Here is a 415,326-nt window from a genome sequence, read left to right on the forward strand (position 1 = left end):
CATTCAACCCAGCAATAGCATTGTTGGGTATCTACCCAAAAGAGCATAAGACATTCTATCACAAAGACATCTGCACCCGAATGTTTATGGCAGCACAATTCACGATTGCACGGTCATGGAAACAACCCAAGTGCCCGTCAATTCACCAGTGGATAATTAAAATTTGGTATATGCTCACAATGGAATATTACTCAATTCTAAGAAATGATGGTGAGCTTGCAGCGTTTATGCTATCCTGGATTAAGCTTAAGCCCATTATCCAAAGTGAGGTGACACAAAATCTGGAAAATGGGCTCCACATCTACTCGCCATCAAATTGGTACTGATTGACTAAAACTACGTTGCTCAAATGGTGGTAGTGTGCACCAGGGTTTCAGGGTGGGGAGGCCACATCTTAAGCATGTGGCGAGCATTGTGGAGGGGAAAGGAATACCTCTAACCCTTCTTAGGGAAAGGCAAAGAAATACAATATAACCAAAATGTAAAAAAAACAACAAACCTTTTATCAAGTTGGGGGCAGGTGGGAGGGGGGAGGAGGGGAAGGGGATATACTTACATACCTACATAATGGGTGTGGTGTACACCAACTGGGGGTTGGACATGCTTGAAGTGCTGGCACAGAGGGGAGGAGGGGTGGCAGGGGCAATATATGTAACCCCAACAATATTTGTACCCCCATAATATAATGAAGTAAAAGGAGGAAAAAAAAAGAGTTTGAGGTTGCTGTGAGTGAGGCTGATGACACAGCACTCTAGCCCAGCACTCTAGCCCACTCTAGGCAAGAGTGAGACTCAGTCTCAAAAATAAAAAACAAAGAAAAAGATAGGCTAGGCTAAGCTGTGATGTCTAATAGGTTAGATATATTAAGTGCATTTTTTCAGTAAAAAGGACTTTATTAAAAAGAGACTTAAAAGATTTTTTATAAGAATAAATATTTATGAGATGATATACCATTAAATCTATCAGTTAAATAATAAATTTAAAATAATATTCATAACTATATAGTATAATCTCAAATAGTATAACCTCAAAATTAAACATGCATAATAATGACAAAGGGGAAATATGTCAAAACACACCTTAACAAATTTAAAAGAATAGAAATCATATTATGTCTACTCTCAGACCGCAGTGGAATTAAACTAGAAATCAGGAACAGAAAGATAGCAGGAAAATCCAAAAATACTTGGAGATTAAATAACACACTTCTAAGTAACATGTGGGTCAAAGAAGAAATCTCAAGAGATATTTCAAAATATTTTGAGTGACATGAAGATGAAAGTATAACTTATCAACGTTTGTGGGATGCAGTGAAGGCAGTGCTTAGAGGAAAATAATGTAGCATTGAATGAATATATTCAAAAAGAAGAAAAATACAAAATCAATCACCTAAGCTTCCACCTTAGGAAACTAGAAAAAGAAGAACAAATTAAATCCTAAGCAATAAGTAAAATAGACAGAATATACACCTTATTCCATTTTGTTGTAACTTGGCCATGTAACTTCCTTTGAACAATGGAATATTATCAGATATCAAATGAGCGGAGGTTTTAAATGTGCATGTATGGTTTGACTTGGCCTCTTGCACTTTTGCCATCTTCGAGGCATGCCCCAGATGGCTGATGTTTTTAGGGAGTTACAAATTAAAACCATAAAACACTACTACATGGCTATTAGAATGGCTAAAATTCAAAACACTGACAACACCAAACACTGATGAGGATGTGGAGTAACAGGAACTCTCATTCATTGCTGGTGGGAATGCAAAGTGGTACAGCTGTTTTTGTGGCAGATTCTCAGAAAATGAAACATACTCTTACCATGTGATTAGCAGTCAAATTCTTCATTTACCCAAGTGTGATGAAAACTTATGTCCACACAAAAACCTGCACACAGATATTTATAACAGTTTTATTCATGATTGCCCAAACTTGGAAGCAGCCAAGATGTCCTTTGATAGGTGAGTGAATAAACAAATTGTCATACATCTATATAATGAAATATTATTCAGCAATAAAAAGAAATGAGGCCGGGCGTGGTGGCTCACACCTGTAATGCCAGCACTTCGGGAGGCCAAGGCAGGAGGATCACTTGAGGCCAGGAATTCAGGACCAGCCTGGGCAACATAGTGAGACCTCTATCTCTACAAAACATAAAAAAATTAGTTGGGTGTGGCAGTGTGTGCCTGTAGACCCAGGTACTCAGGAGGCTGAGCCAGGAGGATTGCTTGAGATTGGGAATTGGAGGTTGCAGTGAGCTATGATCCTGTCACTATACTGCAGTCTGGGTGACAGAGCGAGGCTCTTTTTTACAAATAAAAATAAAAAAGAAAGAAATGAACAATCAAGTCATGAAAAGAAAAATACATATTGCTAAGTGAAAGAAGGCAATCAAAAAAGGATACATGCTGTATGATTCTAACTGAACATTCTGAAAAATACAAAACTATGGAAACTAAAAAAATTCATAGTTGCCAGAGGAGGAGGGTGCAGCACAAAGGATTTTTAGATAGGTGCAGCACAAAGGATTTTTAGATCAATGAAAATACTCTCTATGATATTGTAGTGATGGAAGCGTATTAAACACTTGTCAAAGCCCATAGAATTATAAAATAAAGAGTGAATGCTAAACTATTGATTTTACTTCATGATAATGTATCACTGTTAGTTCATCAATTGTATCACACAAATACAAATATAAATATTATAATAGGGAAAACTATGTGCATGGGGAAAAGAGGTATATGAGAGTGCTCTTACTTTCCAATCAATTTATAATTTCCAATTTTCTGTAAACTTAAAATTTTTCTAAAAAATAAAGTCTACTTAACAGACTAGGCCTGGCATGGTGGCCCACACCAGTAATCTTAGCACTTTGGGTGGCTGAAGCAGGAGGATCTCTTGAGCCCAGGAGTTTGAGGGTGCAGTGAGCTATGATGATGCCACTGCACTCTAGCCTGGGCAACAGAGCGAGACTCTGTCTAAATAAATAAATAAATAGGTATAAAACCCATCTCTACCTATTCACCTCTTAAACATATGGCATTTAGGAAACCAGTTCAATCAAACAAGAAATCATTATTAATCAGGTTGCAGAGAGAAGGGGCAAAAGCTAATAAAGATTAAGTTACACAAAATATTCCAGGGAGGGGCAGTTGGTCGATTCATGCCACTAGCCATTATTGTTTCTGTCATATGCCAACGCAGAGGGTCTTGGAAGAACTCTGTTGATCAGCATATGACAAAGCGAATTTGGAATTTTGAAAGGATTTGGAAATCAGAATCTAACGTCCTGGAGTCCTGGTTCTACCAGGTGAGGGATCATAAGTCAAGGAACTTACCCTCTCTGAGTGTCTGTTTCCTCATGTAAAAAGTAGACATAATAAATTGGATGTGAAAAGGTTTTAAACCCTGAACACTAGAGGGAAGTTGTTGTTATTACATTCTGAATATATATGGCTGTATCTGTCTCCTCAGTGAGGAAAAAAATAAGAAAATTTTATGGAAAGATTGATTGCTAGTGGCTGTTTCTGGCAAGAGATGAACATTACAATAAGAACCAAAAAAAAAAAAAAAAAAAAAAAGAAAGAAAATACAAGACTTGGGCTTCTTGGGGTTTTTGGCTCGGCCCTCAGCTAATCACAACTCCAAATGTTGGCCAGCAAAACAACACAATCACATTTAGTTAGGCTCTTTTGTGATGTTATGGAACATGCATCGGAAAGAGCGGTCCTGGGGTGTGATGCACCTGGGACTCCCAAGAATGTAGCGAGGCTCAGCCAGGAGAGGCTGCTAAGGCGCTCTAGTCATGTAAAGGGAGTAATTATGTAAACCAAGTGTTTCTACTTGGCCGGACATCAGAAAGGCGGCCCAGCTAGTAGGAGGCGAAGGCAGTGTGCCTGCAGACAGACTTATCCTGAGTGACTTCTCATCGGAAGCACTGCCAGGCTCTTGGTGCATCATATGTCCTAAGACAGAGACTGGCTATGTTCGCTGTTTTTGTCTTCTCCACTGCATCTTTCCAAAACAAATCCTCTTATGTAACTACTCTAATGAATGAGTCTGTTATTGCAGATGGACACATAGACTTCTATTTAAAGCCAACAATCCCGTTCCCTATACGCCAGTGGTTCCCAAAGTGTGGTCCCCAAACCAGCAGCACCAGCATTACCTGGGAATGTATTAGAAATGCAAATTATGAGGTTCCATGCCAGACCAGAAACTCTGGGGATGGGGGCCGAGAAATCTATGTTTTTACAGGCCTTCTAGGGGATTCTGAGTGATACCAAAGCTCAGGAACCACTGCCCTATACCATCTGCTCAAATTAGGCTTTGCCACCTGAACTCCAATAAACTGCTCCAGTCAAGGTTAACCAATGACCTTCATGCTGCCAAATCTAATGGGCAATCCTCAGTCTTTATCTAACTTGATCACTTTCTCTTCCTGGGAAAATTTCCTCACTTGGGTTTCAGGGCTCCACACTCTACTGGTTTTCCTTCTCCTCCACTAACTTCTCTTTCTCAGTCTTCCTTGTGGGTTTTTCGGATCTCCTTGGCCCCTTAGTGCTGAATGCCACAGAACTGAGTTTTGACCCCTTCTCTTTTATATCTGCACCCACTCCCTTAGGTGATGTCATTTTTATTCTCATGATTTTAAATATGAACTATATGTTTATGACTCTCATATATTTCCAACCCAGAAATGTCTCCTGAACTCTAGACTCATATATCCCACTGCCTGGTTGTTATTCCACTTGAATATCTATTAAATGCATCAATGTTAACATGTCCCAACTTGACCTTCTTATCTTCACCTGGCCCACAAAGAAACTTCTATCCACAGTCTTCTATAATTCAATGACTGAAATGCCATCCTTGTAGTTGCTAAGGCTGAAAAGCTTGGAGTCATCTTTTATCCTTTGCTTTCTGACATAATAAATGTCCAGTCTAACAGGAAATCCTGTTGGCTCTACCTTCAAAATTTAACAAGAATCTGATCACTTCTTACCTCTGCCACCACCCTGGCTCCAGCTGCCATCATCTCTTGCCTAGATGACTAAATTGCCTCATGCATAGTGCCCTGCACTCTCTATTGATCCTCTACAGTTGATTCTCAGCAAGTAGGACAATCCATTTAAACATAAAAAGGTCATGTCACATGTAATGTCTCCCTATTACATTCAGAATCAAAGTCAAAGTCCTCCCCCTCAATTGCCTCTCTGTTTCATCTCCTAACCCTCTGCCCCTTGCTCCTGTTTCAGCTACACTGACATTGCTACTCCCGGAAACCTTCCAGGCTTGCTCTTGACTCATGCCATTGAACCGGTTGCTTCCTCTGTCTGAAATGACTGGGTCTGTCAACTTCTTCAAGTCTTTTCTCAAATGTCTCTTCTTAAAATGAGGCTTACCTTGTCCATCTGATGTAAGTTGCAGCACCCCTACCTCATCTTGTATATCCTGTTCTTTCTTTCTTTTTGTACTTACTATCTTCAACCTATTATATTGTTTACCTATCTAGTTTATTGCCTATCTCCCTGAGCCAGAATGTAAGTTTCACAGGGCAGAGATCTTTGTTACAGATGAATCTCCAGCAACTAGAGCAGTTTCTGGCACATGGTCGGCGGCACTCAATAAATATTTGTTAATGCTCAATTGAATGAATAAATGAATAAATTAGGGTGTGAGTAAATGCATATGGAATTATTTGGGGCCTTGGTGATACTGATGTCATCACTCTATGTCTTTGATCTTAATACATTTTGTCCAGAGGAGTTGGTAAATTTCCTCCAGTTGTCATAAACCCATCTGTATTTCATTTTTCATTGCTATCATCACTGAACATCATATCTCCAAAGTCTCAAATTAAACAGAATATAAAAATAGAAGGGGAAGCAGAAAAGGAAGCTGAACACTCTGAAGTGTAAACTGCAAGAGGAACTAACACTTCTAAGCTTGAAAATATTCACTAGTGTTGGTGTTAGTTTTGTACTGAGGCCAGAAGAAAGCAATGGCACTTGAAACATGATTGCAGTGGAGCTCAAATGTAGAAGACCCTGGTGACAGCCAAAAAGAATGGCAGGACGTTTCAAATACAGGTAGGGCAGTCAAAACTGAGGGGTTAACAAATGAATTATGCCTGTGGCATGTGAAAAGTTTTCGTAGTTTTGTCAGATGCAGCAGCAATGAACCTGGAAAGCAGATGGCATATCAGTTTCCTGTTGTTGCTGGAACAAATTACCACAAATGTAGTGGCTTAAAACAACAGAAATTCATTATTTTACAAATCTGTAGTATAAAATGAGTCTCACTGGGCTAAAATCAAGGTGTTGTGTTCCTTTCTGAAGGCTCTAGGGGAGCATCTGTTTTCTTGCCGTTTCTAGCTCCTAGGAGCTGCCTTCACTCTGGGGCTCACAGCCCCTGCCATCTTCAAAGTCAGCAATGGCCATTCAAGCCTTTCTCGCATTGGAACTAGGCAGTGTCCATCACTGACAACAGTATGTATTTATTTGTTAAACAATCAAAAAGTAGAGTAGGAACAGTGGTGCTTTTACTGGAAGCTTCCCATATGAACGTTTAGAATCTCCTGGGGGAAAAATCAAACCCCTTCCTACCAACAATTTCCTATTTGTCATTATGTTTTATATTTGTAAGCCTTAGAGATAAGTAATAGAAACTAGAAGAAAATGATATTAATAATCAAATAATGATGTTTAATAGTTTCTCAAGGAATGTTATTGACTTAAGTAAATCTATGGATATTTTTCTACAGGCCTACTTTCGACTGGTAAAGATGATTTACATAAATTTCCAATCAATCTTTATTAGGTTTTCCTCTTTCCTGGCTTCCATGACTGTTGGTTAATAATGTCTGAATAAACACTGAAATGCATGAGAGAAATCATGCATTTGTAATTCCCCTGGACTCTTGAACCGGCCCTGACACAAGACAACATAGGTTCTGGGTCAGAAGACTCTGTCATTTCTACAGAGATCAGCACTTCTCCATACCTACACCATGCCCAGCACAAAGTACGCTTTCAACAAATACTGTTGACTGATAGATTGGGTTAAACATCTATGAAATGAATGGATCGGAGCAGATAAACTTCATCTCAGGTCTTATATGGGTTTCTTTGGAAGCAGGCCCTGAGGTGAGTATTTGTGTGCAGGTAATATGTTAAAGGAAAGGTTTTTGGGAGAAACAGATAAGGGAGTGGGAAGACAACAGGAAAGAGGAAGAAGCCAAGCAAGAGAGCAATTTCAGGTAAAGCCCCAGCCTCTGCTTGATCCCATAGGGATGTTCTAGATCTAAATTGTACCTCAGAGTTTGTACCTTCTTAAGGTGAGGGAGCTGGGCATTTATATTTCAGTACTAGTCATTTGTTGTCCAAAGGCCATCCTAGGGGGATGTGAACTCCCAGGGACTTCCAGGTCTCAGCAAAGTGGGCAAAGTGGCTTCAGCAGCCCAAGGGATGGCCTCCAAAGAGAGTCCCAGGTGCACAGTTCCTAGCTATAAAAACACAGAAGCCAAAGGAGAGGCACAGAAATGTCAAAGGGACTCAAGGGTATCTAGGTGGAGCCCCAACAGTGTTCACCATAGTTTCTTCCAGCTCTACAATTATAGAAATATTGCTGTACAGGGACAATGTATCAGTATTTGTATATGCAAAAATTCACATTTTGCCAATTCTGAAAGAGACACCCCCTATACTTGCGATACATTTGTCTTTAATGAATATGGCTTTACTCTCAGGAAATAAATTTTTCCAGTGGTAAATATGGCTTTGAATGACCAGGTTACGTATAACTTATGCTTTTTAAAAATTCTATTTGGTTATTTCTAGGAATATTTTGAACTTTTCTAGTCCAATTCTATAAATATAGAATACAAATTTTTTATTTGTAGAATTGAACTAGAAAAATGCAGTTGACCACACACTAGATCCAAATGTCCTCCTGATCAGTTATGGTACTAATTTGGTTTAATATCGATGTTTTGGACATTATTCATGGCATAGTTAAAAAACCATAAAAATGAAACTTGAAACATATGTCCTCTGGTTCTTTTCTGAACAAATATCTCAACAATTAAAGAAAAAGTTACAGAAGATAAAAGAAACTGAAGAGGCCCATCTCTTCATGATTTTGGAACCACTGAGGGCAGAATGAATGGTCCCTTGGAAAATTAAGACATTTCACATATAAAGCTTTAGATTTATCTGGTTTCCACTGAAGACAGGTCAAAAAGGCACTTAAAAGCAATGCAAAGTGTTGGTTTTGGACCATCTTAATGCTGAAACACATATTTAAGCGATTTACACAAGATAAACTAACAATTACTTGGCCAACAGCCTTCCCATTATGATGTTAAAAGAGCAGCCTAAGAAACCATGAGTTGTGTGGGATGTAATTTGAGTCTGTTCTTTGGACTAGCAAAATTTATGAATGACCAACATGTTCCTGTTTAGGACCAGCTTGTTTCTGTAGGCTTATTGGGCTTCTGTGTGTCAAAACTACTGTTAGAGCTCTTAGTCTTTGTCTAACAACTTTAAATACTGAGATACAACTTGGCCAACAGAGGCACAAACAAGATGTAAGGTACCCACTCACCTAGAAATTGCGATGGCTAATTATTAAATGTGCCACAGGTTCTTCCAATTATAATGAGGATATTTATATTGATGGTGATGATCATGATGATGAAGAGAAGATGGAAGATAATTTGCAAAGCTTCTTTCTATTGCTAGGCCACCCTGGGATCTTTGTACATACTCTTTTTTTTTTTTTTTTTTTTTTGAGACAGAGTCTCGCTTTGTTGCCCAGGCTAGAGTGAGTGCCGTGGCGTCAGCCTAGCTCACAGCAACCTCAAACTCCTGGGCTCCAGTGATCCTTCTGCCTCAGCCTCCCGGGTAGCTGGGACTACAGGCATGCGCCACCATGCCCGGCCAATTAATTTCTTTCTATTTATAGTAGAGACGGGGTCTCGCTCTTGCTCAGGCTGGTTTTGAACTCCTGACCTTGAGCAATCCGCCCGCCTCGGCCTCCCAAGAGCTAGGATTACAGGCGTGAGCCACAGCGCCCGGCCTTGTACATACTCTTTTTTCTGCCAGAATCTTATTCCTTCAGATCTTGACAGGGCTGGTTCTTTTTCTCATTGAGATATAATGCAAATGTTACCTTTTCTACAAGGCCTTCCCTAGTCTGATTTAATAGTGTTTCCCTAACACACAGATATGCTCTGTGACATTATTCTGTATTATTTTCATTATAACATTCATCATTATAACATTATAACCTTATAACATTCATCACTAACAAAAATTATCTTGCCCACTTATGTTTTAACTTATTTACTGTGGGTCTCCTCTAGGCTCACCACCATTATTTAGGGAGGCCCCTGACAGTCCAACCCATTTCCTTCCCCATTCCTGACTGCATCCTCCACCATGAAGGACCCTCATACATGCTTGGGGATGTAGCCAGGCATTTGGTAGCCAGCTTGCCTACCAAATCTGCACCCAACACATCATCATACCTAAGAAGGCTGAGGCATGACACAGGAAAAAGAGAGCTGGTTGCAATTCACTTTGAAATTCATTTTAGAAAATAGATACATTTATGGCTGGATACAGGAATGGCAAAGTGGATAGATGTGTGACAAAGCAAGTACAGTTAGATGTAAATGGTAGAATCTAGGTAGTAGGTATATAGGTGCTTTTTTCTTTTCAAGTTTTCTGTCTGTTTGAACATTTTCATCATACAAAGTCAAAAGAAACACAAAAATAATAGAACTGGTTTGGAAGTCAGGATCTATGATTGGATCCCAACTCTGTTACTCACTAACCATGTAACCTTGGGCAAATCCCAAATGCTGTGAGAATCAGTTTCCTTATACTAAAAATAGTTTGACTATGTATTAGTCAGGATTCTTTTGGTTGACAGTGATAGAAACCCATCTCAAACTAAGTGAGAGAGAGAAAGAGAGATGGGGGGTGGGGTGGGTGGGGTGGGTGGGGGGGTTGGAAGGAGAAATATTGATTGGCATGCGTAGCTGGAAGAGAAGGGGCTTCAAACCAGGCCATTTGAAATTTCTTCCCATCTCTTGACTCTACTTCTCTTCATGTGTTGGCCTTTGTTTTTTTTGACTTCAGATGGACTTTCTTCATGCAACAGATATTACCTCTTTTTAATTTAGTGGCCCCACATATAGAAATAAAAATACTCTTTCCATAAATCCTTGTATAATATTTCAGGGAATAATTTGGATTGGCCTGGCATGAGTCATGAGCCCAGACTTACAGCCCAGGGTATAGTATGTGATTAGCTAGGCCTGGATGGTATGCTCATACCTGGGCTATCTGGGCACTATACCTCGATGATCCAGCAAAGCTACATAATATGGGGGTGGGGGTCTGTCCCCAAGGTCCAAGAGACTGTTGCTACCAGGAAAGAAAAAGGAAGAGATGTTAGAGTGAGATGAAGAAACAGATGTCTATCACAGCCTGGGCTCTCTAAGGAATCTTTTAGCGCCAGTATTTTATAAGTGCTAATCAGACTGCCATGTACATAACAGATGCTCAGAAAATATTTGTTGAATGAAATAATATGTATATAAGCCATAAAATGATAAATTAAATGTTAGTAATATGAAAGTTCTTTCAAAATCAGCTAACTCCTTTATTTTATTAAAAAAAAAAAGAAGGAAAATGAGGCCCAAGGAGGTTAAACAATAATCCGAAGAACATATGGTTATTTCTACAAGTCAGTCATCTTGATCTCCCACACTGCCTCTCCATCTCTCTGTAAAACATTCTTATTTCAAAAAGATTTCCTTTGCTCCCAACTCTCAATAGATTAATCATCAGCTAATACTACCCCAAGCATAGTGATAGAAAAGAAAATAGAAGCTAAAATTCACAAAGAAAAAGAAAAGAAGGAAAAAAATCCACCTTTGTTTAATTGTTATTCTAATGAGTTAAACCCTGGATTCAGCACAGTCAGGCTATCTTACTAGAAAAGAAGACAGATCTATTGGCTGCCCCCACTGTCAGGCTTGCTGATAAAAGTGTGTTTATACAGCTGGATCTGTCCAGAAGGAGCCAGGGTTGAAAACATTCGGTTTTCACACTGATGACAGGCGACAGCTGGGAGCATCTGTTTCCCATTAGAGACACTAGGCTATGATAGTGCTGGCTGCAGCACTGGGTCCAGCTTCCCAGGGGGACACAGTGTGTTCCCGGGTCTCAAGGTGCTGACAGCCAGTTCACCTGCTAACACATCCATGGGTTAGATGGCTCCAGTAGGAGATTAGACGTCAAGCTCACAATTCAGATTGGGTGGGTGAAGTTATTTATGTTCAGCTCCTGAAGCATGCTTTAATTCTGTAGTAAAAACTATCAGAAAGAACAGCTCATTCATTTCCCTCTACTTAGCACAGAAGCTTACTGGAAGCCAAGATGGAACCTGGGTGTTCTTCAGGCCCAGTGAGTGCATTACCAGGATCTAATCAGGATGTTTGGGGAAGAGGCTGTGACAAATAGATGACTCCTCACTGCCATGGCTCGGGCATTGGAAAATCCAATCTACGATGAAGATTTCAAAGACAATGATCTCTATGGCGAGTCTATAGAGGATAATTATTCTATTTGGCCATTAACAGCCACTCAGTTTATTTACTCATGATAGGACAAACCTTCTGTAGCCGACTCTGTAGAAGAACATGATTATGAAGATCTGAAAGAATCTTCCAATTCTCTTTGGAACCATCAGCTAAGTGGAATTGATCAAGCTCATCTTCATTCATGGCTCAATCATATGAGAGAGGGGCTTGGAGATGCTGTGCCTGATGAAATATTGATTGAATCAGTTCTAAAGAACAAGTCTGATGTGCAGAAGGCTTTGTCAGTGGTTCAGGGACCAGATAACATGCAGAATTTAAAGGACAGGAGTGAGTGAGGGTACAATATTTATAGGAACAATAACAAAAGGAAAATAATAGGTTCCCAGTCATCTTGAAGTGAATCTGAAATTGTGCCAAAAGTTGCTAAAATGACTGAATCTGGAAAGAAGCAAGCTATGGGATTTGAAGTGCCTGGAGTAACTTCTGAAGAATATGGTTGTATTTTCTACACACCTCAAACAGGGCCACCTAATGAAGAAGCATTGCTTCTGCTGATGTTCTTGAGACCATTACTAAATCAGTACTTCCACCCCACACCATTCAAACAGTAAAAGATCAGAGTTCAGCACTAATACCAGCTGAGGCAGCAAATAGATGTCAAAGCAGAACTGGAGAAGCTGCAAGGAGGGAAGCAGCTATTTAACTTAGTGATCATTGGCAATGCCCTTTTTTCCTCTGGATTGATATTCACCTCTGATTTGTCCTGCCAAATGTCTGAGGGAAGGATAGGGAGTAACTTGTATAATTGAAAGAAAAATGAAAGAAGCAGGCTCCGGAAAAAGGCAAGTGCTGAAACAGCAATAGGGAAACTGGTAGCCATGACTGGATATACCAACTGCTTTTACCTTTTGTGTTATTCTTGTCAAGGTTCAAATTCCAGGCGTGGAGCACCTTTGGCTTAGCATGGGTCACTTGCTCACCTCTTGACCAGGTAAAAGTGGAGCATCCCGCCTGACAGTTCCACTAACACTCTATGCAAGCAGTGAGGGGCAGTTGCCAGAGTGAAGCGAGGTACTATTACCAAAATAAGAAGAAATTCAGGCTGGACAGGCAAAACAACAGCTGTCTACAATGGGTTTGTTTGAAGGGTTGCTGCAGTCCATCTGTCATTGAAATTTTCTTTTGTCCAAGTGGTAGGAAAAATTCTGAGATGGTCCACAGGATTTCCACCCTTGGTGTACCTACCCTGCATAATCCTTGGAAACTGAATATGATGGCTGTCACCCCTGAAACTTAGCTAATAATCAGTGACTTTGTGTTCATTAAAGGAGAGATTATCCTGGGGTGCCTGACCTAATCAGGCGAGTCCTTTAGACCAGCAGTCCCCAACCTTTTAGGCACCAGGAACCACTTTTAAGGAAGGCAATTTTTCCATGGAGGGGACACCAGGGAGGAGCAGGGGAGGTGGAGCTCAGGTGGTGATGAGGTGGCGAGTGGCTGTAGATACAGATGAAGCTCACTCACCTGCTGCTCACCTCTTGCTGTATGTCCTAGTTCCTAAATTCCATGGAAGATAATTTTTCTAAGAGTGGGGTATGGGGGAAGCCGAGGTTGGTGGTGAGGGGCAGAGCTCTGGGGCTCAGTTCCTACAAGCCACAGACCAATACAGACAGTGGCTTGGGGGTTGGGGACTGCAGCTATAGATTATGGAAAAGTCACAGAGGCTTGCTCATACTGACCTTGAAGAATATGAAAGCTGCCAGGAGTTCTATAGCTTCAAGTACCTGAAGTCTGTCAATCAAGCTCTGAATGAGCTTGAACAATGGCTCTGAGCATCTAATGAGATGGCAAGCCTGGCTGACACCTTGATTGTAGCTTTCTGAGACCTGAGCAGAAACCAGGGCACTTGACCTACAGAAACTGTGAGATACTAAATTTGTGTTATTTTAAGTAGGTAAGTTTGTTATAACTTATCACACAATAAATGAAAACTATTATTAATATACTTCACTATTATTATGCAACATTTCTGACAAATGTGTTAAAGGAATAGCATTTTCCAGCAATAGCAAACAGAGGGAGGATCCCAGAGAACCACAACAGAGGGGGCTTAGGGCACAAGAATCACGAAGCAGCAGCCATTGTTATTTGAGATAAGGGAAGCAGTTCCTCAGCTGGTTGCTCTTTGGGATATGGGAGAGATGGGAACAGGAAGAGGAGGGTAACCAGATTTTTGCTGAAGGAGATTTACTAGTAGAGATCATTCATATTTAACATGTTGAGTGAATTGATTATATAGAAAACTTTTCATTCTTAATATTTCAAAGGACCTTAGAGCTATTGCACCCAGCTTAGAAATTTGAAAAATTGGGTCTGAAGGCAGGTTACATAGAATTTTGTTACTTTTACTTCAATAGTGTTAAGCCACTAGAGTATGGCAAGTGTGTCTGGGTGGAGTATCCAAGATAAGGTGTGCAGAGTAACACGGAAAGGTGATTATTATAATGTGGCTACATTCTGGGAAAACATTGTCCAAGAAATGGAAGGGAGCATGTCTGTGTATTTTGGAAACCTTAACATTTTTTTCTTTTATACTAGCCTGTTTCAATTGCTGTGTAAAGAATCACTCCAAATTTAAGGGCAAAAAAGAAAAACCATTTTATTATACTCATGGATTCTGTGGGTGATGAATTGGGAAAGGGAACAGTGGAGATGGTTTGTGTCTATTCCCCAATGCCTGAGGCAAACTTTCTGGCACCACATAACAAGGCTACCCTTTCTCCTGTTTCCAATAACATCTTCCTTAGCTCCCTTAAGCCCATGTTGGCAGCATCCTCAAAGCTGTTTAGACTTCTTCACCTAGTCCTAAAAGCCAATGTCACATGTTTTACTTTTATTATGTTATTATGTAATGTTTTGTTATAATATTCATCCCACTTCCAGGTAACAAAATCTGTTCCAGTTACTATTGCTATGTGATGATAAACTGTTACTATTACTATGTAATAACCTTTTTCTCCTCCATCCTCCTTCAGAAGTGTCAGTGGTAGAAAAGTAACAAAGAAAAAAAGCCCCAAGTTACCTAATAAAACCACACAAGCTACATTTATAATAACTGTATCAGTAGTTTTCTATCTTTTTGGTCTCAGGACACTGTTATAATCCTAAAAATTCTAGAGAGCCCTCCAAAGCTTTTATGTGGATTATATCTATGAATATTTACTACATTAAAACTTAAAATTGAAAAAAAATAAATCATTGCATGCTAATATAAATAACACATTTTAATGAAGAATAAATAATATTTTTCAAAAGCAAAAAAGTATGGTAAGAAGAGTGTTATCTTTTGCACTATTGCAAATCCCTTTTATATCTGGCTTAAAGAAGTCAGATGGAATCTTATTTCTGCTTCTGCATTCAATTTGATGTGATATGTCTGTGTTGGTTGAAGTATAAAGAAAATCTATTTTCACACAGATTGTAAGTAGAAAATGGAGTGTTTTAATAGCCTTATCAAATAATTATGAATATTCTTCTTTGATACTATTAATACACCCAAACTTGACCAGTGGTGGTTTCTTAAAGGTTAGTTGCACCATGAAATTTGAAATCCTACATATGAACTTTTTGTACATTTTATACTCATGAGATAATGAAAAATGTAAATAAACACATTAGTATTATTGTAAAATAACAGTTTAACACCAATGACCCCCTGAAATGGTCTGGGGACCCCATAGGAAACTCTGGACCACAGTTTGAGGACTGTTTCATTGTATGTTTATTTATATGTTTATGTATATGTCTCTCATCTAAATGGTACATTGTCTGAGAACAAATTTTGCTTCTTTTGTCTTTATACTGTGTATATATATGTATACCTGTGGCTGGTACTAGCTGGGCTCCTTGGCAGTCCCATCTTGGGAGTTGACTTTGTCTGGCTTCTGGGATTGACTGATGGCTGATTCTTTTGATCCCTGGATTTTCCTTTTGAGCCTTCATTTTTCCAGCATCTCCCATTATTGTGAAAAGTCTAACTATCTGTTGAATAAATAAATGCTCATATAGGCAATTCACCTTCTAATTATATAATGCTAATTTATTTTCCAAATTTTAATAAGTTACTCCCAGAACAAACTGGATGTTTTTGGTTTGTTAAATACTTGCATGCCTTTTATTTGAGAAAGACTTTTGAGTCTTTGCATATTTCATAGTAACAGGTCTGCATTTAATTTTCTTTCTTTTAAAACTAACATTTATTGATTACTTACTATGGACTTGATACTTTTTAAGTGGCAGAGCTGAGATATGAACTCATATTTTCTTGGATCTAGAATCCTTTCTCTTAACCTCTACAGTATTATGCCTATTTTTTGTTGACTTAAGCATTAAGCACTGTTTAAGAAATTCAAACGACTTACTTTAATATAGATCCCTATAGTCCCTTTCAAATCTAAAATTCCATTTTTTTTTTTTTTTTTTTTTGAGACAGAGTCTCACTTTGTTGCCCAGGCTAGAGTGAGTGCCGTGGCGTCAGCCTGGCTCACAGCAACCTCAATCTCCGGGGCTCAGCGATCCTACTGCCTCAGCCTCCCGAGTAGCTGGGACTACAGGCATGCGCCACCATGCCCTGCTAATTTTTTGTATATATATTTTTAGTTGGTCAATTAATTTATTTCTATTTTTGGTAGAGACGGGGTCTCGCTCAGGCTGGTTTCAAACTCCTGACCTTGAGCAATCCGCCCGCCTCGGCCTTCCAAAGTGCTAGGATTACAGGCGTGAGCCACCACGCCCGGCTCTAAAATTCCATTTTTTATAGATAAATTTCACCATATTTTTTGTTTTTTACCTTTTTATTTTTTGCTCATAGAGAATAATATTACCAGAAAAATGCACTGAACAATACAAAAATCATTAAATATGGATTTGGGATTACTATTAATAGCAGTTGAGATATCTTTTCTTTACAATTAACACATATTTTTATCTAGGAATTCCAGAGTGGGAATCAGTTCCAGGGACTCATTCCCATCTCAGCCCCAAACTGCCTTCCTGGCTTTTTCTCTTGATTGCTGCAAAGCTCAAATTCTTAGTTGCTTCTCTCTTTTCTGAGGAGCTTCCTTCATCATCCTCCCCATCCCATCTCTACAACTTGGCTAAGGAGAAAATCCCTCTAGCTCAGTGGTTCTCAAATTTTAGATGCATCAAAAAGTCGCCTGTAGGACTTGTTAAAACAGATTGTTGGCTTTCAAATCCAAGTGTCTGATTTAGTTAAGTCTGAGGTGGGGCCTAAAGGAGTTGCATTTTTAGTAAGAACTCAGGTGACCATGCTAAAGCTTGGTGGTCTGGGGACTGCACTTTGAAAAATACTCTTCCTTCCAATTGCTGCTTTCCCAAGACAGGCTTAAAGGTGGTTACATGTCAAAAGATTTATGCTAATAGTTACCAGGAAACATTAAAGGGATTCTATAAATGTTACCACACGTTGGTCTGAGCTCCTAGATGGCAAAAGTAAGGCCGCCCACACTTCCCTTTCCACCAGGGCAAGGCTGGTCCCCACCTCCTACATGCAATCCAGGCAGATAGGTTTCCCTACCGTATAGGGAGGCTGTAAGGATTGAACGAAACTAAATTCTTAAGCGACACCTCATTAAGTGATGGCCAATTTCATTTCATATCGTACCACAGCATTATGCAGCTGCTCACTCAGAAAGTCACATCCTGTGGGCTCACTGAGCGCGGGATGGTGAGAGATAGGTAACAGCGCCTGCGCAGCTCACAACGCAGCCTCAGGTGGAGTTCGCGCTGCACCTCTGAGGCCAAATGAACCGCTCTGGAGCAGAGGGCGGAGTCAGAGCACTTCGTGGGCGTCTGCTTCCGGACACGTGGCACCGTGAGCGACCAATGGGAAGACTAAAGTCAACCCAGCTTCCTCACCCTGGCAACGGGCGGGTGACTACTTCCGGTGCAGTGAGGGCTCGGGGCTGACGCGGGTGAGTGTCCCTCTTTCTCACGCTGTCCGCGCCGCCGCCGCTACCGCGCCGCCGCCTCTCTGTGAACCCCTTACGCTCCCTGGGACGTCCTCTCCGGGGCCGAGAGGGGGCGACGCGAAGGACGCCCCCTGCCCAGGACGGGGGTAAAGGAGGGGGCCTGCGACGTCCCTCATATGCTGGTCTTGGTCGCGCGTGGGGGCCGCGCCAGCCCCTTTCCCAGCCTAATCTCCGGCTTTGCGGCCTCATGGCTTTTCCGGGGACAGGGTTGAGGACTGTCCGTGTGTGGGGTGTTCTCTCAGTCCTTCACCCACTTTGCAGTCGCGCGCTGGAGGCGTCTCCGAGTTCGAGGCTCGCGCAGACCCGAGAGTGTGCGTCCTAGTGCTGGGTGGCGGGCTAGGGTTAGGGCAGCCCCGTAGTGTAATAGAGGCCTGGTTAGGGTCCCATGGGACGTTAGTATTCCCTACTCAGGCGGCGGCCCCAGAGGAGGAAGGGACGGTGAAGATGAAGCAGCTGGAGAGGAGGGTGAAAAGCCGGAGCTGGAGATGCCCTGGAAATAGAGGGCATCGTGTTTCCGGAAGGAGGGAGTTCAACATGATGTGCTTCTGTAGGGGAGGGGAAGGGAAGGTATTTTGGGGACTATGTGACTGAGATGGTTGAATAATAAGCTTAGGAATTTTTACTAATATACTTTGGAGTTTAATCTGTGTTTTTGCTTGTTATGAATAAAGCCTTTTCCCCACCACTTACAAAAAGCAGTGCTTATTAAAGAATATCTGAAAAATGCAGAGATATTTAAAAAAGAGATCATCTATACTTCCTCCAACCCAGCATTTTAATCTTTCTAGTCTTTTATGCATTTTAACCTATTTATAGTCATAGTGTGTGTGTAAAATATGGTTATAGCTAAAAAGCACAGTTTGTGTACATTTCATCCGTTACACGGATAGGTTGTTGTTTTTTTCTTACTGAGATATTGACATACCATAACATCTTTTTACATTGTAAATCTCTGGTTTTTTGTATATTTACAAAATTGTGCACCTATCTAATTCCAGAACATTTTCATCACCCCTCCCCCAAGAAATTCTGTACCCATTACAGTCACTCTTCATTAGATTATCCCTTCTTGCCCATATAGGCCTTGCAATTACTCATCTACTTCCTGTGCCTATGGATTTTCTTGTTCTGGACGTTTCACGTAAAGGGGATTGATCATATAATATATGGCCTTTTGTGTCTGGTCTCTTTTAGTTAACAAGATGTTTTCAAAGTCTGTGTATCAGTATTTCTTTTTCATGGACAAATAATGTTCCCATCGTGTGAATATAAAACATTTTATCAGTTGGTGAAAACTTGCGTTTCCACTTTTTGACTATTTTGAATAATTCTATAAACATCTGTGTGCAAGTTTTTGTGTGGACGTATGTTTTTAATTCTCTTGGGTATATACCTAGAAGTGTAATTGTTGGATCATACAGTAACTTTTTGAGGAAGTGCCAGATGTTTTCCAAATTGGCTGTACCATTTTACATTCCCACCAGCAGGTTATGAGGGGTCTGATTTCTCCATATCCTTGTAACACTTATCTGTCTTTTTGATTAAAGCCATCTTAGTGCTTACAAAGTGTTAGCTCCAGTGTAGTTTTGATTTGCATTTCCTTGATCGCTAATAATGTTGAGCATGTTTTCATGTGCTTGTTGGACGTTTGTGTATCTTTGGTGAAATATCTGTTCAATTCCTTTGCCCATTTTAAATTTGTGTTGTCTTTGTTTGGGGGATGGACAAGCTTGAAGCTCTTACGTGAGGGATTGTGGGGGGGCATGGGCAATATATGTAACCATAACACTTGTACCCCCATAATCTAAAATAAAAAAAATTGTGTTGTCTTATATAAAGTATGAGTTTCTATATTCTGGATATGAATGTCTCTTATCAGATATATGATTTGTAATATTCAGTTTTCTCTCATTTTATTGGTTGTCTTTTTACCTTCTTGAACGATATCCTTTGAGGAATAAAAATTTAAAATTCTGCTGAAGTCCAATTTATCTGTTTTTTTCTGTGCTTGTGCTTTGGTGTCATATCTAAGAAACCATTGCCAAAGCCAAGGTTACAAAATCCTATGTTTCCTTTTAAGAATTTTATAGCTTTAGCTCTTACATTTAAGTCTTTGATCTACTTAGTTTTTGTATATGGTGTGAGGTAGCAGTCCAACATTATTCTTTTGCATGTGGATACCCAGTTTTTCCAGCACTATTTGTTGAAAAGACTGTCCTTTTCACATTGAATGGTATTGGCATCCTTGTTGAAAGTCAATTGACCATAGATGTATAGGTTATTGTTTTCTTGACCGTTTCTCTGTGTTGGACATTTCAGTCACTTGCAGATTTTTATTATTCTGCATTATCCTGTGTTAAACACGGCATAAAACCTTTTCTCCATGTTATGCTATTTTTGTAGACAGTTTTCTCAGAAGTGGAATTACTGGGTCAAAGATGAATTTAAGTATGTTTTGGAGCTCATTTAATGAGGCGTTAAACCTTCACTGTCCTGATTTTAAAAGCAACAACAGAGTTCTTTGTTCATGAGTTGTTATAGCTTAAGGGCTGAATTTCTGTCAACACCTTTTGCTGTAACATGAATGACTTTCATGACTTCCTCCTTCAACTGCTTCTGAAAGACTGAGTAAACCTAGAGTGAAAACATCAACATGACACAACAGGAAATGTAGTTTTCTAAATTGTTTAAAGAAAAAAATAGTGTCATTACATACAGTAGGAAAATAAAGCAATCTTTGAGAACGATGATGTCAAAATTTAGACCTTGAATTAGTGCCCTGAAAGTTCCTGCAGTAAAAACAATATTCTGAGCTTCTCTCCTGGCCTTGATAATCAAATTAATTTACATTCATTTTGGTCTAAAGATGATGAACTTAAATCATTTCTTTTTAGTAGATAGTGCCAAGTAAAAAAATCAAATACAAAAGGTTATTAGAAAATCAAGTTTCCCTTTCATCTTTGCCCCTCAATCTCCCTGTTCACCTTAGAGGAATTGTTAACTTGTGTTTATGTAGACTAGTTCATGCACAGAGTATCTCTGGAAAGATAGTATGTATATACAAAATTATACACTTTAAGGCTCTTGATACTGACAAATTCCTTTTCAAAATGGTTACATCAGTTTATAGTGCTAGTACAGTGCTAGTTAGAAAAATTTCACTTTTGTTTGTGTTTCTTTGAATATTCTTTCCTTAATATTGGACATCTAGTTTCTATTTCCTTTTTTATATGTATTGCTTGCTCATGTCTTTTGGCATGCTGTTTGTTTTGGTTGGAGTTGCCCTTTATGAGCTTTATTTTGGCAGCCTTTTTTAGATGGTTGTTTTACGATAGCTTGGATTTGGTGAGAAAAGTTAAAATGCTTTTTGTAGCATGCTAAGACAAAGATTATGGGCAGAACAAGAGTTGAGGAAAAGGAAGTAAAATGCTTGAGAGAGAAATCTATGGGATTTGGAAACTTGGGGGCTGTCCAAAATGCAAGGTGAGTTAGAAAAGGGTAGCACTATTAAGAAATAGGAGTAATGTGGAAAGAACTAGATTTTTGGGGAAAGATGAGCTTGTTTTAGGTAGGCTAAGTGCAAAGAGGATCCAGATTGAGCTGTCCAAAAAACTTGTGGCTATAGCGCAAGACAGAAGACAGAGAGTTAGGAATGAATCATCTAATTTGCTGAGAGGATAGGTTTGAGAAATTAGCAGTAGATGAAATTGCCAAAGAAGACATCTGAGAAATGGAGTCAAGGGATCATGAAGGGATTGGAGAGTAGATTGGTATGTTTGCCAAGGAGAGCAGGTAATCTAGAGCTGCGCTCTCTAACGCCCAGGCTGCAAACTGGTACTGGTCCATGGCCTGTTAGGAACTGGTGGCACAGCAGGAGGTATGCAGTGGCATTATCTGTATTTACAGCCCCTCTCCATTGCTTGGATCTCCAAATAAGCTCCACCTCCTGTCATGGGTGGGGTGGGGGTGGCATTAGGTTCTTGTAGGAGCCTGACCCCTACTGTAAACTGTGCCCCTGCCTCTGAGGGATCTAGGTTGGGCGCTGCTTATAAGACTGTTATGCTCGATGTTCTGAGGTGGAGCTGTAGCAGTGATGCTAGCGCTGGGGAGTGAGTGGATGCAAATACAGATTATCCTTAGCAAAGAGGTTTGACTGCATGATAAATATAATGCCCTTGAGTCATCCTGAAACCATCTCCACCATCTCCTGTCCCTGAAAAGATTGTTTTCTATGAAACTGGTCCTTGGTGCCAAAAAGATAAGTTGGGGACTGCTGATCTAGACAATCAAAAGGTTGCAAGCAGATTAAGAAAAGGCCATAGGGTTTAGTAACTTGGAAAAGATACAAGTTGTGGGAAGCAAGAAGTTTTTTCAAAAACAGCTTTATTAAAATATAATTCATGTATCAGACAATTTACCCATTTCAAGTGTTCAATTCAGTGGTATTTATTATGTTCAGAGTTTAGCAACCATCACCACAATCAATTTTAGAACATTTTTATTATCACAGAAAAAAACCTCTGCCCCTGTTAGTCACTCCCCATTCCTATCCCACTTCCTCAACCCCTGTCTCTCCAGCCCTAAGCAATCACTAATCCACTGTCTGTCTCTGTAGACTTGCCTAGTCTGGACATTTTGTATAAATGGAATCATAAAATATGTGGCCTTTTGCGTCTGGCTTTTTCATTGTTTCCAGTTTTCTTTCATGCCCTAGTATGTAATAGTACTTCATTTCTTTTTATGGCTGAATGATGTTCCACTGTACAAATATACCACATTTTGTTTATCATCAGTTGATGAACATTTGGGTTGTTTTTGGCTATTATGAATAACTTTGCCACGAATATCTGTGTGCATATTTTGTGTGGACATACCTTTTTAGTTTCTGGTATATACTTGGGAGTGGAATTGCTAGGTCATATGATAAATGTATTTAACTTTTTGAACAACTCTTTCAGAGGATGGACAAGTTGTCAGTGTCCATCCTAATAATTTCAATATCATTACTAGCAGGAAATTGCAAAATGTCTATAATTGAGATGTTTTATTCAGAAATAAAGGCATCATATAAATGACCTATAGAATTGTTTTTTGTTGTGTAAAGCTATTACATGCCTATGCATCTCCTTTCATTGGAAACCTTTTGTATTGAGTGTTCCCTCGAAGCTTAGCTGAAGTATTAGACATTTTTCATGCGGATCATTGTATTGGTGTAAGTATACTTCATTAATTTCAAATACTGATTTGTAATAATGATTACAAATGTGATAAAAACACCACAGAGATATTTAATGCTAGTCTATGGTCATGACTTATTTTTCTCCCTAGTCTTAACTTTAAAGATCAAATACTGTGATTTCTCACCACCACCACCAACAACAACAAAAAAATAGTTTGTATATCCCAGAAGTTCAAGATCCAGAAAAACAAAAAAGACCCCTTGGGTCAATATTGTTGATTGGCCATGTTTTTTGTGTATATCTTCTTTAGGGAGAATGAATGTTTAGAAGCTTCAGAGTATGGCATTTTCTTTCTTCTTACTGCAGTTTTTATGTAGGATCTCATAGGCTGGCCCTACTTTGGATGGGGCTTAGCTCATTACCTAGTGTTCCCACAAATAAACAAATGCACATACATTTTTTTTAAGTAGTTCATTTAGATGGTTCAAATTCAAAAGGTACAAAACAGTGAACAGTGAAATTTCCATCCCACGTTTGTTATTAGTCATCCAGATCTCCTCTGGTAACCACTATTATACTATTTTTTGGTTTATCCTTCCAGACTTATAGTTTGCATATATATATATATATACATATATATATATATACACACACACACACATATAAAAAACTCTATTCCTCCCCTTCCCCTAAATATGATACTGCATATACTTCTGTCCCATGCCTTTTTAAAAAAAAATTCAATTTTAATTATTTCCATGCCTTTTTTATTTACCAGCTATCTTTGAGACTATTCCACATTTGTATATCAAATTTCCTCATTCTTTCCAATGGCTACTTTTATTTTTAACCACTTCTGTTAAGACTATTCTTGGTCTGCATCTTAATTTTGATTGATTTTGCCAAATTGTCCTTGTTGAGTTGTGCTTATTTAGGCTGCCCTTAGGAATTTATGAGGGCTTCTGTTTCTCTTACTCTTAAAACATGTTATCTTTTTGATGTTTGCTAATCTAAGTTAAAAAATGGTATTTGAGTGTAGTTTTATTTTCTGTTTTTCTTTTTAGTGAGGGTTAGTATTTTTTTAATCTGTTTAAACCATTATATAATTTTTCTGTAAACTGAAATTTGTCCATTTGCCCTTTTTTGTTTTGTTTTTGTCATTTGTTGGAACTTTTTATTTTTTAGACAGGTCATGAGTTTAATGAGTACTGAGTTAAACAAAAACTGATGTTGGAGTAGAAGTTGCTGCTTTTCTAATTAAATTACAATCATTTCAGTAACCATTGGGAGTTGGAGACCAGAGTTGTATATTGGATAGTCAGTCCATCTACTTGAGTCCAACAGCACTTTGGGGCCAGCATTTTTGGAAGGGTTCGTTGAAATTATATGGTTTGCTAAATAAGTATATTTCAGATAGTCTCTGAGTGAAGATAGATTGTTTAAGAAATGGAATATTAATTCATCTTCCACAATTTTTTTCTTTTTAACAACTTTGAGAAGAAATGTTTTGAAATCTCTCATATTAAAATACTTATTATCAAATCTTATAAAATATTGGTTGTAATTTATTTCCTTAATCATTATAAAATGTAAACGTTATAATTTATTTATGAGAAAATACATCAAGTGGTAGTCAGAGTCCCTTAAAATTTAATAATCTATACTGCTTAGATGTGTTTACATATTAACAAAGGTCTTCATTTTTTCAGAGCCTGAGTTTTTACTCAGTCTGTATTTGTGCTCTTAGACTAGTGGGCCCAAGCTCATTTCATAGCTGGGCCAGAATATGATGGCATGTATAGGGTGGCAGATGAATCACTAAATGCCACTTTGTCAACTGATATATGACTAAATCATACCCTAAGAGAGAGAGTGTGAGAAATAACCAAAATAAAATTAAGGTAATTGAAGCAGATTCTTGTGAAGTCATTTGAAGAAAAACATGGTTTTTTCAATACCACAAAACAAAAACAAAGCTAGTCATTTAAATTTACTGTTTAATAAAAATCAGCTCTTTTGTAATAAAAATATCACCCCATATTCATGAATCTATGTAAATATTTTAACACAATAGTGTGTATATATACATATTATTGATTTTAAAGTATCCATCCTATAAATGAATTGTAATATAATAAAAATTAAATGAACTATTCCTATCTGAGAATTAAGGGAAGTGAAAAATACAATATATCAGTGCTTCTTAGGAATAGCTCTGGTGTAAAGGACTATTAAAAATTTTCAATCCATTGCCAACCAATATTATTGAAAATATGCATATAAAACAACTTATATATTAATAAAATAATAATCTCTTTTGGACTGGTAGTAAACACTGGAATATAGACCATGCTTTAAGTAGCATCACTTTTTTGGATTTAGCAGCTAGATCACTTCTTTATTTTTCTATTTATGTTTTATATTGGAACAGAAAGACTCGTTCCCCTTTCTCTCCTTTTCTCAATTTAGTACAAAGTGCAGATTTTTGCCTAATGGTGTGAATCTGGGTATTTAAGTTGTTTTAACCACCTTACTCTTAGATTTCTTTAAATCTCTGTGCTGATTTTTAATTGATCTGTTTTTCCCTTATCTGAAATGTGTTATGCTATTGTTATTGTGATCAAGCCAAGATTGCTAGAATCTTGTGAGTTGGTAATAGTGAGAAAATTAGAAACTTTGTGGCATAAATTGCTTGTAATTTATTTTATTAAATTTTTTATCTCATCATTTAGCTGTGGAGAACCTCAGAAATAATGCTTTTCATGAAAATTTTCAAGTATTTGTCAAAGTGTTGTTATTTTAATTCTTGGTTTAGTCATATAATTTTGTTGACATTTGTGTTTTACAGTTGGGCTGTGGAGCACTCAACTGATTATTAGTATTTGGTTTGGAGGGAGTAGAAGGTGATATTTAAGTTATATTGTGGATTGCTTTAATGTAGATAGAAGAAAGATAAAATATCTTTGTACTCAATATGAGGTCTTTTACAACAGTTCTTTTGTTTATATGACTTCAAGCAAGTACTGTCAGTGGACAGAGATTTAAATTCTAATTTTTTTATATTACCCAGTTAAATAACTTTAATAACTTTAACAATAACTTTAAAATTTCTTTGTATTACATAATTAAATAACTTTTAAAAATAGCATTTTTGAAAGTTATCTTTGCATGAATTTGTTACATAATGTGCATGTTGGTAGAAAGAAATATATATCATTTTTGCCTGTTTTCCTCTAGGGTAGTTCCTTTCCTGCAGTTACTTTTGGATGGAAGTATGCCCTTTTCCCAATAGAAGATGGTAATCTTGGAGAATGACCATGGAGAAGGGGATGAGTTCTGGAGAAGGGCTGCCTTCCAGATCATCTCAGGTTTCCGCTGTTAAGATAACAGCCAAAGATTTGGAAACAAAGCAGTCCCATAAAGAGAAACGTGGGGGCTTTGTGCTGGTGCATGCAGGTAAGCTCTGTACAGGAACTGGGTGAGTTGGAAGATGACAATAATGTTGGTTTTTTTTTTTTTTTTTTTTTGCCTTGAAGTACACTGAGAATTGCATTTCATATCTAGAGGAGGCAAACCTACCAGAAAGGAGTCAGAACCAAAGAGATTGTTTGACCGGTATAGTGAGGACCTACTTTACTTCCCAGTTGGAAGATTGCATAATGGTAGTTCTTCCTATGTCTTCTTCACTCCTCTACCCTATTATTTACTTTTACCCCATATGATAGATATATTTAGGTTAGGTAGTGTTAAAATAAAATAAAGTAGTTTTTAACACATTAACTGCCATGTGAGTTGTATTTAACTCATTCTAGTTTTGAGCCCGGGGCCTTATGAAACATATGTAACTGCAGTTGGTTCATGAAACTCTTACTTGTTGATGTTCTTATTGTTATAATTAATATTGACAATTTAATTGCATATAAATCACACACAGAAATCAGCAAAATAAAATAACAGATTTTTCATTAAATTAGAAAGGATCATTTTGTTTTCAAAGTTTTTGTCCTATTTTTGTAATAAAACACTGTGGCCCCAAGGAAAAACATTTTTTTTTTCTAGTGTGGCAGTCAATGTATTAAAGTTTGGTTTTTGTAAATAATGCTGCCAACAAATTTTATTGACTCCCATATTAGACTGTGAGCATCTTAGAGCATAATTATACAATCTTAGTGCTAGTTTGCCTTCTTAATATTATCAATGAGGAACCTTAAGACCAGAGAGATTAAATGACTTAAGTGACTTCAGCCACATTGTTAGTTGGTGCTAGAATCAGGCTAAGAAGCACCTAAGTGGGCTCTTAAGTCCCAGTCTAGTGTCCTTGACACTGAATCAGCCTGTGATCTCTCTACTTCAGAAGACCATGAGGACAGACACAGTGAAGTTCAACCCTTGAGTCTCTCATCTTTGAAAGGTCTTGGGTTTCAGAACAGTGCAGCTCTGCCCAGGTCTGCTCAACTGGCTCTGTTTCCTTTGGCCATTTTTATTTCCTTGCACTCAGAGTCTAAACTCCATGACCTCCTTGAAGAGAGAAGGAATGTCTAGGTCTCCTTTTAAGTTTCCCCAGATAGTCAAACACAATGGGAGCAGGGTTAACTTTTGAAAAAAAGCAATTATTTTTATTGATATTTACAGAGTTTTGGGTGATTAATTTTGATATAGAATGTGAAATGGACCTATGTCTTCTTGTGAGACTGGTGTCCTGCCTGGTCGTTAACCTTTGGCTATATCTAGACTGGACAACCTGAGAAATCTTATTTGAATCTAATCTAGCAAATCTGAAAAAAAAAACACAGTAGGTTTAATTCCCTTTTCTCACAGGTGCTTTCAGAGATGAGGTAAATTTACAGAAGCAACCTAGTTAAAGTAGGCCTGGGACTGGAACTACTGTCTTAAGACTCCTAGTCTTTGTTTTTCTGCTGTACTGTGTTGATGTACATCTTCCATGGTAGCCAATGAGTTACTGTATTCAGAGTGAACGTTTGGAAAATGTACAAGAAAGGTCTGAACTTTGTAACAAGCGATATCATAAAACAGGTGTCCTCAAACTACAGCCGGCGGGCCACATGTGGCCCACCAAGGACATTTATCCAGCCGGCTAGATGTGGATGTTTTTGCCGCTGCTGCCTGTCCTGCTTAGCAGCTGGCTTGCCCCGGGCCCACAGTGTGCATGTGTGGAATGTGCACCGCACTCTCCAACAGCCCTTCAACGGTCTGAGGGACAGTGAACTGGCCCCCTTTTTAAAAGGGGCCTGTTTGAGGACCCCTGTCATAGAGCTTTTGATTAGTTTAAAGTATCACTTTCTATGACTGTCATGACTTTCCCTCCTCTCAGACACACACAAGATGGTGATAACTGTTAGGTAAAGTTGGTGCTTTACAACTGTTTACTAGCCACTCCCCCCCCCCCCCAATGTTGGAAGCCAGCAGTGAAAGTAGGAAATATGGGTTATGGCAGGATATTGTGTGGATTGAGAGTGACCTCCCCACCTCTAAAATTATTAGAAGGTCAGATAGAGTAGTTATGCAGAAGTACATGTCTTGCATGTTTTAGGGACAAAAATTCCAATCCTCATCCAGTATAGAGCTGTTTTTTTAGCACTATATTAGACTTGCCGAAACTTTAGTCATTTGAGTAGTAGGTTCTTGGTTTTTCCCAGGTCTCTAATACTTGCCTGTACTGTTTAACCTAATAGTAAAACAACTAAACACTTTTTTTCCTTAAAATTGGAAAGATGATGCTTGTATTTACTTGAATATCAATATCACTTGTCCTAAAGAGAAAAAAATGTCAAGCCTGGTACAAACAAAACGGAGTAGTTAACTTTAACTAAGTCCTATTGTGTGTTTTGATCCTAAGCCTACCTTTCCATTGTTAAGTAGGGAAATTAGCAAGTGTTAAGCAAGTATTAAAGACTTTTCCCTACTCTGTCAGAGGATTTGCATGTTAATGCTATTTAATGCCCTCATCATACACTAAAGTCATCCTTTTGGCAGTAGTGTCTCATGCTTTGGGAGATACTGCTGAAAGACTGGGGCCTCTGAGATCTAAGACAACAGACCTGGGACCATCTATTCTTCAGGAACCCTGAAGAGAAATATTGGCACAGGCTTTATGAACATTCAGAGTTCTCTTGAGAAACAGGATTTGGATTTGGGTATATTATAGATTCTGGTTGCGTAGACATCTTCTCTGCTATCCTGGGTCCTTGTACCATAGTTTTGTGAACCAGTCCTTTCTCTGCCTTGAGGAAAGGTGGATTAGATTTGTGTCAGAGTCTGCAGACCTATAGGAGGAGTCCTGAGGCCACACGGTGTAATTCTTAATCTTCCTTATGTTGGACTCCTGTGGTGCTTTGTGTGGGGGGGGTGGTTGGAATTGGTGGTTCAGTACTCTGTTAAAGAACTTTGACGAAAGGCCTAATTATCAAGAGAGTTTCAAGGCTCTTGTCTGTGTTTGCTTCTTGTTTAGATTATTCTCAAGTGCCTAACTAAGCAAGTACTAATCCTCTTAGGGAAACAAATTTATTCAGAGCCATTCTCTTAAGGAAGTTCCTGGGTATTTGATTAAAAGACAGTGATCAGGCTGGGCAAGGTGGCTCACGCCTGTAATACTAGCATTCTGGGAGGCTGAGGCAGGAGGATCACTCAAGGTCAAGAGTTGGAAACCAGCCTGAGCAAGAGCGAGACCCTGTATCTACTAAAAATAGAAAGAAATTAATTGGCAAACTAAAAATATATAGAAAAAATTAGCTGGGCATGGTGGTGAGTGCCTGTAGTCCCAGCTACTCGGGAGGCTGAGGCAGGAGGATCGCTTAAGCCCAGGAGTTTGAGGTTGCTGTGAGCTAAGCTGATGCCATGGCACTCTAGCCTGGGCAACACAGTGAGACTCTGTCTTAAAAAAAACCACAAAAAGACAGGAATCACCAGGAATTCTCATAGATAGTCATGAATTTGCTATCACTGAGGTTTCAGAGACATGCAGAGCTACATTCCAGGGGGTCAGAGGATGTGACCTGTGTGGGTGAGAGTCTTGGGATGTAAGACCCCTCAACTTAAAGTGTTATTCAGAAGCTGCCGAGCTTTCTGAAAATATTTTTAGGAATTCTGAGTTTTGAACAATAATTTCCCAAATGGCTGGGGCTTTCGAAGGTCAACAGAGACCTTGAAGGGACCCTGTCCCTGACACCTCCTGGGTTATCAACCCAGACCAAAGAACTCCTGACTTTGGAGAGAGGTTCTTAAAAGGAGGAAGAGAGGTGACCATGGTGGAGCCTCTTTGGGGACCTGAGCTATTTCTAGGGCCTTTTGCAGGAAAAGAGCTTTTGGAAAAGGAGATAAGGAAGGCATGGTATTAAAAAGGCTTCTGGTGGAGAAAGAAGCTATTAGATTTTTAAAACTTATGTAGTTAGGGCAATAGTTTTATTGTTACTAGGACAGCATCAGTTTGTGTGGATTGTTTATATAAGTACTCTGATACTTTAATAACAATTGGTTTTTGTTTTTGTACTATAGGTGCAGGTTATCATTCTGAATCCAAAGCCAAGGAATATAAACATGTATGCAAACGAGCTTGTCAGAAGGTATGAACAGCATGTGTATGTATGATCTAAGCATTTCAGTTTTGAATATAAGGCAGCTTTACCTTGAAATTCAAAATTTTAAGGTTTCATTTATTGGACAGTCTTCAGTTTGGATCACAAAATTATTTTGCTCATTTTTCTAGGGTCTTGTTTTGTTTTGTGTTTTTAATTCTCCAAATGATGCTTTGCTCTTTCCTCTCCTTCCCTAGATGAAAGTCTGTATTTTTGGAATTGTGGGCACATAATGATATCTCTTTTAATCTTTGCAAAGGCATTGAACTCTTCAGAAGGGGTAGGGAAAATAGCTTAAAGGCGTTCAATGTGTCTTTCCATGAAGGGAAAAAAAAAATTAAAATGGGTGCTATTCTTAGATTATCCTGTACTTTTTCTTCTGTTTTTCATCATGTATTTGTATCATAGCAAATTCATTGTCATTCCTGCCCTTATACTCAGTTGTGTTTTTTTTCCTGTTGGTTTTTGAGGTTTTGCTAAATTGTTGAATATTTAATGTGGGGGCAGGAATGGACTCAGAAGAAATATTGTTTGTTTTTATTTTGGTCCTGACTATATATGCTTGTAGGCAAACCTTCTGTTACTTTTAATGCAAATAGAATGTTAATTGGATATTGTGTATTGAGTAAATATGGGGCTCTCTCAGCTCTTTTTATATTTACATATCATTTAAATGAAAGATTATACTTTATTAGAGAGATCCAAGCTCTTTCTTGTGAATGAAATCCCATAAATAAAAAAGAATATTTTGTTATAGGGATTTTGTTGTTTTTTTGAAATTCATAATAATAAAACTAAAAGTTTCCTAAACTATTTTTTATTTTTTCTTATTTTTCAAAGTTTGAAATTTTTTCATTGTCTGAAAAGAAGTAAGTTTACTCTTATGTAGTTGTATAACAAATCTAATACATTTGGACTGTATAATTAGCCTCCTTAATTTATATAATGAAATGAGTTTCTTTAAAGTTTAATAAGAAATATAGTTCTTAATTTTTGAGCTTTCTCTTTTCTGACTAAATTAGAACTTTAATAGTTCATCCCGCTAGAAACCAGTTTCCCTTTCTCTCTTTCTTCTCTTAATTTATCCCCAACAAGGCAAGATGAACTTTTGCTCTCTGTAGTTAATATTGTAAAAGAATATACTTTGTTTTGATATCAAATACATTATGGTATCAAAAATGCTTTTGTCAGATATATGCTTCCATCTGAGGATTCTGACATACCTCTGTGACTGAGAGCCACTGGTTTTTTTAGGTCTAGATGTAGAGTGTAGTGTGGGAGGAGAAATTATTAGCTTAGTTTAGTTTGAGATTGAATTATCTATTTAAAATATGAATTGTTAGGATATTTGAATCAAGCTGTATTCATATAATTTCTGTGACTATTTTGAATTGCTCTATGATGAATAAAGCTTACTCAGTTTCTCACACTTTGTATATAATGGCTAGATTTTATCCATTGTCTTAATTTGAATAATATTAAGTGAGCTATATAAAAGTAGCCTAAATATATACATTTGTTTTAAATCTAAGTAGTTTGTGTCTTGAATTATGGAATGGAACTGGTGATTAATTTTTATTAACCTAAATGTCTCCTACACTTCTTTGAAGCTTTAGAAAATGGGTATGTTTGAGAAATTGTGGTTTTACAATGAATAATCTCTCCCCTTGGTTTCATAGGCAATTGAAAAGCTACAGGCTGGTTCTCTTGCGACAGATGCAGTAACTGCAGCACTGGTGGAACTTGAGGTATTTCTTTTCTCTATGTTTTATTTAAAATATTTGTGAGTTTATACCTAATGCTTTTAAATGACATGGAACTTTTTATTAGTCATCCATAAATCATATCAGCTGTGTTTCCCAACACTATTAACAAAGTTATGAAGAAGCCTGTGATATTGTTAGGTTGTTTTCATTGGAAACTTTTCTGAGTAATATAAGAAGTTGGCTAAATTCCTTTCTTTTCTGGTTTTTGTGACATTCACAAATACAAAAGTTAATGGTGACTGGATACTTAAATTTCCTCGGTATTTTTAAATAGTCAAAATATTTTCAGAAATATTCTCTTTTTTTTGTTTTTGCAAATACCAACTTGAACCAGAATTTTCAGGAAAATTCTTGAAGTTAACTCCAAAAGTGAGAGATATATATATATATATTCTGTTTAAGAAACAAAAAACATCCAACTTTTTAGAAGTGTCTAAAGTGGAAGGGGAAGTTTCCTCACGAACTTAACAGTTAGATGCGTACCATGTAGCTATGTACTGTGGCATGTGCCTTGTTCCAATGTGATGTTAGATTTTCTTCAGTTTACTGTGGTCATTGAGGAGTGTAGTGGGGAAGCTCTCAAGTTTGCTATAATTTTTTGTACTCCAGAGGGAAGGTCTCTCAGTTCTCTTAATCTGGATCCTTGAGGAGTTTGTACAGGAGATATTGAGGCCTTCAGAAGACTTACTTGCTGGTCAAACTTTGAGAAGATAGATTTGTTTCAGCCAGTTGAGAGGATTACTGTGAACAAATATTTTTCTGGTAGACAAGACTACTAAAGGAATCAAGTAAGACATGAAGATAAAACAGTGATGAGTTTGAGGAAGGTGATAGTGAAAGTTGACATTTGCAAGTTGACTGGACGGTGTCCCTTGTGTTTAGGCTCTCATTCCAGGGCACCTACCCTGTCATGCCTTTCCCTGTGAAAATTGCCCAGGAGTTTACCAAAAGTCCTAGCAATATTTTCTGTATAGTCTATTGCTTAATTGTGGAGCTGAGCTTTTGATCATACTTTGTATATTTTAATCTCTCTTGATAATGCCTTCAGCTTGGTCCTAATGTAGTCAAGGAAGGTGAACATGTATGTTGGGTACCCATATCTATTGTAGTTTGTTCCTCTGAGGCACCTGACATGGGGCTATGTAATGTTCTCCCATTGTGACTGATATATCTTATACCAGCTCTACCAGTCTGTTGTGTGTCCCTGGGTATGTCACAGCCCAGGGACAGTTCCCCATTTATAATATGAGGATAATAATTCCTATTTCATAGAGTTATGAATAATAACTGAGTAAATATTAATATATGACAATCACTTAGAACAATGTGTGGCACACAGTAAGAACCCCACAACCATTAGCAATTATTACTGTTAAGAGGTGCCTTGGAAATAATATGTATGAGATGAATATTTATGGTAACTATTAATGACAAGTGTTACAGTATCAAAGATAGGTTAATTGTGTTATGGATAAAGGGAGAAAAATGACACAAGAAAGAAGACTGATGTACTTACCACCAAATCTTACCTTTACTCACAACACACATAAAGAGGGCCTTATTTTACTTAATTCAATAGTTGGTTGAAAATTACTCTCCTTTATGCAGAAGGTGATATCCAGGATTATTGGTGCATGGAATCAATGTGGGTCTGGGGACAGAAGGATAATGAGTAGCTGGGGAATATACTAAAATGGCAACTATGAATACAAAGTTGAGTAAAACGTTTTCTTTTCATCTTAGAATAACTAATTTTATTAAGTCATATTTATATTGTATTGAATATTTCATTTGACTTTTCCCCACTGTTGAATCCTACTTTTAAAGGATTTACTTATTTATATTTAAAAATGACTAAAAATACATTTTAAAATAATGAATTACTCATGAATAAGTGAGGTTTATAGTTTTGAATGATAGCCTGTTTTTTTGAGAGTGTGGATATGAATTAAAAAATACTTTTTCTATTTTATTTTATTTTAGAAACAAGGTTTTGCTCTGTCTTGCAGGCTGGAATGCAGTGGCGTTATTATAGCTTACTGCAACCTCTAACTCCAGAGCTCAAGTGATCATCCTGTCTCATCCTCTTGAGGAGCTGAGACTACAGGCATGCACCACTGTGCTAGGCTAATTTTTAAATTTTTTGTAGAGATGAGGGGCTTGCTGTGTTGCCTGGGCTGGTCTTGAACTTATGGCTTCAAGTGATCCTTCTGCTTTGGCCTCCTGGGATTATGGGCCTGAACCACCATGCCTGGCCTATTATTATTATTATTATTTTTTGAGACAGAGTCTCGCTTTGTTGCCCAGGCTACAGTGAGTGCCATGGCGTCAGCCTAGCTCACAGCAACCTCAAACTCCTGGGGTCAAGCGATCCTGCTGCCTCAGCCTCCCGAGTAGCTGGGACTACAGGCATGTGCCACCATGCCTGGCTAATTTTTTCTATATATATTAGTTGGCCAATTAATTTCTTTCTATTTATAGTAGAGACGGGGTCTCGCTCTTGCTCAGGTTGGTTTCGAACTCCTGAGGTCAAATGATCCACCCGCCTCGGCCTTCCAGAGTGCTACGATTACAGGCATGAGCCACTGCGCCCGGCCTGGCCTATTATTTTTGATTGGACTAAGTCATATGGATAATAGTAGCATAGGATACTGCCCCAAGTGACTTTAGTGTACCCTGTGTTCCCCAACCTTTAATTATTAAATTTGGGGAAGAATTTCAGTTATCTTTAAAAATTCATTTTTATATCGAATCTTTGATTGAAATATATGTTAGTAGTTTAAAGGCTAAGGCTACACTAATTGGAAGAATTTTTCTGAATCTTAAGAATTTTGTTGGAAATTATGCTTATACTGCCCCCTGCAGTTTCTGGTACTTGCATAATTGTGGTTCACCACCTTAAGACAGAATAGATTTTCAAATGAAGAATTCAGTTGAAGAAGTATTTTATTAATGAGTTTGGGTGGATGGAAAGATAGGAGAAAATTGGATTCTAATGTTTTATCTACTTAATAAAATTTAAATAACAATATTAAGTCTTTTTAGTCTACTGAAAGTGCTGAGAAAAATTACTGAAAACCTTATTTATTCTACGTTATGTTTGAGAGTAACCACTTATCTTTAATTTTGGTCAATCTGTTCAGTTGAGTTAAATCTTGTCCTTATTATTGAATAAGTATGGACAGTCATCATATCTTTCCCTTTTGACTTTGGGGTATACTTTTTGATTAAGAAAGCTATGTTTTTTAAAGTTGCCTGTTATGTTATTACTTAGGCAGATGCTAAAATTAGTGTGAATTACTTGAATACTAACTGTGGATTGAAATGACTGAAATGTTTTAAGTCTTTATTGTCTCTAAGGGGGATCTGGTTTTGTATTTTAAAAAATGTGATAATTTGTACTTTCCAAAATAGTGAAAAGTACACTGATCTCAACTAAGTGCAGTGGAGTGGGAAGAGGCAATGTGAAGAAAAGGAAGTTTTCATCTGTTTATCTGTTATACACACACTAAAAGGACTTATGCAAGCCACCTAGACATACCATTTTTGAGTTTTTCTTAGAAACTGACTATCTTGTGTGGTTTCATTTTTCCTGTCCAACACTACAGACACGTTGTCCTAAGACTGCCACTTCTGGACACCAGAGGGGGTGTTTTCTTCATTTAAATAAAGGGGGTCGGGTGCAAAAGTTCCTTCCTATTGAACTGACCAGCTTCTCCCTTTAGGGTTTTGGGAGGGAAGGTGGCCGCTCCTGTATGAGAGGTGTTCTGCAGTGTGGAAATGAAAACGATATGACTCCACAGAGCATTTTGTTTATCTTCAAAATGTGGGGAAAAATGGAAAGGTCAGTTTATAGATCATATTTTAATGATTTATCGTTAAATTGCTTTGGCCCATTGTTTCATACAACTTTTTTGAAATTATCCTTATAACTGATGAGAAAGTGAATTATATTCATCTGGTAGTACAAGTCTGGTTTTGCTCACAGCAGAGTAGATTTATATTGTGAAACAATTTGGTCTTTATATCTGGGACTATACGTTTGGAAGACGGTTGCTTTCCTGGCTGCTTTTGAAATAGTTTTCGTTCAGGTAGTGACAATGGATTCAAAAATTCTAGATCATAATTTTGTACATTTCACATAGTATAGCTTCTGATGTGAATTTATTCTTTGAGGAAATTGGGTATAGATCTGGGTGAGTCATCATGCCACCATTTTCTTAGGATTGGTCTTAAAGTAGAAAGTATTTCATGGATCCTGGTCAAAAATTAACTATTCATAAAATACGTACTGAAGTTCTCTTTGCACATTAGTATTTTTTCTAAAAAAAGTACTAAGACCTGGTTTAAAAAGGTCTAATGAGGAATAAGAGATGAAATATGAATGAAAGACTTTTGGGAGGTTATTTGTAGTTTTCTCTGAGAAAACTAATGAATGTAGTAGAGAGTTTGAAGATGGTCAATTTATCTCTAAAACTGGTCATTTTGGTAGGTAGAATACTGTGCATATGAATAGTGATAGGAATAGCTTTTAAATTTCATATAGCGAAAGGCAAATTACACAGACTTCTCTGTTAAAATGCTTTGCTGAGCTTACCCTATGTGGACTATGCAGTTCTTTTCTTCACTTGATTCATCTTTTCAGGCTCACTATGGTCAGGGGAGCTGCTAATTTTTGGTTGGAACTGATTTATTGTCCAAATGCTTTAGTGTTTATAGAACAGATTATATTGGGGACAAGTTTTTATATCATTCTGTCGAAAACAATCCATTGTTTTTGGATCTCTGTATAATCCAAATATTGCTTGCTTATAAACTCTAGGAGGTCCTTTAAGGAGTAACTTCTTATCCAGATGGCTGGTATTTTGGGGTATAAGAGAAAGAAAGTAGGTATTTGCATTATTATATATATTATTATATATAATATTATTATACATTTGTCTGTATTTGTACATCCTCCTATACCCAGAGGCAGCTCTGCATGTATTTCTTTAAAGCAGGGATTTCCAGAATGTTGATCACTGTTGAATAGTATGTTGTAGGTGGACCCTAGCCCAGGCTTCTGGACTGCAGGATTAGGCAATATTCCCTTCCCTGGGCTTCATATTTCTAGCTGAAATTGTCTGTGTGCCTCAGAGGGATAGAGAAAACACCTAAGGCCTGCCAGTCTTTTAAATGCTTAGTGGTCATGGAGATGGTGTGGCTTGCTGCTGGCATATTGGGAAGGGCTGATACATTCTCCTTTGTCTCACCAAACTTATAGCAAGTTTGCTTGTGGGATTTCTCTATGATCAGATGCTTAACCACACCCTGTTCCCTACCCTACTTTATTTAGTTATTTGGTTTTTATTGGAAAAAAGGAGGGGCATCTGCTTTAAGGTCATTTCTGTTTATTTGGGAGGTTAAAAATTATTTAAATAAATGAGCATCTCCATTTTCCTGCAAACTTTTTGTTTTGCAGACATTTTTTCATAAACAAAGTGGTCCCTTGTTCCTTCCTCCCCTCCCCACCCCTCCCCTATAGGGCTGACCACATTGGAAAGACAGCTTGATGCATTTAGCTCATGCATACTTAAGTGTTCATTAACTATAATGTAGCTGGTGAGTCTAATTTTAGCCCTGCCACCCTTGGAAGTCTCATTTTTCTCTTCCATTGATAATTTTATTTGCTATAATGGGAGGGTATGTTTTTATGTATGTGAAGTAGAAGATTTACCTTTTTTCCTTTGTACTAGTACTTACATGTTTTCATTGCATGAAATTTGAGTTTTGAATTTAGATGCTCTTTTTCCTTTTTTTTAAACTTTGTATCATTGATTATTTCAAAGACCCTATTTTGCCTGTGTGTTTAGCAGTATTTCCAGTGGTGCTTCAGTATTTCTGTGTATTCCAGCTGTTTATGGAGTCTTTATGTTTCTCTGCATTTTTTTGTTTTATTTTTTGAGGTGTACACACACAGTTACACTTCATGGAGTTGCATCCAGCCAAGTATCCATGTTCTTCTTGTGAAGAGGCAGAGAAAATCACCTCTCCCAAGAATTTCTACCTTCTGAACAAGGGAAATGTGTCCTGAAGAGCTGTACACAGATGGGAGGCAACTTGTTTGCTTGTTCTGCTGCTAGAGCATTGATTTAATTAGAAGACAGGCTGTGGGTGGCCATGTGCAGACAAAGAAGCACCAGACAGACCCCAGTTAGCCTGGGACAGTAAAAGTAAGTTACGCTCTTTTTAAAACACTTTTTTGAGTACTGATGCTGATTCTTGCCTTTCATACTAAGGGGCAAACTGTAACTTACTGTTTGTGTTCACACATGAGGTACATCTAAGACCCTAGAAATAAAACATGCTCTCTAGCACAAGGTAGTTGCTTACTGGAAAAGCAGTGATTCTTTTTTACTTGTTTTTTTTTTTTTTTTTTGAGACAGAGTCTCACTTTGTTGCCCAGGCTAGAGTGAGTGCCGTGGCATCAGCCTAGCTCACAGCAACCTCCAACTCCTGGGCTCAAGCGATCCTCCTGCCTCAGCCTCCCAAGTAGCTGGGACTACAGGCATGCACCACCATGCTCAGCAAATTTTTTTTCTCTCTCTCTCTCTCTCTATATATATATATCAGTTGGCCAATGAATTTCTTTCTATTTATAGTAGAGACGGGGTCACGCTCTTGCCCAGGCTGTTTTCGAACTCCTGACCTCGAGCAATCCGCCTGCCTCGGCCTCCCAGAGTGCTATCATTTTTTCTTTTTTGGAATAAAAAGAAAACGGAATCATTTATTACATTCTAGATTACATTACATCAGAACTCCCCTATATTAGCTTTGACCAAGTTAAAACACTTACATATAGAGCTTGTCATGTTTTATTTTGTACTGATGGGAGCATGAAGAATTATTTCACCTTTTTTGGCCATTTCTTTTTTTTTATTTTTTTTATTTTTTATTTTTTTTTTGTATATATATATTAGTTGGCCAATTAATTTCTTTCTATTTATAGTAGAGACGGGGTCTCACTCTTGCTCAGGCTTGGCCATTTCTTGATGAGCTGTGTGGACCTTATCAAATATATTCATCTTGGCTAAATCTAGTGGGAGATATGGTCCAAGGTCAGACTTAGCAGTTCCTAAGGAGAGGATAGCTTTATGTATGAGCCTTTATTTTTCTCTGGGAGTTGTTACTCTCAAGAATATACTACATTTTGGAGCTACTTAAAGCTACATATGTTTATATGGTAGAGTTGGTGGTAATCCTGTGTTTTGACTATGTGGAAGCAATGAGACTTTTGGACTTGAGTGTAAAATGTCTTCTAGTCCTATATTAATAGGGTTATTAAAAGGGATTTAATTAGATTCATTGGTCTTAGGATTTATAGTGTTGTGATTTTTGAATCATTCTCTGTGTGTATATATTTATATGTTTGGATCTGTATCATTTGGGGCATCAGTTTTATATAATCCAACATCTCTTTTTGTTTTTGCTTTTGGTAATGGAGGAGTTAGGCCAAGAAGAGTTTTTCACAGAATCACAGGCTGATACGATAATGTTCAATTTAAAAGACTGTCTTTTTTTTAATAGCCACTTATCTATACATACTTATTAAATATAATTTTTAAACTTCATGTTTTAAGAAATATCAAAACTTGTGAACATCCAACCGGGGTAAAATGGTAAAGATTGGTAACAGTGTTAAGGATAGTGAACAATTGCAATGCTCATACCCTGCTGGCAGGAGTGTAAACTGGCAGTATTTACTAAAGCTAAACATACCCTGTGACCCAGCAACTGCACTCCTGGATATATATATAGCCAACAGAAAAGAGTAGAATATTCTTAACAGCATCATTCTTAATAGTCCCAATTTGGAAATAATTCAAATGTCCATTAATAACAGAATGGATGGAAAAATTCTGGTATATTTATGCAAATATGACAGAGCAATGAAAATGAATTTCTGCTACACAGAGCAACAAAGATACACTACTTTAAGTAGTTCAAAAACAGGCTAAACTAATCTTTGGTGATAGAAGTGAGAATAGTGGTAGCCTTTGGGGGTGCTAAGGGTGGTGGGTACTGACTGGGAACAGGCACCTATAGAAGGCCTTCTGGAGCAATGGAAACGTTCTCTAACTTGATCTGCCCAGTAAACAGGTGAACACTATGTAAAAGTTTTTCCAGCTGTATACTTAAAAATCTGTGTACCTATATTGCAACAAAGAAAAATAACTTGTAAACAACTAAGGTCTTGGGACTGTGGCCAACAGACTGGAAGTACAGCCATGAGACAAAAAGTAACCTGATAAAAGTACCTTTGTCCCTTTCCTGTAACATGGAAAAGAACACCTAAAAAAAAAAAAAAAAAAAAGAAATACACTTTTTTTTTTTTTTCTGAGTAGTAGTTAACCACAAAGAAATACACTTTTTTTAAATGTAAAAAGGTATTTCTTTTATTATAATGGTTTCAACTTTGGCTTAAGGTTCATAATACTGTTTCTAGATAATTTTCCATTGTTATATAACTAGGCAACTTTGTTATGTTAAAGATACCAGTTAGCACTGAGTTTTAACCACTCGTTTTGCTAAATTTTGAGTAAACAGCTAAACTCAATATAAAATCTGGCCTACGGAATTGTAGTGGCTATTTTTTGCTAGTAATATTCCAAAAGAAATATACTTATTTTTACTATATTCTTTATCTAACCTAAAATCTGCTGTCACTGTTTAGTGAAGGTAGAACAGAGAAGTAAAATTCTTTAAAATATAGAAAATGTATTGTCTATTAAGATTTTACAAAAAAAATAAAAAAAAAACACCAGAAAAACAAAAAGAGTACCCTAAAACAGCTCATATACTTTGTACTCTAGTGTGTATGTCTAACACTGTGAAGATTCAGTTCAGGGAATGAGTTTTAATATTATTAATAAATAAATAAATACTCAATTTAACTAAATACTTGACAGGATTCCTCATGAATATTTTTAGGAAAGCATACAAATAAAAAGATTAACAGATTTAAAAATCTTAAAAAGAAAGAACAAAAGTACCTAAAATTATGCATATATGCAGGCAGAATAAACTCTGGCCTGCAGTATAGGTAAGGCAAGAGTGAATGTATGTAACACCTTGAGACATAAAATATTGTTAATTACAATCTTATATATGTATATATAAAATAAAACATTTTGTATTGGTTGTATGAACTAGATTATAACATACAAATGTTAGCATTAACCCAAAACTTCCTGAATGGCTGACATAGCACATTAGTGAGGTAATACAGGTAGGGTGTGAGACCATTCATTTTGCAAAGATATTTTCAGCTTTTGACTTTGATGCTATCACTTTCAAGGCACAAGTCCAGGTGCTCATTAATTTGAGATTCCAAAACTTCATTCTGACAAACCGGGCAGTTAACCATTTTGCTCTGATTGCATGAACTACTGGAATTCTGAGTTGTGGTTATAGGACGTGAAGTACACTTTGGATCATTACCATCACTTTGTATTTGTTCTTTCTTGATAAAAAAATTGTCAAAAACAGTCTTGTCTTCTAGCCTGGGTCGTTTATTTGGGAATTTATCTTCAGACCCACTCACCTCCTGGGTTACATTCACAGATGTTGATTCCATTGCTTTTAAAGAATTTCTTAGGGATATCTTAGAAGATGTGACCCTTCTTTGAGAACTAGAAGAAACTAAATTTTTAGTGATGTCAGCGACTGTTAAGCTTGTCGTTGGAGAAGATCCATTCACACTTCTGAAAGCCTTTTGGTTGGCAGCTGATACTCTAGGCAAATAGTTGCTTACAACATTTTGGTGACTGGTATTAAGAACAGGGGAGAGTAGATGAGAGGTTTTTTTACTTGAACCATTCTTTTCAAATTTCACCTCAGTTTTAACATTAGGTCTTAGAGTGTTTGCTGAATGGTCTTGACTTAAAAGATCTTGGGCTTTATCAATGGCCTGTGAGCTGATCAATTTCGCAGATGACGGTAAATTATTTGTTTCTGCTAGAATGTATCCTTTCCCACTAAAAGGGATTAACAGCTGTGCCTCACCTCTATTGGGTTTATCTTTATTCTCTACTGCTGACACTGGGGGCTTTCCTGGTTTTGTCTTTCCTTTGCCTTTTTTTGAGTAGTTCTCTGGTTCCTTGATTTTTATGTAAGTGCCTCCACAGGTTTTCTGGTGCTCAGCCCACCAGCAGTCATTAGCAGAGGGTGCCCTGTTAATAGCACGTTTGATGTAGCCATAATACGGTTGTTTGTACTGACACTGCCCATTGCAGCGCCACCAATGTCGCCGATACTCCTCCACCTCGTCATGAAAAGTATGGTATACCGTAATATTGGCTCCAGTCAGGCGGTTGATGCGATGCATATGTTTACAAAACTCTGGACCATGCCCTTCCCGGTCTTTATCATTATTAGTGACAAATAAATAGGCATGTATCATTTCATGCAAGAGGGTCTCTACAAGATCCTTTCTTGGTCTCAACTTTAAAAGGGGTTCACTGAGACGGATGGAACACATTCCACCTTTCCCTTCATAGCTGCATATCCCAGCACACATGGTCATTCGCATGCTCCACTTCACTTCAACGGCCTCCAGCTGGCCCCAGAAGAACCGGTCGTTAAACTGCACAAACAGGCCCTGCAGATCCGGGGTGGGGTCCACCAACTCCCAGGACGCGTCCACCAGCGACAGGGGCTCCTGGGCTGGATCGCGCTCTGCGTCCTGCAAGTTCCATTCCTCCTGAAGCCGCAGTGCCAGAATCAGGTCCTCATCCATCACTGCCAGGATCCCAGGCGGGGTCTGCTGGCGTTAGGCTGGCTCGGGTGAGGCTGTGAACCCACGCAGTGAAGGCGGAAGGCGCGAAGGGCCGGGTCGAACTCCTAGGAGATACCGGCTTCCGGGCTGCTCTCGGGTTGGCCCGCCAATCTCGCGAGAGCTCAGGGAAAACTGGTTTGAGCATGACAACGAGAAGTGAGGTTACCCTAAACGCTGAAGCCAAGATTCTGGGACTTAAGAAAAGCAAGTGTTAACAATATTTGTACCCCCCATAATATGATAAAATAAAAAAAAAAAACTAAAAGCAAGTGTTGATGACACCTCATGGCGGTCGGAGAACCAGGGTTCCTGAGATCGGGCCGAGTAAGCTAGTTATAGCAATAGTTATAGTTAAAGCTAGTTATAGTTAGTTATAGTTATAGCTAGTTATAGCTTCCCGGAAGCTAGTTATAGCCGGTAACTTCAAACCCCCGGCTATAGCTAGTTATAGTTATAGCTAGTTATAGCTTCCAGGAAGCTAGTTATAGCCTTTACCCCTTTCTGGTAACTTCAAATCCCCGGCTACTTCAAGCCCCTGCGCAGTACCTTAAAAGACTGTCTTTTGATTTTAAGTTTTTTTTGCATCTCTCAAACCCAGGCCTTTATTCAGAATCTGGAAAAAAAATGAGGAAGAAATTTAAATTATGTGATTTTTAAGAATTCCATCAAGATTGTATTCTAAATCTTGCTCTAGGCAGGGCATGCTGGCTCACTCCTCTAATCATAGCACTCTGGTAGGCCGAGGCAGGAGGATTGCTTGAGTTCGGGAGTTCGAGGCCAGCCTGAGCAAAAGCGAGACCCTGTCTCTACTAAAAAAAATAGAAAAAATTAGCCAGGCATGGTGGTGCACACCTGTAGTCCTAGCTATTTGAGAGGCTGAGGCAGGAGGATTGCTTGAGCCCAGGAGTTTGAGGTTTCCTGAGCTAGGCTGATGCCACAGCACTCTAATCTGGGCAACAGAGCCAGACTCTGCGTCAAAAAACAAAAAAAGAAAATCTTGCTCCAAAGTAGAACAAAACTTTGCTTACAATTTTCCCCATTGTTTGTGTCTGTCTTTTTGTTTTCTTTTCCTCCCTCTGTTCCTTATGTGTGTAGCAGACTTTAAGTGTTAGATTAATGAAGAAGTGTATCTCACCATAGAAAACAACTTAAAATTGAATCCTAGACATCCCAGTTGACAGAAGTTCTTTGGCCATTCCGATTGCCAGGGTTTTTTTTACTAGCAGTCATTTTCACTCAAGGTCCAGCCTCATGCATGGTATACACATTTCTTGACAGTTCTTGACATGCATGTACTATAACACAGGGCATCAACACTATAACACATTCAGAGTGGGGGACTTATTTATGTTTCCCTCTCTGGGAGTACGTGCACATGTTAACATTTTCTGGTGGGTTGGAAATCCTTTATTTATTATTATTTTTTTTTTAAGGAACCAAGTTTTCTGCTAGGAAATCCTTTAATAAAAAGAAGCATAGTTAGTAGAGGACTTGAAAGTTAATAATACCTCTCCCCAGACCCTCAACCAATTCTGACCATGTTGTTTGATAGAAGGATGGTTTAAGTTATTATAATTCCATGGTCTGTTAGGTTCTTTTTGAGTGATATTTCCATATTATTGTCAACATGGTTAAAAGGTATAATTATTTAGGTTGAAGGGAAGTATAAGTGGCTGCCAAATTTGGCAATACTGGAGAAATAGCTACGTTTGTCTTTTGTATTGTAGATCATGTAGAAAGGACAATTTTAGGTACTGTGTGTGCTAACGTCTTCCTGGACATCATAAGGAATCCAACTAAAACAAAGTTTAAAACTTTTTCAGATGTGCAAGTCTATTGAAGCCAATATTTTATTTTAGAGATATGTGTTGTGTTTGACAAGTAACTCTTTGTACTGCAGTTCTGTGGCTTTCAATTAAAAAAACATGAAAATAAACTATTGTGATGTCATTTTTCTGCTTAATTGTATGCTTATTTATAAATTAGGCAGATTAATAATACAAAGGAGGTGAGTGTAGATGTGTAGTGCTTGTTTATTAAAATATTTAATAAATTAAAGAAAAATGATTCCATACTTAACAGAATATTTTGTGCCAGATCAACAAATGCTCTAATGAACAAATATCAACGTTTGTTCTATTTTTTTCTGACATTTCCAGAAAAGCTTAGGCACTTTATGAAGATTATGAAAAAGCTTAGTTCCTAGTACATATGCTGTTATTTGAGTTTTTTTTTTTTTAAATAAAGTATGTTATCTTTTGTGTAATTGAACAGTTAAAAAAATGAACTGTCACAGATACTAAAACTTGGTATTCAACATACTATATTTGACTCCAAGTGTTCACAGAGTGTGATGCAAACAAATGTTCTCTCAACTTACATCCAGGATAGCTAAAATATTACTTTAACACATGTTAAAAGTAGAGCACTGCAACTATTTGGCTAGATATAATTCCAGGCTGTCTAAGTTGAGTAATTTCCTCAGGCATTCCAACTTTGATCAACCACAGCAAGAACTTTTAGCATGTCTGTAAAGCAGCCAGTGCATCTGTAAATATGTCCTGAGGTAGAGAGAAAAGAGAGAATGCCAAAAAAGAGTACTTTGTCATTAAGGAGCAGTTACAGAATGAAAATGGAAAGTTTTTTGTTTCCTTAGGAACGCTTTTTAGATAATTGAGCCTCTGATTTCTAAGTATGCCCTGTGGTTCTGTATTAATGAATGAAAGGCCTAATAATGTTTTCTGGCTAACTATGCTGAAACTTATTGGTTAGAGTCCATTAATTCTTGACTTTCTACTCCTTATAAAAAATATTAATTGGCTAAAACCCCAACATTATCAATAGTATGTATTTCAGTAAAGCATGGCTAGTTTGTAATTGGCCAATATTTGGGTGAAAATGTTCTTCCATGACTGTTTTTGAGAATAACTAAGAGCAGATATAATCTCATATGCTTTTTTTTCAACACATGGATGAAAACACATTTTCTGTTTTTTATTTTCAGTGAATTGAAAATGAATTTGTGAATATCTACTAGTTTGATACGTAAGCATTAACTTAAGAATATTTGTAATGGTAAATCTCCCTCTGCTATATGAGAAACTGCATTTTTTCTGTATTTTTTACATAACAAGTTCATATCACAGGAATATAACTTCCTTAGAAATATTTTAAGGTACAATTAGCAACTACTTGCGAATTGGATATTAAATTGGATGATCCATCTAGCTTCTTTCTGACCTTGCTTTCTGTAGCCCCATGATAACAGATACTATGACCTCCAATTTAGTTGTGAAAATTCTTTTTAGTTCAGTCTTGTATCAAAACTGTGAAGGAATCCATAATTCTCTTAATGACTTCCATGTTGCAGATCTCTTATTATTCATATTCTCCAATTATTTAGTAATGGAAAAGAAGGTTAATACAGTTCAATAAAATTTCTCACCAATAAAAGTTTTGCTCCTACAGATACTTGGTGAAAAAGAGAAGAAGAAGAAAAAAAGTTTTGCCATAGTTTCACCTTCTTTTCATTGAAAACTTTTTCAGTACTGAGCAAAGGCAGTATAGTTGATAGATTTACATCCTTCAAGCCCCTCCCCTATATCCTAAAAGAGGTACAGAGAAATGGTGAATGGGCAAATTGGGGGAGAAGATGGAGGGGCAAGTGTGCATCCAATAATTGATGTTCATGGGCAGGCTCCTTGAGCAGATATTTGAGTTGGTGACCTTGTTACTGTTTCTATGTTTACCAGAGAATTTTTCTTCCTGTAAATCTTGTTTATCTGAATGCCATAATTTCTTCAAAATTTAATACTTATTTTATTTCATGTGCCTACTGCTTTGATCTTGAAGTCAATAAAGTTCACACTGAGAACCATAAGAGCCAACTTTTGCCTATATGGGGGCTGGTTATCTAAATTATAGATAGATTCCTATTATTCTATAATTATTTTACCTGATTATTTCTTTGAGGTTTTTTTTGTGTTACATGAACATTGATGTCCCCTCCTCCTGTGTATGTTTTGTGGTTTTGTTTTTTTGCCACAAAGTACTAGTTCCGATAGGAATAACGTGTTTTCTCTTATCATCTTGATGAAGGTAGTTCACCACTGGATAAAGTTATAAATGAAGTCATCTATACTAATAGTATTTGAGAAAAATACCATGATATTTTATTAGTCTCCTTCTTGTGGATTCTTTGTAGAAAGCTCATCTGACTTATTTTGGAGAAGTAAAACAGTATTACAAGTTTTTTTGTTGTTGTTGTTATAATCAGAAGATATGTGGCTTTTTTGACCACTTACCTGGCTCTTCTTAGTAAAGGTGGATTGACATGTTGTAGATAGATAACATAGGTTAAATGGCTTACTTCTGTACTTCTTATCTTATTTCTTATTTAAGAAGCATTAGGTAAGAATATTCAGTATTTTAAATATTTAAGTAAGCATGATAGTTAAATCGATTTGTTGTTAGGACTGGCATTGGTGTCAAAGAACTACTTTGCCCAAAATTTGTATGGAAAACTGAAGCCTTATCAAAGCTCAGACTTTGCATCTGGAGAAGCTTGAGACCTTCTTAACCTTTACAAAGTGATGGAGACTGGAGATTGCAAAAGAAACATTTCACAGATGCGTGTCTGTTGGCACATGGACTAATTTTTAAACATTGGCATTCTCTCAGGGCTGGAGTTTTCCATGGCTGAGTGACAGCTGCCGCTTTTGAGTATAGGAGCTTTTGTGTGACTAAGACTATATTTCATTTTAAGGTACAATTGAAAATAAGTCTTGGACAAAGATGCTAACTTTTGTCTCAAGGGCCAAGGAAATGAGCTGATGCTTTAATTGACATTAGTTTAATACTCTAGAGGTTACAAATTATTGTAACAGATTTCTATCAAAAGTAGGAATAAAACTGGAATGAGCTTTGATCTAGCTTTTTAAAGTTGGAATTGGAGTTAGGTATTAGCTTATTATTTTGAAAATGAACTTCAAATCAAACTAAAGACTTTTCAAAAAAATTTCTCATTGAAGCAATTTGAACTATTACCAAAGTATATCACTCCAAAGAGTTTAGAGCTGAAGCTAAAGCAGATCAAATACACTGTGACCCAAATAAGCCTGAACCAAAGTGTTCCTAAAGGATATTTAGCTTCCAACATCATTTATCTTATCTTGATTCCATTACTTTTTAATGGAAAACATACTAAGAAAAACCATTGGTTTGAAAACCATATTTGTGGCTGAATCTGTGATGATTGCCCAGAAAGTTTTCTATGTCCATTTACCAGGGACTGTCTCTAATTTCATTAATTTTTTTCCAGCCCATCTAATTTTTCTCCAAAGTTGAATCCTGGCCTCCAGAGTCGTTAGCTTTTTTAACCTCTCATGACTCATTTGTAGCTTTTTTACTCCCCATCTCTCTTGTGCTATTGCTAATAGATGTCTTTACAAGCCCCCTCAGGATGTGACTTGTGGAGAAAGTGAAGTTAAGCAGCTATGGAGTTCATTTAAATCGGAGTTTCTCCAGGTGAGGGCCATGGTCCAGCTGGATCAGAATTATTTGAGGTAGCTTATTAAAAAATGAAGATTTCCTAGTTTAAACTTATATGCTCTAAATCAGAATCTTTTGGGATGGGAGTCTGGAAATTTTCATTTTTTGATTCTTTTTAAGAAACTTTAAAATTTGAGTTAAATATAGACATATGCAGTCTTAAGAAATAATGGAGATCCTTTGGACCCTTTAATTCACAATGGTAATAGTTTTAAAAAAATTACTATTTTTTAATTTTAAGATTTTATATTATAGTTTTAAAACTTTTACTATACACATAAGAAACTATATACATTTATTCTGAGGGGACAGTTCCATGAATTTTTCAGAGTGAAGATAGCCCTGTGTCACCAATACCAAGATCAGGAAATGGAACATTTCCAGCCTTCCAGAAGGCCTCTTGGGCCCCCTTCTAGTCATTCTAGGGTAACACCTGTTCTGACTTCCATTGCCATATTGTCTTTCCTGTTCTAGAACTTAACAAATGGAATTATACAATGTGTATTCTTTTGTGTCTGCCTTTTTTGTTTGTTAATTGAGATGAAATTTATATAACACAAAATTAACCATTTTAAAGTGAATAATTCATTGACATTAAAATGTTTACAGTGTTGTGTAACCACTTGTATCTTGTTCCAGACATTTTTGTCTCCCCAAAGGAAACCATGTGCCCATTAAGTAAGAGCTCTCTATTACTCATGCATCTCCCCACTGGCAACCACCAATCTGCTTTCTGTCCCTATGGATTTACCTATTCCAGATATTTCATGTAAGCGGAATCATGCCTTTATTATTATTATTATTATTATTTCGGCATATTATGGGGGTACAGATTTTAAGGTTTCAATAAATGCCCATTCCCCCCTTCCCCTGGAATCATGCCTTTTATGTAACTTTTTGTGTCTAGCTTTTTCCACTTAGGTGTGTTTTTCAGGTTCATACGTTGTAGCATATATCAGTACTTCATTCCTTTTTTTCAGAGGAGTATTCAACATTATTCATGTATATATCACAATTTGTTTATCCATTAGTAGACATTTGAGTTGTTTCTGTCTTTTGTCTATTGTGAATAGTATTGCTGTGAATGTTCCTGTACAAGTATTTGAGTACCTGCTTTCAGTTGTTTTGGGTAAATACCTAGAAATGGAATTGCTGGGTCTTCTGGTAATTCTATGTTTTAAGTTTTTGTGGGTCTACCAAACTGTTTTCCATAGCAACTGAATGAAGTGTTTTACATTTCCAGCAGCAATATATGAGAGTTATAATTTTTCTCCATCCTTGCCAGCACTTGTCATCATACCCATCCTTGTGGCGTGAAGTGGTACCTCATTGTGTTTTTGATTTTCATTTCCCTAATGACAATGATGCTGAACATATTTTCATGTGCCTGTTGGCCATTTATATATCTTCTTTGGAGAAATATCTATTCAAGTCCTTTGCACATTTTTTCATTGGGATTTTCTTTGGTTGTTGAAAGTTGGAGTTCTTTATATTCTGGATACTAGACTATTATACTTTTCTGTAGTTATGAAATTATGTCAAAAGAAACACTTAGAAGGATATTCATGTGGTCTTTTTGTCTCCCTTTTATAGTCTTTTGACCATGCCCAGTACTCCCTATCTCCTATCCTATTTTATATTTTACTAGCATATTTACTGCTGTTTAATATGCCATCTAATGTGTTTAATTTCTTACTGTCTTTCTCCCTTAGCTAGAATTGAGGCCCCATGTGGGAAAGGATGTTTTTCTATTTTGTTCACTGTTTTATTTCCATTATTTAGATCAAGGATCGGCCAACTGTGACTGGAAAGCCAAATCTGGCCTACTCCTTTGTTTTTGAATAGCCCACAAACTAAGAATGTTTTCACTTTTTTTAAAATAGTTGAAACAAAATCAAAAGAGGAATAATCTTCCATGATACCAGAAAATTATGTGAAATTCAAATTTCAGTGTCCATAAATGAAGTTTTATTGGAACATAGCCATGCTTATTTGTTTATTTTCTCTGGCTGCTTTTGGGCTACAGTGGTAAAGTTGAGTAGTTGTAGTGTTGTCTGTGTGGCTCACAAAGCCTGAACTGTTTAATAGATATGGCCCTTTATAGAAAAGATTTGCCTGGCATATAGGTGCCCAATAAATTTTTGTAGAATGAATGAGTCTTAACCTATGGTACCACAGAGGAATCTAAATTGGAAATCCTTCAACCACCCAGTTCTTGAAAATTTGAGCTTGTCAAAAATTTTTTGTTTTGGCTGCTAAACAAACAAAAAAAATCTCCAAATGATTTTTTTCAGTCAGAAATACAGTTTCAATGGCCTCTATTCATATTCTCAATGTGAGTATTGATGATGAGATAGTAGGGAATTAGTAATTCTTAGCATGGTATTAGGTAATATAGGCATATTATACAAGTTTTACTAGTGTTAGTGTGGAAAAGATCATGACAACATGTAGAACACATCCTGTTTTTATTACTCTATTTTAAAAAATTGAAGAAAGTTTGTTTCAAAGTCTGTATTTCCCCCCTTTCTCATAGCTTTAGATCAATAAAGCTACCTACTTATCAATAAAGGCAACAATTAAATAATTTTGATAGTATAATTAGTTTTGAATAAGAAATTATATTATCACATGTTCTATATTTTATTCATCTAATGATGTATTTGTTGATTTTGTACTTGAATGACAGAGTATGAATACTAACATATTGGTAATTTCCTGTTAATGTCTGACTTCTTCTTGAAGGAAGATTGGAAATTGAACAAATATAAATCATTCTATATAAAAATATTTTATAATGTGCTAGCATAGTTTTTGTACAACATTTGAAAACTAAATTGTTTACATCTGTAAGAGCTATTAATAGAGGTCTCCTAATAGATCCCCAGAGGTATAGTATACCCTGTAGCCTTGCAAACAGTTCTTATTTTATTTTATGCTTTCAGCAAAGGGCATTATATGGGTAATATACATTGTGGTCCCTAGTAAAAGAGGAACACTTTGCAGGTTTTTGTCTTGGCTTGGCCTTCCCAAATTTCATTAACAGAAAAGGGTTTGCGTGTTGTGGTGAGAGAGTGACTCCTGACTCACCTCTTGGTCTTCCTGCCCTCTCTTTGCTGGGTTAGTCAAAGGGATCTTACTTTTAAAGCCTGTCTTCTTTAAAAATTATGAGTAAACTTAAAATATATTTTGCTTTTGAAATTCCATCTCTTAGGAGGGGGACAGGATGGGGCTGAGTGGGAAAAAATTCCATCTTTTAGAAACTGAAAATACTATTGCCTGAGTTTATTTCATTTTTCTTATTTTAATAATGAAAAGATTGGATTCTTAACACTATTACATTTCGGTGGCATTTCTATATAGGAGTAACTTGTAAAAATTAATAAGTATCAGTTTGCTTAAGGTGTTATAGTTCCCAATGATTATTCTGTTTATATCTAGTTGTAATTAACTGCTGTTCATTCATTCTACAAATATTTATTGACTATGATGTGCTAAGCATTGCTTTAGACATTGGGATACAATACCTAAGAAGGCAAATTCTTGTACTTATGGGTCTTACATTCCATGGGAGGAGCTAGATGAACATTGTATATAATGTCAGGTAGTGGAAAGTACCTTAAAAATAGTAAGAGAGAAGAGAATGATTGGGGAGGGCTGGGAAAATGCTATTTTAGATAAATCAATGAGGGGTGGCCTCTTCGATGTCATTTGAGCAGAGACATAAATGAAATGGGGGAGGGCTCTTGAAGATGTTGGGGAAGGGAATAGTGAGTGCCATGGCGTCAGCCTAGCTCACAGCAACCTCAAACTCCTGGGCTCAAGCAATCCTGCTGCCTCAGCCTCCCGAGTAGCTGGGACTACAGGCATGCGCCACCATGCCCAGCTAATTTTTTCTGTATATATTAGTTGGCCAATTAATTTCTTTCTATTTATAGTAGAGATGGGGTCTTGCTCTTGCTCAGGCTGGTTTTGAACTCCTGACCTCGAGCAATCCGCCTGCCTCGGCCTCCCAGAGTGCTAGGATTACAGGCATGAGCCACCACACCCAGCCCGGGGAAGGAGAAGGGAATTCTTGATCAGAGGGAAAAGTACCCCACTGTCCCTTTTTATTTCATTTCATTCTTTTTTGTAATAACTGATCACCATATGACATCGGTTATTTATATATACATACACATGTATGTTTACATGTACATAGTCTGTGTTTATTGACCCTCTTCCCTTATTAGTTTATCTCTCACTAAGTTCAGCATTTCAAAGGAATGAATGAACAACAGATGCAAAGGCCTTGAAGTGAGGCATTCTTGGTGTGCTCAGGCAATTGCAGTGTGGCTGGTGTACAGTAAGGGAGAAGAAAAATAGGAGAGAGTAAGTTGGAAGATGGCTGGAGGAGCCAGATCATGTAGGCTCTTGTAAACCTTGGAAATCAGGACTTTGGATTTTGTTTTGAGACAGGGTTCTGCTTTGTTGCCCTGGCTTGTCTTGAGTTCATGGGCTCAAGCAATCCTCCCACCTCAGCCTCCCAAGTAGCTGGCATTACAGGCGTGTGCCACCATGCCTGTCAGGACTTTGGATTTTATTCTAAGTGTGATGGAAAACTACTTGTAGGTTTTTGAACAGAGGAGTAACAGGATCTGACAGATCTTAAAATGGTTACTTATTGGTCATGATTACTAATTATACAAAATGAGTCACATCAGAAAATAGACAGGTGACCTTTAAAAAGCTTATCTATATCATTTATAAAGGCGAAGCTAGTGTATAGGCTGATTACTTTATGTTAAGTAATATGCTACTTTTTTTGTCAGCTTCATTGAAGTATATATACAACCAAATCCATCAATTTTATGTGTACAGTGATAAGTTTTAACAAATACATATAGTTGTGTAACCACTAATGCAATCATGCTGTATAACATTTGCATCACCCTCAAATTCTCTCATACCTGACTATAGTGAATCCTTTCCTCTCAATGGTCCCTGGCAACCACTGACTGTCTGCTTTTTGTCACTATAGTTTGGCCATTTCTAGATTTTGTTGTAAATAGAATCACACAATTAGTGATCTTTTGTGACTGGCTTTTTTCGCTTAGCATAATGGTTTTGAGATTCATCCATATTGTAGGGTGTATGAGAAGTATAAGTATATAAATCTTCCTGTGGACTTTATGTGAATTTAATTTATGTGGTCATTGGCTTTCATTTCTCTTGGATAAATACTTAGGAATAGAATTGCTGGGTCTATGGTAAGTGTATGCTTAACTTTAAAGAAAACTATCAAACTATTTGTCACTTGCATTCTCACTAGCAATGTGTGAGGGTTGCAGTTGTTCCACATTTTTGCCAATACTCAGTAGTGTAAATCTTTAAGATTTTAGCCATTTTAGTGGTTATATAGTGGTATCTGGTGGTTTTAATTAGCATTTCCCTAATTACTAATGTTAATAAAAATTATTTATGATCCTTGTGAAAGATTGTAAAGCAGACTTTATTCAAGTGGGGGAAACTATTGTGATAGGTATAGGAACCACTGCTGTAGCTGGGATTTTGCAGTGAGGAAATGGGCTCAACTCTGAATATAGCATGGGAAAACAGGAATTTATAGCCAAGGAACAGGGTAGGGATCAGTGGATGGAGGATTACTAAGAGGTAACATTAGGGGTAAGGGGGATTCTAGCTAAACTGACTTAATAGGATTCTTCCTGGAGGAAAACCCGGGTGATCAGATATCACCTGGGGGCAGGGAAGGATAAGGAATCTGATTAGATATTGAGGGTGATCAGATATCAAGGGTTGGGGGTTCTTATCAAATTGACTTAGCAAGATTTGTAATAGAATTGGGCAATGCAGAAACAAACATGGAAGTCTAAAAGTCAGGCCTAGTTGAAAGGTTCAGAGGAGCCTAAGAAGAGTTTGGTCAGTGAGGGAATCTTTGTCAATAATGATGTTAAGCATCTCTTCATGTGTTATTTATAATCTGTGTATGAAACTGTTTGCCACTAAAAACTTTGGATTGTTTGTCTTACTGTATTGTATGGATTTTTAAAAAATTACATTTTGGATAAAAGTCCTTTAACAGATACATGTTTTGTAAAATTTTTCTCCCAGTTTGTAGCTTGATTTTTTTTTTTTTATAAATTATTTTAGAACAGTATTAGATTTACAGAACAATTATGAAAATAGTACAAAGAATTCCCAATTTCCCCAATTAGTGTCTGAATTAGTAGGTACTGTTGTCACAATGAATGAATCTATATTGATACATTATTAACCAAAGTCTTACTTTATTCAGATTTCCTCAGTTTTTGTGTAATGTTCTTTTTCTGTCCCAGGATCTCATCCAGGATACCACGTTACATTTTTAGCTGTCATGTCTCTTTAGGCTCTTTTGGCTGTGACAGTTTCTCAGACTTTCCTTGTTTTTATAACCTTAACAGTTTTGAGGAGTACTGGTCAGGTATTTTGTAGACTATCCCTCGATTGAGATTTGTCCAATGTTTTTCTCATGATTAGAATGGTTTTTGGGTGGAAGACCAGAGAGAAAATGCTATTCTCATCATATAATAATAAGAGTACTTACTGTGATGTACTTACCATGACTTATCACTGTTGATGTTGATTTCTGTCACATACCTTAGTGTTTGCCAGTTTCTTTACTCTAAATTTATTATTTTTTTCTTTCTAAGAAAGAAGTGCATACTGTGTTCTTCTGAAAGAAGTCAGTATGCACAGCTCACACTTAAGGAATAGAGAGTTATGCTTCGCCTTCTTGAGAGTGGAGTAACCAAAATTATTTGGAATTCGTTTGTACAGAAGATTTGTTTCTTCTCCCCTATTTATTTATCTATTCAATAATTAATTTATATCAGTGTGGGCTCATGGATATTTGATATTTATTTTATCCTTTTGGTTGTAATCCAGTATTACTTTATTTATTTTGTTGCTCAAATTGTTGCAGCTTTGGCCATTGGGAGCACTTTCAGTTGGCCCTTTTGTTCTTTTGATATACCCTAATCATTGTAAGGTTATTTTTTGAGAACTTTCTTACTTTCCAGTGGTATAAGATGCTTCAGGCTCATTTTGTATGTTTTTTGCCCCAGTCCTAGAATCAGCCATTTCTCCAAGGAATCTGGCTCCTTTTATTGGAGAATGTATGAGAAACCAAGACCTGAGTGCTACGTATACTTTTTGCTACTAGGTGTCATTAATTATAGGTTCTCTTAGTTGATAGAGCAAGGAAATATATGTTTTTATACTACCCCATGTATATGTGTATGCACATGTGTGTATATATATATATATATATATATATATATGTATTATCCTTATATAGTGGCTTGCTTTTTTATAGTAGCTTTTGAAGAGCAAAACATATTAATTTTGATAAGATTCAATTTGTTATTTTTTTCTTGTATAATTCATGTTTTTCATGTCATATGCAAGAAATCCTTGCCTAACTCAAGGACACAAGACTTTATCCTATATTTTCTTTTAGAATGTTTATAGTTTTAGCTCTGACATGTAGGTCTATGATTTATTTCAAAAATTAATTTTTGTGTATAGTGGTATGGGGTAAATGTCTTTTTTCCTTTGTATATTTTTCTAGTATCATTTTATTTTCACCATCTATCTAACAGGATGAATAGCAACATTTGTTGAAAAGATTATCCTTTCTCCATTGAATTGCCTTGTCATCTTTGTAAAAATTGATTACATATGTGCAGGTCTATTTCTGGATTCTATTCAATTTAATTCATCTATATGTCTAAATTTATGTCAATACAACACTCTCTTAAAATCTTGAAATTAGGCAACATAAGTCCTTACAGTTTGTTCTTTTCCAGAGATTTTTTTTTTGGCAATTCTAGTTCTTTTGCATCTGCATAAGCATTTTAAAATTAACATGTCAATCTTTACAAGAAAGTCTGCTGGAATTTTGACTGGGATTATGTTAAATCAGTTGATCAATTTAATAATATTGAATCTTCCAATTTGTAAGCATGGTATTTCTCCCCATTTATTGATATTTTCTTTAATTTCTCCCAGGATTGTTTTGTGGTTTCTAGTGTATAGATCTTGTACATACTTCATTTTGTTTATCCCTGACTATATCATGTTTTTCATGCTATCATAATGGATATTTTAAAAAATTCAATGTCTAATAGTTTGTTGTTACTGTGTAGGAAAAGAATACTTTTTCCTTTATATGCATTTTTTTTTTCCTCTTACTTGCCAAGACATTAGTATAATGATGAATGGAAGTGGTGAGAACAAATTATCTTTGCCTTGCTCCTGATGTTAGGGGAAAGCATTTAGTCTTTCACAATTATGACATTAGCTGTATATTTCTCATAAATAAACTTTTATCTGGTTGAGAAAGTTCCCTTCTATTTCTTGTTTTTTAGGATTTTTTAAAAAATTATGAATGGGTGTTGAATTTTGTTAGCTGCTTTATCTGTCTTTGTTGAGATAATCATATGGTTTTTCACTTTTCTCTTAGTACAGTGAATTACATTTATCAATTTTTTACTCAGTGTTGCATTCCTGGGGTGAATACTACTTGGTTGTGATACATTATTCTTTTTAGGTTAATTAGGTTAAGGAAGTTCCCTTCTATTCCTGAATTACTGAGAGTTTTTTATATCATGAATGGATATTTAATCTTTTAGAGTGATTTTGCTACAGCTATTTAGGGGATCATGTGGTTATTCTTAGTTTGTTAATTGATTGATTTTCAAATGTTGGATCAGTCTTGCATTCCTGGTATATACCTCATTTGGTCATAATGTATTGTCCTTTTTGTATATTACTGGATTAAATTTATTAATATTTTGTTAAGGATTTTTACATGTATATTCAAAAGGGACAATATTCCTTGTTTTGAAGAAATTTATAGTATTCATTGATTATTAGAAAAGAAGGAAGATCTCAAGTCAGTGGTTTAATCTAACACTTTAAGAAACTAGAGGCTGGGCGCGGTGGATCATGCCTGAATCCTAGCACTCTGGGAGGCTGAGGCAGGCAGATTATTCAAGGTCAGGAGTTCGAAACCAGCCTGAGCAAGAGCGAGACCCCATCTCTACTATAAATAGAAAGGAATTAATTGGCCAACTAATATATATAGAAAAAATTAGCCGGGCATGGTGGCACATGCCTGTAGTCCCAGCTACTCGGGAGGCTGAGGCAGCAGGATTGCTTGAGCCCAGGAGTTTGAGGTTGCTGTGAGCTAGGCTGACGCCATGGCACTCACTCTAGCCTGGGCAACAAAGTGAGATCCTGTCTCAAAGAAAAAAAAAAGAGGAGCATATTATATCCAAAGTAAGCAAAAAGAAAAGAAAAATCATAAATAGTAGAAATCAATTAAATAGAAAACAGAAAGCCAGCAAAACCAATAGTTCTTTGAAAAGATCAGTAAAATTTATAGACATCAAGCCAGGTGGATTAGGACTATGAAAGAGGAGTCACACATTACCAGTATTAGAAATGAAAAAAGGGACGTTTTCACATCTTTGTGATATATTCTGATATGCTTTTACTTTTATCTCTTTGGGCTTTTATATTTAAGGAGGGTTTCTTATAGTCAAGTTTTATGACTTGACTCTGCCTTCTAGTAGAAGTGTTTAGACAATTTGAATTTAATGTAATGATTCATATGGTTATATTTAAAGCTGTCATCTTACTATTTGCTTTCTATTGGTTTCATCTCTACTTGGTTCTCATTTCTTTTTCTATTTTTGAGGATTTAATAAATGATTCCATTTTATGTTCACTATTCTACACTTCTTCGTTTTATTTTTTAGTTGCTATACTGTTTGCAGAATCTATCTTTGAATCATCACAGTCTATTTGTAAATCATATTATAGACCTTCTTGTATAATATGAGAACCTTATAACAATATACTTCCATTTACTCCTCCCAATCTTTGTTTTTCCTTTGTCTTACAGTTTATACCTATATTTGTTATAAATCCCACAATACACTGTCATTATACTTAAAACAATTATCTTTTAAAACGTTTAGAAAAATGAAAGACAATTTCTATATATCTTAACATTTACTTAGACTTTTCTTTTTCTCTTTTTTTTTTTTTTTTTTTGAGACAGAGTCTCACTTTGTTGTCCAGGCTAGAGTGAGTGCCGTGGCGTCAGCCTAGCTCACAGCAACCTCAAACTCCTGGGCTTGAGTGATCCTTCTGCCTCAGCCCCCCGAGTAGCTGGGACTACAGGCATGCGCCACCATGCCCGGCTAATTTTTTATATATATATCAGTTGGCCAATTAATTTCTTTCTATTTATAGTAGAGACGGGGTCTCGCTCTTGCTCAGGCTGGTTTTGAACTCCTGACCTCGAGCAATCCGCCCGCCTCGGCCTCCCAAGAGCTAGGATTACAGGCGTGAGCCACAGCGCCCGGCCTCTTTTTCTCTTTTTAATGGGGTTTTTTTTTTTTTTTTCCTTGCTTGTTTGCTTGAGTTCAAAACTACGCCACGCTTGATGAATTTGCTTGTCATCCTTGTGCAGGAGCTATGATAATCTTCTTTGTATCCCTCCAGTTTCAGTAGATGTGCTGCCAAACAAGCATGATGTTATTGTAAATGGGATTACTTTGTGTTTTTTTTTGAGACAGAGTGTCACTTTGTTGCCCAGGCTAGAGTGAGTGCCATGGCGTCAGCCTAGTTCACAGCAACCTCAAACTCCTGGGCTCAAGCAATCCTGCTGCCTCAGCCTCCCGAGTAGCTGGGACTACAGGCATGTGCCACCATGCCCGGCTAATTTTTTTTATATATATTAGTTGGCCAATTAATTTCTTTCTATTTATAGTAGAGATGGGGTCTTGCTCTTGCTCAGGCTGGTTTCGAACTCCTGACCTTGAGCAATCTGCTCGGCTCGGCTTCCCAGAGTGCTAGGATTACAGGCATGATCCACCGTGCCCGGCCGTACTTTCTTAATTTTATATTCAGATTATTCATTGCTAATCTGTAGAAATCCTATTGATTTTTGCAAATTGATCTTGTATCCTGTAACCTTGTGTAAACTTACTTATTAGTTCTGATAGTTTTTTAGCAAAGTCCTCAGTATTTTCTATATATAAGGTCATGTTATCTTGAAATAGAATTTTACTTCTTCCTTTCCAGTTTAGATGCTCTTTCTTTATTTCCTTTTTTCCCCTTCATTGTCTGGTTAGTTGTATAGTATATTGTTGAATAGAATGAGTGAGAGTGGATATCTCTGTTTTGTTCCTGATTTTAGGGGAAAGCATCCAGTCTTTCATTATTCATTACGATGCCAGCTCTGGACTTTTCATAGATACCCTTTATCATTAATGTTAAGGAAATTTTTTTCTATTAATATATCTAGTTTTTTGAATGTTTTTCTTATGAAAGGGTGTTAGATTTTGTCAGATGCTGTTTTCTGTGTTTATTGATAAGATCTTGTTTTTTATCCTTTATTTTATTAATATAAGGTATTACATTGATTAATTTATAGATATTAAACCAGTCTTGCTTTCCTGTTGTTTGTAATACATAGTCCTTTTGCTATTTTGCTGAATTTTGTTTGCTAGTATTTCTTTGATGATTTTTTTGTCAATATTTACAAGATATATTGATCTGTAGTTTGTTTTTCTCATGATATCTTTGTTGCATTTTGATATCACGGCTTCATACAATAAGTTGGGAAGTGTGTTTTTACTTAGTTTTTGGAAGAGTTTATGAAGGATTGGCATTCATTCTTTAAAACTAATGGTATTTTAATTTTTGTTTTTGTCTTTTAGGATTCTCCTTTTACAAATGCTGGAATGGGATCTAATCTAAATCTCTTAGGTGAAATTGAGTGTGATGCCAGCATAATGGATGGAAAATCCTTAAACTTTGGAGCAGTTGGAGCACTGAGTGGTATGTGGACATTATGACATGCTGTCTCTATTCTTTGGAAAACTGTGTATATTTCCATTTCATGCCTTCTAAAGACTTCGTCCAGTCTTTACACCATTCTTGCTTGGTGTTGAAAACAAATGTTTTTCTTCTTTTATTAAATTTAAAACATGAACTCTTAGCTATGAATGGTTTTAAAGAAAACAACAAAACAGTCTATCTCTTAGTTTTGGGTTAGAATTTGATCATTCTCCTTTATCCCTTGAAGAAATTATAGATATTTAAAACTTGACTTAGGCCGGGCGCGGGTGGCTCACGCCTGTAATCCTAGCTCTCTGGGAGGCTGAGGCGGGCGGATGGCTCGAGGTCAGGAGTTTGAAACCAGCCTGAGCAAGAGCCAGACCCCGTCTCTACTATAAATAAAAAGAAATTAATTGACCAACTAATATATATAGAAAAAGTTAGCCGGGCATAGTGGCGCATGCCTGTAGTCCCAACTACTTGGGAGGCTGAGGCGGCAGGATTGCTTGAGCCCAGGAGTTTGAGGTTGCTGTGAGCTAGGCTGACATCATGGCACTCACTCTAGCCTAGGCAACAAAGTGAGACTCTGTTTCAAAAAAAAAAAAAAAACTTGACTTAGAATATTATATTTTATAATTTATTTAAACTAATTAAAATATATTTTCAGTGTAAGAAATTTCAGATGAAATAAATACAATTTACCTTTGATCCTCTAAATCTTTCCTTCTTGTCCTTTTCTTCTCCTGATGTTTAACTAGTGAAAATCCAATGCCTTTATCTTTATTTTTATGTAATAGAGACATAGTTTTATTTTGTATATATAGTTGTTTCTTAAAAAATAAATTATTTATTATTATGAAACTTTTTTCTTTAAATAGGATGTCTTAGAGATTTTTCCAAATTAAAATATAAGTGTTAATGTCTTTTGATGAATAGAAGTTTTAAATATTTATTTATTTAAGTATCATTTATAGTATCTTAAGATAAATTGCCTTTGAATGGGATCTCCCTTTCCAGTACTTTGAGGTCTATAAGACGTATCTAGAAAATTTTACTACTGTGGAAAATGAAGACTGCTTAAATTGAATGGGGACTAAGGAGAAGGGCCTGTGGTTTTTCTTTTTGATTAATTGTTGTAATACTGTCCTTCAGGTGGCTGAGGGAGTTTCATATTTTCTTTAGACATCATTAGACACCGAGGCTCTTACAGGACAACTTTGATGTTATATGAATTCTGCCATTTTGCTAGCACTCATATGCCTCTTAGATCTACCACTTCATTAGAACTACTAACTCCATTCATATTAATTTTTGTTACAAATCTTACAAAGAGGGGTGCTTCTGGGTATTTAGGTCCATATTTTATGTTAAGGCTGTATATTTGGTTTTCATAAATTGTCCAAGCCCATGGTGGCTGGCTTTTTGTATTGCTGTTTTTTAAGTTTTTAATTTTAACGATGTCTAAGTTATCAGCCTTTTCTTTTATAGTTAATTCATTTTGTGTTTTAAGAAATTTTTTTCTATCCAAAGTTATGAGGGTAGTCTCCATTGTTTTCTTTTAGTAATTTTATTGTTTTTACCCTTCACATTTAGCTTTCTTATCAAGCTCATACTAATTTTTGTGTATATGAGAATAGGGGTCAACATTTATTTTTTTTTCTCATATGAATATCCAAATGGTTTATTGTCCTTTATTGAAAAGGTGGTCCTTTCCTCATAGAATTGTGTTGGTAAATTAAGTGACTGTATGTGTAATGGTTTGTATCTGTACCCTGTTATGACTGGCTTCATAAAATGAGTTGGGGATTATTTTTTTCTCTGTTCTTTGAAAGAGTTTGTGTATGATTGGAATAATTTCATTTTAATTGTTTAGAAGAATTCATCAGTTATTCCAAATTAATGGAGTTTTCTTTGTGGGAAGTTTTATAAAATAGGATTCAATCTTGAAAGTTTATAAGATTATTTATATTTTCTTTTATTCATGTGTGTTTTTCAAGGAATTTGTCTATTTCATAGAAGTCAAATTTATTTGCCTAAAGACATTTTAAGTTAGCTTTTATTATTGATTTCTAGTTTAATTCTGCTGTTGTCAGAGAATATACTATGTGTGATTCTAGTCCCTTCAAACTTTTTGAGACTTGCTTTATGGTGTGAGACCCAGGTTGCATTCTGTTTCAGTAACATTCCTGTGAATTTCAAATGTGTATTTATTCTGCAGTTTTGGGGTATGGTGCTGTATATATGTCGATTAGGTCAATTTGATTTTTCATTTGTTCTGATCTTTTATATTTTTTCTGATTTTTGTGATATGTAAGAAAGGGTATTTCAATTAGTTTTAATTTTCATTTCTTTTATTATGAAGTTTTATTGGTATTTTAAAATAATTCATGTGTTTAAAGGTCATTAGCATTTCTCTGTGACCTGCCTATTCATACTTCTTTTGTGGCTTGCCTTTTAACTCTGTTTATAATATTCTTTATCATATTGTGATTTACAATTTTTAATTGTTAAACTTATTACTTTCCCTTTTGTGGCTTTTGTAAGTTTTTCTCATAGTTGATAAACATAGTTGCCTATGTTTTCTTCTAATATGTTTATCATTTATTTTTCATTTACCTCTTTAATGCATTGTTTTTTCTGAAATGACTAAAAATTTCTCCCTACATAATTTATTGACTAATAATAATAACTGCCATTTATTGACTGAATATAACATACTAGGCATTGTTCTGTAGTGGTTTACATATATTAAATCATTTAGTTCTCACAATATACTTGAGATCTATGCTTTTATCACCATTTTACAGATGAGGAAATGAGACACAGGAGAGATTTAATAATTTGTCCAAGTTTGTTGTATCAGTCTGAGTCAAACTAGGAGGCAGAAACCACAGAATAGTTTAAATAGAAGTTTAATATAAAGAGTTATTAAGCAATAATAGGAGAGTAACTATATAAAGATAAGAGAACTCAAGGTGTATCCTAGGGTGGAAGGAGAATACCCAAGGAAGGACAGACTTGCAGTGGGGTTCAGACTTCATTGCAAAAGGTGTGTTGCAGCCCACTGTATGGCAGAAAAGTGGCTGGATTACTCGGACCAGAGCTGGTCCACAGCCACTGTGAGCAGAACCAGTCCTGTGGGGCAAAGATGAACTCAGGCTGGTAGGTGGCACAGAGAGGTCAAGAGTCCATGTGTTGGAATGTACCCTAAATCCAGGAAAAAAGAAAAAAAAAAGAGTCCATAGGAATTGAACCTCCATTGAGCAGGATAAAGATTGGGCTTTTCCTTACTGCACAGCTTTCCCCATGGAACACTATGTATGTGTGCCTATGGGGCTGAGGAGGGGGTGTGGGGATTAGTGACCTTGACCAGGGTACAGTCTCATTTTTTCTGTGCTTCTCAGCTATGCCGCAGTGGTCCAAATCAGGAGCTGGAAAAAACATGTGCTGGCCAAATGCTAGGGAAAGCTGCTCCCTGTGGGCACTCAGCAGTGGAGAATACCACTAGGTCAAATCGTGAAGCCTGGTGAGCAAGCTACAATGTTTTTCAGTGCTCTCCAGTGACAGAGCTTACCACTTTGCTATCTGGTAAAGGAAACATGTTTAAAGGGCCCATATCCATTTTTACAGATCAGGCAACAAAGGGTGAATTTGTAGCTGAGAAGCAATGAACTGATAACTGGGACAGTTATAAAGTAGTTTGACTCCTGTACTTTTCACTCTTTGTTTTTTCTACCTCTTGTATATAGTTTATCCTTTTCCCAATGATTTGAAATATGTGTATTATATATTAAATACCCAAATTCACATGTGTCTATTTCTGAACTTTAGCTTTATTCTATTCCATTGATATATTTGCCTGCTTTGTATTCAAACCACACTCTTTTAACTAGAATATCTGTGAATAAGAAACGGTATCTTGCAGGGTGAATACTTCTTCATTTTTCTTTTTCAAAATTTTCTTTTCTTGATTAAGAGTCAGCTTCTCATACATCAGAGAAATTCTTTTGAAATTTTGATGGAGAATTTATACATTTGAATTTAGAAGTTATTTGGAAATTATTTATAATATTGAATCATCATATTTAGAAATATGTGTTAAGAACTAGTATATGGATCTGATCTGGGCTTTTCCTTTATTTTATATTTCATACTTCTTGTGGCAGAGGTTTTTGGCAAAGTAGCTAAATTTCTACAATTAGTTTTGTTCTGAGTCATTATGGTGGCCTTAATTTAAGTTTTTATAGTCTCTGTTCTCTGTATATCCCACTGCTGAATTTTTTTTTGAATTAATAGTGTCCTGAGAGGTATCCATAGATTATTGGTTAAGGGCATGGTCTCTGGCATTAGCAGCCTTTGTGTTAAAATCTCAGCTCTGTGATCTTGGACAGGCCACTTAACCCTTTGTGTAAAATTTCCTCACTAATCCTCACTAATATAGAATTCATAAGTGTCACCATGTGATAAGAGTTGAGGGATCAATTAAATCATCTGATACATTTAAGACTTTGGCACTGGGCTTGGTGCATAGTAGGTACTAATTACTTTCATTGTCTGCTACTGTCATCATCCTTGTCATATTTGCTATTGCCATTGTCATCTTGAGAATCACACTAACACTGTCCTGTCATTCCTTCCAGAGAAGCACTGTCATCTAATTTTTATATACTGGTTAGCCTCTTGGAAACGGTCTGAACCACATTTTAGGTTATAATCTTGTATATACTTGGCCTCTTCTTCCCCCTTAGTCAATTTGAAGGACTTTTTCTCTATTCTGTCTCTGTTTTAGGTGACATTTAAAATTTTTGGCTTATCTTTCCCCATTAATTATTCTCTCCAAGGTCAATTTGAAGTGGTTTATAATCATGTTTATTCTTCAAAGGAAATTCATGGTTTTGTGGTCAATAAATGCCTGGAGCATGTATTTAGTTTTGAGCATAGAAGAGTACCATATTTTCAGTTCATTTTTTTCTACTCTATTCTGAAATTTATTAAAAAGGAACCTCATTTAAATGTGCAGTGTTTCAAATTCAGTCTTTGCTGCTGTAGCACATGGTAAAACATGAGAATATACATTTTTTAAATTTGTTCTTGTCTTACATTTACTAGGTATTCATATATTTTTTTGATTTGACTCTTATTGTTCATGATTATTAAGAGTTTTCATTAGTATTATTTGATACCTTTAAAAAGAAGAATTTCCAATATATATTAAAGTTGTTTTACAGAAACAACCACAAAACCGAATGGGAAACTTGAAGACATTTCTGACTTCTTTTTCTGCCAATTTTATTTTATAGGAATCAAGAACCCAGTCTCAGTTGCAAACAGACTCTTGTGTGAAGGGCAGAAGGGCAAGCTCTCAGCTGGCAGAATTCCTCCCTGGTAACCACTTTGTTCTTCCTGACTTTCCTTGGGCCTTTGGTCTTTAGTGCATGCAATGTTTGAAGGCTGTTTTTTTACTCCACAGAAGGCTGATTCTGTTGGTTACAGTCCAGCAGTAGCATGCCTTTCAGAGGAAGACACACTTTGTTCTGTGATCTTGGAACATTTTGTATACTTGATAAAGCTCCAGACAGAATAGAATATCATGGATTAAAGCAGAAAGGAGATCAGAGTTAATTTTTGGTTTTGCAGTTGATTAAAGAGATGTTTTTGCTGTTGCTAAGTGTTCATTTGGGGTCATTTTATTATGAAACTATAAAAGTACATATTGGAGTCCAGAGTTTAAAGTAATTTTTAATTTTGAGAAGTTCTTAGAATAAAAGTACATAGAACATTGTAAATAGCCCATATGAACTTGTCATCCAGCTCCAATAACTAATAATTTGTTTTTCATCTATCTCATGCATCTTGATTTTTCCTATAGTATTTTAAAGCAAATCCTTAACATATTTCACCATTAAATTGTTTTGTAAATATCTCTATGTTTGCAAAACATAGCTAATGGTGGTTTTTAGCATGCCTAGTAGTATTAAGACATAGGCTTTAATATCATCTCATACTCTGTGCTCAGAATGCCTGACTGTGAAGGTTACTTTAACCTTTTTTGTTTGAAATTGTGGTGACAACACTATAGGAATCATTTTGTTTGACTCTGTGTGTGTGTGTGTGTGTGTGTGTGTGTGTGTGTGTATGTAGGAATTGTAAGTAAAAGCAATAAGATGATATTTTCTCCTTATTAAAGTAGCAAAATTAATAAAGACCAATAATATCTGGTATTGTTGAGGGTATAGTAAAACAGGTTCTTTTTTCTACTCATGGTAGAAACATAAACTGATATAGCTGGTTGAGAGACATTTTGATATTATTTTTTAATGTAAAAATTGAAAATTCACATGTTGTGTGCTCTAGCAACTCTATCTTAAGACAAAACGCATTTACCGTATACCCAGGAAGGCTTACATAGCTCAAGAACATCACAGCAATGTTGTTTGTAGAATATGAAACTGTAAACAACCTAAATGTCCATCAGTGGCTAAATAAACTAGTCATATTAGTCATGTTTTCTAGTCATATTAATAGTTACCCTGTGGCATTAAAATAAAGGAGAGGAATATTTGTATATAGTAATATGGATTACTATTAGTATTAATTTGCTTGGTCTACCATAATAAAATGCCATAGATTGGATGGCTTAAACAGCAGAAATTTCTTTTTATAGTTCTATTAATAGAAGTTGGGAAGTCCAAGATCAAGGTTCCAGCCTGCTAAGTTTCGAGTGAGGGCTCTTTTCCTGGCTTGTAGGTGGTCTCCTTCTTGCTGTGTCCTCACATTGGAGATTTGGTAGTGAGAATGCAAGTAAGCTTTTCCTTTTCTTAGAAAGACACTAGTCACTCATGACCTCATCTAACCCCGATTACTTCCAAAGGCTCCATCTCCAAATATCATCACATTGGGAGCTAGAGCTTCAATATTTGAATTTTGGGGTAGACAAAATTCAGTGTGTAGCAATAGATCTCTGCATTGTAGAGTAAAAATAATCCAGTTGCTAGTGATATGTTCAATTTAACTTACGTTTTTTTAAAGAATTACAAAATAAAATGATGCTTACCTGTTTCCTACCATCCCAGTTAAGAAATAAAACATTACCAAAAGATTTGAAGCTGCCTAAACTGAACACTTTCTAATGGAATCCTTGTTCTTCTGTTGTCCCACATCCTCCCACTGACCACATCTCTGCCCCACTCCTAGATGGACAGTTGTCTTGAGTTTAAACTTTCTCATTTCCATATATTCCTTCATACTATTACAACATAGACAATACTCTAGTTTTCTAAGGCTGTATAAATATGTGCATAGATGTACAAAAAAGATTTGTAAAGAAGATTACCAAACTCACTGTGATTATCTCAGGGGAGGAGGAAGGAGGGACCAAGATAAGGCAGTTGCCAAAGGGGAAATATATAATATTTTAATGTTGTATAAGGAGAAAACAAGGGGAAAAGTGATGGCTACCTCTTCATTAAAATAACATATAGTAATGCAGCACCTGACTGGAACTAGCTGATTTTCTTACATACGTAGTTCTTCAACTTTCTTCTTTGTTTTCAAATTGTTTTGATATTTTTATTGATTGACTGATTGACAGAGTCTCATTGTGTCATCCAAGATTGGAGTGAAGTGGCCCAGTCATAGCTCATTGTTATCTTGAACTCTGGGTTCAAGTGATTCCCTTACCTCAGCTTCTCAAGTAGTTGGAACTACAAGCACACACCACCATGACTGGCCAATTTTTAAATTTTTTGTAGAGACAGGGTCTCGCTATGTTGCCCAAGCTGGTATTGAACTCTTGGCCTCAAGGGATCCTCTTGGCTTGGCCTCCCAAAGTGCTGGGATTATAGGCATGAGCCACTGAACCCAGTTATATAAATTTTAGAATTAGCTTGTCTATTTTCATAAGTAGCCTGCTGGAGTTTTGATTAGAATTTTAATATGCCCATTTATTAAGGTTCTTTAATCTCTCTGAAGAGTGTTTTATAGTTTCCAGTATATAGAGCTTACATGGTGTTTGGGATCATATTTATACCTAGATATATTATTTCATTCTTTTTGATGCTATGGTAAATGGTATATTTAAAAATGTTAATTTCCAATTTTTCATTGTCAGTATATAGAAATATGATTGATTTTATTATATTGATATTCCATCCTGGGAATTTGGTAAAATTATTTTTTCTAGTGTAAGTATTTAAAAATTTTTATTATATTCTTTTTTTTGCGGGGGGGGGGGCAGAGTCTCGCTGTGTTGCCTGGGCTAGAGTGCCGTGGCATCAGCCTAGCTCACAACAACCTCAAACTCCTGGGCTAAAGTGATCCTCCTGCCTTAGCCTCCCAAGTAGCTGGGATTACAGGCATGTGCCACCATGCCTGGCTAATTTTTTCTATATATTTTTAGTTGTCTGATTAATTTCTATTTTTGGTAGGGACAGGGTCTCGCTCTTGTTCAGGCTGGTCTCGAACTCCTGAGCTCAAATGATCCTCTTGCCTTGGCCTCCCAGAGTGCTAGGATTACAAGCATGGGCCACCGTGTCTGGCCACAAGTTTTTTATTATATTCTTTAGAGATAGGATTTCCATCATCATCCAGGCTGGAATGCAATGGCATGATCATAGCTCACTATAACCTGAACTCCTGGCCTTAAGTGATCCTCCTGCCTTGACATCCCCAAATGGTGGGATTACAGGTGTGATTCATCACACCTGGCCTTTCCTAGTATAATTTTTGTAGATTTAAAAAATTTTCTACATATATGTCCTGTCTCCTGGGAATAAAGATAGTTTTACTTCTTACTTTTTAATCTAGATTCTTTTAATTAGTTTCTTTTTCTTACTTTATTGCACTAGCTAGAACCTCCAATGCAATGTAGAATAGAAATGTGAGAGTAAACATCCTTGCTTTGTTTGTGATCTTAGAGAGGAAGCATTTGATTTTTCACCATTGACTATGATGGTTGTTATAGGTTTATCACAGATGTTCTTTATTTGTTGAGAAAGTTTCCTCCTTTTTCTGGTGTGCTGATAGTTTTTAAAAGGAATAGGTGTTATACTTTGGCAAGGGCTTTTCTGTGTTTATTGAGATGATCTTAGAATTATTCTTATTTAGTCAGTTAATATAGTGATTGGTTGATTTTTGACTGTTAAAGCAGGAATTGCATTTCTAGAATAAATTCCACTTGGTTATAATATATAATCCTTTTTATATATTGTTGGTTTCAGTTTGCTAATATTTTGTAAAGAATTTTTGCATTTATATAGTGATATTGGTTTATAGTTTTCTTGTAATATCTGGTTTGGGTTTGTTTTGCTTTGTGGATGTGTAGGGATGTACATGTCATTAAATTTGGAAAGATTTTGGCCATTATTTCTTCAGATGTTTTTTCTGATCCTCCCTTCTTCATATGTCCTTCAAACTCTGATTATACTTATATTTGGCCGCTTGTGGTAGCCTTATAGATCACTGACAATTTGTTGACTTTTTAAAAAAAATTATTATGGGTACATAATAATTGTATGTCTTTATAGGGAGCATGTGATGTTTTGATAGAGGCATGCAATGTAAATTAATCAAATCAGGGTAATTGAGGCATCAATCACCTCAGGTATTTATCATTTCTTTGTGTTAGAACATTCCAATTCCACTCTTTTAGATATTTTAAAGTATACCCTAACTTATTGTTGATTATAGTTACTTTGTTGTGCTATCACATATTGTTCATTCTAACTATCTAACTATATTTTTGCACCCATTAATCATCTCTACTTTATCCTCCCCTCTCCACTACCCTTCCCAGCCTGTGGTAACCATCGTTCAACTCTTTGTCTCCAAGAGATCAATTGTTTTTAATATTTACCTCCCACATGTGAAGGAGAGCATGTGAAATTTGTGTTTTGGTGCTTGGCTTATTTCATATAATACAGTGTTCTCCAGTTCCATCCATGTTGTTTCAAATGGCAGGATTTCATTCTTTCTTGTGGCTGTATAACATTCCATTATGTATATGCACCATAATTTCTTTATCCATTTATCTGCTGATGGACACTTAGGTTGGTTCCAAATCTTGGCTATTGTGAATAGTACTGCAATAAACATGGGAGTGCAGATATCTTTTTGATACACTGAATTCTCTTCCTTTGGATATATACCCAGCAGTGGAATTGCTGGATCATATGGTAGTTCTATTTTTAGATTTTTGAGGAACCTTCTTACTGTTCTCTATAGTGGTTGCACTAATTTACATCCCCACTAACAGTGTATGAGCATTCTGCTTTGTCCACTTCCTCGCCAGCATTTGTTGCTGCCTGTCTTTTTGATAAAAGCCATTTTAACTGGGGTGAGATGATATCTCATTGTATTAATATTTTTGATTTGCATTTCTCTGATGGCTTATGATGTTGAGCATTTTTTCATGTATTACACCTGTTGGCCATCTTTATGTCTTCTTTTGAGAAATGTCCATTGAGATCCTTTGCCAATTTTTAAATTGAATTATTTGATTTTTTCCTATTGAGTTGTTGGAGCTTCTGATATATTCTAGTTATTAGTCCCTTGTCAGATGGATAGTTTGCAAATATTTTCTCCCTCTCTGCGGGTTGTCTCTTCCCTTTGTTGATTGTTTCTTTTACTGTGCGGAAGCTTTATAGCTTGATGTGATCCCATTTGTTCAATTTTGCTTTGGTTGCCTGTGCTTTGGGGAGGTATTACTCAAGAAGTCTTTGCCCAGACCAATGTCCTGAAGCATTACCTCAATGTTTTCTTTTAGTAGTTTCATAGTTTCAGGTTTTAGATTTAAGTCTTTAATCCATTTTGATTTGATTTTTGTATATGGTGAAAGATAAGGGTCTAGTTTCATTCCTCTGCATATGGATATCCAGTTTTCCCAGCACCATTTATTGAAGAGACTATCCTTTCCCCACTGTATGTTCTTGGTCCCTTTGTTGAAGATAAGTTCACTATAGATATGTGGATTTATATCTGGGTTCTCTGATCTGTTTCATTGGTCTCTGTGTTTGTTGTTATGCCAGTAACATGGTGGTTTGCTTACTACAGCTCTATAGTATAATTTGAAATCTGGTAATGTGATTCCTCCAATTTTTTTCTTTTTGTTGAGGATGGCCTTGGCTATTCTGGGTCTCTTGTTCCATATAAATTTTAGGATTATTTTTTCTATTTCCGTGAAGAATATCATTGGTATTATGATAGAGATTGCATTGAATCTGTAGATTGCTTTGGGTAGTATGGACATATTAAGAATAATGATTCTTCCAATCCACGAGCATGAAATATCTTTCGATTTTTTTGTGTCCTCTTTTAATATCTTTCATCACTGTCTTATATTGTTCATTATAGAGATTATTCATTTCTTTGGTTAAATTTATTCCTAGGAATTTCATTTTATTTACAGATATTATAAATGGGATTTTCTTGTTTTCTTTTTCGGATTGTTTACTTTTAGTATATAGGTGCTACTGACTTTTATATGTTGATTTTGTATCCTGCAACTTTACTGAATTTCTTTATCAATTCTAAGACTCAGGCTGGTCTTGAACTCCTGAGCTCAAGAGATCCTCCTGCCTCAGCCTCCCAGAATGCTAGGATTACAGTCATGAGCCACTGTGCCTGGCTTTTCAGCCCTCTTCTGTCCTTCTTGATGAAATGTTAAAAGCAGGTAGTATGATTGTTCACGTGAATTTTGGTTCTTCTGAAGTTGCTTGCTTGTATGGATAGTTCTTGAATTTAGTGTTTGTGTGGAGGGGTGATTGTTGGAGGTTTCTATTCAGTCATCGTGCTGTGCCCTTTTCTGTTTACCTTTCTCATTATTTTTTTCTCTGTTTCATTTTGAATACCAATAGTCCATTGGTATCTTTTCAAGTTCACTAGTCATTTTTCAGCATTGTCCAATTACCTGCTGATCTCATTCAGTATAGTTTTTATTTCTGATGTTATAGTTTTTGTCTCTAGAAGTTCAATTTGCATCTTTTAAAAATGTTTTCCATGTATCTACTTAACATGTTTAATCTTTCTTCTAGCTTCTTAAACATATTAATAGTGTTATAATAACTGTTTTAATGTTTTTGTTTACTAATCCTCTTTATTATTTCTGGGTTGTTTTCAATTTAATGATTTTTCTTTCTTTATTATAGGTTACATTTTTCTGCTTCTTTGTGTGTTTTGTAATTTTTTATTTGATTCCAGATATTGTGAGTTTACCTCTGGGTGCTGTAAATTTTTGTATTTTAATAAATATTCTTAAATTTTATTCTAGGATTTGGCTAAGATATTTAAAAAGAGCTTAATCCTTGCAAGTCTTGCTTTAAACTTTGTTATATGAGACTAGAGAAGCATGTAGCCTGGAGTTAAATTAGCTTTGCTATTTGAAACAAAATTCTGCAGAGTACTATAACAGATGTACCTAGAATGAGGCCTTTGACTCTAGCTAGGGAGCATGAGCTAACTGTTCCTGGCCTTGCCTGAACTGGGCAATGTTTCCTTTAAAACTTTCAGGTTATTTGTTCCAAGGTTTTGGGTAATTTTCTCTTATGCATGTACTCTATTCAGCTGAAAACTAGAAGCGTACCTACCCCTGCAGATCTCTGGAGTCCTCTCTCTATGCAGCTCTCTCCTTTCTGGTACTGTGAGCTCTGGCTACCTCGGCCTCTCTGGATGCCCAGCTCTATCATGTCAACTCAGAGATTGCTGGGCTCCTGTTCTGTGGTTCAGAAATTCTGCATGCAGTAATAAAGATGAACCCTATGATTGTAGCAAGGCAGTCATGGGTTTACCTTGTTTACTTTCCTTTAAGGATCACTGTCCTATGTTGCTTGATGTCTCATGTCTGAGAACTGTTGTTTTCTATAGTCTGCTGTTTTTTTCATTGGTTTGGATAAGAGGGTAACTTTGTTCTCTGTTGTCCAAAAGTAGAAATCTCTGACATATCTGGAAATTCACTGTATACTATAGTAGTTTCAAAAAAGCGAATTCCCTGAGTACTTGAAATCAATGTAATAAAATTTATCATATTTTCACTTTAAGCTTATTTATACATGATCCTAATAAGTCTAGTTATCTAATTTCTATAATAATAGCTAACATTTATTGCACTTATACACTGTGACAGACACTGTTTTATGTAGTTTGATGTATTATCTCATGGAAATTATATGACTTATGAGGGTAACACACATTCTGCAGATAAAGAACCTCAGTTTCAAACTTATTCCCAGATGGACGTTCTTTCCAGGTAGAAGAACTTAAAAACAAGGTGTCATATGTTGAAGAGGCAAAGCATTCTATGGGGTAGCAAGTCGTTACATATAATGGATGTTTTCTAAGAAGTCTTTAAATAATGAGTTTACTATCTGTATACTTCATTGCAGAAGGCAAGAGGTATGTCTGTTTGAGCTGTGTCTAAAATTGTTAGAATTTATAAACTCTTAACCATTTGTTAGTAAACCCTCAACAGATAGTTCATTCCTTTGGTGCTTCTGTTGGCACCATGATATGTTGCACTGTTAAGTATTGGTGTTTGGTAATATTTTGTATCTTCATAAAGTTAGTTTAATTGCCATCATAAAGTCTTCAAATTTACCTCTGTCTTAATTTTACTTGATCTTGAATCTTTTTTCTCCATTATGAGAGTGCAACTTTGATAGCCATTACCAGGTAGAACAGGGGTTTTCAAAAAACTTGTGGGCCAAATCTGGTCTGCTGCCTGTTTTTATTATCTATTTATTTATTATTATTTTATTTTTTTTGAGACACAGTCTCGCTCTGTTGCCCAGGCTAGAGTGCCATGGCGTCAGCCTAGCTCATAGCAATCTCCGCCTCCTGGGTTCAAGTGATCCTCCTGTCTCGCCCTCCTGAGTAGTTGGGACTACAGGCATGTGCCACTATAACTGGCTAATTTATTTTTAGCAGAGGCGGGGTGTCACTCTTGCTCAGGCTGATCTTAAACTCCTGACCTCAAGTGATCCTCTCACCTCGGCCTCCAGAGTGCTAGGATTACAGGTGTGAGCCACTGTGCCTGACCTGCTGCCTTTTTTATAAATAAAGTTTTATTGGAACACAGGTATACTCATTTGTGTGTGTATTGTCTATGGCTGATTGTGCACTGCAAAGGCAAAATTGTGTTGTTGCAACAGAGATTTGGCCCATAAAGCCTAAACTATTTACTGTCTGGCCCTTAATAGGAAAATTTGCTGACCCCTAATCTAGAATTTTTTGAGAGACAAATTTAATTTTTGGTAATTTTTATTTATTTTAAATTACTGTTCAGTCTGTTGTATTTCATAAATTCTTTCATTGTATGAGTATAAAAAGAAAAAAATTAAAAACCTAAAGATTAAAAGAAACACAAGTGACCTATCAATTAATCAGAAAGTGTAGACTTAGTTGGATTATAATTCAATCAAATAGTTAAAGAAACCCAAATGACAATAATAGCAAAGATTTTGTAAGACCAGTAGGAAAATGTGAGCATTTGATTTATTTTTATTCTAAGGATTTATTGTTGAACAAATGTGTCAATTATGTTATAGTTATGTTTTCAAAAAATTTATAGTTGAAATTATGTAATGTCTGGGATTTGCTTCAAAATAATCTGAGTGAGGTATAAATGAATGAGATTGGCAATGTACTAGTAATTATTGAAGCAGAGTGATGACCTATTGGGTTCATTACACTATTCTCAGTACTATTTTTTTTGTGTAAATCCGTTTGGACAGCTATAGCAAACCACTTTAATACCATAAACAAGGTAACTTATAAATAACAATACTTATTTCTTGGTTTTGAAGCTGGCAAGTCCAAGATCAAGGAGCTGGTAGATTTGATGTCTGTCAGAGCTAGTTCCTCATATATAGCATCTTCTGGCTGAGTCCATGCAAGATGGGAAGGGGCAAGGCAGCTTTCTGGGGCTCTTCTATAAGAAGACTAACACCATTCAAGAAGGCTCCACCTTCATGACCTAATAACACCCCAAAAGGCCCCACATACATACTAATGTTATCCCAATACCTTGGGGGTTGGGATTTCAAAATATGAGTTTTGAGGGAGTCAGCAACATTCAGATCATAGTAGTTGCATATATTTGAAAATTTCTGTAATAAAAATTTGAAAAAATCTAGTTAAATTATTATTTAATTTGGTTGTTATATGTTATCACCAAATATAGCAGATTCTTCTTTATTCGTACTGTGTGTCTATAAGCTTTGAATAATTAATAACCTAGTTTGTCTTTCTTTAATTTTGTATATTTATGATGGACAAAGAAGTGATCGATAAAATAGAAATAGAAATTAATTTTTAAGTCCAAAGAAATAGTTACCATTTTCTCCTGTATCTGTCTTATTCAGAATAATGCAGTTTGATTATTGGAGTCTATGAAGATTTGTGAGAGCTTTCTGAATCACTAAATTACACATTTTAGACTGATTGTAGAGTCATGGTTCTTTGTAAATGAGTGGTTCCCATCCATAAGATTATAATTCACATTACCATATTTGCCCAGATTGCTCATTTCAGAGTGTTTTTCTCTGTAAGAACTTGCAGCAGCATTTGCAGCTTAGCTTATTAAAACTTTTAATTACTCCATCTCAGTGCAAGTCTCAGTAGAGTGTTGTTTCTTTTTGGTTTGAGCTCTGTTGCTGGGGCTAGAGTGCAGTGGTGTCATCATAGCTCACTGTAACCTCAAACTCCTCAATCCAGCGATCCTCCTGCCACAGCCTCCCAAGTAGCTGAGACTACGGTGCGTGCCATCTCCCCCTGCTAATTTTTCTATTGTTTTTTTAGAAATGGGGTCTTGCTCTTGCTCAGGCTGATGCTTTTTGTTTTATACCCCTTTAGACCTGCTTTACTATAAATTGAGGTGGGTATAATACAATGAAAATGCAGTCCTTTAATATAGGGACATTTGACACTATTATTTTGTTTAATATTTTTCGAGTGTTTATCTAATGCTTAGTGTGTTTCAGGCACAGTTCTAAATACTTGAGATATATTGATGAATGAACAAAGATCCCCCCATCCTTATGAAGCTTACAGTTTATAAGGGGAAGACAGAAATAAAACAACACATACAGTATATAAATTATAAATTATATAGTATTTTAGGGTGTAGAAAATAAATTAAAAAGATAAAAAGAGCAGGGTGGGTGGGATTGGGAATACTGGGTAGGGGAGTGCAGTGTGTTGGGATGCATTCTTAAATAGCAGGGATATTTGAGCAAATGAAGGAATTGCCATTTGGGAAGTAGAAGAAGATCCAGACAGGGAACAGTCAGGGTGAAGTCCCCAAGGTAGGAACCTCCTTGACATCTTAGTGGTTTACAAGAAGCTTGAGTAAAGTATACAAGGGGCAAGAGGTGTAAGAGGTCAGGAGGATCATATCATGTGGAACCTAGTAGATTCTTGTAGAGACTCCAGTTTTTACACTAGAGAAGACTTGCAAGAGAAGAGGAATGCCATTATCTCACTTGTGTTTCACAAGGATTTTATGGGCTGGTATGTTGAGAACTGACTGAAATCAGGGGGTGCAGGGAAAGGCAAGCACAGTAGTGAGGCCATTGCAACAATTTGGGTATCAGATGATGGTGGCTCAGACCAAAGTGGTAGCAGTGGAGGTGGTAAGAAGTGGTCAAATTCCAGATATATTCTCAAAGTAGTGTCAGTGGGACTTTCAAATGGATTCTGGTGAATGTTTTCTAAAAGCTTTTTGCTTGGAGACTCAGAGGAGTGCTTGAGAGAAATTTGAATTGGTACTGCATTGAATGTTTTGGAAAGTGATTTTTTTTGTCATATCAGTATGGTCTTTAACAAAAACTTGTGCTAAAATAATTTCAAAAGCGGTTAAATGATGTTTTGTGTGACCTACTAGACAGAAATTTTTGATATTAAGGAAAGGGCAGATATCTAGTATGCTTATCTATAAAATGACATCCAAATATTCACCTTCCTATGAGTATTTAAAAATGCCTAAAGTATTTCAAAACTTGCATAGCCAACAACAGCAATTTGATTTTATTTAGAATCAAAGCTATGAATGTTTAAAAAATGAAAAATAAAGCTAAGAATATTTTATAAAATGCCACTGATTCCAGGTACTAGAATTGAACCCAAAATGACCAATGGGAGTGCTGAGCATACTAGATTCACTTCCAAACTTCTGTCTTGATTATTTAGTTTACCACTTCAACTTCTTTTTTACATTTTCACATGAACAGGTTATTTCTTTTATCAAATTCTTTTTCTAGAAGAAGGAAATGCCAAAAATGCCACCAGGACAGCTCAAATCTGCATCCAAGTTCCTATTTCAGTTATTCTAGCATTTGAACTTTATGTGACAGCTTTTCTTTGCTGTAGTTTTCATTTGGTACAAGAGTAGGAAAAACTATTTTCCATTCTTAGAATCCTTTAGAATTTTTTAAAAATAGAGTTTTAAAGAGGTAAAGTTGTTTGTTCTTGTTGACCTTTTCTCCTCTCTTTTTTCAGTGCTCCTTCCATCCCCACCTTTGTGTGTACTGGAAAACAGTTTAGTTTAACCATTTAGTTTCCCATTGAAACCATTTGGATGTGTTTCCAATGATATACTTGGATTTCATTTTGCTGGTCTGTCACTGGTCTTATTAACAATAAAATCTTAAGACTTCAATATGTATTACTTTGAGTTTTTAGTATTGGAATGATTAGAAGAACAGAAACAAAAAATAGGGAGTGGGAAACTAACAAGTAGGCACCAGTTCAAGGAACCCATTACTAGCTGGCTGAGAACTTTAAAAAGTTGGCTATAGAAGATGAAGTGATTGATTATTGTGGTAACTGCTTGCCATTACTGTTTGCTTAGTCAAATTACCTAGGGCACGGGGTAGTTAATTATCCTACATGCTATTCGAAATCTTTGAAAATAAGTCTTTTCTAGTTAGCTAGCAGTGTCCTTTTATTCACATTGTTATGTTAAAACCTCCTGTGTAGGGCTTAAAAAGTTTCTTTTGGGAGTACCATAGTACTTTACTTACCACAGTGAAAATGATTCTGAGGGTATGTATATATTTCTATTATATCAAGGCTTAGATACATGTAAGCATACATGTTTGGGCATCTCTAGATATACCCACTAATTTCGGGCAGATCCAGGTATTCTGTTAGGCAATAATACCAAATCTGAAGACGTTCACTTAATCTTAAACTCTCTTAAACTGATTAAATAGATATTGTGACATAAACTGAGAACCATGTTAATCCAAGATAAATCTTAATGTTTTCTACAGGGAAGTCAACTATTTTTACTTCTTATTGAGTTTTGCCTGTTTTACTTGTTAGTTATTACAAATGATATCATAACATTTCCAATTGTCAAATTTTTGATTTGTTGAAAAATTTGAAAGAATTGAAGCATTTAGCCATCTTATTATTTTGAGGTAAATCTGGACTTATGTCTATATGCAAATTTTTTTTTCCAATTTCCTTACCATATCACTTTTTTAACTTTATTCAATAAATAGGAGATGACAGTGTGAATTTTTAAAATAATAATTTTTCTGTTAGCTTTTTAGTTGGAGAAGGAGCCTACAGATGGGCAGTAGATCATGGAATACCCTCTTGTCCTCCTAACATCATGACCACAAGTGAGTAAAAACTTTTAAAAATTTAAGCTATATGAGTACATATACCTTAAAGTGTAACATTTTTTTCTCTTATGACCCATGTAGTACAGATATTTAAGGAAGAAAGCTTATATGTTGAAATAGTTAAAAGATACGTAGGAAGTTATTTGATTTTAAGTGACCTTTATATTCCTAAAATCTTTTCATTGCATTCTCATGCTTTTATAGAAGTATTGGTGTAAAAGATTCCCTTTAGATTACTTAAAATAATTACTATTAATAAAATCATAATATCACCCTCCAAAGAGAGAGAGAGAGAGAAAGAGAGAAGAAAATACAGTCCAACATTTAATTGTTCTTGAGCTGAGGGGAGGAAACTTTACAGGTACAAATGCAAGGGAAGGAAAAACAAAGGTGTGACTTCATAGGAGTTAAAACTGAAAAACACTTGTCACAAATACAACATTGGGATATATCTTTAATTTATGAAGAAGTTTACTTTAATTCAACTTAATGAAAAACACAAATGCAAATAATAGCCCAATAGAAAAATGGTGAAAAGTCTTAAGTAAATAATATAACATAATTAATAGGGAAATTCAAATTAAAATGAGTACATGTTAAATTTGTTCCCTATTAATTTTTGAGAGAGTTAAAAAATATTACTCCTGGTAAGTGTGTGGTGAAATGAACATAATACATTGTAGGTAAATTTAAATTGGCAGAGATTTTGGAGGATAGCTAAGTAGTATAGGTAAAAAGCTTTAAACTTGTTCTGCTTCTAGGATCTGGTCATTGGAGATATAGACAAAGATTTATGTAGAAGGGTGCTCAGTGCCATATATGATAAACTCAGAGCCAATATCATTCTGAATGGGGAAAAACTGAAACCTTCCCACTTAGCTCTGGAACCAGGCAAGGATGCCTACTATCCCCACTTCCATTGAACATAGTGCTGGAAGTCCTTCCTAGAGCAAAAAGACAAGAGAGGGGAATTAAAAGCATCCAAATGGGGCCAGAAGAGATCAAACTCTCACTCTTTGCTGATGATAGAATATTATGTCTAGAAAACCCCAGGGATTCAACTAAGAGACTCCTTGGATTGATAAATGAATTCAGTAAAGTCTCATGATACAAAATTAATACACACAAATGAGAGGCATTCTTATACGCCAATAATAGTCAAACTGAAACTCAAATAAAAAACACAGTACCTTTTACAATAGCCTCAAAGAAAATAAAATATCCAGGTATATATTTAACAAAAGAGGTGAGAGATATATACAGGGAGAACTATGAAACACTAAGAAAAGAAATTGTAGAAGATGTAAACAGATAGAAAAATGTACCTTGCTCATGGATTGGTAGAATTAACATTGTTAAAATGTCATATTACCTAAAGTGAGCTACAGAATTAATGCAATCCCCATCAAAGTACTAGCATCATTCTTTACAGATTTAGAAAAAATCTTTCTATGCTTTGTATGGAACCAGAGAAGACCTCGTATAGCCAAAGCAATCTTAAACAAAAAGAACAAACTGGGAGGTATCAGTCTACTAGACTTCAAGCTGTAACTACAAGGCTATAGTAACTAAAACAGCTTGGTATTGGCACAAGAATAGAGACATAGACCTTTGGAATAGGATGGAGAATCCAGAGGTGAAACCATCTGCATATTGTCATGTAATATTTGACAAAGCAGACAAAAATATACACTAAGGGAAAGAATCCTTTTCAGTAAAGAGTGCTGGGAAAACTGGATAGCTACATGCAGAAGATTGAAACTGGATCCCCACCTCTTACCTATTACAAGAATTCTAGATGGATAATAGACTTAAACCTAAGGCATGAAACTTTTAAGAATCCTAGAAGAAAATGTGGGGAAGACTCTTTCAGACATTGGCCTAGGCAAAGAATTTATGAAGAAGACCCCCAAAGCAATCATAGCAGCTATAAAAATAAATAAATGTGACCTCATCAAATTAAAATGCTTTTGTACAGCCAAGGAAACTATCATTAGAGTGAATAGACAACAGAATGGGAGAAGATATTTGCTCTCTAGATATCCGATAAAGGGCTGATAACAAGAATCTATCTAGAACTCAAAAAAATCAACAAGAAAAAATCAAACAACCCCATCAATAAATGGGCAAAGGACATGAACAGAAACTTCTCAAAAAGAAGATAGAATAATGGCCAGCAAACATATACCATGTTTCCCCGAAAATAAGACAGGATCTTATATTTATTTTTCCTCAAGAAAACACCCTCAGGCTTATTTTCAGGTGATGTGTTATTTTTTTTAAGTACAGTACAACAATCTACATTTTTTCAAATATAGTTAGGTCATCTTCTTCTGGAACATCATCATAACTCTCCAAACCCCTAATTCTATCCTGAATTTCTTGCGACTCTATTTCCTTTAGAACTATTGGCCCCAACTCTCATGTTGAGCCATAGAGCTCTCATGGGGCAGATGAGAAGGGCTGCTTGATGAAATGCATGGGTTGTGCAGATATGCTGCATAGCCACGCCCATCACTAGGTCTTATTTTTGGGGTAGGGCTTATATTGCACAAATGATTAGAAATCTTGCTAGGGCTTATTTTATGGATAAGTCTTATTTTCGGGGAAACACGGTAAAAGAATGCTCAGCATCTCTAATCATTAGGGAAATGCACATCAAAACCACAGTGAGATATCACCTAACTCCAGTAAGATTGGCCTGTATCAAGAAATCCCAAAGCAACAAATGCTAGCGAAAATGTGGAGAGATGGAACACTCTTACACTGCTGGTGGGACTGCAAATTAGTGCAATCTCTGTGAAAAAGAATTTGAAGATACCTTAAAGACCTACAAGTAGAACTACCATTTGATCTAGCAATACCACTATCAGGCATCTACCCAAAGGAGCAAAAGTCATTCTATAATAAAGACATCGCCACTTGAATGTTTATGGCAGCACAATTCACAATTGCAAAGATGTGGAAACAACCCAAGTACCCGTCAATCCATGAGTGGATTAATAAAATATGGTATATGTATACAATGGAATACTACTCAATTATAATAAACGATGGTGATCTAGCACCTCTTATATTCTCCTGGATAGAGCTTGAGCCCATCGTCTGAAGTGAGGTATCACAAGAATGGAAGAATAGGCACCACATGTACTCGCCATCAAATTGGCACTGACTGATCAACACTAAGGTGCTCACACAGTAGTAATATTCTGTGGGAGTTAGGGGGATTGAGGGTGGGTAAACTCACGACTAATGGAAGCAGTAAGCATTGTAGGTAGGGAAAGGGCACGTCTCAAATCATGGTTGGGATGTGGCAAAGTCATAATATATAACTAAAATGTTTGTACCCCTATAATTTCCTGAAATAAAAAAATCAAAATAAATAAATAAATAAATAATAAACCTCTCTGTGAAAAAAATAAATAAATTTCAAAGAAAAAAAGTTTCCTTTTGCTTTCCCATAAAAAAAAAGAATATAAAAAATTTTGAAAAAGTCTTATGCCCAACACAGAGGAATGTGAGTAAATAAATGATCATATTTTCTTATAATAAAGCCTTATGAGGCCGGGTGTGGTGACTCACGCCTGTAATCCTAGCACTCTGGGAGGCTGAGGCGGATGGATCGCTCAAGGTCAGAAGTTCGAAACCAGCCTGAGCGAGACCCCGTCTCTACTAAAAATAGAAAGAAACTAATTGACCAACTAAAATATATATATACAAAAAAATTAGCTGGGCATGGTGGCGCATGCCTGTAGTCCCAGCTACTTGGGAGGCTGAGGCAGTAGGATTGCTTGAGCCCAGGAGATTGAGGTTGCTGTGAGCCAGGCTGATGCCATGGCACTCACTCTAGCCTGAGCAACAAAGTGAGACTGTCTCAAAAAAACCCGAAAACCTTATGAAGTAACTAGAAATCGTTGTGAAGACTCACGTCTGATAATGATTAAATGTAATGACTGAAAAAAAGTGAAAAAATGATGTTATAAGTATGTATATGTATTAGATGTCTGTTTTTAAAAAGAAATTGTAGCTACATATTTGCATAAAATGAGAAAGAAATATTAAAAACATACTAATTAAGTTAAATGTTTATTTTTACCGGTGTGATTTGTGAATATAATTTAAATGATCAAATGAAAATATGAAGAATCATAAGGACATGATTATATTTCATGTAGAGTATATAAAGCTCAGCTCCTAATAATATTCTAAATGAATTCTAAATGATATTCTAAATGAATATTCATGTAGCTGAAAGTTGTCATATAGGGAGGCTGGAGTGAAGAGAAATGTGTGTGTGTGGCAGTGAAGCAGGAATATGAGAGTTCTAAATTCTCTTAGTCCCCATCACTAATTCTGCCTTACAGTCTTTCCAGTGGAACTTGTTTTAGAGTTATTATGAGACAAACAAATCAGGTCGTCTGCCAGTTCCATTTTTTCTCTTGGAGACATGCCACCTTGCACTTTCCAATTTAGTCTTACTAGGTCTGCTGTGTAGCTGTCATCCTGGACTTCACTTTACCTTGGGATTCTCTTTGCCGCTCTCCAGTATCAGATCCTTTGTTTCCTGGATCTCATGTGTTTTTCTTTCTTGTTTTACTCCCTATTTGGTATGTGTGAGACTGGAAATCATATTCCCTTGGGTTTTTGAAGAAATTATTCTCTTATCATCTAGTTTCCAGTCTTGCTATTTTGTAAGATTCCCAGTTCTTGTGGTGTATTTTTTCTTTTGGAAGGAAGCTCTTAATTCCCATGTTTGGATTATCTTTAAATGAAGCATCTTGGGGCAGGGTTTTTTTTTTTTTTTCACTCTATACTGAGTACTTATTTTATACTTTCACAGCCTAGAAGTTCAAGTGCTTCAGTTTTGGGGAAATTAAAACAAAATTATGGGATAGTTTATTCTTCCATATTTTCTCTGCTTTATTTTTCCAGTTTCTATTACTTAGATGCTAGATATTGTGCTCCAATCTCCTATATCTTTTTTAAAAATTTGTTTTTTCTTCTTTTTAAAAATCTCTATCTTTTGTCCTTCTAGGAAATTTCTTTAATTTTACCTTCTAAAACCTTCTACTTCTGATGACTTTATACTTTTGGTTTTCATATTTTTAATTTCAAGAGATCCATCTCCGATTAATGCCTTTAAAAAAAAATAGTGTCCTGTTCTTTCACGAATGTAGTATTTTTGTTTGTCTTTCTTAGCATAGTACAGTTTATGATTTGTTCTTATCTGCTGTTTCTGCTTCTTGTGTCTTACTTTGGCTTGCTTGTTTGTTTTGGACCCTGATACATCTTGACAAATTTTCTCAACCATCTAGTGACCTTCTGCTATTTTCATATTCATGAATGAGGCACTTAAAAGCCAAAAGCCATTTTTGTTTTTTTATTTCGATAGATTCAGGGGGTACAAGTGTTTTTTGTTACAGGAAATGAAGTCATTTTAAAGGCCATTTTCAAGGTTTGGGTGTGAGGGCAGATCCTGATCTCAAGGTGGGTTGCATGATCAGGCTTTTTTTTGAGACAGTGTCTTGCTCTGTTGTTCTGGCTATAGTGCAGTTGCATCATCATAGCTCACTGAAACTTTAAATTCCTGGGCTCAAGGGATCCTCCTGCCTCAGCCTTCTGAGTAGGTGGGACTATAGGCACATGCCACCATGCCTGGCTGAATTTTCTTTTCTTTGTAGAGATGGGGCTGGTGAGGGGCTAGAATGGTGTCTTGCTCTTGCACAGGCTGGTATTGAACTCCTGGCCTCAAGTGATCCTCCTGCTTCGGCCTCCCAAAATGCTAGGATTACAGGCATGAGCCACCTTACCTGGCCTGATCAAATGTTTTTGTTGGGGGATCTCCCAGTTGTTGCTCCAACAAAACCTTGTCTGTGTGTTTTTCTTTTTGATCCCCCAGAGAGAAATCTTCCTAGTTGTCTCAGGGCAATAGCCAATATTCTTGTTACAGAACAAGGAATGGGGCTGGAGGTCTCACCTTTTCTATTTCACACTTTTATATAAATCTCTGTTTTCAGTAGACAGCATGGTACTTGCCCCCAGCTGTGTCTGATGTCCACTAATTTGGGGCCTACCTAGTTCAGTCTCTCCAAAGAGTAAACCTCATATTTTCTCCAAGCATGAGGAGAGATTTGTGTATTTAGATGTTTCTTATTGACACTTTCTTCCAAATTCTCTTAGTTTTAGTCCCAACCTGGCTTTCAGAGATACCAGATGCCTTGTATTCCAAGCTCTTCTGATGTTTCTTTGGCAGGAATTAGTTTAATTTTGCAAAAGACTAGTTTGCTTTGTGATGTCTTGTGTATCAGACTTTAGGGCTTATATCGTCCTCTGCTTAATTAGGTACTGTTTGTCTACTTGCTTTCTATTTTCTGGAATAGTATTGATATTGCCGTTAGCATTGTCATCCCTACTTTGCATTCCTTGTATTTAAACCCTTTTTCCCCCTTAAATTTCTTTTTGGTAGAGTTTCAGTAGGATGTGGAGATAAACTTATATGTTTAGTTTGCCAGTTTCACTTCAGATCATTTACATTAAAGGGTGTTATAAAATGGCTATTACTAGATTTTACAGGATGACAAAAATATTTCTGACTGTACACTAGTATTTTGTGTTCAGAACAAGAAAAAGATCATATACCATAGGTTTCTTATGACTTATGTAATCAACTAGCAGGAAATGTTCTCTGAATAAATAAGGTATTTGAAAGTATAGTGATGTATGAACCTAATTTTTACAAAAAAGAATGATATTGACCTATGGTGAATTTAAAAGGAGAAATGCCAACTACTTATAGATTGAAAAAAACCCAGATACCATCCTATATTAGGCTACTTGTCTAATATTCAATAAAAATTAGTTCGTATATTAGTGTTAGTAAATGATGTGCTTTATTCCAGATTACCCTTTTGGGAGACATAATTTATAGATTTTTAATCCCCTTGATGATTATGAATTTCTATCTGGCACCATTCTTTTCAGCTTGGAACTTCCGTTACCATTCCTGGTAGCATGGATGTGTTAGTGAAAAATTCTCTCAGCTTTTATTATCTAAAAACTTTATTTTGCCTTTGTTTTTATATTTTTCCATTTCTTTAAAAAAAACACTATTGGGGTTTTGTTAGGGGTTACATTTAATCTGTAGATAGCTTTGAGTACTATTGACATCTTAACAATATTAAATTTTTCAATCAATGAACATGGGATGTCTTTTCATTTATTGGTGTTGTGTTTAATTTCTTTCAGCAATATTTTGTACTTTTCCATGTGTCTTTTGCCTCCTTGATTTTAGTTCATTCCTAAGCATTTTATATGTTTTGATGCTATTGTAAATGGGATTGCTTATGTAATTTTTTTTCGGATTGTTTATTATTAGTTTATAGAAATGCAACTGATTGTTGAGTGTTGATTTTGTATCCTACACCTTTGCTGAATTTGTGTGTCTATGTGCAATCTTTAGAATTTTCCAAGTATTAGATCACATCATCTGTGATCAGAAATACTTTTACTTCTTCCTTTCTAATTTGAATGCCTTTTATTTCTTTTACTTGCATAATTGCTCTGGCTGAGACTTCCGGTACTATGTTGACTAAAAGTGATGAGAGTGTGTTTCCTTGTCATGTTCTGATATTAGAGGAAAAATTTCAGTCTTTAACCAGTGAGTATGATGTTAGCCGTGGGCTTTTGACATATGGGCTTTTTATGTTGAAGTATTAATAGTTGCTTTCTATTCTAAGTTTTGTTCAGTGTTTTTATCATGAAAGGGTTTTGAATTTTGTAAAATGATTTTTCTGTATTAATTGATGATCATCTGCTTTTTCTTCCTTATTCTGTTATGATAGTATATTACATTGATTGATTTTCATATGTTGAATGATCTTTGCTTTCCAAAAATACATTCCATTTAGTCATAGTGTATGCTCCTTTTAACATGCTTCTTAATTCAGTTTGCTAGTATTTTGTTGAGGAATTTTACATCAATCTTAATAAAAGATATTGGTTGATAGCTTTCTATTCTTACGGTGTCTGTGTGGTTTTGGTTTCAGGGTGATACTGGCCTCATAGAATGACTTAGGAAGTATTTCCTCCTCTTTAATTTTTGGTGTTAGTTCTTTAATTATTTGGTAAAATTCTTCAGTGAAGCTATAAAGCCCAGAGATTTATTTGTCAGGAGATTTTTGATTACTGATTCAGTTTCCTTCCTAGAAAATCAATTTAGATTTTCTGTTTCTCCATGTTGCAGTCTTCATAGGTTTTGTGTTTTTAAGATGTTAATTTTATTCAGGTTATACAATTTCTTGGTGTATAGAAATTTGATACTCTCTTATAATACTTCTTATTTCTGAAAAATTAATGTTAATATTCCCATTCTAATTTCTGATTATAGTAATATGTCTTCTTTTTTTCTCAGTCATATTAGCTAAAGGTTTTAAATTTTGTTAATCTTTTTGAAGAACTAATTTTTGGTTTCGTTGATTTTTCTCTATTTTTGTATTCCCTATTTATGTCATTTTGATCTTTATTTCCTTTGTTATGCTAGCTTTGGGTTTAGTTTGTTTTTCTTTTTCTAAATCCTTAAGTTGTAAAATTTGGCTGTTGATTTGAGATCTTTTTTCTCCTTTTTTAAAATTTTTTTTTTTGTAGAGATGGGGTCTCGCTGTGTTGCCCAGGCTGGTCTTGAACTCCTGGCCTCAAGCGATCCTCCTGCCATGGCCTCCCAAAGTGCTGGGATTACAGGCTTGAGCCACTGCACCCAGCCTCTTCTTTTTTAATGTAAGTCTTTATAGCTATAAAATTTCTCCTACCTTGCTTTTGCTGTACTGCATAAGTTTTGATATGTTGAATATTTGTTCCTACTTACATCTAAATATTTTCTAATTTCCTTTGTTACTTCTTTCTGTGTTTTGTTTAATTTTAACAAAATTAAGTTTAATTAAGTTTAATCCACAAATCTGTGAATTGTCCAGTTTTCCTTTTGTTATTGATTTCCAACTCTATCCTATTGTGGTTGGAGAAGGCACTTTGTATGATATCTGTCTTTTAAAATCGATTGAGATTTAATTTGTACTCACACTTGGAACATTTTCCACTACTTTGGAATGTGGATTTTATTGTTTGAATAGAGTGTTCTATATATGTTTGTTATATCTACTTGGCTTATTGTGTTGTTTAGGTCCTCTGTTTCCTCACTTATTTTCTATCTGGTTGTTTTATCCATTATTGAGAGTGGAACATTGAAGTCTCCAAAATTATTATAGAATTTTCTATTTTTCTCTTCAATTCTGTCAGTTTTTGCTTTATATATTTTTGAATCTGTTATTAGGTATATAAATGCTTATAAGTGTTAAATCTTGTATTCAATCTTTTATTACTATTAATATAAAAACTTGTCATTTGTTTCTTGTAAACTGTTTTGACTGAAAGTATAATTGTCTGATATTCATATAGCTATCCCATTCTCTTTTGGTAACTATTACTATATGCATGGAATATCTTTTCCCTTCCTTTCATTTAACCTGTTTATGTCTTTTGGTATAAAGTAAGTCTCTTCTAGACACAATATGTTGGTTCATGCTTTTTAATTGATTTTGCCAATCTCTGTCTTTTTTTTTTTTTTTTTTTTTTTTTGAGACAGAGTCTCGCTTTGTTGCTCAGGCTAGAGTGAGTGCCGTGGCATCAGCCTAGCTCACAACAACCTCAAACTTCTGGGATCAAGCAATCCTACTGCCTCAGCCTCCTGAGTAGCTGGGACTACAGACATGCGCCACCATGCCCAGCTAATTTTTTCTATATATATTAGTTGGCCAATTAATTTCTTTCTATTTATAGTAGGAATGGGGTCTCGCTCTTGCTCAGGCTGGTTTCAAACTCCTGACTTCGAGCAATCCGCCCACCTCAGCCTCCCAGAGTGTTAGGATTATAGGCATGAGCCACCGCACCTGGCCAATCTCTGTCTTTTGATTGGAGAATTTATCTCCAATCAAATTACTTTATATTAAAGTAATTACTTTATATTTAATTATTGATAAGGAAGAACTTCTGTTGTTTGCAGTTTATTTTCTATATGTTTTATAACTTATTGTTTCTTACTTTTTGTATTCCTGTGATCTTTGGTATTTAGTATTTTGGGGGAGGGGAGGTAGTGAAATGTTTTCATTTTCTTTTGCATATATTGTCTTGCTATTTTTTTGTGGTTAGCATGGGAATTACATTTAACATTCTAAAATTATAACACTCTAATTTGATTTATGCAAGCTGAACTTCAGTAGCATACAAAAATCTGTTCTTATGTAGTTCTTTCTCCTTTTCCTTTTGTTATTGATGTTACAAAATTACATCTTTACCCATTGCCTGTCCAAACACAGACTAATAATTTTTTTTTTTTTTGAGACAGAGTCTCACTCTGTTACCCGGGCTAGAGTTCTGTGGTGTCAGCCTAGCTCACAGCAACCTCAAACTACTGGGCTTAAGCAATCCTTCTGTTTCAGCCTCCCAAGTAGCTGGGACTACAGGCATGGGCCACCATGTCTGGCTACTTTTTTTCTATATATATTTAGTTGGCCAGTTAATTTCTTTCTATTTTTAGTAGAGATGGAGTCTCGCTCTTGCTCAGGCTGGTTTTGAACTCGTGACCTTGAACGATCCTCCCTCCTTGGCCTTCCAGAGTGCTAGGTTTACAGGTGTGAGCAACAATGCCCGGCCAAATTTTTTAATTCTTTGGTCTCTAAAACCATGTAGAAAACAAAATGTAGAGTTAGAAACCAAAATAACAATGATACTAGCATTTACATTTGTCATGAATTTACCTTTATCAGAGATCTTTATTTATATAGTTTTGATTTCTGTTTAGTATCCTTTCCTTTTAACCTGAAGGATTTCCTTTAGCATTTCTTACATGGTAGGTTTAGTAGAACTAAACTTAGTTTTTGTTTACCTGTAAGTATGTTAATTTGCCCATTTCTGAAGGGGAGTTTGGCCAGATCTAGGATTCTCCGTTGACAGTTTTTTTTCTTTCAAAGTTTGATTATATCAACCCATTGCCACTGGTCTCTTCAGTTTCTGATGAAAAATCTGTTTATAATCTTATTGGGGATCCTTAGTGTATAATGATGTGCTTTCAAGATTCTATTTTTGTCTTTGGCCTCTGACAGTTTGATTATAATGTACCTTGGTATAGGTCTTTGAGGTTTCCAAATTGGAGTTTGTTGAACTTGTTGAATGTTTATATTTCATGTGTTTTCTCAAATTTGGGAAGTTTTCAGCCATTATTTCTTCAAATTTACTCTCTTCCCCTTCTCTCTTTATTTTCATTCTGGGACTCTACAGTGTATATGTTTGCAAATCTATGCAAGGCCCTAGTGAGACCAAAAACTTCTCAGAGATAGATTTTTTTTCTCTTTTCAATCTTTTCTTCCTCCTCCTCCTCCTAATCCTCTCATACTCTGCAGTGATCCAAGGCAACATTGCCTGCAGGTACTTGCTATTGAGTTAGAAGGAGGAATGGACTTAGTTCTGAATCAATCTTACTCTCAGGGTATTAGCCCTTTAAATTCTCAGCTTGTTGTAGGGAGCATCTACTATAAAACTCTCCACCTTTAATAGACTCTGGGCTTTACGTATGTCTTTCCTTGATGCCAATAAACCAAACACACTCATGCTATGGTTGGCAAATGCTCCTAGTACAACAATACCTTTAGTCCTCAGTTTACCCCCAGAATTTAGCTTGGTACTCCTTGTAAGATTTTTATGCTTTGAAGGTGCTATTTTTATGTTTCATCCAGCATTTTTAGTAACATTCAGTGGGAGAATAACTCTGAGTAAGTTAGTCTTCCATTATCAGAATACTTCAGAAACTTCTTCAGTATTGTATTCCAGGTCAAAATTTATCTTACCAGCTAAGTCTGATTGGCTGTTAAAAACTGTATATCAAGTATAAAATTTTTGATTTTATTTATTGATTAATTGATTGAGCTCTATTTGTTTTTCAGATCTGTCTAGTCATTTTATTGTCCTTTGCTCCTTAGTCATATTTCTTTTATTGCTTTGAGCATGAACATGTCTTATATTCTGTATCTGCTTATTCTAGTATCTGAGGTCTTTTTGCAGGTCAGTTTGTGCTTTTTGGTATTTGGCTGAATTCTGTTCTTTTATATATTCTTGGTAATATTTTGTGATTTTTTTTTGAAACTATGGGCACATGTTAATTGAAACATGGCAATTCTGTGAGGTCTGGGTAAGTTAAGGTGTGTGTGTTTTTCTAGGAGTATTTGCATGTAAGTTTGGAGGCCTTTAGAGGCACTGTCATAGTGTAATCACTTTTTTTTTTCTAGGTTTCACAGGTAATACAAATTCTCCTTTCAGCGTGTCCAAATACCTTCCTTAATCTTGAATTTACTAGGGAGACATTTCCTCTTTTTGATCTGGAGCCAAGGTCGAGACTTGCAAGTTTTCTGTTTCTTTGTGAATAGTGGCTTTTTCTTTTTTCCTTTCACTGGGTATATCAACCTTTGAGGCTCCTTCCTTTTTTTGTGGATAATCTCCAATATGTTTTCTCATGCTGAATTGTTCCCGTGTTTCATCTCTTGTCTCTTGTGCATAGAGACTTTCAAAATCACATTTTGAGGTGGCATGCATCAACAGATGTCCCTAGGTAGTGTCCACCTCCAGGACTCATTTGTTTCTCTGGGTTTGATCTTTTTCTTAATTTTTATACCTTAGGTTATTTATTGCTCTTGTTCTCCTTCTATATCAGTGTACTTTGAAAAGACTTTTTAAACCCTTAATTTAACATTCTTAAGGATTTTGTTCTGGGAAAGCTCTTCAGGATATCACATTTGCCATGTTATCGTAATATTTTTCAAATGTTATTTTAAATGTTTCTTTTATAGGATTCAGTTTAGCTGCATTTAAAAGAAACAAGAGGAAACTAGAACTGGCAGAAAGGGTGGAAACAGATTTCATTCAACTAAAGAAAAGAAGACAATCAAGTGAAAAGGTCAGGAGGTGTTTGAAATATTAAATAATTAATGTAATTAATGTATCATAATGATAATCTCTAACCTGCATTTATATATATATATATATATATATATATATATATATATATATATATAAGCTTTAGAACATGAGGATTCAATAGAAATCTAATGCATGCCACATATCTACTTTAAAGTTTTTCAGTAGCTATATTTAAAAAAAAGTAAAAAGAAACAAGTGAATTTAATTTAATTTATTTTTTAAATTATTATTTTAAAATATTAATGGGGTAAAAATGTTTTTATTACATGGATGCACTGTAAAATGCTGAAGTCAGGGCTTTCAGTGTGCCCACCACCAGGATAGTGTTCATTGTACCCAGTAGGTAAGTTTTTAATCCCTGATTTCCCTCCCATCCTCCCCACTTCTTAGTTTGCAGTGTCCTTTATGTCTTTCTGTGCCTGTTTGTAGTCATTGTTTAGCTTCCACTTACTAGTGAGTTTAGTTCCCACATATGTTGTTTGTTTTTCCATTCCTGAGATACCTCACTTAGGATAATGGTGTCCAGTTCCATCCATGTTGCTGCAAATGACATTATTTTATACGTTTTTAGGGCTGAGTATTACTTCATGGTATACATATACCACATTTTCTTTATCCGCTCAAGAATTGATGGGCACTTAGGTTGATTCCACATCTTTGCAATTGTGAATTGTGCTGCAATAAACATTTGTATACAGGTGTCTTTTTGGTAAAATGATTCTTTTCCTTTGGATAGATACCTAGTAGTGGGATTGCCAGATTGAATGGTAGATCTACTTTGAGCTCTTTGAGGAATTTCCATACTATTTTCTACAGAGGTTATACTAGTTTGCAGTCCCACTAACAGTGTATAAGCATTCCTCTCTCTGCATCCACGCCAGCATCTGTTGTTTTTTGACTTTTTCATATTGGTGATTCTGACAGAGGTAAATAGTGATGCTGAACATTTTTTCATATGTTTGTTAGCCATTTGTCTATCTTCTTTTGAAAAATTCTCTTCATGTCTTTTGTCCACTTTTGAATGTGATTTTTTTGTTTTGTTCTTGCTATTTTGTTTGAGTTGTTTATAGATTCTCGATGTTAGTCCTTTTTTGCATGTATAATTTGTGAATATTTTCTCCCATTTTGTAGGGTGCCTGTTTCTGTTTTTTCCCCATTTTTAAAAATTAATTAATTAGTTAATTAATTAATTTATTTTTGAGACAGAGTCTTGCTCTGTTGCATGGGCTAGAGTGCCGTGGCATCAGCCTAGTTCAAAGCAACCTCAAACTCCTGGGCTCAAGCTATCTTCCTGCCTTGGCCTCCCGAGTAGCTGGGACTACAGGTGTGCGCCACCACTCCTCGTTAATTATTTTTCTATTTTTAGTTGCCCACCTAATTTCTTTCTATTTTTAGTAGAGATGGTGACTCGCTCTTGCTGAGGCTGATCTTGAACTTGTGACCTCAAGCAATCCTCCTGCCTCGGCCTCCCAAAGTGCTAGGATTACAGGCATGAGCCACCACACTCAGCCTAGGCTTCCTGTTTATTCTGTTGACTATTTCCTTGGCTGTGCAGAAGCCTTTTAATTTAATTAAGTCCCATTTATTTGTTTTTGTTGCTGCTGTATTTGGCTTTAGGGGTCTTAGTCATAAATTCAATGCCTAGGCCTATGTCTCAAAGAGTTTTTCCTATGTTTTCTTCTAGCATTTTTATGTTTCTTGCCTTACATTTAAGTCTTTAATCCATCTTGAATTAATTTTTATATATGGCAAGAGATATGGGCTTTGTTTTGTTCTTCTATATATGGCTATCCAGTTTTTCCAGCACTATTTATTGAACAGGGTGTCCTTTCCCTAATGTATGTTTTTGTCTTATATGTCATAGATCAGTTGGTCATATGTATTTGGTTTTATTTCTGGGTTCTCTATTCTCTTCCATTAGTCTGTGTTTCCACTTGTTTACCAGTACAATGCTGTTTTGGTTACTATAGCTTTGTAATATAATTTGAAGTCAGGTAATGGGATACCTCTGGATTTGTTTGTTTTGCTTAATATTGTTTTGACTAATCAGTGTCTTTTGGTTCCAAATGAATCTTAGGATTGTTTTTATAGATCTGTGAAATAAGATGTTGGTATTTTTATGGGAATTGCATTGAAGCTATAAATAACTTTGGGTAATACGAACATTTTTTTTTTTTTTTTTTTTTTTTTGAGACAGGGTCTCACTTTGTTGCCCAGGCTAGAGTGAGTGCCATGGCGTCAGCCTAGCTCACAGCAACCTCACACCCCTGGGCTCAAGTGATCCTCCTGCCTCAGCCTCCCGAGTAGCTGGGACTACAGGCATGCGCCACCATGCCCAGCTAATTTTTTCTATATATGTATTAGTTGGCCAATTAATTTCTTTCTATTTATAGTAGAGACGGGGTCTCACTCTTGCTCAGGCTGGTTTCGAACTCCTGACCTCGAGCAATCCGCCGCCTCGGCCTCCCAGAGTGCTGGGATTACAGGCGTGAGCCACCGCGCCCGGCTTTGAACATTTTAACAATGTTGATTCTACCAGTCCATGATAAACATGGGATGTTTTTCCATTTGTTTGTGCCATCTGTGGTTTCTTTAATCATTGTTTTGTAGTTCTCCTTGCAGAGATCTTTCACCTCCTTGCTTAAGTGTATTCCTAAGTACTTTATATTCTTCATAGCTATCGTAAGTGGTATTGAGTTCTTGACTTGACTCTGAGCTTTGACTGTTATTAGTATACAAAAATCTACTGATTTGTGTACATTCATTTTGTAACTTGAGATTTTGCTGAATTTATTTATCAATTCTAGGAGTCTTTTAGTAGAGTCTATAGGGTTGTCAGGATACAAGATTATGTTATCTTCAAACACAGATAGTTTGACTCTTCTTTCCTGATTTGGATAGCTTTTGTTTCTTTTTCTTGCCTGATTGCTCTGGGTAGGACTTCTAGTACTATGTTGAATAGAAGTGGTGACAATGGGCATCCTTGTCTTGTTCCAGTTCTTAGAAGAAATGCTTTCAGTTTTTCCCTATTCAGTATGATGTTGGCTATGGGTTGTCATATGTGGCTTTTATAATTTTCAGGTATGTTGCTTCTGTGCCTAGTTTGTTGAGGGTTTATATTATGATGGGGTGCTGGATTTTATTGAATGCTTTTTCTGCATCTATTTAGATGATCATATGGTCTTTATTTTTAATTCTGTTTAAGTGCTGAATTACACTTACCGATTTATGTATGTTGAACCATCCTTGCATCCATGAGATGAAACCCATTTGATCATGGTGAATTATCTTTTTAATGTGCTGTTGAATTCTATTTGCTAGTATCTTGTTGAGGATTTTTGTATCAGTGTTCAGAAGGGATATTGGTCTGTAGTTTTCTTTTTTGTTGTTGTTGTATCCTTTGGTATAGAGGCGATACTGGCTTTGTAGAATGGGTTGGGGACCATTTCCTTCTTCTCAGTGTTGTGGAATAATTTCTGTAGGATAGGTACCAGTAAGTATAGTAGAATTTGGCTGTGAACCCATCTGGTCTCAGGCTTTTTTTGTTGGCAGATATTTTATTACTGACTCAAGTTCACAGTTCGTTGGTCTGTTGAGGATTTCTGTTTCTTATTGATTCAGGATTGGGAGGTTGTATGTTTCCAGGAATTTATCCATTTTGTCTAGGCTTTCTATTTTTTGTGTGTAGAGCTTTTATTAGTATTTGTGGATATTTTGTATTTCTGTGGTATCAGTTTTAATGTCTCCTTTCATTTCTGATTGAGGTTATTTGTGTCTTTTCTATTTCTGGCTAATCTGGCTAGTGGGCTATCAGTTTTGTTTATCTTTTCAGCAAATCAACTTTTTGTGTAAGTGATCCTTTATACTGTTTTTTTGGTTTCCATTTCAGTTAATTCTACTCTGAGCTTTGTTATTTCTTTTCTTCTGCTGGCTTTTGGTTTGGTGTGTTCTTCTTTTTCTAATTCCTTGAGATGTGATATTAGTTGATAATTTGAGATGTTTCTGTCTTTTCAATGTAAGCATTTAAGGCCATGAACTTTCCCTGTTGTATCGCTTTTTCTGTGTCCCATAGATTTTGAAAACTTGTGTCCCCTTTGTTGTTCAGTTCTAAGAATCTTTTGATTTCCATCTTAATTTCATCTTTGATCCAAGGATCATTCAGCAGCAGGTTTTTTAATTTCCATGACTTTGTGTGAATGTGAGAACTTCTTTTTAAATTGATTTCTAGTTTTATTCCACTGTGGTCTAAGAAGATACATGATATGATTTTGATTTTTCTGATTTTGCTGAGACTTTTTCATTATTGTTGTAACTATTATGGTGATCTGTAATAATTGATCTTTGAAATTATTATTATAATTGTTTTGAGGCTCCATGAACTGTACCCATATAAAACAGTGAACTTAATCAATAAATGTTGTATGGGAGCTAACTGCTCCACTGACCAGCCACTTTCCAGTCTCTCTCCTATTCCTCTGGTTTCCCTATTCCCTGAGACACAACAATATTGAAATTAGTTCATTTAATAGTTTTACAATGGCCTCTAAGTGTTCAAATGAAAGGCAGGGTCGCATGTCTTTCACTTTTAAGTCAAAAGCTAGAAATGATTAAGGTTAGTGGAGAAGGCATATAAAAAACTAACATAGGCTGAAAGCTAGGCCTTTTGTGCCAAATAGTTTGCCAGACTGTTAATGCAAAGGAAAAGTTCTTGAAGGACATTGAAAATGCTACTCCTGTGAACATACAAATGCTAAGAAAGCAAAACAGCCTTATTACTCATATAGAAAAAGTTAGAGTGAGTCTGAATAGAAGATTAAACCAGCCACAACATTCTTTCATGCCAAAGTCAAATCCAGAATAAGGCCCTCACTCTTTTCATTTCTGTGATGGCTTAGAGAGGTGAGAAAGCTACAGAAGAAAAGTTGGAAGCTAGCGAGGTTGGTTCATGAGGTTTGAGAAAAGAAGCTGTCTCCATATCATAAAAGTGCAAGGTGAAGCAGCAAGTGCTGGTACAGAAGCTGCAATAAGCTATCCAGAAGATCTAGCTAAGATAACTGATGAGGGTGGCTGCACCAAACAACAGATTTTCAGTGTAGAGGAAAGAGCTTTCTATTGGAAGAAGATGCCATCTAGGATTTTTATAGCTAGAGAAGAGAAATCAATGCTTGGCTTCAGCAGACAGGCTGATTCTTTTGTTTGGGGGTTATACAGCTGGTGACTTTAAATTGAAGCCATTATTCATTCACTTTTCTAAAAATCCTAGGGCCCTTAAGAATTATGCTAAATCTTTCCTTCCTGTGCTCTATAAATGGAACAACAAAACTTAGATGACAATACATCTCTTCATAGGATGATGAATATTTTAAGCCCACTGTTTAGATCTACTGTTCAGAAAAAACGATTCCCTTCAAAATATTACTGTTCATTGACAATGCACCTAGTCACCCAAGAGTTCTGATGGAGATGTACAAGGAGATTAATGTTTTCATGTACATGAACATAACATCCATTCTGCAGCCCACAGATCAAAGAGTAGTTGAGACTTTCAAGTCTTATTATTTAAGAGATACATTTTGTAAGGCTATAGCTATCACAGATAGTGATTCCTTTAATGTATCTGGGCAAAGTAAATTGAAAACATGGAAAGATTTCAACATTCTAGCTACCACTAAGAACATTCGTGATTCATGGGAGGAGGTCAAAATATCAGCAGGAGTTTGGAAGAAGTGGATTTCCACTTTTGTGGATGGATGACTTTGAGAGACTCAAGACTTCAGTGAAGGAAGTCATTACAGATGTGGTGGAAATAGCAAGAGAACTATTAATATTATAGAATTAGAAGTAGAGCCTAAAGGGTGTGACTTGAATTGCTGCAGTCTCATGGTAAACCTTGAACAGATGAGAAGTTGCTTCTTAGGGATGAGCAAAGAAAGTGGTTTCTTGAGGAATTGACTCCTGGTGAAGATGCTGCAAACATTGTTGAAATGCCAGTAAAGGATTTAGAATATTGGGTCAACTTAGTTGATGAAGCAGTGGCAGGTTTTGAGAGGATTGACATCACTTTTGAAAGAAGTTCTGTGCTAGAGTGCTATCAAATAACATTGCATGCTACAGAGAAATCTTTGGTGAAAAGAAGAATCAGTTAATGCAACAAACTTCATTTTTGTCTTATTTTAAGAAATTGCCACAGCCACCCCAACCTTCAGCAGCCAGCACCCTGGTCAGTCAGCAGCCATCAGCACTGAGGCAAGATCCTTCACCAGCAAGAAGATTATGACTTGCTGAAAGCTCAGATGATTGTTAGCATTTTTTAGCAAAATAGTATTTTTTAATTAAGGTATGTCCTTTTTTAAAGACACAGTGCTATTGCACAATTAATAGAATCTGGTATAGTATAAACATAACTTTTATATGTACTTGGAAACCAAAATTGTTTGACTCACTTTATTGTGATATTCACTTTATTGTGATGGTCTGGAACTGAACCTGAAATATCTCTAGGGTATGCCTGTATTTTAAAGTCAGATAAAAAGTAGGTAAGTTTAGAATTTTTTGTGGCATTGATATTTCTGGTTCTTTTTTCTTTTAAAGTAAATGCACAAACATTCTCATAGCAGGAGTAGAATTGAAAGTTAAAGCAAGAAAAATTTAGCTTGGTTTTCTACCTCAATAAATTATAGTATTTTCATTTTTTCTTAGTCTGTGACCATTTATATTTACATTTGATTAGTTTAAAATAAGAATGGATAATCCCTGGAATGCCTTTTGCCTCATGGATGTGATATGGATTCTGCAATTTTAGATGTTACATCTACATTCAAGGTGACAGTAAGGTGGGATGGCAGAGGGTGAGACTTGTGCCAGATGTATCTGTTCCTTTTTTTTTTTTTAATCTGGGCTACAAAATTTTTCCAGATTGTTCCTTAACAAAGGTCTCCTTAGTTATTTTTCAGGAATAGTTGAGATGTGGTACAATTTGGATACATGACTATTCCTGGCTGCAAAGGAGCCTAGGAAATTGGGTGAATTGTCATAATTACTATTTCATAGCTTACAACTTGAGGCTGGACACATTGTCTTCCCAACAGAATAGTGGTTTTATTCTCAAAGGAGTTTTGGTTATTAGGTAGTAATTTATAGTCTAATGGAGATAGGTTTTTATCATCTCTCTCTATATATAATTAACATATCCTTTGTTACTACTACAAAATAATATTGAGTTAAATAGCTAGTCTATACATAAAGTGAATAAAGGCACATTTTTGTCTCTACTTTCAGGATGTATAAATTTTAGGATATAATATTAAAAATGAGGAATATAAATTTTTAGTAATTTTCCACTCTTGGTAATTGGCATCTCTGTTTCATCCTTGCTCATTTTTTTTGTGACATAGATGAAAAATATGTGGGAGAAGGAAAAGATTAATATTTAGCTGTAATATTGTAACATAAAAATAGTAGTTCTTAACTTCTGTCCTACTCTGCTCTTTGGGTACACCCAACGCTTAGGGATTTTTCTTTGATATCTTTCTTTACCTTACGGTATATAGACAGTCTATACTTTCCATGGTAGTGTTGGACTGTAAAATGACCATGTGAGCTGAAACCATGCAGAGTAGTCTTAATAGCAAAAATTTTCCTTGTTCTATGACCTTTAAACATTTTTGTCAAAACATTAAAAACTCTTTTGCTGTTGGTTATAATTATACCATGAAACAGAGAAAATAGTAAATACAACTAATATTTATTTAGTACACTAATTTAAAGCATTAGAAACATAAGAAAGTGTTTTTTTTGTCAAATAATTTATGAAGTTTGAACAGTGCTTGCCTTCTTTTCTATGTATAACATAATATAGAATGAGTATCTTTTCTATGTCATGGTTAATTTTCATACTCTTTTCTAATTTTAGATCAGCTGTCAACATTTTATCCCTTTGCTCTTTCAGTATTATCAAATAGCTCCTAGTATTTATTTAGCCCAGTGTCACTTCCTCTGGCACATCTTCATCCTTTTGTCACAACTCCATTATTTGATGAGGTCATCTTCACTAAGGTCCTTTGTTTTTGTATCTAGAGTCTTGAATGGTGGTAGTCTCAGGCATTCCCTTGGTCAACATTTATCTTTCATTCAAGTTTTACTTCCAGTATTATCACTTTTCATTTGCTTCACTTTCATCTTTATTTGGACAGTTCCTTCTTTTGGTGATCAATTTTTATAAAATGACATGTAGATTCATCACTTGTAGACGAAGAGGCAACATAGCCACTTACTTTGCTGTTTGTGCACAGTGACACACCCCTGAGAGACTTTGAAAGAAATAACATGATTTTTCACTGATCACGATGTGCATCTGATGTTTATAGTAGTTTTTGAACTGAAGAGCTAGCAGTGAAGTTTGTACTTTATGTCATTACTCACAGTTAATAAACCATAATAACTGAAATATGAACCATGTTGGGGGGATTGATATTATTTAAGTAAATTGTGCTAACTGAAATTTGTATATATTACGCGAAGTGAGGACTGTGTTTCTGTCAAGGAACCCAGACTGTTTGTCCCGTGGTTTCCTTCAATCTCAGTTTTGATCATATATTCGTGGTGCAGTTCAGCATGTTCCTCTGTCTTCTGTAATTTCTACAAATTGACATCTGGATCTCCCCTGACAAAATTGCCATGGCCTCTCATCAGAATATACTTATCAATAAGTTCTTGTGGTATATGTGATGAAGTGATTACCTATATTAAATTTATTATTTTTCTTTGTGTTGATATAACAAGAAAAAGGCAATTGTATTGGTACTACTCTTTATCATATTTGCAAGAAGAAATCTTTCTTTTGGAATGAAGTGGTTAATTCATTGGCCAATTGCTGTACTTGGCTTTTGCCATAGGACTGACTCAGTTGCTACATGACTGAGAGTTGCTTGCTAAAAGAGGGGACCCTCTGTTTGTTTGGGAAAACAAACAGACTCAATGCACACCATAATCTAGTTTTCATAAATATCAGTTTCAAACAGCGAGCCCTGGATATGACTAGAAGGGACTCTTGGGGTATTAAAAGATGTTGGGGGTATTGTTTGATCTCAACATTTTTGATGTTTCAAGCCTTTTTTTCATTTTCATTTTTCACAAGCATATTGTTGAAATAGTTTCCATCTCTTTTTCTTTAATAACAGATTTTACAGTTGAATGTACAGTAATTCTTTACCTCCTCCTACCACTTTTACGAAGTAATTTAAGTTTTCAATTAATTTCATTGGTTTTTAGGTAAAGTGGTACTTGGATAGTGAAATGAAAGTTAATCAGACTTTTTCTATTGTGTGAATATCTTTCATTCTTCAATTTCCAATAAACAAGTTTAGAAAACTTTGCAATGCTTTTGGTGCTCTTATTTAATGTTGTGTGTTCAAAACCACTCTAAAGAGATGCTACAACTTTTAATTTTGTGTTCTTTAGCCACCACATAGGGACATCAAATTGGCCACATGTTTCAGAAAGGAAATGTTGGGCCTTGCTTTGTGTGCTACATATAAATATATTCTATTCTTTTGAAGTATATTGTGGGTAACATTTTTCCCTTTTATCCACCATCTTGAAATTATTATGTAAACGCTTAACTGTATCATACTAAATCACTATATTTTTTGGGTGAGAGGTGGGCTAAGATCAAAGAAAATAAATGCACAAAAAACAACATGTTTTCCTCAGATTGTTCCATTTGTATTTGTGTACATGTCTGCATTATGTGTGCAGAGAAAGAAATAATTAGTCTTCTCTAGAAATTCACTTTGCTTGGTCTGGAATTTTGTTGTATTTCTCAAGAAGATGGTTAGTATGTGGATATTTGAATAAACAGACTTCTGTCTTATATTTCTTTAACTTCTCTTTAATATAAAGAAGTATACTTTACATATTTAAGTTTTTTCATAAAACTGAAAATTCACCCTCTAAAGTGATTATCTTCTGTTTGAAATTATTTATTTGAATTGTCGCTATTAATTATATATTAACAATTACATTTGCCTCATCTGAGACTGTCTTGATTACTGGGTGAGCCTGTAGATTGTATATGTAAATCAGTAGATAGGTTAATAATGTAATTAAATGTATTATTAAATCACCACAACCTCATGCATTTGTATAGGTTATGGAGTCTGATGATTCACATTTCTGTTCAGTATAACTTGATGGGGATTTTTTAAATGTCTATGGTTTGCAGTACTTTTTGTCAGTTCATCATTATCTGAATATAGAATTTTGAACTATTGATGGCTGGACAGTTGCAGTATTTTCTTTTTTTTTCCCTGTTTCTGGAAAAGCTTCTATTTTCTTATATTAAAAATGTCAATACCTAGTAACTTGAATGTCTTCCCAAGTCTTCCTTAAGTTAATACCAAGCTATACCTTACATCTACATGGAGTCTTAAAGTTATAAGAAAGATAAAATTGAGGATAACAAATCTTAACTGCTGTTTTTGTTATGGAAGTAATCTGTGGTTTTCTAAGACATTTTTTCTAAGTTAACATCAGATATTATCAGTCTTATAAATCCTACCTCAGTTTTGATTATTTAACAGCTAAATAGAGCCTCCTTTAATTATTAGTAATTAACAGAATCAGTGGAGATAAAAAAACTGAAAATTCCTTCATTATCATTAGAATAGTCCCAGCTGATCTTGTATGTAATGTAGCAATCACCATATTGTAGCTTTCCTAACAGGAAATAACTCCAGTGAACGGAATCTCACTGGGACTGCAGATAGTAACCTTCCTATCTGGAAATTGGTCCAGACTGTAGTATTAAGAACACCAGATTCTAAGTCAGAACTGTTAAATATCTCTTCATATGTATCATGTGATATCACTATGCACTAATGATCTGAGTTTACATATCACAGACATGGTGATGCTGACACATGTATAGCTAATAAGGCCAGCAATATAAATCAATACATAAAAAGATCTGTGTGTACACACACATACACGCACACACATTCATCAATTATACAGATATTTTAATATCAGAAGGACCTAGTGCTTAATTAGGTTGAAGGAAAACTATCTGTAAGTTTGTAAAGGCTTGATTGGGCCACCTGTTCTCTAATCAGCTTAGAAGGATTTTGTTAAATAGTCAGATGACAGGAACTAGTTAAAATTCAAGACTGGAGGCTGGGATTACTTGAGTGGAGACAATAGGGTAGGGTGAGAAATATGGTGTATGGTGGACCAAGAATTCTATCTAGATCTGCCATTAACTAGCCAAGAGACTTTCGGCAAACATGGAACCTCTTTGGACTTTAGTTTACTCAGAAGTAAAGTCAGCAGTAACGTCAGTATGATGAAGCAGATAATTACAGTGGTCCTTTTCAGCTTGATGATTCTCACATACATTTTCATGGCAATGTATTTGTTTAAACTCTCTGGATTCTCTTATTAGGGCAGTGGTCCCCAACTTTTTTGGCACCAGAAACTTGTTTCATGGAAGACAATTTTTCCACCCACTGGGGATGGAGGGAATGGTTTCAGAATGACTCAAATGCGTTACATTTATCGTGCAGGCAAACCTCTTTGCTAATGATAATCTGTATTTGCAGCCACTCCTCAGCATTAGCATCACTGCCTCAGCTCTATCTTAGATCATCAGGCATTAGAGTCCCATAAGGAGTACACAACTTAGATCTCTCGCATGCCCAGTTTACAGTAGGGTTCACACTTTTTTGAGAATCTAATACCACTGCTGATCTGATAGGAGGTGGAGCTTATGAGGTGATGTGAGTGATGGGGAGCGACTGTAAGTACAGATGAAGCTTCATTTACTGGACTGCTGCTTACCTCCTGCTGTGTGGCCTGGTTCCTAACAGGCCAATGACTGATACCAGTTGGTGGCCCCGGGGTTGGTGACTGCAGCATTAAGAGATTCTTTATTCTAATGGATCCTAAAGCTGGCTGACCGTTAGGTTCATCTGGGGACTTTTAAAACTACAGATTCTTAGGTTCTGCTCTAAACACAGCAAAGCAAAATCTGTCGGGATGGGTCAGCTGTTGGGTCAGCATTTGAAATTATTGCTTTTTTCTTCCTCATATATAACATATTAGACAAGCACCCATTTAGTAACCATTGAAGAATTAGGAATTATATGATTGAATTTAATTCATAACTTTATGTCCAGTATCAACTCATTTAGCTCTCCTCCGAGTAGAGTAGGACCCCATTCTCGGAGTTGCAGCTCTTTCTCCTTGCTCCAGGATTTGTCTCTAGGTCATTTTCATTATTCACAGGTCATGTCTTCACCAGGCAGCCAATCTTCTCAAGTCAGGCCACTTGCTCTTTGTGCTACCCCTGCCTAGCAGAACACCTGACACATTAGCAACCATTCGATGAAACTTTGTTTGAATGGATGAATCTAAATTTATATTTCCACTCTCTTTTTTATGTCTCAACTTGTTCCAGTTGCCTATTTTCCCCTGCTTATTACACATTTTCACTTGTTTGAATCATCATTCCCTAAATCAGCAAGTCTAAAATCACAGTCCAATACTCTCTCCTGGATGACTGCAGTAGCATTCTAAGCCATCTGCCCACAACCACTTCTGCTCCTTCCAGACAGTTCTCCACCCAACATTCATGGGGTCATTTAAAAGTGCAGTTTGATTTTGTCATGGTTCATCTTAAACTCTTTGATCACTTCCAATTGCACTTAAGAGTCAAGTATAGGTTCCTTAACAGAGCCCATAGGACCTATAGGGGCAATTGTGTCTGTCTTTCTTCCTAATCTTTTGCCCTCTCATTCTCACTCTGGGTCAGATTATTTGTCAGGATAATCCTGTGTCAAGACTTTTGTGCCTGTGATTCCAGATCCAAGGAATGTTGCCTCTCTCCCTCCTTCCTGTCTCACATTAAGCTATTGTGGTGCTCCAATCGTCTCTATGTCAATATTAGCGTGGTCATTTGATGTCTTTCTCTTCTAGTAGAGTGCAGGTTCTGGGAGGACAGGGATTATATTTGTCTTATTCACCAAAGTTTCTCAGCTTGGCATATAATAAGTGCTCAGTAAATATTTGTTAACTGAATAATGTGCACTGCTCATTTTTTTCTTCTCTTTGGTAGATTTACTACCATTGAGTCCTTATCTTTTCACCCTTGATGGCTGTACTATTGCAATATCTTCACAACTGGCTTCTCTGCTTTTAGTCTTGCTCTATTCCTCTTTAATTCTGTGTACTATGCCAAGGTACATTTCCCTAAAATACCTGCATTGGTTTTGTCATTATCCTGGGAGAAAATTTTATAGAATCTTTACTGTCTATAGAATGAAACCCAAACATTTTAGCCTGACTTTAAGAACAATCTTGAAACCTGGTCCCAAGCTACTTTTCCATTATTTTCCTTCTGGAATAAAATTTTTTTCTTCACCAAATATACTTATGTATTCAGTTTTTCATGAATTTGCTGAAAGTTCTAAATTCTAAGTTTTTGCTCATGTCTCTTTCCCTTTGTGGAATAAATAATGATAATATAGAATACAAGCTACTGATATTCTATTATTAATTATTTCTGCCTACTGAAATTCTAATTTAAGTCTTCCTTTAAGGCCCAGCTCAAGTGCCACCCAGATCAGAATAGGTTTCTTTATTCTACTTAGGACACATAATAGTTACTTAATAAGTGCTTATTGAATTGAACTATCTACGTTGCACATTTTCCATTTTGAAATTGGTGTTTGTAGCTATTTTGTCAATTTATGTAGGCTCATGGAAGCATAAGTATTTTGTTATATTATCCTTATCACAGTCCCTAGAAATAGTACTTTAACTCAGTTAACATTACTAATTTAAACATCTATAATTGATGATTCTAATATTGATTTTGAAGGGGAAAAACATATGTTATTTTCTTTAATAATAAGTCCGATGGTCTTTCAAGATAAGTTTGAAATCTGTTATTTAAGTGCTTCAAACATACATTTGTCCAAAAATTATACTTAAGTTTTAATAATCTTGTATCTGAGGAAATAGTGAAAAAATAAGGTTATTGTGCTTCCTCAATATTGTGCTTCCTCAATATTGTAAAGATTGAAGATAATATGTAAGTAAGTGAGGGAAGTTAATGTTTGGAAATTATCTTATAAATAGCCCCTAATCTTGACTGACCTTTCCAAAGAGGTGAGTCTGGAAGTGCCCACAAGGGGGAGTGCTCATCTAGACAAACTTGACCAAGTGCCTTTCCTATTAAGGCAGGTAAAAATGCATTTTAGAAATGCACTTCTAGACCATGTCTGTTTTCTAGGAAAAAGAACAAACCCTCACCACAACAAGAATTCCTCCCCTTGTTCTTGTGCATATTTATTTTATATGTGTGATTTTCCAAGGAGGGATTAGGAGTTTTACAAAATGGAAATATGAATTACCTTGCAAGTGCAGACTAGTTTATGAAGCTTGTGACCTTGCCTTTTTTTTTTTTTTTTTTGGTGTGTTGAGAGCATTTTTATTTTGCACGCATTGTATCTTTTCTGTGAAGAAGTATTAAGGTTTAGAAAATATCCTTTTTGGATTATTAGTCCAAGAGATGGGCAGTGCTGTATTTTCATTGCTGCATTAATCCGTGTAGCCTGAGATTTTGAGCGACTCATCGGCAAGTCACCTTGAGAAGTGCATAGGCTTTGAATGCTAAAGTCATGGCCTCATGCAATCTTTAGTTTTTCTTGTCCAGTACCTTTTTTTACCTTTGGCCTCAACATTATCACTAGCAAACATTTGTTGAATCCTCTTTATATGTAAGCTTTTAAATAGGTCTTAAGGAGTAAATAGAACATATGGCCTGTAGGACCTGCCCTTTATGTATTTGGTCTAGATAGTGAAAAGAAACCATACCACTTGGTATGACCTAGAAGAATGAAATGATCAAGGAGCTATAGGAATAAACCGGATGGAGAAATCACTCCAAGCCCTGCTAAGTTTCTCATGGCAGGCTTAAGTGGAGGAATTTAAGCTGGGGCTTGGATAAAGGGTAGGTTTGATATAGAGAAAGATAAAAGTCCTAGCTAGGTTCAGAGGCCTGCAAATAGTTGTTTGGTTGTACCTCAGGGTTTCTGCAAGACAATGGTTTCAAACTCAAATGTTTCTGGGGCCAGGAACACAGTGAGCCTAAATATGAGACAAATCTAAAGAGGTGGACAAGTATAAGAGAATAGGGCTGATTGGCCATATGTGTTCTATTTTAAGATAATTCAAAAAATAAAATTTGTGACACCAGACTACGCTTTACTGGTCAAACCAAACTCTGGTTTTGATAGTGTGTAATCCCCAATGGGGAAATGTCAGTTGATAAAGTTAAACTGGCCACAGAATTTAGCACAGTAAAATAGGCCATAGAGAAATTAAGTCCACAGCCAGAGTCCCCTCTCAACATCTTGCTACTTTTATTTGTACTACCCATAATTTGGATCAAGTGAGAATATTTTGAAATATGCAGGGGCCCATTCTGGTGGCTGTTTGCTTTAAACACAGGCTTTTGAGTGTTGAGAGTCTCTTGAGAATATCACTGAAGTTAGTTTGAATGGCATTAGATTTTCTAGGATATATCATAATTAGCTTAGATTATATTTTATATCCTAGAATATACTTGAGTCCTTTCCCAATCTTATAATTCTTTGATTTATCTCTACTTTCTAATATAATTTTAATCTATTGAGGAACAAAGGAAGAAAGTATATGGGCATCTTTTGTTTCCTTTTTGCTTTTAAATATGCTTATTTCTATTTATGAGTTTGAATAACCATTTCTGTTTTTTTGGTATATGGCCAAATAGATACACTGTACTTGAAAAATCTGATATCAAATAAAGTAACTTATTGTATTATTAAGTCAAAGTCAAATATTGTTCTTCAGTCTGGAGAGAGTAAAATTTAAATCCAGGTTAAGTAACCCATCCCAACTATCATGGTGTTTCATTGACAGAAATAGGATCCAGATTGTCGATGTTACCTTCTAGTTTTTTTTGTTTTATCTGTTATTCCCCACTGCTTTAAGACTTAGTTTAAAGGCCAGTGAAGCTCTGGTATTTAAAAGAAAAAGTGTAATTTTATCCTGAGAAGGTAAATGTATGCCCTAAAATGAAAGAAAGACCAGAGGTCCAGACTATTGCCAGGTGTTCCTAGAAAGAGCCAAATTGGACAACTAAATTGAAAAAGGTTACCCACTCTTATAAAGATATTTTCTTGCTATTTAATTGGCAAGCTTTATTTTTGTGTTTTTTAATCTACCTAGGCAATGAATTCATATCCTATTAGTGAATATGTTGGTAGCATGTTGTGCTCTCTCATTGCAGTGCTATGATACACATGCCTCTGTGAAGTGAAACTGTCAAATAATCTTGATTCCCTTCTTCTCTCTTGACTATATTTCCATTAGGACTGACTATAATGAAGGATTACCAGCTCTCCAGTGGAGGGGTGGGGGGAGTTAAAGCCAATGCATAGTTCGAGTGTTAGTCATTAGAGCTTCTAAGACATTGTGAAAATTTGGAGTTGAAGAAAACTGAATTAGTCAGAAATGAGAAAAGTGTGATCCAGTGCCAAATGACCAGTAAAGAATTGTTACCAAAAGAAAACATTGAGTGTAGGAATGTGTGGCCAGTATTAAGACATATAATTTCTTTATAGATATAGTGAGAGGCTTATTGTTTGTTAGTTACAGCCTTACACATTTATTTTGAACAGCAACCAAAGGGCATACAAAACTTCCTGAAATAAGGATTTATTCTTGTATTGCCAGAGATGAGCCTACAACTTCAGTTCGATTATTATGGGGACAGCCAAAGATTTTACAGCAGTTGCTTAAGGATGTGCTTTTGGGAATGATCTCGTTTAGGAGTGATGTGCAAAAAGCATTACATCTAAATATGAAATAATAAGAAGCAATTTAAAAATATAAAATAATCAGAAATATGTGAGGTAATAGGGAAACTGCTTTAGCTATTCTGAGTTTGGATCATGCATCCAAATTGAGCAAGATGCAGTTCCAGAGGGGATGAAGTTTGAGTTATTGATGAGGTTCAATTAAAGAATATTACTTTTATAAAAACTTTGTTATATGTACTGTCCCTCAGTTCATGAGGGACAAGATACACTGTCAAAGATCCTAGAACAAGCCAGCTTATATTCTTCTGCTAGTGGGAAGAACATATGTTTTAGGGGTTCAACAATCTCCTATACGGTTGAGAAGCAATTCAGGAAACTTATTATGGAGTTATTTGAAGCCGTAGGACTTGAAGATGTGCAGTATTTTAATGTGTGTGTGAGGTTGGGGAGGGGAAAGGGTGAGGGTCAGGGTTGATAATCAGATTGCATTCATTCAGCACATTTATTCAACAGGTAATTTTTTCATAGAACCAACTTTGCCTTTTTTATCTTTTTATTTAATATTTATTTTTCCTGCTGTGATTTTTCATTTTATCTCTGTTTTCTCCTTTCTCTTTGTGTTTATCTTGTTCTCTAACTTCTTTAGTTGGGCATTTAGCTTATTACTTTTTTGTTCTTTTTTAATATCAATAGTTTGGTATAAATTTCCCTCTCAGTACTACTTTTACTGTATTCGATGAGTTTTGAAATGTTATTAATATATTTTTATTATTCATTATTAAATATTTTTATTTCCATTTTGAATTATTTGACCCATAAGTTATTTAGAAGTGTTTTTCTATTTTTATTTTCAAATTCTATTTACATTTATAGATTCCTAAGTTAATTGTATTATATTCAGAGAGTGTGTTCTGTTTGATATTGTTTCTTGAGATTTGTTGTGATGTAGTTTATGGTTTAATGTATAAGTTATTGAAAATATTCACGTGTGCTTGAAAAGAGTGTTTTCCCTCTAATTCTTGGATACAAGGTTCTGTGAAGGCTATCAAGTCAAGCTTTTTAATGTGATGTTCATATCTATTTCTTACTGATTTTTTTTTTTTTTGCTTGCTTGACCTAGACATTATTGAGAGAAATATGTAGCATATGGTTTGTTGATTTCTCTATTTTTGGTTTACATAAATTTGAGCTTATTAAAATAAGTATGTACAAATTTAGAATTGTTACATCTCCTTGGTGAATCAGCATTTATCATGTAGAGACCCTGTATCACTATTAATGCTTCTTATCTTAAAATTTAATTGTAATAATATAGTAATATAAAGTAGCTACATTATTCAGATTGCTGTCTGCTAGATACATCTTTTTCTTTTCCCTGTCCTTTTGCATTCAACATTCACATATTCTTATGCTTTACGTGTATCTCTTATAAATAACATATAGCCAGATTTTAAAACTGAATCTGACATTCTAATAAGACATTATTATATTTAAAGACAATATTGGGTTTTTTTTTTTTTTTTTTGAGACAGAGTCTCACTCTGTTGTCCAGGCTAGAGTGCTGTGGTGTCAGCCTAGCTCACAGCAACCTCAAACTCCTGGGCTCAAGCAATCCTTCTGCCTCAGCCTCCTGAGTAGCTGGGACTACAGGCATGCACCACCATGCCCAGCTAATTTTTTCTATATATTTTTAGTTGGCCAATTAATTTCTTTCTATTTTTAGTAGAGATGGGGGTCTTGCTCTTGTTCAGGCTGGTCTCGAACTCCTGACCTTGAGCGATCCTCCTGCCTCAGCCTCCCAGAGTGCTAGGATTACAGGCATGAGCCACCACGCCCAGCCTATAAGACAATATTGGTTTTGATTTATATTCAGGTTTGCTATATTATTTGCTTACTAATTCCTTTTTGCATGCCCTTGAGTTATTTTCCTTCTTCTTGAACTACTTTATTTATTTATTCATTCATTCATTCATTCACCCATTCAGCAAGTATTTATTGAGTGCCTAAGAGATGTCAAGTGCTTTTCTGGGTGCTTGACATAAGTTAGTGAATAAAACATTCAAAGCTTCCCACCTTCTTGAGGCTCATAATCTTGTCAGGGAGATAGACAATTTAATATGCAAATTAATTATATATTTTAGATGATGATGAGATGTTATGGAAAGAAGATAAAGTAGAGCAAAGAAAGGGAGATTAATGTGCTTGTGAGTAAATGGTAGGGAGGATTCAGGAGGAGGTCAGGTTGCAATGTTAAGTAGAATGGTCTTTCAGGACTTAATTAAATGTAGATCTCTTGGTGGTAAACTCATTTTATTTATTTATATATTTATAAATGTCTTTATTTTATTTTACTTTTATTCCTAAGAGGAAATTTTGCTGTACCCATTTCTAGTTTTATAGTTATTTTTCTTTGAAGATGTTATGCCAACTGACCACACTGTCTTCTGGTCCCCTGGGTTTCCAGGAATTGGGCTGTAATTGCTGACCTCTCTTTTGTATCTGACTTCTTTCCTTTCTCTCTGGCTTCCTGGAGGTCAGAACTCTTGTTTTCAGTCAGTTCTGGAAAATTTTAAAAAAATCTTTAAATATTTTCTCTTATTTATTCTGTCTGTTCTCTTTAGTTAGATGTATATCAGACTTTCTGTCATCCATATCTCTTTCCATCTCATTCATATTTTTCATCACCTCATTCCCCTTTTGCTTACAGTTACAATTAAATGTGTGTTAAACATGTCTTATACCAATAGGAAAAAGTTGGAAAATATGTTCATGATCTGATGTTTTGAATTTTTGGTTGTATTCTTTAAGATAATGCATTAGCTATTGATTGTTTTTGCTTTTTTTTTTAAAGGCAAAATTTACATGCAGTGAAATGCATACATCTTAAGTGTACAATTTGATGAATTTTGACATGGGTATATAGCAATGTAACCCATATACCTTTCAAGATATAGAATATTTCCATTACTCCAGGAAGTTTCCTCATGCCCCTTTATAGTCAATGCATTCCCCCACCAAGATAACACTTTTCTGATTCTTTTTCATTAGAGTAGTTTTACCTGTTTGTATAAATAGTCATATATTATGTACTATTTTTGTGTCCAGCTTGTTTTATTTAGCATATATCTAAAAGATTATCTGTGTTGTTGTACACATCACTAGTTCCTTTTTATAGATGAGCAGTCCTCCACTATTGACAATATTATAATTTTTTTTTACCCATTTCCCTGTTGATAGACATTTGGGTTGTTTCCAGGTTTTGGCTATTACAAATAAAGGTGCTGTAAGCCTCCTTTACAAGTCTTTTTGTTAGATATATTTTGATTTCTCTTAGATAAATATCTAGGATTTAGTTGCTGGTTCATAGCTAGGTTTATATATTTTTTTGTTTGTGTGTTTGTTTTTTTGTTTTTTTTTTGCAATTACACAAGAGGAGGTTTATTTTCTGGCTAGCCAGGGTCCAAGCCCCAGAGCACCAACGCAGTGGCCACTCTCGCAGGCAAGGACCTGTGTGTTTGTTTTTTGAGATAGGGTCTCGCTCTGTTGCCTGGGCTAGAGTACAGTGGTGTCATCATAGCTCACTATAACTCAAACTCCTAGGCTTAAGCAGTCTTCTTACTTCAGTCTCCAAAGCACCTGGGACTACAGATGCACACTGCCATGTCCTGCTAATTTTTAAATTTTTTGTAGAGGGGGTGCCACTCTTGCTCAGGCTAGATTTATATTTAATATAGAATTTAAAATTTTTGATTTATAATGATAAAATTGTGATTAATATTTATTCCAAACAAGCTAAATTAGATATATTTATCATTAAAATTTTAAACTAATTTTTGTAGTCCTGTAACATGTTCTGTAAATATTTCGATAGGATGCATGCAGTGGTCTAGATAATATCATCTTAAGGAGCTTATCAGAATTATCATTATTCTTAAATTCCTTAATTTTTATTTCAACTCCAGTATATCCTTGGTTTACTATCTTTAACCAGTGGTTCCCTATGGGTGTAAGTTAAATCATATTAATTAAACTGCATATGAGTGAGACTAGAAATGATTTAAAGCTGCAAAAACTACTTTCGTGTTTTTAATGTTCAGCTATATAGTAGTCTAAGTCATGAGTATGTTCATCTGGTCTCTACCATCACTTACACATGTTCATTTGACATGGACACCAAGACTCTCAAACTGTCTTGTTTGAAAAAGAAAAACTCAAAACTCATTATATGAAAGATTATCTTGGCCGGGCGCGGTGGCTCACGCCTGTAATCCTAGCTCTTGGGAGGACGAGGCGGGCGGATTGCTCAAGGTCAGGAGTTCAAAACCAGCCTGAGCAAGAGCGAGACCCCGTCTCTACTATAAATAGAAATAAATTAATTGGCCAACTGATTTATATATAAAAAATTAGCCGGGCATGGTGGCTCATGCCTGTAGTCCCAGCTACTCGGGAGGCTGAGGCAGAAGGATCGCTCGAGCCCAGGAGTTTGAGGTTGCTGTGAGCTAGGCTGACGCCACGGCACTCACTCTAGCCTGGACAACAAAGCGAGACTCTGTCTCAAAAAAAAAAAAAAAAAAGATTATCTTAAAAACCACGATTAAAATCATTGCCTTTTCCACCTTTAATATTGCAAACCCAGAACACTGTGTGGGAATTATACCAGTTGGAAAACATTGTCCTTTGCTATCTTTGAGGGTTTAGAATTTTTTAGGAAATCTTTGTTGTGGTGTGAATTTATAATTAACCCTGTAACTCAGATATATCACATCTACTTAAAAGCATGGTTCACACTTTTCATTCACACATGGATGAATGAATGAATGATTTTAGAGACATGATCTCCCTATGTTGCCCAGACTGGTCTTGAACTCCTGGGTCTCAAGTGATCCTTCACCCTTGGCATCCCAAAGTGCTGGGATTATAGGCATGAGCTGCCACACCAGGCCTTTGTTTTTATTTTAAGCTGAAAAAGTTTTCATTAATTTTTATGGAGTGATTTAGGAAATAAATAATATAAAGATTTTGATTTTGATTTTTTTTAACTTATTTTATTTTTGAGACAGAGTCTTGCTCTGTCACCCTGAGTAGAGTGCAGTGGTGTCATCATAGTTCACTGCAACCTCAAACTCCTGGCCTCAAGCGATCCTCCTGATTCAGTCTTCTGAGTAGCTGGGACTATGGGTGCATACCATCACGCCTGGCTAATTTTTCTATTTTTAGTAAAGATGGGGTTTCACTCTTACTCAGGCTGGTTTCAAACTCCTTAGTTCAAGCAGTCCTCCTGCCTCAGCTCCCAGAGTGCTATGATTACAGGCATGAGCCACTGCACTGGGCAAGATTTTTACATAGTATAAAATTTTGTTCTCTGTTTTAAATATATATGGCACTAATTTGTATAGTACTGCAAAGACATTTGATGTTTACCTATTAAAGAAAATAAAAGATTACTTAAGAATAGACATCTTGACTGCAGTTTAGAAGAAACATTGTTTATGGTATTAGGCATCAGAAGGTGACTTTCTAAACAGGGAAGATAAATGTCATTGAGTATTCTTATGTTAAGCTTTTCCTTGGTTTCATTCAATGCAGATATAGGAGAGTAGATAATTCTAGTGAAATCCTACTTCGTTTACACACACTTGATGTACTGTAGCCCATGGTGGCCCTACTGTTGGAGGCCGGATTTGTGGGAGATATAGAACAAGATCCAGATCTCCTGTCGCCATAGCCATCTTCTTATGTTTAGGATACTCAAAGATGTTAAAGTTTTACAGTGGCATTGTTGTATTGTCATGTAGGGCATGAGTTATCTGCTTTTCTCAAGTGGAAGCTCATACCAGTTATAATAGTGCTTTCAAACCTAAAAAAAGTATACTAGATGGGTTTGGTATATTTTCAAAAGGTGTATTTCTGTCTTTATTATTAGGATAATCCCATGACATACTAATTTCAGAATGCACGTGCACACTTAAGATTTATTCTTGTATTTAAACTATTTGATATTTGAGTAATTCTGTACAGATGGTAGGCCAAGTTAATGAAATGAGTGACTGATGGATGAAGTTTCTTGGCAGATTTCAGAGGTAGAGTGCAGATTAGAGGCTTCCATTTTCTGGTGGGAAGTACCTTAACTTTGTTTTAAGGAATATATTTCAGTGTTTTCTATAGCACATATAATTTCTATTCCAATTTTATATACATGTGTTTATTCTGAAAGGAACCATAGTTTATATAGATGCCTTTTAGTTATAATTTTATCAAAAAAGTAATACAAATAGCGTGTTTTAGTCAGGGACAATAGGTACATGTATATCTGTGTGGGGCATGTATTTTTAAGTATTTATGGAGTGTAAGAGTGTAATAGTAGCTCTGTATAGTAACAGTCATTGTGTGTTTTTAACCTTTCTAGGATTTCATTCCTGTACAAATGAGCTCTGTGAAATTATTATGGCCAAAATACCAATGTTTGTCTTTCACCCAATTTATCTGCACTTCATAAAAATGCTCAAATATTACTTCATCATCCTTAAATTTGCTTTGCAGTATGTGAAGTCTATGGACTAATTCTTGAATATTTATGAAGTAATTGTGATTTTTGCAGGTGTTATAGGCCCTCAGGAATATTTAGCTTAATTTGGAACAGGATTTTCTATTTTTTGCATGATTTTTCATTTTTGAAAACCAAGTTACAGTAAATCTATATCTATGTATAATCCAGTTATATTGACATCAGTTTTTTTATCTTTCTACAGTTTGGTTAGGAATTAAAGTTCTCATAGTTCACAATATTCTGATTGAAATGCTAGGAAAATTGCTTTACAGATAATAAATATTGTGTATATGTTATATATCTCCTCTAAAATTCTATTTTATAGGGTGCTTGGGTAGGATCAGCAGTTGCAGTTTATAAAAAAGAACTAATAAAATACCCTTAAGAGAGTAGATTTTAAACATTCTGCCCCCCAAAATAAATAAAATTAAAAAATTTAAAAAAAGTATGTGAGGTAATGCATATTTTAATTAGCTTGATTTTCCCACATACAATGTATACCTATGTAAAAATACCATATTGTATACTATAAATATATACAATTTTTATTAATTAAAAAATCCAAAAAAAGGGGAATAACCTTCCTCTAGAGGTCAGAGGGTGAAATAGGATGAAAGCCATAATTCGATTATTTACCAGATGCAATAATTCTTATCTGGTAGGACAGATGAAGACAGTTACTTTACTTTCTACCTTACCTGAGCTAGGGAAAAAATATGTAAGGATTTCTAGAATTTTATAATAAAGAAAAAGGGCAAAAAGTGTTGGCATATATCTCTCAATAAAAACATAATATTTCTAAAAGTAATCTTAACAGAAAAAGAACACCTGTTCTTTACTTTTTTTGTTGCTATTGCTTAGGAAAGTAATTTTACATTTTCTGTTTATTTGTATGAGAGTTGTATATTTCTTAAAACAAGAAAACCCAGTTTAAGATCAATACTTGAAAATACTTTGTAGTACATCCAGGTGGTATGATAGCAGTGGGATCTGCTGTCAGTTGATAGTTGAACAAGATAGAAATTAAATCTTTTATACTGGAATAATGTTAGTCTTGGGTGGTTTAAATTTCTCCTTCAGAAGATTTGTGCCTGTATTATAATTTGTCTCAAACTAAGTGAAGCAGGCGTTTGATTGATAATGATCCTGTAGGGTGGGATGCTGTCAAACCTTGTTTCTCAAAGTAGAGTCTGTGGACCAGCGTCAGCATTATGTGGAAAGTTGTTAGATCTACAGTTTTGAATAGTAGTTCCCAGATCACTCCATCAGGATCTGCATTTAAACAAATTCTCCTGATAGTTTGTATGCACATTAAAATTTGAGAAGTCCTCCTACAGAAGACATAAGACTTGACATCTGGACAAGAAATAATACTTCTGTACTTGAGATTGCAAGGATATAAAGATTTAGAAATTATTTATTAGAATAATGTAACAAATATTCACCTTAAAAGTACATTTCTCTTTAGGATTATCCATCTTTTCTGGAATAAAATGTTTTTAATGCATTTGTGTACTTTGGTTCTTAATCTTATCTATCATAGAAGATAAACTTTGCTTTTTCTAACCTGAATGAGCAAACCTGGTTACTGTTAAGTCTTCCCTAAGATAGTGGCATCCTCTGGGTTTGTATGAAATCAGATCTCGAGAAACGAAGGTGGAAGACTGCTTCTGACATTGGAATGACATTACATGTATAATCACTTATTGCGCTTATTTTTAAATACCAGGGATGCAGACATCCTGCATTCTAATTAAAGAATAACTATGTCCTGAATGTCTGCTACATGCAAAGTGATATAAAGTAGACCAGACCTTTCCTTGGGGAGTTTATGGTCAGGCCAGTAACTGTCCTTGAAAGTTAGGCAAATGTCACAAGCAGAACTGTGGTATGTTAGGATATGGTCATGTGGATCCATTGGCTAGACTTAGCTGAGGTTAAAAGAGGGATTAGCTCTCATTTCAGCTAAGTAAATATTTTCCAAGTAAGTGATATCATAGTGTATTAGTATATTTAAGGGAAGTTAGAATTTAGAGTAAGAAATGTAAATGTCTATCTGTAAGTATCTTCCCCTAGCAAACTTAATGTCAGATTTGTTGTGGCACACTCTACCTCTGAATCTCCAATTGGCTTTAAGGAAAATCTTTTCTTGGTATTCTGCTTCTAATATTTGAAGACTCCCTTAAGTGTTGCTTAAGTTCTGAGATGGCTCCAGGAGTTCATTGACTTTTCTAGCAGTTGCCTTAGTGTGTCATTTTACTTCTTAGCCAGGGATCCTTCAGTAGCAACGAAGTCTTGCTTCCTACTGTGAGCAGTAAACCTCATAGGAGGGGAAGCTGCTCTTGTTTGAACCTGCGATTGTTTCTGGCTCTTTTAAGCTTATTGGGGCTGGGGTAAGGGTAGGGGCTGGGGTTCTGGGGCAAGGCTTAAAAACCAGTGCCCCCTAGCCTAAGAACATTACCATGACTGCTATTACCCTAATGACCTATACTACCCCTCCTTTCTTTTTAATATATAAGAAAGAGACTTTTTTTCATAAAACATATTTCCTGCCTTCCTTAATTATAATTTTTTCCAATAGTATAATATTTGTCTGTTGTGCACAGGTGACCCAGAAACCTTGCAAGTAGGAGACAGCTGCTTGTAGTCACTAAATGTCACACAGTGCCTTAAACATGTGGGACCTGGGACAAAACACTGAAATATAAAAATGCCTCCAGGAACATACGATTTTCTGCCATACAATTGGCAAGCATATTATTGCTATAGGAGAGAAGGGAGCTTGCTATAAGGTTTCTCACAAGCATGGGATTATAAGAGGAAATGCTAGTGTAATGTACCTCAAGATTGTAAATGCCATTCTCTTCATTTATTGTGCTGAATGTATTATTTACTTTTAGATGTTTGTGTTATATATAATATTTTAAATAACAACAAAGACATTTATTGGTTTACTCATACTACAGATCTTTTCCACTACAAATTCTAAATTCTTAATTCTTGAGAATAAGGAGACATTGCTGTATACTATAATTTATATTAATTTTTTTTCTCCATTAAAAAGGTGTGATAGTTTTATTATTAGAGAAAAACAAGAAACCATTATTAGAGAAAAGCAATGAGAACCCTTTTTTCAGTGGAAAGTACATTTTAACTTAAACTGTGTCTAAATGGCAACTTGATAATAGATAATTTTAGGAGATTGCTCAATGTTCCACTTAAGGATTAGTTTAGATTTTCAGTCATGATTGTACTGAAAAGTGCCATGTAGTCATATCAGAGTGTCCCATACCGTGCCTGGTGAATAATCATGCCATTTTTGCTCTACAGGAAAATGACTCAGGCACTTTGGACACGGTGGGCGCTGTGGTTGTGGACCACGAAGGGAATGTTGCTGCTGCTGTCTCCAGTGGAGGCTTGGCCTTGAAACACCCAGGGAGAGTTGGGCAGGTAAGTAATTATGGGGTTTTAAAACTAGCTTTTCAAAGTAAAACATGGAATTTTTGAGCTCACAATTTTTAAAGCAGTAGGAACATTTTTCTCTTTAGCAAAAATAAATATCATTGTTCCTTAACATTTATGTGATATAAATAATCAACCAAATACCTTTTCAAGATTCTTTCTTACAAAACCTATCTCATAGTAATAATGTTTCTTTTTGATCTTTACAGTCATTAATCCTAGTTTCACTACTTTCAACAGGCTAGGCACTGGCCAAGGTATTTAAAGTGTGCTGGTTTCCATTTTTCTCTCTTTGTAAATGTAACTCTCTTTAGGAACAAGCTCTAAACAAGATTACATTGCTGCTTGCATTTTCATTGGGAAAATGATTATAAAGTTACATTTTTTATTTCTTCTACTTAAGGAATAGTAACATTTTGACCCTCTATATTTCTCCTCTGATTAAGCATTTCAGTGATTTTACAGAATAACCAATCTTTCAGGTTACCACTCAAGAAATCTAGAAACAAGGAGGGTGGAATATATGTGAAATTTGCATATCCCCAGTTCACTTGCACATATTCTTCACCCCACCCCCTATCTCAAATCTTTAGTTTTATACTGAGAATGAAGTTTAATAATTCATTTGATCTAGTAAGCTTTCTGAGTATAAACCAATTTGGCACGTTATTTATGGGCTTAATAAATATTTGTTGAGTGAACAAATGAGTTGCATACTCTCATGGAGTTTGTTAAAGTAATTGTAAGGGGTGTATTTAAATTTGGTATTTGGATCTTATCTGACATATGGAGCATGGCTTGGTAGGCTTTATGTGCTTTGTCTCTTTCATTTGAGGAAAGGTTGATGTCACAGTTACTTGATCATGATGGTTAGTGAATGCTTAGAGTACGGTGATCCAATTCACGGAGACTATCTTACAAAGCCCCGAGTGCTATTCCTTGATCTGCCCTTTATATAGATAAGACACTTATGGCCCTATACTAGGGAAAAAAGAAAAAAGGAAGGGAAGAATAATTAATTTTGTGCTACTCTGCCTATTTTACAAGGGAATTTATAGGGAATTATTAGTCAACATGTGTACAATGCTTTGAAGTTATTATAAAAGCCTTTGTCTGGTCATGGTATTTTTCCATATTATAAATCCGTGCATATTTGTCATGTTTGGAATAAGAAAATCAAGCTTGGCATGTCAGATTGGGATGCCCTGGTGAAGAAGAAAAGAGAAAAGCCAGCAGAGTTGCCTTCATTGCATTATAGTTCCCATGACTTTCTCACTGTTTCCTGTTTGTTTAGGTTAGCAAAATAGCAACAACAGAACTACAGATAGTTCTGGACTATGTTAACAGGATACTACATCTAACAATCTCTTTTTAAATTTTATTATTTATTTATTTATTTTTTATTTTTATTTTTTTTTAGAGGCCTGGTCTCATTTGCCCAGGTTGGAGTATTAGTGGTACCATCACAATTCACTGCAACCTTGAACTCCTGGGGTAAAGCAATCCTCCTACCTCAGCCTCCCTAGTGTCTAGGATTATAGGCACATGTTACCACTTCCAGCTAATTTTTAAAAATTTTTGTAGAGATAGGGCTTCAATATGTTGCCCAGGCTGGTCTCAAACTCCTGCCCTTGAGCAGTCCTCCTGCCTCGGCCTCCGAAATTGCTGAGATTACAGGCATGAGCCATTGCACCCAGCCACATTTAACAGTCTTGAAGCCATTCTGCCACTGTACATGGGACTATCCGGGAAAAACACTTCTGTAAAGTTTACATATTGATTTGCCCCACTTGGCTAGTTTATGAATACTTACTTTGAGAGAACTGAAAAATCAGGAAAGGGTGTGAAGGAATGTATTGGTGCTCACAGGAAAATGCAGTTGCTTAATTGGGTTATATTGCTTGTATAGAGAAGATATAATAAGCCTGGAACTTTGAAAGCATCAGATAGGAGTCAACAGTTCTTTTTGACACGCAAGACTGAATGAAGCAAAATACAAAAGCCAGTTGTATCAAAGGATAATTATTTTTTTTAAAAAGGTGCTGAAACTAGGACATTTTCAAGTGTATTTTAAATGAACAAATCAACTATTTAAAAATTTTAGCATATTGCACTCCTTTAGATATGTGTAGCACTGTAGATGGTGAAGTGGAAATTTGAATTAGAATTTATTTGCTTCTTTAGCTTACTATAATAATTATAATTTACAACTTGGATGTGAGAAAGGAATTATTATATAATATTTTACTCCCCCCAACCCTCACCCAACCTACATCCAAATGAGGAGTTGAGTTTAGTGGTTAAAAGTGTGGACTTTGGATTCAGGTAAATCTTTATTTTAATCCCATCTCCCCACTTAATTATTCTTAGTTTGAATAAATTACTTTCAACATCTTTAAGCTCTATTTTTCACATCTATAAAATGGGGATAACTAGCTACCATACAAAGTTCTGGAAAATTAAATGATATAATGCATTTAAATAACAGCTAAAGCTGTTTATTGAGCACTTGCTGTGTGCAAGAAGTATGTTAATTCACATGATTGTACATCAACACTGCAAGGGGGGTATTTTTATTATCATCATTTCATAGAAGAGAAAACTATGGCTCAGAGAAGATTATTAATAATAATTATAATCATTATTTATATGGCCTGCTTTTACTACATAATAATATCTTCAATAAAATTTTACTACGAAAAAAAGGGAAGCTGTTTAAAATGTGTTTTTAAAGGCCTGCTTAAGGTTGCTGTATTTTACCCAAAGAAGTGAATAAGAAAGGGACAATTTCTGATTCTTTCTTTTCTTAGAGGTGGTATCTCACTGTGTCTCCCAGGCTGGAGTGCAGTGGCTATTCATAGGCCTGATCGTGGCACACTACAGCCTCAAACTTCTGGGCTCCAGTGATCCTCCTGCTTTAGCCTCCTGAGTAGCTGGGACTATGGGTGTGCACAACCATGCTTTATTTTACCTATCACTGTCTTAGCCCAACCCATTTCAGAAGGGTAAAAAGGAAGATGACTTTAGGCCACAAAATTAAGGAAGGGTATTGTAAAGGGAATTTGCTTGGAGGGAAGAAAGAAACAAAGGGTAAACATAAACGTTCTTACTTTTCCAGAAAGATGACCTCCACTGGCTTTCTAAGAGGTGTCCCTTGAGACTTATTTATAATTTCTTGAGTGCAGGCTCCTGGTCAAGGTAATTGTGGGGAAATGGAAAGTATGATAGGCAAATGTCCAGAGTTTTAAATGAAGAAAGAATGTTCCCTTCCACTGAGTTATCCCACAAGTCTGCCAGTTTTATTCTAGAGTCTATGTGCCAAATTACTTCCGAAGGGGGTCAATGGCCATACTGATCGAGCAGTGTTAGGAAACTAAGGCATTTATTTTACAAGCATGGTATTTTCAAAAGCAGTAACAGATTTCCTGATTTTTGCTATTTTGGGAGTGTCCTGTTTAGTTCTTGGTTTTACTTTTAAGAGGGTCACTGTCACTGACAAGTGGAGATGGCAACTGTTGATTACATGAACATGGGAGACTATTTCTCATCCTGGACACTGGCTTATTTCTCAAAGAGGGTGATTAGGGGATGTGGGTGTGTGTATCTGAAAGTCTTGGGGAATAGTTCACGAATCTGGGATTCTTTGAGTGATAAAAGAGGACTAGAACAGCTGTTTTAAAAAATTTGGAGGACTGTATGGGGAGGTCAAAGTACTCACAGAGAGCAATACCAGGACTAGTGGGTGGAAGTTATGATAAAGCAGGTATTTGTTCAATCTAAGGAGAACTTTCTACCAATAGGAAGTGTCCAAAATGGGAAGTATTCCCATATGAGATAGTGAGGTTCTTAGTATCAGAGTGCTTGGATGTTCATGGAGTGCTCCATGTTTTATGGAGATTCCTGTACTGGGTAGAATACGAAAGCAAATGATTTTTAAAGTCCTTATAAGAAATAATAGAATATCATAGAAAGCTGAAGTCTAGTCACCATTCGCAGTCTTAGCCTATTCCCCAGTGCTCAGAAGTGAGCTCCTAGAAAATAACAGTGCTATTTTATGGGAGTATCTTTTTCCTCCATCAGTGATAGTGAATACTGAATGCATTGTAGTAAATTGCTTTTTTTTTTTTAAAAAAAATACATTTTGGAGATCTTTTCTGTATTTGTTCCTAAGGCCCCCCCCCCTTTTTTTAAACCTAAGTCTTTTATTTTTAACCTTTGCAATGATTTCCATGTATTGCTATGCCAAAGTTTATTTAGCCATTTCTCTACTGATTGACATTTAGGTTGCTTCCACTTTCCCATTCTTATCAACCACATGGTAATGAACTCTTGAGCATACCTCTTTATATTTCTCTATAATAGCTAATTAAGAGTTTTTGTTTGTTTGTTTTTAACTTGCTTCCAACTAAGGAGTAGAAAAGTTAATAGTTGTGATTCCCCTCCCAAAGTCAGAAAAGTCACTGTAGATGTTGGGGAAATGAATCAAGACATTTTGAGTAGCATTATTGGAAACAAATAGGAATGATTGTCATAATCCTTTATAAAACTGTGATAGCTTATTATGCTCCTGGTAGTTTTAGACATATAAATCTGGTTTACCACCTAACCGAACGATTAGCTTGAACTGGCCCTTTGCCTCCTTTCTTTTCATCTGCCTGAATATAGCACAGTGGTGACCATATATTGGGCCCTTTGGTACAGAGCTGTTTGCAGTTCCTATTGTGCCACCTCAAGGGAGGAATGGAAGAAGCCCTCTACAAGTAGGATTTCCTTGAGCATGTCAGAAGGACCAGCTGCATCCCAGTAACCAAGGCCCTAGTTATTATGTGCTGATTCTTGGATATCCTCCAGACACTGAATCAGAATCTATAGGAATCAAGGTTCTTATTGGCAAGTTTCCCCACATAATTCAACACACACTAGTTTGGGAACTACTATTTTAAGGCAACTACATTGGTTTTAGGATGCTAGAACAACTAGCTACAAAAGGGACAAGCTACAAAAGGGAGAAGGTTTCTCAGGGAAGGAGAAATTACTGCTGATGAGACTAAGAAACTTTCTTTTGCTATTTTCTGAAAATTTTTAGGTTAGTAGAATAGTGGAAAATACAGTTTTGGTAGTATTAAAACCATTGTTTGGGAAGGTCTTATACAACTTCTGGTATTATCACCCAGTTGTTTTGTATCATTAAGCCAGGTTTTATTGAATCTTTATTATGGGTATGATTTCTATTGAAAGCTGATAATTACATGTGATATTTCTGAAATATATCTGATTCCTTTTTATCCCCAGGCTGCTCTTTATGGATGTGGCTGCTGGGCTGAAAATACTGGAGCTCATAATCCCTACTCCACAGCTGTGAGTACCTCAGGTATTTGCTGCTTTCATGGCCATTTTTCATAACTTCAACTTTGTCAGCCATTTAATGATTAAAAGCAATATTTTTAGGTAAACGTAAAGCATGTGCTAAGGTACTGTATAGACAAGAGCATTGATGCAGGAAAGATATTTAGTATTTGGGAAGTTTTAATGATTGTTTAGTATCACAATGTAAATGTTTTGCTAAAATTTAAAAAATGAAAAAATTTTAAAAAACTTTTCAATACAATTCTGGAGTTAACTGTAGACTAATTTTACAACACACACACACACACACACACACACACACACACACACACACACACACACACATATATAATTTATTTTTCTAATGACCCATGATGGTACCAAATTTAGATCACAAAAGATATAAAAATAGAAGAGCATTTCAAAATTTAACAGATAATCTCTTGAGTAAAATGTTGACATAAAACTTACACATTTCAGAATGTATGGTTTATGGTATCCATTCTTTGAACTATGCTTTTAATGAAATATAGGTTTTCTTTTTGTATCTATATTAGAAAAGTCACTATCATTTAATAATGTGTGTGTGTGTGTGTGTGTGTGTGTGTGTAGGGCATGGGGAGTTTTAATGGGCAGAGTGGTGGTTGTCTCTTTCCAGATTTTCATAATGCTGTGCCAGATGTACTTGAAGCCTTTTCTCTTTATGTAGTAATACCGCTGGCTGACAAAATAATATTGGTTCATTCATTGGCCATGTTATCCCTCAAGTTACAGTCCTATCCCTTTCCCTCCAGTATTGTCAGGCTTTATCAGGAGGGTACACAGATTTGGCTGTCTTCCCTTTCTTTTTCTCTTCAATTTCTTGCCACATTGGTTTCTGTCCTACCATACTAACCAACTGTCCAGTCCAATAGCCCTCTTCTCCTGCTTACTGCCTACTCTTTCTGTTATCTCTGATGTAGGTAACTCTTTTCTTTTTTACCTATAGCATAAATACTGGATTCTTTGTTCTGCCTCTGTGTCCTGCTCCATCTTGGCCTTCTTCACAGACCCTATTCCTCTGTCCTCCTACTAGTAACAACTCCAGGTTTGGGCCTCTGCTGCCTTCTCTTCATCTTCCCAATATACATTCCATTGGTGATTTGCCATTATTATTGTTGTTCTCGTGATTTCAGCTGCTCTTTCTCAGGATATTGGCTTCCACATCTGTATCTACTCAGGATTTTTCTCTTGAGGTTTCTGACTTCGTGTTGGACATGTCCCTGTGGAAGTCGTATATGCACATCAGACTCAGCAGATTCATCTCCACCCTGTGCCACCTTTCTCCTGTGTTCTCTCTTTTATTGCCTTCACTATCCCATCCTTTTTTCAGACTTGAAATCTTGGCACCATTCTCGTCGTTTTTGCTTCTTTCCATTTCTACTGACCTGATCTTATTATATCAAACTCATATTCCCCTGCCTTTCTATTGTAGCAGCTTCCTGGCCCAGCTCCATTTCTTATTTTAAGGGAAGAATATGATTGTGAGCCACTGGCCTATCAGGAGAAGTCTGAACATGCATAGATGTTCAATCTAATATAATTGACAAAAAATTATTTTTCAGTCATTCATTTTTGAAGAGATGAGTATAATATAATAAGTTACTTTTTAATTTAATATTGGCAGTACCTATAAATCCTCACACGTTTACAAATTAGCCTGTGCACATAATTAAGTGTGGCCCTGTGTCTATGGAAAATTGTGGTGTTTGAACAAACCAAAGTCTAAAATTGATAATTCATTGTTTCATTTTTATTTTGCCAAAGAAATCTCAGTTGAAATCATATGTTGTGTCGATTTTGTTTTTGGTCAATATGTTATTTGGTGAGTTAGTTTGTTGTTTAGATGTTACTCATATCTAGATGTTAGGAGAACTGGATTCTATTTTAAACTGAAATCCTGAGAGCCTGCCTGAATGTGTCATTTTGGAAAAGAGATTCCCAATCGCAAGGGCATTGTCCACCATTACCTCCTTCTACCCCCACTTTTAAAAATTGGGCATATGGAAGTTGGATAAGAACATACTTCATGAATTTGGTTCTATTAAATAGAATGCAGTGAAGGAGAGGCTAAAGCTAAAATTGTAAAATTGAGGTCTTTCCCCCTCCAAAGGGGGAAAGGATATTTCCTCCTTTGCCCATCCTGCATCAGTTGAAGTTAGTTTTATATGACTAAAGATACCTTTAGGTTTCCAGTTCATGACATTCAGTGTAGCCTTTTAACTTGCACACCCAGCTGTTCATGGTACTTTCTTCCCAGGTTAAAGGACTAACCACCATCAGCCCACAGAACCCGAGGATGACAGAGTAGGTCTCCTGGGTCTCCTGTCTGTGGGACTTTGTGTGATTGCTTCACTCTTGTTTCTCCTGGGGCTGTGGCTATTAAGTTGACAATGGAAACATATGGCAGAGTTGGGTGACCAAGTCAGAAGAAAGGTGGAGCACAGAATTTTGTAATTGCTTGGCCAAAATAAAGAAGACTTGTGCCTTAGGCTGTTGCAGAAAATCCAGAGACTTGCCCTGCATTTTAGGTTTATATATCCTGGAAGGTGATAATTGAAAGGGAGAGAGAAGATAGTTAGTTATGGTCAGGATAGGGCTTTCCCAAGGCCAGACAGGCGATTTGGTCATTAGCCTGAGGGATAAACTCTAGCATCTTGTTCTCATCACTGAGTGGGGAGGAATGAGTAGGGGCTGGGGGCGGGTTGGGGTGGAGTGGCAAGAGCTGACCTTACAAACTCTGACTAATGTTCTGTCACCGTGGGAATTTGCCTAGCTGTGGATGGAGCAGAGCAGACACCTTTCCTATCCAGACTCTTTCAGACTCATTAGCTGTGGAACCTGGGCAAGGTGTTATGTATATATAATAATAAAATAGTAATAATATCTATTATACCATTTCTGTGAGGATTCAGTGAGTTGATGACATATGGAAGGCACTTAATGTACTTCTGGTCCCAGAGTAGGGGCTTAGTACTTATTGTATTTTATTGAATCTAAGTCACCATCTTTTGTAAGATGCACCATTATTTTTATACCATTAAGGAAACAAAAAGGCTGCCAATTAAAGTATGATACATTGCTTTCTCATCACTTAATGCACGATTGTTGCTTTATAGTAAAATATAGAATTGAGGATTTTCCTCCACTGAGAAGTACTTGCTTCACTGATGACAAAGTCATCCCCATTGCTGTTTCTATAATTTTCTGTGTATACAGTCATTTAAAATTTGAATTCCGCATTATACTATACTCCTTTTGAAAATGGCAGTTAAACTTGACACATGTAGTTCCAGCGTGGCACTTAACTGAAGGGTCAAGAAATGGGAGGGAATAGCTTTCATCTAGAGGCAGTGGCTGCTCTGTCACCACTGCAGCTTGGAGGATAGCATGGGAAGATGCCTCCTGATTCCAGAAATTTTGAAATGTGAAAATAAAGTGTATTTTAGAATTGATAAACTATAGCAAAAGTTTTTCTTATTGTCAGCTTTTTCATGAAAATAATTTGTTTTAGGCCCTCTTGAAGCAGTACGATAAACTCTTGTGGAAATGAGGGCTGTGGGTATATTTGTATCTCCTGAGTGCCTGGCACAGAACCTTGCACATGGTAAGTGCCCAGTATACAAATAAAAATTAAGAAATGCATCTGTGGTTCCTATGTTTTCTAGAAGGATGCTTACTTTTTCAAAAAGATTATTCACCATGGAATTTCTTTAAATAGCATTTAAAAATATGATTCATTTTGCCAAATGGGAATTCACACATAATTTTTCAGTAACACATCAGATGTATAATGTAAGATACATCTGTGGTCTGTCTCTGGCTGTGGAAAGGAAGAGCAGATTGAAGATTAGAAGATCAGAAGGAGAAAAAAAAAAGCGAGAGATTAGGTTTATGCTCTGGTTGACCTTAACATTGGTCTTCTGTTACTTGTCTATACAGTTCTGTTTTTTTCCTGAAGAGAAACAGTGAGTCCAGTGTACTGATGGCAACTGACTGGAGATCAGAAGATGTAGGCTTCAGTCCCTCTTCCTTAGAATGTTCTGGCATGAAGAAAAATCTGCTACCTTTTTCTGATATGGGGCCCAATGATTTCTGATTTTTCTTAGTTTTTGCTTTTCCAGGTCTTGGCTCTGGGCAGTCCTAGAAACTGGAGGGCTTACCAGGAATAACTTAAAAGGTAGATAGGATTAAAAAAAATACAAAAATTGAAATAGCCTTATGCCTTAATACTTACAAGCTAGTGATTGGAGTCTCTTCCTCAAAGGCTGGGAGACTATGCCACTCCTTCTTGGTTTCTCAACCTAATGAACAGCCAGAGGTCTTTCTCTGTCTTTTTGTGGGGAATTGTCTGATCGGACTGTGCTCAAAAACTCCTGCCCAGGGACTTTTGTCGGGAGGGCACTTCCCTGTGAGCAGAGAGTTACATGACAGCAAGAGCCAATAGGAGGCCACTGATGTGATGTTTACAAATGCCAGGTGATCATTGCTGTTTAGGGGTTGTGGGGAAGGCATGCAGGAACTCATGCTTTAACTTCTATTTAGTAGTAGTCATTCTTTCTCTTTTGTACTCTCTATGTCACAAGCACTATTGGTGAATAAAAGCCCTATTCTACTTAGGACTCTGTGTGCAAGTCACCTAGGGCAGGGGTCCTCAAACTTTTTAAACGGGGCCAGTTCACTGTCCCTCAGACCATTGGAGGGCTGGACTATAGTTTATAAAACACTATGAACAAATTCCTATGCACACTGCACATATCTTATTTTGAAGTAAAAAAACAAACGGGCAAAAACACCTGCATGTGGCCCGCGGGCCATAGTTTGAGGACGCCTGACCTAGGGGTTCAGACTTTCTTCTAGGCCTCTCCTTATTTCTTAGAAACCTTTCAAGATGAAATCTTAGGGCATTTTCTGTACTTGAGGTTTATTATTTTTCTTAGTTCTCTCCTCTCATTTACTCCTGAATCTACTTTAGTCCTTCTCCTCTACTACTCCGTCAGTCTGCTCTCATGTCAAGATTGACAATAAACTCCGAAGTCCAGTGATTATCTTTTAGTCCTGTCAGCAGCATTTGAAACAGTTGCTCAGATGACTTGCTTCTCCTGTATGCAAGTCTATGTTCTTGATAGACTTCCAGAAGACCACATTCTTTTTGTCTTCCTGCTGCCTCACTGGCTGCTCCTGCTCAGTCTCTATTAATGTTTCTCATCTCTGTGACCTCTCAATATTGGAGTGCCCAAAGGTTTAGCCCTTGAACCTGTTTCTCCCTTTGTACACCTGCTCCCTTAGTGTCTCATCCAATCTAATGGCTAAGTACCATCTGTATGCCAATGATTCCCATATATATCTATCTCCAACCTAGGTCTCACCCCAAAACTCAGCTATAATTCAACTGCTTGTTAAAAGTGTCCACACATATGTCTCATAGACTTTTTTTTTTTTGCTTTTTTGGAGACAGGGCTTTGCTCTGTTGCCCAGGCTGATGTGCAGTGGCATGATCGTTGCTTACTGTAACCTTGAACTCCTGGGCTCAAGTGATCCTCCCACAGTATTAGGATTACAGGGGTGAGTCACCATGCCTGGCCCAAATATGAGCTTTTGATATTACCAATCCCTCAAACCTGTTCTCTTGAAATCTTTTCCACACAGCCAGTGGCAACTTTGTTTTCCTAGTGGCTCAGGTCAAAATCTTGGAGCCATCCTTGACCCTCTCTTCTATCTCTCCCACATATCATCCAACAAGAAACCCTATCTACTCTTTAAATATATTTAAAATGTGACAACATCTTAGCATCTGCATTGCTACCGACAGATTCAAAGTGCCATCACTTCTAATCTGGAGTATTGTGGCAGCCTCCTAGCTGGTCTCTTGCTATTTGCCCTTTTCCCCCTTTATTTTGTTTTTAATACTAGAGCTGGTGTTCAGACCTAACTCAGATCATGCCACACCTCTATTTGGAACTGTCCAATTGCTTCCCATCTTACTAAAAGGAAAAGTCAAAGTCCATATGAAGGGCCCATAAGGCCTTATACGAGGCATTTTCCTGTTTCCCCTCAGACTTCAGCTCTTGTTTTTCTTGCCTTGCTCACTCAGTTTTAGCTATACTGGCCTGTTTTGCTGTATTTCCAATATGCCAGGCACATTTCTGCCTTAGGACCTTTACCTCACTTGCATCTTCTCCGTTAGCCCTCTACCCTCAGTATCTCAAACCCCCAGGCCCTACCTTGGGTCTTTATTTAAATGATTCACCTCACTGAGATCTTCTCCACCTGTCCTATTTAAACATGTAACTCTTCCCTCAGCCAATATTTCTTAACCCCCTTACATTATTTATTTTTTTCACACAGTATGTATCATCATCTAGAACTTTTAACTATTTTATCTTTATTTTCTATCTCTCTCTAAACTCCATGAGGGGTTGGCATTTTCATCGGCTTTGTTCACTGATGTGTGAATGGTGCTCATCACATAGAACTGTTGCTGTTTTTTAATGTATGAATATGAATGACAAATAAATACATTGGAGTGAGCCAGGTCAAGCTCTGATGAGTCAGGACTGAGAGGAAGGTAAGTGAGGCCGATGAGTCAGGACTGAGAGGAAGGTAAGTGAGGGGCTGAGAGTGGTGTAATCTGACAAGAGCAGAGGATGCTTGAAGAAGATGAGTGAGTCTGAGGTGTTTGGAGCTGAATATGGGGTCTTGGGTGGTCTCTAGATGGCCTTGAATAATCTTTAAGTTTTCCTTTGTATAACGTGGAGATGAGTAGAGTGATGCTCCTACTTTCGGAAGATACATGAAATAGATCTTTCATCTCTGAGGCTGCCCTGGAATGAGAAGTAATGTTTCAGACAATGACAGGCAAAACTGGTCAAAGAGTTATATCCATTTTTGTTAGTCCTACTGGTGGAATCTAGATTCTTTAGCTCACTCGGGTTCTTTAATCTGTCTTATTAAGCAAGCTGACACATTGACCTCTCAGAAACTTCTTATTCTAATGAAATAAACTTTCATAATCTTGTCACACTTAACAAGGTTCTTAAAGTGCTAAGGGTAAGGAACAGCCATTTAAGCTGAAATAATTTGAAACATAATATGCAAAACTGGGAACAATTCCATGAGAGATCTTTTTGGGAATTATGACTGTTAGATTGGAGCCTAGATAAAACCCTAATATTTGTAAACATCATCATCTTAAAAGCACTTGACTCTTTGGATTGTTGGTTGTTGGGGGTGGGGATAAATACTGTTCGTTGCAGATAACGGAGTATATAAACTACTAACTAGCACATTTTAAAGTACTAAATAGTTATCTAGGATGGGAATTCTATTCTGAGATTATTGCATAGTCTGGTTAGGTCACTTTATGTCTGATGAACTGTTAAGATATTGTTTCCTGCTTTTTATATAAGTAGAGTCACTAATGGCTTAAAGTAAAGTGGAATTCTGAATTATGCCAGATCATTTCTAAGAAACCAGTTCAATGTGACAGCTTTTGTCATTGTATATCTTAGAGGTTTTAAATGAGAAGATTTTTTTTTTCTGATGGTGAAATAATACATGCTCATTAAAGAGAATTTGGAAAATGATGATTTTGCTATCTCATGATAGTCACTGTTAATATTTTTGGTAGATCTTTGCCAAGATACAAAAGTGAGAATACTGTTTATCTTGTATTATGCTTTGTTCATTTAATATTTTATAATGAGCATTTTATGTATCATTAAATATTCCTCCAAACAAATTTTTAAAGGATATGAAAGAGGTCTTTTCATGCATCATGAGTTTAGGTATTTTGCTCCTCAGCAAGATGACTTGTAATTGCCCTTATGTAATAAAGCAACAGCTGTTTTAGAGGCTCTTATATTGTGCTCTAGTCTGGGTGTGATAAAAGAGAAGTAAAGACATGGTCCCTGTCCTCAAAGGAAATGAAAGCTGTGGCATTGGTAATATAGGAAAGTTTCTTGCCAATATAGAAATACATCAAAATATTGGCTATATCAAAAGGCTTGCTAGCCCTTAACAGGGTTGTGCTGTATCCATTCATTTAGGGAATGTACACTACAGTGCCTCCCAAAGGGTCACTTGCAGGCACCTTGGTGCACCTGGTAGCTTGACTGTCGTTGTAGCCATTAGTCCATCTCCCTTCCTGCTACCTTCCTACCCCCAAATTGCACTCACATCAGTTGTCTTAAAGCTTAGAACCACCCATCACACTCCTATACTCACCAAAATGCCTCCAGCACCCTGACCTCTAGGAGAGCTCAGGACATCATGGAAGGAAAGTAAGTCTTTCTCTGAAAGAGATTATAAACCTGTGTTGTAGTGTATCAAGTGATCTCCAAGATGTTCTTTTAATGTTTGTAATTTCTCAGATTTTTCTTTTTGCTAGATACTTATTTTGCATTGCTTTGTTGTTGTTTTGTGAAAGAGTAGACTTCTAATTTTAAAACACGAGGTGAAGAAATAGTAAAAACAGAGGCATAAGATCAAGTGATGGGTTAAAATGCCAATCCTGTGATCCTTAATGTAGTTCTCGCTTTGATTGTTCTCACTTGAAAGAATGCCTTTTTCTTCCTATTGTGGAGTACTACCTGCTGTCAGTTGGAGAGAGAATAAGTCGGGCAACTTGTCAAAGACTTTCTAAGCTCCCTTCATATGGTTCGCAGAAACAGGGCTGGATTTTCATTTCTTCTTTCATTCAACAGGAGTCTCTTTCATGTCTGAAAATTGAAAACGCGTGTTTTTCAGTGTGGAGCGAGGATGTGTGTGCCCTCTGGCACACCTGTTTCTAATTTCCTGACTTGAAAGCATAACCCATCAAAAGGAGCAGAAAAACAATTTCTTTCTGACACGCTGCTTCGTGTCCCTTACTGGACTGAAGGCCTTCGTGGCTTTGCCGTCTTGGTTCCTTCTGTAGAAAGGTTCTTGTTAGAGGTAGAATTCACTCAGTACAACCAATGCCTTTATAGCACGAGGCTGTTTTTGGTATTATTTTGTTGTGGTAGTGTTGGTTCTTTTCAGCTCAGGAAATTTATTTGAAATAAGATTTATTTTTAAAAAATGCACAGAAAAGTCTTGAAGATTTTTAAAGATTAAATTTAGCTAGGCAGAATATGTTGGAAGGGTATATCAGTGAGTTGATCGGTGAGCTGATTGGCCAGGAATAGGGTTTGGTTGAGCATATGATTGTTTAAATTCCATAGTGCTGTTTAACATAAATCAAATATTTTCAATGTGTTACTTCAGTTTTGTATGTTCTTTAAAGTCTTGCCAGCTTAAATGACTGTGAGGCACAATATGTTGACTTTGAGTTTTGTAAATTGATAATTTGTTGCTATGAAGGTTGTACATGGTATAACTCATCACTTTCTGAAGGTACATAGTATGTCTGATGTTGGCAAGCTGTTATGAAAAAAATGGATGCCCAGGGAATTTGGGACTTTAGCTTTCAGATACTTACACTGTGAATCTTAAGTTCCTCTTAAGGTTTCCCTGGACATTTTTGGCATAAGGTACATGATTCTTTAAACATACACTTTGGTTTTGGGCTTCCTGTTTCTAAAAGTTGCTTTGGGATAATAATCTTAATGGTGTGTCCTCAGAAACAGTTTCTCAGGTTATTTACTTATAACAATAACTCTCCTCAAACTTGAGTGTATATGAATCACCTGGGGATCTTGTTAAACTACAGACTGTGATCCAGTGGGTCTGGAATGAATCCTGGGATTCTGCATTTTCACAGGCTCCTGGGTGATGCCAGTGCTGCTGGTTTACAGATAGTACTTCAAGCAGCAAGCAATGTTTTGATGGGCAATGTGATGCTGTCCAACAGCTGTGCCTCGCCTGCAACACCCGTCACATACAATTTACCAGTTGCTTTTCTCATTGTGTTTTGGTGTATCTCATGCTAAGATCTAGTGTATATTCTTGACTCTAGGGTATCCCTGCGAGCATTAGTGAATAGTTTAACAAGTGACCATTTAGACCAGCATGGATAGGGACTACTGAGACAGGACTATTATGCTGGAAGATGTGATATTTATGTTTCCAGTCTCTTATGAAATATACCTAGTCCTGTACAAGAACCTTATCGAAGGTTCTTGTTGCAAAGAGAAGTGGATAAAATGAACTGCTAACTCTAAAAGGTGCTCAGAAAGGCAAAATGCTAAATCAAAAGTATTTTATTTTAAACAGTTCTGTTCATTATGGCTGTTTAATTTAGGTAAAAGATTTATTTGTGAATCATGGAGAAAAAATGGAGACATGTAAATGTAAAATGTAGAAATAGGCAGTTTGCATTTTTATTATCTTTTTACTAAATACATGTCATAGTTCTCATCAGTGAATTGCAGCATGATCCAGCCCACAGTATAACATGCCATGACCAAAGGATACCTCACATTTTTATTTTCAGAATGGTTTGTTCATATTTTTAAAAAGTGCATTTATTTTTACATTGTATTTTTCTTTTGGCTTTAATGAAAAATAATTGAAACAAATAATTTTTTAAAAATATGAGTTGGCTATTGAAGAAATAGAGACTTCAACTACATTTCCACAGTGGTATGTTAGATCTACATTTACCCACACTGAATAGAAGAGCAGGTACACTCAGGAGGCACACTGGGGTGAGGGATAGTGATGGACTTTGGAATCACACTTAAGTTTGAATCCTAATGGAGGGAGCAGATTGCAAGGATTGTGTCCACTTGTCCCAGGAGAGGGACGTCTTTCCTTATGGAGGAGAGAATACAGGTATACTAATTATCACTGATGTTCTCACTTTGCATCATTGCATCTTCTGTTGTTTGGGACTCAGTGTATGGCTATGTTTGATAATACTGAGAATTTCTGTTTTCTCCATTTCTCTCTATTCTAGCCCTAAGAATGTTTTACTGGTTCTTCATAATTTCCCGGTAAATTATGTATGTTATAATCTATTATAATCATCACTGTTTACTAATGTTGACAACAAAGCAATAAACTTCTGATTGAATTCTGCTATGATGATATGGTGGTGTGTTCTCAGAAATATAAAAGAATATTTGCCCCATATAGTTAAGATAGCTAGTAAAATTTATATCAGAGGATAATAAGGATTTGAAGATGTACTGAGCAATTGTTTCATCTGAGTTCTTTCTTGCCCTTAAATTTTTGATTTGCCTCTGCTTTACCTGTTATGCTCTCTTTCTCATGCAAAAGTGGGATATAGAAATATAATAGAAATTAAGTGGGATATAGAAATATATTCTCAAGTTAAAGATTTTTTGTGTATTTGTTTTATATATCTTTGTCTGATTTGTCTTATTAACTTTGATTTCATTCTGAGTAACAGATCCTTCTTTGTAGCTTTTCATAATCTGGATCTGGAGTAAGCATAGGCAATGCAGTCCTGGGCTTTTCTCAGAACAACCTTTGCAGGTTAAACCCTCCTCATGCTGTCAAGTTCATAGACAGTTTCCAGCAACTTACTATGTGAATTGCACAGGTAACTTTTATTTTAATCTATAAGTCTGGGCAACTCTTATTAGAAAGTCCTAAATCATTCACTTTATTTCTTTATTGCAGTCATTGCAAAATAAACAACTTAGCACAATTTGTTGAGGAGGAATGCATGTTTCTATTTCTGCTCTTATATAGAATCCCTTACTTTCTTATCTGTCTGTTGAAGCCTGGTTTATCCTTCAAGATTGAGTTCAAATGTCTTCTCTTTTCTGGAGCCTTTATCCTTCCCTCTCTCCCTTTTTCTTTCTCTCTTTCCTCATCTGTGTTCTCCTTCACTCCCTCCTTTCTTCCCATGCCCAGCTTCAAAGATTTACTCCCTCTGAAAGTCAGTGGTGCCATGATGTGGCACTTATACTACCTGTGTGGTTGTTCTCCGCAAAACCCGGGAGCATCTTGAGGAAGAGCCTTAAAGATATAATAGGCATTCAATAAATATCTGTTGAATTGAATTCAACAACCCTTTGCCTATTTTGAAGCACTATCAAACCGATTCTGATTGGCAAAGTGACTTACTTGTTCCATGTTGGTAAACCAGAACTGTTTGTTTAAGAGCTTCAGATATTTATGCTAGAGGCTCTGTTTTATTGAAGACCAGGGTGGTTTAAGTGTAGTTTGGATTGGTTTGATAAAATATATTATGCTTCTCATACTTTTCCATTACTGTAGTAATTAGAGTACGTTGACTTGCAGGTAACAAATCACAACTCAAATTCAGTAATAAGGAATTACGTGATTTCATGTAAGAGGAAGTTCAGAGGTAGATGGGCTCCAGGGTTGGTTGGTTGGTTGGTTCAAGGGCTCCACTGCTGATATCAAGGACACAGTTTTCTACTGCCTTTGCTTGCTCTATTGTTATCATTGTTGCTCTCTTTCTTGGGCTGATAGCAAAATAGTACTGTATTGCTAGAAAACTCATCACACACATAAAAAAAATAATCTCTTTTTGTAGCTCTTTTCTAGGACTGAGGAACACTTTCTGCAGAAATTTTCCAGCAGACTTCTCACATTTTGTTGATTGGCTAATGTTACGTGCCTATTCCTGAATCAATCACTGACAAAGAGGAAGGGGATTATCTGTCAACTAGTGATGAACATAGAACATACCATTATTTATATGACTATGGCAAGATGGGGGAAATAGAAAGCAGAACAAAATCAGGATTCTGTTAGGAAAGGAGAAGGGAATAGATGTTACCACCAGTATCTTACTAAACCTGACACTTAGTATCATTTTGTCTCAGTAACAAGGATGGTAACAACTGCTAACATTTTTTGAGCATTTGCTATAGTCTGGCATTGTGTTGAGTACTTTTTTTACATAATGATTCTCATTTTCAAATGAGAAATCTGAAGTTCAGAAAGGTCAAACAGTGCCTGAGGAACATAAAGAATCTTCACTTGACCATGGTGGAGAAATGTGGGAAAGAAGAAAAGCTAAATTTATATTTAATCAGTTATTTTTTTTTTAACTAGACATTTTATAGGCTAGGTTTTTAGAGAGTTAAAAAAACATACAATTATCATTTAAGTTTGTCCTTACCAAAGCCATGCCTCTTGCCATTATTTTTGACTAACAGAGAGCTGGCCATAGAAAATGGATGTTTTTGTTTGAAAAATCAAATACAGTAGATTTAAAAAATGCCACCACAAAGTTTGTTTATATCTTCATTTCACTTAAATTGAATAGATGAAATGGGATCTGGCCTTTTTCATATTGTTTATGTTCTGCTTTGCTTCTTGGTTTTGGGGCAGGATTTCTAGGTCTGTTTGAATTTGTTTTCCTCTTAAGTATCATTTGCAAGATTAGTGTGGAAACTAATAAAGTATTTCTATTTAGTAAGCATTGTCCTAATGTGACATACTATAATGCTATTTCATTAGCATTATAAAATACCTTTCAAACGTGTGCTCTGTTAGCCTAAGTCTACTCTGGGTTATTTTTTAGTCTATAGGGAAAGAAGGCACTTTGCATAAGTAATCACTGCAATATTTAAAATGAAGGTTCATTTGAGGGTCTTACTCCTTTTCATCTCTTTTAATACAGGGAAAAGTTATATGCTTGATCTATGTTTCATTTCTGTGTAATAAAAGGGCCTATGTAAATTAAGTACAAAAATCAAAGTGACTAAAGTTTTTGCTGAATGAAACTATTATATAAATGGCATCATTGTATGTGTGTGCACACACACGCATGCATGGACGGGGATTACACAGGGGACTGAAGAATGATGTTATATGCCCTGAATGGATAGCTTCTGATTATTATTTCAGCCATTGTTTTGTAAGATGTATTTTGCTATATGTTATATTACAGAATGCGTTATTCATTATATTGCAAAATTAAGGTTTTTAGTTAGGTGAAGTTACTCAGTCTGAAAGAGCAGTCTGTAACTGTTTGGTTACCTATTGCCACCTTCAAATTTTGTGGCTTAACACAACTATTATTTCTCATGATTGTATGTATTAACTGGTCTCATGTGTACAGTTCTTTTCTGGTTATGCTTGGGGATTCTCATATGATTACAGTCAGATGGTAGCTTGACTACATGTCCATGATGGCTTCACTCCTATGGGGCTGGTGCCTTTGTTGGGACAACTAAAAGGTTGAGCTCAAAAGGTTGAGCTCATCTAGCTCATGCTGGATGTTTTATCCTTACTCTCCTCCTATGTAGTTCTGGGGGTTCTCCCTGTCCAATGTGGCCTCTCCAGCAAGATGGCTGGATTTCTCATCGTTCAGGACTCTCAAAAATGCAAAAGTGAAAGCTGTCTGGGCTCCTTAGAGTTTAAGCCTGGGACTAACATTGTATTTGTTAGAGTTACTCACAGGACTAATCAAGATTCATTGTAGGAGGGTGTGAATACTGGCAGCATTGTTCATTGGGGGCCATATTTGGAGACTAGCTGCCATGGTAATTATTTTTTTGGAATAACTATGATCCCTTTGAGAATCTAACATCTGTGGATTCTCTCCCTAGAAACATGCATGTGAACATAATTACCTGCATAAATGTATATACGATTCTAAGATTTCGTGGGATTCTTAGTCCTGGATTGTCAGCTTAAGTACCCCCTGGTCAAACTCATACAATTTTAAACTTTATTAACTCTTAAGTTAGTGATGTAAATAATAACTTTATTGTTTTAAAACAGCTACATAAAATTCTGTTGTATGGTTGTTGTTTCTCCTTAGAATGATCATTGGACTGTTTTCTGGGTTTTGTTTTTCTGTTTTTATTTTATTGATGTTCTAATAGCAGAGATTTTCTTCCATATAGCTCTTTATATATATGTGTCTATTTCCTTACCATAAATTCCTGTAAATGTACTTTCTGTCCCAAAGGAATGGACATTTTTAAGGATTTTGGTAGATACCGACTATATGTTTTCTTCTAGGAGTTTTACAATTTTAGGTCCTATGTTTAAATCTTTAGTCAATTTTGAATTGATTTTTGTGTATGGTGTAAGATAAAGATCCAATTAATTTTTTGTCTTTGGGGTAGATACTGTTTTTTTTCCCTTATTAAGAACTAAATATTTTTAAATTGTATTGGATAAATTAAACACAAAAAAAATCTATATTACAAATGTAAGTTATGAAACACGAAAATCTAATCAAACCCCTTAAACTTACCTCCAACTTAACATGAACATTTGTAATACTATTGTTTTCAGCTATAGTAAAGTATAATTGATGAATAAAAATTGTATATATTTTAGGTATATTACATGTTATGATATACATATACATTGTTAGATGATTACCACACTCAAACTATTAATAATTAACATGTTTAATTCACATAGTCACCTTTCTTTGTCTGTGATGAGAATAAAGATCTACTACTATTTTAGCAAAATTTCAAGTCTACCATACATTATTGTTAACTGTATTCACCATGTTGTACATTAGGTCTCCAGAATTTATTCATCTTATCACAACAAGTTTGTACCCTTTGTCCAATATTTCCCCATCCCACCCGCTTCCCTGGTAACCACCCTTCTGATCTCTCTATAAATTTGACTTTTTAGATTCCACATATAAGTGGAATGCAGTATTTGTCTTTCTGTGTCTGGCTTATTTCACTTAGCATAATATCCTACAGGTTCATCCATATTGTTGCAAATGAGAAGCTTTTCTTGTTTTTAAAGGCTGAATAATATATATACTACATTTTCTTTATTCATTCATCCATCCATCCATCCATCCATTCATCCATTGATAGACACTTAGGTTGTTTCCATTCTTGGCTATTGTGAATAATGCTGTAATAAACATGGGGAGTGAAGAAATCTCTTTGAGATAGTGATTTTCTTTCATTTGGATATATACCCCAAACTAGGATTGCTGGATCATATGGCAGTTCTATTTTTAATTGGTTGAGGAACCTCCACACTATTTTCTATAATGGTTGTACCAATTTACAATCCTATCAAGGATTGTAAGGTGACCCAGTACATAAGGGTCACCTTTTCTCCACATCCTTGCCAACACTTATTATCTTTTGACTTTTTGATAGTCCCTGTCCTTAACAGGTGTGAGGTGATACTGATAATTAGTGATATTAAACACCTTTCATATACCGACCTATGGTGGGTAGGGAGTCCTATTCATGTCCTTTGCCCATTTTTTGCTTAGGTTATTTGGTTTTTGCTATTGAGTTGTGTGAGTTTTTCTATATTTTGGATAACCCCTTATTGGATACAATAATAGCAAAATTTATAGAGGAGGAAAAAAAATACTAAAGAAAATTGTTAAGCCCAAGGAACAAATAGAGAACAAAAAGCAAGATGGTGTATTTTGGCCAATCATAGCAATACTTACATTAAATGTAAATGAACTAAACACTCCATGTAAAAGGCAAGGGGTTATCAATCTGGATTAATTTTTTTAAATGAGGGGCCCAATTGTTATCTGTTTATGGGAATCATGGTTTAAGAGAGCACCTAAATACTGGAGAAAAATAGTAATTGATGCAATGGATTAAAACATATCAGATATGTAAAAATCCATAAATTGACAAATTTACAAGTGACCAAATAAATAAATAGTAAATTTAAAAAAATACATAAAAGCTAAATGGGCATCTTTGGAGATTATGTATCATCTCATTATTTTGAAAATTAATATATAAAAAAAATTTGAAGATCTTTCTTGCCTCCCCTGTATGAACCATGCCTGTGGGTAGCCAAATGGATGACAAGCAAAAGATCTTCTTTTTAGAAGAATTACAGCTAATGAAAGCAGAAGGAAGCATAGAACTCACACAATACATTGTGTCTTTGGTTGTTCTGGGGATTATAATATATGTCATTAATTAACCATGGCCTACTTTAGTATAATATTATTTCATAAACAATGCAAGAATCTTTTAACAGTATCAATACATTATTTCCTTCCCATGATTTCAGAATATAGTCAATGTCCATATTATGTTATAAATTTTACAATATATTATTATTGTTTTGGTAGCCAGTTGTCTTTTAAAGAAATTTATGCATGCACACTCACACATGTACACATACACACACAGTCTCTCTCTCTCTCTCTCTCTTAATTAAAAAAAAAAATTACCCAAAAAGTTCCTCTTTTGGTGCTTTCTTCCTAATGAAAGAGCTTAGGCTTCTCTCTGGTCTTGTTTCTCTTAGTCTAATGAATGAATGCCTTTTAATATTTTTATAGTTCACGTCTCCTACCAATGAGTCTTCTCAGCTCAATCTGTCCGAAATATCTTTATTTCCCTTTTCCTTTAGAAGGATATTTATCTGCATAGGGAATTCTGTGTTGAGTTTTTTCTCTCAGGTATTTGAAAATATTATCTCCTTGTGTTTTTGCATACTTTGTTTCTGCCATGTAGTTTTTATAGTTGTCCCTTTGTGTGTAATGGGTCTTTTTTTTTTTTTTCCTTTCTGTTTTTAGTGTTTTATCTTTGCTTTTCAGAAGTTTGGCTATGATGACCTAAGAGTGATAGTCTTTGTATTTATCCTTTTGGGGTGGCTGAACTTCTTAGGTTATTGGGTTATCAAATGTGGGAAATTCTCAGCCATTATATTATCAGATATTTCTTCTGCCTTCTTCTATCTTTTGCTTCTGTGACTGCTGTTATATTCATTTGATATTGTTCAACAGATATGAGGTACTCTGTTCCTACTTGTTAATTATTTTCCTCTTTGTGCTTTAGTTTGGATAATTATTCATGGCTGTATCAAGTTCACTGATCTTTTCATTTGCTTTTGAGCCCATTGAATACATTTTTATTTGTGGTACTTTTTTATTTTGAGTATATCCATTTGGTTTATTTTTATAGATTTTTTATGCTGAAATTTTCATCTTTTCATGAATATTTTCCACTGGGTAATTACATAAACTGTTACATTTATTTTAAAAGTTTTATTTGATAATTTCAACATCTAGGCTATATCTCTGTTGCCTGTTCCTTCTCTTGTTTCCTGGTCACATTATTTCTTACTTTTTCCTATGTCTTATAATTATTGATTGTATACTAAACATTGCATTTGAAAAACAGAAGAGACTGAATAATGTATTTGCTACTGGAAAAGGACACACTCCTTATTATGTGCATGCAGTATGACAAATTGAGTCAATCTTATCTGTATTTGAGTTGAGACTAAGTGTTCTTGCAGTAATAGATACATTTCACTTCCAACTTCACATATTTTGATGGTAGTGTCAAGACTTGCTATTCAACAGAGCTTGAGATCTGAGCACCAGCAAAACTCCAGAGATGTTTTTATCTATTTATTGCCCAGCTATTAGCTTTTGGAAGCATGTGGGAACTTTTCTCTCCCTCTCTGGCCTTTACAGCCTGGCTTTCAGCATATTGGTCACTAGAGAGATTTTAACTTTCACCCATCTGTGATATCTTCCTATGTCTGGCCTCTTTGTCCTCATTCTTTGGAGGACTGTTGCAGTATACTTAAGTAAGATTCTTTTCGTTATTGTTTGGTGGCTGCAGCCTTGCAGTAGGTGATGGCTGTATGTATCCAGGTTGGCTGGTGAGGCTGTCTTTCAGCTCTCCTGTTTTATTCCCAGTCTTCAACATGCCACTGCTTTTCACTTGGGGAAGGACCTGTGTGTCCGAGGGTGTGGATGTCTCTAAGCTCTTCTGCACTTGCCCCCAATTTTTTGAGCTCTTTGAAGACTTGTAGGACAGAATTGGTGAATGGATTCAGACTTGCTTAGTGAATGGGGCATTTCTTGATTCTAATTCATCATGTAAGTTCACATGTGGTCATTTAAAATTTATTAAAGTTCAACTAGTTTCTTCTTATTCTCATCTGAGGCATTTATTCTCTTTCCACTGATTTCTTAGTAGTAAAAGGGGCCATGGATTTTTTCTGACATAGAAAAGTCCTCTGTCTTTTGGAATTATATTCATTGAGATATTTTTGCATCTTCAGCTCTCAGAGGTTTTTTTTTTTTTTTGATGTGGTTTTGTAGTTTATTTGGCTTGCTGTTATTAGGCTGGGAATGATGGACTCTTGCAAGTTACTTCATCCTAACTAGAAGTAGAAATCTGGCTGGGCCTGGTGGCTCATGCCTATAATTCTAGTACTCTGGGAGGCTAAGGCAGGAGGATTGCTTGAGGTCTGGAGTTTGAGATCAGACTGAGCAAGAGCAAGACCCCATCTCTACTAAAAATAGAAAAAATTAGCCAGTTGTGGTGGTATATGCCTGTAGTCCCAGTTACCAGTAGGCTTGAGCCCAGGAGTTTGAGGTTGCAGTGAGCTAAGATGATCCTACTTCACTCTAGCAGGGGATACACAGAGCAAGACTCTGTCTCCAAAAAAAAAAGTGAAATCCCAGGGATCAGTTTGGAAGGCTTGCAAGACATATTAATGGGTTTGAAACCATTATTCTTTTGGCTGGTAAAATTGTTCCATCTTTTGGCAATGAAGCTCCTTTTTGTTGGCTTCTATGGTCTATGACATGACTGTCTTTGGTAGTTTCCTTGTTTTTAGGAAGAACAAGAAGTCTTAGACTCCTCTTGGACACTTCTTTAGCCAGACTCAGAACCAGTCATTTCTCCAAGGATCCCCTTCCTCCACTCTTCTCTCTCTGCTTTCCACTCGTTTCCTTCTCCCTCTCCTCCCCATCTTCTTCTCCTTCTCCCTCTCCTTTTCCTCCTCCTCTTAAAAATAGGAAATGGTATAATTCTAACATAATCATCTAATTTTAAAATTTTAACTGCAATTTTTATGTTTAATGTCACTGTTGCCTTTGTCATGTGGAGTTCATGGTTCTAGCAGCAGTATTTTTATTGAAGTCAAAATGAAAGCTTAGTCTACTGGTTTAAAGCCATATGCCTGTCGATTTTTAAATAAAATTAAAGCTGTGTGAGTTCTTAATTTGGGGTTTGTGGACCCAATGGAATCTATACATGGGTTTTTTGTGTAGCATTCTGTGAACTGTCTACAGTTGTATGGAAAATTTTAGCAAAGATATATCTTTTTATCTGACCTGAGAGATTAGGAAGCACAATCTTAGGTAATTTTGAATACAATTGTAAATAAATTTCTTTTTTTTATGTTAAAAATAAAAGGATTTATTGCTCTAGAAGAGTCACTTTAAGATTACAGAATTTTCAATGTGTGTCTGTCTCAAACAGATAAAAAATTGCCAATCCAAGGACTTTTCTAGACCAGAAAGGATGTGTTTCTTTCTATGAAACTTTTAATATGGGTATTTAGAAAAGCACTGAACAAGGACACATTCCAGAATCATTAACACACATTTGTTTCACATAAAGACAATATACATAGACATGTATTTTCTTTTTTTTTTTTATTTCGGCATATTATGGGGGTACAGATTTTAAGGTTTCAATAAATGCCCATTTCCCCCCTCCCCCACAAGTCTGAGTCTCCAGCATGACCATCCCTCACATGGTGCACATCTCACTCATTATATATGTATATACTCTCCCCCCTCCCACCTGCCCAATACCCTATTACTGTAGTAACTATGTGACCACTCAGGTGCTGTTCAGTTAATACCAATTTGCTGGTGAGTATATGTGGTGCTTGTTTTTCCATTCTTGGGAAACTTCACTTAATAGTATGGGTTCCAGCTCTAACCAGGAAAATATAAGATGTGCTATATCACCATTGTTTCATAGAGCTGGATAGTACTCCATGGTATACATATACCACATTTTATTAATCCATTCTTGGATTGATGGACACTTGGGCTGCTTCCACAGCCTTGCAATTATGAACGGTGCTGCTATAAACATTCGAGTGCAGGTGTCTTTTTTGTAGAGCATTATTGAGTCTTTTGGGTAAATGCCCAGCAATGGGATTGCTGGATCAAATGGTAGATTCACTTGTATCGCTTTAAGGTATCTCCATATTGCTTTCCACAGAGGTTGAACTAGTTTGTAGTCCCACCAGCAGTATAGGAGTGTTCCTCTCTCTCCGCATCCACGCCAGCATTTATTGTTTGGAGACTTTTTGATAAAGGCCATTCTCACTGGGGTTAAGTGATATCTCATTGTGGTTTTGATTTGCATTTCCCTGATGATTAGAGATGTTGAGCATTTCTTCATATGTTTGTTGGCCATTCTTCTGTCTTCTTTAGAAAAATTTCTGTTCAAGTCCTTTGCCCACTTTTTAATGGGGTTATTTGATTTTTTCTTCCTAATTTTCGTGAGTTCTAAGTATATTCTAGTTATCAGTCCCTTATCGGATGCATAGGATGCAAAAATTTTCTCCCATTCTGTAGGTTGTCTGTTTACTTTCATGACTATTTCTTTGGCTGTGCAGAAGCTTTGTAGTTTGATCATGTCCCATTTATCTATTTTTGTTGCTGCTGTAATTGCCTTTGGGGACTTCTTCATAAACTCTTTGCCCAGGCTGATGTCTAGGAGAGTGTTTCCAACTTTTTCCTCTAGAATTCTAATAGTTTCATACCTTAGGTTTAAGTCTGTTATCCAGCGTGAGTTGATTTTTGTGAGAGGTGAAAGGTGTGGGTCCTGCTTTAGCCTTCTACAGGTGGCTATCCAGTTTTCCCAGCATCATTTATTGAAAAGGGATTCTTTTCCCCAGCGTATATTTTCGTCTGCTTTGTCAAAGATTAGATGGCTATATGAGGATGGTTTTATATCAGGATTCTCACATCTGTTCCACTGGTCCATATTCCTATTTTTGTGCCAATACCATATTGATTTAATTACTACAGCTTTGTAGTATAGTTTGATATCTGGCATATTAATGCCTCCCATTTTGTTTTTGTTGCCTAGAATTGCTCTTGATATTTGGGGTCTTCTTTGGTTCCATACGAAGCGTAAAATTATTTTTTCTATATCTGTGAAGAATGCTGATGGGATTTTAATAGGTATTGCATTGAATCTGTAGATCAGTTTGGGTAGTATAGACATTTTGATGATGTTGAGTCTGCCGATCCAAGAGCATGGTATGGATTTCCATCTGTTTACATCCTCTGCTATTTCCTTCCTCAGTGTTTCATAGTTCTCCCTGTAGAGGTCTTTTACCTCCTTGGTTAAGTATATTCCTAGGTACTTTAATTTCTTTGTTGCTATTGTGAAGGGAATTGAGTCTTTGATTTGGATCTCAATTAGATTGTTGTTGGCGTATATGAATGCCTCTGATTTCTGTGTGTTGATGTTGTATCCTGAGACTTTACTAAATTCATTAATCAGTTCCAGGAGTTTCTTGGTTGAATCTTTGGGGTTTTCTAGATATAATATCATATCATCAGCAAACAGTGAAAGTTTGATCTCTTCTGCCCCTATTTGGATACCTTTGATTCCATTTTCCTGTCTGATTGCTGTAGCCAAGACTTCCAGCACTATGTTGAACAGAAGTGGAGATAGTGGGCAGCCTTGTCTGGTTCCAGTTCTAAGTGGGAATGATTTCAATTTTTCCCCATTCAGTATGATGTTGGCTATGGGTCTGTCATATATGGCTTGTATCATTTTTAGGTATGTCCCTTCTATGCCCATTTTCTTAAGTGTTCGTATCATGAAAGGGTGTTGAATTTTGTCAAAAGCTTTTTCTGCATCTATTGAAAGAATCATGTGGTCTTTGTTTTTGCTTCTGTTTATGTGGTGAATTGCATTTATAGATTTACGTATGTTGAACCATCCCTGCATCCCTGGGATGAAGCTCACTTGGTCGTGGTGGATTATTTTTTTGATAAGTGTCTGGATTCGGTTAGCTAAGATTTTGTTGAAAATTTTTGCATCTATATTCATTAGGGATATTGGTCTGTAGTTTTCTTTTTTTGTTGTATCCTTTCCTGGTTTTGGTATCAGAGTAATATTCGCTTCATAAAAGGTGTCCGGGAGGTTTCCGTTCTTCTCGATGTTGTGGAATCGTTTCTGCAAGATAGGTACTAGTTCTTCTTTGTAAGTGTGGTAAAATTCGGGTGTGAAGCCATCTGGACTGGAACTTTTCTTTTTAGGGAAATTTTTAATTGCTGTTTCTATTTCAGCTGTTGAGATCGGTCTGTTCAGGGAATCTATTTCTTCCTGGTTGAGCCTAGGGAGGCTATGTGTTTCTAGAAATTTGTCCATTTCCTGCACATTTTCCAGTTTGTGTGCATAAAGATTTTTGTAGTATTCATAAATTGTATCTTGTATCTCTTTGGGATCAGTTGTGATATCTCCTTTTTTGTTCCTGATGGAGCTTATTAGAGATTTCTCTTTTCTGCTTTTCGTCAGCTTAGCCAATGGTGTGTCAATTTTGTTTATTTTTTCAAAGAACCAACTTTTTGTTTTATTAATCTCCTGAATAGCTTCCCTGTTTTCAATTTCGTTTAGTTCTGATTTGATCTTGTTGATTTCACTTCTTCTGCTGGGTTTGGGGTTGGTCTGTTCTTCCTTTTCCAGCTCTTTGAGTCGTTTTGTTAGATTGTCTATTTGTGATCTTTTTGTCTTTTAGTTATAGCATTTATGGAGATAAACTTTCCTCTCAGAACTGCTTTAGCTGTGTCCCAGAGGAGTTGATAACTTGTCTCTCCATTGTCGTTTTCTTCATAGAATTTTTTTATTTCCGTCTTGATTTCTTCATTTATGAAGTAATCCTTTAGTAGGAGGTTGTTTAATTTCCACGTTTTTGTGTAGAAATGTGAGTTTCTGTTAGGGTTGATTTCTAGTTTTATTCCACTGTGATCTGAGAAGGTACATGGTATGATTTCTATTTTTTTAAATTTCTTGAGATTTACTTTGTGTCCTTGGATATGGTCAATCTTAGAGAATGTCCCGTGAGCTGATGAGAAGAACGTATATTCAGTGGATTTTGGGTAGAATGTCCAGTAGATATCAGTCAGACCCAGTTGTTCCAGGGTTTTGTTTAAGTCCATTATTTCTTTGTTAATTTTCTGTTTGGAGGATCTGTCTTGTGCCATCAGTGGGGTGTTGAAATCTCTGGTGATTATGGAGTTGCTATTAATCCTTTTGCTTAGATCCAGTAAGGTTTGCTTTATGAATCTGGGTGCACCTAAGTTGGGTGCATATATATTTAAAATTGTTATCTCTTCTTGTTGAAGTGTGCCCTTCACCATTATATAATGACCCTCTTTGTCTTTTACTACTTTTGTTGGTCTAAAACCTAAATCGTCTGAAATTAGAACTGCCACGCCAGCCTTCTTTTGGCTTCCACTTGCCTGGAATACTGACCTCCACCCTTTTACTTTTAGTCTATATGCATCCTTGCAGGTTAGATGTATTTCCTGAAGACAGCATATACTTGGCCTGTATTTTCTTATCCATTCAGCCAGCCTATATCTATTGAGTGGAGAGTTTAAGCTGTTCACATTTATTGAGAGAACTGATAGGTTAGGTAGATTACTGTTCATTCTGTTGGGTTGGATGTTGGTGCTTTGATTTCTCTCTTGAGCCATTGTATTATCTGGCCTTTAATCTTTGGGTTTTGGTTGTTTTTATATTCGTGAGTTTTTATTATGGTGTTCCGTGCGTAACACTGTTTTGAGTACTTCTTGTAGGGCTGGTCTTGTCTTGGTGAATTCTCTGAGACTTTGCTTGTCTGAGAATGTCTTTATTTCTCCTTCATATATGAAGCTTAGTTTTGCAGGGAATAAGATTCTAGGGTGGGCCTTGTTTTGTTTCAGAAGAGTGAGAATGGGGCCCCAGTCTCTCCTTGCTTGTAAAGTCTCATTAGAGAAGTCTGGTGTTATTCGAATTGGCTTTCCCTTGCGTGTCACTTGCTTCTTTCGTCTTACAGCTCTTAGAAGGGCCTCTTTAGTTGATACTTTGGTCAGTCTGATGACTGCATGTTGTGACGTCTTCCTGTTTGCATTGAATCTCCCAGGGGTCCTCTGAGATTCTTGAACTTGTATATCAAGATTTTGAGCAAGGCCTGGGAAATTTTCCTCTATTATATCTTCAAACGGCTTGTCCAACCCTTGAGTGTTGTCTTCTTCCCCTTCTTGTAACCCTATGACCCTCACATTAGGTTTCTTCACATAATCCCACAGCTCTTGTAGGCTTTGCTCTTTTCTCTTGTTTCTTTGCTCTATCTCTGTGACGGTTTTATTTAGTTGGAGGGTGTTATCTTCAATCTCTGAGATTCTTTCTTCTGTTTGATCTACCCTGTTCTTGAGACATTCCACTGTATTTTGTAGTTCCCTGAATTGATTCTTCATTTCCAGGAGTTCAGTTAAACTTTTCTTCATTGTGTCTATTTCTTTAGTGAATTTTTGTTCTAGGTCCTGGAGGCTTTTCGTGGTTTCTTTGTGTTGGTTATTTTGTTGTTGTTGCAGGTCGGTGAGTGTTCTTATGATCCACATAGGAATTTCCTCTTCTGTCATTTTGGTTGCCTGATTCGGGTTGGTGTCCGTTTCTAGGGGGCTGGTGCTCCTCTTTGGGGGTGTGTTTTCCGTTTGGTTCTTCATATTTCCTGAGTTCCTTCGCTGATTTCTTCCCATGTCGATCAGTTGTTGTTTCTTTCCTTTAGGTTTTTGTTTGAGTATTCACACACCTTGTTTAGGTTCTGAGCCGTTAGGTGGTGTCTGTGGGTGAGATTCGACCACTCCCTGTATAATGAGTCAGTGGGTGCCATGAAAAGGCTGTGCAGGATTCCATCCCTGTCAGTAGGTGGCGCTTGCTTGGAGGAACAGGCTAAGCTGTTGTTTTTGTGTCCTGTTATCAGCTCTTGTTCTGGGCGGAGCTGGGTCATGAAAGCCTGCCCTCAGGCACCTCCAGTGCGGTTAGCAGGGGTCAAAGTTCTGTTCTCCACTTCTAGAAAAAGCTGTCAGGGCGGGTCTGGAATGGTCCTGCTTAGCCAGAAAGTCTGCGTGTGGGGGTGGGGCTGTCTGAGACCGGCAGTCTGGAGCGGGCCTCCCTTCTTTCCACCCTCCCCAACTCTGCAGCTACTCCTGGGCTCTGTCAGCAGGCCAGACCACAGCCACCAGGCCTCCCGGGACTGTGATGCCGGTGGGGAGGTTCCCTGTGCAGGAACACCACCTGGGCTGGGCGTATGGCCTCCTTTTTGGAGGAGGGTTGCCCTCTAGTATGCTGATCTGCCCGTGAAGGTACACACACCTCAGTAGGCTGTTTACGTATATCCCTTCTGTGCCCCGGGCAATGCTAGACCTCGTTGCAGGGGATCTGGTCTGCAGGTCCGACCTCTGGGTCCCAGAGTTCAAACTGTATCCCCACCAGGGAGAGGAGTTCCGGTCCCAATTCACCCACAGGGAGCCCAAGCTGGGTCTATGTCTCTCAGCCTCTGAGTCTGCACTGTTCTCCTGGGAACACCGTGGCAGCAGCACCTGGGAGGGCTGGCGGGTAGGGAGCTCACAGTCTGAGTTCCCTTAGTCAGCTGTAGGGTCCCAAAGGGGAAGGTCCCATTCCCTGGAGGTGCCTCCGGCTGGTGGCTATATTGTTTCTCTGGGCAGCCGCAGGTAGGGTCGGCAGAGGGGAAGAGGAGGCAGTATGGCGCCTGCCGCATGGCTCGTGTCTGTGCACATGGAGGTGCCGGGAGGGAGTTGGGAGCCTGGTGCCGTGTCCGCTACAAGCACACCGCTAGCTGGCGGTGGCCATCTCTGGGCTGGTGTTCGTAGGTCTCTCCACCCGCTGGGGAGCCCACCACCAGTCCCAGATGCAGGGGAGGGGAAATGACAAATCCACCTACCCTTGCCGCTGATCTCCGGGCTGCCTGGCGGTCTCAGCCTCCAGTTCTCCTCCGCAGCCTCCTCCCGTGGAGTCTCCCGGGATCTCTGGTACCCCTCCTTCTGGCCCTTGTCCGCTGTATGCTTGTCTTCTTCCTTCTTTTTTCTAATTTCTGCTACAATCTGTCTTTTCTGCAGAGACACTCTGTCTGGCGGTGTTTCTCATCCGCCATCTTGATCCACACCCCCCTAAATAAATTTCTTGACTAAAATGTTAAAAGTAATACAAGTAAGAGTATTTCCTTCCTTTGGTAGCATTGTTTCTTAGAATTAATATAAAATGAAAACCTTGAGGAGTGCTAAATTTTATATTGTCTATTTGCCTTTGCTACTTACCTCATTTGAGATGGGCTGTTTTTTGCCGTTTTGTTCTCTTATCTGCTTATGTGATAATTCTGCTGGTTGGTGGTAAGACAGCTTTTGCACAATTTCTATATTGTTATCCTTTGATTCTATTCTGATTTAGGGAATAGAATGTGATTACCATTTCCCCCTTGCTCTCTCAGAACATTTATGTCTTTCCCCACCCTCCAAACTACCCTTGATACTTGTTGAATAGAGAAAGGGTAAGCAATGACTGGTGAGCAGATTTAAGACTTGTTTCCATCGTATTTTACGTGGCCTCTAAATACTGACTGTTGTTTTTAAACTTTGAGTACAGCTTTAAAACTGATGAAATGATTTATATTGCCTCTCCTTTGTATAGAGGAATTTATTAGGAAATAACATCAGCTTTAGCTTCATTTTTCAGTTTTTAAAGAGGCTTTGGCCATTCAAATCACCTTTATATATCACTTATACATTTTAAGTCATTAAGAAAATTATTAATTAAATGTTTAATATATATGGCTGGCTTGGTAGTTATAGGTGAAATATATGATATAGAACAACTATCTTGCTTATGTTCTTTCTGTTGTGGGCTTTATACCACATATATAATCAATATGTGTAGTGAAATATTTATTTTACATTACATGTACACATTTGTATCTTGGCTTTTTTATAGAGATGAGACGTACACCATGCACACATCATGTTTATGATGCAAAATGAAATCTCCAATTTTAACATTATTCCTTTGGGATGTGTGTGGTAACTTGCTATTTTTATGATGTTCTTGTTAAAATTGGGGGCTATATATAGTTTTAAGTGTTAGTAACAGAACCTGTTATGCTACATATATGCAAATTATTATTATTTTCATCTTGTCCATGAACTCAGATTTTTGAAGCTTTGGATTTTCTTTGCTTGAATCTCCGTCATTCATATGACATTAGCCTGATTTCTGTAGCGATTGACCCTTATAGAATAAGCATGTTACTTAGAGTCACAAGACTTGGATCTTAGAATTTTAGTTCTTTCAATTCACTTTTCTTATTTGCCAAATGGAGATGATAGTACCTTCCTTACAAGTTATTTGTAAAGCTTTAAAGAAATATTTGTGGAAGCCCCAGATATACAGTAGTTGATCAATTAGTAGAGGATCAGCGAGTTAATGACCTTTTCTCCTTCCCTTAAAAGATTAAGTACTTTATAGTTGAATTTAATTGAAATATATTGTTTTATTAATTAACAGCTTTTAAAAGGGGTTTTCTCATAAATAGTCCACCCATTGTGAGCCCCTTAACTTAATTTTGGCCAGAAAGTTACTGAGGTTCTGAAAATACTTCCAGGTATAAATACTTTATTTTGTGAGGAATTCAAAACTATTAAAATTAAACCATATAGTTTTTAAATGAGAAAACTAAGGTATGGAAATCGTAAGTGATTCATTTTAGGTTCTACAGCTAGAACTTATTTTCCTTATTTGTGGTTTTTCTCTCTAATGGAAAGAGAATCCAGATAGATAGAAGATTGACAGCAGCATCAGTTGAACATTATTAATACAAATAGTGTTGCTTATTTTATGGCTACTACCCTAACGAAGATCTCAGATGTGGATAAGTCTAATGCTTATATGTATAGTATATTTCCCAGGTAAATGTAATATAGTAATAGAATTTTAGGGGTATTATCATAGATAAGAACACTACTTCTACGGGAGGTGTTGCCTTTGATTTCTTTTTTTCCCTGCCTGGGTCCATTTGTCCCTGATGCTCTAATTAGGGTGTTGTAATTTAGATAACTAAATTTAGATAATTTAGAGCAGAAAGCAAGATCCTGTTTCATCATCTGAATTCACACTCAAAATGAATATTGGATAAATTTTTGCACTGACATGTGGCTTTGAAGAAGAGAAACAAGGAAAAGCAGGAGTGACTCAGGCTTTGGGAAAGGGATCATCTCTGTCCTGTGAACCAGAGACTCCCTCTGACTTGACAGCTTAAATGAATGTTTTTCACTATTCATATTTATTGAAGGTTTTTTGTTTGTTTGTTTATTTGTATGTTGTAGTTTTTTTTTTTTTTTTTTTTTTTTTTTTTTGCAAATAGGCTCTAATCTATGAAAGTATTTGCATTCACAAAACTGGAACTTTTCACATTTATGTAACTACCTATTTAGACAATTGAGTCTTTTGTGATTTGGTTATATCCTCTCAATAAAATTGACAATCATGATAAAAACTGATAAATATCAAGCCCTTAGTATATGTACTGTATGCCTAGCACTGTGCTCTAGATATTTCTGTATGTTTAATTATAACTCTTCTAAGATTTTTCTGCATTATAAATAATTATGAAATGCTAAAGCATGTATCAACTATATCCTACTTTGTAAGAGATAATATCTCTAAGAGATAATTATAAAATTGGTTTTTCTTTTGGTTATTTATTATTTATCAAAGAAAACATGAAAAAGCCTGAGTTATTTTTGATAGATTACTATAAATGTCGAAAGTGTGAGATGGGTTATGGATTGGAGAGAACTGAAATTTGGGAAACACTAAATGTGTGTTGGTGAGCTACAACATTTAGACTTGAATGGATTAGACATCTTCACCACTTGTTCCATCTCTTTATGTTTTCCTCTTATACATAATAGATTCCAGGTTTGATACCATGGGGCCACTGTGAGGGCTGAAATCATGTGTATCCTATCACTTTTAAGGCAGCACTCTCTTTAATTTCACAAGACAGGCTTGAAAACCAAAAGTAACTCAACTCCAAAATTGGCAATAACTCTTCTGACAGGGAAAAGGTGACGTACTGTGTAATAAATTCCTTTGTTGAAAAAGAGATGTTGCAATACTGGAAACTGAAGTACCAAATGTTTCCTTTTAAATTTGGAAAGGCCTTTCCTCATTACTTATCTGTCCCTCTGGACTTCTAACAGGGGATGTGTTGAAAGATTTTTCAGATGCCTACTAGCCACAGTGAGAGTGAATGGCAGCATTTATAAGATAACATAAATACTTCAAAATCATCAGTAATCCTTAGAGATGTGTGGTGTGCCAGTGGTACTGAGTGTGAGCTTTTCTTGCTTCTGGTCCTGTGCTCTGTATACAGACTTCCTAGGAATGTGGGTTATGTCTTTTCTATGAATATAACATCACTTTTTCCCCTTCTGGGGGCTCTTTGTATTAGAATTGAGGTAGGAGTGGTTTAGGAGAAATAGTTGCCAATGGGAAGAAAGATCTGTGAGATTATGAGTTATACTTTAAAATCCTAATCTCATTTTGAGGTCCTGTGGAGCAAATATACCATAGTCCTCAACCATTTGAATGCTACATTAAAAACTGGACAACATAAGGGCCTTTTAATTTTCATTTTGTAATAATGTGGCTCATACCACCACTGCTGCTACCACTACATGAGATAAAGATTTAAAAAGATTGAAAATGATCTAGAAATGCAATGAAGATATATCTTAAATTTCAGCCAAGAGTTGGTATTAATAAATTTTGTTTTTCTCTATTCTTATTGAAAAAGCCTTTCAGTTTGTTACTTTTACCTTTTGGAACTAAGACATGATTTATCAATATGATTTGATTGGGCCCTTACATTACTTATATTTTATTATCTTTATTTGAAGGATACATCTGTCACTACAGCTGAAATAAAAAAAAAACCTATATATGATGAAGAGCAGAGAAAATAATACACCTGTGATATCTGTTCATATTCACTGTTACCAACTCATATACTCAAGATAGAGGGAAGTGAAGGGAATGGGACCAAATCCCATTATGGGAGACCTTGCCTTTAGAGAAAGTATTGTGAATATAGGAGTGCAATATTGAATTCAGACAATAAACCTGTTATAGAAAAAACATTTTTATTATAGAAATTGGGGGAAATAAAAGGAATAAAAAAACAAGCAAAAATCATGTATAATCCATACTCTCTAGATAACCGCAGTTCAACTGTTTCCTGCCAGACTAAGAGAAATCTTTATCATATTATTTGTTTTGTTTTGACAATGGGAGGTTTACCCAGGTGGTAATTTTCGCCCCCTGTGAAGGCTTAGTTTTATTTTAAGCAGTAGCCTTCAGAATTACAGATCAAAGGATAATTTCCCTTTTAATTTTATATTCTAGGCCCTCAGGGATAGTTGTCAGGCTAGCTAGGAATCACCTTGTCCTAATAGATGGAAAATATAGGGAATAAGATGAGGAGAGACAGGAAAATAACAGAAAATGATTTTCCTTAGGGTGGCTTTTATCCTTAATGTAATATTTATTAAGTGCTCAACCCTATGCTAAATGCTTTATGTGCATTGTCTCTCTTTTTTTCTTTTGTCTTTTAAAATGTCTAGCTTTATTTTCTCTCATTTTGTTAAAACAATTATTTGTCATTGACATACATTTACCTAGTCCTGTGAGGACAAAGGGTATATATTATGTATTATTTTTTTGTATTCACAACAATCCTATGATTTAGTTGGTAACCCATTCCCCATTTTACAGCTGAGGAAACTGAGGTATAAATAAAGAGTCCCAAAGTTACCCAGAATAGATAACATTAACCCCTACTACCCTACAGGCCTTAAGGGTGTGTGTGAGAAACAGAGAAAGAAGGGAGGGGGAAGTAGGTGGGGTGGTGGGTTGGGGAGAAAAGAGAGGAGGTGGGGGGGGGAGAGAGAGAGGGGGGGAGGGAGGGAGGAGAGAGAGAGAGAAAGAGAGAGAGAGAGAGAGAGAGAGAGAATGAATGAGAATGAGAATATGAGTGAATGGATGGATAGAGTAAAAAATGCACAAGTTGTCTTCTTCTAAACAAGACCCTGCTGTTTAACACCTAGAAATCTCAGATTTCTCCTTCGGCAAAGGTATAGAAGCTTTTTGTAATGCAAACCAGTGTATTCACTAGAGAAATAATAGCAAGGTACTTTTCTAGTTTCCTTGGGGTTTTGCTAACTTTTTCTGGATTCTATACAAACTTACAAATGGGTGTTCCAAAGATGGCCTCACTGAAGTTGTATCACATGGCTGAGGGAAGTGGTCATTCTTTAAATGGATAATAGGTACTCTTAAATATGTAAGACTCCATTTTTCAGGCAACATAAAGTATTTATTTTAACCAAATTACTTTTTTTTATTCAAACAAATGAAAAAGAAATTCAGTTGTTGGAAGCAATTAAATATATCCTATGTTTCTTCCCCAAAAAACTCAGCTAAAATAAATGATTTTGTTTTCATGCATTGTTGCTAATGGTGTCTGATAAATATATTTAAATGAACTTGTCAGCAATTATATTGGACTCCACACAAAGTTACATGTTTGAGTTGGAAGAAGTAGCTAGAAGTCATCTTCTCTCAGTGTAAAGTTTTCTGAACCATTTTCCATCACCAGCTAGGAACCATCTATATAGATTAAGAATCATTTGGCCCCAAAATATTAATTTTGACAAGGCTAAAGAACATGTGGCATAAAAGAAAGAGAATTCAATACATGTTACAATAAAGATGAGCCTTGAAGACGTTAAGTGAGATAAGCCAGTCACAAAAGGACAAATACTGTATGATTCTTCTTATATGAGGTACCCAGAGTAGTCAAATTCTTAGAGATAGAAAGTAGAATGGTGGTTGCCAGCGTTGCAGGGAGGGAGAAATGAGGAATTAGTGTTTATGGGCATAGAGTTTCAATTTGAGAAGATGAAGAAGTTCTGGAGATTGATGGTGGGGATGGTTGTACAGCAGTGGAATGTACTTAATGCCACTGAGGTGTACACTTTAAAAAAATGGTGAAATGGCCTTTTTATATTATGTATAATAAGAATGTATATGACCTTTAAAAAGAGAAATAATTGCAGTGTGGCTAAACAGCTAGGCTTTTAAAATTTAAATTAAAAAAACTCATGTGACAAAAAATGCCTGGGAGGAGACTAGGACTACTAGTCAGGCTACTCAGCAATACTGTCTGCTGTACAGGTCTGTCATTTTTCTCTTACCTTTCTCAGGAAGTGGGCCTTTGTGCTCATGCATGTCACTTCTCAGTCACAGGATGTCTGCTGTGGCTGATGCTTAGCTGTGCAAGTAAGTGCAGGTATGGAAAGTTAGAGTTAGTTTGGTATGGCAGAGGCATTCCATTTAATGTTCCCTAAATATCCATTTATTTTCCCATATTCACATCCTCCTTGCAGTTTCCTGAGAATATGCAGCTCTTTCTGGCCAAGGGACTGGAGTGGAAATGTTATATTTCATTTCCAGGCTAAGGTGGTAAAATACCCCTTTTGAATAGCAGGGTGGCCCTCTTGTTCTCTTGGAGGGGAACTGTATGATCCAGGTAGTGCATTCACAGGTGATGGAGCCTCCGTTTGCCTAGTTTTGTTCCTGAGTGTGTGTGTGGAGCAGATGTCCAGGTAACGCAGGTATGACCTATAACATTAATGAGAATTATATTTTTGTTACAACACTGTGATTTGGGGATTGTTTCTTTTTGTAATCCAGTTTAGCTATTCTGATTGATAATCCAGGCTGGGCTTTTGCCAGACAAATTTGATGAAGTAAGGGAAACATGGAGGCTTTTAGGTATAAGGGAATATATATAAGTTGATAAAGCATGAATTTTAGCTGGATAAAGACAGAGGTGAGGACCCAAGTGGGCAAGGAATAGTTAAAAAGCAGCAGAATTATGGATGGCAGTTTCTGATGAGGTGGAAGGAAGGTTGGAGTTGAAGTGCTGAAGTGGGTGAGCTGGAAAGATAGGAATGAAATGAGTACATTTGAGATTACTGATAAGTTAATGTTGCTTCTGACATAGTCATGGGAGTGAGTTTATGAGGTAGTGTGGGAAACTGGAGAGGATATCAGAGAACCTAGAAGCCAAGATATTGGGAGAATTATCTAGATAAATATTAAAATCAGCAAGAATTATGACAAGGAGTAGTAGTGTTGGTCACAGTACAAATGAGCTGAGAGCTAAAATCTCTGAGAAATGAGCTTGTCTTGTTTTTGTCTGGAACTGTCTATATTCACCCTTACTCTAGAATGGTTGTTTTAACTGTTTCTAGGCTAGCATGTTTTTTCTTTATTTGATTTTTGCCATCAGATCTTTAAAATGACAAAAATCAGACAGAGATTAGTCTTTTGACCTCTTTTGTTGTTTGGAGATTTTTGGCTATCAGTTTAATTTTTAAATTTTTGAATTTTTTATGACTAATTTTCCTTTTCTTTATGTTTAGTTTTTAATATTGTCTTTGGTCCAGAGCTTCACTATGATACACCTAAGGATAGATTTGTTTTTATTTCTCTTCTTTCGAACTCTGTATGAGTCTTCAGATTTAGGACTTATAACTTAAATTCTGGAAAATTCTTATTCATAATTCAAATAGTGCTCCCTTCCCCATTCTTTCTTTTTTCTTTTTCAAAATGCTTATTAATGTGTTGGACATTTTCAATTTATACTCTGTATCTCTTAACTCCTTATTTTCCTTATCTTTATCATTCTGGGGTGCTTTTTTTTTATAAACACAAATATAGGTTCTAGTTCTCTCTTTTGAGTAGCATTTAATCTGATGCTTAACACATAGATTGAGTGTTAAACAATTTTTTTTATTTGAAATGTGTTATCTGGTACCTTGAAAAATCTGCACACATCCACTTCCCTTCCTTTCCCTGCTCCCAGATTGTGATGCTTTTTAAAATTTCGAGCTTCCTTTTTCTTTATCTTTGTACCACAGATGGTTCTATTATGGGGATAGGCAAACTGTGACCTGTGAGCCAAATTTGGTCCATGGCCTGCTTTTGTATAGCCCATGAGTTAAGAATGAACTACTGAGCTCAAGCGATCCTCCTGCCTTGGCCTCCCAGAGTGCTAGGAATATAGGCATGAGTCATCGTACCTGGCCTGCTCATTCTTATGATTGGATGGGTGTCTTAGGGGTGTGGGGTTTGTAATTTTTTAATGAGAGTCCTTCTTCATGTGAGTTGTAAAAGGTTAAGGATCCCTAGAAGAGAGGACATGAGTGTGGGACATACTGAAGTTTCAGCAATAAGAAACACACTGGGAAAGAGTGAGCTGAGGCTGGGATAAGGGTTGGGATTAAGAGGAGATGACCTGGCCATAGAGGATGGCACTCAGAGGGGTGTGATAATGTCCAGGGCTCCTGCTGTGTCCAACATTTTTATCTGAATCCCTGAGGTTGGTCTGTAGAATACACGGTCAAGGCACTGGCATCTGGACTGGACAAAATGACATTTGAGTGAACTCTCAGTAGCCAAACAGGGGTCTGAAACTTTTGAGAAGGTCTGACAGTATGCAGTAACACCTCTGCCAACTGCTATATGCTCTGGGTCTAGCACAGAGTAGGAACTCAATCACAGACTAGGAAATGAATGGATGAGGGAAGAAATGAAAGTCAGATCCACGTTATGGGGACTAGTAAGTACCCAGCAAGTATCTGCAGCTAATCTAGTAGTCCTAGACTGCTAACCAGTTAAGAAGAATGCGGAGGGATACTTCTAGTAGTTGGTTTGTAGATCCCTTGGGAAGTTTTACATAAACAGTTATATCATTGGTGAATCGGGACAGTTTTACTTCTTCCTTTCTGCTCTTTTTGTCTTTTATTTCTTTTTCTTGCTTCATTGCAGTGGCTTGACTCTGCAGTATACTGTTGAAGCAAAGTGATGAAAGCAGACATCATTGCCTTGTTCATGATCTTAGGGAGAAGCAATTCAGTGTTTCATCATTAAGTATGATGTCACCTGTAGGCTTTTTGCAGATGCTGTGTATTTATGGAAATTAATAATTGAATTTAGAGGCTTAGATTTAAGTATAGTATTTTTAGTGGTGGGCAAGACTGTATTTGTATAATTTTATCAAGAAACATAATGTCTGGGTGTATCATTTTATGATATTAGCAGCCTGATTGATTGTTACCTATGTAAATTATTATATTATAATTTTCCTAATTTCTTTTTTATTTATTACCTGGAATACTTCCATAGAGAATATTTTCCTTCATGAACTGTTTGGTTATCCTGCTATATAGTTCCTATAGGAAGGACAGGAAAATGCTTGATTGTTTTCTTTCATTTATCAGTTTTCAGAATAGTGAATTGGTTTCCTAGCATCCTCCAAAGATTACTGGTACTTTTAGAAACATAAGTTATACATTTACTATGTATTTCAATCCATTCATTTGTCATACTTATTGATGTTAGTAAAGTTATACTTTTCTAAGTTCTTTTAGAACTTGGTATTTATCACTTTTCCTCTAGGTTTTTTTTTTATCAGATTTTCATTTTATGTATAATCCATTTTTTTTTTCTGCTAAGATCTAAGAACATAAACTTACTCTTACTTGCATAAGTAAGGGAAAAAAGAGGATGTAATGAGAGGCTTATTCCTAATATCTGTGAATAGAGAATGGAACTGTTTGCCTTTTAATCATAGTTCAGCTGTATGGCAATATATTCTAAAAAACCTTGGAATTTTCAGGAGCCAAACTTCCTTTGATTGGAACCTACAGGAAAATTAATTTTTGGTGTCATGGTTCTTATGTTAAAGGTGACAAATGTCAGAGAATATAAGTCATAATTTGGAAAGTTTCTCGATAAAAGCAATCATTGGAAAACTCTGTATATTCTTGTGTAACAACAGAGGAAAAAGTCTCCCTGACACACATTACGTATTTTTAACTTCATGTGGTTTAGGTATTTGACTTGAGGCATGTTTATATAACCTTCTGAACATTCATTTAGCTTATGATATGTCAATTTCCTAACAATTATAATTGTCATAAGGTAAAACATTTCACTGTTCAACATAAAATATGTGCAAAAAGGGAATTAAAATTTGTGGAATTTCATGAGCTTAGCACAGTATCTCTATATAGTAAATGTCAAACATGTTTTCTTTCTATTAGCTTTATTGTCATTTTTTGGGATTATATTAATAATAGGGATTGCCACAATCCTGTCCACAAAGTTATATATGAAATTATGTATCTAGATCTTCTAAGTATAGATATTCCTTCACAAAGAGATATTTAGATCTTGAAGAATGTTTACATTTACACTTTACCAAAAAATGCAGTGAAATTATTTCTGGAAAATATCAAGCAATTTTTAAGAAACTTTTACACTTTTATGAACTGTTTGTATTTTTGGCAGTGAGGGTATGTTGTGTGTGTATACATAATATACACATGTGTGAATCTGTGTGCATGTATATATAAGGAGGGAGGGAAAGAGAAGGGAGAGGTGTACATATGAAGAGAATTTCTGAAATGGAAGGCATAAATGTAGTTTAACAATTAGAGACAATATATCTTAGGCAGATTTTCTGTTAGTGTTTAAGGCATGTCACTACATATTAGCTAAATAGGGAACTACGTATCATATCAGTATGTATTAGTTTCAGTTTTATGAATTTAAGAATTTGTAGCCATTATCTAAAAGAGATTGTTTAATTTAACGATCTTAGTCAACATTTCTTTTCCATTGCTAAGAACCTCCCTTCCTCATTTACATTTGAGTGTGGGGACGGGGCATGTGCATGCAGATTAATGACTTGGGAAAATGTTACTTTGTCCCTGGTCCTATTGGAGAATCTGAGCAGATCCTGGAGATGCTCTTTCTTTTGCTGTGATCTTTTTGACGTACTTCTCTTAGTCTCTATGGATACTTAAATCGTTTGGTACCCTTTACCTGTTATGTGAATTAATAGAGGACTTGATTTTCTGATAAACTAAGAACGCTTTTGGCAGGAATCCTGTTTAATGGAAAAATGTTTTAAATGAAAGAAACCTTGTAAAGATCTTGAGCATCTAATGTTCTTGTTTAAGGGGAAACTGACATTTTAATTAGTGAAATTTATTTTATATATAAGAAGCCTGTCAAGTGACATTTAGTATTTTTTTTTTAAAGTCTTGGTCCTACAATGTTTATCAAAGTGGCCTTTTTAAATTTTTTATTTAAAGGCAGGCTCTTTTTTTTTAGAAATATTTTATTAGAGCTCAGCCTAAAATTACATTTCCTTTGTTTCCCCTTTGGCAGGTAGTTTTTACTTTTAACAGGTAGAAACTGTTATGGAATTCTAGGCAGCATTCCATCATCCCCACCCTGCCACCATGCCTACTCTTACTTAGTATGTCTGAATGGGTCAAGTTCACCTCAGTGTTTAAATATACTTTTTCTTCAGAGCTACAGAGAATATTTTTCCCTGAAAGCTATGTAAATTACTTGTAGGAAGGCAAGAAAGGTGCTGTTTTATTAAGTCTTTTCTACACCTGTTGATATATGATGGCATTGTAATGAAAAGTCCAGTGAGGGGAGATTCAGGCTGTCCCTGGCTGCCTAGATCCCTCCCCTACACCCAGGTGTGTGGATGCCAGAGAGAAAGTGGCTGTTGGCCTTAGGTAGTCATTTACTTACTGAGAGACTGAGCCCAAGTGAATGGGAATAGATAAAATTATAAAACAGGATCTTTTGTAGTCACCCAATGGTGAGAATGAGACAGAATTTAGGAAATTCAGGAATCTGAATTCCTATGTTATGTAAATTATTTTTTTGAAAAAGTTTTCCTTTTATTTTTCATTTCCTTTTGAAATGAAATACACATGTGTTTCTTTAGTTTCTGCTAAATCTCATTACTAAAATTACCAGATTGCTCATAGAAGTCATATCATCCCTCACTGAATTATTCTCCAATTTACCTACTTCTTACATCATGCATAAGGGTGTTTTAATGCTACTGAGATATGTAGGATGTTCAGCACTGCTTTTCCTCAATCATTCTTGTTTCCTTGGATTTCCAGGATGTGGAGAACATCTTGTGCGTACCATACTGGCTAGAGAATGTTCACATGCTTTACAAGCTGAGGATGCTCACCAAGCTCTTTTGGAGACTATGCAAAACAAGTTTATCAGTAAGTATAACATTAAGAAATTACATTCTTCTACATATTGATTGTTTCACTGAGCTACAAGCACCATGATTTGAGTACCCAATTTGTAGCTCTAGACCTAGCTCTGGAGCCTAGCATAGAGTTAAGACCTTCAGTTAATATTAGTTGTGAAAAGAAATTCTACCGCAATAGCTAGTACAGCATGAAATCTGTCTTATAACTAATCTAATGCCCAATCTGTGAGACAGTATCTAGGATTAGAGTGATATATATTATATAGTATAGTATTAATATACTATATAGATATTAATAAAAACTGCCTGATGGCAAAAATGTAAGCCAAGGAATGAGTTATGAACAGGACTTTGAGGTGTACCTCTGGTGATTTTTCAGAAAAAGGTTGATTACATTCATTTTACTATGTCTTCAAATACATTAGAATTGGACTTAAGTCTTATTCTTCTTTTGTTATAACAATTAGCATTGTTGAATGCTGTTTTTAAGGAAAACCAAATTCTCTGTCTTAATAGCATATATATTTTGTTTAATTTGTTATTAATTGTACATATATACTAGATTCATTTTTAGGACATTAATGAGAAAGAATAATAGGAATTGAAAACTAGACACTCATGAAAAGTTAACTTCCTAGAAACCCAACGATGGGTATATAATTATGGCATATGATACCTTTATGCTTATTGAGAATGACCTGAAGTGCTTTACTGAGTTTAAAACCACAGATGCAGTAATTAGTTGTACTTCTCCAGGTTTGGGTCCATGCTATGGAGTTCCTGAACTTCACATCTTTTGTCTCCTGTTGTTTTGATGTACTCTCCTTTTGTGTAGCTCTTTAAAATTGCTCATGGAGTTGGACTGCAGAATTTCATCTTGCCACTGGGACTTACTATGTCATGCATATTGAAGCCCATCTCAAAAATTCCAGACTTACTGAAAGGAGCAAAAACGCCAGAGCTCACCTAATTGATCCTGCTCATTTAATAGTTGAAGAAACTTAGTTTTCAAGAGTACAGTGACTTAATCAAAGTCATCTTATTAGCCAGTAGGTATTTGTTCTGTAAAAATACACTGCCTTTTACTTAAGGAAAAAAAAGGTAAAATGAGTGTGAAATACAGAAGGATAATGTCCTCAGAATCAAGACAGCTTGGGTTTCACTTTCAACTTTGTGTCTGACTCATTGGATGAGGCATTTACCTATGTAGTTTTATTTTATTAAGGAAAAAAAAGGTGAGAACATTAGATAGACAGTTTCTAAATTCCTTCACTATGTTAATTTCTATGAATTCTCTACTGAATTCAGCCCATAAATGTGGAATTCTTTTTAATGAGATGATTTGGAAATGGAATTAGAAAATGAAAATTTTCAAGAACTGTTTGGGAAGCACAGATGATATTTATAAAGTAATTGGAATGAAATAAATTGGATTTACCAGAGGACTGGACTGGAAGCAAGGAGATTGGGTTCTTTTGTCTTTTAATACACTGATAGTGTAATTAGTTATCTGTTTAGGACAAGTTTCTTTGTTTTCAATTTCCTTGTGTGTAAAATGAGGCCAGATCTGGACAGTCCCTAAAATTCCTTTCAGTTCCAAAATCCTATTGGATCCTTGGTTTAGTTTATAAACTCATCTAAACTGCTGTATAAAGTACAGTTTTAAATCAAATTACTCATTAATTGAAACTGTTAATGATAGGTTGCCTATTTGAAGTGATTTGGTTGAGATTCTTTCAGGCATTGATTGAAATAAGCTAGCAACCACTTTCTTAGTTTTGTGGAAACCATGATATTCTTCTCTTTTTGCTTCCTTTGTTTTTTCTTTTAACAAAGATTTGTAGAAATAATATTTCCAGAGATTCTCATTGCAATGTGTACATAGAGTTTATATAATAATCAAGTCAAATAACACCTTTCCATTCATTCTGAGTCTCATTTCTCTTGCCAGAAAGAACCAGTACTAACAGTTTAGTATGTGTATCTTCCTCCCTTTCCTTCACCCACTTCTTCTCTCCATTCCCCTTCTCTCCCCTCCCTTTCCTTCTCTTGTACTTTAATATATTGTTTTGCAAGATACTTTTCACTTAACATACCTTGATGCTCTTGATTTGTCAGTATATATAGATTTATAGCTGAGTATATTTCATGGTTCCATAATTTATACATTCCCCTACTGAAAAAGATTACAGTTGTCTGCAATTTTAGTCTGTATCATTTTACCATGTATAAATGCTTATTTCTCTATACTCTTAAGCATTTTATATGATTCCATTTTTTCTTCTTTCTTAGCATATCAGTTATACTTACTGTTGTACTTTTGTTAGTGGTTGCTCTAGAGTTTGGAGTGTACATTTACAACTAACCTAAGTCCACTTTTAAATAACACTGTACCACTCTACAAGTACTGCAAGTAGCTTATAGTAAAAGAATATTCCATGTTTCTCCCTCCCATTCTTTAAATCATTGCTGGCATTCATTTTACTTATACATAAGTGTGTGTGTGTTTGTGTATGTGTGTCTGTGTCTGTGTGTATGTATGTGTATATATAAAATGGAATACATTGTTATTATTTTCAATAACTATTTTTGATTAAGAATAAGAAAAATAAAAGTTTTTATTTACCTTCACTGATTCCTTCTTCAGTTCTCTTCCTTTTTTATGTAGATTTGCATTTCTGGCCTATATAAATTTCCTATATAAAGTTCTCTGAAGAACTTTTAACTTCTCTTGCAAGGCAGTTCTACTGGTAATAAATTCCCTCAATTTTTGTCTGTCTGAGAAAGTCTTTATTTCTCCTTTACTTTTGAAGGGTAAGTTGGACGGAATAGAATTCTTAGTTGATTTTTTTTTTCTCAACATTTTAAATGCTTCACTTTACTTTCTTCTTGCTTGCATGGTTTCTAAGGAGAAATCAGATGTAATTCTTTTATTTGCTCCTGTGTACATAAGGTATTTTCTTCCCTCTGACTTCTTTCAAGACTCCATCTTTGATTTTCTGCAGTTTCAGTATAATTTGCCTAGATGTAGTTTTTAGAATTTATCCTACATGGTGTTCTTTGAGCTTCCTAGATCTATGGTTTATTGTCTGACATTAATTTGGGGAAATTTTCAACCATTATTGCTTTAAATCTTTCTTCTGTTTCTTTGTCTCTTTTTTTCTCCTCTTTCTGAAATTCCCGTTATGCATATGTTCACTTTTTGTAATTGAAACAGTTCTTCAATGTTCAGTTCCACTTTTTAAAGTTGTTTTTCTTTTTTGCTTTTCAGTTTTGGAAATTTCTTTTCCTTTTTTTTTTTTTTTTTGGCATTTAAAAATAGTTTATTTTTTATCACACAACAAAAGGCTAGAAGGCTCTAAGTTGGCTTTTCTGCGATTTCTTGACCTTCATCCTCATTGTCACAAAATGGCCTCCTAGGCTTTTAGCATCATGTTAAAAACAGAAAGGTTGGAGATGGGGGACAGGGCTGGGGTGGGGAGAAACTTTTATTTTTATTTATTTTTTCCTTCTCCAATTTATTTATTTATTTCCTTTATTTGTTACATTTCAGAATATTATGGGGGCACAAACATTTTGGTTACATATAATGCCCCTTTGCATCACCCAAGCCAGAGCTACAAGCATGCCCATCCCTCATACAGTGCACTCTGCACTCATTAGTTGTGAGTTTGCCCATATTGAGATATTCTTAAGGGCAGAGAATATATATCTATATCCAGTCTACTAAGTAGCCAATCAAAGGCATTCTTGATTTCTGCTATAGTGTTTCTGACCTTTAGCATTTCTTTTTGGTTATTTCTTAGAATTTCCAATTCCCATCTTTTTGCTTACATTATCCATCTGTGCTGTGGCCCGTTTACAGGATGGAGGTTGAACACAGAACGGACACACATAAAGATGATTACATGACTTGAGTGTCTAATGCACCGGTCAGTTTTATTTTATACTCTAAAAAATTAAAGTTAGTTCCCTGTATGTAACCCCCCAGGCATTACAGCAATGGCCATAAATTCTGGAACTCATAGCCTTAAGGACACAGATGTCCCCTGACTCAAGGTTTCCATGTGGTTGCTCTAGGCGCCAGGTATAGATCACAGACCAAGATTAGCAAGGATGGGCAACGCAGCCACAGGGGGCATTTTTCACCCCCAGTTCCTCTTAGGCTGATCCCCTGCAGCTGTACCTGGCTTAGGTCGCCCCTTCCTCGAGGGGTCGTACCCGTCATTGACTAACCAGCCATCTTATGGGGCTAAGCAGCAATCACAGAAACAATGGCCACAGTGTTTATCGTGTGGCCTCCAGACCCCCACTGCCATGGGGCTGGGAAGCTCTTGCTTACTTGCTGCTCAGGTCCTTTGTTATGCCTCTGGGCAACAACCTTGTTTGTCACAGGGACCCTATCTGGAACACATTACTTTCAAACGCTCTGGGCAGAGCATGTACATTACTAAATTTAATTCTTAAATCAGGAAAATATAATGTCAGTCCTCAACAATATGTTCTTGTATATTGTCTACTTTTTCCATTAGTGCCCTTAACATATTAAACATAGCCTTCTCCTTTTTTTTTTAAATGTATGATTTAATCATTCCAACATCCCTATCATCTCTGATTTTGGTTCTGATGCTTACTGTATCTCTTCAGGCTGTGCTTTTTGTGTTTTAATATGCCTTGTAATTTTTTTGTGGAATGCCATACATGATATACTACATGAGAGGAACTCCTGTAAATAGGCCTTTAGTGGTATGGTGGTAAGTTGTGAAGGGGGTGGGGAATTGTTCTACAGTCCCTGAGGTTAGGTCTCAATCTTTTAGTGAGCCTGTGCTCTTCAGTTGTGAACTTTACAAATGCCTCTCAGTTTTTTATCCCCTCCTCCTCACCCTCATAGGGGAAACAACATGGCTAGAGGGAGCAGGAATTGGGTATTTCTCTTCCCCTAGATTGGTTAGGTTCTAATAAAACCTCAGCAGATTAGGCTCTGATAAAATAGTTTCTCTTAAGGGCAGGCTCCTCAAAGAACAAAAGTAGACGTACCATTCGATCCAGTAATCCCAATAGTGGGATTACTGGATATTCTTCTACCCAAAGGAAAAGAAGACTTCATCAAAAAGACACCTGCACTTGCATGTTTATTGCAGTCCACTTCACAGTTGCAAAGATGTAGAATCAATCCAAGTACCCATCAGTTCATGAGTAGATTAATGAAATGTGGTCTGTGTACACCATGGAGTACTGCTCAGCCATAAAAAAGATAAATTAATACTTTTGCAACAATCTGGGTGGAACAGGAGACCATTCTCCTAAGTGAGGTATCTCAAGAATGGAGAAACAAACACCACATTTACTCACTATTATATTGGAACTAACCAATGATCACATATGTGCACAGAGGAATATAAAACTTAGTGGAAATCAACCAGGGGGGAGGAGAGAGGAGGGAGGAGGAGAGGGACAAAAACCTACCTAATGGGTATAATGAACACTATTTGAGTGATGGGCACACCTATAGCCCAGGCTCAAGCATTACAAAAGCCATCCATGTAACCCCAAACATTTGTACCCCCTTAATATTTTAAACAAAAGAAAAAGAAAAAAGGACACCATGCTCTGGTATTTTGAAATGGTTTCTTTTCCCCTCTGGCAGTAGAGGAGTCCAACTCCTGTAGGTAAAACTCATAAAAGTGTGTGTGGGGGTCTTCCTATGACTGGTTTCCTCTGGGGTCTTAGACTTATCTACACTTAGCCTCCAGCAATTTGTCAATTACAGTTCAGATTTTCCTAGATGGTACTGGTTCCCAAGGAAGTTTTTGCTCATGGGTTTCTGGTCTGATACATTTTGATTCTTTGTACTTTTTCAGGCATCAGTTTTGTGATCTCATTTCTCTGGCAGATCTAAGAAGAGCTGTTGATTTTTTAGTTTAGGTTTTTACTTGTTTTCAGGACAGAATGGTGACTTCTAAGCTCCTTACATGGCAGAATGGAAATTGAAAGTCCTCTCTACACTCTTTCTTAATAGTTATTATCAACTTTTTTTTTTCAAATTAAAAAAAATTATTCAAACTCATAGATGAAAAAAGTAGTTTCTAGTTTTAATTTGTCTTTTGCTGGCTATAAGTGAGGTCAAGAAACTTTCATATATACCTGGGAATATCTACTTACAGTTTTTGTCCGTTTTTATGTTGTACTGTTTGCTGACTTAATTAGCATTTAGCTTTTATTACAGATAAATATACCTTAAATGAAAGATTCTGAAAAAGCCTAGCAATAACCATCTGTGTGAAATTAAAAAATTACCCTAAGTGTCTTTATTAGAGTGGTGTTGTGTTTGGTATCTTTGATACTCCCACAATAATAAGGGATTTTTTAAAAAAATTAATTTTATATTTATGATCAAATAATTTGTTTTTGTGCATTTTTCCCGAAGTAGTCAGTGACTTAGTAAAATAAAGATATTTTTTCCTATCTTTTGCAATTTGAAACAAACTCTGAAATCATCTTAAATGTAGGGTTTGTTAAAACCTAGTTTAATAAACAAGACTTTAATGTGATAGAGTTAATACAGTAAAATTGAAAGACATTTCAGAGATTGAAATGTTTTTGTTTCCACTTGTGTTACCATTATGCCAAGATCAGAGCTTTGGTTTGACTTAATATAGGAAGCATAAAAGAGAATAACCAATCCATGCATTTTTTAAAAAACCACTCTTCATGTAACATACAAAACTCATAAAAATGGGTACTGTAAAAATAGTGCTTTAATAATACTTCATTCTAACCAGCTGATTATAGACTGAATGCTTAGTTAAGTAGGGAAAGAAATAAATAGATTTCCTTTTTAGTTCTTTTTAAATTATTACACACACAAACATATATAAAAGCTCTTCTAGTGATTCAAATGTGACTCTTCCTATTCATGGCTATTTTTGAACAAACTTAGTTTCACGAATTATTCTTTTTTTATGCAAACTGTGGCTGCACGTGTGGTATGTGAACTTCAGGGTGGCATTATAGCTTCTTGCTCAGTACTCAGCAACTAATATCATAATACATCTTTTGGTTGGTTTCTGCTTACTACAAAATATAATGGTTGATAAAATGTTATCTGTGAAAATCACATTCCCCCTTTTTCCTTTGAATATCTGAACTAAGTTGTTATTCATAGTATTATCAACCTATAGTCTTTGTGACTGTTGTTGAAAAATTCCATGTGATATATAATATTATGATTTTAAAAAATAAGTAATTTTTGCTCTATATTTCACTTTATTCTTTTGGGGGAATATCCTTGTACTGTCATTGACATCAGAGGTTAACTGTTAAATGCAGGATGCTCTCAACAATTGAGATGAAGGGAGTCCCCTCTTTTGATTTTCTGCCACATAGAAAAGTTATATTTAGTAAATATTTTCTTTTAATGACCAGATTCTTAGCTAAAACCCCAATAATTTGTGAGCATTTGCTCTCATAGAAAGAACAAAAGTACATTGTCATTACGTATTTTAGCTTCTTATCTGAGAGCAAAAATGTTTCATGAATTTCTTTCTAATTTAGGAAACTTAAAATGTATAATATTCTCTTCTCCAGTAAATTTTTTTTTTTTTTTTTTTGAGACAGAGTCTCACTTTGTTGCCCAGGCTAGAATGAGTGCCGTGGCGTCAGCCTGGCTCACAGCAACCTCAATCTCTGGGGCTCAGCGATCCTACTGCCTCAGCCTCCCGAGTAGCTGGGACTACAGGCATACGCCACCATGCCCGGCTAATTTTTTGTATATATATTTTTAGTTGGTCAATTAATTTGTTTCTATTTTTGGTAGAGACGGGGTCTCGCTCAGGCTGGTTTCGAACTCCTGACCTTGAGCAATCCGCCCGCCTCGGCCTCCCAAAGTGCTAGGATTACAGGCGTGAGCCACCACGCCCGGCTATTTTTTGTTTTTTATGACACTTCCCCCCATGTACTATATGCACGTTTTTCTTTTTCAAACACTAAAATATTTTTCCTTTGCAGCTATCTGGAACTTGAGGGACCCCTAAGAGAACTTATTCTTCTTGTTTATTAGAAAATCAAAGCTATTTCTCCTTTATTATTATAAACACTGTGATATTTAGCCTGTTGTATGCATATGTCCAAGAATTTGTCACTAATTCTTGGGACCTAGGCTTTATATTTTCAGAGTTTTATTTGTCTTTTTATTTAACAAATATTCATTGAAAGCCATGAATGTATAGGGTACTTTGCTGGCTACTGGCAGAGATTCACAGATAAATAAAACAAAACAGCCTTACTTTCAAGGAACTTGCATTGCAGGAGAAGAGAAAAGGCAAATGTACAGTAAATAGGATACAAGGTATGATAAGTAATGTACTGATGTGGAGGGAATACAGGACTTCCATTCCTGGAAATTTTGTGAAATAAAAATTCAAATCTCTGACTACAAATAGTCTAAAAATGCTAGACAAAATATTAAAGGCAAAAATCACACTTGCAAATGAATGACTAAAAATTTTTATTTTAAATAGTCCTAGATGTATGAAGCTCCTGGGGAACTGGCAGAAATCCTTTCTGAAGGGATACACTTTCAACTCAGATCTCAAAAGAAGTCGTCTTAATATGAATCCAAATAAATAAATAAATAAAATTAAAACACATATAAAGGAGACTTACCATGAGAAAGAACATGTAGGTCAACAGAAACTTTAATAAGATTACCAAAGACTTTAGATATTAAAGTTACCAGATAGAAAATATAAAATAACTATGCTTTATACATTGATATTTTTAAATAGGTACAGTCATTTTGGAAAAATATTTGTCATTATCATGAAGAGTGGAACATGTGCCTACCCTACAACCCAGAAATTCTAGTCTCCTAGATATGTATATATGTACCAGACATGCACATGAGCATTTATTTAATACACAGTTTTTCTTAACTGCAAATGATGGAAACAACTATAATGTTCATGAAAAGGAGAATGCTATCTAGCTGTAAAAATGAATGCATGATATCTACACATTATTGGCATAAATGAACCTTAAAATCATAACACTAATTCAGTTTGTGAAGGACTGCCATCAGTTAATGTCACCATTAATATAACTTTGAAAAATCAAACATTAATTATGCACACACATATAATAATACTGTAAAGGAGAGCAAGAAGTTATTAAGGAGTAATTCGGGTAGTAGTGTCCTCTGGAAAGAAGGACTGAGGAAGTCTCAACAGTACTGGTAGTATTGAATTTTCAAGTTGTTTAGTGGATTAATGGATGTTCTGTTAATATGCTTGATAAATTACATGTTACATATATTTATGTTTTATGAAAAACTTCGTGGTTAAATTCTTAGTATGATAAAATAGGAAAGGCGGAGGAGTTCAACAGAAGCAGAGGAAGGTGTCATGTCTGGTGCATCAAGGAAAGCCTTATGAATAAAGTGTCTTTGAGATGGAAAATCTTGGAATTTGATGATTAGCAAATGATCTAATTTAACAGGTGAGCTGAGTGTAGTCAAGAGAGTGGTAAAATTACAAGTGGGGAAAAAACCCCACAACAATTGAATTTAACATAGTATACAGCCACATAAGACTTTTGGCAGTAGAGTTGTATGCTAGGGTGTAGGATGGATTGGAGCAAGGAGACCTTGAAGGTGAGATGCTAATTTATAGGTCATGGGACTCAGAGAAGCAGAACTAGATTACATAGAAAGGAGGGTCATTTACTAAAGACTCTCCAAGGCAGAATCTCTGAGGCTTGAAGGCTGATTAAATGTGAAGGTGTGGGGAAAAAGGCATCAAATAGCTGGAGTTTTGATTCTGAAGGATATGGAATCACAAGCCAATGAGAAATTAAAAGAATGTTGTATATGAGACCTTGGACATAGAGAATGGGATTGGTTTTGAACATGTTGGTATAGAGATATTTGTAAACACAAGAGTCAATTTCATATGTGGGGCTAGAGTTTGAGAGGGAGGTTGAGTTTGGGGTTGGCCTCATAATTTATGATATCTTCCATAGAATACATGATCCAGCTGAGAGGCCACATATGCTCACATGTCATTTTCTCAAAGAGGTCTTTCCTAACCACCCTACCTAAGATTCTACTCTTCATACTCTCCTACTCTGTTTATGTTTCCTCTTAGCCCTTCTTGATTTATTCTATATTTACGTATTCATTGTTCTTTATCTCCCTTCAGCGGGGCATAAACTCTAGGAGAGCAGAGATTTTGACTGTTATTTCCCCCTATTGCTATAAAAAAAGTATACCTTGAAGGGGATAGAAAAGAAAAGGAGAATGGGGAGAAGAGAAAAGGGCACTTTGACTTGGAAGCCAGAGATAGAAGGGATTTTTGTGACATAAGTGAAGGATTGCCAGATTGCCATGTGTTTATTTTTAAATTTTTTTTTAACATTTTAATTCTCATGTAAATGGCTTAAGTACACATGATTTATTTTCCTTCGCCCATGTTGCCTAGGCAACAAAATATAGAGTGGCATTTCTTTAAATGATTATTATCTGATCTCCATCCAAAATACTGCAACTATTATCTGTCACTGGTTCTCCTATTTTTATTCAGAGCCAGCCCATTTGGGGACCCCACATGATAGAGATTTTCAAAGCACAGTATGCTCACTTTCTGCTGCACCCCTTCCTGGAAGGGAGACACTTGAGGTTTGAAACCTCTTTCAGGTGATTCTCATGTGTTTGCAGATGTAAATGAATATGGGGAGAAAGCTTTTTGGTTTCGGTTTTAGGAGGATATGAATCAACTTTCAATTTTTTTGCAGCAGCAAGATAAGAAAAATCTTAATAAGAACTCCACTGAGCAGTTGAGAGAGAAAGAAGATCAGAAGTGATGAAGATGATCTTTTGAGCCAAAGTCTTTGGTGACAAGTTAGATGGTTTAGAGTTCAGTAGATGACTGATATCCACAACTTTGCTTCTAAACTGTGTATGAATATTACACAAACTGATCGAAGAGTAATACTTTGCTTTTCACCTGTTTTTTTCTTTAACTGGAGTACATCTTACAGAGGGTCTCAGAGTTGCAAAATAAGTTGTATTTTTCTTCCCTCATGATGTAATAAGATACATGTGTAGAATTCCAGAACATTTTTAAGTGTATAGAAATTTCATAAATCAGAATGCATTTAAGTGAGTTGGTAGAATAGGGACAAAATGAAAAAGAAAAGATGGCGAGTTTCTGCAAGGATAAGTTATTTTAGAAATGGATGTGCTTTTCTAAGGACCTTTCAGAATGTTTGTTAGAAAGCTCACTGCAGAATTGAATGGCTTTTGCTTGCCCCTTACTAGAAAGTTGTTGTGAAGAGCTCTGAAATATCTTTTCAAGTGTCCCTTTCCCCTTTTAAAGTAGAGGCTTAAGGAATTTCTTATTTAAAACAAGATGCAGAAGGCTCATGTGGGAGCATCAGGAAGTTGACCAATGGGAAGAGTGATTAGATAGATAAATCTAGATAGGAGATAATACTATCTACTGTCTATCTACTTTCAACAGATGGAACTGTTGAAAGTAGTAAAAAATTGAGACTTCTTTTTTCCCTTTGACTAGAATAGATGATTAGAAAATCACATTTATTGACCTGAGCAACTGCCATTTGAAAATAAATAGTTCATCTGCTTGTTAAATTCAGTAAAACCTAAATTTGGTTTTTCAGTGTATGTTGAGTATAAGAAACAGAATCATCATAATTTCCAAGGAACCTAGAAGTTACTGTTTTTGACATGGCTGATGCATTTTTATCTTGGCATAAAACTGGCTCAGCCTTTCTGGGCAGTTTGATCATTTTTTTCTTCTTCTTCTCCTTTTATAGATAATAAAGAAAAATCCATGTTTTATTATATTTAATTTCTAGTAGAATTGATCAGCGGCAGACCAACAAGATGGACATATTGGGATCAGTAGAAATGGGTAGACAACAACAGAAGAATAACACATAGATTTTGTGCTCTCAAAACAGTTTGGTTTTTCTCCCTGTGGCTGAGGTTTCCTGTTTACATGAGAGCTCTAGCCTTCCAGAGCCTGGAAACCCATATATTTTGAACACTTGCAGCTTTTTAAGTAGCAGGGATGATTGTATCAACAGCAGATGTATTCTCCCTCATTTAGGCCTTTGGAGAACCAAACCAAAAAGCCATTTTAAAAAACTACTAAATTTTGATAACTGGAAATAATTTGGTAATATTGTTTGGCTGGAAAGTGAATAATAAGCACAGTACTAAGGAAGGCAAAATAAAAACAAAACTCTCAAACTCTACAAATAGTCTCATGTTACTTTACAAAGAACCATAGTTTTGTTGCTGGTCTGTTTGATTTTAAAAAGTGGCCAGTTTTGGAGACTGTGGACTTAATTATAAAGGTTGGTGCCATCACACAATTGGGAGCTGCTGAACTCTTCACAATAGGTACCTTATTATGAGTTTTATGTTAAAAGATGTTTATGAAGTATTAGGATATAATTAAAACCACACAAAGAATTTGTTTCATCCCATGCAGGAAAAATAAAAAAAGATCTTTGTTTCCATATTAGCAAATTGTTTTTTCTCCTAAGGGTACTGATTAGGTGATCAAAAAGCTTTTTTGTCTGTTCCTTTGGTTTGTGAGCATGTGGAGAAAACCACTAATATTAGTTACAGTAAACTCAAAGCATATAATTATAATGTTGCAAAATGCAAAAGAAAATTAAATCATATTAAACTCAAGGCTGAGTTGTGCAGTATATTGACTGATTAGTTTGAATAGGGCCTAATCTGCAGGTGGAAGATTGGGTGAATAAATAAATGTATAATTTATAATCTAATAATAAAATTCAGAATTATTTTTATGGTTGTGAAGTTGCATCCCTTCATAATAATCTAATTTTTTAAAGCCATCAGATATGTGAGAATAACTATGATTGTTGAACCTGTAAAAACCACACATTCATGAGGGAAAAAGAGATACATATAAACTACATTATGCGTAACCTTTTGTAAATGTGGTAAGAACCCAGTCCATTCATTAGCATTAATAGTGGGCAACTTTGAGTGCTTCTCACTCATAGTTCATCTGAAGGCTTAATGTTATTGATGATTTTCTGGTATTTTACCTTACTTCTGGGTTGATTGTCAGTTTTAAATTGGGTAAACTCAGAGTATCTTTATTTGTTTTAAGTTGCAAGATTTTTATTTACTTAAAACATTTAAAACAAGTAGCAGGGTTCATTATTTGACTTTGTGGTTAGGAATTCTGTAATTGTATTTGTTGGGTAGGTTTTGAATGTGTTTGTTTGCTGTAAGTCTGTGTGTGTGCTTAGAGTATCTTTTTTTAAGGTCAGAAATAATCCTGTCTATCTTCCTTCCCGTCTTTTCCTTTCTTCCTGTAAAATATATAAAATGTTCGAAAGAGCTCCTTGTTGTATTCTGTAATGTTTAAATACAAAGATGCAAAACAAGTGACTATTGTATAAATATAGAAAGCTGTATTTAAAGAATCCAACCCAAATTCCAATGGACTAACAACCAATCAGAATGGTACAGGAGAGAATTAGCTCCCTTTGGTCAAATGATTGCGAAACAGTGGCACTCTAACAAAGTTATTTGGGAGCAATTAGCTTTTGATTCTTTAAGAAAAGACATTTTAAAGATAATTGATGACGTTATAATAGATGACAATTTGAATTACTATTAATAGTCTTTGGCATGATAATATTATTGTGGTTTAGGTAGGAGAATGCCCTTGTTATTAGGAGATGTCTTTTTGAGTATTTAGGCTGAAGTGTTTTAATGTTTGAAAATTAATTTCAGGTGACTTGTGTGTCAATGTGTTTGTGTTGCATGTGTGTGAACTTCTATTTCCATATCTATGAGAAAACATAAATATAGCAAAATATTAATTTGAGAATCTAGGAGAAAAGTTTGTAAATCTTCATTGTATTACTATTTCAGCTTTCCTGATAATTTGAAAGTTTAAAAAGTCAAGGGAAAACTAACTTGAAAAAGTACTATAAATGATTCTTGAACACTTTTTAGGTTTTTTATTTTCAGTCATTCATGTGACCTAAAAGAGCACAGAGGAGCCTGCTTTGCTTACCTCATGGTTATTGTTGATAAAATGAGATTAGGTGTATAAAAGTTGAGAAAATTCTATACATATGTGAGCTGTCAATGTTATTCTTCATGAGATAGTCATGTCTACATTATAGTAGTATAATGTCCTAATTTCAGTTTTTGATGACAAATAGGGATGATGAATAGCTTTGTTTTCTTTTAAAGAAAACTAACATAACCAGATTTCTATAGAACGATCAAAAATGGAGTTTATTGATTCTTTGCATCTTTGGTGTCATCAATGCCAAAATAAAGATGCAGAGGTCTTTCTTATTTTATAACTGCTCACAATAAGATTTCAAAAGTTTTTATGAGTTTTAATATATATATTCTTATTAGCTTTTTAGTCATCCCTTTCTTATATTAACTTAAAAGAATATTGTGTGCATGTTTCTACTTCAATGTTTTTTTAATTAAACTTTTTATTTTGACATAATTGTAGTCATGTGATTGTAAGAAATAATTCTGAGAGAGCCATATACCAGTTACCCAGTTTCTCTTAATGGTAACATCTTGCAAAACTATAGTATTTAATAGACTGTCACAACTAAGATGTTGACATTGATACAATCCACCAATATTATTCCACCTTTTGCACTTTCACTTGTACTTTGTGTGTGTATATGTGTGTGTGTATTTAGTTCTGTATAATTTTATCACATGTGAGTTAATGTATTCCCACCACAATCAAGATATAGGACCCCTTCATCACCACAAAAATCCCTCATGTTCTCCCTTTCCAACTACATTCACCTCCCTCCCACTCCCTCACCCCTGGCAACCAATAATCTCTCCCATCTTCTCTCCCATTTTTTTGTCATTTCAAAAAATTTTTAAATGAAATCATACAGTATTTATCCTTTTGGGATTATCTCTTTATACTCAGAAAAATTCTCTAGAGATTCATCCAAGTTGTATATATCAATAATTCATTTCTTTTTATTACTGAGTAGTATTTCATGGCATAGATGTATCATAGCTTGTTGAACCATTTACTCACTAAAAGACATCTGAATTGTTTCCAGTTTGGGGTTATTATAAAAAAGTTGCTATGAACACATGTGTACAGGTTTTTGTGTTTGTACAAGTTTTCATTTCTCTAGGATAAGTGCCCAAAGATGCATTTGCTGGGTCTTATGATGTTTACATGTTTAGCTTTATAAGAAACTGTGGAACTGTTTTCCAGAGTGGCTATAACAGTTTATATTCCCACTAGCAAAGTATGAGTAATTTAGTTTCTCCACATCTTTGCTAGCATTTGGTGTTCTTACTACTTTTTATTTTAGCCATTCTAATAGATATGTAGTGATAATTGTGTTTTTCCCCCCAGTTGTCTGATTTTTAAAAATTGTGGTAAAATACACGTGACATAAAATTTATAATCTTAACCATTTTTAAGACTATGATTCAGTAGTATTAAGTACATTCATACTGTTGTGCAACCAATCTCCAGACTCTTTTCATGTTGCAAAAGTATAACTGTTCATTAAACACCAACTCCCCTTGCCCTCCTCTCTGCAGCCTCTGGCAACTATCGTTCTATTTTCTGTCTCTATGAATTTGACTACTTTAGGTACTTCTAATAAGTGGAATTATGTAGCCTTTGACCTTTTGTGACTGGCTTATCTCACTTAGAATAATGTTCTCAAGCTTCATTCAAGTTGTAAGGTGTCAGAATTTCCTTCATTTTTATGTCTCAGTAATATCCCATTGTATGTATATAGCACATTTTATTATCCATTCATCTGTTGATGGGCACTTGGATTGTTTCCATCTTATATTAGTTTGCTAGGGCTGCCATAACAAAGTACCACAGACTGGGTGGCTCAAACAACAGAAGTTTATTTCCTCACAGTATGGTGGCTAGAAGTTTGAGTAGGCAGGTTTGATTTCTTTTGAGATGTCTCTCCTTGCTTGTGGATGACCATCTGCTTCCTGTGATTTCACATGGTCTTTCCTTTGTGCATTTCTGTGTCTTAATTTCCTCTTCTTTTAAGGACACTAGCCATATTGGATTGGAGTCCACTCTAATGACATAATTTAACTTTAATTAACTCTTTAAAAACTGTATCTCCAAATACAGTCACATTCTGTGGTACTGGGGATTAGGACTTCAAAATATGAATTTGGGGAGACTGAGGGGATGTACGTTAGCCCATAACACATTTTTGGCTGTTGTGAATAATGCTCCTGTGAACATAAGTATACAAATATCTCTTCGAGATCAAGCTTTCAGTTCTTTTGGGTATATACCCAGAAGTTGAATTGCTGGATCACATGGTAGTTCTGTTTTTAACTTTTTAAGGAACTGCTATACTGTTTTATTAGGTTGGTGCAAAAGTAATTGTGGTTTTAGCATTCTTGAAATCTGCCATTTGATATTGGAATACATTCTTAAATGTGGTTATGTTATATATCATTTTAATGCACATCTCTCACTTTATGTTTTTTCATTAATGACGTATTACTTGCTATTTATTTTATATTTATTTTAGACTATGGAAATGATGTTAGACAAAAAGTAAATTTGAGCTATTTTCTTATTTGAGTTTAAAATGGGTTCTAAAGCAGTGGAGACAACTTGCAACATCAGCGACACATTTGGCCCAGGAACTGCTAAGGAACGTACAATGCAGTGGTGGTTCAAGAAATTTTGCAAATGAAACGAGAGCCTTGAAGATGAGGAGCACAGTGGCCGGCCGTCAGAAGTTGACAATGACCAATTAAGAGCAGTCATCGAAGCTGATCCTCTTACAAATACACAAGAAGTTCCCGAAGAACTCAGTGTCGACCATTCTATGGTCATTCGGCATTTGAAGCAAATTGGAAAGGTTAAAAAGCTTGATAAGTGGGTGCCTCATGAGGTGATTGAAAATCAAAAAAATCTTCAATTTGAAGTGTCGTCTTCTCTTCTTGTATGCAACAACAACAGACCATTTCTCAATTGGATATGACTTGTGACCAAAAGTGGTTGTCATTTGATAACCGACAATGAACATCTCAGTGGTTGGACCGAAAAGAAGCTTCAAAGCATTTCCCAAAGCCAAACTTTCACAAAAACTGGTCATGGTCACTGTTTGGTGGTCTGCTGCTGGTCTAATCCACTGCAGCTTTCTGAATTCTGGCGGAACTATTACGTCTGATGAGTGTGCTCAGCAAATCAATGAGATGCACTGAAAACTGCAATGCCTGAAGCCGGCATTGGTCAGCAGCAAAGGCCCAATTCTCCACGACAACGCCCCACGGCTCGTCACACAACCAACACTTCAAAAGTTGAACGAATTGGGCTATGAAGTTTTGCCTCACCCACCAGACTTCTTCAAGCATCTCAACAACTTTTTGTGGGGAAAATGCTTCCACAACCAGCAGTATGCAGAAAATGCTTTCCAAGAGTTCACCATATCCCAAAGCATGGATTTCTATGCTACGGAATAAACAAGCTTATTTCTCATTGGCAAACATATGTTGATTATAGTTCCTATTTTGATTAATAAAGATGTTTTTGAGCCTAGTTATAATCATTTAAAATTCACAGTCCAAAACTGCAATTACTTTTGCACCAATCTAATACTTGGTGGCTTCACCTATCGGCAGTGCACAGGGTTTCCTATTTCTTTACAACCTTACCAACACTTGTTTTTTTCTTTTTTTATAATAGCCATTCTAATGGGTGTGAGATAGTATCTCATTGTGGTTTTGATTTGCATTTCCCTATTGATTAGTGACTTGAGTATCTTTTCATATGCTCATTTGGCCATTTGTACATCTTCTTGGAGAAAATATCTGTTCATATCCTTTGCCTTTTTTTTTTTTCTTAAAGACAGGGTCTTGCTCTGTCACCTAGACTGGAGTGCAGTGGCACAATCATAGCTCACTGCAGCCTCAAACTCCTGGGCTCAAGTGAACCTCCTGCCTCAGCATCCCAAGTAGTTAGGACTGACTACAGGTGCATGCCACAATGCCTGGCTAATTTTTTTTTTAATTAAGAAAATTTTTTTAGAGATGGGTCTTGCTATGTTGCCCAGGCTGATCTTGAAATCTTGTCCTCAAATGATCTTCTTACCTCAGCGTCTGAAAGTGCTGGAATTACAGGCATGAACCACCACGTTTGACCATCTTTTCCCATTTTTTAATTAGGTTGTTTGATTTTTTTGTTGTTGTTGAGTTGTAGGAGTTCTTTGTACATTCTGCATATTAACCTCTTATCAGATATATGATTATTTTCTCCCATTTCATAGATTGTATCCTCTGATACACAGAAGAAGTTTTTAATTTTGATGTTCAATTTGTCTACAATTATTTTGTTCCTATGCTTTTGGTGTCATATCTAAGAAACCATTGCCAAATCCAAGGTCATGAAGCTTACCCTCTATCTTTTCTTCCAGAAATCTTATAGTGTTTGCTCTTATGTCTTAAGTTCATTTTGAGTTTTTTGTATATGTTTTACAGTGACAGTCCAACTTTTACAGGTGGATATCCAGTTTTCCTAGCATTATTTGTTGAAAAACGCTGTCCTTTCCCATTGAATGGTCTTGACACTCCTGTTGAAAAGCATTTGACCATATATATGAGGGTTGTTTCTGGGCTCTCTATTCTGTTCCATTGGTCTGTATATCTGTCTTTATGCCATTACCATACTCTTGATTACCATAGCATTGTAGAAGTTTTGAAATCAAAAAGTGTGAAGCCTCCAACTTTTCAAGATTGTTTTGGGGTCCCTTGACAGTCTATGGATTTTTAGATGGATTTTTCTATATCTGTTTTAAAAAGTCATTTAGATTTTATTTTTGAGACTGGGTCTTGCTCTGTTGCCTGGGCTGGAGTGTACCATCACAGCTCACTGCAGCATTAAATTCCTGGACTCAGGCCAGTCTCCTGCCTTAGCAACCAGAGTAGCTGAGACTACCGGTGCACGCTACCATGCCCTGCTAATTTGTTTTATGTTTTGTAGAGATGGAGTCTCGTGTATTGTTCAGGCTGGTCTTGAACTCCTGTCCTCAAGAGATCCTTCCACCTTGGCCTCCCAAAGTGACCAATGGCCTTTTAATAGGGATTGCATTAAATCTGTAGATTGTTTTGGGTAGTATTGACATCTTAGCAATATTAATTCTTCTAATCCATAAACACAAATTGTTTTTCCATTTATTTATGTCTGTAATTTCTTTTAGCAGTGTTTTATTGTTTTCAGTATACAAGTCTTTGGCCTTCTTGGTTAAGTTTATTTCTAAGTTTTATTCTTTTTAATGCTATTGTAAATGGCATATTTTCCTTAATTTCCATTTCAGATTGTTCATTTTAAGTGCATAGAAATCCACTTTAAAGTTTAGGGGACAGGCACATATAAGCTCAACATCTCTTGTGATGCCTGGAGAATCCTCAAACCGGCAGCACTGCTAATGATGGTGCTGGATGTGAGGCAGGAAATTGGCAGGACCGTGGGGAAGGCAGCTGTCTCTTTTTTTCACCATGCTTAGGAAAATAAGGTTCATGCCCTTCGAACTACTATCAAAATTAATATCCATGCCTTATTATACTTTGCTTTTGCTTAACAAACAGTCTATAGCTGTGCTGTCCCATATGGTAGTCATTAGTCACATGTGGCTATTTAAATTAATTAAAATTAAATAAAATTAAAAATTCTGTTCTTCAGTTGCACCAGCCACATTTCAAGTGCTCGACAGCCTCATGCTGCTGTTGTATAATGAAATGGACAATGTAATTTAGAATATTTTCATCATCACAGTTCTATTGATGGTCTAGAGCAGGCTTCCTCAAACCATGGCCCGCAGGCCACATGTGGCCTGCTGAGGACATTTATCCTGCCGGCCGAGTGTTTTTGCTGCTGCCTGTCGTGCTTAGCAGCATCCCGGGCCCAAAGTGCGCATGTGTGGAATGTGCACCGCACTCTCCAATGGCCCTCCAACGGTCTGAGGGACAGTGAACTGGCCCCCTATTTAAAAAGTTTGAAGACCCCTGATCTAGAGATTCTCAGTAAAAGAATGATATTCAATGAAACTGTTAAATAAATACATGTAGGAATTTTTAAAATTTTTTGCATGCAGCTCTGTAAAGATTTTGTTCAGATATTCTCATACATGCATGTGTACACACACATGCACACAAATATAGTTTTAGATTTTAAGTTTATTTCTTGAAGTCTATATTTGGGCCTATAATGCTTTTATACTCCAAGGCATTGGTGACTCTACAGGATAATTGACTTTCTTGGTAGGAAGGCTTATGATAAAAGTAGCAAATCTTTGGGATTTCAGTCTAAGTTATAACAAAACTGTTTACTATCTAACAAAACTGAGGGAACAAAACTGTTTTGTAGACCCTGAAAAATTAATTAAAATTATAACATAGGTCATTAAACAAATGAAGAGTTACATTTAAGGGCCAGTATACAGAAAATAAACATGTATAACTTTCAGATAGGCATTTTTTTGGTAGGAGAATTATATATGGCTTGTATGTTTGTTTTTTATTTTTGAATTTATGAAAAGCTCTCAACTCAGGCCTCCAATCTAAAATTCATCACATTATCAAATTTGAAAATATTCTTAAAACAGGCAATAAAAATATAAATTGTCAGGGATCATACTTCATCACTTCTAAATGCTATTCTGTGCATCCTATAAGAGTGTTTGTGGTAACCACTGCAGGCTGGTTTATTCAGTAGTCACTCTCAACTTCTCACTTGCTGTTGCATGCCTCTATTTCATAGACTGTAAGAACTAAATATTCTTGTTTTCAGCCTCTCTTAAGAGCTGGGAATGGCCATACAATATGGGTCAGAACAGTAAGACATAAATGGGAGTCTGCCTGAGGGTCTTCTTGGATTGTCAGTGTTAGAATTGACTTAGGGCCCATGAGCAGTGTGGGTCCAACCATGTCTGAAGCTAGATGAAATCCCCAGAATTCCTAGGTATGTCAGCCTGGGAAATGATCTTTTTTTCAATAGGAACATTGCCTGTCTTAATTCACATGCTGTCTGCTTTGCATGGACTAGCATGTTGTGTCTTTTATTCTGAATGCTGAATTGAATCTTTTTATTCATTTCTGACTGTTCAAATAATGTAGGTAAATGTAACAAAGTTTAATTAAAGTCAGTGACTGTCATTTATTTTAGGAGATTAAGTTCTGTTTTTGACAAGGGAGTCGCATGAGAGAAAAACTACTCAAGTGGAAGTCACAGGATGAGTTCAAGTCTTCATTCTCCCACTTGCTGGCTTTTGAAAAAAAGCTACCTGCAGTGACTTAACCAAAGATTAATTTTCTCTCTTTAAAAGCCTCTCTTTAAAAGTCACTTATCATGGCTTAATCAGAGATTTAATTTTCTCTCATAATAAGATACCTAGAAGTCTTGTGTACCAGCTCTACAAGGTCTTTGATAGTCCTGCATCCTTCCCCTCTCCTCCTGCTCACTAGCCTTAGGGTATGGCTCTCACCACTCCCTGGGCCTCCCATCTGCATTTCAGAAAAAAAGGGAAAAGGGAAAGGGCAAAATGGGTAAGTATCCTGTTTCAACCCCCTTTAAAGAACCTTTCCTAAACACCCCTCCAAGTGATTTCTCCTTGTGTCTTCTTGGCTAGAACTGTTTCCCACGGTCACCTCTAGCTACAGAGTGACTGAGAAATACTTACTTAGCAGGGCACATCACTGTTCCCTCAACAAAATTGGGCTTCTTTTAGTTAGAAGGAGAGAATGGATACTGAATCAGCATACTGTCTGCCACAGGGGTTAGACTAGATGGTCCTTGGTCTAGATGGCTCTTTCTAGCTCTCAAAGTTGTAAACTCCATTTAATAAAACTCTGGGAGAATTGGTGATTGAGGCTTTAATGTTCAGTGCAATGGAATAACCTACATCAAGGGTTGACAAACTATGGCCTATAGGTCAAATCCTATCTGCCAACTGATTTTATAAACAAAATTTTATTAAAACATAGCCACACTCATTTGTTTACATACTGTCCATAACTGCTTTCATGCTGTAGTGTCAGAGTTGAGTAGTTGTGACAGACAATATTGCCTACGAAGCTGAAAATTTTACCATCTGGCTCTTTATAGAAAAAGCTTGCCGATTACTATCTGGCCTAGGTGATCTTGGAGAGGCCTTCCACCATGGTGGCTCCAACATTACATTTATTCATTGATTTAGTAAGGATTTGGGCACACACTATATTTCAGGCATGTGATCAGGCAGTGGGAGTACAACAGTGAATAAGAACACAAAGTCCATGTTCTCATGGAACTTACAGTAAGGCAGACAATAAATAGGTAAAACTTATATTAGGCTATTAAGTATGAAATGTCCAAGTTTTAAGTACTAAGTTTGTCAATATCTCTGACATTTCACTTTGACACTTCTTGTTTTATTTTTATTGTGAAGGTACATCCTCATTCTTTCAATTGCATGATAAAGTGCTTGTGATTATCTTTCAAATTTTTTAGAGCAATTTTTGTGCAACCATGGATAAGTCAAAAATTTGTGTTATTTTCGAATATGAGTTCTATCATGGAACCAATGCAGCACAGACAGCTCGAAATATCAATGAAGTATTTGGGAAGGATATACCTAACGAATACACAGTACCTCCAGATTTGAGAAGTTCTGTTCTAGTGATTTTAATCTTAAAAATGAGCCACATGGACGACCTGAGACCAAGGAGGATAATGATGAGCTGAAAGCTGCAGCGAAAGCGAATCCAACTCAACCTACACGTGAATTAGCAGCAAGGTTTGATGTTGCTATTCCAGTAACATTGGATGGAACAAATGGGCACGGTAAAGAAGCTGGATAGATGGGTTCTGCATAAATTAAATGAACGTCAAAAGAGAAATTGTCTCTAAGCTTGCCTTTGCTGTCACAACACAAAGGTGAACCATTTCTGCATCATGTTGTTATGTGTGATGAAAAATGGATTCTTTTTGATAATTGCAAGTTTTTTGGTACAATGGTTAGATAAATTTGAAGTGTTGAAACACAGTCTAAAACCAAATATTTAGCAAAAAAAGCTAATGGTGTTTGTTTGGTGGTCTAGCGCTGGTCGTATTATCCACTGCTGCTTCATGAAACCTGGTCAATGGATTACAGCAGGTGTCTACTGGAATCAGTTGGACAAAACGATGAGGATGCTTGTGATTAAGCAGCCAAGATTGGTCATAGAGACAGGCCAGTCCTCTTTCAAGACAACACTTGAGGACATTTCACACAAACAGTGCTGCTCAAACTACAGCAGCTGGACTTGGAAACACTGTGTCATCCACCATATTCACCAGACCTTGCACCAACTGACTACTGACAACTGACTACCACTTTTTGCAGGGAAAAATCTTCAATTCTCAACAAACTGTGGAAAATGCCTTTTATGATTTAATCGCCACTCACTCTCTAGGCTTCTTCACTGCTGGCATAAACAAGCTACCATTAACATGGCAAAACTGTGTCCACAGTTCTTGTGCATATTTTGTTTAATTGTACTGCTGCTTGTTTGACATATAATAAACTACACTTTTGATTCAAAATCAGACATTTCATATTTAATGACCTAATAGTTTATCATGTGGTAATAAGAGCTGTAGAGAAAAATGAAGTAGGAAAAGTGGATAGGGAGTGCAGGAGAGGAGCTTGTAGTTTTTGAGCATGGTCAAGGAAGGCCTCTCTTCGAAGGTCTTGTCTATATAAGAGACAAAAAATATAAGTTTTTCTCTATAGGAGAAATTAGCACAAATGATCTAAGAGAATGACCCAGGATAGAAACAAATTTATGATGTATGTTTTGGGGCGGAGGTAAAGGTCCTTGAGTAAGTAAGAAGGAGTGGACTTAGTGAACAAGTGGAGCAGTTGACCTTGGACGAGCATGAACAATTCATCTGCAGCAACAGGAGGGAAGACAGAGCCCATGTGCATGAATAAATATATGGTGAGAGCCTAGGGAAGTTCTATGTGATTGCTTCTGTTTTTCTCAGGGAAAAACAGCTACAGAGAGTTAGAATAGAGAAGGGGATATTGAAATATTGAAATATTTCTTATTTGAAAAATAAGAAAGTATAGGTCAGTACTTGGGAAATGTATGATGATTGCCAGGCATCATTAAGGATCCCAACTAAGGTGCGTGACCGTGAATTTAAAGAGATACTTAGCTTGGTAGTGCACCTTTCTTCAGCCAAGTTTGGCTTATATGGGTGCAAGCATGGAGTAGGATTTAACTATGGTTGCAGTTTTGCCAGGTGAGTAAGATAAAGCAAGAACAAGCCAATTTAGCTGATGATTTCTGCAGGGGATTAATTATTATGATTGACCTTGGGCTTTAGCCCACTTAAGGACCAAAGTAAGGACTTGAGGGGATTGTGGGGCAGGTTAAAAAGTTGTTGGAGGCTGGGTACTAAAGAGTTATCCCTGGAAAGTTAGGAGTGGCTAGTGAGATGCTTGCAAGTGAGGTTATGGAAGAGGAGAAGTTATTGGTAAATCACAAAGACTAGAGTATAAGGGGAGTGAGTGGCTAACAAATCAGAGGGCAAGCTTCTCAGGACAGAAGAGATCAAAGAATTGAGAGGCCAGGGAGTTGGACAGATAATCTCCATGTACCATGAAATCAGCAGGAATTATGGCAGGATAGATATGAGAGGAATAATGATCCAGGGGCATAAATCTTTGAGGAGTGACAGGGAGTGCCCTCTGCGGGTCAGTAGTTGCACTGTCACACAGGCGTGTCTCATGACATGAAATTCCAATCTGGTTTACTGGCTTTGAGCAGCCCTGAGGAGAGGAGAAGGAAGACACTACTGCTCTTCAGGTGCGACATGAGTACTGTATTGTTTCCATAAAACTTATTTATATTTGCATAAATTTCAAACCTTGTATACCACTAATAAGTGTAGAAATGCCAACTATTTGTCACAATTAAAATAAGAAAAATGCGGAGTGTTTGAACACACAAGTCCTCACGTAGTATACTGACAACTTGACCTACAGGTTCCCAAATCTGTTTTTTGCTGAGCTTTGGCATTAAATGACATGAATATGAAACACCCACAGGGCTCAGGAGTCCTGGGATGGAGCCCAGCCAGATGGGTAAAGAAAGTGAGAGATTATTCTTTTCTTTAGCCCAGAAATTGATGGATACATCAACTTAACTATGGAAATGAAAAATGTGAATTACTGGCACTCCTCTTTTTCCTTTAGAGTGTTCACCATCAAAACAACACTGTTCATTCAAATGTGTATGTAGATTTTACTCTTGTTAAAAATGGCTCTAGGCCGGGCGCTGTGGCTCACGCCTGTAATCCTAGCTCTTGGGAGGCCGAGGCGGGCGGATTGCTCAAGGTCAGGAGTTCAAAACCAGCCTGAGCAAGAGCGAGACCCCGTCTCTACTATAAATAGAAAGAAATTAATTGGCCAACTGATATATATATAAAAAAAAAAAATTAGCCGGGCATGGTGGTGCATGCCTGTAGTCCCAGCTACCCGGGAGGCTGAGGCAGAAGGATCACTCCAGCCCAGGAGTTTGAGGTTGCTGTGAGCTAGGCTGACGCCATGGCACTCGCTCTAGCCTGGGCAACAAAGCGAGACTCTGTCTCAAAAAAAAAAAAAAAAAAAAAAAAATGGCTCTAAAATATGTGTGCTGTTTTGAAGTGTTTTGAATTGACCATTATTTCTAACGTTAAACTGTTTGTTTACACACTAGATTAAGGTTTTGTGTACCACTGCTGACTGGGCTATATTTAGTTGTCTTTCTTGGTGGCAGTGCAATAATTGGAAATTTACATATGAAAGCATTCCTCTTTAAATTTAGAATTTTAAAACTGTATCTCACAGTGATGCTTCTGTTGATTTCTATGGTGTCAGACAATTCTGTCGGTGTAGAGTCTTTTTTGTCCTTTAGTAATTGGCCCTTTATGGGATATAGGTCCAAAACAGACCATGCTTACTGAAATTACCAAAATTCTTAGAGTGATATTTCAATCTTTATCCTAGCTTATTAATGTAACAGCCTTCTTTATGAAATTGTCAAAACCTGTGTATCTGCATATCCAGATAAACTTGCTAATCTGTAGGTGGAGTTCCCAGAATTCTTAAGAGTGACATTTGAGCTTTATCCTAGACAGTGACTGTATATGACGTTATAAGAGCTTTATGTATTTATATGTGTATATACCAAAAAAATTGTGAAATATTTTTCTTTGTGTAAATTTAGGTTAATTTAAACCCGTTAAGTAGTTCTACAATAAGATTTTGTAGTTTTATTTTTTCTTACAAAAATTCTATAAAGTTTTTTTGAAATAAAGCATAACTTAATGGTTTATCATTTCCTAAAGCCATCCTATTATAGATATGCCATTCTGCTTTTTAAATTTTATTTACCTGAATGACTGGGTTTCATAATGTATATAATTCATGGGATCTCATTTTTAATTTTTAACCTTATACATTATGGACAGAAATATGTCTTGCTTGTGGGTTATTTTTACCATATTTTTTCCCTAGTAGGTACCTGCTTTTGTTTCTGGTCCTTTTCTCATTACAAGTCTCTTTATTTTATTATTTTTCCTTAGAGTTGCATGAGTATGGCTGTCATCTGCTTATCCTTCTATTTATATATATTAAAACAAAGGTGACTAATAAGTAAATTTGGTCTTTTAATGCCATTGATGTCACATTAATTGTAGTAGAGATACTTTTACCAATAAAAATGAGGGAAAGGAATTATTTTATTTACTTTTGCTATCTTTCTAGCTGTTCTGTCAATGATAAGATTTCACTCTTCAAAAATGTTTTTAAAAACATAAAAATTCATAGCTCTCACTTTTCTTTATCAGTTTTTTTTTTTTTAAAGAAGACATTTATGGTTTAATCCTGTAGTTCCTTCTTTTCATTTTATTTATTAGATGTAGTAAAGGGTTCTTCACAGCCTAAGGCTTCTAGGCATGTGTAGAATGTAAAAATATGCAATTAAGTTGAACAGGGCAGCTAAAATTCCATAAGAAAGGTGAAAAAGAAGTTCAGGGCTTTATTTAGTAAAACATGACAAGCTAGAAAATAGATCCTGCTCTGCTGAATTAGGACGGTGGTGATGGGGGGGTTTGAGGGGAATAAAGAGATAAACAAGACCCTGATGGACTGACAAGGGGAAGGAATTCAGAACCTCAGACCAGGGAAAGAATTTCACAGGAAATGACTGACCTTGGTGTACCCAGAATTCTCTGACAACTGTCTCAGAGCACCACACTTGATATTATGTAATGAAAAGAAGACATATAAATAACCTGGTTGAAATGACAGGTGGAAGTCAGTAACCCCTTGCTCACATTTCATTGTATCCCACGGGCCTCCTGATGGGGAACAGTGACCCAAATACTCTCTTCTGTAGAGTACTTGGTGTCAGTCCTGAGTCAAATTTCTTTTTGTCCCACCTGTACTCTAAGAAGCATCTGCCACAGCTGAGTGCCCCATGGGGAGAATACAGTTCATTGAGCCATGCCGGGATGCCTTACCAGGCCAGGGGAGGGAGGCCATCCAGGGGACAGAGAGGTGTCTCTCTGTACTCACCAGTCACTGAGACTACCACAGAAGTCTCCTAGGCAGTCTACCTGCCTCTTCTCTTGAAAACTACTCCCACCTTGTCGTTCTCCACAGAACACTATGTTTCAATTTTTTATCTAAAGATTTGTCTTCTTAAAATTTAAAATATGAATCAAATGTCCTTAACACTTTGATAGCCCTCTGCTGAAAAGAAGATAAAACATAGATACTACCTCATGGTTTCTGTGATGTGATTGCTGCCTGTCTCCTCAGCATCATCCCAGGTCAGTTTCCTCCTCCCTTGCTCATGTTGGCCTCCTTGGTCATCTTTTTATTTTTCCTACTCAGGGTCTTGGCATGTGCTGTTTTCTTGGTCTGGAATGCTCTTCTTTCTAATCTTCATCTTGTTCCTTCTTCCTCATCTTTTAGTCAAACTTGAAATGGCACCTGCTCCAAAAGGCCGATGAATAGTGGTTCTTCCTGCCCCGTCAGTCCATCTCAGCCCTTTGTTTCCTTCCTCTGTGGAACTATCACCGTTGTAAATTGATGTGTGTGTGAATTTGCTTGTTTTAGAAGTACAGTAATTAATTGGAAACGTATTAATACTTTTTGTCAGGGGATAGTCAAGAGAGTTAACCATGCTGATACCAATTATTAACAATCAGCTGAATACCAGCCCCTCCTCCTCTTGGTAGAAAATGAGGAATATCCCTGGTTATTAGGCATAGTATCTATGTTATATAAATTGTATATGGGGATATATTTCCGTACTATACTGGAAGCATTTTTGTCCCAAGGCCCCAATACCTGTGCTGTTCTCTTACTTGCTTGGGTTTCTCTCTTCATATGTCACCTTTATTAGTGAGACTATCCTTGACCATCCTGATTAAAATACTATCTCTGTCCATACCTACTATACCACTGTTTATCTCTTATCCTGCTTGATTTTCCTTTCTAGTACTGATTGTATTTGTTTATTGATTGTCATATTATAGATGACTTGGGGACACAGATTTTGCCTTATTCATGTGTATACTCAGGGCCCAATATAGTGCTTGGCACAGAATTGATTCTTAAATATTTTAAAGTGAGTATTTATAAAATATGAAATATTTATTGAACGAACGTTATACTTCTCAAATTCATGGCTTCTAGTTTATATTAATAAGCTAGTCTGCATCTATACCACCCACCCACTCACCCCCACTGAGGATAGTTTGCCTTCTGCCACTGTCTAGCTTTATTTTGCCCTTTTCTGCCTAGTGATACTCCTGGAGATGGAGGTCTGGCAGCTGGAACCAGGGGCAGATAGGTGTTCTCTACATCCTCCAGCAGCTAGCAGGGTACAGGGACAGTAGAGTGTGAAGGCAAAGAAAAGCTCTTCTTACTTGTTAAAGTTATCATGGAGAGTGGCCAGTACTAGGGCTGGAAACCTAGGCCTATTTCGCTTCCCTTCCAAGTGTTTAGTTCTCTGTAGGATGCTCTCACTTTCTCCCTCTGTCAACAGATCACATGTCTCAACCCATCGTTGTTGCTGGAGATTGAGTTTGTAGAATCCGGATCCCTCCCCTTATAGCTAGAATGCTGGGATGGAATATTCAGAAAAAGAAGATGCCTCCTGATTCTTCTTTATATTGCCTCCTGATTCTTCTTTATATTGCTTTATGTTTTTCAAAATATGTTGTCTTTTTTCTTCAGCTGAATCCTTCTCTTGAGGACAGAGACCCTGTGTAAAACTTTTAAAGAAAAAAAAATCTTCGGTCATTTCTAGTTCTATATCAAGTATATATATTATATGATTGATTGAACTAAGAAGCAGAGGCTTTAATGGAATCTTTAATTTGGTTTCTTCTAATATTTGTGGCAGAATTTTTTTTTTTTTGGTGTGACAGGGTCTTGCTCTGTCATTCAGGGTGGAGTGCAGTGGCATGATCATAGCTCACTGCAGCCTCAACCTCCAGGACTCAAGTGATCCTCCTGCCTCAGCCTCCCCAGTAGCTAGGACTACAGGTGTGTGCCACAAAACCTTGCTAATATTTTTAATTATTATTATTTTTTTTGGTAGAGATAGAGTTTCGCTATATTGCCTAGGCTTGTTTCAAACTCCTGGCTTTAAGGGATCCTTCTGCCATGACCTCCCAAAGTGCTGGGATTACAGGCATGATCAATAAATTTATCCAAAGATTAAATGTCCCTATGATATGTTTAGGTTCTGATTATAGTTTGGAATTTTTCTGTTCTGAAATGAGTTGACTTTTCCTATCTTTCCAATTTTGGTAGATAAGGGATTTTAAAACAGCCATTGGCCAAACTTAACTCAATATTCAACTGTTCTCTCCTTTTTAAAAAGTTAAATTGGAGTCCTTAGAATTATGCTTATTACTAGAAAACCACACATAATGATGACATCCATAAACTATGGTAGAATTGGATTCTTAAAGAGCAGGTGTAATCCTCAGGGTTTGTAGACAGAGGCCTGGTTTAGTGCTCAATTCCCACTTCTTCCTTGTGTTTCTATAGGTTCATCATTTATCTCCCTGTGCCTCAACTTCTTTCTTTCCTTCCTTTGGTTTCCTATATAAAATGAATGTAATGAAGATCATTCCATGGAGATTTTTATAGCTGCAACAAATGATAGAATGCAGTTAATACCCTTCTTATAGGATAATGGAAGCACTCTTGGGGACTTCTCTTCAAAGTCAGAATATAGCGGCACCTCATTAATGGAACTAACACTTCTGAACTTGGTCATTGGCTCCTGTCATTTATGTCATGTGGATTTCCTGTCATGTTGCTTATACGTCACATCCATGAAAGATTTGTTAACATATAACTTAAGTGCAAAATTAGAGAGAAAAAGTCCTTGATTTTCCAGGAAGTTTAAACTGTTATTCTCCTTTTGTATTTAAAGAATATTTATAATCTCTTGTTCTTTTGGAGTTAGGAATATCTGTTTTCAGGAATATTCATTATTCTTTTATTTTCTTGCTCACCTGACCATCAAACTATCCATCTGTGTGTCAGTATGTTTATTTTTTTCAATAGACATGTAATTCCTCCAAGAGAAAATGGCATTCACATAATTTGGCGTATAGACATTAAAAAGAAGAAAGTAATGCACAGAAACATATTTAAAAGACAGAGATTCTGTTAAAGGCAATGGGAGGGTTGAACACCAGCAGCTGCTTTCTAGCTACAGGATTACTCTCTTGCTAAGTTCTCACATGTTGAAAAGGAAGTGTTGTGTCAGGTATAACAAAAGTAGCTCTAAAGTTTTGGCTTCTATGACATCAGGTAATGCTAGTTGCCGCTTGTGGATAAAGATGACTCTCCAGTACTGAAAACACAGCTAGCACTATGCATGCTAGAAGTAGTAAAGACAGAGATTATTAGTCCATTGTCCTAATTTTTCAGATGAGGGAAGAAATCAAGGTTCAGAGAGATAAAGTGATTTGTTCAAGAAGACAGCATCAAATCTGGAATCCCGATTTTGTCTTTCCATGGCCCTATGTTCTATCCATTTATATTTAATAGACATCTACAGATTTGTCTGTTTAACCCTGACTCTGCTTCACTTTGTGGTCTCAGTTGATCATTCAAGGCTTAACCCCTTAGGTTTTTTCCCCCCTTGGATTTTATGAGCCAACAAGTTCCTCATTTTGCTCCAGATCATTCTAATTGAGAATCTGTTACTAGCAATCAAAAGAATATGGATTGATATTCTCATTGACTTCTCTACTTTAATACTTGTGGTTCTTCTCTCAAATTTCTTCAGATTTTTCATCCTTAAAGAAGCACTGATACAATAAATAGATGTCTGATTTGTATACAGTCTGGATTTATAACCTCAATGAATGTCCAGCTTACACATGTTTGATCACAGTAAATGTGTCTCTTACCATCTGTAATTATAATTTTATTCCATAGCAGTTATAGACTTAGGCCTTTAAAGGATCTACTTTAGACTAATTATGGTAAACAGAGATTAATTTTCTTTCTTACTTATTTATTAATCTATTCTACTTTTTTATGCAACTGCTTGCAGATATGTTAATGGAACTTTGCATTGTCTAAGTTTATTAATTTTTGTCTCCAAGTCCCTATGTGGGTATGGAAAGCACCTCAAACATTACCCCACATGTCATTCCATGTTAATTTTTTTCTTTTTTATCAGTAAGAATAAGAAATAATGTTTCCTTTTATACAGAGATTTTTAACCTTTTAATTTGGGAAATTGATGCCCTATCACCACCACCATCCAATCACCAGATATCAGTTGAGCACTGGTTCCAGCTGTTGTAGAAGGTTAACCAGGCCGGTATGGTAATAGATCTTGTTCAACATGATAATCGTTGAAAACCAGCAAAATGCTAACGTGTCTTCTTAACCATCGATAATGTTTAAATAGCATCTGAGAGGTTAAAAAAAGTTCATATATATAAATTTAATCCTCAAAACAGCCCTCAAAGATATCTTTTAATATCCATGCTTTATAATTGAAGAAACTGAAGTATCAAATTTTTAAAAAAATTATGTCTTGCCTAAGAACACATAGTTGTCATCTTGAGACTTAAGACAAGGTTTTCTGAGTCTGTTTTTTCTTATACCATAGTGATAATATAAAAATATAAGTATTTTCCATGAAAAATTTGAAATCTTTAAATCTACCCTAAACATTCCTTCATTAAATTATTGAATGAGTACATATTGAAGGCAAGAAATCCTAATACAAGCTTCTATGGTACCCTGTGGCCTTGCCCCCTATCAGACCACTTGCGCACTGTCTTGCCATTCTCATTACCATCCTGCCTGCTCACTGCAGTGGCTCCATCTCTCTCTAAACTCCTATTGTACTCCCCTGCGCCCTCCACCAGGTGCCTGCCACTCTGGCCTCCTTTGTATTTCCTGAATACACCATGCTCTTCCCACCTCAGAACCTCTGCATTTGCTGGCTTATCTGCCTGGAATGCTCTATTCCCTGGTCATCACATTGTTAGCTCCTTACCAAAAGAAGCCTTCCTTGACCTTTGAGGTAGACAGGGTTCCATTCCAGTGACATTCTCTGTCATTTACCCAGACTCATTTTCTTCATAACACTTACTACTGTCTAGATGAATTTCCTTGTTGGTTTGTGAGTTTGGTACGTGTTCCCTAACCTGCTGAACTTCATGTTTGCAGGAACTTTGTTTTGTTCACTGCTGTATCCCCAGTGCCTGGAAGAGTCCTGGTACATAGTTATTGAATTAATTAACTTAGAGATTTGATTGACTGGAGCAGGGAGACCAGACTGGAGCCTATTGTAGGGTTTCCAGTACAATGAGAATACATTGAGGGTCTTGTCAGTGGGAATGAAGAGGCAGAGGCAGGCACAAATGAGGTCATAGGAGGGAGAACCAATAGGATTTGATGTGGTTTGAAGTGTTGTCATTGGAGAGGAAAGAGGTAGAGGGATTTGAGCTTGAGTGAGATATGCATAGGTTATATGCAAATACTATGCCATTTTATATAAAGGAATTGAACATCCATGGATTTTGATATCCTTGGTGTGTTCTGGAACCAATCTCTCATAGATACTGAGGGATGACTATGCTGCCATGTTTTAATTTCTCAATTTCAGATATTATTTAGATATCAAATTTAGATAATATTTTTGTATTAGTTATCAAAAGAACTGATAGAACTAAGGGGGTGTATATACATATATGAGAGGAGATTTATTACAGGAATTGACTCACATGATTATGGAGGCTGAAAAGTCCTATGATAGGCCATCTGCCATCTGGAAACCCTAGGATGCCAGTAGCATAGCATAGCTCAGTCCAAGTCCAAAAGCCTCAGAACCAAGGAAGCTAGTCATCTGATTTTCATTCTGAGGCCAAAAGTCAGAGAATCCCAGGGGCTGCTAGTATAAGTTAACTCAAATGCCATAACTTAAATGCTATGATATAAAATTAACAACACTTAAATACTGATATAAAATCAATATATATTATGATATATGATAAAAGAATAAGAGAGAAATGAAAACAAAGATATTTGTTTAATATATGCCTATATACATACAAATGTATTGGGCCTTTCCTTCCTCTGCTCCCCTCTCCCCATCCCTCCCCTCTCCTCTTTACTTTCTCCTTTCTCCTTTACCTTTTCCTTCTTCTCCTCCTCTTTCTCCTTTTCATTTTCTTTTCCTTTCCCCATTGTGGAGTGAGGGGTCCAGTTTCCCCTTGGTAGTATGGATCCCTCACCTCCATCAAAACTGTAACTCACTTCTGAACCAGTTGACTCAGAGGCATGAAGAGCCCAAAGTGGCTGGATGGCAATCTTAACTTCTAACTTCACTGGAATCGTTGTGTCTCCTGGTGGCAGCATCTTACTCTTTAGAACTAAGTCCTAGATCCTAGCAGAACATAAAGGAATGGGAACAGAATGCAAACATTTTGCTGGTGGGCCACTAGGGATAATGGTAAGTGGTACCTCTCCCATTTCCACCCCTTGATTCTTGGATCCGTTAATCCTGGCTATGGAGGATACAGCACCATATATCAGATGTTTATTCAAAATATGTATTATACAACCTTCTAGAGAGTGTTGCCCCAGCCCTACAAAGTATTGTCACCTGGAAACAATACTGGGAATCGCCTTCATATCAGGAAAGGCAAGGATTTCTTTCCTTTATACTTTCAACCCCAATTCTATGTACACCTGCACAAGTCTCTCCTCCTCTTATATCCCTATTTTTTAGCTCATCAGTTTCAAGAGTTTTTTTGTTTTTGTTTTTACTATAGCTGTTCACATGTAAGGCACATAGTATACTGATTCCATTTCCTTTCTTGTACAAGTTTTATTTTTTCTGTAGTTAACATTTGCTTGATTATTTTTTAGCTTAGTGGGTTTTTTGGGTACTGATTATTAAATATTCTTTCATCCCAAACTTCCCTCAAAATCTGAAACTTTTCCTCTCAATAATTTCAAATCCACTATGTATTTGGTCAGTTTATTTTTTCCTCTCCTTACAAATACCTTTCCTGCCCTCCTCTGGCTTCTTGCTCTAATTTGGATGGTTTGTTCTCTGAGCATCCTGCATAGCTGTGTGTTATCTAGGAATCCCTTTATTTTCCCTTGTTTTGGATCTCCTGTTTCCAGATCTTATTTTCTTCCTTGTTTTTTGCCTTATGTCTTTATTTTGCCAGGATATGTTCATCCTGTAGCTTTCTGAGAAAGAATGCATGCAAGGTAAACTCTTTGAGACTTTGTAGAGTTTTATTCTACTTTCACACTTGATTGACGTTTTTGACTGAATATAGAATTCTGTGTTAGAAATATTTTTTCTCAGCATTTTGAAAGAAATGTCTCAGTGTTCCCAGTGTTACTGTTGATAAATCTGATGCCTTTATGATACCCTTGCTTTCCATGTGATCTTTTTTTCCCACATGTAAGTTTTTAGACCTTTCCCTCTTTCCTTAGTGTTTTGGTATTTCACAGTTATACATCTTTATGGGGCTCTTTTTTCATGTTTTGTGCTGGGTGTTTGATGTACCTTTTCTCTTTGAGCACTTACTCTTCACTTCTTGGAGATATTTTAAAATTATTTCACTGAATTTTTTAAATTATTTTTTGTTCATCATTTATTATGATATTTCTTTGAAATTTTGTCTCTTTCATTTCTTCTAGTATGTCTTTCTGAAACTTCTATTATTCAGATATTGGACTTTTTGGCCTAGCCTTATGGTTTTTAAATTCTTTTTACTTATTTTCTCTTTTTACTTTTTTTTTTTTTAACTCTTCTTCTGTTCAATGCCTTTGCCTAAGTTTTTCCTGTGTTACTTTTTTGTTTATTTTCATTTCTGTCCTTCCTAAAATAGAGGACTGACTGAAACAACCAGTGACCTTAGATTGTCTGTACTCTTTAGCAGTTAAATACACAGAAACTCAACTGGAAACCTTTTGTGTATAAGCCACAGTTGTCATCTGGAAACCCTTACCATAGGCAAGGACAGGTTATTTTTTAGGGTCTCTTAAGTAGGTCTTTACTCTTGAGATCGTTGGGTTATTGGAAAGGAATTATCTAGTCTCTTCCTTGAAGGATATCAGCCTGATTTTTTGCATTCTGGGAACTCATTATTTCACTGTTTAGCATGAAGTCTTTCACTTCAGCTCTTTTTTTTTTTTTTTTTTTTATTTCAGCATATTATGGGGTTTCAGTGTGTAGCCTCTTTCCTGGGCTGAAACTGATACCGCCAAGTCTTTATTCTGTCTGGTTCACCTTCTCTAGAGAATAAATATCTTGGCTTCTTCAAGGTTAGGGAGGGGTAACTTTTTTTGTAGGCAGGAATGGCAGGAATCTGGGCCTCTAGATCAAGGGTTGGTAACGTTTTGCTTTAAAATGGCCAGAGAATAAACTGGCTTTGCATGCTATATTATGGTTGCTGTGGGATATTCTCTACCTTCTCCTCCTCTTCCTCTTTTTTATGACCCTTTAAAGTGTAAATTAAAAAATTAAAAAAACCTAAAACCAAATAAAAAGGCCCCAAATTCTTAACAGGTCATAGTTTCACAGCCCTTGGTCTAGAGGATTCTTTTGGATGCTCTAAACCAACTGTCATTATTTCATTCCTCCCCTATACCTCTTCTTCAGAGGAACTCAAACCCTCCAATTTCTGATCTTTTTGAGGTTTTATGGCAAAACTGGGTTGGTTTCTTGTAGGTGCTTTCATGAGTCTGGTAGCTGAGCAACTACTTGTACATCTTCTTACCATTTTCCGAAAGATCAGATTTTTACTAGTCTGCCTTCTTCTCAGTCCTTAGTGAATCATAGCTTTTTTCTTCCTTTCCCATCAGTTTACTGGGATTTGGGGAGAGAGTGCAGATAAGTGCATGTATTTAATCTACTAAATTTAACCAGAAGCTCCCTTCCCCCCAATCCAATTTAGTTGGTTTTTATTTTTACTGCTTTCTTTGATAGTTTTTGGGTTAATTTTGCATTTGTTCTCCACGTGCTCACTTGCTATGCCAGATGTTCGAAGAAGATATCCTTGGGGAAGAAAAATGAGGGGTTTTAAATTGTAGTGTTCTTGAAATGCTCACAATGGCTTAGTGTGTGAGATCTCAAGAGGCCCAATTCTTTCTAACCATCAGACTTTCATAATAGAAATACAGTTTCACCCTTATTTGTGTAAACCATCAGGAGCATTTTAAAATGTTTGTAATAAAGTTTGTGGCTTATTGTTTAAAATTGAATTCAAGGTAGTAAATCAAAGCTTTTGGTGGCGTGCCCCTGACAGCAGGGAGAGCCTGGTAAGTGATCCCTAAGAGCTGATCAAAGGGAGTCGTTGAGCATTTTTTCCTGTATTTGTGTTTTGGTCCTTTAATCTGGTAGTGTTTCCAGTTCCATTGTGAATACAGCAATGCACACTCCATGCCCCACTCATGTCTTCTTGGCAGCATCTGTCACTGTCTTTGCCAAATGGCCTCCGTTCAGGCATAAGCCTGCCTTTGTCGTGAAGTCTGTATGAGGTACAAACACTGGTGACTGTCAGAAAATGGGCATCTTTAAAGATCTTATTCATACCACATTTTTGTTCTAGAAATCAAGTGAAAATTTAAAAAGTAGAATTCACTGAATTCTAGTTTTTTCTGCCTAGGTTCACCTTTCCTTGCCAATGAAGATGGCGTGCTTGGTGGAGTGATTGTTCTCCGATCGTGCAGATGTTCTGCAGAGCCTGACTCCTCCCAAAATAAGCAGACACTGCTAGGTAAGTTGAACATATACATTATGTCTTTCCCTTCATTTTTTTCAAGAAAAAGTGAAAAGATTTGTCTCTGTAAGTCTATAATCTTAAGCTGTGGGAGAGCCAGGGTGCTCTATTGATATCTGAACATCTTTATTCTACTGATATTTTTCCATAGGTAAACATGTAAAAGATGAATGTTCATTTTGAAGCACATACTTAGAGAATATTTTTCTTTTTTATTTTTTTAATTCAGCATATTATGGGAGTACAAATGTTAAGGTTACATATATTGCCCCTGCCCCCCCCACCCGCCCGACACCCGATAAATGTTATTGCTATATGTCTACTTAAGTGTTTATCCGTTAATACTAATTTGCTAGTAAGTACATGTGGTGCTTGTTTTTCCATTCTTGAGATACATCACTTAGTAGAATGGGTTCCAGCTCTATCCAGGAAAATACAAGAGGTGCTATATCACCATTGTTTCTTAAGAGAATATTTTTCAATTGAGCTTAGGACCTAAGACCTTTATTAAAGTTCAACATTAAGAACATTGGACTGTGTGTTCATCCCCTGCCTTATGCACACGGCATTTGATGTGACGTGTATATACTGTATACAATATACACAGTAACACAGAAAGAAGTTTCTTCCTATTTCTCTTCCCAAAAAGGAATCAGAACCATGTGAAAAGCTACTGGTCTAGAAGTCAGTTCTGGCTCCATGGCTTATTAGCTGTGATGCCTTCGTGCATTGGTCTTACTGTTCCGGGCTACTTCCTCATCTGTAAAAGAAGGACGTCATCCCTGCTCTCCTCATAAAGCTGTGGTGAGGGAGGGTCAAATGACTGTTTTTGCAGATTTGCAGATGTCCATCCAGATGTGTGGTTTTGTTTCTAGTCAAGCAGTGGGGATGAAACCCAGCCCACCTTTCATTTGTAAAGGCACAGATTTGTGAGGTACCTCTGCCCATGTGGTTACCTTTTTCTTTTTCATCCATCCAAAGGGGACACTTTTAAAAAATCTGCATAAAGGTGACAACATATGGTAGCAGGGACCCTATATGTTATTTTTTTAAATCAACTTTTTAACTAAAGTATACATATATTCAGAAAAGTGTGCCAATCATAACTGCAATTGCTTGATGAATTATCACAAAGTGAACCCACTTCATGTAGACCCAGATAAAAAAAGTAGAACTTTTTACTGCAACCCCCAGACCCCTTTGTGACCCTTCCAAGTCTTTACCCCCTCCAAAGTTAACCAGTATGCTGACTTCTAACACCATAGTTAATTTTGCCTGGTTTTACTTGTTATATAAATAGTCATAGAATGTGTACTATTTTTGTCATGTCTTTAGCCAACATTAAGCCAGTTAGATTCATCCATGTTACATGTGGCAGGAGTTTGTGTGTTTCTTTGCTATATTGTACAGTGTATTTTAATCCATTCTTCTCTATATATTTTTTTAAAATAAGTACTAAAGGTCATCCACAGAGACTGTAATAGTTCAACCCTTCCTATAAACTCCTTTCAGAAAATGTGGATGGTGCCTGATCTATATTGTATGATTGTTGTCAATTGCTATGATATAAGTCCCTTCATACTCTGGGGTTCTTTCTATGAGTCTGAGTCTATAAAATAGAAGACTGAGTGTTTTTTTATATGTATAAAAAGTGCTTTTTTAAAAATATAAGCCCAAAATGTTTTCATAAAATCTCTTTGTTTATTTCTCAAACTAAAAAAACTGAACTTTTATATAAAAGGCCTTTTCAACACCTGGACTCTAAGTATCAACTTTGTTGTTTTTCTTGCCATAGTCTCTCTCTTTCTATCCACTGTTCCTGGTACTTGTGTTGCTCCATGGAGATTTTTTTTTTTAAATAGCCATCTTTTGTTAAAGCAAGACAAGTAGTGGTTTGCTTCTTTGGTATCTTATTCATTGCTGAATCCTTTGAATATTCTTTCACAGTTAGATAGCAGGGAGTTGGTTTTAAACATATGCAAAGGCTGTACCTGGCCTTCCATAAAAACTCAGAAGAATAATCCTTAGTATTTGGGTGGGGGTGGAGGGAGTTATTAAAACTGCTTCATGGAGTGTCAACAGTATTTTACTGAGCCTTGACTCTTGCCCTTTTTAGTTAATCCTGAAAATTGTAAGGTGTTTTTGTTTGTCCTTTCATTTTTTTTGAGACAGAGTCTCACTTTGTTGCCCAGGCTAGAGTGAGTGCTGTGGTGTCAGCCTAGCTCACAGCAACCTCAAACTCCTGGGCTCAAGCAATCCTACTGCCTCAGCCTCCCAAGTAGCTGGGACTACAGGCATGTGCCACCATGCCTGGCTAATTTTTTCTATATATATATATTAGTTGGCCAATTAATTTCTTTCTATTTATAGTAGAGACGGAGTCTCGCTCTTGCTCAGGCTGGTTTCAAACTCCTGACCTCGAGCAATCCACCTGCCTCGGCCTCCCAGAGTGCTAGGATTACAGGCGTGAGCCACCGCGCCCGGCTTGTCATTTCATTTTTGGCCATAGAAAAATGCATATTTATGGATAAACCGTAGAATTTAAGCTCATGTTAAATAGCTTTTATTACCAAGGCAGTGATTTTAAACTGATTCCTACTCTTTATCTCAAGAAGAAGCATTAAGTATAAAATGCCAATTTATGAAATTAGTGAAATCTTGCTATTTGTTAAAGTTAATTCGAGGGGTTGATATTCTTGAAATTCATCTACTAAAACCTGGTAAACATAAGCTAATATCAACTTACAAATGCTACTAACCACATGGATTTTTTATTTGTAGCTTTTGAAAAGTTATGGATGTTAAATATATGGTAAGATGACAAATTCAAATGTTACAGAAGGATAGGAAACAAGATGTGAAAGTTACCTCTTATATTCCATTGCTAGAGCCACTGGTCTCTGGTTCTGATTATTCTTGTGGGAAACACCCTCACTCTGTAGAATGTGCTCATGCATCTGTTTCTTGATTAGTCAATAACTTGTGACTCCTTGCTGTGAAAAAATAAAAAAAGTAGCTCACACAATATTTCACTCCTCTTCCCTCCTGATTTTTGCTAGAGTTCTACTCTAACTTGAAATAATGTTTTTAATTTTATTGCAATTTTAATGCACTATTGATTCATCAACTTTATATAATCTCTATCAATTATCCCTCACCTGTGTAAGTTGAGGAAATTTAATGTACTTAGTCTGTTTTTAGTTGCTTATAACAGAATACCTGTAATTGGGTGATTTACAAAGAAAAGGAATTTATTTCTCACAATGGTGGAGGCTGAGAAGTCCACAGTTGAGGAGCCACATCTGGGGAGGGCCTTTTTGCTGGTGGAGACTCTCTGCAGATTCCCAGGGGTTGCACAGAGCATTACATGGTGAGGGGGGTGAGTGTGCTAGCTCAGGCCTCTCTTCCTCTCCTTATAAAACCATAGCTCCACTACCATAATCAACTAATAGATTAACATTAATCCATGCATGTATTAATTGACCCAGTCACTTCTTAAGGCCCCACCTTTCAATACTGCCACATTGAAGATTCAGTTTCAGTATGAGTTTTGGAGGGGACAAACATTCAGGCCTCATAGCATTCATTTTTCTTCTTTTATCTTCCTTCCTTATTCCCATATCTCACCTCAACCCCTATCAACCATACCATTATTGCTATTATGGCTGTTAGCATTTGCATTCTGTCCTATAGCTGTGCTTTTCTCTATGCTTTGATTAAAGGTTAGTTCCAAATAGTGACAATAACCAGCATTGACAGTATCAAGATTGTAATATAAACATTACTAACTACATATCCCTGATTTAATGGAAGATTCCATTCATAAAGAAGAGAAGTGTTTGTCATCAACCTCTGCCTGTAGAAGGAGACTGTTTCAAATATCCGACGTCAAATGGATTCTCCTGTGCTGTACTCCACCAGTTGCTCCAAATCAGGCCACAACTTAATTTGCTTCATGTTTGGACATAACCTCCCATTTATTACTTTTTTATATGTCATGAAAGTATAACTTCATAAACTCATGGCTCTTTAATGCTCAGTAATATTTAGTAACCAGGAAAGCTCAGAAATCCTCCTTTCCTACACATCCAAATAAAACAAAATAATTTCCAAAATTAAAAATAAACCTGCTGTATATTGTTCAATCACTTTTTTGTCTCAAGAATAGTATAATCAAGACAGTCTCCTACTGTAGCTTTTTCTGTGTCTACTTTCTTTTCTCAAAATTATAAATAATGTTCCCATTACACCACAAAAGCAGTTTCAGTTAAATCCCATTGCTACTTGATGGTGTTTCTGGGAAACCATTACTGAGCCTCTCCTCTTGACAAATACATCAATTACCAGAGCCCCAGTGGGCTGCTTTCAGGATAATATGAGTCAAGTACAGAATACTTTTGAAGTTTTTCCTTTGTTTACTGATTCATGACTAGAGTTGGAGAATCTCAGGTATGAAGGAACTTCCTGAGTCCCCTTATATGACCTTGTTATAGGTGCTTTATTCATAAATTGTTTGATACCACTCCCTTCAAGAAGGGAGCTTAATTCCCCTTCTCTTGACTGCAGGTAAGACATTAGAGACTTGCTTCTAATGGATAGGAATATGGCAGAAGTGACAGTGTATGACTTCTGAGACTAGGTTAAAAAAGGCATTGTGGCTTCCTCCCTACTCTCTGTGTTGGTCACTCACTCTAGGCAAGACCAACGGCCATGTTGTGAGGACACTCAAGCAGCACTATAGAGGCCCACTCTGGAGAGGCAAAAACTGCTCCCTCTTTTCAATAGCCAGCTCCTGAGGAACTGGGGATTCCTATCAACAGCTTCAGAGAGCTGAGTGAACCTTCTTCAGTTGACAGTGGTCCTAGGCAACATCTTGACTGAAATCTCATGAGAGATCCTTTGAAAGAACCACCCAGCGAAGCCACCCATGAATTTCTGACCCACAGAAGCTGCAAGATAGTAAATGTTTGTTGTATTAAACCACCACATTTTGGGATAATTTATTACGTAGCAATAGATAACTAATAAACCTTTTAAATTTCTCACTGCCAAATGGCTATCTAGTTTGTCTTAAAAACTACAATGACAAATCAAGGTGTTCTGTTGCATCTTTTCTGTAGCAGCTCTGTTAGATTTCAGTTTTCATCAGTGGATCCTAGTTCTCTTTTTTGGGACCTTTTAGGACAGATCTGATCAATGTCTTCCTACATTGTAGTCCCTGATCATTCTTTTTCAGAATGTCCCCTTAGCCTCACACCTCCAGGCTCTCCTCTATTTGTACCCCTACTCTCACCTCCATACTACCACCAATGCCTGTTCTCTCTGTATAATGCATCTACAGCTGTCCAGAGAACCTAACTATGGGCCCCAAACCAGGCAGGGAGGAAAGAAGACTGCCGTGAAGCAGAAGGGTAAGAATGAGAACCTGACTTGCAGAGCCACACCAATCCCAGGATCAGTGGTCAATAAAAGAGTGACATAAGTATATGTAATTAGTTTACTATGTGTCTAAGTTAAATGTTGAATAACTTTCTATGTATGCTAAAATAAGAACAAAACATTTATCTCTGACTATTACTCTCATGCTCTCTACTTGTAATTTTTCAATGAGGACACATACACACACATACACACACACCCTGACTTCTGTTGGTGAATTTTCTACAGAATAGGTGGAACCTACCTAACTTGATGGGTAAATGCCCTTCGCTGATCTGACCTTTCAGTGTTATTTCCAACTAGTTCCTTTTTTATAGTTTTATTTTATTTTTTCAATTGACAAATAATAATTGTACATATTCATGGAGCCTGACTAATCCTTCTTTTCCTTCTTTCAATCCCAGCATCCCAAGTCCTGGCCACTCCAAATTGCATGGTCTTCCAGAGACATGTTTTTTTCCCCAATAGCTTGTACATGCTGTTGCCTATGCTGGGAATTCCCTGGACCAATAACAGTCTTTCTTTAACACATTAACTGCCATGTGAGTTGTATTAAACTCATGCTAGTGTTGAGACCAGGGCCTTGGAAAGCATATATAACTCGCACAGCTCTTCACCTTGGGAGCCATGAGAACTATTTTTCAAGTTGCATATAACTCATGCACAGAAAACAATAAAATATAATTTTTTCATTAAATTAGAAAGGATCATTTTGTTTTTGAAATTTTTATTCCATTTTCATAATAAAACACTGGGGCCCCAAGGAAAAATTTTTTTTCTAGTGTGGTAGTCAGTGTGTTAAAACCTGAATCAAATGTGAATCTTCTTAGAATACTCTGGAAGCCCTTTCCCCCAGGTGATTTGTTCCTTCTTTGTGCTCTGTTAGCACCATGCAGTTGGTATTCCTTGCCATGATACATCCTACTCAGGTGATAAAGTGTCAACCCCTTCTCCTAAGCCAGCACTTTTTACCAGGCATTAGAAAATTCCACTGCTTCTAAAAATTATACCACCGAATTGTGAGCTATTTGAGGACAGGGACTGTGTTATATCTGCTTCCACCTTCATAGGTGTCCAATAATTGGATGAATTAACTAAGTGCCAGATGGAGTTTCCTTATTGATTATCTAGCAGAAATTTTAAAATAAGTTGACCACTCTTCCAGAAAGATGAAATGTCACATAAAATATCCTCATATGCTCTTAAAAAACAAATAATATGGGTTGGAAATGTTGGATAATGATGAGTGTCCAGGAACAAGAATATTTGGAGACAGTTTAAATGGATCGCAGAAGACAGCCTCTGCAAAGAGCCTTGTAAAAGGACAATTTGGATGTGAACATGTTTGCAACACTCATCCTGCCACCTCCCACCCCCAGATCATGAGATGCTGACAAAGGCCGGCCTACAAATCCCTGATTTAACGCAAAGCAAATGCTTGTCCCTGGAATGAAACAGCTGAAAAGAATTAATTTTCTCTTTGCTGTTAGAGGGGGGAAAAAAAGCCAATATATTTTTACCTGCTGAAGTACAATTACATGTGCTTTCCAGGCCTCTACATAAGTGCTTTATTAGGCTGCTGTATGTAGTATGTTTAATAAATGTGTAAACAAAGGCACATCAGGTCTTCCAGTGGAAGAAAAAGTTCTTTACCATATTAAGCTTCTGATTAGATACAGGTAGTTAGAATATATGCAAATACATGGCATAAACAGCCAATCTCAATATATGGATGCATTTCTTTTTTTGTATCTTGCACCCCACTGCTCATGAGAGTCTGGTAGATACTCTGAAGTTCAGGGTTCCTGCCTCGGAGTGGTCAGTAGGAAGCAGTAAGTATGGGTATCAGTGAGAAACAGACACCATATATTTAAGGAAAATCTTAAGCAATCCAGGATAGGAGGCATGTGGGCTCTCAGGGGTAAAAAAGGCTGTGTGTTTGGCCAGTGGCATTTGTGCCAAGCTTGTGCTGGAGTCCTTCATCCTAAGCATACTTTCCAGTTCATCCCTAGCCTGATTATCTGATGAGCAAAAATGGTAACAGTTACCTTGCCATTAAGTTAACCCCACCTTACTCAGAGTATAACTTTAGATTCTTTCCTATCCAGGAATGTGCTTATGGTGTTGATAATTAACTGTGTACATGATACTGCTTCCATTTGTCTAACTATCCCTTTATCCATGTTTTTTTTTTTCATCTTTTACTATGAAATGTTTCATATATTTTTAAAAGAAGGACGTAATAAATTTGTAAGTTATAAGGGATAATAATAAAATGAACACCTGTGGACCTGCCACCCAGCCTAAGAAATTGCCCATTACCCATATCTTTGAAGCCCCCATGTGGGCCTCTCTGATCTTACTACTTTGCGTTCACCCCTTGCTCTTCATTAAAGCTTTTTCACATTTTTTTGTATCCCTAAATCATATATTGTTTAGTTTTACTTGATTTTGAACTTTATATAAATGGTATATCATATGATTTATTCCATGAGGATTTTTGCATTTTCTTACATAATTACCTAAAAGGATAATGAGCTCGTTTATCATTTTAGCTCTATCAAATCAAACCGTTCTACTGTTGCCAATTAGGACTTAAATGTGGTGTTTTCCCCTCTTTTCAGAACAGGCAAAGTTCTTTATCAAATACTTTTTTTGTCACTGTCACTAAAACATGCTGTGGTTTAAAAACAAAAAAAAAAAAGTTAGATTGAATTGATGCTTCCTGGAACATTAAAAAGATAAAAGGTCATTTTACTGTAAGTTAACATTCGAAACTGCCTTTGGGTTTTACTGGCATTAAAAATTTGGCGAGCACATATAAACACATGCACTTCAAAGGAGCTTCATTCTTAGGGCACCAGCAGTATCACTTATTTCCATTACATGGCACACGCAACTGTGAGCACTATGACTAAGCATTTCTGCTGTGTTCACATGATCATAAAAATAACCGTCAAAGGGAACACAAATTAGCTTTAAGGCTGGTAGTGGGAAAAGAGGTACTTATGGATATTTGTCTGATGTTAATAACTTTATCTTAAAAATTGAATTAAAACTTTTTTCTACACAGTGGTCCATTGTCATGGTTAGAAGCTCATTTCTTTAGTGCCTAAGCAATGATTTGAAATTGTTACATCCTCACTGTAGTCTCAAGAGATAGGCTCGCATTTTAGTTCTTATTTAAGGACCAGATAGAAGAAAATTAGGTACTTTAGATGAAAAGTAAATATGTACAAGTCCATTCTGAGTGTCCCTGTAAAGCCATGATATGTAAACTTTTTTATGACCGAGAGTAGCATTCATCTGTTGAAATAGTGCTCTGAGATTAATATTTTTAGAATTAGTTTTCATTTTTACAAGACAAGGATATTGATTATAATCTACTTTTTTATAACAGAACTTTTATTCCTTTAAATATCAATAATATGCTATTTAAAGATTGGAAATAGATTTTATTTGTAATTTTCTTCTCCATCATATGTATGTATAACTAAGAGTTATTCTTTTGGCCATAAGTTTTCCATCTGAAATATAGAATACAAAGATTTATGAATAGAATTCTAATCATTATGTAATTCTTATTACTGTAGTTCTTCTAACACTCTCAGGAAAACACTTTGACAGATTTTATAGTCAATTTCCATCTGGTCAAAGGGCAGTAGAGATCACTCTAGCATGAAATAAATTATAAAAAAATTGTTGAATGAATAAAATCATGTTTCAATAAAACTTGTTTTACTGAATGGTTTTCTGTTCACCAGAGAACTTCTAAGTCCCAGCCAGTAGCCCCCTATTTCTGGCAGTTTCTAATACAATAAAAGAATAAAACAGGAAGAGAATTGAAATGTCCTTCAGGGCTTGTATTACAATTTGACCCACATCCTTCTCTTTTCAGTCAGCATCCTTCTTTAGCCTTGAACAAATCTGAGTGAGTCTTGGAAAGAGGGAATGATTATGTTCTTGGCTTAGCATAACTGGGATTCTATAGAACTCTGTCCACATTGTTCCCAAGACAGTTCAGTGCTGAAAGTTTTTCAGGGAAGCACGCCAACTCAAAGTTATTTCATGGCCATAATGAGACAAGCATTATATGAATCTTAAGCATTCCGTGTCAGGACAGTAAAGCAACCGTGTGTGTGTGTGTGTGTGTGTGTGTATGTGTATGTGTATGTGTATGTGTGTGCATTTTTTTTTAAAAGAACCCCCTATTGGGTTAACAACCTGGGAGGAGGGATCTACAGAGATAAGAGGAGGCTATTCTATTTACAGTTCCTCATTCTTCCCATTTTAAAAATGAATTTCTCCTTATTCAATAAGTAATTTAAACACTGTGCAAAATGTACTAGGGTATGCCATTCAACTTAAGGCTAAGGAGTGGCAGCTAACTTGGCAACTGCCCTGTCCAAGACGGTTCTGATTTTGGAGTTCTGTTTTCCTAGCTAGAAAGTCTGGGATATGAAGCCAAGTGGAGAGGTTTTAAATGAGTGCGGGAGCCAGTGCAGCTGGGGGTTGTTAACAAGAATTGGAGGACAATATATTTTTTTAAGGGGGTGGGGGTAGCCGAAGGCTTCTTTCTGGTCAGAAAAAAAGAATCCATGTGGATTAAAAAAACTACTTGCAACCTGGTAAGGAAACTTTGTTTTGTTTGGCATAATTTAAACAGGATGACATGTGGATGATATTGAGAGAGAAAAAAGTGTCCTAGGGGAAGCATCACGTAAGGGGTATCTTGTATCGCTAATATTAACTGGAGAAGGTGGTGATTTAAATGCCAGTAAGGGGCAAAGTCTTGCACTGGGGCTAAGGGCTGCCTCCTATAGTGGAGTGCTATGGATAGTGAAGTAGAACCACTCTTGGGCATCATACCCAGTGAATTCACTTGTTCCAAAGCATTAAATATAACTTTCTGGAAAGGCCAGCCTCTGAGATTATGTACAAGTCCATCCTGAGTGTCCCTGTAATGCCATTAACCCATCATTATTGAGGAGCACATATGTAGCTCCTTTTTACCTAACCTATTCTCTGGCTCTGAAGACAATCAGTAGTGTAGACCTTCTATCACATAATGCTTGTATGACATGATGTGTTGAGAAGTCACTTGGTGGAAAAGAATCCTGCCAAATCCCTGTGTCCATTTTTCACATGTTAAACCTACTCAGGAGCTTATTTTAGTGGGTTCTTAATGTTTTCTGATGGCGATCTTTTCAAGGTCTAAGAATTTCTAGAAGTTTCCCAGAACCCCTGGTTGAAGCTGTAAATAGTTACTGGCTGCTACGAAAGGAAAATGATCATTAATGAAAGGTTAGGAGCTTCTCTAAGTGGAAATAAGTTTGTGCTTGACCACACCAAAGACTATTATAGTCAGCATTCAGATGTGTTACTCCAGGCCATTCATTTACCTTGCATGTTGCCTGTGTTCATGGTCCCCTATGTGTAAAAATTACACATGGAAAAATCTCAGTACTATAAAGTAGCATTTCCCAGGTGTGTTATATTATTAGAATCATTTTTTAATACTGTTACTATAAATTTCAATTTTCAGTATATGGGACAATTTCAGATTAAGTCCTCAAAATCAGGAAACACATTATAGAATTCTAGGTGTCACTGATGGTAAGAATTGCTACTCTTTTACTGAAATACTAATTTTTCTCTATGTAACTGTATTTGAGTAAACTTTGTACTACTCTTAGCTATGTTTTAATTATAAATCAGGACTTAACTAATAGCTAAACAGTTTTGAAAGTTATTTGCGAGATAAACCTTACCCTGGAGACAAATAAATGTTTGCTACTCATTTTTAAAAACTTATAATGACTTTGGCATTTTTTATTTCTAATGGAAAAACAGTTTGGGGAAGTTGTCAGGTATAGTGTTTTGTTTTGTTTGCTTTGACTGCTTGTTGAACGTAGCAGATTTTGCCTTAAATATATGTGCCCAGTGTAAATTTAAGTAGGGGCTTATTCATGTCTCTTCATAAGATTTGGTTATGTTTTAGGTAGTCATGAGATAAGAAACAATTTGAAAGCATTAGATTAATTTCACATCAGGATAAAGCATTTTCATGAAGGACAATTAAAAAATATATGATGACATCAAATTTCAGTAGTTTAGAATGTTTTAATTTAAACAAAAATTAGATAGATAATATAGAATATAGAAAATCATAGATTGGTAATTGAGATTCCTAGGAGAATTGTTTTAAACTGGGAACTATTTAATATATGAAAACAACGTAAAATTCAGAAGTTTCAGAAGGGATATGTTGCCCTCTACTCAGATCCCTTAGTCAAACAGTTCCATCTACAGTAGCAACCACTGTTGCCGGTTCCTAAAATATTCTTCTGGAGAGAGCCCGTGTATTTACAGACATGTTCATTTATTTTATTTTATTCTTCATTTATTCTTTTATTTTATTTTTCATTTATTATTTTATTTTATTTCACAGAAATGGCAGTACCATCTCTATATGTCATTCTCCACCTTCCTTTTTTCTAGCTAAACTATTTATCTTGTAGATTAGTATTTTCAAACTGCAGCATGTCACACTGATGAGTTCTAAAGTCAATATTGCGTGGTATTCCATTATATAGAATACCATAGTTATTCATACATATGCCCACCAATAGGCAATTAATCTGTTTCCAATGCTAATTAAAACTGCTTCAGTGAAGATCATTGTAAATATGTTATATACATATGAAGGGATATCTGTAGAATAAATGCCTAGATATAGAATTGCTAGGTCGAACGGTATGTAATTTTGATAAATAATCAGTCTTCATTGTTCCTGGATTCTCTATTTGTTAATTTGCCTACTAGCTAAAATTTATTTGGAATCCTCAAACCAGTATTTTTGGTACTTCACAGTTATTTGTGAATATGAGTCACCTGATGTGCACATTCCCAGCTGAGATAAACAAGGTGATGCTCTGCTTTCCTGTTTTAGCTCTTGTACTATATATGGGTCCTTTTCACAGTCTATTTAGTGCCATGTTTTCCATTTTTTTGTGCTTTTTATCAATGATTTCGCTATTTAAAATCACCCCCAAGCATAGTGCTGAGCTGTTTAGGTTCCAAAGTGCAAGAAGATGATGGTGTCTGATAGAGAAAATGTGCATGTTGGCTAAACTTCATTCAGGTGTGAATCCTAGTGCTGTTGGCTATGAATTCATTGTTAATCAACAATATGGAACATACAGAAAAAGGAAGAAGAAACTCACTGATCTATATATGAGGCTGCTCCAGAAAGTGCAAAAGTAAGATCTATATATGAAGCTATGGAAAAGATGGAAAAGTAGCTAAATTTATAGATTCATGGAATGATGGCCAATTAAAAAAATCATAGTGGACAGCATTGTTATGAGACTGAAAACCAAAGAAATTTGTAGGCATGTTACTTAGGGTCAGGAAAATGTTAAACCCTTTTTGGCTACTATTTTATTATAAAGAAATACTACACATAAATATTGGCAAAAATTTTTTTTAAAGTTTCTTTAAACAGAAACACACATAAAATAAGTTTATTTATTGATAAGTTGTTCAAAATGTTATGACCAGAGGTTTGTAGGAACCTAACCCTGTATTTCTCCTAAGGCAATGGCTCATAATTTGCTTATTCAATCTTCATCAATATTATAGATCATAACTACCATTAATTATGGGAATGTTTTTCCAGATGGGCATATCCCACCATCATTATATGAGTCAGTTCTTTTCTTCACTCCTAGCTAACACAATATTATTTTAAACCTTCTGATATCTGAAACCTGATAGTTGAATAATGGTATCTTATGATTTTGATTTGCATTTCTGTTAGTATGAGTAATGTAGAACATCTTTTCATTTGTTTGAGAGCCATTTGTATCCCTTTTTGTTAATATCCTTTTGGCTTTCTCGTTGGATACTTGTCTTTTTCTTATTGATTTATAGCAGATCTTTATATATTAAGAAAATTAGCCATTTGTTTATTCTATGAATTGCAAAGATTTCCCCAAATTTGTCATTTATCTCTTGTTTTTGCACATGGCAAAAGAAAATACTATAAACATTGTTTATATAGTCAAATATATTGATCTTGGCCATCTCTTATGGCCTCTGGATTTGTTATAGTTTTAAAAGCTTTCCTTAAGAGAGATTTAAAATGTTTTAAGAATTATGTTTGCTATTTGCATTTGATGTTTTGTGGTCCTTTTGTGTTTATAAAGAATTTAGTTCTCTTAATATATAACACTAATTATAAGTTATTCTTATCTATACTAAGTAAATTTCAGACTAATAGAACAATGGACAGCCACAGGTTTGGGAATCCAAGAGTCCAGCCTGAATTCTAGTTTGTGCACTTATTAAAATGACCTAAACCATGCTACTTCCCTTTTCTGAGCTTTAGGTTCACTGCCTAGTCTTTGCTGAGTTACACTACAAAAGATAATAGCTGGTACATGATGAACTAACTCCTGCTTCCCTGAAGTCCTCTACTAAGACATAATTTGTTAAATTAACTTGCATCATGTATGCACTAAAAGTAATAAAATAGTTTCAATTCAAAACCATTCTATAATTTAAATCACAGACAATTTCTTCTTTCTCAAGCTAGCCTGAACTAATAGCTGAAAATTATATACTAATTTTAATTGTTGGTATTAAAAAATAATGTGTCAGTACAATACATCACCTTTTGGGGAGGATGAAATAAATATTTTTGAAAACAGTGAAGAATGATTTTCTAGACATTGAGTTACTTTCTTTAAGAACTCCTAAATTCTGTACTTAGAAACCTTATTGAAACCCTTCAATATAAAAATAATTATTTAATGAAGTCAAATTTGTCCTCTTTTATAAGACTAAATTTTTATGTATATTATATTTTCTGAAAGGCTACTTTTACAGGGAGAATAATACATTTTAAACTCATTAAAATGGTCTTTTAAAAAATAAATTGTTTTTATTCTTCACTCTTATGATTATAGTGCTTCTATTTCCATGTATTTTTCTTTTCTCCTTCCTTAGCAGTTGTCCTTTAATATTTGGGGCTTGAGGAAGAGGTACAATTTTAGAAATGCCTTGCTTTTGTATTTGAATACAATTCACTGTCACTACTCTAAGAATTTCAGTAAGACTTGAGTGCCTTTGCTCTATTAGGCAATTTAGAACATACCAGACCTTGCTCTGGACTTCAAGATTTTTGAAGTTCAAAGCATATGTGTGTGAAAGAAAAAACATCTGGTGAAGAGAACTTACTTCATTGCGTGACACTGTTTTTGTGCACTCTTAAATGGAGCGTCTGTTGAGCAGGTTGGCAGGTTTGATAATTAATTAATGATGAGGGAATGAGCCCTGTATCTGAGGAACTCCATTTTGCCCCTTACTGCTTCTTTTTTCCCCATATGTCTGGCAGAGCCTTCAGAGTCTAGATCACTGATCCCACAGTTGTATCTCAACTCAAACACTTGTCTTTAGGTTTAATTAGCTCAGTGGTATAAACAGATAGATGGCCAGGGAGAGAGGGTTTGGCATTGAGCAGTGTAGTTTTATTATTAAAGAATTTTGAAATTTTTGTTGAAGTACATCAAAACTTTTTAAATGCCTTAAAAAATTCAGAATTTTGAAGGTATGTACTTGAATGTGACAGAGTCTTGTGTGTATCCCTAAATGTTTGAATTTTTCTTTTTGTAAATTTTGTAGATAAAATTTCACACTTACCGAAAAAGTTGCAAGAACGGTGCAAGGGACACCGTGATTCCTTTTCCCAGATTCACCTACTGTTTCCATTTGTTTTTACATCTTCCCTCTCCCACTACACACATACTTAAACATGTGCATTTTCCCTATTTGCTCATGCTCCTTTACTCCTATTTGCTCATGAACTATTTGCTCATGCTCCTTTACTCCTGCTGCTTTGGTATGTATTTGTTAAAGACAATGCCATTCTTCTAAGTAATCACCGTACAGTTATCAAAATCATGACATTTAATATTGATACAACACTCTGTCTAACCCATAGTCCCTTTTCAAACTTTATCAATTGTCTCAATAATGTTCCTTCTAACATTTTCCCTCATCCTCCAGTCTAGGATATAATCCAAGGTAACACATTGTATTTAGTTGTCATTTCTCCTTTAAACAGGAAGTTTTTAAAGGAGTTTTTTGACTTTGACATTTTTGAAGAGTTCAAAAGAGTTATATATTTAGTAGAGTGTTGCTATATCAGGTTTGCGTGGCATTTCCTCATTCTATTCTGGTTATGCATTTTTGTCAGGAACACCACAGAAGTGTTGTGTCCTAAGGTATTTTATCAACAGGTACATGGTATTGATTTGTGCCTTATTCGGTGATGTTAGCTTTGCTTATTTGGTTAAGTTGGAGCCCATCAAGTGTTTCCACAGTGAAGTTACAGTTTCTCCCTTTATGTTTAATAAGAATTTTTTTTTGAGAGATACTTTGAAGCTATGTAAATAGCCTGTCCCTTTTCAAATTCTCACCTACTACTTTTAGCAACCATGATGATTTTCTAACTCTTGTTACTTCTACAATTGTTGGTTGGCATTCTGCTCTGGGGGAAGAGCTAAGAGTTTTATATTCTCCATTTATTCTTTTATTTGTTTAGATAAGTATGGGCTCATTGGTTCTTATTTTGTTCAGTAGTTACAATTTATTACTCATTAATTTTGATAGGCACTGCTTTTGCTGTTGAGAGCCCTTCACACTGACCCTTGGGTCCTTTTGATGATTCCCCTTAATTCTTTGAGTGTTTCCTTACTTTCTGACACAACAAGATGTGTTCCAGGTACATTTTATATTTTCTCTGTCTCAGCTCTGGAATTGACATTTCTCCAAGGAATCCTAGTTCCTTTTCGCAGATAATGATATTTAGTAGTTAAGACATTAAGACTTCATGTGTGTATGTGTGTGTGTGCGTATGAGTGTGTGCACATGTGTGTCAATAAAGCTATACTTTGGAATATTACATTTCCTAAATCATTGTGTACAGTATATATGAGTGTGTATGTTTAATGTTACAAGATTCAAACAGAAGAGCATTTATTTTACATGTAATAATCATAAGTTTTGACAAGAAAGAAATACATTTTTCATTTCACAGTAAATGGCATTACACAGTTTTGACTAGTAAATCATCTTGACATTTATGAAGGAGCAAATGGAAAGTGGGGAACTGAGTGTGTTAAATATAAAGCTATCTTTAACTGTTCTATTAAAAAGCAAAGATTTATTTTCCATCTGTGATCTGAATGTGCCTATTTGTGTTCTCTTTCATGGTAGTGGAATTTCTGTGGAGCCACACGACAGAGAGCATGTGTGTTGGATATATGTCAGCCCAGGATGGGAAAGCCAAGGTAAGTAAGGGAAAAATGGGTCATAACCTGAAAACCTTATAGCCGTTGCATACACCTCTAACCACCTAAGTTGGTATGGATGAAGTTTTTCAGCCTCTCTTAGCCAGTAGCTCTATAATCTTTATAAAAATCTGATTAAGAATAGTTAACAATCCCAAAGAAAGACAGCATATCTCTTGATTTTGGTGACAGAGCAAGTGAGCTTAAAACTTTTTTTTTTTTTTTCGCATCTTGCTCCTCCTTGCTCATTGTGAATAAATGAAAAAGAGGAAACTGGGATTTGGGAAGAGAAAATGGGAGTGAAAGTGATGAGTTGACATAGATGGGTGATTCTGCAAGGAGTATTGGAATAGATAAGGAAACTGGGGCAGAGCGAGTTCAGCCCCTGGAAAGCATCCTTGCATGTTTGGTGGAAGAGGTGGCTGATATGTTTGCAAATGTGACCTGGATCACATTTCAGTGCTCTGGCATATCCCACCATGTTATCTTCATTGTCAGAGTCTAAGGTCTTTGCCTCTGCATGCCACATGCCTATGGCACATGTCATTTAGTGAGTTACAATAGTCACATGGGCTTCTATACACTACTTCTTGAGCTACTTGGCTTCCCTGGACTCTTAGTGATTGAGTGAAGAGTAAGAAATATAATTTGTAGATTTTACTTTATGTTGGCCACATGTTCTTCTTGTTCATAAAATGTTTAGAAACAGCTGTAGTAGATGATGTTGACTTGGCATTAAAATACCTCAGTTGCAAAGCTGTGAAATTGGGCAGCCTGTTTTTTAAAGAAAATGAGTTATTTTGCACATTTGGAAATATAAAGTAAGGAAACTTCTGATATAAATTGTCTGATAGGGATTGGATCATAAATACAGGATAAGTACAATAAGAATTCTTCATCACTCATTTGTCATATAGTACTCATACAGACTGACCTACTTCTGTGTATTATATGCCAAACCAGTAGCTTCACAGGGCTTCTGTGAGAACAGTGTATAAGATCATTTCATAAGACAAGGATTGGCATATATTTGTGAAAACATTGCTGAGATCCCCTTTTATCTCACCCTCACCTGGTACAATATTCATATTGTATTAGTAGACCTATTTCATAAGAGCATGCATCAAGATTGCTTTGTTTTATAATCTCTAGAGAAAGGAATCATAATTGCCCATTTTAAAGGTGATTTGAGGGTTAAGCACTGTCTAGTAGAATTTTCTCTGATGATATAAACATTTTATATTTGTGGTGTCCAACATGGAAGCCACGAACCACATGTGGTTATCGAGCACTTAAATGTGGCTAGTTTGATTGAGGAATTGAATTTTAAATATTACTTAATTTAAATTTAAATAGCCACATGTAGCTAGTGGCTACCACATTGAACAGCAGAAGTTTAAAGAATGAATGGGAAAATAGTTGTTCAGATAAGTATTTTCAGAACATTCTTTTCTTGCCAGTGACAAAACAGTTCCTATATATAAAACAAGCCTGATAACCCCCAGAATCCTTGCATAAGAATGGCTTGCAACTTTTAAAGTTTCTCTCACCCCTTACATGTTGATTCTGAACTAACATTCTGTTTAACAAAAGACCATGTCTGAGGTGGACTTCAGCACTGAAGCCAGAATGGCAGGGTACAGTCATGTTATTAAGTTCCTTGTGTGGGATTGTTCTTGTTATCCCTGCTGGTGGCCCGCAGAAGACACCTTACTATTTAACATGAAATATGAGTAGTAAAGAGAATGGAGAGTCCTACATTGAGCCCAAAGATGTTTGGCCTCCAGTTGTATTGCTTGACATCTGGTAGACATGGTTTTCATATTGTTGTTAAATTCTCCAGCTGGTAGTCTTGATTGAGCCAGCAGATACAGCTGCTCCTCTTGCTTCACATGTAAATTATATTTTTGACCTTTCTTGCAGAAAGTTAATCCCTCTCCCTTTGTTTCTTCTTTGAGCCTGTGACTACAAATGCTTTCCAGAAAAAAAAAAACAAACACAAAAAATACCAAAAACAAAAACACTAATACTTTGGCTGCTGAATTCTATTGATCACAAAAATCATCTCTTTGGTTATGGAAGCTGGAATTTTATTGTATTGCAAGTAGGATAAGTTATAGATGAGAAGTTGGGCTCAAAAGAGAAAGGCAGCTATAGCAAAGGTTGTATTCTTTTTAAGCCATGGGCCAGTTGTCCTACCTTCTATGAAAGAATTGTTCAATTAGTGGCAAACCTGTTCAACATGATGCCTGGTTTGTGCAGCATACTCTCCTACTTTCAATGTTATGACATTGAAAGCCTTGGTTACAAAATGAGTAAGGAGGCTTCTTTAAAAACTTAAATTTTTTACATTTAAAATATATTTTTTAAAAGTAAAAAAAAAAAATTTTTTTTACCCTGCTTTTCAAAGATTGCCTTCTTTCTGTTTGTTATCCAACTCAGAAACTAAAGCCACCTGGCCCTCTGAACATTTTATGTAAGCTAGCTGTGTTTAATCCAAGTTAAAGATGTGAATTAAAATTTACCTCAAAATTATACTGCTTAGAAAAGCCTGGATAATAATAAATATCATTTTAACAAGAATCTGTATATAATTTGAATAAGTAGAGCTAGGTTCTTTTATAAGTGTCTTTCTTTTCTTATTTAAAATAATGTTCTTGTAATTATATAATTTAATTTAATTCCTAAACTCCTTTTGTACTATAAGGTAAAGAGATTTCTTTTTATGGAACCAAAATTAGGGCATTGATACTAGCTGGATGTTAAAACCAGATTGCCCATATCCTACTGAGATAGCAGACAGTTAATGAATTGTTTTTAATAAATACCAGTACGTGGACTACTGTAATAGGGACAGATGTTAAAACAATGGCAGAGCTTATTCAAGTATAATAAGTGAAATTAGGTTTCTTTTACTATATAGAGGTCACTTTTTATAACAATAGTAAAAATATTGTTATAAAAATTCATCCTTGAAAAGGAATAGGCTGTTTTATAGTCTTAAAATTTCTCTCCATAGATTTCTTATTAGTTGCAAGAAAAAATGATAACTATATAATGGAGAAACCAGGCAATACCTTGACCTGGTGATCAAAATTAACTCTACCAATGAGTGGCAGATGGACAGTGTGTGCCTCTGGACACAACATCACTTGTGTAGTATTCCATCTGGAAGTGTATAACCTAAACCTAATCTTGGGAAAACATCAGACAGATTTAAAATGAGAAACATTCATGAAGAAAGAAAAAAGGGACTATGTTCTTCAAAAAATGTCAATGTTATAAAACACAAAGGCTATGGAAATATTCCAAATTAAAAAATACTAAAGGGATTTGACAACTAAATGCAATAACTGGTCCTAAACTTGATATTATATGGGAAAAAATTCTATAATGCATTAGTAGGTCAATTTACAAAATTAGAATATGGCTAGTAAAAAGTGTTGTATCATTGTTAAATTTACTGAAGTTGATAACTGAATTGTGATGTGTAGGGAAACATCTTTATTTTTAAAAAGTACACACTGAAGTATGTAGGGGTAAAGGGCCATAATATATGCAATACCTTCTCAGTGGTTCAGAAAAAAGTATGTGGATGGATGAATGGATTGATGGGTAGATAGCAAATTACAAAGCAAATGAAGCAAATTGTTAACAGTTACACGAACCTTAGAAAAGGTTGTATAGATGTTCCATGAACTAATCTGTAATTTTTAAATTATTTTCAAATAAAAAATTTTTTAAAAATATAACTCTTGGATATTATGGCACATCTGATTAGTTCTTTGGGCCCTGCACTTAAAATGCAGTTCAAAAAATACCCACCCTTGGTTTGTAACTAGGTATGCATCATGAATGATAACATTCCCCAAAACTGTTGCCATATTCTCGTTTTTTTTTTTTTTTTGAGACAGAGTCTCGCTTTGTCGCCCAGGCTAGAGTGAGTGCCATGGCGTCAGCGTAGTTCACAGCAACCTCAAACTCCTGGGCTCAAGCGATCCTCCTGCCTCAGCCTCCCGAGTAGCTGGGACTACAGGCATGCGCCACTATGCCCGGCTAATTTTTTCTATATATTAGTTGGCCAATTAATTTCTTTCTATTTATAGTAGAGACGGGGTCTCACTCTTGCTCAGGCTGGTTTCGAACTCCTGACCTTGAGCAATCCGCCCGCCTCAGACTCCCAGAGTGCTAGGATTACAGGCGTGAGCCACCGCGCCTGGCCCATATTCTCGTTTTGAGTTCCTGACTGGATTGACCAAAAAATATTCAGATAATAATATATCTCTTAAACATATTTTATAAACTCTTTCTATGGTAATAAGTCTGTTGTTTTCTAGCTGGATCTAAGAAAGGTTAAACTTTTTCATTATTAAGGTGCTGTCATATTAGGATGTCTTATAGAATATTGCCCAGCTTTTAGTTTTTATTTTTTCATTTACTCAACAAATATTTATTTGTGATGTTCCTTTGCCCTGTGTGTCAAGCACTGTGCCTTACTCTGACACATGGGAGTGAAACAGGACAGATATTGCCCATGCCATTGTTTCCCTAATCCAGGAAAATCATAGGGCACTTGATGGTAACTCAGTGATGTTTACATTTTATTTTTAACATTTCCTTTTTTATGCAGTAAAGTCTTCTGAATAGGAAATTTCATGAGGTCCTGTCGAGGTTTCTATCCTTGGCATATCTGATTAGTTCTTTGGGACTTGGAGTTGAAATAAATAAGTATTGGTATAGTTGCAGCACCAGGAGGTTGGAGCTTGAGTTCTCCTCCACTTCTTGCACACTGTGAGACATGCTGTGACCACTCTGCCTCTCTCGATCTCAGAGGGCTCATGAGAACATGAGAATAAGAAATCCTTCCTTTGCTGTAAGCCCTTTCTGGGGTTAGGTATGATAGGAAAAAGGAAACAAAATCTTATCTGTCAGAATACTGATGACTGGACCCCAGTAAGTCCTTGATGTTGCTTCAGAATTCCAAATTCAGCATTCCAAATTACATAAATATGTTGCCATTCTATTTTCAGTAGAATTTTTGTAGTTGCAATATAGTATCTACCATGTTCTACCATGTTTCGTCTTCATGAAGATGGTTCCCAGGACTTTAAAAAAATCTCAATAAATGTCTATTACAAGGAATAGCAAAGATACGATTTGTGAGAGCTTTTTGCTGGGCTTACCTTGCCTCTCAAAGCTGTAGGAGGAAGGCTTAAATATAAAACCAGGTTACACAAGAGGAAGTTATCTAAAGAAGTAAAAAAGAAACTTCCAATTCTAATTGGGATGAAGAAAGTCACAAGAGACAGTTGCGTCTACCCCCAATAATGAGAGTGAACTATATAAACTATAAAATCATAGATGTCAAAAAATTATCCAGAGAACTGAATATATATATAGAAAAACCTAAGTGAACTAAATTCCAGAAAGAGACAAGCTCTTTCTTGGAGACAAAATACTCCTGACTGTTCATTCCTTGGCAGAGCATCAGGAGGAGTGAAACTGACATAGATGGATATAAAGAAAAACTAGCCAAACTTTTAATGAACTCTTTATGGCCACATGTGAGCTGGTGTGACAGATTAAAATCTTAGAAGCTTCAGTCACAGGATGAGTCTTGCACTCACCACTAGTTTTTTCCTATGAAGCCTTCACTAAGTGGCAGCACACCAAAGGCCTGGAGCAAAGCACCCTGAGTGATTCATTAAGGTACATGTGATTTTTCACCAAGTACATGGCAATAGCCAAAAAAAGACTGGAAGGAAAGCAAGAGAACTAAAAGACAACTCCCTTAAAAATAGGGGCCCTCTATCAAGTGCAAGACAGTTGCAGTAGAAGACTGGGATAAAGTAAAAGAGATAAAAAGAAACTTCTTCCACCCTCAAAGTATACAGGACCTTTATCAAGGGCAAGGCAGTGTACTACTAAAGGCTGTTGCCAGAGTAGCAGGGCACAATAATCTTGGGGAGGTTACAAAGAGCAAAAAGAACACCTTAGCAATCCAGAAAGCTGGTGGTTGGGGCATCAAAGAGAACTCTCCCATAGTTAGAATGCTGGTGGCAGGACTATAAGAATAGAGAAGTCTCCAGAGTCTCACTAAGCTTTAATTGAGGGATATTCCTGATCCAGATTTTAAAACATTAGCAAATAGTGAACAGAATCTAAAACTGCCACAAAGCTCAGAACTAGCTCAACTATATATTAGATTGACTTAGAGTCCTTACCTAGAGTAAGGGTTGAGCCATTTTCTTAGAGTAAATATTGTTTATTTAAAATATTATTTGCTGTTCTTTTATATACAATGCCTATCGTATAACAAAAATTATGAGTCTTCTGAAAAAAGCAGGAAAATGTGATTCATACTTAAGAGAAAAATTACTCAAGCTTACCCACAGATGACTCAGGTGTTGAAATTAGTAAAGAATGATAATAAAATAATTGTAACATTTAAAAAAGGAAATAGTATAACTGAAACATATAATATTAGAAACAAAGAATTTGTTGAGCTTAACAGGAGACTGGGATAGAATATATGATTAGTGAGTCAATAGAAATTACTCATATTTAAGCATAAGAGAAAAATAAATTTAAAAAACTAAAGAATGTCTAAAACTTGTAGGATTCTGATAGATGGTCTAAAATATGTAAAATTGGAATTATTAATATATAGCTATAAAATTCTTACATTGTGAGATAGTATAGTAGCATTTGAAGGTAAATTGTGATAAGTTAAGGATGCTTATTTAATAACAAATTTAAGTATAACAAAAAGTTATGCCTACAAAATCAGTACAAGACATAAAAGGACTAAAAAGTGTTTGTTCCCACAAATAGGCAGGAAAAGAGAAACATAAAAAGAACATGTGAGACAGATAGAAAACTAATACAGAAAGACTTAATCTTAACCATATCAATAATTGTATTAAATGTAAATGAATGAAATATCCCATTTAAAAGGCAGAGATTTTAAAATTGAATAAAAAAAAGACTCAAGTATATGCTGTTTATAAGAACTGCACATTAAACAGAAAGACTCAGACAAAATAGTAAAAGTATGGAAAAAATATTTACCATGCAAACACTCAGCATAAAGAGGCTGATGTGGCTATTTTAGTGTCAGACATAGTAGATATTATGAAATAAATAAGAAGATTTCTTAATGATAATATGATAATTCATCAAAAGAATTTAAAAATTCTAAATGTATATGTACTTAGTAACATAAAGGAAACAAAATTTAAGAAAACTAAAAGGAGGAATAGACAAAACTGCCATCATAGTTGGAATCTTAACCTCCCTCTCTCAGTAATAAATAAGAACAATAAAAATTAGTAAGAATATGAAGTGGTATTTATAGAACACTACACTTAACAATTATTCTTTTCAAGTTTGCAAGGAATACTCACCAAGAGAAACTGGAAATTATTTCAAACTGAATGATAATGAAAACAACATATCAGAATTTATAGGATACAATTACAACATTAAAAGGAAAAGTATATCCTTAACAGCTTATGGTAGAAAAGAAAGTATAAATAAATGAGTTAAGACTTCCAAGTAAAAGGGCATAAACAAACTGTTGTTAACTGAGGGTATATTGTTCTCATGAGGTCTTCCTGAAGAATTTATAGTAGAATGAGTCTAATACCTAGAAAGTCATCAGCTTAAGTATTGGTGGAACATTAAACATATAGTCACTTATAGAACTAAGACTGAATAAAGGTTAAAAGAGAAAAAATATAGTGAGTGATGGTTCTATGGTCTGACAATGTAGATATGGGAAAACCATTTTAAAGTAGGACAGAATGGGTAGAGCATATACAAAAAATTAAATGTAAATGCTGTGATAAATTAAAAAAATTAATCTTTCATCTTAAGAAGCTTTAAGAAGAATAAATTGAGGGGCTGGATGTGATGGCTCATGCTTGTAATCCCAGTACTTTGAGATGCCATGGCAGGAGGATCACTTGAGGCCAGGAGTTTAACACCAACCTGAGCAAAATAGCAAGACCCCATCTCTACAGAAAATAAAAACATTAGCCAGGCATGGTGGCGCACATCTGTAGTCCCAGCTACTCGAGAGGCTGAGGCAGGAGGATTGCTTGAGCACAGGAGTTCAAGGCTGCAATGAGCTATGATGGCACCACTGCACTCTAGCCTGGGCGACAGAGTGAGATCCTGTTGAAAAAAAAAAAGGCATTGAAATAATCAAAATAAGAGTAAAAGCAGTAATACAGAAAAGAAATTTAAAAATAGAGAAAAATTAACAAAGCCAGAAATTGGTTCTTTGAAAAAAACAATAAAATTGATAAAACCTTAGGAAGAATAATCAGGAAAGAAAGAGAAAAAAATGCAGATTTCCAATATCAAGAATGAAAAGAGAATATCGATGCAGTATCACAGATTATACAGACATTAAATAGATAACTTTATTCCAATATACCCAGCTACTTAGTGAAATTCATAACCTTCTTGAAAAAACAAACACAAAAAATAGAAAATTTATACATGTTTAAGAAATTGAATTTATAAGTAAAACCTTCTCATAAAGCTTCTATGCCTAGATCGCCTCACTGGTGTGTTATAGCTTACATTTAAGAAAGAAATAATACTAATCGTAATGCCAATTCTTTCAGGAAAACAAAGCAGAGGGATTGTTTTCAACTCATTTTATGAGGCAAGGGTAAACTCAGTGTTTTACAAAGGCATTACAAGCAAGGAAAACTATAGACCAATATCCTTCATGAGCATAGATGAAATAATGCTTAATAAATTAATTCTTATTTTGGTATGAAAAATATAGCAATGTTACCTGCACACCCCTCCCCCAAATAATGTTTTTCCAGGGAATGTAAGGTTGATTTAACACTCAAAAATCAGTGTCAACAAATGGTCCTGGGACATAAGGATATCCACATGTATAAGAATGAAGTTGGATCCTTACCTCACACCATATAAAAATTAACTCAAAATGGAGCAGAACCAAAATATAAGAGCTAAAGCTATAAGTTTCTTAAAAGGAATTAGGAGTAAATCTTCATGACCTTGGATTAGGCAGAAGTTTCTTAGATGTGACTCTAAAAGCATAAGCAGTAAAAGAAAAAATAAGTAGGATGTCATAAAATTAAAAACTTTTATGCTTCAAAGGACACCATCAAGAAAGCTAAAAGACAACCCACATAATAGGAAAAAATATTTGCAAATCATATAATTGGTAAAGGTCTTATATCAAAATATATCAAGAACTCATACAATGCAACAATAAGAAGACAAAATGAGCAAGGAATTTGAATAGACATTTCTCAAAAGAAGATATACAAATAGGCCCAATAAGTACAGGAAAACACCAGTAGTCATTAGGGAAATACAAATCAAAACCACAATTAGATATTACTTCACATCCAACAAGATGGCTCTTATCAAAAAGAAGAACAATAACAAGTCCTGATGAGGATGTGGAGAAATTCGAACCCTCATATATTACTGGTGGGAATGTAAAAATGGCATAGCCATTTTGGAAGACAGTTTGCTAGATTCTCAAAAAGTTAAACATTGAATTACCAGTCACCCAACAATTCCATTTTTAGGTATGTACCCCCCAAATTGAAAAGAAACATCTACACAAAAACTTGTGCACAGATCTTCACAGTGGCATTGTTCATAATAGCTAAAAAGAAGAAACAATCTAATGCCCATCAACTAATGAATGGATAAACAAAATGTGATATATTTATACAATGCAGTATTTTTCAACTATTAAAAAGAATGATGAAAGGAATACATGCTATAGCTTGGATGAACTCTCAAAACGTTATGCTCAGTGAAAGAAGCCAGACTAAAAAAGGCCACATGTTGTATGGTTCCATTTATATAAAATATTCAGAATAGGAAAATCCATAGAGACAGAACGTAGATTAGTAGTCACCAGGAGATGGCACTAGGGGGAATGGGGAGCACTTGCTGTGGGTATAGTGTTTCTTTTTGAGGTGATAAAAATGTTTTAGAATTAGAAAGTTGCATAGCTTTGCAAATATACTGAAAACCACTGAATTGAACACTTATTTAAAAGGATGAATTTTTATGATATATGAATTGTATCTCAATAAAGCTGTTGAAAATATCAATCAGTACAATTAACTGTATTACCAAAATAAAGGAGACAACCCGTATATTCATCTTGATGCCATATGATCATCCCAACTTCCATTAATGATAAAAAACCTCAAAATGCCAGTAATCTGAGAAAAATTTCTCAATATGATATAGGGCATCCTCTATCAAAAAGCTACAGCTATAAAATTATACTAATCAGTGAAACACTGAACCACTTTCTTTCTAATGCCAAGAAACAGCAAAAGGTCTGTCCACTCATCACTTCTATTCACTATTTTACTGGAATGTCTAACCAGTACAATAAAATAAATGAAATAAAAGACAAAAATTGGGAAAGAAGTAGTAAAAACTGTAGGTATTCTCAGTTGAGGTGGAATAAATGTAATAAATGATGTGCAAGACCTGTCCCCTGACAACTACAAAGCCTTCCTGAGAGAAATAAAAGAAAAATAAATGGAGAAATATGTCGCGTTCGTGGATTGAAAACCCTAGTAATCTAAAAGTCGTTCTTTCCAAATTAAGCCATAGATTCAAAGTCATCCCAATTAAAATTCTTATCAAATTGATAGGCTTGTTTTATAACTTATATGGAAATCCAGAGGACCTAGAATTACAAACATCAACTTTAAAAAAGATAACAGTTAGAGGGTTTACACTACCAGACTTTAAGACTGACCAAAAATCTACTATAATCAAAGCAGTGTTCCTTGACAAAAGAGAAAACCCTAAAGGCAATGTATCGGAAGCTTTGAAATCAGCAGGAATACCATGTCACTCTTCTGCAATTTCACAGCATTCTAAGGGAAGGAAATCACCAGATGTGTTGATGCAGCAGGGTTCACCAGACACTAGAAATTATTAAAACATTATCCTGGAAATACAGATGAAAACTTGTATCAAAGAGAAATTGAATTTGTCCATTGTGGGGGTCCAGAATAATCACTGGCAATGTGGATGCTCTGTGTCATCAGATGAAATAATTGTCTTTATAATAAAGACTTCCAAAATGAGAAATTATATATTTATAACTTTAATAAAAATATTCTCTTGAAAAATGAAAGAGAAAATGTAGATGGACACCTGTATCTCCTAATGTATGTGTCTTAGACAGCTTCTTCACAGGCTTACCTAATTGTTGTGTACTTTAAACTTTAAGAATATATTTTTAAATGTTAGCCTCTTAATTTACGCTTGATTATCAAGTATTACCCGTGTTGAAATAGCAGAAGCACACAATGTCTAGTAAACTATCATAGATATCCCATAACTTCACTTTTCTTTCAGTCTGTTTAGGGGTGGGAAGAATTTATCAGGCAGAATTGCTGCTTTAGGGAAGTGATTATTTTGAAATTGGATGAGGATTAATGAAATAACGACACTGTTACTTGTTCTTAATTCTCTAACTTTTTAAAAATTCATATGGTTATAGGGATACTGGCTTAAAAAGGGTATCCGGAATAAGGATAAAAATATAACCAAGGTAAAACAGGTGACTTTGTGTCATTGAGATGAGAGATAATGCAAAAGATTATTTGCAACCTATAGTCAGAAAAAAAATGTTAAAGAGTATAAATGAAAAATAAATTAAGAAATCAAAATAGATGCAGGATAGGAATAAATGTTTGACTAGAAATAGCAGTTTATTATGTTTGAGGGATGCTAAAAAGTTTTTTATTCTTTGATTTATTTTATCTTTTTGGATGTGATTATGTATGCAAATCTTGATGACTTTTAACTTTCTCAAACTTAATGTTTGAAAGCCTTATAAAATCCTAAATATTTACCTAAATAAAGCAATTTATAAAACTCGAATTAGGTCTTCCTGTGCCAAGGGTAAAGCCTCACCAAGCTAAATGAAAATAATTTCCATACCTTTACAAAAACCAAAAACATGTTGAGGGAATGAAGCCAGACACAAAAATGGACTTACTGAATTATTCCATTTATATGAAGTTCAAGAACTGACAAAACTGAGCTGTGATGATAGACATTTAAAAGTGATTGCTTCAGGAAAGGAACATGAGGGAATTTGGGGGGAAATAGAAATGTTTTGTGTAGAAAATTTTTATTTAGGGTTTGGTTTCATAGGTATACAAATTGCTAAAAGTCATCAAACTCTTAACATCACTGCCCTTTCTTGTGTGTAAATTGTATCTCTGCTTTTTGAAATTCTAAAAAAAGGGGGGGGGTATTAGCAAGACTATTTTTAAGTAGGCAGTGTCATGTGATGATGGACTGAATGGACTTTGGAGTTAGTCAGACTTGGATTGCCATCCTGAAGCCCCTGCTTTATAATCTGGGACAGGTTGCAACTTTGACCCTTAGTTTCCTCATCTTTAAAATGAGAGTGCTACTGATGCTTTGATAGCATTCTAAAAATTAATTGAATAATATGTGAAGTGCATATGATAGATGCTGCATTAGTTATGATAGGTGAGGATAATGATAGTAGTAGTGGTAGAGAGGAAGGTAATGGTGGAAGTTATAGAGAATCTCTCAGGGCCATCACACTACACAGCTCCATAGGACTCATATACACTGCAGTTATGTTCCCAAAGGTGCCATTTACATTAACTATGACAAGAGTGATACTGTCTAAATTTTCACCCTGTTTCCCTGGTGGAGATAGTAGTGATTATTACATTTTGACAAGATATAATCCTAACTTGTAAATGTAAACCAATTGACAAGTGAATTTAGAGATTCCAAAGCAGGGAAAAGAAATTGAAGCTACAAAAATAGATGCTCCTCCTCCAACCTTGCAATTCAAGCCAATATGGTGGTAATCAGGCAGTACTTTCACAAAGCTGTCTGATTGGAGGGGATACAGTGAGGATAGCTAATGGGTGCAAAAATATAGTTAGAATGAATAAGATCTAGTATTTGATAGCACAGCAGAGTGACTATTGCCAACCATTTTATAATATGTAATATTTTAAAATATCTAAAAGAGTGGAATTGGAATGTTCCTAATACTATGAAATGATAAGTGTTTGAAGTGATGGATACTCCAATTCCCCTGATTTGGTCATTAAACATTATATGCTTGTATCCAAATATTACATGTTCCCCATAAATATATATACTTATTATGTGCTCATAATAATTAACAGTAAAAATTGTTTTAAAATCTCTCTTGTGTAAACTTTGAACATAAGGAGTCTTCTTGTATTCCACTGAGCACTGGACAGTGGAGTGCCTATGGGTGTGTTGACCATGAATTCCTTAAAAGAGACTTCAGTTCTGTGATAGTGGCCAGTGACATTTAGCCACTGAATGGATATATTGGACCACATGGATTAATTGGACCATATTATAGATTTATCAAGAGCCTCCTAGACTAGATACAAGACAACCTTAGTCTAAACCAAATTTTAACTGCTCTTGATAATCTAGTTCTCATTATTATCCAATAACTGAAGGTGTCTGATCTCTGGCAGGAAACCAAATACCTTGGGATGGTAGTTTAGGTGCCACTAATAAGCTATGTACTAAGAAAATATCCCAGGCAGCTAAATTTGGCAAGCACACTTATGAACCTCAGGAAAAGTGGCTAATCAGTGATTTTACTTGTACCTTTTAAGTTTGCCCAGAATTTCAAATGTAGAAAATTGTGTTTCTTTTCCATGCTCTTAGGGATGCCAGGATGATCCCATTGGGTCTATTTAGAAAGTTAGAAGCTTCTTTAGACAAACAGAAGATTGAATGTGTGAAAAACAAACTTTAAGACAGAAGTTTTCTCAACCTCAAGTTAATTTCGAAGAGTAGTTGGTATTTTTATTTTTGCCTAATTGGTCTTACACCATCAATTTCTTACAAATGATTCATTCGACATTGCTCCAAGCAGTAAATAGAATAACCACAAAGAGGGAATTTACTGTGTTGGCAAGAGCATAAATCTTCTCAGAGGTATGAGCCATATTTATTCAAATAATTCTCATTTTAATCATCGTGTAGTGTTAGATTCTTGCAAAGATAAATGTCTATTACATGGACTTGTAGACCCCTCTGTGTTAGTTTAAATAAAGTGAATAAACTTTTTTTCTTTTTTGGTTATAGCAATTTGAAAAGTAATAAAAACAATAATTTCTTTATGTCTACATTGTTGCATAGTTATCAGTCACAGATGTGAACACTTTATAGCGTTATGTTGTTACTTTCTACCACCCAACCTTTTAGGACAATATGTGTCTTCTCAAGCAGACTCCTGGCTGCTGTTTAATAGGACATATAACTATGTCATGTAAATGAGGAGAGAAATGTACTTAAAAATGATTGACCTTATTACCCACAGTGAGTGAGTAATGATTACATATAGTGTTTTCTTTCCTTTGGTTGGAAAGCAATAGACAAATGAAGAAAGGAATCTTCTCTTGTTTTTTTTTTTTTAATCTCAAGACAAAAAAGGCTATGATCTTGGTCATATCATTCTTTTTGCTAACTTCCTAACTTAAAATACGGTATTGGTTTCTATGATTGTAAATATTGAGGATCCCTTGTTGATTTTATGTTATAACAACTTTTATTACATCATTTTATTAAATAGGTGAGTGACAGGAATGGAGTCTACTAGGCATATATTATATGTGGAGATATTAATGGCAACACAGGGCCGAGCAAATAGTAGGCATTTGGTAGATGCCTCTTTAATGAATGAGTGCATTTTGAGGTTTAGGGTAGAACTTTGAGCCAGGATGGTTGTTTGGATACAACATTTTGTTCCACTATCCTTCCTTCCCATTAATCACCAGTTTGAGATAAAAAGCTGGATTCATCAAATCAGCTTTTAAAAAAATAAAATTTACATAAAATACAAATTTTACATAAAAATTTTACACCAGAGTTAAACATTTTAACTTTTATATAAAAATATGATTTTTTGTCCTGATTTCTTTTCTCCTATAAGAGCAGAAGATTTGACAACACTGGTTCCCACTTTCTATATGGCAGTGATGATTGGAACCAAATAGTAGCCATCCTGTTTGGTGAGGCATGGACAATGCACTTTGACAGCCCTACACCTGGCCTGTTTCATAGACATTTGAGACTGACCCGTGTTATAGGTTTTAAACCCTAAGCCAAGTCTATCTGATAGCATACATTTTCATTTCAGTACCATTCATTCAAATAATATAGTTTCTGTCTTTTGAAAAGTCTTCTTCCTAGAGTGTTCATTCTGTGTAATCCTAAGGATTAAAATTCTTTTATGATAGTTACAACGTATAACTTTTATCTTCTGTAAGTAAAGCAATACTATAAATTGCAAAAACTTAACATTTTAGTGTTAACTAATTGAGACATTTGGCTATGGTTGAGCTATTCTCTCTATTTACATTCCTTTCAAATACTTCTGGATGCAATAAGTGGTAGGTACTGACAATTTACTTTTATGCTCTGGAGCTGTCATCACTGTACTGTACATGCTTGGGCTGTACCGTGTACTGCAGTGATGAAAGGGTAAAAAGAAACTTAATTTAGGATGACAGTTGTATTAACACTGTGCTATTAGGAAATGTTCACAGAACTTGGAAATAACTTTTTCTTCACTGGAAAATAGAAAGTTAGTGTTATTTTAAAAGTAACAAATGAAAAGCCCAATAATTCCCTAATTTCTTCCATTGATGGCTCTTGTGGATATTATAGTAAAATTTTGAACAGCTAGAACCTAATAACTGCACTGCTCCATTAATAATGTTTATGATATGTATTTTTAGGACAAAAATGAAAGATCTTGGCTAAACAACCTCTTTATAGGCGGTTAGTTATAAGACCCACTAGTCTCTGAATAGCAAATCCCAAATTCCTACAAACTTCCAAGCTCCATGGTCAGACAGAAAGGCCTGGTCCTTCAAATGATGAACTCAGCTATGACAAGTTCCTAAATCTAGTAATTTATGTTTTTTTGTTCTGTTTCAGCAGGCCATATTTGGGGAAAAATACAATATTTTCACCCTCAGAGATGACAAAAATGCATTTTTTCTTAATGTCAGTTAACCAATATTAGAGTTGATCATGGATACATTACCGTGGCTAGTAATGACTGAGTAGGAAGGAAGCCTCAATTACTTAGCTTTTGGATTTTAGTTATTAAAAATTTCAGTTTACTTACGAGTCAAAGTGTGATACAACACAATATCTCATTTTTAAACAATTTCTTTATTAAACGAATACTAGTGGGTCCTTCTATATTCAGGTACTTTTCTGAGGACATAATAGTGAACAAAACAGACGAGAATCCCTATACTTGTGGGCTTACATAGTAGCAGGGGAAATAAACAGGATAAGCAAGGAATATACTATGTGCTGAAAAGAGACCTGAACCTGAGGAAGGGATTGGGAAGTATAGGGGCTCCAGTGTTAGGTAGGCCTCATTGAGAAGGCGTTATTATAGTAAAGTCTTAGAAGTTTATGGGAACAAGGCAAGAACATTCCGAGCACAGGGTATAGCAAGTTCAAGGCCTCTCAAGTAGGAGTGTACCTGGTGTATTGGAGGAACAGTGAGAAGACCAGTCTTAGTGGGTCAGAGTAGGCGATGGAGGGCCAGATAGATCATGGATCATGTACTTTCTTATAGGCCACTGTCAGCATTTTGGCTTTTCCTCTGAAATGGGAGCCAGTGGAGGGTAATGAGCAGAGGAGTGACATGATCTGACTTACATGTTAAGAAGTGACTGCAGCAGATGAAAGGGAGGCAGGGTGGAAGGTTGTTGCCACAGAGGTGAGTTATTATAATGACTTGGATTAGAGCATTAGCCATACAGGTGGTAAGAAGCTGTTGCCTTCTGTGTGTGTTTTAAGATAGAACCAGCAGGATTTGCTTATGGATTGGATAGAGATATGAGAGAAATAGAAAAGGCAATGGTGAGTCCTAAGATTCTAGCCTAAACGGAAGAATGGAGTGGACAATTCACTGAGGAAAAAGGTGAAAGGAGAGGAAGAAGACTTGAGAGGAAGTAGCAGGAGCTCAGTTTTGGACATCTTAATTCTGATACCTGTTAGGTATCAAATGGGGATGTCCAGTAGGTAGTTGCATATATGTGTCTAGAGTTCAGAAAGAGGACTAAACTGTAGATATATATTTGATAATCTCAGCATATAAATGCTTTCTTAAAGTTGTAAGATGGGATATGGTAACCAAGGGAATGAACACAGGAGAAAAGATCCACAAGGAACTCCTTCAGTTATAAGTTGGTGAACCAGCCAAGGAGACTGAGAAATTATGGTCATAGAGGTCAGAGAACCAAGTGAGTGCTGTGTCCTAAAAACCATGGGGAAATGAAATGTATCAAGGTGAAGCGGGTGATCTACTTTATGAGATGCTGTTGCTGGGCCTCTTGAAATTAGGTCCAAGGACAGGCCATTGGATATAGCATTGGAAGTCATTGCTTATCTTTATGAGAGGGGTTTTAGTGGAGTGGTCAAGACAAAAATCTAATTGTAGAGGGTTTTAAGAGAAAATAGAAGGAAAGAATTTGAGATAATAAATGTAGAGAACTTTTTTTTTTTTTTTTTGGAGACAGAGTCTCACTTTGTTGTCCAGGCTAGAGTGAGTGCCATGGCGTCAACCTAGCTCACAGCAACCTCATGCTCCTGGGCTCAAGCGATCCTACTGCCTCAGCCTCCCAAGTAGCTGGGACTACAGGCATGCGCCACCATGCCCGGCTAATTTTTTCTATATATATTAGTTGGCCAATTAATTTCTTTCTATTTATAGTAGAGATGGGGTCTCGCTCTTGCTCAGGTTGGTTTCGAACTCCTGAACTCAAACGATCCGCCCACCTTGGCCTCCCAGAGATCTAGGAGGCGTGAGCCACCGCGCCTGGCTAGTGTAGAGAACTTTTTAAAGAACCATAAATGGAAGTAAAGAAATGGAGTTGGTAGCTGGATGAGAAGGTGAGTCTAGAGAGTTACTATTCTTACCTCAATTTTCAGTGCAACCAGATGCTTCATTTTATGTCTAAAACGTTTCACAGACATTTTTCTTCAAAATGAGTAGAAGAAAAGTAGTCTAACTCTAGAGTCCTGGGATACTTCAACATTTAGTGGTTGGGGAAGTCAAGAAGAACCAGCAAAGGTTTAGAGTGGAGTAAAAAGAAATTTTCAGCACATTCTTTGTAGTAGTTTTGGGAGCAGCTGATATTAAAGGAAGGCATTCCTTGATATTTGGGATGAACTGATGTAAGCAAAGTAACCCACTTTTCTTGACTGTAGGATATCTGAACCTTTCTGTGCTCACATGCCTGTCTAGCTCTAAGAACTGTGGAGTAAAGTGGAGTGGTAAGTTTGCAGGGTTTTTCTGGCATTTGCCCGTGCTCCTTTTTTTTTTTCTTAAAAAAAAAAAAACAAGAGCACCACCCAGGACCTTGCAGAAGTCAGCTTGGAAAATGCTGCTACCTAGGTTTCAGTGCCTTAACAGTTCTTTGGCGTTGCATAGGTCTGATCAATAAGAAGTCAGGAAGCATATGATTTTGACAAGGAGAACTTTCTTCAAAGAGTTTCTTGGTGGTTTTTATTTTTACCCTTCCCAAATTCCTCACTGACAGATCAACTGAGATTCTCAGGAAATAGTCCATTATATAAATGTAGTAGTTTCACTTTTTATGATAGTTTAAACATTAGCCTTTCATTTCTTTTCAAATACAAGATGCTCTTTTCAGGCTACAGTAAAGTTCATGTTATCTGGCAGCTTACCAACCAGAGGACTATAACTGACATTTTGAATTTTCACCCAGCGCAAATCATTGGGGTATTGAAGCCTCCCTACCAAGTTCCCTGTGAAGAGGGAACTGGGCTGTCTTTAGCAAGAAATGGTGGCCCAGACCCTTTCCTTACAAACCCAAATAGCAACTCTCAGCAGTAAAATCCTCAGGAGTAAAACTGTCAGAATCAGAAAGAACCCTGAATATAATTGAGTTCAATTTTTTATTTTTACCTGCATGGATGCTGAAACCTAGAAAGCTAGTGACTTCCTCTTCCTGGTCTGGTGACTGTCTAATCCATCAACAGCATTGTTGAGGCTCAAACCCAGATCTCTGAGCCCCAGAATCATCCTGAAATTTATTGCTAAGATTTGTGTTTTCTGAGCAAGCCCTATTTCATCTGAAAAACTGCTTCATCAGTAAACCTCCTGCAGTGAAAGTTATGTCTCTTAAAAGAGCTAGATTTAGAATCCTCCTTCATGGTAAGGCTTTGTGGGAGTAAAGAGAGCCCTAAATTTGGAGTCCAGAGGCTTTTGTTCACGTCTCAGTTTTTCCACTTCCTCTCTGACTATAAGCAAACCACATAACCATTCTAAGTCTTGCTTTTTTTTTTCACACCCCCCCCCTCGAAAATAGGTGTAGCATACATCTTCACAGCAGGATACTCTGCGAAGATCTCATCAATGCAAAAGCACTATGAAAAGTAAAGCATTATGCAAATATAGGAACTTATTAAGATTTCACAAGGAACTAGTTTCTGCATCCTACAAAGACATAACTGCATTCACAGCAAGATCCATGTGTTTTTTGTTCTTCTGTCTCCCAATAATAAGTGCAGAATAAATATTTGTTAAATCATGGAGAACTTTTATCACCTGTAGAAAAGGGAATATTCATGACAATTCTCATGAGAGAACTGGGATAATAGGTACTGTGGAGCTTGCAGTTTTATGTGGGAGTTTTCATGGGGTTTTTAAGCTAAAAATAGGAGGGAACTCTCGTCTGATGTTGCCTCTGAGTGAAGTGTGGTGTCAGTAGCATGGTAAAAGAAGGAACCAAAGTGGCCATGAGACTACAACAACATGCTGTTCTCATTAGACAGCATTTTAATATAATTTTAAGGCTCTTTGGACATGATATTTATATGTGAGAACAATAGAACTTTTTGCCATTTATATAGACCTGTTTCAGTGCTAACAGTGAATGTACCCTAATGCTGTCTTTATGTTTTGTCCATGTTTACCAAGGGATCTTTTATGGCATCCTTGTTTTAAATGTGGAAAATGGGATGGGGGCAACATATGGTAGAATGACTAACACGTGGCATTCTATGTGTAATTCCTCATTCCACTGATATTTCTGATTTGTTAGGTTGACCTTGGGAAATATATCTTTAAATTGCTCTGGAATGTTACTTTTAATTTAAAACAATGAAAAAATAGAAGAAAATACTTGTTTTTGGATTCATTAGCAATGTATACACAAACTAAATGAAGTCAGTGTCAGAGAATGTTAACGCTCTGAGAGGATACTCTGAAGATCGTCTAATCCAGAGTCCTCATTTTGCATTGCCCAGTGTCACACAGGCTTAGGAAGTGAGCATCCAGATCTTTTGACCTGTAGTAATGGGGTTTTGTTCTATAAAATACACACATTATTCTGGACTATATTAAGAAGGTTCATGTGAAACTGTTAGCTAATTGACATCTGCTTTCAGGATGATGTCTGAAGACCGAATTCTATTTTTACAGCAGTTAACTACATTCCAAGGCTTAATACCACACACAAGGAATTCTTAGAATATACTTATTCACAAGTTGTGTCTCCTTAAAAGACAGCTCTTAAAGGCTGTGGGCAGGGAACTTCTGGGAAAAGGATGGGGGTTGGCAGTATCTCCTAATTCAACTCATTAGGAGAGAGAGGTTAAAAAAAAAAGCCCACAATAGAAACAAGGCAATAAAAACCAACCAGACACACTTCCTCAGCCTTTCTTTCTGGAATTGGTTATTTAAGGTCTATCATGTTTGTGCCAGTAAAAGAAAGTAGAGAGTGACTATTATCATGTCAGGTAAGAATTGAATTCACAGTACAAGAATATAAGATGTGCTCAGCTCACAGTGTGATCTCACAGTGCCAAATTTACATTGCCCAGGTAGCATAGTGGGCAGAGAAATAGAGAAGAGAAGCTTAACCTGTAGTTAAATGGGTTTTTATTCTATAAAATATACATATTAGATTATATTAAGAAAGTTCATGTTATACTGTCAGCACAGGAAAAAAAATAGAAGTTTTCTAGGACTCAATAATTTAAAAAATAAGGAAGAATTAACAAAAGAAGGCAAAGGGATATTGAAAAAGGATATCTGTCTCTTCAGAAGCACATTATAATGTGAAACTGAGCTTAATACGCTTGTGTCTCAATAGGCTGGAGTCCTGCTTTGTGGAAGGGGAAATGCCCATGCTGACAAGTTTGCCCTAGTGTTTTCCATGTTCTTCCTAGTGTTGAATTCATCAGAATTTTGTTAATGCAGAATAATAGATATAGAGGGCACCCAGCCCTGACTTGACCACTGTTTAGGTTGCTGACGCCTCTGATCTCTTTCTGGAATAGGTGCGTGTGTGATCAGTGAACAGATAATGTCAGATCATACTGTTTCTACATTTTGTATCAGTCTTGGGAAATATGTAAGCTCTTTTTAGAGAGAGATTTAAGGTTCACAACTTCATTATCATCTTGATTATTTAATTTACTCAAACTTCTTCAAAAATTTATAGCAAACTTATAGACTATAGTCAAAAGCTATAAAATATTTAATATAAAAATTGAGAATTATAAAGTATCTAATTTGCAATTTTCTCTCAGTCCTTCCATCCTGGTTTTTAAAATTTTTCATTCACTTAACAAATATACCAAGCTCCTACCATATGTAGGCTCTCTTTAGGAGCTGAGGAGAAAGTGATGAATAAACAGACAAAACTCCCTTCCTTCATGGGGTTTATGTCCCAGTGGGAAAGATAAACAATGAATAAGATAAATAAGCAAAATGGATCCATGGTTAGATGGTGGTGAGGATTTTTGAAATATTAAAGCAGAGCAGGTGGTAGTAGTGAAATTCAGGTGGGTGGCCATTGTACCTGAGAAGGTAGCTTTTGAGTAAATTTATATCACTTTCAGATCTCTATCTGTTATGGACTGAATTGTGTCCCCCAAAACTTGTATTTGTGCTTTTGTTAATGGTTTTCTAATCATTTCATATGGCTGTATTTGTCTTCCCAGCAACATTACATGTTATTAGAAGGCAATTTGCCAGTATTCTACCACTTTGGTTTTCTCTGGAGCACTTAAGTATGTTGAGCTGATTGTTTTTGAGCCTTTGAAGATTACTGATATAGGAAACTGGTATATACAAAGTCCTTAGTAATTATAAATACTTAGCAATTGTTATTTTATCAGTAGCAGCAGAGCAGCAGCATCAAACATACTGGCCTAAAAATGACCATTGTCTTCAAACTTACCTTTTGGCATACAGCTCATTTTTCATTAAAATATTTTATTATATTTTTGCAAACCATCAAATTTTCAAATATAATTTCCCAGTTATGGGATATCCAATAATCTATAAAAGAGATTTTGCTGCACAATATTTTGTGATGTGGCTATGTGTTTGAACAATAATATCTAACATTTATTAAGGCATGCTTTCTTTACATGTAGTATCTCATATAGTCCTTATTAACCTTGTGATAAATGCTACTGTTATACTCACTTTAGAGATGGGGGCCCAAGTAAACAGCAGAGATTATGCAGGTAGTAAGTACAGAGGCCTAAACTGAATAGGTTAAGATAACAGCAGCTACTGTAACAAGGAAATCCCCAAATGTATAGTTACTCAAACACAACAGAAGTGTGTTGCCCATTCACATAAAATTCGAAATTGGGGTTTCTCTTTGGCAGAAGGCTCTCCTTCAAGTGGTGATACAGGGTCCCAGGCTCCTTCCTTCTCACAGGCCTCAAAAACATCAGAGAAAAAGCATGGAGAATGGGGCACAGGAAGATCTTCTGCCAGGCCTGTGATACATATCACCTTAATCCACTGGCCTAGTTTCAGTCATCTAGCCACACCTAATTTCAAAGGAAGCTGGGAAATGTCATCTAGCCGTGTGTCTTGGTGGAAGAGGAGATGTACCAGAACCCCAGACATTCTGATTCTATAACTCAGGCTCATAGTAGCCCTTATGATGTTTCTGTGGATTAACTTTAGAATTAGATATGATATATTGTATGCTTCATGCACTTGTTCAGCCACGGGTTTATGAGAACACCTTCACTTTGTTTTGAAATGCTATTTCCTAAGTCTCTCCATTTCCAAGTGGTTTTCCACTGTCATTTGTTCTATTTGTAAACGCCGGCATCGCTTTGACTGTAGTATCTTGCTTCAAGCTCTATTTTTTTAAAAAAGAAAACCAAACCCTCAGAATTATGAAACCAGTGAACAAAATATTTCCAAGAGTTTTTTTTTTTTGGATTGTGTTGGTCTAGATTTTGTTTTCCTGATGTTACCAAAGAAGGAGTATGACTAGCTTAAGAAAGTCTTTCCTTGACTCTCATGGAAGATCTTCATCAAATCTCATAAAAGTGGAAAGGTGGTTATATGTAGAGAGGCAGAGGACTAAAATATAACCACAAAATTAAGGCTTTGTGACTTTTAAAATTGTGTGTTTTCCTAGAAACCACACAAGAGCAGTTGCTAAGGTGGTCTTAAAAGATTTTTAAAATACGAGTGCGAATAATGGGAAATCTCAACAACTACTTAGATTGTGATTAGGCTATCAAATAATTATATACTTTCTGTACTTTTTCTCATTTTGAATTCCTTGAACTATTAATAAACGTTAATACAATGTATTTGGTTTTGTAAAGAGATATAGCCCAAAGAGTATTGACTTTGAAGAGTCAGTTTAATTTAAAAGTTGCTAGTTCTTCAAGGAGTGTTAACCTCAAGAATACAAGCTCTAACCTCAAACTGACTTTTAATTACAAAGACCTAAAAACTCAAACCAAGACCAAGACAGATGTATCACCAAATGAGAAATGCTCAGATGGGTGCTATAGAAGCTAGGAGAGCTTCTAGGTTAAGTTGGGGACCTGGTCAAGGAAGTCTTTCCTTGAGAAAGAGTCAAAAAAATATATTAGAGACATGGAATCACAGAGAAGTGTGTGAGCAGGACATGTGGCAAGGAGTGGATGACCCAAAAATGTATGTCTGCTGCTTTTTCATGTATCATTTTCATGTGTTATTTCTCATGAGCTCCAAATTCCAGTAACAGTGCCCTATAAAGGTATCTTGTTAAGTTCTTCTGCTTGTAGTATACCCTAGAGACTACACAGTCCTTAGATATTCCATATAAAATACTTTATTGCATTTTTAAATGCAGACATTCAAGTTCATTGTAGAAAGTGGTCTATTTTTAGGCTCAGGAGAAATCAAATCCACTTCTCTAAAAGAATTTTGGAGATAAATACTCATATAAAACATTTTCTTAAGCAATTTCTCCCCTTCAAATGATCTGATGCCCCATTGAAATATACAAAGAAAGCTTCAAATATATCTTGGCTCAAACTTTTTCAAACCAAAGTCACTTATTTTCTGATGAGTCAGAAAATCATGTTGATGGATGAAACTGGTGAAGTATTGACATTTGGCTGGTTAACCAGTTAATTCTCCTCAACACCAGCATCGTTCCAGTGATCCTCTCTTACCGCAACTGTTAGTGAATTACTAAAAGAATAAAAGTGGCTCCATCAACACTGAGCCCTGGGAATTGTAGGATTTAAGCTTTTTGTGCCTGATGTGACAAGGGCTGCTGGGTAGCAGAAACAAGCACATACTTCCTCTTCTAACTCTTCTTAGTAGGTTAGTGAGGTATCATAAGAAACAAAGATCCACAAATTTGTCTTTCTATGGACTTCTTAGGTATAATATATCAATATGGTAAAGCCCAATTTGGCCATCAGATGCAGTAACGAGGTCAGATTCTGGGACATGGTTCCCAAAGGCATAAGTCTGGTGGGTGAACTCCGGGATACATGGATCTCAGGAGATATCACAGAGACCTACATTGCCCAGCTTTATACTCCAAAGTCAACTACAATTTCCTTTCTGACTTGCAGCAGAAAAACTAAGTACCCAGAGAACATTTCCTATTCTCTAGAATGTTCCAAGTTGTTGACTTATGCCAGCAACTCTAATTGGACTTGTGCAGTTAAACTATTGTGCCCACCCTCAAAGTACAAATAGCCTATCTGTTATTCCATCTGAAACACGCTTGCTTCATTTTTGCTTACATAAAAGGATATCAGTCCTACTCTAGGTTTGGCTGACCCACCAGGTGCATCTAACAGCCTCACTCTGGGGACTTGAACTCACAGTGGTTCAGTACTTAGGAAAAGCTTATTTAGAGAAACAGAATTAGAGAGGATTGCCAGAAGTTTATGCGGTACCTCTGTTCTTCTTAGAAATTCCTGACATTTATGTCTCTGGATTAGGCCAGATCACTGAAAAAAGGAATTCCTGGCTGATGTCATCCCTTGTGAAATTGAGTGAAGTGCTTACTCTCTTCCACTCAAGCCATCAGCCCCAGCCTCCTTTGAGTAAAGTAACATTTAGACCTACAAAACTCCCTGTTGTATAGCTGATGTGTTCACTGATCTGCTATGCACAGTGGATAAAAACCTACAAGAGAGATGGCACCCTGGCCTCACTGCCAGGAATAGTTGTTCTCATCTGAGCAATGGGTTTGCTGTTATCCTGTATACCACATGAACCACCTACCTGATTTTGGCTGCTGGGAGACTGAGAGGCAGGGCAGCAACCTGTCTCCAGCATCAGTACCAAACTCCTTAGCCTAGATTTTCTGGGTTAGCGTCATTCCTGTCTTTACCTTATTTTCTAAGCTCTTATTTTTCTTTTTTCCCTTCATATTATCACTTTCTTTGGGTTATTGAATTATCAGAATTTTTATAACCTACTTAAATCTTTTATGAAATAAATTTGAGGTATATAAATGAATTAAGTATTCTCAGTTATCCCTGAGTGTTTTGAGAATAAGACATATGTAAATTATTAGTTTTCAGATAACTGGAATATGCTCAATATAGTTAACATTAAAGTCATTACTGTTGTGTCTGTGACTAAACTATATGTGTATACTTTCGGGGTCTTGGCTGTCTTGGTCATCTCTGTAGGTGTAGTTGCTAGTGCTCAGTAAATATGCCTGGAGTGATTTGAACAAACAGGATCTTTTGGTACCTAAAGGTTGCCATCATTACATCAGAAGCAAAGTGAAGACTTGGCACTGTGGTGTTTCCTTCACCCTTATCAGACATGGGGACAGCACTAGCACCTCTGACGTTCTCCTGTCTCCCTTTCTGCAGACTCACATTTCAAGACTCCCTCCTGGTGCGGTGGCAGGACAGTCCGTCGCAATCGAAGGTGGGGTTTGCCGCCTGGAGAGCCCAGTGAACTGACACTTCAGGCTGAGCGTGAGGCCTCTGAGATGCATTTCAGAACCTGAGCTTTTTGGGGTTTTTAACTGAAGTTGGATGTTTTATCTTCCTTGTTTTAAAATTCCTATTGCAACCTCGTGCACCGCTCATGACACAAGTGCTGCTGTAGTTAGCGCTTAGTGACAAGCGGGCCTTTGGCGGGTGAGTGGGATTGTGTGTGTGTGCGTGCATGTGTGCGAGTGTGCTTGCTTCTCCCTTTATGAAATAGAAATTCCTCATTGTGTAACCTAAGACCAGGAATGATTAAATCGTCTTTACAAAATGTGTGCTTTAACTGTTTACAAGTAAAACCTAAAGTTGCAGGAAACATTTTTTATTTCCTAAAGAGGTACCAACTGTCGTTGATGTAATGTGTCAGAACTGAAGAGTAAATCTCCTTGTTTAAATGATTTGGCAGTGGTAGTGCTCCATTTAATAATAGGAATAAATAACAAAGTGTTTTTATTTGTTAACCAGTTTAAGTGGATCCTGTGGTAACTTAAACTGTTGTTCTCATCCCTCATATGGGGCATTTTTCTTTAACAAAGAATGGTTTCAGTGAAACAATCTAGCAGAGAATTAAGGTCAGAACCTTTTTAAATAATAGTCTGATAAAGTTTGTACTTCTTTCCACAGCTTTTCTAAGCTTAAATATTGCGTAGCTTCGAGCTGTATGTACTATATTATGAATGAATATGTAAAGAGAACATACAGTAATGCACAGTCCTTAATTTGTGTATAATGGAATGTTATTTACAATATAACTGTAAATAAGAAAGGAAAGTTTATGGGAAAATTCAATATTATCTTTGTTTCTTGTTTAAATATATTTTTAAGATAAAGGCACAAAAATAAAAGAAGCATATTACTGGGTATAATGTGTGACTCCTCTTCACAGACTAATAAATTTTCTTTTGAATCGTAGATTGGAGACCTATTTTTTATTTTGTTCATAAAAAGTTACTTCTTCCAGAAATCATACCATTATCCATCTCGCTGCTGATTGTTCAAAATCCAGTCCAGGGCAGACACTAGCAAGATGAAAGCTGAACTTAGTACGTGATCGAATGGTCAATATGGAAATCCCTAAAATTTCTGGTGTAATTTGATAAAAATAACAAAGGGAAGGAATAAGAACAATTTTGCTTTGAAAAGTTTTAGTGGCAGCTAAAAGCTCAATGGTTTGAGTTGATAAATTGCTTCTAAATGTTATATTTAGGGATTCTGGAGCCACATAAGAAAACTAAGACTTATCCTTTTGATTTTTTATATAAGAAGTGGTTATCAAGAAGATACTAAAGATAGACTCATTCTGGGGGAGGAAGTTCCTTGCACCATATAATCATGGCTCTGGGCGGTAACTGATAAAGCCCCAGATGAAATTATATACTTGACATCGATGTATGGCCAAATTATAAAGGAAAGACAACCAAAATGGAGTGGGTGTAAATATGAATAATTTGAGAGCTACTGATTTATATTCCTCATACAGGCAATTACATTTGTCTTGCTGTGTTCTTGTAGACAGGTTGGTGCCGTAGTATCTGTTTCTCATTCTTAATGAGGCTGAGAACTTAGTAAGAGATGGGCTGGCTGCTGGGGAGCCTTTGGCTTCAAAAGCTTTCAAAGACCAGTTACCTGTTGGCAGGGTTTTTTTCAGGAACTGGATTAGATCACATAAAACTATTAGGACACTTTGGAGTCTGAAAATTGTCTGACCTATTTCACCAGGAATGCCATTTCTTTCATCTCCTTTTGAGTTTATTCCATTCATATTTAAAAGTTTGAGCTGGTTAATGATCCCTTTTATGAAGAGTTTAAAAACTGGTCAGTATAAAGGAGCACAGCTCCTGCAAGAGCAGTTTGTTGAGACTTTATTCTCCAATTTTCTAATTTTTTTTAAATTATGGAATATTGTGAAGCCATGGGGAGGGGGAAGTCACATTCAAAATCATAGAGGCAAAACTATGGTGGGTAATATAAGTTCCTTCATTATACGATCAGATGTTAAAGATCAGCTACTGGAATCAGAGGATAGTGACAGTTATAAATAAAAACTTTATTTCACATGAAAGTAGAAAAGGTAGAAACAGATAGGAAAATAACTTCATTCTCTAGTCTGACTTATATCACCAAGATCCTGAAGCTGTATTTTAGGATGGCCACTTTTTTTTTTTTTTTATTTCAGCATATTATGGGGATACAAATGTTTAGGTTAAGTGTGTTGCCTTTCCCCATTTCTCCCCGTCCCCTCCCCCCCCCCAGTCAGCTTCAAGTGTGTCCATCCTTCAGATGGTGCGCATTGCATTTTTATGTATGTATATAACCATCCCTTCCTCCCCCCTCCCATCTTCCCAATGCCTGATAAATGTTATTCCTATATGTACACTTAGGTGTTGATTAGTTAATACCAATTTGCTGCTGAGTACATGTGGTGCTTATTTTTCCATTCTTGGGATACTTCACTTAGTAGAATGGGTTCCAGCTCTATCCAGGAAAATACAAGAGGTGCTGTATCACCATTATTTCTTATAGCTGAATAGTACTCCATGGTATGCACATACCACATTTTATTAATCCACTTATGTATTGATGGGCACTTGAGTTTTTTCCACATCTTTGCAATCGTGAATTGTGCTGCTATAAACATTCGAGTGCAGGTGTCTTTTTTATAGAGTGACTTTTGTTCTTTTGGGTAGATGCCCAGTAATGGGATTGCTGGATCAAATGTATCACTTTAAGGTATCTCCATATTGCTTTCCACAGAGGTTGAACTAGTTTGCAGTCCCACCAGCAGTGTAGGAGTGTTCCTATCTCCTTGCATCCACGCCAACATTTGTTGTTTGGGGACTTTTTGATAAAGGCCATTCTCACTGGAGATAAGTGATATCTCATTGTGGTTTTGATTTGCATTTCCCTGGTGATTAGAGATGTTGAACATTTTTTCATATGTTTGTTGGCCATTATTCTGTCTTCTTTTGGAAAGTTCCTGTTCATGTCCTTTGCTCACTTTTTGACAGAGTTTTTTGATTTTTCCTTGCTGATTTTCCTGAGTTCTAAATAAATTCTAGTTATCAGCCCTTTATCAGAGGTGTAGCTTGCGAAAATTTTCTCCCATTCTGTAGGTTGTCTGTTTGCTCTTGTGACAGTTTCTTTGGCTGTGCAGAAGCTTTTTAATTTGATCAGGTCCCATTTATTTGTTTTTTATTGATGATGTGATTGCCTTTGGGGTCTTCTTCATAAATTCTTTGCCCAGGCCAATGTCTAGAATAGTATTTCTAATGTTTTCCTCTAGAATTCTAATAGTTTTACATCTTAGGTTTAAGACTGTTACCCAACATGAGTTGATTTTTGTGAGAGGTGAAAGGTATGGATCCTGTTTCAGTCTTCTACATGTGGCTATCCAGTTTTCCCAGCACCATTTATTAAATAAGGATTCTTTTCCCAGTGTATGTTTTTGTCTGCTTTGTCAAAGATTAGTTGGCTATATGAGGATGGTTTTATATCTGGGTTCTCTGTTCTGTTCCACTGGTCAATGTCCCTGTTCTTGTGCCAGTCCAAACTGTTTTAATTACTATAGCCTTGTAGCATAGTTTGAAGTCTGTTAAATTGATATCTTCTGTTTTGTTTTTATTGCCTAGGATTGCTTTTGCTATATGGGGTCTTCTCTGGTTCCATACAAAGCTTAAAATTATTTTTTCTATATCTGTGAAAAATGATGATGGTATTTTAATAGGGATAGCATTGACTCTGTAGATCACTTTGGGTAGTATAGACATTTTAACAATGTTGACTCTGTTGACCCACGAGCATGGTATGGTCTTCCACCTGTTTACATCCTCTGCTATTTCCTTCCTCAGTGTTTCATAGTTCTCCCTGTAGAGGTCTTTTACCTCTTTAGTTAAGTATATTCCTAGGTACTTTATTTTCTTTGTTGCTATTTTGAAGGAAATTGAATCTTTGATTTGGTTCTCAGTTTGACTGTTATTGGTGTATATGAATGCCTCTGATTTGTGTGTATTGATTTTGTATCCTGAGACTTTACTCAATTCATTTATCAATTCAAGGAGTCTCTCGGTTGAATCCTTGGGGTTTTCTGGATATATTATCAGCAAAGAGTGAGAGTTTGATCTCTTCTGCTCCCATTTGAACACCCTTAATTCTGTTCTCTTGTTGGATTGCTGTAGCAAGGACTTCCAGTACTATGTTGAATAGAAGTGGAGATAGTGGGCAACTTTGCCTTATTCCAGTTCTAAGTGGGAATGCTTTCAATTTTTCCCCATTCAGTATGATGTTGGCTGTGGGTTTGTCATATATGGCTTGTATCATTTTTATGTAAGCCCTGTCTATGCCTATTTTGTTGAGCCTTCAAACAGAATGCTAGAACAAATGGGGCTGACTGACATTTACAAGACATTTTACCCAAAACCCACTCAATATATGTTCTTCTCATCAGCTCATGGGGCATTCTCTAAGATTGACCATATCCTAGGACACAAAGGATGTCTCAAAAAATTTAAAAATAGAATTTATACCATGTATCTTTTCAGATCACAGTGAAATAAAAGTAGAAATCAACCCTAATAGAAACTCTCATTTCTACACAGTCATGTAAATTAACAACCTTCTGCTGAACAATTACTTCATAAACGAGGAAATCAAGATGGAAATCAAAAGGTGCTTTGAACTAAATGACAAAGGAGATACAAGTTATCAAAATCTGTGGGACACAGCTGAAGCAGTCCTGAGAGGAAAGTTTATTTACATAAATGCTTATATCCAAAAGTCAGAAAGATCACAAATACACAACCTAATGAATCGACTCAAAGAGCTGGAAAAAGAAGAACAGACTGACCCCAAACCCAGCAGAAGTGAAATCAATAAGATCAAATCAGAACTAAATGAAATTGACAACAGGGAAACTATACGGAAGATTAATAAAATGAAAAGTTAGTTCTTTGAAAAAATAAACAAAATTGACACGCCTCTGGCTAGACTAACGAAAAGCAGAAAAGAAAAATCTCTAATAAGCTCCATCAGGAAAAATAAAGGAGAAATTACAACTGATGCCACAGAGATACAAGATATAATTTATGAATTCTACAAAAGCCTTTATGCACACAAACCGGAAAATGTGGAGGAAATGGAAAAATTCTTGGGATGTCTACTTTTAATGTGGATGATTTTAACTATGTGCCCATATTTGATTTCTTTGTAAGTTATGAACATTGGATGTTTGGTTCTCTTGAGTATAATTAAGCCTGGTCTGGATTCCTGAAGGCCATCACTGTGACCTTGTTCTGGGTTTGGAAATAGTGTCTTCAGGCCTTTGTGGGGATTGGGGGGTAGTCTCACTAAAAGCACCCGGAATCCTTGTGCTGAGTGAGCGTATCACCTGGTTGAGGTTTATTCTCCTGTCTTGTCAGCTGTGCCACCTCTCTCTGCAGGCTTTTTCTCCTCTTTTAATTGTGAACTTGAACTTGAACTTAGATACTGCTCTGTTAGAATGTTGTACAAAGTATGTATAAACAAGTACTAAATGCTGGTCTGAGGTACTTGTCTATAAGCAAAGTGAATGAATTTTGGTTTATGGATATGAAGATCTCTCTTGAGGCTACTCAAAAGCCTTTTTGTGTAATTCCTAGTTTTCTCCCATGTTTGAGAGTGGTAATGTTGCATATCACTGACATGCACGTCAGCAAGGTTACTGTTTTGACACTGGATGGAGGCAGCGGAGGAGGAAGAAAGGGAGTGAAGAAGGTACGATTTAGAAAAGTGTTAGAATTGTTCTTGAATCTTGAGAGTGTATTTGATAATTGTGAAATCTTTTTTTTTTCCCGACCTGGCCATTTTTATTACAAAAGTCTGAAGTATACTTACCATGAAAAATCAGAAAATAGGTAAGAAAAATCAAGAAAAAAATTAACTCATAGCCCTACTTCCCTAGAGACACCAGTTAATAAATAACACATTATAGACACTTTTTCGCATAACTTGTGTTTTTAACAGTAAAATGGGGCTCTATCAAACCCCAAAATGGAGTTATATAATCTGCAGTTTTCATTTAATAATGTCACAAAAAGATGGCCAGACCAGTTTACACAATACTTCCCTTTCTTCTCATACAATGCTGGTTCAGCCAGATGCTGCTGACTACTTACACTTTTATCCTAAAGTTTTTGTGGAAATCTGCTTCTCCTCCCAGGAACACTGGCCCAAGAAAAGGCTGAGTGCAGAAAAAATGAACACCTGTGCATATGATTAATTTGTTTTACTTTAGTTCTATTCTAAACTCTTCCCAGAAGCTGATTAACCAGGGGAAGGAGAAATGGGTGGGTGAATGTAGTGGGCTATAGGTGGGAGTGAATGGGAGGTTGGCAACATAAAGTTAGTCCTTTTACATTAATATTTGTTCCAAGACATTAAGAATTCTCAAGGAATATGCCTTTTTTCCTTGACACTTAATTTGGGTGCAAGTTATTAGGTATTAGCCTAGATATCTATGATCAGAGACCCACAGGCTGACCAAATTGACCAGACAGGGCCCCCTCCCCACCCCCACATGCTGCTGTCTCTAAAGCGTATGGCCACAGGAAGAATTAAATCTAAAACTGGCAAGGGCTTCCTTCCCAGACAGCATACTCAGCTTCCAGAGGACCATCAGCCAAGCCCAAGGTGGTTCGTCATGACCAGTTGTGGAAAGCCGGCAGGAAAAGTAAGCTCTGGTGGTTTCTCCTTTACGTGGTGCAGTCACTGAGGCCCTGAAACCACAGTGGTCAGAGCCAGAAAAACTTTGTGGGTGAGGGTTTCTCTGCGTTGAACTGCCATGGTGATTTCTCTGATTGTCAACAGAGCTTCAGAAGCTTGAAAGAGTAAAATCAAAACAATTCCTTTAACATCTGCTATCACTATTGTGTTGGAGATCTAGAGAGTTACTCCTAAAAATGGTCTTTCCTGGCTTTGGAAAATCCAGCAATGCTTAAGAGTTAGAGGACTTCTAATATTAAGAAAAACATGTGCTCTTTTCCATGCAGAAGTAGTAAGATTTTAATCTTTCCACCCAAGTTCTTTCCCCAGACCTAACTAGCAGTCTTCCCCATCTGGTTAGTGGGAACTCCATCCTTCTGGGTGCTCAGGCCAAAACTCTTGGAGTCTATCTGTTTCATGTATCTATGGCTGAATAACAAGTCACCCCAAACTTAAGTGACTTAAAACAACAAATATTTTATTTGCCCACAATTCTGTAAACTGGGCATGGCTTCATTCAGTATTTTTTTTTTTTTTTTTTTGCTGCTCTTGCTTGTAGTAACCGGTATCCTGCATTTAGCCGGAGGGTGAGCTGGGACTGGGCTCAGCTGGGACACGGGGTTGGCTGAGCTTCCTTCTTTCTGCATGTAGGCTCAGGGCCTCTCTGTACGGTCTTGGCACGCCACCTCCTGAAAGACATGTCAGCTCAAGCTCCCCAGGAGCACAAAAGCAGAAATTGCCAGGCCTTGTTAAGGTTCAGTCAGGAATGGCTCAGCATCACTTTGCCACACTTATTGCTTAAATTAAGTCACCTGGTTCGGCCCAGATTCAAGAACAGAGAACAGCCTAAGGGCATTAATCTCCAACAGGGTTCATTGGGAGCCATCAGCCTGACATCCTTGAATCTTCACTTTCCTATTCCACAACCAATCCATCAATGAATCCCATTGGCTCTCTTTTAAACTGTAGCCTGAATCCAACCACCCCTCACCACCTCCACTGCTACGATCCAGATTGTCTTTTATCTGAGTTGTTACAGTAAGCTCCACACTGGTCTACCTGCTTCCACTCTTGCCCCAGCAGTCACTTGTCCACTGGCAGCCAGAAGAAGTAAGAACATAGCACCCCTCTGCTCAAAACCTTCCAGAACATCTCGCCCCAGAGTCAGAACCCTGGGATTGGCTCCTCCTTGTTCTCTGACACTTCCTGCTATTCCACTGGCCTCCTTGCATTTCCTTAAGCAGTTCACACACCCACCCATCTCAGAACCATTGCCTGTGCCTGTATCCCCTTGGAAAGCACTTTCCACGTGGCTCCACATGGTTTGCTCTTTCCCCATCTCCTTCAACTCTTCGTTACCTTCTTAGCGAGGTCATCCCTGAGCACCTTCCTCACCACACCCCTCTCAGTACTCTTCATCTGCTTTATTTTTTCTCTTATACTTGTCACCTCCTCATCTAACATATAACTGACATATTTCGTTGGTTTATGTGCCTCCATTTGAGACTAAGTTCCCTGAAAATAAGGATTTTTGTGCCATTCATGTCATATCTCCAGCATCTAGGTGTCCTACATGCCTGGCACATAGTAGTCCCTCAATAAATGTTTGTTGAATGCATAAATGAAGGTTCCTCATGGTGACATGGAAGAGACAGTATGGAGATGTGTTTCAGTTTCCTGTTGCTACCATAGCAAATTACCACAAACTTAGCAGCTCAGAACAATACTAATTTATTATCTCATAATTCCGTAAGTCTGAAGTCCAGTAGGCTTGGCTGGTTTCTCTGCTTCAGTTCCCACAAGGCCAAAATCAAGATGTCAAAAGGGCAGTATTCTTTCAGGAAGTACTAGGGGAGAATTGGTTTTACTCATGCACATTGTTGGCAGAATTCAGTTCCATGAAGTTGTAGGATTGAAATTCCCATTTCCTTGATGGCTGTTGTTTTGGGGTTGTTTTCAGTTTTCGCTCAGATTCCTTGCTTCTGGCCCCCTCCTTCCATCATCAAAACCAGCAACAACTGAGTAGTGTCCTGCTCATGCTTCAGTCTAACTCTTGTCCTTTGGCCTTGTTTTTCCCCACATCTCTTCTGACTGCCACTGGGAAAAGTTCTCCACTTTAAAGGGCTCATGTGATCATATTGGCCCACCTGGACAAGCCAAGCTGCTCTCCCCTGTCTTAAAGTTCATAACCCGAATCACACATGCAAAGTCCCTTTTGCACATAAGCAGCCTATTCACAGGTTCTATGGATTAGGGTGTGGATGTCTTCGAGGGCCATTGTTTTGCTGACCAGTAGCAGTGGTAGTTCAGTGAACTGAGGACAAGACATGAGGCTGGCCCTGGTTTTGCCACTGAGCTCTCATGTGTTCTGAAACAAGTCCCTGACATTCTTGGAGTTGCAGTTTCCACATGTGCCAATTAAGGGTATTGGATTAGAGCAGAGATTCCTAGAGCCTAGGCTTCCTTAGAAAATATCAGATTTGGTAATGGTGGGCCCACAAGGACCCAGAGTTTTAGTTTGCCAGAGTAAATGCCACAATTCTATTGGCCTCCTTCATACCTTTATGTGACCTACTCTGAGATACCGTGGTTTTGTTGTTGTTAAGCACGTGTCTAAAATTTTATACTATATTAAATAGGCACTCTCAAATATTGCTGGTGAAAGTAGATAATATAACACCTATGGGGACAGTTTGGCTATATCTATCAAAATTGCATGTATATTTACCCACTAACTTGGCAACATACTTCTAGGAGTTTATCTTATGGATATACCAACACATACAAAAATAATGTAAGTACAAGAATATTTGTTGCAGCATGTTTATCATAGTAGATTATTGAGAATAACCCATACTTATTATAGGAGATGTTAGATGAACTATGGTTTATCCCCACCATGGGTTAGTATGCAGCTGTCAAAAAGGAGATTGAGTTTCTCTTCACACTGGCATAGAAAGATCTTCAGTATATATTAAGTGAAAAAGGCAAAGTAACAATTAGTGTATATAATATACTTCCTTTAGGTTAAGATTTAGGACAAAGATTGGCCAGATGTGGGTTGTACTGTAATCCCAGCTACTGGGGAAGCTCAGGTGGGAGGATCAGGAGTTCCAGACCAGTCTTGGCAATATGAGATCTCCATCTCTAAAAAATACTTTTAAAAGGCTAGGTGCAGGCCGGGCGCTGTGGCTCACGCCTGTAATCCTAGCTCTTGGGAGGCCGAGGCGGGCGGATTGCTCAAGGTCAGGAGTTCAAAACCAGCCTGAGCAAGAGCGAGACCCCGTCTCTACTATAAATAGAAAGAAATTAATTGGCCAACTGATATATATATATAAAATTAGCCGGGCATGGTGGCGCATGCCTGTAGTCCCAGCTACTCGGGAGGCTGAGGCAGGAGGATCACTTGAGCCCAGGAGTTTGAGGTTGCTGTGAGCTAGGCTGATGCCACGGCACTCACTCTAGCCTGGACAACAAAGCGAGACTCTGTCTCAAAAAAAAAAAAAAAAAAAAAAAAAAAGGCTAGGTGCAATGGTGTGTGCCTGTAGTCCCTACTACTTGGGAGGATGAGGTGGGAGTTTCAGGCTGCACTCAGCATAAGGCAATTCTGGAAGAAGACATTTTAAAAAGTTGATATCTATAGAGGTAACAATTCTCAAAGATGACAAATGAAGTGGAAAAGAGGTGGGATGGCCTCAAACTGATCAATGTAACTGGTTGCCTACTGCTATAGTCTCAGGAAGGTGTCTTATTCTTGGATCTGTTCTTCCAGCCTTAAAGTTGGCCAGTGTCAGGCATTTGAGTGAGAATTAAAATTTGTGATCAGACCTTATCCTGTTCCCCTTCCCAAGATTGCCCCTGAACAGGTCCAAAGCAGATGCCCAGGAAAAACCAGAATCCTTAGAGGGGCAAAGAGTGGATTCAAAGCTACTGACCAAGATCTCTTCCACTGCCTTAATGCCTGGGTCATATTTTTCATGTTTTACATTAAGATTCCATTGGATTCATGTTTACAATTAAGGAACTAGAGGCAGATGGTTGACTCCATGGATAAACCCTTAAATCTCAAAGTCTTAGTATGAAAAAACTTTCTTACAAAAAAGTCCAAATGGTAGCTGTTCTCTGAACAATGATTTAAGAACTCGGGCTCTTTCCATCTTTCACACATGGCTTACAAGATCTCTGCAGCAAAAAAGGAGAGAAGCTCGTATGTAGAACATGGGACATGAGAAGAAAGGGTTAGGACTGCACATGATGCAGGATGATATGTGAATATGAGTATCTGAGCATATGTCTTCACTGGAGCTCATGGACCATGTGTCTTCAATTTCTTCTGCCCTTTTATACCCTTTTTATAAGGCTGTTGATACATGAATTTGACCGTGCAGTCTTAAAACTGCACACCTAGAGAGGACAACAAAAATCATTTAATCAATACCAACATTTTATATTTAAAAAAAATTTCAAAGAGAGGATGTGATTTGCCCAAAATAAGATACCATCTTTAGCACTTGATGATCATATAAACTTTCTATCAGGTATTTCTTATTTAAAGTTCATGTGATGCTTCCCCTCCCCCCACATGGAATAAAGGAATTAGACAGGTTCATAGACCTCATAATAGTAAGTTTTTCCAATTCAGCCATGCATTTAATGTAGCCACCCCAACTGCAAGGTTAATGGAAAATGGTTGTCCATCCGTTTCTGCTTGATCAATTCTGAAAACAGGCAATCCTCTGCATTATAAGGCAGCCCGTTCTACTTTTAAAAATAATTCAAGGTAACAAATTCTTGCTTATCTTTATTTAAAAATTACCTCCCTGTAACTTCCAGCCATTGGTTTTCCATTTTGGAGCTACATAGACTTCTTTCTTTCTATAAGAAAAGAGAGTGCTGATGCTCTCTCCAAAGGAACTGAACACATTTAAAAAACGTGGAGTTTAAGTTTAAGCATAAGAGCGCCTAGAACAACAAGACATACAATCAATAAGGAAATAAAAGACATTGATAGAACACTCTACCCAATAACAGCAGAATACACAGAATACACATTCTTCTCAAATACACATGGAACATTCATCAGAATAGACCATATGTTAGGCCATACAAGAAGACTTAATAAATTAAAAAGGATTGAAATCATACAATATATGTTCTCTGAGAACATACAGTAGAATAAATTAAAAAATAGTAATAACATTAAGATTTGGGAAACTCAAATACAAGGAAATTAAATAACACACCAATAAATAACCAAGAGGTCTAAGATAAAAGCATAGAGAAATTAGAAATGCTTTGAGATGAATGCAAACAAAGACACAACATACCAAAATATAGGGGATGCAACTAAAACAGTGCTATGGGGAAGTTTAAATGCCTGTGTTTAAAAAAGAAGAAACATCCCAAATCAACAACTAAACATTCTACTTTATGATAATGGAAAAAGATATGACTAAAATCAGAAATAAAAGAGGGGATAATACTACTGCCCTTACACAAATAAAAAGAATATAAAGGAAATGCCATGAACAAATGTAAACCAAGAAATCAGATAACTTAGATAAAATTGACAAATTCCTAGAAAGACACTAAACTATCAAAACTGACTCAAGAAGAAATAGAAAATGGAAATAGACCTATACAAGTAATTAGATTAAATTAGCAAGCAAAAACCTCCTAGGAAGAAAGCCCAGTAATAGATGGCTACACTGGTGAACTCTCCCAAACATTTTTTTTCAGAACCCATCACTTCAGAATCTGCCAAACATTTAAAGAAGAATTAACACCAAATCTTCAAAACTCTTCCAAAAAATGGAAGAGGAGAGAACACTTTCCAACTTATTCCATGAGGTGCAGTGACTTTGGAAAACAGGCAGTTCCTCCAAGCAGTTAAACATCAAATTTTTTCCTCCTAGGTATATACCCAGGAGAAATGAAAACATGTTTACACAAAAACTTGTACGTGAATGTTGATAGCAGCATTATTCGTGATAGCCAAAACATGGCAATAACCATAATGTTCATCAACTGATGAAAAGATAAGCACAATGTGGTATATCCAGATAATGGAATATTATTTGGCAATAAAAAGTAATAAAATACATTAAAGCATGCATGAACCTTGAAAACACTATGCTAGTGAAAGAAGTCAATCTCAAAGAACCACATATATGATTCCATTTATTTGAAATAGCCAATATATGCAAGTCTCTAGAGACAGAATGTAGATTAGTGGTTGCCTATGGCTGAGAGGGATGGGTGTGTTTGGGGCAAATAGAAGGGTGATGACTGAGGGATGGGGGGTTTCTTTTTGGGGTAATGAAATGTACTAAAATTGATTGTGATGCTGGATACACAACTTGTGAATATAGTAAAGACCATTGAATTGTACATTTTAAATGGGTGAATTATATATGTGAATAAAGTTGTCAATAAAGTTGTTAAAAATAAACTTGTTAATAAAGTTGTTAAAAATAGACAATAATTTAGGAATAAACATTGGAAGAGAATATTATATCCCATCAAATTCTTCACTTGTCCTGGTTGATCATTCCCAGTTTTTTCAAACATTCTTCACATAACATTGCTAAAAATTAAAGCGTCTCTCTTTTTAACCTAACTACAATAGCCTAGCCACATTATTACATCTAAAACTTTTACCAGTAATTCTTTCATATCGCTGTAAGTCCAGTCATGTTCAAATTTCCAGTTGCATTACATATTGAATCCTTTAAGGAGTCTAATGAGTTCTTTATAAATAGACACTTGTAGATAAAACCATATTTAGCAAGATGAACAAAGAAATAATATCCATTTCAGTTAGCTATTAGATTAGATACTACTAACTCAATCAATTTTTACATTTTGACTCCAAGCACAGTGTTTTCTCTATACCTAGGTTTCTGTTTCCAACCTTGTGGTCTCAGATCATGGTTTATTCAACAAAGTACCATTGACTGGGTGGCTTAAACAACAGACATTTATTTTCTCATAATTCTGGAGGTTAGGAGTTTAAGATAAGGTGTTGACAGGGTTGATTTCTTGTGAGGCCTTTCTCCTTGGCTTGTAGATGGCAATGTTCTCCCTCTATCTTCATAAGGTCTTTCCTCTGTATGTGTCTGTGTCCTGATTTCTTCTTATAAGGACACCAGTTATATTGGATTAGGGCCCACCCTTCTAACCTCATTTTACCTTAATTTTTTAAAAGCCCTATCTCCAAATAAAGCCACGTTCTGAGGCACTGGGATGTTAGGATATCAGCATATGAATTTTGGCAAGGAGGGACAATTTACTCATAATACATTATAAATGTAATTTAAAAAATGTTTGAATGTAGACCACTTGTAAAGGAAGAAATTTTCACAGTTTCCTTAGTGTTAATATAAGTTATTTAAAAATAGTATCACTTAAAAATGTGCAAACACAATCGTAAGTCCAAGTAGATTTCCAAGTGAATACAACAACCCCAAACCGATAAAGTTCATGTTAAGAATAATGTAACGAGTTATGTTACGTTACTTTTTGTTGTTATTGTTTTACCTTAAATTATTATTGCTTTAATTTTGGTTATTGTGTTTTTCAGTTCTAAAATTTATATGTGGTTTTTCTTTGTATCTTACATTTCTTTGCTGAGATGTTCCATTTTTCATTGGTATACATAATGTTCATACTTGCTAATTGAATGACTTTTATGACGGCTGTTTTAAAATCCTCGTCACATAATTCTAACATTTTGGTGTTGGTATCTGTTGATTATCTTTTGCTATTCAAAGTGCGATCTTCCTGGTTCTCAGTATGAGTGGTATTTGATGGGCTCCATGAGACAAAATGAAAACTCAGAGAACTCACTGCCATGCTGTTGCTTGGGTCCCAAGATCCCTAACTGGTCTGCCTTCTTTTCTCCACCTTTCCAACTCTTCCTATGTTTTTAATGCCTGGTGTCTTTGGCTATACTTGGTAGAGGGAATAGGGAAAAGGTACCTGTACTTCATCTTTCCAGGAGCAGAAGTCTTGATTCTATTATGGAAGCATTTATTTTGAAACCGAATATTTCAAGAGTTGACTTGATCCTCTTGATTTTGAACTTGGTAGCCATCGTCTAAGTTATCAACATTATGATTGGCATTACACTTCCTTTGGTTAATAAATTTGTTTTTAACTGCCTATTCTTTATTCTTTCCTCAGCCAATCCACTTAATAGATACCCAGGGAAATTGTGATACCCATGCACCACCTCTGCTCAGACCCTGAACGTAAAGATAAATCCACAGGGGCTATTTTTTTTTAAGTTCAGCATACCTAATTACTGATCATGATTCCATTTTCCCACTTTCTCTTTTTCAGTTACCTGAAATCTTCATTTGTCATCACTGTTACTACAACCTCAAATACAAATGCAGAAAATTGCCTAGCATGAATTAGTGACAAAGTGACCCTGAATATATTTGTATTAATTTATTTTATTTCATCATCATAATGAAAATATTTTAAATTGTCATTGAATTTGTGGGCTTGGGAGGCTACATCTGTAGACCCATGGGAGCACACAAAGTCTGTTTTGAGAAGCTCAGGGATAGACTATTTCCAGATGCAGCTGATTAATGAGAAGAGTTACTAATGTGCTACAAGCTAGCCTGCAGGAGGCTGGTAAATATCCGGGCACACGGGCTAGGGAAGGGGACAGGCGGGCACCATCTGTGGCAGGCCAGAGTGACATTCCTTGGAACAGCCCTCAACTCATGACTCCCAGGAGTTAGTATATAAATACCCCAAAGGCTCTTTATAAAGTGCTTTTAGTTTGGATATCTCATTTGACCTATACAGCGATTCTGGAAGGAAGGAAGTTATATGAAACAAGACCTACAATGGAATGTAATCCCTATATTCTGTTTTGTTGTCTCATGTATCCCAAGAATACCACCTGGCACATTATAGATGCTCAGTAAATGACTCATAAATAGAAGAGGAAACTGATGCTCCTGTGAGTCATCTGATTAAACTGCTAGTGAGAGAGCCAGGACTTGAATGCTGGCCTTCTGACCTCCTCGCAGAGTGCTCCCTCTACTACACTTAGGGAGATTATTTAAATATACCAATCTCATTAGCCAGCTCTAAACTGCAGCAATGTCAATGGTTTTAGAGTCTATGGAATCAGCATACTTGTGAAAATTTTAAAGATTTTTATGGCATAAATTGCCAAGTCTGCTTGTTTATGTCACACAGACATTTGGGGGTCACTTCATTCCCACAGTGGCCATTTGGAGATGCACGACCCCATAAAATAGAGGCAACTAGTTTTTCTTAGCTCCAGGGTAGTTGGAACACATTATAGCCCTTGTTTTTATGTTTTTCTTCTCATCATCAGTGATGTGAACATCTAAAAGTCAATTTGCTTAAAGAAATCTTCCTTTAACATTTTAACTTGGGCTTCAAAGAAATCAATTCTTACCTCCTTAAAGGATTCTAATGAGTTCTTTAATAAACAGACACTTGTAGATAAAACCATATTTAGCAAAACGAATAAAGAAATAATATCCATTGCAGTTAGCTGTTAGATATGATACTAACTCATTAATCAATTTTTACATGAGTCATGCATCTTCCCCCAAGTGGATGGTTCTTCTGTGAAGCCATTTTGATGCTGGGGCACTGCTTTCCCTAAACTCCTTAAAGTCATCAGGCACATTAAAGGATATCCAATTTCATTGGTCTAAGCTGAGTGATCGCAATTCATCAAGGCATGAAAAGTCTGTCCAGTCTTGTGGAATATCATTAAATGGTTCAAGGACGTTTCTAATCTTAATGATGGCCAAGGGGGAGCAACTATTATGATGATGAATGGGAATGAATATCTGGAAAAAGTTCAAGGCATGTTATACTTACAAAGACTAATACATGTTGTTTATCCAAATCATCCAACTGATTAAAGAAACACACAAAGCCCAAGACAGTTAAAAGCAGAGACCAAATAGGGTTTGACCTACCCTGGTATATTTATCGCTGACCATGTCATGCGTATAAAATGTATTGCTCTACCAAGATGCTGTGTATATAAATCGGGATGGTCTTTTGAGGCTGATGTTGAGTAATATAGGCTGTCCAGTTTATTGCCTGGCTAAATATTTATATAAAATGAGTTCATTGATGATGGGGAAGCCTCCATAAAAGGAGTCTTTCAATGTTACTAACTGATTAGCTACAACCCCCAAGGCTTAGCAAGAGCTGGGTGATGGTAACATTTGGGACTTCTGCTCCTTAAACCAATTCCTGAACTGCTCAAAATTTTAATTCCTGACCTGAGTTAGGTTTTTGTGTGTGTGTCCAGGTAAGGGAATCCTCTCTTGGTACCAAGAGCAATGCAGAATCTGAAAGGAAAGGGGAAATTCTTTTTTGCTATACACCTAGAAGAATGCTCTTTGGAGCCTATCTTTTTTCTGGGAGAGCAGGTCTATTAAATGCACACTGTTTTTAGTACAGGGAAGTCAATGCGGGATTCAATGGGGAAGACCCATTTCACATTGTAAAGGCCAGAGAATAAATCCCTTATGCAGGGGACTTGGTTTTGGTTGACTTTTCTTGGAGCAGGAGGAGGAAAAATCAACTACATAGGTGGCTGGGAGGATGTTGGGCTATGGTCCAAAGACTTAATCATAGTAAATATCTTTTCAGTAGGTCTGAGAGTGGTATTTGTTGGGCTGAAATAGTGCAGACACTGCTTAAAGGATCATTTATAGATAAGAAGTAGAAGTTAGAAGTAAGTAGGAAGCAATAGAAGACTTAGAATTATAGACTTTCTTCACTTAGATTCTGACACACCTCATGATCCTGGTTTTCCTCAAACCTCCCTGGTTTCTCCTTCTCAGAGTCCTTTGATGGTTTCTCTTCTCTTCCTGACCTCTGCACATTGGTGGTCGCAGAGCTTGGTTCTCAGCCCTTTTGTCTCCATAGATAATCTGATGGCTTTAAGTATCATGCCTCCCCAAACTCCCAGCCTGAACTGCATCCAAGCTCCGTATTATCTACTTGATGTCTTTCCTGTGACACTGAATAGAGCATTTTCAAATTCACACATCCAAACAGAACCCTTAGCTTTTGTCTCCCTATCCTCTAACTACAGCCTGCTCTTCCCCTCTCTCCTGTCCCCTGCAGTTCACCATTTCAATTGATGATTATGTTGTTCTTATTTACCCAGTTGCTCAGGTAAGAAATCTAGAAGCTGTCTTTGAGTCCTGTCTTTTCCTCACCTCTACAAATGTCTCCTGAACCCAGTATTTGTCACCATCTCCTCCACTGCCATTCTAGCTCAAGCGCCATCCTGTGTTGCCTAGACTGCTGCCCCCCGACCAGCCTCCCTGCCCTCCATTCCCTGCTCACCACAGCCAGATAGAGCTCTGACACCAGATATGTGTGGGTTTCCTCACACACACCAAGCAATTCTCCTGTGAACACCAACTGGGTGTCCTGTAATTTAACTCAATTCTGACACAATCTACCCAGAGCCCGCATCAGATCCCAGGGGTTGAAAGTTCAGTGTCACAGGACTGCACTCCTCCTTCAGATGCCAGTTGCAAGTGCATAGCAAGTTGTCACTTATACTTCCGACCAACCAGCTATAAAGTGGGAGTTTTCACAACCCCCTCTTCCAGTTCAATTAATTCGCTAGAGTGGCTCGCAGAACACAGGGAAAACACTTTACTTATAGTTATTGGTTTATTAATAAAGGATATAATAAAAGATACAGATGAATAACCAGATGAAGACATATATAGAGGCAAAGATACCTGAGCACAGGAGTGTCAATCTCTGTGGAGTTGTGAGGCACCACTCTCCTAGCACATGGATATGTCTGCCCACCTGGAAGCTCTCTGTAGCCCATAGTTTCCCTACGGGGAGGCTTCATGACATGGGCATGGTGGATTATTAACTCCATTTCAGCTCCTCTCTCCTCTCTGGAGAATGGGGGGTGGGGCTGAAGGCTTCAAGTTCGTAATCGTGGCTTAATCTTTTTGGAGACCAGCTCCATTCAGGAGCCCACCAAGAGTCACCTCATTAGAACAAAAGATGCTCCAATCACCCAGGAAATTCCAAGGGATTTAGGAGCTCTGTGTGAGATGCCCCCATAACTCAGGCAATTACAAAGTTCTCAGTAGCTCTATGTCAGGAACTGGAGTCAAAAGACCAAATATTATAATAGAACAAAAGATTCTCCTAGAGCACCCCTGTTTATGAGAATATTAGGAGCTCTGTCTCGGGAACCAGGGCAGAGACCAAGTATTAGAACAAAAGATTCTCCTAGCACCCCTATCTCTCTGAAGTTAGAAAAGTTTTAGGAGCTCTGTGCCAGGAACCAGGGGCAGAGACCAATATTTCTTATTATTTTACACCCTATCCAATCATACCTCCTCAACTTCTGGCTCTAGGCAACCATTGATCTTTTTTCTGTCACTATAGATTAGTTTTGCCTTTTCTAGAATCCATATAAACAGAATCATGCAGTACGTATTTATTTGTGTCTGACTTTTTAAATTGTGTTTGTGAGATGAGTTCATGTTGTTGCATGTAACAATAGATCATTAATTTTCTCTGATATATATAGTATTCCATTGAGTGAATATACCACAATATATTTATCCACTCTACTGCTGATGAGCTCTAGGTTGTTTTTAGTTTGAAGCTATTAAGAAGAACGGGCCTGTGGATATTCATGTATGTCTTTGGCTGGGTATATGTTTTCATTTCTCTTGGGTAAATACCTAGGAATGAAAAATTCTGGGCTATATGGTATTTTACATTTATATAAGAAACTGCCACACTTTTCCTGAGTGGTTACTCTTCCATTTCTGTCATGACTCATCTTACCAGGGGCTTAAAGAACCTCAGGAAAAAGGGTGTTTTACAGTGAGAAACATGGATTTGTTGTCCTTTCTCTTTGGTTCCCCTCTTATTTGAAATACATTTATCTTTCTTTTGCATTTTGGTGAAAGACAAATAGCCAAAAGAAACAAAATATTTATCTGATCCTGAAGATAAAGGAATTGAAGACTATGCTAATGAATTCATAGCCCAAAAGAGTGAATTGTTTGTTCCTTCAGCTTGGGATAAGTCTGCCTTTCTCCTTATCACTTACCTAGAGATTACTCATTCTTCTTATTTTAGCCTCAATGGCCTAATCCTTTGCAGACTTTTTTTTGTTTTTTTTTAAGATTTCTCATAGTATGCCTATTAAATATGGCTCTTTTTTTAACCACTGAAATCCTTTCTTTATAGCACTCAGCAGTTTATAGTCACTTATCTTTGTGTGTTTAGTTAATTAGTGTCTTTCTCCCTTACTTCATGGAATGAGGAACCAAGCCTCTTTTATGTCCCCTGGCTCATAGTAGAGCTCAAAAAACATTTGAATGAATGAGTAAATGAAAGAACTGGAAAAGGGGTTAATAGAACAAGATTGCCAAGCCAACAGTGTGACTCTACAAAAAAAAGTGAAAATCTGCATCTGTTTGTCAACTGCTAGCTCCCCAAGAAGACCACAGCAGTCCTCTGTTGATCAATCTAAGCTGAGTGCATTACTTACTGCCAGAGGGAGCACAACACCTTGACAGACTCTTAAGGTATCTTAGAAGGAAGAGGTCAAGGGCAGATATGCATAAGGTTTCAGGTCTGGTTTTGAGTGGTTTAAGGCAGACCTTTCAATGTGGAGATTCCAGCTGGGCAGAGTCCACGATTTAATAGCTTGGGACTGAAGGGCACAGAAAGGTAAGAGTTTTAGAGCAAGTCTTGCTTTGATAACCAAGAAGGTCTGCTTCATGGAGCAATCTGTTGACCTGAGACAGGGTGCTGGTTGAATAGTTCTTTGTTTGAAAAAAACAGATTTTCAGGAAGATCCTGGAGCAAACATTGAAGCTATTTATTGGCAAGAATGTTCTGGAACAAACAATAAAGTCATATTGATGTAGGCTTAATTCTGATACTTAAAGTTATGAGGCCGCAGGCAGCTCCTTAGTCTCAACACCCAGTTCCCTATAATTGAGTATAGGAAGGCAGATTACTTCTCTGACCTTTATGTGCTGAATGAAGAGACTGTGCATTACAACAATTGCTCCTATTGTTGATTGTTAAATCTGGGACAATGGGAGGCATGACTGGGATACCAACTGCTGCATTCCCAGCTCTTGAGTTTAAGCCATAGACCTCTTTTTATATAAGATATTAACATCCCAACAGTGCATCCTGGAACCAACATATGGAATTATGGTGCTTCTTTCTTTTTGCCCTTTCTCTGACTTTCTTTTTTATTAGGATTGCATTACTAGACAAAACCTTAGCTCTCCTGTCAAAAATCCAGTGGGAATGAAGAGTGGGAGGAAATCCCAACAGCGTGTTAGTTGAATAGCGGATGGCTCTAATGAGTGCTCAGCATTTGGGGGACAGTAGTGGTTGAGTTACAAGCAAGTTTTCACATGGTATCAACATGGCTATTTTTCTGCCAGTGTAAGAATGTGAGGAGTCCTGTGAGATCTCCATGGGACTCTTTGGGGATGGGGGGGTCTCCTTGACCAAAATAAATGGGACTGAGGGTTTGGGAGAGCAGAAAGAGTTAAACATAGAGGCAATTAAGTGCAGCTAAATTAAGTTGTCATTTCTCCACCAGTCACATCTCTGGCTATGTGGTGAACCATTCACCTGGCTGAAATGGAGAACAGAGCCAGTCCATAAAGCACTCCAAAGCCACCATCGCCATCACATTACACATAATTTGCAGCCAAGGCTTGACACCCCAGTGTTGGAGGAAGCACGCTGAGGTTTGTGCAATTCCTCAGCCACGTGTATGGTGGGTAGGGATGTAGGAAACTTTCTAGCCATGGAAAATAAACATCTCACCTCCAAAAGGGTACAGTCTTGAAACATCGCGGAACAAAGACACAGTATTGTGAGCTTAGCCAAGAATTTCCCAAAAGGGAGGGTGGAGCTTGGGCATGGCTTTCCTTCTCTTCCCTTGCATAATATCGTCATATCATCTGGGGGTAGTGTGTGTAGACGGGAGCCTTCACAAAGATGGTTGTGCCACAATTTATGGCTCCCCTCAGCAACTAAATCTTTGTTCTCTGATCTATAGCCCGGCAACTGTAATTTCTCTCTTCCATTTTAAAAGGGTTTTTTTTTTTTGTAAAATATATGGACATAATTCTTCCTACTCTCAAGTCCTACTGCTCAAGACCCACTTTCATCTCTTAGCTGTTTCTTCTGTATTTATAACTTTGCTTATACTCCTTCTGGATGTGTCCATTTTAGACCCTGTGTGCTGCCTTTCTACTGTGTTAAATTAGAACATACCATTATACACCCTCTCCCCTTTTCCTTTTCCTTTTCTTCTAACATAATTATGCCACAATTTCCAGCTAAATTAATTGTCATTGTTCATATTATTGTGATTGGTAAACATGGTTCACCCCAGAACCAAGTAGTGATCTGTGATCTTTCCTGTACAATGTTTTATTCTGTTGTTTTTCACTTGCAGAGTTTTCTGGGTCTTACATTAACTTTTTCCATCAGATCTGCCAATGCTCACTGATAGCTTTTCGAAAAGCTCAAACATATCAGATAATTTATTTGTCTATTTTTTTCTCTGAATACCTCCCTGATGGACCCCTCCATCTTCCTTTTTAGATGCAGTCTTTAGGGCTGCTGTGCAGTTGTCACCCCGAAGTATTTCTTCACCATCACCCTGTGACCTCCCTTTCTGGATTCCCATGTCTTCCACTTTCTTGGCTTCCTCCCTCCTTTTGTAGGGTTATGGTCTCTAGTGGATTCCTAAGAGCGAGCACATGGAAGGCAATTATTTTTTAGTTTAGGAATGTGTCTGAAAATGTCTTTTTTCTTCCCTTCAGAATTATTTATAATTTGCCCATATGTAGATTTCTGGTTGAAACTCAATTGTTTCACTGCCTTCTAGCACACATGTTGCTGTGACCGTCCTGTGCAAATCTCATTTCCAATCCTCTGTGACCTTTCTCTCTCTTTGGGATTGTTTTTAGGATCTTTTCTTTATTTCAGTAAATCTCAGCGTGCTGGTCACTCCACGGACCCTTTTGATCTCAAGACATTTTCTGCAATTATGGAATTTTTCTTTGATTATTTCTTTGATAATTTCCTTCCATATCTTTTCTCTAAGTCTCTGGAATAACTATTATTTGGATTTTGAATCATTGAGATTATTTCTCTAAGACTCTCACCTTATCACCCTTTTAAAAAAATCATTGTCTATTTGTTCTACTTTCTGAGAGGTTTCATCTACTTTATTTTCCAAGCCTTCTACTGATTTTTTTAAAAAAAAATTAGTCATCTTTTTAAAAATGTATGAGTTTTTTATTCTATGATTCATTATTTTCACAGTATTCTGTTCTTATCTCATGAATGCAACATCTTCTCATTTAAATCTAAGAATATTAATTTTATTGAGATTTTTGGAGATTTCTTTAAAAGACCTCCACATTATCTTTGTGTTCTTCATGTTACTTTTCTTTTTATTTCTTTAATTTGGTCTCTGTCTTTTATGTAGAAGGCACTCCTCAAATGTCTGGTGATCTGTTCCTATTTATGGTAAAGTACTTAAAATAGGATGGAAAGCTTTGTGTGCAGGGGAGGCTTCCCAGTGGAACGAGGCAGTGGGCCAGCTGCTCTGTAGGAGGACTTACAGGCGTCAGAACTAGGTGGTCAATTTCCCTAAAGAAGAGTCTTCCAATCCCCTTAACAGGGACTTATGCTTAACTGCTGGAACAATAGGGGGTGTATCACCCACTTTCTGGAGTTGTAGATACTTGAGCTGACTATAAAAGTCATGTCATGCAAGCTGCTGAGTATGTGCCACAGTGGTACCTAAGTTGATTTTAGAGTATGAATGGCTAAACATCTTTCCTTGTATATACATTGACTTACTTTAGTATGTGTTAGCAAAAATGTAACTAGCACATTAAACCCCTGATGTCATGGATAGTATTGCTTGAGATAAATTAAGTAAATGAGGGTGAGCCAAATTAAAAGTATTAAGGTAAGTAAGAGTACAGGAGAAATATAGACAAGGCAAAAAATCATGAGGAAGATACCCAAATGACTAATATTTAGGAAACATCATAACAAAGAAAGGGAAGACATCTTTTATTGCAGTAAGAAAGAGTAGAAAAAGGACTCCATGTAGAATTGCTAGCCAAAGCAAAGAGACAGAGATGCATGATGGGGACATTGCAGTTCCTCTGTAGGTATGGCGAGTGGTAAGAGGTGATCAGGGATGGATTATAAAGAGTCCTGTATCTCCTTGAGTATTATTTTTGAAAACTGGTTCAATGGTTCTATAACATCTGTGAGAGAGTATGGTTGCTTGTTGTGACTGACCCAAGCTAAGGCCAACATGCCATGATTTACCTTTGAATTATTTATGAGTATTAAGAAAAGAATATAAACATATAAACTGGCTTCTACTGCCACCCAGCAAGCTACTGGTGTGTCTTCTGACTCCACCCCAGCACCAGCTAGGTGACAATATGTCCATCACCTCATTGGATATAGTGTGCTGAGAGAATATAAATTTATTTGAACCCAAATCTCAGAAAACCTTAACCAGTAAGGTAGATCTGCTATAAAATCTAAGTTAATGCATTCCCAATGAGCAAACTTATAATAAATTTTTGGATTTTTCGTCACTCTAGATATTCCTGCTTTCTGCATCACCAGAATGGCTATTTAAAGTTAAATTCATTAAAATTAAATAAAATTAAAACTTCAGTTCCTTAGTCACATTGGCCATGTTTCAAGTGCTTACTAGTCACCTGTGACTAGTGGCTACTGTATTGGATATCAAAATATACAACATTTTCATCACCAAACATTCTATCAGATAATGCCATTCTATGGTTATAAAAAGCCTACTTTAAAATTAAATTTTTAAAAATTTACATAAGTAAAAGTGACATTTGTGTGTGTATGCAGTTCTGAGTTTTGGCACAAGTATAGGTAAAAGTAATGACCACCACAATCATAGTACAGAAGAGTTCCATCAACCCCTCAAATTCCGTAATGTCATTCCTTTAGAGGCAAACCCTCTTCTCACCCCAAGCAACCACTGATCTATTCTCTTTTCTTGTAGTTTTACCTTTTGAAGAATGTCATATAAATGGAATCATACAGTATGTAGCCATTTGAGACTGGCTTCTTTTATGTACCTTAAAGCCTTTAAGATTCATCCATTTTGTGGCATGGCCCTTTTATTGCTGTGTAGTATTCCATTACTGGTTATACCATAGTTTGTTTACCCATTCCCCCACTGAATGACATGATTTTTTTCCCCCTGGTTTTTGGAGTTTATGAATAAAGATGCTAAAACATTCATTACCAGATGTGAGTGTGAAGATAGGCTTTCATTTCTTTAGGATAAATATGCAGGAGTAGGGGTTCTGGGTCACATGGTAAAGATGTCTAATTTTGTTAAGAAACTTCCAAACAGTTTTCCAGACTGCCTATACTGTTTTGCATTCCTGCCAGCAATGTATGAGAGCTCCAATAGCTCTGCATCTTTGTCAACATTTGGCATTGTTAATTTCTTTAGCCATTCTATTAATGTGTGTAGTGGTGTCTTATTGTGGGTTTAATTTGCTCTTCCTTAGTGGCTAATGATGCTTAGCTTCTCTTCTTGTGCTTGTTTGCCATCTTTGTATCTTCTTTAGAGAGGTACCTGTCCAAATATTTTGCCCATTTTAAAATTAGGTTTTTTGTTTACTTACTATTGAATTTTTTGAGTTCTTTATATACTCTGATTATAGGTTTTGTGAGAAATGTGATTTGCAAATATTTCTCCCCGTCTGTAGCTTGCTTTTCATTCTTTTTCACAGAGCAAAATTTTAAATTTTGATGGTTCTGATTGCTGTTGCTTTATAATATGTCTTAAAATGGCATAATGTGATTTCTACAACTTTATTCTTTTTCAAAATTGTTTTGGTTCTTTTAGTTTCTTTGCTTTTCCACATAAATTTTAGAGCCAGTGTTACTATATCTACAAAAGAAAATTTAAGATTGGATTTTAGTTAAGTCCTTAAATTATTTTGTGGGAAAATTAACACCTTAATATTGTTGACTCTTCCAGTAGGTCTCTCCATTTATTTAGATCTTCCTGGATTTGTTTCAGTAATGTTTTGTAATTTTTATTATACAGATTCTGCATATACTTTTTACATTTATACATAATTAGGTCACTTTTAATTGTTTTTTAAATTTTGATTTCTAATTGTTGATTGCTAGTGTATAGAAATATATTTAGGTTTTTTTTATGTTTACCTTGTATCTCATGACCTTGATAAACTCATTTATTAGTTATAGGAGTTTTTTTGTAGATCTCTTGCGAATTTCTTCATAGGCTATCATGTTGTATGTGAATAGGCAGAGCCTTCTTTCTATAATAATATCAGGATTTTGGTAACAATATACTGAGAGATCAGATAAACATTTCAAGTCATGTAAAACAAAGCTGGATAATCTGGTACCCTTGTTTTTTCATTTATCTCTTCCTGATTTGAACTCCTTTTAGATCATCTGTATGCTTTCCCTCTCATGCCCCCAATCATAAGGACTTTTGTGTAAATATCCTCCCAGTGAAATGGACTTATAGTAAGAGTGGTTTTGGTGACTTGGTTCTTGTGAAATAATAACTATTCTAAAATTGAAATCAACTTTGCTAGTTATTCTCAAGGATTTATAACTTTATGCCCAGAAACCCCCTTGAATAAGTTATTCCATATAGTTATTTGGGGGTAAATGTTACATGTTTAGCACTAATAATAATAAAATGAAACTGAAGAGCTGGGCACGGCGGCTTGCTCCTGTAGTCCCTGCTACTCCAGAGGCTGGGGATGGAGGATTGCTTGAGCCCAGGAGTTCGAGACTGGCCTGAGCAACATAACAAGACCCCCGTCTGAAAAACAAAAAAAGAATAAAACTGGAACCAGACATCTTTTTGGTCCAAAGGCTCCTCGGGGCCTTCTGATAATGGAGTAAAGAACATCAGTCCGAGCAATGAGACAGCCTCTGGAGCCAAGGAGGGAAGGGGCTGATGTTCCTGCTACCTCACAAGGCCCCAGGAACCAAACCACAGCTAGTGTCTTCCAGACATCGAGGTTCCATCATTTGTTTATAGGAAAAGGGTCCTCCCACCACTGGATAATCCCTCAAGGGTTTTTCAAACAGCCTAGCCCACACAAATGACAGGCTGAAGTTAACTGTACTGCTCTAATTAGGGACTGTCAAAAATACCAACATGCGGGAGGTGGCGGGACATGGGTGTTTTGCACGTCAGAGTTGCTGGCTCTTGTATGATGCACTTGATTTGCTGTTGGTCCAGAATTGTCCTAGGAAATAAGAATAAAGGGGAGGGAAATATTCCTTTAGGCCTTCCATAGCTCATATGCTGTGTGTCACTAATCCCTCAACAAAACAGGAAGAAACATAGATGCTCAGAGCCAAAAATAAAGCCCAGGTGCCATGTCCGGAAGTCCTGAAGACAAGACGAAGGGAGTCTTTTAATTAGGTCTGACCAGCCATAATAAACCTATGGAGCCAGAACTCACTGCTCCCTGTCATGCACTACACCACCCATACAGTGGTGTCGGGAACTAAAAATGCACACCATTTGAGTGAACAGAAAAAAAATATCAGTCACCGTGAAATCCACTATGCTAGGGCCCTAGGAACTGGCTGCCTTGCTAAGTTTCTTTATTAGTAATGCATATCTGTGAGTGGATTCTATCAAATCCAATCTCTCTGCCTCTCAGTCACTATTTCTATTTGGGGGGTGGGGGGCGGTTCTAAAAGGTTCCGGGAGTTTTTGATAAGAACTAGTTTTATTATTTTCTTCATCAATAAATATTCACCGACATTCGGCCACATCTGAACTTTTGACATGCTACAGCCACTTCATCTTAAAATGCAAAGTGAATTTAATTGTTTTTCTTATTAATGAAGCAACATACACATACTGTAGAAAAAATAGAAATACAGAAAATAGAAGACAAGTTGCTACTCACACATTGGTATGCACATTTAAGACTAGGATTTCTCCGCATCAGCATTACCCCATCATTTGGTGCTGGAGGATTCATCGTAGGCTGTTTATCAGCATCTCTGGCCCCTACACACTAGATGCCAATAATGACTCATTCCTCATCTGCCCCTCCTGTTGGTGCAATCAAAAATACTCTAGATATTGCCAAATGTCTCGGGGGCAAATAGCTCTCAGAAGCACTGCCTTGTGCCATTTTGGTTTCAGGTTGGGTTTGTTGATTGAATTCTGCCACTCACTCCTTTTCCCCTCCAGGGGTCTAGATGACACGTATAAGGAATTGAGGCAAATGGAATAAAAGTTGTCAGCTTTGTTGATTGTCCAAATTGAGGCAACTGGGATGCTGGGTGAGCGTGACACTGTTTTCACTTACCTAAGACAATCTGAGAATCTAGGACCAGAAAGGGGAGATGCGGTTGGGCCTGCTGGAAGAGGCAGGAAAAGAGCCTATGGCCCTTGGGAGCAGGTTGAGGAGCCCAGCAAGGTCTGTTTTAGGGTTTGAGACAGAATGACTCCCATCTACTTGTGAGCTAACGTGACTTTATCATAAGTCACTCTCTCTCTGTTGGAGGGTGGGTACTTCCTCCTCAGTACCTCTGAGAGAACCAAGTAGTCAGGGGAAGCTTCTGTTTTATCAGTCAAGGCAGGAATGTGGGAGGCAGGCAAAGAAGGGCTTCCCACACTGAGTTCTTTTCTGTGAATATGTAAACACACATAGGTATTTTAAACAAAAACAGTATCATACGGTACACAGTGTTTTGTAGCCTTTTCAGAATCACATCGTACATACTGTTTCACAGTCCTTTTTCTGTTACCATATCAACACGTTTCACATTAAATTATTTAAGACATATTTTTAAAGGACCGCATATTGCTTGTTTTTACGTGATGTATTTGGCCAGTTCACTTTCACTTTTATGAGCACACTTGAACTTCTAAGTAGTGAAGACTGCACAGGCAGCCCTGATCATTTCCCAAAGACCAGTTATTAGAAGCAGAATCTTTGGTTCAATTGTATATTGAAATGCCCTCTCAGAAAGGGCCCCCAAATTATACGAAGCTCGAGGAACTAAGATAAATGTGGCGTAAATCACGAGACAGTGACCTAACAGCAGCACCATATATTTTTCTGGCTTCTCTGAAGCCCTGATGACTGCTGAAGTCTGGGGCCCCCAGTTTCAAAGGCTCTAGCCTCGATGTGAGTTTTGCAGCCTCCCAGCAGCCGTCAATCTTGAGGTCCCCTGGAAGACTCTCCTCTTCCATCCCTGGATACTCTTAACTCCTGCTACACCATATATGAGTTGCCACTGGCACGGTGTTGTGGACAGAAGCCCTGCCAACTTCTGGCTTTGGCCTTGCAGATGAGGTTAGGTGCATGTCCATTGGCCATGGGCTCAACTAGAGAAGACTATGGTGCAGAAAATAATCTTCAGGCTTTGTGAAGCTAATTCCCAAGAATTCCAGTTTTGAGTTGTGGGGATTGTCACTTGAGTGCTTTTACTATCTTTACTAAGAATCTAGGTGTCGCCACTTTTATATTTGTATTTCCAGCCTGGGTACCCCATGAGGAAGAGCTACCGAGATTTACCTACATAATTCCTTCTGCCCCAGAAGTTCATAGAAAAGTAGCCTTTAACCAGGGTGGATTTTAAACACCCGTACCAGTTAAATACTGTCTAGAAATCAAAAGCTCACTTTGTTCCAGGAGACATTATATCTTTTTTCTTCTTCTCTCTAAGTTTCCCAACTTAAACATGACCCCAAAAGGCGCCGTCTTAAGTCATGAAGCAGGAGACAGACGGAATGCCAAGGTTAATATTTGTGTTTGGAAGCATGGCCCCTGTCAAATGGGCAGGAGCCCTCAAGCTGCCTCCAAGGTTTCTCTTAGCCAGTGTGTTGGCCAAACAGTGCTGTTCTTCATTCGTGTTTTACGGGTTGGGAGGGAGCTGAATGTTGTCATGGGAAGAGACTCTGGGCACACGGAGGCTGCGACAGTGGTGGGTCCTGCTCAACATCTCCAGCTGCCCCCTCCAACATCAGGCCAAGTTTGGAAAACCCACTGGGTTTGGGGAAACAGTGGCACGATGGGGTTGGCTCGGCTAACAAGCATCCAGTGTTCCACTCACTCTGAATCCAGTGCCAGGGCCCATACTTCAGAGACACTGATGGCTCTGTTTTGCTAGCCTTGTGTCACTGAACTGGGGGAAATTGTGTGCTAGACTTCCCTCCCTCTTGCAATGCGTAGACCTGCCAGGGAGCGGGTCTGGAGCTGTGGCATTGGATACATGCAAGGGTGTTCAACTCAAGGAGGCAACATACTTTTCCCCTGGCACTGTGTGGAGGTCAAGGATGCTCAGACTCCCCCAGGGAGGGATGGGGGAGCTGCACTGTCAGCCCCTCAGCATTGTCTCATGAACCAATTCCATGAGGCTGTGGATGTGGCCCTGTCCATCCATTGGTGGTCTCCAGCGCCCAAAGGCCTTACAGGTCAGAAAGCAGAGCTGATGTGGAGAAAAAAGTCAGCCAACAAAATTCTCTACTTTCTGATTACTACTATTTAAAAAATATCTGACTAGGCATGGTTACTTATGCCTATAATCTCAGCACTTTTGGAGGCTGAGGTGGGAGGATCGCTTGAACCCAGGAGTTCAAGACCAGCCTGGACAATATAGTGAGACCCATCTACCAAAAAAAAAAAAAAAAAAAAAAAAAAAAAAAAAGATTAGCTGGGCCTGATAGTACATACCTGTAGTCCCAGCACTTTGGGAGGCTGAAGTGGGAAGATCACTTGGGGCCATTTCGAAACCAGTGTGGGCAACATAGTAAGACCCTATCTTCCTTATTATTATTATTATTTTTAAATTAACTAGGCCTGGTGGTATGTACCTGTAGTCCCAGCTTCTTGGGAGGCTGAGGCAGGAGTATTGCTTGAGCTCATGAATTTCAGGTTGTAGTGAGCTATGATCATGCCACTGCACTCTAGCCTGGGTGACAGAGCAAGACTGTGTCTCTACAAAGAAAAAAAGCAGAATCGGTATTCATACAAACAAGGACTAAATAAGAAGCAAAAATAATTGGGTAAAGGTGGATGGACTGGGAATGAATATTTTAAACTCTGGTTTCTTTATTTTCTATAATGTGGTTATAATTTTTTAAAGCTTGGAAAAAAACAATTCTAAAATGTATAATTAAAAATAAAATCACACTTTTAAAAAATGGAGAAGAACCAGCCCTGGAATTTTCACCAGTTTTAAAAGGTAGAGTCAGGGCAGGTCAGTGTTTCCAGGCATCCAGCCTGGTGAGTGCACGCCAGCGTGTCTGAGCCCGGGAGGTGGGGCGTCGAGAGTTAGTGGCGGCTGGCTAACTGGACTCCCTTACCTGTGTGAGGCTGATTTCCTTACACGGATTCCAGCTCAGCAGAATCCTGGAAGACTTAGGGCTTTTGCTATGCCTCAAGCCAAAGAAACCTTGGAGGCCACTCGGGCTGATTTCTGGGCCTACTGCAGCTATTAATCACGTCAGCCACCCGGTGAGCCCGTTGTGGAGGCAGCACGTGGCCCGCACAGATGGAGAACATGGGCACAGCACGCGAGTCGTGGGGCATGACTTGGGAATACCAGGCCCCAGTGGGGCAGGGCAAAGGCGAAAGACGCTGTAGGACTCGGCCTCACACCAGGGACTTCCCCCTTACACCAGGTATGGACTGCGTGGGCTAACCTCATATTTTCCTACCAGGAGATTGGATGTTACCAAGTGTAGCCAGGACATCTTTGAGAGGATAAAGAGATCATTCTAGAAATCCTCCCTGGGTTACAGATACCTCTGACCTAAAATGTCTGATTTTAGGTCTCTCTCTCTCCCATGAAGGTAAAGACTCTCTCCCCTATCTCTTCCCTCCCAACTTCCCATCCCTCATATAGACACTCTCCCCTGCCTCCACTTAAGTCAGTCGCACCCTTTTCACCAGGATCTGAAAAGTCTAATTCTAATTGCTGTGTTGAAGGAAAATTTGGGCTTGGGAATCCAGTCCGGGCAGGTGTATGTAAATATAGATACTCTGTAAGCTTGAGGTCATCCCCACGACCTGTCCCCTATATCCTGGATGTCAAAACCAAGGGTCTTTCCTGGCCTTTTTTCGGTCATGCTTCTCCCCATCCCAGGATGAGATTCCTGCTGGTGCCACACAACCAAAAAGTCAATTGAATGCCAGGAAAGAGAATATTCCTTAAAAAAACAAAGAAAGATGGAATCTGCCTGTAGTGGAGTAATTGAGGAAAGGGAGGAGGTAGGGCATTTGCAAACAGAGGGGCTGCAAGTGAGAGCATTCCTCAGCGGGTAATGATATGGAAGTGTGCAGAAGCCAGGTGGGCTGGGAGGACCAACAGGAGGCTTGCCTGGCCCTAGTGGTGGCCTTTGGAAATGGTGCCCAGTTAGGCTTGGGAGTCCTCTCAGGTCCTGGATTCTGTAGGAATGGGCTCTATTTGTTAGGGTCCCTTGTGTCTTTCTTCCCCCAGTCGTCTGCTGGGAGACCTTCAGCAGATGCTCAGCAAATGGAAGTCCCCGGTGAAAGAAAGAGGTATGAAACTGTAAGGAGGTGGAAATGCACTTCCCTGAGTTGAGGAGAGCTCTGCATTTTAGGATAGGCATGGGCCATCTTTAGGCCAGGAGGACTTTCCTACTAACTAAGGAAAGCAGGAACCACAGTGCTTGGCCCAGACCTGGCTGCCCCTGAGCAATGGAACTAGAGCCAACAAGGAGAACCGCCTAGAAAGGAAGTAAGTAGATAGATTTAATTTGTTTGTCCCTTGGTGCAGGTATGGCTTGCAGAGTCTCCTCGGCTTTTGGATTTGGAAACTTTCACGTGGGTGAGAACTGAGCTCAGCATTGTCTCCAGAGCCAAAAAACAAGTACCTGGGGAATGAGGCCCAAAAGGGCCATTTCCAAGAGCCAAACTGTGCCTCCCTCAGGCACTGGGGAGTCTCTGCTCTCCCAAGAGTGGTGGGTGAGGCTGGCCAGGGTTTCTGGCCTCCAGGCGTATCTGATACTGGCCTCCTGCCGGACCTCGTTTAATACCTGCATGTGGGTGGAGAGAATCATAGGAGGAATTTCTCATTTTTCCCACTCACACAGGAATGCCACCAAGCAGGGCTCTGCCTGGGGTCAGAGGGGCAAGTGACCGGACATTTGCCCTCACTGGCCAGATCCTTTCCTGACCTTCTGCATCTGACTGTATTGCAATATTTCCTCAGGAGAAGGCTTTGTTCCAGAGGCTCAGCCAGCAAAGAACATGAGAGCAACTTTTTGCTCTTTTTGAGACATTCTGTCCTGTATCTGTGCCAGTCACGTCCTCTAGTTTCTCCTTGTCCCAGCCTGAGATGGGTTTTTGGAAGTGGCAAGAAGTGACTGGAGCTGGGTGGGTCCCCACCCCCTATGTGCACTCTGCTGGGAGTAGGTGACCCCTCTTCATCCCCGTCCAGAGGGGAGGATATGATTCATTGAAAGAGACAGTCCAAGGCCCTTTGCAACCTTTTGTATCTCGTGTGAAATCTCCAAACTTGCAAACAGAGAAAACCTGAGCCAGATGTTGTCATCCAAGGACTGGGAGTTCCACAAACTCCTCAGGCTGGGATTGTCTCTGATTAGCTGGTGAGGTGAACTTGCCTTGTCACCAGGCTGGGCAACCTGACAGGTCATGCCTCTGACTTGAGCAACTCTGGCTGTCCAGGAGCACTGAGCACTTAAGAAGGAAGACAGTCTTCTTATTTTGTGCCCCAAGGGCCCGTCACAAGCTCTGCTGATCATCCCCACGAGGTTCCAGGGCCTCTGACCACAAAGCAATACTCCCTCTCGGCCCATCTCAATGCGCATGGCAGACAGAACTGAGCCATTCTCCTCTCTGAAAGAAACATCCCAGAAATAGCTGAAAGTCAAAACAAACATAAAAACAAACAACCCATCCAGACATGCAATATGTGCCCTGCTGGGAAAACAAACTCTGTCTGAGTTTTTGGGCAGAGAAGACTTGGGAAGGCCAGTTCACATGTGTGGCTCAGGAAAACTGGCTGAGTATTACAGTCGATTGCTAAAATGGCCACACAGTCTTCCTAGCCTTGCATGTGACTTTGCAGCTCCTCTCTTCAAGGGGTGGAGTCGATTTCCTCACCCTCTGAGTCTGGGCTGGCTTGTGACTTGCTTCGACTAAGAGAATGTGGCAGAAATGAGCATATCCCAGTTCTGAGCTTGAGACTCAGGTGGTATTGCACACTTTCTCTCACTCTCTTGTGACCCCCAAATGAACAAGCCCAAGCCAGCATGTGGGGGGAAGAGGAACATGTACTCGTCATCCTGCCAAGAGCCCTCCGACCTCAGACCTGTGATCGTGGCCATCCTAGAATAACCAGCTACCAGCCGACCCTCAATTTGATCACAGACACGTGAGAGAGCCTAGCCAGTCAGCTCAGATGAGAAGAACCATCCAACCCTTTCATAGAATTTCAAAGAATGATAAATTGTTGTTGTCTTAAGTCGCTGAGTTTTGGGATGGTTTGGGAATCATATCCCACTCCCCAGGGTTACTCTGAGGATCATATAAGATAATGCTACACCATAAGTCCACATGAAGAGTTAGTTGAATCCTATTACAGACTTATAGGATTGGAAGAGACCACAGAAAGCATCCAAAATATGCTTCACTTTCTCAAGCTCACATTATCTCATTTAGTCTTCAAAAGTTCCTTGAAATATTGTGAGTATGTCATCCCCATGTTACAAAAGAGAGGACTGAATCCCAGAAGTTAACTTCCCAAGGGCTGTTTGTGCCGGGTAAGTGGTGGAGCTAGCTTTGGATTCAGCTCTGTGTGACTTTAAAGGCCATGTTCTTAACTACTGGAATAAAAAAAAAACATTGGTTCGTATATTTAAAAGCTACACTTGAGGCATGTTCACCCAAATGAGTGAAAGGGATTGGAAAAGGAAAGACAAAAGTATCTCGTTTCCAGAGAATTAGTTTTCATGCTGATTCTCTGGTACATGATGACATGTGATGACATGATACGAGTCCTACCTGTAGCACAATTATGAGCCCTGGGGCTACCAGGCTCAGTCTGGGTGACCTGCTTGGGAAATGAACCTGGCTCTGCACATGGCTGATAGCTCAGCCGGTTTTTAGAATTGAGAGCTTCTGTCTACTCATTCTCCAAGCTGTAGGTTTGCGTATTTGCTAGAACTCACTGAAGAAGACTCAGCATGTAACATGCCTGAAAGAGGGAAGTATTTGCAGTTACAATACTTGAATTTAAGCTGCAGTTACTTCCTGGGCAACTTCAATCTCTCTGTGCTTCAGTTCTCTTACTTCCAAAATAGGGATGCAGGGGTCCTCAAACTTTTTAAACAGGGGGCCAGTTCACTGTCCCTCAGCCCGTTGGAGGGCCGTTGGAGAGTGCGACGCACATTCCACACATGCGCACTGTGGGCCCTGGACGAGTTGGCTGCTAAGCAGGACAGGCAGCAGCGGCAAAAACACCTGGCAGGCAGGATAAATGTCCTCGGCGGGCTGCATATGGCCTGCTGGCCGTAGTTTGGGGATGCCTGGATTAGAGTAATGAGATAATGAAAGCTGAGGCACCATGGAAATATCGTTGTTTATTATTATTATTATTATTACAAGGGTAAAAGCATTACTTGAGTTTATTTCAATGGCAAATTTGAAATATTTGGGATTAAACAAAAAATATTTGACCTCCTTCTCAAGCAAAAGTCCTTGCAATTATTTATTGTATACTTCAAAATCACTGAAAGGGTGGTGGAATTGGAATGTTTCTAACACAACAAAATGATAAATGTTTAAGGTGATAGATATCCCAGTTACCCTGACTTGATCATTACACATTGTATGCTCGTATCAAAATGTCACATGTACCCCATAAATATGTGCAACTGTTATGTATCCATAAATACTAAAAATTTAAAACATAAATAAAAGATAAATCTAAGCAAAAAAAAAAAATCAGCAAACACTCTTAGAATAATGTATACTGGTATGATGGAGTTCTTGCCAGATGATTGGGTGTACCAGTTGGGAATACTGCATATACAGAAAACTCAATTACCAGTAGTTGAAATAGGCAGTTATTTTCTCACTTCATAAAAAGTCTGGAGGTGGGAGGCGATTGCTGGCATTGGTTTGGTTGTGCATTGATGCCTGGGTGCCTACACTGTCATCTTTAACATATGGGCTGTCCTCATGCTAACTGTCTCACGGTCCCAAGGTAGCAGCTGTAGCTCCTATCTAGGAAGGAATATGGGAGAATCTACAATTTTCCCAGAGATTTTTTTTCCCCTGTTTAGGTCTCATGGACTAGAAATGTGTCATATGACCACGTAAGCTGCAAGGGAGGCTGGCTAGTATTTACCTTTTTCAGACTCTGTAGTGGAGAGAGCCAGGTGAGAAAATACTTGGGAATGCATTGACCGAACTCACTACCAGTGATCTCATTAGGAGAAATTTGAGTACTTAAGCATTCATTTTTGTTTTTGTTTGTTTTACTTTTTGCTTGCTTGCATTTCCTGACATTTTTGTAACAGACATATTTTGTTATTTAATAATAAGGAAGAAACTTTTTAAGAACTGTTTTTAAAGGAATCAAACAAAAGACTTCAACCTACCGTTTGCATATTGAGCATGACCCGGGGACTGCTTGATTATACACATGTTGCCTGGCTATTGCCTCTTTTCCTTTCATCTCCTAAACCAAGCAGAAGATTAATGTTCAACACTATGAAAGGTTGACACACTGTCACCTGCAATGTTTGGGGGGAACAAAGATCATGTCTACTTGAGTTAATCTATATTATATCCTATGTAGATCACTTTTTGGATTGTTGGTCTCTACAAAAAAAGTCACATATAAGAAAAGAACAAAGCCTTGAGACACATAGGAAATCAGTTCAAAATCAGTAACGGCTAAATGTCAAACTTTGGTAGGGATGAGGTATGCAGGAAAAGTTTATAATCAGAATTTCTGTTCTCTGAGTCTGGGAGAAAAATCACTAGCTGTTATTGACAAAGTGGCTGCTAAGCAAATAAAGAAGGTGAAAAATGATGGTACCAGGAGATATTGCTCTCGGCAGCATGTAACAGATTAGCTCATGTTGTCCTCACCAATGAGACCAGTCTTAGGGAGAGGGCAAAAATGTGGCTTGATTTAGAGCTGATGATGTCATGTGTCTAGTGTTACTGAAGATCAAAAGAAAGCTGGCCTGTAAAACATTGCTAATAAAATGAGAGCAAAGGCTAGACTCTTCTCCTGGGTGTGTCAAAAGGAAGTTTTGCTGTGCACCAGGCCAATGCGATGTGAGTGCTAGTACATTCTCGGGGATGTAGCTGTGGGCACATGATCTCATGCTCAACCCCACTAGTCCGGAACTCTGCAGATTTATCAATTGTGTGTAATCAGATTTTCCTTTAATACCTGATGAGTTGGTGACATTTCAAATGGCTCTTTTCCTTTCCTGTAATGTATTATTAGCGACTTCAGGTACTTTGTTTGTTTTGTGCTTTCTTAGAAAGTGCCTAAATTGAAGGTGGTGGATTTGACAATTACCCTGATTTATTTAATCTTTACACATTATATGAATGTATTAAATTATTATATGTACCCCCCCAATAAGTACATCTACTATGTATCAATAATAAAATAAACATGAAGAAAAAGAAAGTGGCTATTATCCGTGTGTGTGTGTGTGTGTGTGTGTGTGTGTGTGTGTGTTGGTGATGGTGGAGAGTGTGGAGAAATAGTTGACTTTCACATTCTCACTGGGTAAGACCAGATTTTGGACAGCACACCTGTGATGACTGATTATCTTTTTCATGAGACTACAAACCAATACTAGGAAGGCGGATGACATCTTCCTTGGATAACTTCGAGGAATGCTGAGGGCGCTATAAATTCCAGCAACTCTGAGAAGTGAATGTCACATTCTTTGCAAGAAGGAATGACTGTGAAGGAGGCAAAAAAAAAAAAAAAAAAAAAGCCTTAGCATCAAACCCCACTGAAAGAAAACTCTTGCAACCTACTGTATTTTGAAGCTCAGAAGAACATCATCACAATGGGATATATTATCCTGCATAAGGACAAATTCTTTCTTAGATACAGTGGAAACCATTGGCCTTGCTCAACTCCCTTCTGTAAGGTCCATGTGTACCAGATTTTCACTGAATTCCTCTTTCTAACATGACAGAGGTGCTGAAGAGCTGTCAGAGCCACTCTTAAAGCTTAACTGAAGCACTCACATTTCCTTTCCCTTCTGGCCTCTGGTTACTGAAAACATTTGCTGAAAATTGCTGTCCCACTCAAGAACTGTCAAAGGTAATTGTGTTGCACAAAAGTTACTGAGAAGCATGAAATAATATGGTTACCACCTGGCGACCAAGTGAACAGAACCTGTGTGATGAGCCGCCAGGCCTGCCACATGCGAACATGCCAGTTTCTGTCTGAAAACCACGACAACATAAATTGGTGAGGAAGGTGTGGATCAGGGGCCTGTTAGTGGCAATTTACCATACAAATCCCTATGTAAAGGGCAGTTGTCAGGTCACCAAATCCAGTGGGGTCTGAGATTCTGGGGGTGGCAGTGAGGGAAGATGGAGGGGGGGATAAAATGCTCTGGGAATGGGGACTTGCGTGCAGCAAGTAGCAGCACTTACTTCAAAGAGCAAGGTCTAGACTTGGCTATTCTCACAGCTGGCAATGACCTTGGTGTCTAAAGACATGAAAATCAGAGACTTGCGGCGAGATGGGAGGTGTTTAGGGAGTCTGTCTGAACCCCCCCCCCCCGGCCCCCAACCCCTTTGTCTCTGGCCAATACTGTGCCGTTCCAGATGAACCAGAACCTCTTTTCCTCTTAAAATTCTCCAGAGAAGGAAATCCTCCTCATTCTTCGGAGCCATTTTCAGGGTCTCATACCCTCCTTGAGACGGTTTTGCTTTAATTTGAACTGAGAAGACCCCAATTCTTCTTCCTGAATTCAGGTGCCTCTATTCATACTGCAAAAATCTGCTCATGGAGTCCCTTGGGAGCATCTAGGTATATCTGAAACTGTTTTATTTGGTCAGAAATTGTGGCTGGCTCAACATGGATCCAATGCCTGGTGCCAGCCAGCATTCTAATCCAGTAGTCTGGGTGGGGCTCAGAAAAGATGCACTGGAACCAGGAATTTCCAACCATGGGGTCAGGGCCCACACTGCAACCATCTTGATATAGTCGTAAAATCAACCAGTGTTAGGAGTAGCTGCTCTTTTTATCTTGGCGATACTCACAGTTGAGCTTTTGAGGTACCATAAAAAAAAATTCTTGCTTTTTAAGCAGTCATTACATTGAAATCTGGGTCGGCTACATCATTTGTAGAGCCCAGTGCAAAACAAAAATGTGAGGTCTTTTTTTTACAAAAAGCAGGAAAAAAAGCTTTTTCCTCTCTATCATGGTGTCTCTCAACCTTTCATGGTGTTTTTTGTTTGTTTGGTTTTTGCTTTTTATAATTTCAAAAAATTAAGGGGGTCCAAATGTTTTTGTTACGTGGATACCTCTTACAATATGTAAGTCAAGGCTTTTAGTGTGCTCATCACCGGAATAGTGTTCATTGTACCCAATAGGTAGGTTTTTACTCCTCCCCTCTTTTTGATTTCCAATTATTAATACCTTTACATCTCTTGTGCCCATGTGTGCCCATTGATTAGCTCTCAGTTATTAGAGAGTACATGTGGTGCTTGTTTTTCCACTCCTGCTTTCGTGGTGTTTTAAATTTGCTATTTAAAGTTATACTGGATTACTCGAGGAGTGAATGCAGACTTTCACAAGCATCAGAATCCCAACTTGCAACTGGTGTGAGATGTGCCTCTCCAACCCGAATCCTCCCAGAGTGGGCAGAGGGCAGCAGGGGTCTCTGGGTGGCGTTATGGGAGCAGGTGGCCAAGAACCCATGTGGGTAATGTGGGAGGTGTTGAGGGCAGACACACAGGAGCCAGGGCTGCCAGTGCATGCACCATGGTCCTATTGGACTTCACTTACAAAACACAAATTCAAAGATAAAATTGTTAAGAATTTCAAAATGGTTACTACAGCATTAATCCCAAGTGCAAGCAAGGTCCCCTTCTCAGTGTGGAAACCTGTGTGACTTCACTTGTAGCACACCCAGTAAGCAGCTCTGGTTGAAACCCATTCTCCTTCAGCACTGTGAAAGCATAACTCAACAGCCATAATTCAATAGCCAAAGATTAGGAATTAAAAAGTCACCAGGCTTCTCAATAACACTACAATTCCAACTGTAGTGTTATTGAGAAGCCTGGTGACTTTTTAATTCCTAATCTTTTCTATGTAATCTTTTTTTCCCTTCTCTCTTTAACCTCCCTATTCTGAAATTTCTCAATTGTGCACCTGTAAATTTTTCACCATTTATTGTCTTAGATTCTCATTGAACCCTTTCACTCTGGAAATTCATTCTTTCAGTTTTGGGAAATTTTTTTATATGATCTCTTTGACAACTTTCTCTTCTCTCTCTCTCTCTCTCTCTCTCTCTCTCTCTCTCTCTCTCTCTCTCTCTCTCTCTCTTTCCTGTTCTCTCTCTCTGCAATTCCTATTAGTGGATGTTAGATCAATTCTCTAATTTGCTTTGCTTTCCTTTCCTTTGTTTATTTGTTTCTGTTTTGCCCTTTGCCTTGAATTTTCCTCAACTTCATCAATTTTTCTATTAAACTTTTAAAAAAAAATTAGCTATCATATTTTTTTTATTTCCCAAATCTCTTTTTTTCCCTCTATTTGTTCATTTTTCACAACAGCCTTTACTTGTTTGGATGGAATATCTTTTCTTATCTATTTGAGAACACTAATAATATTTTTAATACTTTTAATTCCTACATTAACTCTGTTTCTTTTTTTCTCTTTTGATTTCATTCATTCATGTCAGTGACTCTTCGCAAGTAGCTGGTGATATGTTTATATTCAAAAGCGAGGTGCTATGATTGGGTGCTCTGAGATCATGGATGGGACTTTTCTATAAATTTCACCCTAGGATGATCAGGAAGTGAATCACTGATTCAGTGAAGAACTCCCAAATGTAATTATCTACAGGTCTTTTCCATTCAGAGGGAAATCTGAATCTCCTGCCAGAGTGTGTATAGGTAAGGAGAGTGCATAGATAAGGGGAATTCTGGAAAGAGAATGGGGAAGGGGCACTGGAGAGTCCACAGTAGACTTCTGCCTACTCCTTGCTTCATCTCTGCTTTTCTCTTGTCCTACTCCCCAGATATAGTTACTCCAATGAACAACCTCCCAGCTTCCTGTCAGGAAACAGAGAAAGGATGCACATAATGAGAGAGGAGACTTGTTGGGTTCAATCATGCTATGGGCAGACTTTCCACAAATGCCCTTTCCACAGTGAGCCTTGCTCTCACCTTCCTCTTGGAATACTCATTGCTTATGGGCACTGAACAACTCAGAGTTTCTGCAGGGTGAGTGAGCAGCTCTGTTCCTACTTGTCTGCAAGCACTTGGCTTTCCCTTTTCTTCATTCTGCCAAGGTCATTACCATTCTTCCATCCATTTCTCACCTTCCAAAAATTTGTTGAGAACATTTATGGCAAATGGCCTCTCATTCTCTTTGGCCTTGTCTATCAATTTGTTTTTAAAAATTCCTTGACTGTCATTTTAATAAGATTTGGGTAAGAAGTAAAAATAGTCACGGTCAAGTCTACTATTTGTAACCAGAAGTTTCCTTTAGAAACTTTAAATCCTTATTGGATTTTAGACCCATGTACTTTACTCTTAGGTGAATCCTTGCTTTTTACTAAGTGAAATAGTAAGCAATCTAGAAAAATAATAAATTTCCTTCTGTTTTTCATAGCCTATTTATGCTCATTTCAATACAATTCTAATAATCTTGGTTGTTTAGTTTCAAGCTTTTAGTAGACTAAAAGCAAAATTTTAGTAGAAAGATGTAGATGTAGCTAGAGTCATATATCTTGATCTCATGAGGAAGAGAGAGGTGACAGAAAACTCACAACTAGTTCAAAGAACACATAATAGCATAACAGTTTCTGTTAGTACAAACAGTCCTACACACTTCAAAATGCATTGCTGCATTACAGTGTAATTCAGATGCCATCTCCCATTACAAAATCTTCTATGGCTCTCCATTGTCTGTAGATATTAGTTCCATGCTCTCTCACTGTTCTGTCCATTGCCAAACATGACCTGTGGTTTCAATGAAACAGCCTGCTCTATTTCACACCCTGAACTTCTGTTTCAGACCTGTGAACTCCTTAGCATGGCACACCCTTTCTTACCATCACAAGTCATCCTTCAAGACCCATTGGAATCCTGTGATGTGCTGTCCCTCCCCTCTCTACTGTGTTCTTACGGTACTTGTTTAGATTTATATAATGGAACTTGTTTTTGTGCCAGGAATTTTAAAATTACGCCTCTGCCTTTCCTCTCCAATTGGATCATAAACACTGACTGGCAAGTGCCATTTCTCTTGGCATACTGCCTTGCGTGTGAAAGCACCTAAATAAATGCATGTTGAATCCTATTGAAAATAAAATTGCACCGTCTGGGGGATGGACACGCTTGAAGCTCTGACTCTGGAGGGGAAGGGGGAGAAAGGCAACACATGTAACCTAAACGTTTGTACCCCCGTAATACGCTGAAATTTAAAAAAAAGTTTCAAAAAAAATTATAAAAAAAAAAAGAGAAAAGAAAATTGATGTTTAACTTGACAATCCTTAGTCCTCAAGGAAAGGTTAAATTGGAATCTGTACAATCTGTTGAGGAAGAAGATAAGTGTGTGATGCATCTTAAAAGAATTTTAAAATAATAAAAATAGTAAAAATGAAACAAGAAATAAATTTTTATAATGTATAAAGCGCATAATACCTTTAACTTATCATAAAATGTATTTTTTGTTGGTAGAACGAGGAGGCATTATTTTTCACATGAACAGCAATTCTATTACATCACCAAGCTGTTTAAGTTTGAACTTCATAGCTTAGGTATGAAACATCAACTATGTCTTTTTAAAAGGAGTCAGTTGAAAGAGACAGGTGGAAAAAATGTGAATATTTTTATGTCAGTATATTTTGGAGAGAGTTGCTCTGTGTTCCCTGACATAACTGACTTGGTTCCAAAATGTTTGGACTCCAGTCCTATCTTGCTATTGACTCCTGTTGCAATTCCAAGGTGCTTTTATCTTTACTCTGGATTGATCTTTAATCGGGTGTGACTTCTGACGCTTTAAATTTCTCTCTCCTCCCCTGTCAAGTAGTTAATGATCTCAAAATGTCACACTTGATTCTGCAGATTTCCCAGAGAGTTAAGTGTGGGCAGAACAACAAAACGAATTTAAAAATTCAGGCTCACCTTATTGGTAATTTCTACACATACAAGCCAGGCTAGCTGCTTGGGCATGTGACCCATGGGCAGTGGCACAGGGCCTGTGCACAGAGGGTCCCCATGCCTGGTGGAATGCTCTGCTGTTGCGGTCTTAACATTCTTAATAATGTTATCTTTTAACTTGTGTTGGTGAAGTCTGATGGGGAAATGGAGCATGTACACGAGCAGAAGAGTTGTGTACAATATATGAATTTGTGTGTCTGCTGTTCTTTGCTGCATGTTTGCATATGGTGTTCATGACGGGCCATGAGCACAGAATTCTGGTGACATGTAGGAGTTCAGCAAGACTCAAAGCATGTTATGTCTACAACATACAATGCAAGCTATAGCCCTGGAAGGCCACACTTTCCATTCAGACCAAAACATTCTGTGAATGCAAAAAGAAGAAAATGGCACTGAATGAAACAGAATGATTAAGAAACCTTACCATATCCTATATTAGCCAGCTATGTATGCTGAAAATGACATAGAAAGAAAGACAAGACAATCTATAGTTCTTTTTCCTCTTAGTCCTTCCTTATTCATCACTAATCCCAAAAGAGAGAATGTTGGTAGAATGTGAGTATATGAAGAAGTAAAATAAAAACAGTCAAGTTAGTTTTGTACAGCATTCCCATCATTCTGTTAAGAATGAAATATGTATGCACACATGAGCTATAAATACAAACTGTGTAATTTTAGTGATTCCTCACACAAGTTAAAAGCTCTTATGTTTGCATTTAAAATTGGCATTGCACAATATAATGATAAAATTGATGCTAATAACTTAAAATTGTACTTAATTTTTTTTTCTTTTTACTTAGAACATTAAACAGCAAATAAAAAAAAAACAAAACATCATGACAAGTCAAGAGGCGAATCACGGAAGAGAGGAAAAGTTTTCTATTTCAGTACCTTTAATGGCATTTTTTTCCTCTGCATTTTGAATAAGAGCCCCACATTTTCATTTTGCACTGGGCCCCATAACTTGCATAGTTGGCCCTGCTTACAAGTGTGGACATTAATAGACAAAAATCACATGTTAGTACAAGCATGAAGCAACTAATCTCTATTTCCAAAACTGTAAAGAACTTTGTCATAAATTTCCATGAAGGGATGAAACATTTTGTGGTCTCCAGGGACACAGGCAATGCGTACCCTATGATGGCCACAGCCTAAAGGAAGAAGTTACATCAGGAATTATTTGAGGATCAGACAATTTATGGTCATTTCTCCAACGGGACTACGACATTGACGCATGTTCCAGCCTCATCACATTCAATGAGTCAGCCAACCCATTTGCACCCTGACCCAAACCAACTCCAGCTGAAGACCAAAGACCTTTCATTCATTCACAAATATGCATTGTCACAGAATATTGTGTGGCGATCAAGATAGTCACAGTACTTTTCTTTGTGGAATTCACAGATCAGGATCATGGAATGTAACAAAGAAGGGAGTAAAGTAAAAATAAAACAAAACAGAACAACTTAAAAGCACTCTGGGGTTTCCTGTTATGGGAATTTGTATTAGTCATCAGGACTCTTTCAATGAAAGTGACAAAAAGACAAAACCAAACAGAAAAACCCATCTTAACCTGGCTTATGCAAAAATGAAATATGTTCTTTCAACCCAAATCACATGAACTGTGAGTGGAGCAGAGGTGATTCTCCAAAAGAAAATGGAGGCCCTTTTACCAGAAAAGGGGCCTGGGTGTTCCACTACAGAAATGTTTAATACATCTTTGAATAATGTGAAGAATCGCCTCTGTTCTATTGGAATATAAAGCAGTAAACTCCTGGATTTTCTTGCTAATATGAGCTGTGTTTTAAATCTGGAGGACATCACCTTTAGCTTTTTGGAAATGTCTACCTGAGACTTGGGTAAAATGTCTTGGAATACTAAAAGCTGTTCAATAATCTAAACGATGGAAAGTGGGAACAGAGGATTGAGGAAATGGTGGAATGATTAAGCAGAGAGAACAAACATAAGGAATTAGAAAATTTTCCAAATTGAACAAAAATTAAAATACAATATATCAAAATTGTAGAATACAGATAGAGCAGTGTTTAGAAGGAAATCTAAAGCATTAAATGCTTATATTCATAAACAAGAAAGATCTCAAATCAACTTAAACTTCAACCTTAAGAAACTAGAAAAAAAGGAAAGCACAACAAGCTTAAAGTAACCACAAGTAGGGAAATCATATAAATATGATCAAAAATTGATAACATTGAAAACAGAAAAATAATAGAGCAAATCCATTAAACCGAAAGCTAGTTCTTCGAAAAGATCAACAAAATTTATAAATTCTAGCAAGAATGACAAAGAAACAAGAGAGAGAAGACAAAAATTACCAGCATCAGTAATAAAAGATACAAAGCCTACAAACATTTGAAAGGTAATAAAAGACTACTATGGACAATTCAATGCATGCAAGTTCTACAACCTAGATGAAATAAAATCTTTCCTCAAAAACCACAAACTACCCAAACTCACCCAAGGTAAAATGAATGCCTGAATAGTCCCATAACTCTTGAAGAAATTGAATCCATGGGTTAAAAGCTTCCACAAAAGGATATCTCATGTTCAGATAATTTCACTGGCATATTCTACTAAACATTTATAATACTAGTTCTAGTTCTACATGACCTCCTCCAGAAAATAAAGGAAGAACCAACCCTCTCTAATTCACTTTATGAGGCCAGTATTATCCTGATACCAAAATTAAAGACACTACAAGAAATGAAAACTACAGATTAATATCCCTCATGAATGGAAATGCAAAAATCCACACTATAACATCAGAAAGTCAAATATAGCAATGTATAAAACCAACTGGGGCTTTCCCAGAAAGTACAAGGCTGATTCACTATTCAAAAATCAATCAATATAATTCAGCATATTAATACTTGAAAGAATAAAAACCACATGATAGATACAGAAAAAGTATTTGACAAAATTTAATATCTATTCATGATAAAAGCTTTCAACAAACAAGGAATACCATAAACATCCTCAACTTGAGAATGATATTTCACAAAAATCCCTACAGCTAACATCATACTTACTGGTTTAAGACTGAATGCTTCCTTTTTAAGATTGAGAGGAAAGCAAAGCTGTCTACCCTTGTTGTTTCCATTCTCTGTTATACTGGAAGTCCTAGCCATTGCAACTGCAGGAATAAGAAATAAGAGCCATGTCAACTGGAAAGGAAAAAAAAAAAAAATAAAACTATCTCTACTTGCAGAAGACAGGATTGTCTATATAGAAAATCCCAAGGAATCTTTAAGAAAAAGCTTCTAGGACTAATAAGTGAGTTTAGTAAGGTTACAGAATACAAGGTAAACACATTTAAAAGAAGTTGTTTTTCTATATACAAACAATGAGCAATTGAAACTAAAATTAAAAAAACAACAACAAAAGAATAATTATTGCATTACTTTGCTAGGGCTATCATAACAAACTACCACATACTGCATGGCTTAAACAACAGAAATTTATTTTCTCACAGTTCTGGAGTCTAAAAGTCTGAGATCAAGGTTTTGGCAGGGTTGACTTCTTCTGGGGGCCCTCTCCTTGGCTTGTGCATGGCTGTCCTCTCCCTGTGTCTTCACATGTTCTTCTCTTTGTGTGTGTTTGTGTACTAATCTCTTCTTCTCATAAGGATAGCAGTTGTTTTGGATTAGGGCCCACCCTAATGACTTCATTTTACCTTAATTACCTCTTTATAGGCCCTATCTCTCAATATAGTCACATTCTGAGGTACTGGATAATATGACTGAAACATATAAATTTTGCCAGGGTGGGGGGCACAATTTAGCCTATGACAATTATTAACAATAGGTCCCAAAATGAATACTTAAGTTAGAAATCTAACAAAACATATGCCAGATCCTTATGCTGAAGGCTACAAGTATTGATGAAAGAAATCAAAGAAATCTTAAATAAATGGGGAGACATACCATGTTCATGGATTCTAAGATTCAATGTAGTAAACTGTGACTTTTACCTAAATTGACTTATAAATTTAATGCAATTTTAATCCAAATGCCATTAGGATTTTTTGTGGATAAGGACAAACCGATTCTAAAATTCATGTGGAAAATTAAAGGAACTAGAATAGCCACACAATTCTGAACAATAATAAATTTGGTGAATTCACCCTGATTTAATGACTTACCCTGATTTAATGAGTTACCCTGAAGCTACAGTAATCAAGACAATTTGGGAAAAGGTAGACGTGTAGAGAAAAAAAGCAGAAAACAAAAAATAACAACAACCCAGGATAGAGCATCCAGAAATAGACCTACACAAATATGGTGAACTGATTTTTGACAAAGAGTCAAAGAACACTGAAAGGAGAAAGAATAGTTTTTTCTGACAAATGATGTTGAAGTAATTGGACCTGGTATGCAAGAAATTGAGACTTGACCTAAACCTCACACTTTGCACAATAGCTAACTCAAGATGAATTATAGATCTAAATATAAATTGTAAAAATATAAAACTTTTACATGAAAAGAAAGGAGAAAAATTTTCCTGCCCTGGGGTTTGACAAAGAGGTTTTAGACATGACACCAAAAGCACAATAGATAAAAGAAAAAATATTGATAAATTAGAATTCATCAAAATTAATAATATTTTGCTTTGAGAAAGACACTCTTAAGAAAATGAAAATAAAGGGTACATTCTGAGAGAAAATATTTGAAAATTAAATTTCTGACAATCTGTATCCACAGTATATAAAGAACTCTTAAAAGTCATCAGTAAGAAAACAACTCAATTTAAAAAGTGGACAAAAGACTTGGACAGACATTTCATCAGAGACGATATACAGAAGGCAAATACATACATGAAAAGCTGCTCAATGTCATTAACCATTAAAGAAATTCGAACTAACAACATGATGAGATACCATTATATACCTACTAGAATGGCTAAAATAAAAAATATCAGTATACCAGGTGTTGGTGAGGATGTGTAGCAACTGGAATACTCATACATTGCTGGTGGGAATTCAAATGGTACAGCCACTCTGAAAAATCATTTGGTAGTTTCTTAAACAGTAAAATATGTACTTACCGTACGACCCAGCTGTCCTACTCTATAGAAATAAAATTTTATATGCACACAAAACCTGTATGTAAATGTTTATAGCAGGTCTTTCCATAATTTTCCAAAATGTATAAACAACTTAAATGTCCTTTAGTGGGTGAATGGAGAAACAAACTCTGGTGTATCTAATGGAATACTACTATGCAATAAAAAAGAATGAACTACTGACATGTACAACATTTTGGATGAATCTCAAAGGCATTATGTTGAGTGAAAGAAACCAGTCAGAAAAGGTAACACATTGTATGCTTCTAGTTACATGACATTTCAAAAAGACAAAATTGTAGTGGTGGAAAATAGATCGGTATTTACCAGGAATCAGGAGGGTGGAGATGGAAGATGTGATTATAAAGAGGTAGTAAGATAGTGTGACCTCTTTGTAGGGACCCCTTTGTAAGCACTTCTTTTTTGATGATTGCTGAAACTGTTCTTTACCCATAAGGAAACCTCCATTTTGAAATGCTAGAATTAAAGAACGATATTTTTTCTTTCAAGGTGAATGCTAAATACTTTCCTTTTGAAAATGTCTGTTAATAATCAGTTCTTGGAGTAGTTAATAGCATGTATAGGAAAAATCAGGTTCAAATTGATGAACCTAGTTTATCAAATGGGAACTATGAATGAATGGATATTACCCACATTTCACAATTTTGGCAAAGGTGGGATTCATTGAAGATCTGATCATTCAGACTCCGGCTTTCCTCTGAAAGGAGTTTTGTCTTCTAAAAGGAGCAGAAGGGTTTTGCACAAACCCATAGTCAGGTCTCTGGGGACAACCAGGTAACTCTCCCAGGAAACAGGCTGGGAAGGGGTGAATATTATAATCTTCCTGATCACCTAGGGCCTAGAAATCGTCTTCCCTCTCATGACGTCTAATCACAACTCTCTTCTGCCTTGCTCGGGTATCAAAGAGATATTTCCTCCCCATTTTATTTATGAAGACAAATGTCGGAAGAGCAAGCATGCAAGAACTCCAAACATCTAAACATCTTGAGCACAAGGTCGACATGTGTTGCAACTTTTCTTGCCGAATACAAATGTGCAAGCTTTTCAGAAGGGATCTGAGACCTCAGGTCCTTAAGACCTTGCTTAAGAACAAAAGATAATAGTCTCAGTTGTGGTTGCACAAGTGTTTCCCAAGAGAAAAGAGGCTTTCCAGGGCCACCCGCCATTTGTCAGGCTGTCCTGTGGGCACCCCCTGGTGGTCAGTTAGGTTGAGTGGCTCTCTTTGTTCCTTGCATCCAGCAGCTCCCTGCTGGAGCACTACATATAAAACAAACAGAAACATTCTGATTTGTTTCTTTGGAACAGCAATAAAGAGATAGCCGCACTAAGAGGAGAAGGAGCAGAAAAGAAACAAAATACTTTCTGATCAAAAGGTGATAACATGTCATCGGAGCTAGGAATCCTTATATTTTTCTTCAGATCTATGAGCAACTCTCTTTGCCTCCCTGTGCTTCAATTTTCTCATCTGGAAAATAAGGAACTTAAATTGCATTATTTCTAAGAGTGCTTCCAACTTTAAACTCATCTACTACCTAATAATATGTTTAGCAGGTGCTTTCTGTGGTGATGTTGGATGCCATTTCTGCCACCTGGCATAACAGTAACCATGAAAAGAGATTGTATGTGAGAAATTAAAGAACGACGTGAAGATAACCTTGTAGCCATCACCTTGCTTTCTATCTTCCAGCCATTTCTACCTGTGCCAATGCAAGCTTCCTTAGTATTTGAAATAGATAAACATGATCAGGGCATAATTAACTTCCAAAAGGCTCTCATTCAGTCATGATTAAGGCCTGCTAGTTTTCAGTGAGAAGTAAGAATGTAAATTTAAATCCTATACCCCTGCCCAAAATATGGACAAGATCCTCTTTTCTACATTTTTGGGTCTACATGTTTGGGTCCTGCCCATCATTTAAAGCTTCATAAGTCCTGGAGCCAGAACTTGTATTTTAAAAATATACCTCACATTTAGTTATGTCTTGAAGCAAGACAAGGTGATCAATCTCTACAACCCCCTGTATATTTTTTAGCAAGTTGATTCCTTGCTGTCATCTTCCATTTCCTTACCTGTGAGTTTTGGCTATGAAAACTACCTATGAGGACACACTTTGTAAACAGCCACACAAGCATTAAGTTGATTAAAGTGTTATTAAAGTTGATTCCACAGATAGGTCCTGGGCTTAGAACCTGAAAATTATAATGTTTTCCTATAGGACATCAAACAATTACTTCACATGTTTCTTGGATTATACTAATTCCTTTCTAGTGAAAGTTCTCAGTAGAAGGAAGACAGCTAACATTTCTTGAGAAACACATCCTTAAAGTAACTAACTGACCAAACAGAAACTCAGAAAGGCTCACAAGAAATAATGTATTTCTTGTTGGTTTGGCTATTAAAAAATTTTTTTTTGTTCAGAGGAGAAGACAGAAAAAGATTAATTCTTCCATAAAGAAGCTTTCATTTCAAATTGCTAGGATTGAATAACAAGATTTTTTTCAAGGTGAATGCAATGTACTCTCATTTTAAAAATTTCTTTAAATAATTCTCTCTGGTAGTAGTCCATGGCATGCATAAGAAAAATCAGGTCCAAATGGATGAACACAGTTTATCAAATAAGAATTTTAATCACAAGGTTGTTGTAGAGATTGATGAGATAATATATATTGACTAACAAAGTCATTGACCAAGAAGACTTAGCTTCTTAAGAATAGTACCATATTGAAGCATGTGTCTGTGTTTTGGTAGAAACTGGTTTTGGTAGAATATAAGCTACACTGAGAAAGAAAGAGTATTGAGCTCTGGGTGGGGTGAATCCTGGTTCAATAGTCTTTTATCTGGGAAGATGAGCTCTTTCTACCTTTGTCGTGTGATTCCAACTTTCCTACCTTTTGCCCTTGAGTGTTTCTGAGAAGTGACCTCCCTCCCTTTGGACCAGTCTACAATCTCCTCAGCCCCTGTCTTTTCTTCAGCTTATTTCTTCAGTATGTCTCTCCTGCTTTACATGAATGTACCCCACCCAACCCTACTGACCATCTCATCATCCTCTGGATCAAGGAATATTTGGGGACTATAGCTCTGCTGTCTTGCCTTCCTCTGTTCTACATCACTGTCCAATTGCTCTCCCTTAGTGCTTGCTTTTCCTCCAAGATGTCATGCCACTGTGCCTGGCAGGTTTGGGCACACATCTGTGACAAGTGGCTCTGTACTGTTCCCCCTCCAGACTCTTTTGCTCCCAGGGGAATAGGGGGTGGTGGGGAATCTATGCACAAAAGTGAAATGGTGGTGATTCCCCAAAGTGATCTGGAAAGCCAGGAAGGACTGGCATTTTCTGCCTGGCTTTGTCAATGTGTCTCTTCCTACAGTAATTGAGGGACTCTTTTCATCCCAGGGTTTTATTCCAAATGGAATGTTAAGAGGGTTCAGATGCTGAGAGACGGGTCAGGGCCGTGGGGGTGGGGAGAGGTGTGAGCTTGTCCAGATCTGTGGCTTTGCCAGGACTGTTTTTAAGTTGACACAGTGCTAAATAAAAAGCCCCTTGCTTTGATCTCAGGGACTTCCTGGGTAGACTGTCTGATTAGATAAAGATCATGTGTCCCCGCCCCCCCCCCATCCTTTAGGAAGTAATCTAAGCTTTGCAGTTATTCCTTGTCCTGTGTTCCTGTCTCCTCCTCAGAGTCTGTCTCTGTCTCATTGGGTCCCTCCCTGAGTCTTGGGCTTTCCTTCTGTTTCAGCAGGAAAAGGGAGCCTGAGAAAATAGAATACTTCTTCCTCTTTGTAATTCTTCTTCAGTTGTTTAGAAACAAAGCGAAAGCTTTGTTTGAGAGCCTCATATGGACCTCGTCTGGTGCTGGGCATCAAAGGGGATTGATCTCTGTTTGCAACATGGTCAGCTGCTGAGACGCTGTGAAGCAAGTGAGTTGGCAGGTGGAGGATTTGGAGAGAGAAATACAGTCAGAGCCTGCACTGGGTTCATCTGCCAAGAAAACGGCCGGCGGGAGGAGGGGGGTTCGGGGTTGCCTCTTCTTTTAGAGCAACGTGTCACTCTTTAAGCTGGGTCTGGACACCCAGGAGATGTATCACAAACTGTCTTTGATGCTGGTGAACTGACTCACTCTTGGGAGTGGAGCAATTTTAAGAAATGCTTGAACCTAAAGAGCTGCCAAATTGGAAATCATCTAGGCTAAGCTGTAGTTTTTCAGCTCTGTTAAGGAGAATATCTTTATGATATTATAAAATGACTTTGCAAAAGGGTACTTATACTTTTAATATTTTATTTTGGGGCCCTCTACTTAGGACAGGGGCGTCTGTTTGTTGTCTGTGACGAATGTGTCTTGCTCCAGCTCTGTGAACCTCTCTCTTGCTCTGTAAACCTATCTTGTGCCTCCTCAATAAGCTTTATTTTATGCTTGCCTTGAAAAAATATATTTTATTTTATTCAACACTCTGTGCCAATCACTATTCTAAGTGATATACCACAATTTACGTAATACAGATGTGAAATCATTAATTCTTCATCACAACCCCATGAGCAAGAGTGCCATTACTAACCATATTTTACAAAGGAGGAAACTAAGGCACAGAGAAGTTAAGTACCTTGCTCAAGGTCACACAGCTCGCACATGGCCAACGAGAGATTCAAACCAGGCGGATTCAAACTAGCCCAAAAAACTGACTCTGCTGCTTCTTCCTGCTCTCCAGATACTTAGAAATTCACCAAGAAAATACACATGGAAAGAAAAGCTGTGAATTCAATAATATATTTAATATTTATATACACATGAAAAATAGTTATGCATTTCTGTGAGAGGCCATTGAATGTAGCAGCTCATGCATCAGTTTCACAGGCATTTGAGAGCCCACTGTGCCTGCCAGGCTCTGGGCTAGGAGCTCGGGATCGAGTTAAAGAAAACACACCAAGGCTCTGTGCTCGGGCTGAGGCTTCCAGGCAACAGGCCTGGGCTGAGAGGGTTTTAGACGCTTGTTGGGACAGAATTCTGGAACTGCCCAGAGCATTTCTCCTCTTGGATGCAGGCTGCAATCGCCATTTACCTGGAAAGAAAAAGCCCTGCTGGGGGCAGCAGGCTGTGGGGGGCGTTTGGTCTGACTTCACTTGACATAAAAATTTTGACTACAGTTGCCAGTCAGGATTCACAGGCCCCTGTGGAAGAAATTGCTAGTTTTGTTTCCAGAATCTTCTTTATTGTCATAAAAATCTTTATTTTTATCTGGGGCACATGGTTACCCCAGATAAAGATGATTTTTCCCATCGCCTCTTACAATGAGTTGTGGCCATATTACTAAGTTCTGTTCAATGGGATGCAAAGAGAAATGGTGACTTAACTTCTGGGAAGTCCTTTCCCACTCCTTCTTTTATGCTGGCTGGAATATGAATGTGATGGCTGGAGCTTGGGCAGTCATCTCACACCATGAAATAGAAGTTGCCTGAAGAGAAATATGGAGCAGTGAGATTGAAGGAACCCAAATCCCATACCTACCTGGGAGTATCAATCTCTAGACTCTGTCTTCATTAGAGAGCAATAAACTTCTGTCTTACTTAAGCCATAGTTACCTGTTTTTCTCTCACCTACTGTGGCCAAAGTTAATCTTAATTGATACAGCATCCCTTTTTAATAAAATTTGATATGATTTTATGAATTTGGGTAGGTTTTTCTAAAAGCTCCTAATATCTGTCCAATATACTTACTTCCTTTCTCTTTAAATTAACCAGAGTTAAGTTCTCTTGTTTTCAGCCTTGAACCCTGCTGGTACTGTTTATCTCAAATTCTGCCCTTGGGTTTGCAAACAGAGGAGGATGCCAGTGCTTTTAGGGTTGGCATACCTCCTCAAACACAAAGCTCATACATCACACAGAACTCTGCTAATGATGTCTGAATTCTTGGGAATTTGGGAAGTATTTTGCTCAACTCATGCTCTTTCCATGGCTTTCCAGGGAAAAGGACAACATGCTGTGTTTTTCCAGGGCCACGAGCCCCTCAGCAGTGCTGGGGGTGGGAGTGGGGTCTCCCACTGCAGGGCATGGTTAACGGGGCCAGCGGTCTTGGTTATTGGCCACTTCCCGTGGGAGGGGAACTTGGGGTTCCTTTCCACAACTCCACCTGCTACCCCCAGCCTCTGACTCTGTGGTCTGGGGTCACCTCCCGAAAGCAGGCGGGGCAGACTCTCCAGGCCCCAATGCGTAGATGGGGTTTTCAGAATGACCTTTGCTTTCTTCTTTTTGTGCGGCGCCAGGGCTGCTGGCCTCCTCCCTGTTTGCTGTTAATGGAAGAGCTCTGCAGGTCTCTGTGGGACCTGTGCATTCAGAGAGCTTCCTTGCTGTGACCGTGCTCCAGCCATGGCCAGGCGCCCCACTGCTACTGCCCTGGAGATGAGAGGGTCACCTGGGTGTCCCTGGGTCTCTCTCAGTGTGTGTGTGTGTGTGTGTGTGTGTGGTGGGGCAGGGTTAACTTGCATTATTCTTTGAATTAATTACTTTTCCCTGTAGCCAAAACTTAACCCCATTCATATCTTTAGGCATCATAGCTATCTTAGAACCCTGGAACCCGATCCTTTTTGTTGTTCGTTTTGGCAAATAAAGGAGATAGAGTGTGGGATATACTTTTTCAAGCGGTCATTTCGTGTTTCTTTTTTTTTTCCCTTTCATTATCCCTTTTCTCTAATCTGTGCCTTATCTAGCTCTCTTCTCTCGCGCTCTGGCGACCATTCCCTGGTACCTTGGCCTTTGTGAATGCAGACACGATGTGGCTCGGCTGCACCTGGTGCACCTGGGCTCTGTCTTCTACGACTTCCAGCTTCTGACTAGAAGTAGAAACACCTGCTGTACCGGGCTCATGTGACCAGATGTGCGTTCAAGTTCGTGCGGCAGAAGCCAACAGTTGCTCATACATAGTCTAGTGTTCTTAGCCTATTTGAGTTTCTGCAATTAGTATTTTTTTTTTCCTATCTAACATTCACTTTTTTTTTTTAAAGGAAAATAGATCTTATTTTTTTTTAGAGCAGTTTTAGGTTCATAATAAAATTGAGCAGAAGATACAGAGATTTCCTACATATCCCCTGCCCCTAGAGATACAAAGCTTCCCTCCCCCTCTGTCAATGTTCTCTACCAGAGTGGCACGTTTGTTACACTCGATGAGCCTGCACTGACATGTCATCAGCACCCAGAGTCCCTAGTTTAAATCAGGGTTCACTGTCGCTGTTGTGAAGTTCTGTGGGTTTGGACATATGTATAATAATCCACCATTATAACATCCCACAGAGTAGTTTCACTGCCTTAAAAATGCCCTGTGCTCTGCCTATTCGTTCCTCTCTTCAAAACCCCTGGTAACCACTAATCTTTTTATTGTCTGCATAGTTTTGCTTTTTCCAAAATGTCATATAGTTGGAATCATACATGAAAAATACATATGGTCACAAAGAGCAATAATGGACATTGGAAACTAAGAAGGAAAGAGGGTGGGAGGGACACGAGGGATAAAAATCTGCCTACTGAGTACGATGTACACTATTCTGGTGACTGGGACATCAAAAGCCCTGACTTCAGCATCATACAATTCATCACATAACACAAAACATTTGTGCTCTCTGATTTTTTTGAAATAAAAAAAAAAATCCCCAAAACTTAATGAGTGGAATCAGGATTAGTCAAAGAACTAGAATCTTCAAACACTCCTAGACAGCGTGTCAACCAGTATAACCACTTTGGAAAACTATTAAGCAGTATGTACTAAAGCAGCTCATCTTCTAACTCTACCCCCCATAGAAATGTGGGTATATGAGCACACCCTGGAATGCCCACAGCAGCACTATTTGTAAATGCCCCAATCTAGAAACAGCTCAACTGCTCACCCATGGTAGGACTGTTAAATAAAGACTGTGGTATATTCACACATTGGAATACTAGACAGGGACGGGAATGAGTCATCTGTAGCTGCAAGCAACAGATCATTGGTTAGATGAGTGTGTTCACTTTATGAAAATGCGTTGAGCCTTGAACTTATGAAATACGTATGCTTTTCTGAATCTTACACTTCAATAAAATGTTCCAAGGTACTTTTGGAAAAGATTGGCCCTAAGGATGGCCAGTTGGCTGCAAGATAGCCAACCATGTGGCTGAGGGGATGGGAGGAGAGCAGTGGGGAAGGTGGTTGGAATGGTGCGTGTAGAAACAGTGGAGAAGAGTGGAACAGAGAGTGAGCCTGCCAGCTTTATGTTGAACTCCAGCTTTCTACATTTGCTGCTGGTGAGTGATGTGAACCAGCCTCTATCTTCCCAGGACTGCATCCCTGCTTTCTTTCTTTTCTCCTCTACAATATCCTGTAATAGCAGGAAGGAATGCTCATGAGGGGCTCAGAGATGAGCTTTTTCCTGAAACATGGAGCAGGTGGCCTTGGCCTCCATTCACTGGGACTCCAGGAGAGCACCCTAACATGTTCTTGATAGGAATTTCTGTCCTCTATAGCCACCAGCACAAAACACCTCACTCTCTTTTGACCAGAGGAATCCGGGTCACTTGGCTCTAAGACTTCAGACCTTTGGAAATCCTTTTCTCGTCTTTGCTGGGCAGGAACTGACCAGCCCGTGAGTGGGGATTTGAAGGCTCCTTGGGGGAAAACCAAGTCAGTGGTGTGAGTCTCTCTTGTCTTCCCTTTGCAAAGGCCTCCCTTTGCTTATGTTGACAACACTAATAGTGAGTCACTTTAGAGGCCCCAAAGATAATTTCGTTCAGGAAGTCCCTGCTTTTTTATTTTTTTCATTTGTTTTTGCCTTTCTCCATTTGCTGAGCTCTCCAAAGGTGAAGCCAACCAACCAACCAAACAAAACACACGGGCAAAGCTGGGTATAGAGGAGAGTAAAGGAGGGTACGCTAGACAAAGTGAAACTGCATGTGTAGTGGTGTAAAAATTTAAAGTGGTGCTTGTAAAAATCTGCTAACATTCCCTTTCACTAAGGAATTCAAGGCGTACTTCATTTAGACTGTTCTGTTCCATGGCAAACAAACCTAAGATTTAGCCATGACCTTTGTGAAAAATAAACTTAACTGCATAGAAAAAAAAATCCTTTTTCTTTTTTAAAAGTCAGGCTTGAAATTTTTATATCCTTTGAGTCATATTCTTGCAGCAATTGGCTGATTAATTCAAGAAATGTTACTTTCCCAATTCAAACATGACATTTTGAAAATCATCCATGAATTACATGCCTCTAGAATGAAAGGCTTTTCTGTGCCATTTAAAAGGTTTTTTCATTTGGAGGGCAATCGTGAATATCTGTAAGGGCACATTTATTACTCCCAGAACAGATAGAAAATTAGCAAAGTCATAAAATTCTTGCCCAGCTCTGCTATTGCAGCTGTGTCTCAACCCAGTCCCTTGCCCAGTGCCTTTACTGCTTAAATGGTTAAGGATGATGTTATTTTTGCCATTACAGGCAAGGCACTGGTCTTTGCCTGTTGGCTTTCCACATTTCTACACAGAGATATTAAAAAAAAATCAGTATCTAAGCTTTGTTTTAGTTCCTTAAAAATCTTACCTTCCAATTCTGGAAAATGTCCTTCTAGTTTTGTACAGTAAACCAATACAAACCCTCAGAAAAGCAACTGGCTGCAAACCTTTTGCCTTAATTTACACTACTGTACACAGGACTATATACCAACCAAGTAATTATTGAGACAAGCCTTTAATTTGTCTGAAATTGTGCAGGCACAATGGTGACGACCCACACATTTTTCCATTGGAAATTGTACATGGATGACAAAGAGAGAACTCCACCCCAATCCCCTCCCCATGCACACTTCCTGGGAAGCTTTTTCATAACTCTTTGTACATCAGGACAGAACTGATACCCATGGGGGTTTAGATCACTGTCGCTCAGTTGATTTGAACAGTGCTACTCGAAGTGCAGTCCTTGGAGCCGTACCGGTCTGCAATCAGCAAGGAAACTAATTCTAGAATTAAGAAAAAAGTGTTTAAAAACTTTTTAGAGGTATTTGGAAGAGTAATTTTCTGTCTGTTGAACCTAATCATAAAAACGACACGTTTATTTTATTTTGTAAAAACTCCATGGTGTTGAAATCTATTAGAGCTCCTATCTCTGGCCAGAATGAGATTGATTTTTTCTTTTTTGGTAGAATTATCACCTACAGCAAAACCTCACTCTCAGATGTGCATGATGACAATAATAATAAGCTCATTTCTGAATAGCACTTAATGAGTATTAAAGCGTGAAGTGATGTCTTGGTTTGGGATCCCCCAGAAGCACACCTGAGGGAGGGAGCTTATTTGGGGGATGAGTCCAGCAAGTACCAGTAGGAAATGGGGAAGAGAGGCAGCAAAAGGGAAGGAAGCCAATAAAGCACGTGTCACCAAGCAGTTTACTACCATGGGTAACCGGAGCTCAATCCCTCCAAGAACTCCTAGAATGGTGTAAGATACACTTCATGATCGCCCCACTGGAGGGGTGAGGGAGCTGGGGTGTCCATTGACTGAGTGCCTGTCAGTCCACTGTCCTGCAGTCCTGGGGGGCAGTGTTAGTTCCGTGGCACTTCAGTCTGTTTCTGTGCAAGCTGAGTGGGCTCCAGGGGCCGGAGAAAACCATCAGGCACCATTGTGCAGGAGTCGCCCCCTGAAAGTTGAGCTGGCCTAAACAGATGTGGAAGGTGCCAAGGGGATGTTTGGGACAGCAAAAGTACCTGACAGCGTGTGAGTGGGACAGTGGTCTTATCCCAATTTACAGATGAGGACACTGAGGTCCAGCTTAGCACTATAATCCAATGTGGAAGACAATGGGGAGTGAAAGGGATTTCTCCTCTTGGCCACCTACTTTGGGTTCACCCAGAGCCCTTTCTGCTGCCTTTCTTTCCTGCCTTGTATGCTTGGGGAGTTGGTGGGCTACCCCCATGGCAGGGACTGGCTGGGTGCTCGCACAGCCCATCTCTGCTTTCTGGGCCCCCAACTGAACTCCATTTCCCAGTCTCCCTTGCAGAAGGATGTGGCACGTGACAGAGCTGTGAAGAGTGAGTAGAAGTGATGTACGGTGCTTGGCTGCCTGACTTACAAACACCTTTCCACATAGTCTCCCTGCTCTCTACCTTTTGAATAGAGATGACCCCCAGGGCATCCTAGAGAGTCACACCTTGATGATGGCGGAGCCACAAGATGGAAGGAGCCTGGATCCCTGGGTTATCACTTGGAGAAGGGCCACTTGGTGAGAAACATACACTTTAGGCTTTTATTGTGTCAAGCCACTGTAATTTTGGGGATTATCTATTATGCTAGTTAAGCAACTAGCATCACTTTAAATAATGCAACATCGTACATGCGTGATCAAAAAAATTGTCTTTATATCACTTACCATAATATCTGTTTATGCACTTATTGATTTATCAGCTGTCTATCCTCTGTGAGGAGGGACTTTGATTTGTGCACTGCTATATCTCTGGCATCTGGCATATAAAGATGCTCAATAAATACTTGTCAAGTGACTAATGCCAATGCCCAACCTTCATTGCACATGGTTTGTGACAGGCCCTGAGTTAGGAACTATATGAACCTATCTCATTTCATTCTCACCACAGCCATATGAGTAAACTGAAACTTACAGAGGCTGATTAACTTATCCAATGATACCCAGCAGGCAACTGAGTCAGGATTGGAATCCAAGGAGTCTGACTGAACCCTCAAACTCTTAAGCACTCTGCACATTGCCCAACTGTGTATACCAGGGGCAGTGCTTAAGAAGCTGAGAGTATAGGAAGGCATGAGACACAGCACTGCTCCTGAGGTCTACCCAATAGGTAAGAGTAGCACAGGGCTTACTGCAGTGGGAAAAGCAGATCAGTCTCTGTTCTTGTCCATGGAGTGAACTATGTTCTAGAAAAGTCAAATGCTGCTACCCAACCCAAGCAAGGGCTCAGCTATAGAACCAGAAAATTCTCTTATGGACTGTGATAGAACTGAGCCAAATACATGGAGATAAAGCCAGATCCTCTTTGAACAATTTAAGCAAAGACAGTAAGTTCCTGAAAAGAACTGATCCAGCAGATCTTAGGAAGAGAGTGGAGCACAGGTGTTGCATTTAAGAGCATGGGCTCTGGTGATCAGACAGAGCTAGCTTCTACTAGCTCTGTCATTTGCCAAGCAGTTTGACCTTGGGCAACTTAGCTAACCTTGTTGGGCTTCCTTTCCTCATCTGTAAACTGGATGTAATAGTGCCTGCCTCCCGAGGTAAAATGATTAGCACAGAGGCACCAAGTGTGTGCTCAGAACATGGAGGCTGGTATAGAACCTATTCTTTGATCCTTGGTGATAGAACGGGGAATTCTATCTACCCTCTTGGCCACTGAGATATAAAGACTGAAATGCTTGGGAGATTATAATCATGGTGGACCCTTGAACTGGGGCTATGCACTCCCCCATCCCTCCTTTACCCTTCCTACGTGCAGCCACTAGAGGGCCTTGGGCATCTCTGCCACTCTTAGCTTGTTCAGATGTGGCACCCAAGAGGCCCAGACGACTACTAGGGCTCTCTTTCCAGGCAAAGGCAAAAGAGCAGTGCACTCGAAGATAGATATTTGAGTGGCTACGAGGGGTCATATTTACAGGTGCTGCAGGTGAGGCCACAGACATCTTACTCTGCTGTAGGCATTGTTGGCCCTTGAGCCAATGATCCACTACCCACTGAGGGAATTACCTGGGTTACCCTAGGGCCGGCTTGGATTGAATGAGTTAAGGGTCCTTGTCTTATTGGATAACCTGGGCAGTGAGGTCTGAAGTCTTGTTTTCTGAGGATCACTCATTAGACCCTAGAACTCTGGGACTGAACATTAGCTCATCCTGATAGAGCAGATGATAGTTCAGCAAATTTCCAGCAGTGTGGACCCATCCTCATGGTGTGTGGGAGACCTAGGTGTTCTAGGTAGGCAAAGAGCCCTCCCCTGCTCCCAGTTCTCCCCTCCTTTTAACTATCAAGTCATTAGGTCAGTAAGGTCTGATATTAAAAGGCAAAGAGCCCATGTAAAACATTGCTCTCATTGGTCATTCTCACTGTGGTATGAAAGCTCTGTATTCTCCTTGAGAGTCCATGCGAAATCCTAAACAAAAACACCTGAGATAAGGCTCTGGCACTCACCACTCTCGACCTGCTGCTCATCCTTCTAAATAGCCCAGTGATCAGAAAACACCAAGCACTTTCCTAGTTCCTTGCCTTTGTCCATGCTATTTTCTAACTACAAACACACCCACATCTCCCCCTTTTCTGCATTATAAAATCCCCCTCCTTCAATAGAACCAGTAGATACTTCCTTAATTCCTGCCTCTATTTTCCCAATGTACTTTGCACTTCACCTTAATAGAACACTTATGAGAGGTCTTGTTTTGCATACTTTTTTTCTCTCTTCATCACTTAATTGAGCTTCTCATGTGTGTAATCTCCAGCCTCTACTTGAATACTTGTCCTGACAGGGAACGCATCACCTCAATGGCAATGCATTCCATTGCCAGCCAATTATTTGCAAAAAATTCATCCCATTATTAGAAATCTGCTTGCCTGATATATGAATCCATTGGTTTTCTTCCTACTAGTTCAGTTACAATAAAATTCCTTTAGATGTAAATAAGGCTTCTCATTCTGTAATTAGACATAAAGTGTAAATAATTCATTCTAAAGTATAAATGACTGATAAGAGCTTTTCCATATGAATAGGATTTTACCAGGAGAACTTAAGGTGGGGTCAGGAATTCCGAAGACCAGGAATATAAGGACGCCAAAATGTGATATAGTAGAAAGAGCACTGAGCTAGAAAATGAAAGATGGGTCCAAGGTGATTTATGTTTCTTGAGCTTTAGTTTTTCTCATCTGGAAAAGGAATATTTTGTATGACGAGTAGTTCTACTTATTACTGTAACCACAGAATTTTGTCTGGAAGTGGCCCTGCTCACCTGAGCTGTCTTAAACTTTTGGTCTGGCTTCTGGGAAGGCAAAAAGTCGCACATGTGTCAGTGGGCCTCAGCCTCCTGGGGGCTGAGTAGACACTGTTGGTGCCAAAGATGCTATGACTTACACCCACAATCATGTCAATCAATGAATCTTTTATTCCCACCTGGGTTGAACTTTCCTCTTCCCTGCCTTGAAGCCTTGCTTCACTAGGGCTATTTATGGTATTTGTATTATAAATCAAAGATGCAGGTAACACATTTTATTATGATTTTATTATATATTCTCTTTTCCTGGAGTTTTGCAAGTAAAAGATTGCATAAGAACCAACTCTTTATTTCTCATAAGTTCTACCCTACAGAGAACCAGGTCATATTACAATTGCTTGATGCATAATACCCAATGACTCAATAAATACTTTACAAAAATAATGCAGTTTTTTTCCTTTCTTAAAACATAAAAAAAATTAGCATTTCTTAGACTTGATCCCCCCCTCCCCTTTTTATATCTATTTACTGGGAATATATTGTTGGAAAAAAATTCGTTAAAATGGTATTAAAATAAAATAGATAAAATGAGGTCCATATTTTTTCCCATTTGTTTTGTTTTTTTCTTTGGAAAAGTGCTACTCCCTGTTTTTATGTGTGAACTTCCTGCAGTCTTCTGAACCTACAAAGACATGAGCAGAAATTCTACTGTTTGGAGCTATGTAGAATCATAGCATTATGCTAATATTAGTCTTTTATTTTAAAGCCCATTTAAAACCAGGCCTCACATTTGCCCCTAAAATACCCCACCCCCTACCCAGTCTTAGGCAAGAAAAGTTTGGAATCTGAGACTCCAGCAAGGTGCCTTCCGACTAAATAACATTTGGTTTAAGGTGGGTGTTTTCTTGTTTTGATACATTTCCATTGCATTATTTCGTTTTAAAGAAATCATTGCAAAATTCCCTTTCTCTTCCACATCCCTAAGCCCCTTTCTTTCCAAATTCTCACAGAAGTGATTAGTTTCATGATGACAACTCCAGAGAAAAGGTTACCCATAAGTCACATTTGTATTAAATAAGTTATATATAAAAACTGCTTATAACGTTTACAACCTCAGTCTCTTTCCCCCTTTGCCTCCCTTGGAAACTCTGGATCGGGGGTGAATTGAATCACACCCACTGTGGCTTCCAGGTTCTTCTGGCTTCTCTGTTGTCCCCACGCTCCTGCCCACGTCACCCCAGGAGGACTTCTAAGGAGCTCAGCAGGCATTGCAGATGGCCAGGCGGCTTCACAAGGCAGTCACCCAGGCCTGGCGAACACCCTTAGTGTAGCGTATGAAAAATACTCATGTGGTTTATACAAATATACACATATGCGGATACGGAGGACTCGGGGCCAGTCGGCAGATCAGTGCAGTGCGTTTGTGTTGCAAAACCACAGGTGGCAGTTGCTCCACCTGCTCCCAGTCTCTTCAGTACTCCCTGGCCTCCTGGAACTGCTTGATGTAGTCCTCGTCCGAAGGGCTCTCTGTGCACTTCTGTCCGTTGTTGGGAGGCCGGGCCTCATTGTACCTGCTCCAGTCGCCCTTGCAGATGATCCAGGGCAGCACGTCCACTTTGTAGTGCAGCTCGGCCGAGAACTCGGTGCTGATGAGGTTGGGCGTCCCCGCACCTTTGCCCCTGGTGATGAGCTGCATGTTGTCGCCATAGCAACAGTGCTGGGCGGCCAGCGTGGTGCTCTCCAGGGACAGCATGGAGCGGATGCAGTACCGCGCCGTGGGCTTGTAGATCTCGAGCTTCTCCTTGGGCCCGCTGGCGTCCTTCCAGCGGAAGTCCTTGCGCTTGATGCGGTCGAAGATGTCCGCCGTGCTGTAGGCCACCTCGGTGGGGTAGGAGCAGGGGCAGCTGGGCAGGTCATTGATCACCTTGTGCATGTACTTCTTCAAGAACTCGCTTTTGCAGCTCATCCACCGCTCACAGCTGTCCATGTCTGAAAAAGGCCACATACACACCCTCTCACCACGTGCACCAGTGGTCCACAGGGTGACACTGAGGTCAACTCCCATCCTAGACCCAAAGACCCCTGCAGCCACCTAGAATGACCAGGCATGGGGGGTCTTTCTCACCTCCCTTGAACTTGGGAACTTCTTTGTTCACAAGACTTCCTCCCAACTCCCCACTTTGTATTAGGGCATATTTTCAGACATACAGAAAAGTAAAGAGAAAATACTTATATGATGATTATTCATATTCCATCACCTAGATTTAACTATCTTTGCTCCACCTTTTAAAAAATGTGTGGAAATATATATTACTATCCCTACATTTTAGTAGGCATCGACCAAAAAAAAAAAAAAAGAGGATATTTTCCTAGATAACCATAACCCTATTATCACTCCTAACAAAATTCAAAATTCACAGTAAGTCAGAGAGTTGTTTTGAATCTCCTCTCTAAATAACTGATGTGATGGAAAAGGCTTCAAACAAACATTTATAGGACTAAGTTTTGCTTCTGCCACTCGCCGACTGGTTTAAAATAGGGGCTAGTCTTTCAATCTCTTAACTTCAGGCAGTAATAATCAATCCCTGTCTGCAAACTCACAGGAAAAGATACCTCAGAGAGGAAGGGGGTCCAGGTACCTGCTTTTAGGGAACTTGACATTTGGGCCAGAGGCCGGAAACCTGTAGGCCTAGGTCAGAACCCACTCCCAGAGGTATTGTGTTTGGTTCTTTCAGTATTAAAAAAAAATATTGATAGTAGCCGATATTTAAGAATTAGGCGATTTCAATTGTAAGTGTGGATTGCTGGCCTCATTTGAATAATCAAGAGATGGATCTCCGCTGGTCTCGTATTTCCTCATGGGAACAACTGGCCCCATGAACAGGTGAATGGTGACCCCGGCTTGGCAAGGGCAGGAGGTCCCCAGTTCAGTACAGCCCCTGTTTGATTCCCTCACTCATAGGTGACCTCTTGGTCCCTCAGTCATCTGAGCCTGGGACCTCAGGTTGAATGAGTGTCTTAGTGTGGGTTCTCTCAGACTCTGAGCCAAAATGATTCCAGTGGACATGGTTCTTTGGGGGTGAATCCAGGGAACACCAGCAGGGGGTGGGAAAACGAGACAGAAGAGGGAGGGAAGCCAACACAGGGTGTAAATCAAACGAGTAACCCCTGCAAGGACCTGGTTCATCCTGACGGGACCTGGGAAACGGTGCAGAGAACACGCCTCTGTGTTTTCTCATCCAATGACAACGTCAAACTTTACCCAAGCCCATGATCCTGGAAAACAGCGAAGGTTAAGAATCCTGTCCCCTAACCCTTTTCATTCTTACTGCCAAGAACCCCCTTTACCCATTGGACTTAGATGAGATTCTTCGCGTGTGGCCCCTTGTTTACTTGTGACAAAGCCAGACAAAGACCCTCCAAATTCCCTTTTATTGCCTCAAAAATGATTAGCTGAACTGTTTATCCTCACTGATCAACCAAAATGGGCCTTAACCAAACCTCTTTCCTTCTCTCCTTGCTTCCAGCACCTAAACTTTGCCCTCCCTCAGCCTGAGACAGCACAGCCTGTCCTTAAGGGTCACTCCTGGAAATAGGCTGGCCTCACGGTAGAACATTCTCCAATCTGATCATGCCACCCTTTCATCCTATGTTCCCTTATTTATTCCTCTATAAAAGGAAACTCTCTTTGCCCACCCCCTTGAGGTGCTTGCAGACCTTATAGTCACCGTGTTCACCCTATTGCAATATTAGGGAGATAGCATCCCCCCAGTCTTTTGGATAAAGTCTTTCCTTACTAAATCCAGATTTTTTTTGATTTGATGGAGATCTGGTATTTATCCACCAGCTCCCGCCGCTCACTGACAGGGGGCTGCTCCTGGACCTCTAGCTCACAGCGCATTCATGGGCAGGGGGGCTCTGCGGCCAGAGTGAGACCTCAGGCAAAGAAACATGGGGGCTGCCAGCTGGAGACCAGGAAGGGTGCAGGGACATGGTGTGGGTGAAGGCGACATGCGTGGGTCACCGACCCATGTGGCATCTGCCACAGTGAGCTGCAGCGGGCAAGATGGGGCATATCTAAAGAAGCCAACTACGGTGGGATGTGGAGTGCCTTAAGGCAGGTGAAGGAGAGAAGCCTCATGGGTGTTCAAAAATGCAAGGTGGTTTTTACAGAGCAACTCAAGGAGCATGTGACACCATGCTGGTCCTGGGGCCGGTGTGGCAGCCAGGGGTCCTGCTCAGAGCTCCTACAAGAGAACCTGCTGTGGGCACTTTGGGGACTGGAAGCCTCCAGCACCTCTGGCTCTATCTTGGTGTTCACATCAAGGCTGTCCCCGCCCTCTGACTGTTCCAGGCCAGTGACTGAGCATGGCAGGGGGACTGCCTGATTCCTGGTCAGTGTGACTGAGACTTTCTCAGAGCTGCCCGAGGCTCTTCCTTGCAGTCCTCTTTCCTTCCCTCTCTCCCTTTGTAGGAGTCCAGCCTGCACCTCGGACTGAAAGCTCTCCTGCCTAGTCCTGCTGCCTTCCCTGTTCCCCTTCCTGGGTGTTTCCCCAATAAATCTCTTGCATGTCTAATGCCATCTTGGAGAACCCTGACCACATAGACTGCATGAGCATAGCTGGGGAGAGGGGGAAGGAGGGCCCTCCAGGTAAGCATGAATTGTGCAGACTCAGGTTGAGCAGAAAAAAATCTCTCGGGGAATGTCTGGGACTGGGGACATGAAACATTCAGTTTCACAGGAGCAGAAAATATAGGAAAGTAAGATTGTTGGTGTCAGATCATCGAGGTCTTGTTCAGTTTAGGCTTGTTCAGAGGGTACTGGGGAGCTACTGAAGGTTTGTGAGTGATAGTAAGCTATTAACTGAGCCATGCAGTAAGAAAATGAGTGCAGCACTGCTATCAGTGGGAAGGGTCAAGGTGAGATACTGTGAGAGAGAACAGCAGGTGGGATCAAGAGGGAAGGAACACTGAACAGGGCCCAGGATGCTGCGAGCTGGGATACAGGACATGCTGCAGGCCCATAAATTCTGCAATTCCATGGCTGTGATCTCCTGACTCAGCAGTTGCCAAGAGATTGAAAGTTCAATCCTATGGAGTGTCTGCAAAGCCTGGGGGATCTCCTTCAGAGGATAGGGTCTTCAGAAACAAAGTTCAGTGAGGCCCAAGAAAATGGCTCTGTATGTTCCTTCCAGGGTGGGCAGCAGTCTTTATAATTCATATACCTGTAGGCCATCTATTGACTTATTTTTATTTTGTATTTCTCAAACGTACATACAGTGTTCAGTGTGATGGGCATGTTCTACATGCTTTTCAAATATTAACTCATTTAGTTCTATAATGACTCTACAAGGTAGGCACCATTACCTCATATCATTTTACAGACCAGAAAACTAATGCAGTACTGGGTTGAGTAACTTGACCTTGTGCAAGTCATGCTTTCCCCACCTTCCCTTTGTCCTTCTGTACTTCTCCTTGCCCTGGAGGGTTGGCCCATGTGGACTGTATCAGCAAGCTCCTTGACCTCTGTCTTCTACTTGGGTTAAGCCAATTGAAGGGCCCAGCAAGAGGCCAGACAGGGGGAGGAGGTCAGAGTGTTTCTTTCTGTTGCAGGTTGGCTGCATCCTTCTGAGAACCAGAATGCTGTCAGGTGGCCCTCTCCACACAGTGACACCTTCCCCTGGTCCCTTCAGGCTAAGAGGTAGTAAGGGCACCTCGCTATTGCCAGCCTTGGAGAAATTCCTTCTTGGTTTCCATCTGTTCTGCTCATACCTTTGCAAACAGTCCCTCACCAAAGGCTCCTCAATTACCTAATTGGAGTGTGTCATGTTCTTTCCTGCCTGGTCCCTGCCTAAAACACCATGTCTTATCAGCTCTTGTGTCCCTAGACACCCATAGGATGTGGCATCATGCATCTGGCCTGTGCTTAGCAAAAGGGCTAAATGCTGCTTGCCCCTGGGTTATGATAGGAGGAGGTCTTAAGAGCTCTCTGCCTCAAAGAGAGGCTCTACCATTTCATGTAAAATTCTCATCTTTAAAGCCATTTCTTAAATATCAAATGTGCCCTGTTCACAGAAGGCACCTGATGAATGCAATTCGACTTTAGGTATGTGAAGGGATTGGAGGTGAGGTACAGGCCCTCGTAACATAGGGTTTCCACACTGCCTCAAGTCTGGCTCATGGACATGTTTGATTGGGTTTGTTTTTATAATAAATTATTAATATTATCAGGCATTTAAACAATTAAAATATATTCCAGATTTGAGGCCTCTCTTGGAAAATTAGAACATCTGGCAACCCTGGATTGGTATTCATTCCTTGGTGGCTAAGTCACAGCTAACCCCTTTGGATGAAGCTCCTCATTCTGCTGTCGCCCCTGCCGCTCTCTACTGCCCCCTGTCGCTTGAAGCTGTTTCAGTTTCTTTTCATCATAGTGCTGGCACCATTTTCTTTCTCGGGTGTTTCCTTTTATTCTAGACTTGTTCTAATGACACTCTTATCTGACTCCTACAGGCATTTGAGAAACATATTTGTTTACCAAATTAGCTCCCAAATAGCTGGGCTGTGGGGAAAAAAGGGACTTAAGTCTACTAAATTGTGGCTGAAGAGGCAGGCAGAAGCGATGAAGTGGAGTAAGAATTGTTGGGTGGCAAAAAGAAATGGGGCAGAAGGAATTTTACCCTTCTACAATATTACAATTATATGCAGAGGCACATGAGGCCATTTTTAAGAAGCAAGCTTGCACCTTGCACCTGAATGGTGGCTTTTAATTTTGTGTGGTCCATGTTTATTGGATGTGCTCTAGCACTTTCTAGTGGACAAGTAGCAGAGCATACCAACTGTTTATAAAATATTACTGCAGGGGAAGGGGTTGCATAATATTGAGAAAATTCCCTCTTTCTCTCCCTCCCTCCCTCTGCTGGAGAACTGAGGGCACCATTTCTTGATTTTATTGCAGACACTTAGTGAAGCATAGGAAACCAGATTCCATGTGGCTTGAACCCCTAAATGTGGGCCGATTCCATGCTAAGAATAGAAAGTGTTCTCTTCTGCTTCTTGTTGTGGAGGCTGCACAGTGAGCAGGGGTGCACACAGAAGGGCTGAATGGCTCATTCTGGGATAGGAGGCATAGATTGCTGTCTCTTGCTTGGAGTATATTCAGTAAGCAAGAAATATGCTAGGAGAATTGGACCCCAGAAGAGGAAAATGAAACATTTACATGGATCCAAGGATGGCATTGCAAAGGCAAAAGGAATCTCCAAAGCACTAAGTCAATATTTGGATAAAAAGGGAAAAAAAAATCTTCTTACCAACTTCAAACAGTTTGGTGGCATTAAACTCCTCACTTCCCGCAAGTAGACTCACTTCGGTGGCAGCTGTCCTGAAAGTGTCTTCAATTCCTAAACACAGACAAGAGCTCATTTTTCCCTAGTTATATGGAAAAAGTTACCCCCCCCCAAATAAAAAAAAACAAATACACCTGAACAAAGCCTTTTTTGTATTCATTACTACTCACGGGCAGAAACTTGCCAACAGAGGAAACAGTAAAAAGCAGGTAGTAGCGCATAAAATATATTAAAACCCCAGATACCATTTGCAGCATGAAATCAGATCCAAATGTGCCTGAATGAGTCCTAAAGAACTCAGTCACTAGGCCTGGGGAGTGAGGTTTTGAGGAGTGGGGGACACATGTCTGGATGGTTGTCTGATGGTGTCAGGGTGAAAGACTAAACCAGAGGCAGGAGAGTGTAGTGGTTAATACCTCGTTTTTAATGGCTGACTGCCTGGGTTCCAATCACTGCTAGCCATGTGACCTTGGACAAACCATTTAAGTTTCAAAGTTTCGGGTGCCTCAGTTTTCACATCTATAAAATGGGGAGAACTCAATGTCCCCACACCCCCATAGGGTTGAGAGAATTAAATACATTATGTGTAAAGAAGGTCCTGAGGGCAGTAAGTAGTAAGTGTTCACTGATATTTTTCCCTTGAAATATTTGTCTGGCTCATTGACGATGCAGCGGTCCATAGGCAAAGACCAGATAGCTCATATTCTAGGACTTTTAGCATTGTTGATGATGCTTCCGAAAGAATAAGCTGGGCTTGTCATTAGGTGTTCTGAGGGATGGAACCCAGCTTTCCTCAGACTCCCTGGTTTGCCCAGATTCTCCAAACTCCCTCCTTCACTCCCCAAACTACCACCTGCAGCCAGTCTTCCTTTACCAAGGGGAATCACTTGCAAGCCAAAGCAATAAGAAGAGGAGAGAGTGAGGGTCATGGAATATCTGTTGGCGAGCATTGGTTTCCGTGCTGGGGATGACTCACTTTCCTTTATGGGACTCTGATTTTACATGAGGCGCCTCAAACTTATCTGTAGGGTTGACCTAGGGGACAAACTTTTACAGTGTAATCACCGTCAGGCCAGGGAGACCTTGTCTGCCCCATTGAGTCTTTCTAGTAAAGCTGAGAATCAATGAGCCAAATAAAGAAAAAAAATCCTGAAAAAGGAAATCCCTCATGTTCCAAGGGAGTCCTGAAAAGCTGTAATAGCCAGGAACAGAGAGGCAGGAAAGAAAGGAGGAAGACAAGGACAGAAAAGAAGAAAATGTAAGAGGAGGGCTGCCAGCCACACTGCTCTCAGAGGTGACAGAAAACGAGAAGGAAGCATCCAAGATGGCGGCAGAGGCAGCCTCCCCCTGACAAGATACCAAAAGCCTCCATCTTGGTCTGGACACCAGCTCCAGAAAAGAAAACAGCAGGCAAACCCCCAAACCCTGACATTAAGTGCTGTGTGTGTCTACTTGTAGGTGAGCCCAAGACCCTTCTTCCTGGTGCAGGTGGAAGAGTTTAATGATCACTCTGTGTTCAGAGTGTCTGGATTCAAATTCCAGATGGGTCACTTGCTGCCTGGGCGACTCTAGGCAGGTTAACCCTCTATGCCTCAGTTTCCACAGCTGTCCCATGAGCACAGTGATACATTCCTATTTCACGAGGCTACTGTAAGGATTAAGTAAAATAATACATATAAGTTTAGAAAGTATTTGCTTGATACTTAAGTACTCAAGTACTCTTATTCATTACCATCCTTTTCACTTTTTCTCCTTCATTTTCTTTTGCCTTGCCTTCTCACCTTCATCATCATCTCCTTCTTTATCTTTCTCTTCGTATTTTCCTTCTCTTCTTTATTTTCTTCCCGTCCTCCTCTTCCTCCTTGTCATTATTTATTGGTTCATTTCTACTCATCCAAATCCCACCCACTAGACTCTTCCAGCTCAGCTCGTTATGACGCCCGGGGAAAGATCAGGAAAAGCATCTTGATGGCTGCCCCGCTTCTTTGAAATGCATCTGCACAGCTGATGGTCGTGGAGCCAGAACCTTCGTTTTACATTTCAGCCCCATTTTAGACACAGGTGCTTTTGCTCACAGACACATTCATTCCGGTCTGATCCTTCCTCTCTCTCCTCAGAAACCCCTTTGAACTTTCACTTCACTTTTGCCCCAAATTATCTTCAGTTTGAGAACAGAGTGTCTAGGGGGAGAAGTAGGAAGTCTGGGGTGCAGGGATCAGATTTTCTGGCTCGGAAATTCCTTTCAGATGAAGCCATTAGGATGGTGTGGTTTCTTGAAAGGGCCCAAGGTATTATTTTGGGCTGGTATTCTACCTGGCAGCAGGGAACACGTAGTAAAATTATAGGCCAGGAGTTGGTAAGCCTTTCTGTAAAGGGTCAGAGAGTAAATATTTTAGGTTTTGTGGGTCACATATGGTCTTGGTTGCTGCTGCTTCCTCTTCCTCTTCCTCCCTTTCTCCCCTTCCTCCTCCTCCTCTTCATCCTCTTCCTTCTCCTCTTCACAACCCTTTAAAAATGTATGGGCCATACACAAACAGATTGCAGGTTGGACTTGGCCTGTTGGCCGTAGTTTGCCAACGACTGCTATAGTCGGTCACAATTGTTGTTCACTCTCAGTATGACTTCTCACCAAGTTTGCAGGTGGTTTAGTTTTTAAAGCGCTGACGATGTAGTAGAAAGGTATAATTAACTGCCACATCGCCCCAGTTTGCTCCGCGAGGGGCCTTCGGTAACTGTCAGGTGTTACCCGCAGGGCCAACTGTGTGGTTTTCTGGGGATGACTGTCAAGCCTCTTGTCCTGTCTTCCTTGTCAGACCACAAATGCCTGTCTTCATGTGTCTCTTCAAGACACAAAACAAATCCCACATTAAAGGCCCAAACTCACCAGAGTCTCTCCTTTAAATTAAATAAGTACAATGTGGCATTGTCCTTTAGGTCCCAGCCACTGCAATTGTGCATTGGATGCAGAATATCCATCTTTTCATCCATTAAGCTCATTATTAGTTATTTGTGCTCAGAAGTCTTATTTAAAAAATGGTTGTCTTTTTAAAAAGACAATTTCTATAAGTTTTGAAATATAAATTTAAAAGCTTCCCCTTGAACTTGGAGCCACACCCCTGGGTACGCTCACCTGGGCAGTTTGGACGGTCACAGGTCCTGGATTCTGTCGCAGTGCATGCATAGCCACAAGACCGGGTCCGTTTCTGGTTGCCGTTCCCGCAGGTGACGCTGCAGACAGACCAGAGACTCCAGTCACCCTCACCGTCTGTGGAATCTGGAAGGGAGCCAGGGAGATGGTCATCAGCCTCCCCCCCACAGTCCCCAAATCTCCCTATCCAGCAGCCCACCAATGGTCCACTTCCTTCCTTCTCACTGTTGGAGGGGGCAAGATGGCGCCTGGAGCTAAAAGGCTTACGGCTCCAGGACTCATTCCAGAGGTGCGCTTTGGGAAGGCAGGAGGTTTGGGGCGCTGTGGTGCTCAGGGTATCCCTAGAAGGTGCCCAGTAAATGTTTATTGAGAAGGCGCACATTTGCAGAGCGTGGAACCAACCATGGAATAACATGCTAGGCCACTTCCAAAGGTGACCACCACCACTTCCCTCCCTCCCTGTGCGTATATCCATCCAGAGAGAGAGGGACAGAGAGAGAGAGAGAGAGAGAGAGAGAGAGAGAAACAGAGAGAGAAACAGAGAGAGAAACAGAGAGAAAGCTAGGCTGGCCAGGTAGCTTCCAGCTTTTGCTCTGGGGAATCCAGTGACTATGAGAAAGGCTCAGGCTAAACCTATAAACTATGGGACATCACATGGAAAGAGAGGAGACACATACAGGACCACTAAGACACCAGGCATATGAGCAAATCCTTCTGGAACCTTCCAGCCCTTCCCAGTGGACAGCTGAATGCAGCTGGTGCTACCAGGGCTCAAGGAATGGCCCAGTGGCCCTGTCTGAACTCCTGGGCCACAGAATCATGAGGAATAGTAAGCTGCTATTGTTTTAAGCCAGCAAGTTTGGGATGGTTTGTTACACAACAATAGATATCTGGTGCATTAACGGTGAAGCTAGAGCTGGCCCCCTGAGGCCATTACTTGACATCATCCATCCAGTGAATCTTTATATTTATTTATTTATTATATGGCAGGCACAATCCTAGGTATGTGGGATACACCATTAAGTAAACCTTTCCAAGATCCCTGCCCTGGTAGAACTAATATTTTAGTGACAGGAAAGAAATAACCAACAATAAGCACAGAAAGTGAGTAAATTGTTTAAGATGTTAAAAGTTGATGAATGGGGGCGGGGCGCGGTGGCTCACGCCTGTAATCCTAGCACTCTGGGAGGCCGAGGCAGGTGGATTGCTGGAGGTCAGGAGTTCGAAACCAGCCTGAGCAAGAGCGAGATCCCATCTCTACCATAAATAGAAAGAAATTAATTGGCCAACTGATATATAGAGAAAAAATTAGCTGGGCATGGTGGCGCATGCCCGTAGTCCCAGCTACTTGGGAGGCTGAGGCAGGAGGATGGCTTGAGCCCAGGAGTTTGAGGTTGCTGCGAGCTAGGCTGACGCCACGGCACTCACTCTAGCCTGGGCAACAAAGTGAGACTCTGTCTCAAAAAACAAAAACAAAAACAAAAAAAAAAGTTGAATGGTGTGCAAAAAGGAAAACTAGAACGGGCCAGAGGGGCCTGGGGATGAGAGGTGGGGGAGAGGTTGGCTCTTTAGCAAGACTGGCTTCTTCCTCGTATCAAAAGTAAATCCTGCCATGGTTGGGGGACTTGTCCAGGGTTCTCAGATGGACAGGAAGCAGAGCCTGGGCCCTGGGCCTTGCCCTCGCTCTCTCAAACACGACTCTTTCTGCAGCTGCGTCACTCTGCGATAATCTCTCCTGGTTTACCCAAACCCTCTTATAGCCTTGGGGCCTCTGCTGGTGCCAAGCGTGGAGCTACAGGCATGTGCCTTGCAGGCGGGGAGCACCCCGTGTTCAGAACCGGTCGTGGCGACCGTTACTACGTAGGCCCCGCAGGAATGTCGTCCACACATGTTTCTACCTGAACCGTGGGCCTGCGCCAGCCTCCCGGCCGTTGTTTACGTGGCGTTCACAACGCAGGGCCTCCACGCCTGCTCAGCCCACTCAGCAGGGTCGGAGGAGGGGTGGGGGGACCCCCTGGTTGAGTCCTCTTCCTTAATTCTGAGCCCAGAGAGAGTTTGCTCGCACCTCGCCTGCCCCGGGGGCCCCATCCCTGTCTCTCCCCTCCCCCAAAAGGAATTTTTCCGAACTTTGATTTTCTTCTAAGAAATGGTTTTCCAACCACACAGCCAAGCAGCTGTTTGAAACTACTGCTTTGTGTTAGGGATGTGGGCCGCCTTCCCTCCTCGACCATCTCCTGCCAGGCAGCAGCACTGCAGGACAAGGAGACGCCACTCCGGGAGGGCAGCTGCCACTTAAGCTGAGACCTCTGCGGTCTGGTGTCTCTTGGGGATCTCTCTGAGAACACCAGAGAGCCGCCTGCAACAGTCACACAGTGGCATGCTCGTCACTGGGAGCGTCCAGGCGCAGCAGGTCACACGCACTCGGGCACCCACTCAGTCACATCCTGCACATGCCACACTGAGGCCAGATTTTGTTAAAGGAAATAAAAATGAAAACAGTCACAAGCACAGATTACAATGTCTTCATACTCATAAAAAGCTTAAGAAATCAGGTAGGTAGAGTTCACAGCACCCACGGGGTGGGGACCAGCATAAGACGTAACTAAATGATGCCAAACGGAGTCCTTGGCTTTGCAGAAACATAAGGTCCTCGACCTCCTAGAAATCTCTTGCAGCCTTGCCTCTTCATTACAGTGTAGGGAGAGCAAATTTTTGGGGGAATATCGGTCCCTGAACTTGGAGATTTTAGCATTAAACTCATTGTGAGATTTGTACTGGAATCTCTCCATGACATAATTTCTTGTTTTGGTTTCTTGGATCTAAATTATTAAAAGTTAATCCTTGCACGCATGGTTCTCAGTTCTCAGGTAAAAATAAGAAAAAAAAGAGAAAAATGTAGATTATTTATACATAAAATTAAAAAAATAAAAGTTAATACTGCATCAGATTATGTGAAAAATGATGCTCATGTAATTCCTCTCTCCAAATCCACCCCCTTGGTTACTTCCTCTCAAGCTGATGCCAGGCTGGGCTGTGTGACTTGCTTTGGCCAATGGGATAAGAGTAAATACGATGCTTGCAGAGGCTTGGAAAGTGCCCAAGCGTTAGGGCTTGTCCCTTCCAGCCGTGGGGAACTCTTCTACCTCCAGACAACTCACAGGTTCATGAGAGAGAACCCTTTTGTTCTTTTAAGCTACTAAATTTTGGGGGTGATTTCTTTCTTTCTTTTTTTTTTTTTTAGAGACAGAGTCTCACTTTGTTGCCCAGGCTAGAGAGTGCCGTGGCATCAGCCTAGCTCACAGCAACCTCAAACTCCTGGGCTCAAGCAATCCTGCTGCCTCAGCCTCCCGAGTAGCTGGGACTACAGGCATGCACCACTATGCCTGGCTAATTTTTGTATGCATGTTTTTAGTTGGTCAATTAATTTCTTTCTATTTTTAGTAGAGATGGGGTCTCGCTCAGGCTGGTTTTGAACTCCTGACCTCGAGCAATCCACCCGCCTCAGGCCTCCCAGAGTGCTAGGATTACAGGCGTGAGCCACCACACCCGGCTTGGGGGTGATTTCTTAAGCAGCAAAAGCGAACTGTTACAAATACACCATAAAATCCTCCCTAAAATATGCTCTCTAGACAGCCGCCAGACCCTGGAACCATCGAGGATTTATTATCACGGTTAAGTGACTTTCTCCATGTCTTTCTTTTACATGCTCACAAAGCCATTTCATTTCCAAACATTTTTTTTATATGGGTTCCCCAAAGTTAGGCACAGAACACTCATAGTTAATCACGTCTATTGAAGTTAGCAACGAAATGCAACAACCTCCTAGGAAAAAGCTTGTAGGTGCGCTCCCTGCCCGGAGCCTGCACAGCACACTGGCCCAGAGCACCATCCCAGCCAATGACCCCTCTCAAGTCTTGGGGACTTGTATTTGTTTAAGGTGTTCAAAGGACAGAAAGGGAGTATCTGACTGGGACAAGTCTTTGAGGACAGTATTCCTTTCTGCTCTAATAAAACAAGCCTGTTCTCATTTGCTCACCTACCAGGGAGTGTTGCTCAAAGCAGAAAATGAATGTGAGCGGCAATAATTGCAAAGATAACAACAATGACAGGAAAAAACAGTTCCTGGGAACATTTATACGGTGCTTTGACAGCCCCTAGCTGTGAGATCAAAGAGTTCAAGGAGGGAAGAAACAATCCGCGGTGCAGTGGGCTGAGAGCTGGGTTTCAAAGATGCCACTTGAAATGTCAAAGTGGTCCGTTATAGCTTCAGGGCACTGGAGTTCTGTGTGCCAGTGATATTGTTGGGGAAACTGAAGTGACTTGAGTTTTGACTTGGCCACCAGCAAACCTGGGCACTAATCCTAGATGATAGTGGCTACCAGTTTTTGAGGGCCTGCTTTAACCAGCTTCTCTGTCTATCCACACTGAGTAAACTCCTACAATAACCCTGCAAGGTAGATAGAAACATCCTTCTTTTACGGACAAGGAAATCAAGGCTCAGAGAGGTTAAGGTACTTGCCTGAGGTCACACAGCTCACAGTCAACAGCAGAACTGGGATTAGATCTGAAGTCTGTCTGTTCTCAGCATATCCTGTTCTAAAGCCTGGTACTCTAGTAGCTTTGATTCTGACCCAAGTTGGCCTCCCTTCCTTAAGATACCCGCTATGTGGCCAAAACTCAATAATACAAAGAAAAGCTCCTGAAAAAAAAATCACTGTAAAATTTTCTATTAGAATTGAACCATGACCAGTTAGAGAATTTCAAAGAACTGAGCCCTAACCCAGGTAACAATAAGCAGTGCCCACCTAATTTCATTATGTAGAGTATTCTAAAGAATTTGGGGAATGGTATACTACTGTTAGGCAGAGAAGTGTTTATCTGGACTCTCTCTATGCCCTGGATATCTGAAGTATCCACAACGAGGGTATTTAAAATGCAGTATCTCAAACACATACTTTCTACAGTTGAGCTGAGTCATGGTATCATCACATTATGTTTTTCTATCATTGCAAATTAGGTCTGTCTTCAGTTGCATATTTTATAATTCATTCAACAGATGACATTGAATCTTATTTATTTCACCTAGGATTTTTTGAAATACTTTTTGCCTGCAAACATTTACATTCTTAATAAAAATCCTTCCTTCAAAACTCTGAGATCTATCTCAACCACAAAGGCCAGCCCCTATGGCATTTTTAGCCTGTCTCAGACAAGGCAGCAAGTGCCTAGATACAGAGATACAAGGCACTGCTATGCTGTTGCATGACCCTCACCTTCCTGGGCGGTATGTTCTCTCCCTGTGTCCTCTACAATCACACCCAACATAGGGATAAATACTTAGAAAATGCTAAATGGTTTCTTGTTGGTTGAAATAAAAGAGAGAATTCTCAGCTTATCCGATGCTGCATGGAATTCGGGACATCCCATGTCCCTTGTGAGCTCCTCTGAGAAGCAATGATCATTCATTCATTCTGCAAATGCTACTGAGCACCTACAATGGGCTTAGAGTCTTGCTACTCAAAGTAGGTGCAGGGCTGGCAGAGGCAGCTTCACCTGGGCCCCTGCCATTTCCCTCCACCTGCTGCATCATGAGGGGCATTTTGACAAGACCCCCAGGTTATTTATATGCATGTTAAAACCCAAGAGGCACGGCTTTAGAGGCACTGTAAGGGATAAGATTTTCTTCATAAAGCAGCAATCCTGATATCTAGACTAATAATGATAGGGAAGATATTAAGAGGTACTTCAAAACTGTAGAAGATGGGAGCTTCCCCACGGCCCAGGCATGCTGGAAGATCCTGACACAGGGAGATCCACAGGGACTCGAGGTCTAGGAAGCTGGGGGGAAGGAGGGCTGGGGAAGCCACAGTAGCTGCCCCAGTAGAAGGAAATTCCACCCTCAAGATTGAAATAGAGGGGATGTTCTTAGGGTTCGTGAATTCAGCAAAGTGTACTCTGTGAAAGCTTTAGATGAAAAAGTTATTTCTGGTGGTGGTCTTCAAACTTCAACGAGCATGAGAATCACCTGGTGACACAGATTGATCAAAGAAAGAAACAAAAAAGCAAACAACAGATTCCAGGTCTCACTTCTAGACCTTCTCATTCAGAAGATGGAGAGTGGTGGCCTTCAACCTGAGCTGCCCAGTGGAGTCACCCTTGGAGCTTTAAAAGATACCGATGCCTGGGACTCACCCCTAGAGATCCCAGTTTGATTGAGAGAGGTGAGAGGAGAGAGGTGTAGGCAACAGGATTTTAAAAAATTCCCCAGGTGACTATAATGAGCGGCAAGGTTGAGAACCGTTGATCTCAAACAGTGGGGCTCAATGCATCAGGGTCCCCAGGAGGGCTGGTTCAAACAGATTTCTCCTACCCTAGAGTGTCTGATTCAGTAGGTCTGGAGTGAGGCCTAGAAATCTGCATTTCCATAACATTCCCAAGTGCTGCTGGTGCTGATGGTTTGGAGGCCACGCTTTGAGGACCATTGGTAAATAGGGAAGGAGTTGGGGCCCAGGACTGGCACTTTTTAACATGCAGCTGAGGGATTCTGATGCCAAGTGTCTGAGCCCCACTCTTAAGCAGTGTTCCGTGTGGGCTGTGCAATCTCAGGCTGGCATCCAGGGACCCTCCGTGTTTCTCTCGTTCAACAGCACTGGTCTTTCCCTCCCATTCCTATCTTCCAAGCCAAGCATTCATTTCTAGATATTTACTGTCTGCTATAGTTTGGGTGTTTGTCTCCCCAAACTTCATGTTGAAATTTGATCCCCAATGTTGGAGGTGGGGCCTAATGGGAGGTGTGGGGTCATGGAGGCAGATCCCTCATCAATGGGTCGGTGCTGTTCTCATGGAAATGGAAATGAATGAGTTCTCACTCTATTAGTTTCTGCAAAAGCTGGTCATTAAAAAGAGGCTGGCATCTCCCTGCTACCTTGCTTCCTCTCTCAACATGTGATCTTTGCACACACTGGTTCCCCTTCATCTTCTACCATGAGTGGAAGCAGCCTGAGGGCCTCACCAGGTGCACATGCCTAATCTTGAACTTTTCTAGACATCAGAGTTGTGAGCCAAATAGACCCTTTTAGGTCAAGTTGCTTAACTTCTCAAGGCTTTAGTTTTCCCATTTGTAAAATGGGGTATCTGCCTCAGAGAGCTGATTCAATGAGATAATATTAATATATATGAAATGCCATGAAAAGGGAAGTGCATGGTAAATACTATACATATGTTGGCTACTATCCCCAGTAATCCCTCTCAGAAAATAGACAAATTGGACTTCCTCTGGGAAAAGTGATGGTTTCTCTAGCCTCCTGCCTGGAAGGAGTATGGCATTCCCTTTCTGCTGTCTTAGCATTTGATGTATGTCTCTACCATGGCACTATTTTGCTCTATTAGTTAATTTTCTCTCTTTGTCCACAGATGGGTGAGATCTTCTATATCTTGCTCATTTTTGGATTCCCAGCACCTAGCATAGTGCTAGACACAAGACATACAAGATAAATGTTGGCTGAACAACTGAATATGTGGTTAGAAAAAAAATTGTCTTGCTGTTTCTGAAGTTGCCTAGAATCATCTGTTAATGAACAGAAATGATTCTCTAGTATATAACCAGTCTTTCTGTTGAAGAATGGGAGTAACAATTAGAACAGAAATGGTACAAGATAAGTCATTCTCTTCATGTCCACTGATGACGAAGTTACAGGAACATATGATGATGGGTGCATTTGTAAGACATCAGATGTTCTTATAACTCACTGCCTGATTCTCAACATGTGATCTTTGCACACACTGGTTCCCCTTCATCTTCTACCATGAGTGGAAGCAGCCTGAGGGCCTCACCAGGTGCACATGCCTAATCTTGAACTTTTCTAGACATCAGAGTTGTTGCCAAACATCTGATGTTGGCAAGCATCAGATGCTTGCCAAATTTGTTTCCTTTACCCAGAATGCATTTCTCAGATTCCCTTGTGTCTAGGTGGGACCATATGACTACATCCTACCAGTAGAATTTGAGTAGATCTGATGTGTGTCCCTCCCAGGCTGAGGGGTTAAGGGTCTGGTGGCTTCTCCAGGCTCCCTGTTTCCTTGGCTACCAGCTGGATGCAGAGCCTCCAGGAGGTAACTCTTGGGCCCTAACAGTCGTTGGAGCTCCAGGAGGGGAAGAGGCTGGATCCCTGAATGGCTGAGTGGAGCCCAGTACCCCTCAACCTGTCTCCCATCCCTGCTTGTGAGAAATGAACTTTCATTATTTTAAACCGCTGTATTTGACAGTTGTTACTTCACCCCCCCCCACTACTCTAAAAACAAAGGAGACCAAAAGTCCCAACTTTGAGTTTTGAAATTTATTGGGGGGGGGGGGCGACTTATTTTGATGACCTGTGACACACATGCTCGTGCGGATCCCCGAGGGCCACTCCACTGCCGATAGCAAACATGACACAGTTGCCTGGTCGATGGAAGCAACTGTGCACATCTCTCTTACTAAATTAATTGTCAATGTGAATTTTTACAGTAAAAAATACAAGAAAGTTAATTTGAGGATTTCTAAAGTCGGGGGAAGGCAGAAAGAACCCCAAAGACCCTACAAAAATTCTCTCCTAGATAATTGGTATGGTTTTAAAATTATAGTCTTTCCAGAAAACTGTGGCTTCTGGTGCCTCCTTGGGGCTTCTGTGGAACGGAGCCTTTACGAGGTCTGCCTCATAGGAGACCAAAAGCCACATTCTGTAAACTGGGTTTGGCTTGGCTCAATGTCCCATAGGCCTCTTCACCCTCATTTATTCTCCCCGCCAACTTCATATTACTGGGTGGTAAACTCACCATATTCTGGCTGCTCTTTGGTTTCAAAAGTCCGGTGGCCTGGGGCCGGACGGTCCCACCCCCTGGGGGGGTTGAGGAAGTTGCTGTCGTCTGAGGTACTGTCGTACTTGTAGTCCTGGTCCCCGCTGTTTGCCCTTGCCAAGGACAAGGACCTCTGCCACCAGGCCCTCCAGTCGGGGGCCGGCACTGCCCAGCTGGGCTTATTCTCCGGATGCTGATCTTTATCTGCTTCCGAGTCAGGGCCGTCGACCACCTCTATGGTGACCTGAAGAATTCAGAACAGGCTGGGGTCAATGCCTGTCGGAGGCTGTTGACTCCGATCTAGGGGACCCTTGGAAGAAAGTCTGAGGGAGCAGAGGGAGACAATGGGCGCATCCCTCATGAAGGAACGCTGGGGTCACGTGGTGACACAGAATGGAAAACAGCCAGGGATGGTCCAGGTGAATTCCATCACTAGATGGAACATGGCCTCTGGCTGGGAGATGACAATTCATCAGTGGGGTCCCTGAGTCACCCATGACCAAATTGGTGAGAACCCTTTCATTCAAGGAGTAAACATGTATTGTATGTGTTCTTTTTTTTTTTTTTTTTTTTTTTTTTTGAGACAGAGTCTCGCTTTGTTGCCCAGGCTAGAGTGAGTGCCATGGCATCAGCCTAGCTCACAGCAACCTCAAACTCCTGGGCTCAAGCTATCCTCCTGCCTCAGCCTCCCGAGTAGCTGGGACTACAGGCATGCACCACCATGCCCGGCTAATTTCTTTTTTCTATATATATGTTAGTTGGCCAATTAATTTCTTTCTATTTATAGTAGAGACGGAATCTTGCTCTTGCTCAGGTTGGTTTCGAACTCCTGACCTCGAGCAATCTGCCCGCCTCGGCCTCCCAGAGTGCTAGGATTACAGGTGTGAGCCACCACGCCCAGCCATGTATGTGTTCTTGAAGGGACACTAGAATAATCAGAGGGAAACATAACACTTATTTAATACAAAATCTTTCCCAGGTTCTGTTCTGAAAGCTCTGCTGATACTAATTTATCTAACCCTCCACAACCTCCCATCCCTGCAAGTGTGTGCCGCACCTCCCACCAAGAGCTGGGGTCTATTTCTCCTTCCTGGAGATCTGGGCTGACACGTGACTCGCTCTGTCCAGTGGAATGGGTAGGATCAGAATGGTGACAGGTCTTAAAAGCTCTCGTAGCTTCCGTTTTCATTGTCTTGGAACGCTCCCACTGTTAGGTAAGCTAGCGCAGCCTAGACCACTGCTTGCGTGGGGACCACGTAAAGGGGGAGGCCATGTGGAGGAGCGCCAAGGCACCTCAGTGTCCAGGCCCTGGCCACGTGAGTGGGGCCCCCCTGGACCCTCCAGCCCCGGGTGGGCCACCCCTCTTGCCACCACATGGAGGTGAGGCAAGCTCTGCTGGCTGAGCCCTGCTCCAATCCCCGACCCACAGCCATCCAGTGGTCATTGCTTCAAGCCATTAAGTTTTGGGGTGGTTGCTAGACAGCCACAGATAGCTTTTTATGGACAGGGAAAACTGGCACACAGAGATGTTAACAGCTTGCCAAAGGTCACAGAGCTAGACGAGGGGACTCTGGTTCTGGAACCCATGCTTTTACCGACTTTGTGACACTGTCTCTAGAAAAGGAAGTGAAAGAGGGACTGTACCCTCATGAGACCAAGGGAGCACAGAGGCCACAGGTGCTGGTGGGGGCTGCTTGCCACAGGGTGTGCCCAGATGTGAGCACAGGGTCCTCGAGACCAGGCTTTCTCAGCTCTGACTGTCACTTATCCCATAGTCCAGCCCCAGCCTGCACACTCCTCAGCCAACCCTCAGGGGCAGAGCACATAGTCCTGGAACCAAGGTTAGAACTTGCTCTCGGATTTACGGAGCCTAGTCTTGAAGTCTGTCACGGGGCTAGAAGAATGCAGCTTCTTGGCTCTGAGAGACAATCAATGTAGAGAAACTTGTTTAAAAAATATAATAAAAGACTCATTGGGTTCCTTTGGCCATCACTGAGCTCTTGCAACACCCCCTGGATGAGTTATGCGCAAATGAATCAGAAACATGCGCTCCAAGTAATCAGTGCAAGATGTACTGGGCAGATGCATTTCCAGTTTTGCCCTAACCTGACATCTGAGAGAGCTGCCGAGATGCTCTGCCAAATTGCACTGGGGTGTGCCCATCCTAGAGACAGATAGCCCCTTCCTTTTGTGTGAGCAATAGGAAGGTTTGAATCCTGCTCACTTTGACATTGGAAGGAAGTTGCCCTGCCTATGGTGGGCCCGGGCTGTGGTTTTGTGCAGTCCAGACATATGGTCAAGAGGGTGACCCTCAATTGCAGAGTCTACTCAGATGGGCCAAGTGCATCTTTCTCCTCTGTTGTGGGATGCCGAGAAGGGCACCACTAGCTTTATGCCACCAATTATTACCCCAATCTTATAGGCATCCCTTGCATATTTATAAGTAACTATGGAGCTTTTTAGTAATCCCCCAAAAAAGAAAAAAAGGGAGAAAAGAAAATGGATGCATCATACATCTGGTGTCATTGTTGTATGCTGAAAAGGATGGTTGCTGGGGAGTAATGGTAAGTGGGATCCACACAGGGCCTTGGAAGGACGAGTGGTGGAGGAATGGACAGCTGGGGTGGTGCAGAACCAAGCGGGGCAGTGGCAGGGCAGTGCTGAGCCTTGGAGATGTACCCTTTCTCCTCTGCAGCCCCGTCACCCTCTGCCTGCAGACTGAACAACTGAGCTGCAACAATCATCTGGAAGGCTATAAAGGGTCTTGGAGGGGAGAGGCTGCCAAGAGCCAGGCAAGCCTGCAATTATGGTAATGAAATCAGTCTCTGGGTAGGAGATAAGGGGAAATGTACCCCACAGTTTTGGTATTCCATTTGTATTCAGACTGGAGTCAAAGGGATTGCTTAAATGAGATGTGCCCTGCAATTTCTCCAAGCTGGGAATAAAAACAATTTCATGTTTCAAGCTATTACCGTCAATACGATTTTCCCCCCAAATTGCTGCTCAGCTCCAAACAAAATAGATTTGTTGCCTGGCCAGGCTTTGAGTAGCAAAATACAAATTTACTCCAAAAACTATATCAATGACTAAATCTCCACACTTAGAGGTTTCTTTTTTCCCTTTAATTGCTAGCCACTGGTCCAACTGAATTTTAAAAAACAAAACAAAACAAAAAAACAAACAAATCTCAGGACCCACCCTTCCCTACGGTTAACAGAGTGGAAACCTCATACTGATATCAAAAGAAGAAATCTAGTCCTCAACCTGAAGGTTCATAGGCATCCAATTAAAAAGCCTTAATGAGCATGGTCGATGACTTTTCAAAGGGTGGGGATTAGTTTTATATTTCCTGTTGCTCTCATTCTATTTACATGTTTTTTAGCGTCAAAGAATCCTTTGAGAAAGATGTCTGGAACAATCATCAATACGATAAACCATAGGTGTGGGAGGGAGCACAGCAGAGTTGCAAGACCTTACCATCCTTTCTCGTCCTCAATACACATCATTGAAATGTCTCCATATATTTGTTTCTTCTGGACTTTTCCACACCACCAATCAAGATGCTAACAGAAAGGGAACAATTTCAAAAGCCTCAAGTCCAACTTCTGACAGAATAGCCCCAGCTCCAAGAAAGAGAGTCCAAAATACGTGCCAATTTGGGGAATTCTGTCCAAAATCGGGGAAAGGAGAGTAAGACCCAATGCACCTTGATCCGGTTTCCTTCTCTTGATAGTTAATACTTTTATTAGAAACAAACTCTTTACTGCTGCTCTGAAATGCATTTTCCATAGGGAAACTGACACCATTCTCAGTCTAACTGATAATAAAGCAAAGCCAGTGAATATAGAGTTCATGTCCTTCAAAGCCACTGAATACAGAGTTTCATGTCCAAGAAACCCAGGAGGGTCTTCTTGCTCGTTGGTCCTCTGAGCCTTGAGCGCTGTGGGGACCCGGTGGGTATGGGTGGGCGTTTCCCAGACAGCAAGACAATTTCCTTAGGAGCACAGAACATCCAGGGATACGTCTCCTGCAAAGGTTTTGGATCCAGGCCATACTATACCCCACCTTCCTTGACAACTGCCACAGAAAGAACACAAAATGCACTAGGAAGATACGTAATCCCCTCATCTTAGATGCGCTGATGCTCTAAAAACAGCTGTGGCAACCCCATCTAACTGTGGTTAATGCTTCGCCACTTGCAGCATGCTTGCCTAAACGTTGTTGTCTGTTCTACACAACTTAGACCCAATTTTCAGGCACAGAAACTGGCTGGGAGAATTCAAGTTCCTGAGGTAGACAGCAGGAAAGGTGGAGAGTCGGTCTCAAAACTAGAGCTTCTGATTCTCCGTTACCTGTATACACATTTCCTCTGTCACCTTCACCCCCAATGTCATCACCAACCAGCATCTACCAGTTCTGGGAAGCTTACCCTGTGCTGAGCGCTTCATATCGATGCTCTCATTTAATCCTTGCAGATAACCATACTTGCATGTAGTATCATGCAACACAGGTGCTCAGGGGTACTAGTATCTTTCTGACTTTATAAGGAAACTGAGGCCCAGAGAGGCCTAGTGACCCACACGAGGCTACAGAGGTGAAGCCTGGGTGACTAAATGGTGGCACCTGATCCCAAGCGCAAGTCAGTCTGACCGGGGACAGCAGCAGCCCAAGACGATCTGAGCCATACAGGCTTGTCCCTGGAGGGGCATAAGTCTGTGTCTTGGGCACAGACATTTCTTGGTTCTTACTCAGCCAGACCTTCCATTCCAAAAGTATTTTAGAGAAAAAGGAGGAAGAGAAATCAAAAGTAGAAGCACATACAACATTTGTGGCCCTGGCCAACTCATCTGATTGTATCTGGAGGCACTCAAGAGGCCTGTGGCCGTATGAATAAGTCTGTGCAAGGAAGAAAAGGCCTTTAGAAGGCTGTTTTTAAGTCCCTCTCAATGGAAGAAAAGAAATAAGTATATTGGTTGAAATGAATACTAATCTCAGATTGATCCAGAAAAGAGAAATATTTGGTTGTGAATAGCTACCATAGTCATGAACTGATGCAGTAAGCCTAATAATGAGTTCATTTTAGAGATTTTTTTTTTCTCTCTGCTATCTGACCATCAGCTACAGACTGAAAACCCAGCCAAGGGTACTTAAACTTTAAGTCTAACCTGTCCTGGGGGATTTACTTTCTTTCCTGAATGATTTTTTTCCCCCTAATAAAACTCAACTCCTTGTATTGTTTTAAATTTCACATGGAGATTCAGTTCGGGACTTTGAGGCCATTTTTCTATGTTGCACATTGTTGGTTTTTTTTTTTTTTTTCCCACTCACTTCCACAGCCTGAAGCCAGTCTTAAAATAGAGATTCTGATTCTCTTGGGACAGAGAGTGCCTGACTTCTGGGGATTAAAAATGCTCTACAGAAGCAGATGTTGGGGCTTTTATAAGAATTTCCCACCCAAATGTCAAGAGGCCCCAGAGGGACGTGGCCCCTTGCACAGGCTCAGCAATGTCACTGTGGAAAGGTGCGGGCTGTTTCTGCAGGACAGACAGCGGCTGCAGCCCCGGAGCGTGGGAAATGCTGCCAGAGCCTGCAGGGCTGGGGGGTTCAGGGAGAGGGGTATTGAATTCCTGTTCGGCTCCCCAGCTCCAGCTCGGGATAACTAGGTGGGGGCCAGGGCAGGTTGCCAGGGGAAGGGGCAGATGAGGCCAGAGGCCCCGGCAGCGGAAGCCGCCCCACTGATGGGCCCTTCACCTGTCTCTACCCCGCTACCCAGGGACAGGGAATGCTTTGACGGGGCCCACCGTGACCAGCGGGGCTGTCTGCTTGGCTGAATCTGCCCTGTGTCAAACCAGTGGATTTCAACAAAAGAGCAGTGGTCTAAGGAAGGGGCGAGGGCTGCCAACACGGAAACCATCACCCCCTTTTAAAAAGCACCTCGTGTTTTAAAAGACCACCAGGGAACTGGTTTACTCAAGTGCAGTGGTGCGTGGTGCTGCAGCGGCTAGTGGTGTGTGTGTGTGTGTGTGTGTGTGTGTGTGTGTGTGTGTGTTTCATTCTTGGGAGTTATGGTGATCTTTGCTGTCCAAAGGGCAACCCAAGAAAAATACAGGGACCTCATAGAAGTAACACTGTTCCTCTTCCCACCCTGCCCCCCAAAGCATCTTTTCCAGAAGCACCACCTGGAGGGAAACTTTGTGCTCCCGTGCTGGGGCAGGGTTGAGACAAAGTGAAAACAAAGCATTAGTTGGGACTTTTCATCTGTAACATGCCGACATGAGCAGGTGACTTGGGAACTTGGAGATGAGAGCCAACCATTTCCACTGAGACTATCTCTGAAACCATACTTTTGTGACCCTCGTGGGGAAGTTGCATTTTTATAAAGGTCCAAGAGGTTTTGCCAGAGAGACCCTCATGCCACAAACATCCACAGCCCAGTGTGGCTCTCTCATAACTTATCCCATATTTATTCCAAGTGTCAGTCTAGTTCTTGCCACACGCTGCGACTCCGACAGCCCCCTCTCTCCTCGGAAAGCTGGGCAGAAATGCTCCAGAGTGTTCTGCACTTCTTATTCAGCCAACAACATAGCGCATTATGATGAAAACTGAGTTGCCATCTTGGCTGCTCCACTGACGCATGACAATCTGTCACGTGGGCTGTAGAGGGTGCAGTGCCTGGTAGCTGCCCTCCCTCTTTTTTAGGGGGACAGTAATCTGGGGTTCCCAGCTCTGTGGCTCCCACCTGCCTTTATGCCATTGTTCTTCCCTAACATTTAAGTAATATATATATATATATATATATATTTTAAGACAGAATCTCGCTTTGTTGCCCAGGCTAGAGTGAGTGCCGTGGCATCAGCCTAGCTCACAGCAACCTCAAACTCCTGGGCTCAAGCAATCCTACTGCCTCAGCCTCCCGAGTAGCTGGGACTACAGGCATGCGCCACCATCCCCGGCTAATTTTTTCTCTATATATTAGTTGGCCAATTAATTTCTTTCTATTTATAGTAGAGATGGGGTCTCGCTCTTGCTCAGGCTGGTTTCAAACTCCTGACCTCCAGCAATCCACCTGCCTAGGCCTCCCAGAGTGCTAGGCGTGAGCCACCGCACACACACCCGGCCTAAGTAATATTTTTAAAAGACCCAAGCAGGGTCTGGGTAGGGGATGGGCTTTTCCAGACTGATTCACTCATCTGGGAGAGAGAAAGGGGATCCTGAGAAGTTGTGCCCGAAACTGGGTTCTGAGGCTGAGCACAAGGCACCCAGTAACCTTGACAAGGGAACACTCCCTGGGCAGCCAGGTATTTTCCTGCAACTTCACATTACTAATTCTTAACTCTATTACCCTGATAGCTTGGTCCTCAGCATTATGCTGCACAAGTGACACTTCCCACCCCTGAGAAGAAACACTAGCCGCAGCAAGCTTAAGAGTGTTCTGGGCATGGCCTAAACACCCTTGGGATGAGGGCTGTCTGGTCCTGGAACTGCAAAATCTCTAAACATGTAGACGAAGCCCTGATATGTTAAGCAATGGTATAAAGATGCCCATGGCTTTTTGTTCTGGACAATCTATACCTCTCCCAAGTGGACCCATTGCTCTTTATCAGAGAGCCTTGTATCCAATTCCTGGAGGGGGCATTGGCACAAAAGACCTGTTTTTCTAATTAATCAATTTGAAAAATATAAGATTGACCAGAAATATTAATGGGGTCATGCAGTGATTTCTGTGCATGGGTTGCCAAAAAGTGGCCTCCACAACATTTTTCACTTCTGTGCCATCCACAGAGCCCTTCCCTACTTCTCCCCATCTGTTGAGATCTGCCCACCTAGGGACACAGTGCTTTTCTTCCTCTTGTCTTCATGATCCCTCTGGCACTGTCCTATGTGTGGTAGCTGGGATCTTCCCACCCATGTCACTTCCTGGAGCAAACTGGTCTTACATTTCTTAATTTCATAGCCTAATGCAGCATTTTATAATGTAGCAGAGGCTGGCTGATGTCTTCTAAGTAAGTTGTTATGAGCAAAACAGCTCTGATCAAGGAAACCTTATCTAAAACTGTATGATGCAGAGTCGAGAGAGAGAGAGAAAGAGAGCGAAAGAGAGAGAGAGAGAGAGAACATAATTAAAGATCAAGTGCTCTGAGGCCAGGTTCAGGAACTTCCTGCTATGCAGGCTAATTGGCATTTGGTGCAGAGAGAAAGACTAAGGAAAAGCTTACCCTTCACAAGCGAAAATAATTGGGACCAAAGGTTAAGAATATGGAAGAAGGTATATGAGGACAGGAGCTGGGTAAGGGTTGGATTGCCCAGGGAGGGGAGAGCCTCTCTCAGACATCTTTGGGAAGAAACAGAGGGAGGTACAAGCAACATTCAAAACTAGAAGTTTGACTCTAAAACACAGACTAGTGGGGGAAGTATTTTTGGGAGTCTGAGAGACTGGATTTGAGCCCTACGAGTACTGTTTACTAGGCATGTGGCCTTGGGTAAACCAACTAGTAACTTCCAGACTACCTGTTGCATTATGGATGGTATTGAAAAAATGACATGTACTTTGTCTCCTTCATGAGGATGTTGGGAGGGTCAAATGAGATCAACATTTGCTTTGTAAAGTACACCGAGCTATTAATATTTCAGTGTAGATGAGAGTTACTGTTTTCAATCCTAGGTATCTAACCTCCCATTTTCCTCTGCTTCGTCCAATTCCAACTTAGAGGAAGGTATTCGTCTCTCCCCTAGGAACTTCTATTCTCACATTCCTTCCTCTTATAAAATTTTTTTTTTATTAGTCATTTACACTTTAGAGCAACTGAAGCTTGTCACCTGCTGAAGAAATTTCTGGTGTCCAAAGCAAGCTAGAGAGGCCTTGAGAGAAAGTGCCTTCCTGAGTGCTTTGGAATCATACTCGGGTTCGCCTTATCTATTCACATGTAAGATTGGCCCTTTCCTACAACCACTATGTTTCATCAACTTTAGGGCATATTATTTTATTTTGTTTTGTTTTCATATTTCAACATCTCTGAAATTAGGATGTATCTTAGAATTCTTGGTGTGTCATACCTTAATGATTAGTGATTTCTCCTTTTGAGTGGTTCACAAAATAATGGTACATCTCACAATCAGGAGTGTGACGTAGGTGAAACGTAACACTGTTCTTGTGGAGGTCACATGATCATGGGCAGGAATGGTTAAAGGGTTAAGAGGAAAAGTAAAGTGAGGCTGCAGTTTCCATTGGAATCAGATCAGGAAACAAAACATGGACTGTTTTCATTTTCTTCCACCTTCCAGCTGCCAAGAATTACCTGGATATTTGGATTCTGCCCATTGATATCTGCTTTGGAAAGATCTGGAAAGTTTGGTAGATCAAGGAGAAAGGATCTGGGGCCATCTCTTTGCAGTGAAGGGTGCCCAGTCTCTTGGAATGGCTGTCTGGGGAAGGGCTGGTGTGCAGCCGGGTGGTCTGGATGCTCCCCGGGTGCTTCTTTGGAGAGAGAAAAGCCGGTTTCTGAAGTGGAGTCACTTTCCACGTTGAGGTTATTCTAAAACGAACAAACAAGCCAACAAACAAATGTTAAGGAGACACACGATGAAAAAATGCCCCCCTTAACCGTTCATTAAATTCAGGAGCAAGGACAATCTTCAGCGGCTGGAGTTAAGGCAGCATGATATTCCCAACTCATTTTGCTACCCCACGGTCTAGTTTCCCCATCTTGTAAAAGCCAAATCATCAGAAAACTTCCTTCAGCCTGCTACCTGGGAATTTTCTGAGGGTTAGTGAGGTATGGGCTATTTATTAAGCATCAGAGCACATCAAAACTAAAACACTATTTGGAAGAAGAATAGGTGCTCATTTAAACCTGGAACACAATTATGTTGTCCTTCTCACAACTTCAACTGATCAATCGTGCTGGCTTTAATTACTGCTCTAGTGTCCAGAGTTGGTTTCTTTGGTGTGTGCCATGGAGCAAAAGAGCTGACCACGCTGGCTAAAATACTTGAGGCAAAGTATTGATGATATCCATCTATCCATTTGTTTGTCCATATGTCCATCAATTCATCCATACATCCACCCATATATTCCTCTATCCATTCATCCATCTATCCATCTTTTCATCCATCCATCTATCAAACATCCATTCATCCATCCCTCCATCCATCCATCCATCCATCCATCCATCCATCCATCCATCCAATCAACAAATACCAACATTCTAGGCACAGGAGATACAGCAATAAACAAGACAGACATAGAAGCTATTATTTTGGACTGTACATCAAGTTAGTGGGAATAAACTATAAATATATAGATAAATCAGATCAGACCAGAGAGTGGTAACAGCTAAGGAGAAAAGAAGGAAGATGACAGAGAGTGACTGAGGAAAACATTAGATGGGTGGCCAGGGAGAACCTTTCTGAGAAGGTAACATTGGAGGCCAGATCTGAACAAGAGAAGGAGGCACTCTGCTATGATCTGGGGGAAGGACATTCTAGCAAAGAGAAGAGCAAAGGGAACACCCAAGTCCTAGGGGGGGGAATGAACTTGGCTACAGAATGGCTGGTGTAGCTTGAAGGAGGGAGGGAAGAACTGTGTGAGAAGAGGATGAAGAGAGTGGGCTAGCCAAAGGAAAAGCGACGACAAGGCACTCTGACATCTAATGCCTTTATTCTGAAAAGTGCAAATCCATTGTTTTTTCCCAGCTAGTCAAAAATGTCTCTATTTAGTTGTCACTGGGGGAAATTATTCTAAGATTGAAGAGTATACAAGTTGCTGGACTCATTGCCCAAACCATCCCTTCTTCCCCTCCTCTCCTGCTCCACGGACCTCTCACTGGAGGCTTCCTCCAGCCTACAGGGATGGCACGTTCGTGTTTACTGGTGGAGGGAGAAGTGGAGATAGAATTTCGCCAGTGTTTGGGTCAGCGGTTAATGCTCTTGTTATTCTTGGGCATGTTTTGGGGTTTGAGGGTGTATATTCCAGCACACTGTCTCCACGCACACACCCCACCCCCTACCACAATGCCCGTGACCCAGCCAAAGGGTTACAGCTGGTATCGAAACACTCATGGCTCCGAGTACCCAAGGTCAGAAACGGCCCAGGGAAAAAAATTACCCACAGCAGATAGATATCTTCTTAGAGAGCTAACCCGAGGGAATGGATTTTTTATTATTATATTCCTCTTTCAACAGGAATGGGGCTGAGGAATAAACTCACCGGTGCACAGACCACCTTTGTGAATGTTCAAAGAGGCCAAGAGGAGGGCGGGGATAGAGACCACGTCTGCCTCCTCTTTACAACACGCAGTGGCAGAGGGGAAGGCTGGCTGCTCTGGGGCATGTTTTTGCTTGCCCTTCCTTTTGGCTCAGGAGATGTGGCCAGGGGCAGTGTCTTTGTTCACCTTTCCAGCCACCTCTCTGCCATGGATTTTGTCTCCTGGCACATCCTAGTAGAGGGAGTTGCCCTGACATTTCGAAGCATTACTCAATGCAACAGAAGCCAAATGTGTTATTCTTTGGTTGAGTCCAGTGCACACAGAAAAGACAGACAGACAGACAGACAGACAGAGAGAGGGACAGAAAGAAGAACATGCTAAGTCATTTCCTCAACATAAGACTTCTCTATGACACCCCAAGGGGGAGATAACTGAATGCAATTGTTCCCTTGCTTTTCTCCCTGGATCGCTAACCCTAAAACTATTCCAACGGTGTTAGGGTGGACAGTTGGATGCTCATGGAGAATTTCTTGTACAGGACTTAGGGCTAAAAGTCCCTGAAGGGGCCCAGAATTTGCTTCCCAATTGCTTCAGGGAATCCCTGTAAATCAAGCCCTAACTTCACTGCAACAACTGAGACACACCGCTAAATTGGGTTAAAAATGGAGTTCTCTTTCCTTTCCCCGTGATGAAGTACTCTTTCTACTACTAAAACTTATATTTTAGAAGAAGAACTGGGAAATGTGTTTTTGCTGCTATATAACATTTTGCTTAGCTGTCTGAAAAAAACAGGGACTGAATCTAATTGATTTCTTGATCTGACTCTTGAATTTTTCCTGGTGGGAAATTCACCACCACAGAGTGATTCTGGCTTAGCCTCAGACCAAGCAAACCCCTCAGACTCTCTGTGGCTCAATGACCCTCCATGTAAAGCCAGGCAGATAATAAGAAGAGACCCGTATCCTCCCAGCAGGATGGTTGAGATAACTCGGGTTGGGTTGTGTCTACACATGAGAAGAGAACATAGAGTTAGGGCCATTGGCTGGGCAAGTCAGGCCACAAGTGCCTCTGCCGGGAATAGTCAGACTACTAGGGCTAAAGTGTGTTTTGGCTTCAGTTATGCACACAATTGTGGTATTTCCCCATCTCTCTCCAACTGCCCTGCCCCCCAGACAAAGGCTCAGTTTTGTACAGTGTTTGGAAGATGGGAAGTAATAAGAAATGCTAATCACAATCTCTGAATATCTGTTACTCTTGCGCCTCTTCCAAAACATATTTAACTGGAAACCTTGGCTCCCTGCAATGGCATGCCCCCAAACTATTTAGAAACTGGAAGGCCTAGGATGGTGGAAGTGTGTTGAAGAACGAACAGTCCATATAAAGGAAACTCCCTTTTATTCGATCAATAACAAAATTTGGGAGTAGCCATTATTTTGGTAATCTAGATTTGCAATCCAGGGCAGGAGATGACAGGCAGGATCTGCTAATAATGTGGGCAAAAGTCTTTTTTTCATGTTCCCTCAAAAGGGACACACTGCATATGTTCCTTCCAGAGTCCCCCTTGGAGGTCTTTGTTGGGGACATCACTCCAGCCATCGCCAAGTTCACTCACTGAGTATTCCATTTAAATTATTCTAGCAGAGTGAAGCTTCTCAGGAGAGGTGGATCTTCAAGTGAATATTTAAATGGTTTATTTTTTTTTTGACACAGATAAGCAAATACTCTTCTCTGAAGACAATAGCTTAGGAAAGTCCAGGAGTTTAAGAAAAGAAACATCATTCTTTCCAAGCTGCTGTAGGATTCATTTTGCCTGAATTAAAGTGACACACGGGGCCTGCTCAGTTTAGGAAAATATTTCTTTACCCACAATGTGTCTTTGAGTATTTGATCTTCAGTCTGTGAGTTAACATTGACAATGCTGCAGTATTGCAATGTTCAGTAGCAACGTTCCCTCCTGTGATTGTAATTTTAGAGTTGTGACTGCCAATGAAAAGAAAAACAGAAGAACTAAAGTTTCTATACAGCTTACACTCCTGTATTCAGTTCAACTGCTGAAGCAGGTGAACCATTTTTGTCAAATTATCTAGCTACTGCTTTATGCTGCCCATCTTTGTGCATAGCTCCTATCTCCCCATTATTTTAGAACCTATACTTATCTAAAATAGGAATATTGATACAATATACCATACTCTCACAGCCTATGATTTTGCCCTAGATGGCAGTCCTATAGCAGACATCACAATTACCCACCCAATGTCCATCCCCCTCTTTTTCTTATGCAGTGCTTATTTCTGGTGGCAATGTGCCTGGCTAAAACTACATTTCCCAGCATCCATTGCAGCTGGGTGTGACCATGTGATACAGTCTTCCCAATGAGGGGTCAGTGGAAGGTGCTGGACAGAACTGCTAAAAAGGAGGCAGATTCCGTTTTGCCTTTTGCCTTTCTCTCTTCCACTTTCTCCTGCCTGAAATGAGGAGACAGGGCTTGAGGTGAAATGAGAGAGCTGGCAGATGTGCAGATAAAGGCTGTACTCTGAGCGTAGCTGACTGGAAAGATGGTGGGCCCCGGTCCCTGATGGCATTGTGGAGTGATCATGCCAGTCCTGGAATGGTGCTAAGGCTAATGATGCTGTTGTCACCAATATTAATGTTAACACTGACAATACTGCAGCACCAGTAGCAATGTTCCCTCTTATCAGTCCTATTTTAGAGCTGTGACCACCAATAAAAAATTGGAAAGCCCTGTTCAGCCAAACGATTCTATGCTGGGTTTTCTGTGCTTTGCAACTGAACACAACCCCCAATTGCAGAAGTACTGACAGGATAGTTAAGGAGACATTGTGGTGAACTTCCCAGTGGCAGACAGGGCATGAATGCCATGCTTTGCTGCTAACATGCCTGCCTAATACCCTCTTCCAAGTCTACCCTCTACCCCCTCTGCAGACATTAAAAGAATCTTTTCTTTGTCTTAGCATCTACACATAACATTTCTCAAATATGCTCACTGTGTACTGTAATATTTTCTTTAAACTGACCTAAAATACAATTACTAAATTTTGAGAATTAAAATTTAAAATGACTTCTATCAGGGAATTTTAGTTTGTCCTCCCTAAAAGGAACCAGAGCTTTTTGGACAAATGGCTGCATCCAGATCCCGGGCAGGGAAGGGACAGACGAGTTTGGGAGACGTTGCTGTGCCGTGAAGCAAGGAAGCTTTCAATGATTAACACGGTCCTCCTGAGAGAACACGGGAGCCAGCTTCCCGGGTCCCCATTGCTCAAAGATTAGACAATTTGGGGATCAAAACAAAAAGATGGTAATTGACTGATGCACATTGAATCTATGAAATTCATGAGCATATGATGATACTCACAAAAAACAGAAAGCCAGAAAAACTACTGTCAACACTTGAGGTAGGTATTGTAAAACTCCTCACTTTGAAAATTGGTATGACAAAGAAAGAAAGGTTTTCCTGAAGAAGTAATGTTTGAGCTCAGACTGAAAAGGCAAGTGAAAGTTAAGCAGGTGAAGCAGGTAAAGAGAGCAGGAATGCTGGGGAGGTGGTCCAGGACTGCGGCCCTGGCAAAGGACTCCCTGAGGTTTATAGATCCAAAGGATTTCAGAGTTGGAGTGGAGGGGGTGTTACGATCAGAGCCACTCTGTCATAGTATGAGTTAACTGAGTTAAATACTATACATGTCAGGCCCAATACCCAGAGGCCTTGGCCCACCAGCCTTTGGCCTGAGAGCCTTCTATCAAACTGCGTTGTGACTTTTCCACTAGGCTGCCACTTCCCTGGTGGCTTGCTCTGGGACATCTGGAGTTTTGCTGAAGCTGTACAGTATTGGGGTCTCCTCCTTTCTATCTTGCTCTCATCAGCTAGCCCAAAATGCCCCTGGGAAAAGCTCTGCTCAGATGAATTGTGAAAAGAAAATCTGTCATCTGAGGGCTGGGTGCAGTTTCTAAGATGACAAACCCAGACGATTTAATTATTTGTGTCCTTTATACTGGGGATATCGCTGGTCCAAGACCAAGTGTCCAACCACTGGCTCCAGCCACTACATAGCTGGACCTGCTCATTTTGGCTGTCCTCATGACCAAGGCAGGTTGCCATAGCCACCCCAAGGGCCAGAGTGGTCAGAAAGGCCACAGACCTCAGCTGGACACTTGGCACAGGCAGAGGAATACAAAGGAGAGGGAATGCGGTTCTTTGGACAATCAAGCCACAGGGCAAATTAGGGTGATCACCTCGAGGGGGATGATCAAGCTGTGGAAATGGGCGATGGATCCACTTTTGGAAAAAATATGCTAAGTATCATTGTCCCAGTCTGCAAATAGCCACCTGCCCTTTTCCGCAAACATCAACCAAAGGCTGGCATGTGAAAAACAGGACTGATTTGACCACTTCCAGAGCCTCCAGAAGAGGCACAAACTGGTAACAAATTGCAGCTGTCTAGGACAGTTTTACTACTTTTTCTTTTTAAGGCAAAAACTGGTAACTATCCCCAGATTAACACAGCCAGGCAGACTTCTTGGAGGCAGACTGGATGGCACGTTTCTGGAGGGCAAAGAATAGGCTGTATCTGCAAATCTCCAGCCCCCATCCCCCCCAATTCCACAAGCTCAGGGGGCACCCAATAAGTACTAGTTGGTGATAATGATGGCTATAGTTATCACTGGCTAACTAGGGCCTAGTTAGATTTTGTTTTAATTAGGCTCAGGCTACAGGCCTTATTACCCCTAATGTAGCTTTTATGTGGGATTCTAAGGAAAAAAAAATCCAGGAATCTTCTATTGAAGATATTAAAGAAGATATTATTAGCAATGCGTTTGGTCCCATAGACTTTGAACAACAAACAACAGAGATTATAATTAACGTCACTGCAGCCTCTCTCCTTAAAACGCACTAACAATATAGCTAATTAGCAATATGTCCTCATTTGGGGCTGGACATCTGCATATTATTATCGACAATGCTTGTTTCCTTTTTCCAGATGAAAGGAAGCCATACTGCACCCAGGCATGTGGCTGTGCTCCTTCCACATTAAAACACTCCGTTTTCCTCTCCCCACCATGAACACACTTGGGGCTTTATCTGTGCCGGGCATCGATTTTGTCTGGAACACTTCCACACGTCTAAAAATAAGCTCAAGAAATGCCACTGGTGGTATTTCAAAGGGAAGAGCAAAAGTTTTCCCGTTTGGGGAGATAAAGGAATAAAAGGGCAGGCTGATTATCTTTACACATGATTGAGAAGCAAATGCTCCTAGGAAGAGGAAACCAGGAGAATGAATACAATGGGTTGTAGACCATAAAAATCAGCTTTCTCAAGGGGTGCACTGTGAGTATGTGGCTGGACACCCAAGGTTGGCTTAGTCTGCCCATGTGCAATGATGATCATTCCCCTTCAGGCAGCAGGAACAGAGCAAATAGCAATGGGCGTATTTTATAGTAAGCATGAAAATGCAGCGTCTCTTTTGGAACCATTCCTGGCCAAGGGGAAATAGCCAGACATGTGCTTCAGTGTTCTTAGTGCTCAGGACGATGGGTGGGGAACATTAGTGTAGGAGTGGAATCAGGGGGTGGTGGAGCCTTGTTCTGTGAGGTGTTGGGAGGAGGTAACCAGGACTACTGGGGAGAAAGCGTGCACTGTGAGTATGTGGCTGGACACCCAAGGTTGGCTTAGTCTGCCCGTGTGCAATGATGATCATGCCCCTTCAGGCAGCAGGAACAGAGCAAATAGCAATGGGCGTATTTTATAGTAAGCATGAAAATGCAGCGTCTCTTTTGGAACCATTCCTAGCCGAGGGGAAATAGCCAGACATGTGCTTCAGTCTTTGCTGGGGGACCCTGAAGACAGCCCTGGGAGCTGGTGCCACAGGCACATCATGTTTCAAGAATGCAGGAGTGTCACAGTCCTGCTTGGGAACGGAGCCTGCTGTTGCAAGTCTGACTAATAGCTGAGGAATCTCTAGTTATGGTGGCAGAATGTATCATAAGGATGTTTACTTTAGGGCTTGGGAGTGACCTTGCTTATGATCACAGGCTTTAGAAGAAATGAAGAATGGTCAGCGCAGTGCCCTGGGGCAGGGAGCTGGCCCTGCGGAGAGGCAGGGGCCACCCACCCCCCTGTGTCTTTCCTAACTGAAGGCTCCGGGGGCCAGCTGACAAAATGGAAGTCAACACTTCACTGGTTTGTCTCGAATAATCCTGTAAACTGCTTTCATCTTGAAAATGCGTGGATTATGGGTGATTTTTCAAGTTGTGCTTTCTCCACCGCTAGCGAAGAAAACAGAGTGGAAACTTTCCGGGACCCATTTCCTCGATGTCCCATTAGGCTAAAGAAGGGACTGAAATGAAGCAGGAATTATTCTTTCAAGTCTAAGAAAACGTGCAAGAAGTAGAGTACAAGAGTGGAAAGCCAATTTGGTCAAAAAAACCCCACTTCAACTATCATCTAAAACATCTCTGCAAATGTAAAGAGATGGAGAAATTGTATTTTCCAGAACCCTTTTCAGGGGGAAATGGTGGACTTGTCTAGGAGGAACACTTTGATCAATTTCTTGCTTGGGTGTGAGGCATGACTGCCTCAGTATTAAGTTAAGGGCAGGGCTTTTTCTGCCCTTAAATTAATCCTGAGTTTTAGGATTTGAAGGGAAAGCTAACTTGCACAGAGCTACAAAGGACAGGCCAGGGGTGGCCACCAGGGGGCTGCAGTCCCTACTCTTTGGGCACATTAGAGCTCAGCCTCCCCTTTAAGTCAAACTTCGAGCAAATATTTAATGAATATAGATTATTGGTGATTTTCTAAGTTGTGCTTTCTCCATTGCTGGCAAAGAAAACAGTGGTAACTGTCTGGGACCTGTTTTCCAGGACCCAGTTTGAAGAGGTACCAAATCATTAGTGAGCCTAATTGGCCCGACTATGCAAGTCCTCCCTTGACCAGAGAGGGAGGGTGTCGAACAGAACAAGGAGACCCAAGAGGTGAACATCCCCTTCAGCGATTCTGTGTCTCCCCACGTGGAATGAGGGGGACCCGAGGCCCAGGCCAAGGCTGGTTGTCCTGCTGGTGGGAGGGAAAACCTGGCGGGGAAGCCAAAGAGCATGGGGCTGCAGAGTTCAGAGGCTGAGACCTGGGGTGGGGGTGGCCTGGGACCCTTTGCCAAACTGTTATTCTAATTAAGGAGATGGATTCTTCACAACAAAGCAAAGGCCCCTTTTTGAAACCTACTGCAAATCTCTCTGCTCCAAGTAGCTCTAAAATAGGTTATAAAAGGAACTGGACCTTAACCTTGGAATCATGGAAAAGGCTTCATGCTATTGTCCAGAGGGCCTGGGCCAAGAGGTATGAGGCCAGGGTCTGGGTCCCAGCATGGCCTCTACCTGGTTTTGTGGACTTTGGTAAGTTATTGCACCTCTGTATCTATGGTAGACTGGTTTGCAAAAAGGTCCATAAATTCTTCCTCTCTCTAAATATATCCACACCTTGGGTAGTTGCTTCCCACACTATCCTTGAGCTTGGCCATGCTACTTACTGGTCAAAGGGACAACAGTTAGCAAAGACTTGGAAAGTGCTTGCGCATTGGGGCTTGCCTCTTTTTGTCACTCTTTGGAATCCTGAGGCCACTCCATGAAGAAGGCTGAGCTAGCCTGTTGCATGGCAAGAGACATGTGCAGCAGAGAAAATCTATCCCAGACCCACCAATCTGTCCATGGCCAGTCATGCAGATGGATACCATCCTAGACCATCCAGCCCTGGCTGTGCCCACCTGGGCTTAGGAGAGCCGCCCAGTTGATCCAGAGAATCATGAGAAATAATACATATGTAATAAGCTAATGAATTTGGGGTGGTTTGTTACACAGCAAAGGCTAACTGATACAAGAACTCAGTTACTTCCTGTGTAAAATGACCACGGTGAGGTAGAACTGCGAAAACCTCTCAGTCTGCTTGGTTCTGACCTCCTTGGAATGGAATCCTCAAGAGATACTTGTTCTGGAGAAATCATTCCACAATAATTAAAATGAAACCTTTATTCCAAATGCTGACAATGTCAAATTGAGGGTGAGGAGATTAAACAAAAAACCCAATAGTTCTAAAGGCATAAAATGTAGATTCTCTCTTCCATGACTAGAACACCTTCTCCTTTCTCCCTGTCCTCATATCTGCTAACTTAGAACTGAGTAAGTTCAGTTGGAAAATTCCAAACCCCTGCCTCCTACTTCCTTCATTTACATGTACTTCTTGGTTAACAGCTCCATTGCCAGTTTTTCAGAGATTCATAGTTGAGACTTCACAGTTCTCCCTTGCACTTTCGTGATGCACCTGTACAGCTCTATGGGCTGCCAGGAACTAGTAATTCTCATTTTTCAGGGAACTCTTACTTATACTCTAAAACAATTATAGAGCTATCACAGACCAAACATGGCCAGAGGTGAAGAGAAAGTTGTATGCCACAAGGACCCCTTCCCTTTCCCACCTATCTATAATATATTGTTCTTATTTGGACTGCTATTCTGTTCTCCCTTCCCTGCTTGGAAAACTGACAGCTGATGCACTTGTGGGCCCTTGAATTAGCTTGGCTAATCTTTCTCTATAAACAGCTAAGACAGATTTTCTATTCATGGATTCATTCAACAAACACTTCCTAGGTTTCTATTATATACCAGGTACCATGCTGGCATGAGACAGTTCCAATAGCACATGGCTTGTTAAGACAAATTATCCAAAATTTGGAAATGAAGCAAAAGGATAACTGCAAGTATATCCCTTCATAACTGGAGCACAGCATGACAGTCCTGTCCCAAATTATTTATTTCTCTAGGATAATATATCTTTGCTTGACCCGTTATTTACTATTGATTAGGGCTCAGATTAAAAGTTACATGCTAACTTACAGATTTTCATCCTATCGAAATGCAAACGTTTTTTGTCCAGTAGAAACAATAACCAGAAGCTGACTGTTTTATGGCCCTATAGGATATTAACCAGTTTTGTTTATGTTTACAAGTTACTTCGTCATGACTTTCCCAACTAACTTTATAAATATCTATTCCTCAAATGCTCTGAAATGGCATCGGCGTCTTCCTCATTCCCTACTTAATTAGTTAAATAAATCTTTGACATGTGTTTGTTCTATATTTGTGGGAGACGCATGTTTTAATATTATGAAAATTATATTCGGACAGGTTTTTGTCCTCAAGGAGTTTATATTCCAGAGGGGTAGTTAAGAAATGTTTATACCCATATAAAATGCAAGGTAGAAAGTGGGAAATTCTTCTTCTTTTTCCAGCTCTTTGAGTCGTTTCATTAGATTGTCTATTTGTGATCTTCTTGTCTTTTGGTTATAGGCATTTATGGAGATAAACTTTCCTCTCAGAACTGCTTTGGCTGTGTCCCAAAGGAGTTGATAACTTGTCTCTCCATTGTGGTTTTCTTCATAGAATTTTTTTATTTCCGTCTTGATTTCTTCATTTATGAAGTAATCATTGAGTAGGAGGTTGTTTAATTTCCACGTTTTTGTGTAGAAATGTGAGTTTCTGTTAGGGTTGATTTCGACTTTTATTCCACTGTGATCTGAGAAGGTACATGGTATGATTTCTATTTTTTTAAATTTCTTGAGATTTTCTTTGTGTCCTAGGATATGGTTGATCTTAGAGAACGTCCCGTGAGCTGATGAGAAGAACGTATATTCAGTGGATTTTGGGTAGAATGTTCTGTAAATGTCAGTCAGACCCTGGTTAGAGCTGGAACCCATACTACTAAGTGAAGTATCCCAAGAATGGAAAAACAAGCACCAGATATATTCTCCAGCAAACTGGTATTAACTGAGTAGCACCTAAGTGGACACATAGGTACTACAGTAATAGGGTATTGGGCAGGTGGGAGGGGGGAGGGGGCGGGTATATACATACATAGTGAGTGAGATGTGCACCATCTGGGGGATGGTCATGATGTAGAATCAGACTTTTGGGGGGTGGGGGGGAAATGGGCATTTATTGAAACCTTAAAATCTATACCCCCATAATATGCCGAAATAAAAAAAAATTATTTTATAAAAAAAAACAATAGAAAGTGGGAAATTCTTAAAGGGTAGAAGATTCCAATGTAAGTAAGTAAAATTACCCAGTTCCTAATTATGATAGCACAACTTGCCATCTATACAGTCCTTAACATCACCACCTTATGCCCTTTCTTCTCCTCTAAAGACCTCTGTGTGGATATTGGTCTAATGATCTAACAAGCTGGAGCAATATGGAGAACTCTGGCTTGTGAGTGGGACTTCCTTCAGTTTTCTCCTCTTATGAGGGGGCCCCCACAGGGAGAACAGAAGACCAAGCACCAGACGGCACCCAACCTACTTTCAATCATTTTATTACCCCCTTCCCTCATACAATTTCCTGCTCGGATCCTAGAGAAACAAAGCACTTCCCAGTTTTGATTCAGAGATAATTCTACCATTAGAACCCATGCAGTTAGCTGAGGTCCAAGAGAAGAGAACCACCAGCTTCTCAGGGGCTTCCTTCTGGGAGGTAGTCAGGAAGGGGGTGTGTGTAACAGGGAACACATCTACTATTCTCCGTAGCATAAATATCCTGATATTGGGATTAGCAGTCTGAATCTGAGCAGCAGATGGATGTCACCCTCCGACCGGGTAACTGAAGAGAGCTTAATAAAGGAACAATTGACACATGTCTGGGCAAAGTGCCCGGAAACTACCAAGAATGCTCTGCTATCCAGGGCCAGGAAGGCCAGGGAGATCTTACACCCACAGGCCTGAAGATGCAGGGAAAGGAGAGGTTACTGTTACCCAAAGGGAAAGAGAAAGTTGTGGGGTTAGAGGTGAGGTGAGAACTCAGGAGGCTTACCAAATACTGCAACCTCCCTCTCCTCTTCCCTCCATCTCCTGCTTAACATTGGCCAGGCCCAATCGGAAGCCAGGGAGCAAGGGGGCCTGTCCATGTAATATATGCAGATCAGATGCTCAAGGAATAAATTATGATGGAAAAAGGTGGAAAAGGAATTTGGAGAGGTAAACAGAACATTTGGGGCACATGGAACATGTTTGGGAGAAAGAGCAGCTATCATCCATGCCAGGCACTGTATGTTAAATCTGATCTTCACAACTTCCATGTGAGGTAGACATGGGTACCCCTATTCCACAGATGAGGAAATTGAGGCTGAGAGGCCCATAGCTAGAAAGTAGGCTCAAAAACCCTTGTTCCTTTCACGGTGTGGTGCTGTCCTAATTTCTCCCCTAGAGGTATTGTCTAGAACAAGAAGGTCTGCAGCCATTTTGAATTCCACATCCTCCCCCAAGTGTAGCTCCCATCCGGAGTTACAATGACATTTCTAAGAGGACCAGCTTGGGAATACTGGGCTGCAGTACACGGTTCGCTTAATCCTCAACTCTGCCCCCCTATTGGTTTGGTAGGGGGTCCCGGCCTTATTCTCTTAGGAAAACTCACATCTAGGTACCAGTCCAGCCCAAGGTTGCTTGAATCATGCAATCTGATGACTTCTTAGGATTAATCAAGCCTAGGTAGGAAAAACAGTAGATATAATGAGGATGAAATCAAATAGACAATGACCAACCAGTTCATGAGGGAAGAAGGCAGGAATGAAATGGCACACAGCACTTTATGCAGATGTAACGAGAGCTATTCGATGGGCCAGATAAGGCAGAGAACAGAGAAAGTAGGTCACAGATTGCTTTGGACCTGAGCAACTGACTCAGACCTGCTAAACGTACAGGATGAGCTTTAAAAGTGACGGGGTCCAAATGGCCATTGACAGTAGAATGTGTTAGGAAAATATATACATAAAACAAATATTCATAGAATGAAACACTATACAGCAATGAGAATGGACAAACTATATATATATGACTATATTCAACAATATCGTTGAATTTCACCAACATAATATTGGGCAAAGGAAGCCAAATACAAAAGTACATATGACTTATGATTCTATTTATATAAAGTTCAAAAGCAGGCAAAGCGAACCAGTGCTGTTAGAAGTCGGGACAGCGGTGACCTGGGGTGGGTGTCCTGGGGCTGCGGGGCCATGTGCTGTTTTTGGATCTGGGAGCTAGTTACAAAACTTACCAAAAACACTCAAGAAAAAAAAAAAATAGAAAGGAATCAGAGAGAAATGGCAAGGTCATAGATACTTCTTAAAGAAGCCAAGCTTCTCTGTTGCTGTTATTTTATTTTCTGAACAATAAAGGGTCCAGGGAAATACAGGATTTGACAAAAGAGGGGGTTCCCATTGGGCATGTGATTTCCCTGTGTCTCAGTTTTTCTCACCTGTAAAGTGGATATCGTTTCAGTGGTAAAAAATATTCATTTCCCCCTTTCTTATTCCCTTCTCTCCTTAGCTTTTCCTAGCACTCACTCTTATATTGTTACATTTTCTCTGCCTGGATTTCCCCCTCAGGCCCAGCTTCTATCTTCCTGACCTGAGTAATAACCACACCTTCACCTCCTTCCCTGTTTTTCAAATGTCTTCTCTGCACCAGCCTTGTCCAAACACTGTTTCATGCATCATTTCAACCAATTCCTTTCCAAAGCCCCACCAGATGGGTACGATTATCATCACCCCTTTTGTACCGAAGAGAAAACTGAAGGTTAGCATCCTACCAAAGTCTGCGGCTCATAAAGGGCCCAGCAGGGTGTGAAGCCTGGCTGACTGCAGGGACCAGCAGAGACAACAGCAGACAGCCCCTATTGGCTGCTGGGCAGAGTGAAGCTCTCTTCCAGCCACCTTGGTGTAGGGACAGAGAATGGAGAGAAATGACCTGGACTCCCGGTTACCAGCCCCTCCTAAAGGCCCCACCTCCAGGATGGAGGGAGTGGCCATGGGTTTGGTCTTTTGAGTTTCGAAGCCATTTCATTTCCACGATCCCCTGTTAAAATACAGCTAGTCCTGGGAATAGTAACACCAGATCTATCTGGCAGGAGCAGGGCACAAGGTGGGCTTTGGGATCCAACTCTCCATTTTTATAGGACATAATCCAGGGAGTCATTGGGAAGGAGAGGCCACATGAGCCTAGATCAAGAAGGGAGTCAGAGTTTCTGACTCCCGGCTTGATGCTCTTCCGCTGGTTGCTTCTGTGGCACTGCCTGGTGGCCCTCCATAGTTTTCCATGACCGAATCACTGTCTTTTTCTCTTTATAGTTACAGTCTTACCAAATCTTTTGAATTAATGAATGGATAGATGGATGAACAAATAGGATTTCAAAGCCAGATAGGCATGGGCACAGTTGACTCCCTGTCATTTCATTTAGGGTCACCATGCCAGGTACATGGTACAATTGTTCACGTAACAAAGGAATCTGGTGAGGGGGTATGTAGGAGTTCAAGTGCAGGCTGGAGGAAGGGATGCTGTCTGCTCAGAGGGAGTTCCTTGTTGTAATTCATACAGAGGCTAATGGGTGCTAATAGATGAGCCCTAGTGTCACAGGCTGTCTTCTCCACCTGCAACAACTTTCCTTCCCTTTCCCATGTAGAAAACTCCTATACATCCTTTAAAACCCCATTTAGGTAATTGCCTTCTCTATGAAGATTTTCTTGATCTTCAGCGGAATTAATCCCTCCCTGCTCTGCATTATTTCTTTACCTTATACATACTTCTTTTGTTTTTATATACATTATTAGACTTTTATTCATTTTTGTTCAGTTTCTGGCTAAAATGACACATAAATAGTGATCGAACTGTAAACTTAACTGCACAATGGGGTAAATCATACTAGTCGTGTTAACATCTCAGGTCCTTTCATATCCCCTAACAACAATAAGGGTGTTTTATCCATTTTTCAAATTCCTCTGCTACCATCCTAGTTTAGGCCACCATCATCTCTCTCTCTTCTATTTTTCAAGTCTCAGCTTAAATGTCACCTGCAGAGACGGAGGACTTCCCTGATCATCTTGTATGAATAGAGCCCCTCCCACCCCTCAACAGTTCCGCTCTGTCACTCTGCTTATTTCCGTTGTGGTATCTATCACAAGCTGAAACTGTTCTGTTATGGGCTTTCTTCCTTGCTGTGGCCTCTACTAGGATGTTGGCTCCCTGATGAAGGGACTATGTCTGTCTGGTCACTTGTGTGCCTCAGCACTTGGCCCAACACTTAGTAGGACCTCACCAAATACCCTTTGAATGAATGAATGGACCAAGGAATAGATGGATGAATGAATGAATGACAAGATTTCAATGCTAGATGGGTGTGGGAACAGTTGACTCACCTCACATCTCTGGAACTATGATTGGGTCCCAGATGTGGGAGGATGAGGAGAAGCTCTGACAGAGGTGGGAAAAGGTCCCCCTGGCTCAGTTCCTGCATTGGCTCCCCCACTTTGTGTGGTGACCCCGAGTCCTGGCACAACTTGACACAGTCACCTGCCTCCGAGGGATGTCATGAGCAGTGCTTGGCTCTTCCCTTTGCCCAGAGAGAGGATACAGAGACTGCGCTGGAGGTGCCAATGGCTACTGCCACCTGCCTGTGACCCAGTCACTGTTCAATTCCCAGCAAGTGCACCAAGGAGCAGCCCTGGCAGAACAATACAGGACAGTAGAGATTCAGGAAGCAGGGACAGAAAGGAGACTCAGAAGGACATGAGGCACAGGCGCACAAATATTTTGCTCTCTTGAATTCGATCCTGTTTCTGAACATATTCTGAATCTGCTTGCTTTTCTTCAAAGTCAGATATGAATTCAAAGATTTTATATGTATACTATGTATATGTATATATGCAAATATATCTATCCACATAAATATGCATTGAGATATGAAAATATATAAGTATGTCTTAACATGTCCTGTAAGTACACACATATATTTATATATTAATAAAAATATGGATATGTGTATTTTATTTTATGTTTTGCCTTAATTTGAAATTTTATTAATAAGATATCTGAACACCCCATTGTTTTCTAAACAAGTTCACAGAAAAAGCTGATAATAATGCTGACTCATCACTTTAAAACAGTTGTTCTCAACTGTGAAAACAGTCTGGTCCCCAGACTGGCAGCATCAGTATTGTCTGGAAATGTGTTAGAAATGCCGATTCTCGAGCCCCCTGCTCTGTGGCATCAGAATCTCTGGGGTGGGCCCAGCAGCCAGGGTTTGAACAAGCTCTCCTGGTGGCTCTGCAGCTCACACCTGAGAACTTTGGCTCCCGCCAGGAGAACACGAGGAACAGGTGGCCGAGTAGGAGTTAAGGAACCATCATCCCCAGGGGCACTTCAGGAAAGAGGAATGATTTCAGGAGGTGAAGGGCTCTCCCAGAGTCGGCGTACTTCTGCACTGCGGCCACGTAATCAGACACACAGCAAATGAGCTTTAAGGCATCCAGTCCAGCCTGGGGAGACCTTCTGAGCAATCATCACCCCCTCCTCAGGGATGCCCCAATGAGGAGAACCCCATGAGGGGAAGAACAGAGCTCCTCCACCCCTGGGTCCCTGTACAAAGGAGGCTGCCGGCTGGGTCAAACGACATTAGAGATCAACAAAGCCCCCAGAAATGGAGGGTAAACTGGAAGACTTAGCTGGATGTCTGCTCTGCCTCCTCCTGCCCGTGTTAATATATTCTAGCCTTGCCATGTTTGCTTGGATAGCAAGTACCCCAAATGCAGCAGCAAAGGGCCTCCAACTGATTTCTCCCTCACTGTGTCTCTGTCTCTAATTAAGCCACACAGGTCCACGGGGAAAGACACGGGTCTTTCCAAGCTTGGGTCCAGCTTGGCTATGGGATCAGATAAACTTTTCTAGCTCAGAGGTCTGGCAGAAGATTAAGCAAGACCCAAGAGGGACCCCAGGTAGGCCTAAGAGAGATAAGAAATTATCCATCAGTATATGAGAGAAGTGGGAAGAAAGAAGGCGGGAGACAGAGGATAGAGTTGGAGAAAAATGGTTTCCTGCAGGTCTCCCAAATGCCAAGTTACTATTTCCATGCTTTGAAGATGGCTCCTGTTGAAACCTGAGCGCTCCCTGGTGCCCCCAAACCTTCCCCATGACAAACCCATCAGCAACGATGACTCTCAGACTATTTGACATCTAACTTGTAGTTTTCTAGAAGATTAAAGCAATGATTCATGTATGAAATTGAAGAAGGGAAATTTATTTGTTCCTAGCATATACACAGCAGCCACCATCAAAGCCAAATGGTTCCCATGGCAGAGGAAAAAAAAAAATCCTTGAGCAGTATTCATTCAGCAACTCCTTTGTGCACTTGCTCCTCATTCTTCCAGGGACTTCTTCTGGAAAACAGAGGCCTGATAGATCCATGCATACCCATCTGTCCAAAGACAGGGCCAACTACTGCCAAGAATCCAACCCAAGAAAATGCTCTTTTCAAACAAATCACACATACCCCAACTGGAAAGGCTCGAGGAGGACCCAGAGCTTCACTTTCCTCCAGCAAATTTATTTCTTTTTTTTTTTCTTTTTCTTTTTTTCTCTGAACTCTGTCACTCAGATCCAGCAAATTTAAATCTCACCGTGTGAAAATACCAATCGCTCACTTCAGCTTAGACTCTCCCACTTACTCCCAAGTCTGCAGATATAAAGATTGCCCTTTTCGATACAGCCAAACCCATTTTTAACCAAAGTCCTGGGTATTTAGTTACCAAGAGCCCGACTCCAAGCTCTAAGGGCTCACCCTGCCCCAGTGGTATACAGAAAAGTCACACAGTAAGCAAAAAGTTCTCCAACGTGGCAAGTAATACAAACTTATGAATGGCTCCTTTCAAAATCCTGACTTTTGAAAGCAGGCTTCAGAAGGTCAGAAGATAGAGTTTGTTGCAAGTGGATTTGCTTGCTCTCTGACCAAAGGAAATATGTTTCTAGCTTTTCAAAAGAGAAAGGCTTATGATCCCTGCTTCCTGCAACCCACGCCAGACCCCTCACTGCCTGAGCCTCCCGCTCTCTCATGCCAGGTCATGATCTCAGGCCTTGAGCCCGACAAACAGAGGATCCTGTTCTCCGGAATTCTGCCCCCCACCCCCCACCAAAGTGGAATTTCTCCCGTTCCAGGTCTTGAACAAAGATTCCACGACGCGTGTTTGATCTCTTCACGCTCCATTTTCATTAGTCCTTCACACTCTCCATCACTTGGAAAAATACAAACAGCATGGTTCAGCTTGAAGGTTAAGAACTGACAGTCTCCATAAACATTTTTACAATAAAAGCTGACTTATCCACTGCCAGGATTTGGTGTCTGTGGGAGGCGGGTGAGATGAGATGGAGGCAGGGACGTGAAAACCTCCGACGTCAGAATGAGAAGACAAGTGCTTCCCATTCAGCTACTGGGTGAAAGACACCCCCGGGGTTTTGCTGGGGAAAAAAAAATTACTGGCTTGATTTCTGGATAATTAAAGTATTATAGGGAGAGACAAGGAAACCCAAGGAGCAGAGCAGCTCAGGTACAAATTCCTGACTTAAGGAAAATACAAAGCAATCGGTGGTCATAAGCTATAAAATTACCAGGTCATGAATACTAAAGATGGTCTCTGAAGAGGTTATAGAATCATTCTCATGCTGATTAAGTAGGGAGAACAAAGGGTAAAATAGATGAGGGCAAGGAAGACCTTAAACTTAAGCCACATTCCACCCCACACCATTGGAAATATTTAAAGGTCGAAACCACCAAATTATCTGGGATTCATCTTGATGGTTTGTAGGCAGATGAACAGCAAAACATTTACTCATTGAATATATAATTTCTGACAGCCAAATGACTCTATCCCAAAGGCTGACAATACAATGGGGAAAAAGATGGACACAGTTCTTACCCTAATGGAACGTGCTGTCCACTGCAGGGGTTCCCAAACTTTGCTGTCTATCCTGAGGCCTTGGTCATACCCCAAACTGTTTAAATCAGGCAGGGTGTTTGGGGTAGGATCCAGGCACCAGCACTTTTGAAAGATCCCCAGGGGATTCCAATGTGCAGCAAGGCTTGGAAACCACTTAGGGTTCTTCACTGTGTCGCCATGATTTGCCCAACCAGTGAACACCGAAGGCTTGTCCATTACTTACCCCTTTCCTGATCTATTTTCTAAAACTCCACATGCCCACAAGGATTTCATCCTCACATCTTCAGCACACATGAAATTCTCTGCAAACTTAATCTACTCTGAGCAACTCTACTTGAGTGGGTTTCCTAACTAGAAATACCTAGTTGCATCCTTGAAAGCCGGAAGGGACCTCTCTACCCCAAACCCTATAACTAGACACAGTATCCAGCACCTAATCTGATAACGGTATGAAATATTTGAAACCCAGGCCACCCCGGACACCCTAAGCCTCCTGGCTGCCCTATCCACAAGGCATGAATCCCGGGGACAGAATCCCAGCAGGTTTAAACCTCCAGGTTTCTTTGTTAAGGGAGAAAAATAGAATGTGCTTTAGAGCCCTTCCCCTCTGTTCTCTGGGAGCCTTTACATCCAATTCCCCTTCAAGCAATCAATGAAAATCCATTATAGATTTTCTTGGGCCTACTCCTGGATTTTCATCAATTTTGAAAGGAAATATTACATTAAGCCTTTTTCTGGAAGGCCCCAGGAATTTTTGAAAATGAGAATAAAGGAAAAGAGAATGAAAAAGGAGTCTGCTTTGAAGTTGCAAAGAACATGCCAGGAAAAAAAAAAAAAACATTAAAAACAAAAAAAAACCCTGATGGATCCTGAGAAATGATTCAGGAGAAGTACTTCCCTTTGCTTCCCATTGTGTATTCTGAAGGGTGAAGTGGTCCCCACTCCAACCACCAGAGCTTGCCAGTTGGCCAACTCAGCGGCATTCCACTACAGAGATTAAAACCAACTTTATGATTGTGGTGCAAATAATAAAGAGCCTGGCAGGGTTTCCTTCCAAAACGAAAGCTCATTTATTTTCTGAGGTGTATAATTTGGTTGTAAATGTTTCCTTTGGGCCAAAACATCCCTGATTGGGTTTTTGCCTGGAACACATCACTGCTTTGCTGGAGAAGAATGGACTCCGTGTGGTCCCATTGCGTCTGTCCACCCGGGACATGGAGGGGTTCAGGCTGGCCTGGCCTGGCTTCATGCCTGGCAGCAGCAGTCCACTGGGCAGCCCAGGGCCGGGAGGCAGGAGGTGCTGAGCCTGGACTGGTCCATCTGTGAAATGGGCAGGCTCGTGGCTGATCCTCACTGGCACCTGTTTTTGGTACCTCTCGGTGGTGAAAGAGTAGACCATTAGGGACCCTGATCCCTGTGAGATCTGGCTTTTATTCCAGGTCTTTTTGACCTTATTTTATTTATCTTTTGAAGAATCGTCCTAAAAAATTCCACCCAGCAATGACTAATATTTGGATAAAGGCAAAGGCAGATTCTTTTCAAGGCTCCTGGGCTGACCACATGGACTTGGGGCCAGAAGTTGGCCAATGATGTTTAGCCAATCCTACCAAAACATAAACAGTGTTTTTCCTTCTTTAAAAGGAGCTCAAGAAATAACAGCCTTTTCTACTAGTATTTTCATGTTCATCAACCCTCTTACATCATATACTTTTACCTTGTTTTCCTTTTGCGTCTTCATGTTAATTCAAGGCCAGTGCTAGGTTTTGCAGATAGAAATATATTTATTCCACTGGCTTTTTCACCCCTCCACAGCCAGTCAACCAGAACAGGAAAACATCTGGTGGGATCAAGGGACTGGCATCAAAAGTCATCATATGCCACCCATTCAGGATATTTCAAGCTATCACTCTAACACTGGTTTGGGGTGAAGGAAAAGGAAAGATGTTAACTGAGAGTGGAAAACAAAACTGGCCTGGTTCACCCAGGGGCACATGAGAAGGACAATGGCAGAAATTAGTTTTTACGGGACCTGTTCAGTGGTCTCATTTATTATGAAGTCATCTGCTGGGAAATGATGAAAGTTGCTTTTGCTAAACCCAAGACCCTCCTGAGATTGATGCTGAAGCGATATGTCAGGCAAAACATTGTATTCTGAAAACACTTTTCATATGGAGTGGAGTTATCTCACCGCTAAGGTAAATGGTCCACCCACTTTTCAAAATTATATCAAGTTTTCCAGTGATCATGGCTCCTCCAAGACAGTTCCCATGCCAGCAATACAGCTCAGGATCAGCTTTTTGGATATAATCATCTACTCCTGGACATCAGATCCCCAATTCAAGTGGAAGAACAAGAAATGTTCATAAAGGAGAACCAAGTGAAGAAATGCTGGAGAATGATAATTTCTGACCATTTGTGCACAAAGAACGTACTAATATGAATCGGGCAGTCACAGCCTCAGTGTCCAAGTAACCCACTGGCTCTAGCTAATTCCTTCTGAGCTTATGCCTGCTGGCGTCACCCACATAGCCCACCTGGAACTTGGAAACTCAGGATCACACAGCATTTGTAGACCACAATACTGACACACGATGAACAAGTCATACAGGAAATTCTGACTTTCCTCTGTAACAAACCCACAAAAGCGAAGGATTCAGACCACTCCTGGTGCATGAATGTCACTTTTGCACTGTGGTTAGAGGATTTTGTTCTAGGACACACACATCATACTGAGATAAAAGAGAAACCAAGATCCGACTTCTTTTTGAAAACCATAATTCTTTCCTACTTCACTACCTTATGTCAATACATCTGAGCCTCCGGGGCTGTAAGTCACTTCCTGGCGTGGTCAGGTTTCACCCCCTTTATGAAGCTTTCAATACTTCTCACAGTTCCCAGGTGCAAACACGACTTGGCTGAAAGCAATTCTGAATTCAGAATATTGTCTACAGAGGACTGGATGGTGGGTTTTGAGAAATAATTATCCCTCGCACCTGAGTCTCCCTTTTAAGTGGCTCCTCCTATCTACACACACACACACACACACACACACACACACTCACCCCACTTTGCCAACAGGAATGCTGTGGTTGCAGCCACAGCTTTGGCAAAGATGTCCTGGGTCATTAGAACCCCTTTGACCCGTACAGGCTACTGGCTGCATGATCACTTCATCACACAATTAGAAGTGAATCGGGGGACAGGAAGGGACACGCCAATACTTAAAAACACGATGCTTCCTGATGCTGTGTTTTTGATAAGTTGAAAAGGTTAATTCACAGAAGAACAAGAAATTGCAGACCCAGGTCCTCTTCCTGCCTCTGAAGCTCTTCTTTTTTTAAAAAACAATCCCTGTCCCACTCCCTCTCCCCTGGAATAGTTTTTTTAAAAAAGACATCAAAGAGAAGGACACTTATTACTAGGCAGGGGTTGTCCAGTAACTCTAAGTTGTTCTATTAAAAATAAGGTCAATTTAGGTGGTTTTACATTTAAAAGAAAAAAAAAATCATTAAAAAAAATCCCAAATCAGTCACTTCCGTCTCCTAGGCAGAGTGTGAGTGTGTGTGTGTGTATGTGTGTGTGTGTGGGGGGGGATTGGGCGAGACCTCATGACTTGGGAATTTAATCATGGCTTTGCCATTGTCCATCTCAGGCAAGTGGGTAAACTTTCTGGGCCTCAGCTGTCTCATCTATAAAATGAAAATAACAATATCTGCCCTGTCTTCCTAAACGTGGTGAAAGAATCTGGGGAAGCACAACACTTCCTGACCTTCCAGACCTTACTGAACGCTTGCCATCTGTAAGGGGCTCCACTACTGCCCTGGCGGTAAAAGAGGAGAAAGCCACCATCCCTGGTCTCAGACCCTTCCTCCATTCTGGCAGGCAGGGTGGGCAGTCGGGATGCTTCAGACCCACTCCCCACCCTGGGTGGTTATGGAGGAGGAAGAATGCAATAAGCACTCAATGGATGCACAGCGCTATGAGGGTTCAGAAATGAGCCCATTTCCACCTTGACAGTTCACAGAGAAGCTTGTGTGGTTTTTCCAGAATTTTTGCAGCTGGAGAGAGGGAGGAAGGCATTGTTAGCTAAGGGGACGGCGGGCACTAACGGAGAGGCAGAGGACCTGAGCATGGGGTACAGGAATAGTCAGAGTCCAGTCTGGCTGCAAACACAGCCTGTAAAGCAAAGGGCAGGAAAGGTCCATCAAACCCGGATATGGCGTTTCTTGGTACTTGCTTGGAGGTAAGGAACGGGAAACCATTGGAAGTTCCTGAGCAAGACAGAGTCACAACTTAGAAGATGAAACTAAGTATTATTTTGAATTGACATGAGAGGAGAGAAACTAAAAGCGAAATTAAGGAAATCTGGAGAAGTAATGGCCCAGGGAAACACACCAGAGAGTGCAGAGGAGCAGTCACTATGGGGGCAAACAGGACAGGGCAGGTACGTGTGCGTGGAGGGGAGTAAGGCAGGCAGCTTCCGAAATGGCCCCGAAGGATACAGTCTCCGGGAACATGCAGCCTGCACAACCCCCTCCCTTTGAGTGTGGGATGGAGCAAGCTGCTTGCTTCTAACAAATAGAAGACGGCAACAGTGATGGGATGTCACCAAGATCAGATCACAAAAGACTGCGGATTTTGTCTTGCTCACACTCCCTCTTTTTGGCTCTATTCACTTCCTTCCTCTGATAAAGCTGGTTGTCCATAAGTTCATCCTGTGAGCTGCTCTGTGGAGAGGCCCACGTGGCAAGGAACAGAGGGTTCCTGCTGGCCAAAGCCCATGAGAAACTGAGTCCTATCAGTAACCAAGTGCATGAGGATGGAAGCCAGCTCTCCTCCAGCCACTCCCGGAGAGGACTGAGGCCCTGTTTGATATCTTCCTGGTAGCCTGTGAGAGACCGTGGGCCAGAGGCACCCAGGTAAGTTGTGTCTGAATTCCTGACCCACAGAAATTCTGAGATAATACACGTGTGTTCTTTTAACCTGCTGAAGTATGGGGTAATTCGTGATGCAGCAAGAGATAACTAATACAGGGAGGAAGATATTTTACTGACATGGGATGGCAGGGAACAGATGCTTTTTGAGTTTAAAATCTCAGATTCATGGCCCCATGTTGTACATACATTTTTTTCCAAGGCTTTGTTGATTTTAGAAACTTTTCATAAAAAGACACCTCTCTATCATTCCTTTCTTTCACAGTTTCCTAGAGTTGATTAAAGAAACATGACTTGATGTCCAATTTCAAATGACTCAGGAGTGCATTCCAATAGAAAACCAGCAGGAAATTAATGCCATGTACACCAGGCAAAGCAGATGCTTCTGAATCTGACACTTAGGTGAAACACACCTTTCCTTTTTACACATCTTGCTAGCTTTTGATTTTGCATTGGTAGTTTGTTTAATAGGGGAATCAAATAGAAGAAATATCTTCTTGATAGAAAACAGATCATCCCACAAATGCATTAATGACACCAAAATACCTGAATAATGGTCAACGAAAACCTTGGCCAAGCATTTTAAAGAAACCCCATTATCTCTTCATTTGTGTTTGAATTATGGAGGTTTGTAGCAAAGCTAATACCATGCCTGTAAACTGTGGAATAAGCCTTCATGCTAAATCTTTTTAATATGTTTTTATATGCAATGTGATTGCTTGCAATTAAATCCTTTTCTCTAGTGATCTTGCTGTGCAAAAAAAAAAAAAACAAAACAAAAAAAACCCCCAAACAAACAAAAAAACCCAAAAAACAAATGACAAAATAACTTGTAGGACGTTAGGACACATAATGTCCAAATAAGTACCCACAGTCTATTTTCAGTAGCTTAGGCTTGGTTTTTTTCATACATCTTCCACAGTGGTGGTAAGTAGATCCTCTGTATTTCAGCTGACATCTCTGTGCAAACTGTGGTCATCTTAGTGGTGAGAGATTCCCCCCTGACCCTTGCCCCCCCCACGTACAAACCAGCCAGAGATGAGCTGTTCTTAATCAAGTCTCCTGCTCTTGCAGACTTTTAATTCAACCTTTGAAAGTGCATGCAGACCTCTGCATTTAATCCAAGATTGAGGCAAATTTTCTCTCTGCCTGGGTTTACCTTGCCTGTCTGTGAGTGAAAGAGAAGATAGCAAAGTTTGGGTTTGTCCATAAGCATTGCTTTTCTAAACTGGCTAGTGGGGTGCTCTCTCTGACCTGCAGATGAATCCGCGATGCCTGGATTGCACCTGTGCTAATGGATGAACACTCCCTTCTGCAAATACCATGAGCATTGAGGCCCATTCCCATTCCACTAAAACAAACGTATTATCTGGATAATTGAGGAATTAGCCCACCTCCTTCCCTTCAAATATCTAACTATCTCAGGGAAACAGTACCTGCCAATATAATTGCAGAAATACCGCAAACCTTTAAGTCCTGTATTCCATATCAAATGGGTTGCAACAACTCCTACCCAAACTGTTGTGCTTAATAGTAAATGAATAAATATTCACAGTGCAAATAGATGCTTAAATGTGTTGACTATAACATGAAATTCTGGGCATGCTTCATTTCCTCCTTGGGTTTTGGCAACTGTGAAGGGGAAAGTTTTTCTTGATTCATAGCTTATATTCAGAAAAGTGAGGGGTTATGTGGCAATCAATGGCATCCAGGTGGCCAGTGACTGCTTGTGGGATGGATGAGAGGGAGCTAGAGGTCAGGCAGGCAAACATCTGAGAGCACAGGCCTAAGTGTGGAACATGGCGGTGCACACTCGGAGTCCTGAAAACATAAGCCATGTTGAGCAATGAGGCAGAGAGGGCTGGCTGCCCACCAAAAATACGTGTCTGTGTGTCCAGCTGGAGGCAGCCGCCAGGGAGGTGCTGGGTTTCCCAGCCACCTTGCATCAAGGGACGATTGATGTGAGCAGTGCTGGGACTGTTAAGAAGACATCAGAGCCTTCCTCATCCCAGGTCCCCAAAGGTCTGCATGGAGCCCACCACTGAGAAAGGTGAGGGTGAAGGATGTCTAATGTTGTGCCCACTGTCACAGCCAATTCGTGATAGAATGGGGACTCCTATCTTCTGATTCACAAGGCAAGAGCTCTTTCTGACAATCGGACAAGAACTTCTGTCTCCAGCCACTGCAGTCATAGTGATTAAAAGCATGGACTCTGGGATCCAGACAACCAAAGTGCAAATCTTACCTCTACTTCCACTATTGGTGTGACTTGTGCAAGTTACTTAACCTCACTGTGTCCAATGAGGATGACAGTGGTGCCTACCCTAAGGTCTTGTTTTGAGGGTTAAATAAGTTAATATTAATCAGATGCTTTTAAAAAGTGCCAGCCCCCCCCCCTAATAAGGACTATTTAAGTGTCTGACAAAAAAATAAATAAAAAAGACAGCTAACATCAGGTGAGGTCACTATAACTACCAGCTTCCACCACTACAGACAGGAACACGAAGGGACTGGTATCTCAAGCTGTGGCTGCCAACTTCACCTTGCAAAGCCCAAGTAACTCCTACCCCTTATCGGATGCCTTTAGACCAGCCTAAATCAGCATGGAAACAACAGCCCAGAAGCCACCATGCCAATTAAAAAATATGTCATCTCCATTTGAGAGAAGCTCAGGACCATTCCCATCATGGTTTCCTCAGCTGCCATTGAGAGATCTTCCATGACCACCTGGCTCTCCACCCTGCACTTCTCTGAACATCTCTTAATTAGACTCATCCTATTCCCCACCACCCTCCCAAACCTTTCTTCTACTGGACCTTCTAAGATTTCCACTCCATGATAACCAATCTCCTCTCATTTTTAACTTCTTCTCTCAACATCCCTTCAAGCTCCTCCCAAATCTTCCTGGTCCTGCGGCTGCTCCCTGACCATTTATTCCCCTTCCTCCTGAAAAACAAAAACAAAAAGCCAAATCTTGCTCCTTTCAGGATGATGGATGTTCCATCTCCTCTACAGAGCTTCTGGTCATCCTCTTTCATTCATTGAAAACTTCAACTTCTGGCTTAGTCTTCCTCTCCACCCACTACTTGTCATCTTCTGACCTTCCTTCAGTTTTCTCTTGCTTTTACTTTTCTTCTTATTCAGCATGTGTTCCCTTACTATAATCATCCCCTTGCAGCTCCCCTCAACTCTCCTTGCCCCCTTCTCTTCCGCTGATCAATTGGACTGCCAAAATCTCTATGTTGTTTGAACCCAATGATCCAACTTCTCTAGGTTAGAAGCCAAGCAGATGGGTTGATGGGAACAATAAAATTACTTAAATTGAAAAACTTACTTTATTTTAGATTCATATCCTCAAACCTCAAAGGAGTTCTCAGCACTATTCCAAAATCCAGCTGTTCTTCCTTCACCATGTTACCTCCTCCAGTATCCAAGATGACTATTTTGTATCTTTTCTCCTCAAATCTCCTACTCATGCTCCTTGCCCTCACCTCGTATTTCATTGATAGAACAGGAGCCACCGGATGGTGACTCGGGGATTCCTACCACTCAATCTACTCTCCCATCTGCATAGCTCATTTTGTTCTTCTTCTCAATGAGTTTTCCTTATTCTATCAAAGGCCGATTTGCACACTAAGGGTCTTGCCTTCTTGAGGAATTTACTCCTTATTCCTCCACTCTAATTTTGCATCATCAATCTCTCCCCTTTTGTTGGATCATTATCATCATCATCACAGATGCCCTGTTATCTCTGATCTTAAATAAAGCAAAAAACTCTCCCTTGACCCCATGTTCATGTGTCTCCCCTTCATAGTAAAACTTCCCTAAGATTTATCTGCACATTCTATCTTCACTTTATCACCTCTATTTGCTCCTTTACCCAGTAGACACTGGCATCTATTCCTATGATGCCTCTGTGACTGTTCTCATTAAGGCCACCAGCCACCACTGCATTGCCCACTTGAATGGGCACTTCTCGGTCATCTTCTTTGCTTTCACAGCAGCATTCCATAGAGGTCCTCTCTCCTTAAGGAACTCTTCTCCCTCAGTTTCTCTGACACTACCACTCTTGGTTTTCCTCCTACCTCTTTGACTGGTCATGGCACCTCAGTTTCAGCTCCCTGTCCATTTGGCCACTTCTCCACTCATTATCTTCACTTAAATGTCCAATAGGCATCTCATATTCCACATGTCCAATACAAATCCACTGACGTGTACCCTACGCTCATAAAGCTGGAAGCCATCTTTGACTTCTCACTTCTTCACTCTGAAATCTGATCCATCAGCACATCCTGTTGGCTCTGTCTCAGATCTGTGTCTTGCATCCATACCCTCCTCCCTAACCTGGTCTGCATCCCATCATCACCTGCCTGGATTATTATGAAACTTTCTAAAATATCTGTGTCTTTACCTCCCATTCTCCTCAAATCAGAGAGAGCCATCATTCAAAGTCTCTTCAATGGTTCCTTCCTCACCAATACCAGTACAGGCATACTACAAGGTCACTACATTTTTCTACAAGTTCAAGCACCACTTTCTCTTTTACATACTACTTTCTATCCCTTACTCAAGCCAAAGACCTTCCCATTTCAAAGCTTCAGTGCTTATGATTCCACCTGCCTGACCTGCTCTCCACTCGTTCTTTGCAGACTGGTCCTTCTGTCCCCCAGCTCAGGACTCAAGTATTATTTTCCAGCAAGTCCTTCCTTGACCACCCTCTTTTACTAGGTACCCTCAGTTATTCCCTATATTTTCTCCCTGTTTATGTCCTGCTAAGAACCTATCACAATGTATAATAATTTCTTTTTTATGAATTCATTATCTCCCCTTCTAGAACATAAGTTTGTGATCATCTGAATCTCTAGCATCTAGCACAATGTCTGCTCATAATAGCCACTAGATATGTAGGTGCTGAATGAATGAATGGAATCATGGAATGCCAACTGTGTGGTTGGGCAATGCTCTATACTTCCATGTCATTCTTTCCTTGACCTGACTGCAATCTGGTGTTTTGTGAAATAAAAGAGACATAATTCTTATTTCATTACCTTTCAGCTCCTGTAGCAGCCTAACAGCAACCATAGTATCACAGAATAGAGGCACTTTAGATGCTTATTTGCTCCAATTCTCTGCATCTAAGTAGGGCCATAAAAACTCTTAAAGATGTTCAGGAATGGAGGGCCAGTGTGTTGTGAGTCTTCATGAAAGGAAACTTGCCTGGGATTCAGTCAGCCTGGATTCTGGTACTGGCTCTATAATGAATGAGTGGTATGATCTTGGCCAAATCTCTTAGTTTCTTCAGGGTTTGGATTCTTCATCAATGAAATGAGACATTGGGGCTTGATTTTCTTGCCAGCAACATTCTAGGATTTGATGAGCGTCTGCAACTTGCCTTGTAAGCAGAGCAACTCATTGTGGTGGTGGTGGTGGTAGGTTGGAGCACAGATGAAGCCCCACTTCAACCCAGCAGGCAGAGCAGTGAGTGTGCCTGAAGCCACATGCAGTGACCACTGTGTACATGAGCACCTGTCATGTGTCCATGTGTCCTGGTGATACAAAAGACATGTCCCTTAGATTGTTAGGACCAAGACAGAACCTTTTGCAAGCACAGCCATAGTAATTCTCCTGCCAGCATCTACCTTAAGATGAAATAACCAAGTAAAAGCTGTCTTAGATCTCAAGGAGGAGCCCACAGATGGCCTGGTGATGTCACCCCAGGCTGAACACTAGGGGTTTCATGGGTGCTGAGTTTTTCTTTCAAAGGGAGTCTGTGTAGCCTATAGACAGGTCCTCCCATCCTGGCAGGCTCCACCTAACCGCAGGTTTCCATGACATTTCTATTTACACTGCATCCTAAGAGGCATGAAAAACCCAAAGGAATAACAGACACATCCAGATGGCCTTTAAGTAAAGTGAATTGAGTTAAGGGTTTGAGCAATCTTGAAGCAACCATTTAGAGGTCCAGAGAAAAAATGCCACTTCTTGTAATTAATGGGTAGTTCTTTGAAGCTGTGATTCCATCTTTTTGTTTCCCTATCTGTTCATATTAGGAAGGTGGGAATGCTGCTCTTCTTGGCCCAATGGCACACAATTCTTCTCTTATTTGGGGATATATTATTCTGTATTGAGTTAGCTGAGTCTGGTCCAGCCTATTTCCCTTCTTTTCTTCCCTGTTTTCCCACTGATGATCAAATTGAAGGCCAAGGACATTCACATCCATTTTGGGGTTATGGAGAACAAGCAGTGAAAGAACCACCACGGGGCATGGGAACCACACCAGAGTGTACTTCAGGGCAAATCCTGCCCCACACACGGTGAGAACTCAGAACAGAAAAGCTGTGTCTGCCGCAGAGACCTCCCTAAGAGCCTGCCTCTCGTTACTTCCACCTGCTGTCCAATGTTCACAGTCACTCTCCTTTTGATTTCAAGGCCTCTTCAAATATTTCCAGTTTTCCCCAGATTTAGCTCATCTCATAAGTGTCTTCTGAATTGAGGGTTGTGCCTCCTTCCCAGTCTCAGCCTGGAACTCTCTGCTGTCTCACATGGTCTGTGTTTCTTCCTGAGTATATCAGTGAGGGGAGCAGAAAGGAAAGGATCTACTCAGTAATTTAGCCTTTTTCCAGCCAAGTGTAGAGAGTTGAACCTTTTCAGAAGTCATGGATTAAACGGAAGTGAAACTTGGCCACTCTTTAAAACCTCTTATCCCTTGTGGGCAGATGAACTGCTGTAATAAGTGATTATATATGGAAAGGATTATTCAGGATTGTTCAATTTTGAGCAGGCTGGTCATTTTGATTATAGTTGCTTCCTGCTCTAGCACCTGAGTCAGACTCCATGTTAAGTCGAAGACATCCTTCATGATATAGATAATTTCACTTTACCTTTTTTTCCCTCTTGGAAAGTTAAGAATACTCTTCATTTTCTGGTAGGCATAAAAAAACCCAAGCAACTCTGTTCTTTTCTAACCTGGTTCTAGGCTAATAACTCCGTGAGATTTTCAAGCTAGGATTATGTGCACTGATATCTGCATGGGTACTGGGGAATTGTATATAACTAATCCAGGAGTTTAGTTTGGCCTCAAACCTTAATAAGTGTTTACTCCACTGAAGGGCAGCTCCAAATAAGTTAATGAGTAACGGGATATGAACTCTGCTGTTCTGCCTGATTTCTGCGAGGTGGTCCTCTGGTTTGAAGTAGATTGGCTCTCATCAATGACTTTCTCAAGACCTTACAGAGCTCAGGGAGAGGGTTGGAGCATACGGACATAACTCGATTAGTCCACAAATGTCACCACGTCAAGTAGAAGGCTCTCAGGCCAATGGCTGGACTTCTGGGAGTGTTTGGGCAAATGTAACCACAGCGATATTTATCAAATGGAATGTCCATCTCACAGCACTCTCAAAGGTATTCTTTTTTTCTTTTTTGAAATTTTATTTAAGTTATTGCTTCTCTTTATTGTACACGATGTCCTATAAAGAAGATATATGTCTACAATTGAGCTTTGAAAGAGGAGCACGGGGTCAGTTCCATTTAAAGAGAATGAAGTCAAGCAGTAAATTTGCTGGTCACTCTTTTCATATGGACTGTATCTTAGCCAGCAGTTGGTCTTTGATGTCATGACAATAGCACTGGGCCCCGGAGGCAGAGGAGCACCCCCATAACACCAAAACTAGCCCGGCATTCATTAAAATTTGGACAACAGTCTGCGGGCTAGCACACGCCAGGGAGCCCAGGGCTGCAGGTTACCTTTCCTAGTAAAAAACAGCCGTCTCTTCCTCACCATTTACCCTGCCTGCTGCATTCTTTACTGTACTTTTAATTGAAGCGTGATATTCATGCAGAAATATGCACATGTATAACTCTGCAGCCCATTGAGATTTCACAAACTAAAGACACCCATGTAACCAACACCCAGACCCAGAGACAGCACAGTTTCAGCACCCTGGAGATGCATCTTTGTTCCTGCTTCTAGTTACCTCCGCGCTGAGGGTAGCCAGCGTCCTGTCTTCCAACAGCACAGATTCCTTTTTCCTGGTTTTGAACGTCATATAAACAGAATTATCTGGCAAGTACTGTTTGGTGCCTGGCTTCTTTCACTCAACATTGCATTTATGAAATTGTACATGGGGTGTGTAGTTGTCACTTGTTGGTAGCCAGCGTGTGCACTTACTGCCTTATTATCCCTTCTACTGTTGATGGGCATTTGAGTCGTTTCCAGGTTGGGACTATTTTAAATAGTGCTGCTATGAACATTCTTTTTCAGGTCTTTGAGAGCATAAATGAATACATTTCCATTGGGTATATACCCAGGGTGGAATTGCTGGGTTGGTGGTACATATATTTTCCATTTCAGTGTTTATCTTGGAAAAAAAAGACAGTTTTCCAAAATGTTTATACCAATTCACCCTCCTGCTATGTTGCTCTACAGCCTCATCTTCAAGTTTTTGTTTTTTTCATTTTGCTATCCTGGTGTTATACGTATTTTTTAAAGTTATTTTTCCCTTCTATTTTAGCTATCTACCCAGTCAGTGCTCAATTCTGTAACCACTGTAAAATGAGTAAATTATTAAAACAGCTGGAATGAGACTGGTCCCAACTCAACATTTGGGGTGCAAAGGGAGAAGAGAGAGGATATTGTAGAACATACCTGAAGTGTGATAGGGTTAAAGAGGCTGTGGTCAACAAATTAGAGACACACTCTATTTATTAACAAGACAAATGACAAACTCCACTGGGGTACAGGGCAGTCAGGGACATGGAAAGTATAACAGAAAAAAGATCTGGAACCAGAGTGGCCCGTAAGCTGATTGGATAGTAGCAGGGTAATGCCATAGCCAAAAAAGAAAACATGATACTGCTCTTGAGTAGGAGAAACATTTCAAAAACCCTGACCGCTTGTTTCCCAGAAGACTATGAGGAAATAGACTTTGTGACACATTGAGGAAAAGGAAATCTGATTAGTCACAAGGAAGAAATTCTTGCGGCCAGCAACAGTAATTAAAAAGTAGAATATACAACTCAAGCTTGTGGAACTCCTGTCCCCAGGCATGTCCTGTTTCTCTTGTTATGTCTGGGAAGGGGAGGTAGGAAAGGGTGCCCATTCATCAGGGAAAGTGGTTGCAGGCTTAAGTTGTTAAAGCCCCACGAGTGATGAATAACATATTTGCGGGCACAGTTCCATTCCTACCATGTAGCGCACGATTTGTAAGCAGGGAAAGGGCGACCATTCAGAAAGCAGGGTGGAAAGAGATGGACAGGATGTCTTGACTCAGAAACAACATTTGGTGGGGCAGAATCTTGTGTGGGCAGAGCAACCCACAGTGTGACACCCGGACGTCTTTTCCAGCTCCAATTTCTCAGGGGCAGAGTTCTTTGGGCCTCACCCTTCCCCTTGGCCTGACTCTGGCCCCAGGGCCAGGCTGGGCAGCTTCATGACACAGCCCTACTGATGGCTGGGTCCCCCTGGAAATGAAATCCCACAGGCATCTGCTTCCTTGGATGTTGCCATACAGTGGTGGGGAGAAGAGGGGATTCTGTTCAACCAGGAGTCCAGCTGTTTCCCCAGTCTCTCTCTCGAGCTGCCCCTGCTCTTTCCTCGCCTTCTCCTACTTAGGACAAGAAGCTAAGAAGAGCCTTTTTGGAAGCATCACTGGCTGGGTGAGGCAGAGCACGTGCTTCTCAGTGGAAGGCAGCTGCATGGAGCCAGCCTGCACCACATCAGTTCCGTGACATGTTCCCCTCTGTGCGAGGTGCTCACAACAATCAGATGTTGAACCTTGATTTCCTGACATTGCTCTGCCTCAGTTTCTTCAACTTCAAAATGGGGACAATCCTCATTGGACTGTTACGGGGATTAAAGGAATAAACACATATCGAGTCCTTACAGCAGTGCCTGGCACAGAATAAGTGCTCAATGTTAGATTTGGTATCACCAGCACCACCACTACCATCATCAGTTTCGAAGATGAAGTTCAAAAAGTAATAGAACTCACTGGATTTAGTGAAGGAAAATGAAATCCAGAAAGTTGAAGTGACTTGCTCACGGTCACACAGTTCTCTAATGTCAACACCCATGAGTTCCACCACGACTGTGTGCCACAGAGAGGCCTCGCAACATTATAAACGCCCAGGGGTGTAGCTATTATCTCATTTACTGCATGGGGCACAGAAGCATGGAAAAGTGAAAGAATTTTGCGTAAAGGCACACAGGTAGGAAGCAGAACTGGAGTCAAAACTCCAAAGCTCATGGCCACTCTCTGGGGACACTGAAACATTGTGACTTGTTTTGGCTGATGGGACGTAAACAGGTGTGACCCAAGTGTGACCCAAGCAAAAGGCTGAAATATCTTTGTACATTTGGGCCCACCTTTGCCTTTCTGCACTTTTTTTTTTTTTTTAATCATGAGAGAAATGTGTGGCAGGTAGCCTGCTGGTCACAGAGAATTCTGTGTGAGTCACTGACAATATGCACCCCACCCCCCCTAAGGTCCAGCATGGTCAGAAGGTCTGAATTTCCTCAACTTATTTCCTGGGCTAAGAATTAGAAACACCTAATGGGGATCTCCCCTTTTTTATTTCTGTTCTTTCTACTTCCTGGAATCTGAAAGTTTCCAGCAATAAACCTGGCTTCCATTCATTCTGGGCTCAAAACCCATACCGGATTGCTAAATCACAATGTAATGAGGCCCCAGGCAGGAGACACAAAATCTATTTCTGGTTTTCTTAATTTGCGGTCAGGCAGGGAATGGGGACAAGAAGATGAAGGGACATTGGATAGCAGCAGCACGAAGGAAGCTGAGTTTTCTGCTGGGACACTTTTCTCACCTGTGTTCTTGTCCAGCACCTAATTTTCATTCCCCATCCCCCACTGTGAACACCACCATCCCTGTCACCACCTTCACCTGTGGAATTAAGCCCCATGAGACTTTTGCACTTTGAGAACTCTGAAAAGAAAGAGAACTCTTTCCAAGGAGACAGTATCTTCTCTCCTTCCTTCAGTTTCTCATAATATACTGTAGATCACACACCTATGTTTCAACTGTAGAAAAATATCACCCTGGGATTCAACCTCCAAATTCTGTAAAGTTTGTCAAGGGGATCCCTGAGTATAGATCCTGAACATGTTATGTGAGTGCATTCAAAAGATTCCCACGATTTCTTAATAAGCCAAACACACAACTGCTATATGATACAATCATTCTACTCTTAAGTATTCACCCAAGAAATGAAAGCTCATGTTCGCACACAGACTTATACCTGAATGATCATAGCATATTTATTTTAATAGTTCCTAAATAGGAAACAACCTAAATGTCCTCCAGTGGGCCGGGGGATAAGCATATTGTGGTATGTCCATGCAATGGAATATTCGTTGGCAGTAAAAAGGAACAAGTTTTCCATGCACAAAGCAACAGAATGAATCACCATGAGATGAGCAAAGAAGCTATCACATGCTGGGTATTGTTTATGATTCCACTTATATAAAAGTCTAGGAAATCCAAAACTAATCTATAGTAAGAGAAGGCAGATCAGTAGTTGCCTGGAAATTGCTGGAGATCACAGAGGGACACAAGGGAATTTTTGGAGATGGTAGATTTATTCATCATCTTGATTATGCTGTTGCTTTCACAAGTGTCAATTTTGTCAAATTGTTCATTTTCAACAGGTACAGCTTATCATTTGTCAATCCCATCTCAATAAAGTGGTATTTAAAAACTTTAAAACAAAATGACTGATGCTTTTCTTCTCCTTTCCTCATCACTATCCTCAAGGGGTACCTGTGAATCAAGGTACGGTTTTTATTTGTTTCTTTGTCATTGGCATGAATATTCTCTCTGGATGCTTGTGGGAGGAAGTTAATACCTGGGTGGGCTATGGCATCATTTCCAGCTTTTCTGCACTCTTCACGCAGATTCACTGTTATATTTGAAAATATGTGTTGTCCAGCAGGACGTGGCCTGGCCTAGCACATTCAAAGTCAACCTGATTTTTTCCCAGGTCATTACTATTGAATATCTGAGGATTGGGGCGCCTAAAACTACAAGTCTGACAGCTCAGGGACCCAAACTTAAAGAGAAAACTCTTCTATTCCATATCTTCCAAGGAGAGCTGGGGGTTGCACTCTAGTGGAGGTATATCAGCTACAGAGAACGCTCTGTGCAACATGACTCGGTTTACTAAAATGTGCCTGGGTCAGGCCAACAGGAAGAAGGGGTAGTTAACCTACTGTTTTTACTTCTACTCGGTTTACAAAAATAACTTTCCAGTGACGCATGCTGATCCGTGCTTGGGGAGTTGTTGCTAAACTATATTTATCAAGGCACCTTGGCCTCTGACTATAGCAGGCATTAGATGACAATCCCACACACCTCCGAGGACTCCCCATTGTCACTCATCCTCCCACCTAAAATAGTGAATGACTATGGGATCAGTTTCCCAGGAGAGAAAGGACCAGTTATAGCTCTAAGCTCAGGAATTTATAGGCTTTTCTTAGGCCTGACCTTTCCCATCCCTGCAATTCTGGAATTCCCCTCTTCCCGATTGCTTGGGAGGGCACTGGGTGGCCTGATTCTGTTGCTGCCTGTAGCACGTCTGTCTCTGAGGCTAACGGAATTCGTCACTGTTAATGAGAATAAGCAGCAGGTGCCTCACGGTCACTCTGTACCTTTCCAGAGACTTCCCATATTGTTGCTACCTAGAGAAGTATTCATTATTCCCGAGACTAGCTTGGGCACTGCTTCATTTGGTTTGAGCTTTCCCAGAAGCAGACCCTGAGAAAAAGGGTAAGTAATCTATTAATATTTGAGGGACGAGTCCAGAAATCTCTGGTAGGGGAAGAGGAAGAAAGGCAGGAAAGAGAAAGAGCTATAAGGGTGCATTATCCAGTCAATGACCATAGTGGGCAGTGGGGCAGTGAGTGCTTAGTCCCAAGAAGAACACTGGGCAGTGGCATATGGTTTTTATCAGCAATGTACTTGATCTACCCTCTTGACTTGTATGCCACAAAAGGAAACAAATTAAGTGTTATATATTTTATGTTCACAGTTTCTCATGAAGTTCTTGCGGAAGGAGATTATATAAGGTTTAAATAAGATGCAAAATGAGATCTTTTTTCTTTTTTTAAAAACATACTCCCTTCCTGTTTCTTTGGAATCACTGCATATAATCAGGGCATTACAATGATGCCTCCATCCCCTCCCCTAAATTATCTCTTGTCTTTTGAGGAATGAATAGAAACAGAGGGATACGCTTAGTTGTCACTGAAGAAAGGGGCTTCATTGCCTTTCTTTTCTTTACAAATCATAAAACCCTGAGCCAACAGTTGCAAAAGAAAAAAAAAGATGTTCTCATAAGATGAGAAATAATAGAAAGCACTAGAATGCTATAAAATAAGACCAATGAAGACAAGTTAAAGAAACTGAGATCATGGAATTTGGAGATGACAGAGGAGCTATTACATATTAATCTCAAGTCCTGAGAGATAAGTTTCTTGAAAAGAGAGCAGCCACCTACTCATGAACACTGGGAAGAAGAAAAAAAGTGCACATTAAATTAAGATATAGCATAAAGGATGTTCTGATATTAAGGGTTGTTTAAAAAAATACTTGTATGACATATAGAAGATGCTATTGAGATTATTTCCTTTGGAGGCTTTAAAACCAAAAGAGATTCTTCTTAACTGAATGAATAGTTCTCATGACATCTGGGGATGTCCCCCAACCTCAAAGATCAATGTCTTTTAGACCATGGGAAGAAGAGAATGAATGAAGAAGCAGCATAAATAATAGAACTTCCTTTTGGTTTATGTAAAAGGGAAATAAAATTATAGTGTTTCAGTTCAAGGTGGCTAACCAAGCATTTGTGTTTACCTTTTTTCTCTTTTTAAATTCTACTGAAAATCTAGAAGAACTAGGAAAATCAATTCACAATGGAAGGAGAAAACTGAGAGAAGAGCCAGCCACCTATAGAAGAGGGAGAGATAAATGGTAGATATGAAACAAACAAACCAATTGAAAGTGAAACACTACTAAGCTGAGAAAATGAAAACAGATATCTCTAAAAAAATGAGTTTTCTTACAAAAATTCTCACAATAGTATCAAGAACAGTGACTGTATCAGCTTTCCTACTAGATATTTACTCACAAGAAATGAAAACATGTCTACAGAAAGGCTGGTACAAGAATACTAATGTGGTCTTGTTCATATTATTCATAGCATTGGAAACAAACCAAACACCCATTGAAGGGGTAATGGATAAACAAATTGTGCAATAGTCATATAATGGAATACCACTCAGCAATAAAAAAGAGAAATCTACACAACAATGTAAATGAATCTCAAAAACATTATGTTAGGCCGGGCGCGGTGGCTCACGCCTGTAATCCTAGCACTCTGGGAGGCCGAGGCGGGCGGATTGCTCGAGGTCAGGAGTTCAAAACCAGCCTGAGCAAGAGCAAGACCCCGTCTCTACTATAAATAGAAAAGAAATTAATTGGCCAACTAATATATATATATAAAAATTAGCCGGGCATGGTGGCGCATGCCTGTAGTCCCAGCTACTCGGGAGGCTGAGGCAGAAGGATCGCTGGAGCCCAGGAGTTTGAGGTTGCTGTGAGCTAGGCTGACGCCATGGCACTCACTATAGCCTAGGCAACAAGTGAGACTCTGTCTCAAAAAAAAAAAAAAATAAAAAAAAAATAAAATAAAATAAAAAAAAACAAAAAAAACATTATGTTGAGTGAGAGAAGCCAGGCACGCAGAAAATGGCATACAGTGTGATTCCATTTATGTGAAGATCTGGAATAGGCAAAACTAATCTATGGTGATGGGAGTCAGACATTGGTTGTCTCTGGGAGGAATGAATTGCCTATAAATTTGCACTAGAAGACTTTCTGGGGTGATGGGGCATATTCTATATCCTAATTTTGATGGAGGCTACATAAGCATATATAATTGTCAAAGATGGAACTGAACCCTTAAGATTTATCCATTTTGCTGTATATAAATTATATATTGTTTAAAAAACTTTTAAAAATGTACAGAGAAAGAGAAGGGGGAGAGGGGAAGGCAAAGGAAGGAAAAAAAAAAAGAGAGAAGAGGCTACAGAAGTTGGGAGAGAAGACTGGGGCAGGAAACTGATTAAAGAGTAGAAGAGCTATTTATTCAGTCCTGGGTTTTAGAACATCTGAATCTGACATTTGGTATGAGAGCTCAGTTATGAGATATTCTTTAGACAAGGGACTGGGGTTGAAAAAGCTGGAACATTGAGCCAAAACATTAAAACACACTTGAAAAACACAGATAAAATGTACGAGAGGAAAAATTAAGAGACAAAGAAGATAGACCTAGGAATCTCAATATTAGTTTCAAACTCTAATAGGAGTTCCAGAAGGAGAGTACAGGGACATCAGAATTTTCATCAGAAACATGAGATGATGTAATAAAATTGAATTATATCTTCAAAATCCTCAGGGGGAAACAGAACACAGCTAACTGCCAAATTAGCACTTAATTATGAGAACCAAATAAAGATATGTTTAAAAATATAGGTTCTCAGAGGGTTTACAATTAATACATTCTTTATATTTTGTTTTAAAAAAGTTCAAATAGCTGTTTAATTTTTTTCCATCAGAATCATGGAATCAAAGTTTAGATTTCAGAAGAATATTCTATTGAAGGAGAAACACCTGACCTTATTGTGAATGCTATTGTAAATTCAATTTAAAAATCCAACACTGGAGATAAAAACTTGTTTTCACAGTGATATTTCTTAAAGAATGTTTGAAAGTAAAGTTCAGCAAAATAAAAGACGAATATATGAGATCCAAAAAGCAGCACCAAATAAAGAAATAATTAAATCTTATAGTTAAATCTAAATAACAATTGGGAGCATAATAAAACTGTTAAGAATTGATTCCTAAGACACATATAATAAAAAGGAAAAAACAGAAAGAAAAAGAAATATTCTAGCACTAATGTTTCAGAAAATATGATTAAACTAGTAGAGATAGCAGATAGACAATACAGAGAAAAAGCATGTCTTGTTTTGACGGAGTTTAGGTTATAGATACTGATTAATCCTTAGCATTGATAGAAAAGTAGAAGTTCACAGATGTTTGTTAAAATGTTTAAAGTAACAGAAATATAACTTTCAAAACATAAGTAAAAATGAGCAAAACAAATCATATTTAAATATTTATTAAATGTTTAAGTGCCAAGTTCTGATAAAGCACTTAGCATGCATTCAATCTTTTAGTCCTTACAATAACACTTGGAAATAGTTATTATATATTCATTTTACAGATGAAGAAATTTATACATAGAGAGGCTAACTCTCTTGCCAAAGGTCACAGAGATAAGTTTGGGGGTGGGAAGGAGGCAAAATAGAAAAAATTGAAAATTTGACAATAGGAAATAAATTGAAAAAGTATCTTCAAATTTATCAGTAATCACAATACATGTAAATGGGTTAAATTCATTGATGTATTGCATGGGAAAATTTAGCTATAGGTTATTAATAAGAGAGATATTTAAATAAAAAACAGCAAAGAAAGTTTGAAAATAAAGATGGGAAAAAGACACCTAAACAAATTCCCCTAGAATATAAGCTGACGTAAATTTCTTTGGCTAATAGAATGCAACTGAAGTGATATACAAGCTTATCAAAAGGCCTTGCAACTTCTGTTTTTACTCTGTTGCTGCTCTGAGTCCACCATGTAAAGATGTGTGTCCATCATGTAAAGATGTGCGAGCTAGCCTTCTTGAGAATGAGAGATTAAGTGGAGAGGGAATGTAGGTGACAGTAAGCACCAGTCATCAGACATATGAGGGAGGTCATCTTGGACCAGCTGGCCCATTCCCAGCCAACAGATGGTTGTAGCTACATGAATAATTTTAGTTGAAATCACCAGAAGAACCACCCAGCTGAGCCCAGAGCAAAATTCTGATTTATAAACTCATGAACAAATAAAATGGAGGTTATGTTAAGCCAATCAATTTTGGGGTGGGTTGTTCAGCAGAAATAGCTAAGTGAGACCATTATCTACCATTTATAAAGAATTCTACTGATAAAAGTAAGCAGCTTGACTGCAAAATGGGCAAGCAAGTCACGAAACAAGAAACACAATGTCTGTTGACTTGATTCAAAGCTTGAAGAGGCTTGTTGATGGATTAGAACTAGGACTTGGGCTCTACAGTCAGTCTCCCTGGGTTGGATTCCTAGTTCCCTGCCACCACAACTGTGTGGCCTTGGACAAGTTACCTAAATCTCTTCAGTCCTCAATTTCCTCATCTATGAAATAGGTACATAAATGCTTTCTGTCCTATAGGCTCATTGTAACGTTACTTGTATTAACTACAAATAAATTATTTTTTTGCTTCTACTGCTGTAAGTGGCTCTGATGAACTCTTGAATCCAAAGCAGTGAATGAATACAAGAAGCTAAGCTGTTTTATAGAAGGCAGTAGAGGAATAAAAGAGGGAAAGTGTTCATAAAGATAATGCTTGCTTAAATTTCACTGCCTTAATAGTTCTAGCTTTACTACTAAAATATGTAGAAATTCATGATTCTGAATCTAACTGGGATTTAGTAGAAAGGCAATTGTTTGAATTTCAAACAAAGAAGATATAATTATCATTATTACCTGTGGATTTTATATTTTGGGATATTCTGTCTTCTAGATGTCTTAATTATATACAATTATTTTCTTCTTATTATTAATTAAAGACATATGGCAGTGATATAGCACCTCTTGTATATTCCTGGATAGAGCTGGAGCCCATTCTACTAAGTGAAGTATCTCAAGAATGGAAAAGCCAGCACCACATGTACTCACCAGCAAATAGGTATTAATGGATCAACACCTAAGTGGACATATAGGAGTAACATTATTGGGTGTTGGGAGGGTGGGAGGGGGGAGGAGGGGATGGGTATATACAAACACAATGAGTGAGATGTGCAACGTTTGCGGGATGGACACGCTTGAAGCTCTTACTCGAGGGGGGATGGGGGGCATGAGCAATATATGTAACCTTAACACTTGTACCCCCACAATATGATAAAATAAAAAATAAAATAAAATAAAGACATATGGAAGAACTAATCTGAGCATCTGAGCAACATAAGACAAATATTTCAATGAGAAGATTTCATTTAAAAGCAAAAAGCAAGTTGATGTTTACATGCACTTTTTGCAGCTATTGCAGACAACTGTATGCTTTTTTATTAGATGCTTTTAAAATATTGAAAACATTACAAAGACTAACATCATTATTTTTATAAGCTAGTTAACCAATAGAGATAGTGTGCTCAAAGCATTTTACTGCCACCTTGTAATGTCATACCTATAGTATAGGGGCAGTCATTTACAGAGTCAAAAATGTATACCCTACTATGCTGAAATACCAAAAAAAGGTTAGATAATGTTTATATAGATGTGTATGTTTGTATATAAAAATGTATGTATGTGCATATGTACATATATATGTTCATAGTTGACACAGTGAGACTGTCAAGATGAATTTGGAAATATAAACTGTTAAAAAGCTTTCTCTGTTTCATAGCCAGCATGATTTTACCAAGAACTTGCAATAAAAGAATACTTCAAATATTTTTACACTATTAAATAACAAAAAGAAATTAAGAAGCTTCTAGCTGTGCAACTTTGGGCAAGTTACTGAACCTCAGTTTCTCCATTTGGAACAGGAATAATGATAGTGCCTAATTCATGAAATTTTTGTGAGGATTAAGAAAGTTAATATATGTAAAGTGCTAAGAACAGTGCTTGCCACATAAAAGGCACTTAATAAATCTTAGCTATTATTGTTGTTATTCTTACTACCGCTTTATTGGGTGTCTTTGATATGTCCAACCCACCAAATCTTAAGAATGTGTCTCTTTTCAATGATCCCAAATATACTATAAGTTTGGTTAATAAACTCACCATTGTGTATTTCTGACTAAGCCAACCTTATATTTTAGAATGTTTTAAGGTAAGATAACAACAAAAATAATGTATAAGGACTGATTACTTTTCTGGTTACAAAGAAGGATTTTAGCAGCTTGGGATATCACAGGGCCAACAATTTTAGATGAAGTTTAAGATTTGGGTTTAAAACTTCTGGTAAAAAGAAAGAATACAGTGTCCAAAGTTTTGTCTTCAAATGCACCTGCTACTAGCAAATCCACTTTCTGGGGCCTGCAAACGACACACTAATAAATGTCTTTTGCAGACCTCCTCACTTGGCAGAACATACTCTCTTCATTTGAATGGTAATGCCTTTGGAGAGTCCGAGGGCCAAAGAAATAACTTGGGTCAGGAAGAGTATAAAACTTTTATAATAACAAATTACAAAAGAGAGTAAAATTATGAACTAAACTGTTAAACTCATCATCCTGCTTGAATAAGTATGTGCATTTCGTGGACAGTATAACTGAGCACTATTACAAGATAAGCTGAAGCTGGTGGATTAGCAGCTCCTTGGGACCCAAGATATTTCTAGGAGCATAACTCTTTCTAAATCCCCCATTTCTTCCACCCTCTTGGGGCAGTTCTTCAGCTAATGCCCCTTTTGAGAATTCAATCCACTTCCCTTTTAGAGTTGCCATTTCCACAAGCTGCTTCTCTCATTACTTTACTGTTCAAGCGGAAAAGGCCAACCCCAGGTTATTCTAATGATAGCAAACACCTCATAAAGAAACCTGCCAAATTTACTTTTCCACAGAACATCATTTTTATGACTTTTTTGTGAGTCCATGAGGAAAGAAAGCATCATGTATAAAATATGACCTCCAGAAATCTTGAAGATACTAATAATTATCCCTACAGTGTTAGATCGGTGGGTATATGGGTCTATAGGATGGTGATATGTTCACTTTCCCCACAGGAATTCATCAGTGTGCCACTGTACCTTATTACCCACGAGAGGAGATGAGAGTTGCCCACAAACTTAAGGCATTTTTAGAAATGCCCCCAATTGAAAAGAACTTTAAGCTTTGGGGTGTATTCTTTTCCATTCCTGGTTTTGTATTTGTGTGCAGGGATCACCTTGCGTTAGTCTATAACACCCTGGCAGAGACAAAACTTGGTGTAATTAATCCAGAGTTTGGAATGTGTGAACATTGGCAAGTTTCTTAACCTCTGTACCTCAGTTTTCGAATCTGTAAAAGGGGGATATTAAGTGCATGGTGTCTCATAGGGTTATGATTAAATTAAATGGATTCAATTCTGTCAAGCACTTAAAACAGTAGCACATAGTAAGAACTGTGGAAGTGTTTAAGTGAGAATTCTCTCTTTAACAGTAAATTTTTCAAAACAAATTGCATGAAGACGTAAAAAAATGAATTAGTAGAGGCAAAGGACTATAAAGTCCTTTGGGAACAATGCTTATTTCCGCATTGCAGAGTAAAGGGTTTTAGAGGGTCTGCTTCCAGGAGGAGATTTTAGGAGCCAGAGAATGAATCCCCACTGCTTCCTGGGAAAATCCCTGCTCACTTCTACTGGAGCCTCAAGTTTACAGCTGTCACGCCCCTAGACCCAAGGAAAACCGCTTTCCAAGGGAGCCCCAGGAAATCCCTACCCGGGCAACCCCTTATTCAGAAAACAGAACTCACATTGCATCCGACTCCCGCTATGCCCTCCCCAGTAGCGACTCCTCCCCTGCCTTGGAGCTGAAAGATCAACAGAATCCCATTCCTAAGGCGACCTTCAAAGAGAAAGATACCTGGGAAGTCTTTGCTACAAGTTTAAAAGCACAGGTAACCCTGGCCCAAATCACAACAGGTGCCTTACCCTCTGGGCCCTTCTCATGACCAAAGGGCACGCGGGGGCCTCCGCATAGGAGACACAGGACCAGCGTGGGCCAGGAGTGGGGGTCTGCTATTCTCCTTGGGAAATTATGTCCTGATCTTTAGCATTGCTTTCTGCAAGGGCAGGCTCACCAGAGTTCTTTCTTCCAAACATACTTTAAGGATACTGTCCTATAAGGTCTCCTTGCGTCCCCCTGCCCGCCTCTAGTAGCGTTATTCAGCCTCTAAAGGGCAACCTAGGACTGGCAGCACCCCAGAGCAAACACATTCTCTACACTTCTCTGCTCATCCCAAACCTCGCCTGCCCCCACCCTCCACCTCCCCCAGGTAACTGACCTGCGACAGAGAGATCTGGAGGTTGCGTCCTGCAGACCTCTGAGCCTGGTCCAGCCTCCAGGCACATACCCCCGCTCCACCTCTCCCTAATCAAGTTGCCGGGGCGAAGCTGCTGCCAAAACAGTTGCTCTTTGGTGGGGCTGGGGACCCGCCTCCTCGCAACCGTCAGGCGCTAGCTCAGCACCCCGCCACCCGGTCCCGCTGCCTGCCGCACACGCCCCTGTCCAGCGGCGCACTCACCTGCAGCTGGGCTCGGCTGGCGTTGCCGGCGGCCCCGTCGGCCCCGTCGGCGGCTCCCGAGCCGCGCAGCACGGTGATGTGCAGTGTGAGCAGCAGCAGCCCCAGCAGCAGCAGCAGCTCGGCCGCCAGACGCACCATCCTCTTGAGGCGCGCGGCTTTAGGACCCGGCGCGGCGGGCGGCGGCTGCGGTGGCGCCGGGGGAGGAGGAGTAGGAGCCCGGGAGCCGGGCAGCGCGGCTCCCGCCTCGGCCCCCGCCGGGGCCCCGCTCCCCGGGCCCGCGGGGCTGGCGCTGGGCGCGGCGGGGCGCGCCGGGCCGGGGGAGCAGGAGCCGCCGCCGCCACCGCACCACGGCGGAGCCACCGCGGGGCCGGGGGTGTCCAAGCCGGCTGCGGAGCAAGCCCCGGCGCTGCCCGGCGGCGGCAGCGGGGACGGGGACCGGGGGCTGCCCGGGACCCGGGCCGGGCCGGGGGCCGCCCTGCGGGCAGGGGGCTGCGTGGTCGGCGGCGGGGCGGGCGCAGCCGAGCCCCCAAGCGCACATGGGCGCCCCAGATGTGGCCGCGGCGCCGCGGCTGGAGCGGGAGCGGCCGCCAGAGGAGCGCGGGGAGGAGAAGGAGGAGGAGGAGGAGGAGGAGGAGGAGGGCTTCAGCTGCGGCCCGGAGTTACCTCCACGCTTGGCTCCCCCGCCCTCGCCGCCCCGAGCCACTCACCCGGCAAGCCACCTCCACTCTTCCCCGCGCTCCTTGGGGCCGCGGGCCGCGCCGCCCGGCACTCACAGTCCCTGGGTGGGCAGGATCCAGATGGGGGCCCCGGGCACACGGAGGTTGTTACTGTTTGGAGGTGGCCGGGGCACCCCTCTGGCGTCTGCGTCCGACTGCCGGGCTGTACCAAGTGCGCGCTGCCGAGGTCGCTGTGGCGGGCGAGGGCAGAGCCCTCGTGCGCACTGAGGCCCGGGGCTGTGGTGGGCAGGGGTGCCTGAGCGAGTTTAGAAACCTTTATTGGCAAAGTGGAGCTGGAGTTGTGGTGATGGAGAACCGAGGGGGCGCCCGACAATCCAGGTGTCTGTCTGCGACTGTACACCCCTGCCTAAGCAGGCGAGGCAAGCGGGGAGTGACAAAGTGTCGTCCCGGAAGGATCTTGACACTTGCTCCTGGACCCGGGACGGCCCGATAGCTGGGCACTGCTGCTCGCGCGTCCGCGGCGCCCAGCAGAGCCAGGGCAAGGAGGTGAGTGGGCTCCGCGGGGCGTGGGTCTAGTCCAGCGCGCAGGTGTCGCGGCGGGAAGCTGCAGGCGCGCGGTGTCCGCTGCTCAGGAGCTCAGGACGTAGATGGGGCACTGGGGAGTGAATGTCAACTCTGGCAGGCTTGGATCTGGGGGGCTCATCCCGGGGGTGCAGCTCCAGGAGGGGATTTGGGGGCTGGCGTCGCGCAGCCGTCGCTCCAGGGCCACCGCCTCATGACCTCGCTGCAGCCTCTGGCTCCCGCGCGCTGTTCATGCCTTGCAGGGGGCAGTTGGCGAATGGAAGGACTCCGGGATGGAGCTGAGGGCGTGGGGTCCTCGCCTCGGATACCAGAGGGAACTGGGTCCCGCGATGGGCTCAGGTCACCGTCGTAGCACCGCGCATTTCCCTCCCTCTTGATCTTGCTCTGGCTCCCGCCTTACCGAAGTGGTTCTGAGTGGTGGAGGCTCAGCGTGGCTGGGGCCTTTTATACTGTGTTTCCTCCGCCTCCCACCCCTTGTTTCCTCCCTCCCTCCTCCCCTGCGCTGCCGGCCCAGCCCTTCCCTCCCAGTGAGCCGAGCCCTAGTCTAGGCGTTCGCGCACGTTCGTTTCGCAGATGTCCAAGGCTGTCTCGCATCCCGGATCACAGTGCCCGGGGACGGGTCCTCCGGATTCTCCCTTCCTTGGTGAATGAAATTAAACAAACAAGACTTTCTTGACAGCACGTCCCTCAGCAACCCCCCACGCCCCCAATTTTCTGCCCTCGGCTTCCTAGAAACTGTTGTAGAATTCTTAATTTAACTATCTTTCGAGTTTACATCTACGCGAGGCACCTCGGCCAAGTCCTACCGAATGAAGACAAACACTTGCACCGTTCCAGAAGTTCCTTAGATCACCCGGCGCTTTGCAGAATTTAAATAGCGGTGCTTGTTGTTAATGGACGGTGTGCTTGCCGGCTGAGCTCATTTGTGTAGGGGAAAGGAAGGGCTAACTGACTCCTTAAAGATGCCTGAAGCATCTTTAAAATTCTAACTAGCTCCAGCATCTTATTAATAAACTGGCAGCTGTTTATAGGGCCCGTGATATCTTTTCCTTTTCAGTAGTTTTTTTTTTTTTTTTTTTTTGGAGGGGGTGGGAGGAAGAAAGGGGAGATGTTTGGAGCAGGTACTTGCTTTGGATTTTTAGGCAATGGGTCCAGTCACACATCTTATTTTGATCTCCAGGGCTCTAAAATGCCAGTAATTGTCAAGTGGAGCGCTGGGGGCGCGCGAGGGGGGTGGGAATTTGAAACAATAACCGTCAATAGTTCAGATGGGAGATCAAAGAGGGGATCCCGACAGCTTTTGAATCCCACAAGGATCCTCCTGTGTGTTTTCTAATTAGGATCGCTTTAAAGGGTTAGGGCGGGAGAATCCGCTCAGAGATGGGACATATACATTAAGATGGTAAACTAGATTCCTGTAGCTGAAGTGAGTTTAAGGATGGCTCTCACCCCCAGTTGTGCCAGGTTGTGATGTGGGCGCACAGGGACAAATGACTTTCCTATTGCCTGAGGCGGGCTGGTCTAAATTAGAAGCCAGGGGCTTCTGTGTGCTGCCTTTTCATCACACACAGTCCCCGCATGTCGGCCTCAACCGCCTTGCCTCTCATCTAGAAGTCACAGTTTCGGACCTAAGGAAAAAAAAAATGACTTTAAAAAAACTCTGGAAAGAAACCCTTGCCATGAATGTACATTCTTGTAAAATTGTAAATGGAGATTTGGAGATCAAAGTCTTTGTACAATGTTGTAAAAATTGTAAATTGAATTTTGGGGGCAGATGTCTTTGTAAAATGTTGAACGAATTGTATGAAAGAATCCTATTAAAATCTCTTCATGCTGAGAGATCCAAATTCCAGGTGAGTTTATGTCTAGCAAGCACATGTGACTAGTATTGATGAACACCCCTGCTCTAGGACTGAAGTTGCCAGTCGAGGCTGCCAGCAGTGCTCTGCTTTCGAGGAGCTAAGGAACACTGGCTTACAATTCTTGTGCAAAGAGAATTTACACATTTAGTAGCCACCAATTAAGTTTCAAGCACGTTTATGAAATTGTACTACTAGCTAAGGAAAACTCTGCCTCCTTCTGTAGAGTTCCACAGCACCCATTCATATCTTTATCGTTGATCTTACTGCATCTAAGTAGAATGTGTCTATTTGCATGTCTGTCTTCCCACCAGTCCTGGATCAGGATCACCTTTGTGCTAGAATATTCCAGAGCATCCCTTCCCTACCCCCTACTACCCAATTTTCTTCCTGGGTTTATAGCTAGCAGACATTTTCTAGGCACATTTGGATCTAGGTAGGCCAGTGAAGAGCTTTGTTCCTTCCACATCTGACCTTAAGGCATCCTGAGTGATTTTCTACATAGGCTCTTTCTTTTCAGCATGGAAAGAGTGCAAAACCTGAGTAACTGCTCAAAAGAGAGCTATTGGGCCAGGAATATTGGCATTTAACCTTGTGCAAATGAGGTAAAACTTGTTCAAAGACACTGATCTGGGGATGTTTGCTCAGCAGCTGGTGGTATCCATCCTGACAAGTACAGTCTTTGAGACAGGGACAACTGCTTTATCATCATTATATTTCTAGAGCTGAGTACAATGCCTTGCAGCCAGTAGTTGCTCAATCAATGTTCTTAAAATTAATGTAACAAATTTGGTGTTTATTTAGACCCTAACTAATAAATCAACTCTTCTTAGAGTGCTCGTGCTATAGGTGTCTGATATATGAATATATTCTCTCATAGATTTTGTCTTTTATTATTGGTCCCATTTATATTACAAGCAAGCTTATTTGACTGGAATATTTGGAGAAAGTATGAGAAATAAACAACAAGCCAGAACACTTATAGTTAATATCATTGAAGAGAACTTTGTGGTATATTATGGTCAGGATTTTATTGTTTTTATTTTATCTTTTTACTAAAGACTAGGGCAAGACAGCAAAGAGTAGTTTCAATGTAATCTTTATTATTTTTTGCAGGAGTACTGTAGTGAGAAATCATCTTTAGAAAACTTTTTTAGTATAGAAAGTTTTAAATAAATAGAAAAGTAAAAAGAATATAATGAATGCTCACGTACTCATAAATCAGCTTCAATATGAGTCATGGCCGATCTTGTCTCATCTATAATCTCATAAGGTTCCTCCCTCTCAGATTATTTGGATCAAATTCATGACATCATATCATTTAGAAAACTTGTACATAGTAAGAACTCCAAAAAGTAAGAACTCCATTAAGGAATTTTTTTTAACACATGCACATTGAATGTGAGTTGTAAAATAGAATTGAGAAGTCAAAACTAGAGACTTTTTTTCTGGGTGTAAAAATGATAAGCATTTAGAGATTGTTGTGGTAGAGGCTGTTCTGTGTTCACCAAAACCTGTTTCCTCTTCTTCCTGGACTTAACCAGTAGACTACATTTTTCAATATCCTATGCATTTAGGTGCAGCTGTGTGACTGAGTTCTGGCTAATAGAATGTGGGTGGAATAATGTGGGTCCCTTCCAGATCTAGCCCATAAACATTTGCTGTGCATGATCCTCTCTCTTTTTCCTTTGTCTGCTGGCTGAATGTTTTTCTGCCCTGGGTGACCTTAGAGCAATGATCAGCCTGGGTCCCTGGCAGAGAGCCCCTATCCAACCTTCACCTTCACCTGTGAATACCCCGGCTGGGCTAGTGTACGACTGAGAAATAAACCTTTTTAAAAAATGAGTTAAGCCATTAAAATTTGGGGGTTTATTACAGGAGCTTGCATTGCCCTAACTAATACAGGGGACAATATTCTGAGAGGGAGATATGGCAAACTTTGTTTTTTAGAGAGCCAGATAGGAAATGTTTTTTGTCTTTGTAGGCTATCAGGTCCTGTTAGCAACTACTCAACTCTGCTGTTGCAGTGGGAAAGCAGTCAGGGAAAATGAATGAACCGATGGCTGTATCTGTGTTTTAATAAAATTTCATTTATACAACTAGGCAGCTGGACCACATGACTTAGTTTGCCAACCCCTGTTCTAAGGGACAGACATCCCTCAACATCTTGTCTTCAGTGCTTTATATGAAGGAATTATAGGAAAGTGGAGTTAGATGGACTCCACTTACTAGCACGTAACCTTTTGGGCAAGTTATACTCTCTCCCTGAGTCTCAGTTTCCTCATCTGTCAGTTAGGGCTAAGAATTTCTACTCCAGGGCTGTTGTGAAGTTCAACTATCACCCTTGCATGTAGGAGAAGGCAAGTAGTTCCAAGTCTTTATGTCTGAAAACAAAGGAGTCCATATTCTGTCCAGGAGGGCAGGGAGCTTGTCTGCCTCGCTCCCTTCTGAATTCACATAGTAGATGCTTCGTAAATATCTATTTAGTGAATGTAGCCTTTAGAAAGCTACTGAAAATTGTAGCTCAAATGAGCCATAGGGGTAAACTCTTAAGTACTCAAGGAAACACAAACAAAAAGCCCCAAGTGTTGTGCCATTAGAGTCTCTCCTTTGAACTACGAAGGGGTCACAGTGCTCGGAAGTGAGAAAATCACCACCATTGGAGGTGCTCCGAGGGTCTCCACCCCCAAAAGCAGCTGCCAGGCTTGTGGGACACTTGGAAAATAGCCAGGTTCTGCTTCCCGATGCTCCAGCACATAAAGCCCGTGAAGACTGGGGAGAGACACCTGTGGTTTTCTCCACTTCGCACTAAAAGCCCCTAACTGTACAAAGAACCCAAGAGACAGACCACTGGGCACATGGCTTCCTAAGGAGGCAAATAAACTGTATTCCAGAGGGAGCACTGTCCCTCCCCAGAACAAGGCTGGAGTGGTGGCAAAATGTGATTGGCTTCTTGAAAGGGATTCTGAAGATTCTCCCTGCTTGTGGCAGGTCCCTTTCCTGCATTTCTGGTGAAATATTAAATTACGCCGTCCTGCTCCTCCAGGGACCTCTTCTGCAAATAGCTAGCCCTTGTAGTTCTCATCCGTATTCAAAAGAGACCCCCTTTATTGCTTATGATTTCTTATAATTATTTCTGTGCAAGTTCTGGAAGGCAAAATAAAATCTCAGGCACATGTTGTAGCTGGAGGGGAAAAGTGCTTCCTAATTACAAGGTTATATGTTATACGTCCTGTGAGTTCTTCTGAGAGTGAGCTACCTGGTCAGAATTGAACCTCAGAGTCTAGATGTTGGGAGAGGCCCACAGAGTTCATCGAGCTTTCTTTTACAGATGAGGAAACTGAGGCCCAGAGAATGAAACAGACATTCTCAATATTGCACATCAGGACAAGAACACAGGTTTCCTAACTCTCAAGACCAACGCTCTTTCTGTTTTTGAAAGTAAACTTTCAAAAATTGAAGTGTGACATACATGTAGAAAAGACTACATATCCTGGATCCTGGGTGTAGAGCTGAATGGAATTTTTACTACTCAGATTAAGAAACAGAACATTACCAGCATCCCAGAAGCCAATGACCTGAATGTTATCAATCTGCTGACTTCTACCACCATACTATCGATTGGTCTTTAAGAAACTAATAAAAATTGAATTTTACAGTAGATAGTCTTTTGTATCTGGCTTCTTGTGCCATCTTCTATCCCTCTCCCCAAGATTTTTTTTTTTTTTGAAAAATTTCAAACCTGTAGAGACATTGTAAGTTTAATTGAATGAACACCCATAGAGCCTTGTGGTAGACTGTTAAACATGACCACAGTTTTTTCCCCATTGCATCCAGACCCTTTACAATGTGACTTTCAGCTTCTCCCATCAAAAGGGGGAGGCCTTGTGATTTACTTTGACTAACAAAATGCAGGCAGAAGGCATGTTGTATCAGTTCTGTGGTTAGGCCTAAAGAAGCCTTGCTGCCTTCTCTCTGTCTCTTTCTTTCATCTCTCTGTGTGTCTCTGCATTGCAACTTTGCCACTGCCAGGGGAATAATCCAGGACTGGCCTGCTGGAGTGAGCCTCGTCGCCACTGCTGTCCCAGCGACACCAGTGTCCCCAGAAGCAGAGCCACTCAGGTGACCTGCACTTCATCACAGACACATCAGAGAACCCAGCTGAGAGCAGAGGAAGCACCTAGGTGAGCTCAGCCTAGATCAAAATAATGAGCTAAATAGATGGTGCTTGTTATGTATGGGCCAGTTCATCACACCGAAAAAGCTGCTCAGTGCAACCCTTTCACCCCAAATACTTCACTATGTATCTCCTAAAAATAAGGAGATTCTCCTACACCATCACAATGCAATTATCATACTCGGAACATTTAGCATCCATATAGTAATATTGTCTGATTTATAAACCACCTTCAAGTTTTTCAAGTTGTCCCTACAATCACCTTCATAACTACTTCTTCTATCCAGGATTCAGGTAAGAATCACTCTGCATGTAATTGTCCTTGTCATATGTCTTTATTACCTTCAGTCTTCCCCCTTTTTCTTTTGGTCATTCGTGTCATTAACATTTTTAAACAGTCTAGGCCAGCTGATCTTGCAGAATGACCTTCTGTTTATACTTGTGTGGTTGTTTCTTCAGGATTAATTTCAAATTATGCGTTCTGGGCAGTAGTCTACCTAGATAATGTTGTGTTCTTCTGGGTGCATCTCATCATGGTGTCCGTGATGATGATTTTCCCAGTTGCTGGGGAATCTGTTTTCAGATACAGAGATCCTGAGTCATTTTTGTGAAGTTAAATGGGCAAAGTTCTTTATTGAGAACATGTTGGTGGGTTGGATATATTTTTCTTATGTGTGGAAAAAGAGAAAACATGAGTTCATTTAATTTCCTGGGAATCTACTCCACTTGGTCCCAAATTGTTTGTCAACATTGTCTAGCTGCCTCAGGGCAGTGGGGCTATGAGCAAATCAGAGGTTGACTATCCTCAGGGTGAACTCTGTGAATCAGTTATTTTGTTTGCTGCAATCAAAAGTCTTTATCAATTCACTCTTAATAGTTTAGCCTCAAATTCTTTTTTTCTTTCTTTTTTTTTGGGGGGGGAGGAGCAAGTCAGACTTGGTGTAAGACAAAGAAGAAATAAATTTGTTATTAATCAAAATTTTCTTTAGTGATTTAAATACCTTAGCTTTATGATGCATTATTTTTTTTTTTTTTTTTTTTTTTTTGAGACAGAGTCTCGCTTTGTTGCCCAGGCTAGAGTGAGTGCCGTGGCGTCAGCCTAGTTCTCAGCAACCTCAAACTCCTGGGCTCGAGTGATCCTTCTGCCTCAGCCTCCCGGGTAGCTGGGACTACAGGCATGCGCCACCATGCCCGGCTAATTTTTTATATATATATCAGTTGGCCAATTAATTTCTTTCTATTTATAGTAGAGACGGGGTCTCGCTCTTGCTCAGGCTGGTTTCGAACTCCTGACCTTGAGCAATCCACCCGCCTCGGCCTCCCAAGAGCTAGGATTACAGGCGTGAGCCACAGCGCCCGGCCATATGATGCATTATTTTTAAACACAAGGAATCTAAATACACTCTAGGGAAGTTAACAGAGCCCAGTGAAATAAAAGAAAAAAAAACGCAACAGGCTGGAAATTTTAACTCTTTCTTTTTAACAACTAAAGACTTGTTGAAATAATCTTTTCAACAGCTCAGGTGAGATTATATCTGAAAGAAAGCTAGAACTGGCTAATTTTCATTTAGGAGCGAATTTTAATTCAGCAACTCCTCAGCAGAGAAAGATCAAACTGACACCTTTAAGACGCCAAGTCAGAGGTGTCGCCACTCAAAATAGCTTTGTGACTGGCTGCTTCTAACATCTTTGCTAATAAACACAAGATCTCATCATCAATGCTTGTGGCAAGGATTTCACAATGACTGAGGGTGTAGTGCCTCATTTGTGAGCCAGATGTGCCTAAAATGAAATCTGAAGATTCTCACTTGTAAACTCTAAACAGGATGATGAAAGTTAGATGAGAAATAGCCTTGTGGAAGAATAAGCATGAAAGAGCTGTTTACACATTTTTGGAGCTCAAATTTGGGGTGGTTGTTATTTTATAAAGGTCGGGATTTTCCTTTATTTACCTGGTGTCTAATTTGGTTTGAAATTGTAGTTCAGTAAATAACTCAGCTTTTACCCACAGTAAGTGACAAACAAACAAAAAAAAAAGCAGTGTTTTAAAATAAAGATTTTATTTGTTGGAGCCATAACAGCCAAATAATTAGTCCTATAAAGGGACATTTTAGTAACTCACAAAGATTGAAGTTGAAAACTGAAGTAGAGGATTGGAAACTGTTCTCACACTTTTGTGTGTTTATGTCTATGAGTAAACATGTAATGGTAATACCAGGCATAGCAATATTGAAAAAAAAATGTATATTTGTAATAGTCAGGGAAAGTAACATTGGTTGCTGTAACAAACAATCCCTAAAAGCTCAATGGCTTACCACAATAGAAGTTTACCTTTTGTTTATGTTCCAGTACTTTTAATACTTTGGTATTCAAAGGGCAGTCTTCCTTTTTATAAGGGACCCAGGCTCCTTCTATTTAGTGGCTATGCATTTTCTAGAACATTCATCTAGCAGACAAGGGAAGAGAGAGACAGTATATGAAGGATTGCTCAGAATGCTTTATGGGCCAGATCACATGCCATTGGCCAGACTCAGTTACACTGAGCCCACCCAACTACAAGAACAGCTGAGAAATATAGAATTTTTATATGCTTAGGAGGAAAAGAAAATGGATTTGTTGAATGCACAATGCTGTTTCCATGCAGAATTATCTCTGCTGAAATACTGCTCAATTTCACCACTATGTGAACAAAGCTTATAGTGTCACATATGAACTAAAGTAAGGGTCAGCAAATTTTTCCTGTAAAGTGCTAGATAGTAACCATTTTCAGCTTTGTGCTGCAAGAGGAAAAATCAAAGATATTACTTATGTACTTATATAACCATTTAAAATATGACCATTTAAGGCCGGGCGCTGTGGCTCACGCCTGTAATCCTAGCTCTTGGGAGGCCGAGGCGGGCGGATTGCTCAAGGCCAGGAGTTCAAAACCAGCCTGAGCAAGAGCGAGACCCCATCTCTACTATAAATAGAAAGAAATTAATTGGCCAACTGATATATATATAAAAAATTAGCCGGGCATGGTGGCGCATGCCTGTAGTCCCAGCTACCCGGGAGGCTGAGGCAGAAGGATCACTCGAGCCCAGGAGTCTGAGGTTGCTGTGAGCTAGGCTGACGCCACGGCACTCACTCTAGCCTGGGCAACAAAGTGAGACTCTGTCTCAAAAAAAAAAAAAAAATAAAAAAAAAAATAAAATATGACCATTTAAAAATGTAAAAAATCATTCTTAGCTCATGGGCCATACAAAAATAAACAGTGGGTGGGATTTGGCCTATAGACCATAGTTTGCTGACCCCTGGACTAGAGAATTCTAAATGGAAATGTTTGGTGCTGCAGGTTTTTCTGTATCTCAGATCCCTTCCTAAGCAGATGCTGATTTTGGTTGAGACTTTCAGATGACCATTTGTGGCAAATTATATGAGAATATAGATTTAATTGAAGTTACAAAGATTATGCAGAATAAAATAACAGTTACATTCTCAGGCAATAGCATTGAAAATAAAACCATTTACTATAAACTGAACAATAAACAGGAAAAAATAGTTTATGTTTCAAAATGTGACAAACCTATATGTCATTCTAACAGGATACATTCTTGCAGCATAATCCACTTTAATCCACAGTTATATAATCCACAGTTATTTCATGCTGTTTAATATTTTCTAAGCAATTCATTCGTAATGACTAGTTATTGATATTCATTTGGTATTTCTGTTATCTCAATTAAGCACTCAGATGTTGCCTCTCTCCTTGCTTCCCTTTCTGTCCTTGTTTTAGAAATGTTACTTTTCCTGGATATTGTACAACTGGATGATAATATTTCTTCCCATTTTTTACAAATTTCAAAATATTAAGGGCATACAAATGTTTTTGTTACATGGATACCTTTTATTTTTTTTATTTTTTTTTTTTTTTGAGACAGAGTCTCACTTTTTGTTGCCCAGGCTAGAGTGAGTGCCGTGGCGTCAGCCTAGCTCACAGCAACCTCAAACTCCTGGGCTCAAGCGATCCTCCTGCTTCAGCCTCCCGAGTAGCTGGGACTACAGGCATGCACCACCATGCCCGGCTAATTTTTTGTATATATACTTTTAGTTGGTCAATTAATTTCTTTCTATTTTTTTAGTAGAGACGGGGTCTCGCTCAGGCTGGTTTCGAACTCCCGACCTTGAGCAATCCGCCCGCCTCGGCCTCCCAGAGTGCTAGGATTACAGGCATGAGCCACCGCGCCCGGCCCATGGATACCTTTTATAATGCTTAAGTTGGGGCTTTTAGTGTGCCCCTCACCTGAATAGTGTTCATTGTACTCAATGGTTAGCTTTTTACTCCTCCCCTCCTCTCCCTCTTCTTGATTGCCAATGACCTTTACATCCGTTTGTGCCCATGTGTGCCCATCAATTAGCTCCCAATTATTAGAGTGTACATATGGTGTTTGTTTTTCCATTCCTGAGATACTTCACTTAGGATAATGGTCTCTAGTTCTATCCAAGTTGCTGCAAAAGACATTATTTCATTCCTTTTTATGGCTGAGTAGTACTCCATGGTACACATATACCATATTTTGTTCATGCACTCATGAATTGATGGGCATTTATGTTGATTCCACATCTTCGCGATTGTGAATCGTGTTGCAATAAACATTCAAGTGCAGGTGTCTTTTTGATAAAATGGCTTCTTTTCCTTTGGGTAGATTATAAGTAGTGGGATTGCTGGGTCGAATGGTAAGTCCACATTTATTTCTTTAAGGAATATCCATACTGTTTTCCACAGATCCCGGCCTAGGCAAAGAATTTATGACTAAGACCCCAAAGGTAAATACAACAATAAAAATAAATAAATGGCACTTGATTAAATTAAAAAGCTTCTGCACAGCAAAGGAAATAATCAACAGAGTAAATAGACAACCTACAGAATGGGAGAAAATATTTGCAGATGTTACATCCAATAAAGAGCTAATATCTAGAGTCTATGAAGAACTCAAACAAATCAGCAAGAAAAAAACAAACAACCTTGTTAAAAAGTGGGGGAAAGACATGAACAGAAGTTTTTCAAAAGAAGATAGATAAATGGCCAACAAACATATGAAGAAATACTCAACATTACTAATCATCAGGGAAATGTAAATTAAAACACATTGAGATATGGCCTTATCCCTGTTAGAATGGCCATTATTAAAATGTCAAAAAACAATAGATGCTGGTATGGATGCAGAGAAAAAGGAACACTTATACACTGTGGGTGGGACTGCAAATTAGTACAACCTACATCTATGGATAACAAATAATATTAATGAGAAACTAGAATTATTAAACAGTTCAGGCAGAGCCACATAGGAGGATGTCTGCTTGGACTGGTCATACCAGTCTTGACTCATTGGCTGTGTGGTGAGGGATAGGATGTTACATTTTGTTCAGGTTAAATAAAATAGTAAATCAAAGAAACCATTGCAAAAATGTGGTTTGCAATATAAGATTTTACTAATGAATATATTTGTTACTTTAAATTTTTTTATTAAATACTTTTGTGATTATAAAAGTAATGTATTTTCCCTCTTGAAAATATGGGAAAGGCCAGGCATGGTGGCTCGTGCCTGTCATCCTAGCACTTTGGGAGGCTGAGGCAGGAGGATCACTGTGGTCAGGAGTTTGAGACCATCCTCAGCACGAGAAAGACTTCTTCACTACTGAAAATAGAAAGAAATTAGCCAGACAACTAAAAATAGAAAAAAAAATTAGCCGGGCATGGTGGTGCATGCCCATAGTCCCAGCAACTTGGGAGGCTGAGGCAGAAGGATAGCTTGAGCCCAGGAGTTTGAGGTTGCTGTGAGCTAGGCTGATGCCACAGCACTCTAGCCTGGGCAACAGAGTGAGATTCTGTCTCAAAAAAAAAAAAAAAAAAAGGAAATTATAAACAAAGAAAATTGAAATCATACATATTTCTATCACCTAAAGATAATTGCTTTTGACCTTCTAGTATAGCTCCTTTCTGTTTACACTAACACAAAGATATGTGTGTGTATATGTAAATACAAACCAACACATTTATCTGCACATACAAACATTGACTACATACATATTTAGACATTTTTACATAGTTTGGGGATATAACTGAAACCACGTTGCACATGGTCATTAAAAACCTTCTAAAAGAAAGCTTTTAATGGCTGCAGCATATTTTCTTATATGAATAAATTACAATTTACTTAGTCTAACCTCTAGTTTTGGACATTTGTGTTATACACAAATTTCCTTCACTAAAATACTATTGAGATATATAGCCAACAACATGAGTGCTTATATCAACAAAAAGACATGTACAAATATTCATAGCGGCTTTATTTCTGATAGTCCACAGCTGGAAACAATCCAAATGTGTATCTTTTTTAGAATGGATAAACAAATTTCTGTATATATGACAATGAAATTCTAATCATTAATGGAAAAGAATTAATGGCTGTCTTCTATTCATAACAATATGAATGATTCTCACAGACATAACGTTTAATGAAAAAAGCATATACAAATGAATATATTTTCTATCATTTCATTTATATGAAATTCAAGAACAGGCACAACTAATCTAAGGTGATGAGAGATGAGAATAGTGTCTTCAGGGGGAGTGTAGCCTGGAATTTGTACGAGGAAACCTTCAGAGTACTGCAAGTGTTCTATATCTTGATCTCAATGCTGGTGCATACATATGCAAACATTAATTGAGCCGTACACTTCCTATATGTGCACTTTACTACATGTAAGTTATACCTTTATAAACAGAAATAAGAATAAAAATACTCTGTGATACATCTTTGAAAACAGGGTTTGACTGTATTTCTTATAAGTTCCTGAGTATAACCTCCTACAGTCTAAAAAATACTATTTTGAATTAAATTGCCTTTTTTTTCCCCTAAAAATCTATGATCCCTTTTCTCTGTTACAATTCTCTCATAAGCTAGGTAAAGGGAAGAATTTTTCAGATAATGTTAGTAATATTGAGGTTTGTCAAAGGATACTATGAGGCCATTAAATATGAAATGTCTGATTTCAAATAAAAAATATAGTTTATTACATCTCAACCAAGAAGCAGTACAACTGATCAAAGTTTGCTCCTAAACTATCAACACAATTTTGCCATCTTAACGGTAGCTTCCTTATGCCAGCAGCGAAGAAGCCTGGAGTGCGAGTGGCTATGAAATCACGAAGGGCGTTTTCCACAGCTTGTTGAGAATTGAATATTTGTCCTTGCAAGAAGTGGTCCAAAGCCTGGAAGAAGTGGTAGTCAGTTGGTGCAAGGTTTGGTGAATACAGTGAATGACAGAGCGTTTCCAAGTCCACTTGCCTTAGTTTGAGCAGTATTGTTTTTTGCAACGTGTGGTCTTGCAAGAGGATTAGCCTGTCTCTATTGACCTATCTTGGCTGCTTAATTGCAAGCATCCTCATTAGTTCATCCAACTGGTTGCAGTGGACATTTGCTATAATAGATTGACGAGGTTTCATGAAGCTGTAATGGATAATACCAGCACTGGACCACCAAACAAGCACCATTAGCTTTTTTTGATGAATATTCGGTTTTGGACTGTGTTTCGGTACTTAGTCTTTATCTAACCATTGTGCTAAACTCTTGCACTTGTGAAAAAGGATCTATTTTTCATCACATGTAAAAATACAGTATAGAGATGGTTCACTTTTATGTTATGAGAGCAAAGAAAGGCAAGCTTCGGGCCAGTTTCTCTTCTGATGTTCGTTTAATTCACGTGCAACCCATCTATCCAGTTTCTTTACCTTGCCAATTTGTTTCATCCAATATTGTTGAAATAGTAACATCAGACCTTGCTGCTAATTTATGCATAGGTTGAGATGTATTTGTTTCTACTACAGCTTTTAGCTAATCATTATCCACCTTGGTCTCAGGTTGCCCATGTGCCTCATTTTCAAGATTAAAATCACAACAGAACTTCTCAAACCATCCAGATACTGTGTGTTCTTTAGCCACATCCTTCCCAAACATGTGGGTAGAAGCAATGTTATGTCAGTTGTGAGGCTAGGCCTTGAGAGACATGGTGTGTCCCTTGTGCTTCTGCCCTGGGACAGCCACTGTTCTAAAAAGGATGAGAAACCTGTGGAGCAGATCTGGACCTGACCTGGATTAGAAGTGGTACTGATTTACTCATTTCTACACCTGGTTCCTGAAATCTCCTGCACTATTTTTTTTTCTCTCCCTCTTTCTGTCTCTCTTTGTCTCTTTCTCTCTCTGTCTCTCTTTCTCTTTCCTCTTGTCTACTGTTTCCATGCAAAGAATATAGTTTAGGATTCCAGGGTCCTTGAAAATGGCAGATTGAGTAGAGAGAAGGGACATTGATTTCTGAATGACCTTAGGGATCGGAGGCCTCCCTCCCTTCAACCCCACCAACCTGCACTAAACTATCCACGAGTAAGAAATCAACATTTATTATGGTAAGGTACTGAGAGTTTGGGGTTATTTGTTTCAGCAGTTAGAGTTACCCTGTTTAATGAAAAGCATAACCCTCAAAATTAAAATATATCCATCCACTTACCACCTAAGCTTAACTTCTGTACCACCTGTGATCTGTGTGCCACACTTCGGAAACACTGCTGTGGCCCAGATCCCCATTTTACCGTCAAGGAAACGGAGCCTCAGAGAGGGAAGAGGCCACTCAAGTGCACCTAGTGAGTTAGAGCAGGAGGTGGGGCTCGAATCCAAGACGCCCAAGTCTGAGACAGGCAATAATTCCAGGAATACTCTCCATGCATCTAGTCCAGCAGGAACTGCAGGGCCAGCTCCCCTCAGGATTATGAATAGCTTGTAACAGACACTGTCAACGTCCCCTATCACCTTGGCGACACCGATAGATGCCAAGAATTCCCTGCTCCAATCGCCTGTGACTCTGCCTGAGAGTGTTCTCTGGCCACAAGAGCGCACCCCTGTCCCATCTGCCCCCACTGACAGATGCCCTGGGAGTAGCCTTCAACCAATGGCAGAGAGGAATAGTGGGCAAATTCTCTGATTTCCTTTCCCCGAGGGTGTAACTGTGGGACAAGCCCCAGCTGTCTGCAGTGCTAACCTGCTCGTTAACACTCCCTGTCCCGCCTCCTTTCCTGTCACTCTCACACCCCTGTCTTCCCTACCTGATGACGTGACAGAGAGTGTGCTATGGACTGTCCTTCCAAATTCATACTCCAAAGCCCTAATCCCCAATGTGATGGCATTTGGAGGTGGAGCCTTTGCGAGGTAATTAGGCCCTGAGGGTGGAGCTCTCATGAAAGAGATTAGTGCCCTTATAAGAGGAGGTGTGAGAACACTTGCCCCTCTCTCTGCTCTCTGCCACATGAGGATAAACAAGAAGACAACTATCTGCAGACCAGGAAGCAGGCCCTCACCAGACACTCAATCAGCCAGCACTTTGGTCTTGGACCCTCCAGCTTTCAGAATGTCAGTAGTTTGAGCCACCCAATTTATGGTATTCTCTTACAGTAGCTCAAACAGACCAAGCAAGGAAAGACGTCTTGGGAGAGGTGACACTTGAACAGAGACCCAAATTTGAGGAGGGATATACTAGAAAGGATTTCCAGGCAAAAAGATTCACCACTTAGAACAGTCTTTGCAATGGGAAAGGGCTTGGCATGTCCAAGGCGTAGAAACGGGACTTGTATGGCTACAGCAAGAAGAGAGTGGAGGAGAAACCACTTGGAGAGGTGGGCACAGGTTAGATCCCTATGGAGAGGTTTGGATCTATCCTAAGAAAGATGAAAAGCCAGCAAAAGATCTTAAGCAGAAGTGCAATTTGGCCCAATTTATGTTTCCAGAGGTTAGTTACAGAACTTTCTAGAAAATGCAGAAGTCAAGGCAACCCCTTTTTGTCAGGAGGCAGCATAGGTACCCAACAAGGTCTACCTGTGAGCCCCCTCTTGGAGGACCGGCTGGCGCCTGGCAGGGCCTGTGCCCCTGTGCACTGTGACGGCCCGAGTCCTCTGAGGTCCAATGTCAGCACGGCCTTCCCATCAAAAGGGGCTGGCGGAGGTGGCCCTCAATGGGTGAAGTTACCCTCCCTGCTTTCGAAACAGATACCTTGGGCCCAATTCTGTCTTAAAACACCTTAAACTGACAGCTACCTCATGCTAAATCCAAAATGGATTTAATTCAACTGGGAAGAAAATATGAGTCCACGATTAAAAAGGTATTTTCCCCACACTTTTCCCACATGAAATAAATATCTTTTTGCACAACACCCTGTTAAAATTATTAACGGAGGCCTCTCTAATATTTCCATGCCCAGGGGAAGAATTCTGTTACAAAGGTAGACAAAACGGGCCCTTGAAAACTCCAAGGGATCCTGGAAGTGGCAGAGAAAAATCGTGAGCTCTAGATGTAAAATAATTGAACAAAAGTGGCCCAGACAGGCAGAACAGCTCAGCCCTCTGAGGAGTCTCTGTCACTGGCTTCTTTTCAAAGGTGGGGAATTCTGTTGCGAAAGCAATTAGGTTGTTTTAGCCTTGGAACTAAGACGTCTCAAAATTAAAATAAAAGTATGGAAATCCAAAACCAATCAGTACTCAAAAGACTGATTAACTCTGTCTTTTAACGTACAGATGCTTGTGTAATATTATTTGAATCAGTATATTCATGAGGATTCTGAGAAGTCTTATGATGCTATTAAGTTTTACGCAAAATGATTTTGCAAAGCTCTTTTTAGTGTGAGCCAACGTGATAAGCACTTGGACAAACATTTTTTTCCCCCTCAGAGACACGCATTTATTATAGTTTCAAGCTGGATTTAAAGAGTTGTGTCAGAAATTGTTTTAAAAGGTGAGCTTATCCTTACAACTTCTTACTCTGAACCACACAGCCCCCATCCCTTTTCTGAAGTTTACAAAGATGGTTTGATAGTACAAATTACCTTCTTTGTTTGCCATTTAGCAGAGCTTGTGGTTTTTATAGGCATATAAACTAGTTGTATAACTTAATTCTCTACACGTTGTGGCATAAAGAGAAATAGGCAGTGTCTATAAAAAGTATGCTAAATAACTGCTAATGAATAATGCAGCTATCGATTAACGGAATCAAATAATTGCTTTTTCATATTATTGTTTATTTCTCTTTTTTATTCATAAAGGCACATTTTATTAAAATAGACCACAATGTCAAGTGCACTAAGGAAGTTTAAAATGCAAAAACTTCTAGTAGTTTAGAATTTGAACAAGATCCTAAAGTTTGATCCTTGAACATTTAGATGGGTGTTTGCATATGAACTAGATAACATATGTACAGGTATTTTATGAGATTGCTAAAAGCAGAGATTTTACTTTATTATCATTTATCCTAACTTTGCAGAGAGAGAATTCAAATTGTGGCATTATCACCCTACTATCCTCTCTATGTTCCAATTTCCCTCAGAACATGGGGATAATAATGTCAGTTACTTGTAGGGTTGTGGCATGGGTTCATTCAGTTAATAAAGGCTCCAGAACAGCAACTGGCACACAGTAATATTTAGTATGTGTTACTTATTTCCCCCAACCCCTAGCACCCATTATTGTGCATGTGGTTAATGCTTATTAATGAATATTGTGATGAGGAGACCTTTTCTAGAATTCAAATGATAAAACAGATATTTTCATTAGCCCAGAGAGTCCAGTGAAGTTCATCCACTGTCAATGGATTAAACCATTGACTGTGTTAAATTAAGTTTGGCCTAAAGCTGGCTCCTTACATGTTTTAAGTTCAGCCTACAGGTTTCTCCATACATAGTAAACTGTAACCTAACTCGATGTGTAAACAGACTGTATTCCTCTCTTGTAGCAAGTAGCCCAGTCTCGGCCAATCACAGCAGCCATATTTCAGCCTCTTAAAGACCCCCAGTGGTTCAAACCCTGTTCAAATAATGCAAAGGCCAACCTGTAACCAATCTGGCTGTTTCTGTACCTCTTTTTCATCTTCTGTGTGTCACTTTCCTTTTTCTGTCCATGGAGGCTCTCTGACCACTCAGCAGCGCCAGAAGGAGTCACTCTGAACCTTTTCTGGTTGGGTGAAGGGGGGACGCTGCCCAGTTCTCCAATTGTTCTTTGCTCAGTTAAACTCTGTCAAATTTGTCTAAAGTTTTTCTTTTAACAGTTGATATTTATCATGCGCAACAGTGAACCATCGGTGCTGTGCTACAGAGACAGACGTAGTGACTTGTGAGAGCTGAATGTTAAATTTCCAGAAATTTTGCGAGCTGCCTATGAACATGGCCATTATTCAGAATTAAATTGCATAAATGTACAATTGCATAAGTTATATTAAAAGCAAACGGAATACTCAAAATGTATCATTTCCTCAATACATTTTATAATGACCTCTGCTCTTGCATGTAACCATGTTTGTTATAGCTATATGGTGGGAATACTATATAATTGTGGGCTTATGCATATCTCTTCCCAACTCCGTGCTGAGTGATGTCTTGCTAGTAGCTTGAAATGCAGGAAATATTTACATCATCGAAATCAGCAACCTGATCCCCCCTCCCCCGCAGAGCTAGTGGCTAAATATTTCTCAGCACATCACTGACCGTGCAAGGCCTGGAGGACGGGGCTGGGTAGGGGTGGGGTGGATATCTCCAAAAAGTTTATCATCTAAGAGACCACAATTTTTTTTTTACTGCTTCATCCCAAATTTTTATTCATTTTAAGTTTTTGCAGGTCATTATAATAGGAAAAGCTCAACCCATATTTGTGATATTTCTGATCACCCAGCATGAAAATCTGGATGAATTTCCTTTTTTCATTGCCTTTCTTTGCACATAAACATTTAAATGTTGAACTTTCAGTAGCATTATAAGTAGCATTTTAGGAATTCTTATGATAATTAGGTATAATTTTTCTTTCTTTTAAAACTGATTGACAATGTTTAAAGATTTGTGTGAATTTAAAGATTTGTGCTATGGCACGGATAATCCAAAATGACAACGAATTCAGTACCATCACCCACCCAGTTACTCAAATTTCCCCTTCCCACACCCTGCACATCCCATCCAACAGCGGGGGCAATGGCGGGCCTTGCTGATTCTCTGCCTCCTCGACACAGCTAGAATTCACCAGGTCTCTTCCCCAGTGCAGGCCCTCTCAGCCAGGGCTCTATTGTCTCTCTCCAGGGCTCCTTCAACACTCCTGACCACTCATTTCCACTGGACCCCTTCTCCAATCCTTTTCTCCCCACAGTCCTGGGGATGGTCCTTTGAACATGCAAATCAGGTCACTTCACTCCCAGTTTGAAACCCATCCTGGGTTGTGCACTTTGCTTAGAATAAAATTCAAATTTCCTACTATGGTCCATGAGGCTCTGCAAGGATCTGGTCTTTGCCTATTTGCCCCACCTCATCTTGGGCCATTCTCCCTGTGGCTTCTTCAACTCCAAGTTCATCCGTCCTTTTTCTGCCTCAGGGCCTTTGCATAAACAGTTCTGCTGTTTGCATCCCCAAAGTCTAGGTGCTTTTTGTCCTTCAGATATTAGCTGAAATGCCATCTCATCAAGGAGGTCTTCTCTGATTATCCTGTATAAAATAAGCCCCTTCTCTTATATTTGTCTCAATGACGGGTCTGTATCTCTTTTGCTTACTATATTTTTCATCATTTGTAAATGTATACCTTATTTATGCAACTGTCTTTTGTCTGATTTGCCAACTAGATTGTGAGCTCCATGAGCTCACAAATCATAATCGTCTTGTTTTGTCTGACTATGCCCAAAGCCTAGCACAGTGCTGGAGAAACAGCGACCACTTAGTATATTTACTGAAGGACAGATTGTGACCATGCGTGAGGATGACTATAAACCCATACATTTTGCTATAACTACCGTTTCAAATGAAAATAATACTCCCTCTGCTTTTTTTCTTTTGATGTGATAATAAGACTTTGTCCCCCACCATTCTTATGCATTTCTTCCCACTTGTCTGCCTTTCCTTGTCTGTTTCTTTTTGCCTGGCCTACCTGCTGCCCCACTACCACCTATCCTCTGTGATGTCCCATGTCAAAGGCTCACCCCTCCATGAGCTTCTCCAGGTCTTCCCGGATGGACCTGCCCTTTAGGGAACCTTGCTTCTCCTCTCTCAAAACTTCCTAAAGGTGCTTACCTTGCTGAATGTGGTTGTAAACTTGACTATAAACTTTTCCTCCTCGAGGAACCTAGCAGTGTGCTTTATGGACAACCCTGTCCTCAGTAAAAGTTGCTAAATTAATTTGTTTATGATGGAAAAATGGGTTCATTACCCAAATGTTTCCAAATGTCCAGATGTTTATCTTCATGTAGGAAAAAAATGAAAACTCCAATGACTGATTAAATGTCTTTCTTTTCATGTCTGTGGTTTCGAATTGTTTAAACATAATCTCATGGTTTGTTTCTTAACCATATTCTTTCTTTTGTTCAAACAGTGAGAATTCTGCCTGTATTAGTGTTTCCTCTTTAGAAAAGTTTATTTATTTATTTATTTTTTAAAATTTAGTGCTCTTAAAGGAAAGGCTGAGGAAAACCAAAAATACTAATATTGAATAATAAATATGATAAAATGAAATTTCTCTTGTACATATTGTAGGAAGAACCAAGTCAGGCCTGCTTAAGGACTGGAATCTCTCCACGCAGGGACCAAAGGGCAGGGGAGCTGGACTCCAGCCTGATGTTTGCAACTCTGCCTCCAAATTCCAAAGAAATTTAAAACTTATTGAATGGAGCCCTTAAGACCTGTATGCTTCTCCCTATAAAGCGGGAAAAATACAACGAAAAGGTAACACCTGTGTAATGAAAAAAGTCAGGCAGAACAGAGTTGGATAAAGAAATCAAATGAGCAATAAAGAAAGGAACAGAGGAAATTATCACTCGATGTTGTCCAAGACCAGTAGCATTAGCACCACCTAGGAGCTTGCTTAGCTATGCAGATTCTCAGCCCTCACCACAAGCCATGAATCAGGATCTGCAGCTGAGCAAGATCCACCCCCCCACATCCCCGCCCGTGATGTGGATGCATATTAAAGTTTGAGAAGCCCTGCTTTAAAAAAAAATTGTAAAAATAAGTGTAGTTATCCTCTTCATGCGGAAGTCCATCTTAGCAGCTGTGTTGTACTGTTTACCTGTTAGTCTGGTTAAAATGTAGCCATTTCCTCACTGTTCTCTGCTTTGCAGCATCTACCCTTCCCCATGTCTCTTGCAGCCTGGTGGGCCTGTGCCTGGCGCTGGAGGCTGTCATTCCTACTCGGTTTGTTCTCAGCCAGGCTAAAGGAGCCTAGTGAAACCACTTAACTTCTGTGGGCTTCTGTTTACTCTTCTTTACAAAAGACATAATGGTACTGGGCTACCCAGAGCTTAAATTAATTAATGTTTATAGAGCACTTCAAGCCTTGGGGATAAAAGCCTCTTTGAAAATGCATGTAATTATCATTATGGCTAATGTAGCTTGCTCTTAACTCCTCCTCCTCACTGGGGGGTGGGGGTGGGAGCTGCCTTGGGTAACATAATCCAGATTAGATGGAAATTTACCTCCCCCTGTCAGTGTCCTTTGGTCACTGTTGGTGTTTTCAGTTTTGCTTTATTTCATTTTATTGTATTTCACTTTATTTCATTTTATTGTATTTCACTTTATTTCATTTCTTAAACTCAAACTGGATGGAGATGAATTAAATCAAGTGGGTTTATGATAAAATAACCACAATCCATTTCAAGTGCTGTGCTTTTTCCTTTGTCACAAAGTTAAGTCTAAGCAGCCTCAGAGAGAGAAGCTTTCATTAGGAGGTGACTTGGAGGTTTACAGTGATGGTTCTCATGATATTGAGGTTTGTTATTTAGTCTTGGGGCTGACCAGCTTCCAGGGGTGCAGTCAGAGCCAGTTGCAATCCAGAAAACACTCTCCGTAGGTTCTTTGCTCTAGCACAATTACAATTTTAAATGACAGATGCTTCTCTAAGTGGTGAGCACTCAACAACTGACAGTATTCAAGGGGAGAACCATCTATTTCACACGGACAATCATACGACTAGCATTCTGCATTGCCAATTTTAATTTATTCCTTATCCATTTTCTACGGGTTGTGTCTTGGATTGTCATTATTAACATGGCTTTTGGAGATGATGCAGGAATCAGATGCAGAAAGTCAATGAAGTAGCCCAGGGCCTTTTGTGAATTTATTTTAAAATATATATATATATATATATATATATATATATATATACATATATATCATATCATATATGTATTTGTTTGGGGAAATTGACTCACATTTATGTGTATTAGGAGAAACTTGCTACTTTATCTACTTGGAATAATTTTCAAGAGAGAAATTTTAATTTGAAATGATCTTTCAAGGACAAATTCAGGTTTGTTAACTGAGCCGCATTACTGCTAGATAAAACTATGTAGTGTAATAGTTACTGAACTGGGCCTTGGCACTGATGCAGAAAGTGTGAGGTCAACACAGTTGGTTGAAGGAATTAATCTATAGCACAGGCCATCCTTGGAAGAGACAGAATCACTGAAACTAAAGTTCAGGCAATGATTTGGCTTGTAAATTCCTAGACTTGGGCACCCTCTGGCAGCTACTTGAGCACAGGCTCTAGCCTCCTCCTTTCCTTCATATCCCCAGAAGGTTTTAGGTCTTTCACATCCTCCTAGAAGGGTTTAGGATTCAACTACTCACTGAAAATCTTAATCACAGTCCTAGAGCAAATACACATAGTCAGTTTTGAAGATAAATATCAAATTCATTGGAGGCCATTGGTCCCTTTAAGAGACATTCCTGAGAATTTCCCTTGTTTGGATGATAAGGGGTCCTTGCCTTAAAGGGAGTTGTGAGTTAAATATAGAGATAAGATAGACAAGTTTATGTTTGTTCCTTCCACTGGAGGAGCTTTATGAGGGCAAGAGCCAGGACTGTTTTACTCACTGTTGGGTCTTAATGCACAGTAGAAGCGCAGAACATATTTTTGAAATATGTGGAGGGAGGGACGGAAGAAGGAAGGAAGCAAATGAAATAAATTATGCATACTGGTCATTAAAATAGAAGCCAGTTACAAATAACAAATAAAGATGAAGAATAAAGATGACAATGAATATATAGATTTGTGGAATGAGGTAGAAGTTAATGGGGGGAAAAAAAAGAACAACAAAAGAAAAGAGATGAACAGAGCAATGGAGCTAATTACAACCATTTAGATATGAGGAAGAAAAATAGAGTTGCTATTTATCAGATCATGTCCACATAACAAGAAGAATCGACTTAAAAATTGAAAAAATGTAGTTAATAATCTAGACATTCTCTTGTCTATAATTAACGATACTATATAATTCACTTACAGATATGTTACAAGGGTAGATCTCATGTTAGATGTTTGCAATGGACTGAATGTTTGTGTCTCCCTAAAATTCATATGTTGATATCTAACCCCCAGTGTGATGGTATTAGGTGGTGGGGCCTTTGGAGGTGATTAGGTCATGAGGATGAGGATAGAGCTCTCAAGAATGAGATTAGTTCCCTTATAAAAGGGACCCCAGAGAGCTCCCCTACTGCTTTTTCCCACCATGATAGGATACAACCAGAGGTCAGCAGTCTGCCACCCAGAAGAGGGCCCTCACCAGAACCTGACCATGCTGGCATCCTGATCTGAGAATTCCAGCCTCCAGAATGTGAGAAATACATTCCTATTATTTATAAGTTGCCCAGTCTACGGTGCTTTGTTATAGTAGCCTGAACTAAGACAATTTTCTTACTACAATAAAATAAATGCATCCAGACATTCCCAAATAGCTTAGTTATTCCCAAATATATTTTTTTATATATGAAGAATAATATCAAAATGTTAGGCTGAAATTTTCCAGGCTTTTGACAAAGACTGGTGGAAAACCCCAGAGAGGTTTTCCTACTTCTATTCATGATAGATGCTAAGTTTTAAATTTATTCTTTTGAAGTAATTTGTGCCTTAGGAAAGGCATAATTATAATAGTATGTTCATAAAAATCAAACTCTTTTTTTTCTTCATAGTAACCAAAGTATTTTGCAGTGGAAATCTCCATAATTGGGAAAGAGAAACATAAAGCATTTAAAAAATTATTTAAAACCTTTCTTGTAAATCATTGGCCAGAATAGAATTTAGACACTAGGCAATCTGGATGTGAGTTCAAAACTCTATATCTTGTCTGTTCTTTGAATATGGAAAATCTAGGGTAATAAGGGGAAAAGGCACAATTTATCACTTAACTTATGGAACACTGTGGTTACCAAACCCCAGGCTGTTGGCTTTCTGTACCAGAGAGAGCTTGTTCAGGGCAAACAGGTTTTGATTCAGTCTGGACAAGGGCTGTGAGTCTTCAGACAGACAAATCTAAAAATAATAGCAGTGAGTGGAGAGTGAACTTTCCATTCATCTTAATGGAGTTGTCAGCTATGAAGCTTAATTGTATCACTTATATAACATTGTTCGCTATTTCATTGCAGTTATGATACTCAGAGGCCAGCAATTAGCAGTGACTTCTAGCCCAGTACACACCCCCTGGTTCTTGATTGTGGTAGTGATTATTGGCTAAGCAGAAGGAGTCTTCTGAGAGTCTTTTGGATCCTAGTGGATCACCTTAGTTTCTGAGTCATTAGTTCTCTAAAACCCAGCAAATCCTCTGGTGAGCTAAATCTAGATGTGTGTTAGGTGGGCTGGTTACTCTTACCAGATGAAACAAATAATCTTACATTTCTGATTGTGGTATCATAAAGAAAACCACAACATATAATTCAGTAATGGCCAGTGCGTGGTCTGTTTCTTTGTGTAACCGACACTCCTCTCCCTCCAGGGGGATGAATTCTAGCTGGTTAACCTAGTGAACGGCTAAGTGAGGTGAAGTTGCTACAGGCAGGGTAGCTGTCAGAAAAACAGAGCTCGGAGCTCCCTTATTCTATTATTTCTTCATCTGCTTATGTCATAAAGTATGTTTTCAACTCTATTATCTGCCAGACATTGGTTGGAACTTACAGTATACAAGTAAACAATTGATAATTTACTTATGTAGTTCCAGAGAGTGATAAAGTACTTTGATGAGAAAAGTGCTGTGAGGTTGGCTTGGAGATTACTTTAGGTCTGTACTGAACAGTAAAAATATAATATGGGCTGCAAATATGAGCCACATTATGTATTTTTAAATTTTCTGGTAGTCACATCAAGAAAAGTAAAAAGAAAACAACATGTAAAAGAATATGTAAAAGTGGGTTTAATAATATTTTAACTCAATGTATCCAAAATATCATTTCAACATGTAAACAATATAAAAATGATTAATGAGCTATTTAACTTTTTTTTGTACCAAGTCATCGAAATCCAGTCTATACTTTATACATATGGCACATTTGAAGGGTTCAACATCCACATGTGGCTAGTGGCTACCATATCAAACAGCACATTTTTGGATAGTGGATGAGAAATGAGAAAGAGCCAGCCATACAGCGATATGCACTTCCAGACAGAGGAACCAGCAAGTGCAAAGGCCTTGAGCCTTGAGGATTAAGTTTTTGACCAAATTTGACTTCAATTTAAAATGAGAAAACCAAGGTAGCTTGATAGTCATTTTATAATACTTGTTTGCAGCCATGCTAGATGGTTTAAAACTAAATTATTCTTCAAAATGCTCACATAACACAACAGGCCGTCATTTCCCCTGGGCCTAAATAAAATGAGCAGTTTAGCTCAGTTTGGTAGCTTGGTAACAATAGAAATGAACTTACAAAAAAGTGGTTAAGTATCTTGAACAGATTTTTTTTTTCTTTTGCCTTCAAACATGCAAATTTATCATAATCTAGTGTGTATTTTCGTGATAAATATACTAATTGTGGGTTCTGTGTTCTAATAGCGTTATCTATCTTCCGGACAGGACTTTGTGCAAAATACATCTGGGTACCATTGCTTGTGTTTTATCTTTCTCCAGAGGCAGGCCATGTTTGACCCTTCAGTTAGCCCAGCAACATAATGAATTAATTAGAAACAAAGGTATGCTATACAGAGAAAATGAAAACTCACACAGAAATAACTTAAAAAGAATCACTGAATGTATTTTAAAATTAAATATCTGGAGTATACTTTTCATGCCAAATAAACATTCTCATATTCATATGATGCTAGTTTGATGTATGTCTTTATTTGGGTTACTCCAGAAGCTGACCCTGAGCTAGGATATGGGTGCAAGAGGTTTATTTGAGGGATGATCTCAGAAAGCAGGGAAGGGAATAAGACCAGGAGGAAGGGAAGCCAACGCAAGATGTGTTAGCAAGCCACTGACCATAGTGGGTACTGGAGTGCAATTATGCTGCACCACTCTGGGATCTGTGAAGAACATGCCCCAGAATGATCCCACTCCAGGAACAAGGAATTATTCCCCAACTCTGTCACTCACAGGCTGGCAAGGGCACTTGTGACCTCACTCCCACATGGGCAGGCAGGGCCAGTGCCCAGAGAAAACCCTCAGGCAAAGGGACATAGGTGCCCAAAGCGACATAGTTTTATGTGTAAACAGGAATGAAAAGGACAAGTGAATCTGGACAGGTCACTACCAGCGGCTGCTCAATGTGTGTAACAGAAATTTATCCAGAACTTTACTTACATTGCTGAAAATTTTACAGTTTACAAAGTGCCTCCATTCATGTTCTTTTATTTAATCCTTCTAAGGACCCTGAGGAGTGAGTTGAGCAGGTTTTTCTATTCATATATTATGGAGGAAGAATTCAAAGTTCACGGGGACATATGCTCACAGATGGTAAAGAAGCGATGCAGGAATCTAGATTTAGTGCAAATTGTGGTTGCCTCCCAAGCACCCCAGTCCACTCCCTTTCTCCAACTATGTGGCTATACACTTTGTATTTTTGATGAGATTGGTCCCATCACTAGTTACAGGGATGGACCTTGGTTGGTTGACACCAATCAGATCACAGTGCCGTTATTGCCACAGTGATTGGCGAGCATGTGGTCAATTTGGGTCCAGAGAAAAGTAAAGGACTGTAGCAAACTAAATGGCTGCGATAAGAGCAAGATATCTCTATAACTTTTTTTAAAATTTCAAATATATATGAGAAAAAAATTTACCCTTGTAGTTGTTGGCAGCCATCATATAAGCATGAGGCAATCCATCCTTAGGGTGAAGTTGATATCATAGATGGAAAAGATAGATGGAAAAAGAGAAAAAAAAAAAAAACACTCCACAAAACAGGGTCCTTGGTGACATTGTTGACTCACTGGATCAACCTCTGCTGAAGCTGAGCGACTCGTTTTATTATTTTAAAAAGCCATGTGGAGTTTGATATTCCACCATTTGCAACTTAGAATGTTCTATCTGACTACTGGCCTGGTACTGTACATGAAATGACTTAAGTCATCCTAGAACGAAATAACTTAACCCTTTGCACTCGTATGTCGAGTGTGGATAATGTCGAGTGGATAATGAGAAAAAAGCAAGCGAGTACAAAAGGTTAAACCTATCGTATGCAAAACCAAATCCTCCACAGGGATTTTGCATATCATTTGTATAACATATTCTCCTAAATTATGTTTGTTTCTCTTGAGATGTATGTCATAATCCATGGAGACATACATATACAGTCCAGGATATAGCTCAGAGACCAGCTCTGTGTTAGGGATTGAAGGGCAAAAGTATTAGGTAGATGAAGTTTTATAAATGGAATTGCTTTTTTGATTTCTTTCTCAGATTGTTCACTACTGGCATATAGAAATGCTCCTGATTTTTGTATGTTGATTTTGTATCCTGCAACTTTACTGAATTTGTTTATTAGTTCTAAGAGTTTTTTGGTAGAATCTTTAGGTTTTTCTATATAGAAGATCATGTTGTCTATAAGCAGGGATGGTTGGATTTCCTCCTTTCTAGTTTGGATGCCCTTTCTTTCTTTCTTTTGCCTAATTGCTCTGGCTAGGACTTCAGTACTATATTGAATAAAAGTGGTGAAACTAGGCATTCCTGCCCTGAGCATAGAGGAAAGTCTTTCAGCTTTTCCACATTCAAAATGATTGCTTTCTTTCTGCTTTTTTACACATGGCAGAAGGCAAAAGGACAAGCCAGCTGAACCTGTGTGAAGCCTCTTTAAAAAGGCCTTAATCCTGTTAATGAAGGAGCAGCCCCCATGACCTCATCACCTCTTTAAGGCTCCACCTCTTAATACGATAACATTGGCAACACCTGAATTTTGGAAGGAACACGTTCAAACTGTAGCAACTTCACTCTCTTTTTGCTTGCATTGCTTCTGATGAGAAGTCCGCTGTAATCCTTATTCTTGTTCTACAGGTAAGATGTTTCTTTCCTCTGCCTTCCTTCAAGATTTTCTGTTTGCCTTTTTCTGCAGTTTGAATATAATATGCCTAGGGCTTTGTTGTTCGAGGTGGTAGGTTTTTGTTTTGTTTTTTGTTTGTTTGGTTTTGGTTTTTGGCATTTATCCTTTTAGTGTTCTCTGGGTGTTCTAGCTCTGTGGTGTAGTGTCATTAGTTTTGGAATGTTCTCGGACATTATTGCTTAAAATGTTTCTTTTGCTTTATTATCTATTTTTCCTTCTGGTATTCCAATACTCATATGTTACCTCTTTTGAAATTTTCCTACAGTTCTTGGATGTTCTGCTCTGCATTTTTTTTTCTCATTTATTTTTCTTTTTGCATTTCAGTTTGGGATGTTTCTACTGACTTATTTCTAAGCTTACTGATTCTTTCCTCAGTCACATCAGGTCTCCCAATGAACCAATCAAAGACGTTCTTCATTTCTGCTACAGTGGCTTTTTTGTTTCAATCTTTAACATTTCATTTTGATTCTTTCTTAGAGTTTTTATCTCTCTGCTTACATTACCCATCTGTTCTTGCACTTACCTAATTTTTCCTTTAGTACATTAATCATAGTTATTTTAAATTCCCTGATAATTCAAATATCTGTGCTATATCTGAGTCCAGTTCTGATGATTGCTTTATTTCTACAGATTGGTTTTTCTTTTGGCATGCCTTGTAATTTTCTGTTGAAAGCTGAACATGTTATATTGGGTAATAGAAATGGAAGTAAATAAACCTGTAGTATAAGGATTTATGTTAGTCTGGCTAGGACTTTGACTTTAAGGCTTGCTGTAGCTGTATAGTGCAAGAAGCTTCATATTCTTCTAGTTTCTTTGTTTTTGTCTTGACTTTGGGCTTCTCTAAGGATTCTTCCTTGGAGAGAGTCTGTGTTAGCTCTTTCAGCTGTACTACTGCACTATCATTACAATGGAGCCCTCTAGGTGTGATGACAAGGGGTTGGAGAGAGGGAGAATTTCATTATCTTTTGATTAAATCTCAGTGTTTTAGTTAGCCTAAGTATTTGATCTCTGACCTTCCTAAGTGTCTTACTGGTTATATATCTGTTTTCCCCTGGGCCCTACTATCTTCCCTGGATGCTGCATCCTCAATCTATTTCCTTGGAGCCTTGTCCCCTGTTGACTATGTTTTTGGGTTTTTTGTTTTCAGCCCCATCAGGTGAGATGAGAAGACTAGAGGAGACTAAAGCAGGAAAAATGCCCTTCTCCATAAAAGATAAGGCTCTGGCAACAATCTCTCCTGAGAGTAGGTCTTTGTTATGGAAAATACTATGGATATGTTTTACAAGGATTTATCTTCCCATGCCCAGAGATAGCCAGGAGGAAATCTTTCTCAGACCTTTACTGTGAGAACATCATGGGGGTCCTGAAAGTAAGCCCCATGAAAGTTTGGCACTCCTCTAAGACAGGCACCCAGGCACTATCATACTAGTTCACACTCAGTCTCCAGAAATTCATCAAAATTCCCATTTGAGTGTTCTTACTACTTTAGGCTTCAACAGTTTCTGCTCTAGGTAAGCAGATCTTGACTGTGACTTCCTGGATGTCCCTGTCTGCCCAGATTTTGGGGTGGCAGATTGCCCAGCCACTTCAGTTCTCTGATGGGTCCAGTAAAAGTCATTTTTCAGTGTGTTCAGACATTTCTTGTGAGGATAGGAGCAATGACTTCTATACTTTTTATATGTCAGAGTTAAAATTAGAAGTGGCCACATCTCTTTGAGGTTTATTTATCTGTAAAGGAGTATATTTATTGATACATTGCAGTGTTATTGTCATAATTTTTATGAAGCAATAGTCTATGAGAAAGTAATATAAGCCCCATAGCAGGTGGTTAATAAAATGGGATTCTATCCTGAAATTTTAGAGAGAATTCGATTGTCATAAAGACCACGGAGTTACATGGACTCAACTAAATGTGCTCAACAACAATTAATAAAGTATTGAGAAAACAAACAATGTAAGTGACATGGACAGTTCTGCCATCATTTCATGTAGTGACCATATTTCCATGTATGGACATGATATAATAAACCTGGAAGTTTCAAGTAGGAGGAGGCAGTGATAAACTGGGGGGGGTGAGGGTGAGAAGGAGGAGGAAGGAAAAGTTCTAGGCAGAGGGAATGATGTAGGAGAGGTTCCTGAGGCAGGAAGAAGCTAAGAACATTTAAGCAACATGGCAGTGGAGCTGAAGTGGGGCTTAGAGATTGCTATGATCAGAGTGCTTGGACTCTGTCTTAAGAGCAGTGGCCTAGTCTTTCCAAAACTCAATTTCTGTTGTTCATATATATATATATGTTTTGCATTCAAAATTTCCTTTTTTATTTCAGAGTGTTATTGGGGTACAAAACTTTGAGTTACATAAATTGCTTTTGTACTCCCCAAGTCAGAGCTGCAAGCGTGCCCATCCCCCAGACAGCATGCACCACCTCCATTAGGTGTGAATTTACCCATCCCCTCCTCCCCACCCCCCTGCCTGTGTGATATCCTATGAATGCTATTTCCCATATGTGCACACGAGTGTTGATCAATTAGTACCAATTTAATGGTGAGTACATGTGGTGTTTGTTTTTCCATTCTTGTGATATTTCACTTAGAAGAATGGGCTCCAGCTCTATCCAGGATAATACAATAGGTAGTTCACTGTGTTCTTTCATGGCTGAGTAGTACTCCATGGTATGTGTATATCACATTTTATTAATCCACTCATGTATGGATGGGCACTTGGGTTGTTTCCACATTGTTGCAACTGTCACTTGTGCTGCTATAAACATTCGAGTGCAGATGTCTTTGTTATAGATCGTCTTTTTGTCCTTTGGGTAGATGACCCCAAAAGGAAAGGTCTGAGCCCTGTTCTCTTGGAAGCAGCCATGTGGGGGCTCAATTGTCTCTCTTGGCAACTGTGTTGGGAAGAGGGGAAGGGGAGAAGGAGTCTGGGTGGAGGAAAGTCCACACACTGGCCGTCTCCAACCCTCTCTCTGGGAGGCATCTTCCCAGAATGACTGGGCTCTGGAGTCACACAGACCACCTGGGACTCACTGGACCCCTTTGTCTCCTGTAGTCTGGGCCAGAGTTGGGAAATGTCTGTGTGGGGATGAGCAAGATGGAAACTGAGGGGGTGTGGCCACGTGGGGAGGACAAAGGTGCCCAATGGGTAGAGAAGCAATATGGTGCCTGCTGTCCAGCTCAGGTCTGTGGGGCGGGGGGTGCCCTGGTGGGGCTGGGAACCTCGTGCCCTGTCCACAAGAAGCTCTCCGCTCACTGGCGGCAGTGGTCTCTGGGCTCCTGTAAGCAGAAGGTCTCTCCAGCAGCTCAGGAGCCCCCCAACAATCTGAGATGCGAGGGAGGGGGATATTAACCACTCCACCTACCCTTCTCGATGGTCTTCAGGCCTCTCAGGGCTTAACCCCTGCCGATGCCTTTCTCCTAGTTTTGCTCTGCAGCCTCTTCCTGTGGAGTCTCCTGGAGATTCAAGCACCCTTCCTTCCAACCCTTATCCGATCTATGTTTGTCTGTCTGTTTTTTCTCTTTCATACTTCTCCTTCTTGCAGAAATGCTCTGGCTAATGGTGTCTCTGGTCTGCCATCTTGCTCCTTCCCCTTGTTAGTCATACTTTTTAATAGGTAGAAAATTGGAAATGGTACTTCTTTGTTTTTTATTGAAATAGAGTCTCACTATCGCCCCAGGTAGAGTGCAGTGGCACCCTCTTAGCTCACTGCAACCTCCAACTCATGCCTTAGCCGCCTGATTAGCTGGGTCTACAGGTGTGCACCACAAAGCCCGACTAATTTTATCTATTTTTAGTAGAAACAGGGTCTTGCTCTTGCTCAGGCTGGTCTGGAACTCTGGAGCTCAAGCAATGCTTCTGCCTTAGCCTCCCAGAGTGCTAAGATTACAGGTGTGAGTCACCATGCCCAACCATAAATGGTGCCTTATTATGGATTTATTTTGCATTCCTTTTTATTGTTGTTAAAATTCAATATATTTCTTTATGTATTTCTTTATGTAGCACTATTGTCTCATGTCTGTTGCCCATTTATTTATTTATTGGTCCTTTGTGACAGTATTGCTTTTTAAATAAACTCATTATATATATATATATATATTATCTTTCATATTTGAGGAAAAATAATCTCCCATCTTTTATTTTTCTTTTTAGTTTTTAACCACTCAGTTATTTAAAATGTATAGCTCTCCCTATCTGTTGATGTGATAACTCAGTTGCTTATAATGGCAAGCATTTATTTCTCACTCATGTGTCTGTGGCTCAGCTGAGATTCAGCTGATCTAGACTGGGCTGAGTTGGGCTTTGTTCCAAGATGCGGATTAGGTCCAGGTTTGCTCCATATGTCTCGCATCCTTCTTAGACCAATAGCTTTCAATGTATGTTCTTCTCATGGCAAAAGGCAGAAGTATGGGAGGATGTGGGCAATCACACAAGCACAATTCAAACCTCTGCTTACATTATGTCTGGTGACCTGCTATTGGCCAAGTCATGTTCCATACCCATGCACAATAAAGTCAAAGGATGGGAGGGAACACCCTGCTCACCACGAGAGCATGACAACACAGCGGATGCATAATAATGCCACAGTGGCAGGAATAATAAAGGCTAACAATCAGGTTTACCATATGTGCCTGTGATTGTGAAAAGATTAAATGTTTTAAACAGATCTTGTAAAAACCTGAAGTTCAAAATCTTAAGTCATTTAATCTGAATAGTATTGGTTATATCTTATGGATAATTGAAGTCTGAACATATTACAGTCCTGTTAAGCAACAATAAAAATGAAATTTCTTAAAATATTTATATAATATGATATTAAATCATTTCTCACATCTTCCTTGTTTTAGATAGTTTATTTATCATGTTAGTTTGTACAGCTACCT

The 415,326-nt window shown here is 38.6% G+C and overlaps 2 protein-coding genes, 1 non-coding gene and 1 pseudogene across 6 annotated transcripts; 1 reads left to right on the forward strand and 3 right to left on the reverse strand.

The window, feature by feature from the left end:
* Positions 1-17,554: 17,554 nt before the first annotated feature.
* TASP1 (taspase 1) lies at positions 17,555-328,670 on the forward strand. Of its 4 annotated transcripts, none has more exons than XM_076010922.1 (14): positions 17,555-17,612; positions 26,087-26,305; positions 30,362-30,429; positions 32,121-32,189; positions 60,348-60,468; positions 65,769-65,853; positions 79,009-79,088; positions 91,979-92,085; positions 118,848-118,967; positions 124,272-124,350; positions 163,177-163,287; positions 200,555-200,665; positions 217,391-217,464; positions 328,168-328,670. In XM_076010922.1, exons 2-14 carry the CDS (start codon positions 26,161-26,163, stop codon positions 328,192-328,194), a joined length of 1,197 nt encoding a protein of 398 aa, XP_075867037.1. In that variant the 5' UTR covers positions 17,555-17,612; positions 26,087-26,160; the 3' UTR covers positions 328,195-328,670. The 4 variants fall into 4 exon arrangements, 3 of the variants coding, with proteins under 3 accessions (XP_075867037.1, XP_012636286.1, XP_075867038.1); XM_012780832.3 differs by lacking the exon at positions 328,168-328,670 and adding an exon at positions 243,712-249,304; XM_076010923.1 differs by lacking the exons at positions 17,555-17,612; positions 26,087-26,305; positions 328,168-328,670 and adding exons at positions 35,933-36,051; positions 38,153-38,419; positions 243,712-249,304.
* Positions 41,512-42,984, reverse strand: LOC105880064 (DNA-dependent metalloprotease SPRTN pseudogene; annotated as a pseudogene).
* On the reverse strand, positions 59,051-59,156 carry LOC142861458 (U6 spliceosomal RNA). Its single transcript, XR_012912687.1, has one exon. It is a non-coding gene; the product is annotated as a U6 spliceosomal RNA (small nuclear RNA).
* On the reverse strand, positions 306,413-381,131 carry ISM1 (isthmin 1). Its single transcript, XM_012780831.2, has 6 exons — positions 380,808-381,131; positions 334,769-335,005; positions 325,452-325,716; positions 316,620-316,763; positions 313,454-313,543; positions 306,413-308,132 (listed from the first exon to the last, which is right to left on the reverse strand). The coding sequence occupies exons 1-6, from the start codon at positions 380,943-380,945 to the stop codon at positions 307,615-307,617; spliced, it is 1,392 nt and encodes a 463-aa protein (XP_012636285.1). The 5' UTR covers positions 380,946-381,131; the 3' UTR covers positions 306,413-307,614.
* Positions 381,132-415,326: the final 34,195 nt, after the last annotated feature.

Source organism: Microcebus murinus, chromosome 16 (genome assembly GCF_040939455.1).
Source record: "Microcebus murinus isolate Inina chromosome 16, M.murinus_Inina_mat1.0, whole genome shotgun sequence".
In the NCBI taxonomy this organism is placed as follows: Eukaryota; Metazoa; Chordata; class Mammalia; order Primates; family Cheirogaleidae; genus Microcebus; species Microcebus murinus.

What these genes read in the sequence shown, in the direction of transcription:
- TASP1 (XM_012780832.3), top strand. Translation starts at nt 26,161, where the DNA reads ATGACCATGGAGAAGGGGATGAGTTCTGGAGAAGGGCTGCCTTCCAGA. An exon ending in TCCTAACATCATGACCACAA is followed by an intron (nt 79,089 to 91,978) that starts GTGAGTAAAAAC and finishes TTTCTTTTATAG; the next exon opens with GATTCAGTTTAGCTGCATTT. An exon ending in CACAGCTGTGAGTACCTCAG is followed by an intron (nt 124,351 to 163,176) that starts GTATTTGCTGCT and finishes TTGGATTTCCAG; the next exon opens with GATGTGGAGAACATCTTGTG.
- ISM1 (XM_012780831.2), bottom strand. Translation starts at nt 380,945, where the DNA reads ATGGTGCGTCTGGCGGCCGAGCTGCTGCTGCTGCTGGGGCTGCTGCTG. An exon ending in CCAGCCGAGCCCAGCTGCAG is followed by an intron (nt 335,006 to 380,807) that starts GTGAGTGCGCCG and finishes TGTTCGTTTTAG; the next exon opens with AATAACCTCAACGTGGAAAG. An exon ending in TGACCGTCCAAACTGCCCAG is followed by an intron (nt 313,544 to 316,619) that starts GTGAGCGTACCC and finishes GTCTGTGTTTAG; the next exon opens with GAATTGAAGACACTTTCAGG.